This window comes from Heloderma suspectum, chromosome 3 (assembly GCF_057233095.1).
Source record: "Heloderma suspectum isolate Gila_16-S chromosome 3, 16-S_ref, whole genome shotgun sequence".
Lineage (NCBI taxonomy): Eukaryota > Metazoa > Chordata > Lepidosauria > Squamata > Helodermatidae > Heloderma > Heloderma suspectum.
In genome coordinates, this window is record NC_139460.1 from 7,116,596 (window position 1) to 7,660,369 (window position 543,774).

The 543,774-nt window shown below is 48.1% G+C and overlaps 7 protein-coding genes and 3 non-coding genes across 19 annotated transcripts; 6 read left to right on the plus strand and 4 right to left on the minus strand.

Moving 5' to 3' along the window:
* The first annotated feature begins 254 nt into the window (after positions 1–254).
* Positions 255–10,250, plus strand: RPS3 (ribosomal protein S3). The gene is made up of 7 exons (XM_084842415.1): positions 255–314; positions 3,537–3,667; positions 4,499–4,592; positions 5,805–5,899; positions 7,235–7,422; positions 9,069–9,304; positions 10,181–10,250. The coding sequence occupies exons 1-6, from the start codon at positions 285–287 to the stop codon at positions 9,260–9,262; spliced, it is 732 nt and encodes a 243-aa protein (XP_084698541.1). The 5' UTR covers positions 255–284; the 3' UTR covers positions 9,263–9,304; positions 10,181–10,250.
* Positions 4,647–4,794, plus strand: LOC146349299 (small nucleolar RNA SNORD15). The gene has a single exon (XR_014789714.1). It is a non-coding gene; the product is annotated as a small nucleolar RNA SNORD15 (small nucleolar RNA).
* LOC146349300 (small nucleolar RNA SNORD15) lies at positions 6,917–7,064 on the plus strand. Its single transcript, XR_014789715.1, has one exon. It is a non-coding gene; the product is annotated as a small nucleolar RNA SNORD15 (small nucleolar RNA).
* Positions 10,251–18,406: 8,156 nt separating the features above from the next.
* SERPINH1 (serpin family H member 1) lies at positions 18,407–35,801 on the minus strand. 2 transcript variants are annotated; one of them, XM_084842417.1, is made up of 6 exons: positions 35,723–35,801; positions 31,465–31,508; positions 26,362–27,011; positions 25,210–25,308; positions 23,520–23,752; positions 18,407–20,997 (listed from the first exon to the last, which is right to left on the minus strand). In XM_084842417.1, the coding sequence occupies exons 3-6, from the start codon at positions 26,987–26,989 to the stop codon at positions 20,695–20,697; spliced, it is 1,263 nt and encodes a 420-aa protein (XP_084698543.1). In that variant the 5' UTR covers positions 26,990–27,011; positions 31,465–31,508; positions 35,723–35,801; the 3' UTR covers positions 18,407–20,694. The 2 variants fall into 2 exon arrangements, with proteins under 2 accessions (XP_084698543.1, XP_084698544.1); XM_084842418.1 differs by lacking the exon at positions 31,465–31,508.
* A 52,710-nt stretch (positions 35,802–88,511) lies between these two features.
* GDPD5 (glycerophosphodiester phosphodiesterase domain containing 5) lies at positions 88,512–306,175 on the plus strand. Of its 7 annotated transcripts, none has more exons than XM_084842420.1 (17): positions 89,254–89,484; positions 136,530–136,677; positions 167,928–168,101; positions 222,446–222,549; positions 240,014–240,107; positions 243,913–243,972; positions 248,631–248,729; positions 256,376–256,469; positions 259,094–259,239; positions 265,872–265,954; positions 272,326–272,476; positions 276,452–276,670; positions 280,715–280,872; positions 284,636–284,783; positions 288,080–288,162; positions 297,711–297,823; positions 305,641–306,175. In XM_084842420.1, the coding sequence occupies exons 3-17, from the start codon at positions 167,985–167,987 to the stop codon at positions 305,754–305,756; spliced, it is 1,785 nt and encodes a 594-aa protein (XP_084698546.1). In that variant the 5' UTR covers positions 89,254–89,484; positions 136,530–136,677; positions 167,928–167,984; the 3' UTR covers positions 305,757–306,175. The 7 variants fall into 7 exon arrangements, with proteins under 7 accessions (XP_084698549.1, XP_084698547.1, XP_084698546.1 ...); XM_084842425.1 differs by lacking the exon at positions 136,530–136,677 and adding an exon at positions 302,612–302,670 and having other exon boundaries at positions 305,641–306,171; XM_084842423.1 differs by lacking the exons at positions 89,254–89,484; positions 136,530–136,677 and adding an exon at positions 88,512–88,564.
* Positions 306,176–312,697: 6,522 nt separating this feature from the next.
* KLHL35 (kelch like family member 35) lies at positions 312,698–330,932 on the plus strand. Its single transcript, XM_084845387.1, has 7 exons — positions 312,698–312,813; positions 316,871–317,764; positions 321,393–321,577; positions 322,046–322,164; positions 325,002–325,190; positions 326,706–326,894; positions 329,411–330,932. Exons 1-7 carry the CDS (start codon positions 312,698–312,700, stop codon positions 329,597–329,599), a joined length of 1,881 nt encoding a protein of 626 aa, XP_084701513.1. The 3' UTR covers positions 329,600–330,932.
* Positions 330,933–349,742: 18,810 nt separating this feature from the next.
* LOC146349304 (uncharacterized) lies at positions 349,743–368,124 on the minus strand. 2 transcript variants are annotated; one of them, XM_084841592.1, is made up of 2 exons: positions 367,574–368,124; positions 349,743–350,987 (listed from the first exon to the last, which is right to left on the minus strand). In XM_084841592.1, exon 2 carries the CDS (start codon positions 350,949–350,951, stop codon positions 350,046–350,048), a length of 906 nt encoding a protein of 301 aa, XP_084697718.1. In that variant the 5' UTR covers positions 350,952–350,987; positions 367,574–368,124; the 3' UTR covers positions 349,743–350,045. The 2 variants fall into 2 exon arrangements, 1 of the variants encoding a protein (XP_084697718.1); XR_014788792.1 differs by lacking the exon at positions 349,743–350,987 and adding an exon at positions 361,039–361,553 and having other exon boundaries at positions 367,574–367,854.
* Positions 368,125–376,343: 8,219 nt separating this feature from the next.
* Positions 376,344–430,907, minus strand: MAP6 (microtubule associated protein 6). Of its 2 annotated transcripts, none has more exons than XM_084842427.1 (4): positions 429,251–430,907; positions 389,782–389,995; positions 388,002–388,198; positions 376,344–376,548 (listed from the first exon to the last, which is right to left on the minus strand). In XM_084842427.1, exons 1-4 carry the CDS (start codon positions 430,057–430,059, stop codon positions 376,428–376,430), a joined length of 1,341 nt encoding a protein of 446 aa, XP_084698553.1. In that variant the 5' UTR covers positions 430,060–430,907; the 3' UTR covers positions 376,344–376,427. The 2 variants fall into 2 exon arrangements, with proteins under 2 accessions (XP_084698553.1, XP_084698554.1); XM_084842428.1 differs by lacking the exon at positions 376,344–376,548 and having other exon boundaries at positions 387,880–388,198; positions 429,251–430,160; positions 430,783–430,907.
* Positions 430,908–441,092: 10,185 nt separating this feature from the next.
* Positions 441,093–508,576, plus strand: MOGAT2 (monoacylglycerol O-acyltransferase 2). The gene is made up of 6 exons (XM_084842429.1): positions 441,093–441,308; positions 458,491–458,669; positions 494,163–494,367; positions 496,752–496,926; positions 500,945–501,144; positions 507,337–508,576. Exons 1-6 carry the CDS (start codon positions 441,215–441,217, stop codon positions 507,489–507,491), a joined length of 1,008 nt encoding a protein of 335 aa, XP_084698555.1. The 5' UTR covers positions 441,093–441,214; the 3' UTR covers positions 507,492–508,576.
* On the minus strand, positions 507,834–507,940 carry LOC146349307 (U6 spliceosomal RNA). Its single transcript, XR_014789776.1, has one exon. It is a non-coding gene; the product is annotated as a U6 spliceosomal RNA (small nuclear RNA).
* Positions 508,577–543,774: the final 35,198 nt, after the last annotated feature.

The following is a 543,774-nucleotide window of genomic DNA, read 5'->3' on the forward strand; positions in this document are numbered from 1 at the left end:
CTTTTTTTGGGGGGGAAGACTACATTTCCCAGGAGGCCGTTGCGCACCACCAGTGATTAGCGTGGGCCAACAGGAAGTAGCGCGACGGCGTGCAGATCCCTCCCCCGCCCCATCCGCAAAGATTCACGCCTCAAGCAGACGTCGACTACATTTCCCAACACGCATAGCGGCTCCCCTCGCCCCACGTGATAACTGCGGCCCAATAGAGAGAGCGGCAGCACGGCCCTATAATCCTCCGCGGTGGCGGAAGCGGCCTCTTTTCCGCCCGGGCGGCGCGGCTCAAGATGGCGGTGCAGATCTCCAAGAAGCGAAAGGTGAGCGGCGCGGGCTGTGCGCGGCGCTCCGTCGGTGGCGAAGGGGCGGCGGGGGCGGGGAAATACCGCTGGAAGAAGCGGCGGCAGGCCGAGCAGCGGGGCTGGAGCGGCGCGGCGGGGCTGCCGGGGCCATGAGACAGGCGGATGGACGTGGATGCAGGCCGCCCCCCGCCGCTGCGTTCCCGGGCTGCTGGGGCAGCATGGCTGCCTGGGCGCTCGGAAGGCTGGACGGGAGCCCTGGGGGCTGGCCGAGGCCTGGGGCTGGGGCGGGGGGAGTCTGGGGCGGGGGTGGGGGGTGGGTAGGGGTCCTTGAACTCCAGAACGGCGTGTATGCGGAATAGACCCTTTACCTGCAACTGCTAGAGAAGCCCTATTGGATCAGGCCAAGGATCCATCCAGCGCCTTGCTTCCCTCTAGACACCTCTGGAAAGCCCATAAGTGGAACGTAAGGGCAACTGGCGCTCTGACTCCTAGGCCAGATGGCTGTATTTTATCTCCAGTATTGGAGGCAGCGTGCCACTTGCTGGAGAATATGAGCAGGAGGGTGCTGTTGCATGTCTTGCTTGTGGGCTCCCTGCAGTCCAGAATGCTGGACTAGAATCCACAGGGCTGTTCATGGTTTAATCTCTCTTTCTTTCAGTTACACACACACACACACACACACACACTCTGCTTTATCTTGCAGTGGTATTTAGAGGTGCACTGTCTCTCTACATGGATGCTCCATTAAGCTGCTATGGCTAAGAGCAGTTGATAGACTTGTCCTCATAGTTTTTTAGGGGCTCGCAGCAGTCCCAAGAGATGGGATGGCAATTTCATAGAATCATGGAATAGTGGGGCTGGAAGGGGCCTATAAGACCCTCGACTCCAACCCCCTGCTCAGTACAGGAGTCCCAAGTCAGAGCATCCCTGACAGGTGGCTGTCCAGCCTCGCCTTGAACGCCTCCAGTGTGGGAGAGCCCACTGCTTCCCCAGGTAATGGGTTCCATTGTCGTATTGCTCTAACAGTCAGGACGTTTTTCGTGATGTTCAGCCAGAATCTGGCTTCTTGTCACTTGAGCCCATTATTCCGTGTCCTGCACTCTGGGATGGTCAAGAAGAGATGCTGGCCTTCCTCTCTGTGACAGCCTTTCAAGTACTTGAAGAGCTCTGTCCTATCTCCCCTCAGCCTTCTCTTCTCCAGGCTAAAATGCCCAGTTCTTTCAATTTATCCTCACAGGGCTTTGTTTCCAATCCCCTGTCCATCTTCGTTGCCCTCTGAACCGTCTCCAGTTTGTCTGCATCCCTCTTAAAGTGCGGTGCCCAGAACTAGACACAGTACTGCAGATGAGGCCTAACCAGTGCTGAGTAGAGGAGAATTAGTACTTCCTGGGGTTTGGAAGCTGTGCTTCTATAAATGCAGCTCGAAATAGCATTTGCCTTTTTTGCAGCCACATCACATTGTTAGCTCATATTCAGCTTGTGAACTACAACAATTCCACGATCCTTCTCACCTGTAGTATTGTTGAGCCAAGTATCCCCCATCTTGTAACTGCATTTGGTTTCTTTTTCCTAGGTGCAGAACTTGGCATTTATCCCTATTAAATGCCATTCTGTTGTTTTCTGCCCAGCGCTCCAGTCTATCCAGATCACTTTGAATTTTGTTTCTGTCTTCCAAAGTATTAGCTATCCCACCCAATTTTGTGTCATCTGCAAATTTAATCAGCGTTCCCTGCACCACCACCTCCAAGTCATTCATAAAAATGTTGAAGAGCACTGGGCCCAGGACTGAGCCCTGCGGTACCCCACTCGTTACCTCCCCATTTTGAGAAAATCCCATGGATAAGCGCTCTTTGAGTCTGATTCTGTAGCCAGCTGAGGATCCACCTGAGAGTTGTTTCATCTAGCCCATTCCTCAGTGTTTTGGATTTCACGTTGGAATTCATGTCCACAGGATGTAGTGATGGCCACCAATTTGGATGGTTTTAAAAGGGGATTGGACAAATTAATGGAGGACAAAGCTATCAATGGCTACTAGTCCTGATGCCTATGCACTACCTCCAGTATCAGAGGCAGTATGTCTATGTACATGAACATGGGTGGGAGGATGCTGTTACACTCACTTCCTGCTTGTGGGTTCCTGGTCAACAACTGGTTGGTCGCTGTGTGAACAGAATGCTGGACTAGATGGACCCTTGTTTTAATCCAGCAGGGCCCTTCTTAAGTTGCTGAGGAGCCAGGAAAAGGGATTCTTGGTGTCCTGTGGTTGGGTTCCTATTTTTCATTTGTGTGCCATTATAGTTTTATGTCATGGCAATCTTCAAATGTATTTGGATGCCTTGGGGAGCCTTGCAAAAGCCCACAGAAGTCACTAGCCTACTTGCTCATACCCATCTTAATAATTTGTGGTCTAGAATATTTTTTAAAACACATGTTTCATAAAAACTTCCCTGTCTGGTTACTGGGATTTCTAGGTGAGTAGCTTTGAAGTAGTTTGTGGGTAGGTACCACAGGGTAGATTGTTGTTGCTGCTCTGGGGGGTGTTTCTGGTCAGGGTCTTGAAACGGCTGAAGCCACCAGGACCTGAGAACGCTTCCTAAACAATTGGCATTCAGCTTCACCTGAACACAGAGGTCTTGTGTGTTTTTGCAGTAAGGAGGAGGAAGGTCTCCCCATGCTACACATGCATTTTTCCTTTCTGTGCAACAGCTCAGATGGGGAAATGGGTACCAGGATGCAAAAGCCACTTGCCTGTGGCTTTGCACCTGTGTGGAGGTAGAGCTTGATTGTGGGCCACCCTTGTCTCATTTGTGAAGTGATGTTGTCTTGGTGCAATTTAGCAAAGGAACAAAGGCTTCAGGCTCATTCTTAATGGCTTTGTAGTGTAAGTTTGCAGTCTATTCCTAAAAAACCCTTTCATTTGAAACTAAGGCCCAGTAATGAGGCTCTCAGCTTGAACAAGCAAGCTGGCAAAGTAGAATCCCAGCTGTGTAACTCTTCATGATGCTACATAGCAGGCCTATGTATGGGCTTGTGGGAATTCAGGTATCCAGAACCCTGTATTGACATGCTTAGCCACTGGGTTATGATGTGTATGCTCTGGAGTTTCTTCCCTGTCCCATCTGTTGCACATCAGGCCTGGCAGATAGTAGCTTGTTTGTGTTGTTTTGCTGACTTTGTTCCTGGGAGCCAAGGGGTACTCAGGATAGGCTTCCAGCTTCTAATCTAGTTTTGTCTTTTTAGTTTGTGGCTGATGGTATCTTCAAAGCAGAACTGAATGAATTTCTGACTCGGGAGCTGGCCGAAGATGGCTATTCTGGAGTGGAGGTCCGAGTTACCCCAACCAGGACAGAAATCATCATCCTTGCTACCAGGTGACTTGTGTCCGTCTACCATGCGGTGGGTGAAGTGCCCTAGCTTTTAGAGTTATCCCCCCATGCATTCAAAGATCATGTGGAGAGGAAGCAAGTTCTCCAGTATCCCTGCTGGCGCTACTGCAACCTTTGAATGTAGAATGGGAAGGTCTGAAGGGGGAACCTTGGCATGTTTGGCTGAATGTGCTTAGAATCCCCCATGCGTTTGGGAGCCCTGCCCAGTCAGGAGGATTCGAAATGCGTCCAACTGAACACACAAAGATTGTCTCGTTAGACCTTCCCGCTTCATGCATGAGGGCTGGGGGTGGAGCTGACAGGGGTGCACACGCTTCCACATGTTCTTTGAATGCATGGGAGAATAACTTCTGATGTTGAACATATCCACGGTTTGGGAAAATATGGTAATTCTTAAAAGTGTGGTGTTCTCGGGTAGGATGGCTTGACTGAAACCAAGAGGCTATTGAAATAATTGAAGCCAACAGTCTACTACAGATATGTGCAGACACTCGGGTGTTTGGGTGCATTCATATATTGCAACCTCCCACGTGCCTGTTGAGTTTGCAGGGCCCCTTCCTGAATGTTTAAATCAGATCAGAGTCTGTATGTGTTCCCTAGTTGTTCCCTATCAACACAATGCCCTCTACTGTTTTCTGCATTGCTTTCTCTAGCATCGAAAAGACGACTGCTTCTCCATAAAATAAGGAACTGGGGTACCCCCAAATAATTTACGTGATTGCAAAACACAGTCTGTACTACTGGGCAGAAAATGCATGAGCAGCCAAGCAATCCTTACAGAAGTATCTAATGCCTTACCTTTGCTCCTCCTTGCAGAACTCAGAATGTTCTGGGTGAGAAAGGACGCCGTATCCGGGAGCTGACAGCTGTTGTCCAGAAGCGGTTTGGGTTTCCCGAAGGAAGTGTTGAGGTAGTAGTTTCAGGCTTTGCTAGTATGCCTTTTTGCTTGTCGTATGTAAGTTCCCTTCAGTGATGATCCGATGACGAGTCAGAAATGGCCACCCTCCTGCTCAGAGTAGACGGCTCAGAGCCACGTTCTGTGGTGCTGTGCTTGCTGCTCTGGCAAAGGTGTCCTGTTCTTTGGATGATCTAGAGGCATTTGTCTGAGAAGGGACAGCCAAGATTTGGGTTTGCATTCTCAAATTAGTTTAGAAACCACACCACTTCTGCAGCAAAGTGTAGGCTGAAGTGGGTTGTGTTTTTTAAATGCTGGTATGTTTTATCTGTATAGGAGTCAGTTTTGTTCAGAGGTTAGAGTGTTGGACTCAAAGGATGGGTTAAAGTCTTCCCTGGCATAGACTTGTATGGATGAAAGTTAGAAATAAAGCCATGTCTGTTTTCCAGGCATCCCTTAATGTGGATCTAAATGAACTTTACAAAGAAGCCCACAAACATATTAGCCTTCTGTGTTTTTCTACTCTGCCTGCACACCCTTATCTAGGTTAATCATTTGTAGCTTGAAGAAAATGGCAAGAATGAAATGACTAGATAGGGGTCTCCAAAAATGGGCTAGTGTATAGTTGATTAGCTGGGCCTTGGTTCTCCTCTAGATATGGAGATGTGACAGAGAACACAGAGGTTCTTCGCCTCTTAACTGCCCCAGATACAGCTCGTGCTGTGTTGTCATGAGTATGTGTCCAATTTCAGTGTGTCTAGTTTGACTGTGATTTCTTCTGTCAAGCTTTCAGCCCCTTTGCCCCCTTGTGCTAGGCATGTCCGGAAGGATGCTTTTCCCAGGTATAGGCCAAACAGGTTGGGCCACCTGGTTGGCTTGCCACCAACACTGTCCATACTTGGAAGTGTCTGGATGGTTGCATCGCCAGGTTGGGCTCCTGTTTTGAAACCACTGGCTTAAAAAGCACCTTTATGAGACTGCATGAAGCACAGCCTAGGTGGGGCCTTCACTGAAAACGGCATGTTGATGGCATGCCTTGGCTCAGCCTGTGGAACAGGACAAGCCCGTAAAAAGTTCCCTGGAGGATCCTCATGAGTGGTGATGCCTCTCTGGGCATGTAAGTATTTTCAGTGGGTTTGTGAAGAGGAGCCTGTAAGCAGAGATGTCTGAACACTTTGCTAGCCCCACGTGTGGTACGGGGGAAAAAAACGCTGCTTTCTCTTCCAGCTCTATGCGGAGAAGGTGGCCACAAGGGGGCTGTGCGCTATTGCCCAGGCAGAGTCCCTGCGTTACAAGCTCCTCGGGGGGCTCGCAGTGCGAAGGTAAGTGTTGCAACACCCAGTCAAGGTGCAAAATCCAGCCGTGCTCCCACAGAATATGTGAAACAGCTCTTATTTTGATGAATGAGGATTCAGGGCAGCTCGTTTGGGTAGTGGTACAAAGGAGAAATAACACAAGCCCCCGTGCATTATAAAAGGCACAAACATGGGGCATATGTTTGTGTGACATTATAACAAACATGTACATTAAGAGTGTAGGAATGCCTCCCCCCTTCCATTCCAACGCATCCTGGCTAGACTGCTGAAATGGTGCATCTAGCTGAAAACGCAGGGTGGCCAGAGCATGGAGGAGAGGATTCCCTCCATGCTTCAGCCACTCTGCATTTATTTATTTCATTTCTATACCGCCCAATAGCCAAAGCTCTCTTTGGATAGGCATCAGCCCCCAAGTTCAGAGATGGACGTCTATAGGATTGCGCCCCTATAAAATCATTTTACACCAAGTCCTGTTATTTTTCCCCTGCTTAAAGAACGTCAACCATAGTTAGGGCTCCATGGGTTGAACAGGAAGTGGGGCTCTACCGGTGCCCCTTGGATGCCCATATGTTGAGTGTGGATGTCTGCAAAGGGATGGCTGAATATGAGCACTCAGTGGCACTTCTTGAGTAGACCTGTATAGGATTGAACTTCTGGAGGCGGACTGTCGCCTCAGCCTTTGTGAGCAAGAGCCTGCTTTGTCCTGGAACTGTTTCCTTAGTAGGTACAGAGACCTTTATGCAGTAGGGCCAGAAGGCCAAGAAAAAGCAAAAGAGATGAGTGTTGCACTGCCCCAAGAAGTCACAGTCTAAAGTCTGACACAGGTAAACGGGAGGCAGAATGGGAGATAAATGTGCTAGTTTTGAAAGTACCGCCAATTCCTGTTTTTACTACCACCAAGTAGCACAGCCTTCTCTCTGCAATTTGCAGTGCAAAACTGACTTATTTGTTTGAAGTTATATTACCCGTCTTGTACTCTTGGGCGATTCTGCTCTTGCCTCCTTTGTCCAGTGCAATCAGTCCCTTCAGTGATGATACGATGACGAGTCAGAAATGGCCACCTCCCTGCTCAGAGTAGATGGCTCAGGGCCATGTTCTGTGGTCCTGTGCTTGCTGCTCTGGCAAAGGTGTCCTATTCATTGGATGATCAAGAGGCATTTGTCTGAGAAGGGAAAGTTCTCAGTAATGGTAAAAATTAATGGTAAAAATGGCTAAAAGTCATTGGAGGCCAGCTGACAGTTGAGCCCAGCTGACGTATTTCCTTATAATAAAATGATCCAGAGTGTTAAATTGGAGGGGAACTCTTGCACAGCTCACTTGAGTTTCTCCCCTGCTTCTTAGGGCATGTTATGGTGTCCTCCGCTTCATCATGGAGAGCGGAGCCAAGGGCTGCGAAGTGGTTGTGTCAGGCAAGCTCCGTGGCCAGAGAGCCAAGTCCATGAAATTTGTGGACGGCCTGATGATCCACAGTGGAGACCCAGTCAACTACTATGTCGACACTGCCGTGCGGCACGTCCTCCTCAGGCAGGGTGAGTCTGTGGCAGCTTCATGCAACCACCAGAGTCTTTGCTTGTGCTTAGAAAGATTCCTGACCTTTTGCGCTGCTGGCTACTCGCTTGGCTGGTTCAGTTGTACTGCCAAACCTTGGTTTCACAGGTGGGGAACCCCAGGTTTGTGGGCCAAATCTGGCCCTCCTGGAGTCCCAGTCTGGTCTTCCGAGGCTCCACAGATGCCCACGCCCCCTTTCCCTGACGACTGATTATTTAGCGCTTTTCCAGCCTTTGCCTATGTTTTTCCCCATTCTAAAAGGTTGAAGTGCCTCGCCATTTAGTTAATGTTAGTAAGAGCTTTAAGCTAAAAGATGCTGGTATATTTGGTGTTTTGCCCTTTTACCTTTGGCTTTATCCCCTTTGCCTTTGGCCCCACTCACCACCAGAATGCACCTAGAAATTCTCCGAAATTGAATTCGGCTCTTGGGCTGAAAGAGATTCCCTGCCCCTGTTACTATGGCAGTGGGCCTTGAAGGATCCTTGGGCTCCCTCCTCCGCTTCCCTCCTATCCTGGGTTGAGTCAAACCATAGTTTGCTGGTTTATCCAAACTACCAACCATGGTTTGCACCTGCCTTCCTAACCAACCTCAAAACCCTAATTTCCTGATCCTGATTTGCAGGCTAAGCGCAAACCATAGTTACTGCTTTTATCTTTTTATTTGCAACAGAGTGGTAACAAACAAAAGGCAAAATAAAAGGGAAGAATACATACCATGAAACATCAGTATACAGTAATCATTAACATCTCCCTCGATGTAGGGAAAAGGAAACACAAGAAGGGGTGAAAAAAGGATTAACATTTCCATTTTAGATATATATGTTAATGTAAGCCGACCATATATCTAAATAAGCATCCATATGACTTCGACAGTTGTAGGAGATAACGCTCAGACGTAGCAAGAGCAGTAAGTTCTTCAGTCTATTGAGTGATAGGTGGTGGGTGTTTTTTCCTTCCAAGCTTGGAGTATAAGTCCCTTTGCAACTGTAAAGGATTCCAGTATCCACTTCTGCTGTCCATCTGTTAATCCCCCCGTCACAGGGATGTAATTTAAAAGCACATGGGCATCGGTTGTTATCACAGAATTTTCAAGAAAAAGTGTATATGAGCCATGACTTCCAACCAAAGCCACAGGACATGCCCACATCATATGCCTCAGTGAGACAGTGTCCTCATTACATCGCCACCATCTAGCAGACCTAGACAGCTGCTTCCTAGCCAGCCTCTGTGGTGTCCGGTATGCTCAGAAGTTCAAAGCACAGTTGCTGGTTTGGATGAAACGGGAAACTGGTTCACCTCAAGCTAGGAGAGGGGATGACTTGGGTGAGCCGTGTGCGAGGGAAGGAAGGTGTCTGCTGAGATGCCTCCAGGTCCCCTCCTTTTTTGGCACTCTAACGTGGGTTTGAAAGAAGGGTTGATGGAAGTTGTAGTCCCAGCACATCTGGGTGGTAGCCGGTTGAGGTAGGCTGTTGGGAGGAGGAGGTGCATGCATGCAGTGCATGTGCAAAGAGCACAACAAGTGACAGCAGAGGCAAATGGCAACCTAATGCAGAGACCTCTGTCTCCACAGTCGGCTTTCTTTAAGCAGCCTCACATCTTGCCCGTCTTTCTGTCTCTCCACGCTCAGGTGTGCTGGGCATTAAGGTGAAGATCATGCTGCCCTGGGACCCAAGTGGGAAGATCGGCCCCAAGAAGCCCTTGCCGGATCACGTCAGCATCGTGGAGCCCAAGGAAGAGATCCTTCCCACCACCCCCATCTCGGAGCAGAAGGGCACAAAGCCGGAGCAGCCCCCCATGCCACAGCCCCTTCCCACTGCATGAGGGCTGAGCAGCTCTGCTCCTGTCCACATGGCTCTCAGGAAGGTGTGTGGAGCACGGCTGCAATCACCCTTCCCTAGCCCCGTGCTGGCTGGGGATGATGGGAGTTGCAGTCTGACATATAGAGGGCACCAGGTTGGGGAAGGGCGACTTGGGTGAACTATGAACTCAGTGCTTATTGGCTGTGTGGTGCCTGGTAGCCATTAGTATTTTAACTGCTGCTAGTACAAAGAGAAAGGTCACATAACACTGGTTTTAAAGGAATTGCACTGACTGCCAATATGCTTCTGGTTGGAATTCAAGGTTCTGGTGATGACAGTTAAATCCTAAGCAGCTTGGGGCCTTGATATTTGAGGGAGTGCTTCCCTCTATATTTGCCTGCCCGAGGACTGAGATCTGTTGGAGGGGCCCTTCTCTGTGTCCCACCAGTGCGAGACATAAACTATGGTGGGACATGGGAGAGGGCCTTCTCTGCTGTGGCCCCCTGGCTGTGGAGTGCCCTCCCCTTGGAAGCCTGATTGGCGCAGACATTTGTTTCATTTCGGTGCCAAGTGAAAACATCCAAAGCCCTTGAGGGCTAATTGAATTCCTTAAAGTAGCAGACTGTTCTATTTTAGATTTTAAATTGGTATTAGCTTGCTTAAAGGTTTAATATGTTTTATCTGTTTAAATTATTGTTTTATACTGTTTAAATTGATTTTATATCTGTATGCCACCCTGAGATCTTAATGATATAGGCCAGGAGACAAATGTTTTAAATAAATAAATAATAAAATAGTATTTAATAGAGTGCAACCAGTGTATGTGATGCTTTACAGCAGAAAAAAAAAAGACAGATCATTGCCCCAAGGACTTGAGATGCTTGTTTTTAGTACTGAGATTGCCTGCTTCACTCACTAATGATTTTTTTTTATATTGCAGGTTCTCAAAGGTCTGGAATGAAGAGTTTATTGTCTTGTAAAAAATCTCTTAATAAAATCAGAAAATACAACATGGCAGAGGCTGGTTCTGTTACCTGCTGACATTACTCTTGGACTATTCTAGGACCGTGCTCCTGTTGAACCAATATCGAAAATGTACCAGTTCAGTCCCCCTTTCTCTGATTTAGAGCAAAATCTGAGCTCTGGTGGCCCATGCTGTCTGGCCCTAGCAGTCCAAGTCTGCCAAGTGTTCTGAAGGTTTTATGGGCAACACAAGTGGTGAGCGGAATGTTCTTTGAGTTCAATTTCTTGCCTCAAGAGTACTGATTTCAAGAGGGACCTCCCTTCCTCACCCGCTTTATCCTGCCTTTTTCATGGTTAGTCACAGCCAGGTCCTCTTTTTTTCTGCTGTATTAGCCATCTTTTATGTTGTGTTCCTTGACAGTGGAGCCCATTCCCTAGGGACGTGGTGGGCTCTCCCACGCTGGAGGCATTCAAGATGAGGCTGGACAGCCATCTTTCGGGGATGCTCTGACTTGGATTCCTGCATTGAGCAGGGGGTTGGACTCGATGATGTTGTAGGGCCCTTCCAACCCTACTATTCTATGATTCTATGAATAATCCCAGTAAATCAGGGTTAACGTACCGGCTGCCTTCCAACACAGTGTGGCCAAACATGTTCTCCTATGTGCTGACATCATTAGTTCACATAAAGCCCATTAAAATGAAGATGATTGTTTCTGTGCCAGTCACATGTGCAATCAGGGACAATCTAAGAATTAAACAGTTCTCAACCCTTTTGTGGTAATCCCAAGAAAAACTGATGAAATCAGGGCCTTTCTTAGATTGTGTGAAATGTCCATGACTATTCTTGGTCTGTACTAGTTCTCACAAGTGGAGCCCGCAAAAAAACTAGTGTGGAGCACTCATGTGCTCTCCCAGATTGTGCTCCCTGCCTCCCCATTTTGAACACTTTCCTCGCAACAGTTGTCAGTCTTTGGCCACCAAGGATACTTGGCCTTCGTGGGGCTGCTTGGCTTCCCCCCGCCCCTCAGGAGTTTCCTGGCTGCCTGCGATGGAAGTGGGGATACAACGTGGCCACCGCAAGCCTTCGAAGGGCTCGGTTGCCACTGAACATAAGGCAATGTATATTTGAAAGTTACTTCTAGAAATGCTGTTCACAGGAACAAAGGCAAGCTTCATCAGTTACTTCTGTGGGGAAGTTTACACCGTGCCTATTTCTAGGAATGCAAGCAGTGGCCTTGCCGTGGTGGGGGCCCCAGTTTCAATCCCTGACTTCCCAAGTTTGAAACGATCTTGGGTAGCAAGGCTGGGCAGGCCAGAAGGACTGATGGCCTAATGCTTGTCTGCAGTGATGTTGAGCAAAACAAGGCAGGCCCAGGGCATTTTACTTGATCAGGTCCAGTCTTCCTCTGGCTGGCTGCTGGACCTTCAAAGCTTGTGCTGTTCAGTCGTGTCCGACTCTTCGTGACCCCATGGAGCAGAGCACGCCAGGCCTTCCTGTCCTCCGCTCTCTCCCGGAGCATGCTCAAGTTCATATTCATTGCATCGGTGATGCTATCTAGCCATCTCATCCTCTGCCGTCCCCTTCTCCATTTGCCTTCAGTCTTTCCCAGCATCAGGGTCTTTTCCAGGGAGTTTTCTCTTCGCATTAGGTGGCCAAAATATTTGAGCTTCAGCTTCAGTCTCTGTCCTTCCAATGAGCACTCAGGGTTGATTTCCTTTAGGATGGACTGATTGGACCTCCTTGCAGTCCAGGGGACTCGTAAGAGTCTTCTCCAGCACCACAGTTCGAAAGCATCAATTCTTCGGCGCTCAGCCTTCCTTATAGTCCAGCTCTCACAGCCATACGTTGCTACTGGGAAAACCATAGCTTTGATTAGATGGACCTTTGTCAGTAAGATGATGTCTCTGCTTCTTACTATGCTGTCTAGGTTTGCCATAGCTTTCCTCCCAAGGAGAAAGCATCTTTTAATTTCATGGCTACAGTCACTGTCTGCGGTGATCTTTGAGGCCAAGAAAATAAAATCTGTCCCTACTTCCATTTCTTCCCCTTCTATATGCCAGGAAGTGATGGGGCCAGATGCCATGATCTTAGTTTTTTTAATGTTGAGTTTCAAGCCAGCTTTTGCACTCTCCACTTTCACGCTCAACAAGAGGCTCTTTAGATCCTCTTCGCTTTCTGCCATTAGGGTGGCATCGTCTGTGTATCTGAGGTTGTAGATAATTCTCCCAGCAATCTTAATTCCGACCTGTGATTCATCCAAACCGGTGTTTCTCATGATGTACTCTGCATACAAGTTAAATAAGCAGGTCGACAATATGCAGCCTTGTCGTACTCCTTTCCCAATTTTGAACCAATCGGTTGTTCCATGTCCGGTTCTTATTGTTGCTTCTTGACTCTTGTACAGGTTTCTCAGGAGACAGGTAAGGCGGTCTGGTACCCCCATCTCTGTAAGAATTTGCCAGAGTTTGCTGTGATCCACACAAAGGCTTTAGCATAGTCAATGAAGCAGAAATAGACGTTTTTCTGGAATTCTCTTGCTTTCTCCATGATGCAGCGAATGTTGGCGATTTGATCTCTAGTTCCTCTGCCTCTTCGGAACCCAGCTTGTACTTCCGGTAGTTCTTGGTTCACATGCTGCTGAAGCCTAGCTTGTAGGATTTTGAGCATCACCTTTCTGGCATGTGAAATGAGCGCAATTGTGCGGTAGTTTGAACACTCTTTGGCATTGCCCTTCTTTGGAACTGGAATGTAAACTGACCTTTTCCAGTCTTGTGGCCACTGTTGAGTGTTCCAAATTTGTTGGTATATTGAGTGCAGCACTTTAACAGCATCATCTTTTAGGATTTTAAATAGCTCAGCTGGAATACTGTCATCTCCGCTAGCTTTGTTGTTAGTCATGCTTCCTAAGGCCCACTTGACTTCACTCTCTAGGGTATCCTGCTCAAGTTCAGAGACTGCACTATCATGGCTATCAGGGGACATTCAGATCTTTCCTGTATAGTTCTTCTGTGTATTCTTGCCACGTCTTCTTAATCTCATCTGCTTCTGTGAGGTCCCTGCCTTCTTTGTCCTTTATCATGCCCGTCTTTGCACAAAACGTTCCCTTGAGATCACCGATTTTCTTGAAGAGATCTCTAGTCTTTCCCATTCTGTTTTCCTCCATTTCTTTGCATTGTTCATTTAACAAGGACTTCTTGTCTCTCCTTGCTATTCTCTGGAAATCTGCATTCAATTGGGTATATCTTCCCCTTTCTCCCTTGCTTTCCTCTTCCCTTCTTTCCTCAGCTACTTGTAAAGCCTCATCAGACAGCCACTTTGCTTTCTTGCATTTCTTGTTCTTTGGGATGGATTCAGTTGCTGTCTCCTGAACAATGTTATGGACCTCCGTCCATAGTTCCTCAGGTGCTCTGTCTATCAGGTCTAATCCCTTAAATCTATTTGTCCCCTCCACTGTATATTCATCAGGGATATGATTTAGGTCATACCTGAATGGTTTAGTGGTTTTCCCTACGTTCTTCAATTTCAGCCGAAATTTTGCAACATTTTGCAAGAAGCTCATGATCTGAGCCACAGTCAGCTCCAGGTCTTGTTTTGACTGACTGTATAGAGCTTCTCCATCTTTGGCTGCAAAGGACATAATCTGATTTCGATATTGACCATCTGGTGATGTCCATGTGTAGAGTCACCTCTTGTGCTGTTGGAAAAGAGTGTTTGCTATGATCAGCGTGTTCTCTCGGCAAAACTCTATTAGCCTTTGTCCTGCTTCATTTTGTACACCAAGGCCATGCCTGCCTGTTATCCCGGTGATTTCTTGACTTCCTACTTTAGCATTCCAATCCCCTATGATGAAGAGGACATCTTTTTTGGGTGTTAATTCTAGAAGGTGTTGTAGGTCTTCATAGAACCGATCAACCTCAGCTTCTTCGGCCTCAGTGGTTGGGACATAGACTTGAATTACTGTGATGTTGAATGGTTTGCCTTGGATTCATACTGAGATCATCCTATGTTTTTGTGATTACTGCTTTTCCCACCCTTTTGTTGACTATGAGTGCTACTCCATTTCTTCTAAGGGATTCTTGCCCACAGTAGTAGATATGATGGTCACCTGAATTAAATTCGCCCATGCTTGTCCATTTTAGTTCGCTGATGCCCAAGATGGCAAGATTGAACATCGACATCTCATGTTTCACCACCTCCAGCTTACCTTGATTCATTGATCTGACATTCCAGGTTCCTAAACAATATTGTTCTTTACAGCATCGGACTTCCTTTTCACCACCAGACACATCCACAGCTGAGTGTCCTTTCGGCTTTGGCCCAGCTGCGTCACTCTTTCTGGTGCTACTTGGAAATACCCTCTGCTCTTCCCCAGTAGTATATTGGACACCTTCCGACCTGAGGGGCTCATCTTCCGGCGTCATCTCTTTTAGCCTTGTGATACGTTCCATGGGGTTTTCTTGGCAAGAATACTGGAGTGGGTTGCCATTTCCTTCTCCAGTGGACTACATTTTGTCAGAACTCTCTGCCATGACCTGTCCGTCTTGGGTGGCCCTGCATGCCATAGCTTATGGCTTCACTGAGTTACGCAAGCCCCTTCGCCACAACAAGGCAGTGATCCATGAAGGGGAAAGCTTGTTGTACACCAACTTAATCTAGATTCTGAAGCATCTGTTTCTATTCCTTTCTGTAATGAAATTTGGGGAGGGATGCCCTCTTTGCCGAGACTACTACTAGACATACAGCAGAGGTTCCGAATTCTGTAAGCACCTACCCCAGGCGCAGGGGGCAGGACAAACATACCTCTTTGTGCCCTTGACCTTGGCTTTTGAGTAGGGCAGAACTGTGATGCAAATGTGGCAATGCCTAAGCAGAGTCCTAGGCCTTCTGTCCGCAGATGCTCCCGCTGGAGTCTCATATCACCTGCTACCAGAGCTCTTCATCGGAAGATGGCAGGGGCAGAATGTGGAACCTCTTTCATGCAAATCGCATGCTCGCTTAAAGTATTTTTATTCCGCTCCTCAGCCAAAAGCTCCTGGACCAGCTTGTGTGCAATCGGTAAAACAAAACGGTCCCTGCCTGCAGGGTTACAGTCTAAGAAGGCAGGACACACAAGGAAAAAGAAATGGGGGGGGGATTAAGTCAGCAGGGCTGGTGGAATGGCCCTGCGCTCCCTCTCCTCTCAGCCTGCTGCAATGGCAGTTTGTGGTCACAACTGAGGGAGGGGGAGCCTTCATGGGGTGGTCTTTTCAGCAGGGCTGGTGAAATGGTCTGCTTGCTTCACCACTGAGCCATGCTATGCCCTACGGATGCCAAGAGTTACACAGCATCTTGTTGAAGTCCTGTGCAAGTGGGGTGGAGGGGTTCCCAGTCAGCAGATGCCCACGCGCTAATACAGCTTCCACAAAGAGATAATGGGGCTGCGGGTGGGCATAGTAGGACCCGATGTTTGCACATCCTGGTTGCTGTATGTGCTGCCCTCCTGTCCATTCGCTAGCGCCTACTTGGCTCTAGCTCCCTTAGGCCAGAGGCCCGAGCACCTTCCTGTGGCTCCTAGTTCTGTGCTAAACCCATTTCTCGTGTTGCACTGCTTGTATTCCAAAACTCTTGCATGCCCAAGCAGCTTCCCTTCTGCCTGCCAGCCTGCACAGGCTTTTTTTGTGCATCCCTCTGCCTTACAAGCAAATTCAGAATGGTGGTCGTGCTTTTAGGTCTTTGCACAGTTTTATTTGTCTTGGTTTGATGATGTGCTGCAGTGTTTTTTTACTCCCTGCTGTTATTGTGTGTGTGCTGTTTATCCTTGGTTCTATTATTGAATACTCAATTTACATGTACACTACCCAAAGAGTTTCAGTTATTGGGTGGTCTACAAGTAAAATAATTGTGAATGCCACATTTCTGTTAAGTAACAGCCTTTAAGTAACGGTCTCTCAGCCTACACAATCTCTCTTGCTGTGATGATAAAGCAGGGTCAGAGGAGATTATGCCAGCTCCTCAAAAGAAGGGAGATTAAAATGTCATATTTAAATAGAAGGGCTAGAGATGAGAACATGACAGGGAACTAGACACCAGCAATCCTTGGCAGGTCATGCCCTCCTGAGGAAGGTCCCCTCCCCCCTAAATCTGGATTCTCCAGTATGGCACCTGTAGACATCAGACTCCCTTCCCCTCCCAATTTTAATTTTATTAAGATATTCTTTAAAAAGTAAGTGGGAGGCAGGCATGCTGCAAACTGAAGTTTCGCACTCTAGTGCCATCATTGCATCATTTGTGTCCAAAACACCTACTCCTGAGGTGTCCCTTTCTGAAGGTGAGCACTCCTTCGCACAGGAGCCCTGCTAGCTCCTAGGAGCACCTAGGACTCTAGGTGGTGGGCGCTCCCCCACTGGAGGCGTTCAAGATGAGGCTGGACAGCCATCTGTCGGGGATGCTCTGACTTGGATTCCTGCCTTGAGCAGGGGGTTGGACTTGATGGCCTTGTTGGCCCCTTCCAACCCTACTATTGTGATTCTAGCCTGTTGCTTGAGGGGGCAACACCCCTGGGGATTGGGGGGCAGGGGGCTCTGCCTCAGAGCCAGAGTCCCTCTCTCCTGACGGGCGGCCCTGCAGCCACTTCCCCTGAGGGCTCAGGCTGCTGTGGGTCTGGTGGCAGCCCCTGGTCTGGGGCACCCTGAGCTCCTGGGACCTCTGGCAATTTTGTCATTGTTATATTATCCGAGTCCGCATGATGGTGCTGGAAGGCAGCGAAGGCCTGCCCTCCAGCACCATGTCTTCCGGTTTTGTGTTTCGCAGCTCAGGCCCACCATCTCTGCCTCGTGCTTTGGTTCTTGGGCAAGTTACTCTTCTTTTAGTCTCACCAGCTTGCCTTCTGCGAGATTGTTTTGTGCCCAACCAGGCCCACTACAGCAGCCATTTCATGAATGGGCAAACCGCTGCGGCAGCCATTTTTTGAGAGCGCTCATGACATTCTCCCAATTCTCAATGTACCTACTGACCCACAAGGGTCAAGAATCCCCCATCTAGATGGCTTTTAATTTTTGCTCTGATCAGTGTTGGTGATCCCTCAGGATTGGCAAACCTGCCACCCGATTTTACGCAATTCCCTGACTATGCTGAACCCTCTTTCCCCATCCTTGTGCCGCCAGACTGCCTTTCTGTGACCAAGCTCACTTTTCCGGGCCTGTGGTAAATCCTGAACAGGCCCTCTGCCAATTTCACGTGGAGGGGAGCGACCCAGAGAGGGGCAGCCCCGCCACCACTTGACTCTGGTCCAGCTGATGTGGAGCCCCCGACAGACTGGCCCCTAAGGACGTGCTGCCCTGGACCGAGATCCCTCACCCTGCCATAGACCCAAAACTGGATCCTGGGTCTTTGTAGCACAGTCCTGCATCAAGCAAGCCTGTCGGCCTGTCTCCCGGAGCCAGGCTGTACGTGCTTGAGAATGATCAACACCAACTCAGTGAAAAATATTTTATTGCAAAAATAGTACAACAAAAGTCTGGTGCAATAATAGAAAATGAGGCATTGGATGCTTACTCCCAGGTGATGCAGCCCAGGCCGTTCATCCCCTGGCCAAGTGCCTCCCCCCTGCCCCTACACCAGGGCCGAGTGCAGATTCTTCTTTGCTGCATCTTTTTCATGCATGGCATGTTCTCGTGCACACTGCGCTGCTCCTGAAGTATAGCATTTCCGTGTTTTCATAGCCTTGTTTTCCCTGATCCACCCCAGCCTCTGCCCAAATGTTGGTGTAATAAAAGCAATGCGTTGCCACAGTGGAACTCTCTTAGCAGCAGCAGATGTACCTTTGGAATTGGGAGATGTCTCAGCACAAGGGGAAACTGAGATGGCCCCCAGAAACGGCTGGATCACAAGCCAGATCTTCATTTGATATGCAAATGTTAGAGCTGTCAAAAGTGCAGGGAGGAGGTTTGGCAGTATGCCCATTTCAATTGGTCTGCAAAAGGCTAATGGGCAGGTTTGCTTCACTTTAACTATGAAATACCACTATTCCAGAAGGGATGTGGTCAGGCCACAAGTTAATAAGAACCATGTTGCATCAAAGTAGAGGCCTGTTCAGTCCCACACTCTGCTCCCACAGTGGCCAACAGGATGGCAAACCCACAAGCAGGACTGGAGTACAACAGCACCCCCCCCCCACCCACGTCCCCCAGCAGCTTGGTGCACAGAAGCAGACTGCCTGTGATACTCCAGGTGCCATACAGCCTTGGGGCTAGTGCCCATCAATTGTCTTCTCCTCCAGGAACTTGTCCTGTGAACATGTCATGTTTTGTGAAAGGTGCTGATCATCCCCAGAAAGTCTGTGGATGTCTAAAAAGCAACACGGGAGAGGGAGGGGGGGAGAGAGAGCGAGACCTTGCTGGAAGGTCTCTGCCACCAAATTTGATTAGGTTCAAGAAGTGGGGGAAACAGGCTATTTTCAGAGATTTGTAAAGCCTGCTTGCCCTCATGGAAAGTGACTTTTGCTCAATTTGCTGCTGACAGCTGCATCTCTGGCCACTTTCCAAAGCAGCAAGTCATGCCTAAGCGCTACTACACCCAGTGCTGCAAGCTCATCTCCTCCCCCCCAGCTATTGCCTCTAGATTAACCTACAAGGCTGACCTAACATACCCAGAGCTTTCCCTTGCTGGCATGGGTCCCCGCCACAGTAAGAGGATGGGGTAGACTCTGTGGGCACCCACATTCTTCCATTTCTATCACTGGTGGGGAATATGTGGCCTGCCAGATCTTGGACTTCAGCTCCCATCATCCCTCACCATTGGCTGTCCTTGCTAGGGCTAATGGGAATTGCAATGCAACATCTGGAGGGCCAATCCCCCACCCAATTCAGATAAGGGGGGATAGCGTGTCCAGTGGAGTGCTCCAGATATGCCTTTGAGTTCTGTATCCAAGACTGGCCATATGGGATCAGACCAGAGGGACCATCAAGTCCAGCACTCTGCGAGTCCGATGGGTGGAGAACAGGCAGCCTGTTGTCAGGCCCCACGTGCTATCCTGCCTCCGAACACAGACGTTACAGTTTTAGCTAGCATGCCTAAGACGCAGATGTTGGTCTACACACAGCAAATCTTTGAATTCATGGAGATTCACACTCCTACCTCCGTTATTACAAGCCATTACCTCCATTATTACAAGTCATTACAAGCCACTCTGACCTCTGACTTTTGAGTTAGGCATATGAATTTGTTCTGGTTATGGGTCTACTTTTCCCCTTAGTAGTAAGTACTGAAGACCTGACCAAGTCCCTTTAGTCAGTTCAGCATGGCTTCTAAGATTAGACGCACCCCCTCAGCTGTTAGTTCAAGTAGATCATTTGTCTTGTGGTGTTTGGATGTAGCTACAAAAATATGAGAGAACCACACACAGGGAGGGTATTTTTTTAAAAATGTATAGATCAGCCAAGGGGGAATTTAGCCTGTGAGAGGAAAAGGAGGGCTTTGCTACCAGAGATCAGTTTGCTATGTCCCAGGTACACCCACAGGGCTATCCACCCCCATGCACCTAAACTGCTTTGTCTGCCATCAATGCACTTAAGCAGTGTTCAGTGGTTCATGTATCACACACCTTGAACAAACAATCAAATTCTTTTTTCCATGTCACCTGTATTGGGGGTCTTTCTGTTTATCCATAGAAGTATGTATGTGGTTGAAGTAAAATGTATGATCTCTTCTAAGAGTGCATTTGTATTTTTAAATTGCCCCACCTTTCTTCTTAACAATGCAATGTGGGTTTCATGGGTGAGAAATCACCAACAGATCAGAAACCTTATCTCCCCCCCGCCCCTGCCACACACATAATTACTGGTTCTTATATAAATAACGGGTACCAATTCAGAATTTCATCCTTCTCTTGATGACCTGTGCATGGGGGTTTATACCCCTACTTTGCATTGAGTGGAGTAGATACTGAGGAATTAAAATAATCTCTCACCTTATACTGAAAGGTTGAGGCATGTTTAAGCTCATTGTCTTAGGAGGCAATCCTTTGTACATTTAGACAGAAATGTTTACAACTCCCAGAATGCTGGGAATTGTGGGACTTTCTTCTGTCTAAATATACATAGAATTGCGCCTTATGTTACTTTGCAACAGAAATTGCAGTTCTTACTCCCTTTGTGCTGTGATGGACTCAAAGATTAGCATCCCAACCAAGAAAGATGAGCAAAATCTGCAAGGAGCCTTCAGTGGTAGCAGAACGGGTAGTTCAGGGAAATTACTCCCTATCCTTTTATTTCCCACCCCACACCCCCCTATTATGACCACCAGTATTTATACAGAGCAATCTTCTGCAGGTTACTTAGGAGTAAGTCCCACTTAATTCAGTGGGGCTTGCTCCAATGTAAGTATGCATGGGATTGCAGCCTTAATGGCTTGGGAGCACCAGTTCATAAAAGATACATGACACTGTACCCCCCCATTTAAGAAACAAAACCCCAAAACATCCATACCTCACAAGCACACATATGCACAAACTACAATTCATCGCGCATTTTGTCTCCTTTGGGTCTAACTAGTCTGCCAATGAAAAGGATTGAATTGGTCTTGTTGTCCTTGATGAGGAAAATGAATGGGTGATCAGCATAGAAAAGCTTTGGGTTTTTCATCTCTTCCCGGCCGTAGATGTCCCCATCAAAGGGGTTCCCCTCTGTGTCCCACTCGAGGGCTGCAGCATGGAAGACGTTGGAGAGGTAGAGATCCTTCTTGCCGGAGATCTTGGACAGGTCAGCCTTTGTTTTGTCGACAGCTTCAGTTAAACCAAGGTCAGCCAAGTGTTTCTGGAAATGAGGAATAGATATGTTGGGAGGTCAGAAACTTTTGCTGTTTTATAAATCTATTATATATGATTTTCGTCACCTGTTACCTGCCAAACCATTTCTGTTTTCTATGACATTGTACAATAGGCGTTTATCACTCTCCTTTTATAAAATAAACGCAAAAGTGACTTACAAAAATGTGTGTAAAGTAATGTAACACCCAGTAAAAGTCAGTTCAAATTGCTAATATTAATTCCATATAGTAACATCAAAAGTGAGATAAAACAATTCATCGGAAAAACAGGTTGAAAGGACAAAAAGCTCAGTAAAATAATAAGGTCTGAGCAGCTCACTCAAAGCTTAAAAGACTGGAAGAGGGCCTAATTGGGGAGGTAATGTATTCCCATACTGAGGCTGCAATCCTATGCTAACTTAGCTGGGAGTAAGCCCCATTCAACTCAATGGAACTTATTTCTGATTAGGCATGTATAGGATTGTGCTGTTAACCTCAAACTGTCATGGGTGCTGGTCATAAGAAAGACCCTATATGGTTTTCTTTTCTCGTGTTTTCTTTCCTCTCTTTTTTCTTCTTTTTCCTATAATGGTTGTTGGAACTGAATTCCATCTTACCACCCCCTCTGCTTTTTTTGGTTAATCATTGGGTTGCAAATAAAAATATTTTTAAAAGACATTCCCTCTGTAAGTAAAAAAGGAAAGCATGCAAAATATATACAGTGAGACACTGATACCTGCTTGTAAGAATGGAAGTGTAGATAATACTTCATTTAGTTGTAAATTAACATGGCTAGATGTTAGCCATGGCTAGACTATGTAAATTAACATGGTCAGATTTGCACCCCTGTTCAGGAAATACATGAAAAAGTTTCAATGAGAAACTTGATTAAAATCAGTGATTTATAAATAAATAGTTTTTCTATAATGTACAATATTGGATTTTTAAGGTTTTTAATCTTTGTAAACCACTTTGTAAATAGCTTTGGCTGGGGGGCGGAATAGCAACGTAATAAATGAAGTGAGAAGAAATGCTAGGGGGAAATCCCACGCAGGGCTTAGGGACAACAGAGATGGTGCCTCGTGAGCAGTACGTCCGGAAAAGGGGAACGGCAGGCAGAAAAGCCAAAAGGTATGGAGAGGCTCAACCATCAGTGGGAACCTGAGAGAATGAGGGGAAGAAGACAGAAATCAACAGGGAGGCCAGGGGAGCAACTGGGCCAGAGGGCACGAGGCACCATTTGCTGTAGCCCCAAAGGGAGGGAACAGGCACAAGAGGCGGGAGACCGTGCTGCAGGGAGGCCCACAAGGTGATTTTGGGAAAGTGGGGAGGCTGAACTTCCCACATGCCGTTTGGCAAGCCTGTGTGGGTGAGCGAACACAAACACTCATGAACCCCTCATGTTTGCAAACCTAGAAAGATGCCTGAACCTGGGTCAGGCTATTTGCCCCTCTAGCAGCGGCACCCCAGGGTCACCCCCATCATCGGCCACCTGGTCCTTTTAAGCTGGAGATGATAGGGCAGCCTTCATCCCCAGCCAGGCGCCCTCCAGATGTGGAGGGACTACAATTCCCATCATCCCCAATCAGCATGCCCCTGCTGGCTGGGGCTGATGGGAGTCCAAGACACCACCAGCCCGGGAAAGGCTGGGCCAGGGATTGAACCTGGGACTTTCCGAATGCAAAACAGGTGCTCCACTCTGAATTATGGTCCTTCGATATCCCCTAAAGCAGGCATGGAAAGCCCCTGGCCCAGAGGATCTCACGCGAGGCCACTCCCCTCCCCAACACCCCATCCCCAGAAGGCTGGTGGGGAGCGGAAGCCCGGCCATGACCCCCAATCCATGATCAGAGGTAACAGCAGGGGATTCCCTTGTATGCTGTTCCCCCTTGTATGCTGTTCCCCCTCCCAAGTGGGAGGGAAATGGTGTGCAGGGGAATCCCGTTATCTCCGATCAACAGCAGAGGATTCCCTTCCAGCAAGCTTGGCCCATCCCACACTGGGGGAAGGCGTGAGGCAGGTGAAGCTGCAGCAACTACGGCATGGGGTGGAGGACCGTTCCTCCACCCAGTGCTTCAGTCAGGGCAGCTTTCTGCCCGCCCACTGTGCCACTGGGGCGTGGCTACACCCATGGACTTCATCTGACCCGTGGTGGGCTGAGTGGGGAGTCATCCAGTCCCCGCTCACCCTGAACACGGTCCCCACCCCTTACCCTAATACAGTGGAAGCTGGGGGCTCTGACATCCATGAGGTGGTGAATCCACTCCAGGTTTCAGTCAGAACTCTCTAGGAGCCATCCAAGGTGCAGAAGAGAAGAGTTCTGATGGAAACCCGGAGCGGAGTCACTGGCTCGCTGACATCAGAGCCCCCAGCGCCCCAATGGCGAGAGGGCTGGGACTGAAGTGGGAAAGAAATCCAGGCCAGAATCTCCTCCCCTGGACGGTGCTGGGCCGCTCAGGGGCAGGCGGGATTCCGACCCCACACATCAAAGAGCGGAGGGACTCACTCCCTTGAATCGTGGAGTACTCACGTGGAGGTCGTGGCTGATGTCCAGGCTGACCTTGGGCAGGGAGATGGCCACAGCCCTCGTCTTCAGCTTGCCCAGCCAAACCTTCAGCTGCTCCCGGGTCAGCAGCTTCTCCACCCGCTCCAGTGGTTCCACATGGTTGGGCATGATGAAGAGCATGCTGGAGAGCTTGTGGGCCAGCGGCATCTCCAGGACCTGCAGCTTCTCCTCCTCATCACTGAAGTACTTGTACAGCCCTTGAAAAACCAACATAAATAAATCGGTGGCTGATCTCGCGCGTGGGGGGGGGGGAGCACAACCTGCAGGAGAAGGAAGGCCTGAGCAGGAAGGCAAAGCAAGAGCCAGCAGGACACTAGGACACTGACATCAATGGGACTTGTGATGCTGCAGCTGCGAAGATCTGTGCAACCAGCAGGGCTGGTGTCAAGAGATTTCACTGTGTCCCCCTCCCCTCCCCTCCACACATCCAGAAATTAGTATTGAGGTCCTTCGGCTATCAACATTGAGAGTAATCCTCAGCTTACAGATTGGAAAGTTGCTCTTTATTTTTAATGGAAGAACAAGTTTCTAGCCCCTTGTGCCTTGCTTGCAAGTGAAATCGCCACTTGTTTTGCTGTTGCTGCACAACGAATTCAGTGGCAATTGCGACAGCAGCAAATGTGGCAGGGCAGGGCATGGCCCCCTGGTGGGTTCTGGGTGGAGAAGTTGCCCACCCTTGCCTTAAGGGCAAGAACACAGGCTTGGAAGCATGTGGACAAAATCTCGGAAGTGCTGTGTGTGCATGCATGGTCACAAGAGGCCACAAGGCACATACATCTTCAGTGTGCCTATCATTTTGCCCCCTTTGATGAAATAAATTGTGTGAAATAAGCGAAGGCATGCAAGATTGCCCCATTTTTACCATCCATATTGGTTGCAGACATTCATTTTTTATAGAGCAGAATATGGATCACGCTGTTGCAGAATTTGGATCATCTCATTGCAGAATTTTGCCATTTCTTAAAATGCAGAATATAAAGTGCCCTCCTCTGAAAAAGGAAGAACTTCCGATTGACGGAAGGAGCAAAGAAGGATGTGTTGAGATACAAAGAAGGCCACACCTGGAGGGGAGAACTGAGCCACTATATGCAATTCTGGGCAGGAGCAATTCTGCCTACAGTAGTTCCAGCTCTTTGTTTGTTTGGGTCCTACCAGACTTTTAATCACTTTCAGCTAGCTATGTGGCATGATGCGAGAAAAATCAAGAGGCTGAACCCCACTTCACTCACTCTTACAGTAGATCCATTGAAATCAATGAAACTTATAGTCATGGCTAATTTGATTTCAGTGAGTCTCCTCCAAGTCTGACTAAATCTGGATCCAATGCAAGCATTTTTTTCAACCAGTTTCTTAGGGTGCATGGCTGACTGGGGAATGCTGGGAGTTGTAGGACTTTTTTCTGTCTAAACACGCATAAGATTATTTATATCCTTTAATATATTTATAATATTTAATATATTATAAAGACATTTATGTACCACTCCACACCTAGACAGATTCCAGAGCGGTGGATTACGCCATTAGTGTTGTGGGCAAATGTTAGAATCCTGAGAGCTCCATGTGGAGATTCATCCAAGGGCAAATGTTAGAATCCTGAGAGTGACATGGAGAATCATCCAAGAGTGGATTTTACCTCACTTCCCAGCCCTCTTACCTGTACGATGCATCATGGGAACACCAACCGTGTAGGAACGGGTCACCATAAAGCCACGATTGTCCACCATCTTGTGGTGGAACCTCTCATCCCAGTGAGCTACAAAAGCAAAGAGGTGTGATGAGGGAAGACCACTTTATAGCGGAAAAGAGCAGGGGGTTGTCGTATCACATGCTCCCATTCCAACCTAAGAAGACTTGCCACAAAGCAATCGACAAGGGGGGTGGCTAAATACATCCAACTTGCTCTGAGCCACGGCTTCCAATCAGACATTTGAAGAAGCCAAATCCCAGAAACCAGCAACATGTACAAAATGGACGCCTATTTAATTTTTTGCAAAGGGGTAGATGAGTTACAAACAAGTAGAAAGCCACTGGCCGTACCAATACTGGACAACTGTTAGGAACAGGAAGCTGGACTAAATGGACCCCCAGTCTTTAGAAAGGGCCATACTGGGAAGGACCATTGCTCAGTAGTAGGGCCCCTGCTTTGCATGCAAAAGGTCCCAGGTTCGATCCCTGGCATCTCCAGGTAGGGCTAGGAAAGAATCCTGCCTGAAACCCTGGAGAGCTGCTGCTGCCTGTCAGTGTCGACAATACAGCTTCTGATGTTCCTAATCTAGCAGGGGTCTTCTTATAGATTTTAACACAATGGCAGGCAACCTGGTGGCCTCCAACTGTTTTGAACTACAACTCCCATAAGCCCCAGCCAGCATGGCCAATGGTCAGGAATTATGGGAGCTGTAGTCCGGAACATATGGTTGCCTTTGCCGGATTTAACACACTGAGGTTTGGAAGCTTACCCATCCTTCATCAGTCGCATCACTGGCTTAAAGCAGGGATGTAGAACCTCAGGCCGCGGGCCAAATTTGGCCCTCTGGGGTTCCCCAGATGGCGACAATTCCTTTTGCCGACTGTTTGGTGGTTTTAGCCCCGCCCCCATGCTAAACAGTTGAAATGCCTCTCCTACGGCTTGGTTACTGGCAGGAAGAGCTTTAAGCTAAAATAGTCGGTTATTTTTGGCCCCACCTCTTTGCCTTTGGCCCCGCCCACCACTGGAATGTGCCCTCCCCATTTCTCCGAAACGGAATTGGGTCCTTGGGCCGAGAAAGGTTCACTACCCCTGGCTTGAAGCTCATCGATTTCTACTTACGCTTGAAGAACATGGCGTTGACGATCAGGGCGCCATCCGTCTTCTCCACATCTTTGGTGACCTCGGGCAACTTGCCGTCAGTGGTCTGGGCCGCCCACTCATTGATGGATTTCAGGGCACTCCGCTTGTCCCGGAAGTTGATCTTGGAGTGGTCATAGTTGTAATGCTTCTTGCTGCTCTTCACAAAGTCGTCAGTGAAGCTGATGGAGCTGGGGCCGTAGAGGCGGTTGCCGATCTTCCAGGTGACGTTACGGGCCGTGGCGTTGCTCACGTCGCTCAGGAGCTCCGACAGGCCGCTGTGCACATAGTCGTCGCTGAGTTTGTCGGCGCTGAGCAGGGCCTTGGCCTGGGAGGCCGTGGTGGCCTTGCCACCGAGAGACACCAGTCCGAGGGAAGAGGCGACCACCACTGGAGAGATCAAGATGTTCTCCATGTTCTTGTCTTTCGCCATCGCATGGTAGAGGTTGAAGGCCAGAGTGGCACTGCGGTCAGCCAAGGTGGTGGCCTTGTCGCTCAGCTTCTTGTCTTCAACAGCGGCTTTCTTCTCACTTGGCTTCTTGCCTTCTGGGGGCACGGCGGCAACTAGAGCGCCGAGCGCTAGGAGCCGGATCCACCACATGGCTTCCATGGGAACCGGGACCAATCTGAGCCTGTAAGGAAGCAATATGGTTGGTCAGCAGGATGGAACAGTACTCCAGTTCACCTTTCTCGAACTGTGCCCACCTGCCCCAATCTGGTGCCCTCCAGATGTGCTTGACTGCAACTCCCGCAATCCTCAGCCAGCATGGCCAACTGTGGGAGTTGTCCTCCAGCATATTTGGAGGGCACCAGATTGGGGCAGGCTGGATTATGTATTACACAAGGAAAGGGCCAGCGTCAAGGGGAGGCATGGTCAGGCACCCGTCGAGGGCTCACGCCTCAGCAGGGGCTCACTGGCAATAGCCCCCTGGAGTTGCTCCTCCTCTTCCCCATGGAAACCTGCACTGGCTTCTTGCTCTGGCCAGACAACGGTGGTGGTGGTGAGGAAGAAGAGGAGCAGCTGATGACCATGGTGCTGAGAAGGTGGACCCCCTGAGGGAGGGGGCCCATGGAGCGTCTTTCCCAAGGGCCCTCCAAAACCTAGAGCCAACACTGAACGCCAGGACCGTAAGGCTCTTATACAAATCTACAATGCAGCCATATTTGGAATACAGTTCCAGTTGCTCCATCTCAAAAAGGGTATCACAGAGACTGAAAAAACCCAGCATAGGGGCACATTCCCCATCAGGAAAAGCTAACGCATTTGGGCCTTTTAAGTTAGGAAAAAAAGGCGAGTAAGGGGGGATGGGACATGACACAGGTTTACTAAAATGTGGAGGAAATGGATGGAGACCTTGTTCTCATTCTCCCATAAGAGTGGAACTCTGGGCCATCCAGTGACATTGACGAGTAGCCGATACAGAACCGAGTATTTCTACATGCAATGCATACTTAATCTACAGAAGTCACTATCTCAAGATGGTGATGGACTAGCAAAAGTGTATTTAAAAGAGGATTAAACAAGTTCAAGACATGATGAAATTGAGCCTCCTTGTTCAGAGGCAGTATACCTCTGAATTCTGGGTTGCTGGAGAGGGACAGAACTGCAGATGCTCACTTTGGGAGCAGGATGCAGGACTAGCTAGGCCTTTGGATTGCTCCAGCAGCATTCTCCTTATGGAAGGGCTTGCAATGCTTGCTTATGGCTAATCTTCCCTGCTCTTCCCCCTCCCCACTGCTAGGGAACATTAGCTGCGTGAGAGGAGATAACTAAAGGGGAGGAAAACTTGAGCAACTTCAGGGATCTTTTTGTTACTCAACAGAAATTCAAACTTTTATGTTATCTGGAAGGAAAATGATTTCAGAGTTACTTGAGAAGCTAGCGATTTTAATAATCTTTACTTTACTGTAGAGGTTTCATTCCACAAGGCAACGTATCTAGGGCAGCAGGCTGTGCTTCCTTGTAGGACCACAGGAGGGAACTCTTGGATTCCCAGAAAGTTTGAAGTCAGCAGTTTTCCAAAACTTCTGATTTAATTAAGTGCATCACAATTTTTCCAGCCTTAATTAAAAATGTGATTGCACGGTGTTAACCCTGGAGCAGTGGCTCCATCAGCAAGGCAACAGGCAGCCTCTTCTTAAGGTAGGAGGCATTTTGTTGTGTCTCTGCATCAGCAGTAGCTGAATGCTCCAAAGACTCGCATGTGTCCCCTTCAGGGGGAAGAGCCCATAGCTTAGTGGCAGAGCACATGCTTTGAAGGCTCAATCCTGGGCATTTCCCCTTTCAGAGGATCTCAGGTGGAAGGCTGAAAAAAGGCCTCTCTCTGCCCGAGTACGACCCAGTATATAAAGCAGCTTCTGACATCTCATGCAATGCCAGTGGAGGCAGAAGACCAGAGACTCAAGCAGAGGCAGCTGGCACCCTCCTCTCTGGGCAGTTGCTTTGGTCTTGCAGGAGCCTTCGACTACTTAATAAATTGATTACTTGTCGCCATTCTCTCAGGACACCCCATCTGGGAATTACTGATTTGTTATGCTAGAAGGGAGGGGCTGCATTCCTAAGAGCAGGCCAAAAGTGGTCCGAGGAGAATTTCAACCTGAAGTTACAGGGAATTCCAGAGGCAAAGGAAGAGGGGAGGGGGGAGTTGCCAACCCATCCAATGCATTACTCCCTTTCTTTTGGCTCACAGCATCAAAGGGAAGGGGGCATTACAAGCAAAATAAAATGGCCACTGCCAATAACAAGCTGGGTATGTGCGCCTTGGGGGGGGGGGCTGTAATGTCCTGTCGATCGAAGCTATGGGTTGTATCCAATGTTAGTCTATGGACAGCAGACCCCTTGAAATGAATGGGACTTTAGTCATTTCAATGGGTCTACTCTAATTAGGATAAACACTGGATGCAACCCAATGTCATCATATAGCATTACTCAGAAGGCACTAAAGGCGAAAGAAAATGCTGGCTGCCAACAGCAAGAGGGGTGCACTTTGGCAACTGAGGTGCAAGCCCAACCCAGAAAAAAAAAATCGGGAATGAGGAAATGAAATGGAGGGGGGCCTATCAGCTCAGCGCTAGTAGAGTCCTTTTGCCTGCACCTGGCATCGTACACAATCGAATAAATGGACGAAGCTATTGCTACTGATGCTTTGGCCCCATCTCAATTCAAAATAGGTCAAAAATTAGTTGCCCACCAAAGGCAGAGAGAGGGAGGGAGGTCTTTCTGGAACTACAAAGATCACCCCAAGTAATATTTTATCTGTCCATACAAAACTGCTTGGCGCTCCTATTCCACTGCTGTGCTCCACGTGCATTTTTTTGCTATGACGTCATCTGGGTGGTAGCCAAAATCTCAACAGCAGGAATTTGGGGGCACCATGCCAAGGGCGGGGACTGAGCTATGTTCCGTGCAAGCAGCGGAAAGGAGCTGGAGACTGGAATAGAGCAAGGGAAGGGAAGGGAAGGGAAGGGAAGGGAAGGCCGGCCCCCAAACATTCCTCCCCCAAAAGCAAATTTGCCATGTAGGCAGCTTTGCCACAAAAAAATCCACTCTACAATTAAGCTCTGAAAATGGCAGAGCCTCCAGCGTAGGGTTAATTTATAGTTTCATGTAACATCAATAGTTAAGTCTTTTGAAAATGGGGAGGAAAGGGAGATTAAAACCGCAAAGGATTTTAAAATTAGAACTCTATTTCCAAGGCAAAGACTTTCTGTAAATACTCTGTAGCCAGATCAAAGTGTCCCTGGTTAGATTTAATGTACAGGGGACGGGGGGACGGACTTGTGGCTGTCCAGAAGTTTCCACCTACAACTCCCATCATCCCTCACCACTGGCTATGGCAGATGGGAGGTGCAGGCCAAACCATGTGGAGGATCACAAGTTGCCCACCCCTGAGCGGGACACAGGTAGTGGATCTACAAAATCCATTCTACAAAATTTACACAAAATGGCTGCAGCTCGGAGGATCACTTTGGATCTCCTAATCTTCAGCATGTTCAAATCACTGAGTTGGCAGGGTGGACAGGACAGAAGCAAAGTAATTTACCGCTGACATTCTATAGGGGTAAACTACTGCTCTTTGAGAACGGAGGTGTGAACTCATCTGAGGTTGCCAGGCTGCAATCCGGAGAAATCTGTCTCTAGCACCACCACAGCCGAGGAGCAAGAACCAAGCATTGTCTACCCCACAGCAGAATCCTCACTCTTGGCTGCAGAGCTGTTAAAATGACAGGCGTGGTTCTCAGAGTTGTGGACAGGCACCCCAAGTATTTACACAACGACCATCTCCCCGCAAGGTGCCGGGTGGGAGAAGTCAGGACTGCCTCACAGGGGGTTTAGCTTGCCAGGGTAGATGTGCCAAGCACAAAAGGAGAAGCACTGCGGCTTAAACTTCAAGGTAGATTGATGTCAGCCTTCTCCAACCTGGTGCCCTCCCAATGTGTCGGACTACGACTCCCAGCATCCTCCAGCCCACATGGCCAGTGGAGGGCACCAGGCTGGAGGAGGATTCACGTTATGGAGCAGGGAAAGAAGTCTTACATGCAACACAGCAGTGTTATCTGCTCAAGGAGGTCACTGAAATTCCTTTGTTGGAAGTGATGGGCACTTACGTGGCTTTAAAAGAGGACGAGAGTCACTGGACAAAATTTCCTCAATGGACCCTCCAGGGATAGAGGCAGTGTATCTCGGAGTACCAGAATTTGAAAACAAACCTAAGAGGAAGGCTTGCACCACCATACCCAACTTGTGACATTCCAAGGGGCATCTGGCTGGCCGCTAATAGGAGATGGACCTTTGCTCGGATTCAACAAGGCACTTCTTACGTTCTGAACAGCTGGGCCGAGCCAGCTGTTTGGGATGCTTCAGGGCTGGGACACCCCGTCTCAGGGCAGAGAGGCTGGAACAGAAAGCCAAGGGACATCCCTTCAAAATTTAGGATCCTATCACTCTACCCACTGCACAGGCCCAGTTTCATTACAGGCTCACTTTGGGTGTCTGTTACACAGTTTGCTTTGCGTGTTACTTCTGACCCATTTGGGATGTGTGATGTGGCAAGTGTATAGGTTTGTTTTGTTTTCTAAAGATACCTTGAAACTTTTTCTTAGTGTGGTCAACGTTTGCCTTTTTCATTCTGAAAGAAAACAGATAAATAAGATAGTTCCCTCAAGGACCTGCGCGTGTTGTTTTCAGAACAGAACAACAGAATTACGCTTACATGAAAGGGGTCTGGGAAGCAGACAACTGTAGGGCCGCCCTGCCAGATTGGGTGGTGGGGGTTTATTGGTGCTCTTTAATGAGGAAAACAACTCTCTAGATCTCATCGTTGTAAAGAATGCTGGAATAGTAGAGAACCAATCACAGACTAACATGGCTACCACCCTGAAATGCCTCCAGCTGCAAACAGAATGGACAGTCTGCAATCCAATCCCCGCATCCTCCTTTTTGAGGTTTTGCATAGCCACACCCACTCCAGTGTGGGCAGGGCTTCCAGGAAGGTGGGGAGGGCCAAAGCACTGCATGGCTGGAATCTGCAGCGATGGGGCCCTGGCTCAGTGGTAGAGCCCCTGCTTTGCACGCAAAAGGTCCCAGGTTCAATCCCTGACATCTCCAGGTAGGGCTGGAAAAACTCTTGCCTGAATCCCTGGAGCACTGTTGCTGCCAGTCACTGTTGACAATACTGGGCCAGATGGACCCAATATAAGGCAGCTTCCTCTCTGGACCATATATTTGGGAGGAAAGAACACTGGTGCCATTATTAGAATTACCTTTCCTTTTTTAACCTAAACCAATTACACTTTGGGGACGCGGACTGTGAAATTTGGGGTTGCCAGGCTTTTGATCAGTTTCCATTTTCAACAGTAAATGTTTTAATCCACCCTTTAGAAAACTAGCTGCCTACCGTTTTTGAATTGTTAAATATGGGCACAGCTTAGGCAACTATTCATTTCCGTGCATTTTAAGTATTGGCATGCAGTTAGTTCCCCCATTTCTCCTCCACCCCCCAGCTCATAAGGCTGGTGACAACTCCAACATTGTGGGTGATTAAAAAAGAAAAGAAAAGACAGCTTTTCCCAGCTGAATGGGCAGACTAGAAAACGCATAAATCAACTCTGGCAGCTCAGAGGATCAGAAATCCAACCCTGTGATCCCCCCTTGATTTACAGTAGGCTGCGCTATCATTCAGTAGCATGTTAAGGTTCCTCCATTCACAGCTGGCTCCACATGCCACGTAAGCAAAGACGACCTTGAGGCCTCTTTTAGGCCAGAAAAAGATGTTCCATCGGAGGAAGAGAACATTCAAAGAGAATCAAGGCCAGGGTATCACCTCTAAAAATCAATCAAAGTACTTCAAATATTCAAATATACGTCAATCAAAGCACTTCAAATATTGTTCAGTATTTATATTTATGCATGAGTTTGTCAAGTGCAAAACTGAGGTTTTATGCAATTTGATTTATTTTGGCAAACAGGCGTAAAATAAAAATAGGGAGGGAGACAGGCTGCAGGGAGCTATACAGAATAGCTGAGTCCAATTTTAAGCTAATGATACCCTTGTCTTAATTCCTTTTTTTTCTGAGCTTGCATAATACACTGTCAAGGTTTTCCCCATTTTCTCTTTCCCCAGTATTGATGGCTAGAAACTTGCTTTCCTTTTAGAGATAAGCTTTTTTGCATTCTGTGCTGGATTTCAGGTTTACACCCAGAATATACATGCACACAGCATTTCTCCGGCAACCGAGTTTTGACACTCAAAACACGAAAACAAAATTTCTGGTTAAGCAGAGAAACTGCTATGGCACAGAGGCTGCATTTTAGCGAAGTTAATTTCACATGAGAAGGAAGCCACCCTTTCTCTCCAAAGCCGCCCACCTCTGACCCGGCTTTCTAACGTTCCCTTTTCAAGCTTCTTTCCTTATCAGCAGAGCCCTGGGCTCCCACGGCAAAAAGGGAGGCCAGACTCACCGCTAAAATAGACTGGAGGTTACTTCATACCATAAATTTGCAAAGTTGTCCCAAACTGCCTCTCACACCCCCAATCCCTGTGGAGTTGCACATGTTGAAACTGGTCTTGGAAAGGATGGACTGCAACCCACAAACAGCAGCTTTCCCCAAAGATGTGTGGGACTGCAACTCCATTGGTCATGCTGGCCAGGGTTGTGATCCAACACATCTGGAGGGCACCAGATTGCTGGGAATTGTAGGACTTTTTTTCTGTCTCAACAGGCATAGGACTGCACCCTTAAGTGCTTGAATCTCTCTCACTGGGGGATCAAAACTGCTTAACACTGGTCAGTTTGCGCTTAGTGGCACCCCACAACCTTCTTTCCTCTTGTATCCTCGAACAGCATTTAAAAAATGGGTGCTGCTCCCCCCTCAAAACCACACGAGCCCTTCCAGTATCTAACCCACCCTGAAATTTAGCCTGAACACTTCCCCTCATTCTGGGCCTGTCATACAAAACTCTTCTGTGCACCCCCATCTTCGCAGGGGTCAGGCACCCCACCACCCTCTCCTCTCCAGCTGCCACTGCTTCGGAGAGGTGGAGGATTAGAGGTGGAGAATTGCTTGCCCTCTTTCCATGCCGTCAGAAGCAGCCAGGACAAAAAAGGCTTGCGCTTCATCCTGCTGGCAAAGTTCTGCCAGAGACCCAGGAATAGCCCTTGCCTCCCTGGCGCGTGGAGAGGCCAAGAGAGAGGAGGAGGATGCCCCAAGGAGAGTGCGCCCTCCCGGCCTGATCTCCAGGAGATCCCGGGGGTCCCTCCCCACCTCCGCTCTGCAAGCACAGCTACAGGGAGGCAGTTCTCTCCCTCTCTCGGAATACTAGAACCCAGTGGGGTCATCCCACGAAGCAGAGGGGTGGGAGATTCAGGTCAGATGAAAGGAAGTCCCCCTTCACACAGCGCAGAGTTAAACTATGGGATTCGCTACCACAGGATGTAGTGCCGGGAGAGAGCGCAGGACAGGAAGGCCTGGCGTGCTATGGTCCATGGGGTCACGAAGAGTCGGACACGACTGAACGACTGAACAAAAAAAACAAGGGGCTTGGACAAATCCCTGGAGAGGGAGGCCATCGAGGGCTAGTAGTCCTGATAGCTATGCTGCCTCTAGTATCAGAGGCATGATGCCTACGTGCACCAGTTGCTGGGGAACATGGGTGGGAGGGTGCTGCTGCTCACGCCCTGCTTGTGGGTTCCTGACGCACAGCTGGTTGGCCACCGCGTGGACACAGTGCTGGGCGAGATGGATCCTCGGTCTGACCCAGCACGGCTCTTCTCGTGCTCTCAGGCCACGGCGAGGACCACAAGGCGCGCCCCGCGAGGCGCTCAGCGGAGCGCACGAAGGGCCCGCTCCGCCCCGGAGGGGCTTGATCCCTCTCCAGCGCTTCTTCCCGTATCACTGCTACGACCCCGCCACCCCCGGGCCGGCAGCCTTTCGTGCTGGGTGGGCGGCCCTGGGCCGGGCGCTTCATGGACGGCTCTCCCCAGCGAACCGCTCCCCGCGCAAGCCGGGCGGCCCTGCTGCCGCGCTCCCGGGGGATCGATGAGCAGCCCGCTTCTTCGCCCAAGCGCTGGGGGGGGGGGGGTAGTCGGTCGGCCCCCACGAAGGCCGGCGCCGTCAAGGCGCCATCACGAAGGGCGCTCCGGCCCGCCAGAGGAAACAGCCACCCCGCTCGCCCGGGCTCAGAGCCAGGCTCGACGCCGTTTTAGTCCGAATAAAGCAAACCGAATCCGAATTAAGCCCCGCGCACGCTCTCCCCCAGGCACGCTCCGGGCCCCGAGCTAGCAAGTCCCCGGGAAAGGAGCCTCGGGGCGCTGATCCCGCGGGGACCTTCTCCCGCCGAAGGCCCCCACCCATCCCGCCGGGTTGGTGCCCCGTCAATCTGCAAACGGGGGTGCGGGGAGGGAGACCCCCCCCAGAGCAAACAGGCCGGCGGGGGAGGGTGTCACGGCGGGGGCCCAGCCGGCGCCAAGGCCCCTCCGGCCGATGCGATCCTCGCCACGCTGACTTGGGAAGAAGCCCCGTTGACCTCCCGGGCGCTTGCTTCCGAGTAGGCGCGCGAGACGGCTGCGCTCGCCGCGCCGCCTGAGCTTAGGCGCGCGCTGCCCCCCAGGCCGGCCCGCCTCCCGAGGAAGCGCGCGCCAAGGGCAGTTCCCAATGTCAGCCCCACTCGGAGCAGGCCCGTTGAAGCGAAGGGGGCTTAGCTTAGCCACGACCAACTCAAGTTCCCTCCGTCTCGACGGGCCTGCTCTAAGCGGGGCTGACACGGGGTACGGACTGCCCCAGGCTGCAGCGTCCCCGACCGCGCCGCCTCTCCAAGCCTCTCCAAGCGCGCGCCGCCCTCACCTCGCAGGCCTCGACCGCGCACCCAGAGCCTTCGGTCTCGCGCGCCGCGCCCTCCCGGCGATCCGCCTGCCCGTTCTGCGCGGCCGCTGCCCGGAGGAGGGGGCTATATAAGCAGGCGGGAGAAACTTCTGGAAAGTTGCGCGCGGCGGGGGGAGCTCTCCCCGCGCGCCTCGGAAGCGGACCCGAGAGCGGCCCTCCCTCCCACGGGCCCGGACGCGCTGCCAGCCCTGCAGGGTCCTACGGGCAGGCCCCTTCCGGGAACTCTGCTCTCTGCCGCTGCAAGGGAACGCCCCGATCCCTCCATCCCCCTTTCGAGCGCGGCCTGGGGGAGCTCCGCGCGGAGCCTCGAAATGCGCAAAAGGCCCCTCCTCCGTTTGGATGAGGGGGACTCCAAGGAGTGAATGGGTCCTTCAGAAACCCAAAGGTGACATCACCCCTCCAATCCCAAACAGAAATGCGTGAGGGGGAAATGGACATTTTCCAGGGTGAGAACATCAGAAGAGCCCGGCTGGCTCGAACCAGCGCCCATCCCCTCCAGCATTCTGTTCCCGCAGTGGCAAAAGGGATGCAGGAAGACACATTTCGCGGCTTGAGGCGAAGTACAAGATGGCGCCTTTCCCTTTCCATATCCAAAAGCTAGCTGGCCTGGTGGCTTAATTTTTCTTCAACATGGATAATGGGTCAGAGCACTTCACCGGACATGAAGGCAGCAGGTTGGCTGCATGGCAGGCAGCTCCCTCCTCCAACACCCGGCTGCCACCTCCCAGCATCTCTTGCCTGAGGCAGCCGCCTCACTTTGCCTAATAGTAGGGCCAGCCCTGCTGGAAGCCCGCAAGTGTGACATGAGTGCGGTTGATAGCACCTTCTTGTTCGTGTTCCCCAGCAACTGGTGCTGAGAGACATACTTCCTCCAATACTGGAGGGTAATATCAAGCCATCAGGACTAGTAGCCACTGACAGCCTTACTATTTTTTTTTTTATTTAAAACATTTGTATCTCGCCCTATATCATTAAGATCTCAGGGTGGTGTACAGATAAAATCAATGCAAACAGTATAAAACAATAAATAACTGAAATAGCTAAAAGCATATTAAACTATTAAGCTAATACCAATTTAAGAAATCTAAAACACAGTTATAACAGTGCAACTTTAGGGAATTCAATTAGCCCTCAAAGGCATTGGTGAAAAGCCATGTTTTAACTTGGCACCGAAATGAAACCAACATCTGCACCCATCAGGCATCCAAGGGGAGGGCATTCCACAACTGGGGTGTCCCACCTTAGTGCGTGCTTCGCATTGGTGGGACACAGAGGATCTCAATCCTCGGGCAGTCATATATAGGGAGAGGTGCTCCCTGAAATATTGAGGTCCCAAGCCACTTAGGGTTTTAAGTGTCATCATCAGCACCTTGAAATCTGACCAGAAGCGTTTTGGCAGCCAGTGCAATTCCTTTAAAATTGGTGTTATATGAACTTTACAAGATGTTCTGGTCAACAGTCTAGCTCCTGCATTTTGCACTAGCTGCAACTTCCTAATCAAGGGCAACCCCACGTAAAGTGCATTGCAGTAGTCTAATCGGAAAGTTACTAGCGCATGCACTACTGTGGCTAGGTTATCCTTTAGCCATAATGGAAATCATAACCCAGCACTTAGCAATGCCACCAAGGCACAGCAATTTAAATCAAAGCCATGATCTTGGTCATAAGAACATAAGAGCCCTGCTGGATCAGACCAAGGGTCCGTCTAACCCAGCATTCTGTTCACACAGTGGCCAAACAGCTGTCAACCAGGAACCCACAAGCTTGGCATGAGCACAACAGCACCCTCCCACGCATGTTCCCCAGCAACTGATGTACATAGGCTCACTGCCTCTGGTACTGGAGGTAGCACATAGCCATCAAGACTAGTAGCCAGTGATAGCCTTTTCCTCCAAGGTTTTGTCCAACCCCTTTTAAAGCCATCCAAACTGGTGGCCATCACTACTTCCTGTGGTAGCAAATTCCATAGTTTGACTATGCACTGTGTGAAAAAGGACTTCCTTTTATCTGCCCTGAATCTCCCACCAATCAGCTTCATGGGATGACCGCATTGGGTTCTAGTATTTTGAGAGAGGGAGAAAAATGTCTCCCTATCCACATTCTCCACACCATGCCTAATTTTGTAGACCGCTATCATGTCTCCCCTTACCCTCGTTTTTCCAAGCTGAACAATCCCAGCTGTTGTAACCTCATGGTCACACGTGGTCAAACCTCGTAATTTTTACATCAAAACCCACAATTCACATGCACTGGATTTTCCCATTATAGTCAATGGGGAAGACATCTGAAGCCCCGGAGAATAAGGCTAGGCGACCCTCCACCTGTGAGGCGAAGCGTAACATCTGAGCCAAGGCAGAGCCTTCTCCTCCATGAATTTGTCTAATCCCCTTGTGAAGCCATCCAAGTTGATGGCAATCGCCACTGATCTTGCAGTAGTGAATTCCATGGCTCAGCTATGGGGCTTCCAGGCAGACGGCTCCTACTGATCGTGATCAAAAGGCATTGCGCAGTATTCCGTCTTTTCCTCCTTGACTGATTTTTGGGGTGCTTCCAAGCAAGACTTTTAGAGTGCCATCACCCTGCCTCATTCGCAGTATCTTACACAGGATCCAGACGTGTGTAAAATACATCTTCCACTCATATCCCGCCTGTGTTTTCTCTTACGTTTTTTTCTTTACTGCATTTGGAGAATCCATGAAGGCAGGGGTGTGTCCCACCTTTTGGGGCCAGTGGGCACATTTGGAATTTTGAGAGAGTGTTATGGGTGCTCTCACAAAATGGCTGCCATGGAAGGGGTGCCCATTCATAAAATGGCTGCTGTGCTGGGCATGGCTGATCCCAAAACTCTCATTTCCCAGAAGGCAAACTGGTGAGGCTAAAAGAAAAGTAACTTGTCCAAGAACTGAAGTACGAGGCAGGGCTGGGGTCTGAGCTCCAAAACACAAAACTACCCTTCTCAGCCCAAATAAAGATGGCACTGGAGGGCAGCACTTCACTTTGCAGCATGCCAGCCTCCCAGTTAAAAAAAAGTTTTTAATTTTGAAAATGCTTAAGAAATAAAAGAAACAACAGGAGGGGCAGGGAGTCTGGTGGGTGCCTAGAGCATGCGTACCATGTTGGATACCCCGGCATTATGGTAGAAAAGACCGTTTTGCTGCACAATGTCCTCTTGATTGCTAGTGCTGGGAGCCCTCCATCTGGAAGGACCCTTAGTGGAAAGAAAAAAGATGGAAGGAGCAGTGGGAAAATACATGAGGTTTGCAAATTGACAATGACAATGTCTGGACTCCCCCTAAAGTTCCATGGATAAGGCAGGGTGGCTGCAGGATAAAAGACTCATCTGGAAACACCCCACATGCTGTGTGAAGGAGTCCTTCCTTTTGTCTGTCCTGAATCTCCCACCATTCAGCTTCACTGGGTGACCCCATCGGGTTCTAATGGTATGAGAAAGGGAGAAAAAGTTTCTCTTTCCACTTTGTTCCACATCATGCAAAAATTGTAGAAGCCTCTTTTGTCGAGGTCTGCCCTTAGTGGTGGGCCAGACTAAGCATCAAGGAGAATAATTTAAAACGCTGTTGCTGCTGCGGCAGCACTGATTTCTCAACTGATTGCAGGGAGAAGGGCTGTAGCTCAGCAGTACACCATATACTTTGCATGCCAAAGGTCCCGGGTTCGATCCCCAGCATCTCCAGGTAAGGCTGGAAAGGATCTTGCCTGAAACCCTGGAGAGCCGCTGCTGCCAGTCAGTGTCGATGATACTGGGCAAGATGGACCCAGGGTCTGACTCAGCATAAGGCAGCTTCCGATGTTCCTATGCTCTGAAGTCCGTAGTCTCAAGATTACGTTTGGACGTGCCTGATGCTGCATCAGGCCATTTGTTCATCTGGCTCAGGGCTGCGCGTTCTGCCTGCTGAGGGCTCCCTAGGATCTCAGGCCTAGTTGGGACTTTTGTGGGTTGTCCGAAAACAAACCCTAGTGTATCAGGCCTAGAGACCTTTGAGTTCTGGGCCTTGTTGCTCTCCCAAGTGAGTCCAGCCAACCCCACACCCACTGTGTTCTAGTTCCCAGAAGCAGGGTATGGGGCCGAGAGGGCCTGATTTGTGCCAGGGGAGTTGTGGAGCGCAAGGAGGAGGCCTTGGGCATCTCCACATATATGGCAAATGCATTGCACGTGTGCAGGACCATCCTAGGTACACTGCGGTGACCCTCCATGCTGGCTGGGGCATGCTGGGAGTAGTTTTTTCTGTCTAAACATGCATAGGATTGCGCCCTAAACCAAGGATGGGGGCAGAGAAGCTCCCTGGATATAAAGACTCCTTGATGGCCTGCGCAGTGGATGTGTGCCAGGGCATAGAAACCAGGCCTGATTCATAATTAATCTAAACAACAACAATCTGCCAGATTAACTGGCTAATGAATTTTGCTTTCTTTAAAAAATAATTACAAATTGGACTGGAAAGAGTTTGCTCACCTCTAAAAGTAATTAATTGGTTGACACGACCTGTGTTTGACATGGCTAGCTGAGGAATGCTGGGAGCTGTAGGATTTTCTTCGATCTCAGCAGGCATTTTTTTCCTTTTTATTTTTCTGAGATTTAAAAAAAAATACATACATGAATTTGTATATATTCATTGCAATGAATACATATGAAATGCATATATATGAAAATTACAACCTTACTTACAAGCAATTATACATAGGCTTCAACAAAAGTGGACCAGCTATCCAAATTAGTATATTTTCGATGGTGGCTTCTATATGCCACCCATTCAAATACTGAAAGGATTGTAAGGTTCTGTTGCATTATAATCCATTGTGTTATAGGAGGTGAGTGTTTATCCTTCAAAAGTTGTAATATCAGTCTTTTATGTGTCAAAAGGGCACAGAGAATTTATTTATGCTGACCATGCATTAATTTCTATGAAGCAGGTAAACAATTTGAAAGAGCATGTACATCAGCACATATTATAGACTGTTCCAGTACAAAATGTATCTATGTAATAACCTCCTCCCCCACAGAAGCAACTACTGGACATTGCCAAAACATATGTTTAAAAGCAGCATTAGCTGTATTTCACCATCAGCGATTAGCTGAATTACATAATCCCTTATTAAAGAGTTGTGGTGGTGTCCAGTAGACATTGTCTATGCATGCATAGGATTGTACCCTTAAACACAGTGGGGCTTACTTCTGAGTAAATATGCATAAAGATCTTGTGCAAATAACACAGCCAAAATTCATTTCCTGTTAAGCATCTAGTTCTCATGAAGGATGTCAAGGAGTCAGGAGAGGGGAGCAGACCACTTCATGGGCCCTGTTTTGATGACTGGTTAAACACATTGAGCGTGGGAACAAAAGATTTTACTTGCACCGAGGAACATTTTAATTTCATTTTAAATGTTACTTGATGCCTCTCCTTCATCCCTGATTATTTTCTCACCCAGATAATTAGCCAGGGGCCTTGAGAGGCAAGTTGTACATGGAAGAAAAGCCAACCCTATTTAACAGTTAACGCAGAGGACCAGGGGTTGCTTAGTATGCTGGTCGCGCATCATACAGCTTTCCACCGGCATTTCCAACCAGGTGGGCAGTTTCATAATGACAACACTAAAGCTGGCCAGTTAGTCATTGCTTCTTTGTTTCACATCTGCTCCCATCTAAATTTAATAACAACAAATCCAGAATATCACAGTGTTTAAGCTCAGCAGAATGAGGAGAGCAAACAAAAAAAAGGAAAGATTTAACTTCTCCTGCATGGACATCCCTTCCCGCATTTCTCCTTCAGATCCTTAGTAAGAACTAGATGCTTAATAGGAAATCAGTTAGTGCTGTATTATTTGCACAAGATCTTAATTGCTGATTTACTCTTGGAACTAGCACTGCAAGCGCCCTACATTTTGCATCTTCCCCAGCACCGCTCAGTTAACTATAGAGTGGTGGTGGTGATGCATGATGTTGGCTCAGCTGTTTGCCCCATAAAATCCCCCCCCCCCAGAAGTGAAAGATGGTTCCCACTTGAGTGTGGAGCTCCGACTCTAGTCAAGAGGGTTCTTCACTCCCAGAAGCACTGAAGCTATGTGAACAATGAAATATCTCAACTGCGGTTGCAATCCTATGCCCATTACATGGAGAATGAACATGAGAAATACTTTTCCATATCAGACCAAGATCTGACCATTCCACCACTGTGTTTACAGTGGCAGCCAGCCAGATGCTTCCATGGACCCAGAAGCAAGGCATAGAGGCAATTGCCTTCTCTTGTTCTCTGTCCCCAGCAATATGGTATGTGGAGTTCCCATTTCGCTATTATTTCACTATCCCAAAACTGTGTTTGCAGACAGCATGTAAATTTGGGGAAGGGATACTTGCAGGAGGAACATTGGCAGGCAGGAAGAGGGTGAAGAATTGCTTCCAATCTGATCTTCCCCTTCTCCTTCTTCATCACCATCTTCATCAGTTTATTTGTATGCTGGTTTTCCATGGTAAACTATGCTCAAAGCATCTTACAGCAACATTTCTAGGTCATTCATTAACAATTACAGGTCATATGTGGATAGTCATGTTGTTGTTCAGTTGTTAAGTTGTGCCCGACTCTTCGTGAGCCCATGGACCATAGCACACCAGGCCTTCCTGTCCTCTAGTCTCTCCTGGAGTGTGCTCAAGTTCATATTAATTGCATCGGTGATGCTATCTAGCCATCTCATCCTCTGCCGTCCCCTTCTCCTTTTGCCTTCAATCTTTCCCAGCATCAGGGTCTTTTCCAGGGAGTTTTCGCATTAGGTGGCCAAAATATTTGAGCTTCAGCTTCAGTATCTGTCTTTCCAATGAGCACTCAGGGTTGATTTCCTTTAGGATTGACTGACTGGACCTCCTTGCAGTCCAAGGGACTCGTAAGAGTCTTCTCCAGCGCCATAGTTCGAAAGCATCGATTCTTCGGCGCTCAGCCTTCCTTATAGTCCAGCTCTCACAGCCATACGTTGCTACTGGGAAAACCATAGCTTTGATTATATGGACCTTTGTCGGCAAGGTGATGTCTCTGCTTCTTACTACGCTGTCTAGGTTTGCCATAGCTTTCCTCCCAAGGAGCAAGCGTCTTTTAATGTCATGGCTACAGTCACCGTCTGCGGTGATCTTGGAGCCCAAGAAAATAAAATCTGTCACTGCTTCCATTTCTTCCCCTTCTATATGCCAGGAAGTGATGGGGCCAGATGCCATGATCTTAGTTTTTTTAATGTTGAGTTTCAAACCAGCTTTTGCACTCTCCACTTTCACTCTCAACAAGAGGCTCTTTAGATCCTCTTCACTTTCTGCCATTAGGGTGGTATCGTCTGCATATCTGAGGTTGTTGATAATTCTCCCGGCAATCTTAATTCCGACCTGTAATTCATCCAACCCGGCGTTTCTCATGATGTACTTTGCATATAAATTAAATAAGCAGGGCGACAACATGCAGCCTTGTCATACTCCTTTCCCAATTTTGAACCAATTGGTTGTTCCATGTCTGGTTCTTACTGTTGCTTCTTGACCCTCGTACAGGTTTCTCAGGAGACAGGTAAGGTGGTCTGGTACTCCCATCTCTTTAAGAATTTGCCAGAGTTTGCTGTGATCCACACAATCAAAGGCTTTAGCGTAGTCAATGAAGCAGAAATAGACGTTTTTCTGGAATTCTCTTGCTTTCTCCATGATCCAGCGAATGTTGGCGATTTGATCTCTAGTTCCTCTGCCTCTTCGAAACCCAGCTTGTACTTCCAGTAGTTCTCAGTTCACATACTGCTGAAGCCTAGCTTGTAGGATTTTGAGCATAACCTTGCTGGCATGTAAAATGAGCGCAATTGTACGGTAGTTTGAACACTCTTTGGCATTGCCCTTCTTTGGAACTGGAATGTAAACTGACCTTGTGGCCACTGCTGAGTGTTCCAAATTTGTTGGCATATTGAGTGTAGCACTTTAACAGCATCATCTTTTAGGATTTTAAATAGCTCAGCTGGAATACTGTCATCTCCGCTAGCTTTGTTGTTAGTAATGCTTCCTAAGGCCCACTTGACTTCACTCTCTAGTTGAGTGACCACACTATCATGGCTATCAGGGACATTAAGATCTTTCCTGTATAGTTCTTCTCTGTATTCTTTCCATCTCTTCTTAATCTCTTCTGCTTCTGTTAGGTCCCTGCTTTCTTTGGCCTATATCATGCCCGTCTTTGCACAAAATGGTCCCTTGAGATCTCCGATTTTCTTGAAAAGATCTCTAGTCTTTCCCATTGTATTGTTTTCCTCGATTTCTTTGCATTGTTCATTTAAGAAGGCCTTCTTGTCTCTCCTTGCTATTCTCTGGAAATCTGCATTCAGTTGGATATATCTTCCCCTTTCTCCCTTGTTTTTCGCTTCCCTTCTTTCCTCAGCTACTTGTAAAGCTTCATCAGACAGCCACTTTGCTTTCTTGCATTTCTTTTTCTTTGGGATGGATTGAGTTGCTGCCTCCTGAACAATGTTACGGGCCTCCATCCATAGTTCCTCAGGCACTCTGTCTGTGAGGTCTAATCCCTGAAATCTATTCCTCACCTCCACTGTGTATTCATAAGGGATATGATTTAGGTCATACCTGAATGGTTTAGTGGTTTTCCCTTCGTTCCTCAATTTAAGCTGAAATTTTGCAATAAGAAGCTCATGATCTGAGCCACAGTCAGCTCCAGGTCTTGTTTTTACTGACTGTATAGAGCTTCTCCATCTTTGGCTGCAAAGGACATAATCAATCTGATTTCGATATTGACCATCTGGTGATGTCCATATGTAGAGTCGCCTCTTGTGCTGTTGGAAAAGAGTGTTTGCTATGATCAGCGTGTTCTCTTGGAAAAACTCGACTAGCCTTTGTCCTGCTTCATTTTGTACACCAAGGCCATGCTTGCCTGTTATCCCAGTGATTTCTTGACTTCCTACTTTAGCATTCCAATCCCCTATGATGAAGAGGACATCTTTTTTTGGTGTTAGTTCTAGAAGGTGTTGTAGGTCTTCATAGAACCGATCAACCTCAGCTTCTTCGGCCTCAGTGGTTGGGGCGTAGACTTGAATTATTGTGATGTTGAATGGTTTGCCTTGGATTCGTACTGAGATCATCCTATCATTTTTGCGATTGTACCCCAGTACTGCTTTTCCCACCCTTTTGTTGACTATGAGTGCTACTCCATTTCTTCTAAGGGATTCTTGCCCACAGTAGTAGATATGATGGTCACCTGAATTAAATTCGCCCATGCTTGTCCATTTTAGTTTGCTGATTCCCAAGATGTTGATGTTCAGTCTTGCCATCTCATGTTTGACCACCTCCAGCTTACCTTGATTCATTGATCTGACATTCCAGGTTCCTAAACAATATTGTTCTTTACAGCATCGGATTTTCTTTTCACCACCAGACACATCCACAGCTGAGTGTCCTTTCGGCTTTGGCCCAGCCGCTTCACTCTTTCTGGCGCTACTTGGAAATTCCCTCTGCTCTTCCCCAGTAGTATATTGGACACCTTCCGACCTGAGGGGCTCATCTTCCGGCGTCATATCTTTTAGCCTTGTGATACGTTCCATGGGGTTTTCTTGGCAAGAATACTGGAGTGGGTTGCCATTTCCTTCTGCAGTGGACCACATTTTGTCAGAACTCTCTGCCATGAGCTGTCCGTCTTGGGTGGCCCTGCACGGCATAGCTTATGGCTTCACTGAGATACGCAAGCCCCTTCGCCACAAGGCAATGATCCATGAAGGGGGTGGATAGTCATACACATAGGTTAAATGTCTCACAATAAATATACACTAAGATTAAACAATCCAAGAATAATTCATAGTAAGGCCTCACAAAACAGAAATCATCATCATCTTCATCATCATCCAAGTAGCAGCAAAAGATACAGGTTAGCAAAGCTCAATGTTGCCCCAGCCACAAATGCTAAACTCACCATCCTTAGGCAAATTCAGTAGTAGAAGCTGCCTTTGTAGCTGGGGTCGATCGGGGCTCTGCCCTCTCAGGCCAGGTGGAAATAAGCCAGGGAGCAGAACAGGGACCAGATCTTGTAGGACTCACATCTAGATGGTCTCTAGCTCTGTCTCCCTCACCATTGGCCATGCTGGCTAGGGCTGAATGAGACCTGTAGGCCAAAACATCTGGAGGGCTACAAGTTGCCCACCCCTAAAAGCTGCTGTTTCTCTCCTTAACACCTCAAACGTCCCCCTTAACCCTCAGCCCCACATTGGCACATGAGGGAAACACAGGCTAGAGAGCTCCATTTTTACCTGAATGGGTCAATCCTCCCTCAGATATAGTGCAGATGGAAGCCACATGTGAATTCAAACATGTTTTAGATAAAAGCCAACACCTGGATGACTTTAAAAGTGTAGACAAATTGCTGGAGGAGAAGGCTGTCAGTGGCTAATAGGCTGTGTGGGTATATGCTACCTCAGAGGCAGCATGTGGATGTACATCAGTTGCTGGGGAACATGGGCGGGAGGGTGCTGTTGTGCTCATGTTCTGCTTGTCGGTTTCCCGTGGGCAGCTGGTTGGCCACTGTGTGAACAGAGTGCTGGACTAGATGGACCCTTGGTCTGATCCAGCACAGCTCTTCTGATATTCTTGCCTGCTATATGGACTCTCTCTCTCTCTCTCTCTCTCTCTCGCACACGCACACGCACACGCACGCACCCCCCCCCCCAATTATTTGTTTCCTTTTACGGTCCCCAACCAGCCTTTGCAAATGGCTATCACAGTATATAACAGGTGCAAATGCCTGCTTATTCCCTTCCGTGGCCCGTCTTTTGTGCCCAGCTGTGAGCGAAATAGCTTGTTTAATCTGTTCCTTTCACAATAACCATTCATTACATCCGAGGAGCCTCTGCAGCATAGTTGGCACAAAAATACAGTCGTGTGGAAACAGCACAATGGAATGTGGAGGTAGACTGGAAGGGGGTGCTGATGCAGAGGGAGGGAGGGAGGGAGGGAGGGAGGCCTAGTCCTATTTACGAACAAAATGCTACCTGCACAGCCCTGAGTGAGTGGAAGAGCTCCCCTTTTCACCAGGGAGAACATTTCATGCAAAAGGTCCCATCTGGCACATGGGTTTTATTGTCCCAGCCTGACATGCCAGTTTCCTATAGCAGTGGAGTTTTCAAGACAGTGACACATTCAGTCAGGTGACCCCAACCTGTTCTGAAGAGGTACAGTCCCAAGGGGGCTATGCCATGTGCTTTTATGACATGTAGTGATGTGCAAATCAGCAAAACCCGAGCTCGTCGAATTTCTCCAAATCCCATCTCGATGCTCATGCCAATTTATGTTTGTTTCAGATTGCGATTTTTGTTTTTTCTTCTTCTTGCACAAACGTTTGTTTGCACTGTTCTGTGCATTTTCCCAAATGTACGTATCCATTGCGCACATTTTTAAAATGGATGTATTCTTCTCCCATTGATCAAAGTGTGTCTGTGCACATTTTTCAAAAGTACACATTTTCAAACATTTTTTTTTTCTTCAGCAAATTGCATCGCAGGCTTAGAAATGTATGGACTTCAACTGCAGTTTGCGTTCGGGTCCAGAAGGTGCGAATTGGGTAAATTCTGGTAAAAAATGAACTGAAACAACTTTCTCATACAGCCGTAATGATATCATTGAAGGGAGAAAGGGGGTTGCCCAAACTCCCTGCAGGGTGGGCAGAGATGGACCAATTTCTGGTAGTCGGCCACCACCTCAGCCTGAGTCAGGGGACTTTCTGACCTTTCAGGACACCCTTGGGGTGCCAAAATAAGGGTTCAAGCCAACACCCTCTATTTCAAGCCCCGAAGCCTAAAATGTTACATGGTAGTAATGAACCCCGCGCAAGGCACTGACTTTAGTACTGAAGTTTACCTGGAGGGAGGCACACACATCTCTAGAGGAAGATGTGAGGTTGATTTGGGTAGGGGAAAGGGAGACAAAGGCCCTGTTTCCATACCAATGGAAGGAGACAGGAGGAGTGGCTTATCCACATTTTTCTAGGAGCCGATTTTGGTCCAGGCAGGGTTCCACGAGGGTGTGCATTGCCCCATTTTAAGTCGCTTCACACAACATACTTCGGGCGGGGGGGGGGGTTGAAGTGAACGTCATGTGAGTGGCAGGGGCTGCTCTACCAATGAGAGCGGCTTCCCCCCTCCAGGTTCTCCCCCCCTTCAGAGAGGGGAAGTACTTACTTCCTATGTGCGTATTTGGCAGACAAGTGTCATTGAGCACAATGGGTGTTACTTCTGAGTAGACATTACTTGGTTTGTGTTGGGAAACACAGGGGCGGGAGACAGGAAACACCCCTTGACCGGGGTCACGGTGAAAGGCACTCCCCTGGGCAGGCCTTGCATACCCGGGGTCAATGCGGGGGTTGGGGCACACAGCAACTACACCGGGGAGAACCCGACTTGGGAAAAGAATCGGACTTTAAGCAGTCTCAGGAAATCCGGCTTTTCTGCGATAAGCTCCGGGGTGGCTGCTGGATAAGCTCCGGGGTGGCTGTTGGATGGCCACGATGTCATCTGTCCCTAATGACCTCCACACGCAGCCGGCCCGGAGTAAATTGCTAGTAGAAACAGGCCCCGTGATATGTAAAGATCAAACAGAACCTTCGTAACAATACTCCAGGCAAAATAACACCCAAGCCTATCCTATGCCTTATCAAAGTAAAGGTCTCCCAGCAGGCCAGGGCCCAATCCAGGATCCAAGACCTTGAAAGCCCGAGGGCAAGTTGACACCTTTTAATCTTCCGGCCCCTGACAACTCTGGGAAGATCCCCTGCAATCCATCTCAGGCCACTCCAGCAGCACTCCCAAACCCTAGGAAGGGGCGGGGAGAACTTTCGTATAGAAACGCAGCTGAGATCATTCCGCCCAACTAACTGAGTCTGGCTCTGGCCTTGAAGAGCTTCACAGGTGGTTGCATCACTACGTGCTGTTTTGGCCAAATGGAGAGAGCGCCCAGTCGATACGGAATAAGAGGGAACTTTTGACATGATCTTGGAGTGTAAAAGAAAAGCAAAGTTCTTGACAACATGTGCCATGGTTGGCTTCCAGGACACACAGCCAGAACTTGAGTGTTTCCAACAAGAACCAGACAGCCCCGGGGAACACCCCCCTGCCGCCCCACTTGGCCCCACAGAGCTGCAACTCAGGCCAGTGCCACCTACTGATTAGACAATAGAATTACACTATCCACACAACACGGCTGAGAGTGCCTCCCCAAGGTGCTGGCGCATGTCACCAGATCGGAGCAGGGCCTGTGAGTCTCCACGTTCCTGATTCCACATTCCAATAAGGAAGGGCTGCCTGCAGCTCAATGGCAGAGCACCTGCTGTAAATGAAAAGGGTCCCGGGTTCAGTTCTTGACATCTCCAGGTATTTATTTATTTATTTATTTATTAATTTATTAAATTTATTAGCCACCCATCTAGCCGGCTACCTGGCCACTCCAGGCAGCGTACAATACTGATAACATGAAATACAACAAATTTACATAATCAGCTGAACAAAACAACATAACAAAACAACATTGCTCTAAAAAACCCTAACCCACCCCAAATGCCTGCCTGAACAGCCAGGTTTTTAAAGCCCAGTGGAAGCTCATCAAAGAAGGGGCATGGAGGAGGTCACTAGGGAGGGAATTCCACTGAGTGCGGGCCACCACAGAAAAGGCCCTCTCCCTAGTCCTCAGCAGCCTTGCTGTCCTGGCTGGCAGGACAGACAGAAGGCCTACAAAGGCTGATCTCATTTAGTGGTGTCCCTGGTATTGCTGGAGGCGCTCCTTCAGATAGGCTGGGCCAGAACAATATAGGTCAATGCCAACACCTTGAATTGGGCCCGGAAAACAACTGGTAACCAGTGCAACTCCTTCAGCACTGGAGTGATGTGATCTCGCCGACGGCTGCCTTTAACCAGGGAGGCTGCTGTGTTCCGCACCAGCTGCAATTTCTGAACCGTCTTCAAGGGTAACCCCACAGACAGTGCATTACAGTGGTCTAGGTGAGAGGAGACCAGGGCATGAACTACTGATGGGAGCAGATGGTTAGGGAGGGAGGGGTGCAGCTGCCATGTCAGATGGAGTTGGTACAGTGCTGCCCGGCTCATGGCTGACACCTGAGCCTCCATGGATAACTGGGAGTCTATAATGACCACCAGACTGTGGACCTGGTCCTTCAGGGGCAGCTGCACCCCATTCAACACCAGGTCAACATCCCCCAATCTACCCTTGTCCCCCACAAAAAGTACTTCGGTTTTGTTGATGTGAAGTTTCGGTTTATTCCTTCCCATCCAGCAACTCACTGACTCCAGACACTTGGACAGGGTTTCTGTGGCCAGCCTTGGTGAGGATTTAAATGAGAGGTAGAGTTGTGTGTCATCCGCATATTGGTGACACCGCACCCCAAACCTCCTGATGATAGCCCCCAGTGGCATCATATAGATGTTCAATAACATCAGGGAGAGAACAGAACCCTGTGGCACCCCGCAAGTGAGCAGCCAAGGGTCTGAAGTCTCCTCCCCCAGAGCTACCCTCCAGTAGCCGCCGGAGAGGAAGGACCGGAACCACCGTAATACAGTGTCCTCTATGCCCAACCCCTCCAAGCGGTCCAGGAGGATACTGTGGTCAACGGTATCAAAGGCTGCTGAGAGGTCGAGGAGAACAAGGAAGGAGCATTTGCCCCTATCCAGAGCCCTCCTCATATCATCCACCAAGGCGACCAAGGCCGTTTCTGTTCCATGCTCAGGCCTGAAGCCCAATTGAAATGGATCCAGATAATCGGCTTCTTCCAAGTGTGCCTTCAAGTGCAATGCGACCGCCCGCACAGTCACCTGGGCTGGAAAAGAACCCTGCCTGAAACCCTGGCCAGCTGCTGCCAGTCAGTGTCGACAATACTGGGCTAGATGGATAACAGGTCTGACTCAGTATAAGGCCGCTTCCTATGACTTCTTCAGACTTGTCCGATTTTTAATAAAAATCTCCTTTCCCTTGCTTTCTGCAAGAAGTCAAGGGATGTTTCCTTCAGTCCGACAGCACTGAGAGAATAAAAAGGGGGCTTGTAAGGGGACTGGGGAGAAGCCCCTTTTTCTTGTTTTCAAATACGTTTCACTCACCCTCTCTATGCAACAGACTAGAGTTGCCTTTAAAAAAACCACCACCCCCTTCTGCAAATTTCTGCTGCAATCGCCCGAAATCTGAGAAATCTGAATGACGACAGGCGTGGCTTCGTAGCTCTGTGTTCTCTGCAGAGGCAGCCTGCTCCCCCCCCCCCACTGCCACGCTGGACAATCTGTAGCAGGCCAAGGGGCCTGGGGGGCGGGGGGGCAGTGTGCAAGGATGTAAAGAGAGGCCTCTCTTCCTGATCACAGGGCTTGGCTGCCAAAAGATTGCTCTCCTTTATAGCACACACAGACAGACAGAAATAATCCCCCCCCCCCAAGCGAGAAATAACAACATCCTGCTGCTGCACACCACAGAATTCCAGCTTGCAAGGAAATAACTCCCTGGATCATTTGCAGCGGATATATATATTTAGATACACACACACACTCTTGCCTCTTTGCAAAATGAAATGCTGATCTGTGTTATGGATCAGCAGCAAAATTTGCATCAAATTGGGGACATGCGGGTGGGGGTGGGGGTGGAGGCTAGGGTGTCCAAGTGTCCTCTTTTACAGAGGACCGTCCTCTCTTTTGAAGGCATCCTCTGTTTGAAGAGCTGTCCACTCCAAGTCTGGTTTAAAGACAAGGAACCCTCAGAAGGAAGAGTTGCAGGGCCTGGGAGTCACCCATCAACAGCACGTGGGCAGCAGGCTGAGCCAGGCACTCAGCCCACCTGGTCACAGCCTTCGACACAGTGGCGACATGGATGGTATTTCTGTTCAAATTAAAATATTTCTAAATGTACATCTATGCACATACATGAGCCTATGTAAGCTTTATGCAAATCGGCGTCCCCTTTGGCCTCTGTTTTGGAGATTCACAAGTGGCCACGCCAGAGGAGGCAGGGTGCGACGGGGAAAGCATCTGAAGGGTACAAAGAAACAAGAGAAAATCAGGGGAGCAGCCTGGTCTTTACAAATGCAGCCTCCCATAGGGAGGGGCAGGCACTCAAGCAGTGGAGCGGATGGCCTGACTGGAGAAGGTCCTGGGCTCAAGCCCGTGCCAGCGCCAGGTTCTGAGGGCCTTGGGCAAGACCCCCTCCCTGGGCTCCCTGCCGCAGCGAGCCAGCCTTCTCACCGCCATTGTCCCCAGCTGCTCTTGCGCCGCCTCCTCTTGCTCATCCTGGCTCCCGCTCGTTTGCTAGGCAGGCGGAGAGCCGGGAGCAGGCAGGCCGCGGCATCTCCTGCTCCTCCTGCTCAGTATGTCTCTTTTCTGGGCCAGAGAGGCAGATGAACAAGCCGGGTGCAATGATGAAGAGGAGGAGCAACTCTGAGGAGCAATTGCCCCTGGGCCCCTGCTGCGGTGTGGGTCCTCAGCAGGTGCCTACCCTTGAGGCCGGCCAGAAAGATCGGAAAGATATCAGGTAGCAGCACTCGGGGAAAGGTACGTTGGACCTGCAACAAAAGGTCGCAGTGTGGAGTGCTCCTGTTCGTGGTTGGTTGGCTGGAATCCTGCCCTCTTCCGGGATACTCTATTCCAGTCTCTCCTAAGCTGGTGCCCTCCATATATGCTGAACTACAGCGCCCAGGTGGTTTCTCTCCAACTGGCTAACTCCAGCTTGATCCTCAGTGGCCCCACCTGTTTAACCATGCAGAAGACAATTCATAACACCAGACGCCGGATCCCACCTAGGCAATATACTCTGGAGGAAATTCCTCTGGCGTTCCCTGGTGAAAAAACAACACTGTGCAACAGTTATGCTGAATCTCCAGGACACATTTGAGCTTGGGTAATGCCCGCTAGGCAGGGCCGACCCTACCATGAGGCAGAGGGGGCGGCTGCCTCAGGCTGGAGAACTGGAAGTGGCGGTGAGGCGTCAGAGGGCAGAGCTGTGTGTGCTATGGATAAACAAAGATGCAGAAGTGGGAGAGCATTCAAAAGAGACCCACAAACAGAAGAGAAATGTCTCAGGATGCTGAAACAAGGCTTTTATTTGTTAAAAAGCCCTTTGGGCCCAAATAAAATCTTTGTTTCAGCATCCTAAGACGTTTCTCTTCTATTCATGTGCTAGGGATAGCCTGCCTGGCGCTCCCTGAGCTATTCTGCATCTTGGTTATGGTTTTTAAAAATGAATTTTCAGTTATTTATTTTAAAGGGGGGAAAAATCCTCGTGCTCTCTCTTCCAGCAACATGTATGCATATATCGCAGAGGAAGAGTGGCTGGCCTAGGCTCAGCCAAAGGAGTGAAACAGCAGGCCAATCCGTTGCTTCCAGCTAAGATATTCTCTAACCAATGAAAAGTGGCTGTGTCTTCCACATGCAACTTAAGCAAGTGTGTGTGTGTGTGTGTGTGTGTATGATGGCAACCGGCCTGAGGGAGGAGGCTACTGAAGCCCATATGATGAAGAACGGTTCCTTTGGGCGATGTTTTTAAAAGAACAGCTATATTTACAGGAAAGAACAGCTGGATTTCGCTTTAGATGCTCTAATATGGCTGCAACTTTTTTCCTGACCTCCCCACATCTGCAATCACTTTATAGCCATGATCAGGGAAAGCTTCACCTATTGAATTTCTGTAGCTCGACCTGCTAAAGTAAGAGCATGGACAGAAAAAAAGTTGGCAATCTTATTCACAAACAAGGCCAGGGGTGAAAAAATATTCCTTCCTTTGTTCTTCGTACAAAGAAGCCACCAGAAACGACCTCTTTCTTTTTCTCGACCCATCCAAACAGCCAGAATGAGCAAAATAGCAATAGTACAACCGAGGGGCAGATACACAGTAGAGCAGCCTTCTCCAACCTGGTGCTTCCAGATGTGTTGGACTACAACTCCCAGCATGGCTGGCTGGGGAATGCTGGGAGTTGTAGTCCAGCATATCTGGGGGGCAGCAGCTTGGGGAAGGCTAGAGAGAAAGAGAGAGCTGGACAGCTGTGTCAGAAGTTCTAGGGGTTGGGATTCAGGGTGCATCTGACGATCCTTCATAGCTGGTGTTGGGGTCTGTGGGTATCTTGTGCATCTGATGAAAAAGGAGACAAACTCAGGCATGGCTGGTTGGGTCTCATAGAATCATAAAATCATCACCACTGAAATGAATGGGACTTCAGTTAAACTAACGTTGGATTTCCCTTCTCAAATTTCCCTTTGAAAAGAGTTTTACTATAAAAAATAAAACAATGCATCAAGAATAATAGCGTGTGACAGTTTTGCTGTATTATAATTAGCTTCATTGCAGGGGATTCGCTGGACTAAAGAGGACCCAGGGAACTGACAAAAAAGGACACTCATGTTCCTTGATGACTGGAGATGGAAGGGGAGTGTGTGAGATCTTGGGCCAGTTCCAGATGGAAGATCTGTAGCACTACAGATCAAAAGGCACTGTGCAGCTATTGAGTTTTTCCTTCCTTCATGTTTTTTTTTCCTGGTAAAAAGAATTGACAGAAGTAGTGGTGGGAAAACACAGGAGGGTTAAAAATCAAAGATGACAATGTCTGGATCTCCTGTAAAATTCCATGAATGAGGCAGGGCCATTGCACTATAAGACTCCTCTCGAAGCAGCCTCAGACCATGATTTGCTGATTGTGTGGATCACAACAAACTGTGGCAAATTCTTAAAGAGATGGGAGTACCAGACCACCTTACCTATCTCCTGAGAAACCTGTACGAGGGTCAAGAAGCAACAGTAAGAACCGGACATGGAACAACCAATTGGTCCAAAATTGGGAAAGGAGTACGACAAGGCTGTATATTGTCGCCCTGCTTATTTAACTTATATGCAGAGTACATCATGAGAAACGCCGGGTTGGATGAATCACAGGTCGGAATTAAGATTGCCGGGAGAATTATCAACAACCTCAGATACGCAGACGATAACACCCTAATGGCAGAAAGCGAAGAGGATCTCAAGAGCCTCTTGTTGAGGGTGAAAGTGGAGAGTGCAAAAGCTGGTTTGAAACTCAACATTAAAAAAACGAAGATCATGGCATCTGGCCCCATCACTTCCTGGCATATAGAAGGGGAAGAAATGGAAGCAGTGACAGATTTTATTTTCTTGGGCTCCAAGATCACCGCAGACGGTGACTGTAGCCATGAAATTAAAAGACGCTTGCTCCTTGGGAGGAAAGCTATGGCAAACCTAGACAGCATAGTAAGAAGCAGAGACATCACCTTGCCGACAAAGGTCCATATAATCAAAGCTATGGTTTTCCCAGTAGCAACGTATGGCTGTGAGAGCTGGACTATAAGGAAGGCTGAGCGCCGAAGAATCGATGCTTTCGAACTATGGCGCTGGAGAAGACTCTTACGAGTCCCTTGGACTGCAAGGAGGTCCAGTCAGTCAATCCTAAAGGAAATCAACCCTGAGTGCTCATTGGAAGGACAGATACTGAAGCTGAAGCTCAAATATTTTGGCCACCTAATGCGAAAACTCCCTGGAAAAGACCCTGATGCTGGGAAAGATTGAAGGCAAAAGGAGAAGGGGACGGCAGAGGATGAGATGGCTAGATAGCATCACCGATGCAATGAATATGAACTTGCATATGAACACTCAGGGAGAGAGCGAAGGACAGGAAGGCCTGGCGTGCTGTGGTCCATGGGGTCACCAAGAGTCGGACACAACTTAATGACTGAACAACAACAACAATCTTCCAGGTCTGGATGCAGCAGTTAAGTGTTTCTCCCTGATAGAAAGGGAATTTGCTACATGCTCAGATGTTGCATTACACTTAATGTGTGTTTAGAGTTTCAGGTGGAGTGTTACTGAGGGCCTATCCTGTGGCGGGTCCTGGCTGAGTTTTATTTCCCGCTTGTAAAAAAAGGTAAAGGTGTCCCCAGCCAGTCGTGTCTGACTCTAGGGTGTGGTGCTCATCTCCATTTCTAAGCCGAAGAGCTAGAGCTGTCCGAAGACGCTTCCATGGTCATGTGGCTGGCATGACTGAACACCCAGGCACACGGAATGCTGTTACCTTTCCCGCCGAGGTGATACATATTTATCTACTTGCAATTTCTTGTTTTCGAACTGCTAGGTTGGCAGGAGCTGGGACTGAAGACGGGAGCTCACTCCGTCACGCGGCACTCAGGTCTCGAACTGCTGTCTGACCTTCCGGTCTGCAATTCAGCATCTTAACCACTAAGCCACCGCGGTACCAGATTTGAAAGAAAACAGGTCAAGGAAAGCTTTCTTAGTTTCTGCAGGGCCTTGGTGTTTTAAAAATAAAGCATTACTGTTCACATCAGCATATGCATGACCTTCTGAAGGGAAAATAGAGCAGTCTCATACTTCCCCGCTCCCTCCTCCTTGAAGGTGCAGCAGCAGCAGTAATGGTGTCAGAGAAGACAGGTGGATGGGTGAATTTTCCCCTGCATTGGTGAAACTGACACAGCATTTCACCAACTCAGTCAATTTTACCAGAGAGCTGTGGCTGGGGGAAGGAGAAAGAAATCCGCTTCCTTGAAACTGTCCCGCCGTCCCCTCCCTCTGCTCCCCACTCCTAACTTTCATGCAGGAAGGAGAGATTGTTACACTGTGTTTTTTTTAAGTCACCCCAAATATGTGCAGCTGTATGATCAAAATGGTGGGTGAAGGATAGAAACGTAACTTCAGATAGAATTCATCTGTTCGCAGTTGATACAGAAGTGTAGGAAGGCTGAGATACACTGGTAAACCCATCTTCCTGCATAATGAAGAGTCACTTTTAAAAAGACTGACCCAAGCTTGTGTTAAAACTGCAGATCTGGCTGTCACGCCGAGAAGAGAGGCTCAAGAGCTCTTTAAAGGGCAGTTGCCCAAGCTATTTTAGATTAAGAAAAGATGGCACAGATCCATCGCCCAGTAGGTGATGCCTCTTTCTGGCCAAATTTCCTGGACAAAAGTCCAGATGAATTGAGGAGAGGTGTTGAAACTGGGTGGCCAGGAATGATATAAATCCAGACCCACGTTCCAGAGGCTTGTGCTGAGTATTCTACTTTTATTCCTTGGATTGTACGGATCCCTTCTTGAAATATCAGAGGAATGACCAGCAGAAACCACACACAGCGTTTAATTTAGCCAAACTTGAATTCTTCATATTAACAAAAAATCCAGAGGAGAAAATTACCGGTTGTGTTTTGCAAACTTATGCAACACTCCAACTGTGTATATAGAATTTAGACTTGAGGCATCTGCAGTGGGATGGATTTCTAGAAAATTCTGGGAGTCGGCATGATGCAACTCCCGAAAAATCTTGCAGAGCGGTCTGCTAAAGGAAACCCAGATTCCTAACGAGTCCTGGCCAGCTGTTAAAGAGCCCTCTCAACAATTTCTTCCTCCTCTGGGTTCATGTTTCCAAGCTGGTAAAGTTGTGAATTTTATGTTTGTACAATGCCACGTTTAAGAGCCATTTTAGGGTTAAGGTTCGACAGCGACATTTCTCCCTCCCTGCATGTGTGTTTTAATAAGATTATAAGTCAAGGCAAGAAGAAATAAAATGTGGACGGAAAGAATTTCCCTTTTTCCCAAGCTAACACCTTTAATTTAGAATAAAGGGAGGGAGAGGATAATATCTCTACCCCTTCCCTGGCTTTATGCTCCCCGTTTGGCCGAATGATGATATTCTCATCTATGGGAAAGGCACTAGAGCCATTGCAGGACTGCTCTTGGTCACGGGTATAGGCTTGCCAAGCCAAGCCAGCAATGGAGATTTGCATCTGGAAGCAGGCTTCCACACGCATTCCCAATTTCGGGGCACTCTTAAGCGTGTGTCCCCATAAAACTGGCCAGATGCAACTTTTGATGCCCATCTCCATGCAGGGCCAGCAATAGTAACCTGTAACTAGTTGCCCATAATGGCTGCTGGATTGGGGCCTGCATCTGTATGAGTATGAGGGCCTATGGGAACCTCTACCACTCACAAGAACATGAGAAGATCCTTGCTGGACCAGACCGAAGGCAAATCTGGTTCAGCGTTCTGTTCGTACCATGGCCAGCCAGAGGCCCCAATGGGAGGCCCACAGCAGAACAGGAGCGCAATAGCGCCGTCCTCCTTGTGTTCCCCAACACCTGGTGCAGCTGATACTGCAGGGAGCGTGTAGTCACCATGACTGGGATGTTCCATACAGGGCAGGGGTGCAGACCTTCAGGCCTGGGGCCCCAATCCAGCACTCTGGGGTTCCCAAGATAGCTATGCCCCTTTCCCCAGGGAAACTGTGTGGTGATTTCCTAGCTTTTGTGCATCCTCCCCTTCCCACCCCCTTTGTAAAAGGTTGAAATGCCTCTCCGAAGGCTTAGCTACCGGCAGTAAGTGCTTGAAGATACAGTAGGCTGGTGGTGTGTGGGCTGCCTTTGGCCCCTCCCCTTTTACCTTTGGGACTGCCCACCACCGGAACGCGGCCCCTGAGAGCTTCTTTGAAATGGCATTTGGCCCCGGGGCTGAAAATCATTCAACACCCCTGATCGCCTCCTCCTCCACGGATTTGTCTAATCCCATTTTAAACTCACTCAGGTCACCCGGCTTTTAAAGCCACCTCTGCATCCCATAGCAGCAAATATGTGTACAGAACATACGAAGAGTCTTGCTGGATCAAAGGCCTATCTAGTCTTTAAGTGGGAATTGAAGACTCTGTTATTCCTGCAGGCCGTCCCTTTTTAGAACTCCTGTTCCTCTGTGTTGACTGTTATATACTGTTTTTATACTGTGTTGTTTTTATTGGTGGATTTTTTGTTAAATTGATTTTAACTTTGTATGCTGCCTAGGGTATTTATACATACAGGCAGGTTATAAATTGAATAAATAGGGATGCAATCCTATGCATGTTTAGACACACAAAAAGGCCTTTTTTGTGTCTAAACATGCATAGGATTGCACCCTCAATAAATAAAATCTAGTCTGCCATTCTCTTAGTACAACAGCCAAAGGGAAAGTGACGCACCCTTCTGCTCTGCCAAGCTTCCCAGGGAGGATTGCCTGGCTCCTACATTGTTCTCTTTTAGGCAGCAGGTGAAGAGCTTTTTAATGTCCAAGGCATTTGAGTTTTTCAGTTTCTGTTCTGAATTTAGTACTGTATTTTAAATCTTTGTACTACACCTAGATTCTATTGGGTTATTATTCTTGTTTTTATACTGTAGTTTTAAACTTTTAAATGTTTATATTGCATTTTATTGTTTTGTATGTCATGGTTTTCATTGTTGTGAACCGCCTAGAGAACTTTTGTTATTGGGTGGTATAGAAATGTAATAAATAAACAGATACATTACCGGAGGTAATGTATAGCCATCGTGACGAGTAGCCGTTCTTAGCCTTATCCCCCATGAATAGCTCCTTCTTCTTTCAATAATCTGTCCTTCTTTCTCCAAGCATTGGAGAAGCTTTTTCAAAGCTTCATAAAGATCTTATTCTACTTTATCCCAAAGGCCAGATAAGCCTTTAGCACCAAGGTTCCAGGCTTGCAAGCTTTTGAGGACAGCGGCGGAGGGTTGGGCAGGAAAAGAGACTGGGCAGGAGATGATCAAGGGTGTGTGTGCTGCACCGTGTTGTGTAACGTCATGTACTATCAATGTATTGCTTTGTGCTCGCCCCTTCTTTGCCTAGCAGGATGTTCAGGGCAGCTCAGTATCCTGGGCAGGGGATAAGCTTATGAGGAGAGAATGTGTCGGAAACCATGGCTTGCAACGGTATAGAGTGGGCTACACCACAGGGCGGCCTAAGGAAGAGAGCATCCCTTTCTGAACATAGCCATTTTTTGCACATAGCACCGTTTTCAGACAGGGCGAAGGTGCTTCATTCTGTGTTGCAGCCCCAGCTGTGTCTGGCGTGTGGCCTTGTATGACTTACACACACACAAAAACATGGCCAGAGGTAGCCTTTTGTGGAACATTCTTCCAAGGAGGCCTCCTCCTCTTCCTGCTCCCCGTGTCTGGACATGAATGAGCAAGCAGCTCCCGCCCTGCCTCAGAAGCAGGGTTCTTGCCCCCAGCGCCATCTTCTGTGACTCAGGATACAGAGCTGGCAAGAGCATTTCACACACCTCTACACTGCAGTAGAGCATCTCCTCGGCAATCGGCAGGCCACCAAATGCAAATGTGCAGCCTCAAATGGCCACCAGAAACAATTGCAATTTGGCAGAATGGGCCCAGGGTGGCCGGGTGTCCTACTTTACAGAGGACAGTGTTTGGAGAGCTGGCAGAGGACAGTCCTCTGTTTGAAGGCATCCTCTCTTTGAAGAGGTGTCCAGTCCATAAAGAGGGAGAATAGTGCAGGCCTCGAAGTTGCCCATCCACGCATCGCCTGGACAGCAAACTGAGCTGGCACCCAGGTGGTCTGTACTGTACTGTATTTCTCTTTGAATTATAGTTATTATTTCCAAACTGGCATTTAATACATATACGTTAGCATATGCAAATATTTCCACCCAAGGAAGGCTATGTCCTCTTTGAGGGAAGCCAAAAAGAGTTTGGATACGATCAGCAAATATTGTCATAGCACATGAAACTGAACAAAATTGTTACATCTATCCCCCCGCCCACCAATTTGTTCCCATCTAAGCTCCTAGACCAGACATCCCCACCCTGGTGCCCTCCAGATGTTTTGGACTTCAACTCCCATCAGCCCCAGCTGGCATGGCCAATGGTCAGAAATGCTGGGAGTTATTGTACAAAACAGGCTATTCTAGATTGTAAAATCCTCAGGGCAGGGTCTCATCTTGGTTTTGGCCATGCTGCATGGGAATAATGGGAGTTGGAGTCCAACACACATGAGGTTGGGGAAGGGCGATCTAAGGTGTTATAATAACAGCACTGTGTGCGAATGGCCTTTCGAAATTCTCCACCCTATTTCTGAGCACAGAAACTGCAGGGACAATTTCACTGGATTTCCCAGGGGGAGGAGAAATTCTCAAGAGTTTCTCACAGGCAGGGCTCACTGTTGGCAGGGGCTGTAGCATAGCTTTTCTTTTTTTGTGAGATGTCAAGCCCCTTATGACCTGGACCCCCTGAGCAGCTCCTTATGGATCTCTTGCCTCCTTAACAGTCCCACCTTCCTTCTTTCAAACTTCCCCTTCCCAATAATGTGGGGCTTATGCTGTAGATGTGGGGTGACCGACACTCTAGACACAGGGTTTAATCACAACTGTTTACAAGCGGATTTAAAGCAAACAAATGACTACTAAAGGCATTTATACAACAGAGCTGAGTGACACAAAAGGCATTAAATGAAAATAAATGTTGCAAAACTCAAGTTCCTTTACCCTAGCTGCCCTTAGACTTTTCTAGGCTGCTTCTTCCTGCTCACTCTTCAAACTCTGCTCTCCTGACTCTCTTGCTCTCTTTATATACCCTCCTCCCTCAAAACCAAAAGTACTGCTTCAAACCTGAAGAAATGAAACTGAAGTGGAGAAATGAAACTCCTCCTCCCAGGGTTACCCCCTCCCAACAGACAACTCCAGGCCTGACCCTTTCCCCCTTTGCCTCTGTAGAACTCAAACTATCAGTGCATTGCTTTGTGCTCCTCCCGTCCTTGCCTAGCGGGATGCTCAGGGCAGCTTGGTATCCTGGGCAGGAGAGAAGCTTATGAGGAGAGAATGTGTCGGAAACCATGGCTTGCAACAATATAGAGAGGGCTACACCACAGGGCAGCCTAAGGAAGAGAGCATCCCTTTCTGAACATAGCCATTTTTTTTGCAGATAACACCATTTGCAGATTGGGCAAAGGTGATTCATTTTGTGTTTTGGCCCCAGCTGTGTCTGGAGTGTGGCCTTGTATGACATCGGCGCCACCAGCCTCCACTGGATATACCTGTGTCTGATCCAGCAAGCCAGTTCTTACATTCTTGCACACTCAAAGCTGAAATTTGTGGTTTTAAGCTTTCATATTTTATATTGTTTTATGCTGTGCTTTGTGGTTTTAGTTTTTGTGAACTGCCCAGAGAGCTTTGGCTATTGGGTGGTATAGAAATGAAATAATAATAATAATAATAATAATAATAATAAAATTTGAATGAGAGGCTTGCCAGCTCACAGTTTACAGTCCTAACAACTGCACTGCGTCTGTTCTGTGCCTATATCACTTGTTGATATACAAAATGGTGTATAATTCTTACTGGGCTGATTTACCTTCACAACAGCCCTGCGGATCAGGCCAGGCAGAGAGACAGTGTATTGCCTAAGACCACCCACAGAGCTTCACAGCCTTGCAGGGAAGTAAGCCATGCCTCTACAGCAGTGGCAGCTGGTGCCCACTGTGACTGGTGGGGCAGAAGGTGGGCCACTGACAGAAGTGGAGCAAAGGGGTTGATGCTGATGCTAATAATAATGATGACAATGATAATGACAGTGTCCTCAGAGCAACACAGAAACCATTCTTAGAGTCCAGATCCCACTCTTGGAGCTTGATTTGGATTAGGGTTTAGCCTTAGCCTGTTTTCAAGCCTGTGTCATATGAATTATAGATTGAACTGCCCCGAGGGCATTTCTACACCAGCCTAAAATCCTACATTTAAAACGGGGCTTTCTACTTCCGTTTTAAATGCGGGATCACAACTGACTCCCTTTATGCACTCTTCCTTCCCCCTGCTTCTCCCCGTAGCTGAGTCTTCCGTTATCTTTCATTGATCTCACCCCGCTTCTTGCCACTTTAACTCTTTTCACGGAGGGGACTCACACGGAACACAATGGGGTCATTTGATAGCTCATTATCTGCGATCTAGTTAAAAACGGAACAAAGGGCATTAGTGCAGGAGGTGCCTGCGGTAATCACTGCGTCATGTAAAGAACCCACAAACTTCCCTGAAGGAGTCATCTCAATTTTTCCCTCTTTAAGGAACCCAGGGTAGTATACATAATCCTCCTCCTTCATTTTATCCTCACAACAACAACCCTGTGAGATGGATTGGGCTGAGAGTCTGTGACTGTGACTGTGACAGTCACCCAGTGAACTTCTGTGGCTGAGTGAGGACTAGAACCCGGATCTCCCGACTCCCAGACCGACACCGTAGTCACTATATTTCCCTCACTGCTGAATAACTGCAGAGCCCCCATGTGCATCCAGGGTTTGTGGGAAAGGATTTCCAGACTGGAGGGTGTTGATGCCAGATAAACTTGAGTCCCAGCATCCCTTGTTCTGGAAACGAAACACTGCCCCCAAACTGTACCCACTGCACCATGGTGGCCTTTGGATTTTTCCTCCCCTCACCAAATGGGCTGTGAAGCATTATATCGCATGCAAGTAGAGAAAGATGAGCAGACGAGACCTTAGCTGGCCAGCTAAGTAAGTCTTGTCATGTGGAAGCAAAAGAGATGGGAAGATGGAGGCCAAGTGAGGACGCGTTAGCATTAATTTGGGATGTACGCCTAGTCAGAGAGACGGACAAGTGGCTTCGGTGGGTGGCTCTGTCTCCAGTAACAAGGCCATTCTTTGTGGTCAGCCACTGTGAGCATACTCAGTCGCAGGGGGGTGGGGAGTGTCACCACTTGCAGCAGCCCTTTGGGAATGACTGGAACGCCAGGCTATCTGCTGTGGATCAATACTGCTGACTCCAGGACTTTGGGGAGCCTTTGGGAAGGTGCCACTTGAGGACCCTTCTCTCCTAGGGGCAAGCGTACTGAGAATGGGTACACCTGACCTTCTTGGCTCCTCTGTAGTGAATGGGAACGGTGATACCGACGGGGCAGTTAGTGCTTCACTTTGGGGCTCTGTTGAACGGCCCATCTTGACACTATCTGGAGTCAGCCCTGGCTGGGGTGGGATGGCTGTAGCTCGGTGGCGGAGCCCCTGCTCTGCATGCAGAAGGGCCCAGCTTCGATCTCCGGCATCGCCAGGTAAGGCTAGGAAAATTCCTGCCTGAAACCCTGGAGAGCCGCTGCCACCGCCAGGCAGTGTCAACAGTACTGGCCTAGATGGACCGCCCCATGGTCTGATGCAGTATAGGGCAGCTTCCTATGTACCCAGAGGTCCAGGGAATGTGGGTGGGGCCAAAGTCTAAAATAAAATAAAATTAAATTAAATAGCCTGTTTTAGCTTAAAGCTCTTGCTTCAAGGAACTAAGCCTTAGGAGAGGCATTTCGGCCATTTAGAATGGGCTAAGAACTGTGCAAACGTTGGAAAGCCACCAAATGATTGGCAATTGGGGAAAGGGGCGTGGCCAGGGGAAAGGGGCATGGCCAGGGGAAAGGGGCGTGGCCCTCTAGGGAACCCCAGAAGGCGGGACTGGGACTCCAGGAGGGCCCATTGTGCCCTGTGGGCCTGAGCCTCTGCTCCAGCCATGAGTTAACGCCACCCAGATTTTGTATACCTTGTGCACCCCAAAACTGACCTCCAGCTTTGCCAGTATAAAAACTGCTACACTTTGCTTTACTTTTGCTCTTTGCCTACCAAGGTACCTGGGTTTTTTTGCCTAAGGCTGGAGACAAATCCAGGTAACAACTGGATGTTATATTTTCAAAAATGAGGGAAATCAGCCGGTAAGGGCGCAATCCTAGGCATATTTGGACAGAAAAAAGTCCTACAACTCCCAGCATGCCTGTGCTAGCATGGGTGGCTGGAGAATGCTGGGAGTTTTAGGACTTTTTTCTGTCTGAACATGCATAGGATTGCGCCCTAAGTCTTTGTCCCAACAGCCCCAGGTGTAACTGGAAACATGCATAATACCTAGCAAAGCCAAATCTGGGCTTCCCTCTGGGTGTTTTGGACTACAACTCGCAGTAGCCCCAGCTGGCAGGGACCAATAATGGGAATAATGGGAGTTGTAGTCCAAACCTCCTGGAGGGCATCAGGTTGGGGGAGGCTCACCTAATCCGTTCAAGTCCACACCTCCTCTTCCTCCTCCACTCCAGCTTAAGGGTCTGACCATACAGACTTCATGACTTTAACTTCAAGTCACCTTCTCTCCCCACCCACTTTCTTTTCTTCCCATCTGCTTTTTGTCACATCTTGCCTGATGAAGAGATCTGGAGATCCTGAAAGCTTACCCGCACTTTTTGGCATCTTTGGTTGGTTCTAATAAAGGGAATTTTTTGGAATTTTTCTTATGGGCCAACATGGCTTATTCTGTTTCATATTCATCCATGGACTATCTACAAGCAAGGATCGTGCCTGCTGGTGGGGAATGGAGGAAGGGGGTGATAAAGCTGGATCCTTCACCCTCTTTCCAAAGAGGTGGTTTTTGCTGCCCAAGAGCTGATCCATGCATACATTGCTAGCAGCAGCTAGTAGCAGAGGGATGACCATACAAGCCCAGCCCAGAGACTCCTGCATAGCATCCTTATCAGACGGAGAAGGCAGAGAGGTCAGGAATTAAGTCATGGGAAGTGAGGACTGAATAAGTGAGAACCCAAGTCGGGGAAATGCAAGTGGTGCTCGCGTCTCCCACAAGCAGAATATCACAACCTGCATTGCTGACGGGTCTGGGAGCAGTAGCATCAACCCCCGGTAGGTGGCGGGCAACGACCAGGCCATATCTCCGGCAGGCTTCTTCGCACAGGGCCCTCGCAGCAGGGGACGCGAGCGAAGCCTGGGGAGGGGCAGGCGTGCGTGGAGCAAATGTGGTTGCAAGTGCATGTATTCATACAGCCACACTTGCCAGGGGGCTGGGATTGGACTGGGTCCAGTTCTGGGCACTGCACTTTAAGAAGGATGCAGACAAGCTGGAGAGGGTTCAGAGGAGGGCAACAAAGATGATCAGAGGACTGGAAACAAAGCCCTATGAAGAGAGACTGAAAGAACTGGGCATGTTTAGCCTGGGGAAGAGGAGACTGAGGGGAGATATGATAGCACTCTTCAAGTACTTGAAAGGTTGTCACAGAGGGGAAGGCCAGGATCTCTTTTCGATCATCCTGGACTGCAGGACACAGAATCATGGGCTCAAGTTCCAGGAAGCCAGATTCCGGCTGAACATCAGGAAAAAGTTCCTGACTGTAAGAGCAATACGACAATGGAACCCATTACCTGGGGAGGTGGTGGGCTCTCCCACACCAGAGGCATTCAAGACGAGGCTGGACAGCCATCTGCCAGGGATGCTCTGACTTGGACTCCTGCGTTGAGCAGGGGGCTGGACTTGATGGCCTTGCAGGCCCCTTCCAACCCTACTATTCCATGATTCTATGATTGGCTGCAGCTACTTGAGGAGTGGAACATAGGAAGCCACCTTATCGCAGGTCAGACCATTGGTCCATCTTGCACCGTACCGTCTGCTCTCTGATTAGCAGCAGCTCCCCATGGGCTCCCCATCTCTGGCTACCTGATACGCTGGGGAAGGGCCGTAGCTCAGTGGTGGAGTGCCCGCTTTGCATGCAAAAAGTCCCCCGTCCAATGTCCGGGATCAGGACTGGTGTCATGGGTAGGCATGTCAAGAGTAGGCATGGTTGGGCACCTGCCAAGGGCTCACACCCCAGTGGGGGCCAGCTGAGAAGAGCCCCCTGGAATTGCTCCTCCTCTTGCCCATTGCAAGCTGCTTGTTCCCTTGCCTCTCGCTCCGGCCCAGGCAGTGGTGGTAGCGAGGAGAAGGGGCAGCAGCCGCCACGGCCCCCCTGCTCCCCGGCTCTCTGCCTGTCAAGCAAGCAAGTGGGAGCCGTGAGGAGAAAGAGGAAGAGGAGCAAAAACAGCCAGTGACCATGGTGGTGAGTAGGGAGACTCACAGAGGGAGGAGGGCGTTGGGGTGTCTTGCCCCAAGGCCCTCCAAAACCCGCACCCCGCACTGCTTGACATCTTCCAGTAAGACTGGGAAAGACCTCCTCTCAACCCAGCCTCTGCCAGTCAGTGTAGACAGCACTGGGCTAGATCAAAGTTGGGAACGTGTGGCCTTCCAGATGTTGTTGGACTACAACTCCCGTCAGCCCTAACCAGCCTAGCCAAATGTCGAGGGAAGATGGGAGCTGCTGTTTAACAACATCTGGAAGGCCACATGTTTCCCAAACCTGGGCTAGATGGACCAATGGGCTGACTCAGAAGATGGCACCTTCTTACATTCTTCTTAATTAATTAATTACCTTTTTAATGTCCTTTCTAATTAATTATCCTAATTATATCCTTTCTAATTAATTATCCTAATTATGTCCTAATTAATTAACTATGTTCTACAAGCTAACTAGAAATTCAAGGAATTGAACCTGGGACCATGATATGCATCTGATATCACAGTTTTTACTCATAGGAGTACAATTCACGCCCTGTCTGGAATTCGTAAATTCCCGTTTCACACTGCAATCCAGGAGTGGGGATGGGATTGTCTAGACCAGGAGCGCAGAACTGTTTTGAGACGGATTTCCCCTCACTGGATGATGTCAGGGCATATGGCCCCACCCGTGACATCATGCCAGGGGCTTGCCACCCTCTGACGTCACCCGCCTTTCTCTCTGTTGGTGGCAGGGCTTGGGATTTGCTCACGCACAGGGACGAGTGGCCACTGTCCCGTCCATGTGGCCGGGTCCCAACCCCTGCCGACGCCCTCTGAGGGGTTTCTTGCAGGGGGCGGGGCTGGGAGCCTAAGCGACTCCCCCAGAGGAACCCCAAGAGGCAGACCAGACCAGATTGGGGGTTTCCGTGGGTCAGAGCTTCTGCACTCCAGTCTGATCAATCCATTACAGTTTTGTCTTCCTATCAGATTTATACCACACCAATTCAGCAATCTCAAGGAAGCATACAAGGAGAAAAGGATGCTGTCCAGCGACTCCTCCAGGCCTGGAATCCCTCCAGGCCAGATTTGTGGTCCTGACTTGGGGACAAATTGTTTTCAGACTGGGATCTGGACTTTCTGGGGGTGGTTCCAGAGGAAGGAGCTCTGAGCACTACCAACCGCGACACTGTGCAGCTTTCCCATCTTTCCCACTTTGAGAGGATTTTTTGTGGCATGATATAAGTGGCGGGAAAACGGGTTACAAATGGAAGATGACGTTGTTTGGTCGGGACCCCCCATGAAATTCCTTGAATAAAGCTGGGAGACTGCATAATAAAAGCTAATCCTGAAGCACCCTGGATTCCAAGGGGTTCCAGGCCCAGACTAGAGGGTTCCGGACTGCAGGAAGGCCTCTGGCTGATGTGTGATGATCATAATCACACCTTGTTGGAGCCGATGTGGTGTAGTGGTTAGAGTGTTGGGCTGGTATTGGGGAGACCCGGGTTCTACTCCCCACTCGGCCATGAAGCTCACTGGATGACTTTGGGCCAGTCACTGACGTCCCCCTAACCTACCTCACAGAGTTGTTGTGAGGATGAAATGGAGAGGAGGGGAACCATGTAATCCACCTTGGATTCTTTGGAAGAGGGGAAAAGGCAGGATATAAATGTAATAAATAAATACATAAATGTTGGTGCAGAGGCCTGCCGAAGGAGCCTAGAACAGCCTGAAGATGTCCCTTCAACTGTTCCCATTGTGTGAGCACGGAGGCCTCCACATGTAGCCAAATCAAAGGCCCAGAACAACCCACCTTGGCACTTATTGAGGTCTTCGGGGGGAAAAAGTGTTTTGGATATCTAGGTGGCCTACTTTACAGAGGACCAGCAAAGGCTGGTGGCTCCAATGTCAGTGAGGCACTGAATCTGCTTTGCACCTTGGATAGCTCCTTTAGAGTTCTTACTGAAACCCAGATTCGCCGCCCCACTGACATCGGAGCCACCAGCCTCCACTGTAGAGGACAGTCCAAACTCATCTGAATCCACTGCGGATTTCTGTGACACCTCTAGCTTTAGGAGAGGTTTCACTGGCTGCATTGTGCTGTTTTATTTTTCCTGCTGCTTTAATGTTGCTTTTATTGTTCCTTATTTTTTTAAATTCGACTTCTAATTTTGTATTGCAAGACACCTGGAGACTATATGTAATAAACCGGAATAGAAAGCCTGCAAATAAATGCAAAATATAGATCTGGCCTCAGTGAAGATACAGTCCAACACCACAGTCTTAAGACACAGCAGAGGCCAGCGCTTAGCGAGGTGTGGCTGGGCAGGGCTGGCCCAAAGACCAGAAGCGGCTGCCTTCCTAGCGGAGATCTTGAATTAAGCAGGTTATATAATCTTTCATGTGGGGGAGGTATTCTAGGACAATTTTTGAATGCATCTGATCTGCTTTTTGTTGGTGGCATTGAAAAATTTACGACAGGTTGCTGTTTTCAATCCCTTTTCATTCCTTGCAATTTCTGAAACAGCATGGCTGATCCCCCAAAGCAAAGCTATGTGGAACTGGAGCAATCCAGTAAAGCTGCTAACATTTCAGACTCCCAAAGAGGGTGGCAGAAAGCCTGTGTTGCAGAGAATCCACATCCCTTCAACGTTTCAATATTCCTCTACCACCTGCCAGAGGCTGGGTATTTTGCTCTAGTTCTGCAGTGTCTTTGCACGCTGGGAAGTGGGTGCTGTTGTTACATGGATGAGTTGGACGGGACGGTTTGTTTCAAACCTGGTTTTTGTCTCCGATTGCCAGCTGTTGTTACAAGGATGAGTCGGATGGGATGGTTTGTTTCAAGCCTGGCCAGCACTTACCCATCTCTCCTAAGCGTACATAACCAATGATGGTGGCTGCTAAAGCTTCCAGCCAGAAACAGAAAAGCAGTTCTTTAATTAAACACGTGCTGGACGAGGTTGGCAAACATACAGACAGGTCACATTCATTGTCTGCCTTTCAGGCTTAGAGCCACACACTGGAGGGAATGCAAAGAGTGCTGTTTCCCCCCCCAGATCACCTTCCACACCCCAGTTTTTTGCAGAAGTCCTTTTGGGAGAAAAGAACTTTCCTTTCTCAGTATGCACACACAGAAAACTCTTTGGCAGCTGACTCTCTTGTCCTATAAAAGGACAGGATTATACTGTACATTCGTCGCTACAGATTTTGACCCCCTGTGACCTGTGAGACTTTGCCAAGACAACCCCCCAGTCAGCTGACGCATCTCTGTGCGTTCATTAAAGGAATTATATTTCTGCTGACATCCAATTCGTGGCTGTAAAAGGGGCAGAAAAGGGATACAGAAGGATGTAAGGGAAGGCAGTGGAAGCAGTGTGATCACTGGCTTTTATGTAACAGGGAATTAAAAATGGCTTTTCAGAAAGCAGAGAAAGGATGTTCTCTTTCTGTATCCTGTTTACCTGGTGATTTAATCCCCAGCGAAGCAGAGTTTAAATCCCTTGGTAGTTTTTGTCTCTCTTTTTAGTTTAGCTGCCTTTGTCATTCACTAAATGGAAACTACATTTGCTCCCATCTGCACCTGTTTACCACAATGTGTACCTGCTTCTGGTATACCCTGAGGCAAGACCAAGGTATTTTTAAGTGCCCTTAAGGTGGCATGCTTACCTGAGGGTAAGTCTCATTCAGCCACTGACCCTGCAGGGTAGTACAACCTGTTAAACATCCTTTGGAATAGCTTGGGGGAGGGAACCAACAAGCGAAGGGTGCAATCCCATGCATGTTTAGACAGAAAAAAAGTCCTGGAGTTGTAGGACTTTTTTCTGTCAAAACATGCACGGGCCCTAAGCTGATTTCCCCACACCTGAAAGGACAGAAGCTGTCTGCAGACTAGGTAGGAGCCAAGAATGAGCTCTCCCTATAGCTCTCTCCTCTAACCACTCGGCAGTACTATCACTTCATTCCACATGGTTGGCCGCCCGATTCCTGGAGCCTGGTGTCAGTTCTGAGCAAGCGGCCTGGTGACAGGACATCCATCGCTTGACGGGTTCTTTGCATAGGTGCTGAGAGCAGGGACAGAACAGGGATCCCAAGGCCAGCGTTGCTCATTTCACATGAGTTGACAGGTTCCTGGGAGCCAAGCAGAGGCCGGCTGTAATTCTCTGCTGGCAGCTCTCCAAGGGTGACTTTCTTTTCTTCTTTTAGCGGCTGCAGGTAAGGGGGAAAAGGGGGGGGGCATTTAAGATATCTGCCTAGATGACTGAGGCAGCCCACTTACATCTGTTGGTTTTATTAAAAAAAAAAAAATATTGCACTCTTCTTCTGAAAGAATCCAAAGTTGTTAAGGAGATATTAAAAAAGAAGAAGGCTGCAATCCTAAGCATACTTTCTAGGGAGTAAGGCACCTGAATTCTTTGGCACTTCCTTCAGAGTAGGGCCTGCCCCATTCCAAATCACACCCCTCTCCGGTAGAGGAAAGTCGTTGGCACCATCTTCCACTGGTTCGGCCTTTGAATGCCCCATTTTTGAAAAGTGCGTTTATCCCACTTCATTATGTTGGTGTGCAGCGGAGGAGACTGTCCAGCTAATTACCAGTCGGCTTCTGCGCATGGAAGGGGAATGGGGCGACATCTTGCCCTTTGACTCCAGCAGCAAAATGTCTTGGGCCTGCCTCCAAGAAGCTCAGGATGGTACTCCTCAGCCTTACCCAGCCTGATGCCTTCCAGGTGTGTTGGACTTCAACTCCCAGCATGCCTCCCTAACTGGGGCATGCTGGGAATTGTAGTCCAACATACCTGGAGGGCGCCAAGTTGGGAAAGGCTCTTTCCCTCCCACCTGTTATTCTCACAACAGCCCTGTGAAGTAGACTATGCTAGGAGGTGGTGACTGGCCCAAAGTCACCCAGTGAACTTCACAGCCGAATGGACTGTGCTGGCCCAACTCTCTAACCAAGCCTCCCTAATGTGGTGCCCTCCCGATGTTTTGCATGACAACCCCCATCAGGCCCAGTCAGCGTGCCAATGGCCAAGGATGATGGGATTTGTAGTCCAAAACATTGGGGGGGCACCACTCTGGGGAAAGCTGCTCTAACCACTGGCCCTCAATTATATGCAAATATTTGTGAAGTAAGAATATATGCAAATGTATTCAAAGTAAGGACAGATTTTATAGGAACCCAGCAATGATAACTGCTGAATGGATGCAGCAATTCTTACAATCCTTTTGTACCTGAATGGATGCAGCAATCTCTTTAGTACCATCTGAAGAGCACAGTGGATGAAAGAAGCGTTGAAACAGTTATTTGACTGAATGTACTGTATTAAAACCTGGGACTGTTGCAACACTCTTACACCTTCCTAACAGCAGTGTAATAAGAATTGCAAAGGGTGTAACTGTTCCAGGTGTGTAATGCGGAAAGCTCCACCTGTTATATTTCTATCTGTCACACAATTATTAAAGACGCAGGGGCCCAGCCAGAAAAAGCAATCTCATTCGTGCAACACAGAAGACTTGCATGGGACGGGGACAGTCCCTCGTCTGCTTGCAAATAGCCAGTGCTTTTGTCCACTGGACCAGCAGAGAAAGAGAGAGAGAGAGAGAGCTGCTGAAGCATTGCTTTACCTCGTGGGGAGGGGGAGGGGGCAGGAAGGATGGTTGTGTGTATTATATTATCTGGCAGTGCCTGTTCCTATGGCTAAGATCATTCTGTAACATTTATTCAGATGCAAGCCCTGCTTAGCAAAGGTCAGCGCAACTTTAATTAAAAGCTTCCTGTCTGTGGCTGCTATTGCTGCCTATTGTACAATGAATAGCCTTTTAATTGACCCTTACTTAGCCAGTTTCTGTTGCTGTCAGGGAGGGCCTTTTAGTACTAATTTCTTCTCATTTCCCCTTTTTCTTTTCATTTTTTAAATTGTGAAACTGAGCTTAAAGGTACAATTGCTGTGAAAAGCCCCAAAAGCGCTTTGCCTGCCCATCAGCACAAATACAGTCTGTAAAATGACAGGTGGACAGCCCAGAAAGCACAGGAATGCAACAGGCTGGGAAGGCTGTTGTCTGAGTTCTCCATTAAAAAATAAGTGAAGGAATGAGGGCAGTTCCACACTCAATGTCTAGCGTGGAAGCACCCTCATGGAATTACGGTGGCACGAGCTTTCGTGGACTAGACAGGTTTAGCAGCCTTCCCATACCTGATGCCTTCCAGATGTGTTGGACTACAACTCCCATCACGATGGCAGAGGGATGATGGGAGCTGTAGCCCAACACATCTGGCAGGTGCCAAGTCAGAGAAGGCTGCTCTAAGGTGACATACACCTGTGTTTTTATGCTTGCTCTAAGAGACTAATATGGCTCCCTTTCTGAAACTAAAGATGACAATCAAGTGTAAAACGGAGCATGGTCCAGCTCATAATAATAGGAGTGTGTAAGTCTAGTGATATAATGCTCACCTTATTCTACAAACGATAATTTTAGGTTGCAGAAAAGGGAAACCAAATGATTCATGGCTGGGAGCAACTTCCCCATGAAGAAAGGTTACAACATTTGGAGTGAATTCGTTTATTTAGGATGTAACCCTGTGTATGCTTAGACAGAAAAAAGTCCTACAACTCCCAACATTCCCCAGCCAGCATGATGGGAGTTGTAGGCTGGCTCTCTTTCTGCTGTCCTTCCATGGACAGGTGAAGACATGTTTATTCAAGCCTTTCGCATATAAGGTGGCCAGCTGCTGAAGGTGTTTTTTTAAATTGGTTGGTGCTGTTTATTTCTTCAATTGCTGTGTTTGTAATTTATTTGATTTTAATGTTATGTTTTAATTAAGGTTTTGTTTTTAATTAGTATTTTGTTGTTAGCCAGTGTGGGCACCGTGTTTTGGGCAGAATATAAATAAAAGGAATGAAAAGGGTGCATTCCTATGGAGGTTTAGAGGAATGCTGGGAGTTATACAACTTTGTTTCTGTCTAAATGTGCACAGGATTGCACCCTAAATAAATAAATACCAGTGAAATGACGGAATTTGCTACCACAAGATGTGGTGATGGCTGCCAATGTAAGACTGCTTTAAAAGAGGATTGGACAAATTAATGGAGGAGGAAAAGGTAAGCAGTGGCTGCTAGGTGTGATGGCAACGTGCCTGTGCATAGCAGTTGCTACCAAGGGTCACTGTCAGAAGGCCCCAGTCCAGTCACACCAGCCTTCCCCAGCCTGGTGCCTTCCAGATTCATTGGGCTGCAACTCCCACCATTCCTGGCCAGCTGTGGTCCAGAACATCTGAAGGGACCAGGTCAGGGAATCCTGCCTCGCACATGTCTGCTGCTGAGCCATGGGTCCTCCCTAAGGGATGTCAGCGATGTTGATCCTCAGGCCTGTGCGTTAAATCCGTCCCGCCGGGGTTCCCCAGAAGGCCCCACCACCTTTCTCCCAACTGCCAATCGTTTGGCGGTTCCCCAACGTTTGTGTGGGTGCCGCAGCCACCATTCTAAATGGCTGAAGTTCCTCTCCTAAGAGTGCATTAGTGGCAGTAACACCTTTAAGCTAAATGTGCATGATTCTTGATATTTTTGGCCCTGCCCCCTTTTGCCTTTGGCCCCACCCAGCACCAGAATGCAACCCTGGAGAGCTTCTCAGAAACTGAATTTGGCTCTCAGGCCGAAAAAGGTTCGACTCCCCTGGAATGAGTACCCAAGACGAGTTTATATCCCTGTTTTGGTCTGTGACGTGCTGGAGGGTACACATATAGAACTTTTTATTTAGCTTTTGGTCTGCGCTCCCTACTTTTTTGGGGGGGAGGGGAAAAGGAGCCCATCCCATTAGGCTGGTGACGTTCCGAACTAACTGATGAATGTGCATTTAAAAACCTGCCATTCATGGGTTAGTGGATTCCTTCCAAGAACAGCTTGCAACCCTTAAGTCAACAGATTCAAGTGCATGTATGTGTCCAGGAACTCGACAAGGAGGACCAACCCAGGGCAGGGTGTTCCTTGGTTTTTGATCATGGGGTATGGATTGCAGCAAGGACATAGCTCTGGACATGAGGTAATGTCTGCAGAAGCAGAGTTACGACACGGTTGCATTCAGCCAGTTATGTAAGGACCAGCGACTGCTGGCTAACCGTGCTGGGCACAGCTATTATAATGTGGAAGTAAATATTACGTTATAGGAAGCATCAAAACAGCACTTATGACTTATGGGCAGGCTTGAAGCACAGAGGCCGAGCTATAAATCCAGGAGTCCTCACTTCAGCTCTTGTCTCTGCCACCATTGTGACCCACTAGACAGCGTTAGGGAAGCCATTCTCACTCAACCTGCAATATAGTGATGATGGAGATGATTACTGATCTACCTTACAGGGCTGTTGTGAGGACTGCAAGATAAATTGCATGCGAAACACTCTAAAAGCCTTAGATGGAAAAAAAAAAATACTAAAGGAGGTCAACTCCTCCTGGGTCTTGGGCAGCTGTGTGAGGGGTCAGCGTTCAGCAGGTGCTGCCTTTTTTTCTCACCACTTCATTTGTTACGTGCCAGTCTTCCCCAATCTGGTGCTTTCAGGATGTGTTGGACTGCAACTCTCATCATTCTCAGCCACCAAAGAAGGCTCCCAGAGCGGTTTACAAAGATTGATACGGAGACAAGTCCCTGCCCTCAGACTTACAGTGTGAAAGATATGACACAAAAGGAAAAGGGATTGGGAGGGAAGAGGGGGAAAAGCACATCTCAGGCACCACTTCTTAGTTTCGAAGTTCTTATTTTTTTATTTATTAAATTTCGTAATCGCCCATCTGGCCAGTCACCTGGCCAGTTACCTGGTCACTCTGGGTGATATATAACAATACAAACAGTTTAAAACAGTAAAATTACACATTAAAACATCATCTAAAAATACCCTAACCCACCCCAAATGCCTGCCTGAACAACCAAGTTTTCAATGCATGGCAGAAGCTCGCTAAAGAGGGGGCATGGCGGAGTTCCCTAGGGAGGGAGTTCCACAGAGTGGGAGCCACCACAGAGAAGGCCCTCTCCCTCGTCCTCACCAGCCTAGCTGTCCTGGCTGATAGGACAGAGAGAAGGCCATCCGAGGCTGATCTTGTTGAGCAGCCTGTCTGGTGTTGCTGGAGGTGCTCCTTGAGATAGGCTGGGACAGAACCATATAGGGTTTTAAAGGCCAAAACCAACACCTTGAATTTGGCCTGGAAAACAACTTATAGTGTTCCTTCTGGCAGGAAAGGGCAAAACAAGCTCAGGCAGAATTTCAACAGGCAAATCATGGCCCAGCACCAGTCCTCAGTGCTGGACAAAGCTTCATCAGCGGAGCTTCTGCTTCCATATGAGTTCTTAAAGGCACAGGAGGCCAGCCACTGCAGTGAGACACTGGGGCGCATCAGATCCTCACACCAGGATGTCACACTCTATCCTTCAGACTAGATGGGAGATGACATAATATTGGCATGAGATATTGTGTTTGCACACATGGAGGAAAGGCTGCCAACTTGTCAACCAGCCACTGTGCTTCTGCCATCAAATATCAGCTTGGTGCACAGATGTTAACGGGTGTTAATGCTAATCGCTATAGACACTTCCCCTGCTGATTTTGGCAGACAAAGCTACGGCTAAAGGCACAACAGCAGGCCAGTTGTTTTTCTGGTCAGTTGGCAACTCTGCCGGATGAAGTGCTCTCATCCGTATTTGTTGCCTGCCCTCTCTGGTTTCCCTGTTTATGTCCCATTCCAGAGGCAACCCAGACCAGCCTTGCTTTGTTTGCAAAGGTCTAGAATTGCCATTGGAGGTGGCATGGATGAAATTGGACTCCCGAGCAAAGTGAACATCATTAAACATTTACCAGAGAGATTCTGGAACATCTCCCTTCAGGGCAGAGGTACATAATCCAGCCCATTCCTCCTATACCAGGTGGAAAGCAGTTAAAAAATGCAGCCTACAAGTACTGACCTTGCACAGGCTGAATAGCAGAGTCCAGTAGTAGGTGCCGTTTATATTTAATTGCTCTGGGTTTCCTTTAAAACTGTAGAGAGTTTGGTGAATTTAATTAGCAGGGTTGACTAAAAATGGATGTTTACTTGCTGGGAAACATCTTAACCTTCTCTTTAAATTCAGAGTTAAATTATATATTTGGGGTGGGAAATGTTTACCAGGCACCCCATTGTTTATGGGATCAAGGAAATTCGAATCCATTTTGGAGATTGCTGAGTCCTGAATCTGCAACTCTATGCAGAACAGGAATTCCAGGCTGTTTCCATTTCAATGCTTTGAAAACGATCTCGGGTGCTACACAGGTCAGTGTGTATTTGCAGGGAAGTCTGCGCACCAGAGATAAAATCTCTGCTATTCCCTTGATCTTCACCCAGAGAGTCATGAACAAGGTTGCCAGCTTAAGCAAAAACAACCTGCCTCTGTTCCTATACCATAAGCAGCAAGCCAGCATGTAGAAATTTATCAGGGGAGCTTTTCCTGGCATGGAGATAAAATGATGGGAAAACGTTTACCTGCCAATTTTCAGTGTGTCTAGCTGCCATGGATGGCACAGCAGCAGAGACAGAAAAGAAAGGTGGGAATCCATAACTGGATCATACCAGTGGCCCTCTGCCATTTTCCGCTTTTGTCTTACTTAATTTTTTAAAATTTATTTTATAAAGAGGAGAGATACAGGAGTTTGGGAGGAAAATAAATGAGATGGGGAGGGATGTCTATATGCCACCCTTCCCCAGCCTTGTGGTCTCCAGATGTTTTAGACTACAAGTCCCAGCATTCCTGGCCATTGGCCATGCTGGCTGGGGTTGATGGGAGTCAAAGTCCAACACATCTGGAGGGCACCAGGTTGGGGAAGGCTGATATATGCCAGAACTAATATTAAAAGCAGGTGATGTCCATGCTGTGTGTTGAAGGTGGATCTCAAAATGTATCTGCACGATGAGATTGCCTAGATTAGGAGTGGGGAACTTTTCAACTGTTGCGGTGGGGACATATTCCCTGATCCACTAGTGGGTGGGTTCAGAGCCAAAAGAAGGTGGGGCACTCCCTTTTCTCGCTTTCTCTCCCTCTTCTTCCCGCCCCCTTTCCATCTCCCTGGCCATCTCCCTTCCCAGCCACCAGATGCCCAGAGGAGGGACAAATCATTCTTGCCAGAGGTTTGAACCAATCACTTGTGGAGGGCTCCCCCCTCTCCCATTGTTCCATCTCAGCTCCCACCGCCTGTTTTCCCCCTCACACCCTCCTTCTCCCCCTCTTGGCTTCACCCACCCATGTGAAATTAGTCTCAGGGCCACATTTGGCTGTTTGGCCTCAGGTTCCCCATCCCTGTCCTAAATGAAAGACATATACTTGAAAAGGCAAAATGTACCTCTGGCCTAGGGTTGCCAACTTTGTTTACTGGCCCTGCTCCTGTGCCTTTAACAGCAGGGTGCAATGCCATGCCTGTTTAGACAGAGAAAAGTCCTACAACTCCTAGCATTCCCCCAGCCAGCATGTAGGATTTCTTTCTGGGCATCTCTACACCAGCCTAAAATCCTGCATTTAAAATGGGCCTTTCTGCTTCTGTTTTAAATGCAGGATCACAACGATTCCTTTTTTCACCCACTTCGGTTCCCCCCCACTTCTCCCCTGTATCGGCATCTTCCATTATCTTTCATTGATCTCGCTTCTCTTCTTGCCGCTTCCCCCCTTTTCACAGAGGGAACCCAAGCAGAACACAGTGGGGTAATTTGATAGCTCTTTATCTGCGATCTATTTTAAAACGGAACAAGGGGCATTTAGTGCAGGAGACGCCCTGGAGGTTCATGGTGTCGTGTAAAGAGCCCGCAGACTTCTGTGAAGGAGCCATCTCAGCTGCAGGATAAAAGCTCCGTGTGAAGAAAGCCTCTGCCTAAACGGGCATAGGAGGGCACCCTAAGCAGGCGAATCTTTGCCTACCCCCTGCTGTCCATCACTCTGTTTGGTCCTTTCAATCATCCCTTATTGCACCTGTGGACCTTCCCAAGAAGTTCACGGGGGTTTTTTGCTTGCAGCTGGCTATGCTGCTCTCTGTAGCCAAGAAAACTGGAACCTTGGCTTTTTAGCACTGTTTGGATACCAGATTCCAGGAGGAGGCAGTGGCGGCATATCCTCAACCCCTGGAAGCAGCAGCCAACAACGCAACCATTTTGGTAGCCCTTGGTGAAAGCTGCAGCAGATATTTACGCAGTAATGATCAGTACTGGTGAAGGGCACATTACTCATTAAATCCTGGCTGCACTGCTTGTGTGCCACAATCACTCCCTTCGTAGGCCTCACATTCTTGATAGGGGTGAATATGCTGCTACTTCTCAAGGAAGTGACAGGGCTTGTGCATTCTTTCTTCCCATATCTTATCAACCAGCACACAAAAGCCCTCTTGTTCCCCCCACCCCCCCGGTCACATTGCTGCTTATCCCTGTGCCATGCTCTCCCAAGCCAAGAGTGCTGGACCTGCTGTCCTCCTGACAGGAAGGCCTGGTGTGCTCTGGTCCATGGGGTCATGAAGAGTCGGACACGACTTAACGACTGAACAACAAAATATTTATATCGCCATCCCAGAACACAAGTTCTGTGGGTGGCTCACAAAATAGAAACAAGTAACACTAAAAATACAATACAAAACAATACCAACTATTAACAACCAAAATACAGATTTTAAACTGAGGGACCCAAATGATACATTATTTAAAAGGCCTGGGTGAATAAAAAGATATTTACACCCAAAGGACCATAAAAGACAGTGCCAGGCAATCCTCTCTGAGAAGGCTATTTTGTAACTGTGGAGGTGGGGGCACTACTAAAAAGGCCCCATCTCTAGTGGTCACCCGCCTTGCTTAATTTGGTGAGGGCACTCGGAGCAGAGCCTCTGAAGATGATCATAAGGTTCAGATAGGTATATGTGGGAGAATGCAGTCTTCTAAGTAACCTGGTCCCAAGCCGTTTAGGGATTTAGGGTGCAATCGTATGCATGTTTAGACAGAAAAAAGTCCTACAACTCCCAGCATTCCCCAGAATTGTAGGACGTTTTTCTGTCTAAACATGCATAGGATTGCACCTTTAAAACCAGCACTTCAAATTGGGCCTGGAAACAGACTGGTAGGAGCCAGTGCAGACGAGAAGCACAGGCATAATATGGTCAAACTGCCCAGTTCCTGTTAATAATCCTGCGGCTCTATTTTGGACCAGCTGCAGTTCATGAACCATTTTGAAAGGTGACCCATGTAACAATGCATTGCAAAGCAGGAAGTTACCAAAACATGAGGAACTGTGGCCAAGCTATCCCCATGGGTAACTGTGGTCAAATGACCCCGAGCAATAGCACAGGGCTGAAGAACCTCAGGTTCAGGGCAGGAGGGAACCTAGACCTTCTGGGGTTCCAATCTGGCCCTCTGGGGGTTCCTTGAATGCCACTCTCCCTTCTGCTACCCCCAGCCTTTTCCCCTGACCACTGATGGTTTGGCAGTTTCCCAGCTTTTTCAAGGATTCCCCCCCCCTTTTGAAAGTTGAAATGCCTCTCCTAAGGCTCAGGTACTGGCAGTAAGCGCTTTAAGTTAGAATAGGCTGGTATTTTGGCCCTGCCCCTTTTGCCTTTAGCTCCACCCACCCGTGGAATGCAGCCCCCAAGAGCTTCTCTGAAACGGAATTCGGCCCCTGAGCTGAAAGGGGCTCTGCACTCCTGCACTAGTGTTACAAGAGAGGGAGGAGAGTTTCTCCTGCACTATGGAGATGATGCAGCGATGGCAGAAAGTTGAATTTCTGCCTATTAGACGTGTGTGTGTGTGTGTGTGTGTGTGTGAGCGACAGCTCCAAGTGTATCTGTGGGGGAAAATGCACTTAACCCCCCACAATGCATGGAGTTTTTGCACAGCGTTGTCCCCCGCCCCCCGCCTCTGTGTTCACACTGGCACTTTCAGCAAGGTGAACTCCAGCTGCACGCAGCCCACTGTGAGGCTGAGATGGTTGCTATATCTGCCAGGGAAGGACTCTGAAGCGGTGATCCTATTATCTGCCCACCCAGAAACCGTCCTATTGTGTTTGTGGTAATTGCTTTGCCTGCAGCCGGGGGAGCTTCAAAGGGAGCGGACGTTCGGCTGCAGGGTGCCCACGCTGGGCCACATAGGCGGCAGGAACAGGCTCAAATGCCAGGGCACCAGCTGTGCATTGATCCCTCATGTGCTGCTCCTGCGGTGACCATATTGGCAAACAAAGCACTCAAGCCTGGGACCGACAGACGTTGCCCTCCAAATGGCTGATCCAAGTGGTCCCCCCCCCCCGCATTTGTAATGTGATATTGCAAGAGAACTTGGTGCACAGCACACCTCTTGGACACACCGAGTTTCACAGGAATGATGAATATATGTCCTCCTTGAGAAGCTTGAGAACGAGCTGAGGTTAGCGAGGGATGCTAAAAGCAACAAAAAGGCTTTCTTCAGCTACGTGCAAAGTAAAAGGCAGAGGAAAGAAATGGTGGTTCAGCTATTAAATAAGGATGGCAAAACGATAACAGATGACAAAGAAAAGGCAGAGGTGCTCAACTCCTACTTTGGCTCAGTCTTCTCCCAAAAGAGGGTCTATGACCCCCCTGGCAAAGGCGAAGTGCAGGCTGAAGGGGCAGGATTGCAGCTTGAGATCGATAGGCATATGGTCAAGGAACACCTCATTACTTTGAATGAGTTCATATCTCCAGGGCCAGATGAACTGCAGCCCAGAGTAATAAAGGAACTGGCAGAAGAACTCTCAGAACCGCTGCCTATTCTCTTTGAGAAATCATGGAGGACGGGGGAAGTGCCAGATGACGGGAGGAGGGCTAATGTTGTCCCTCTCTTCAAAAAGGGCAAAACGGAGGAACCTGGGAACTACAGACCAGTCAGTCTGACATCAATCCCTGGGAAAATTCTGGAGCAGATGATAAAGCAATCCATCTGGAAGCACCTTGAAAACAATGCCGTGATTACTCGAAGCCAACATGGATTTGTCAAAAACAAGTCCTGCCAGACAAATCTGATCTCATTTTCTGATCAAGTAACTTCCCTTGTAGACCGTCGGAATGCTGTAGACATCATATACCTTGATTTCAGCAAAGCTTTCAACAAAGTGCCCCATGATATCCTGATGAGCAAACTAGCTCAAAGTGGGCTAGATGACACAACGATCCGGTGGATCCATAGTTGGCTACAGAATCGGACTCAAAGAGTGCTTATCAGCGGGACCTTCTCAAACTGGGGAGAGGTAACGAGCGGGGTACCGCAGGGCTCAGTCCTGGGCCCAGTGCTCTGCAACGTATTTATTAATGACTTGGAGGAGGAGGTGCAGGGAATGCTGATCAAATTTGCAGATGACACAAAACTGGGTGGGAAAGCTAATACCCTGGAAGACAGAAACAAAATTCAAAGTGATCTGGATAGACTGGAGCGCTGGGCAGAAAACAAGAGAATGACGTTTAATCGGGATAAATTGATCCCAAGTTCTGCACCTAGGAAAAAGAAACCAAATGCACAGTTACAAGATGGGGGATACGTGGCTCAACAACATTACAAGCGAGAAAGATCTTGGAATTGTTGCAGATCACAAGCTAAATATGAGCCAACAATGTGATGTGGCTGCAAAAAAGGTAAATGCTATTTTGGGCTGCATTAATAGAAGCATAGCTTCCAAATCCCGGGAAGTACTAGTTCCCCTCTACTCAGCACTGGTTAGGCCTCATCTGCAGTACTGTGTCCAGTTCTGGGCACCACACTTTAAGAAGGATGCAGACAAACTGGAGAGGATTCAGAGGAGGGCAACAAAGATGATCAGAGGACTGGAAACAAAGCCCTATGAAGAGAGACTGAAAGAACTGGGCATGTTTAGCCTTGAGAAGAGACGACTGAGGGGAGATATGATAGCACTCTTCAAGTCCTTGAAAGGTTGTCACAGAGAAGGCCAGGATCTCTTCTCCATCATCCCAGAGTGCAGGACACAGAATCATGGGCTCAAGTTCCAGGAAGCCAGATTCCGGCTGAACATCAGGAAAAACTTCCTGACTGTTAGAGCAACATGACAATGGAACCAATTACCTGGGGAGGTGGTGGGCTCTCCCACACTGGAGGCATTCAAGACGAGGCTGGACAGCCACTTGTCAGGGATGCTCTTAGATTCCTGCATTGAGCAGGGGGTTGGACTCGATGGCCTTGTAGGCCCCATCCAACCCTACTATTCTATGATTCTATGATTCCTCAAAGCAGTGGGGGCCTTGATGAAACCCATAAGCCCCATCCTGTCCAGTGGAGGCTGGTGGCTTCAATGTCAGTGGGGCGGTGAATGTGCTCCGGGTTCCAGTCAGAACCAGTCAGCATTCTAAAGCTATTGGAGCTCCTTGGATAGCTCCTTCAGAGCTCTGACTAAACCCTGGAGCGGATTCACTGCTCCACTGACATTGGAGCCACCAGCCTCCACTGACCCTGATTCCTCCACCACTTAAGCCAGACATGGCCCACCCTGTAGCCTTCGGAAACGGTAGCTAAGAGCTGTGATGTAGTGGAGTTGGGCTGCGTGGACGCAGGGTTCCCAAACAGCCATGGTTCGGAGGACCAGGAATATGCCACGGGCTCAGATGCTCCCGCCACATTCCTGTGCTCTGGTTCACCCCCATGGCCTCCTACTTTGATCAAACCATAACTTCTGATTGCATTCAAACCCAGCAAACCATGTTTGTTTCTTTCTGCAAACCACAGTGTGCCCAGTCTGGACTCTGGAAGCAGCAAGAAACTATGGTTTAATCAAACTGGGAAGTCCAGGAGGGAATTGGGGAACACAAGGGAAGGAGAAGCACGCAAACTCCAGGCCGGCAGTGTACTGGAGCCAGGGCTGGCAGGGTCACCCGGGGGCACTGTTTTATTAGCAGGGATACTGATGTCATCTGCCACCCCCATGGCTCAGAATTCCCTGTTCCCTCTGAGCTTAGCTGCAATCCTCACAGTAGTAGGGACAGGGCAGGGGTCGGAAATGAATTTTCCCAGCAACTTATTGTTCCTTCTTGTGATGCAAAGCCTTTTGGAATGGCTTGGTCTTGAATGGGCAATTAAGACCCATTAGCTTTCCCAAAGACATGCTCCTGGTGGAGATGAAACTGCTAGAACTGGTTTGTTGATAAGGATCAACACTGCTGCCTGCATTTTTCAACGTAGTATGACTGTCATGATCAGCGCCTGTACTTCAGCACTGCCCATTACACTATACCTCTGGCTATGAGGCCCATCACAAAAGGCAAGGAGTCTGAGCCTCTTCTGGCGACCTCTGATAATATGAGCCATAGGGAAGATGCTACAGTTTGCTCTGGATTAATTGTATGAAGATCTGTAAGAGCAGCTGAGCATGTAAGAACATCAGAGGAGCCCTGCTGGGTCAGACCAAGGGTCCACCTAGTCCAGCATTCTGTTCACTCAGTGGCCAACCAGCTGCCCACAGGAAACCCACAAGCAGGCCACTGGGAGCAGGACTTGCACGGGCACCCGTATTCAGTCCCCCATTTTAGCCCTCACATATTTCAGGCAAATGCCTCAAGGGGGCTCAGACTGGAGGTGTGATGGGTAACTCATTCCAAACACCTGAGAGAGTGCCTCAGCTATCGAGAGCTGATCTTCTTTCATTCACTCTCACTAATGAAACAACAAACCAATCACCCTCGATTATTAACCAGCAGCCAGCCTAACAGAATGGTCAGCCCAGCAGTTGCAATAATGTCTTTTATAGAAATTCAGGATATATGATATACAAAAGCCAAGGCTGTTGCAGCATAGGGCTTGACATGAGTCAAAATGATAAGCACACAGGAGAAAGTTCTCAGTGATATGGGTCAAAGCCAGTCTTGTGTCCAGTTTCAGCTGCTGCTTTCATTTCGTCTTTGTGATAAACATGGGCAAGAAACACAACTTTGCATGCTGGGGCCTCTCAGGTGAAGGCTGTCTGGAGCTGCCAGCAACTCCAATGGTAGATTTTTATGCACCAGTTGTAGCTCACTAAAGTCCCGTTGCCACCTGGTGATGACTTTTGGTGCCTCATGAGGATACAGACTGGGGATTATTGTTCCAGTTTGCTTATTCTGTTTTCCCATCTATTCTGGGCGATCATCATATCAGCTTGTGGGCTTCCCTGAGGCATCGGTGTGGCTACTGTGGGAAACAGGACACTGGACTAGATGGTCAGATCTAGCGGGGGTCTTCTTGGCCACAGGGACTCATCTCGTAGTTACCTCTAGACTGGATTATTGCAATGCACTCTGTGTGGGGCTTGGCGTCTCTTTGGAAGACGCAGCTAGTGCAAAACGCAGTGGCCAGGATGTGGGCTGGAACATCCTGATGTGCGCATCTTACACCAGTGTTGAAAGAACCGCACTGGCTGCCTATTTGCCTCCAAGCCATAAGGCCCTGCCTGAACACTTCAGTCCAGGCTATCTGAGAGAGTGTCTCCTTCCATATAGACCATCTCATTCACTGAGGTCAGAGGAGGAGGCCTTCTTAGTCCTGCTGTGTTCAGCAGAGATAGTTGAGGGTGAGTCAAAGGAAGGTCTCCCCCGGGTTGGCTCCCATGTGGCGGAATGACCTCCCTTTAGAGATTCTACAAGTTAGTAAAAACATAGCTAATTCATGCAGGCATTCCTGGACATGGATTTTTAGTACCAGCTTTATTGAATTCTGGATGTTTTGTTGAACATTTAACTGCTTTTTTATTGTGTTGCTTTTATTTTGCAAACTGCCTTCCTATCTCTTTGATGAAAGGCGGTCTGTCAATAGTTTCAACAAATAATAATAATAATAATTCTTATGATCTAAAGTTCCTACCAGAACAGGGCTGCAGAGGTCAATTCAAAGGTTGTAAACACAGATGAGCTGTGCCTTGATACACAGACAAAGCCTGGAGGAAGTAAAGGGTTCAGATTGTGTTCAGACCCCAAAGGGGTACTGGTGGAGCACAATCCTGGGAAAGGAAGAGGGATGCTCTTGCTCTGATTGGCCATTTAGGATTCACTGGCGCACATGTTACATTCTCGCAGCCCTGCCAACATCAGATAATGTGGAATGTCAAATAAAAATAGTAAAAAATCAGACACGCCTGTTTTCGTGATCCAGCCCAGCTGGCAGACTTTGCTTGACATCTGACTGAGCTCATTCCATCTCAGTGGAAAGGTGCATAGAATCATAGAATAGTAGGGTTGGAAGGGGCCTAAAAGGCCATCGAGTCCAACCCCCTGCTCAACTGGAGACTGGAAGAACTGGGCATGTTTAGCCTTGAGAAGAGAAGACCGAAGGGAGATATGATAGCGCTCCTCAAGTACTTGAAAGGCTGTCACAGAGAGGAAGGCCAGGATCTCTTCTCGATCGTCCCAGAGTGCAGGACACGGAATAATGGGCTCAAGTTACAGGAAGCCAGATTCCAGCTGAACATCAGGAAAAACGTCCTGAGTGTTAGAGCAATATGACAATGGAGCCAATTACCAGGGGAGGTGGTGGGCTCTGCCACACTCTGGAGGCATTCAAGACGAGGCTGGACAGCCACCTGTCAGGGATGCTCTGACTTGGATTCCTGCATGGAGCAGGGGGTTGGACTAGATGGCCTTGTAGACCCCTTGCAACCCTACTATTCTGTGATTCCATGATCCCCAGTTTGGCTCCTGGGAAATGCGTGTTTTGTGGCTGGCCATGCCCACCACAGCAGCCATGTTATGGCTGCCCTGGAAGGTCTATCTACTGTTGCCAGTAAGTAGCTATTGGACTCAGTGACTGGGTTCACACAAGACGATAACCTACACTCCGTGGTTGAGTGTGGGTTGTCATTGAACTGTGGGTTGTTGCTGAACTGTGGGTTATCATGTTGTCTGAACCCAGCGCATTTTCCACAGTGTGGCTTATTTTTCTCAAACAAGCCACCCTGAGAACCCACGGTTTGTTGTTGGGTTGTGAACCTTATAATGGGTGACCTTTATAGGAAGAAATGATTGAAAAGTTGCCCTTGAATATTTGGTAGAGACAACCACAGGTTTTTTTTTAGGTGTGGCCCAGCAAGCAGAAAAAGGAGGAATTTAGCCAGGAATATGTGTTCTAAGGCAACTTATCAATGCTTGGAAGAAGGGGCGGGGCGGGACTCATTTCACACACAGGAAAGCTGAGGCAGCAGGCAATTGGAGTCGATGCTGAGTATGGGTTACATAATCACAGGGTTTAAAACAATAATTTTGACCAGCAAATGGAAAACAGGAAGAATTCAGCCAGAAATGTGTGTTCTAAGGCATTACTTTGCGCCACCAAAAGAAGGAAAAGGGTAAAACAGACTGAAAAGCAATGTATAACAACACAAAATGGAGGCCAATTAATTACTTAAGGCAAGTGTAATGGAAGACAAAAAGGCCCCAATTTAAAACCAGTTCAGGCCACCCCACCCCACCCCACCCCACCCCTACCTCAACTTATCCAGAAGAGCAACACAGAGAAAGCAATTTCTAGCAGAGGCCACTTAGGGTGCAATCCTATGCATGTTTAGACAGAGAAAAGGCCTACGCTGGCTGGGGCATGCTGGGAGTCATAGGCCATTTCTCTGTCTAAACATGCATAGGATTGCACCCTAACAGATTTTTTTCCAGTTGGGGGGTGGGATGGGGGAGCTGGTGTAAACAAGATGGGAACAAAGATTTTTGTTGCGTTTTACAACCCAGCACCACCTATAAATTTCTCCAGACACCCAAATCAGAGACTGGAAAGATTTTTAAATGAAGACCATACCGGTAAAAATATGAAAGAAATAAACAGTGATTGTCTGGTCTGTCCCACCTGTCAGCCCAAGAAAGGGAGAGAGGAAATGAAGCAGATACTGTGCCTCAGTCCCTCCACCAACTCAATTCAACTGGGCTTGGATTGCCCAACACACCCACAAGAGGCTCTGATTGGCCACTGACTGGCCAGCCAGTCACCTACTCCATTTACTAGCCAGTCAATCAGCCAGCCTCTTTCCTCTGTGCGACCCCCCCATGACGGGCTCCAAACTACCCCTCCTTTGCAGAGGGAAGGGGACATCTTTGATTGGCCAGCTCAGCCTGAGCTGACCCTATTTTTTTGTGGGGCTTCCCCTCTTAATTAGGGGGGCTAGCACTGCCTGGGGCTGGGCACCAGGCAGACTCCAAAGGCTTTCCAGTCCAGGGAAAGGCTCTGGAACAGCAGGTGCAAGTAAGCTTATCGAATGCTCTCCTTGCCTTGGCTCATGAGAATGCCTTGCATTTTATTAAAATAACACTTGTCCAGGCCCCTCCCCTGCTGTGTGGGGGCCTGGGGCAAACTACCCCCTTTGCCACCCACCCCCCATGCAGGCCTGACCCACACTCAACTGCTGAGTGTGGGTTATGTTGTGTGATCCCAGTCAGTGGGACTTGCTTCCCATGTGCTGGATCGGATATTGCGCTGACAGTGAGATACCCGACATGGGTAGCTCTGGGTAACAATAACAGAGAAATTTGGGAGCCTCCAAGTCAGAGCAGGATACTATTCCCTCTCCACTGAATAATCAGAAGCAGCTCCCACAAATCTGGGATGTGTAGATTTTTGGGGAGGGTGAAACACAACTCCTTTTTTAAAAAAAGGTAGCACCGCTCAGTGAGCCTCTGGTTGACTGGAAACCCCGGCTGTTTTAACCTTTCCTTGCTCAGACTTGTAGCTTGGGAGGAAATGATGTTTGTTATATCGTAGATTTGGGAGCTGTGGCCTTTTCTCACCTGGATGTATAGTGGTGGCGGTGAGATGTGTGTGCGCATACACAATGTATTATTTCTTTTATATCTCACCTTTTTTCCTACTGCAAGGAACCGAAGGCGGTTTACAGGATCTTTCTACGTTCCGCTTCATGCCCGCAAGAGCCCTGTGAGGGAGGGGATGCTGGGTCAGGGCCTGGCCCAAGTCACCCAGCGACTTTTACGGCCGAGTGGGGGGACTAGAGCCCGGGTCTCCCCAGCCCAACACTCTACCCACGTACATACCGAAACTGCACCCCGCTTGCTCGTGCAACCCTGTCCTGCAAGGATGTGCACTGCGGGGGCGGGGGGCGGGGGGGGCGTGTCGCGAGCAGGTCCTGGGGCTGCGCCCTGGATGCAACTAAGCCTCGCTCACGGTAACCCTTTCCCGCCTGGGCAGAGCTGGGGCGGGGCGCGGCTGGGTTTTCTTTTTTCAAAGTTCCGGGGCTGCGTCCTCGTAGCCGCGGCCCCTCGCCTGCCTGGCTGCGCCGCCCGAGAAACAAGCCACCAGCTGACTGGAAGACGGGCGCCGGGGCCGGAGCGCGGGAGCCGCGCCGGGCGGCGGGCCTGCGGAGGAGCGCCGTCCTGCCCGGGCGGGGCGGGGCGGGGCGGGGCGCGCGCGCGAAGCCGTGCCGGGCGCGGAGCCCCTCTCCGGCCGGCTGCGTGGCGGGGCGGAGCGGGCCCTGGCGCGGGGAGCTCCGCCCCCGCTGCTCCTTTCCTCGGCGCGGGCTCCGCGCTGGGGAAGAGCCGGCCGAGCCGAGCCGAGCCGCGGCGCGTCCCCTCGTCCTCCGCCCCCCGCCAGCCGCGCTCGCTGCCAGCCGCGATGAGCCGGCGGCCGGGGCTCGCCCGAGCGGGCTAGGGAGGCGCGCAGGCCGGGCGGAGCGAGCCAGCCAGCCAGCCAGGGCGGGCGGCGCGCGCGCGGAGAGAGCGGCTCGCTTTCGTTGCGCTGGCCGGCGCCGCGGCAACGCCACCCCGAGCGCCTCCGGAGCCGCGCCGCGCCGCGGGCTGTCCCGCGGGGGAAGAGGGAGGGGCGGCCCCGCCAGCCCGCCCGCCCTCTCCCTCCCGCGGCTCTGCGGAGCCGAGGCGCGCCGCGTGCGCCCAGCCGAGGTCCGCGCCGCGCCGCGCCGCGCCTCTCCAAGGCGCGGGGAGGCTTCGGCGCTCGCTCGGCGAGGTTACACAAGCGCTCGCGGGGAGGAGGGGGACGGCGACGAGGAAGGTCGAGAGGAGGCAGCCCGCGGGAGCGTCCCCGCTCCGAGGAACCCGGAGCCCCGGAGGGCGCCTCCGCGGACGCGCCGAGGTAAGCGCCTTCCTGCTTTCGCGATGGCGGGGCCCCTCTCGCCCCTCCGGCGCCCGGCGCACCTGGGCGGCCGGGCGGCTCCTTTTGCGCCCTCGGGCGGGGGCGGGAGGGTAGCTGTGCCCCCTCGGAGGGAGGTGGTGGCGGCGGCGGTGTTGAACAAGCTACCCGCCGCGCGCTCTGGGCTTGCCGCGGGTTGGTGCAGACAAGCCGCGCAACGCGCCTCGCCGGGGGAAGCGTGGCTTTTCCTGCGGTTGCCAACGGGCCAGGTAGAGCGAGGCTGGCTCTGCTCTTGCGCCTTCCACAGGGTCGTTGAGATGCGGGAATCAGCGGGTGAAGCTTTGCCCGGCGTGGGGCGAAATGTTACAGATCGACACAGGCGTAGCCACGGGGGCCAATTCGCGTGTTGGCAACCCTAGGAGGCCCCCAGCTCCTTTCCCTTTGCATCGGGGCAGCCCCGTCCTAGGCAAGTGTACTCGGAAGTAAGGCCCGTTCCCTTCAGCGGCGCTCACGCCCCAGTGATTGTGGACAGGGTTGCAGGCGGGGGCGGGGGGGGGCTGACTCTCAGTGTTCTTCGTTACCCCCAAAACACACCAACTTCGCCCGCTCCGCCGTGTTGCTTCCTTGGGAAGAGGCGGGCTGCTCGGCTGTTCGAAGGAGGTGCGCCTCTGCTCCCTCTCACTCCACCCGCTTAGGGGCTGAGGAGAGTTCTGTCTGCCTGGAGGAAGGCTTCTGTCCTCTCGTCCCCCACCCATAGAGCTCCTGTGCTTTATCAGCTACATGGCAGGCAGGCATTCATTAGTCCGAGCTTTTCCTAGTATGGAAACACCCGTTTGGGTACTGTACTGAATTTCTGCTGGTTAAAGGCACGGCACTCCTGCCAGAACAACCAAGGCAGCAACCCTATTTCCTTGGCATGGCGGAGGGCTACACAGTGTAGAATTCAGGGGTGGCCATCTTCTAGGGGTTGGGAGGCTGTGCCCACCCCCCACCCCCGCTGAAATTGCTGCTGCCGCCAAAGAAATTGCCACCGCCGCAAATTTAGATGATATCTATAGGAGGCTTTATTTCCTTGTAAACCAGGGTGGGTCAAAAAGATAAGTGCTGTTTTGAATTCTTAGCACATGTTGGGGGGGGTGGGCAGTGAAGAAGATGTTCGCTTGTCACACCTGGTTGGGAAAACTGGGTAGCAGAGGGAAGGAATATATGCAGTACAGGGAAGGCGCCTTTAGTCTTTGACACAACTGAGAGATGTTACGTGGGATCAGTCGCTGCAGGTCTGGCAGCATTAACACAAGAGTTACTGTTTTAATTTCATTGCAGTTTAAGAGAGAGAGGGGGGAGGGGGCAGTGTGTTACTTTCCCTTTGACGTTTGGCTGGGGTGGCTTCTGTCCCTCACTGCATTTCCATGTCAGAGGGAAAAACTTTTATCTGCCTAATTTCTGGAGGACGGGCTGCTGTTCTGGGCACAGGAATGGGGTCAGAAAGGACAGACTCTCTGGATCTCGCATGGCTGCTGCTCTCTGTCCTGTTGAAACTGATCACAACAGAATCCCGCCTTCATTCAGGAGCTTGCGTTAAAAGGGTGCAAAGGATGCTTGTCCGCTTGTGAGGATACCAGGGTGGCTTAAGGCTGCGATAGGGACAAGGTAGACTGTGGACTGTTGGCCAGTTCCTGCTGGGCTACCGATTGCCCGCCTATTCTTATGCTCTTGAGCAAGGATGTGTACCTGGAATCATGTAACCAGGCTGAGCGATGCCTTTACTGCCCAGAGATCCCTTTCCTGTGCTTTTTTTTGCATCAGTTCTGGACAAAGCAAGGCTGAAGTCCTAGGAGGCTGCCTTAGACCACATCAGACCCTTGGTCCATCTAGCTCTGTAGCGGAGCTACCGACTGGCAGCGGCTGTTCTGGGCTCTGGTCGGGAATCTTTCCCAGCCCTACCTGGAGATGCCAGCGATTGAATGTGGGACCTTCTGCATGCAAAACCTGTGTCCTGCACTCAGCCTTGGCCTCCCTCCCTGCTTTAAGAGGGAAGTGACTGTTGTGCACCTTAAATCAGAGGTGGTTTTTTCATGTCTGCATCTTCTCCAGCTCTAGCCACGTTCAGCAGCGTAGCTTTGTTTTTGTGCATAGGGAGGCATTTCCTGGCACGTGCATTTGCGCTGGCTGCTCTTGTACGTGTGGGACTTCCTGGACTTTGGTTCTCACTTGCTTAAGTGTACCCAGTTTTGAAATTCTGCATATTTTTGGATTTGAAAAATCAGATGATTTTTGGCAATAAAAATGTACCAGTGAGAATGCTGCTGCTGTGGCAGAGCGTGTTTTCTCTGGTGTACGCACATGCAGGTTTTGATGTTAATTTTGCTTCTGCAAGGCAGGCTGATGCACCGAAGGAAGAGGCTCATTTACTTGGCCTACTAATAGCATTCCTGAACTGCTTTTCTGAATCAAACGTGCCTCAGAGGGGCTCTCCTCTCGTTCCTTCTGCCCCTTTGTAGGCCCTTCACTGCCAACACCTAGAATGTAAGTGCCTTGTGCTTAGACCTTGCCATCTTTGCTTATGTTACTGTCAAGTAGGGTGGTGAACCTGCAGCCTCCAGGTTTTGTTGGACTCCAGTTCCTATCAGCCCCAGCTTGCATGGCCAGCAGTCAGAAATGATGGGAGTTGTAGTCCAGCAACATCTGGAAGGCCATAGGTCCACCACCCCTGGTCTAAAGCAGCAGATATGCTGGTGATGTGATGTGAACAATAATACTTTTAAAAATACTGTACTTGTATCTCCCTCCTTTGTTTCTTTCTTCCTCCAAAGTATTGTGGAAGTGCCTTAATAATATAATAGACACACCACGTCTAAAGGGATGTTTTGGATTGTAGAGAAATATGTGTTTTCAAGTTAATTTCTCAACGATTTCTCAGGCAAGCGTGAAGTGTCTCCCTCACTTGGCTTCATCATCCCTTTTATATTATAAATCTCTGGCTCTCTTAATTTAGAACGATAGTATTTCTTGCTCTTTCTTGCACATGCTCCACCCCCCCTTCTGTCAGATGGGGAAGTGGATGGTGCTGCTGGCTGCCAGAAAGGGACCTGTCCTTCCTGGCTTGTAAAAGTCCCAGTGGGAAATGCATATAAGTCACAGAGAAACTGTCAGCCTGGGGCAGCTCGTGGCGTGGGCCCCCCCCCAGGTACCCAGGGCAGGTGTTGTGGGGGGGCTGGCAGGGGCCCAAGAATGCATCGTCCTGGCACATAATTCTCTGTGTAAATGAATGTCAGATGCAATAAGGGCATGTTTGGGCTGGCTATTAAGCGAATTTGTTGGGAGTTTGATGACTGGATGGCTGTTTGCTTGTGGGGCTGCCTTAAAAAGCCTGTTCCTTTCTCAGGGCCAAAGACTTCATATTCTATACCTCAGTGTCTTCAAGCCATGTTCAAAGAAACTCCAGTTTTTTAGGCATTTATTGGGGGGTTCTTCAATAAGAGCCGTAATGGTGGACAACCTTCTCTGAAGGGCAGCTTCCCCCCTGTTACAAATCTTCCCTGGCGGTTCAGGCCCAAGGGGGACTTTGGCTGTGTCCTCAGCTAGGTAACCTGGTGTAACTCCCACAGCCCCTGATCATTGGCCATGCTAGCTAGGGCGGATGGGAGTTTTAGTCCCAAACATCTGGAAGGCACAGACTGCCTACCCCTGCTCTTGGTCTACGTGAGTTGACAGGCCCGGCCAACGCCCCGAGGACCCCATGTTACACTTCCCAACATGTTGCAGAGGATTCTGGGGATTCTGTGGCAGCCATGTGTCATTTCTTTGGCATACAAATCTTACATGGAAAGGGTTTGAAATTTAATACAATGTATTAAAGTTCTGCATCATTATCATTATTTTCTCTTGTGGCTCAAGGACTATTTCCATATTTTGAAACCACCATGCCTTGTGTGAGCAGATGGAATGCAGAAGGGTTTGTAGATTATTTGGTCCACAGAGGAGGGGAAAGCTGTTGGCTGTTGGTGTGGGGATGGGGAGAGGAAGTGTCTTGCTAAGTAGGTGTTGCTTCTGCTTCCTGCCGAAGCTGTCAAAGGTCTCATGTCCCGCCCATGACGGATGGGAAACGGGTTTGGTGATTTTTCAGATGTTCTGGAAAAGCTCCTGACCTGTTTGTGGTGCAGCTGTGGAGATGAAGAGGCCAAAGTGAGGCAGCTGCTCCAGGCGGCAGATGCTGGGGTGGGTGTGGTGGCAGTGGCAACACTTCCTTTGGCCATTTCTTCTGTGCCCCCCCAGCCATGCCCCCCCAGCCGAAAAACTTACCTAATTTACCTTACTACATAACATTTGGCATGTTGTCCCCCATTCCATTCAACTTTTCCTCAGCATAAATTTGCGTATTTCCTACGAATAAATATGCTTACATTTCGGGAAAGTAAAAAAAAATAAAAAAATCCGAAAGTCTGTGAACTCTGCGTGGCCTGAGGGGGTCGCTCCACAGTGGATTCCACAGGTTGGAGTTTTAGAAATCCAAGCTCATTTTAGTTTGCCTCAAATTTCTCCAGCATCCCTAATCTGTCTTGAACGTCCCACCAATCGGCTTCATGGGATGACCCCATTGGGTTCTAGTATTATGAGAGAGGAAGAAAAATGTCTCCCTATCCACATTCTCCACACCAGGCACAATTTTGTACACCTCTGTAATGTCTCCCCTGACCCTCCCTGTTACCAAGCTGAACAATTCCAGCTGTTGTAACCTTCCCTCATAGGGGAGATGCTCCAGCCCCTTGATCCTTTTAGTTGCCCTTTTCTGCACTTTTTCCAACTCCACCATGTCCTTTTCTAGGTGTGGCGACCAGAACTGTACACAACATTCCAAGTGTGGTCGCACCATAGATTTATTTAAGGGCAGTATGATATTGGCATTTTTATTCTCAATTCCTTTCCTGGATTTCGCCTTTTTTTTTTACAGCAGCCACACACTGAGTTGACAGATAGTTTTGTTTTTTCAAAGTTCGAGACAAACCGAATTTAAGACTGGGGGGAAAAAAAAAGAGAAACGGAGAGAAACGGACAGATTTGTTCACCCCACCCGGAAGAGGCTTGATCGTGTTTGTTGGGGGGGGGGAGACACTCGGTATAGATTTCCGTGCAGGTGGGTGCCTCTGCATTAGAGGGAATCCACCAATTTGCATGCCTCTCGCTTTTCTGAGCTGCTCCCTCTCTCCCCCCTCCCGCCCTGCCAAGCTGTATGGCGACATGCAAAAACACCATGTTTACATTTGAAGTGCCAAGCTCTGTGTGCTCTCCAGATTTGCCAAGCCCTGTGTGCTCTCCAGATCTTGTTTGTAGTGGCAATTTTGTTTTTCTTCTTCAGGCTTTGGGGTTATCTGGCGCCTTTAGAAACACACAACCCCAATGGAATCCCGAAGTGGCAACATCCTGGGCGCCTGAGCGAGATTAGTAAAGCCTCATCAGCTTAGTCAGGAGGGACACGCTGGGTCAATGCAAGCAATTAAGAACCTTCCCTAATGTCTTAATCAGCCCGCTTGCTCGTTACAAGCTGACACCATGCAGGTGCTGCCGTCGGCGCTGCCTCCTGAATCTGATCATGTCTCATCTGTGGGGAGAGGGGGGAGTGAGGATGGGTGTGTGGGGTGACGGCGGCTGGGATCTGTGCTCCAGTTCTGCAGAAGGAATGGTCTTTGTCACAACATCTTTAGCTGTGATTTATGCAAAAGGCAATGGAGGCTGGTGGCCCCGATGTCAGTGGGGTGGCGAATCCACTTTGGGTTTCAGTCAGAACCAATGAGAGCTCCTCTAGAGTTCTGACTGGTTCTGACTGAAACCTGGAGTGGATTCACCACCCCACTGACATCGGAGCCAGCGGCATCCACTGGCAAAAGGGGTCCAGCCCTTTCTTTAAGGAGACCCATTTGCTACGAATGGAGAAGCATTGCTACTCCTGTGCATCTTCCTTTTGTTTCTGCAGTGGGCTTATGCAGATTGCTGACTGATTGTGTCTATGGGGCGTGGGTATTCTCCTCTCCTCCCTGTCCTCCCTGGTCATAAATTGTCTCCTGTAAAAAAAATAAATTATTTATTACATTTTGTATGCTGTCCAACAGCTGAAGCTTTCTGGACTGTTCATAAAACAAACCACAAAACCACAAAATACAGTAACATAGCAAAATATAAAAATCTGAAGTTTAAAACAGATTATAAAGCCAAAGTAAAAACCAGGGTAAAAGCCAGCAGGAGTGCAAAGATCTAAAAGTGCACTAATGCGGTTTTTAAAAGTGAAGGACTATAAAAAGCCAGGGGGAAATAAAAAACATCTTCTCCCGGCACTGAAAGACCATGTAGGTGCCAGATAAGGCTTTCTGGAGAGGCTCTTTTTAAAAGCCTTTTCAGTCAGAATTCCTTAAAATACTTTCTAAAATGGCCTTCTCCAAACTAGCGTTCTCTGGATGTGTCAGGCTGCAACTCCCATCATTCCCAGCCAGCATGGCTGGGAATGATGGGAGTTGCAGTCCAGTGCATCTGGAAGGCACCAGGTTGGGGAAGGCTGTTGGAAGACTTTGCTGGAGCTCCCTGGTAAGGACAGGTAAATATAGCAGTCACTGGTAAGTATAACCTGGTAAGTACGGTAGACATTGGACAGAATCCAGAGAAATTATATCTCTATGTTTGGGGCAATATTGAACTTGATGGTGCTGTTGCAGTTCCTGCCACCAAAGAGGCAAGCTGCAGTTTGATTTTTGAAAAGCGGCTTGCCTCTTTGGCAGCAAGACCCATGCCAGTGAAATCGGGAAGCAAAACTTTAGCTGTGGATGCAGTCCTCTCCCTTTCCTTTGGATCTTTGCCTCAAGTATGTTGAACTGCATGGATTGTCAGCTACAAGAACTGCAGAGCAAGAGAGGCAGTAACAGTGCTTATGTTTTTAATTTGTTCGTTAGATCCCTGTTATTGTCCAGAGAAACAGGCATGAGGCATCATATTGGCACAATCATATTGACATTACTGGTATGAAGAACTGGGAAATATAACATTGGCAAGTCTAAGAAAAACTCAGACTAATAAACAGAGATGGGAAAATCTCATAGCATGTGTACGTGTGCTCACATTAAATCATGTGGTACTCACACCCTTGTTCCTTTTCCCATGTGCAATAGCCCAGTCTTGAAATATCTGAGAGGGGATGTCACATGACGAAGGCTCTTGAGCTATGAGCTTTAAATCCTCAGTTCGTGGCTAAGGAGAAATTTCAGCTGATTGGGTGGTCTCCGGTAACAGATTTATAATATGGGAGGTTGGGACCCTGGCCTGCCTTACAAGGTGATTGCGAGGATTACTGCGAACTTAGGGAAGTGTTTTGAGCTGTATAAAAATGTCTGTGCTTTTTTAGAACATCTGGCTGGAGGGGTATATCTTTTACGGAAATTGTAGTGTGGATTGGTTTAGCTTTTGTTGTGTCTCTCTGCAGAAGGAAGGTTAGGACCAGTCTGTTCCAACTTCTGCACGACACCCTTTCAGATATTTGGAGAATGCCATCCTGTCTCCCCCTAATGTTCTCTTTTCTAGGCTAAGCATATCTGTTCCTCATAGGACTTGGGTTCCAGGCCCCTCACCCTCCTGGTCACCCTCCTGTCGGTACAGGGTACTTTATCAGTGTCTTTTTAAAAATATACCCAGAACTGGACATAGCTCACCTACTCTGAGTAGGACTAATACTGCATACAGCCCATTGCTTCTCATGAACTGGACTTTTGTTAACTTTTGTTAATGCAGCCCAGTTGCCTTCGTTGTTTAGCAATCACATTGTATTGCTGGGTCATGTTCAGCTTGTGATGCATGAAGACACCGAGATCCTTTTCACGTGCATTGCTGCCAAGCCAGGCCACACCCATCTTTTACTCATGATCATTTTGGGCATCTAAATGTAGGACATTTACATTTATCTCGGCTGAATTTCATCTTGTCAGTTTCAGCCCAATGTTCCTGTCAGGATGCTTTTGAATCTTGATTCCATCTTCTGGGGTGTTGGATAACCCTCCCATCTTTGGGTCATCTGCAGATTTCATAAGCAGCCCCTCTTCTTCTCATCCAGGTCATTTATGGAAGTGTTGAACAGCACAGGGCATTTGACAGCCCTGGCACTTTCCACCCGAGACCTCCCTCCAGGCTGATGCAGAGCCGCTGATGAGTGTTCATGGGGTATAGTTGTTCAGCCAGCTATGAATCCACCTAACTGTAGCATAACAGTCTAGCCATCTTGTCGACAAGACTTTGGATAGGCTTTAATTTCTCTCTTTCTCCCCAACTGGGATTTTTAGTCAGTGTTTCAAAATACCTTGATTCCTGGAGACAAGGCCGCTAACTGATGGTGCTGACGGTTTAAGTGATGAAGGTGTCTATCTCAGATTCCTCTGAGGAAGCTCAGGGGTTGTACTGGGGTATATGGGATTGCTTTGGCATGGATATTTAGAAGGCAAATGAGATTTACATGCAAGTTATGATCTATGGCCAAAAGACCCGAAAGTCTTATTGGACTGATCGGTAAAAGTTAGACTTCAGTGTCTGGGGACATTTTGGAAGGAGAGGTTTAGATTCATAAGGATCCAAAGCATCCCTACACTTTCCAGCTTCCTTTTACAAGTCCACACTGATGTAGCCCTCTTTGGTTCACTAAAGCCTCTTTCCACACTGCCTCTGAAATGCTGAGAAGGAAACATCCGAGTACAAGATAGGCATCTAAGTGGCACTTCCATCAGCCCCAGGATGTTAGAATGCATTTCTTCAGTGGATTTAAGCAGCCCCTTGCAGCGTCTAACCAAGACCTTATGGAATGAACGGTGAAACGCCTTCAAACACACAGGTTGACACCCTTCCCTTTCAAGTGTCTTTTTCTGAATTAGCTGGAGGGGAAAATTCTCCTTCTGCCTTGGAATGAGCTGGAGCTACTACATGACCTTGCAATGAGGATATTAATGCTTTGCAGAAATCGATATATGTTATGTCCTCACTGTTCCCATGATCTACCAGACTAGCACTTATGTCACATAAGGAGATAAGGTTGGTCTGGCATGACTTATTCTTGATAAAGCGATGCCAGTTCCTAGTAATCAATGCATTGTTCTCTAGTTGCTCACATATCGACCTCTTAATAATCTGCCCTGGCTCTGCTTTCACCTCTTTTTGAAGATGGGGACAACATTGCCTGTCTCCAGTCTTCACACACCTCACCCATTCTCCAAAAATTCTCAGAGATTACAGCTAGTGGCTCTGAATGAGGCTCGTAAGCTCTTTCAGCACCCTGGGGAGCAGTTCATCTGGTGCTGGAGATGTGAACTCATTCAAAGTAGCTAAGTGGTCCCTTAGCCATCCCCTTACCTAAGTTGGGCTGCTAGTTCCTCCTTATCACATTTGTTCTACTTGTTCCAGGCTTTCCCAGGAAGGTAATCTTGCCCTCTGTACATCAGTAAGAACTGTCTTTAATATAAGCGATTCATAAATATTGTTAAACACACGTGCACGCACAAAACACCCCTTGTGGAAGAAGACTGAGGCAAAATAGACATTCTGCCTTCTCTCTGTCACCTGTTAACAATTCACCATCTTCCCTAAGCAGCGGATCCACCTCTTTCTGATCTTCTCGTTTCAAGAGTAGCCAAAGAAGCCCTTTTTGTTGTTTTAGCATCCCCCACCAGCCTCAGCTCAGTTTGGGCCTCTGTCTTTCTGACACCATCCTTATAGGTTCAGGCTATTCTGTTGTACACCTCCTTGGCAATATCTCCCTCCTTCCGTCTCCTGTACATGACCCTTCTGAGTTTCACCTTATCGGAGAGCTCCCTGTGCAGCCACACTGACTTCCTTAAATGTCTCTGTTTTTTCCTTCTCATGGTATCAGTTTGCGATTGTGTTTTCAGTATTTACGTTTCCAGAATTTCCTATCGCTCTTGAATGTTGTTTTATTTTTTTCCTTTTGGAATTTCTGCATATGGGATCTTACCCATCTGTTCTCTGAGCTTTCTGAAATCGGCTTTCCTAAAGTCCAACATACTCAACTGATGCCTGCTGGCTGGGGATGATTGGAGTTATAGTCCAGCACATCTGGAGGGCACCAGGTTGGGGAAGGCTGCACTAAGGCTGTCAACAGCTATTAGTCATGATAGCTAAATGGAACTTCCATGAATAAAGACAGTGTGGTGTAATAGAGTGTTGGCCTGGGACTTGGGAGATCTTGGCTCTAGTCCTCACTCAGCTATGAAGCTCACTGGGTGACTTTGGGCCAGTCATTGACTCTCAGCAGAACCTACCTTAGAGGGTTGTTGTGTGAATGAAATGGAGGGAAGGAGGACCATGTAAGCTGCCTTTGGCTCCTTGCAAGAGGGAAAAAAGAGAGGATATCAATAATAATAATAATAATAATAATAATAATAATAATAATAATAATAATGTGCCTCTGAGCACCAGCAGCTGAGGATACACAGCAAGTGATGGCTGTCACTTCCATATAAGCACACCGAGCAATCTGGCTGGCCGCTCTTTGAACATCAGAAGCTGCCTTGTGGAGTGGACTCTAAGGTGCCACAAGAATTTGTCTTACTGCAACAGATTAACACGGCTGCCGCTCTGGAAGTTGGTGGCTTTCTTCCAGGTGAGGCAGTTTGTCTCAACTGTAGCCCAGTATTGGGAGATGTTGGGGCTTGGACCTTCTGCCTGCAAAGCAAACGTGAGCTGTGCTTCCTCTCCTGAGAAATAGAATGTGGGACATAGTTGGACAGTGGCGTTGATTGGTGTTTTTTTTTTTAAAGGCAAGTGATTTATATAAATCACAAGATATATATGGATTTCGTGGTGGCTTTGCCTTCATGCATCAGATTGTTGGGATCACATTTTTAATCAGATTTCTATTATTACTAAACAATTAGTTCCCAAGACCCCATTACTCACACTCCTTTCCCAATGGATAGGTACAAAATTATTACATAAGGAACTTTAAATTTTTCTTTTAACAGCAGTTTGACTTACAATAGGAGGGAGTTGGAAATCTTCAGATTTTACTTCAGAGATTTAGTGTAGTTGTGTATGGAAGCTTGCCCTGATGGAAAAGCTAACTCACAACTTATGTATGGCAAAGGGGCGTACTAATTCTGAAGCATATGATACTACTTGGCTTCCTTTTGTCACCCATTTATCTGAAATCTCTTAATAAAGATATATGGATTTCTCTCATTCTGGGAAAAATTCTGCATGAATGCAGAGTCTAGGCAAATATTTTCCCTGTGTTTGCCCCGAAGGGAGCATTCTAGGATCTCCTGGGTAGAGGCAAACCTATGTGGTGGGTGGGGAAAAGCCATGTTTTAAACCAGAGGTGGGTAACATTGGCCCATCAGCTGCCTATACCCCCCAGCCTATTATGTGGCTCCCACTACCACCCCTCCACCAAAATTCAGCAATGTCGTTGTGGGGGAAAAGTGCAGATTTTCCTTTAAAACAAGGAGAAACAGTGGTCCCCCCTACCACTCCTGCGCTGCCGAATTTCAGCAGCAAATTTGGCTGCATTGTAGTATCAATTCCGGGGCCAGTATGGCCCCCACTGGGTTCCGGGGGTGGGGGTGGAAATTGGCCCCTGTTCCCCACGCCTGTTTTAAGCCCTGATAGGGAATGAGACAAGCTCGTGATAGACCTGGTACACCAGCCTCCCCCAACCTGGCAACCTGCAGATGGTCTGGATGACCAACTCCATCATCCCCAGTCATTTTGGCAGGTGAAGATGGGGTCTGTTGTCCAACCCACCTGGAGGGCTGCATTATATCTTTGGGTGGCCTTCGCCTGCCAGCAAGTAATTCCGGGTAACTCTTCACATTCATATGTTTCCCAGCTGTGCAGAATTCTCAGTCCAAAACTCTCACTGGAACGAACGTACCCCCCCCAGTCACACCCACCCCCACACACACACCCACACCCCTCTAAGCCTATCTTGGCTCTTCTCTGGTGTTGGATGCAGGAGGAATTCACGTCTCCGACCAGATGGTAAATTGGGTTCCTTCCATGACTGAAATCTGGCCCCTTTCAGACTTGAAGCACTTCCTATTTTTAGGGGCAGGATGCTTATTTTATTTGCCATTGCTCCCACACATCCTGTCTGCTCATGTGTTTCTGGAGGGGGAGGAAAAAGAGAGAAGGACATGATGTGAAATCACAAGTACTGAACTGCCTGAGAAGCAAAAGGCCTGGTTATTCTAGTTTGCCATGTTGCCTGCAGTTTTAACAGGCTGCACTCTTTTATGTTCTATGGCTGTCATTCACTTGAAGCATGGGGGAGAAGATCTTAGAAAGAAAAGTTGTGAATTAAAACATATTATTTTCAGGGGGAAAATATCCTTGCCTTTCAGATTAAGCTCAAGGTGAGTCACAGTCAAAGTATGTGTATGCTGTGATTTTGTGGAAGCAAAGAAAAAGGGAAAGAAAAGCCACAGAATATGTAATTATTGGCTTCGGCTCCATGAGAATCTCCAGTTCTGGTGTGTATGTGTGTCCGTCCGTCTGTCCGTCCATGTGTTTGTCTGTGTGTTTGTGTATTTAAAGCAAGCTGCTAGCACAGGTTTCCCAACCTGGCACCCACCAGATCTGTTGGATTGCAAGTCCCATCACCCCAGCCAGCTGACTGGGGCTGATGAGACTTGTAGCCCAACACATCTGGAGGGCGCTGGGTTGGGGAAGGCTGTCTGAACAGCTTGTTCGCAGAATGGAAAACCATTGATGGTGCTACATTATCACAAAGACACAGTCTCTTCAACGGGGATTTCTTGGGGAAGGGTTTGTGTGCAGTCTTACTTATTGACTGGTTGGATTTCCATCCTTCCTTTCCTCCAAGGAGATCGAGGGGACATTGTAGATGATCTCAGGGGTGTGGAAAGAGAAACCATCCTTGCAACCACCCTGCGAGGTAGGTTCGACGGAGTGACAGTGAGTGATTAAGATCACCCAGGTCCCTAGTTCTAGCTCTCTCCAGTCCTGCTCTAACCACTGCACTACATTGTTTTGGAAAGCTGGTTTTCTATGCTAGGCATGTCCCGGTTCCTGTCCTTCAGGAGCACTTGATTTCTCATGCTGTTTAGGATCCAGCTGTCGCTGCTTGTGTAAAATCACAGGGCTGTCATTTGCAGACCCATCCCTGGTCAAAATGTACTTTGGATCTTCCGGGAGGAAGAAGCCCAGGATGTATGAAGTGACGTGGCACTAGAGATCAAATTAAGCAGGGGCAGTTCAGCCGTGGCTGTTGAGGAATGCCAAACAGAGATTGACCCCTCGTGTGCGTGCGTGCACGCAGATTACTGGTCCCAAGGGTAACAGCCCTGGCCTGTCCGCTGTGGCCCTTACGCTGCTGCATCATAAAGTGCATGGTTAATCCAGCCGTGTATCTGTACCATCACTGTTTAAACAAGAGATCTCTCTCCCTTTCGATGTGGCTTTCTCCCTTGTTCAAGCTTTGCCGCCCTGACAGGTTTGTACTGCTTTGCCCTAGGCTTGTCCAGCGAACTTTGGCATGTGGTTGATTTTGTTTGGAAGTAGCAATTCTGGGGAAGAACTGTCTGTGCGGCATAATCTTCAGAGCGATGAGCTGCCTCCTGGGTGTGCACGCGAGAGGAAGGCACTGATTGATGAGTAAGCTGATCTTGATTTTTAAATGGGAGCTCATGTTTTCTTGTGCTTGTCTGTCAGACAGCACACATATTTATGAAACTGATTTTTTCTGTGATAGTGGACATATGCTGTGATGGTTTGCCATTGCGTGCTTGGAGGTGGGATCTCAAGCTGCTGTCGTGTGCACACTTACTTTGGAGTAAGCCCCAGGGAGGTTGCTTCCAAGAAACGTCTATGCAGGATCAGGTTGTCCCAATGGCCTGTGGTCTTGTGAAGGCCAAGGTGATGCTATCATGGGTTTAACAGCTAAGGAAACCCTGACTCAGTTTTAGCATAACCCCATTAACAAGTGGTCTTGTGCTTCCAGGGTCTTGCCTAGTTCTGCAAACACAGTTCAGCCTTGATCGAAGTTCTCTTGGGTAACTGTTGCTGCTGTTGGGGAAGAGGGGGCAGGAATCCTGGACAGTGAGGAGGCAGCTCTGTCTCCTGGACTTGGCATGGGAAAGGTAGTGTGTTGGGGTGTACGAGAATTTTGTTTTTGCTTGAATGAGCATGCCCTGTTCGAAGCCCCGAATGCTCGAGCATGTGTCCCCCTGAACATTTTCACAAACCGTCCAACGTGTGGTGTGATCGTCTTGTTCCCAGTTCCCTTTCGATTTGCAGAAATTTCCTCAGTAGACTGAATCAGCCCTGCTTTATTCTATGGGGGAGATTGTGCAAATTAGGAAATTTGTGCATATTTCTGGAGATTTGTGCAACTCTCCCATTCGATCGCTGCTCGATTTGCACAGGTCTCCTATTCGGGGATCAGGCATGAGATGACCAGTGAGACAATGCTTACAGAGTCCTAGTGATCTCAGACATTGCTCGTTTGCCCATCCCTAGTGGTGGCAGGGAACAGAAGACAAGTTGGATTGTAGGCATATCTTTTTATTGTATCTTAGGGTGGGTGTTTTTTTTTTTTTTGCAGGGGGAGTTATGTGTAATAGTTTAGTTGACTGATCACTTAGATTGTTTTTTTTTAGTATTTCATAATATTAGAACATGAACATATATCATAAACTTAAACCAGATTTCAAAACCAAAAGAAAACATGGTTCTTAGACCAAATGATAGTTTATTAAACATCTGGAAGAATGGAAAAACTAAGTTACACCCCAGCCCTGCCTACTCTGACTGGCATATGAGGTTCTTGGGCTGAGAGGGACTCATGCCTTCATTTGTTTATTACATTTCTAAAGCGCTCTGGGCTTTAGTTCACAGCATGACAAAACATAATATAAAACCTTTAACATTCAAGAATTTAAAACACTTTAAAAACAAGTTTGTTTGTTGTTGTTCAGTCCTTCAGTCATGTCCGACTCTTCGTGACCCCATGGACCATAGCATGCCAGGCCTTCCTGTCCTGCGCTCTCTCCCGGAGCGTGCTCAAGTTCATATTCATTGCATCGGTGATGCTATCTAGCCATCTCATCCTCTGCCGTCCCCTTCTCCTTTTGCCTTCAATCTTTCCCAGCATCAGGGTCTTTTCCAGGGAGTTTTCTCTTCACATTAGGTGGCCAAAATATTTGAGCTTCAGCTTCAGTCTCTGTCCTTCCAATGAGCACTCAGGGTTGATTTCCTTTAGGATGGACTGATTTGACCTCCTTGCAGTCCAGGGGACTCGTAAGAGTCTTCTCCAGCACCACAGTTCGAAAGCATCACTTCTTCTGTGCTCAGCCTTCCTTATAGTCCAGCTCTCACATAAAAATTTAAACTTCCAGGACCTGATAAAAAAACCTAAAATACCCCATAATATGCTGTCAAATGCCTGGGACTAAAGGAAAGTCTTAACCTGGCACCCAAAAGTTGACAGTGTTGGAACCAGATGGACTGCATTGCGAATAGCTTTCCATGGTTGAGGGGGCTCCACTGAGAAGGCTGTCTCCCTTGTTGCCACCCTCCGAGCCTCCCTCGGAGGAGGGTCTCAGATGCTGATTGTAGTGTACAGGTGGGTTCATATCGGGAGAGATGCTCCATCAGGTATTGTGGTCCTAAGCTGTGTAAGGTTTTATAGGTCAAGACTAGCACCTTGAATTGGGCTTGGACATGTAGCCAGTGCGATTGTGCCAGAATTGGTGTTGCATGCTCAGACTTTCTAGTCCCTGCTATAGATCAGGCTGCTGCATTTTGCACAAGCTGCAGCTTCTGAACTGTCTTCAAGGGCAGCCCCATGTAATTACGCATTATAGTAATCTAACTTTGAGGTTACCAGAGCATAGACTGCTGAAGCCAGGATATCCCTGTCCAGATAGCAGTGTAGTGACAGTGATGACTTCAGGAGAACCCTCAAGCCTGCTCCTTCAGGAGGGAGTGCAGCCCCATCCAGAGAGGCTGAACAGCCTCCATCCTATTATTCCCATCATCTGCTAGGTGAAGCAGGAGATGTCAGGGATGGGATCTGGGACTGTCTGCATGCAATACCCATGCTGTATTACCAAGATGAAACAAGACCACTTGTGTAAAAGACAGACATACCATTTATTGAAGACACAGTTGTCTGAAGAATCTGTTTTGACTGGGCCTTGAGTGGATCGGGTCTCAAGATGTCTTCTCCCCCCTCACCGGAAATAGTTGAATGCTTCCTTGTAAAGTACTTGGATGATTTTGCCCCTCTTGGCTGCAGAGGTATCAGAATGGAATTCTTTTCCAGAGGCGCTGTTGGCTTCATGCTGTGGCTGCCAGCTGATGGTAGGGCACATACATGAGATGCCTTTTCAGGTCTCGAGTGGAGCTGGGCCAGGCTGTCACTTTTAAACTGAACTACAAACGGCAGGCCATTCCTCAACACTTTGTCATACCCTTCCATTTTGTGCATTTCATATTGTTAGGGCTTTTAAAAATCAGTTCTTTGTTTTGCTTGGTGTTTGGGGCGCAGGGCCTTAAGAGTTTATAGGGCAATAATGGCACCCTTTGTTCTGTTTGATGCCCTGAAGGGGAGAAGTCTGCATGTTCTTCCTTTCTGTAGTAGTAATGTTCCATTCCAAGTATGCAAACTGCAGTAACGTGTTGTTGGGGAAATGCAGCCTCAACTCCTCGTCCTCCCTCCTCGTCTGTTGTAATGGGATATGCTAGATGCATGTAACTCCATGGCTCTGAACACCAGTTGCTGGGGAACAGGAGTGCGCGGGTGCTGTTGCAACAGCAGCAATCCACCCATGTTCCCTCTGGTACTGGAGGTAGCACATAGCCTTCAGGGCTAGTAGCCATTGATAGCCTTCTCCTCCAGGAATTTGTCCAACCCCCTTTGAAAGCCATCCAAATTGGTGGCCATCACTACGTCTTGTGGTAGCGAATTCCATAGTTTAACTATGTGTTGTGTGAAGAAGTCCGTTCTTCTATTTGGCCTGAAGCTCCCACCGGTCAGCTTCGTGGGATAACCCCATTGGGTTCTAGTATTACGGGAGAAAGAGAGAAATTTCTCCCTATATACTTTCTCCACACCATGCATAATTTATATACCTCTATCATGTTTCCACTTACTCGCTTCTTTTCTAAGCTAAAGAGTCCCAAACGTTGTAACCTCTCCTCGCAGGGGAGTTGCTCCAGCCCCTTGATCATTTTAGTTGCCTTTTTCTGTACTTCTTCCAACCCTACAATACCCTTTTTTTAGGTGTGGCAGCCAGAACCATACACAGTATTCCAAATGTGGTCACACCATAGATTTGAATAAGGGGAATATGATCTTAGGACAGGAAGGCCTGGCGTGCTATGGTCCATGGGGTCACGAAGAGTCGGACACGACTGAACGACTGAACAACAACAACAAATATGATCTTGGCATTTTATTTTCAATTCTTTTTCTAATTACACCTAACATGGAATTTGCCTTTTTCACAGCCGTCGCTCACTGGGCTGACATCTTCACTGAGCTGTCAACCACAACCCTAAGATCTCTTCCTTGATCAATAGCCGCTAACTAAGATCTCATCAGCATATATGTGAAGCTGGGATTTTTTGCCAGTTTTGCCAGTACACACTTGCGTACATTGAACCACATTTGCCAGTTTGGTGCGCATTCTCCCAGTTTGGAGAGATTTACTTTTAGAGCAAGTGAGTAAGAATGACTCATCCTCAGGGGAGCCTGTCCCCTGTGTTTTCTGCGTGAGTCACTGTTCCAGTCACGACTCCCCACCCCACAAGGATAGGTAATCCTTTCGCATCTCTGCCTCAGAAGCAATCGGAACATTCAGTCACTCCCTATGAAGGGATGTCGAAAAAGTAGTTGCTCCTACCAGAGGCTGATTGGAAGGCCAGAACAGTGAATCATGCAGAGATGCAATGGGCCCCCCTCTGGTGGGTGCATTGTTCTGGACTTGCAGGAGATGGACATTTTTAATTTTTGGCATACATTTTGGGAATTGCAGCTTGGGAGGCTGTGTGCATCCTCGCACTTTTCAACCATCATGAGAATGTTCATGTTGATTTTTTTTAATGGTAAGCAGGAGATCTTCAGGGGGCTGAGCTGGAAGAGGCAACAGTTTGTAGAAGAGGATCTGGCCTGACTAGTTTAAATAGCCAGCGGGTTCATAGAGGCTGTTGCCTTTAAAGCTCGCCAGTAATTCATTAAATTACAATGCTGGGTTTGAAAGTATGCAGCTTTATTTATTTCACCTTCAACACCAAATATTGATTGCATGGATTTTGGCTTAATGAATAAATAACAAAAAGAAAAAGAAAACCTGCGTTAAGTTCCAATACCAAAAATGCTTGCCAGACCATGACACCTAATGGGTGGGGGAGAAAGGGTAAACACATCCCATCTTTTCGAGCAAATGCAGTTCTGTATAGCAAGGGATATTGAAAACTCCCCCACCTTAAGCAAATACTGTGGCATGGGGAAAAAATCTGGCTGCTACCTTGTCAGCGGAAAAACAGTTTGCAGTTGCTTCAGCTTCCCTCTATGTTTAAAATGTTCAAAGCTGTTTTAATTAAAAGAGGCTTGTGTGTGTCTCAAAAAAAATGATTAGCTTGCTACAGCAAACTGTTCACGGTCACAGGAAGGAAAATACAATGTGCTGTGGCTTGTTGATTGAATCTGTTGCACAGGCGGATTCAATCAGCACACTGCAATGTGACTAAGAGCTGGATTAGGTCATGCATTGGAAGTCTGGTATCTCCCCTTCTTTGACCCTATGGACTTGCTTCATCAGAGCTGGAATTTGGCCCGGTATTATGAATCCGTTTCTACTTTGCCCCAAGTGTGTGTGTTTGTGTTTCAGAATGTGATTAACTTATGCAGGTTGCTTGAATTCCAAAGAAGGGGAGAAGTTCCCTGTGTTTTTTCTGCATAACCCCTTCTCTCCCTTTCCTGTACAAATCGAGGTGGGTGTGTTCTGTGGTTGCCGGCTGAGAATTTCAGAGAAAAGCCACAGCTGATGGACTCTGTGTCCATGGAGGTTGGTGGCTCCGATGCCATTGGGCGGTGAACCCGCCCTGCCCTAAAGGAGCTCCTTCAGAGTTCTGGCTGAAATGCGAGGCAGATTCACTGCCCCACTGACATCAGAGCCACCACCCTCCACTGCTTTGGGTTGTTTTCAGGACTGGTGTCAAGGGTAGGCCTGGTTGGGCACCTGCCCAGGGCCCACACCCCAGCAGGGGCCCACGGACTAGCGCCCCCTGGAGTTGCTCCTCCTCTTCCCCGTTGCAACCTGCATGTTCCCCGGCCTCTCGCTCTGGCCCAGGCAACGGAGGCGGTGAGGAGGAGGAGCAGCAGCAGATGCCACGGCCTGCTTGCTCCCTGGCTCTCTGCCCGTTGAGCAAGCCGGTGGGAGCCAGGATGAGGAACAGGATGCCGAGCAAGAGCAGCGGGCAACAACGGCGCTGAGAAGGTGGGCTTGCAGGGGAGGGGGCCCAGGGAGGGGACCTTGCTCAGAGGCCCTCAGAAGCTTGGAGCTGCCCCTGGTTGTTCTATTTATGCAGTGCTGGTGTGCCTGCATCTTCACAGCATGCAAGAGGGCAGGTCTCTGCCCTGAGGTGTTTACAGTCCAAAATAGATTGCGTTAGCGCCGACTTCCCTTCCACCACTGGTTTTGAAACATCCCCCCCCCCCCCGACACACGTTTTGTTGTTGGAGTTTAGAGAAATAATACATCCCAACTTTTCATACCCTTCAGGTGGTCTTTGCAGTGTGGGGGTTTCCCTTGTCTTTAATAATAAAAAGGGATGTGTGTCTGGCCATCCAGCCATCGGTGCCGAGACCGTGAAGCTGAGATACCTGAAACTCAGCATGCGTACTAAGGGGACCCTTGGGCTGTGCGTGCCACAGTTACTTAGTTCTTAAAAGACTAATTAATTTTTATTAATTTAAATGCACCCATGAGGTTGAAACCTGCAGTAACATCTTCAGCCACTAGGGACAGACTTAGAATCAGGGAATTGTTCCCTAACTGGTGCGTAGTCTTGCAGTCCATGCGGCTTGCAGCCAGGGGAGACGAGCAGGCCGAGGTACAGAATTATACACCTTCGCCCCCCCTACTGTGGGGCAGGACCCCTCAGGGCCATGGAGTGGACAGACCCCTCCCTCAGGTGGCTACAGGGGTGCACCAGGCAGGGGCTGTGCCTAGGGGTGTCAGCAGCCTGGCATTGCTCAGATGCGGCGGGCACAATGTGTGTGAATCGGGGAGCTGTGAACGCTTGCTTGAAAGTTTTGCTGCAGCAGCCTAAGGGCCGTGCAAAGCCGGGTCCGTTTGCTAGTTTTCTAGCAAAGGAAGCTTGTATTCTGGAAGAGGGATTTTCTCCTGGCTGCTAGTGGCAGGGACTCCCCTCCTGCTGCCAAATCCAGGCCTGAGTAGGCAGTGGAAACCACACAGACCAGCCTCGCCCAACTTGGCCCCTTCCAGATGTGTTGGACTACAACTCCCATAATTCCCAGCCAGCATGGCCAATGGCTCATGGCCCTCCCTAGATCTCCCTGAGTGCACCTGGGCTGCGCTGCTTCAAATCGCAGGTGGAGGCTTGCATGATGGAATGCTCCCCCATATTATACCCTTCATATAGAAAAATAGCATATCAGGGACGAGGGCTCTACGGTAGCCTTCCTGATATGCTAGGTTTCTAACTGCAGGGACTTTTTGAAAAATGAAATCGCACCCAGTCATGTGAAGGCCCATATGTGCCGATGGAATGAGACGAGCTGAGACCCTAATTAGCAGCCTCAGTTTCTCTCCTGTGTCGCCTACTCATGCTCTATGTGCTTGTTTTTTCTCCTCCATTCCTCGGCCTTCCAAAAGCAGTGTGTGCTGACGCTTTCTGAAGGGCTTTCCAGTTAAATATTGTGCCATTTGTTTTTGCTTTCGGTTTTCGGAAGTCTGAACGAGACCAACCTTGCCAGATGTTCTTGGCATCTGGGACTGAACTGAGCAAACAACTTTTTAATGGGTTGGATGCTAGCAATCGGTTAGATATTTCTATGCAAACCAACTTCCCCTTCTCCCCTCCCCCAAATATGCAGTAGCAGGAACTAATCTACAGAGGTGTCTGCTTTCTACATGACAAACATTCTGCATAACAAATATTCTCAGTGAGTTGTGGGTTTTGAAGTCTGAAGACAAAAGGAGCACAGAGTGAGGGGGAGGGGGAGGGTCTATACAGATTTTGTAGGGATGTATGGATTTAGTAAAATCCATTCCATCTGCATTTCATGGATTGTCAGGTGCCCTTTGTTCCATTGGAAGAATCTATTTCCCCCCCCCTGATTTCCTGAATTTGTGCGAATTTGCTTTTGCGCAAATTTGCACTGGCAGAAATGTGCAGATCCTCCCCAAAACGTGTGAATCCCCCCTCCATTTGCATTTTCATGCTTTAGTCTGGGGGAAATGTGCATTTTTAGCCCGTGTTTTTTTTTTAATTTTATGTATATTTCTACAGCTGTTGCTGTTGTTCAGGTCATGTCGGACTCTTTGTGACCCCATGGACCATAGCACGCCAGGCCTTCCTGTCCTCCGCTCTCTCCCGGTCTGGAAAGTAAAAACAAAACAAAACCGTAATCCACAAGTCCATGGAATCGTGTGTCTCAGGAAAAGCTGGTCCACTGTGGAATCCATGGGATGGAGTCCTAAACATCTGAACTGATTTGATTCGTGGATTTCTCTAACGTCCCTAGTTGCAGTGTGTGCCAGCAGCCATTTTGAATATTCAAGTCACAGCAGGCAGTTGCCATGGCTTATGTCATCCGAACCTGGCGAGGGTGGGATGTTGGCATGGGTTGTGGGTGGTTTGTTAATCATGTCAACAGTCCACCCCCTCTGGGTTCGGATGACACGATAAGCCACGGCTCCTGCCTGCCATGGCTTGAATATTCAGAATGGCCACTGGCACGCGCCACAAACCACTGTGGTTTATTTAAGCCACGGTAGGCTGCTGTGATGGTGTGAACTGGCCTAGTATATGTGCTCGGAGTTCGGTCACCTGAGTTGATAAAGAGGAAGAGGTTTGGTCTAGGAAGAACAGCAAGGTATGTTGGTGGAGATTGCAAACAGCAATCATATGAGGATTTCTCATGGATGGGAGAAGTGGGAAATGCTGAGCAACAGTCAGATATTTCAGAGTCTTGATTGCAAACAGCCAACGTGCTTCATCACTCCATTATCATCCCATTATGGTGCCGAAGTGGAAGAGGACAGAGGAGGCTGGGAAAGGCTAGTGGTGGTTATCGTAAGAGGCGTTCAGATCTCTGTGTCCACCTCCTCCTCCCAAAATGAGGACAGCTGAAGTTTCTAATGTCTAGAAGCAAACATCAGAAAGGCCCTGCTTTATCGGATCAAAGATTCCCCTGGTGTCCAGGCAAATGTCTCCAAGATGTTTGCAAGCAAATTCGGTGCTCTCTCCCTCGCTTGCTTACCAGTGACTGGTATTTCATGGCATATGGCCTTTGAACCTGGCACATTCCAAACTCTTGGAACACCCAAGAACTATAAGAGAAATGGAACTGAAGGGGCCTCTTTGGGTTATATAGACCAGGATCATAGAATCATAGAATAGTAGGGTTGGAAGGAGCCTATCAGACCATCGAGTCCAACCCCATGGGGATTGAGGGTGGGGGTGGGGAGTGGCTGGGAGTGGGGACTACAACTCCTTCATCCCTGACCATTGCTCATGGTGGCTGGAGCTGATGGGATTTGGAGTCCAACAACATATAGGAACAAAGGAATCAGCCTTATACTGAGGCAGACTGCTGGCACATCTGTTCTTGTTGACACTGAAGGGCAGTGGCTCTCTGGGTTTCAGGCAGATTTTTTCCTAGCCCTACCTGGAGATGCCAAGAATCGAACCCGGGACTGTCTGCATGCAAAGCAGGCGCTCCACCACTGAGCAGCGGCCCCTCCCTGCTTCATCTACAGAGCCATAGGTTCCCCACCCCTGGTGTAGACCATGGGATGGCTTGCGGGTGGTCCGTAGGCCAGATTCATCTGGGGCTTCCCTCACTTGAGGCTTCATGCCCACATCCCACGCCTCTAGACCATGCTGAGGTGGCAGGTGAGGGAAGGGCCATAGCTTAGTGACAGAGCACCTGCTTGGGATGCAAATGGTCCATGCCTGATCCCTAGCATCTCCAGGTAGGAGGTATCCCAGTGGAGGCTGGTAGCTCCAATGTCAGTGGGGCGGTGAATCCGCTCTGGGTTTCAGTCAGAACCCGTCAGAACTCTAAAGGAGCTCTCCAAGGTGCTTCTGCACCTTGGAGAGCTCCTTTAGAGTTCTGACAGGTTCTGACTGAAACCCAGAGCGGATTCACCGCCCCACTGACATCGGAGCCACCAGCCTCCACTGACTGGTATGCATAGTGCTTGTGTCTCTGTAGAATTGCTTTCTGATGATAGACTTATGTGAATACCTGGCCTAAAAAGAAGCTACCAATATTTGTAAAGGGTTATTGATCGATTTGATCGTATTTAATTGTACCCTGCTCTTCTGCCAAGAAAATGGCACTCAAGGTGGCTTTCGATAATAGATTAGTAAGAACTTGATTAAAACAGTAATACAACAAATGTGTTAAAGGCACAATTAAAAACACACCAATAACAGAATAAAAACAGCACCCAACTCAGCAGACCTGCTTACACACCAAAGGCCTGCATGAATAAAAGTGTATTTGCCTTAAAAAGAAGAAAAAGAAGCATATTTACCTTAAAAAAAAGTTTGGCCTTTCTTTGTATGAACTCTCCCTGTTCCCACCTCCTCAACCATGCCAGTGTGACCGGCCAAGGTATGTTCGTTGGCTACAGACTCCCCAAATGACTGGAACTGGAGCAATTACTACTGATGTTGCTGCTGGGATGGCCTTGAAATGTAGATGTTTTCCAGTAATTCATAGGTTTCCTGGCTTTTGCTTTTTTGGCAGCTGGAGAACCTGAACTGCAGATGATGAATTTATCCCATGGTTTAGTAAAGAGCGATTGATGTTGAGTTCTGCTCCTTCGGATGAGTAAAATAACACGACGAAAATTGAGCTCGCATAGTGTTCCTAGAATTGGCCCAGCTTTGCAGCTCTGGGTTAAGTGAAGATGAGGGATTGTCATGGGTTCTGTTTGCCAAACCAAACAGGCTGGGACATCCAAAGCATGCCTTGGTTCTTGCGGGAGGCTCTGCTCTTTGACTCACCACTGTCAGAGGTGCAGTTGATGGGCGTGTGGAGTAGGGTTTTCTCAACTGTGGTTTCCAGGCGATGAAAGAGTTTATTGTGAGAGATCCGTTGGCCTCTTCTCTCTCTGCCTTTAGACTCCCAACAAAAAAAATACCTTTGCTTAGGCATCAGGGCTGGCCCAAGATATTTTGCTGCCTGAGGCAAGAGACAGGATGGTGCCCCCTCCTGCTCCAGGTACAAAAAATGCCTGGATGAGTAGCTGACTCTTTCTTCGACACCGGCAGTGGGACAGCATCTCCGCACCCCTGAAGGCAGCAGGCTAACTTACGGGGTGCAAAGCAGGCCGTACTGCCCACATTTTTCTTCTTCAACAACTTGCTACCACCTCCCAGCATCTGCCTGCTGAGGCAACCACTTCACCTAAACTTATGGTAGGGTCAGCCCTGTTGGGCATGGCTTTCATTAATTGGCTTATAATATGTTGATCGTGTGTGTGTGTGTATGTATATATATTAATATTTTTGCTGCTTTTATGATTTATTGTTCTTATGGGTATTTTGAGATGTCTTTGGGGTTCCATTATGGAAACAAAAATGGAGTATCAGTCCCTCTAAAAGTGAACTTTGGTGGTGAGTGCCATCAGAAATGGAGCCAAAATGATGCCACTGAGAAAAAAGAGGAAGGTAGCAGCATGCTTGTGGGGTGAGATACGGGGGAATCGTTAAAATCCCACAACCCTAAGGGGCAAAACCCCCAGCCCACTGTGGACTGAGCATGCTCAGTAGCCACAGACCGTTGACTGTCAACTGGAGAAGAAAACTGGAAAACTGGGGAGAGGGGGAATGGAATGTGCTGGCACTCTTACGTTTATGCATGTGTGTATTTGTTAGGTAAATTTATTTCCCACCTTTCCTTGACAGTTCAAGGAAGCTAACAGATACAAAATGCAAGAACACAATCATGTTACCTCGAGGTGAGAATAGATTGCAGCAGATTCCACTTGGAAAGTATTTATTTATTAGACTATTTACATCTTTAGGAGAACTCATTCCACCTGATTCCCTTTCTAAATTAATTGCAAGTGGGCATTCAGATTTCAAAAAGATGTACATGAAAATGATGCAGTAACTTACTTTAGCTATTATTCACAGTAATATCTGGATGTTAACTTTTGTTGGTTGTGTTTATACTCGACTTAAGTAATTTAAGGGAGTATGCTACTAAACACAACTTCCATTGGCTAGATGGATAAGAAATAATGGAAGTTACAGTCCAGCAACATCTTGAGCACCACATCGTCCCCATCCCTGCTCTACTGCGAGAGAATTCCATAACTGTGGTGCCACTACCCCAAAGGCCATGCCCCGATCTCAGGATGGGCCAGAGAACAGGGACTCTCATCCTGATCTTGAGGCTTGGGCATAGATCGGTTGCAGCAGTCCTGCCCAACCTGGTACCCTCCAGATGTTTTGGACTACAGCTCCCAACAACCTCAGCCAACGTGCATGGCCAGTGGTCAGGGATGATAGGAGCTGGACAACCAACTCGGAAACAGATAATATCTGTCTATACAACTTGGATCTTCCCTGCAAAAAAGCTCTCTCTAGGGGCTGCCCAGATGGCGGTGTTACTGTTCTGTTAAACCACAAATGGAGGCTTGATACCAAACAGATTAAAGTGGAAGTTGCTCCATCCCTATTAATGGTAAGATTGCGGTCAGGAAATAGCTTCTCCGTAATCATAATTAACATCTGTATCCCCCCCACCCCCATTGCATGAGAGCCTCCCCCAGTTCATTATGGACTGAATTGGAGCCAGCCCCTGATTACTCAGAAAATGAATTCCCACCTTCTATTATTATAGTAGTGGGAGATTTCAACTCCAGAATCAGTGGAAACAAAAATAAGTTAGCAGGTTATCTAAATATTGAGGAAAAGGAATTATTAACTGTCTTCTCACAGATAAGACGGTAAACCTAGCGGGTTATAAATTTTTGGAGTTCCCGTTCACAAGGAATTATTTAATATTAAATGGGATAGGAGCTGTACTCCAGAACAACTGGAGAGTTTCAGGTTGGGGAAGGCTGGGTTGCAGAGCCCCGCTCAAAGCAAGAACATAGTTATTGTACAAATCAGTTCAATGCATTTGGCTTGCACGTGCCTCTGTTAAGATGGGGTTTTTTTCTAGCAAAAATTAAGCCCAAGTGCTTGGATCTTGCTTTATTTTTCTTTATGCCTTCAAGTTGACTCTCCCTCAGAAGATGACTTGGTAGCACACACCAGCAAGGAAGATATTTGTACAATGTGGAAGTTTTCTTGTTGCGCTGTTCCCAGATGCAACTTTAATTACGGGGCGGCTGGGCTGCTCTCTCTTGCGCAGAGGGTACAAGCTGACATAATTACAGCTTGAGTCATTTCTCTTTTCTCTCTCCTCCACCTCTTTTTTTGCATGTGGTAGAAGGATTTACAACAAAAGCTGTAGACTTGTATGCTCTCAAAGGAGTTCTAGAGCACGATTTCACGCATATGTGCGTTTCTGCTCCATTGTTAGACATGGATTTTCAAGACATATTTCTGTTCACTTAGCTACATTCATGTGGGGTAGGAATGCTGGAGAAACCCGCTGAGGACTCCAGTGAGGCCAGGTTCCCAAGAATCCGCCCCACGGAGTCCACAGCAGACTGCTTCCACTCACCTCCAGGTCCTTCAGTTTTCCCACAGGGTGGCTCTCTGGCATTATAAAAGGCACGATAGGCTAATGGCAGCTTCTGTTAGCCTATTGTGGGAAAATTATGGCTGTAAGCGGCATATTTTATGCCATTTGCGGCTGTAAAGTATCCACTTGTATGTAAATTGCGATCCTTTACGTAAGTGCTTTATGGCTGCAAATGGTGTAAAATATGCCAATTATGGCCATATTTTCCCATGATAGACTAATGGCAGCCGCCATTAGCCTATTGCATCTTTTGTCATGCTGGAGAGCTGCCGAAATCTGGTGGATGTGCCCGGGAAATCCTGGGGTCCCAAGCGACCCAGATTTCCATGTGGTGGACCCCCTTGGAAAGACGTCGGGGCGTTCATCCATCCCTGCATGTGGGTTCATAGAATCATAGAACAGTAGAGTTGGAAGGGGCCTACAAGACCATTGAGTCCAACCCCCGGCCCAGTGCAGGAATCCAAGTCAGAGCATCCCTGACAGATGGCTGTCCAGCTTCATCTTGAATGCCTCCAGTGTGGGAGAGCCCACCGCCTCCCTAGGTAATTGGTTCCATTGTCATATTGCTCTAACAGTCAGGATGTTTTTCCTGATGTTCAGCCAGAATCTGGCTTCCTGTCACTTGAGCCCATTATTCCGTGTCCTGCATTCTGGGATGATCGAGAAGCGATCCTGGCCTTCCTCTCTGTGACAGCCTTTCAAGTACTTGAAGAGCGCTATCATATCTCCCCTCAGTCTTCTCTTCTCAAGGCTAAACATGCCCAGTTCTTTCAGTCTCTCCTAGTAGGGCCTTGTTTCCAGTCCCCTGATCATTGTTGTTGCCCTCCTCTGAACCCTCTCTAGTTTGTCTGCATCCTTCTTAAAGTGCGGTGCCCAGAACTGGACACAGTACTCCAGATGAGGCCTAACCAATGCTGAGTAGAGGGGAACTAGTACTTCCCGGGATTTGGAAGCTATGCTTCTATTAATGCAGCTCAAAATAGCATTGGCCTTTTTTGCAGCCACATCACATTGTTGGCTCATCTTCAGCTTGTGATCGACAACAATTCCAAGATCCTTCTAGCTTGTAGTGTTGTTGAGCCACGTATCCCCCATCTTGTAACTGTGCAGAACTGTGGCACCCCGCTCATTACCTCTCCCCAGTTTGGGAAGATCCCATTGATTAGCACTCTTTCAGTCCCATTCTGTAGCCAACTGTGGATTCACCTGATCATTGTTTCATCTAGCCCACTTTGAGCTAGTTTGCTCATCAGGATGTCATGGGGCACTTTTTCGAAAGCTTTGCTGAAGTCGAGCTATATTATGTCCACAGCATTCTCACAGTCCACAAGGGAGGTTACTTGATCCCAAAATGAGATCAGATTCGTCTGGCAGGATTTGTTCTTTACAAATCCATGTTGGCTTCGAGTCATCACGGCATTGTTTTCAAGGTGCTTCCACATGGATTGCTTTATCATCTGCTCCAGATTTTTCCCAGGGATTGATGTCAGACTGACTGGTCTGTAGTTCCCAGGTTCCTCCTTTTTACCCTTTTTGAAGAGAGGGACAACATTAGCCCTCCTCCAGTCATCTGGCACTTTCCCCGTCCTCCATGATTTCTCAAAGAGAATAGACAGCGGTTCTGAGAGTTCTTCTGCCAGTTCCTTTATTACTCTAGGCTGCAGTTCATCTGGCCCTGGAGATTTGAACTCATTCAAAGTCATTAGGTGTTCCTTGACCATATGCCTATCGATCTCAAGCTGCAATCCTGCCCCTTCAGCCTGTACTTCGCCTTTGCCAGGGGGGTCATAGACCCTCTTGGGAGAAGACTGAGACAAAGTAGGAATTGAGCACTTCTGTCTTTTCTTTATCATCTGTTATCGTTTTGCCATCATTATTTAATAGTTGAACCACCATTTCTTTCCTCTGTCTTTTACTATACATGTAGCTGAAGAAACCTTTTTTTGTTGCTTTTAGCATCCCTCGCTAACCTCAGCTCATTCTCAGCTTTAGCCTTCCTGACGCCATCCCTGCAATTCTGTGCTACCTGCCTGTGCTCGTCCTTTGTTGCTTGGCCTTCCTTCCACTTCCTATATGTGTGCTTTTTTGTTTTCAGGCCATCTCTAAGCTTTTTGTGAAGCCACATTGGCTTCTTCTGTTGTCTTCCGCCTTTTTTTCCTGTTGGAATTGTTTGTAATTGTGCCTTGAGAATTTCCTTTTTTAAAAACTCCCACCTATCTTGGACTTCTTTTCTCGTTAGAGTCACTCGCCATGGGACCTTACTGATCATTGTTCTGAGTTTATTCAAATTGGCTTTCCTAAAATCCAGGGTACGCGTTTGACTACGCTCGGCTTTTGCTTCCCTTAGGACCAAGAACTCAAGTACAACATGGTCGCTTTCCCCCAGAGTTCCTGTAACTGCTACTTTATCCACTAAGTCATCTCTGTTGGTTAGGATCGAGTCAAGGATAGCCGATCCTCTAGTTCCTTCCTCTACTTTCTGTAGGAGGAATTTATCCACCACACAAGTCAGGAATTTCCTGGAGGGGCCATGTTTTGCAGAATTTGTCTCTCAACAAATATCGGGGAAATTGAAGTCCTCCATTACTACTACATCATGCTTCCTTGAAACATTGGCTGTTTGCTTTTCAAAAGTTTCATCTTCGTCTTCTCCTTGATTGGGTGGCCAGTAGTAGACTCCAGCCACCAGGTTCCTTTTATTCTTTGCTCCATTTATTTTAACCCAGATGCTCTTGATGGGGCTACCAAGCTCATCCTCCTGTACTTCTGTGCAGAGATATGTATTTTTAACATATAGTGCAACCCCACCTCCCTTTCTGTTCCTCCTGTTAATAGAATCATAGAATAGTAGGGTTGGAAGGGACCTACAAGGCCATCGAGTCCAACCCCCTGCTCAATGCAGGAATCCAAGTCAGAGCATCCCTGACAGATGGCTGTCCAGCCTCGTCTTGAATGCCTCCAGTGTGGGAGAGCCCCCCACCTCCCTAGGTAATTGGTTCAAACAAGTTATATCCTTCCATTGCTGTATTCCAGTCATGAGAGTCATCCCACCAAGTCTCAGTTACACCTATCAAGTCATAATTTCCCTCCTGTATTAAGAGTTCAAGTTTGTTCTGTTTGTTTCCCATATTCTGGGCATTAGTATATAGACATCGAAGACCATGTGCTTCATGGTCTGGCTTTCTTCCTACATGTTTGTGAAGACTGTTATTGGGCGATATTAGAGCTGTTCTCTCCATTCTGGTGCATTTGTCCATTGTTATCCCCAACTTTACGTTTCCCTTCCCTATAGGATTCAGTTTAAAGCCCTCCTGATAAAGTTCTTCATGCTGTGGCCAAACACATTCTTCCCAGCCTTTGTGAGGTGCAACCCGTTTGAAAGCAATCATGTGTCCCGACCTAAAGACACTGGACCTTTCTTTGGATCATGCCCCATTTGCTCTGTTCTATTAGGCTTTGGGGTCTGGGATTAACCACAGCAATTTTGAGGAGGAACATCACTTTAAGATGGTATTTCTTTTACCCTTTGCAACACTAGCCATGTGGTAAAAAGGTGTTGAGAGAGGGCATTTATGTGGTAAAAACGAAAAGGAAAAAAAGTTGGTAGCCACATCCTGAGGAAAGCTCCTGTTGTACCTTTCTTCGAGATTTGGTCATGAATGTTTTAATGGTTGAGCTCACTTTCACGTGACCACATATACTGCAGTGGTGAAGTATAAAAGTGAAGGGGAAAAGATGATTGCCTCACAGTGTCTTATTCTCAGAAACTGTTGTGTGAATTGAAGTCCCCTGTGAGGAAAAGTTTGTGGCTTCTTAGCTTAGAAAAATGGTGAGTTTGGGGAGGACATGAAAAAGGTGTATAAATTATGTTTGCTGTGGAAAACACAGATAGGGAGATGTTTTTCCTCCCTCTCATATAATACCAGAACCCAGGGTCACCCTACGAAGCTGAATGATGGGAGATTCATGATGGATAAAAAGAAGTACTTTTTCACACAGCACATCGGTAAGCTATGGAATTTCCCCCTCTCTCTTAATAGTAGAACATGAGGTCATCCAATGAAGCTGATGGGTGGGAGATTCAGGACAGATGAAAGGAAGTCTTTGTTCACACACTGCATAGCTAAACTTTGGAATTTGCTAGCACACGAAGTAGTGATGGCCACCAACTTGGATGGTTTTAAGAAAGGATTGGACAAATTCATGGAGGGTTAAGCTACCAGTGGTTACTAGTGACGATGGCTATATATTATCTCCAGTATGCCTCTGATTGTAAGTTGCTGGGGGACAGGATTGGGAGGGTGCTGTTCCACTCATGTCCTGCTTGTGGGCTTCCCATTGGGGTATCTGGTTGGCCACTGTGGGAACAGAATGTTGGACTAGATGGGTCCGACATATCAGGGCTGCTCTTACGTTTTTATGACCTTTTTCAGATGCAATTCTATGTATGTTGACTCCAAAGGAAGCCTCACTGCGTTTAAAGACTCCCAGGAGAGTGTGCATAGGGTTGCAGCCTTAGTTAACTTGGTTATGCAAGATACACTTGTTATGGGTTCTATAATTGTTTCATACATATTTGGGGTGTCTCCTAAAACGTGTGTGGTGTATAACTGTTCCCCTGCTACCCCAGTGTCCTCCGCCTGTGTTTGTGTGGGTGAAGGAGGGCAGAAAGGAAGTCTGTTGGAGCAAAGGGCTGCAGCGGGTATGAGAAGGTCAGAGGTGACTTGGGAGATGATATGGCCCAAAGGGCAAGCAGGAAAAGGAAGCAGTTTAACATGAAGGGAGTTGGAGCTCTTTGGATAATGGTTTCTCTGTGTTCGGTGATGGTGGTGGCAGGCTGGGGAGGGAGAGAGGAAGGGGCCGGAATAAGCATCCCGCTGCGCCCTTGGATTTTTCCTCCTCTTCAAATGTGTGTGCTTAAGGGTTACAGGCAGTTACTGCAGTAAATCAACCAAGCAGCCATAAGAACATGGTGTTAAATCCACATGCCTGAGTTGGGGGAGCACCAAAGAAGGCAAGGATGTTGTAAGGAAATGAGATGAATGCCTCAAATGAGGCAATAGAGCTCCATCACAACACACATTTACTTTCGGGACCCTTGGGAGGCTTCGGGGCGGGGGGAGATTATTTGTGTGATAGCAAGCCATGGTTCAGCGTTCAAAGGTCTCTGGAGCTTTCAATGCATTCGCTGCAGCGGCCATATGTTGGGGGTGTATTGAAATGCTCGGTTTTCATTATTTAGAGGAGGCTGTAAATTATTGATGGAAGAAAGCCCTGTTCAGTCATTTGGAGCATCCCGTGAGATTCCCCGCACAATTGCTTCCTAATGCCTTCCGCCGCATTGTGCAGAATTTTCCTTACAGAACTTGCAGTGGATACTTTTCTGCTGATCATCAGTGTCTGTTTGAGAACATATGCTCTAGTTCCTCATTGGTGAACACTCCATCTTCTCACTCACAGTGGCCAAACTTGGGTCACAGAGGCCTGCTGAAATAAACGGCTCTCTTCTGGCCTCTCGTTGAGGTCCTGGAAGAACGTAAACATTAACTGGGATCTCAGATGAGGACGGACAGAGCTGGCATCAAGGGTGGGCATTCTTGGGCACTTTCTGAGGGCCCTCACCACACGAGAAGAACCCCCAGATCCGCTCCTCTTCTTCACCAATACAACCTGCTTCTTCACCCTCTTCTTGCTCCAGCCCAGACAACAGTGGCGGTGAGAAGGGGGGGCTAGTAGCACTAATGAGAAAGGGGAGGAGAAGCAGTAGCGGCTAACGATAATGCTGGAGAGCGGGTAAACTCCCTGAGGGGGAGGGGCCCCTTGAGGGTTTCTTGCCCCAGGGCTTCTTGCCCCTCCAAAACCTGGAGCTGGCGCTTGAGGACAGGAATGTTATTTGTGACAAACTGCCCTTAATAAGAGCTGCTTTAAAAATTCTCACTGGCCCTGAGCATTTGGCGGTTGGGATACAGATGGGTTTATCAAATGGATATCCTTTTTCCTGTGGATAAGAGGCTGCTGGGGAGATTTTTCCCTGGACACAAAAACTGGAGGATGGAAGAAGAGGGGAAATGGCATAAACGTAGAAAGGCTCTTTATTTTATATAATGTACATGGCAAATCAGTGAAGAGTGGTGGCTCTGATGTCAGTGGGGCGGTGAATCTGCTCTGGGTTTCAGGCAGAACTCTGAAGGAGCTTCTGCACCTTGGAGGGCTCCTTTAGAGTTCTGACTGGTTCTGACGGAAACCCGTAGCGGATTCCCTGCCCCACTGACCTTGGAGCTACCAGCCTCCTCGGCAAGGAATATAAAGTAACTTTGGTTGTCTTTGGGGTTGTGCTGCTGATGCTATTGTAGAGATCTGACCCCACAAAAGATGAGCAATATGTAGATTGAATGTATGGACACAAGACTTCCTAACCATCTGTACTGGCGTTGTGCACTTCCTGCCAGTCTATTTTTATTTACAAAGACCTCTTTTTCTTCACTCGCTTTTGCTGCTTTTATCATGTGTTCATTGCTGCTGTTTTAATTGTTCTCTTTTTTTGTCAGGGTGGGGGAAAGTAAACGAGTGTGTGCAGTACGTGACTAGAGCAATCTTATGATGCCCTCCAGGTGGGTTGGATGACAACTCCCAGCATGCCTCAGCCAGCAATACTGGCTGGGGCATGCTGGGAGTTGTAGTCCAACACATCTAGAGAGCACTAGCTTGGGCACACCTGGACTAGAGTGTTGGACTTAAGCCAGGAGACCGGAGTTCAAATCCCCTCTTAGCCATGAAGTTCACTAGGTGACTTTGGGACAGTGTCTGTCTTGTTTCTCTTAGCTGAGCCTTCCCCAATGTGGTGCCTTCCTGATGTTTTGGACTACAGCTCCCATCAATCCCAGATGGCATGACTAACGGTCAGGAATGACAGGTGTTGTCATCAAAAACATCTGGCATGGGCCACATTTGGCTAGGCCATCTTAAACTAATCAACCGTAGAGGTCTGCTGAAATGAACCAAACCCATGAATACGTCCTGATGCTTGTGAAAGAAGGAATCATCCGTGCAGGACACGGAATAATGGGCTCAAGTTACAGGAGGCCAGATTCCGGCTGAACATCAGGAAAAACTTCCTGACTGTTAGAGCAATACGACAATGGAACCAATTACCTAGGGAGGTGGTGGGCTCTCCCGCACTGGAGGCATTCAAGATGAAGCTGGACAGCCATCTGTCAGGGATGCTCTGACTTGGATTCCTGCATTAAGCAGGGGGTTGGACTCAATGGCCTTGTAGACCCCTTCCAACCCTACTATTCTGTGATTCTATAATGGAAGAAGACAATGGCTTCCTCTTTCTTTTCATAGCTCGGAGAATAAGATACACATCACTAGGACTTTGGAAGTGCCTCTTGGCTGGTTTCTTAATGGCATAGCTGGTTATAATTTAGAGTCTCTTAGGCTTTTGAGGAGGGGCATTTAGTATTGATTCATGTTGGGTTCTGGACTGAATGGTTTGTCCTATTTCTTGAAAGGGTGATTGACCATCCTTAGTAACATCTAATGGAAGTGGCTCATAGTACTCAATCAACACTAAGGTTTTCAAAACCCATGGGGAAGATTTAGCCCATAATGGAGACAGCGTGCAGTAATTATTTATGAACTCTGGGGCTTTCCCGAGATGAGTCTTCACTACTAATTGCTAAAACCACCCCCTGCCTCTCCCTGTCTGTAAGTGAACTGAAGCAAAGCAGGTATAAAGATGCTGAGCACCTACCAGCTGGTACTAGGGCAGCTGGAGAGTATAGGAGCTCAGTAGTTCATAGGGCAGAGGCCTCAAAGCGGCTGATAGAGGCCTTGGCCCCAACAGTGTCTTGGCTGCTCAAGAAAATAGCAGCGAGGGGCATTAAGCGATCGTGATGGAAGCTCTCAAGGCATCTGTGTCTCCCAATTTAAAGCTGCTGGGTGCTTGGCTGCAATTGCCAAAGCTAGAAGCTGAATCTCTGGAGGCGCCCAAGTGAAAGCAAGCATGGCTGGCAGCAGAGCTGCGGAAAGAAGAAACCGACTTTAGCTGGAGCCAGATGTTGCAGCCGATGTGTCGTAATGGTGATGCAGTGACCTGGTGTTGCAAAACACTACAACCTGCATCACTTTGTTGGTTCCTGCTTAACAAGGATGGGAGAAACTTGCAAAGCAATGGCAAGGCACTGCACAGTCTGCGTTATGGCTGGTGTGGGCAGAAAGTAGATCTGCAGATGTGTTGGACTTCAACTCCCAGGATTCCCGACCATTGGCCATGCTGGCAGGGGCTTCTGGGAGTTGAAGTCCAAAACATCTGGAGATCTACCCTCTGCATTATGGAACTGGATGTTACCAGGGGATACAGAGAGGAGGAGGAGCATACACAGGGCCACTGCTTTGAACAGTGGCCACACATTGTCCATAATAGCCCAGCCTTGGGAGGTACATCCATCACTAACAAAAGAATACTAAGAGTTTCCAAGTGCATACTTGCATCAGAAATGCCTTCTCTGCAGAATGTATTGTAAACAGGGTTGAGTCTGCCAGTGGCTTCCAGAGTGTTTCAGAACACCTCTGGGATTCCTCAGCAAGAAGACCAGTGATGGCAGGATGGTATCCTTGAAAGAAAGTTCACCTCCCACTACCATGCCTCCTCTGCAGTGTGGACCCCCAGAGGAATGTTGAGTGCATGCTCAGGTCATGTGGGAATGTGGGTAAAATTCAGTAGGCCTTGCTGGTATGCCCTGGAACCCACAAGTCTTCTGCAGTTATCCTTGGCAGAGAAGTTGGGATGCTTCCATACTGGTTGCTTATTCTGGAATTGCCACTCACTTGTTATGGCACATCTACATCAGTGGTGGGCAGATTTCTGGCTTGCAGATCTACTTTGTTTTTTTATTAGAACCTTGAGATCTACCAACCCGATCATGGTACACAGGACACACACTTGGAATTAAAGAACTCAGAGGCCTGGAATTATAGAATCATAGAATAAAGCTCACAGTCCTTCCATGCAAATCCACTCCTGGGTCACGCAAACTTTCTTCATTTCAGCAGTATAACTGAGGGCAGGAGGAGAGTGCTTTAGAGCTCTGGTTGGTTCTGACTGAAACCTGGAGCGAATGCACTGCCCCACTGACATTGGAGCCACCAGCCTCCACTGTTCTGTTGCTGCTATTGTTAAACAATTAGGAGTCAGAAATGCTTGCAGATGTTCTGCAAATCACCCAGAGGTCTGCCAGTAGATCTAGATCTATTATCTGCTCACCTCCGATCTACACGACGTTGTCAGATTCTTGTTCTCTTGGGATTTTGCTGTTCTTCCCTTTCTCTTAGGAGCTCACAATCTGAGTATTTTTGTGCGTGGAAGGAGTGGAGATAGCTGTGCAATCTCTTCCATGAAGAGCATGGTTTTATGCGTTCCGTGATGGCTTGGGCCATTGGACCCTATTGTTATGCCTCATCATTTTGGCACTTTTTCTGGTCAGTGCCATTTTAGCGTCGTGTTGATTTCTGTGATCGAGTTTGGAATGTTGTGCTAAAATGCCCATTTGCCTATATTTAAAGAAATGCATTCACGCAACAGTGCTGCAAAAAAGGACAAAGTTCTGTGCCGCGAATTTAAATATTGATTGAAGAAAAAATGCAGAAATAGCGTGCTTAGTTGCATCGCAACTACCCCAGACACATGGCTACGTTATATCCATTAGTATGGACGGATCATAGCGGGATGTGCACACAGACAAAAAAATGCTATGCGCATGGAAGTGTGCAAAGTCGCTTGCAGTTCTGCATGTAGCTTACAGCAAGCCCCTTGGTGTGGAAAGTGTCTTCTGAAGGCAGAGAACCTGCAAACCCTGGCTTCATGGGGAAAGTGGGATAACATTCTTGCAAATAAGCACACAAATGCCAGGAAATTATTGATCCACTTCCTGGAAGAACCTTCCAAATGGCCAGTAAGGCTAAATTAGTGGCTTTTAGAAAACAACAACCTATTTTATGGTGGCTCTGATCATATTGATTCAAAACTTTCCCTTTATGTTTTTAGTAGAATTAATTTATGGTCTTGATGAGCGTTGTGGGGAGGGGCGGAGGAAAGGACAGGAATAATGAGGCCAAAAATAGCAGCTGTTTATGGCCTTCTACTCAGTGGAATCCCAAATGTTGTTGTTTTTCATCCCTGTGCTGGAGCTGGAAATCAGCATCTGTTTTCTATGAGTTCTTCTGTTCTGTCCGCTTCTCCATGGTCCAGCTATAGGAGGAGTGCATTGTTGTTCAGTTGTTAAGTCGTGTCCGACTCGTCGTGACCCCATGGACCATAGCACGCTAGGCCTTCCTGTCCTCTGCTCTCTCCCGGAGTGTGCTCAAGTTCATATCCACTGCATCGGTGATGCTATCCAGCCACCTCATCCTCTGCCATCCCCTTCTCCTTTGGCCTTCAATCTTTCCCAGCATCAGGGTCTTCTCCAGGGAGTTTTCTCTTCGCATTAGGTGGCCAAAATATTTGAGCTTCAGCATCTGTCCTTCCAATGAGCACTCAGGGTTGATTTCCTTTAGGATGGACTGATTTGACCTCTTTGCAGTCCAGGGGACTCGTAAGAGTCTTCTCCAGCACCACAGTTCGAAAGCATAAATTCTTCGGCGCTCAGCCTTCCTTATAGTCCAGCTCTCACAGCCATACGTTGCTACTGGGAAAGCCATAGCTTTGATTATATGGACCTTTGTCGGCAAGGTGATGTCTCTGCTTCTTACTATGCTGTCTAGGTTTGCCATAGCTTTCCTCCCAACGAGCAAGCGTCTTTTAATTTCATGGCTACAGTCACCGTCTGCGGTGATCTTGGAGGCCAAGAAAGTAAAATCTGTCACTGCTTCCATTTCTTTCCCTTCTATATACCAGGAAGTGATGGGGCCAGATGCCATGATCTTAGTTTTTTTAATGTTGAGTTTCAAACCAGCTTTTGTACTCTCCTCTTTCACCCTCAACAAGGGGCTCTGTAGCTCCTCTTTGCTTTCTGCCATTAGGGTGGTATCGTCTGCATATCTGAGGTTGTTGATAATTCTCCCGGCAATCTTAATTCCGACCTGTGATTCATCCAACCCGGCGTTTCTCATGATGTACTCTGCATATAAATTAAATATAAGCAGGGCGACAATATACAGCCTTATCGTACTCCTTTCCCAATTTTGAACCAATCGGTTGTTCCATGTCCGGTTCTTACTGTTGCTTCTTGACCCTCGTACAGCTTTCTCAGGAGACAGGTAAGGTGGTCTGGTACTCCCATCTCTTTGAGAATTTGCCACAGTTTGTTGTGATCCACACAATCAAAGGCTTTAGCGTAGTCAATGAAGCAGAAATAGACGTTTTTCTGGAATTCTCTTGCTTTCTCCATGATCCAGCGAACGTTGGCGATTTGATCTCTAGTTCCTCTGCCTCTTCGAAACCTAGCTTGTACTTCCGGTAGTTTTCGGTTCACATACTGCTGAAGCCTAGCTTGTAGGTGCATTATACATGTACAAAAGACAGGGCCTCCTCTGTGGTGGCTCCCTGAATCAGGAATGCTATCCTGGGTCTTGCACTGTCTTTCTTTTAGCACCAGGTTAAAACCTTTCTGTTCACCCAGGCATTTAAAATGTATTGTATTTTTAACTGGTTGAATAATAATTCCTCTCAGTTCTATGTTACTGTTAAGGCTTTGTGTTATTTTAATGTTGTAAACATTATATTTCTCTAAGGCAGCCTTCTCCAACCTGGTGCCCTCCAGATGTTTTGGACTACAACTCCTGGGATTCCTGGCATTGGCCATGCTGTCTGGGGCTGATGGGAGTTGAAGTCCAAAACATCTGGAGGGCACCAGGTTGGGGAAAGTAGCTTTTCTTTAGAACAGTCAGTAATGCCAGCTTTCTAGCTTTTATGTACATTCCATAAGAGTTGCTTTGTCTGATTGGATTGCTGCAACGTGCTTTACATGGGGTTTCCCTTGAAGACTGTCCGGAAGCCGCAGCCCGTGCAGAATGTTACTGCCTCAGCGTTGCCCAGGGCAGTGTGATGGGATTATATTATATCAATCCTGACAGCTCTGCCCTGGCCGCCGGTGAGCTATGGGGCCCTATTTGTTAGAGGCTGACAGGTCGCCTGGTCATAGTCTTCTCACTATGATGAGATGTATTTTTATTTAGATTATAGTAATGATTTCTAAATGTGCACCTAGATGTATGAATTATATGTCTAAAATTATACCTGCAAAGCAGTGTCCTCTTTTGGTTGATATGTAAGTAAGTGGTCACTCTAGGTGGGTCTGTGCTTTGGGCTCACAAAAGCCATTCAGTTTTTAAAAGCTCATTTCTCACAGTAATTGAGTGTGCCCTGGGCTGGGGGATTACTGCCATAAATAAATGCCTCAAGGGGAAGGTTCAAGGGGCCCTGTGGCAAAGCACCCTCTGGTCGGGCTCCTCCCACAACTGTGGGTTTACTTGACCTCAGTGGAAGCAGTGCTGTAACTGGTGCCTGCCGTATAATTCCCCACAATGCTCCAGGTTGATGCTACGTTGGGGGCATGTTGGGAAATTTTAAGATGGCAGCTACCTGGCTTGGATCACAGGGTGAATATTAAAGGGGGCCCCAGGGCAGGTGAGCCCAGGGTAGCGCCTGTTTGTACCACATTTAGCTTGTCCCCGCCGCCCCTGCCCTCGTTGATGCTCTTAATGGAGGATATCTGTGCACTTGCAAGGTGGGAGTCCAGGAGCCGCTTGGTTTTTGTCCCAGTCTAAATAGCTGGCTGATCCAGGCTAATGCTCTCCCGGTAGGGGGAGGGTTTGTTGGGTTTTCTAATAATAGCAAGCTTTACGAGCCTTAAGCGGGCCAGATGGAGGTTATCCAATATCTGCAATGCTGCCCATTTGGGTCGAAGGGGACCTTTCTGCTTTAGCATTCAAGGCCACATGCAGGGAAACCTGGGGGTTCAAAAAGCGAGTGGAGGGCTGCTAGACGAGAAGAATTATTTCATGCTGGTGTACATCTAGAACATTAATTTCTTGGGTGTATTTGTGTGTGTGTTGGGGGAGTGATTGTGTGAAATGGTAGAGGGGCATACGTTGTCGCAGGTCTGTGATAGGGTGGCGCAGTTGTTCCCTTCTCCAGAATGTTGTGTTTAAAAACACAGGTTGAGTCCGGTACCTTCTTACGTGTCTGTCCCAGCTTAAGGCAAAACACCACGTCACCCAGTCCAGTAAATAAGTTCTTACCTAACTGTTTTTAGTGTGATACACACTTTCCCACTAAGGCAATGGTTAAAGGGCTGGAAGGATGAGCTTCCTCTATATCCCTAAGGGCCGGGGCGAAGGCTTGGTTGGGAAGTGGGAAGAATTGAAAAGGGATTGTAACAGATTGCAGCACTCGGTAGCACCAAGGACTGGTGATACCAGTCAGGACAGGAGAGGTTTTTTGTTTTGCTTTTTTGGTTAATCTCTGCAGGATGACTAAGGCATATTTTTAACACTTATTTTGGCTTTACTGTGATAATTGTGACTTCAGTGTATTTTCTATTGTGATTATTTATTTTCACTCCCCCCACATCCCTCCAAAAGAGACTAAGGATGCATTCCTATGCATGTTTAGACAGAAAAAAGTCCTACAGCTCCCAGCTTTCCCCAGCCAGCGTGGGATTGTGCCCTAAAACTTCTATAGATTAAGGTTGTAGATGCATTGAATTATTCTTCCTTTGTAGCAACATTGCATTTTTTGAACCCTAAGATTTCCTCATAGGGGTGGGGTGGGGGTCTATAAAGTGGGGCATACAATTTTCAGTAAACAAACACCCGTAACTTACCCTGCCTATAGACTGGGTGAAGGGCCAAACTGGATGTGCCGGGGAAGCCATGTGTGGGTTACCTGTGTGTGCCCGGTTCACATATACGTTGTGGTGTGTGTTTTAGTTTCTACACCAGGTATACAGTTGAGCGGCACAGACCTGCCCTCCCCTGCCTTGGTCCGCCTGCGTTCTGTCACGTCAGGCCCCTGCTCTCCTCAGCTCGGCTTACTTCCAGGATCGGAGCCAGGCTGCATGGTTGCATGTATGGGAAACAAATGCAGGGGAGACATTTTTCTCCCTCTCTCATAATATTAGAACCCAGAGTCACCCCATGAAGCTGATTGGGGGAGATTCAGGACAGATAAAAGGAAGGACCTCTTCGCACATTCACTACCATGAGATGTAGTGATGGCCACCAGTTTAAAAGGTTTAAAAGGGGGTTAGACAAATTCCTGGAGGAGAAGGCTATCAATGGCTACTAGGCTTGAGGGCTATCTGCTACCTCCAGCATCAGAGGCAGTCTGCCTATGTGCACCAATTGCTGGGGAACATGGGTGGGAGGGTGCTGTTGCACTCATGTCCTGCTTGTGGGTTTCCTGTGGGCAGCTGGTTGGCCACTGTGTGAGCAGAATGATGGACTCGATGGACCCTTGGTCTGATCCAGCAGGGCTCTTCTTATGTTCTTATGTTGCAGGTTGTGTGTGTGTGTGTGTGTGTGTATGTGAAGTGGTGTTTGGACACCCCCCTCCCCCAGCTGTGGCTTCTCTGGTGGCAGTGGTGAAGGCCCGCTTAATGTGCTGTTACCTGGTGACATTTTTTTTTGGCTTCCCTCACTCATGTACCTCTTTTAATGTTAATATTAACACCTCCTTTGTGTTATGTATGAACCAGACAGACACGTGAACAAACAACGTTGGCTGCCCAAGTTGCATCTAATTTGGGCCCTAAAATTGGAATTTGGAATCCTGTCACTCAAGCCTGATGTAGACAGGCAATTTGTTTTCAGGGAGATGAAGGTGGACGGAAAGAGAGGGTTCTCTGCTCATGCTGTGAATATGTATCCTACTTTTGCCTCTAGTCAAACAGGAGCTGCTGGTTCTCATATTGTCTCTAAAACCTATTTGACTTGGGGCAACAGTGGGATGAATTATGTGTGTATTCACTTGGGAAGCCCTGCCCAAACCACTTTCAGCTCTCTTAAAATCTGATTTCAGGTCCCAGCCTGAAGTGATTTTGGATTTGCTTCCCTTGGTGTATGCACACAATACTTTTGTCCCAGAGTCTCTTCTGGACAAACAGGTTTAGGAAGCGATATGTCTGCCTTCAGCCTACATTTTTTAAAAAGTTCATACAGCTTTTGAAAAAACCAACTTCACTGCCTACTTAGTGCAAGAATGACTTGGTCACAGTTAGGAATGTTGTAGAAATCCACAACGGAGTCAAATGAGTTTGGATCTCTATGAATCTGACCCATAGGTTCCACAGCGGAGCAGCTTCTTCCAAGCCGCATTGCTTCCACAGACTTGTGGATCACTTTTGTACTTTTCGGAATTGTACGCAGATCTAATCATACAAAAAATGAGGGAAACCCCCCACTGACTGAAAATGCGCATTTCCCTCCATAGGCTAAGGCCTGAAAATGCAGATTTTAGGGGGATGTGCGCATTTGTGCAAATACATATTTTTGGAAGTACATCTGCACAAGTATGCATTTACCAATGCGAATGCAAGTTTGGGAAACTGAGAAAAATCTGATTCTGTCAATGAGTGAATGACAGAATGAAAGATGCCTGACAATTCGCAAAACACAGATGGAATGGATATAACAAAGTCTATATGTCCCTAGTAACAGTTGTGCCAAATGCCTGCTTTCTGAGGGCATGTTAAAATGACTGTGTGCTCCTCCCTCTCCTTAATTTTGATTAATTGCAATAAACAAAACAAAACTCTTGCACATTTTAGCACAAAAACAGTGGCTCAGAATGTGATTTTAAGCTGGTGCAATTGTTCCATCTCTGCCGTTCACCTCGATAATTCAGGGTAGCAGGTGGAAATGTGTTCCTTGGCTGTTGATCTTGTATGAAGGCATATCTTGGCTTTGGTTTTTCGCTCGCATGGAAAGTTTAACATGGGCCAGAGCGAGCTCAGCCCACAAAAGGTTGTTTCTAACTGAGGGCTGAGATTTGGAACATGTGAAGTAGCAGTAAAGCACCTCTGAGCTGTAGCCCCTCTGCACAGAGTTTCTCGATTTTGGTTTCCTCACATCGACAGAATTGGATTTTTTTAAACCAGCATTTCGTTCTACTTGCGCTAAATAGAATTTGCGCTACTTTGCATTTGCGCTACTTTGCATTCACACATTAGAGCAAGTGAGAATGAGCACAAGCAGCGCTAATCCACATTAGCACTGATTCAAATTAGTGTAAATCCCCCCCACAAGTGAAAAGCCAGTCCCCAAGTCCACAGAATCTCCATGACTCAGAAAAAAATGGTTTGCTGTGGAATCCGCAGCTCAGATTCACAGAAATCCAAACCCGTTTGAATCTGTTGTGGATTTCTCTGACATCCCTACTTGCCCCTGAGGAAGAATTTTCTGAACCGCTTTGGGCCAACAAATAAAACCCTTTTCAACATCTCCAGTTTTCCTCCTCCTTTTTCCATCTTTGTGGTGCCATCCCATTTCTGTCGTCATCTTTCCCACCCCAACATTTGCCAGAGGTACATGGGTACTCTGGCTTTACATTGAGAGAAGAATTTATACCGCTTGCTCGGTATGATAAATGAGCCTTCTCTGCATGACCCAGTGGCTGCAATAATTCATGAAAAATGATTTGGCAAATTGAGCTTAATAGACATTATCATACGTCGGTCATTTCCAAACTGTGGACCAAGACGCACCACAGTGCTATGGGAGAACTGCTAAAGCTCTGTGGAAAAGTATAACGAAGGGCTCCTGTGATCCTGAAGATCTCATCCCTAGACAGAGGATGTCCGGTGCTTCTCTGAATGATTACCTGCAGTGGTCTCCTTCCTGTGAGCCTCTGTTGGTGGTAGCAGGGAATTCTGCTACATGTCCGGATCAGTTGTATCCTTCTGCCAATCTCATTACAGAGATGCAGCCAAAATAGTACTCACTCTTGATGGATGTTGCCTTTTGCTTCTCTGCATGTATCACTGCTTTTTAGCTATCCTTCCGGAAGCTGTGCTCAGGACAGTGACTCATGCACAGGGATCAGGCTCCACTGAGGGCAGATCTTAGCTGTATACACTCTAAAAGTTGAAGCCTTTTCTTAGACAGAGTGAAACATGCGGCCAATTTTAATTCAGAAAAAATGTGTGCTTCACTGATGGGTGTTTAGGAAATAACACAGCCTTATGCTGCTTACACCTTGGATAGATTTCTGGTTGGTTGCTTGTAAAGGTAACAGGGCTAAACTTGCATGCAAGGCATATATTCTGATCTGGAAGCCCTGTCTTCCTTTCCTGAGTGTACAGCGGCAAGCTGTATTTATTCCATGCTGTGGGGATGTATTCTGCACATGCGTAGGGATAGAAAGGCTCCAATGCACTGCTGGCGTTTTCAAAATGTCATTCACTATAGGTTTTTTGTTTTTCAGGTAGAGTAGCCAAGAAAGGAAGCTAGAATTTCACCTGTGAATCTGAACTGTTAGAGCAGCGATGGGGAACCTCTGGTCTACAGGCCTAAACTGGCCTGCAAAGTTCCTTAATCCGGCCCATGAAACTGTTCCTTGTGTGAATGCCCCATTCCCAAACTGTGGCCCCCTTATGTTTGATCTGAGCTGCTCAGGGAAGATGAGGGGTGGGTGCAAACTGTGGCTCAGTTCACACGTAATGCCCAAACCATGGTTTAGCTAATTTGTGCCTCAGCCTTGAGCAGTGGTGTAGTGGCAATGCTGAAGTTCAAGCCGCTGTGTTGATCCATATCAACAAAACAGTTCTAGCCATTTTCATCTCCACCAGGAGCAGGACTTTTGTAAAGCTAAACTGTCTTAATTGTCCATTCAAGACCAAGCCGCCCCAAAGACTTTGCATTTTTGCTGCTGTGTTGAAAAAGATGGCCTCTGATTTTGAATACTTAACGTGTAGGCCTGCCGCGTGTGCAAAATCAGCCAGGATTAATTTAAGTTTAACTGCGGCTGCTGTCGGCTGTTCCGTGTATACGACCATGTCATCCGCATAAAGGCTTATCGTGTGGGGATGTGAGTTTATCCTCATCCCGTATTGATCTAGTTCTTTACGGATTTTGTCTGCTAGAGGTTCTAATACTAATGTGAACAGGAGTGGTGACAATGGGCGTCCTTGTTTTGTTCCACGTCGGATGGTTATTGGAACCAAGTCATAATTATTTATTCTCAGTTTTGCTTCTGAGCGAGAGTAGATTTGATGTAGGACGTGCTTAAATTTTGTGCCGAACCCATATTTGTCCATCATACTGATTAGGAATGTGGGTTCTATGCAGTCAAAAGCTCTGAATATGTCTAATGCCAAAATGGTTCATGGGGATGCTGTAGTTTTGCTGTATTCGATTATATTTAATAGTCTCCTAATTGGGTCGGATATTTGATGTTTGGGGACAAATCCCGTTTGGTCCAGAGGTATGTAATTTGTTAGAAAGGTTTTCATCCGGTTTGTAAGTACCTTTGTGAAAATTTTATAATCTACATTTAGTAGAGAGATTGGCCTGTATGATTCAAAGACTTTGCATTACAAGAGGGAACAATATATTGTTGCTGGGAGAATCCCTTTCATCCTCAGCTACTGTGAGGGTTACAGCTAAGCTCAGGGGGAACACGGCATTCTGAGGCAGTGGAGGCTGGTGGCTCCGATGTCAGTGGGGCAGTGAATCTGCTTTGGGTTTCAGTCAGAACTAGTCAGAACTCAAGGAACTATCCAAGGACACCTTAGGTAGCTCCTTTAGAGTTCTGGCTGAACCTCAGAGCAGATTCACTGCCCCATTGACATCGGAGCCACCAGCCTCCACTGTTCTGAGGGGTGGGGGTGGCAGATGACGTCTGCTAATAAAACTGTGCCCCCGGGTGACCCTGCCAGCCCTGGCTCCACTACACTGCCGGCCTGGAGTTTGCGTGCTTCTCCTTCCTTTGTGTTCCCCAATTCCCTCCTGGACTTCCTAGTTTGATTAAACCATAGTTTCTTGCTGCTTCCAGGGTCCAGACTGGGCACACTGTGGTTTGCAAAAAGAAACAAATATAGTTTGCTGGGTTTAAATGCAATCGGAAGTGATGGTTCGATCAAAGTAGGAGGCCATGGAGGGGAATCAGAGCACAGGAATGTGGTGGGAGCATCTGAGCCCGTGGCGTGTTCCTGATCCTCCGAACCATGGCTGTTTGGGAACCCTGCGTCCACACAGCCCATGAGTTTTCAGCCATGTAATGCCCCCTTGCCTTGCCTGTCTTGCTCAGTGCAGTACTGGCATCTTGGGTCTGCCCTGAGCATGTGACGCTGCTGTTGTTCATTCGTGGAGGTATTGACGCTGTCCCCGATGAGCAGAGGCGACCAGTGCTTTCCGTGGAATCAGCTCTGCTCTCACAGTAATTATTTGGGAACAAATGTTCCGTAAGCAGGGGCTGTTGTTCCGGCCTCTGAGTGTCATCCTCCTATTTGTTGTTGTGAGAACAAAGTGGCTTGCAAAGCAACTAAAAGAGTAATGTGTCCTTATGCGAACCAAAGAAGCTGAGCACCAAGGATGGCTGTAGAACAGGGATGCAGAGTCTCTTTCAGCCCCAGGGCCAAATTCCATTTTAGAGAAGCTCTCAGGTGGTGAGTGGGGCCACCAGTGGGGGGTGGGGCCAAAGGCCAAAGGGGCAGGCCCCAAATATGAAAAATACCAGCATAGTTGAGCATAAAGCTCTTTCCGACAGTAATGAAGCCTCAGTGGAGCCATTTCACACTTTTGGAATTGGCAGTGGTGGTGGTGGTGGGTGGGGAAATAAGCTGGGAAACCACCAAACACTCTGGGGGAAAAAGCGGGAACAACATGGTGAAGTGGGGAAGGGGTTGCAGCCCTCTGGGGAGAGTTGGCCCTTAGGAGAGGCAAATGTGGCCTCCGGACCTGAGGTTCAACACCCCTGCTACAGAATGAGGTGTGAAATGAACAAGCTCCGTTTTTACTGCTGTGTTTAGTCAGGCGTGTGACTGATGCTAGATTGCGTTGGAGCTCAGACTTAGGCTGTAAGTAGTGCTGTGGGGGGTCCCTGCTTTCACTGCTCTGAGGGTGCTTCCTCTTCCTGCAGTGAGGGCTCTGGTTCCTTCGGGATCCAAGAGCTGAAGCGGTGACAGTTGGGCGACTTGCAACTGTTGATTCCAGTCGTGGCTTCCCTGGAATTCCAGTACTCAGCTTCTCTGTGGTGCGACGTCGTCCACCAGCCCAAGCCTAACTGGGTGAGCTGAAAATCCCACAGATCTGATTAACCCTCTCTTTACACCTCTAGGCCACCTGACTCTCCAACTTGTAGGCCACCTGCCTCTGTCTCTTTCTCCCCTCTGCCAAAAAAAGCTGTATTGGCATCCATCTAGGGCAGGGGTCCCCAACCTTTTTCAGTCCCTCCCACAGCAGCCCACTGGGGAGGAGGAGGGAGGGAGAGAAAACAGGTGTCAGAAAGAGAGAGAGAGAGAGAGAGAGAGAGAATAAGAAAATGGCAGAAAGAGAAAAGGTGAAGGCCAGGAGTCCCCAACCTTTTTGGACCCATGGGCACATTTGGGAATTTGGGGCACTATCACAACATCAGTCCTACAGAGGATGATGTAGCTAGTCACAGAATAGCTGCTGAGGGGGCCTCGCTAGTCAAAAAGTGAGCTGAAGTGGTGTGGGTAGGGGGGAGAGAAAGAGCAGGGCTAGAAAGGGAGAAAGAGCAAGGCACAAGGGTAAAGGGGAGAGAAAGAGCAAGGCTAGAGGCTAGAAAGGGAGAAAAAGAAGACTGTTTAAACTTTGTCCAAGATTTTTCTTCAAACAATTTTACATGAAGGGGGCTGGGACGGGAGAGTTTCCCGGGTTGGAGGTCCCTGCAGGCGCTGCGTTGGGGACCCCGTGATTTAGGGTAACCGATGATGGCTGGTGCAGGCACCCTGTAATGCTTTAATTGTATGTCAGCTCTCTGGTTCAATAATTATTTCTTGAAAAAGAACCAAGCTGGAAGACTTGTGTACAGACCCTCGGCATTGGGGAAGCATTGTATGAGCCAAAGCTGGCCTGTTTCCTGGTCTCCTCCCATCCATGGGCGAGATAGTAATATTCCTAGGAAAACAGTGCTAACTCTTCATGGCTCAGTAGAAGGACACCTGCTTTGCACGCAGAAGGTTCTGGGTTCAATCTGCAGTCTAAAAGGGTCTTTGCTAGAAGGGCTGAGAAAAGATCTAGGCGTGAGGCCATACAGAGCACCACCAATACCCAGAGGAGACCTGCCTTCCCCCAACCTGGCGCCCTCTACATGTTTTGGACTTCAGTTCCCATCATCCCCAGCCAACACAGCCAATGTCAGGGATGATGGAAGCTGGAGTCCAAAACATCCAGAGGGCACCACCAGGAGCAAGGCTGGAGAAGACTGTACTGGGCTCGATGGACATGGCCTGACTCGGTATAAGGCAGCTTCCTGTCTTCTTAGTATGCTACTGACTGCCAGTTGCTGAGATATAAGGCAATTTCATATCTTACTTCTAAAGAAAATGTCCCCATGTTTATTAATTGATTGGGTGAAGATGAAGTTTTCTGCAAAAGTAGCCTTTCCCCGCGGACCTCTACTTTTGCATTGGCGAGGCATCACACCTTGTTAAAGCTGGCACAGATTTGAAGTCTGCCCTGCTATGGCTGAATCAGACTCAGTTTTGGGGCAAATTATGGGGCAGTCCAAAAGGCAAGGCGGCAGGCAAATGGTCACCCACAAAGGTTTCAGTCCAGTATGGGATCAGGCTAAGGCAGGAGTGGTCAAGATACAGGCAAAGGTCAAAGCACAGTTAAGCAGGTGGATGCAATATACAGTCCAGAAGCAGAATCAAGCAGGGGTCCAAGGGTCAGTAACACAGAGGCTCAGTCACAAGGCAAGGACAGAAAAACAAGATACATGGCACTGGAGCTGGTAGAATGTTGTTGTTCCAGCACTGGCTAGGCTGAAACTGAAGGCTTATATAGCCAGAGCTTCCTGAGCCCCACCCAGGGCTCAGATGCAATGCATTACAGGCCCTCTGGCAAAAGGCCTAGTTTGGAGGAGGGCCTTGCTCCTGCAGAGTCCTTTCCTCTTGAGGAGCCCTCCTTTGTAATCGAGCACTTCTTCTCAAAGGAGCCCTGCTTGCCTGCCTTTTGAGGTGATGACCCTCTTGGGTGCTAGGGGGTCATCCGTCCTCCACCTCAGAGGCGGAATTCCCCTCCTCCTGTGGGGACAGACTAGTGATGATCTCCCCTGAGGGCCCAGGCTCCCCCAGGTTTCCTGACATGGGTGGCTCCTTGACATTGTCTATCTCTGGGAGCTGTAGCTCCTCCTCAGAGGAGGATTCCTCCAGCTGGGCCATGATAAAGTGTTTGACCACAGCTTAGATCTGAGCTTGACACTTCTGGGACGTTTGGCTTTCAGTGTGTGATTGCGGGGCGGAACTGTATGTTACTGGAGTCATGGGGCTGCCCCTGGGAAAGACACCCGAAGTCGCACTCTCCCTCAGTGGTCTGGAATGTCTAAATACCATCACACTGTGCATTTTCCCCTTCTCCGCTAGCAGCAGCCAATGATGTGAAACACACGCAGACCCCATGTCAGCGTTTACAACTCATTGAAGAAGAACGCAAGATGGGGATGCTCAGCACCACCCACTTTTATAGGCTGAAGGGCAAGTCTCCCACACTTCGATCTTTTTACTGTGTAAATATGTACGTGGTAATCAGCAGTTTTGGAGAGAAGCTGTGGGAAGGGATGTGTGGTAGATGTTCTGTGGGTTATTTATGACATTTTGAGTTGACATCTCCACATGCAAAGTGCAGAAATCAGAATTTAGTAGAGAATTCAATATTCCGAAAACTTGAACTGCCCTTAAGAAGGAGGTTTCTAGTGCTCGTGAGCCTCTGTAGGCATTCTTGCAGGTGAGTGGACAATGCTTGATGACATCTTGGAGGGCGGTGAGGCATCTACCTTAGCTGACACATTTTGGAGTATCCTTAATGAGCAGCACATTCTTTCTGTGTGACGTGGGGCACCAGTTAGATTTTCTGCCTTGGGCATCACCCTGTCCCCGGGCAGGGGAGGGAAAGCAGGATTCCTACCAGGTTCACAGAGCAGGGCCTCAGTTTCCTGCGTAGTTTGGTTTTCCTTGTGATTGACTTTCATTCTGTTACTGCTGAAGCTAGCAAGCATGTGAGCTTGCCAAGGTTCTGGAACTAGGCCAGCTTTCCCCAACCTCTAGCCCTCCAGATGTGTTGGAGGGCACCAGGTGGGGGAGGCTGAGCTAGAGCTCTGCTTAGCTCTTACTGCGTGCAGAACGTTGACCCTTGAAACCCTTGGACAGGGAATGGGAATGTGATGCCCTCCAGATGTTTTGGGCCACAACTCCCAGCAGCCCCCGCCAGTATGGTCAACGGTTGGGAATTATGGGATTTATAGTCCAAAACATCTGGAGGGCACTAACTACATTGTCTACCCCTGCCCTAGAGGCTTGTCTTTTCCAGTGTATAACTAAGACATATTGGTGTTTGGATCATCCTCTGGAGGGTTAGTTTCCTTGCGAGAAGAAGGTAGGGGGCTTGTAGGAGCCTTTTTTAAAAAATTAGGATTGGGAATCCTAATCAAAAATATTTTGTTTACAAATATAGAAGTTGAGCTTGGGCACCCATGATCACCCGGGCACAGCAGAAGTTTCAAAACAGTGCCTGTTCCTCCAAAGCAGATGTCCTGTCCTTGTTGTTATTCAGGCTGCTTCTTGTCAGTCAGCTGGAAAAAATTGGTGTTGGCTTACTGGCCAAAATTCAAACTGATTCTCTTCTGGTAGACACATGCATAATGAAAGTGAGCTTGAATGATCCTTTGGAGGCCGATTCCCCCCAACCCCCCCCCCTCTCTCTCTGTCTGTCTCTCTCGTGAGCAGTTGCAACATGGGAGCCATGAAGCTTTGTGATGTTTGCCTGCTCCCAAATTGTAGTTTTTCAGTTTGCAAAAGACAAGCTCATGTGATTTGGCTGCTGACGTGTCAGTACTGCTCATCTGAGCAGATTCTTGCAGAAATGGGAGTCTTCAGAATTAGAATTAGGAATAGAAAATATTAGGAAAGGAATCTATCTATATAATAATGCCTTAATACAAATCTGTGGTGCGACCACACTTGAAATACTGCATGTACACCTCTGGTCGCTGCACTTCAGAAAGGATGTTTTACAGCTGGAAAAGGTACAAAACAGAAATGATCAAGAGGCTGGAGCAACTCCCCTATGAGGGAAGCTTACAACGCCTGGGATTGTTTAGCTTGGAAAAAAGGCGAGTAAGGGGGGGCATGATAGAGGTGTACAAAATCATGTGTGGTGTGGACAAAGCAGACAGGGAGAAGTTTCTCCCTCTCTCATAATACTAGAACGTGGGGTCATTGTGTTGTAGGCTTTGAGTACTGCCTAGGCCAGATGTTTTATGCTGGGGTTTGTTGTTTTTATGAACGTTAGCAGTTTTATTACTATATCAGTTTTTATTATAAGTTTTATGGTTGAAAGCCACTTTGGGGAGGCTATTGTCTTGAAACGCGGCTTAGAAATGTTTTAAAGAAATAGTAATAAACATTCCATGAAGTTGACTGGTGGCAGACTCAGGGCAGATAAAAGGAAGTCCTTCACACAGCGCAGAGTTAAACTATGGAATTGGCTAGCACAAGACGTAGTGATGGCCACCACTTTGGATGGCTTTAAAAGGGGGTTGGACAAATTCATAAAGCTATTGAGTGCTAGTAGCCGTGTTGGCTATCCAGTATCTGTATGTCAGTTACTGGGGGACATGAACAGGAGGTGCTGTTGCGTTCATGGGTTTCCCACTGGTATCTAGTCCAGTATTCTGTGGGAACAGAATACTAGACTAGATAGTCCTTTGGTCTGATCCAGAATAACTTTCCTTATGTTCTTGTGAATCTTGAAGACCTACTCATGGAGAAACAACACAATTTTTGGCCCCCACCCTGGCTAGTAAGTGTGGCCTGAAAATTCCAGTAACTAAGGGTGCACTCCTATGCATGTTTAGACAGAGAAAAGGCCTACAATTCCCAGCATGCCTCATGGTTGGAGCATGCTAGGAGATAATAGGACTTTTTCTCTCTAAACATGCATAGGATTGCGCTCTATTCTAAAATAGCTACCAGCCATCGAAGTTCATTAAGGAAGCATTTTCACATAGCAAACTGTACAAAAGCCCGGAGAGAAGGTCTTGGATTTCCAAAGAGCTGCTTGCTGTGTTAAAAAGGCATGCTCACATGCACACACACAAAACCACAAACAGCGTTTATTTGAAACCAGCAACCAATCTGAAGCTTCCACTGTGAACTTCAGAGATGCATGGGGTTGCACATCCTTAATTTCAGTCACTCCCGGGTCACGCGAGGGCAGTGTTTACATCCTGTAATTAACATCTTCAGTTTTACAGCCCAACCAGCTCTGAATGTAAGTTGCATCTGGTTAAATGCAGCCAGTGTTTTCTGTGAGGAAAGGTGCCATTAGTTCAGGCCATTCATTTCTGTCCTAATGTGCCAGGATGATTTTTACAATCTGGGAAAGGAAGTGAAGCGAAATCGGTGATCTCCATCAGGCAGAAGCAGGGAAAAGCAGCTGTCTTAACCCTGGCTGGGATCCAAAGAGCTATTTTAGGTCTGACTGAAGCCTGGGGCATGCTCCCTGGGATTTTTGACTTATTTTCTAGGAAAAGAATCCTCCCCCCACCCCAAATTCAAACTGCTTTTAAAAGTCCCATTTCAAAGAGGGATTGCATTGTGGCATGGTGGGTAGCGTTGGTGGTGGAGGCTGCTGTTCAAGCAATGTGATTCCAAAGGTCTCCAGGGTTTCGGTGCTGTCTACAGTAGGGCTGGGCAAACCAATACCCTCTAGATTTTGGACTACAATTCCCTTCAGCCTCAGCAAGCATTGCCAGTTGTCAGGGACGATAAAGCTTGGGACCTGGCTACCTGAAAGAATGCCTTCTCCCATACGAGCCTGCCCTGGGTTTCAGGACTTCCTGGGGAGGCTGTTCTCTTGGTCCTGCCTCCATCAGAGGCCTGTTTGGTGGACACATGAGAAAGGGCCTTCTCGGTGGCCACTCTCAAGCCGTGGAACTCCCTGCCAAGGGAGGCTGGGTTGGCTCCCTCTTTGCTGTCCTTCTGCCAGCAGGCACAGACATTTTTATTCAAACAGGCCTTTGGCATGTAAGCTGGTTTCACAGGTTGAGTGCTGCTTTTATTCTTTTATAGTGGTTGTGGTTTTTTTTTTAAATTTGTGTTTTTAATGTGTGTGTGATTTAATTAGGTTTTTATTTTTTAAAGGTGGCTTTTATTGTTGTTAGTCGCCTTGAGTGCCATTTCCTGGCGATAGGAGTTGTAGTTCAAAACATCAGGAACGCCCCAGGTTGGGGAATTGCCGGTATAGAGTAAAAAGTCTCTTCCAAGTAAGGAAAATAGCATCAATTGGAGGAGGAGGCTCCTGGCTTCCTTTTGGCTCTTGATGTGCCACAATTTGATGTAGCATAAAGTTCTGCAGGCGGATGGGTTACGAGTGCAAACCTGCTTGTCAGGCCAGTGTTTGGATGTTGCAGTAAATGTCAGACATGTGGTGAACATTGAGATTCCTGGCAATAGGAGATCTAGTCCAAGTTTTGTTAGGTCATGATACTTGTGTGTTGACATTTAGAGCTATGGCCATGATGGCTAAACATTCTTTACTGTATACGGGAAGTAGTGGAGGCTGGTGGCTACGATGTCAGTGGGGTGGAGAGGCCACCCCTGGTGACAGTCAGAGCCAGTCAGAATGGTAAAGGAGCGATCCAAGGCGTGAGGCTCCTTTAGAGCTCTGACTGAAACCCGGAGCGGTTTCTGACATCGGAGCCACCAGCCTCTACTGATGAGAAGGAAGGAATTTAGACACTCGCTGAAGGCACCTGATTGCCTTTTCACATTAAAAAAAAATTCTCCCAAAGAAATGGCACTCAAGACTGCTAACAATAATAACCAAAATTAAGGTAAAACTTCAATTAAAACAGTCATAAAACAAATACATTAACAGCAATATTAAAAAAGCAAAATCAAAATGTTACATTTTTACTCTATTTTAATGTATTATTTTAATCAATTTTAATTGTGCCTGTAAGCTGACTTGAGTGCCATTTTTTGGTAGAAAGGCAGGGTCTGAATCAAATCAGATAAATAAAAGAATAAAAAGAGCACCCAACCCAACAGACTAGTTTCCATGGCAAAGGCCAGCTTGAATAAAAAGGTCTTTGCCTGCCGGTGGGAGGACAGCATAGAGGAAGCCAACCTAGCCTCCCTTGACAGGGAGTTCCAAAGGTTGTGAAAGTCAGAATTTTCTGACATTTTTATTTGCTCTCTTAAAGTCTTAGGAATTAGTGATATGCATCAAACATAAAACAGATTTCTGACACTGCCCACAATACATAGACATATAGATTAGAAACACACGTTTTGGCTTCCCACCAGCTAGGAAGTTTAAATTTAGTGTGCCAAAATATAATGGATGAGCAGCCTTGTATGTAACCTAAGCATGCAGTATGATTTGGGTTTTTTTCTCCGCCTCCTCCTCCTCCTCCTCCTCCTTCTTCTTCTTCTGTCAGATTTCAAAATGAAACACAATTTCCTGCCTGATTCAAAGTCACTATCAAGTGCCTCATTAGCCAAGCCAAAAATAGAATTTCTTGGGTTCTGAGTCTTGAGCACTGGAATGGCTTTTGGCAGCTGTTGCAGGATGTGCTGAAATCTCCTATGAGGGGAAAATGGTATTGTTATGCCTGTATTGTTGTTGCTCTGTTCAGCAGAGTGCTGGTTTAATACTCCAGCATAACCAGTTGGTGATCCATCAGTGCAAAGTCATGGCCAGGGCAGCCTTTCCCAACTGAGTGCCCTCCAGATGTGGAGTTGGACTACAACTTCAGTTGGCATGGCCAATGGCTTGGGGCAAGCTGGGTTAGGAGATGGTCTCCTGATAGTTAGTCATCTCTCTCTGATCTGGGTTGCATGGAATGAAAACCCAAAGGATGGTTGCGCATGAGTTGAATATGGGTTGTTGTCGAATTGTGGGTTTTCACTTCCGAACCCTGCACTACTGTTTAACTATGGGTTGTTAGCCACAAATATCCCAGAGTTCACAACCCAGCAACAAACCATGGGTTCTCTTCCTGGGTTGTTGTTGGTTAACAACCCATAGTTAAACCATAGTGCAGGGTTTGCACGTAACGACAACCCACGATTCAACAATAACCCATACTCAACCCATACTCTGGGTTGTCGTTACATGCGAACCAGGTCTCTGTGTTTAGATGAGGTGCCTTCTCTGAGCTCTGATGGGTGATACTGCTCAAGCTGAGGAGAGGAGCGGAAGGAGAAGCAGAAGGCAGAAAAGTAATTGGCAGTCTTGAGCGGCAGGGGTCAAGAGGGGAGAGAAAGCTCAGTTTTTAGCTGGTGGTGCTGAGTCGTGAGAGAAGCTCTCAAAATTGCTCTCTGAAGGTTCCACTGCCTGCAGGAAGAGAGCCTGTGTACTCATCCACATACTACATACTCTGCTTTACATAAAGTAAATATTTCAAAGAAACCGAAAGTCCCTCCTGCTGCATTTCTAGAGAAAATGAACCCCAGTGCTGTTCATGGAACATCTCGCTGCACAGGGAAGCAGAGAAAGTGGAACAGTATTTTTGTAGGAGGTACGTTTGTGTCTGGACTGTGCCATTGCACACCGCAAAGTGGAGGGATGGGATGGTGATTCTCATAATGAAATGCAAATCTTTTGTGGGTATTTTCAGGGAGGGGCGGTAGGGAGATAGTTAGAATTTTGGCTGCTATGCAGAGGAGTGAGGTTTAACCCTTGCAGTTTTCCCAATAGACACCTCCGCCCCAATACAGACAAACCTCTGCTCTTTCCTGCAGGGCAAAAACCACAAGTACTATAATTGGTATCTGTCTGTTCCCTCTCACAGCAGGCAAGTAGCAGCTTGGGTGTATGTGTGTGTGGGGGGGTGCTATTTGCTTTGGAGAAAAACTGCAGGCGACCCAGTCATGACTTTCACACTGTCTCATCTCATTCGCTGCTGAGAAGCAAGCCTCTGTTTGAAAGAGGATGGAGATGTGCAAACTGCTAGTGCTGAATTGCACAGCCGCCTCTTAACTGATGACCTTTTGGCTCCTGGAGAAAACTCTCTGCTGAACCCTTGCAAGATAGCTCTTTGCACTCTTTAGCGAGTGTAATCAGAACCGTTTTTAATGATTTGAAAGATGGTTGCTACTGACACCCCAGCCCCACCCCAGCAGGCGGAGATTCCATAGGTGCAGTGACAGGGATACTTCTCCATCCTGGAAAGCAAAAAAAGCAACATTATTTGGAAGGAATTGCAGCAGTGTGCTTTTAAATTGGCCCTCATCCACTCCCCTTTGTTGTAAGGTTGATGCTTTTACTGTACATTTTAGCTGTGGTTCCTGCATCTGAAAGAGTGCTTTTGTATGAGGCATTGAGTGTTCTCTCCCCCTGATTGCCATGTGTACAGCCTGGCTCAGATATCTGTAAATGGTCCCCAACCTTTGTGAGTCAGTGGGCACATTGGGGATTTTGAGAGTGCTCTCACAAAATGGCTGCCATGGGGGTGGAGCTTGCCCATTCATAAAATGGCTGCCGTGGTGGGCATGGCCAGTCACAAAACACTCATTTCCCAGAAGGCAAACTGGGACGACTAAAAGAAAAGCAATGTGCCAAAGAACCTAAGGACAAGACAGCGATTGGACCTGCACTTCAAAACATGTAACCACTCTTTCGAACCAAGTAAAGATGGTGCTTGAGGGCAGCCCTTTGCTTTACAGCATGCCGGCTGCCCAGCTAATTAAAAGAAATCTTAAGAAAAAGGTCAGGAGAGGCAAAGAGCCAAAGGAGGTGTTTGTGAGCACACCGGAGGTCACGGGCCCAGCGTTGGAGACCTGAAAGCTAGAGCGCACCTTGGAAGGTATTTTTTCCTGGATACCTGTAGTCTGCAAGCAGACGGAACTCTAGTCCTTGCTGGTTGAGATGATTTTTTAAACTAATATTCTGTTAGTTTCTTATTGTAGTGTGGGCCTTAGCTGATGAGAGCCTAAAGAGATATTTCCTCTGGGCAGGTAATAGTTTTAAGGTATTTCTTTCTTCCACCTCCCAATCATCTGAGATAGAATAACGTCTGTCATATAATAGCTGCCAGATTTGTGGATGTCTGGGTGGCGATTCATCTGTCACACTCATCTGAATCTCTGCTGGGGAGTGACAGCTGTGCCCAGGGCTGCTGATGTTGTAGATTCCTCCATCAAAGAGGTGGTTGGACTAAATGACCTCCAAGGTACCTTCCAACTCTAAATTCTATTAGCTGTGTTCCAGGACCAGTTAGACAGAGTGATCAAGAGACGCTTGAATCTGCTGGGTTCTTCAGTTCTAAATGACATTGAATGACTAGGCTCAGTATTTTTAAAAATTGGTAATAAAACATCAGACTTGCTCATCTGCTCTGCAGTTCTGTGAGAGAATGCGCTTCTCATGTCACCCTTTGGAAGAACCAAGCAGATGGAATTTCCTCACTCCCTCAACTTGCCATTCATTATCGCAATCTTTAAACCAGGCACGGCGTTCAGAAGTCAGAGATGATCTTTCGCACAAGCTCCTTTAATGAGAAAATACTTTCATGATGACTCTCTTATCTCCTCCCTGATTTTTCTTCTTCTTGCTAAGCTGTCAGGCCAAAAGTTAATACACAGACAAATTATTCTGTGTGTGTGACTAAAGATCCTTTAATTAACAAACACACACACTTAACCTTGTCCTAAGCTTTAGCCTGAACAAAAAATTTCTTCTGGAGAAGCAAGAAAGAATGCAGAGTCAGGGTGATGCTTCCTACTAAATGCAGTGAGGGCTAATCACATGTTATTATAGTAGTCTCTAGGCCATGGCAAGTTGGCTGTGTATATGTAGTGCTATGTCTAGGATTCACATTTTGCTCATTTTGTGGTACAGCCAAGGACAACCCCTGAACTTCCCAGATCAGGTTTTTCTTTCAACACTTGGGGCACTTCTACACCAGCCTAAAATCCTGCACTTAAAACGGTGCTTTCTGCTTCCATTTTAAATGCAGGATCACAACTGACTCCCTTTACACGCGCTCCCTTCCCCCCCTTCTCTTCCCCCCCTTCTCCCCATATCGGAGTCTTCCATTATCTTTCATTGACCTCGCTCCTCTTCTTGCTGCTTTAACTCTTTGCAGCTGAACACAATGGGGTAATTTGATAGCTCATTATCTGAGATCTTTTTAAAAACAGAACAAAGGGGATTTAGTGCAGGAGGATCACGGAGTCATGTGAAGAGCCTGCAAGCTTCTGTGAAGGAGCAATCTCAATTGCAGGATAAAAGCTCTGTGTGATGAAGCTCTTGGTTTTGGAACTGGAGTAAGGAGGCCTGATTTCTATTTACAGTAGCGGCATAAGCATTGACCCCTTGTGGTGTGGCCCACACTGTGCCAGTAAGGAGAGCATATTGAAAGCACGTAGATTTATTTTATTTTATTTATTGCATTTATACACCGCCTTTCTCCCTCTCGCAAGGAACTCAAGGCGGCTTACATTATCCTCCTCCTCACCGTTGTATCCTCACAACAACAACCCTGTGAGGTAGATTGGGCTGAGAGTCTGTGACTGGCCCAAAGTCACCCAGTGAGCTTCCATGGCCAAGTGGGGACTAGAACCCGGATCTCCCGGCTCCCAGTCCGTCACTCTCACCACTACACTACATGAAGCGGTTGCTTCTAAAGCAAATGCCTGAGGGCAACATCTGTGTGAGAAGGAACCACACCACCCATGTGATTTGTTCATCCATATGTTGTTGCAGCTGCATGGGAAGGGGAGAAACCACAGGGGAAAAGCACCAGACCCATTACTGCTAGAGATATGAAAGCATGAGAAAATAACTGAAAATGTTTTTGGGGAAACCATTTTCTCTCCATTTTTCCAGAAGTTCCTGAAAACCTCCAGAAAAGGACATTTGATTTCCCCCCCCATCTCCACCCCATCCATTTTTTCCTGGTCGTTTCCCCAAGCCCTCACATCTCTAGCTACCATTGGTAAGGAGTGACTTTGCTCGTAGATCTTTGCCTCTTTCTTCCTAGAGGGTATCAAAGAATGAGAGTAGCTTTTGCTAATGTTAGTGCAGCCTTCCGCAACCTCATCCACTCCACATATATTGGACTGCAACTCCCATCATTCCCAGCCAGCATGGCCATTGAGGGTAATGGGAGTTGCAGTCCTCATACAGTAATAAAGAGAATCTCTTCCCCCTCCCCCTTGCCCCTAAATATCTCTTGAAAGCACTTTGACTAAATAGATGTTGGCGTCATCTGCTAAGTGAGTTGATGATTCCCTGGTGGTTCCTCTTCGTGAAGGGCAGATGAAATGGCCACTGATGAAATGGATTTGCAAATGACCTTTCTCCTCCTCTTCTTGCACACTCATTTCCCCTAAGATGACCTGCTCTTGGAAGTGAATATTTATCATAACCTTCATGGGGATTCCTTGGGTCCAGAACTTGTCATTCATTCATTCCAAGGAATGGCTCCAGAGCAGCCCTCCCCCAAACCGGTGCCCTCCAGATGGGTTGGACCATCATCCCATCCCATCATTCCCAGCCATCATGACCCCTCAGTAGCTGTAGTAGCTGGGGATGATGGGGTTGTAGTCCAGCACATCCAAAGGGTGCTGGGTTGGGGAAGGCTGCTCTGGAGAATGTATAGTAAGTAAGGAGTGCCTCTGAGGACATGGAGAGTGCACCTTCCCTCACCACAGTATGATCCAAATCCATCCAGCATCTTGGGATTTACATGATGGGACCTTCAGGGGTGGCAGATGATGTTGCATTGAATGGGAGAGCTGGGCAGGTGGCAACAGACTGAAATTCAGCAAGGAGAGATGAATCATGGTGCACTTTGGAACAGAAGAAGGAGGAGCACAGGAATGTGAGAAATGCAGGAGGAGGATGGCCAGGCACAGTGCTTCAGGGGGAGATTCATGGCTATGAGCAAGCAGTGTGGCCCAAAAAGCCCCTGTCCCTGTAAGAAATCGCATAGGGAAGGCCTGCAGCTGCCTTCTCCAACCTGGTGCCTGCCAGATCTTCTGGAATACAACTCCCATCACCCCAGCCAGCATGGCCGATGGCCAGGAATGTTGGGAGTTGTCGTTGAAAACATCTGGAGGACTCCAGGTTGGGAAAGGCTAGTTTACAGGAAAGGTTAAAGGCTTTGCCTAAAGCCGGGGTGGGCAGGCTTCCAGCATGTACTTTGTTATTTTATTTTAACCGGAAGGCCGACCAGCTGGAGTCAGGTGCAAAATGGTGGCTCAAGGCTGACGTACACCAAGTAGCATTAAGGAACGGGGTGCTTCTGAACTCGTGGCTTTAACCAAGGTTTTGCTTTCAGTATCGGAGCTGAACTCGCACAGAGACATTGCTCCCTTGAAGATACGCTCCTGGTTCTCTTCCTACCTGCTCCGCAGCTTTCTTCATTTCAGCACCCTAATCTAGGTGGGAAAAGTCATTTTGTTTTTGCTATTGTTAAAACAGTTGGGAGTCGGAATCCCTTGCCAGAACCCTTGCCAAGCTAGTGAGAATCACGTAGAGGTCTAGCAGTAGATTCCAGTCTACCTTCTGCCCACTCCTGGTCCAAAGCAGCAATGTTAAAACTTGTACTTCCATTAAGGACCCCTTTCCACATCAGCTTGCCGCTTGAGGAACTTATGGGTGTCGCAGAGGATTCTGGGATGTGTATTAGAGCTGGCACAGGCAGACTTTTCCCCCCCCCGAGAACCACTGAATCCACCTGTGGGAGCCCAGTGCCAAATGGTGGCTTGGAGGTGGAGCCTGTCCCGGTTTACTGATTATATATAAGCTGTTCATGGAACCTTTTTGGCTGAGGAGCGGGATAAAAATACTTTAAATTATATATATACATGGTATATATTTATATACACAGAGCATAGCATTAAATAATACATAACATAATATTAATTTTTAAAATCACTATATCGTTATCACCACCACCCTATGGAAAACGCCCCGTGAAAGAAGCTGTCCTAAAGAAAAGAAGATGATAGTGCTGTGTGTGTGTTGAAGTGGGCAGCTACGCTCCCAGCACTTTACCTCCTGGCCCGCTAGCACTCTGTGTCAACCCACACGCCCTGCAGCCTTAGCTCTGTGCTTCAAGGTTGCTACCTAGGGTGATACATCATATTAGAGGTAGGCATCTATGTATGTATTTAAAGCATCATTATTTTGCTACAGTTCAAAAAGACACACAAGGAAAAAGGAATGGGAAAGGGAGAGGGAAAAATTAAGCCTTCCAGCGGGGCTGGTGGAATGGTCCTTCTCTCCCTCTCATCTCCCTCAGCTCAGCTGCGTCGGCTGACTCTTCGGTCCAGTCCCTGTCCACCACGCTCTATAAAGCTGTAGCCAGCCTCAGAGTTGGCTCTGCAAATAATCTCACCAGAGAAGACTCTGTCAGGTTAAGCTCCTTCTCCTTTCCCCTGTACCCTTCAGCCTTTTGGACCCCGCCCCCCCATCTGCCTTGGACCACCTTACTGTCTTCGGCCCAGGGTTCAGCAATCTGGTGCCCTCCAGATGTTTTGGACTGCAACTCCCACAATCCCTGACTGTTGGCCATGCTGGCTGGGGGACTCTAGGAGTTGTAGTCCAGAACATTTGGAGGGCACCAGGTTGCCTTCCCCTTCTCGGGCCCTTCAGGCCTTAGACTGCTGCCTCTGGAATGCTGTTCCACCTATGCTGAAACTAGCTATGCCGTTCCAGCTGTGCTGGCTGGGGGATTCAGGGAATTGTAGTCCAACATATCTGGAGGGCCCCAGGTTGGAAAAGGCTGCTCCAGACAACACACTGCTGGCTTCCAGCACCTGAGACTGGCAACGAGCTCTCCCCATAGAGCCCCAAACCAGGATACTTGTGGGAGGGAGGGATTTGCTGACAATTGATTTAAAAGGGTCGTGGAAAAACAATCCCTTGCGATCCCTTCCCATCTGAGTGTCCAGTGACATGTGAGGAGGAGGCCTGAAACGAGCTAGAGAGAACAGCTGTGGGCCTCCACCCTCTGAAACAAGACGGGGGAGGGCTTTGGGGTAAACTCTGGGCTGGCCCACGATGTTCCGTTGCCCCTCGCAACCCCACTGCATGACCTCAGACCTCGGGTTGCTTATGTGGTCAAGTCAGCCTGGCATAAGTTCTTGGGAGGAAGTTGTTGTTGTTGTTGTTGTTGTTGTTCAGTTGTGTCCGACTCTTCGTGACCCCATGGACCACAGCACGCCAGGCCTTCCTGTCCTGCGCTCTCTCCCGGAGCGTGCTCAAGTCCATATTCATTGCATCGGTGATGCTATCTAGCCATCTGACGTCCCCTTCTCCTTTTGCCTTCAGTCTTTCCCAGCATCAGGGTCTTTGCCAGGAGGAATTTCTTTATCAATAAGAGCAATTGGAGGTGTTGGAGAAGCAATCCTAAGGAGGCTGTGGAAGCAACAAAAGGAATCCAGTAGCTCTGTATGTGTGTGGGGTGTGTGTCATGCGGGGGGGGGGGGGGAGACAGCAATAATACCAGCTGTGGAGAGAAAAAGAACAAGCGTTTTAATTTCCCAACTTGTGTTGAGTACGCAAGGGAAAGGGAAAAAATGGTTTCACATGTAAGTTATGCTGTTAGATCTGCCCACGTATCTGATAGAGTACAGTCTTTTTGGGAATATATGTCTACAGTTCTTATCCAGTTGAGGCAGTAGAACTGCTCAAATGGATTTTCAAATTAGTTCCTGGGAATTAAAAATAATATTTTTGTCTACATAGCCGGTACGGTTGCTGTCCCTTTCCTTTCTCTTTCCCCTTTCCCCTTTTCCCTTTCCTTTTCTTTCCTTGTCCTCGTCCTTTTAGGTTTTTGAAGACTGACTTGGCGCTGACTCCAGGTTTGAAGGTGGCCTTAGTAAGATGTACCACCTCCTACATCCATGGACTTCTGGCCAACATTTACATTTTTCTCCACACTGCCTCAGAGTAACAGTGGACTGGGGCATTGTGGGAAATTTTAAAGTGGAGGGAGGCTCCCAGAGCCAGCATCAGTGGGGGGCAGTACTATAGCACTTGCGTCCAGGATGCTGCGTGCCGGGTTTCCCCAACTTGGTGCCCACCAGATGGGTTGGACTTCAACTCCCATAATTGCCAGTGCTGTCTGGGAATGATGGGAGTTGCAGTCCAACCCATCTGGAAGGCACCAGGTTGGGGAAGGCTTCTGGGTGCTGACGCTGGCCCTGGAATGGCTATTGAGATATTTTTAGTGCAAATGAAGTGGTGATCCAACAGCATCCCATTTCATTCCGATTAGGTAATTGTCTGGCTCCCACAGATTTTGAGCCGGCTTTCAGCTTATTCGGGAGGCGTTAATTGGGTGCTCCTGTGAACAGTAGCAGCTCAAGCAGTGGAGTGTCTAAAGAGCTTGCAAACACTTCTGCAGGAGAAAAAAAATAATTTTTGGTATCCCTGATTTGTTCCCCAGTGTGTGAGATTGGAAGTAATCTTCTAATGAGTTCATAACAATTGCAAATGTGTTTCTCGCCCAATTATCCAGATCTTAAATAGGCCTCACAATAGTATGTGTGTATTTAAAATGTCATGGATATCCATGAAAAACACATCTGGCTAATTGGCCATGAATTGTATGCCTCTTCTCTCAAAGATTAATTTACTGGGGTTGTCTTTTTGGGGGGTGGGGGTTACATTTGCAGTAGAGATGGAATGTTTCTGATACCATATCCTTTTCTAATAGCTGGTGAACTTTTTTTCCATCTGCATCGTCGAGCTTGATGCATTCTGTTCTATTTATTTGGAATGCTTTATTACCTGCTCTTCAACAAACGTTCTGAGCTAGGAAAGGAAAGGTTCCTCCTGTGCAAGCACCGAGTCATTGCTCACTCCTAGAGGGATGCTGCTTTCACTGGTGTTTTCATGGCAGACTGTAGTGGGGTGGTTTGCCATTGCCTTCCCCAGTCGTGACTACCTTTCCCCCAGCAAGCTGGGTAGTCATTATACCGACCTCGGAAGGATGGAGGGCTGAGTCGACCGGAGCCGGCTACCTGGGACCCAGCTTCTGCTGGGATTGAACTCAGGTCATGGGGAGAGTTTTGGTTGCAGTACTGCCACCTACCACTCTGCGCCACACTAGACTGGTTGAGAAATTGGCCACAATAAACACTATTTGCTAGACTTGGGCCAAGCAATAGTCTTCGCCCTTTTAAAACCAACTCCCCTAAGCCCCAGCTAGCATGGCCAGGGATGGTCCAAAACAATAAAGGTTGCCTACTTTTGATGTTCTATGTTGTGAAATGAGAGGGGCCCAGGCTGCTGTTGCCCCACAGATGATAACGCAGTCCTATGGCAATAATGTTTGAACAACATTGTCTGACGTAAATGTGTACTTGGCAGCTCAGCTAGGGTGAGTAGAAATGTGGTCCTGAGTGATCTGAGGAGTACCAGCACCTCTTCTGTTTCTTGGCCTGCTTTATGTTCCTTCCTAAACAAGTATGCACTTTTAAGTCCAGCAGTGACTAGCACCCAGGATGGGAACTTTAATACTCCAAAAGCAGTCTACAACGGGAGGTTGAAGAGGGAAAGGTGGAGAGATGAAAGTGGGGAGGAAAGCAGTGGGGCAGGGGATGGTGGTGGTTGGGTGTGCAAGTCTAGTTCAATGTCTAAACCAGAGGGAGAGGAAAGAGCAGCTGGGAGCCCCTCTCATTGTGCTTGGATACAGCTCCAGCCAAGAATCTCACCCCTCCCTTGAGCCCCCAGCTGCAGTTGATGATGCCACCAGAAGGAGAATAAGCAGCGGTCAGGACCCCTCCATTTTGATTAGACTCAGCTCCATGACCTACTGAATTACTGCCTGTCTTGCAGATGTGAAGGGCTTTGGAGAACAGAAAGTCAAGACAGTGTAAACTAGGTGTAGGCAACCTGGTGCCCTACAGATGTTGGTGGACTGCAACTCCCATCATCGCCATCCAACAGCCAGGGAATGTGGGAGTTGTAGTCCAAAACATCTGGCAGGCACCCGGTTGCATACCCCTGGTGTAAACCATACCTGAAACGCCATGGTGTTCACATTCCAAAATCTGCCCATTGTTAGAACAGAGCTTAACAGACTACTGTAAATCGAGACTCAAGTATGTCGCGCAGACCCGTGGACTTGCCAGGTATGTTGTCTTCCGGGAGGACAGATTAGAGACAGGACTGAAAGGTTGCCTGCACTCATAAAGCACACTGATAGGTATCCCTTTCTTCTCATCCATGTGGGAACAAATGATACCGCCAAGCGGAGCTACGAAGAAATCATGTCAGACTTTGAAGCTTTGGGAAGGAAACTCAAGAACTTTGGGGCCCAAATAGTTTTCTCATCCGTCCTTCCAGTAGTTAGAAGAGGGATAGAAAGGGAACGAAAAATACTCTGGGTGAACGACTGGCTATGAAAGTGGTGCCAATGAGAGAGATTTGGATTCTGGGACCACGGGCTATACTTCCTGGAAGATGGGCTGTTGGCAAGGGACGGGTTGCACCTCACAAAGGATGGGAAGAATGTGTTTGGCCACAGTATGAAGAACTTCATCAGGAGAGCTTTAAACTGAATCCTACGGGGAAGGGAGATGTAATGTTGGGGGTAACAATGGACGTAGGCGTATGCACTGCAACGGAGAGAACAGCTCTGATAGCACCCAGTAATAGTCTTCAGACACATGTAGGAAGAAAGCCAGACTATGAAGCACATGGTCTTTGATGTCTATATACTAATGCCCAGAGTATGGGAAACAAACAAAATGAACTTGAACTCTTAATACAGGAGGGAAATTATGACTTGATAGGTATAACTGAGACTTGGTGGGATGACTCTCATGACTGGAATACAGCAATGGAAGGATATAACTTGTTCAAAAAGAACAGGAGGAACAGAAAGGGAGGTGGGGTTGCACTATATGTGAAAAATATATACTGTATCTCTGCACAGAAATACAGGAGGATGAGCTTGGTAGCCCCATCGAGAGCATCTGGATCAAAATAAATGGAGCAAAGAATAAATGGAACCTGGTGGTCAGAGTCTACTACCAGCCACCCAGTCAAGGAGAAGATGAGGATGAAACTTTTGAAAAGCAAATAGCCAGTGTTTTAAGGAAGCATGATGTAGTAGTCATGGGGGACTTCAATTTCCCCGATATTTGTTGGGAGACAAATTCTGCAAAACATGGCCCCTCCAGGAAATTCCTGACTTGTGTGGCGGATAATTTCCTCCTACAGAAAGTAGAGAAAGGAACTAGAGGATCGGCTATCCTTGACTTGATCCTAACCAACAGAGATGACTTAGTGGATAAAGTAGCAGTTACAGGAACTCTGGGGGAAAGCGACCATGGAAGCAAAAGCCGAGTGTAGTCAAATGCGTACCCTGGATTTTAGGAAAGCTGATTTTCATAAACTCAGAACAATGATCAGTAAGGTCCCATGGCAAGCGACGCTAACGAGAAAAGGAGTCCAAGATGGGTGGGAGCTTTTAAAAAAGGAAATTCTCAAGGCACAATTACAAACCATTCCAACAAGAAGAAAAGGTGGAAGACAACAGAAGAAGCCAATGTGGCTTCACAAAAAGCTTAGGGATGACCTGAAAACAAAAAAGGACACATATAGGAAGTGGAAAGAAGGCCAAGTAACAAAGGAAGAGTACAGGCAGGTAGCACAGAATTGCAGGGATGGTGTCAGGAAGGCTAAATCTGAGAATGAGCTGAGGTTAGCGAGGGATGCTAAAAACAACAAAAAGGCTTTCTTCAGCTACGTGCACAGTAAAAGGCAGAGGAAAGAAATGGTTGTTCAGCTATTAAATAAGGATGGCAAAATGATAACAGATGACAAAGAAAAGGCAGAGGTGCTCACTTCCTACTTTGTCTCAGTCTTCTCCCAAAAGAGGGTCTATGACCCCCCTGGCAAAGGCTGAAGGGGCAGGATTGCAGCTTGAGATCGATAGGCATATGGTCAAGAAACACCTAATTACTTTGAATGAGTTCAAATCTCCAGGGCCAGATGAACTGCATCCTAGAGTAATAAAGGAACTGGCAGAAGAACTCTCAGAACCACTGTCTATTCTCTTTGAGAAATCATGGAGGATGGGGGAAGTGCCAGATGACTGGAGGAGGGCTAATGTTGTCCCTATCTTCAGAAGGGGTAAAAAGGAGGAACCTGGGAACTACAGACTCTAAAGCAATCCATGTGGAAGCACCTTGAAAACAATGCAGTGATTACTCGAAGCCAACATGGATTTGTCAAAAACAAGTCCTGTCAGACGAATCTGATCTCATTTTTTGATCAAGTAACCTCCCTTGTGGACCATGGGAATGCTGTAGACATCATATACCCCAACTTCAGCAAAGCTTTCGACAAAGTGCCCCATGATAACCTGATGAGCAAACTAGCTCAAAGTGGGCTAGATGAAACAATGATCCGGTGGATCCACAGTTGGCTACAGAATGGGACTCAAAGAGTGCTAATCAGTGGGATCTTCCCAAACTGGGGAGAGGTAACGAGCGGGGTACCACAGTTATGCACCTAGGAAAAAGAAACCAAATGCACAGTTACAAGATGGGGGATACGTGGCTCAACAACACTATAAGCGAGAAGGATCTTGGAATTGTTGTTGATCACAAGCTGAAGATGTGCCAACAATGTGATGTGGCTGCAAAAAAGGCCAATGCTCTTTTGGGCTGCGTTAATAGAAGCGTAGCTTCCAAATCCCCGGAAGTACTAGTTCCCCTCTACTCAGCACTGGTTAGGCCTCATCTGGAGTACTGTGTCCAGTTCTGGGCACCACACTTTAAGAAGGATGCAGTCAAACTGGAGAGGGTTCAGAGGAGGGCAGCGAAGATGATCAGGGGACCGGAAACAAAGCCCTATGAGAAGAGACTGAAAGAACTGGGCATGTTTAGCCTTGAGAAGACTGAGGGGAGATATGATAGCGCTCTTCAAGCACTTGAAAGGTTGTCACAGAGGGGAAGACCAGGATCTCTTCTTGATCATCCCAGAGTGCAGGACATGGAAGAATGGGCTCAAGTGACAGGAAGCCAGATTCCGGCTGAACATCAGGAAAAAGTTCCTGACTGTTAGAGCAATACGACAGTGGAACCCGTTACCTAGGGAGGTGGTGGGCTCTCCCACACTGGAGGCGTTCAAGATGAGGCTGGACAGCCATCTGTCAGGGATGCTCTGACTTGGATTCCTGCATTGAGCAGGGGGTTGGACTCGATGGTCTTGTAGGCCCCTTCCAACCCTACTATTCTGTGATTCTATACTGCTTTGGACCATCTGAGGATGGAGGTGGAAACAGGGGAAGGCATAAGGCAGGAAGGGGGAAAGTGTGGCTCTCTAGATGTTGTTGGACTACCACTCCCCTCACCCCTCTCCGTTGGCTATGGTGCCTAGGGCTGATGGGAATTGTAGCTCACCTCTGGCATAAGTAGGAATGGCTTGGGTGGGTGGGCGCAGCAGAATGCATCAGGGGCGGATGGGTACAAGGATTACCTTTGGTGGCCTGGACTGGTAGTTTGTAGTGTAAATCATTTTGAAGGATAATGTTCCTGTTACGCATATGAAGCTAACTATCTTTAAAGCCACTTTGGGAGGGCTCTGCCCTGCAAAGTAGCATACAAGTATTTCAGATAAATAGATATTCCCGGCTAAAAGGGTGGGTGCAAATTATAAGTCCATATTCCAGGGCTTGACTTGGGACTCTATTGACCATATGGTCTCTGGCTACTGCCAAGACTTTTTATGACCATATGATGCTGGCTTCATCTTGTGCAGTACTGTCTACTCTCACTGGTAGTGGCTCTCTAAGGTCCCGGTTGAGAGAGGTTTTCTCAAGCCCTTCTGTCAGGAATCTTTAATTGGATTGAACTTGGGTTTTGATTGAGCAATGCATGTGCTCTACTGATGATCTGTAGTCACTCCCCAAGCCCCTGGGAAACAGTCTGATGGGGTCCCAACTTTAGGTCCAGGGGAGGCCATCGTACTCCAAGGACTTCTCTTCCTGAAACGACTGGAGCTTAGGGGGGAAGGGCCCCAGTATCTGAATTGCTTGTCTGCAGCAAGATGTGGATGGAACATCAACCAGCCTTGTGTCAAAATATTGATGTTGGTTCCTGCAAGTGGTAATTTGAGAAAGGGGGCAGGGGAGGAAAGAAGACTGAAGAGGAGGTGGACTGAAAGGGGCCATTAGATGGCAACTGGGTTTTGGTGCACGTGTGTGAGAGATGAAGTTTTGCAGGATCCCTGTTGGAGTTTCTAATAATCCCATGGAAACCACTCTATTCCTCTTCAGTTGTGTTGATTCCCCCACCTCCTGCCCCCAAAGCAACACTTTGTCAGAGATGTGATGGTAAAAACTCTTTCTTTTTGGCTCTGGACCAGATCCAGCAGCACTGAAAACATCCAGGCAGCAGCACTTGGCAGCTTGTAGGGCAGCGGCTGTGAAAACATTTCCTCGCTTGCAAGTTGCGAGGCGTGTGTTTGTGGGCTGCTAATAGAGGACCCAGTGAGGGGGAGGATTTTGGAACTGGTGTCTGGTATTCACATGCTTGATAATATTAGAATATTCCTTGCTTGGGATCAGCATGAGACATACTTGGGCAGAGACGGATCCATTCAGCAGGAGAGTGTATGAATTGCCGAGATGTCCTAGCATGGTCTGGCACCCTCCTTTGCTCATGCTAGGACAGCTTTGCCCAGCCTGGTGCCCTCCACATGTTGTGGATTTCAACTCCCATCAGCCCCAGCCAGCATGGCCAATGGTTAGGCATGCTGAGAGTTGTAGTCCAAATGCGGTTCTGTACAAGCATGTGTAAAGTGATGCATGCTGGGGCACAAAATCCAAACTTCACCTATATGCTTATGGGATCTGAGCCAACGATGATGACGGACCAAGAAAGAGATCTTGGGGCTGTGGTGGACAGTTCGATGAGCATGTCGACCCAGTGTCCTGCTGCTGTGAAAAAGGCAAATTCCATGTTAGGCATAACTAGGAAAGGAATCAAAAATAAAAACTGCTAAGATGATGCTCCCCCTATACAAATCTATGGTGCGACCACACTTGGACACACTTGCTACAGTACTATGTACAGTTCTGGTAACCGCACCTAAAAAAGGACATTGTAGAGTTGGAAGAAGTGCAGAAAAGGGCAACTAAAATGATCAAGGGGCTGAGCAACTCCCCTACGAGGGAAGGCTACAACATGTGCATGGTGTGGAGAATGTGGACAGGAAGACATTTTTCTCCCTGTCCCGTAATACTAGAACCCAGTGGGGCCATCCCATGAAGCTGATTGGTGGAGATTCAGGGCAGATAAAAGGAAGTCCTTCTTCACACAGCGCAGAGTTAAACTAAGGAATTCACTACAAGATGTAGAGATGGCCACCAAATTGAATGGCTTTAAAAGGGGATTGGACAAGTTCCTGGAGGAGAAGGCTATCAATGGCTACTGATAACTGTATGCTACCTCCAGTATCAGAGGCAGTATGCCTACATATACCAGTTGCTGGGGAACATGGGCGGGAGGGTGCTGTTGCAGTCATGTCCTGCTTGTGGGTTTCCCATGGGCAGCTGGTTGGCCACTGTGTGAACAGAATGCTGGACTAGATGGACCCTTGGTCTGATCCAGCACGGCTCTTTTGTTCTTAAATATCTGGAGGGCTGCAGGTTGGGGAAGGCTGCGCTAAGGTATAGACCCAGTTGGGGAACCCAGGGCAGTAGCCTGCAGGTAGGAGCAGATCGATTCTTGATGGCTCCCAAGACTTTCCATATGAGGAAAGAAATGGGCTGCAATCAGTGAAACGCCTCATTCCTATTTAAAAAACGAGTGTTATCATGCCTGAAATCTCTTTCCTCTACCAAATTTCCATGCAACATACCAGCCTTGTTTCTGGTCCCTGCTGGTCATAATGGCCATTTTTCTGGTATGATTTATTAGAATAACTTATTACATCCTGCCTTGCCCCCCCCCACACACACAATGCAGCTGTTGATAAACTAACAACAGTGACAATACCCCTAATCAACAAAATGAAAAGATGGTGTAACAGATAAATGGAAGCACCAGAGCCGGCAAAAAGCACTCAGCTAATCAAACGCCCCTCCACCCCGCACATACACAGGACCTTCTTAACCAAAGAGATTTCAAAACTGGGGTGCAGCTCAAAGATGATACATCGTCTTTGACATCTGTTATTGACGGTGGTGCAAAATCAAAATTGGGACGGGGGATGGGAGCTGCCCATCCCTTTTCTCCCTGACTCACATGTTCATTGGCAAGTGTTTATATTATCATTCACCAAAAATGATTTTGGGATCTCCTGGGAGATGGTGTTTGTTCTCTCTCTCTCTCTCTCTCTCTCTCTCAGAAGTGAAGGTTGTTGGGTGTTGTGGGGTTCTCTCTCCTCCCCCCTCTGTGTTTTATGTGTGTTTTTACTGGTGCATGTTTCAAAAAATGTGAATAATTAATTCCCCCCTTGTCTTGTTTCCTGTTTTATTTCTGTACGTGTAATGCTAACTGGCGGAGACCTGAATCATTCATAGCCTGCGTTCCCCGTGGCAGTGCTGCGGGTGCCCTGGGAATTGGGAGTTGCAGGGCAGTGTCAGAAGTTCGGAGCCTGCTTTCAGAAGGCTGGGAGGGGCTCTCGGAAAAAGCACACGATCCCCAGGGAGGTGGTAAGCACGGAATGGAAATGTTTTAGCAGCCCAATTTCTGTCGCTTAGGACATTGGCTAGGTTTGAACTACTAATACTATCCAACTTTCCCTTGTGGGTTTCTGTTTTGTTGCCTGATGGCAGAGAAGATGAAATCACTACCAGGCGGAGAAGCTTTTCATAAGTTGGTCCTCTGGTTCTCTCCTCCACCCCCTTTTAGGCCGCAAATGACTAGTGCTGGTATGTGTGAGCAAGCAGGCCCCGGTCAAGGTTTTGTTGTGCATTGTTGTTGTTGTTATTTACCATTATTTCTATGCTAGTAACTTTTGTGCACTTGGTTGCAAGGCTGGATTAATATACTAGACAGGGCCCTTTATATGTGCTGTGTATAGCGAGGGGGGCACACTTTCCCCCCTGAAGGGTGGAACCTCTTGGTTAACTGGAGTGACACAGGTTTGATTAAATATTGGGCATGCTTTCTGGAGGACGCTCGCTCTATTTGGACTCTCCTGCCTTTTTAATATGGCTTTCCTGGAAGTCTGAATGTGGATTTGGCCCTGGCTGTGTTTGCAGGCTGGAGAAGCTCAAGGACACGAGCTGAGAGTTTTTCTGAACTCCGTGAGAGCTGGTGTAGGGCAGTCTTCCTTAGCCTAGTCCCCTCTAGAAGCTTTGGACTATGACTCCCAGCAGTCCTGACCATTGGCCATGCTGGCTGGGGCAGATGGGAATGGAAGTTTACTAAATCTGGAGGGCACCAAGTTTGGGAAGGCTGGTGTAGTGGCTAAGAGAGCCAGTGTGGTGTAGTGGCTAGAGTGTTGGACTGGGAGCCGGGAGATCCGAGTTCTAGTCCCCACGTGGGCCATGAAGCTCACTGGGTAACTTTGAGCCAGTCACAGACTCTCAGCCCAACCTACCTCACAGGGTTGTTGTTTTGAGGCTGAAATAGAGGATTATGTACACCACCTTGGGTTCCTTAAAGAGGAAAAAAGGCGGGATATAAATGTAATAAATAAATAAAAGAGACTGAGCTACAAATCAGGAGGCCCCCCCACTTCAGATCTCACCTCTGCCATAAGCATACTACATTGTCTTAGTCAAGGCACACTTGCTCAGCCTCATCCCCCCGCCGCCTGCCCACCCAATCTCCAATATGTGGGTTAATAAAACAGACCTACATTACAGGGTGGTGGTTGTAAGGATTACAAGAAGGTAATGGATGCAAAGTGCTTTGTCATTCGAAAGTGCTAAATCTGTACTTATTATTATTAATAATATTTGGAGCCTGGTTGGTCAGGGGCCTGCAGTGATCTTACTTTGGGATAAATAATTGATGCAGCCTTCTTCATACAGCAGCACCATGTTGATTTAGGGAACTCGCTGCCAGAAGACTGCAATGGCTTTGAAAGGGGATTTGACAAATCCATGGAGGATAAGGCTTGGAAGCTGCCCTATACTGGGTCAGATAATTGGTTCGTATAGTCCAGCTGACACTGTCAACTGGGCTACAATACTGTTGACACTGTCCGTGACTTGCCGGGGTTCCAGGCAAGATTCTTTCCTAGCTCTGCCTGGAGATGCCGGGGATCAAACCTGAGATCTCTTGCATGTGACGCCTGTGCACTGCCGCTGAGCTACAGCCCCCAGCAACTTTCAGACTGTATCAGCCTGATCTTAACAGGCCCTGCACACCACGTGACCTGATAGCTTCCCAGGACACAGCAAAGATGTCTCTGGACTCTTCGCTTCCAAGATCTGCTTACCCTTTCTTCCCCAAGGGCGTGATAGGCCTCGTTACAGGCAGGGGTCCCTTCTCTTGCTTGCAGTCCTCTGCCTTCCGGTATTAACGCCTCATTCCCATCTGGTCAATGCAGGATTTGCTGCCTTTAAACTTTGAAGTCATCCCTGCCAGAATTTGTTAGACCTGCACTGCTGTCTGTCGACACAGCATTCACATTACTGTCATTATATTCTTATTATTGATGTTTTCAAATGTTGATTCCTGTTTTACTGCATTTTATTATAAAACCACTTTGATTTTGAAGAAAAGTGGGATATAAATATAAAAGACCGCTTGGGGTGTTAGCTTCAACACTAGTTCCCCCACATCCCCAATGGTGGATCCAAAATTTCGCTTCTAACCTGATCGGCCAAGGTTTGTGGGTTGTATCCAGTGTTGTCTAACTTAAATCCCATTCATTTCAGTGGGTCTACTCTAAGTAGTACTAACACTGGATACAACCCACTGTCCTATAGTTTAGCCAGTAGGTAGCACCTAGTTGTATCAGCATGGAGTTCTCTGTAGCTGTTCTGTTTTTGTTGGAGAGAAACAGTAAAGGTCTTGTCCAGCCTCCTGATGGGTGTGTCCTGTAAACCAGGGATGGGCACAAGGGAGATCTCCAGGTGTTTGGGACTTCAGCTCCCAGAAGCCCCTGCCAGCCTGGCCAGTGGTCAGGAATGCTGGAGTTGAAGTCCAAAACATCTGGAGAATGCTCATCATCCCCAGCCAGCCTGGCCATTGAACTGTCCCAATTGAACAATACCGCTCTCCCATTGTAAGGCTAAAAAATATCTTGAGTATTACTTTCATGTTTCACTTTCTCTTGAGATGGCTGTCTTACTTCTCCCTGTCCCTGTGTGTGTTTATTTATTTATTGACAGATTTCTAAGCTGTCTTTCAGGACTTAAGCCCTGTATCGATACAGTTTCCTTTATTGTTTGTTTTGAAATGCTCTGACTGGTGAATTTGCAATGTCCAATATGTTCACCAGTTTTGCCGTTAGGAAACAGTACCAGCCCAGAAGGGGGTGTGGCTACTGGGAAACCAGGAGAATGGCCAGAAGGAAGGAAGATGGGTTGACACGCAGAAATATGGCCTCCAGAGAGGGCTTCTCAAAGGAGGGTTCCTACTTGGGGGTAGCAATTAGTCTGTTTAGCAGCCTGGTAGCAGCAGCTGTATGTTTGTCAGAACTCTTAGGATTCTGGACCAAGCTGCATCAACCTGACGCAGCATCTGTCAGCAGCTTATTAACCATGATAGCTAAAATGGAACCTCCACAGTTGGAGGCAATGTATCTTCAGGTACCAGATGTTGGGAGGCTGCTTGTGGACTTCCTGGTAGTATCTGCCTGGTTGTTGTGGGAAACCGAATGCTGGATTAGATGGACCTACAGTCCGATCCAGCAGGGCTCATCTTGCGTTCTGATGTTCCTACTTACACATGTCAAAAATTCAAAGGCAGGCAGGCAGTGGAGGCTGGTGGCTCCGATGTCATTGAGCAGTGAATCTGCTCTGGTCAGAACTCTAAAGAAGCTACCCAAGGTGCAGACTACTTTAGAATTCTGGGTGGTTCTGACTGAAACCTGGAGTGGATTTACCACTCCACAGACAGTGGAGCCACCAGCCTCCACTACAGGCAGGGAAGCCTGTAATCTTCATATTTGAATTTTTGTGTGTGGTCAACAGTTTCTGCACTGCCCGCTTGTTGTTCAGTCGTTCAGTCGTGTCCGACTCGTCGTGACCCCATGGACCATAGCACGCCAGGCCCTCCTGTCCTCTGCTCTCTCCCGGAGCGTGCTCAAGTTCATATTCATTGCATCGGTGATGCTATCTAACTATCTCATCCTCTGCCGTCCCCTTCTTTTGCCTTCAATCTTTCCCAGCATCAGGGTCTTTCCCAGGGAGTTTTCTCTTTGCATTAGGTGGCCTAAATATTAGAGCTTCAGCATCTGTCCTTCCAATGAGCACTCAGGGTTGATTCCTTTAGGATGGACTGATTTGACCTCCTTGCAGTCCAGGGGACTCGTAAGAGTCTTCTCCAGCACCACAGTTCGAAAGCATCAATTCTTCGGCGCTCAGCCTTCCTTATAGTCCAGCTCTCACATACGTTACTACTGGGAAAACCATAGCTTTGATTATATGGACCTTTGTCAGCAAGGTGATGTTTCTGCTTCTTACTATGCTGTCTAGGTTGGCCATAGCTTTCCTCCCAAGGAGCAAGTGTCTTTTAATTTCATGGCTACAGTCACTGTCTGCGGTGATCTTGGAGCCCAAGAAAATAAAATCTGTCACTGCTTCCATTTCTTCCTCTTCTATATGCCAGGAAGTGATGGGGTCAGATGCCATGATCTTCATTTTTTTAATGTTGAGTTTCAAATCAGCTTTTGCACTCTCCACTTTCACCCTCAGCAAGAGGCTCTTTAGATCCTCTTCGCTTTCTGCCATTAGGATGGAATCGTCTGCGTATCTGAGGTTGCCCTCTTACCTGAGCCCTAAAGAGATCCAGCTCTGCTGAGGGAGGAGAGCTGTTTAGGTCGAAGGAGGTGGTGGGGGACAGGGTGGACTCTGGACATTTTAAGGCACTTCGATATGTGAGTGTGGAATTCTGGCAAAATTGTGGAATCTTATTTTAGAGATGTGGAATTCTGGCAAAATTGTTCTCTGGGGCTGGTCTGGCAGTCAAGAACCTTCACCCAGCCTGGTCCTAAGCAAAACCTACTTTCAAATAAGTCCTTTACGATTTAGTGGGATTGACGTCCTGGTATGTATGCTTAAGATTGCTGCTGTTGTTTTCCCCTTTAAACCAGGGGTGGGTTTTTTTTCCTGTTGAGGGAGTTATACCTCAGGAACCAAAGGGTGCCCTCTGGGGAGCGACACATCACTCTTGCCAGGGGCCTGAAGTGATTACTTGCAGATACCTTTTGAAATTAGGCCAGAGGGCCGCACGGGGCCGTAGGTTGCCCAACTCCTGCTTTTTAAACCAAGAAAGAGACCAAGAAAGAAATCTTGCGGTTGTGGTGGCAGCTTGATGAAATGTCGACCCCATGTCCAGCTGCTGTAAAAAAACAAATTCCATGTTGGGCATAATTAGGAAAGGAATCGAAAATAAAACTGCCAAGATCATAATGGCTTTATACAGATCTGTGATGCGGCCATACTTGGAACACTGTGTACAGTTCTGGTCACCCCACCTAAAGAAGGACAGAGTACAGAAAAGGGCAACAAAAATGATCAAGGGGCTGGAGCATCTCCCCTATGAGAGAAGGTTACAACAGCTGGGATTGTTTAGCTTGGAAAAAAGGAGGGCAAGGGGAGACATGATAGAGGTGTGCAGAATTATGCATGGTGTGGAGAAAGTGAATAGGAAGGCATTTTTCTCCCTCTCTCATAATAATAGAACCCAATGGGATCATCCCATGAAGCTAATTGATGGAAGATTCAGGACAGATAAAAGGAAGGACGTCTTCACACATTGCATAGTCAAACTATGGAATTTGCTTCCACAAGACATAGTGATGACCACCAATTTGGATGGCTTTAAAAGGAGGGTAGTCAAATCCCTGGAGGAGAAGGCTGTCAATGGCTACTGGTCCTGATGGCTGTGTGCTACCCTGGTACCAGAGACGGTGGGCCTGTGTATATCAGTTGCTGGGGAACATGGGCGGGAGGGTGCTGTTGCACTCATGCCCTGCTTGTGGGATCCTGGTCGACAGCTGGTGGGCCACTGTATGGACAGAATGCTGGACTAGATGGACCCTTGGTCTGATCCAGCAGGGCTCTTCTTATGTTCTAAACACTGCTGAGAAATTTCTCCCCTGAAACTTGAGATCCAGCTATAAGATCTTGGAGAGCAGAGCTGGGAAAAATAGTGACTGCCAGTTAGTGTAAACAACATTGAGCTAACCCAGCCTCCCCCAGACTGTGCTGGCTGGGGATGATGGGAATTGTGGTCTAACACATCTGGAGGGCATCACGTTGGGGAAGTCTGGGCCAAATGGATGAATCCTTCCTGTGGCCGCTTCCTGTGGTACGAGTACGACTTCCGAGTACGACTTGGCCTGAGATGTTAGGGCTAGATGGACCAACAGTCTGACTTTATATGTAGCATCTTCTTAGTTTCAGGCTATTTGTCCACTAATTCTGAAATCAGGGATGCCCCCGGGGTTGAGAAGAGCCTTCAGCAAAGTCCTGCCCTGTAGGCCCCCTCCTATAGTGGTGGGTGGATGTGGGCCCTGGGGGGCTTACTTTGGTGGGTGGTTTGCGGGTGCCATTTCCATTTCCATACATGCCCCAGAACTTTGAGTTGTTTTTTTCAGGGCACTGTGGGGGGAAAAAATGGCTGTGCCACAAAAATATGGAAATAAAGATGGTGGTTGCAAGGGCTTAGAGTACCTATCAGTGATGGGCCCAGCTAATACTGGATCTGCTGAACAGGCGCCCCTCCTCCCGACCCTTCTTGCTTAATGGCAGGGAGTTATTGGTTTATTTATTCAAAGTATTTTGATCCTGCTCCTCAGCCAAAAAAGGCTCTCAGAGCGGCTTATAGTCCTTTGGTAAACAAGACAGTCCCTGCTTGCAGGCTTAGAGTCTAAAAAAGACATGTCTCACAAGGAAAAAAAGAATGGGGAAGGAAGAGGAAAAAATTATACATAGTCTCTCAGCAGGGCTAGTGGAATGGGCCTGCTTGCCCTCTCATCTCCCATGTGTGACTGGACAGTCCAGATGTTCCCTTTGCCGGCTCCTGTTTCCCTTACTCCTTCTTCTGTCCCACAGGGCTGTTGATGTCAGTTAGAATAAAAGCACTGGTTGATGACACTGCCACCACCATACACACTTCATTATGTGTTCACCATCTATCCATCCCTTCTACTAAATGCCCCAACTCCTGCTTTCTTGTAGGCACGCCCAAGGCCTGATGGAATTCTGATAGTTTGCTGGTGACGAGCTGGGAAGAGCATGGTTAAACACCAACCTCTGCAGTACTACGAGCCACAGTTGTGTTTGTCATGCCTGACGGGGATTTATGGTTGCCGCTGGAAACGATACCAGCGGTCACATGATGACACCACAAAGGTGAGTCGCTAGAACCTTCTGTGTTGCTGGGCTCACTGCCGCCATTTTGAAATCTTTTGTAGCCAGCCAGTGGAGTTGCCTTGAATGTGAACATTGACATTGAAATTGAAGAAATGTAGGCCCCTAAAATTTGACTTTGCTGTTCCTTGTGAACTGGGGCAGAGAAATTGAGTGCCTTGTGGAGCTGTTTGTGAATACTGAAGTCTGTTCACCTGTTGGCCTCCATGCTTGCAGAACTGCAGACAGTTTTATGTGATGATTACATGCAGAGAAGGGCTAATGCCCTTTTAAGGTTGCTTTCAACAGAAGCATTGCTGTCATGACTTGGGAGGAAATGGTAGAATCTGAAAATTATTTAGATTCATGAAGGATAGGTTTATCAGCTTTTAGCCATGCTAAGCTACATCAGAGATCAGCAACTTGTAGCCTTCCAGATATTTTGGCCTACAACTCCCATCAGCCCTAGCCAACATAGCCAGTAGCAAGAGATCACGGGAGTTGTAGGCCAAAATATCTGGAGGGTTGCAAATTGCCCACCCCTGCTACATGAAACTTCCAAGTTCAGTTGAAATATACCTCTGAATACCAGTTTCTAGGATAAAAAATAGGGTGTTGGCATTTCACCTTTATGCCTTGCTTATGAGTTTTCCAAAAGCATCTACCTGACCGATTTTGGAAACAGGTGGCTAAACCTTAGATTGATTCAGCAATTCTTGTGCACTCCTTGCTTGGAAGATTCAGTGAGAGAGTAGGAGAGGCACATATTAGGGGTGCCTGGTATCCTGTCTTTGCAGAAGGGGTTGGACTGGATCAGGCAGTTCATAAAACTCTGAGCTAAAAAGCGTGGATGCATTTCACAAAAAGCCTTGTCCGTGTGACATGCACCCCTCACCCATTTTGGTTATTACTTGTCAGGGAGGGCAGACTATGAGAGGGAGTGAGCATGGACACACATTCAGAGTGAGGACACAGCATCTGATGGCTGCATGACTGTTCGTCATTGCTGTGCACCTTACATGATCCTGATTGTTTGCGACCACCTTGAGAAGAAGCTCCTGTTTTATTTTGTGTGATACTTGCTTAGTGGGGAAAGAAGCAGCTGTAAACAGAGAGCAAACAGCATGCCAAAAAAGATAAGCAGTGGAGTGGTTTTGTGAAGGTGTTTGCCCCCCGCCCACCTCTATCTCTCCACTCTGAAAATGTTCATGGTTGATTTAAATATGGGGCTTACTGAGCACACTGGGTCTGTTTTGACTTTCCTGCCTTTAAGGTTTTCCTGGAAAACTGAAAGTGTGTTTTGCCCTGAGAAAACCACCTTTTTTAAAATGGAATGGTGGGATATAAAATAAATAAAATAAGTGTAGGGTTCGTTGGCCTCTACCAAATTTTCACCCCAGCTCCAGCAAGCTGCAACTTGTCTTCTGGTTCACTACCCTGACTTGCCTGTTCTGTTTGGGCTGCCACATTTTCTGGCCTCTCTGTGGGAATCTGCTTGTGACGATCCCATCCTTAGATCTCCCGTGTTCAAGCTATACTGAATTAGCTCCTTGAGTGAAGAGATGAGATTTGGACATCATAGCCTTAAAAACTGCTTTGTTGGATTGGGCAAATCCACCAAGTTTCCAGCCTGAAGTTCGTGGAAATTTGCAAGATGAGCTTGAATGTGATGTCTGTTTCATTCCTGGCGACTGCTATTCAGAGATTCGACCCTACACAAGGAGTCTGCCAAGACTCCATCTGTCTTTTGTATCAGTGTGGATCAGGTGTGTGAAGGATCTGCTTGAAAATGAAAAATGTAGTTCAGTGCAAAGCATTTAATAAAACGAGAGGCTCTGAACGTTTCTTGCAACTTTGGGGCGGGGAGGAGGTGGGTGAGACAAGAACTGTATTTCCTCCATGTAAATTTGTTTTGCTTTGAGAGCAGTGATGGCTAGAAAACCCCAGCTCTTTTGAATGTGAAGTATGAGGATTCCAGGCCCTTCTTTCTCCTAATCCCTGTTTGCAAGGGAGGTTGTCCTCTGTGCTGTCTTCCCAAATCCAATTACTATTTCAAAGGATCAGCAAGGAAATGGTTCAGCTAGCTTTTTTTTTTTTGCAGCGAGTATTTCTTTTTTGTTTTTGTTTTGGCACTGTAAGATTGTTGATGATAGCATGTGATTGATATATATGTGATAGCAACCTGTGCATCAGATATGCTTGGCTATTAGACCACAGAGGCTGCTTTTACAACCCCTTTCTTGAGCCGATTCCTGATTTACAAGGAGTGGTGGACACTGGAGACAGAATGCTGGAGTTGTCTTTTAAATCCCTATGTTAACCCCTTAATGCTCATCCCCAAACCATAGCCTCTACCGCAGCCTTTCCCAAGCTGTTGTCCTCTAGGCAGGTCGTACTACAAATCCGCTCACCAACCACCAACATGGTGGCTGGGGATAAGAGGAGATGTAGTCCAATGCTTCTGGAGAGTGCCAGTTTGGGAGAGGCTGATGTAGTAGTTTGGGATAATGTTTCTGTTCCTGTCCCTGCACTTCTCCAGCCACAACACACTTATTTATAATAAATGAGGAGGAAGGCTTCTGCATTGTAACCAAGGTCTAAGTGCGCTTGCATTAATGTGCTTGCATTAATCCCTGACTGTGGTCTCCCCACTGTTAAAACTTAGATTGTAAGCTTCGTGGGGGCAGGGACCCTTCTCCTTTTTGTGCTTCTGAAACACTTGTAAGTGCCATGTAAACGGATGCTGGTCCTATGTTAATGAATGAATGGCAATATCAGAATTCGGCAGCGCTGCCTACATGTTCTGGACTGGTGCTTTCTCCCTCCTGCTTGGGGTCTGCGTGCGTGTCCAGTTTTGGGAAAGAGAGGCCTCTGCGCATGGGGGCATGGTGCAGAGAAGCACATTGCAGAGTTCCACACACCGGCTGTGAGCCTCTGAGTTTCTGAGGCACAGAGTGGGCCCTTTCCTTTGGTGCTTTGCAGTCTCTCTTGACGCCCCCTTGACTTTTCAAAGCACACGACCACCGTGCTGTTCCAGTGCATCATCTGTTTCTGTTTACCCCCCCCCCCCATGCATCACCTGTGTCCCCTCTGAGCACGTGTAATTCCTAGTGTATGAGTAAGAGGAGGCTGTGAAGCGGAAGAGCAAGTCTTTTTCTCCCTCTGGGGGCTGCACTGCCTCAGCAAAAGCAGCTGGGCCCGGGGTGGGTGGTCCAGAGCCAAAGGTGGGTGGAGTCAAGCCACATTCATTTATTCACCTGCATCCGTTATTCCCTCTCTTCAGTTGTTTTTCTCTCCGCCTTTTCCCTCTTGCTCCCTTCCCCTGTTCTTTCTCTTTGTCTCTCTCTCTACCTCTCCGCCTCTTTGGGCCCAAACAAACCTCACTTTAAATCCATACCTAGCAGTGCATCTAAAGTAGACATATGGGACCAAATCTGACTCTTAAAAGCCCTCCTACGCAACATGCTAGGGACCCGATCCCGATTGGAGCTCCTGTGCCTACTCTGAAGTAAAAAGGGGGGGGGAGATAGAGTTGCTAAATATGGATGTAAAGTAATGCCTGTTTTGTCCTCCTCCTCCTCCTTCCACAGCTGCCTCCCCTGCCCTGAAGACCCCCCCCCGTCTGAAGGAGGGCTAACCCTTCTCTTTCCAGCTGTCCCCCGCCCCCCAAAAATCATTGTGCAGCAATTACGCTTTTTAAAGAGGGTCCATTGGCATGAACAGGAGCTTTTAAAAAAGGCTAATGGCTGCTCTGTGTGTGTGTGTGTGTAGGGGGCATCACGGCTGAGGAGGGGATGCCATTGCCCAGACTGTGGGTGGCACTGCAAGCTACATTTGACCCGTGGCACACCAATTCCCCCACTTGTGCAGTAAAGCAGGAGTAAGCAAGCAACCTGGTGCCCTCTGGATGTACTGGACTACAACTCCCATAATCCCTAGCCATTGCCCATGTTGGCTGGGAATGATGGGAGCTGCAGTCCCAGGATGGGAGGGCACCAGGTTGGGGAAGGCTGGTCTGGGATTTGGAGTTGATGCGTCAGTCTTTTCCTCACTCCTCCATGCATTGGTCCCCATACCTGGGGCTGCAAATACCCAGTGATGGCATGCATATATTGGTGGCCCCGTTCTGTGTGTGCCCACTAGCACTACTGCCACTAAATGAGTCCACAGTGGTGGCAAGAACGAGGCATGATGGGAGATGCATGTCTGCAGCCTCCTGCCATAGAGAGCCGCTCTGCATCTTGCTCTCTCTTCCTACCCTCTAGGAATGCACACGGTGCGAAGCGATGCTCTTGAGTTTTCCTCACAAGTGGTGGCCAGTGAAATAGGGGGAGCGGGGTTACTTGGGGAGTGGTGATGTTTTGTATCCCTTGATGTTCTAGCGGGACCTCCGCAGATCTCCCATAACGCCTGCCCATGGAGGTCTTTACGGTCCGGGCTTCAAGCCCAGAGGAGCATAGCAAAACATCTCTTCCTTCCTAGGGGACCATCTTGGCCCAGAGTTTGAACCCCTCTTGTGAGTGGCAGGGAGCTGCCGTGTGTTAAGGGCGCGTGGCTCTCCTTTAGAGAAGCGTGTGGTGCCGTCTCTGGCTGGCAGAGAGAATGATTTGCAGCTGTTAAGCTGTGTAAAAAAAGCTAATGCTTGGCACCTGCTTGTCAGCTTGTTTCCCTGCAGCATATTTTTCAGTTCTGCTTGCCTGGCACAGCTTGGTGACAGCGGTGTCAGCCCCCTGCTTCCTGTTCTTTTGTACCACCCCAAAAAGGATGGCTTGGCTGCGTGTCTCTTTCTTCTCTGCCTCCAGTGAAGGCTGTTGTTGGAGGTGGGCATAAGTGGTCATTTGTTGAGGCCCTTGCTGAGGGCCCAGTGCAGACCCTTGCAGATCCCTGTCTGTCCTGGCTGTTGCCACCAGCTCACCCTCCTTCCTTTTCCTTCTGGGCAGTGGTGGGAAGACTGGGTTTGCCCTGAGACTCCAGTCCAAACTGCTGCAGAGAAGGAGAGGAGAGCAAGTGAGCAGGGAGCGGGTGGCCGATCACTCGCCTGGCCTCTCTCTTGGGTAAAGGCAAAGAGGAACGGACCCCCCCCCGTCACCCTCTTGGCTCGGCTCCAGTCCCTGTTGCCACCAAGGGGCTGAAGAAGGTGGCAGCGGCTGCCACTTTGCCTTCTTGCCTCTGAGGCTGCTTCCTGGCCCACCACCGCTCTCTGTGATGGCAGCTAGAAGGAGCAGCTGCAGCCGCCACTCTCTGCTCACCCAGTCGTTCATGCAAGTGGAGGCAAGCAGCTTGACCCAGTGAGCTTCAGCATTGAATGGGAAGTTCGAACTCAGGTCTCCATAGTCTAAGCCCAGCACACTAGCTCTCCCTGAGTGGGGCAGGCTTGTGAACAACGTGGCATCTTGTTTTGGCCCTCGCTAGCTTTCTTTACATTTCTGCACTGCCCATTAGCTGAAGTTCTCTGGGTGTTTATAAGACAAAGCTTAACACCATAAGATACAAGAACAGAATAAAACATAATATAAAAACATGCATTTAAAACAGAATAAAACCAAAGTACTAACCGAGATAAAAGCCAGCAACAGTGCAAAGATTTAAAAACGCACTAATGCAATTTTTTAAACGGAAGGGCTAAAAAGCCCTTGACATCTGGGATTAGGGACAAGGTCGCCTTAGGAGGCTCAAGCTCCAATAGCTCTTGTATGATACATTTCATGGCAGCCCCCTACAAAAACAATGGATGCCATTTTAGCCCCAAATTTGATCTGTTCCTCCAGCTTGTTTCCTGCCTTCGACCTTCCTGCCGCCTTGGCCTGGAAGGTTTTATACTCTGATACCTGGGCATCATTTATCACATAGCTTGAGCTAATCTCTCTGTGCTGGCTTGCTCATATTTCCTTTCAGCTGTTAACAGAGGCTGCTGTTGTCTCACACAGCCTTTGAATTGGCTCTTTGTGTGCCAGAGCAGCCTTGAAATGTAACTGGAGGGGTCCACCCCTGCAGGGTTTTCACTTGACTGTAGGTAGTTCATTCGCTTCCCTTAAGAGGTTGGATTCCTGCATAGATGAGAGAGACAGAACCGTTTTAAGGGGAGGAATAGAGGCTTGAGAGAGGCTTCCCTTCCACATCTTTCTTTTTTCCCCCTTACGATTGCCTCTGGGTAAACAGGTTTTGTAGGTTTTTGAGCAATACAAAAGCCTATCAAACTTGTCTTACCAGAGATTAAACTGGGGTGTGTGCATATACCAGAAGCAGAGATCCCTGCGTCAAAGGGCCTTTTTAACCTCTGGAGGAAAAATGTTCTATCTCTTGCCTTTGGCTGTCTTGGGTTTGAAGGCAATAACCCTGGAGGTTTTAAAAGATGGAAGAAGATTCTGTCTGTGTTTGGGCTTTGCGTATGGGCTGAATCACACACACAACAATGCATGAACACTCAAACCAGGTGAAAGGGTACTTCTTTCTTTTTCTCTTAATGTTGGTGTGAAGCTTTTGAATCAAAAGGCAGTGTGTCTGTTTGACTGCTTGAATGCTTCTCCTTTTCATGCTGCTGCATTTTGCAATGAATATTCCCTGGAAGAAAAGGGCTGCATAGCCTGAACCGTGTTGGGGGTTTCATTTATACTTTTGGCTGAATTTTTGGTTTTCTGTGTCTCCCTCATAGCTAGGGCTGTAAGGGATGTCCAGGAAATGTATTGATTCAAAAGGATAAATCAGACTCCACGATGTGGTTGTGTGTTCTGTTTTCTAAATCATGCTTCCATTCCCTGCCCAATGCAAGTGAGTGTAAAGTAATGCAAGTTGGGGCAAGTGATCCCGCCTTCATATATATGCTGATGGGGGCTGAGCTGGTGGTGACTGACCAGGGCTGTGTTTCCACCAGTGATTTGCTCCATCCTGGCTGCACGGTGAGGTCTCTGTGTTTCCTTGACATCGTGGCCATTCAGCACCAGCCCCGCATTTTATTGCTGAAAAACCGCTTCTTCTGAGACTGCTTATAGTCTGACTTTTCCAGCTTACCGCAGCTCTATTATTGACCTGTTTCCACAATCGCACGGGTCCAGTATCATAGTTCTGCCCATGGGGTGTGTAGCCCAGCCTTTGTGGGTGTGTTGCTCCGACCTCAGTGACCAAACCCTTTCCCTCCCTGTTTTCCGGAAGCTTCATTGCTGTTTTGGAGCAGGATGTCGAGGGACCAACTTTTAAAACATCATTGAAAATAAGCACTAGAGCACAGCCCGTGACCCCAGTCAGGGTTTTTTTCTGCCATTGTGCTGAATGAGGCTTGCCCTCTCAGTGACCACAGAAATGACAGAGAAGCCCCTCAATTGACAGGGCACATATAAAAGCCCAGTTCCTTACATGCGTTTAAGCGGGATCTTGAGGCTTCGGTCCATCGCCTTTGGATGTAACTCATTCACAGCTTCCATATAGAGATCTTGTGTGATAAAGTGGGGGCTGGTTTTGGTCTCTTTCCCACAACAAACCCATTTGTGTCTCCTCAAAAGTACCTCCCATTGAGGTGGATGAGGATGAGATTCCCCCTCAATTGAAATGGCACACATTAAAGCCCAATTCCTTAAATGAGTTTCCAAGGGAGGCTCGGATGAATTGCTTTAGGAAGAAAGTACTTCACAGCTCCGTTATCCTGCGGGTTACAGTGGGGCTGGATTCCATCTTTGTTTTTTCTACCCTCTTTCCCACAACAAACCCATCAGTGTCTCTTCAGAAGTAACTCCCATTGTGATGAATGAGGCTTGCCTTTGAATGCCCACATCAGAACTTACAGAGATTCCCCCTCAATTGAAATGGCATACTTTTAAGCCCAGTTCCTTAAATGCGATTAAGTGAGCGCGATCTCGAGGCTGTGGTCCATTGCCTTAGGACGTAACTCATTCATAGCTTCCGTATAGAGATCCTGTGTGGTAAAAATGGGGGCTGGTTTTGCTCTTTTTCCCACAACAAACCCATTACTCTCTTGTCAGAAGTAACGGTCAGTGAGGTCCTCTGGATTAAAATGGGGGCTAGTTTCCCTCTTTGTGTTCTCCTCCCCGCTTTCCCAGCACAAGCATATGTGTGTCTACTCGGAAGTAACTCCCATTGTGCTCAATGAGGCTTGCTCCTGAAATGCAGGTGAATCTGGACTTTCAGGGGAAAGGAGAAAGTGGGGGAGAGGGGGGAAGCCTCTCTTCACAGCAAAGCTGATTCCTTTTAAAAAATCTGGTTCTCCTCCATTAGCTTCTCCTTCCGTTGTCCTGGAAACACGGCCGAGGAGGCGGGAACACGGATGAGGTAATCAGTCCCAACCCAGACTCCACTCGGACTCCACCCAGCCATCAAGAAAATAATTTGATTAGAGTTCAGTGGAAACAGCACAGGGCCCCATGCTACAGCCATGATAAGCTGGGACTTAAAGCGCTGTGGGAACTGAAAAAGGAGAAGCTGCGATTGGGGAAACATCGCAACAAAGTTGCAAACAAAGTGAAGCTGATAGCATGGAAACACACCTCAGGAAAGAGATCTTGCTGGTGGCGTGATGGGTGAAAATGTTGACCAAGTGCACAGCAGCTGTGAGAAAGGCAAATTCCATGCTGGGGATCAAAAAGGAAAGGAATCCAAAATAAATCTGCCACTGTCATAATGCCTTTATAGAAATCTATGCGGCGGCTGCCTTAAATCCTGCGTGCAGTTCTGGTCGCTACCCCTCAAAAAGGATATTGTAGAGCTGGAAAAGGTGCAGAAAAGGGCAACCAAAATGATCGAGGGGCTGAACAAATATCAGGAAAGTGTACAACATCTGGGACTCTTTAGCTTGGAAAGAGGTGAGTACAGGCGCAATCCTATGCATGTTTAGACAGGAAAAAGTTCTACAGCTCCCAGCATTCCCTAGCCAGCATAGCTGGCTGGGGAATGCTGTAAGCTGTAGGACTCTTTTCTGTCTAAACATGCATAGGATTGTGCCGTAAGTTGGGGTGGGGGGATACATTCTGCCTGGTGTGGAGAAGATAGGGAGAAGTTTTTCTTCCTCTCTAGGAACCCAGCGGGGTCATCCCATGAAGCTGACTGGTGGGAGATCCAGGACAGATAAAAGGAAGGACTTCTTCACACAGTGCAGAGTTAAACTATGGAACTCCCTACCACAAGATGTAGGCATGGTCACCGATTTGAATTGTTTTAAAAAGGGCTTATATGCCTTTGTGGAGAATAAGGGTATCAGTGGTTACTACTCACGATAGGTACAGAATGCCTCCAGTATGGGGGGCAGTATGCCTATGTACACCAGTTGCTGGGGGACACAAGCAGGAGAGGGCTACTTAGGTCACGTCCTGCTTGTGGGCTTCCCATTGGGGCATCCAGTTGGCCACTGCAGGAACAGAATGCTGCCTTCGGTCTGATCCAGCCGGGTTTTTCTTATGCTGCTGTTCAGTGTCCTTCAGTAGCAGATTTTGAAGACTGTAAATTCAGCTCTGTTGCATCGCAGCAACGAAATCTTCTAGTGCCTCTCATGAATCAGCGCGTGGGTTTATCACCACCGGTATATAACCCCAGCATTATATGACTTTCAGCAGGAGCGAGTAAGGAAGCAGCTGAAAAACTGCCGAACCCTTTAAAAAAGTACTTTAATTGAGCTGTTAGCTGCGTTCCTGACAAGGGTGAATCACTCTTACTTTGAAGAGGCTTTTCCCCCCCATTGCAAAAATTTGAAGCCATACAAAATCCTTCAAATATTTTATCCAGCTATTTGCCTCTAATTGCCATGTCTTATGAAAACCAAGCTCTTAAACAAAACAGTGGGCTTTTCCCCCTATAGTGAATGGCCCTGGGGAGAGGAAGGTGGGTGCTTCCTTTTGTAGAGAAATACTTTTTGCAAATGCGCTGCAGCGTACAGCCGCATCAAGCAGGCACGCTTGTCAAAGTGCTGGTATTAGGCTGCAGCTCCCAGTGCAAATGAGTGCACACTCTATGGCAAACCTGGATTTGTTGCTTCGGTGATGTATAAAATGCCCCCTAAGCACCTTGATCGACCACTCCCATCCTGGAAGCTTCGGTTAACCTTGCAAACCCACTCCAGGCTGAGGTTTCTGGTTCTGGTTTGACTGATTGCAAGCCATGGTTTGTCAATTCCAACAACGTTGTCAAACACTAGTGAAGCTCCCTTAGCCATGGCTTGGCGTGAGGTCTGAATCGACCACATGCTTTGGAGTGCTAGGGCCCTTTAAAGATGGCTCCGTCAGCCCTGTCATAACTCATTCTCCCTTTTGATGAACAGGTGTGGAAGACTGAAGGCACAAGGCTGCTTTGTTGTGACAATGTTCTGTGATCCTATGTGTTCTTTCCGATTTTCAAGGTAACAGCTTTTCTCCTCCTCTCCCTCTGGGGAGGGTGCCAGGATGGGCTTGCTGCTGTGTCTCTTGTCACGGAATGTGTTGCTGTTTCACGTTGTTGTTGTGATTTATTACATTTCTATACCACCCAATAGCCAAAGCTCTCTGGGTGGTTTACAAAAGATTAAATAAAACATTTAAAATACATTATAAAAATAACATAAAAACCATTTACATACAAAAACAATGTAAAACTATCAACAATAAAACCATCAGGACCGGAAAAAAACCTTATTATGTGCTGTCAAATGCCTGAGAGTAGAGGAAAGTCTGGTACCAAAAAGATGACAATGCTGGAGTCAGGTGAAACTCACTGTGGAGAATGTTTCACAATTGGGGGGCCACCACTGAAAAGGCCCTCACATGTCCCCAGACACATCTGGATGGTACCAGGGTAGGGGAGGCTGCTCTATCCCTTGATTTTCCTGGAGTGATTGTGCATGCAAAGTTCCAGATGGGAGAAATTGTAATGGTCTGTCTGTCTGTCTGTCTTTCCTCCTCCTCCTCCTCCTCCTTCCTCAATGCTGGTTCCTGCTCAAGGGGACAGAGACAGAATCCAATATTCTAGGCTTCCCGTTTTTGAGTATTGCTAGTTAATTCCTGGCTAGGGGCAAGATTTTTTTTAAGTGTTTAATAGTAGTGGTTGTTCACTAGCAAAGTACCTGTCATTATGATGGACAGGGTATATGTGGAGGAAGGCAGAGGGAGGGATATGTGTTTTCAGTAGAAACGCAAGGGGGAAAGTGTTTTTTTTCTTTTCATTTCTTGTATGAGAAATGAAAGAGAGAGAGGCTCTCTCCCTGGCTCTCTCTTGTATGAGAGAGCCAGGGCCTGCAGGAGAAGCCACCACCACCACCACCACCGGGGAAGAGGCGTGCTTGCCGCCGCTGGGCCTGCTGCTGCCGCCGCTGGGCCTGCTGCCGCCGCCGCTGCCACCACCACCGGGCCTTCCTTGTGGACTTCTGCCTGGCAGACCGCCAGTCCCTGCAGGACCAGGCCCCCAGGTACCGAGCCAGCTGTGCTACTCCACCTGCCCCTCCCTGGAGGGGCTACATAAGCTGGCTGGCTGAGGTGGCCTGGGAGAGCCAGGGCCTGCAGGAGAAGCCACCACCACCACCACCGGGGAAGAGGCGTGCTTGCCGCCGCTGGGCCTGCTGCTGCCGTCGCCGCTACCACCGCCACCAGGCCTTCCCTGTGGACTCCTGCCTGGCATTTTTAAGGGGATTTTAATTGTTTTGTTTGTTTGTTTTATTTTGTTGGGGGGGATTTTGTTGTGTTTTTAGGGGTGGGTAGCCTGCCTGATAGGCGGGAGCGAGGGGGCATGTGTCCACCTGATGGAGGCAGTGGGGGGAGTGTTGGGGGCCAGAACATACCGAGGCTGGGCGGCAGGCGCTGGCGGAGCACTAGGGGCAGGCCATGCAAGCTAAGGGGAACAAGGGAGAGATGTGTAGTATCTGTCCCCTGCTCCGGGCCTGTCCAGAGCCAAAGGATGGCTGGGGGAGGCGTGACCCCATCTTCTGGCCTTCGTTTGCTGCTCTACAATGCCAGGTCTGTTACCCAGAAAACCTCCCTCATCCATGACATGATCCTGGACGAGGGTGCAGACCTGGCATGTATTACGGAGACCTGGCTGGCCGAGGCTGCTGCTCCAACCCTTGCAGCCATGTGTCCAGCTGGATTTTCGTATGCACAGCAGCCGAGGGCTGGGGATCGGGGAGGGGGAGTGGCTGTTATCTACCGAGAGTCCTTGGTCTTCACCAGACCCCCTCTCCGGGAGACCAAGGTTGCTGAGTGCATGTACTGGAGGTTGGGCCCGAAGGGCAGTCTGGGGATTCTGCTCGTGTACCGTCCACCCCGCTGCACGACTGACTCCCTGGCCGAGGTGCTTGAGGTGGTCTCTGATGTGCGTGTACAGTCCCCTAACTTACTGGTGTTGGGGGACTTCAACGTACATTCGGAGGCCATCCTCACAGGAGCACCTCGGGACTTCATGGAGACCATGGCCTCCTGGGAGCTGCACCATATTCTAACTGGGCCCACCCATGTAGCCGGTCATGCACTAGACCTTGTGTTTGTTTCTGGAGAAGCGGGGAGTGATCTGGAAGTCGGGGGTATATCCACCACCCCCTTGTCATGGTCAGATCACTATCTGGTGATGTTGGACTTCTCGGTTCCACAACCCCTCCGCAGGGGTGGAGGACCCATTAAAATGGTCCGCCCCAGGCGTCTTATGGATCCAAATGGATTCCTGAACGTGCTTGGGGATTCTCTGGGGCATGCCAACGGCCACTCGGTCAAGACCCTGGTGGGTGGCTGGAATGCCGCAATCACTGGGGCATTAGATCGGGTGGCTCCGAAACGCCCTCTCCCCCTGAACAGGGCTCGGACTGCACCATGGTTCAATCCGCGGTTATGAGCTCTGAAACAGGAGGTGAGACGGCTAGAGCGCCGGTGGCGGAAGTCTCGCTCCAAAGACGATCAGACACGGGCTAGAGCTGTATCTTCAGCCTATCACGTGGCGGTGAAGGCAGCAAAAAAGGAATATTATGCTGCCTCCATCGCGTCTGCAGAGTGCTGCCCCAGGAGGCTGTTCCAAGTGGTCCGGAGCCTGGTCGGTCCTGTGGCTCCGGAACCACTGGAGCATTCTAAGGCCTCCTGTGAGGCTTTGGCAAGGCACTTTGCAGATAAAATTGATCAGATTAGGTGTGTTACTCTGCACACTGTGGATACAGTTAGTGAGCAAGAGGCGGCCTGTGGCAAACCGGTTTTGTGGGATCGGTTCCAGCTTCTTCCTCCTGATGAAGTGGACAAGGTGCTTTCATCTGTAAGGCCAACCACCTGCTTACTTGATCCTTGCCCATCTTGGCTCATTATGAGCTGCAGAGAGAGACTGGGTGAGGGGATCAAGGCGGTGGTGAACGCCTCCCTTGAGGAGGGAGTGATGCCATCAGCCCTCAAGGAGGCAGTGATACGACCGCTCTTAAAGAAGCCCTCCTTGGATCCTCAAGTTCTGAACAACTTTCGCCCAGTCTCAAATCTGCCATTTTTGGGCAAGGTGATGGAGCGGGTGGTGGCGGTGCAGTTGAAGGCACACTTGGAAGAAACTGATTATCTAGACCCATTTCAGTCGGGCTTCAGGCCTGGGCATGGGACAGAAACGGCCTTGGTCGCCTTGGTGGATGATATGAGGAGGGCTCTGGATAGGGGTGAATGCTCCTTCCTTGTTCTCCTCGACCTCTCAGCGGCTTTTGATACCGTTGACCACGGTATCCTCCTGGACCGCCTGGAGGGGTCGGGCATTGGAAACACTGTATTGCGGTGGTTCCAGTCCTTCCTCTCTGGCGGGTACCAGAGGGTAGCACTGGGAGAGGAGGTTTCGGACCCGTGGCCACTTACTTGTGGGGTGCCACAGGGTTCCATCCTCTCCCCGATGCTATTTAACATCTATGTGAAGCCACTGGGGGCTATCATCAGGAGGTTTGGGGTGCAGTGTCATCAATATGCGGATGACACTCAGCTCTACCTCTCATTCAAATCTTCACCAAGGTTGGCCGTAGAATCCCTGTCCAAATGTCTGGAGACGGTGAGTGGCTGGATGGGGAGGAATAAGCTGAAGCTGAACCCTGACAAGACCGAGGTACTTTTGGTGGGAGACAAGAGGAGGCTGGGGGATGTTGACCTGGTGTTGAATGGGGTACAGCTACCCTTGAAAGACCAGGTCCGCAGCCTGGGGGTCATTTTGGACTCCCAGCTGTCCATGGAGGCTCAGGTGTCAGCTGTGAGCCGGACAGCGCTGTATCAACTCCATCTGATACGGCGGCTGCGCCCCTACCTTCCCGACCATCTGCTCCCATCGGTAGTACATGCCCTGGTCTCCTCTCGTTTAGACTACTGTAATGCGCTCTACGTGTGGTTACCCTTGAAGACGGTTCGGAAACTGCAGCTGGTACAGAACGCGGCGGCTCGCCTGATTAAAGGCAGCCGCCGGCGAGATCACATCACTCCAGTGCTGAAGGAGTTGCACTGGTTACCAGTTGTTTTCCGGGCCAAATTCAAGGTGTTGGTTTTGACCTTTAAAACCCTATATGGTTCCGGCCCAGCCTATCTTAAGGAGCGCCTCCAGCAACACCAGACAGGCCGCTTAACAAGATCAGCCTCGGATGGCCTTCTCTCTGTCCCATCAGCCAGGACAGCTAGACTGGTGGGGACGAGGGAGAGGGCCTTCTCTGTGGTGGCCCCCACTCTGTGGAACTCCCTCCCTAGGGAACTCCGTCATGCCCCCTCTTTAATGAGCTTCCGTCGTGCATTAAAAACGTGGTTGTTCAGGCAGGCATTTGGGGTGGGTTAGGGTATTTTTTTAAAAAAAAATTTATGGTAAAATTTTATTGTTTTAAATTGTTTATGGTGGGTTGTACATCGCCCAGAGTGGCTGGGTGACCAGTCAGATGGGCGATTAATAAATTTAATAAATAAATAAATAAATAAATTGTAGGGGTGGGGGAAACTTTGTCCCACATGTTAGATTTCTGAAAGCAAAACAACAGTGTGTTTTATGTTAATGCTTAGGGTGGCCTCTTACGCTGAAAAAGAAGATACAGATTTGCATAACATTTGCATATGCTAACTTATATGCATAGAGCGCTTCAGTTAATGGGCAGTATACCAATGTAGTAAATAAATTAATTCACATTTAAAAGTAATCACTATGATTTAAATAGTAATACAATATATCTCACCCTCACAGGGAAGACTATGACCAGGGGTCCTCCATAGCTTCTGTCTAGGTGCTACCTGTTGACGGGCAGCTCTGAAACAATAAAGGAGCGGGTTTAGAAGACTGACCACAAAAATAATGAAGCAGTTGGGGAGGGAGAAGGTGAAAAATAGCTGCCCCTCTAGGCCACCTCTCTGGGGTGTTCAGAAGCACAGGGACATCTTGTTGGATGGCAGTTCAATTGTTAATTTAAGAAGGCTTTCCTTTCTGAGTTGGCATGCAGGCTGAGGGGTGCTGGGAGTTGTAGTTTAACAGCTCTGGAAGGCACCAGCTTGACCAAGGCTGGCATAGGAGGCAGAAGGGAGGGCTTGGCAGCAGCGGAGGCGAGGTCTGGGTGCCATTTCAACCAGACCTTGTTCCAAGTAGGTCTGTGCCTGACTCTAATTCGGGCTACTCTGTTTGAGCTTTTATTCTTTTTGCATTTCCAAGCACGTTTTTTCACATAGCTTATTACTAGGCACAATCTGAGTGGCTGTCTAAGGCAGGACAAGAGCAAAGTGTGCTTGTCTGTGGCGCTTTCTGAGGCTGGCTGTCCCGGTTTCGGGGCAATTGCTGCTCATACAGAGATGGCTTGTGCTGAGTCAAACCCTTTGTCACGATTCCCTTAGCCCCCACTTCGCTTTAGTGCCCAACATACGCAGACCAGAGGCTTCAGTCTGCAGCTTTTAATCCATCATACAGATGCAAATTCTCAGAGAAAGTCTCCGTCTACCAGGAATGCCTTCAGGGGATCCAAATGGAATTTTCGAGAGTTGCCCGCTGTTTAAAGAGGGAGGTGGTCTCACTAGTCTAACTCAAGGCCTCGCTAGCCTAACCTCTCTTGTCCTGAGGCCTCTAACCGCAGCTTCTCACGCAAGGCCAATCTGGTAGACCGTCTAAGTTCCACCCCTGCCCTCTCTCTTTGCTCTGTGTCTGCGCCTGGCATCTGTTAGGTCAACCTCCTGTTTGCTGTCTCTCACAGGGTGGGGTGGGTGAGGAGGGACCCTAAGTTCAGCCATCTGTGCGTTTGTAGCTGGAGAAGCAGGCCTACTCATATCTGGACTAGCCTGGGAAAACACCTCCCCCATGTCTGATGGTTCTCTTTCAGAATCTGAACTGATATCCCACTCCCTGTGCTCAGAAACACCCTTGACACCCTTGGCCTATCTCACCATGGCCTGTCAGCTCTGACCGGCAGTGCATCTTGGGCTGATGCCTCTCCCATCTCTGCTACCTGATCCTTGTGACTGAAAATGCTGCCGATTGAGCCTGGGACCTTCCGTGTGTAAGCAGCTGCTCTCCCTCCGAGCTATGGCTGTTCCCCACTTGCTAGATATGGGAGAGTTCTGTAGCTTGCAAGGAAGAGTGGAGAAGTGTGATCACAGTGCCCGGGTTTTGCCTGGAAAGTGGAAGACCCCAAGGAGTTTGAGGGGATGAGAGACCGGGAAGTCGCCCTTGTCTTAGCAGCGGAATTCCATGTGCCGTTTTACCACTGGAGGCTGGTGGCTCCGATGTCAGTGGGGTGTCAAATCTGCTCTGGGTTTCAGTCAGAACTCTAAAGGAGCTATGCAAGGTGAAGCCTCCCAGCCGCCACTGCATTTTACAGGCTGGGAAATGGCCAGGGATGAGATACAAGTGGCTTTCCCGAAGCCATCTAGCTAATGTGATTTTGGGGATGATTTAACTGATTTGTAATGGAGTGCATAAAGGCCTCTTTCTCAGACTTGCACTGGCTGCCTTGCTTTGCATTTGACTTGCATTGGAACCTGCTGGGCTATAAGTTTAAACAAAATATTTGACTGTATCGTCCCAGCTCAAGTTGGCCTGATGAAGTCCCCCATGCAAATAAGCTTGCAAAAGCTTCTCCCCCATGGGTGTTTAGGGATAGCCCACCTGCCGACAGGTATCCCTCACACCTATCATCTGGGAAGACAACAAAAAGAGCAAACTCTCTCTTCCAGTGGATACAAGCATTCCTGCCTGGAGCACTCGTCGATAAGCCTGATCGACACTCTAAGCCCTGCCCTGAGTTGTTCTATATCTCTTGCCTTTCGGCGACCAACCCAAAATCCATTGGCCTCTGTTCTAAAAATGCCACTCTGATGTTGATGGGGAAGAGTATTTGCATATTTTAAGGCTGAGCACATTGTTTGGCTTAGGAAAAATAGTTTGGCAGCTGTCCCACCTATTTTAGATGAGCGGCAGGAGGGAGAGGGAAGGGATGATGGGGAAGCGATAGTCGGATGTGTCTCGCATGGCAATCAAGCCTTCCCGCTGCAATAGAGATGTCCAAATGGGTGACTTGGTTTCTGGGCACCTTGCCAGCACACCTTTCCTGCATCCCAGTTCTTGGCTCTGTCCTTCATCTTCCAGAGATGTTGACTCCTGGCCCAGGGTAAATATACCCTAAGATTCTTGGTTGCAACTGAATCCAGGTGCTCTTACTATAAATCAAGCAATGTTTCCCTCTCCTAAGTCCTGTAAAGTGCTTGCTCTCTCTCTCTCTCTCTCTCTCTCTCTCTGTGGTGTGTGTGTGTGGTGTGTGTGTGTGTGTGTGTGTGTGTGTGTATATATATATATATATATATATATATATATATATATGAATGAATTCATATTAGGGAGTTTTGCATTTTTTCTGCACAGGCTAACCTTGCTCTTAATGGACTCATAATTTTGTAGCAGAAAATGCGGGTGACTTGCAGGGTGAGGAGAATTTTTCTTTTTCTTTTGAAGCGTACATTATAAGGCAGTTGGAAGAAAATAATTTTTGAAAACCTGCCAGCATATTACAAATTCAAAGTGGCTGCACCACTGACTATATAAAGAATCCGTAAGCGCTGAGTAAAGAAAAGTCACCTTTACCAGCCTTCAGCCCTTCCGTGAGGCAGCCTCTTGGATGAAAACAGTGAGGCACCCTGTGAGGGTGTCCAGCATGGCTGGAGTCCTGTGGGCTGGGGTCTGGCCTTATAGCTCAAAGGGTGGGGGGACTAGACAGGTCATGTGTTGCTCACGCAGCGAGCACAAGAGTCAAGGAAAATCCATCCATTATCCATGGTGCCGTCCAGATGTTTAGGACTACGATGTCTGTCATCCCTGACTACTGGTGGGTGCTAAGTTGGGGAAGGCTGCTTGAATAAGTTAACTCAGCCTTCCCCAACCTGGTTGCCCTCCTGATGCGTTGGGCTTCCACTACCACATCAGGAGGTCAGCCAGGTTAGCGAAGGTTGAGCTATCTCTTCCTGCTTGGTTTTCACCTATCGCATGAAGAGAGGACACAGTAAGCCAGGAATCCTGGACATATTGTCTACAGGGCAAGTATTCTATACTCCATGATCTCCTGGGTGTGACCTGAAAACCCACCTTCCAGATGATCTCCTCTTCCAGTTTGTTTGTTTATTTATTTATTTATTGCATTTATACCCCGCCTTTTTTCCTCTTGCAAGGAACCCAAGGCGGCTTACATTATCCTCCTCCTCTCCCTTTCATCCTCACAACAACAACCCTGTGAGGTGGGTTGGACTGAGAGTCTGTGACTGGTGCAAAGTCACCCAGTCAGCTTCCATGGCCGAGTGGGGACTAGAACCCAAGGAAGTTCCTCCCACATCTCAATTTTGCAGGACTGACGGTAATGAGGAGGAAACCAGTGCAAAGATCGCAAAACCCAGCTATATGTCATTGGATCCATTTTCCCCCAGATGAAGCCCTTCCTGTGGCTATGCCTGAGCTGTGCAGAGTTCTTCATATCCATGCATTTAAACTAATGTATCCCGTTTAGTTTTAAGTCAGTTTAGTTTTAAGTTCACCGGTTTTTGTTTTATGATAGTCAAGAAAATTCTACATACTCAAATGTACATGTGTGTTCAGTCGTTCAGTCGTGTCCGACTCTTCGTGACCCCATGGACCATAGCACGCCAGGCCTTCCTGTCCTGCGCTCTCTCCCGGAGCGTGCTCAAGTTCATATTCATGGCATCCGTGATGCTATCTAGCCATCTCATCCTCTGCCGTCCCCTTCTCCTTTTGCCTTCAGTCTTTCCCAGCATCAGGGTCTTTTCCAGGGAGTTTTCTCTTCGCATTAGGTGGCCAAAATATTGGAGCTTCAGCTTCAGTATCTGTCCTTCCAATGAGCACTCAGGGTTGATTTCCTTTAGGATGGACTGATTGGACCTCCTTGCAGTCCAGGGGACTCGTAAGAGTCTTCTCCAGCACCACAGTTCGAAAGCATCAATTCTTCGGCGCTCAGCCTTCCTTACAGTCCAGCTCTCACAGCCATACATTACTACTGGGAAAACCATAGCTTTGATTAGATGGACCTTTGTCGGCAAGGTGATGTCTCTGCTTCTTACTATGCTGTCTAGGTTGGCCATAGCTTTCCTCCCAAGGAGCAAGCGTCTTTTAATTTCATGGCTACAGTCACCGTCTGCGGTGATCTTGGAGCCCAAGAAAGTAAAATCTGTCACTGCTTCCATTTCTTCCCCTTCTATATGCCAGGAGGTGATGGGGCCAGATGCCATGATCTTAGTTTTTTTAATGTTGAGTTTCAAACCAGCTTTTGCACTCTCCACTTTCACCCTCAACAAGAGGCTCTTTAGATCCTCTTCGCTTTCTGCCATTAGGGTGGTATCATCTGCATATCGGAGGTTGTTGATAATTCTCCCAGCAATCTTAATTCCGACCTCTGATTCATCCAACCCGGCATTTCTCATGATGTACTCTGCATATAAGTTAAATAAGCAGGGTGACAATATGCAGCCTTGTCGTACTCCTTTCCCAATTTTGAACCAATCGGTTGTTCCATGTCTGGTTCTTACTGTTGCTTCTTGACCTTCGTACAGGTTTCTCAGGAGACAGGTAAGGTGGTCTGGTACTCCCATCACTTTAAGAATTTGCCACAGTTTGTTGTGATCCACACAATCAAAGGCTTTAGCGTAGTCAATGAAGCAGAAATAGACGTTTTTCTGGAATTCTCTTGCTTTCTCCATGATGCAGCGAATGTTGGCGATTTGATCTCTAGTTCCTCTGCCTCTTCGAAACCCAGCTTGTACTTCCGGTAGTTCTCGGTTCGCATACTGCTGAAGCCTAGCTTGTAGGATTTTGAGCATCACCTTGCTGGCATGTGAAATGAGTGCAATTGTGCGGTAGTTTGAACACTCTTTGGCGTTGCCCTTCTTTGGAATTGGAATGTAAACTGACCTTTTCCAGTCTTGTGGCCACTGTTGAGTGTTCCAGATTTGTTGGCATATTGAATGCAGCACTTTAACAGCATCATCTTTTAGGATTTTAAATAGCTCGGCTGGAATACTGTCATCTCCGCTAGCTTTGTTGTTACTAATGCTTCCTAAGGCCCACTTGACTTCACTCTCTAGGATGTCCGGCTCAAGTTCAGTGACCGCACTATCATGGCTATCAGGGCTATCAGGGACATTCAGATCTTTCCTGTATAGTTCTTCTGTGTATTCTTGCCACCTCTTCTTAATCTCATCTGCTTCTGTTAGGTCCCTGCCTTCTTTGTCCTTTATCATGCCCGTCTTTGTACAAAACGTTCCCTTGAGATCTCCAATTTTCTTGAAGAGATCTCTAGTCTTTCCCATTCTGTTGTTTTCCTCGATTTCTTTGCATTGTTCATTTAAGAAGGCCTTCTTGTCTCTCCTTGCTATTCTCTGGAACTCTGCATTCAGTTGGGTATATCTTCCCCTTTCTCCCTTGCTTTTCGCTTCCCTTCTTTCGTGAGCTACTTGTAAAGCCTCATCAGACAGCCACTTTGCTTTCTTGCATTTCTTTTTCTTTGGGATGGATTTCGTTGCTGCCTCCTGAACAATGTTACGGACCTCCGTCCATAGTTCCTCAGGCACTCTGTCTATCAGGTCTAATCCCTGAAATCTATTCCTCACCTCCACTGTATATTCATCAGGGATATGATTTAGGTCATACCTGAACGGTTTAGTGGTTTTCCCGACGTTCTTCAATGTACATACCTAAGAATAATTTTAAATTAAATAAAACGTTGCAGGCATACACACAAAATGGAGTGTAATGCTTCAAATACCCAGCCAACCCACCCATGTTAAGCAGTGCCTTTCCATCCAAAGAATACTTGCATTGAACAAGATTAATAAGTGTTTTAGCAAGAAGGCTTTACAAAAAGGGTATTTTAAAGCATCAGGATTCCAAGGGCAAGGAGCAGTAATGGACCATGGTTGTTTTAACGGTTCTCTACAGCTGCCCCCCCCCACTTGCTGGGGCTGATGGGAGTTGTAGTCCAACACATCTGGAGGGCACCAGGTTTGTTTGTTTGTTTATTTATTACATTTCTAGAACACCTAATAGCCAAAGCTGTCTGGGCAGTTCACCACAATGAAAACCATAAGACACAACCTGCTAAAATAGAAAAGTTTAAAACTACAGTATAAAATAAAAAATAAAAACCAAAATACATCCTAGCAGCAGTGCAAAGACTTACAATACAGTAACAGATTTTAAACAACAGAAACTGAAAGACTCAAATGCCAGGGAAAATAAGAAGGTCTTTACCTGGCACCCCAAAGAGCACAACATAGGTGCCAGGCGAGCCTCTCTGGAGAGCTCATTCCGGAACCAGGGTGCCACAACAGAAAAGGCCCTCTTCTTAGTAGTCACCCATCTTACTTTATTTGGCAGGGGCTCCTGGAAAAGGAGTGCTGAAAACTATCTTAGGGTCCAAACAGGTATATATGGGAGGAGATGGTTAAGGAAGGCTGCTTGTTCTTCTCCTATGTGGTCTACCTTATCACTTACTTGCCCTTTGGCTTCGTGCGTATGCATGCTTGTACATGTGTGTGTAAACATATTTCAGGAAGCATTTTGTTAGGGCTTCACTCCCCCCCACACACACTTTTCTCTAAAAAGCAAATCAAAGATTTAGTCTAGATTTCATAGTAGCTGTCTGAGCCTTTTACATTTACAAGCCTGTGTCATTTATGTTTGTTTGCCAGTCCCCTTTCTTGGGCCTTGGCGAGAGCCTGAGACTTTTGTTATCGCCAATTATACTTTTTTGGCATTCTCTCTATATTGAAATGTATCAATATGATCTGGCCCTCGAGATATATGCATTATATCTTTCACCTATAAAAATGCAATTGGTTTGAAAACCAAACGTTGCAGAGGTTTCTATACAGCTTTGGTAAGAGATCTGGCTTCAGGGAATTGCATGCCTCTCTGGGTCCCAGATCCGGTAAGTTGTCAGAAGGGCAGGAGGTGACATGTTCCAAGCTGAGGTATGTGGCGCTAGGAGTCTCATAAGCTCCATTGTGATGTTCTAATAGGCCAAGATGCCTACAGGCAACTGCTGCCAGTGGAGGCTGGTGGCTCCGATGTTAGTGGGACGGTGGCCCCACACTGGGTTTCAGTCAGAACCAGTCAGAGCTCTGAAGGGCCTTGGATAGCTCCTTCAGAGCTCTGACTGGTTCCGACTGAAACCCAGAGCGGATTCACCACCCCACTGACATCGGAGCCACCAGCCTCCATTGACTGCAGCTCCTCTGAACCCCCCCTCGCCCCCCATGGCTTATCAAATGTTGGGGAGGTGGTACTGAAGGTCCACTAGGAGTGCAGAGCACATGGAGGATTGCACATATATGTGGCGTGTCCAAGATGGCTTGGCAGGCGTGGGTGCTTTTCTCTTACAGACCTTCCCTTTTATCCTTGCAACAACCCTGTGAGGTAGGTTAGGCCGAGAGACGACCAGGTAGTGGTAGGTGAACGTGTGCTCTTCAAGCGTATTGAAGTCCTCCAGATTCTTCCTCGAAGCTTGTTTCACCTCGTTTGCGTTCTCACACATGAGCATTCCCGTTTTTTAGACCAGGAAAAATGCACATTTTAAAGTTGTTTTTTTTTAAAATGTGCATTTTTCCTGATTGAAAATTTGCATCCCCCCCCCCCAGGCTAAAACATGAACATGTAGATTTTTTCAAGGGGGAATATGCCCAAGTGTGTGCTTTTGCAAGTGTGCACATTTGAATGTGAACACAAGCTTGGGAAGCTGTGAGAATTTCCCAAGAATTCTGTTCCCGCTTGGGTTTATGGTTGCGAACGGGGTATGTTCACATGGTTTGCAAACAGGAACAAAATTCTCATGCATCTCTATGGCCGCTGGCCTAAGGCCACCCAGTAGACTTCACAGCCGGGTGAGGATTTGAACCCAGGACTCCCCAGTCTAAGTTTATTTATTTATGTTATTATTACATTTATATCTCACCTTTTTTCATCTTGCAAGGAACCCAAAGTGGTTTATATGGTCCTCCTCCTCTCCATTTTATACTCACAATAACCCTTTGAAGTCAGTGAGGCTGAGAGCAAGTGAGAGCCCAAAGTCACCCAGTGAACTTCTTGGTTGAGTGGGGCCTAGAACCCGCATCTCCCGAGTTCCAACACTCTAACCATCATCCCACATTGACTCGCAGTGTGTTTAGTGTAGTTTAGTATAAAAATAGGGACATAAAAACAGAAGCCCATAAAAATACGGGCATCAGTTTAGTATAAAAATGCAGACATTGGTGCCCTTCTTCTACTCCTGGCCTGTTCCACCCTGGCCCAGGTGGGGATGTGATGGGTCAGGGCTGTCCTATCAGGCTTGCTCTGCTACGCCTTGTAGCAACCTGTACTCCAACCTGGGGCCCTCCAGATGTGTTGTGCTGCAACCCCCATCATGCACAGCCAGCGATCTGGGGGGCACCCAGGTTGGAGAAGGTGCTTACCAGTTGTTTATCAGTCTGCAGCCATCTGTGCAGTGCTGCGTGGTGCTTCGTGCTAATGCAACACTTTTCCTGATCTCGGTCTGCTGGGCTTGTAACTGGGGAGGAGAGGGAGAAATACTAATTCCAAGGTGTATTCCCCACCACCATCCTCTCTGCATTCGGCTTGATTGTGATGTGGGGTGTGTGTGTGTGTGTGTGTGTGTGTGTGTGTTCTTTGTTCAATCCAGATAGCCCGAAGGATGGGCGGGAGGGTGAAAAAGGGAGGGGGGGGTGCCCAAAACAACTGTTGAATTCTGCAAAACGTGAAACAATTTATGTAGCTTGATATAACTGCAGGCATGAAAGTGCTGGATATGAAGAGCTGTCTCCCTAAATCAGCCTTCCCCAACCATGTTGACCTCCATATGTGTTGGACTGCAACTCCGTTATGGCTGGGAATTATGGGAGTTGCAGTCCAACACATCTGGAGGTACCAGGTTGGGGAAGGCTGCTCCGAATTCATCCCATTCAGACTGTCGGGACTCTAATGTTGTTGCATTTCTATTCTTCTCTTTGTCTGAGGAGTTATAGGTGACATATACATGAGTTTATCCCATTTAATGCTCACAGCAACAACCTTCTGGGGCGGGAGTAGGCAGCCTTGTGCCTTCCAGATGTTTTGGACTACAATCCCCATCAGCCCCAGCTAGCATGGCCAATGGGCAGGGATTATGGGAGTTGTAGTCCAAAACACTTGGAGGGTGTCAGGTTGTCCATTCCTGCTCTGGTGTACAGTAGGCCGAGAGATGGTGACTGGCCCAAATTGACCCCGTGAGATCTGTGCTTAAGGGGGGATTCGATCCCAGCTCTCCCCGGCGCAAGTCCTAACCGTCCATCTGCTGTAGCGCACTGTTGTCTGTAGTTGTTAGCGTGGCTGTCATCTGATTAAGGAAGTCTCAGTGCAGTGTCGGCTCCATGTCTTTGAGGGCCCCGGGCGAGGGCCCCGGGCAAAGCCCCCACTGTAAATTCGGTCCTGTTTAACTTCAGAACCCCCAATGGGCCCCCTCCTTGTGTGAGTCCACCTTCTCAGCGCCGTGGTCACCAGCTGCTCCTCCCCCTCTTTCTCATCCTTGCCAACACTGGCTGGCTGGACAGGCAGAGGGCCCGTGAGCAAGCGGGCAGCGGCATCTCCTGCTCCTCACCACCACTGCTGCTGTCTGGTCCAGAGCGAGAGGCAGGTGAACAAGCAGGTTGCCAGGGTGGAGAGGAGGAGCAACCCCAGGGGCTCTTGTCGGTCGGCCCCTGCGGGGCTGTGGGCCCTTGACAAGTGCCTGACCAGGCTCCCTTGATGCTGCCTCTGACTGAATAGATGTGAATCTGAACGATTCATCCATCTCTAGCTTTCTGACTGCCCCGCCTTTCTATTGCCGCTGCACTTGCTTTGGCAGTAATAGCCATGGGGTGGGGGTGGGGAATCAAACAGTAATGCTTTTTGGCGTGCAACATGGGAGTAAGGGGCTGGTGGACAAGCAGGATGCAGTTGTGGAGAGGAGGAGCAAGTCCAGGGGGCTCTTGTCTGTGGGCCCCTGCTGGGATTTGGCCCTTGGCTTGTGCCCGGCCTTGCCTCCCACTGATGCTGGCCCTCTCCTAAAGGATAAATCATGAGTTGTAACCAATCAGTTAACTCTGTATATATTTGCATATTCATAAAGCAAGACTGCTGAAGACATACTTTCTTTGTCTACATATGTACAAATGCAGAAATATATTGCAGCAGGCACCATTTTAGAAGAGGTATCCTAGCCCGCTCTCTCTCTCTCTCTCTCTCTCTGTGTGTGTGTGTGTGTATTTGTGTGTGTGTGTTTATGTATGTGTGAGAGAGAGAGAGGCAGGGAGGGGGATGCCTATCCCAGTGCAGCCATCTGAGGTTTTTGAAAGTATTGATGTAAAAAAAAAACCCTTTTAGTTAACCAGAAGGCTATCCATCAATCTACTCGAACCAAGGAATTGATTAAATGCTGTTGCCTCAGTTACCAGCTTATCCTGTGTATGTCTTTGACCAGCTTGGTGGCTCTGATGTCAGTGGGGCATTGAATCTCAGAACTCTAAAGGAGCTATCCAAGGTGCTTGACTGGTTTGGATTGAAACCCGGAATGGAATCACCGCCCCACTGACATTGAAGCCACCAGCCTCCACTGTCTTTGACACTGGAAGCAATTACCAAGGGCGGTGTGTGTGTGTGTGTGTGTGTGTGTGTATGTGACTGTGTGTGCGAACTCTCACTTCCTGGAACTTTTCAAGCAGAGGCCAGACAGCAGTCCGTTGGGTGTGTTGGATGGGGGATTTCCTCTGGGTTTCCTCTTTGGAGCAGGGGGCTGGACTAGATGTCCTTGGAGGGACCCTCCACCTCTAGGACTCTGTCTTCTGTAGTCTTCAGGTCTAAGGAAACCTCTGTGATGCCTTGAGAACTTAAACAGCTGGATGCTAACCTCCTTTTTGTTGTTGTGTCTAACTGTGATGTGTGTGAAGCTGTTGTTCATTTTGACAACGAGGGCAGAAAATAGAACCGTGGAAGCGGTGGAGGAGGAGCTGCCTGCTGAGGAGAGAATGCTGCTGCCTTTGATCTTGGCAAGCCATTATCAGTGGCGCTTCTGCGATCTGCAAGGAGAGCCGCCAGCCTGTGTCTAGAATGGAGCGCGCCTTTGTTCAGAATGAGTGAAACGTCCATCATTTATTATGATGGACACGGTGTGGGGGTGGAGAGGCTCTATCTATTGCAAAGGGGCTCTGTGCCACTCAAATCACCCTTCTCCATAGGGTTCTCTGCTGACAGGGGACAGGCCCACCATCTGACAGTGGTGTGTGTGTGTGTGTGTGTGTGTGTGTGTGTATAGAGGCCTGTCCATCTCTAGGCTGCATCCCAGGTTGGCAGCCTGCTGACTTCTTTGTATCTTAGAATTCAGTGGGAACCATCGTTTCCTTGCAGAATTGCCATTTTTTTGCTGCCATGGCTAATTCATCTGCCCCCACCCTGCAAAAATGGCCATGGGGGACGACATGTTGCCCACCCCTGGCGTAGAAGCACTGATGAGCACCGAGCTTGGATGCTAGGGGGAGGGCATGCCGCTCTTCCACCCCCACTCCCACTCCGGTGTTCAGTTTGGTTGTGTGAATAGGGCTAGTGCAGCCTCCCCAAACATGCTGGCTGGGAATGATAGTTGAAGAACAGCTGGAGGACTGAGCGAGAGAGAGGGGGCTGGGGAATTTGGGAAGTGGGGGTTAGAGAGAAGTTAATGGCTCTCGTCAAGTATCCATGTTGTTCTCGCTACAGCAAAATCATATCTTGGGATGTCTTGACAAGAAGCAATTGGATGGCTGGGGTGTGTACAAATGAAGGAGGTACCTGAGAAATCAACTGGAGAGAGCCAAGGGGTGGGCCATTTTTCTCTTTTAAAGAGAGCTATAAATGGCTGGGCTGTTTGAGCTTTGAAAAAGGATACAGGGCTGGGTGATGAAGACTGCAAATCCAGTCATGAACCTGGATGTGAGTGTTGGCTTGAATTCTAGGAGTGGTGCAGTCATTCCATCATAATCTGTATGTTTAAGCAGTCTAAAATGAAGTGGGGCAGTGTTATCCGAATCTTGGTCTTTGCTGACCTGTTTTAGTGCTGCTTTTATTTGCTGTTGTTTTTGTTTTGTGGTGCTGTTTTGTATAGCTCTTTTGTTGTTGTGTTGTTGTTCTGTAATCCACCCTGGAAATTCTTTGATAGAAGGATGGTATTTTATTTATTTCACATATTTCTGGGCTGCCTTTTGGGGCAGAAGCCCTCCCAAGGCAGCTTACAACAATACATGCATTCTCAAAATATATTTCATTTTCACTTTCTCAGGAAAGTTCTCTGTGACAGTGGGGAGCAAATTCTGTCTCTGCTGCTCACCTAGTGGTGAATGCTCCTTGCCGTATAGGAGTGGCAGTTTTCGCCCTGCTTTAATTCTTGAAATACAAAAAGGTGGGGGTGGGAAGTGGAAAGGTGTTCTAGGCCCCCCAGAAATGAGCAAACGCTTCCCAGTCAGTTCCTAGGGAAGAGCGATTGTCCAAGAAATGGGGTATTCAAGGGGGAAAGTTGTGACCTCCTTGCTGAGGCCAAACTGGCCCTGGTGTTCAGAGTGCTGATCGAAGGCAAGGAAAGACAATGGAGGGCTTGTTGTTCGTTGTGTGTGACTTCCTGCTGCTGGATTTGGGTTTTCCTTGCGTACATAGAAAGCAAACGGGGGTCACTGAGTTTGGGATGAAAAGCTTGAGGCACTTTCTCCATGGCACTGGACATAAAGGCAGTTCTTGAGAGTCAACACTGCAAGCTGCAAGTGTAGTTTTGGCCCTTCTCGTCTTCCTGTCCCCTAAGCTTCCCTTTGGCTCCCCCCTTCCTCCCTCCCTCCCCACTGTGCAGCTTAAAAAAAAAAAAAGGAATAGCTTGAAGTATATCCATGTAGCAAATAGATTTGCAATCTTTTTATTTGGAAAATTTGGGTGGTGGGGGGGGCAAAGTTTCCCTGAGCATTTTTTTTGTGATCTGCCCAGAGAACTTCGGCTATTGGGCAGTATAGAAATGAAAAATAAATAAATAAATAAATAATTCTTCATTGCCTTTCTGGATACAAAATCCAGCTGCTTGAAGAACTGAAAATTCTAGCCCAGTGCTTTTCTTGGAGTGGAAGAGGGAACTCACATTTTTGGGAGAAGGTTTGCATCATGCCTGTGATCTGAAACCCCAAGAGATACAGCCTAGTTCCTGGAAGTAAACCCCTGGGTGGGGTCATTAAATCCCACACAGCAAAGGATTTGTTGAGTGCTGCCGGCGCTGAGCAGAAAGTACATCTGTTACATCCCCTGCTTAGAAGATTCCCCTTTTATCTTTGGAATGCAAAGTGAAAAATGTAAGCAACTGCAGCTTTTCTTCTGTAAACATTTGTGATGGACCCCGTGGGAGACAAAATCAAAGCCGTGGAAATGCGTGTTCCTTGGCTTTACACAATACTGTGGGCTGCAGGGATGATTGTTTTCCCCTCCTGCTATTTTGAACGTGGAAATAAGCCAGTGAAATCCTTGCCAGTGTGATGAGTGTGTGTGTGTGTGTGTGTGTGTGTACATGCGCATAGGCCAGGGAGTGTGTATTGCAGGGGCCTCAGGGGGTAAAAATGTGTCAGGTATGCTCCTTAAGAGCTAGAAACTTTGGTGTGTTTTTTTACATTGAGACTCTCAAGGTACTGAATTTGCAGTCTGTACCAATTTCTACACTTTGCGGCATGGTGATGCCGCCAACATGAAACACCCACCACCCCTCTTTATAAATCTAAGTTGGATCCCTGTCTCCCTGAAAATGACCTTCTTGCACTTTTGCCTTCAGTCCCCCTCCCACCCCCGTCCCCCAAGTGGGCCAAGGGCATAGTTGTTGCCTCGTCTCCTTTCATGAATGTTCATGCTGCTATTTACTCTGCTCTTCCCAAACTAGCAATTAATCTCCTTTTGTATGAAATCTCTTTGCAATGTCCATTTTCTTCCATCATGTCGGAGATGGATAAAAAGTGTTGCATTCCAAAATGGCAGGCAAAGAAGTTTATTTTGTGAAAGTGTAATGCCGGCTGGCTCTTGATGAAATGTTGCCCATGTCAGTGGTGCTCCCAGATTTGAGGGCCCCCTCAGGGGGTGGGGGGGTCTCACCATCATGACCATTCCCCCCACCCGCCCTTGCTGCACTCTCCCCTCCTGTGTCAGTCTGTATCTGCCACTTCAGGTTCCCCATACCCAAAGTAAGGCAGACCCAACTCCCACCCAGTTGCCTTCCTTTCTCTACCTCCAAACCTTCCCCATCACCTCAGGACCCCCCCCCACACACACACACACCCATGGCCCTTACCTGGAGATGAGGATGCTGCAGGACCATGCTCCTGAGCAAAGCCACCGCCAGAGGGAGCTGCAGCCACTGCTCCATCGAGGCTGGAGGTGAGGACGAAGGATGGACGTGCCCACATCAGCCAGTCCAGGCCACGGCTTTGCTCAGCACCAAGCCGGAGGGTGCGTCATCTGTCAGCACCGTGCTGTGTTTGCTGCTGCCTCCATCGCGCACCACTCGCTTGCTGCAGGGCCCTGGACTTTGGCCCTGAAGTCCAGCCTTAACAGTGCCATTGGCCTGTCTTCCAGCTGATCCTGGAGAGTGCTTCTGGGGATAGCAGCACTATTTTTATTATTATTGTTAATAATAATTACATTTATGTATCGCTTCCCACTGCAAAAAGCACTAACTTGTGTTTAAAGACTGAGTGGGAGGGGAGAAGTACAAGGTGAAGGGACCAATGACTCTGAGTTGATTTCTTAGTCAGCTAATTATTCTGCCTGCCTGTCTTGGTCAGGATGAAGGAAACTCCTTACCCAGGGGTGCTGTTCTGGCCCAGGTGGGATCTCAGTCAGGTGGGGTTCCAGCCCCAGGGGGAAGTTCCAACTAAAAGGTCAAGGTCTGAGAAGGCAAGCAGAAAACTTTGGCTATTGGGTGATATAGAAATAAATAAATAAAATAAGCAAAGGGAAGCATGGCAAAGTTCACATTCAGGCAGCACCCTGGGTCAGTCCATGTAGCGTTCATGCCAGCCCTGTGTCCACAATCTGGTGCCCCCCAGCTGTGTTGGTCACAGGCTGGGGAAGGCTGGCCTAGATATTCATCGGAGTGGACTGAAATGTTGCTTCAGCAACAGACAGCCCCAGGCGGGGACCTGTATAGAGCCTCAGTTTAGTCTGGGTGGCTTGCTCCACTCCAGTGGGAGCAGCCTCTTCCAATGAAAATGGCCTTGGCTTCTTCAGCAGCTGGTGGTATGACTCCCAACCTGTGGGCCTTCCGGTGTGTTGGAGAGGATTCTGATGAGGGCAAGGCATAGGCTACTTCCTTAGGGGTAGGGTAGTCATTGTCTTATTTGGGGTCCCCACTGCCAGAGGACACAGCCCTGCCATCAGTCCCCAGCTGAACCTCCATCTCCCCAGCCTAAATCACAGGCTACAAAATCAGATGAGGGCCCTTTAACAAGAGGGAGAAAGCTGACCACACTACAGGTCTTATCAGCCTTCTTAAGGCTCCAGTTGGCTTTAGCTCCCTGCTGAGACAACATTCTCCTGTTGTGCTAGGAGGGGAGAGTTCCAATAGGCAGGACCCACTTGGAGCTATCCAAGGTCCTTCTTCCTTCCTGGCTTGTTCTACCTTCATGCCTTGATCTTGCTACTGGCTTCCCCTCCGAGCCTCAAGGGATCACAGGATGGGACAGCCACTTGCTCCAATGATGCAGGGGAGGCTGTGGCTCTGGGCCATGATCCTCAGACTCCGAGGACAGCAGCGCAACCTCCTCAGGGCTGGGAGGTGGTAGCAAGACGGGCTCCTGATGTGGAAGCAGGGTCAATGTTGAGGCCACTCCCTCTCCCAGGGGCCTGTTCTCCCTAGGACTTTTCAGGTGCCTCCTCCTTAGGTCTGCTTTTCTGCTCCCTGACCAGGTTCCTTTCCTTTTCTGTGTTGAGGGATTGCTCCTGTTGTCTCTGCCTTTAATTAGAGCTTCTGACGTTCTCTACTGCTGCTCTGGCCTATGCTCAATGCTCCTGATGTCTGTCTGATGCTTGAGTGACCTGGAAGTTGGCATTTGAAAGGCAGGGACTTGAATTAGGGCTGTGCCGAAATTATCCTGGTCTCCCTTCCAGGACCCCACCCTACCCGCTTCATTGATGGGCTTAGTAAGAGAGCTGCTAATCTGAGGAGAGTCTTCTGTTTTTTCCTTATCAGGCAGCTGTCTCCCATGCTAAGTTCTTCCAGGGCCTCTGCTCAGGGCTGAGTACTCAGAATAATACGCAGCGTGACCTTTCCTAAATCTGGCAGCAGCAGGGCTATTTAAAAGTGCTCATCTCAAGGCCAGGTGCCTCCTTGCGGCAGTGTTTTCTTAACCTTTTTGAACCTGGGGGAGTGGAATGGGGTGGGGAGAGAAGTGGAGCATTTTCAACTTGACTTCCTGCTGAGCAGGCAAGGACAGGAGCAATTGCACCTGTATGATCTTATTTTATTTATTAAAATTATTTATAGGCCATCTTTCATCATAAAAGATAACAAGCTGCTTTGCAAAATAAAATGAACAGAATAAAACAGCAGTCAGTGTTTATTTATTTATTGCATTTATATCCCACCTTTTTTCCTCTTGCAAAGAACCCAAGGCAGCTTACATTACCTTCATTGATGTATTACATTTTTATCCTGCCCTTCCTGCAGGGTTCTCCCACTTCCCCTGTATCCTCACAACAACCCTGTGAAGTAGCTCAGGCCGAGAGAGAGAGAGAGAGAGAGAGAGATTGGCTTGAAGCCACCCGGGGAGCTCTCCCCAGCCCTCGTCCACACTGCCTCCCACATTTCAAGCTAGTTGGGAATGTGCATTATCCCTTCACATTGTGCAGTTTTATGATATGCTGGCAGGGCACATCTTGGATGCCCTGCGCCCACATGTGGATTGCGATTCAAATCCAGAGGACTGTCTGTATTCAAGCCACGGCTTGGATCCAGACTTAGCCATACTCAGAGTAGGCCAGCTGAAATCAATGGGATTCAGGTTAGCCATGCCTAACACAAGCCCCATGTTGCAGTGTGGGTTGCTCCTCTTCAGGATGCCAGCCAGGTAGGTTACCCAATTCCATTCCCCCCCCCCCGGCCCTGATTTTCCTTTTTTCCCCACTCAACAGTTCATTTTATTTGTTTGTTTATTGCATTTATATCCCACCTTTTTTCCACCTTAAGGAACCCAAGGCAGTGTACATAATCCTCCTCCATTTTATCCTCAGAACAACAACCCTGCGAGGTGGGTTATGCTGAGAGTCTGTGACTGGCCCAGAGTCGCCCAGTGAGCTTCCATGGCCGAGTGGGGACTAGAACCCGGATCTCCCGGCTCCCAGCCCAGCACTCTTACCGCTACACCAACACTGGAGTGTTGGCTCCAGGTTTCTGTTCACCTTAGAAAGACCCCTCACCACCACCACCACTGCCTGGGCCAGAGCAAGAGGCAGGGGAACAGGCAGGATGCAGTGGTGGAGAGGAGGAGCAAGTCCAGGGGGCTCTTGCCTGTGGGCCCTGCTGGGGTGTGGGCCCTCGGCAGGTGCCCGACCAGGCCCACCCTTGATCCCTGCCCTGACAGCAGTAAAATGTGCAAGTTGTGCAACACATCTCTTGAAATCAATAAAGCCAGTACTAAAAATCAGTGTTTGGGAACGCCCACATGAATAGGTACATTTTTACCAACTGGACTGTCTGCAATGGAGGTTCCTCCTTGGCTTTTCCTCCAGAATGCAGCAGGGGAGGAACAGGTTAAATTCCCACTCCCTTTTGAGTTGAGAATACATACTGTCATAAATTTATTTATCTATTTTATTGGACATGTATTGCCCATTAGCCAAAGCTCTCTGGGTGGTTTACAAGACAAAGCTTAAAACCATTACATTCAATAATATAGTAAAACACAATGTGAAACCATAAGTTTAAAACAGAATAAAACCAAAGTAATAACCAAGATAAAAAGCAGCAGCAATGCAAAGACCTAAAAATGCAGTAACACAATTTTTAAAACTGAAGGGCTCAATGGGAGGAAAGGGGATTTTTAATGAAGAAAATAAGGATGGCAAAGTGAGAAAACGATGGCAGTCCATGAAATCATGAATGGTGTGGCAGAGAGGGTGAAAGAAATCCCCAGCTCCCACACTAGCACTCAGGTTCACACAGACCTGCACTAAATTCAGAGCAAACAAAAACAAAATGTGCTTCTTGCCCCTCCCACTGCCTAGTTAACTTGTGGGATTGGAAACATAGGAAGTTGCCTTATACCCCAGTGGTCAGACCCTGGCTTTAGTGTTGTTGACACTGACTGGCAGCAGTCAGGATTCCTTCCTAGCCCTCCTTGGAGGTGCCAGGGGTGGAACCTAGGACCTTCCCACTCAGCTGCAACCCCTCTCCAGCCACCCTGATTTTAAGAGCTAAGCGAATTTATGTTCCCCAAATGGGGAGTGTTTTCAAATCGGTGGACTGTGTTCTGTCCACAACTGTAGCCACAGAAGGCACAGTAGCGTTGTTTTTGTGTCTAGGTTTCTGGTGGCTGGATTGGAGCCCAATCCGGGGCGTTTCCTGCCCCTTGCACGTACGTTGGCTTGACCTATACATGCAGGACTTCCTGGACTTTGGATCTCTCTTGCTTAAGTATACTGAATGCTGAAATTGTTCATGTCTTTGGATTTGAAAGATCAAACAGGTTGAGGCAAGAAAAGTGTACCGGTGTGAATGCTGCTGCTGTGGGAGAGCATGATTTCTCTTGTGTAATGTCGCAAATGTTGTTCAGCTCTTCCATGGCGAAGCGCCCAAGGAAGAGACTTGCTCACTTGGGCTATTAATAGCATTCCTAAGCTGCTTTTTCCAAATCAGAAGTGCGTCAAAGAGGTTTAGCACTTGTCGTCTCTGCTTACCTGACTCTGAAGCAGGGGTGGGCTACCTACATCCCTCCAGATGTTGTCAGGCTCCAACTCTCATCAGCCCCAGCCAACATGGTCAGTGGTCAGAAATGATGGGAGTTGTAGTCCAAAAACATCTAGAGGGATGTAGGTTCCTCACCCCTGCTGTAAAGCAGCATACAGTATATGCTGATGATGAGACTTGAACAATTTTTAAAATATTGTGCCGATACCTCTCTCCTTGCCTACTTTCTTCCTCCAAAGTGTTTTGGAAGCACCTTAACAATGTAACAGACACACAGCATCTAAAAGTAAGTCTTGAAGCATAGGGAAATGTGTTTTCCAGTTAATGGTTCGACCGTGTCTTGGACGAGCATGCCGTGGTTCGCTCACTTGGCTTCATCATCCCTTTCCTATGGTAACTCTCTGGCTCATTTGATTTAGGACTGTAGCATCTCTCTCCCTCTGTCCTGTGCACACGCGCTCCCCCTTCTGTCAGACGTTTTGCATGCAAAGAGCGTGCTCTACCACTGGGCTACAGCACTTCCCTGTTTCAGCCTGCTTGTTTATTTGCTCAATCGTTATTTATTTATTTGATTTATACACTGCCTTTGTACCAAAAAAATGCCACTCAAGGCGGCTTGTCCACCTCCCTCTCCCTCTGGCCCAGGCAACGGTGGTTTTGAGAAGGAGGAGCAGGAGATGCCGCGGCCTGCCTGCGCCCGGGCTCTCTGCCTGCCTAGCAAACGAGCGGGAGCCAGGATGAGAAAGAGGAGGAGGCGCAAGGGCAGGTGGTGGCAAAGGGAGTGAGAAGGTAGGCTGACTGCGGGAGGGGGCCCAGGGAGGAGTCTTGCCCAAGGGCCCTCCGAAAACCTGGAGCTGACACTGCTCCAAGTTCAGGGGACGTCTGTCTTTACATAAGCGGTGCTGGAGGCAGACAACTGGGGAGGTTATTCACTGTTCATCATGTCCCATTTGTGAAATTCCTAGGGGATCTGGGTTTGCTGCTGTGACAGAGCTGGAATAGACGGGCCCTTGGTCTGACAATCCAGCAGTGTCTTTTCCTGCATTCTCGCAAGGCAGATTAAATAAAATGCAGAGGACAATATGTCTTGTAACCGAGAGTGATTTCATTCATTAGAAGATGCCTATTTTTTATTAGATTGTAAGCTACTTATGTGCCTCCAGAGACGACAGCATCAGAGTTCAGATGTTCTGACATGGATCTGGGGTGTATTTATGTTCTGCCTACATTGATCTTGCAGAGGTAATCCAGAGGCTCAGCAGTCTTTGCAGTTCTCTTTAGCAGAATTGCTGGAAGGAACGACTAAATATTTCCGACATGGTAAGGGTAATGTTCTTCCTTTGAAAAATGATTCCAGGAGCCAAAGGAATCTGTCTCTCAATTCCCTTGCTGCAAATGAGCAGTTTAAACAGGCAGCAATCATTTTTCTTCTAAAGCGTTTCATATTAATCACTCCCTTATTGTAACAGCTGAACAAACTTTGTAAGGTTATAGCACAAGGATTAAGCCACTAGGCTTTTCATTCATTTTCCCCAGTACTTTCTGGATCTCATCGCCAGCAATTGTTGCTGGAGTTAAGCCAGTATGGAGATCATCTTAATTCAGGGGTGTTCCACCTTTCAACAGTAGACAGCATTGTGTACAGTGAGTTTCCGTGAAAGTGCAGAAAAAGTCCAGAAATGGGCATAAAGTTCAGCTTTCTGTGAATCTCAATGTGTGCGCTCTCTCTCTCTCTGTCTCTCTGTCTCTCTCTCTCTCCCCCCCCCCTCATTGTTTTTAAAAGCAAGTTTCTAGCCCTTATGGATATGGTTATGTGTTTTAAAATGATTCTGTAGAGGCTTTTGAAATCCCTGAAGTCAGAGAAGGTGGCTGAATCAGATTTTTAGAGGTTTGGGGTGGTGGTGGTTGTATTTTGCATAGTCTTATTGCCTTCCCCGTGATTAGCAAAACCAAAATATTTGGTTTATTGCAGGTTTATTGTGCAAAATATGCAAGTCACATTACATAATGAATACGGGTCTTAAAATTCGGCTTCGCTTGATGCAGAGTTTTGGCGATAAAATGTATTATTGTTATTGCCATTGTTATTGTGTTGTTTCTACCTGGCTGCTAGGCAACAGTTCCTCCCACAGCCCTTGTGACCCCTTTTGCACCCAGGACTCTGATTGCATTCAGAGCTGCATGCCGAGAGATCCTTCCTCTTGTGCCTCAGGATTGCTTTTAAAGCTTCAAGAACAAATGAACCCTTTAGGGCTGGCATCAGGGGACAGCTCTGTCCAGCTGTTGCTGAGACCCCCAGTGCCTCCGGAGGGCCCACTGGCACAAACTCAGCTGAGGAGCAGCAGCAGTTATCCCCAGTGGTAGAGCACCTGTTTGCATGCAGAACGTCCCCGGTCCAGTGCCTCCAGTGAAAAGGATCGGGCAGTTTGGCTGGGAAAGTTTATCTCCTAGAGGCTGTGGAGAGCTGCTGCTGGATTGCAGCAACCTGGTATAAGGCAGCTTCCTATGTTCTGGTGGATGGAAGCCCCACAAAGTGCGTGTTACCCCTGCCCCAAACCACACATCTTAAAATGAGCTTTAGCTCAGTTTCTTGTGCTTAAGCGTCTGATATGGCCTTGACATCGCATCTGCTCTGAAACCCCCAGTGCTGTCGTTAACGCCGAGCTGAGCATCGCTCTCGGTTTAAGCCTGCTAGGAGTGTCAAGAGATCCCCTTAACGCTGACCTTGTTGGCCCTCCTGGCTCTGTTAATGGGCATCGATGTTTGCACCTTGCTGTCACTATCAGAGGTGGTTTCTCTCGGCCCTCCAGGAGCTGCAGGAATAGCAATAATAAAGAGAAACGCGCCCAGGCTGAATTTAAGAGCTCGCATGGCGAGAGCACAGCTAGCAAGGCATCGATCCTTCGCTAGACAGTTCTGTCTCCCGCTGATGCTAATTGGAGTTAAGTGAGTGTGTCGCTGAGGCACAGGAAGCCTTCTCTGGCAACTCACAAATGGGGGCCGAAGGAATGGCTGTGTGGCACTTAATGACGGACTCAAGTCTTGCTTTTAAAATGTTCGCTACATGAGGCATTTGGATGCTGTCCTCTCAGGAGCAGCGGCCTCTGCGCTTGTTGTGAGCTCTGCTCTTGCCAGTTTTTAATCCCCCCCCCCTTGATACCAGGTCTGGATGGAGGCTGCTTTGCATGCTGAACCAGGTAAAGAAGGGGTGGGGCCAAATGGGGACCACCAGGTTTCTCATTCCAGACCTCCAGGCTCCCTAGGCCACGTCCCCTCACTGCCCCCACCCCAGTTATTGATTATTATGGACTCCGCCTTGCTCTGTCCTTGAACTGCAAAGCTGATGGAGGGAACCCATCCCTGCTGGGGAAGGAGAATGCCAGGATGCACATATCCAGTGGCAGCTCCGGCTTTCTGAGGGCCCTTGGGCAAGACACCCTCGATGGGCCCCCTCCCTCCGTGAGCCCGCCTTCTCACCACCATTGTCACCAGCTGTGATGGCTCCTCTTCCTCTTCCTCATCCTTGCTCCCACTTGCTTGCTTGACAGGCAGAGAGCCCCTGAACAAGGCTGCGGCATCTCGTGCTGTTCCTTCTCACCACCTCTGTTACCTGAGCCAAAGGAAGAGGAGGAGAGGAGGAGCAACTCCAGGGGCCACTTGTCCGTGGGCCCCTGCTGGGGTTTGGCCTTTGGCAGGTGCCCAACTGTGCCCACCCTTGACATTAGTGCTGCAAATATCTCCCCCTCCCCCCCCACTTCCCTACAATTATATACTGGCCAAAAGCAAGAGTTGCATCGGTTGCTACGTCCACTTTTGACTCTGGCCTTGTCCACTGTTGGAAAGCGGACCGAGCCAAGTTTTGAATGAGGAAATGTGGAGCTCAATGGAGAGGAAGGTTCCCAGCCCCTGACACAGAGGATTTGTGCTAGCAGGGCTGGGAAAGGCCTCAGCCTGAGGCTTTGGAAAGCCACTGTCACTCAAGGATAGGCAATTTGGGGAAGAATGGACTAGCGACATGACTGTTTATATGGTAGCTCTTTCTCCGTATGTGTATGAACATATGCTTAAATATTGCCCTACTCAGTGACCCTTTGAATCTGTACTTTAGGGCAGGCCCCACTATTTATTTATTGCATTTATATCCCGCCTTTTTTCCTCTTGCAAGGAACCCAAGGCAGCTTACGTTATCCTCCTTCTCTCCATTTTGTCCTCACAACAACCCTGCGAGGTAGGTTGGGCTGAGAGTCTGTGACTGGCCCAAAGTCACCCAGTGAGCTTCCATGGCTAAGCAGGGACTAGAACCCGGATCTCCCGGCTCCCAGTCCAGCACTCCCACCACTACACCACGCTGGCCCTATGAAATCGTGTACAGCCGCTGCCTCAAGTGGCCGATTTGGTGGGGCAGCAAATTGAGAGAGGACTCTCCTGCCTCCAGGTGGTGGACACCACGCAAGGGAAGAGAAGCGTCTTGCCATAGAATTCGCTGCCTCCCTGGCTGCCCGCTCACTGCTACTGGCTGGAAAGAGTTGATCAAAGCAGCCTGCAGAAACGGTTCTTCTGTCTTGCACGCAGTGAGCGGAGAGCTGGGCCCCCTGTCCTGGGAAAGCTGCATAAAGCAGGAAAGAGTGGTGGGCTCTCGCAGTTTCCATAATAAGAATGCTTCGTCTTCTGTGTGGGTATATTTTGGAATGTAGGTTGCATGGCAAAAGCTCATGATGTCCAGCGCAGTGTCATGGTTAGAGCACCCTCCCCCAACCTGGTGCCCGCCAGATGTGTCGGACTGCAACTCTCATAATCCCCCAGCCTGGGGGATTATGGGAGTTGCAGTCCAACACATCTGGTGGGCACCAGGTGGGGGGAGGCTTGGTCAGCGCATCAGACCAGGACCGGGGAGACCTGGATACAAATCTCCACTCGACAGTGATGCCCACAGATAGATTACCACCGCTACCACCTGTTCGAATCTATGATTCTGTGTCACTGGCAGCCCTTCCTCCATCCCCCCTGCCCCCGAAGACTTGGTGGTTTTGTACAGATAACAGTCAGAAAGGAGCAGCTTATTCCAAGGGAAGGCACTGAGGGCTTTCCCATCCATCTTGCAGTCTACAGCACAATCTACAGTGCTCACCAACAAAACTATGATATCAGCTCCAGAGAGATGCTCTCTGCTTTTACACTGAGTTGCTCAATTGCGTAGCAAATGGGCCACATTAATGCCCAGAAATCTCATTTGGGAGATTAAGGTGTACTTGGCTGTGCCTATTAAGGCTTCTAGCATAATAAAATATGGTAGTACCGGAGGGGTGTGTGTGTGTGTGTGTGTGTGTGTGTGTGTGTGGCGGTTGCATGCTCTCTCTTGCAGCTAGAACAACAGTGTGTGTGTTTATATGTCTCTCTGTGTGTGTATTGCTGTAAGCCAGGCAACAAAGGGAAAGGACCAAGTGGGAACTTAAATTCTTGAGGAAGCAGGTAGAGATACATTTTCTTCTCTCAGAAGGTGGGGTCACCTGATGAAGTTGACCAGTACGTTCACGACAGACAAAAGGATGTTGTTTTTGTCCTCCTCCACCTCCTCACAGTGTGTAACTTATGACATTTACTGCTACAAGATGTGCTGCTAGCTTAGAAAACAAGCAGACAAATTCATGGAGGGTAGGATCAATGGTTTAAAGGCATGATTTATTGATTATTATTGATTACTGCATTTCTATCCCACCTTTTTTCCGCTTGCAAGGAACCCATGGTGGCTTCCTCCTCCTCCTCTCCATTTTATCCTCACAACAACCCTGTGAGGAACACTAGGCTGAGTGTCAGTGCCTGACCCAAAGTCACCCAGTGAGCTTCATGGCTGAGTGGGGACTAGAACCTGGGTCTCCCCAGTTCCAGTCTGGTACTCTCACCACTAGACCACACTGGCTCTCTGATAGCTAAATGGAACATTGAGCTTCAGAGGCAGTATATGTACCTCTGAATACCAGATGCAGTGGGGGTTGGTTGCTGCCTTCATGTCCAAATTGTGGGCTTCCCAGACACATCTGGCTGTTCACTCTTGGAATCAGTGTGCTAGATTAGATGGACCCCAGGTCTGGCTCAGGAGGGTGCTTCTTGTGCTCAAAATCCACCATTGGGGCAATACCTTTATTAGGACCAACCAAAATGCCACAAAAGATTGTGCAGCCTTTCGAGTTGTACAGAACTCTTGGTCAGGCTTGGTGGTAAGACAACAACAGCAGGGAAGAACAGAAAAGTCCCAAAATTAGGCCAGATGTTGTGGTCACGAGATGTGCAATTTAAACTCAGGGTCAAAATGGAGTTTTTGTTCTCTCCCCACACCCTGCATCCCGTTTTTTCCCTTTTTCTTAAATCACCTAGGCTGATGAAGAGCTCTGCAGAACTGAAAAGCTTGCATAATTTTTTGTGGCATCTGGTTGATCGTAATAAAGGTATTGCCCAACTACGGATGGGGCCCCATGGGCCAGTGTGGCTATCTTTGTGTTTTATGTTCTTCTGTGCGTAATTGAAGAGAATGATGGAAAAGGGTTACTCCTCTGGCAGGACAAATATCCATTCACCAGTCATGATAGAATTATAAGTAATGGTGCTGTTAGGTCATTTAAAACCTTTAAAACCCTATATGGTTCCGGCCCAGCCTATCTTAAGGAGCGCCTCCAGCAGCACCAGACAGGCCGCTTAACAAGATCAGCCTGAGATGGCCTTCTCTCTGTCCCGTCAGCCAGGACAGCTAGACTGGTGGGGACGAGGGAGAGGGCCTTTTCTGTGGTGGCCCCCACTCTGTGGAACGCCCTCCCTAGGGAACTCCGTCATGCCCCCTCTTTAATGAGCTTCCACTGCGTATTAAAAACGTGGCTGTTCAGGCAGGCTTTTGGGGTGGGTTAGGGTATTCTTAGAAATATGATGTTTTAATGTAAAATTTTATTGTTTTAAACTGTTTTATTGTATGTTGTACATCGCCCAGAGTGGCTGGGTGACCAGCCAGGTGGGCGATTAATACATTTAATAATAAATAATAAAAAAAATTAGGCACTGGACGTAATGGTCTTTCAGGACTGCCCCCACCCAGCTTTGGATGGTAAGATGCGTTACTTCACTTCAAAGTGTGCTATGCCAGCCTTGCTGCGTTAGGGCCCCCCCCCCCATCCTGCTGGGGAGCTCTGGACTTCTGCCCCGAAGTCCTTCCCTGGCGGCACCACTGCAAATGGTGAGGAGTTGCAGGTGGCGCTGACTTGGGTCAGGGAGATCCATTTGTTTGTCAAACTGGCCTTCAGGTCCCAGAATGCAATGCAGCATCAGTATGCAGCATCACTTGGATTCCCGCATTGAGCAGGGGGTTGGACTCGATGGTCTTATAGGCCCCTTCCAACCCCGCTATTTTATGATTCTATGTATTGAAGCTGCAGTTCTATCCAATGCAATCTGCACTGGGAGACATTCTTAGATTTCTTTTAAAAAGAACAACACACCACCAAGGCAGCTGCCGTTCTTTGGTGTCTGGAACCTTAGGCAGGATAACCTGGGGTTAGTACCCCCCCACACACACACACACCCCTGCATGTTTAACAGCTTTGTGAGCAGGCAGAAATCCAGTAGTGATAGTTTTCCCAGGCCCATCACTGTATCTCCCTGCTGGATCCTTGCCTGCCATGGATTGAACCAGTTGTTGTTCAGTCGTTCAGTCGTGTCCGACTCTTCGTGACCCCATGGACCATAGCACGCCAGGCCTTCCTGTCCTCCGCTCTCTCCCGGAGTGTGCTCAAATTCATATTCATTGCATCGGTGATGCTATCCAGCCATCTCATCCTCTGCCGTCCCCTTCTCCTTTTGCCTTCAGTCTTCCCCAGCATCAGGGTCTTTTCCAGAGAGTTTTCTCTTCGCATTAGGTGGCCAAAATATTTCAGCTTCAGCTTCAGTATCTGACCTTCCAATGAGCACTCAGGGTTGATTTCCTTTAGGATGAACTGATTTGACCTCCTTGCAGTCCAGGGGACTCGTAAGAGTCTTCTCCAGCACCACAGTTCGAAAGCATCGATTCTTCGGCGCTCAGCCTTCCTTATAGTCCAGCTCTCACAGCCATACATTACTACTGGGAAAACCATAGCTTTGAGTATGGTTAGATAATCAGTCTAATAATTAGTCAGTCTGACATCAATCCCTGGGGAAATTCTGGAGCAGATCATAAAGCAATCCATCTGGAAGCACCTTGACAACAATGCCGTGATTACTTGAAGCCAACATGGATTTGTCAAAAACAAGTCCTGCCAGACAAATCTGATCTCATTTTTGGATCAAGTCACCTCCCTTGTAGACCGTGGGAATGCTGTAGACATCATATACCTCGACTTCAGCAAAGCTTTCGACAAAGTGCCCCATGATATCCTGATGAGCAAACTAGCTCAAAGTGGGCTAGATGAAACAACGATCCGGTGGATCAACAGTTGGCTACAGAATGGGACTGAAAGAGTGCTTATCAATGGGAACTTCTCAAACTGGGGAGAGGTAACGAGCGGGGTACCGCAGGGCTCAGTCCTGGGCCCAGTGCTCTTCAACATTTTTATGAATGACTTGGAGGAGGAGGTGCAGGGAATGCTGATCAAATTTGCAGAGGACACAAAATTGGGAGGGATAGCTAATACTTTGGAAGACAGAAACAAAATTCAAAGTGATCTGGATAGACTGGAGTGCTGGGCAGAAAACAAGAGAATGACATTTAATCGGGATCAATGCCAAGTTCTGCACCTCGGAAAAAGAAACCAAATGCACAGTTACAAGATGGGGGATACGTGGCTCAACCACACTACAAGCGAGAAGGATCTTGGAATTGTTGTCGATCACAAGCTGAAGATGAGCCAACAATGTGATGTGGCTGCAAAAAAGGCAAATGCTCTTTTGGGCTGCATTCATAGAAGCATCGCTTCCAAATACCGGGAAGTACTAGTTCCCCTCTACTCAGCACTGGTTAGGCCTCATCTGCAGTACTGTGTCCAGTTCTGGGCACCACACTTTAAGAAGGATGCAGTCAAACTGGAGAGGGTTCAGAGGAGGGCAACAAAGATGATCAGGGGACTGGAAACAAAGCCCTATGAAGAGAGACTGAAAGAACTGGGCATGTTTAGCCTTGAGAAGAGAAGACTGATGGGAGATATGATAGCACTCTTCAAGTACTTGAAAGGTTGTCACAGAGGGGAAGGCCAGGATCTCTTCTTGATCATCCCAGAGTGCAGGACACGGAAGAATGGGCTCAAGTGACAGGAAGCCAGATTCCGGCTGAACCTCAGGAAAAACTTCCTGACTGTAAGAGCAATACGACAATGGAACCAATTACCTGGGGAGGTGGTGGGCTCTCCCACACTGGAGGCCTTCAAGACGAGGCTGGACAGCCATTTGTCAGGGATGCTCTGACTTGGATTCCTGCATTGAGCAGGGGTTTGGACTCGATGGCCTTGTAGGCCCCTTCCAACCCTATTATTCTATGATTCTATTCTATGATTCTATGATTAGACGGACCTTTGTCGGCAAGGTGATGTCTCTGCTTCTTACTATGCTGTCTAGGTTTGCCATAGCTTTCCTCCCAACGAGCAAGCGTCTTTTAATTTCATGGCTACACTCACCGTCTGCGGTGATCTTGGAGCCCAAGAAAGTAAAATCTGTCACTGCTTCCATTTCTTCCCCTTCTATATACCAGGAAGTGATGGGGCCAGATGCCATGATCTTTGTTTTTTTAATGTTGAGTTTCAAACCAGCTTTTGCACTTTCCTCTTTCACCCTCAACAAGAGGCTCCTTAGATCCTCTTCGCTTTCTGCCATTAGGGTAGTATCGTCTGCATATCGGAGGTTGTTGATAATTATCCTGGCAATCTTAATTCCGACCTGTGATTCATCCAACCCGGAGTTTCTCATGATGTACTCTGCGAGTCCCCTGGACTGCAAGGAGGTCAAATCAGTCCATCCTAAAGGAAATCAACCCTGAGTGCTCATTGGAAGGACAGATAATGAAGCTGAAGCTCCAATATTTTGGCCACCTAATGCGAAGAGAAAACTCCCTGGAAAAGACCCTGATGCTGGGAAAGACTGAAGGCAAAAGGAGAAGGGGACGGCAGAGGATGAGATGGCTAGATAGCATCACGGATGCAATGAATATGAACTTGAGCACGCTCCGCGAGAGAGCACAGGACAGGAAGGCCTGGCGTGCTATGGTCCATGGGGTCACGAAGAGTCGGACATGACTGAACGACTGAACAACAACAACAACTCTGCATATAAGTTAAATAAGCAGGGTGACAATATGCAGCCTTGTCGTACTCCTTTCCCAATTTTGAACCACTCGGTTGTTCCATGTCTGGTTCTTACTGTTGTCTGGTTCTTACTGTTACTGTTGACACCTCTTCTTAATCTCATCTGCTTCTGTTAGGTCCCTGCCTTCTTTGTTCTTTATCATGCCCGTATTTGCACAAAACGTTCCCTTGAGATCTCCAATTTTCTTGAAGAGATCTCTAGTCTTTCCCATTCTGTTGTTTTCCTCCATTTCTTTGCATTGTTCATTTAAGAAGGCCTTCTTGTCTCTCCTTGCTATTTTCTGGAACTCTGCATTCAGTTGGGTATCTCTTCCCCCTTCTCCCTTGCTTTTCGCTTCCCTTCTTTCCTCAGCTACTTGTAAAGCCTCATCAGACAGCCACTTGGCTTTCTTGCATTTCTTTTTCTTTGGGATGAATTGAGTTGCTGCCTCCTGAACAATGTTACGGACCTCCGTCCATAGTTCCTCAGGCACTCTGTCTATCAGGTCTAATCCCTGAAATCTATTCCTCACCTCCACTGTATATTCATCAGGGATATGATTTAGGTCATACCTGAATGGTTTAGTGGTTTTCCCTACATTCTTCAATTTAAGCTGAAATTTTGCAACAAGAAGCTCATGATCTGAGCCACAGTCAGCTCCAGGTCTTGTTTTGACTGACTGTATAGAGCTTCTCCATCTTTGGCTGCAAAGGACATAATCAATCTGATTTCGATATTGACCATCTGGTGATGTTCATGTGTAGAGTCACCTCTTGTGCTGTTGGAAAAGAGTGTTTGCTATGATCAGCATGTTCTCTTGGCAAAACTCTATTAGCTTTTGTCCTGCTTCATTTTGTACACCAAGGTCATGCCTGCCTGTTATCCCGGTGATTTCTTGACTTCCTACCTTAGCATTCCAATCATCTATGATGAAGAGGACATTTTTTTTTGGTGTTAGTTCTAGAAGGTGTTGTAGGTCTTCATAGAACCGATCAACCTCAGCTTCTTCGGCCTCAGTGGTTGGGGCATAGACCTGAATTACTGTGATGTTGAATGGTTTGCCTTGGATTCGTACTGAGATCATTCTATCGTTTTTAAGATTGTACCCCAGTACTGCTTTTCCCACCCTTTTGTTGACTATGAGTGCTACTCCATTTCTTCTAAGGGATTCTTGCCCACAGTAGTAGATATGATGGTCACCTGAATTAAATTCGCCCATGCTTGTCCATTTTAGTTCGCTGATGCCCAAGATGTCGATGTTCAACCTTGCCATCTCATGTTTGACCACCTCCAGCTTACCTTGATTCATTGATCTGACATTCCAAGTTCCTAAACAATATTGTTCTTTACAGCATCGGATTTTCTTTTTACCACCAGACACATCCACAGCTGAGTGTCCTTTCGGCTTTGGCCCAGCCGCTTCACTCTTTCTGGCGCTACTTGGAAATTCCCTCTGCTCTTCCCCAGTAGTATATTGGACACCTTCCGACCTGAGGGGCTCATCTTCCGGCGTCACCTCTTTTAGCCTTGTGATACGTTCCATGGGGTTTTCTTGGCAAGAATACTGGAGTGGGTTGCCATTTCCTTCTGCAGTGGACCACATTTTGTCAGAACTCTCTGCCATGACCTGTCCGTCTTGGGTGGCCCTGCACGGCATAGCTTATGGCTTCACTGAGTTACGCAAGCCCCTTTGCCACAACAAGGCAGTGCCCTTGCATTATCATCATCATCACTGGAGGACAGTGGCTCCGATGTCAGTGGGGCAGTGAATCCTTTCCGGGCTTCAGTCAGAACTAGTCAGGATGCTAAAGGAGCCACCATACCTCTCCAAGATATCGGAGCCACCAGCCTCCACTACTGAGGATGGTGAGGATATAAAATGAATAAAACGGCAACTCTCTTGAGTCCTGGAGCTGGTGAAACAAGCTGGAACTTGCCCTTGATGTTGTGTCGAAGGTGAACGCCCCACTTCTCGCCTTCTGCTCTGGTAGGACCTGGCGTTTTAGCAATAAAAATAAAACGAGGATCCTTTATTTTTGCTCACATGCACCCATGCTGTGATCCCCTCACCCGCCTCCCTTCTTACGGGTTGCACATCACTGCCTCTGCATTGTGACATTTCTCTATCGTCAGACCTAGTTGTTGATATTAATTCTAGCCCTGGGGTGGCTATACATAGATGCACCACTTATTTTTGGTGGAAAAGAAAACCACCCTCCAGTTCTCCCAGCAATGGCACATTTCAAATAACACAGAGTCATCCAGTTTCAGTTGTGTGCGGGCCAGCGGCCTCTCTGGTCTGCTGGTGTGTGTAAACCACACTGTTCCCTTCTGCAGAGCAGAGCTGCAGTCCTCTCTTCTCTCGGCTCGGCATGGGTGGACCTGGGCCTCAGTGTGGGACAATTGGTAGTTATGGCCGTCTGGAACGTTCTTTCTTGCCATCATGGAAGCAAAACCCCACTTTAACTTTGCCCTGGGGAGGATCAAAAGGAGCCAAAAACGGGGTGGAGGGAAAGCAGCAGTTTCGATTGCACGGGGGAAGTTGGTTTCAGGAAACAGACGTTGCTGCTTGCCTGTGCCCTTGCTGCTGTGCCCCTGTAATACCTGTTCCTCCTGTACATTTGTAAATAGATAATTGCAGTGATGTCCATGCTTTCTCTTAGATTTTCTTTTAATGTCAGGAGCATTACAATACAATAGAAAGGTGGGATTTAAACACAAACAAACAAATGCCTACATCTTCTGTGCAGTTCCTAGGGTGAAGGAGTATGGGGGGGGGAGGGGGAAGTTTTGGAGAAGATTATATGGCATTGCAGAGCCCATGGGATCCTGTTGGTTATTTCTGGCACCTGCAATGCACGGAATGCCTTAAGACGCTGGGAGCCAAGTGGTTTTTCCCTTAGGCCTTGGCATGGGCTAGGAGTCAATGAGGAAAAGCAACATGGCTTTCTGCATGGGGGAGCCTTTGCTCCAGGGCACCCAGAAGATGTGCACCTGCTGGGGTAGAGCCTGAATCAATGTTTTCCAGTCTGGTAGAATCCTCTAGAATGATGGTAGAGGGAACCTGCGGATGCTGGTGACAGCTTTGGGATTACTGTCCACTTTCTTGCTTCTGCACCCGGTAACAGCCTACGAAATTTGTAAATCATCAACTGCTTAGGAAGACATGGTGAAAGACCCCCGTGATTGATCTCTCATCCAATGAAAACCCCATAGAAGCTTCCCTGAAGTTTCCACGCCTCCAGTGAGGGGGAGTATAAATAAATCAGGAGGTTCTGTTGCTTACCCCAGTGGCCCCCACTGCTTCTTGTAGCAGTGAGTTCCAGAGGTTCCATTTGGCTGAAATTATCTCCTTTCCCTCTCGCTAGCTTCATTAGTTGTTCCTTTGGGACCGTTCTATTTTGGAAAAAGGGTGAATAACTGCTTCCTTCTGTACCGTCATAGTGAATCCTCCCTCCTGCATTTGGGATTTTGAATTCCCTCGGCGCTGTCTCTTTCCTAGCACTGTGCAGGAGGGGCATTTATCTTGTTCTGCTCTTCCTGCTTCATTGGCACGCGCCTCCCCTCCTCCTCCTCCCCTGCTGGTTCTGCTTCAGTGATGTGTTTGCCTAGAAGCTCAAGTCGAACAAACCAGACGACTCTCTAATAAGCCAAACCCTTCCCTCAAAGCTCACCTGTCCTCCTTTGCCCTCATCTCTTAATTCTCTCTGCCCTTCAGAATGCATTTGAACAAATGCACTCTTTAAAAACACACACGACAACAACAACCCCAAACTTGGCAAGTCTTATTGCAGAATTTCTTGATTTTAATTCAAGTGTCTCGGGAGATTTGGGGGTTGAATGGAACAAGGCACAGATCAGAAGGGATGAGATGGATGGTGCCTTTGTTGGGAACGATTAATGTGCAGAATACTAGAAGCTTTTGAGCTGCACAGTGGCCCGCTGTTACCAGACTTGGGTGGGGGTTGGGATTACTGGTGTTTAGCTGGCGCCTTCCAGCTGTGTTGGACTGCAACTCCCAGAATTCCCAGCCAGCATGGTCAAAGGCCAGGAATTATGGGAGTTGCACTTCAACACATCTGGAAGGCACCTGGTTGGAAGGAAGGCTGGTTCAGCTGATGTCCATATAAATATGTCTGCTGTCTTTCGTGTCATGAACCAAGCTTCTGCCAGGTCAGAGATGCAAGGCTATACGGGAGGTGAGGCAGAATCAAGGCAGGAGGGGAGGCCAAAGTGAGGCAGGTCTGTGGCAGCAAACAGCCAAAAGCTGCTCTCCCCTTGCCCCCAGTCAGACCGGAGAGCAAGCTGGTCTCAGAAGCATTTATAGAGGGTCTTGGTCCCAGTTCTGTTCCAGCCTACTATCCAGTTCAGCTTTATTTCCTTATTTTATACTAGCGAATGGACCCGGTTTCGCATGGGATGGAATAGCCCTTAGTTTGATACACCAAACCTTCCGGCAAAGTTACACGCCCATTAGCGTTGGATTCGTTGTGCCCCCACCCCCGCGGTCTGAGTGAAGCCAGGCCCTCTGGCCCCCTTAGGCACAAACAGGACATGAGCTCAACAGCATACGCCTTCGGTCTGTTCCTGCAGGGCTGTTCTTAAGTTCTTATGTCCATCACTTTTTGCCTCAGTTTTTTCCTCAGGTGCTCTGCCTCCCTTCCAGAGAATATCCATTCCGGCACAAGTATCTGCCCGACATCTTCTGCAGTGAAGACAGACACAAGGAATTCATCCAGCTTCTCTCTAATCCCCTTATCCTCCTTTAGGGCTCCCTTACCTACTTTGTCATCCAGTGTTCCAACAGCCTGCCTAGCCACTGTCCTGCTTCTGACGTATTTAAAGAATGTTTTGCTGCTGTTCTTAATATTATTAGTGATGCGCTCCTCCAAATCCTTTTTTGTATCTCTTACTGTCTGTAATACCGAAGTGCAGACGCTCATCGTGACTGTCCCCATAGCCGTGCCTCAGGGAGCGTCCAAAAATGCAGGCAGCTGTGTTGATCCATACCAGCAAACCAGTTCTAGCCATTTCCATATCCCCCAGGAGCAGGTCTTTGGTAAAGCTAGTCTTAATTGCTCATTCAAGGCCAAGTCACCCCAAAATACTTTGCATTGCAACACGGAACAATATACTGTTGCTGGTAAAATTCATTTCCCCCCAGCTACAGTGAGAATCACAGCTAAGCTCAGAGGGAACAGGGAATTGCAGGGGGGGGGGGCGGGGGGCTGATGACGTTGGCGCCCTGCTAATAAAGTGCCGATGCTTCATCCCTGTGAGCGCTGCTTCCACTATATCACTGCTCAGAACACCGCACCCTGTTCTCACTGCCCTCTGCTTTGGTCCTTACACTCTTCTGATGTGATTAGGGAAAGCAGAATAAAGCCAGACCTTGGAGGGAGGTGGTAACAGGCACTCCAAGCTACCTAGGTCACCTGGGCCTCCAGTGACAAGGGTGCATCTAGGGGCACCCCCAAACTACCTACCTTCTCCTTCAGAGGGAGTACAATTCCATCCAGAACAGGCAGGTATCCCAATTCCTGGAACTCGGAACTGCCTGCTCATAAAGTCTCTGTCCTATCAGGATTTAGCTTCAGTTTATTAGCCATCATCCAACTCATAACTGCATCCAGGCACTGGTTCAGAACATGCACAGCCTTTCGCGATTCAGATGTCATAGAGAAACAAAGCTGGGTGTTATCAACATACTGGTGACACCTTGCCCCAAATCTCCTAATGACTGCTTCCAATGGCTTCATATAAATATTAAGTAACACAGGGGAAACTTGTGCTCGTGCAACTTCGCAGTTCAACTGCCAGGGGCCAAGGCACAGTCAACCCAATGTTACTGTCTGGAACTGACCCCATAAGTTAGAGCCAAATCACTGTAAAACAGTGCCCCCAAGTCATGGAGGTGGTCCAGGAAGATACCATGGTCAGTGGTATCAAAAGCCGATGAGAGATCAAGAAGAAGCAACGTGGTCTCACTCCCCCTGTCCCTCTCCTGAAGACGGTCATCCATCAGGGCAGCCAAGGCCGATTCTGGCCCAAAACTGGACCTCAATCCAGACTGGAATGGATCCAGATAATCAGTTTCATTCAAGAATGCTTGCAGCTGGGATGCCACCACTCTCTCAAGCACCTTGCCCCCAACGGTGACCAGATGATAGCTGACATGAATCTCTTGGTCCAGGGAAGGTTTTTTCAGGAGCAGTCGCACCACCGCCTCCTTCAAGGCAACACCACACCATCACACAATGATGCGGTCATCACGCCCCTGATCCATTCAGCCAGTCCCTCGCAGCTGACTTGAAGAAGCCATGAAGGGCAGGGCTTGAGAGAGCATGTGGTGGGTCACACAGATGCAAGCATCTTGTCCTCAAGCTCCAACAACTGAAACTACCAGGCTAAAATCCCACAAGTTTACGGGGCTTTCTGCTTCTTTTTTCTTTGCAGGATTATGACAGGCTCATTTACACAGCGATCACATGATGTGAAACTGAAAACTTCCTTTTTTGATGCTCTATATGTTCAATGGAACAGCGCCATCTGTTGGTCGAATTATAGCACTATGCTGGCATCACACACTGGCGATCTCTCACTTTTTAAAATTTATTCCAGCTTTATTTCCAATCTTTTTGAAAGTGGAATAAATGGGGAAAAGCACAGGAGATGTCCTGGAGGTTGACAATGTTGTGTAAAGGACCCACAAACTTCTATGAGTGGCCAATTATGAGCATGCCATAAATTCCCTCATGTAGAGAAGCCCACAGTATCAATACTGGCATTCAAGTCGCCATTGTCACAGATGTGTGCAATATTTTTTTCCTTCTCACTTGCATGTGTGTACACACACACACACACAAAATCAATCAATTGACCAACACTTTGATAGTGTTGCATGGCACCCTTTCATGCCAACAGCATACAGCATCCCTGTTTGTTCCTAGCCACTGGGTGCGGACAGTGTGTTAAACCTTTGAGCAGTCTAAATGTTTCTAAACATTCCATAACAGCTCAGCAACAGAGTCAGGGATAAATGAGAACCCACATCAGCCAAGTGAAGTCAGAGCTTCTAGAGGGAACTGCAGCCTGCATTGACCTTAAATTTGTTTGTTTTTTGGTCATCTAGATCACATGATTGTTGTGGCAACAGTTTGGATTGTAAGCACCTCCGGGCAGGGACCTATCTTGTACTCTGTAAAGTGCCAAGGACATTGATGGCACGGTATAACAAATGAAGGCAAGGAAACTTCTTAGGAAGGAAAAACAGTCTCCCTCTCTTTTGAACCAGAGACTTGGAGGCAGATTGCATAATTCTTTTTAGCATTTCAGTCAATCAATCAATAGCAGAATATTAAACTGCAGTTGTACCAGTGTGTGTGTGTGTGTGTGTATGAATGAAACATGTTTGTAAATCTTGAAAAGGGTATGAAATCTGCACCTGACCTTTACAATAGAGAATGTATGTGTGTGTAGAAACCAATTTCAGAATTCCTGTGTTCCACAGTGAATAGGATATTGGGTGTGGTGGTGGGAAACCCAGGTTGAAATTCCCACTTGAATAGGTCTATCTCTGACTGACCTCCCGCACAGGGCTGCTGTGAAGCTAAGCGGATATGAATTGTCAAGGTTCCTTTTCTAGCAAAGAGGTGTCTCCGGTTATGACTAGCCTGGCGCCTACATTGTACTCTTTTAGGTGCCAGGTGGAAGACCTGTTCATTTCCCCAGCATTTTAGTGTTATAGTCTTTTAATTTTGCTGTTTTAAATGGGTTGCTGTATTTTAAGTCTCTGGATTGCTGCTAGGTTTTATTCTGGTTGTACTTTAATACTGTAGTTTTAAGCATTTATATTTTATACTGTTTTTATTCTGTACTTTGTGGTTTTATTTTTTGTGAACCGCTCAGAGAGCTTCGACTATTGGGCAGTAAATTTAATAAATGAACGAATGAATGAATGAAATTGGGAGGAATAGGGGGGTGGAAGTGTGCTTCTGCTATTACATGTTTAGGATGCACTCTTTTAATGTGGCTTTTTCCTACTAAGCCCTTTAGGTGGGTAGATAAGAAATCTTAATGAAGTAAAGGCCGGACGACTACTATATCACTTTTGAGATGTGCTGACCAAAACTGCATATAGTTGGCAAATTTATGAGGTCATAAAACTGTCACTGTTATATTGGTGTAAGAGATACGGTTCCCTGATTGAAAGCTGCACATAATAAATTCTGGGTCTCTGCAGTAGCCATCCCTTGCAATAGATCAGTTCTCTCATTAATTTTGTCCGCCTTTTGTAAAGCCATGGGCCTTTGCAAGGCTGCATGAGACGGGAGAGGTACAATTTTGAAAAAAAGATACAGATTGGCCTAGTGGGCGCTTAGCTTGGCTTTCCAGCAGTCAGCTGATGGAACGCGCCCCCCCCCCCCCACGCCATTCCATCACAGTGGCTGAGCAGGGGATGGATGCCTCAGTAGCCGCTTAAGGTTGGGAAAGCTGAATGAGATGCTTGTGTAAATGCAAAATGCTAATGACCTTTTGAAAATCCCTTACCTGGCTTATTTGTCAAAATTGCTGTCATCCTTATTTTGAATGCCACTCAAGGTTAGCTCATTAAGGTCATCTCCTATATGTATGTGTGTGTGTGTGTGTGTGTGTGTGTGTGTGAGAGAGAGAGAGAGAGAGAGAGAGAGAGAGAAGTTACCTTGCAGTTTTGGTCAAAGGTGGTTTGCGTAATCTTGCACTTCAGGATGTGGCGCTGCTAATGCCCCTCCCCAAATGTCCTGTTTGGGCCACTGGGCTTGTATCCTGCTACAGTCTCCCCGTCCCCTTCTCCACAGGAATATCCTGGATGGCTTTTGCTGATACAGAGAATCTGATTGCCATATTTGGGTTCAGGAAAACGACACACATGCACACACTTGAACCACGGACATGCCGCACGGTGCCGGTTCCAGGCTTTTGTCAGACACCCTCCCTGGGCTCCTCCCTCATTGGGTTTGCCTTCTCACCGCCAGGGTCACCAGCACCTGTCACTTCTCCTCCTCTTCGTCCTCCTGGCTCCCACTGGCTTGCTTGCCAGGCAGAGACCAGGGAGCAAGTGGGACGTGGCATCTATGGCTCCCCCCCCCCCCCGCTTGTCTGGGGCAGAGCGAGAGGCAGGGGAACAAGCAGGTTGGAGAGGCTCTTGTCAGTGGGCTCCCCGCTAGAGTGTGGGCCCTCAGCATGGGCCCGATTATACCGACCCCCGATGGCCCTGATGCCGTGTACATTTTTTAAAATGCCTTGGTTCACATCTGTGGCCTACAAAGGTAATTCAGCAACAAAGCAGTGAGCGCCTGGCCTACTTTCCATGAAGGTGGTTGACCCATGTCTGTGTTCAGACTGGAGGTGCAACTTCGTGTGAATGAATGCTCCCCCCACTGCAAAAGAATCCCCTGCATATGGAAAACTAGCATGGCGGGGTTTCTAGCCGAGCCGTCTCCCTGACATGCTAGTTTTCAATGTGCAGAGACATATTTTTTTGTATAGGGACGGGGGGAAGCAATTAAGTCACCTAAACCTCACCTGCAGTCTAAATGGTACAAGTCCTGACACAGATTTACCACTGCAGTGAGAAACGTGTGTCTGTCTTGCTGTGCCTTCCTACCCCAAGTGCCCTCTTAATTTGGCTCTTTCCTTTTTGCCTTCACAGTGGGAACGCCTCTGGTTCTTAATCCTCACTTTCTCTTTCTTCCTGACCCTGATCTGGTTTTATTTCTGGTGGGAAGTTCACAATGACTACAATGAAATCAACTGGTGAGTAGAGCTGCGGGAGCGGGCGTGGCAGTGGTGGCTTTTTGCCTTGGGGGGGGAGATTGGGGAGGAGCCTTGGTTCAGTGACAGAGCAGATGCTCTGTGTGCAGAAAAAGTTTTCAGGTTCAATCTCCAATGAGAAGGACCAGGCAGAAGGAGATGGGAAAGCCTCCTCGCCCACTTTGCCTGAGGCCCCGGAGAGGTGATGCCAGTCATAGTGGACAATACGGGGCTAGATGGATCAAAGGTGGAAAAGCAATGGATAGACAAGGGGGAAAAGTACAGTTGCCCAGTGTATTTCAGATCCTTATGGTCAGTGGCGGCTGGTGGCGGCTCTGATGCCAGTGAGTCAGTGAATCCACTCCGGGTTTCAGTCAGAACCAGTCAGAGCTCTACAGGAGCTGTCCAAGGTGCGGAAGCACCTTGGATAGCTCCTTTAGAATTCCGACTTGCTGATAGTCCTTCATCAGGGAACTCGATAACAGTAAACCTACAGGAAATCTTTTTGTTCTAAAACTTATTCTCTCTTTTGACTAAACAGTGTCTGTTTATAAAGATTTCCAGCCGTTTCAGTTTGTTACAGCAAACACAACAGGGTCTTCTGGCGCCTTAAAAACTAACATTGTGCTTCTCTGAAACTCATCCTTTTTTAAGCAAACGTAGCTCTCCTTCAGCAAAGGAGATCGTTACCTTGTCGTGGTGCTGGAGCTTGAGCACCTCAATGACGTCATGAGCTAAACTGTGAAGGGACACCCAAGACGGGAAGGTCATGGTGGAGAGGTCAGACTAAATACGATCCCTGGGGAAGGAAACGGCAACCCACCCCAGTATTCTTGCCATGAAAACTAAATGGATTAGTACAACCAGAGATATGTCGGTATACCATCGGAAGATGGGACTCCCAGGTTGGAAGATGGTCAAAATGCTACTGGGGAGGAACAGAGGATAAGTTCAACTAGCCCCAGATGTGATGATGCAGCTAGCTCAAAGCCGAAAGGACGGCTAGCAGCCGATGGTGCTGGTGGTGAACGACGAATCCGATGTTCTAAAGATCAACACACCATAGGAACCTGGAATGTAAGATCTATGAGCCAGGGCAAATTGGATGTGGTTATTGGGGAGATGTCAAGATTAAATATAGACATTTTGGGTGTCAGTGAACTGAAATGGACTGGAATGGGCCACTTCACATCAAATGTCCAGATCTACTACTGTGGACAAGAGGACCACAGAAGAAATGGAGTAGCCTTCATAATTAATAATAAAGTGGCTAAACCAGTGCTTGGATACAATCCAAAAAATGACAGAATTATCTCAATTCGAATTCAGGGTAAGCCATTTAACATCACAGTGATCCAGATATATGCCCCAACCACAGATGCTGAAGAAGCAGAAGTAGATCTATGAGGATCTGCAGCACCTACTGGATAGTACGCCAAACAAAGATGTTATTTTCATTACAGGAGACTGGAATGCTAAGGTGGGTAGTCAAACGACACCTGGAATTACAGGCAAGCATGGTCTGGGAGAACAAAATGAAGCGGGACATAGGCTGATAGAATTTTGCCAAGACAACTCACTGCATAACAAACATTTTCTTCCAACAACCTAAGAGACGACTTTATACATGGACTTCACCAGACGGTCGACACCGAAATCAGATTGACTACATCCTTTGTAGCCAAAGGTGGCGGACATCTATGCAGTTGGTAAAAACAAGACCTGGAGCTGATTGTAGTTCAGATCACGAGCTTCTTATTGCACAATTTAGAATCAGACTAAAGAGAATAGGGAAGACCCACAGATCAGTTAGATATGAGCTCACGAATATTCCTCCTGAATATGCAGTGGAGGTGAAGAATAGATTTAAGGGACTAGATTTAGTAGATAGGGTCCCGGAAGAACTATAGACAGAAGTTCACAACATTGTTCAGGAGGCTGCAACAAAAAAGTCCCAAAGAAAAAGAAAATCAAGAAGGCAAGATGGCTGTCTGCTGAGACACTGGAAGCAGCCCAAGAAAGAAGGAAAGCAAAAGGCAACAGTGATCGGGGGAGATATGCCCAATTAAATGCAAAATTCCAGAGGTTAGCCAGAAGAGATAAGGAATTATTTTTAAACAAGCAATGTGCAGAAGCGGAAGAAGATACTAGAATAGGAAGGACAAGAGACCTCTTCCAGAAAATTAGAAACATCGGAGGTAAATTCCAGGCAAAAATGGGTATGATCCAAAACAAAGATGGCAAGGACCTAACAGAAGCAGAAGAGATCAAGAAAAGGTGGCAAGAATATACGGAAGATCTGTATAGGAAGGATAATAATATCGAGGATAGATTTGACAGTGTGGTTAGTGAGCTAGAGCCAAACATCCTGAAGAGTGAAGTTGAATGGGCCTTAAGAAGCATTGCTAATAACAAGGCAGCAGGAGATGACGGTATCCCAGCTGAACTGTTTAAAATCTTGCAAGATGATGCTGTCAAGGTGATGCATGCCATATGCCAGCAAATTTGGAAAACACAAGAATGGCCAACAGATTGGAAACGATCAACTTATATCCCCATACCAAAAAAGGGAAGCACCAAAGAATGTTCAAACTATCGAACGGTGGCACTTATTTCACATGCCAGTAAGGTAATGCTCAAGATCTTGCAAGGTAGACTCCAGCAATTCATGATGGAATGAGAATTGCCAGATGTACAAGCTGGGTTTAGAAAAGGCGGAGGAACTAGAGACCAAATTGCCAATATCTGCTGGATAATGGAGAAAGCCAGGGAGTTTCAGAAAAACATCTATTTCTGTTTTATTGACTATTCTAAAGCCTTTGACTGTGTGGATCATAACAAATTGTGGCAAGTTCTTGGTGGTATGGGGATACCAAGTCATCTTGTCTGCCTCCTGAGGAATCTGTATAATGACCAAGTAGCAACGGTAAGAACAGACCACGGAACAACGGAGTGGTTTAAGATTGGGAAAGGAGTACGGCAGGGTTGTATACTCTCACCCTACCTATTCAACCTGTACGCAGAACACATCATGCGACGTGCTGGGCTTGATGAAGCCAAGGCTGGAGTTAAAATTGCTGGAAGAAACATTAACAATCTCCGATAGGCAGATGATACCACTTTGATGGCTGAAAGCGAGGAGGAGCTGAGGAACCTCATGATGAAGGTGAAAGAAGAAAGTGCAAAAGCTGGGTTGCAGTTAAACCTCAAAAAAACCCCAAGTTTATGGCAACCAGCTTGATTGATAACTGGCAAATAGAGGGAGAAAATGTGGAGGCAGTGACAGACTTCGTCTTTCTAGGTGCAAAGATTACTGCAGATGCTGACTGCAGCCAGGAAATCAGAAGACGTTTACTTCTTGGGAGGAGAGCAATGACAAATCTTGATAAAATAGTGAAGAGCAGAGACATCACACTGACAACAAAGGTCCACATAGTGAAAGCAATGGTATTCCCCGTAGTAACCTATGGCTGCGAGAGCTGGACCATAAGGAAAGCTGAGCAAAGGAAAATAGATGCTTTTGAACTGTGGTGCTGGAGGAAAATTCTGAGAGTGCCTTGGACTGCAAGAAGATCAAACCAGTCCATACTCCAGGAAATAAAGCCAGACTGCTCACTTGAGGGAATGATATTAAAGGCAAAACTGAAGTACTTTGGCCACATCATGAGAAGACAGAATACCCTGGAGAAGATGCTGATGCTAGGGAAAGTGGAAGGCAAAAGGAAGAGGGGCCGACCAAGGGCAAGATGGATGGATGATATTCTGGAGGTGACGGACTCGACCTTGGGGGAGCTGGGGGTGGCGACAGCCGACAGGAAGCTCTGGCATGGGCTGGTCCATGAAGTCACGAAGAGTTGGAAGCGACTGACCAAATAAACAACAAAGCTCTCTAAACCCCAAAATAAAAGAGCTTTAACACAGTTTGGTGCAATCTTTCCAGAGTCCCTATGGCTCTGGCTCTAGACATTTTTCTTTTCCCTTCAAGTTGGGTACTTTCTTGACAGTTCCATTCTTGGTGAGAAGTTTCAAAACATGATCTTTGTGATCCAAGAGTTTTAGAACAGATTTGTTAGTCTCTAAGGTGTCACAAGACCCTTAGTTGTATTTATAAAGATATATGAACTTCATTCCAAATAACAGTAATAGATTGCTTCTCATTAAAGCCATTTCTGTAAAACACAAGTCTAAAACAGGGGTGCAGAACTAGTTTCGTGGAAGGGAGGGAATGACCTTCCACCCAGCCCTCTGCAGGCCGTATGACATCAGTTGGGCGTGGCCATGTACAGCCTGCCTCCATCCCGCTATGGGATAGGAGGTGGGGCACACAAAGGAGCAGCAGCTGGGTCCCTCTCATTCTCCAATGGATTGGGATGCTTCCAGGGTGTGCACTTATGCACAGTGCCTGATCTTGCACGCTGCGAGCAGGAGTGGCTAAAGTTTAGCTACTAAAGAAACCGTGAACCTTTTCTTATCGGCTTATGAACTGGGCTTTTTGGGGGACAACCCAGAGTTCCCAGGTAGCACATCATGTTAAACAAACCACAGACTGAAGATCTCTTTCCTCCCCATTCCTATTTCCTCGTGTGTCATGTCTTCTTAGGTTGTAAGCCTGTGGGCAGGGACTGTCTTGCTTACTGAGTGATTGTAAAGAGAGCCAGTGTGGTGTAGTGGCGAGAGTGTTGGACTGGGAGCCAGGAGATCTGGGTTCTAGTCCCCACTCAGCCATGGAAGCTCACTGGGTGACTTTGGGCCAGTCACAGACTCTCAGCCCAACCTGCCTCACAGGGTTCTTGTTGTGAGGCTAAAATGGAGAGTAGGAGGGTTATGTACGCCACCTTGGGTTCCTCAAAAGAGGAAAAAAAGTGGGATATAAATGTAATAAATAAATAAAATTGTAAGCCGCTGTGGGAGCCTTTTTTTTGGCTGAAGAGCAGGATAAAAATATTGTAAGGGTGCAATCCTATGCACGTTTAGACAGAAAGAAGTCCTACAACACCCAGCATTCCCCAGCCAGCATGGATAATGTGCATAGGATTGCACCCTAAATGAATAAATAGTTTAGCACTCCTGCTTACAGCAGGAGCGGTCAGGCAATGTGCACCAAGCTTCTTGTTACGTGCGAACTGGGCTGTTGTAAAATCTTTCAGCATATATTCCTTTCCATCAGCTGGATTTACAGATTATTTTAACTTTAAACAATGATCACAATATTTACATCAGCCGGATTTACAAATTGTTTTAACCTTAAACAATGTTTACAATGTCCACAGAGAAAAATTCCTACCGGCGGGCTTGATCCTGGCAAGAGAATTCATTTTTGAATGATATTTCTCTCAGAGGTTTCACTTCTGACTAACCAGTCCACTGCTTTCTGGTTCTTTTATAATTACATAAGATTTATCCCTACATCCAACAACGTATTTGATTAAATACCAGTATTTATTGATGGATCATCTTAAAGAAACACTGATGTTTTAAAGGGAAAGCTACACACCATTATTAGAAGATCTTTGTTTTGTTAACAATCAGCATTTTCTACTTACTTCATCCACCTTCTTTTTGGGTTCTCTGTAATGTTCTTTCTGGATAGCCCCTTTGTATGCAAGCTTTTCCTATGGAAATTGTAAATATTGTGATCATTTTGGCTGGATTGTATCCACTGCATCGTTACTCAACATTTTACTGCATCAAACCACTGGACCATGTAACACAGAGCTATCAGACCAGCAGAATCTATCCAATATTCTTAGCCCTTTTACATAAGCTCTTTTATTTGGAGATTCCACAGAATTCATTGAACCTGGGATGTCAAATATACAGAGCAACACTCTACCACTGGGGTTTTAAAAGGTATTGTCGGAAGTTCTTCTTATTTATTTCCACTGTTCCAATTCACATTTTGGGAGGGAGCACAGTTTCTGTTGCAAAGAGTTGCACATTGGTTTTGAAAAGTGCACTGCAACTCTGGCTGATCTCTTTGCATAGCGTCTTTCCTTCCAAAGCTTGCAGTTACAATGCTGTCAAGAAGGCTCTGAGGTGGCGATCCTGGAAGCAAACGGTCAGCTTTAGGACGTTGTGTGAGAGGCCAGTCTTCCAGCAGCCTAACAATGCGAATGATCTTCTGCCAGGCGCAGTTGACATGAGATGTGCCCCGTGCCCCAGGATCCTTCCATCAGCAGCAGTCAGGTTTCTGCTGACTCTCCTGGGGGATGCGTTTGTATGCAAGGGATTTATTTAGGGAGAAAAGCTTGTCAGTTCCTGTTGGCATTTTGACCGAACTGTTTTTGCTCGCCACATCTTCACGGGTTTGATGGTGAAGAAAAACCATGCCAGTGCGTGTACTGTAAAAGCCTCCCCCGCCCCACGTTTTCCATCAAGAAAAAGCAAACTCGGCAACCTGAATAAACGAGGCAAATTGACTACATCTGCATAATTTGTTTTCACACAGCTTGTCCTGGTTTGGTTAGCTGCAGTGATGGGGGCAGGGGCGTCGAGGAGTCCTGTGGGGCACCGGGTGGCAGAAATGCAAACCAGTTTGGAAGCAATGCGGAGTGTTTCTAGGGATGCTGAGAATTCTGTGGGAGATCCCAGCCCTTCCACAGAATCACAGGTCCCAGGTTTCCTGTGGGACCTAGGGCAGATCTATAGGAATAACATGGTTTAAACTTGTAGTGCAAACATGGCCTCAGGCCTCTGATTTCCCAAATAGTACAGGACACGCCAGCAAGGGGGTGGCTAGCCCCAACGCATTCTGTTGATGAACTTCTGAAGAGGGCCATTTGGAATACACAGCTCCAACTGACAGCTTTCCTGGGCCTGGAGAGCAGAAGAGAAGCCCACTCGGGCTTCTGCCATCAGCCAGGGGACTGAAGGCCGCTGGGAGGCTCACGCCCTGTTTCCCAGAAGGAACACCAAGCCCAGAGGGAGATCAACCTGGCCCCTCCATTGGCCAGAGGAGCAGCTTCAGGGAGCTAACATTGCCGCCCCCCCCCCCCCGCCAGAAAGCACACTTGGCTCCAACTGGCCGTAGCCCTGGGACTGCCAGGGGAGTGGAATGAACACTCTGGCGCCATCCATCGGCCAAACAGCTCTCAATTGCTATCCTAGCAAGACCAGGGGAGAGCAGCCTGGCCCGAAGTGCATGTAAATCCCCACTTATAGCTCACTGCCTTGTTCTGGCCTGGAAGAACGGATTCCCCTCTTCTTCCTTTTCCCTCCACTCCCTTTCCCTTGTGTGCCTTTATCTTTTACATTGTAAGCCTGATCGCTGGACCCGTCTCTTCTCTTTGAATTGATATGAGCTGCTTCGGGAGGCAATAATTGTCTGAAACACAGGACAAAAGTGCAGCAAGTAAATAAATAACATTGGAAGCTGCCTTTACGCCACGTCAAAGGTGATTTCTCCATCTAGCCCAGTATTGTTGACTCTCAGTGGCAGTGGCTTTCCAGGTTCCCAGATAACAGGTGGCAGGAAAAGACCTCACTGATGCCTTTTTGTTAATGTTCAGTGGGTGTTCGTGCATTCCACGCGTGTGGTGGATCGCCATGCAAGCGCGTGGTGCACCGCCAGAGAAAAAGAGCACATGCACTGCCCCATCACGACCCCCAACCCTCTTCTCCTTCCCCATGGTGCATCCCTCCCATCTTCTCCTTCCGGCCACCACATTGCACACCTTCCTGCACTGAATCCCCACCCCGTCCTTCTACCGCATTGCGGACCCCTGCCTCTTTTCCTCTTACCTTTACCATCGAGCTGCGTTGGGTGGGGAAGCAGCCAGCGTGGCTCTTCAGAGAGCCCATCAGGCCAAAATGCCTGGCTCTGAGGGAGCCCTTCCTCAAAGCCAGGCATGGGAGGCATGTCCCAGGAGATCGCCTATGGACAGTCCCGTCGGCTGCTCTCTCACTGCGGCAAATGCCACAGTGGGAGAGTGACTGGAAGGGCTCTCTGGAGCACTCACTAGAGGCAGTAGGGTCTGGGGGAGCACTGCAGTTTGCCACTCCTCCTGCTCTGCTGCCTGAGGTGGGGGCTTCACCCCATGTCCTGGGAGGGCTGGCCCTGCTGGGATCTGACATCCTGCGAATCTGTTTTTAGTTTGTTACCATCTTGTACCAAACCCTGTCAGCGACTGGCCCCCAGTTATGGAGATTCCTTTCTTGGGGACTTGGCCGCTGAAATGTCCTTATGGCCGGCTCCTAATCCTTGGGGCTTGGCTGATAATGGGGCACTGAACATCTTATTTGGACCCTTCTTCCTCCCTTTCCAAGCTCTGCCTTGCCCATCTCAGACCTTTCTGAGAAGAGGGTCAGATGGCAAGCACAAATAAATATGCTGCATGTGCCTTCACGATCTGAGATCGGATGTGTTTGGAGGCGACGAGACATTAAAAATAGCAGCAAGTTCTGTGGCGAAATAATCAGAGAGGAAATGGCAACCCAGCAGAAGGGACTCAATTACTGCAAAGCTCATCCTGGGGGAGGGAGGAGGAAATGTCATTTCCCAAGAGCCTGGGTGTTTAGAGCCTCCCAGGTGTGTTGTCTGATAACGCAGTGGATGGAGACTGGGGAAAAGGCTGCTCCAAGAAGGCTTCCTGGGAGGAAAAATGCAGCATCTGCCTCTTGTAACCACCCGCAGGAGAGCTGCATGAGGAGAAGCTGGGACTGTTGAATGGTTCTTAGACGCTAGCAAAATTCCCGTCAGTTACGATGAGCAGAGGTGTGGGAGGGATGGAGAGTTCCGGTCCTTCCTCCCCCGCCCAGTTCCCCACCTTGGAGCTGAGTGACAGTTGATGCCCTCCTACCTTGGCTTTCGTGGACACCCTCCTCCTCCAGCTTCTCCCTGTTTAATTTGACTGGGTTTTTTTCTGTCTTGACCTTGCTTATGGGCAACAGTTTGCTGTCCTTTAAATTGAGCAGGGTATTGATAGTACAGGGGGGCCTCCCACTGGAGCCATACCCCAAAATATCAAAAGTGGAAATGGCACAATTTGCATTTTGAGAGGTCCCCCAAATGAGATCTTTGATCAGGACTTCCCCACAGCAGACCACTCAAATCTTGAGTTAGCAGGGAAAGGAGCAGTAATATTGATTAAAAACGGAATGTTGCCCAGTTTTCCATTTTGTGTGAAATTACGAGGTCTGTGGGAAAAAAGTTTTAATCCAAATGCAACAAAATCTGTGTTTGTGCCATTTTACGTTGTTTTATCAGCTGCATTCCACATTCAAGGTAAAATCTCCTGAGTAAAATGTGGACAGAACACAACTTGCTTCATTGCTCCCACCAAGAAAACCACACCCTCTGTCATGCTTGGCCAGTCTTTTGTGAGATGGCTTAAGGCAGCCTTCCCCAACCCAGCTGTCTCCAGATGTGTTGGACTACAACTCCCATCCTCCCCAGCCAGCACAGCCAGGAGTTGAAGTCCAACCCATCTGGAGGGCACCACACTATATCTGATTTGCTTTACCACAGAACTATAATTCCCTCTGTCCCACCAGAATGTACTGGGAAGGGAAAGCAACTTAGAGCAGGCAAACAGGATTGCTGAGAAGCGCAGAAAAATGCAGCAAAGTAGGACTGGAACATTTGATGCGTCTCTGAACAAAGAAAAGTTACATCTAAACCTAGACAGTTTCCAGAAGTGGCGCAAGACTCTTCTGCTTCATAATGCTTGCGATGTATACAATGCTTTTGAAAATCGAAGTGCTTTGGGTATGTTGCCTCAGTAATTCTCACAATGACCCTTAAAGCCACTGTGAGTCTTATTTCTGTACTGCGGATGGGAGTGGGGCTGAGGTCAAGTTGCAGGACTGAAGCTGCCTGACGGGTTCATAGCTGAGTTGAGTTTGAGCCAGGGTCGCCTTGGCTCACATCCTGCACCACCAGCATTATTCTGCTTGGGGATCCTTCCTGCAACATCCATGAGGATCAGGCATGCCTCCGCCTGGGTGTTCCTCCACAGGGCAGTAACATCGTGCCATACCACGACACAGAAAATGCTGTCGCCAACAAGGCCGATGTGTCTGCGCGAGGTCGCGTTGGCAGTGCCGCTACCACCCTCGGCACCCCGTGATCTCACTACTGTGTGCCATGACTCTCTGCGGTGACATCATCAGCCTTTACCCTGCCACTGCGCTCTCCTGGCCAAGTCGTCCCAGGCGACTGGCTTGCTGCCCGGAGTTTATTGGCTCCATCAAGGCACGGCACGCTCTGCCTTCCAGTCAGCTTCTGGTGTCTTGATTAACTTTTCCCAACCTGCTCCTTGGTGGTTTGATTTGATCCTCATAAAGGGGGCTTGTGGATGTTCCCCCCCTCCTTTTTTCTTTTTTAATTAACCATTGGGTTTACTGAGCTTTATTAGGAAGCATGTCTCTATTTAAATGCAAATTTTGACATTTCCCGTCTGGATTGGAAGGGGGAGCTGGGCTGGCAGCACCAATTTCAAGGATGTACGTGGTTCTTGGGGTTCTCTTGTTAATGCCATCCGGGCATGTACAACTGATTGGGTAGGAATGATGGTGAAACTCAAGAGGCTGAATGCTTTGAGAGGTAAATTACCTTACGTAGACACAGGATGGAACCTGGAAAGTCAGCTGTGCTCGATTTCTAACTTGCCACACCAAACAGAGCCAGGCATGAAGATAAGGAGGCAGGTGCACCTACCAGCATTCTGTTCACACAGTGGCCAACTAGCTTCCTGTGGGAAATCCACAACAACAACAACAACATCAATAATACCCCACCTTTTCCCCAGTACTAGGACACAAGGTGGCTTACAAAAATTAAAACATATACAATTAAAACATATGAAAATATACAAAAGTTAAAATATAATTTAACACAATACAATTAAAATTATATTAAAACAGCATTTTAAAACAGCATTTTAGCAGCTTACCCCCAGGTCCCAAAGGCCTGCTGGAACAAGCATGTTTTAGTCTGCCTCCAGAAACACATCAAGGAGGGAGCCATCCTAGCCTCCCTGGGAAGGGTGTTCCACAGCCGTGGGGCAGCCACTGAGAAGGCCTTCTCCTCGGTTGCCACCAAATGTGCCAGTGACAGTGGTGGGACTGAGAGAAGGGCCTCCTCAGAAGATCTCAGAAGACGGGCAGGTTCATAAGGGAGGATACGGTCCTTCAGATAACCTGGACCGGAGCCATATAGGGCTTTATAAATCAAAGCTGGCACTTTGAATTGTGCCCAGAAACAGACTGGAAGCCAGTGAAGCTGTTTTAACAAGGGAGTTGCATGCTCCCTGTAGCCAGCCCAGTCAACAGTCTGGCAGCAGCTCTTTGGACCAACTGCAGTTTCCGAACACTCTTCATAGGCAGCCCCACGTAGAGCGCGTTGCAGTAATCCAAATGGGATGTCACTAAGGGATGTGTCACCGTGGCCAGATCAGAACTCTCCAGGAACGGGCGCAGTTGGCACACTAGTTTTAACTGTGCAAAGGCACTCCTGGCTGCTGCTGAAACCTGAGCATCCATGCTTAGGGCTGAATCCAGGAGCACCCCCAAACTGCGAACCTGAGTCTTCAGGGGGAGTGCAACCCCATCCAACACAGGCTGAATCCCTATTCCCTGATCTGCCTTTCGACTGACCAGGAGCACCTCTGTCTTGTCTGGATTAAGTTCCAATTTGTTCTCCCTCATCCAGTCCATTACTGATGCCAAACACTGGTTACAGAAACAGCTTCCTTGGAATCTGGGGAAAGGAGTAGTAGAGCTGGGCATCATCGGCATATTGGTGGCACCGAACTCCAAAACTCTGGACAACCTCTCCCAGAGGTTTCATGTAGATATTAAATAGCATGGGGGACAAAACAGAACCCTGAGGGACCTCAGAAGCTAACAGCCATGGAGTCGAACAGGCATCCCCCAACACCACCTTCTGAGTTTGCCCCGCTAGGAAGGAATGGAGCCACTGTAAAACAGTACCCCCAAGTCCCATCCCAGCGAGGTGTCCCAGAAGAATACCATGGTTGATGGTATTGAATACCACTGCAAGGTCCAGCAGAACTAACAGGGACACACTCCCCCTGTCCAGTTCCCGGCATAGGTCATCCACCAAGGCAACCAGAGCTGTCTTCGTCCCATACCCAGGCCTGAAACCAGATTGAAATGGATCAAGATAATCCATTTCATCCAGGAACCCCTGGAGCTGGGAGGTCACCACACACTCTAATACCTTGCCCCAAAATGGTACATTAGAGACTGGATGATAGTTATCTAGTATGGTGGGATTCAGGGAAGGCTTCTTCAACAGAGGTCTCACAGCTGCCTCTTTTAAGCATAATGGAACAATGCCTTGTTCCAGAGAGGCATTAACCACTCCTGTTGTCCACTCAGCCAGTCCTCCTCCAGTCTCTTTAATAAGCCAGGAAGGGCAAGGATCCAGCATTCATGTGGTGGCTCTCACCACTCCAAGGATCTTGTCCACATCCTCAGGCTGCACAAATTGAAAAGAATCCATCAACACTGAACAAGCAGGAGCCAAAGTGACATCCACAGGATGCGTCAGCTACAGCATCCAAGTCAGAATGGATCTGAGCGATTTTATCTGCAAAGTGCTGAGCAAATTGTTCACAGCGGGCTGTCGAGTATTCAGAATTTTCATCACATGGGCCAGGATGTAGAAGGCCCCTGGCCACTCGAAACAGCTCCACTGGCTGGCTCGCTGCAGATGCAATGGTAGCAGAAAAGAAATACTTCCTTGTTGCCCTCACTGCCACGGGGTAGGCTTTCAGATAAGCTCTAGCCCGTGTTCAGTCAGACGCGTTCCGAGTTTTCCACCAACATCGCTCTAGTCTCTGCCTCATTCCCTTCATCGCCACCAGTTCCCTAGAGAACCAGGGTGCTGGTTTGGTTCCACTCCGTGAGAGGGGACGCTCAGGAGCGATTGTGTCCACCGCCCCGGCCATTTCCCTATTCCAGAGATCAGCCAGGGCTTCGACAGAATTGCCTGCTGAGACAGCAGGAAAATGCTGTCACGCTCATGTCCAAGTAGGACATGAGCGCAACAGCACCCACCCACCCATGTTCCCCAGCAACTGGTGTACATAGGCACACTGCCTCTGATACTGGAAGTAGCATATAGCCACCAGGACTAGTAGCTCTTGATAGCCTTCTCCTCCAGGAATTTGTCCAACCCCCTTTTAAAGCCATCCAAAGTGGTGGCCATCACTGCATCCTGTGGCAACAAATTCCATAGTTTGACTCTGTGCTGTGTGAGAAGCCCTCCGTTTTATCTGCCCTGAAGCTCCCACCAGTCAGCTTCATGGGATAACTCCAGGTTCTAGTATTAGGAGAGGGGAAGGTCCAGCTCTTGGAGACAGTCTTCCTCTGACACCAGAGCTCCTCCTGTTGTACTTCTGGCTGCTTGGACAGTTTATCTGAACATCAGAACATAAGAGTCCTGCTGGATCAGACCAGGGTCCATCTAGTCCAGCATTCTGTTCACACAGTGGCCAACCAGCTGTTGACCAGGAACCCACAAGCAGGACAGGAGCGCAACAGCAGCACACACCCTCCCCTCATGTTCCCCAGCAATTTGAAGCCTGGACCAGGCAGGGGAAGGCAGCCGGGACATCGAACAGAGGCAGGTGGGCCAACTTACCATCTTATTGGCCCTACCTGGGACTGTGTTGCTGCCAGTGAGAAGCCACCCCCCTGGCTGGAGCTGAAGAGGGGAAAAAAACTCCCCCGGGTTCAAGTTGGCTGGGCCCAAGCTCCCTGGGAAGACTCTTAACCGCCCAGCTCTGACGTGGGGTGGCAGCGCCCCAGTGGCAGTGATGCCGAAGGCGGGGTCGCCCCTTTGGGGGGAGACGCAAGGGCCACCCCCCTAACACTGGGTTGACTGGTTCTTATGGCTTCTATGTGTGGGTGTTGGTTGTTTTTGTTTTGTTTTGTGTCTGTTTTGCTTAGGATCCTGTTCTGTGCCTGGGTGAGAGGATATATGTGGGGCACTTGAGGGGCCCCCAATTAGTGTGGTTACGGGTCAAGGGAGATATGGTGTTGGGAGGAGGGCTAGCCAAGTTAGGGGAACACAGTCCAGACAGTTGACGGCTGTGCCGTGTTCCGGCCCTCCCCCCAACCGCAGGCATGGCGGTTGCCCTGTCAGCCTGCCCTCGGGTCTCCGGATGCTGCTGTTAAATGCCAGATCGGTTCAAAGTAAGACCTCACTTATCCATGACTTAATAGTGGATGAGGCGGCTGATCTGGAATGCATAACTGAGACCTGGGTGGGTGAGCAGGGAGGATTTGGTCTCTCCCAGCTCTGCCCACTGGGGGACTTGGTTCAGCATCAGGGAAGACCTGAGGGCCGGGGCCGGGGGGTTGCTGTGCTCTATAGGAGTCCCATCTCCCCCTGCAGGCTCCCTGTCCATGTGACTACTGGCCTGGAGCTTTGCACCTTGTGTTGGGCCAGCAGGACAGATTGGGGACTCTGTTGGTGTACCACTCACTGCTCAACAGACTCGATATCTGAGCTGACAGAGGTGGTCTCTGGTGTGCTGTTGTGATCCCCCAGACTATTGGTTCTGGATGGATCCGGATGGTTTCCAGAGTACTCTGGGGAGGTTCCCAGCTGATATGGCGGGCTCCCCTGTCAAAACCCTGGTTGATCTGTGGAATGCAAAAATGACCCAGGTGGTTGATATGATTGCTCCTGAGTGCCCTCTCCTGAGTAGAGCTCGAACTGCTCCGTGGTATACCGCAGAGCTGAGAGTGGTGAAACAAAACAGGAGACGGCTTGAGTACAGGTGGAGAAGAACTCCTAGTGGATGCAATTGAATGCTGGTATGTGCCTATGGTAAAGTATATTCAGGGCAGTGAGGGCGGCAAAAAAACATCATCTTGCTGCCTCCTTTGAATCTTCTGTCTGCTGCCCAGCGAAGCTGTTCAGAGTCATCTGGGGGCTATTACATGCCAGCCCCAAGTACACTGTAGACCCCTCTAAGTCCTGCTGTAATGCATTTGCTAGGCACTTCCAGGATAAGATCTCTTGCATCCGCCGGGACTTAGACTCCAGTGTTATAGCAGGTGAATCTGGTGAGGTATCCAGAGCACAGCCTGGTCCTGTTCTCCTGGATGAGTTTCAGGTGGTACAGCTCAAGGATGTTGACAAGGTGCTTGGACAGGTTTGTGCAACCACTTCCATACTGGATCCTTGCCCCTCTTGGGTTATAAAATCTATAAAATTCCCTGGACCAGCCAGCAGGAAGGAACAGCTGGCTGGTCCAGGGAAGTGATTAATGCCTCCTTGCGAGAGGGAGCAGTCCCGGGCTGCCTCAAAGAGGAGGTAGTGAGACCACTCCTGAAAAAACCCTCCCTGGACCCGGAAAAGCTTAGTGATTTTAGGCCAGTGGCAAATGTTCCTTTCCTGGGCAAGGTTCTTGAGTGGGTGGTTGCCAACCAGCTCCAGACACTCTTGGATGAGACCAATTATCTAGATCCCTTTCAGTCGGGGTTAAGGCCGGGTTTTGGCACGGAAACAGCCTTGGTCACCCTGTATGATGACCTGTGTCAGGAGAGAGACAGGGGAGTGTGACCCTGTTTATTCTCCTTGATCTCTCAGCGGCTTTCGATACCATCGACCATGGTATCCTTCTGGGACGATTGTCTGAGCTGGGAGTGGGAGGCACTGCATTGCAGTGGTTTCGCTCCTACTTGGAGGGCCAGCTCCAGAAGGTGGTGCTTGGGGAATATTGCTCGGCCCCATGGATTCTCCAGTATGGGGTTCCACAGGGGTCGGTTCTGTCCCCCATGCTATTTAACATCTACATGAAACCATTGAGTGCAGTCATGCGGAGTTTTGGGGTGCATTGTCATCAGTATGCTGATGACAAGCAGTTCTATTTCTCCTTTTCATCTTCTTCAGGTGAGGCTGTGGATGTGCTAAATTGGTGCCTGGCTGCGACAATGGACTGGATGAGGGCTAATAAACTGAAGCTCAATCCAAACAAGACTGAGATGCTGTTGGTTGGTGGTTCTTCTGACCAGATAGAGGGTGTTTGGCCTGTTCTGGATGGGGTTGCGCTCCCCCTGAAGGAGCAGGTTTGTAGCTTGGGGTTCTCCTTGAGCCATCTTTGTCACTTGAGGCTCAGGTGGCCTCAGTGGCACAGAGTGTGGCCCAGCTATGTCCCTATCTGGCCAGGGATAGGCCAGATCCCTGGCCTATCCAGGGATAGGCTTCAGTTGTCTATGCTCTGGTAATCAACATAGTTGCTGATTACTATGGCTTCAGTTGTCTATGCTCTGGTAATCCCCAAGTTAGATTACTGCAATGCACGCTATGTGGGGCTGCCTTTAAAAAAGGTTCAGAAACTGCAGCTTGTGCAAAATGCGGAGGCTAGATTGATAACGAGGTCCAGAAGGTCCGAACCTATAAGACCGACTCTGGCCTGCTTGCATGGGCTGCCTGTATGTTTCCAAGCCCAATTCAAGGTGCTGGCTTTAACCTATAAAGCCTTACATGGCTTGGGACAATACCTGATGGAGCGCCTCTCCCCACACGAACTTACCCATACACTACGCTCAACATCTAAGGCCCTCCTCCAGCTGCCTACACCAAGGGAAGCTCGGAAGATGGTGACAAAGGAGAGGGTTTTTCGGTGGTGGCCCCCAAATTATGGAATGATCTCCCCGATGAGGCCGGCCTGGCGCCAACATTGTTATCTTTTCGGCGCCAGGTTAAGCCCTTTCTCTTCCCGCAGGCATTCGGCAGCATATGGTAAGTTTTAATCGATCCTGGAATGTCTTATGGTTATGGTTGTTTGTTTTTGAGATTGTTCGTTTGAAGTTGTTTTAGATATATGTTTGTTTTGTGTATATTGTCTGTTCATGTGGTTTTCATGTTAATGGTTTTTAATCTCTGTATATTGTATTTTTAATGTGTTTAATCTTTATAAACCACCCAGAGAGCTCCGGCTATTGGGCGGTATAGAAATAATAATAATAATAATAATAATAATAATAATAATAATAATAATAATAATAGTAATAGGTGTACATAGGCATGCCTCTGACACTGGAGGTAGCATACAGCCATCAGGACTGGTAGCCATTGACAGCCTTCTGCTCCTAATGTTTAGCTGAAATCTGCTCCCTTGCTATTTTCACCCTTTGGTTCTATCCCTTTGGCGCAACTGAGGCAGATTCATGGAGGATAAGGCTGTCAGTGGGCTACTAGCAATGATGCCTTTGTTTTGCTTCCTGAGCTAAGTGGACCAAGTGTCTGCACCAGTATATCATAGCTTCCTCTGTTTCTTCCCATACTCTGGCGATGCCTGTGGTGTGCCGGGTTTCGTCGTCATTGTGCAGGCTCAAGGTACACTGGGTGTATTTTATTCCTGTCACATATTCCATTTCTGCCCTTTGTTTTTGAGAAAAGGGATTGAACACCCAGTCCAGAGCTTCAGTGACACTCAGTGCCTACATCTAATCTCTCTCTTCATTCCCTCTTCTGATCCTTCAGGTTTTTATATAATAGAATGGGATATTGGAGCGACTGGTCCATTCCAATACTTGTTACAACTGCTGCTGGCTTCACATATATCACAGCTTTATTGGTAAGTTCTTAACACCCACCATAAAATCCCCACAAAATGTTTTTCGTTGAGCATCGAAGTGTTACATTGCATTTGCTCTCCAAACAGGGAGTGCTGTGGCTTCTGCTCTGGCCATCTCTCTTGTAGGGCTCTTGAGAGGACTTAAGGCCCTAGACAGCAAGCAGGGTTTTTTTTTACAGGGGCTGGAATTGAGCAAAAATGGAAGGGCCAGGCGCATGGACTCTGCCCCATGACTCCCGTCTGCATGAGCTGAGACATAGGCCAGGTGTCGGCCTTATTTCAAAAGCCTTCATGCGGTCAGTCCAGACCTCTGGCAAGAGTGATTTGTCCTTTCCCTGGCAGCCCACTGTTTGGGAAGGAAGGAGAGAGAGCAAAGGTGGTGGCAGAAAGAGAAAATGGCCCAGTTCGCACAATCAAACAAGCCACCATCACTTAAATAGGACATCTTTGCCAGGTTTGGACAATACGACAACCCACCATGGGCAGTCAGCCATGGTGGGTTGTCGTATTGTCCGAATCCAGTTATTAAATAAGCCACAGTGGCTTGTTTTAATCCTCAGCATGTGCTGGCATGTGCTGAGCACCATTTGCCTAATTACCCACCCAGCTTGTCATGTCTTCCAAACCCTGGTGGCACAGCTTGTTTGATGGGGAAACAACCCTCAAAAAACCCTTGGCCAGTTGTAGGGTCATTTGAGGGTTGTTTCTCCCTCAGACAAGCCATGTTTGTCCCAGTGGGTAATTAGGCGAATGTGCCAGGGATTAAAACAATCAAAAATTGTTTTGAACATGTAAACTGGGTCACTGAAAAGTGGCGAGTGACTCACTTTTGTCTCTGGCCCTGCCAATCGCCAGGTTTGGCCGTGCTCACACCGAGATGTGGCCCCCAACAGATGACCCATGAGGGTACGTGGCCCTCAACAGAGAAAAGGTAGCCATCCCTGACGTAGGCCAAGGGCTCACAGAGCCATCCCCGGATTATGGCGCTCAGCCCCTCACTTCAGGTCAAAGGCCTGTTCGGCTCCCCTGTCTGAACAGCAACAGAACCCCGTCAGAGTCCCTTTCTTCTTCGTCCAGTCTAGTCTTCCGTCAAGCCCCTGTCACCCTAGAAGCAATGCAGCTTGGGGTGGGGGCAGATGGGGATCTGCTGCTAGATCTCAGGTTCATTTGCAACAGATCACCAAGGGTTGCTGACTCACACAATTGTTTACCAAGAGCAAGTAAAAAGAATAAAATTCTCTACCACCGCTGGTCTTGTACTAGTCACTCATCTCTCCACCTTGGGGCTTCTCGCCTGCAAAGTCATGGTAGGAACTGGTTCCTTTTGCCCAGGGCTTTGTGCAGTCTTTGGCTGGGCAGTCTTAGAGGTTTGGGTTCAAATCCCTGACCTGTGGGTTTGGACTTTGGTATGGACGCTCAAGCAGGGAGGAAGGTCAACTCAGTAACTGGATCTGGTCCCTGAGCCACTGTTTTGTATCTGACTTTGCCTCCCCACCCCCAGCCAATAATTTGCACTTGCCTCTGGTCAGTGAACTTTGAAGTTTTCTTAGAGATGAGAAGAGCTGGAAAAAAATCCCCCCCCCCCTGCCCAGGACTTCTTTTGGCCCTCCCTCCCTCTCAGATGTAAAACATTTTGGATTATGAAATCAGTTCATAATTGGGGTTTTCTCCTTTTTTCTCATCTCTTTTTCTGAAAATGAATGCTTTCTGTGTCTGAAATTTGTCTCCTCCACAGTGGAGGAGGAGGAGGAGGAGATCAGTTTTAGAATACATAACTTCATTTGTTTTACTGTGCTGTTGATGGTTTCATCTGTTTTCATCTTTTTGCCTGCTTCTCATAAACTGGCCAAAACTAAGAGATCTTAGAATCCTTAGGGTTCAACAGCTTGTAGCTCCATTTGTTACAAAAATTAAAAACATTTAAAATTCAGTTCACTTTGTAAATTTGCAACTGTTGTCCGAATAAACTATACTTTTAAATTTAATATACCACACATGATGGTTTGACCATAACATGAAGTTAGACATTATGCATTTTATGTTCCTAAAGTAACAAGGTGACTAAATCTGTAAAGGGTGCTAAAAAAGAGAAGTATTGCATAGTTTTCAATTTTCCCCCAAATGCCCATTTTTGGCCCCGAAGAAACCCAGCCGTTTCTCCATGGCTTCAGAATTTCCAGAAAATTTACATCGCTTCGGTTCTAATCAAAAAACAAAGTAGATCCCGAAAGTCAGGTGTGGGCAACTTATAGCCCTCCAGATGTTTTGGCCTACAACTCTTATCAGTTCTAACCAGCATAGCCAGTGGTGCAGGATGATGAGAGTTGTAGACCCAAAACATCTGTAGGGCCACAAGTTGCCCTCTCCTGCCACATAAGAACATAGAAGAGCCCTGCTGGATCAGACCAAGGGTCCATCTAGTCCAGCATTCTGTGCACACAGTGGCCAACCAGCTGACGACCAGGAACCCACAAGCAGGACATGAGCACAACAGCACCCTCCCGCCCATGTTCCCCAGCAACTGGTGCACGTAGGCTCACTGCCTCTGATACTGGAAGTAGCACATAGCCATCAAGACTAGTAGCCATTGATAGCCTTTTTCCTCCAGGAATTTGTCCAACCCCCTTTCAAAGTCATCCAAATTGGTGGCCATCACTACATCCTGTGGTAGCAAGTTCTGTAGTTTAGCTATGCACCGTGTGAAGAATTCCTTCCTTTTATCTGTCCTGACTCTCCCCCCATTCAGCTTCATGGGATGACCTCGGGTTCTAGTATTATGAGGGAGGGAGAAAAATGTCTCCCTATCCACATTCTCCACACCAGGCATAATTTTGCAGGCCTCTGTCCTGTCTCCCCGACCCTCCTTTTTTCCAAGCTAAATAATCCCAGCTGTTGTAACTTTCTGTCATAGGGGAGATGCTCCAGCCCCTGGATCATTTTAGTTGCCCCTTTCTGCACTTTTTCCAGCTCTACAATATCTTTTTTTAGGTGTGGTGACCAGAACTGGACACAGTATTCCAGGTGTGGCTTGGAACTTCAGACTTCATCTGAAGTCTGCCTGTCTGTGCCACACAGTGACCCTCATGGTGGGCACCATTCAGTATCACTGCTGGGTATAGATATTTTTATTTTATTTAAAACTATTTTAGACTGCCTTTGAGGGTAAAACAGCAGCGGGTGGTCCTCACTGTTGCTTTCATACTGTGCTTGTGAGCTCGCAGAGGCACCTGGCTGAGCTGTCCTGGGAACTGACTGCTGGTCTCGATTAACCTTTTGTCTGATCCAGCGACGTCGTTCTGAAGGGTGCCCAAACTCCCCCTGCACCCTCATGCAAGCACCCTTGTTCCCCATCCCTGAGGGCCATTCTGGATGGCGGGGTTCAGGTGGGGCCTTGAATGGAATTCACAGGATCTGGTGACTTATACAGCGATCTCTCAAAGCAATCCCATCACCTGCAAAAGCTCTTCCCAGAGGCTTGATCTGTCAATGGCTATTGGCCATGATCGCTAATAGTTGGCATACACCAGAATACCAGATGTTGGTGACAAATGCCAGGAGAGAGCTGTGGCCTTCCTGCCCTCTTGGAGGCATTTGGTTGACCACTGTGGGAAATGTGCAAAACTGGGTGGACTTTTGGTCTCGTCCAGCAAGGTTGCTCTTAGGTTTACAGCGAAGCCATATTAGTAAAGGGCCACGGTCCAGGCTGATTCTGCCTTTATCCGAGGAGCGCGTCCCCTTGCATTGTGCACTCGCTCGCAGTTGGTGTGCGTAACCACCAGTCTAACTGGCTTTCCCCATCTTTCAGATCTTAGCACTATGTCACATAGCGGTAGGACAGCAAATGAACCTGCACTGGATCCACAAGGTAAGTTGCTGTTTCGTGTACAGAAACCTCTGAGCACTGAAGCAGGGCAGGGGGGACTGAGGCTGCAATCCTGAGCACACTTACCCATTGAACCCAGTGGGACATACTTAGGGATGTCTGAGAATTCCGCCACAGACTCAAATGAGGCCAAATTCCAGGGAATTCGGCCTCCGGAGTCCATGGCGGAACGATCCCACGCACCTCCGCCTCCTGCCGGACCATCGCGGAGCTGAATCCTCCTCGCTGGCAGCTCCGTTCCACAAGCGATACGGCCGCCATTGCCATCCGTATCACTGCTGAGCAGTATGGCGTCCGCTACGCTGTTTGCATCCCTGTTTTTTCACGCGATAGGTTACGTAAATATCTACGCAAATACAGACGCATAGCCTATCACAAGAAGAAACAGGGACGCAAACGGCGTAGCGGATGCCATTTGCATCCGGATCACTTCCTGTTTCTGCTCAGCAGCAATATGGCATGGCAATGGGGCCTGTATCGCTTGCAGAACGGAGCCGGCTGGCGGTTCCGCGGACTCACTGCGGAGCGGAGCCAGCCAGCGAGGATTCCGACAGGGAGGAATGGATCGCCTCCCCCCCCCCCCACGGACCCCTCACGGACTCAAAGTAAGGGGATTCGTACATCCCTAGCATACTTCTGCGTAGAGATGGCTAGGACTGCCCTGCGAGGATTGGCGCATACGTTACAGCCGCCAGGTAGAGACCACCTTCAGTCACTCCCTGTGGTAGCTCTTCCACAGGTGATGTGAGATGTTTGTGGACAGAGAACCAACTGAAGTGTTGCTGTTGCACAACTAGGTGTTTGTTTCAGCGGGGCTTTCCCAGGAGAAGTTCCCACTGATCTTCTGCTGCCTTCAGTCCGACTGCTTTGTCTGCCTGGTTCATTCTTTCTTGCTTCCAATTCTCGCCTCTCCAAATGAAAACCGCATTGGCTTTACAAAAGGAATCCAGATCTAAGCGGTAGATGAGATCAAGGAACAGCACGGCCCCTTCCTTTCAGTCTGAGGGATGGGAAGGAGAGAGAAAAAACCTGTTCCAAAGGGTTTGCTGTCTTTTTCATGATAGAATCGAAGGCAAAGTAAAACTCATTAGGTTATGCCTGTACTGCGAAACCTACTGGCTTCTTTCTACCCCACTTTAAAAAGCCTTCTACGTCAGCCAATTCTGGGGATTAATTGGACTCCTTTTTTTTTTTTTTAATGAAGAGGTCATTCCATCAGTCTGTATGGCCCCCTCCCACCCTCTCCCCACCAAAGAAGCTGCCAGTGGATGGGGTCCTTTCAAATTTAGTCCTCATTTTAAAATATGGTCCGCCTTGCCTTGCTTATTTAGGCGCTTAATTTGCAAATGGTGTTGCTGAGCACGTTGCTGAGGACTCACTGTTTGTGGCCAGGGAAGCTCCAAGCAGCAAAAGGCAAGGCAGCTGTACCTTCTCCTCCCTGCCTGCCTCCCGAACCCCAATGGTCTGGTTTCCCACTTCCCTTCCCCTCCTGGTGGAGCAGAACAGGGTTCTTGTGTCCCCCCGCAGCAGAAGGATGCGAGGGAGTGGTCAGAACAGGATGAAAGATGCTGCTGCTAGCCATCTTCTGCTGCTGGGAAGCGACATGCTTGCTGTCCAGGGTAGAAGCCCAAGCCCCTAAGGTGTGATAGCTGAACTAAGCCCTGCGTGACAGTCTCTGACTCGGAGATGTCTTTTGGTTCTTCAGTGGTGCGGGACAGGGAAGAGGCCCAGAGACACTCTCCTCTGCAGACACTCAGAAGATCAAACTCAGTTCACGCACAGCAAGCAGGAAGACTAAGACTTGATTCAGACTTGCTATTGAACCCTGCCTGGCTTATAGAATCATAGAATAGTGGGGTTGGAAGGGGCCTACAAGGCCATCGAGTCCAACCCCCTGCTCAGTGCAGCAGTCAAAGTCAGAGCATCCCTGACAAATGGCTGTCCAGCCTCGACTTGAAGGCCTCCAGTGTGGGAGAGCCCACCACCTCCCCAGGGAATGGGTTCCACTGTCGTATTGCTCTTACAGTCAGGAAGTTTTTCCTGAGGTTCAGCCGGAATCTGGCTTCCTGTCACTTGAGCCCATTCTTCCGTGTCCTGCACTCTGGGATGATCGAGAAGAGATCCTGGCCTTCTTCTCTGTGACCACCTTTCAAGTACTTGAAGAGTGCTATCATATCTCCCCTCAGTCTTCTCTTCTCAAGGCTAAACATGCCCAGTTCTTTCAGTCTCTCCTCATAGGGCTTTGTTTCCAGTCCTCTGATCATCTTTGTTGCCCTCCTCTGAACCCTCTCCAGTTTGTCTGCATCCTTCATAAAGTGTGGTGCCCAGAACTGGACACAGTACTCCAGATGAGGCTTAACCAGTGCTGAGTAGAGGGGAACTAGTACTTCCCGGGATTTGGAAGCGATGCTTCTATGAATGCAGCCCAAAATAGCATTTGCCTTTTTTGCAGCCACATCACATTGTTGGCTCATATTCAGCTTGTGATTGACAACAGTTCCAAGATCCTTCTCGCTTGTAGTGTGGTTGAGCCACATATCCCCCATCTTGTAACTGTGCATTTGGTTTCTTTTTCCGAGGTGCAGAACTTGGCATTGATCCCGATTAAATGTCATTCTGTTGTTTTCTGCCCAGCGCTCCAGTCTATCCAGATCTCTTTGAATTTTGTTTCTGTCTTCCAAAGTATTAGCTATCCCTCCCAATTTTGTGTCATCTGCAAATTTGATCAGCATTCCCTGCACCTCCTCCTCCAAGTCATTCATAAAAATGTTGAAGAGCGCTGGGCCCAGGACTGAGCCCTGCGGTACCCCACTCGTTACCTCTCCCCAGTTTGAGAAGGTCCCATTGATAAGCACTCTTTGAGTCCAATTCTGTAGCCAACTGTGGATCCACCGGATCGTTGTTTCATCTAGCCCACTTTGAGCTAGTTTGCTCATCAGGATATCATGGGGCACTTTGTCGAAAGCTTTGCTGAAGTCGAGGTATATGATGTCTACAGCATTCCCACGGTCTACAAGGGTGGTGACTTGATCCAAAAATGAGATCAGATTTGTCTGGCAGGACTTGTTTTTGACAAATCCATGTTGGCTTCGAGTAATCACGGCATTGTTGTCAAGGTGCTTCCAGATGGATTCCTTTATCATCTGCTCCAGAATTTTCCCAGGGATTGATGTCAGACTGACTGGTCTGTAGTTCCCGGGTTCCTCCTTTTTACCCTTTTTGAAGATAGGGACAACGTTAGCCCTCCTCCCGTCATCTGGCACTTCCCCCGTCCTCCATGATTTCTCAAAGAGAATAGGCAGCGGTTCTGAGAGTTCTTCTGCCAGTTCCTTTTTTACTCTAGGATGCAGTTCATCTGGCCCTGGAGATTTGAACTCATTCAAAGTCATTAGGTGTTCCTTGACCATATGCCTATTGATCTCAAGCTGCAATCCTGCCCCTTCAGCCTGTACTTCTCCTTTGCCAGGGGGTCATAGACCCTCTTTTGGGAGAAGACTGAGCCAAAGTAGGAATTGAGCACCTAGTTATTTGTCTTAACTTGGATTGCACATTGGCCCGTGGCCTTAATCCGATTCACTGGGTTCCCAGCCTGGCCCATAAAGCTTCTTTGGGTTCCTCCAGAGAGCAGAGCTTGGCCTCCAAGCTGCCCCCCCTCAGCCCAAGGGATCCCCGCTATTGTCTCTGAGCTGAGCAGTGGAGGCTGGTGGCTCTGATCTCAGTGGGGCGGAGAATCCGCTCTGGGTTTCAATCAGAACCAGTCAGAACTCTAAAGGAGCTATACAAGCTGTGAAGCTGCTGTCCCAGAAGATGCGGAGAACCATGGAAAGCTCCTTCAGAGTTCTGATTGGTTCTGACTGAAATCTGGAGCGGATACACTACCCCACTGACATTGGAGCCACCGGCCTGCACTGGATCTGAGATCAGAGCTAACAGCAGAGATGGGGCAGCAAGGTACTCAGCTGGCATGGGGAAGTCTTCCCAGCACTGGCTGAGCCTTCCTTCGCTTGCCTCTCACCACCCTCGATGGGGGACAGTGAGAGGCGCGTGGAGGAGGAGACTGGCTCCCAGCATAGGCCGAGGTCCTTTCTCCACGCTGAAAGAGGCATCTGACTCCCTCAGCTTCTCAGAATACTGAAGAGATGATGTAGTTCTCGAATGCAGCCAGGGCCATTTGGGAGCAATTGTATTGATGGCCTGAATTATCTCTTCATTCCAAGTATAGAGTCAGGCCTCAGCAGAACCGCTGGCAAACCTGTGGGGAACTCCACCAGCTGCATCAGGAAACCATGCTAATCAGCCTTGTGGGTGGGCCATTAAAATTGGTCTCCCACCCCTGCAGAAATCAGAAGCAGTCTGAAAATAAGCTTGTTTGAGTGTTCCCGCCTCCCCTCTCCTCCTCCGGCAGAGCCATGAGGAGGAGACTGGAAGCATCCCAGTTTAAACAAAGGTTTAAACTAACCACAGTGTGTTGTTATGTCCAAGCCAGGCCAAAGTATGGTCAGTTTAAACTATGGTTTATTGAAACAAGCCAAGGTTAGAAATCACGGTTTGATCTTAACTTGCTTCGATAAACCATAACTCTTCACTTTTCTCAGAAGCAGGGAAAGAAATATAATAACATCTCTCATCTTGCATTGCAGATTGGGTTGATAACTGCCTTGATATCAACTGTCGTGACAATGTGTTCCGTAGCCCAGCTGTGGGACGATGAATGGGATATGGTAGTTATATCATTACAAGTAAGTGTCTTAACTTCATACAGGGATAAAAAAATAGTATTTTATCTTGTATTTCTTATGAATTGTTGTGAACTGCCCAGAGAGCTTTGGCTATGGGGCAGTATAAAAATGATGATGATGGTGGTGATGATGATAAGGAGGAGGAGGTGGGGGAGGAGGAGGAGGAGGAGGAGGAGGGTTTTTTTGTGCAGTGGTGGGAGGATAGTAATAGAATTGTATAAAGTTGTGGTGCCTTGGGAGAACAATATGTTTGAAATTAAAAACGCATCCCCTGAAAAACGCATCCCCTGAAATGGATAGGCAGTTATGTTTTAGATAAACAAAATGGAAGTCCTACAATCACACACTGTGTCACCAACCTGTGGAACTCATTGCTACAGGATAAGGTCAAGAATACAGACACAAACAGCTTTGACAAAGAAGGGAAGCTTAGATGAATACATGGAGGATAGGTTAATTGGCATCCTCTAACCAATAGATAGATCCCCTTCATGGATCATTGCCTTGTTGTGGCGAAGGGGCTTGCATAACTCAGTGAAGCCATAAGCTATGCCGTGCAGGGCCACCCAAGACGGACAGGTCATGGTAGAGAGTTCTGACAAAATGTGGTCCACTGGAGAAGGAAATGGCAACCCACTCCAGTATTCTTGCCAAGAAAACTCCATGGAACGTATCACAAGGCTAAAAGAGGTGACGCTGGAAGATGAGCCCCTCAGGTCGGAAGGTGTCCAATATACTACTGGGGAAGAGCAGAGGGAATTTCCAAGTAGCGCCAGAAAGAGTGAAGCGGCTGGGCCAAAGCCAAAAGGACACTCAGCTGTGGATGTGTCTGGTGGTGAAAAGAAAGTCCGATGCTGTAAAGAACAATATTGTTTAGGAACCTGGAATGTAAGATCAATGAATCAAGGTAAGCTAGAGGTGGTCAAACATGAGATGGCAAGATTGAACATCGACATCTTGGCCATCAGCGAACTAAAACGGACAGGCGAATTCGCCCAGGACATGGGCGAATTTAATTCAGGTGACCGTCATATCTACTACTGTGGGCAAGAATCCCTTAGAAGAAATGGAGTAGCACTCATAGTCAACAAAAGGGTGGGAAAAGCAGTACTGGGGTACAATCTTAAAAACGATAGAATGATCTCAGTACGAATCCAAGGCAAACCATTCAACATGACAGTAATTCAAGTCTATGCCCCAACCACTGAGGCTGAAGAAGCTGAGGTTGATCGGTTCTATGAAGACCTTCTAGAACTAACACCAAAAAAAGATGTCCTCTTCATTATAGGGGATTGGAATGCTAAAGTAGGAAGTCAAGAAATCCCCGGGATAACAGGCAGGCATGACCTTGGTGTACAAAATGAAGCAGGACAAAAGCTAATAGAGTTTTGCCAAGAGAACACGCTGATCATAGCAAACACTCTTTTCCAACAGCACAAGAGACGACTCTACACATGGACATCACCAGATGGTCAATATCGAAATCAGATTGATTATGTCCTTTGCAGCCAAAGATGGAGAAGCTCTATACAGTCAGTCAAAACAAGACCTGGAGCTGACTGTGGCTCAGATCATGAGCTTCTTGTTGCAAAATTTCAGCTTAAATTGAAGAACGTAGGGAAAACCACTAAACCATTCAGATATGACCTAAATCATATCCCTGATGAATATACAGTGAAGGCGAGGAATAGATTTAAGGGTTTAGACCTGATAGACAGAGTGCCTGAAGAACTATGGACGGAGGTCCGTAACATTGTTCAGGAGGCAGCAACGAAATCCATCCCAAAGAAAAAGAAATGCAAGAAAGCCAAGTGGCTGTCTGATGAGCCTTTACAAGTAGCTGAGGAAAGAAGGGAAGCGAAAAGCAAGGGAGAAAGGGGAAGAGATATCCAACTGAATGCAGAGTTCCAGAGAATAGCAAGGGGAGAGAAGAAGGCCTTCTTAAATGAACAATGCAAAGAAATGGAGGAAAACAACAGAATGGGAAAGACTAGAGATCTCTTCAAGAAAATCGGAGATCTCAAGGGAACGTTTTGTACAAAGACGGGCATGATAAAGGACAAAGAAGGCAGGGACTTAACAGAAACAGATGAGATTAAGAAGAGGTGGAAAGAATACACAGAAGAACTATACAGGAAAGATCTGAATGTCCCTGATAGCCATGATAGTGCGGTCACTGAACTTGAGCCGGACATCCTCGAGAGTGAAGTCAAGTGGGCCCTAGGAAGCATGACTAACAACAAAGCTAGCAGAGATGACAGTATTCCAGCGGAGCTATTTAAAATCCTAAAAGATGATGCTGTTAAAGTGCTGCATTCAATATGCCAACAAATTTGGAACACTCAACAATGGCCGCAAGACTGGAAAAGGTCAATTTACATTCCAATTCCAAAGAAGGGCAATGCCAAAGAGTGTTCAAACTACTGCACAATTGCGCTCATTTCACATGCCAGCAAGGTGATGCTCAAAATCCTACAAGCTAGGCTTCAGCAGTATGCGAACCGAGAAGTACCGGAAGTACAAGCTGGGTTTCGAAGAGGCAGAGGAACTAGAGATCAAATCGCCAACATTCGCTGGATCATGGAGAAAGCAAGAGAATTCCAGAAAAACGTCTATTTCTGCTTCATTGACTACGCTAAAGCCTTTGTTTGTGTGGCTCACAACAAACTGTGGCAAATTCTTAAAGTGATGGGAGTACCAGACCACCTTACCTGTCTCCTGAGAAACCTGTACGAGGGTCAAGAAGCAACAGTAAGAACCAGACATGGAACAACCGATTGGTTCAAAATTGGGAAAGGAGTACGACAAGTATTGTCACCCTGCTTATTTAACTTATATGCAGAGTACATCATGAGAATTGCCGGGTTGGATGAATCACATGTTGGAATTAAGATTGCCGGGAGAATTATCAACAACCTCCGATATGCAGACGATACCACCCTAATGGCAGAAAGCGAAGAGGATCTCAAGAGCCTCTTGTTGAGGGTGAAAGAGGAGAGTGCAAAAGCTGGTTTGAAACTCAACATTAAAAAAACCAAGATCATGGCATCTGGGCCATCACTTCCTGGCATATAGAAGGGGAAGAAATGGAAGCTGTGACAGATTTTATTTTCTTGGGCTCCAAGATCACCGCAGACGGTGACTGTAGCCATGAAATGAAAAGATGCTTGCTCCTTGGGAGGAAAGCTATGGCAAACCTAGACAGCATAGTAAGAAGCAGAGACATCACCTTGCTGACAAAGGTCCGTCTAATCAAAGCTATGGTTTTCCCAGTAGTAATGTATGGCTGTGAGAGCTGGACTATAAGGAAGGCTGAGCGCCGAAGAATTGATGCTTTCGAACTGTGGTGCTGGAGAAGACTCTTACGAGTCCCCTGGACTGCAAGGAGGTCCAATCAGTCCATCCTAAAGGAAATCAACCCTGAGTGCTCATTGGAAGGACAGAGACTGAAGCTGAAGCTCAAATATTTTGGCCACCTAATGCGAAGAGAAAACTCTCTGGAAAAGTTCCTGATGCTGGGAAAGACTGAAGGCAAAAGGAGAAGGCGACGGCAGAGGATGAGATGGCTAGATAACATCACCGATGCAATGGATATGAACTTGAGCACGCTCCGGGAGACAGCGCAGGACAGGAAGGCCTGGCGTGCTCTGGTCCATGGGGTCACGAAGAGTCGGACACGACTGAACGACTGAACAACAACCAATAGATAGGCAAAAAGATAGGCAAAAGAAGTACCCCTGCCTTAAGCGGGCCTATGAATGACACAAGCTTAGATCTGTTTTGTACAACACTTCACAATCATGGCTTCCCCCAAAGGATCCTGGGAAGTGTAGTCTGGTAAGGGTGCTGAGAACTCTCTATTGAGATCAGTAATTCCCCCTGCCACATCTTAAGAACATCAGAAGAGCCCTGTTGGATCAGACCAGGGGTCCATCTAGTCCAGCATTCTGTTCACTCAGTGGCTGCCAACCGGGAATCCACAAGCAGGCCACAAGTGCAACAACACCCTCCCGCCCATGTTCCCCAGCACCTGGTGTACATAGGCATCCTGGCTCTGATACTGGAGGTAGCACATAGCCATCAGGACTAATAGCCATCGATAGCCTTCTCCTCCAGGAATTTGGCCAATCGGCTTTTACAGCCATCCAAGTTGGTGGCCATCATTACATCTTCTGGAAGTGAATTCCACAGTTTGACACTGCTCTGGGTGAAGCAGTGTCTTCCTTTTATCTGTCCTGGATCTCCCACCAATCAGTTTCATGGGATGACCCCATTGGGTTCTAGTATTTTGAGAGAGGGAGAAAATGTTCCATCTTCTTCCTCACAGAACTACAGTTGTTAGGAGATTCCCTAGAGAGAAGAAACAGCAATTAAGGTGGTTTTGAGGTTGCTGTGCAGATATGCCCAAACTTAACAAAAATCTCTGGCAGGTGAAAAGATGTCTTGTCCCTGAGGCCTAACGCAGCACTTGCTAGTGTAGGAACAGAGGCAGCTACCTGATACTGAGTCTGGTCATGGTTCTGGACCACCTGGTGCCCTCGTGTTGGTCTACAACTGCCAACATCCCCAGCCAGCCATGGGTATTGTTTTCCAACACATCTGGGGTCACTGGATTGGAGAAGGTTGGTGTAGACCAAGGCTGGCCGGAAGGTAGATCTGGACCTACTGATAAATCTTTGGGTGACTTGCAGTAGATCGGTGAGGGTTTCCGGCTCCCAAATTATTATTGATTGATTGAAAATATTTCTTGGCTGCCTTTCAGGGCAGAAGTCGTCCCGTGGCAGTGTACAGCAATAAAACACATAAAACCAGTATGATAAGAAGAACGATAAAAACACAGTAAAAACAGTAAGAATATAATAAAACTAGCAATAAAAACCAGCAATAAAAAGCAATCACATTAGGAGAAGGTCAGTGTAAAATCATATGTTTTCAAGGCCTTCTTAGAAGCCTTCAATGCTGGATCATAGCAGGCCCCCGATGGCAACTTGTTCCAAAGGTGTGGGGCCACTCCAGAGAAGGCCCTCTCACATGTGGTCACCCACTTAATTGCTGTCACAGGTGGGCAAATGAGAAGGGCATCTCTTTCTGATTTTAAAGTGTGGGCAGACTGATATTACTTAACAATAGCAGCCACAGATTCCCCCTGCCCTAAATCATCCTGCTGAACTGAAGAAAGCTTGGGGTAACCAGGAGCGGACTTTTGCTTGGAAGGGCTGTGAGCTGCATTCAGCTCTGATACTCAAAACAAATTCCTGGGCTCACTGTTCTTTAATTTGAAGTGTGTTCCTTTTGCACCAGGCTCCAGTTGGTAGATCTCAGGGTTCTAGCTAGAAACAGAGTAGATCCCGGAATACTGAAATCTGTCCACCGCTGGTCTACACTGCCTGGTTCTCTAAGGTTTCAGACGGTCTTTCCCAGGCTGACCTGGAGATAACTGAGACCTGAGACTGGGACCACTGAGTCATGGGTCCTGCCTTACACTGGATCAGATGCAGTGGAGGCTGGTATCTCCTATGTCAGTGGGGCTGTGAATGTGCTCTGGGTTTCACTCAGAACCAGTCAGAACTCTAAAGGAGATCTCCAAAGTGCTGAACACTATCCCCCAAATAGGTTCAGCACCTTGGATAGCTCCTTTAGAGTTCTGATTGGTTCTGGCTGAAACCCAGAGCAGTCTCAGGGCATGGTCTGAAGGAACATGAGGCAGCCCCCTTGCTGAAACTAAGCAGGTCTGGGTCTGGTCGGTGCTTGGAGGGGAGACCATCTGGGAACCATATGTAACCACCTTGAGTTCCATGATGGAAGAAAGGTGGGATATAAATATAAGCAATAATACAAATAAAATAATAATAATAATAATAATAATAATAATAATAATGCACTGCCCCACTGACGTCGGAGCCACCAGCCTCCACTGATCAGATGCTTATACAGCCCAAACAGGGCCACTCTGACTACTGGCAGCTCTCCAGGGTCTCAGACAGAAGAACAGACTTTCCCACCGCCTGCCCCCTGATCCTTCTACCTGGAGGTGCCAGGGATTGGACCTGGGACCTTCTACACGCAAAGTAGGCACTCCGCCACTAACCTACAGCCCTTCCCAGACCTCGCACGGCTGTTCTTGCACGCTTGAGCGCCGCTGTGCCAGCTCTGCATTGTGTTTTCCTTTCCTTTTCTTTTTCTTTTTTGGGGGGATGAAGTTTTCAACAGAAGCATCACACACTTTGTCCTCTTGGGCTGCAGTTGTCATGGTGATGTTCCGCACCTCGTTATCTTGTGTAGGTTGGCAGATTGCGGTCTTATCTTTTTGAATGGGGGCTACGTGAACTCTTGTTTTTCGTGACTTTGACGCTGCTTTTCCGCCCGCACATTGGATGTTGCCACAAGGAAGTGCGGCCGGCTGGGGCGAGGGCTGCCTGCAGTCACTGCGAGAAGCAACAACGGACCAGGAAAAGGGAAGCTCGTGGCTGGCTGCAGAGCAGCGTGTCCCAAACCTCCAAAATTTATTTCATTTGTTACATTTATATCCTGCCTCTTCCTACAAGGAGCCCAAAGTGGCTTACACGGTCCTCCTCCACTCCATTTTGTCCTCACAACAACCCTGCGAGGTAGGTTAGGCTGAGAGTCAGTGCCTGGCCCAGAGTCACCCAGAGAGCTTCAGTGCCAAGTGGGGACTAGAACCCAGGTCTCCTCTGTCCTAGTCCAGCACTCTAACCACTATGCTACGCTGGCTGTCCCGCTCTCCAAATTAAAATTGGAAGGTGCTTCAATTGGAAAGTCGAAAAGGAGTGCTTTATTTTCAGAGTGATAAGAGCAAGAAAGAGAGGGGCTGTGGCTCAGTGCTAGAGGCCCTTCTTTTCCTGGAGAAGGTCCCAGGCTCGATCCCCAGCATCTCCAGGTAGGGCTGGAGAATTCCTGGCTGAAACCCTGGAGAGCCATCGCTGCCAATCAGCAACACTGGCCTAGATGGACCAAGGGGTCTAACTCAGTATAAGGCAGCTTCCTTTGTTCCTAAGGGGCTGGATGAAAATGTCTTGGATGATCTGACTGCACCTGACACAGAGACAGGGCTGCACACCCACCCGCTGCAGAGGGTGATTGGAGGGAGGCAAATCCAGAGCAAGTGGTCATGCAGAGACAGAAACACAGAGTTGGGCCAAGGAGGTCATCTCTTCCAACCCTCTGCTCCATGCAGGCACCTTGCAACCGCAGCATCCCTGACAAATTCCCCAACCAGCTTCTGCTTAAATAATTCCTCCACCTCTTGTGGAACAGCTCCTACCGTTAGCAAGCTTCTCCTAAGGTTCCCCTGAAATCCGCTTTCCTGCCATTTCCACATCCATAAGGTTCTAGCCCTGCCCTCTGGAGCAACAGAGAACAGGTCTGCTCCATCTGCTGTGCGAGGGCCCTACGGATATAGTCTCCTCTGTGGCCGGTCCCTTCAGCTCATGGGGACCATTAGTAATTCCATTCTTTGGATTCTTGGATGGCTGTTAAAGTGGTGGGGTGGAATTACTGCTGTTCTTAAGCAGTAGGGCTGTACTATACCCTACTGATTTCTTTTTCTTTCAATTTGGCTTCTGTCTCATGGGTTATACAGCAAATATGTTTGCATTTTAACCATTTCCCTCTGTTTTTATTCCTAGGCAACAGCTCCTTTTCTGCATATAGGAGCCCTTGCAGCTGTCACAGCTCTGTCTTGGTTGGTATCCGGTCAGTTTGCAAGAGCCGAAAGAGCCAGTGAGTAATAGCTGTTTCCTTGCTTGGTACAGCGGGCAGGACCGCAAGTGACACAAAGAGAGCAAGATCTCTGTGTGTTGGGTGGGAGCTTAACCAGGATTCGAAGCTGCTTCACAAATCTCGGTTAAAGCCAGTCATGACTATATTGTTCTCCTTGGTGCAGGCATCAAGCAATAGACCACTTAACACTGAGAAGCAAGAATTCTTGTGGGTGGGAAAGAGTGTTTGAGCCTACAGCCCAGTCCCTAACCCTTAACCAAAATAACGACATTGGGAAGACTACATCTGCAGCAGCCTTGAGGTTTTACCAGGTTTTGTCCACTATAACCACAGGGGCTAGAAACTTGCATAAAAAAGAAGAAGCTGAGATTCACAGGATGCTGAATTCTGAACTTGACAATAAATTCCACACTTTCATGATGCAGAAGTGTGAGCTAAGCAAAATACCTGGATATTTGTGTCTCCAGTGAGGGTCGTTGCATTACTGTTCCTTAGTTTCTTTTTCTTGGCACATTTTCTTTGTTAGTAAGCCAGAGAATATTGCTTTGCTAAGCTCTGTCATTTCTTCTTTTTTATTACTTTTTTATGCCCCTATGGAAAACACAATACAATCCTATTGCCCATCTATTGTTCAAACTATTTTTCCTGCACAGAAAACTCTGTGCAGCTACCAGATCATGGGCTTTTCAAGGCTGGCCCAACCATAGAGGGTGGTATGTAGAGTTTGTGTAGAGTTCTACACCTGATGTAGAGTTCTACACCTGATATAGAAGGACTCCCCCCTTAGGGCACTAAAGATACATAGAGCAAAGGAGGAGAATGTTGGTAACTGGGGAAGAAAAGAAGGCAGACCCTCCAAGCTGTAGATTTAAATAGGGGCACACTTATAACACTCATATTGAGTTCTCTTCACTTCTCAGCGCTAAACATTCTATTCAAACTGGCAATATGCTGTAATCATCACTCCCTCTAATAGCAAACTCAGGTGGTGAGTGCCAATGGGACTGGAGGCAAACAGGGCCACTGAGAAACAAGAGAAGAATCAGCATGGTCGGGGTAAAAAGTTTGCAGTAGCATGCACAAACATTCTTAAACACCTAATGGACCAAACCTCCCCCCAGACACAGCCAGATGAGAATGCTCAGTAGTTGCGGAATGTTGGAAAACTGTGGAGGGGAGGGGGTGGCTTTCTTGAGTACCTTACAACGTATAGTATCCTGGAGGAGGGCATGGCTGACAGGCATGAACCCTGAGCAGGAGCACTCCTGTCAGGGTGTGATGATACACCGCAACTTTGTGTTGCAGATCGCACTTGTTTCCTGTGTAATAACCTTCCCTTTGCTGCCAAAGCCAAACACAGTGGGTTTTCTACAAAAACAGCAAGAATGGTGATGCCCTACGGGATTTCAGTAGTTCAGAATGTCCCTCAGCAGCCACAGTGTGTGAAATGACAGTCTGTGCACTGCGTGGTACCATGGCTCATTCTTGTGCCTGCAGTTACTCCTTCCTTTGCACTAGAGTCAAGATGCCTCTGCCTCTCACTCAGAGGCCTGGTGTCTGGAGATCCCAGGAAGGAGGCTGAAGCCTGAAGAATGATGCTGACTAGCTGCTTGCATTAACACGGTTTTTAGGAAGGGCCGGGATCCAGAAGATTGGGAACCGTTCCTGGTAAATGGAAACAGTTGAGAGTGTTTGAGAAGGAAACTTTAAGGGGCTTTTGGAGAAGCTGTTGAAGTTGGTTGTGTTGGATTCTGCTCTTCAGAGACAGAGAGAGAGAGAGAGAGAGAGAGAGAGAGAGAGAGAAGGGGTTGGAGGAGCAAGTAAAGAGATGTTGGTATCCCTAGAGCCAGAAAAGTGTGTGTTCTACATGTCCCTGATGCCAGTGCGCAAACATGGAGTGCCTTTATGGCAGCTTTGGCAAACCTGGTGCCCTCCAGATGTGTTGGACTACAATTTCCCTAATCCCCCAGCCAGCTATGGGAGTTGTAGTCCAGCACATCAGGACCACTATACCTGATGGAGCACCTCCCCGGGCATGAACCGACCCGTACACTACATTCAGTATCTAAGGCCCTCCTCTGGGTGCCTCCTGTGAGGGAAGCTCAGAGGGCGGCAACACGGGAGAGGGCCTTCTTGGTGGTGGCCCCCCAATTCTGGAATGATCTCCCTGACGAGGCCCAGCTGGCACCAACATCGTTATCTTTTCAGCACCCGGTTAAAACTGCACTCTTCTCTCAGGCATTTGGCAGCATATAATGAGTTTTTAATCAGGCCCTGGATTGTCTTCAGTTGATGGTTTAAACATTGTTTTTAGATATACCTTGCCTGTGTGCGTGCTCTCTGTTTTTATGTAAATGGGCTTGCACTGTGCATAATGTATTTTTAATGGTTTTTAATTTTTGTGAACCACCCAGAGAGCTTTGGCTATGGGGCAGTATAAAAATTTAATAAAGGAACTGAAATGAAATCCAGAGAGCACCAGGTTGAGGGCAGCTGCTGTACAGGCTCCCTGAACATCCAGGGAGGTCTTCGGTTTCTTGTTCCCCCTTTTTTGGGAGCCCCAGGCCCTGAAACTGCCACTTCATCACGTCTCTCTTTTCCCTCTCTCACGTTTCTTCCTCCAGGTTCCCAGATACTGACGTTCGGGGCCTACTTTGCTGTGGTTCTTGCACTTTACCTGGTCCCACTCACCATCTACTCCCCTTGCATAATGGAGAAGAAGGATCTCGGGCCCAAACCTGCCATTATTGGTCACCGCGGGGCACCCATGGTAGGTGTGCATTTTACTGCTCTGTCTGTTCATTTCCGTCCCCTGCTTCAGTGGGGTGGGGTGGGGATTGGATACTGTGAACCTGCTAAAAGCCACTGCATGCCAAAGATTAGGTATCTTGGGAGTCAGTTCAAAAATTCAAGGAACTGGAGATAAAATTCAAGGAACTGTGACACCACTGGTCTGCTTTTTAAGCAATTAGCTATGCATTTAAATACATTTGCATATCACCAACACGTCAATAAAAGACACTTTTGAGAAGTTGAAGTGTAAGGTAATGTTACACTAAACAAAAGCTACCATTAATGATTGGAAGTCCACCTTTTAATTTGTGTTTGTCATGCCTTATCAACCATCATGCCAGAAGTACAGAAGCCCTCCAAATAAATGAGTGTTCTTAAGTCTCCACCCTGTGGATTAAAATTTGTCCTTGCCAACTTAATCAGCTAAAGATTTAGTTGATTAATCTATGGAATAAAGCCTAGTTTTTCTTTATGTAACTAGCAAGATGTTCCCCAATTTGTGGAAATATGACTATATCTGGGAGGATGGACAAATATTCCCCCGAATGTTTGCTTCCAATTTTGTGGTGTCATGGCACGTGTTTCCTCTTAGAATTGTCATAGGTAACATATGTGTCATTCATTTCAGTGGGTCCGCATAGTCTACATAGGACTAACATTGGATACCACCCCGTGATTTGAGAGAGAGAGAGAGAGTGTGTGTGTGTGTGTGTGTGTGTGTCTGTCTGTCTGTCTGTCTGTCTGTATAAAAGGATAAATAGCATTATAATAACAACAGGAAAATTGCAAAATAAGAGGCATAAAAATGATTCAAGCAGCAAACAAATGAATTGATCAATTGAAAGGAAAAGGTTTAAAATTTAAAATGCCTGGGCTAGACGGACCAGTGTTTTGATTCGGTGTAAGGCAGCTTCCGAGAGCTTTTTCCTCTCTGCTTATCCCAGGTAAACGGAGCACTCCCAGGGCTTCTTTCTCAGCTGAAAGGCTCCATGTTTATTACCCTTGCCTCCCTCGCAGTTTTCTTTTTTATATAATAATTTTTTATTTTTTTTAAAAAAAGAAAAACTCAACACAATAACAACAACAACAACATAAACACACAATACACATACACTAAAATATATTTTAAGATTGTAAGACATCTACCTTTGGCTCCCCTTACACACCGAATGCTTATTATTATTCTCTATTTCTTATCTTAGTTGTACATCATACATTGAGTTCACAGACATTATCGCATTTCTCTCCTAATTTTAACAACAACAACAAGAAAGAGAACCATCTCAAAGTTCAAAATCCAGATATATAGATATCATTTTTCTCTGTTTCTTGTACACATTCTATAAAAGGTTTCCAATCTAACATAAATTTAGTTGTTGACCCTTCTCTAATTATAACAGTAAGTTTTGCCCTCTCTGCCAGCTCCATCGTTTTCAGGATCCGCTCGCTCACAGCTGGTATTGTTTCATTCTTCAACTTTTGTGCATACAATAACCTTGCAGCCGTTGTCATGTAGAGAAAGAGGGTTCCCCCCTTCTCTTTTACGTGTTTATCTGTGAGTCCCAATAAAATAGTTGCTGGCTTTAATTCTATAGCAGTCTTTAATATTCTTTGAGCTAAAGACTGTATTCGTTTCCAGAATGTTTTAGCTTTTTTACAAGTGCACCATAAATGATAAAACATTCCCTCTTGAGCTTCACATTTCCAACATTTTCCAGAAACACCTTTATACATTTTAGACAATTTAAATGGTGACATATACCATCTATACATCATCTTATAAAAATTATCTTTAAGACTTGTACATAAAGTAAATTTTAAATCTTTTCCCCACATACTTTCCCACTTTTCCATTGATATATTATTACCAACATTTTGTGCCCATTTTATCATACAATCTTTTACTTGTTCATTTTATGTCTCATACCTTAACAGTAATTTATACATTTTAGCAATAACATGTTCATCATTTGTACACAGTGCTGTTTCAAACTCAGATTCTGTTTGTTCAAATCCACCATTTTTCTCATCTATTTTAAACCTTTCTTTAATTTGCAAATATGAAAACCACTGACATACATGACCTTCTTCCAATAAGCTTTCCCTTGATTTTTACTTATATTCCCCTTGTGACAGTTCCAGTAAATCATTATATCTTATCCATTTATGCGTGCTATCAAATTCTCTTCTATGCACTGCTTCTTGTGAAGATATCCAATGTGGTATTTTTTGATAGAACCTTAATTTCTATTTATTCCAAATTCTTAATACAGCCTTTCTTATATAGTGATTATTAAAATCTACATTCACTTTTGTTTTACCATACCACAAATAACCATGCCACCCGTATCTCAATTCATGTCCTTCTAGTTCTAAATGTCTTCTATTTTTCAACGTCACCCATTCCTTTATCCACATCAAGCAGCAGGCAGAAAAATAGGTTTTAAAATCTGGTAATCCCAAGCCACCTCTTTCCTTTGCATCTTGTAAAATTTTTATTTTAACTCTTGGTTTTTTTGCTTGCCATATAAACTTCGTTATATCTCTCTGCCGCTGCTTAAAAGGTAAATCCAATGTAATAATGGGTATCATTTGAAACAAAAATAACATTCTAGGTAATACATTTATTTTGATCGTTGCAATTCTTCCCAAAAGTAATAGTTGTAATTTTTCCCATTTTAACAGGTCTTGTTTAATTTCATTCCACACTTTAACATAGTTATGGTGAAAAAGCATACAATTCATATTTATCAAAAGGACTCCCAAATATTTTACTTTCTTTTCAATTTGGAAGCCAGTCTTATCCATCAACTTTTTTTTTCTTGAACATTCATATTCTTTTGTTAACATTTTTGTTTTCTGTTTATTAACTTTGAACTGTGCCACTGCTCCAAATTCTTTTAATTTTTTCATTAGAATTTCAATTCCCTTTAAAGGTTCATCCAGCATAAACACCAAGTCATCTGCAAAAGCCCCCTCCCTCTCAGTTTTCCAATAGTACTGTTCCTGCCAGCACCAGTCGAGTGGTTCAAGAAGGAAAGGCAAGCGTGCTCGTCCTTGGGCTGGCAGACAGCTAGAAAGAACATTGTTATAGAAGAGCCTTTTTCTTCACCACATCTCATCACCTTGGCTTGCTGGCTTGCTTTTTTTAAAACAAAAAAAATCATTCTGAGATGTTCTAGTCCTGCTTTAGACTCCTCTCTCTTGGCCAAGTGTGTTTACTTCCCAACCTCATTATCTTAATGCTTTCTGCCAAAGGCGTTCTGTTAAAAGCAGCTAATTCTCCCATTAATACTTGTTGGTCTTTGGCTTAAAGTGAGCATATGCTGTATAAAAAGAATTTGTTCAGGCAGCTGTTGCAAGGAGCCAATTGCCTAATTAAAAATCTAAAGATATTTCATTCCATGAAATAGTGGGTGTGTGGGTCTCCCCCACTGCCTCACCTGGAAGGTAAAGATGGAAAACACAAAAATAAATGTGCAAACATGAAGCTAGAATAATAGAGTGGAATTCCAGGTATCTACCTACAGGGTATATACTGTTTCTCTCCCCACAACCCCTTTCCTTCCTATTTCTCTCCCTTCCCTATCCCTAGCCTTCTTTTTTCTCCCCCCTCCCCTTAAAAAAAAATCATATTGATGGTGATGGAGATTGCTTCGTGGTATTGGAGTGGTGATAGTAGTTTTAATTTTTTTGGTTTTAATTTTTGTGAACCGCCTAGAGAGCTTTGGCTATTGGGCGGTATAGAAATAAATAAATAGTGCAGTAGTGGGTCCTACCCCATTCACTCTGGGGTCTCCAATGTGGTGCCTGTGGACACCTCTCTTCATGCCCGCAAAGCTACCTGCCTCTCCTGTTTTTTATTTTTTTTTTTAAAATTTGTTTTTATGAAAATCAAAATTAATGATGAGGCTGGCATGCTGCAAAACGAAGTGTCAGCCTCCAGCATGATCCTTATTGCCTATAAGGCCTCTGGGCCGCACGTCTCTGAGCCTGAACAGTTCGCCTTCTGTGAAATGGAGCACAAATCTGTGGGTTCAAATGACTGGTCTTCTGTTTGGGATCTCAGACTCCACCTCTGCCTTGTACTTAAATTCTTGGGCAAGCAACATTTCTTTTAGCTTCAGCAGTTTGCCTTCTGGGAAATGCGTGTTTTGTGACTGGCCACAGCTGCCACAGCCATTTTGTGAGGGTGCCCATGATCCTCTCTCAACCTTCTCAATGTGCCCACTGCCCCCCAAAAGGTTAATGATTTGACAGATTCACCGTTTTTAGCCATGAGGCTTAAATGGTTCCTCCATGTTCAGAGGCAGTATCTCTGAGTATTCAGTGCCAGAGGGCCAACAGGGCACGGCCATCTCCTTCATGCTTTGCTAGGGAGTTCTCTGTGGGCATCTAACAGTCCATGGCTAGAAAACAGAACAGTGGGCTAGAAGAAGCTTTGGTCTTCTTCACCAAAGCCCTCATTTACATTCTTCCCTTGGGTTTTGTGTGTTTTACCAGCTGAACCATTTGACCTGCAGTTTAGGTCAGTCGCTTCTGTCTGATCTCACTGCGAGGTGTGGCTTTTGGAGCCAAGATCAGTGGTACATCGGAGGAGGCCGGCAGCAATTACGTGCTGCTGCTCTGCTGGGATGACAGCAGGTCAGGGGGCTGGGAAGCTCCCCTCCATCACCACTCCAGCCTAGAATGCAGTGGATTGCTTGGTCTTCCTTTTCGCTGCTGCAAATCCCTTCCTTCCGGAACCAAGGCTTTTAAGGTCTCCTTTAATCCAGAAAAACATGCTCTCCAGGTTTCAGAGCCTCTCTCATCCCTTCCTGCATTATTCCAACTTTCATTAGAAGCCTCTTCCTTTTCATGGATAATAAGCCACATTTGCTACACCGACATGCAAGCCGCATGCACAGCGCTCTTTATTTTTGTTTTTATAGTGTGACCTTTTGAAACTTGGGGACGCTATTTTAATTTTTTTTATTATTTTAAATGTCACTCTTGAAATTAGTCTTTTAACTGGGGCTGGTTGGAGTGAGAGAGCTGAAAGTTCATTGTTCTAGCAGGGATGGGGAACAGGTAGCCTTCCAGTCATTGGACTGCAATTCCCATCATCCCTCACCATTGGCTATGCTGGCTAGGGCTGATGGAGTTGCAATCCAACGACATCTGTAGAGCCACCTGTTCCCTATCCCTGTTCTGCAGAGAGACGGTTTTTTCTCCCATAGGCATAGCTGGCAGGCTTGCTTTGCACCCTTAGGCAGTGGAGGCTGGTGGCGCCGATATCAGCAGTGCGGTAACTCTGCTCCGGGTTGGCCTTATTTTTTGTGCTGGCCCTAGAGTGCTGTTTTGCTTTTGTAATGGTAACAACATAAACTTGGTTGTATTTTAAGTTTTTAATCATACACATGGCCTGCCTTAGGAGGGCTTGTGCTGAAAGGTGGAATGGAAACATTGGAAAGAAAACAGTAAATGGTGTTGTCCCTTGCACATGTTGCAAGGGATCCTGAGAACTATTTTGTGCTGGGTTGAAATAGAGCCCACCCACCCCCCGCTTCGCAGGCAGTAAAAATGAGGGATCATTTCAGTGTTTTTGAGGGAGTGAGGGGTGAATTTGGGGGGCAGGGAAATAGCATTCGCCATGCGCTCCTTGGGTCACCATTTGGCTGGTGGCTGCCATTTTGCTTTTTGGCCCAGAATGTGTTGGAATGATGCAGTGCCATCAGATAGCATTATTTCAAGGTACATTCTGGGGGTGAGAATTTAGCACACCCCCATTGGTGGCTGCCATTAAAATGGGGGCCCTAATGGGACCATGAGCACAGAAAGAAGAGTAGACGGGTTTGCTCCCAGGCACTTGCAGTTTGTTCAGAAGTTCTTGCCGGAGAACTTTCAGCCTGGTCCCATGGGTAATCATTAACTTTGCAAGGTGCCCCAGGGTTCTCCAGAAAAAAGTTTGAGAATGATTGCTGTAGGGAGTGATGGGTTGCCGGTGATAGAGGCCGGAAAAAAGGGATAAGTTAATTGTAGCTATGGATTTAGGATAGCACTCCTTCCAACCATCCTTTTTTGATATGCGCCACGTTCTCAAGTGTTCGGTGATCTTACATGTGGTGCTTCCAGCTCTGAACTGCAGTGGAGGACAGTATCCAGGGCAGTGCAGCAGGGCCGTGGCACTGGAGGCAAGCAGGAGCACTTGTTTCCTGACCCAGGCCGGTCAGTTGCGCTCCCTTCTGCAAGCTCTGCTGGTCTGCCCCATTCTGGTAATGAGCGTTCCTGCTTGTTTCAGGTTATTTTCAGAAGCCCCGGTGCACGAGCGATGGGCCCTGCGAGCGCATGGGTGCAGTAGGATACTACCCAAAGTGTCCAAGGAACACCATTTCTTTTATCTTCTCCAAGGAACAGACGAGCTTGTCAAGATCCTCTCGGGGTTTTGAGTCAAGAGTGCTTGATATTGACAGAGCCTGTCTCTCTGTGTGTGTGATGCTATTTTTAAATGTGTTTGGATAGTTAATGCTGGCATTTTAACTAACTGGTCTATCACTTGTACGGCGTCCAGTTTGGCAGCATGTTTCTATGAATAAATAATATTGTTTATTCTCCATGTTTCTTCTCCAGCTGGCACCCGAAAACACTCTGATGTCCTTCCAGAAGGCAGTGGAGCAGGAAGTCTATGGCGTGCAGGCAGATGTGGTGATCAGGCAAGTCTCTGAGTGCGGAGAAGGCTGCTTGTCAGTTCTTTTCTTTTCGTGTTTCACAGCCATGCCCGCATCCCAGTTTGTCATATTTGTTAAGGCAGACTTAGGAATAGAGTTAAGGAATCAGCGAACTTGACATATTTTCACTTGTCGATGGAGAGGATGCAAGCTTTTAAGCTACATGGCACTCTTCACCAAGCTGTGTCAGGTTTCCCTTTGCCCCCACTGATCTTCAAACACTGAATCGAACACAGACAAGAGGCTTCAATCTACAGCTTTTAAGTTCATTACCACAAAGGGGCATACAGATGCAAATTCTCAGTGACTCTCAGTCTGTAAGGAAATGCCTTCAGGGGGTTCAAAAGGTAGCTCTGAAAGTTGCCCACCATTTGAAAGAAGGCGGGCTTCCTAGCCTAACTTAAGGGGTGGGGGGAGGTCTCTCGCTTGTGAGGCTTCTAAGCGCCGCTGTTCACACAGGGCCAATCGGGAAGACCTCCTGAGTTCCGCCCCGGCCATGTCCCTCTTGGCTCTGCGTCTTGCATCTATTAATTCAGATTCGCCAAACAGCGCCTCTCCCTCTTCACTATCTCTAACGGGGGGTGGGGGTGGGGTGAAGAGGGAACTTCCTCCAGCTGCACCTTCGAAACCTGAGGAGCTGGCCTCGCTATCTCTGGAACAGCTGGGAACATTCCTCCCCCATGTCTGGCGGCTCCTCTTCAGACGCTGAACTGCTGTCACACTCCCTGCGCTCCGACGCACCCCCAACAGGCTGTGAATGAACATTCAGAGGCCAAGGTGGCATAAGCCCTTCTGTGTCTGCTTTAATCTTGGGTTCAGAGCTGATTCCAAAGATTAAACTCTTTAAGCAAGCACTGTCACATCTCTTCCCCAGACACTAACAGAAGGGGGTCTTTCTTAAGTCAGCTCTACTCAGACACCATGGGCTCCTGTTAACTGAATTTCCAGTGGCAAAGATCTTGAGAGCTTCCAGCAGATGAGTCCACTCCCCCAGTGTCCAGAAGGAATTAGGGATTACCTAAAAAGAATACACAGCTGCTGCCCCAAAATGGCACCCATGTGTTGTTTCTACCTTTGTTTCTCCTGTGATGTGTAGAAATGAAGAGTGTGTAGTGTGACATTACATTGTGGACTTCCACACCCATGCTCCATATCATTGGTGGTTAATCTTTCCCAAAGCTGGAGCTGGACAGTATCCTGTGGCCTAAATTGCCAACACTTTTTAAAAAACCGACCTTGCCCTTGTCTGTCTCTCTACAATGCTAGTAACAAGGCAAGGGAAGAAGCCAGGCAAGTTTCCCTGGGGAGGAAGTTCTGCAGCCTGGGTGCTACTACAGAGAAGGCCCTGTCTCTTGTAACCACATGCCATGCATCAGATGGTGGGGATGCATGGAGCAGGGCCCCCAAAAGTGACCTGAGCAATCAGACAAGGTAATAAAGAGAACAGGCAATCTGTGAGAGAGATCTTGGCCCTAGACAACTTCACTGCTTTAAGGATCAAGTGCCAGCAATTTTTACATGGGCCTGAAAATCAGCCAGATGCCAGTGGGGATGGTGTAATGTGGGACTATTATGCTCTATTTGCTGAGCACCAGTTTGAACCCTCGCTGTTACAGTCTGGGCCAGTAGTTGTCCGCAAATATTTTCAACATGGGGCACATTTCAGTCAGGCAGCGCTCCCCAACCAGATGTTGTGGGCTTCAACTCCCATCAACGCTAGCTAGCATGGCCAATGGTCATGAATGCTGGGAGTTGTGGTCCAAAACTTCTGGAGGGCACCAGGTGGGGAAGGCTGCACTACATAGAAAGCCGCCTTATACTGAGTCAGACCCTGGGTCCCTCTAGCCCAGTATTGCCAACGCGTTCCTCTCATTTTATTTATTTATTCATTTCATTTCTATACCGCCCAATAGCCGAAGCTCTCTGGGCGGTTCACAAAAATTAAAACCAAACAACACACAATAAAACAATTTAAAATATACAGAACATTAAAACCACAATATAACAATAAAACCACAATAAAACCTAGCAGCAGTGCAGGAGTTTAAAATACAGATTTAAAACAGCAAAGATAAAAATTTAGAAAGCTAAAATGCTAAAATGCCTGGGAAAACAAAAAGGTCTTCACCTGGCACCGAAAGGAGTACAATGTAGGCGCCAGGCGAACCTCACTAGGGAGCTCATTCCAGAGCCGGGGTGCCACAACAGAAAAAGCCCTCCTCCTAGTAGCCACCCGCCTCACTTCCTTTGGCAGGGGCTCACGGAGGAGGGCCGCTGAGGATGACCTTAAGGTCCGGGCAGGCACATATGGGAGGAGGCGATCCTTCAGGTAACCTGGCCCCAAGCCGTTAAGGGCTTTGAATGTTAACACCAGCACTTTGAATCGGGCCCGGAAATGGACTGGCAGCCAGTGCAGCTGGAAAAGTACTGGCGTAATATGAGCTGGCAGGCCAGTCCCTGTTAACAATCTTGCTGCCCTATTTTGGACCAGCTGAAGTTTCCGGACCATTTTCAAAGGCAGCCCCACGTATAACGCATTGCAGTAATCCAGACGAGAAGTTATCAGAGCATGGATAACTGTAGCTAGGCTATCTCTGTCCAGATAAGGGCGTAGTTGGTATACCAACCTGATAAAAAGTGCTCCGTGCCACTGAGTTCACCTGTGCCTCAAGTGACAGTTCTGGATCAAAGAGCACCCCCAAACTACGAACCTGATCCTTTAGGGGGAGTGCAACCCCCTCCAGAACAGGTTGAATATCACCTAGCCGGGCAGACGAACCACCCACTAACAGTACCTCCATCTTGTCTGGATTGAGTTTCAGTTTATTGGTCCTCATCCAGTCCATTACCGTGCCCAGGCACTGATTCAGAACAGCCACTGCCTCACCTGGTTTTGATGAGAAAGAGAGGTAGAGCTGGGTGCCATCTGCATATTGATGGCACCTCAGCCCACACCTCCGGATAACCTCCCCCAGCGGTTTCATGTAGATGTTAAACAGCATGGGGGATAAAATAGAGCCCTGTGGAACCCCATGGCACAATTGCCATGGCACAGAGCAATAATCCCCCAGCACCACCTTCTGGAATCGGCCATCCAAGTAGGAGCCCAACCACTGTAGTGCAGTGCCTCCAACTCCTAACCCAGACAACCTATCCAGAAGGATACCATCGTCGATGGTATCGAAAGCCGCTGAGAGGTCCAGGAGAATCAACAGGGTCGCACTCCCCCGTCCCTCTCCTGGCAGAGGTCATCCCACAGGGCGACCAAGGCAGTTTCCGTTCCAAAACCAGGCCTGAAGCCCGATTGAAATGGATCTAGATAATCCGTTTCATTCAAGAGTGCCTGGAGCTGTCCTACAACCACCCGCTCAAGCACCTTGCCCAGGAAGGGGATGTTGGCCACTGGCCTATAATTGTTAACATCCTCTGGGTCCAGGTTAGGCTTTTTCAGGAGTGGTCTAGTTACTGCCTCTTTTAAAGCGGCAGGCACCACTCCCTCTCTAAAGGAGGAATTTAGAACCTCCTGGACCCAGCCGGACAACCCCTCCTTGTTTGATTTAATAAGCCATGAAGGGCAAGGGTCAAGCACACAAGTGGTCGATCGGACTTGGCCAAGCACCTTGTCCGCATCCTCAGGCCTCAGTAACTGAAACTCATCCAATAAAACTGGACCAGACGGTGCTCTGAACGCCTCTACCAATGGAACTGCATTAATGGTGGTGTCCAATTCATGACGAATCTGAGTGACTTTATCCTCAAAGTGCCATGCAAACTTGTCACAGCGTGCTACCGAGGGTTCCACCGTCTCTCTCCCTGGCCCAGAATGTAACAGGCCGCGAACCACTCGGAAAAGCTCCGCTGGACGACACTGAGAAGATGCAATGCTGGTGGAAAAGAACTGTCTCTTTGCCACCCTCACCGCCACAGAGTAGGCTTGATAGTGGGCTCTTACCTGTGTTCGGTCAGACTCAGCACGAGTTTTCCTCCACCTGCGTTCTAGCCGTCTCCCCTCTTGCTTCATTGCCCTCAGCTCAGGTGTATACCAAGGAGCTGGCTGGGCTCTGCTCAGAGGGAGAGGGCGCTTGGGCACGATCGTGTCAACCGCCCGAGTCATCTCTGCATTCCACAGAGCGACCTGGACTTCGACAGGAGCACCAGCCAAACCAGCGGGAAAATCCCCCAGAGCCCTCTGGAATCCATCAGAATCCATTAATCTCCGGGGGCAGACCATTTTAATAGGTCCCCCACCCTTGCAGAGGGGGAAGGCCGCCAGGAGTCTAAACCTCAGCTGGAAGTGATCTGACCATGACAAAGGGACAGATGTTAATTCCTCCACTTTCAGATCACCATCCACCTGCCCAGTTGAGAAAACCAGATCAAGCGTGTGTCCTTTTATATGCGTTGGGCCGATGACATGTTGGGACAGCCCCATGGTTGTCATGGCGGCCATGAAGTCCTGAGCCGCCCCGGATACAGCGGCCTCGGCATGGAAGTTGAGATCCCCCAGGACCATCATCCTGGGGGTCCTCAACACCAAGTCCGAGACCACCTCCGTCAGCTCAGGCAGGGAGTCTGATGGGCAGCGGGTGGGCGGTACACCAACAGAATCCCTAGTCTGTCCCAGGTACCCAACACAAGGTACAAACACTCAAGATCTGCACTCGAATGAGCAGGAAGCCTGGAGAGGGAGACTGAATTCCTATAGACCACGGCAACCCCCCCTCCCCGACCCTGGAGTCGGTGTTGGTGCTGCACCGAGTACCCAGGAGGGCAGAGCTGGGAGAGAGTGACCCCTCCCAGTTCCTCCACCCAGGTCTCAGTAATACATGCCAGGTCAGCCCCCTCATCCACAATCAAATCATGGATGAGGGAGATTTTATTTTGGGCTGACCTGGCATTCAGCAGCAGCACCACCAGACCCGAGGGCAGACTGGTAAGGCTGCCAGGAACCATCAGGTTGGGGGAAGAACCAGAAGAGGGGACAGCTGTAAGGTGTCTAGCCCCTCTTCTCCTCAGCTGGCCTGTTAATCCTCCAATGCCATACCTCCCTCTGCCCGTGACCACAGTTATGGTGGCACCTCCCCGACCCCCTGAGTTGCCCAATTGTCCTCCCAGGCACATATTAAAATGTTAGGGTATAAAATGCACAACAGTTTAAAAAATATAAAAGATAAAAGAGAACAGCAGCTAAGAAGGAGCAGATAAAGTCCACGTTTGCCCCTTTCCCCTTGTCTTTAAAGCTGCTGCCCTCTGCTGCTGCTGCTATTTGATGCTGGTATTGTGGCTGCTGGTGTCTCTGGAGAGGCAGGTGGGTAGGTCTTCAGATCCTACGTGACTCCAAGTGCGACGCTAAGTGCGCACTTAGCGTCGCACTTGGCGCGACGCTGAGGCGCACGCCGAGGCGCAGCCTCTGGCAGCCCCGCCTTCAGTACCTGTGGGCGGGGGTAGAAGCAGGCTCAGGATCCGCCTGGTGCAGCTGCTGGCTGGTCCTCCTTCCCCAGGCTCCTCCCATGTTTCAGGCAGGGTTTTTTCCAGCCTTATCTGGAGATGCCGGGGATCAAATTTGGGACCCCCTGCATGCCAAGCAGGGGCTCTATTGCTGAGCCACAGCTCCCCTCCCCTCCAGTAGACTGATCTGGATGCACATGGACAGATCCTTTCCATACAGGAGAGGGCACATCTGGCTTTCCAGCCTCAGCTGGTCAAAGCGTCATCTGTTTGATGCTGCTGCATGTGAGAAGAGCCGTAGCTCGGTGGTAGAGCTCCTGCATCGCATGCCGAAGGTCCCGGGTTCGATCCCTGGCATCTCATGGCAGGGCGGAGAAAGACCCATGTTTGAAACCCCGGAGAGCCGCTGCTGCCTGTCAGTGTCGACAGTACTGGGCTAGATGGCCCAAGGGTCTGGCTCAGGGGAAGGCAGGCTCCTGTCTCCCTATTCCATGCAGTGCTGGCTCCAGGTGTTGTAGGGTCTTTGGGCAAGACACCCCAATGCCCCCTTCCGTCAGTGAGCCTGCCTTCTCACCACCATGGTCACCAGCTGCCCTTGCTCCTCCTCCTCTTTCTCGCCGTTGCTCCCACTGGCTTCCCTGACAAGCAGAGAGCCCGGGAGCCAGCGGGCCGTGGCATCTGCTGCTGCTGCTCCTCACCACCACCACCATTGCCTGGGCCAGAGCGAGAGGCAGGGGGACATGCAGGTTGCAACGGGGAAGAGGAGGAGCAAGTCCAGGGGGCTGTTTTGAGTGGGCCCCCTGCTGGGGCTTGGCCCCTTGGCAGGTGCCCAGCCAGGCCGACTCAGTGTGCTGCAGGTGCTGCCTTGTAAGTTACAGGGCGATGCTTGTCCTCTCTCCATTCCACAGTTACGACGGGGTGCCGTTCCTAATGCATGACAAGACGCTGCGGAGGACGACCAACGTGGAGGACATGTTTCCAGACCTGGCCTATGGACATTCCTCCATGTTCAACTGGACCGACTTGGAGAGCCTGAATGCTGGCGAATGGTTCCTTAAGGTGTGTAAAGGGATATGGGGGCTCCACCCGACTGGCCCCCAGCACCAGGCTAGGTTCCCCAGCTTTGTGCATTGTGAGCTTTCCTGAAATCTGGAAGGAGGGGTGGGGGAAAGAGTGAATGGGCGTCTTCCCCCAAAATGCAAGTGTGTGTTCAAGATCTCTCTCTTTGTTCCACTGATCCATCCAGTGCTCTGTTCTCACAACCAAAAGCATCCAGTTGTGACAGCACAAGTCAACTGGGATTGTCTGGGGAGTCAAACCTGTCAGCGGATCCTCTTCTTTCTGTGCTTCCCCCTGATCCCACAGGCATATTGTATTTATTTGTTTTCGGGTGCAGTCCTGTGCATGTTTCGACAGGGGAAGATGTCCTACAACTCCCAGCATGCCCAGCCAGCATGGCATGCTGGGAGTTATAGGACATTTTTCTGTCTAAACACACATAGGAGTGGGCCCTTAAGCATCTTCAGGCCACTTTTCAGGTGTACAGCCTCCCAATGTGGTTTACAAGGAGTTTAGGCAGCAGCAGGATATAAAAATGTTTCAGAATTTAATAAACATTTATTCAGTAGAACAGAATTAGACGGCAGTAATCTAAACATCCCAGAAAAACCTGGGTTAATTTTTCTCAGGATCCCCCCCCCACACACACACACACGCACACAAATAAGAGATGGCACCCACTTCCCTGGTAAAAGAATTCCAGCAGTGAGGCACCAGAAGAGAAGAGGCCACAAAGGATGCAGGGACCTGCAGAGGAGCCTTGGGTAAGGATCTTAACACTGGGCTGGTGCATGTGGCTAAAGGCAGTCCTTGGCTTTCTTCACACAGAGCTTTTATGGCTCCAATCACAGAAGTTTGCAGGCTCTTTACATGAACCTCCAAGGCGTCTCCTGCACTAAATGCCCTTTGTTCCGTTTTTAAATAGATCACAGATAATGAGCTATCAAACTACCCCGTTGTTGTTTTGTTCCACGTGAAAAGAGGAAAAGCAACAGGAAGAGGAGCGAGATCAATGAAAGATAGGGAAGACTCAGATACAGAGAGAAGGAGGGGGAAAGGGGAGGGGGGAAAGGAAGCAGGTGAAAAGGGGAGTTGTTGTGATCCTGCATTTAAAACACAGCAGAAAGCCCTGTTTTAAATGCAGGATTTTAGGCTGGTGTAGAGATGCTCCTTGAGTCATTCTGGGACATCCCACCCACGGGTCCTTATGGCGGCATTCACCCACTGGTCCAGAACATCTGGAGGGCACCACGTTCCTGACTGTTAGAGCAATATGACAATGGAACCAATTCCCGAGGGAGGTGGGGGGCTCTCCCACACTGGAGGCGTTCAAGACGAGGCTGGGCAGCCATCTGTCAGGGATGCTCTGACTTAGATTCCTGCACTGAGCAGGGGTTGGACTTGACTGCCTTGTAGGCCCCTTCCAACCCTACTATTCTATGATTCTGTGATTCTAGGTTGGGCAAGGAGTGAGCTAACACATCAACGGAGTGGAGAACTGTCCTCTTTCCTTCTCCCCCGCCATCCCACGCTGTCAGCTCGTAAAAAGAGGGCATGGCGAGCTCAGTGCAAGAAATGCTGCAAGGGAGTTTAATCAGAGAGGGGCTTCCAGGATGAATGGATCTCTCACAGTCAGCCTGCAGTGTCAGATAAGGAGTCTCTGCTCTCTTGCACAATGTATCAAGGGCTGGCAGATGGGAATCAGCCTTAAAAGAGCGACACAGAGGCAGTGACCCAAAACCCAGTGAAGATCCTGGCCTTATAAATGTCCACGTGCAACTTGGAAAACAGATGGTGGGGTTGGGCCAACCATTCTGTCATCCTGGCAGCAGCTTCTTAGATGGAGCACATCAAGAGTGGCTTCTGGAAGCTCCTTGAGCATAAGCACAGAAATTGGTGTTTGCAGCATACATAAGCAGACTGAGGTTGTCCTATTCTCATTTTAAAATCAGATTTCTAGTCCTCAAGGCTACGAAGAGAGATTTGAAAGTGTGTGGGCAGTAGTTAACGAAATCACAGAATACATCGTGTTGGGGAGGGGGGGTCCATCAATTTTGGAGTAGCGCTTCGATTTTGCTATAGTTCCTTTTTGCTCTGCATAGCTTGCAGAAGCTGAACACGTTACTTAAGTATGCAAAGATACACAAGTGTGCTTGGTTTGCACAATTTGGGTCCTAAAGCGCTGGCTTTTCCTTGGAGGAGAATTTAGTTTCCCTTGGCATTTTGTTAGTGATGAAGTGTGTACACAGCCCTGAACAGGCCTTAGGCCCAAGAGAGAGTCAGTGCAGGGTGATGGTCAGACTGTCTGGTTAGGAGGGAGGAGGCCCAGGTTCAAGGCTAAGTGGAGATTTGAAGCTTACTGGGTAAGAGAGAGTGGTTCAACCTACCTTGCAGAGTTGTTGTGTGGACCAGATGGGGGCGTAGGGAGAATCATGTATCCCAAGCTCCCTGGAGGAAGGGAAGAATGAAAAATACAACAGCAGTAGCAGGAGTAGTAGCTCTTACAGATATTTTGTCCTCTCTACGGTCCTTTTATTCCCCTGGAAAAAGCAGAGGCTGTGATAGCAGCCTGGTGAAATCCAGTCAGCGTGCATTTGTGCAGTTTTACACCCAGGACCCTGGGGGCAAGCCCAGCTTGTGACTGAGTTACCTCCCATTTGGACTACTGTAATGCACTCTACATGGGGCTGCCCTTAAAAACTGTTCAGGAACGTCAGCTGGTCCAGAATGTTGCAGCCAGACAGTTGACAGGGGCCAGTTGCAGGGAGCACGCAACTCCCTTGTTACAGCAGTTTCACTGGCCATGGGAACTTTCCTCCTGGGGACTAATAGCAGCTTCAGAGCGTGTGTGTAATTTTGTTGGGATGCAGTGGAGGAGGAAAGGGTTCCACCTCCCCTCCCCGCCTACAGAGGTCCTGAAAAGAATCCCATCCAGACATTTCCCATTATTTTTTTTTTAAAACCCTGGCGTGATTCCATCTGGCCTTGATCACGCCTGCCTTAGTTGCATCCCATTTAGACCACTGTAACACGCTCTACATGGGGCTGCCTTTGGAAACTGTTTGGAAACTTCAGCTGGCCCAGAATGCTGCAGTCAAACTATTGACCGGGGCCAGTTACAGGGAGCACGTCTTCCGGTCTGTTTCCAGGCAGAATTGAGAGTGCTGGTTATGACCAGTAAAGCCCTATATGGCCTGGGACCAGGCTATCTGAAAGACCATCTTCTCCAATATGAGCCTGCCCAGTCCTTAAGATCTTCTGGAGAGGCCCTTCTTTCAACACCGCTGCCATCAGAGGTGCATTTGGAGGTGATGTGAGAGAGGGCCTTTTCGGTGGCCGCTCCCAGGCTATTGAACTCCCTGCCCAGGGAGGCTAGGTTCGCTCCCTCTCTGCTGTCCTTCCATCAGCACGCAAAGACCGCTCTATTCAAGAAGGCCTTTGGCCTGTAAGTGGGTCCGTGGGTTGGGTGCTATTTTTATTCTGTAATTATTACGTTTTTGTTGTATTTTAAAGTATTGTTTTATTGTTTGAACCTATTTTAAATTGTTTCCATAAGCCGCCTTGAGGGCCATTTTGGTAGAAAAGTGGGATATAAATCAAATAAATAAACTTGCTCTCAGCTAGCCAAGGCCTGAATCTGTTAAACCAGAACCCAATGCATATGGTTGAAATTGACCAGGGTTACTTATGTATGTTTGTTATGTCTTAAATAATAATACATAAATTAAAACCTAGAGAAGGCCTGCGCATATTGTGATGAGCCAAGCTGAATGCAGCCTTCCTCCTGCCGGGAATTGGGTCCTGGCATGTGCGTCACCCTCCCCTCTGTCCCAGGCAAGCAGCCAAACGGGGAGGCTTTTTGACCCTCTCGTGAGCTTCTCCCTTCTTAGTGGATCACCAGGGCAAAGGGTTGCGCTGTAGAGGTGACTTTCTCATAACCCTTGACTTCAAATGTGGGTACCTTCTTCTCCACAGAATGATCCCTTCTGGACAGCCGACTCCCTCTCCAAGTCTGACTACGTGAAAGCTGCAAACCAGTCAGTCTGCAAGCTGGCTGACATGCTGAGAGTGATTAAGGGCAATGCCACCGTCCTCTTGAACCTCCAGGACTTGCCCCTGGACCATCCCCACTACAGCACTTTCATCAACATCACCCTGGACACAGTCTTCGAATCGCACATCCCTCGGCAGGCTGTGAGTTCCACGTCACTTTTGTAGGTAGATGCTGGGATACCTGCACCAATTAGAGCAAGAGATACTAGGGGGCTAAAGCGAGACGACGGGAATAGGAGCTTCTTAGGTTGTTGCAAGCCACTCTTCAGAGCCCCATGAGAGAAGAGGAGGAAAAGGTTCCCTGGGAAATGCCCCAAAACTTACCTTGTTCACTCTTGGAAACAAGTCTTTTAAACTTCATCTTCTTCTTGCCAGCCATGTGATTCCAGCCAGTCAGTGAGCATGTAACTAGTTTGATTAAAATCAGATCACCATCTAGCCAATCAGGGTTGGCGACTGAGGGCAGATGAAGCCTTTACATCACAAAGTGTGCAATGGAAAACTGAATGGAGGGTGGGAGGGAGCATATTGGCCTGCTGCCGCGGCAAATGGGCTAATGCATTCCATCTTCCCCCAGGATCTCTTGTGTGCATTTTTTACCTTTGTGGGGTGGGGTGGACAAAGGGGTTTGTGCGCGTCACACAGACTTGTACCAGTTCTGGCTCTGCATTAATTTATATATTCATATCAACACACCTTGCTGAAAGCCCATTAAGACCTGGTTCGCACAACACTACAAGGCAGAATACAGGTTGAATATGGGTCGAATGTGGGTTGTCGTTGAACCATGGGGTTGTTGTTGAATTGTGGGTTGTTGTTTTGTGTGAACTCAGCCGCGCTAACAAACTGTGGTTTGTTAACCAAAAACAACCCACAGTTCACAACCCAACAACAAACCATGGGTTCTTTTCATGGGTTGTTTGTGGTTAACAAACCATGGCTTGTTAGTGCAGCTGGGTTCATACAACACAGCAATCCACAATTCAACAGCAAACTACACTCAACCCATATTCAACTGGTACTCTGGCTTGTTGTGTTGTGTGAACCCAGCCTAAGAGTGGGGCATCCACTCCCGATCTCCGCAATCCGCCATCATTGAGCGGGGAGTGGAGGAGGCCTTGGTCTGCAAGCTTGCTGGTGTCCTCCGCTTCCAGTCTGAGATTCAGCCAAACAGCTGGAGGAGTTTTGAGCCTTTCTAATTAAGGGTGTGAGTTTTTGTTGTTGTGTTCAACCTGAAGCGTCTCATAATCCCACATATGGAACAATTTGGTTGGAGGAAGGTTCCGTATTGAGTTTCCATCTGTTATCCTAACAACTGACACCAGCACCCAGGTTTCAATTAACTGTGCAGCTGCTCCCACAAATATTCACTCTAGGAGGCTGCCTCAATCTGTCAGTGTTTCTCTCCCCTTCCCACCCCCAAACCCCCTCTAAGCTCTCTCTCTCTCCCCCCCCCCCCCCCGGTTTGCTTTAGTTTACAACAAGGAAAGTGGAGCTGCAGTCCTTAACTTTTCCTGCCTACTGTCCTCCCCATCAGGCATTAGCCACGTGATTTTGGCATTGCAGACCTGCACGTGGTGTCCGGCTTCTGCGTTCACTCTGAACACGGTTTTTGTTTTTTCCCCCCGCAGCAGAAGTGATAGCTGTCTATAGAAAGCAATGGAGAAACCTAGAATTTTAGCGTACCTGTGATTGGAGAGCTGCACAGTCTGCTCAGAAACAAAAGGTAGTAAGCTGCAAAAGGCAGCATGCCACAAAGACAGGAGACATTCATGCCCTTTCTGACCCAGGCCTTAATGCATGAGAAAAATGCCAGGGTTTAAAATCACAATGCGTTTGCATTCATGGCACTAAAGTACAGGATTTCTGCCTGCAACTCAGCACTGGAGTGTATCTGAGGGGACAATATAAGTCGTTTGACCTTAGCTGCAACCTGAGGGGTGTTCTATATAGGGGATCTGGGGCTGGAAATCCAAACCAAGGTGCAAAGCACCTTGGAGAGCTCCTTTAGAGGTCTGACTGGTTCTGACTGAAACCTGGAGCAGATTCGCCGCCCCACTGACATCAGAGCCCCCAGCCTTATACCGAGTCAGACCGCTGGTACATCTAGGCCAGCATTGTCGGCACTGACTGGCAGCGGCTCTCCCTCCAGGGTTACAGGCAGGATTCTTGCCTAGCCCTCCCTGGGGATACCGGGGATCGAATCTGGGACCTCCTGCAGGCCAAGCAGGGGCTCCGCCACTGTGGCACTTCCCTAACCAACCTCAGTGCCGTGTCCTAACCTGTCATTCCGAACATTGCAGGGCTGTTGTAGGATCGTTTCTTTCTCTCAGTCCCCACCCGCCCCCAAACTAACAAGTGGCTGGTGGACTGTATTGGCACAGGATCTTTTAAATGTCATTTATTTTGTAAGTTTGGAAATGTTTTCCTTATGGAATAAGACCTGCTTTTAGAAGGACCATGAACTGTCTTTTGTTTCTGGGTTGGATGCACCATTGCCCAATCACAGCTATGCTAAAATCCTGGATTTCTCCATTGCTTTTTCAGGGGGAGGATGGGGAATAAAACCACAATGGTGCCAAAGACGTAGGAAGTTCTGTCTGCAGGCGATTGAACTGTCTTTCTCAACGTTTCCTACCTCTACATTAGTTACGCGGGATGGAGAACGGGCCAGTCAGGAAGCAGGAGAACAGGTTTCCTTGCATCCAAAGGATCCAGAATAGGGTTCAGCAGGTGGGAGAGTTTGAGTTGAGTGGCTTGCTGAATGGGTAGCTTTCAGTTCTCCACTTTAAAAAAAAGAGGATGTTTTATTTGTTTGTTTGTTTGTAATACTTGTATACCGCTGAATGTAGTAGAATCTTTAAGCGGTAGATAACATCCTTCCCCCATTTGCCACGCCCCATATGTCTTGGACTACAACTCCCATCAGCCCCAGCCAACAGGCATGTTGGCTGTGGGTGATGGGAGTTGTAGTCAAGGCGTCTAGAAGGCGGCAGGTTGGGGAAGGCTGTTATATAATATAATCTACATGCACACACACTGAGTGCGTGAACCAGCCTAAGTTGAGCCTGTTTACGCCCTTCAATTTCAGCCTGTGAGATTTCAGGCATGTTCTTTATTCACCCAATGAAATCAAAGTGCCTGACTTTGTCTGCCTTGTGCCCTGAATATGACAATTTCATTCGTCGTCTTCAGGCATTCGTTGAAGAATGCCTGAGGGCTTAAAGTGGGTAGAGCAACAGGGCTGTGCTTGCTAGCATCTGCTGCCTTTACAGGGCTCCCGATCACCCTGAGAGTTCTACTCACGTTCAAGCACACGCGAGTAGAACTCCCACTCAGACCTTGCCAGTTCAACACAGCAAGGTCTGAACTGAGGGGGGCACGATCCTCTAGCCACCTTAAGCCCTCACGCATTCAGGGGAATGCCTGAACAGGGCTACTGTGTCGCTGTTATTTGGGATGGAGTCAGGGATAAAATAGGAGAAGCAATTTAAAAGTATCATGAATACATATTTGATAGTATTGTTGCTGATTTCTGCAGAGATATGGTAAATAAAACAGCAGCACTAACCAGAATTCTTGCATAATGGAACGGTGACAGCTAGAATACTGTATACAGATGCTAGACATTCCCCAGAAATATCATCCATGAAATTGCTAAAATTATGAACAGCTGTGAGGCCATAGCTGGCATGTTAAATGGGTACATCAGAGAGTTGAGCCCCTATTAAACACTGTCTTGAAAAGATGGGAGAACGCATTTACAGTGGGACGTGCTTCAACTTGTATCGTACTGATGACTTTGTATATGTAATATTATTTTTACATAACATAAATTTGCTCAGAATATTTATTAATGTGTACGGTGTAATAACGTTGCAATTATATGAGCTGTGATTTTGAGCAACCTCTTCTGTTGTTGTTCGTGGAATAACGGATGCGATCGCAACCCGAACTGCTTAAAATAGGGCTGAGCAACTTGCGGCCCTCCAGATGTTGTGGCCTACAACTCTTGCTAGTCCTAGCCAACATAGCCAATGGTAAGGGATGATGGGAGTTGTAGGCCAAAACACCTGGAATACCACACATTGCCCACCCCTGGTTCAGAACCTTCCGATGTGGCTTTCTGAGAACTGCCCTGCTTTTATAACGGCAATCACCACTGTCTGTTTGCTGTCACTCCAGGTGATGTGGTTGCCCAACTCAGAGCGAAGGCTGGTTCAGGAGGTTGCTCCGGATTTCCAGCAGACCTCCAGTGTCAAGGCAGATGCGCAACGGTTGAGGGACAGAGGCTTCCGGAAGCTGAACCTGCGGTACACCAAGGTCACCAGTGACGATATCAGGTTCTGCCCTTGGCTTTCACTGCTGTAAATGTGACTGTCTTTGGCCTAGCTCTCATGAACAGCTTATGAGGGGATAAACCAGTTTCTGGACTGTAGGAGGAAGCACATGTGGTTGAACAAAACCAAACCCAGCCTCCCTGCACCTAGACAGCTAGTGTGTCTTGGAGAAGAGTTCCTAGTGTAGGCCTCTCCCTGATATGCTAACTTTCTGTGACCATAGAGTGTGTGTTTTAATATGGACATGGAAGTATTCAGTTGCACACATGCAATCTAGACACGTACAGCCCCCAAATACTTGAGTTCTGGATGTGAAATCCAGCCTGGGCACTGCACATAGACGAGCAGCATGTCAGAGGATTCAGTCCTATGCATGTTTAGACAGAAGAAATGTCCCACAGCTTCCAGCATGCCCTAGCCAGCCAGGGAACATCCTGGATGGAGGAGCATTCCATTGTCCCTGTCTGCAATTTGGAATGGTACCGTCCAGAAACAACTTTATCTGCTGTTTGTAAGAACAAAGGCTTTGTGTGACTCCTGTTTTGTGTCTCTTGTGACTCTCCTGAATTAATATCCCAGAATTTAATGAAAGGGGGGGAAATTCCAGAGTGTCACTTTATTGGCACCCCAGGAACACCTCACACAGACAGACTAAACTGATTGATCTCAGTGGGCTTATGTCCAATTTCACCGACATAGGATGGGGCTGCAACTTCCTTAAAATTCTAAATTGCACATGTAACATGTAAGTTAATGAATAATTTTGTTCTAATTTTATTGATCATTCTCTTCCCTTTTGGGAAGGGACCATAGCTCAGTGGCTGAGCACATACTCCACCTGCAGAACATCCCAGGTTCAGTCACGGGCATCACCAGTTAACAAAGGATTGGGTACCAGGTGATCGGAGAGCCCTCTCTCTCCCTGCGATCCTGCAGAGCTACTGCCAGTTGTGGATGGGTGATCTAACAGCAATAAGGCAGCTTCCTCTGGTCCTTCATTCCTACGATCATTGTTTTATAGATAATAAATAAACAAATGGGCGTTGTAGTTCAACACATCTGTAGGCCACCAGGTTGGGGAAGGCTGAACTGCCTCCTTGTCTCAAGAAGCCCTTAGTCTTAGTGGTACATTTCTAAGTGCAAGGAGGACTCATCATGACAGTAGACACGTGCAACAGCAGTGGCAGAACGTAGCCCCGTGCCCAGTTTATTAGGATCAGCATGACTTTAGTCATATGCCCAATGGCCTGGGAGACAGCTCCTTGAATTCAGTGGTGCTTACTTCCAACTGCATCAGGTCAACTTGGAAAACACATCTTGCAAGTGGTGTATGTGTTTCAGAATATGCCCCCCGCCCCAAGGTTTGAAGCCCCCACCCCATTTTGAGTCAGGCTCCCGCGGACCCCTTCAAGTTGTGGTTCAGCTTGGAATGGGGTGCAACCCCCAGCCACTAGCAAAAATAACCAGCAGCCCTTCCAGCAGGCTGTGTGCAGGGTGACAGGAGGGGAAGCAGGCAGTGGAGGCTGGTGGCTCTGATGCCACTGGGTGGTGAATCCGCTCCGGGTTTCAGTCAGAACTGGTGTACATAGTCATACTGTTTCTGATACCAGAGGTAGCATATAGCCATCAGGTCCAGTAGCCGTTGATTCATGGCTTTTCTGTTGCCCATTTATCATCTTACCAGTTTTTTATTATGATTTATTATCTATAAAACAATGGGGGATGCTGGGAGTTGTAGTCCAACACAACTGGAGGGCACCAGGTTGGGGAAGGCGGATGTAGCAGATGTGTTCCTCATGCTGGTTCTTCTAATATCCTCTCTGGAGCAGGATTAGGCCTTTTTATATACAAGTTGCATCGCAGGCATGGTCTCTGCCTGCTTCACTTTTCTCCTCGCGAGCCCCTGCTGTTACCATGGAGCTGTGATGAAGTCCAAGGCCCCCATTTATTTCAGAAATTACTTTGTGCACAAAATTCAGCCCATTAATAACCCCTAATCAACCTGTCTTGTCTTCAATTACTGCATTAATGGATGTTGCACTGGGCCCTTGGAAGGTTTGTTTGTTTTTCTTCCGTGGTCAGGAAATAGGATGAAATAATTTTGGGCGTTGACTGGAGTGAGTGCAAAAGTTTTGCAGATGGATGGGAAGTATGTGCTTCTCTGGGCTGTTCAGGGTTTTTGTTTGTTTGCTTGGAACAGGGATGGGCAACCCCTGGCCTCTGGGCATAATCTGGCCCGTGGAGGTTCCTCATCTGGCCTGCGGAGGAACCTCCGTGGAACCTGCCCCTCTCCCAGGCCCTGCCCCCAAACCTCCTGTTCCTTTGTGCACTGAGTGACTCACAAAGAAGAGAGTCAGACACTGGCTCCACCCCTTTCTCCACGCAGGCAGAGGAGCGAATCGCCGTGCCCCTTTCTGCATGGAGAGAGAAAAAATGGGTGGGTGGTGATGTGAGGGGAGGGGCTTTGGGGAGGACCCCCACCCCCTGATGTCATCTGGATTGGGCTGACGGGGTGAGGGGTGGCAATTTGGCCCCTAGTCCAAAAGGAGTTCCCCATCCCTGGCTTAGAAGGTTTGTATCCCAACTTTCTTCTGAACAATCCTCAAAACGGCTTACAGAAGCATTGCAATAATACACTTGCAAGAACGTGGCACTTGCGCAACACAGCAGCGCATTGTCCTCAGCCAGGCAGTGGATGGGGCCACAGTGTGCTTCCTTTCAGCTCTGCAGCTGGCAGTTGGAGCTCAGTGTCCTTCCCGATGGGGACTGCGGGAGAGAGCTCCCTGAAGCTGTTCCTTCTCTGGGCAATGCTTTGGGCCAGGCTGGTCTTCCCCTTAAACATGAGAAGAGCCCTGCTGGATCAGACCAAGGGTCCATCTTATCCAGCATTCTGTTCACACATTGGCCAATCAGTTGCCCACAGGAAGCCCACAAGCAGGGCATGAGCGCAACAGCACCCTGCCACCCATGTTCCCCAGAACTGGTGTACATAGGCTCACTGCCTCAGGTACTGGAGGTAGCACACAGCCATCAGGACTAGTAGCCATTGGTAAGGTTCTCCTCAAGGAATGTGTCTAACCCCCTTTTAAAGCCTTCCAAATTGGTGGCCATCACTACGTCTTGTGGTAGCGAATTCCATATGTGCTGTGTGAAGAAGCCCTTCCTTTTATCTGTCCTGAATCTCCCACCCATCAGCTTCATGGGATGATCCCATTGGGTTGTAGTATTATGAGAGGGAGAAAAACGTCTCCCTATCCACTTTCTCCACACTATGCATAATTCCTTACACTTCTCATATCTCCCCTTACTGTAGGGTTTTTCCGGAGAGGCAGGGGTGCAACCTCCCAGCACCAAAATCCTATCTAGAAAATATGCAGTGTTGTTCCACAAATTACATGTGACATGCATCCTTCATTTTATGCTGAGAAGCATTGATAACGGAGCTTATAGCCTTGTAGGACAAGACAAATTAAACAGAAGCTCACATCGTAAGGTACAATTCGTTCCTGGACTTCTACTTCTGATGGAACCTGCATGTTCGGACGCAGTGTACCCTGAGTCCCAAATGCTGGGGACAAACAGTGGGGAAAGCCATCTTCTTCATACCCTTCTTGGGAACTTCCCAGGCCTGCTCTCTGGCTGCTGCCAACAACAGAATGCTGGACTGGATAGTGGCAGCATGGTCCGACCCAGCAAGGCTGTCTTTCTGGTTTTCTGCAGGCGGCTTCTTATGACCTGTGCTCCCTCACCCCTGCTCTCTCAACAGGGAATACACCGCAGCCAACCTGAGCGTAAACCTGTACATTGTGAACGAGCCGTGGCTTTACTCCATCTTGTGGTGCAGTGGGGCCCAATCCGTCACCTCTGACAGCTCACACGTCCTCAGCAGGCTACCCTCCCCCATCTGGCTGATGGTAAGCAGGTTTCAGCTGCGTTGATTTCTTTCCTGGTCTGTTCCAAAGATGTAGGATGGGGCTTTAAGGCCGGGGAGCACAGTCTGCAGCCCCCCAAGGGAATCTACTGCGACCCTCAACCCACGGCTGCCGAATCCCCCAAACCCCCAGGCTGACTTCCCTGCCGCCTGTACAATCCACTCCCCACCCCAGAGATCCTCATCCAGAAAGGAAAGAGTGATGTGTATCAGGATCACTGGGGTGTCTGTCTCTCTTATGTGTGTGTGCATACATGTATGTATGTGTGAATGTCTGGGGATGATGGAAATTGCAGTCTAACACATCTGAAGGAAACCAGGCAGGGAAGGCTGATCTAGGTAAGATGTTACATTGGTGGCGGCAACAACAGCAGCTTTTCCTGCTGTGTTTACTGACTTAGTGGGTCAGAGCATCATCTAGTGGCTGCTGGAGCATTTGCTCTTAATCCACACACATTTATGTGAGCTCCAACCATTATATCAGTTTGTTTCACGAACTGATAAATGAAGCATTCCACAACTTGATGCCCTCCAGATGTTTTGGACTACAGCTCCCAGCATTCCTGACCATTGGCCATGCTGGCTGGGGCTGATAGGAATTGAAGTCCAAAACATCTGCGGGGGGGTACCAGGTTGGGGAAGGCTGCTCTAGATCAGGTACAGGGGGGTGACTTTAATTGTGAATTAAGGACACAATTCTTGAAGCTCTTTTGCTCCTTATGTAATTACTGTAATATGGAATGAACCACCCGCTCCCCTGGCATCTTTTCCAATTAGAAGGCAATCAGATTATCAAAAGTTCTCTTCCTCTTCCCCTAGTAGCTTCAAAAACACCTACACTGACGCTTTGGCAATATGGCAAATGTATTCACATTTGACTGATTCATCCAGTGGGTGTTCACACTGTGTCCTGGGGAATCCTCGGGTTCCTTGGAAACTTATCAGGACTTCCAACTAGAAGATTAATAATGGCAGAAAGTCTTCCTTAAAAGACCTCCTGCCCACCAACATTCCTCTCCAAGGAGTCGCTGCAGAAGAACACAGTTGGGTGGGTTCTCAGTCACATTCTCGGTTCACATGGAGCAGCCCCCCCAAGGCGGTGCCCTCCAGATATGTTGGACTGCAACTCCCATCATGCCCAGCCAGCATGGCCTGTGAGAGCCAACAGGTGTAGCTAGCTTCTTGCATGAGAGGAGGAGGATAATGTAAGCCGCCTTGGGTTCCTTGCAAGAGGAAAAAAGGCGGGGTATAAATGCAATAAATAAATAAATAAATTACCTAGAGAGAGTTCCTAGAACAGAGGTTGCTGGAGAACTCCAGAGTTAATCAGCTGAAATGTCTTCCATCATTTGACTTCCCTACTCTGTATTTCAGTTTTCCAAACATTTATATCCTACTGTATTTACAAAGCCAAGGCAGCTTGTAAGCAAAAAGAAAAGAAAAGAAGTAAAGCTGTAAAAGGAAAGGAAAGGTTCCTCCTGTGCAAGCACCGGGTCATTACTGACCCCTAGAGGGACGCCACTTTCACTGGCGTTTTCATGGCAGACTGTAGCGGGGTGGTTTGCCATTGCCTTCCCCAGTCGCGACTACCTTTCCTCCAGCAACCTGGGTACTCATTTTACCGACTTTGGAAGGATGGAAGGCTGAGTTGACCTGAGCGGGCTACCCGAGACCCAGCTTCCGCTGGGATCGAACTCAGGTCGTGGGGAGAGTTTTGGTTGCAATACTGCCACCTACCACTCTGCGCCACACAAGGCAAATGCAAATAAATTCAAAATGTTAAAAACCAGTGGTTGCTTTCATCCAAGCTCCCGAGAGCTCTGCTGAAGTAGGAAAGTTTTGCACGCCTTTCTAAAAGTCTTCGGGAATGAGTGCTGGTGATGTGTTCTGTAATTTGGGGTCCTCTGGTGAGAAGGCCCTGTAGTATAGGATTGCTTCCTGAGGAAAGATGTGCAAGTCTCCTTCAGCTCGCTACGACTTTGCTTTTTTAAATGAAGGGCAAGGATTTCGAGGTACCCAGGCCATCTCTCACATGTGACAGATAACACACACACACACAAACACACACACAATACCCAAATGTGCCTCACAGGTGAACTAACTGGTTTTCTGACACAGACCTGTAGGATTCAAAAGTTCTTGCTTTCATTTAGAAAGCAAAGCACGCGTCTAGCTCTCATAATTGCAAACAGGTTTGGGAATGTGTGGTCTGTGTTTGCTGACAGACAAGAGTGAAGCATTTCCAGAGCTTAAGGTCCGAGAAAGATGTGTGTTTCTGCCACTCCCCGGCACGCATGCAGGATAAGCAGCGTATCCCCTCCTCATGGGAGTCTGGCTGAATCGGCCTTTCTCATAAGAATTGCAATTACGTTTGGGGGCTGCGGTTTCTGCAAGCTTCTGGGGCGCAGCCTGAATTCACAATCCCTCTCCATTTCAATAGTTAACCATCAGTCAACCTGGTGACTGATGATGAGCAATGAGCAGATATTGGTCTTTTGCCCCACATCTTGTCCCCTGATGGGAAAAAGAGGAGTGTGTTTTTCACCCAGAGGTCCAGTGGAGCTTCCCACTACGCACATATCACTCCTGTGCTGAAAGCCCTGCGCTCGCTGCCAGTGGGTTATAAGGCCCCAAGCCACTCGGGACCCAGTGTCTGAGAGACCACCTTCTCCCATGTAGGCTGCCCGGTCTCTGCGTTCTAAGGAGTCTTGCTTACCGCACCACAGCCTACTGATGTTCATTTGGCCATGGTGCAGGGGAGGGCTTTTCTGTTGTGGCCCCACCACGTAGAATTATCTCCCCACTGAGACCAGGCAGGCTCCTATTGTGGAGTGTTTCCACCGACAACTTGTTTGCCTGGGTGTTTCCCTGACAGTGAGCGTTGCCAGATACTCCTGGTTATTTTAACTGTGTTGCTTTGTTACTGTTTTATTATTGGTCTTATAGTATCTTATCATGATTTTATCTTGTGAACCATTTTGGGATTTTTTTAATGAAAAGTAGTACAGAAGTTTTCTTAAATGAATAAATTTAGCAACTGGTACAAATTAGTACATTTTGTGCCTAGCTGTCCTGATGTTTTCCCTGATTCCAGAATGTTGTTTCTTCTGGAGACAAAATTGTGTATCAGTGGGGAAAAGGAAATAGGATTGGGGATTGAATGTTAAACCCAGCAATCTAGACTCCACACACCCCCACTCCTGCATTTAGAGAGAAAAATAATTCCTTTTAATGTTTATAGTAATCCAATGGTCTGTGGGCATTCTTTTTCTCTTCCAGCCTCCGGATGAGTACAATCTGATCTGGATAATAGCTGATATCGTTTCATTCATCATAATTATAGGAGTGTTTCTGTTCCAGAAGTAAGTAGCGTCAGTCAATGGTTTTGTCATATTGTGGTTCACCACCCAACCGTGTCTGGAGGCACTTTAAGGCCTGGAGAATCTCCTCAGTAACCCTTGAAATCAGCCTTTCTCAACCTGGCACCCTCCAGATGTGTTGGACTAGAACCACCACCATCCCCCAGCCAGCACAGGCTGCTTTAAAGTGAGGGCTGAAACTTGCATTACAGGAGCATGTTTACAGCTGTGCAGGGGTTTAGGTAGCTGATAATAAACTATACAGGTTTAGTTGGGGTGATGCCTGGTTGAAAAGGCCAATACTATTTTTTGCATTATTTCGGAGGCCAGGGAAGTTGCAATAACCCTTCCATTAGCCCTGGAAAAGTTGCCTTTTTGGGAGTCCTGGGTGCCTGGTCCAACAACAGGCTTGGGCGAACTAAGAGAGAGCAAAGACAGACGCTGTCCTGTCTAGAATCCTAGTCAACTGCTGGGTTACCTGGAAGGCCACTTTGAAACGGGCGCAAAGAATGTCCGGCCACTACCTCGACTTGGACATCTTCAAATAACCTGTGGTCAGGTTTTGTTGCCACCGGTGGCCCTCCTTCCACCCCCACCGGTGGCCTGGGGGCCCCCAGTTGCTAATCCCTAGACTGTGGATACAGCTTTGCAGGGACAGGATTGGTGCCTGGTCAAAGGCCGGGGCAGAAATATGTGTGGAACCCTTGAATACCTAAAACAGAAGACTGAAAAAAGAGTGCGTGACAATGGATGAAAAGGCAGATTCAGATTAAATACAAGGAGGAATTTGAGAGCAGTGACCTGCCTCATGAGGTTGGGGAATCTCCTCCCGTGCCCCTTTTCAAGTGTTGTTGGACAGCAACATTGACAATGTGATGTGGCTGCAAAAAGGGCAAATGCTATTTTGGGCTGCATTCATAGAAGCATAGCTTCCAAATCCCAGGAAGTACTAGTTCCCCTCTACTCAGCACTGGTTAGGCCTCATCTGCTGTGTCCAGTTCTGGGCACCACACTTTAAGAAGGATGCAGACAAGCTGGAGAGGGTTCAGAGGAGGGCAACGAAGATCATCAGGGGACTGGAAACAAAGCCCTATGAAGAGAGACTGAAAGAACTGGGCAGGTTTAGCCTGGAGAAGAGAAGACTGAGGGGAGATATGACAGCGCTCTTCAAGCACTTGAAAGGTTGCCACAGAGATGAAGGCCAGGATCTCTTCTCCGTCATCCCAGAGACACAGAATAATGTTACCGGAAGCCAGATTCTGGCTGAACATCAGGAAAAACGTCCTGACTGTTAGAACAATACGACAACGAAACCCATTACCTAGGGAGGTGGTGGGTCCCACACTGGAGACATTCAAGACGAGGCTGGACAGCCATCTGTCAGGGATGCTCTGACTTGGATTCCTGCATTGAGCAGGGGAATCGAGGTTCTTATAGGCCCCTTCCAACCCTACTAGTCTGTGATTCTAGGATTCTATGCCTTAGGTGATACAGGATGTCCTCTGTCAAAGTAGGTGGTTGGAGTTGTACGGTGGTCAAGAAATGGGGAGTACCCCCCGCCCGCTATGGTTTGGTTCCTCTGTATTCCACATCAACAGCTAAAATCCCTCCGTTCTAATTCCGCATTGTTGGCCTTGCTACCCGGGGAGGAATAGTGAAGCACAATGACTTCAAAGGAGGTGGCTCTCTTTGCCTCCTCGCCTTGGATATTTCCCTACTGCTCTGACGGTTGTTGCATGTTCCTCTCCTCTTTTTCTCTCTCTTTCTCTCTTCTCTCTTTCTCTTTGCTGCTGCATTTTGGCATCTTTACAGCTATCACATAATCAGGTAATTTCTAGTGCCTCGTTCCTCATCCCACCTTCCGTCTTTTTTTGGTTTTGTTTATTTTTGTTTTCCTCTCAAGCATTGCTGCAAATTTGGGGTAAAGCGGAACAGTTTCCCAAAGACTGTTTTTTAAAAAATCTACCAGAAGTTCGAGCAAAAAGTTTGGGGTTTACAAAACCAAGCTGCATAGGATACCTGTGTTAAGAAGGAATTAAGGATATTAAGCAGCCACAAATCATCAAATCTCCAAGCAACCCTTATGACAACCTCCCCCAACCTGGCGCCCTCCAGATGTGCTGAACTACCATTCCCATATTCCCCAGGCTTGGGAATGATGGGAGTGGTAGTCTGACACATCTGGAGGGTGCCAGGTTGGGAGAAGGCGGCCATATGACATTGATTCCTAACCTGTGTCCCAGGACACATTAAGGGCCAAATTACAAGTGAAAAATGAAAGGTTTTTTAAAAATGCAAATTACATTAGCTGGAGGGGTTGATAATTAACAGGATCCAGAGCAATATGGAGAGGGACTTTAACCCTTTCCTCCCCTACTTTGGTCCTAAAAGCACTCCCTCTTTGAAAGCTGATATGTGCATTTGGGAGGAAAGCTCCTGCTGGTGCAGGATCTTTCCCCAAAGCAAGTTCCCAAAGCTTCAGAGAGAGGGGGATTTTCTTCAGGACCAAAACAGGTGGAGGAAAGGGTTAAATTCCCTCTCTGTCCCTGCTCTGATCCCCTTTAGCCCTCTGGCTGATGCAATTTGCCTTTTTTTAAAATCTGCAGCTTAAATGCAACCTCCCGCTTGGCCCTGCTATGCCCTTATGGAGCTGCTCGTGTGCTGGCAACTCCGTGGTGAGCCTCGGTGAAGGTGTCCATTTCTTCCGCCCAAGCCTCTTCTGTAACTCATCACCACTCCAGCCCCCAAAGTAGCAAGTTCTGCCCCACCTCACCTCCCAGCCCTTCTTTGATAGCTGCTGATAAGGAGACTCTGATCTGAGATGGCTTTCCAAGTAGCCATGTGAAAGAACCCTCGTGCCTTGGCACTCGCTTTGTCCATGTCTCAACCCACGACATCCTGGAAAATCTTTGGGGACATCAGAAGCCGGCTTAGACCAGGTCTGTCTGTTTGTCCATCTAGCCCAGGGGTACAGAGCCTCACGAGGTCCCAATCCAGCCTTCCGGGATTCCCCAAATGGCCCTGCCCCTTCCGCAACCACCAATCATTTGCTGATTTCCTGGCTTTTGCATGCTCCACTTCCTCCCACCCCCCATTCTAAAAGGTTGAAATGCTTCTCCTAAGGCTTAGTTCCCGGCAGTAAGAGATTTAGGGTGCAATCCCATGCATGTTTAGACAGAAAAGTCCTACAATTCCCTGCATGCCCCAGCCAGCTATGCTGGCTGGGGCATGCTGGGAGTTGTAGGACTTCTTTTCTGTCTCAATATGCATAAGGTTGTGCCCTTGAGCAAAAATATGCTGGTGTTTTTGGTATTTGGGACCCTTTTGCTTCTGCCCACCCTGGTTTGCCTTCACCCCACTCGCCACTAGAATGCCCTCCCGAGCTTCAACACCTCTGATTTCACCCTTTATAGTCTAGTCTGCCTAGCAGCTGTTCTCAGGGGGCTTAAGCAGAACAAAGTATTTCCCAGAGTGGTGTAACAGAGCCAGGGCTCACAGGGATGCAGGACCAAGACTTTTTGAGTAGCAGGGATGCTGACGTCCTCGCCCATCCCACTCGGAGCTTGCTGTTCCCTCTGAACTTAGCCGCAATCCTCACCGCAGCTGGCAGGAAATGCATTTCCCAGCAACAGGATATTGTTCCCTGTTGTCATGCAAATTATTTTGGGATGGCTTGGTCTTGAAGGGGCACTGAAGACCTACTAGCTTTACTGAAGACCTGCTCGGGGGTGGGGTGGGGAGATGAAAATGGCTTGGCCTGGTTTGTTGAGATGGATCAACACAGCTGCCTGCATTTTTGAACTCTCCTTGGGGTCGTGGCTCTAGGGCCTATCATGATGAGTTCCTGCAATCAAAATCTACCACTGCACCACTGGGTTCCCATCACCTGCTAACTGAGTTTCCAAAGACTGAACCTGGGACCTTCTGCCTGCAAAGCAAGCGCGCCCCCCCCAGCCCCACTGAGCTATACCTGACTGTCATAGTGCGTTTGAACGAGGACACGCCAAGTCTCTGCCATGGTGCCCATTGATCCGTTCAGAAAGCCGTCTCACACCACATCACTGCAGTGCTAGTTGTATGAATTGGAGCAACGTTTCTGACCACTAGCCACCGGCTGCCTTGCGAGTTTTTTCTTCGCAGGCAAGACGTGCTCTTTCCAACAGAAGCATTTCATAACCCATTTTCTTGCTTTAATTGGCTGCTGAGTTGCTTCCTTTTTGAGGGAACGCTTGACATCGTAATCCCCCCCCCCCTGTATTTTTGCAGTCAGGTCTTGATTGCTTGTGCTGTTGGTTTTTAACCAAATGTCCCACGTGTAATTTTCTTCATACGTTATCTTTCAGCTCTGTTTGGCTGCATTACTGAGAGCCATTCTTCTCAGTCTGTCCTTGCCCCTCCCTTAAAAAAATAAAAGACAAATCCTCGAACAGCAGCATTTTCTATTTCTGGAAGACCTGAAGCCGCCTTCAAGAGCGAGCAAGCTAGACCCAAGCCCATTGGCTCTACTTTTCTTCAGTTTCCATCACATCTGTATTTAGATAAAAGTCCCATTGACTTTATCAGAACCTATTTCTGTGTGCCTAGGATGACAGCCGTAGTTTAAGCCAAAATAGTGGTTTCTGTGCTTAAAATGCACTAAACATCGTTTGGCTCGTGAGACAAAGTCCAGATTTAAATTGTCCCTTTTGCTCCCCATGTAAAAAGCTCCCAGTGTATAATAAGCGACCATATTGGGGACAGAGGGCTGGGTGCTTTATCCCTATTGTAGCTCCCCTCTCTTGCCCCACCAGGTAGGACTACAGCCCACGGGAAAGCAGGTTTTGGATAAACCTTGGGAGAAACTTCCTAACAGTAAGAACAGTTTCGTAGTGGAACAGGCGGCTTCTGCAGGTAGCTGGCTGTCCTTTGCTGGAGGAATTTAAGCAGAGGCTGGGTGGCCAGCATTGCGGGATGCTGCAGTTCCATTCTGCATTGTAGACCATGTGTTGATCAGGGGGTTGGACTCGATTCAACTCCAAGGTCCCTTCCAGCTTTCTATTCTACATGCTCTTTCATTCATTTAATTTCATTTATTACATTTCTATACTGCCCCATAGCCGAAGCTCTTCGGGCTGTTCACAAACATTTTAAAGCATTAAACCATTAGAATCCAGTATAGAAAGTATAAAACAATTCACATAATGACATAGAACAAATAGCAACAACATACATCTAAAACAATTTAAAACCATCAGCCAGAGACTATCGAAGAGACTCCTTATATGCTGTCAAATGCCTGAGAGAAGAGGGCAGTTTTAACCTGGCACTGAAAAGATGACAATGTTGGCACCAGGCGGGCCTCGTCAGGGAGGTCATTCCATAAATGGGGAGCCACCACTGAGAAGGCCCTCTCTCTTGTTGCCGCCCTCCGAGCCTCCTTCGGAAGAGGCTCCCGGAGGAGGGCCTTAGAGGCAGAGTATAGTGTACAGGTCAGTTCATGCCGGGAGAGACATTCCGTCAGGTACTGTGGACGCAAGCCATGTAGTGCTTTATGGGTCAAAACCAGTACTTCCTGATGTAGCAGAGTCTTCATAAGTAGGGCACCCTGCCCACCCATTCACAAGGGGGTTCAGCCCAGAGTTCTGCCACCTCTGTAACTTTTGCAAGAAAACGTGAATTTGCACAACTACATGGGATGGCCTTTCCCCATCACAAAGCATTCCAGGTAGACAAAACGTGCCCTTGGGCCAGAACCCAAGTGATGAGTGCAAGTGTTTGGGCTGTTCATACAGTCATGCCAGAAATTCATAAGAGCCGCTCCAGCTCGGTGGTAGAGCACCAGCCTTGCATGGAGAAGGTCCCAAGTTCAGTCCCTGGCACCTCCCAGTTAGAAGGCTCAGGTAGCAGGTGATGGAAAGACCCCTCTCTGCCTGAGACCCCAGAGAGCCACAGCCATGGAATAGATACTGCTGGACTAGATGGACAAACAAACCTCTTTTTCTTTTAATTGGCTCTTGTTCAATGACTGTGAAGAACTCTGTCTTGAAACAAGCATCAGCCATAGTAGGGGATGTGAATCTGGGATGCAGAATGCCCTCAATGCTTCCAGGAGCTTCATGCTGCGTTTTACAGGCTTGATGCTTTTCCTGTGCAGAAGGTACTTCTGTATCGGAAAAAGCATGAAGCTGACGCACCGATTGCCATGTGGGATTTTGCTTGGTGTACGTGCGCTGGGAATCCACCACGGGCCGCAGCTTCCTAGCATGCATAACCCTCATGTACACGCAGCAAAATACGTGCATGTGTGTGCGTGTGTGTGTGTGTGAGAGAGAGAGAGAGAGAGAGAGAGAGAGAGAGATCGATACATGGTTTTTGCACACTTCTTTCCTTCTCTGCATGGGATGGCTTCCCGTGAAGGAAACATAATGGATGTGAAGTGGCTCTTAGTCTGGACATCTGCACTAAACTAGCACCATTCACAAGACCAGGGGGAAGGAGAGAATTTTGGCTAACGTCATCTTCCTTCTCTTGCCTCATCCAGGCTGCTTCTGCACACGTCTGTGCTCTATCAGCTCTGTGTATCGTCATCACCCTTTCTCTTTCCTACCTGTTGATAAAGAGCAAAGCTTCCTTGACTTTTTTATCGGTGTTCCTTATGCTGGATGGCCGTGGCTAATTCATCAAGTCTGCGTTCCGTGCTGATTATTTGTGACGGGGCAGATGGGAGGGAGGGGGTGTTTTCTGGTGCTAAACCAACACAGTTAGTTGTCAGCACATGAAGCTCAACCTGCTAAGTTAGGCAGTTGGGCATCCATCCCACCGAAGGGCCTCACCAGACGTGACTGTGGCAAACCAAACTCAGGCCTTGCCGAATCTGTTTAATGCAGGGAGTGGAGGGATTGAAAATGGCAAAAAACACTGGCAGGGAGATGGTTCAGCTGTCTCGCCTGCCCATGCTGTGCTTTAAATTTCCTCTCCCCACCCTCTTCTCCTTTAAAATAATTTGGCAACAGGCCCAATGTTACCACACGGGCCTTTCACCATCACATCCAGTTTGGCCCAAAGGTTGTCTGGGGTGGATAAATCAAGGTTGTGATTATTTAAATGATAATTTAAATATTTAAATTATTTTATTTAATTTAATAATTATTTAATTATTTAAATAGGAGGAGCTATATAAGTTGAAACTGGGGCTGTGTATTACGTGATTCCACTACGCATGAGGGTTTTTAAAATATATGTAATTGCTGTCTCTTTTGTGTTTTGTATTAGGGCCATGTGGCTTTTTTAGTTCGTGGTTTTAGTGTCTGTATTTGGTCTGTTGTGGTGTGGGTGGCTCAGGGTTTGTATTGTGGGGAAGAATCTGCTCTCCAGGTCTCAAACACAGGGCTACAGCCCAATTCAAAGAAATGGTGAATTGGATAATCATATGGGTTCTGTTCCATTTTTAATCTTTGCACTTGAAGGGAAAAGCAGTGGGTTGTATCCAATGTCAGTCCTACTTAGAGTAAACCCATTGAAATGAACAGGACTTAAATTAAGCTAACATTGGATACAACCCAATATTTTTCTGAAGCTTTTTTCTTTTTTAAATAACGTGTCGTAGCAAAATGCATTCAGTCCACTGATGTGAGAGAACAGTGGGGATGTGTCTGTTGAGAGGGTGCGTGCCATCTGCTGTTTCTAGAAGTACTTGAATTAAAAATAATACCTTTAAAAAAAATCTGCCTGATAAATTGTGGGCACCTTTTTAGTTCATTACAAATTTGGTAGATGACTGTTTTTGAGAAGTGCTAAAGTAAGCAGCATGTTGACAGCGAGGGATTCTTACCTCTGGTGGGACTCTATAGGGATGCGGACAGGATAACCAAGGAAATGCAGGGTCATCCTCTTAATTCTTCCTCCTCCTCCTCCTCCTTTTCTTAATTGGGCAAGGCAATGGTGTTGGTTTACCATCTCATTTCCAAGTTGATTTGGGATGTAATGCTGTAAATCTCACCTCTTGCTTTGCTACTGCTGGCGAGCGGGTGGGGCTTTGTCCTTGGGCAAACCCCTCTTCTTAAGAAGAATTTTGCTAACTTTGGGTTTTCCCCACTTTTCCTTTGAAGCATGGTGTGGACCCTTGTGAACTTTCTCCCCACCCCCCGAGTGAATGTTTTCAGGGAAACAGTCTGTTTGAGTCTAGGTATATTTGTGAAGCTTTGCGTTCCTGACGAAGAGAGACGCTACTGGGATGCATCAGATCAGCTGATTTATTTATCATTTATTTATTATAAGGCTTTGCATATCATTTTTCAATCAGGCTTACCAAATTTCAGAACACAATAAAACAAGTTACAAACATACAGCATTACACTGAAAGCAGCAGAAACGAGAACAGCATAAAGACCCACTAGGGCAGGCGTTTTTCAGCTGTGTTTTTTAAAAAAAAAACAGATTAGATTAAAAGTTCTGAGAAAAGTGGCACTAAAAGTGATATCCATGTAGGCCTCTGGCAAGCCTCCCTAGGGAGGACATTCCACAGTTGAGGTGCCACCATTCAGAAGGCCTCTTCTCTGGTACTCGCCTGAGTCTCCGAAGATGGTGAAGACCCCGCCCTGAAGTTCCTGGTGTGCAGATAAACACATGTAGACTCCGGCAGTTCTTTGGGTCGTTGTTGATGCGGGTGGTTGTGGGTATGTGTGGTGCAGCCTTCCCCAAGCTGGGGCCCCTCCAGATGCATTGGACTACAAGTCCCCATGCTGGCTGGGGATGCTGGGACTTGTAGTCCAACACGTCTGGAGGGCCCTGGCTTGGGGGTCGGCTGATGTGGAGCATAACTAAGCAGTGCTGAGCCTTCCTGGGTATTCACTCTTAAGAGCATGAGAATGCAGGGGGCAAATCAAGATCCACTTTGTCCAGCACTTTTTGCAGGACTCCCAGCATTCACCAGGTCTACCGGGGAACTGTAGTCTGTCTTCCGCCCATCCCACCTCTAAAGAGCCACCCCCTCCAGCCAGCATCTACCAGCTGCTGACTCGGTTGGGTATTAATCAGTAGTAACTGATCAGTTAAACAATTAACTAGTAGCAGCACTGAGGGGACACAGAGTTTGCGACCTGCAGGAGGGGTCTGTTGCACTCATGACCTGCCTGGGGGCTTCCCATTGGGGTATGTGGTTGGCCAGTGTGGGAACAGAATGCTGAACTGGATATAGACCTTTGGTCTGATCCAACAGGGCTGATTTTATAGCTCGTGGATAAGCGATCCGTACATGGAAGGGCTGGATGGGGCCCTGCGATGACACGTGGGGAAAGTGTGCTCTAGAAGGAGAACACCAAGCCCTTCGTGCTGAATTCGGGCTCCGCCGCCTGTGCGTGGGTGAGAGTGGTTGTGTGAGTGAGTATGAGTGTGTGGGGGGCTGAGAGTAGATGTGTGTCTGTGGCTCAGGGGGCTGTGCAGGATGGTGGCTTGGGGAAAAGCACCAGCCCCCGGCAGCATGGCTGATGGACTGACTTGAGCATCTCCCAGTGTGAAAACAGTACTGGGCACCTTGGAGGGTGAGTTCTTTACGTTCTATGCGTCCGTTGCAGGTGGCGTCTGGGAAGCATCCGCACCTACAACCCTGAGCAGATTATGCTCAGTGCAGCCGTCCGCCGGTCCAGCCGGGATGTCAACATCATGAAAGAGAAGCTCATCTTTTCAGGTAAGATGCCCTGGTAGCCTGCACCACACGGAACGCGACCTCGATTCGAAACACAGCCTTCTTTGTGCATGTTTTTCTCCCTCTTTTTTGTTTGCCGTTCTCTTTTCTGGCCTTTTTGGTGTCTTACATTTCTTCCCCTGGATTATTTTGGCATGTCTTACGACGTCCACAGGGGCAGCCGCTGCCGTGCCCGTCTGTGGCAGCAAAAGCAACAGAAGAGTTTCTGTGATGCCGTGAGACGACCACGTTGATTGGGCTTGAGTGTCCATCACTCTCATCCGCGGCAGCTCATGCCAGCCTTCCCCAACCAGGCAGCCCCCAGATGTGTTGAACTGCAGCGCTCATCGTCCCAGCCAGCAAGGCCAGTGCATCTGGAGACCACCTGGCTGGGAAAGGCTGGCTTGCACCATAACAGATGTGTTTGCTCTTAAGGCACCACGGGAGTCTTTTTGTCTTCGGTATCTGTTGTTCCTGTTCGTTTTACTTCTAAAAGGATGATCCCGCCCTTACGTGGCTACTCTGCGTTCCCAGGCCAGCTTTTGACAAGAGCAAAAGTGCAAACAGAATGAACGGACTGTAATTCGATCTCATTGTATTATGATGAGTATTTTTAGAATTGTTTTACATTTCAGTGTGGTGCGAGCCACCTTGAGAGTGTTTGTCCTGAAAGGTGGCCTAAAAGCATTGAATGAAAGAGATAAAACAAATACAGCCAAACAGATGAAACAGTAAAACAGCACAACGCAGAAGAGAAGCTACGCAATCCATTAAAAGCAAAAACCACATCCGCTTAAAAGCATTTCAAATGAGTTGCGTCCTATAGTTGTGAAATGAAAACGTGAGCTTAAATGTAGAAGTTATTTATTTTGTTTATTATTTTATTTTATTTATTAAATTTATTAATCGCCCATCTGGCTGGTCACCCAGCCACTCTGGGAGATGTACAACATACAATAAAACAGTTTAAAACAATAAAATTCTACAATAAAAACATTTTCTAAAATACCCTAACCCACCCCAAATGCCTGCCTGAACAACCACGTTTTTAATGCACGATGGAAGCTCATTAAAGAGGGGGCATGACGGAGTTCCCTAGGGAGGGAGTTCCACAGAGTGGGGGCCACCACAGAAAAGGCCCTCTCCCTCGTCCCCACCAGTCTAGCTGTCCTGGCTGATGGGACAGAGAGAAGGCCATCCGAGGCTGATCTTGTTAAGCGGCCTGTCTGGTGCTGCTGGAGGCGCTCCTTAAGATAGGCTGGGCCGCAACCATATAGGGTTTTAAAGGTCAAAACCAACACCTTGAATTTGGCCCGGAAAACAACTGGTAACCACTGCAACTCCTTCAGCACTGGAGTGATGTGATCTCGCCGGCGGCTGCCTTTAATCAGGCGAGCCACCGCATTCTGTACCAGCTGCAGCTTCCGAACCGTCTTCAGGGGTAACCCCACTTTTTTTATTATTATTATTATTATTATTATTATTATTATTATTAATTTCATTTCTATACCGCCCAATAGCCGAAGCAATCTGGGCGGTTCACAAAAATTAAAACCAAACAACACACAATAAAACAATTTAAAATATATAGAACATTAAAACCACAATATAACAATACAACCACAATAAAACCTAGCAGCAGTACAGGAGTTTAAAATACAGATTTAAAACAGCAAAGATAAAAATTTAGAAAGCTAAAATGCCTGGGAAAATAAAAAGGTCTTCACCTGGCGCCGAAAGGAGTACAATGTAGGAGTACAACATCCCCCAGCCTCCTCTTGTCTCCCACCAAAAGTACCTCGGTCTTGTCAGGGTTCAGCTTCAGCTTCTTCCTCCCCATCCAGCCACTCACCATCTCCAGACATTTGGACAGGGATTCTACGGCCAACCTTGGTGAAGATTTGAATGAGAGGTAGAGCTGCGTGTCATCCGCATATTGATGACCCTGCACCCCAAACCTCCTGATGATAGCCCCCAGCGGCTTCACATAGATGTTAAATAGCATCGGGGAGAGGATGGAACCCTGTGGCACCCCACAAGTAAGTGGCCATGGGTCTGAAACCTCCTCTCCCAGTGCTAACCTCTGGTACCTGCTGGAGAGGAAGGACCGGAACCACCGCAATACGGTGTCTCCAATGCCCAACCCCTCCAGAATGGCTGGGTGACCAGCCAGATGGGCGATTAATAAATTTAATAATAAATAAATAAATAAAAAGATGAACCACCCACTAACAGTACCTCCGTCTTGTCTGGATTGAGTTTCAGTTTATTGGCCCTCACCCAGTCCATTACCGTGCCCAGGCACTGATTCAGAACAGTCACTGCCTCACCTGGTTTTGATGTAAAAGAGAGGTAGAGCTGGGTGCCATCTGCATATTGATGGCACCTCAGCCCACACCTCCGGATAACCTCCCCCAGCGGTTTCATGTAGATGTTAAACAGCATGGGGGATAAAATAGAGCCCTGTGGAACCCCATGGCACAATTGCCATGGCACAGAGCAATAATCCCCCAGCACCACCTTCTGGAATCGGCCATCCAAGTAGGAGCCCAACCACTGTAGTGCAGTGCCTCCAACTCCCGACCCAGACAACCCATCCAGAAGGATACCATGGTCGATGGTATTGAAAGCCGCTGAGAGGTCCAGAAGAATCAACAGGGTCGCACTCCCCCTGTCCCTCTCCCGGCAGAGGTCATCCCACAGGGCTACCAAGGTAATTTCCATTCCAAAACCAGGCCTGAAGCCCGACTGAAATGGATCTAGATAATCCGTTTCATTCAAGAGTGCCTGGAGCTGTCCTACAACCACCCGCTCAAGCACCTTGCCCAGGAAGGGGATGTTGGCCACTGGCCTATAATTGTTAACATCCTCTGGGTCCAGGTTAGGCTTTTTCAGGAGTGGTCTAGTTACTGCCTCTTTTAAAGCGGCAGGCACCACTCCCTCTCTAAAGGAGGAATTTAGAACCTCCTGGACCCAGCCGGACAACCCCTCCTTGTTTGATTTAATAAGCCATGAAGGGCAAGGGTCAAGCACACAAGTGGTCGATCGGACTTGGCCAAGCGCCTTGTCCGCATCCTCAGGCCTCAGTAACTGAAACTCATCCAATAAAACTGGACCAGACGGTGCTCTGAACGCCTCTACCAATGGAACTGCATTAATGGTGGTGTCCAATTCATGACGAATCTGAGTGACTTTATCTTCAAAGTGCCGTGCAAACTTATCACAGCATGCCACCGATGGTTCCACCGTCTCTCTCCCTGGCCCAGAATGTAACAGGCTGCGAACCACTCGGAAAATCTCCACTGGACAACACTGAGAAGATGCAATGCTGGTGGAAAAGAACTGTCTCTTTGCCACCCTCACCGCCACAGAGTAGGCTTGATAGTGGGCTCTTACCTGTGTTCGGTCAGACTCGGCACGAGTTTTCCTCCGTTCTAGCCGTCTCCCCTCTTGCTTCATTGCCCTCAGCTCAGGTGTATACCAAGGAGCTGGCCGGGCTCTGCTCAGAGGGAGAGGGCGCTTGGGCGCGATCGTGTCAACCGCCTGAGTCATCTCTGCATTCCACAGAGCGACCTGGACTTCGACAGGAGCACCAGCCAAACCAGCGGGAAAATCCCCCAGAGCCCTCTGGAATCCATCAGAATCCATTAATCTCTGGGGGTGGACCATTTTAATAGGTCCCCCACCCTTGCAGAGGGGGAAGGCCGCCAGGAGTCTAAACCTCAGCAGGAAGTGATCTGACCGTGACAAAGGGACAGATGTTAATTCCTCCACTTTCAGATCACCATCCTCCTGCCCAGTTGAGAAAACCAGATCAAGCGTGTGTCCTTTTACATGCGTTGGGCCGATGACATGTTGGGACAGCCCCATGGTTGGCTGTGGTGGCCCCCACTCTGTGGAACTCCCTCCCTAGGGAACTCCGTCATGCCCCCTCTTTAATGAGCTTCCGTCGTGCATTAAAAACGTGGTTGTTCAGGCAGGCATTTGGGGTGGGTTAGGGTATTTTAAAAAAAAAAAATTATGGTAAATTTTTTTTGTTTTATATTGTTTTATGGTGAGTTGTACATCGCCCAGAGTGGCTGGGTGACCAGTCAGATGGGCGATTAATAAATTAAATAAATAAATAAATGGCGGCCATGAAGTCCTGAGCCGCCCCGGATACAGCGGCCTCGGCATTGGAAGTTGAGATCCCCCAGGACCATCATCCTAGGGGTCCTCAACACCAAGTCCGAGACCACCTCCGTCAGCTCAGGCAGGGAGTCTGATGGGCAGCGGGGTGGGCGGTACACCAACAGAATCCCTAATCTGTCCCGGGTACCCAACACAAGGTACAAACACTCAAGATCTGCTTTATGATTTATGTCCTGCCTTTTCCTCCAAGGAGCCCAAGGCAGCATGCATGATCCTCCTCCTCTCCGTTTTATTTATTTATTTATAAACTGCTTCACTTTGAGAGATACTGGAGCAGCGTACAGTAAAACATGAAATAAATAGAATGTTGTCGGGTTGTTTGAAGCAGTGGAGGCTGGTGGCTCTGACGTCAGTGGGGTGGTGGATCCGCGCCGGGTTTCAGTCAGAACCTGTCAGAATTCTAAAGGAGCTTTAGCTTTAGGAGCTTTAGCTCCTTTAGAGTTCTGACTGGTTCTGACCAAAACCTGGCGCGGATTCGCCACCCCGCTAACATCGGAGCTGCCACCGCTTTAAAGTATGAATCATAGCCCCGCCGTGGCTCCCCCCCCACCCGCCACCCACGCATCCAAACCTTGAGTGTTTTGCTATGGTGTCTTCCAGGTTCTGGCCACTAGGTGGCACCGGGCCACTGACATTTTGTTTCCTTGCACCTGCGTCAGGTAAGGCCGCCCGATGGTGGAAGCATCCGCATGAACACACGCGGTGGAGGGTTGCCGGGAGCCCCGCACGTCTCAGGCTCTGGGCAGACGTTGGTTGGCTTTCCTGCTCGAGAACCCTTTCACTAACCCCAAGCTGTTCCTCATCCGTCACTGCGCTGCACTTGCCCGTGTAATAGCATTGCGTCTTCTACTTTACAGCCCGCTCAGGCAGGGCCGGCGTGAAGGGTGGGCATGGTGGGGCACCTGTCGAGGGCCCAACGCCCAGCGGGGGCCCACTGACGAGAGCCCCCTGGACTTGCTCCTCCTCGTCCCCATTGCAGCCTGCATGTTCCCCTGCCTCTCGCTCTGGCTCAGGCAGTGGTGGCGGTGAGGAGGAGGGCAGCAGACGCCACGGCCTACTTGCTCCCGGGCTCTCTGCCTGTCGAGCAGGCAAGCGGGAGCCAGGAGGAGGGAGAGGAGGGGGAGGAGCAAGGGCAGCTGGTGAAAATGGCTGTGGGAAGGGAGACTCACAGACGGAGGAGGCCCGTTGAGGTTGTCTTGTCCAAGGGCCCTCTGAGACCTGGATCTGGCACTCAGGCCTCCCTCAGATGGTTTCTGGGCACCATCTCACCTCTTTGCTTTAAACCTGGATTGAACCTAAGATTTAGCTGACAGATTTTAGGACCCAGAACAACAAAGATATATCTGAGAGCGCCTGCTGGAACCCCTTTGGATTCCAAAGGGGTTCGGTCAGACTCCTCCAAAATATGGGGTGGCGAGAGAGTGCGGATAGCCGACCCGTCCGGGTCGGCTATCCGCACTCTCTCGCCACCCCATATTTTGGAGGAGCCCTAGAGCTCAGTGGTGGAGCCCCCACTTTGCATGCGAAAGGGCCTGGGTTCAATTCCCAACATCTCCAGATAAACTCGGGTAGCAGGGCTCAAGAGATCTCTGCTGGAGACCTTGGAGAGCCGATGACAGCGTGAATGACAGGCTGGATGGAGCGGTGGTTTGACTTGCATATCAGGCGCATCTTGTGCTGTTTGTGTGATGCTGCTGTTGCAGTTGGAATCGGTTGTCTATTGAGCCTTTGTTGTGGAGAGCCCCTGTGTGAAATCCACTCTTTCCAGCTATTTACCTTTCTTCCTATATATTCACCCTCAAAAAAAATAAATAAAAGCAGCAGCAGATTTTTTTTTTTTAAAAAATTACCTAGGTACTTTTGTTTTTATTATTATTATCAACAGTTCAAACAATAGAGAATATAATCAAATTTATCATGAAAACCAGCAGCTATCACAAAGTTCCCAATAACACAAAAGGCTGTACATTCTCTTGATTCTTATTACACCAAATTTATTATTCTTATTATTTGTAGATTCTTATTCTTATTATTTGATTCTTATTATTTGTATACATTACAAATAATGACCACTTTTCTATAAATCTATTATTTTGCTGTCTTCCCTCTCTAACCCTTACTATATTAGTTAACTTAACCATATATATTATTTCCCATACTTTAATAATCCAGTCATCAACTGTAGGGGCTTTCGGTTTTTTCCAGTTTGCCGATATCAGCATTCTGGCAGCTGTTAATAAATGCACTATCATCTCTATATCATCAAATAGAACAACTTCCTTGACATAACCAAAAAGAATAATTACTGGATCCAAAGGTAGTCTATATCCTGATATAATCTCAATTTCATCTATTATCTTTAGCCAATAGGCCTTAATGATTGGGCAAAACCAAAGAACATGGGCCATATCTGCATTAGGCATTTTACATCTCCAGCACCTGTTATCACCCTTATGATAAATGTGTTTAAGCCTTACAGGCGTAAAATACCAGCGGAATATAAATCTGAAAACATTTTCTTTCAGGTTTGTGCTAATAGTCTGCTGTGATATATTATTCCAGATCCAAGTCCAGGTACCTACTGGAATCAGACAAGTTAGTTCTCTTTCCCAGCTTTTCTGATAATTATTAATTGTAAGATCTAAATCTAATAGAACTTTATAAAGCTTACTTAATAGGTTTTCCTGATAGTGTATCATCAAATTTTCAAACCACCCACCCAGGTACTTTTATGGATCTTCGGTAGGTTATCCTTCACTGTTTTTTCTCCTTTTTTGCCTCATATGGCATTCTGACGTATGGGGGAGAGGAAGCACAAATTAACTTTTACTTCCCATGCCCCATGCTTGTTTAGAAAGCTCAAAGCCATGGTTAGCCACTAGAGAACAACTTGATTGATTGATTGAGTGATTGACTGACTGACTGACTGACTGACTGATTGATATCCTGCCCTTCCTCACAAAGAGCCCAGGGTGGCCAGCAACCTATATAAAACACAGTTGTCAATATCTCCTTTCCCACTCACTTTGTCTGGGTTTACTAAACATCATTGTTTATTTACATAATTGTTCTTGGAATGTGAACTTTAATCTTCAGCTCCGTCAGGATTAATGTTGGTCGAAGAGGGAATGTGTGCATAAACATCAGCAGTTGTGCACATTGTCTGGAGAATGTGCACAGATAAACAGCATATGACGACAGAGGGGTTGCCCATTGACTGGTCAGTGTGCATAAACTCCAAGTGGAGAATATGCAAAATGACCAGGCAGTGTTTGAAATACTCTATTCATGTCATCCGGTTTTGTACACTCCTTCACTGGCTTTGTTTGGACACTATGCACACTGGTTGCAAAATCCTGGTTTATGCAGTACCTGGGCATGATTTGTGGAAATGCGAGATATAAATATAAAGCTATAAAATACATTTCTGCACATTCTCCATGGTGAATATTACAAAATGCCCGGCATTTATGCACATTAGCTATTTAACTCACATAAATCATAGGATATCTTAACATATTCTTATCCCTGAGAGTGTTTGATTTGGGGGAGGGGGAGTTATGATTTTTCCTCTTGATGTCCCAGATGTCAACAGCATCTCTTCCTTTTTGGCCTTCTTTCCTCTTCAGAAATCAACAGTGGAGTGGAGGCAACGGATGAGCTCTCGCTGTGTTCTGAGAACGGCTATGCCAATGAGGTTGTCACACCCATGGACCACCGGGAAGTGAAGCTTCGTATCGACTGAGCGGGTGGACGGGTTGGGAAGGAACCGGCGGGTTCCACAACACCACACACTGCTGTTTTTGTGTGCAGCGGCTCTTCCGTGAGCTGCCTGGAACCGAACTCCTTTTACCAAACTATTAATGCAATGGACTTTGTGAGGGTGGCCTGGTGCCTCTCCAGAAACTGAAGCTGGACTGGGTTTCTTTATTTTTTGTAAATATGCCCCCCTTTTTGTGGCCCTTTTCTTGCCTATTGTTGGAGGGGGGTGGGTATGGGCATATTCGCGAGGAGAAAACGCGATTGGAAACGCTACCACTTGGCTGGGCCATCTGTCAGGACAAGCCGGTGAAAAGAATGAGCCCTGTTGTCTTCTCCACTCCTCTCCTTGGCGCAGCAACTGTTAGCTGGACTTATTTAAATATGTACGTTGTGACGTCCTTGTGAAGTGTCATTATTATTACTACGATTGCTACGGGAATCTTCTGGACAGCTGAGAGTTTAGAGGTGCACATCATTTCAGAGCATGAGGGTGAGGCCTAACTGGAGGAATCCCCTTGCCCCTTTTCAAAATGGAGGAAGGAAGTGGGGGATGTAGGACAGGAAGTGGGGAGGACAGCTTCCTGTGGCAGTCCAGCTGGCACCTGTGGTGAGGATAAAGGCTGCAGGCATTGGACCGATGTGCAGGAGCAAGTCCTGTGCCCTGAATCTCACTCCAGGGATGGTCCAAGGGTTTATTCTAGAGCTGTGCACAAATGTCCTCTCAAGATTCTCCACCCTATTTCTGGGCAGATAAATTGTGTGAACCGGTTCACTGAATTTCTCCAGGGGGAGGAGAAATTCTCCCCAGTTTCTCAAAGGTAGGGCTCCCCATTGGCAGGGGTAGTAGCACAGCTTCTTTCTTTTTCCCAAAGGGTTTTTGGGTTCTTGCACTTCCACTGCAAGTTGCAACAGCATCAGCTGTGTTGGCGACCGAGCCCCAGTTTTTCATCCTCCACAATGCTGGTTGAGGAGGGTGGCATTGTGTCTCGTGCCAGGGAAGAGGTGGAACTAGTGCTGTGCCAAAATCTGCCCCCCAGTTTCCTGGAAGTTTTCTTCTCCCATTTTTCTGCCTCATTCTCGGAGCATTCTATCATTTATTTTGATTTATTCTGGTGGTGTTTTTAAGCATACCTAAGCACTCCGAGGTGGCCAGAGGTCTCTGTGTTTTATCTTTCTGTTATACAAGTCTCCATCGCTCTGCAGCCTCCCAGGCTGCCTGCACTTCCTGACTTGAAAAAAGCCCTATGGGAGCCATTACCTCATGTCATCTTTCCCTGGGCTTTAATTAAAGTGCAGGAAGCTGAGGAGGCTAAAGGCTGCCAGATATATGATTGTACTCTAAAAGACAGAACACCCACACACACTTCTTGGCCACCTCATAAGTAAGGTAAACACTAGAACCCTGAACTCAACCTGTGAGAATGTCTCCAATATTTTCTTTTCCTTTGAATTTCTTGTCGAAAGCCATTTCTTTTCTATCAAATTGGACGAGAATGGTCGAAAAAAATGTAGGAGAAAGTTTTGGCACAGCACTAGTTTATTCACACACACGCACACGTGCATCACTCCACGTATCATCACTCAGGCCAGATCTACACATGCAAAAGAACAAGGTGGTACTTCGTAGAATATATACTGAACAGGCTACCAGTGAGAAAATCACATTTTTAAAATAGGCTCTTAGGTGTGGAAGTCCCTCTTCATCCAGTGTGTGTGCCACTGTGGCATGCAACTGCTGGGGTTCCCAAGTTCTTCCAAAGTAACCCTGTGCATTTATCTCTTCTGAAGGAATCACCCTCTCAAGGCATGCCAGCTAATACATTTACACAAGGAATTATGCATAACCCGGGACATTTGTGTGACCCTTTAAATCCGTGTTCTTCCTTGCAAGCCCAGAGGGCTGCTGGCAGCTCCCCATCCCCTCAAGAGCATCTCTCCGCCTCTCCCTCTTTTTATCTGCTCACTCTTTGCAGGGGCCCTCTAGCTTGGCCTTGGGGTTTAGTGGTGGGCCAGCTGCTGTGATCTGGGCTACTGGAGGAGACTTCGGGGGTGCGGAGGCCTGTTTGTCAGCTCTGCGGTGGCTGCTGGGGGAGGGGAAAGGGAATACGGGAACAATCAGCCAGTTGGCTGTGGGCGGTGGGGGGAACCCCGAGAGGCAAAGAGCACTGTGATTGGCTAGCTGCAGTAGTGTCCTGTGCAGGCGCTGGAGGGGAAATGGAACACGCGGCAAGAGTGAGAGAGAGCCACACGGACCTGCGCTGGGAGAGGAGCAGAACGGTCTTTCAGTGGCTAGAAAAAGGTCCATCTCAACCCAAGGAGCAAGCGAGCCGGCCGGAATTTGCCTGCCGGGTGACTTCGTGACAGGCTGAGGAGGCCTTGCTTGGGCAACGTGGAGGGGGATGGGGGGAGCCCCCAAAGGCCTCCAGCGGAGTTCAGTGCACAGCATCACTGCTTGGCCGGGGGAGGGGAGAGCCCGCCCACCCCTCGGTGGCGGTGCCCGGAGCCAAAGCGGTTCCTGCTTGAAAAATAGTGGCGATCACAGCTTGAAATGCAGTGTGGAAGGGCCGCATGCAGACGTTTGTCTTCCAGCTCTTTCCCGGCAGTGTTCTATCCAGCACCTCAGCATCAGGAGAAACCGCCCCCCCTTACGTTGTGTGACCCTTTGAAGCTGTACGATCAGCTGGGCCCTGTCCTCGCAAGATTCTGGGACAGCCCACTTAGGGCAGCTACAGTGGAGCCATTTTTTAGTGCATCCCCCATGTGAAACTTGCAAGATTTTCTTTTAAGAAAAAGAAGTACGGGGTGGGGAGGGGGGGAGAACACATGGAGAGAAGTTCAATCTAGACCAGCCTCCCCCCACCCAACAACAAACTGTAGGCTAACCACACTGACAACCACGTTGCGCTGGCAACCTCTACCTGCGCTGATCTGAGGCTTTTTACACAAAGCCCGAGCGGCCCGCGTGCAGCACATGTCCCCGCTGCAAGTGGACGGGTCTGTGTCCTATTACAGGAATATGCCCTTTGGGACAGGACTGTGGCTCAGTAGCAGAGCACCTGCTTTGCATGCAGAGGGTCCTGGGTTCAATCCCTGACATCTCCAAAGGATTAGGTAGCAGGTGGAGGAAAAGACTCTCAAATCCATGGGGAGCTGCTGCTGCCGCCACAGGGCCGGCATCAAGGGTAGGCATGGCCAGGCACATGCCCAGGGCCCACACCCCAGCAGGGGCCCAATGGCACGAGCCCCCTGGACTTGCTCCTCCTCTTCCCCAAGGCAACCTGCTGGTTCACCTGCCTCTCGCTCTGGCCCAAACAAAGGAGGTGGTGAGAAGGAGGGCTGTGCACCCTTCGGCCCAAAGCCCGAGTTCCGCGCCAAAGCAGGGTGCTTTGGGCCACTTGGTCCCGCTTCTGAGGGAGGAAGGAGGGGGCACAAAGCGGATCAAGTCTCTCCGAAGCGCTTCAGCGGTGCTTTGGTGCAATCTGGAAGCCCAGCCATGCTGTCACCGCCCAGCCCCAGCTCCTCACTGGGGCCCTCGGGACGCGCACTGGCGGCCATCTTCCTGCGCAAATGATGCAGGATCTATTTCTGGAAATGCAGGGAGTCGCCCTTGGCAACTCTCTGGAACAGGAAGACGGCTGCCGGCGCGCGTCCTGAGGGCCCAGGCGAGGGACTGGGGGCTCAGGCAGTTAAGGGGGGTTGCCATGTGGGATTCTGCCATCCGAATCCTGCTTCAGCTCCAGAGGCTGAAGTGGTTCAGGGGCCTCCTGAGGCAGCCTGAAGCTAATGGTGCCCGCCTTGGAAGCCCCGAAGCGGCCTCTGAGAAGGATTGGGGCCCCTGCAGAGCCTTAGTGAGGAGGAGGAGCAGGAGATGCCTTTTTGTAACAATTACAACAGGAACATCAAAGAGTCCTGTGGCATCTTTGGTGCGTGGAGAGTTATGGAGAAGGTCAGGTACTGCATATAAACCTGACACTCTCCATAATACTTCATGCATCCGATGAAGTGGACTGTAGTTCATGAAAGCTTATGTCCGAACACATTTGCTAACCTTTAAGTTGCCACAAGACTCCTCCTTTTTTTTTGCTGCCCTCTGGAAATAATCACAGTATAGTAATATATGGGAAATATTTTGAACATTTGTAACTCCCCGCCTGCCCTCCTGCCCACCTGCACACACACTCCTATCCATCCATCCATCCATCCATCCATCCATCCAGTTTGTACGACAGCCACAAAGTGAACCAAGCATTGTTGGGTACCACTATATGATGAGTTTTAAGCTAGGTGATTCCCCCCTTAATTTCTTTTTAGTGCAATTTCGCAAGACTCTTGATCAAATGAATTGCTCCCTCTGGGCCCCAATTGGTTTTCCAGATGGGCCATTGTCTCTAAGCTGTCCCCTGGGTGAAATCCCTCTCCCTCTCCATCTTCACACCCTCCCTTCTGCGGGGGGGGGGGGGTGTCCTCCCGCACACATGCTTAATTGACAGCTGCAGCTAATGCCAAGCGAATCCTCCGGGCACGTCATAACTCGAGGAACAAAAGCTGGATTTGCTTGTCTCCGCTGCATGGCTTGGAGGGACCGGCGCTTTTTGTGTGTGTCTTTGTCCAGTGCAAGCCCAAGGAAGCGGTCTCTGGTCCTTTTTGCTGGGGAGTTCACATCCATCTGGGTGCCAGAGCTAGAATGCCAAGGACTGTCTGATGCCTTCTGAGGAACTGCATCTGGCCATTATCCTCACAGTCCAGGTGATGCACATCCTGACCTAACAGGTGAGGAAGCCCTCCCCAAGCAAAGGGAAAGGGACCTCTAGGTGGAGAGGCTGGGTGTGGGTGGAAGCTAGCAGCTCCAGTGGCTGGAGGGCTGGATGATTGCAGCAGGGACTTGGGTTCAAATCCTCCCTTAGCCATGAAGCTTTCCTAGGTGATTTTAAGCAACCTGTTGTGTCTTGATCTAAGTAACTTCACAGAGCTGCAAGGAGGAAATGGGGTTGCTTGAGGTATAATCTCCTGAGCACCTTAGATCAAGGATGAGTTACAAATGTGGTAAAATATACACTTATCTTGCGAGCATAACTACTCAACAGGTACAGTTTCCTCTCTTGATAATAGGTTTTTTGGCATATACAAATCTTCCACGGCCTGGGAGGCTGCTATCTGTCTTATTTGGAAAGGGATCTCACAGCCGTCTTGTGTGAATTAAAGTTCTGAATTCGATTAAAATTTACAGAACCAGGATGTGTGACAATAAACATGCTGGCTAATTTATGTCTAAATGTGAAAATAAAGCTTTCTGAGTTGGAGGGAAATCATTCAGACTTGAGTGGGTATATCATTCTAGAAGTCCTGATAGAAAGCTGTCTGAGTTGTAGAGAGATGCACATCATAAAGCTAGTAGTTCAGACTTGGAGGATCATGTCACTAGTCCCCATAGAAACTTCCAGCTTTGTGGTTCCTTAAGCTGCTGTACCATAGCTTTGCCCTTTAAGCTCAGGGGATGGGAGATTTATGAAGGGGACTGAACTACACCTGGACTGAGGGAAGAAGGGACCCTCCTTCCTCAACAGTATAAGTCCTGCTGCCACACTCGTCTGCCCTAAACCCTATTGTTAATAGCAAGCTATGGTAACTAGGGGTGAGCTGAAGTTGAACTTTCAGCCAATTTTGCAGGTGTTCCAATGCAAAACTTCCCCTCTGTTGCATGGGGGGGTGGGGAACTAAGATCACCAGTGCACCTGCCAGCTCCTTCGTGCTGCCAGTCACCATCTGCCCTCCCAACCCCGAATGCCACAGAACTACAGCTGTGTCATGATGTAGTATAATTCCAGAACATAAGTTCCTAGTCCTCATGGTTCCAAAGGTAAACTTAAAAAGTAGGTGGGCAATAACTGAAGCCAGAAGGAGGCTCAGTGGGTTTTCAGAGGGAATGCAGCTTTGGTGCTTTCCATTGCCCTTTGCCTCTCCTCAGGGCTCATAGAGGTAGAATAAATCATGCAAAGAAAGTTACAATGCCAGTTTATGTAGGTTTATGCAGTTGAAATAATTTAACTTGGTGCAGAATACAGGTTGTTGTTTTTAAAAGCTCATACAGCCGTGTGTACAAGGCAATTGTACACAGTAATTTGAGACCCATTTGAATACATTCACGGTGCTCCAGCACCCCATAGCTATCAGCCATGATGGCTAAATAGAACCTCCGCAGTCAGATGCAATGTATCTTTTAGTGTTAGATGCTGAGAACAAACAGGGAGGGCTGTTTCCCGGCTGCTAGTGAGCGTCCAAGAAGCACCTGGCTGACCCTTGTTGGAAACTAGACGCTGGGCTTGACGGCCCTTTGGTCTGATCCAGCAGAGCTCTTCTTGTGTTCTTATAAAAACAACAAAGAGTCCAGTGGCACCTTAAAGGCTGAGAAATCTGTGATGGCATAATCCAGCTCTTCTCCAACCTGGTGCCTTCCAGATGTGCTGGACTGTGAGGATTTTCTTGGCCCTTGCAGTTTACATTTGGGTACAATATAGGGCGGCGGTGGTAAAGCTAACGTGCAACAGGGCAAGTAGGGGAGTAACATCCATCGCATTAGAAGCTTGTTAGATGCTGATGCTGATAAGATGTCTTGATAACCTTCCAACTTTATCAACTGTGTCTTCCATATAAGGAGGCTGGGTAAGAAGTAAGGGGTCACAGATAAGAACACGTTGTGGTTTGGGATTTCCCTGTCTGGAAATAAGGGGAAGGAAAAAGGAGCTGTTGACCACAAAAAAGGAGAATTTAGACCTGTTTTGTAGTAAGCAAGAGGTAGGAGGGAATATTTGGGAAATGTGTCATGAGACGGGACGTATAGGATGACGTGGACCGATAGTTGTAAAGGTTTTGGAATATGTGTTAGAGGGGAGGACACCAAATTTGTGGGGGTATTTAAGTTGATACATGGAAGAGATCTGGGTCTTCCTTCTTTACTCTGGGTTGAGCTGCTACTCTAAGGTCTATCGCTTAGGCCTTGGGATGAAACCGGGGTCTGGAGTGGAGTCCCTTTATCTTTCATGGTAAAGTAGCACTTTGTATGTCTTACCTTTGCTTTGTTGCTGTGTGGAAGGTTTGTGTGCTTGTGAAAACTTTACTTTTTATCTTTCTTTAATAAATTCTTTAAGCTTATGTTGTTGTTTTAGTTCTTGGTTGTAGAATTTAAGTAAATCTGAGTGAATGTGAACACTCTGGTCTCAGTCCCCAAAGGAACCTCACCTACAACGTCCGGGCCAAACTGGGGCTGTTTAAAGTAGGTGTGCCTGGGTATTCACTACCTGGAACCCTGAAATTGTAGCCTCCAGTTTTTCCCTTACGTGACTGCAACTCCCATCATCCCTAGCATGCCAATGGGAGTTGCAGTCTAACACATCAGGGGGAGGGCACCAGGTTGGGGAAGGCAGGCATATGCTTTCACAGACACAGTCCACTTCCTCTAATCTAATAGAACATTATGATTGTCTGGAGGGGTCCATGCAGAGTTCTTCTTCATAAGAAAATAGGAAGCGCCCTGAGGCTGGATCAGACGAAGGGTCCACCTAGTCCAGCATTCTGTTCACACAGCGGCCAACCAGCCGCCCACAAGAAACCCACAAGCAGGACAGGAGTGCAACAGCACCCTCCTGCCCATATTCCCCAGAAACTGGTGTACATAGGCTGACTGCCTCTGGTACTGGAGGTAGCACAAAGCCATCAGGACTAGTAGCCAGTGATAGCCTTCTCCTCCAGGAATTTGTCCAATCCCCTTTTAAAGCCATCCAAATTGGTTGGAAGTGAATTCCATAGTTTAACTCTGCGCTGTGTGAAGAAGCCCTTCCTTTTATCTGTCCTGGATCTCCCACCGGTCAGCTTCATGGGATAAACACATTCTAGTATTACGAGAGAAAGAGAGAAATGTCTCCCTGTCCACCTTCTCCACACCATGCAACATTCTCCACACGATGCTTCCTGTAGTGTTAGGAGGATATTTGTAGTGTACCAGTGCACTATCCAGAGGAGTGCTGTGAAGATGGTAGGCCTCACCCCCCCCCAAATAATTTTTGGGTAAATTTGTATGAAAATGCACAGGTCATTAGAGGTGTCCCCCAGGCAAGAAACCCGGAAAGTTTTTGAAGGATAGACATGCACGCAAATTTAGAATGACTAGATTGTATTTACATTTCACCAATGTTAGCCGCAGGGGAACATGGGTTGGAAGGTGCTATTGCACTCATGTCCTGCTTGTGGGTTTCCAGTGGGCATCTGGTTGGCCACTGTGTGAACAGAATGCTGGACTAGATGGACCTTGGTCTGATGCAGCACGGCTCTTCTTATGTTCTTAAAGAGAGAGTGCCTCTGAGCATGTGCAGAATGTTTTTTCTTTCACAACTGAGCACTTACATTCTCCCCCTACCAATTCTTTTCCCCTCCACGCAACCATCCCTCCTCATCCTACCATCCTCCAGCAACTCTTCATGAAAACAGCTGTCTTGTTTTGTGCAACTCCTCTCTATCTCCTCGTTACGCACAAGCTCTCATTGTATCTTCCTCCCTACAACTTCATTTGTGCCAAGACTTCACCCGGATTCATCCAATGAGTCTGTTTTCAAAACTAGGGCTAGGTTACGGAGAAACTCTGAGCATGTGCTAAGTGCCTTTTCCTCACCACTGAAGCTAGAGTTCGTGCAAAATGAAAAAAACACAAATGACAAAACATGCATAGGACTGAGCTGAAAGGGTAGTCAGTTCATTCGATGGAATTGGGTAGGCACAGTATTAAGCCTGCAGTACCATGCTCACAACTCAGGACCTATTTCTGAGTAAACATGCCGAACATCAGGGTGCAAACCTTCCTGCAAGAGTAACTTGTGCTGGAATCCTATGCACACTTTCCTGAGGGTAAGCCTCATGAAACATAATGGGGCTTCTGAGTAGGCATACATGAGCAGCATTTATCTCCCCTCCACTTAAAAAACAAACCCTAACTCCTATTTTTTTTATTAAAGCTTTCTGTTCGTAGGAACATAGGAAGCTGCCTCATGCTGAGTCAGATCCTGGGTCCATCTAGCCCAGTACTGTTGACACTGACTGGCAGCAGCGGCTCTCCAGGGTTTCAGGCAGGATTCTTTCCTAGCCCTACCTGGAGATGCTGGGGATTGAAAGGGAGACCTTCTGCATGCCAAGCACGTGCTCTGCCACTGAGCTACAGCCCTTCCTATTGCTGGGTAATGGCAACTGACAAAAGAGCCCCAGATTTGTTTCTCTGCAACCATGTGAACCCCCTTTTCTCAAAGACTTGAGTGAGGAGAAGGAGAAAAACAAACCCTCTTGTCTGTTTGTATAAAGTCAAATACAGTTCAGAACTTTTCTTGCCCACTGAAGAAAATTCTCTTTCAGAATTCCCCAAGATATGCTCTGGGTGGAATAAAGAAGTGAATGAAAGGGTAGGATAGGGGAGGGAAGAAGAAAAGAAGAATGGTGACTGGAAATGCAGGGTGGGGAGCAGGGGGTAGAGCAAATTCCCTCAGCCAAGTGGCTCCTTTCAGAGAGGTGGTACTTCAGACTTCAGAGGAATTTAGGAGGCTGTGGAGGGTTTGGAAGATGCCCCGGCCGCTTGCTCCCTGGCCTGCCAAGCAAGCCAGCGGGAGCCAGGAGGAGAAGGAGGAGGAGGAGCAAAAGCAGCTGGCGGCAAAGGTGGTGAGAAGGTGGACTCCCTGAGGGAGGGTGTCTTGCCCAAGGGCCCTCAGAAACCTGGAGCTGGCCCTGGGCAGAAGGATGAGCCCTGCGAAAGAACAGACTTTGCTGCCTGGCTCAGTGTGTGGATTAACGGTGTGGATTAACGATACAGTTGGGCAACTTCATGAGTGTTCCTGATGTGGCCCATGGAGGTGTGGAGTAGATTAGAAAGTCTGATGTCTACCTTTTTCTTTTAGAGAAGCCAGCTCTGTATAATAGATTACCTGCCTTGTTTTGGAGAACTTCTTCCAGGTGCTGGGCTGTTTGGAAAGTTCTTTCTTTACATGGGGTTCCTGGTCTGAGATTTCATTCTTGATCTTTCTCTGTTTGCTACAAAGGATGCTGATTACAGGGCCTTGGAGAGAATTTAGCACAAACTCTCAGCGTAGACCATGCAGAATGTAACTTGGACTTTTCACCTCCAGTCCTTTGAGGATGAGTTTCCACTATTTGCATTTGGCTAGAAAGATAACTAGTAGGTTCCCCGCGAACACAGTTTGCGGAGAAAAACCAAATCTAACAAAAGATTTAACTTAACTGCACTTACTGAAACATTCAAAGTGTTGCATCTTTGATATTTACATAACTTCCTTAAATACAATGTTCTTGGTTTAAACTAAACTTTGACTGGGTTACTTTTAACTGTAGGTGTTTCGTAATCCCTCCATTATTTGTTTACAGGCTGTATGTTACTGGCATTTCATTGTACTTTGGCCTGCACCTGTGTTTATAAAAGTGTACAGATAATTTTTGTGCGTGTTCATATTTCATTTTGCTCCGACTTGCAATTACTTATGTTTGTTTAATTATACTTGATATTTTTGTTATTAAAAATAAAACTTTATAGAACTTTTTTATAGAAGATAGCCTAATTCTTTTTAAAAAAGCTTTGTGGACATAAATAAATTCCCAACTTTGAATTATAGTGAAAACTGAGAGCTTCGGCTATTGGGCGGTATAGAAATCAAATAAATAAATAAACAAAAAACCAAACAAACTGTTGTTATGCATGGAATCTGCGTGTCAAGAGCTTTCCTATTAAGTGTGTTTCATGAGAATTGGTCAACGGGAAGGCAGTCAAAAACGGATGATAACTAACTCCCAACTTCGAATAATATATATAAGATATCTGTCTCTATCCAGGTGAGTTTCTTTGCGAGATTGATGGCTTTCCTCACTCCTTATGGCTAAATCTGGTGCCTTCAAAGCCAACCACTTCCAGATGGGTGGCTGTGTTAGTCTGTTGCAGCATAAACCACAAAAAGTCCTGTGGCATCTTTAAAAACACACATTTATTGTGATGTGAGCTTTTGTGGACTACAACCCGCTTAATCATATGCATGTTGCTCTTATGTTCTAAATCAGGATGTACCAGCTAATGAAAGAAGATTCCAGTTATGGAGCAAACAGCACTGATAAAAATGTATCGCTGGACCAAAGTGACAGAAAGCTCCATGTGAAACTTTGCAGCAGGTCTTGCCATGCTGAGCAAATCCTCCAGACTCTCAACGCCTATCGGCAGGACAGCATCTTCACCGATGTGGTGCTTGCAATGGATGGGCAGGAGTTTCCTTGCCACCGTGCTGCCTTGTCAGCCAATAGTGCTTACTTTCGGGCTATGTTTGCTGGAGGGCTGAAGGAAGGTGGCCAAGGCACCATCAGCCTACAAAAGATCTCTGCGCGCAGTATGAGTCTTGTCCTGGACTATATGTATGGGGGGCGTGTCACCATCCAGGAAGACAATGTGGAAGGACTGTTGGAGTTATCCATTTTGCTTCAGATCCCCAAGCTCAAGGATGCTTGTGCTGCCTTCTTGGAAGGACAGCTCCACCCTTGCAACTGTTTGGGCATCATGAGGTTTGCCGACTCTCTCTCCATCACATCTCTTGCTGAGAAGAGCAAGAGGTTTATGCTGGATGGTTTTGTGGAGGTGTCTCACCATGTGGAGTTCCTGGAGCTGGATGCGAAGGAGCTGGGGGTCTGCCTCGCGAGTGAGTGGCTGGTGGTCTCCAAAGAGGAAGTGGTCTTTGAGGCGGTGATGCGGTGGGTGCGCCACAACGAGGCTGCCAGGAAAGGGGCCCTGAAGGATCTCCTGGCACATGTGCGGCTCCCTCTACTGGACCCCGTGTACTTCCTGGAGAAAGTGGAGATGCATGAGCTCATCCAGGAATCCAAAGACTGCATCCCTTTGCTGCAAGAAGCCCGGAAGTATTACATCCTAGGCGCAGAGGTCAGCTCTCCACGCTGTAGACCTAGAAGGTAAAAATGCTGAGTGCTTAATTCAGGGGTGGGCAGAAGGCAGATTTCCAGATGTTTTGAACCTCAGCTCCCCAAATGGTCAGGCATGCTGGGAGATGACATCCAAAACATCTGGGGATCTACTTTCTGCCCTCCCCAGGTCTAGTTAATTAATTAGAACCATTTCTATTCTGCCTTTCTATACCAGGTACTCAAGGTGGTTAAACGTAGGAATGTAGGAAGCTGCCTTATACGGAGTCAGGCCTTTGGTCCATCTAGCCCAGTATTGTCAACACTGACTGGAAGCAGCGGCTCTCCAGGTTTTCAGGCAGGATTCTTCCTTGCCCTGCTTGGAGATAACAGAGCTCAAAATGAATAAACATTTATTTAGCATCTACAAGAGTGCACTAGACACATTTATTGCTATTTTATCTTAACAACCCTGGGCTGCTTCCATGCTAGCTGTTAATTGCCATGATTCTTTCCCTCCCTCATCATTATGATGACATCACTGATGACATCATTGCCAGAAATTACATATTTTTGTTCTATTTCCTCAGGATTCAAAGTAGAAGGAATAGTATGGAAGCAGAGGCAGAGGCAGTTAAAACAGAATAACCCCATTTCTATTATCCATCAATATAACTGCTTGATGAAGGGCCTGATACAGAAATCATACACAATGGGAGTAACCCAATGAAAATAACAAAACAACACAGTATTATTTGTCTTAAAATTTCCAAAAGTCCCAGTTCTCAATTATGACTACTCCTCTTGCAGCTGTGGCAAGATATGCTTCCTGTAGTCGCTGTCCCCATCCCTGACTGGGGATGATGGGAGTTGTAGTCCACATCCAACACATCTGGGCAGTGCCAGGTTGAGGAAGTCTGGCCAAAGGAACTCTCCATCCATGCATTCCCTGATGATGCCAGAGAAACACAAATGTTCTCCTCCTGAAAGAAAAGTACAATGTGGAAGGAGAAGAAACAAACCCAGAAATAATTAAAAACAACAACAGGAACACACAAACACATGAGAGAATGTGTCCACTCAACAATACCAAAATGGTCATGCCCTTGATCTTTTATGGATATTTTGTTTATTCGAGCCAAGCTGTTCAGGGTTTAGGATTCATTTCTCCCCTGATCTAGACCTGATCACCACGGCAACAACTGTGAGCGTGGGGGACACCCAGAAACCCTCGAAAGAGAAAAATACCTCACTGAACAAGTCCAGTTCAAAGTGCTGCACTCTTCTATAACTGAATGGTTATACCCTAGGGTTACCATTACATTCTGGTGGGCTGGTTCGCACAATCAGTGCAGCCCAGCATGGCTTATTTAAGCCACGGTGGGTTGTGGCACATGCCAGTGGTCATTTTGAATATTCAACCCCCAGCGGGGGTTGCCATGGTTTGCCATGCCATCCGAACCCAGGCAACATGGCTTGTTGGAGGGGGAAACAACCCTCCAAGAACCCTGCAACAGGCCATAGGTTATTGGAGGGCTGTTTCCCCCTCCAACAAGCCATGCTGCCCACGTTCAGACAAAGAGGCAGTAATTAGACCACTCCTGAAAAAGCCTAACCTGGACCCAGAGGATGTTAACAATTATAGGCCAGTGGCCAACGTCCCCTTCCTGGGCAAGGTGCTTGAGCGGGTGGTTGTAGGACAGCTCCAGGCACTCTTGAATGAAACGGATTATCTAGATCCATTTCAATCGGGCTTCAGGCCTGGTTTTGGAACGGAAATTGCCTTGGTCGCCCTGTGGGATGACCTCTGCCGGGAGAGGGACAAGGGGAGTGCGACCCTGTTGATTCTCCTGGACCTCTCAGCAGCTTTCGATACCATCGACCATGTTATCCTTCTGGATAGGTTGTCTGGGTTGGGAGTTGGAGGCACTGCACTACAGTGGTTCCGCTCCTACTTGGATGGCCGATTCCAGAAGGTGGTGCTGGGGGATTATTGCTCTGTGCCATGGCAATTGTGCCATGGGGTTCCACAGGGCTCTATTTTATCCCCCATGCTGTTTAACATCTACATGAAACCGCTGGGGGAGGTTATCCGGAGGTGTGGGCTGAGGTGCCATCAATATGCAGATGACACCCAGCTCTACCTCTCTTTTACATCAAAACCAGGTGAGGCAGTGACTGTTCTGAATCAGTGCCTGGGCACGGTAATGGACTGGGTGAGGGCCAATAAACTGAAACTCAATCCAGACAAGATGGAGGTACTGTTAGTGGGTGGTTCGTCTGCCCGGCTAGGTGATATTCAACCTGTTCTGGAGGGGGTTGCACTCCCCCTAAAGGATCAGGTTCGTAGTTTGGGGGTGCTCTTGGATCCAGAACTGTCACTTGAGGCACAGGTGAACTCAGTGGCACGGAGCACTTTTTATCAGCTTAGGCTGGTATACCAACTACGCCCTTATCTGGACAGAGATAGCCTAGCTACAGTTATCCATGCTCTGATAACTTCTCGTCTGGATTACTGCAATGCATTATACGTGGGGCTGCCTTTGAAAACGGTCCGGAAACTTCAGCTGGTCCAAAATAGGGCAGCAAGATTGTTAACAGGGACTGGCTTGCGAGCTCATATTACGCCAGTTCTTTTCCAGCTGCACTGGCTGCCAGTCCATTTCCGGGCCCGATTCAAAGTGCTGGTGTTAACATTCAAAGCCCTTAACGGCTTGGGGCCAGGTTACCTGAAGGATCGCCTCCTCCCATATGTGCCTGCCCGGACCTTAAGATCATCCTCAGCAGCCCTCCTCCGTGAGCCCCTGCCAAAGGAAGTGAGGCAGGTGGCTACTAGGAGGAGGGCTTTTTCTGTTATGGCACCCCGGTCTGGAATGAGGTTCACCTGGCACCTACATTGTATTCCTTTCGGCGCCAGGTGAAGACCTTTTTATTTTCCCACGCATTTTAGCATTTTAGCTTTCTAAATTTTTATCTTTGCTGTTTTAAATCTGTATTTTAAACTCCTGCACTGCTGCTAGGTTTTATTGTGGTTGTATTGTTATATTGTGGTTTTAATGTTCTATATATTTTAAATTGTTTTATTGTGTGTTGTTTGGTTTTAATTTTTGTGAACCGCCCAGAGAGCTTCGGCTATTGGGCGGTATAGAAATGAAATGAATAAACAAACAAACAAACACAACAAGCTGTGGCTGGGGCTTGAATGTGCCGCAACTCACCATGGCTTAAATAGGCAACGCTAGGCTGCAATGATTGTGCAAACCTGGTGCCTATGAAATAAGCAGTGATCGTGCGAAGCAGCTCAGTGTGTTCTGCGTTTTCCCCATGTCTATTATCAAGACCTAGATTTTCTCCCTCGCTCTCACGCACGCACTCACTCTCACACTCATGCATACACCATTTCTGCCTGCAATGCCAGCCTTTCCAGTGTGTTCTCTCAAAGCAGTCTTAATGTTTTTCATGGCTGCTAGACCTTGAATTAGTAGCTTCCTGCTTTGAGTTTCTGCCCATTTAATTGCTTCCTGTTGAGAGTCTTGGCGGTGCTAAAGGGCCCTAGTGTGGGTCTTAAGTGCTGGATCAGCCCCTGCTTTATAGGAGTTTGTCACATCCTGGGTCAGGTTGTGTTGCCATTACATCTTATTGCACCCCGAGACTTAATCCATTTCTTTTCATACTCCAGATTCATGGAATTAGCAGAGATGATTGTTGTGATTGGAGGCTGTGATAAGAAAGGACTTTTGAAACTCCCTTTCGTGGATATGTTCCATCCCGAGAGGAAGCAGTGGAAGCCACTCTCAAGCGTGCCTGGATATACCAAATCAGAGTTTGCAGCCTGTACCCTGAAGAATGATGTATACATCTCAGGTGAGAGACGGGCAAAAATACCCGTGTATTTTAGCTTCAAGCTCTTCCTGCCCGTCACTCAGCCCTAGGAGAGGCATTTCAGCCTTTTAGAATGTGGGGGGAAAACTGCACAAAAGACAGGAAAGCATTGAACCTTCAAAGTTGAGGGAAAGGGGGCAGGCCCATCTGAGGAACTTCGGAGAGCCAGATTTGGTCATTTGGCCTGTGGGCCTGAGGTTCCACACCCCTGGAATAAACAGTGGTGCACTAGATGAACTGGTGACTGAGGCAGATGTGTGTATTCATATGCCTGGCCTGCTTTTTGCCAATTTGCTGCTGTTGTTACCAACATAGTCCTCTACTAAATGACTGCTTTTAGCGTAGAATTCCCCCTCCCCCTGGTCAGTATTTAATGTAACACCTGCTTCCCGTGGCATTCAGTCCCCAAAGCTCCTGTATCACGTGGCCGCTCTGTGTTTGCTTTCGAAGGGGGCCACATCAACAGCAGAGATGTTTGGCTGATGAGCTCCCAGCTGAACGTCTGGATCAAGGTTGCCGGCTTGCAGAAAGGCCGGTGGAGACACAAGATGGCCAGCCTCCATGGAAAGGTACTTCTCTTTACTTCCCAAAAGCCAGAGCGCCAAGGGGTCGCTCACAGTGGCCAGAGCTCAGAGCCTGCATGACACTTGGCAGTCTTAGGTGAACTGTTACAGTTTTCTCCAACCTGGTGCACGCTGGGTGAGTTGGATGACATTCTTGGCCAGAAATTGCTTTGGATGATTGGAGTTGTAGTCCAACACATCTGGAGGACACTGGGGTTGCGGAAGGATGAGCTATTACAGTGTTATTTTCATTATTTTTAGCCATTTCTACCTCCCTGGGGACAGAGCTCTGGGTTACAGGCCACACATACTGGGTTTTCCCCCTTCCTAGCACTGTTCACCCCATGATGTGTCAAGATTGCAGCATGATGTGCTTCCCCACCCATGTCAGGGGCAGCTGATGAGGTGGCCCCAGGGCCATACTACATGTTACGCTGCAGTTCTCTGATGAGGCAAACTTTGGGGAAGAGCCGTAGCTCAGTGGCAGAGTCCCTGCTTTGCATGCCGAAGGTCCCATGTTCGATCCCCGGCATCTCCAGGGAGGAATGGAAAAAACTCCTGCCTGAAACCCGGACAGCTGCTCTTAGTCAGTGTCACCAGTACTGGGCTAGATGGACCAAGTATAAGGCAATATAGGGCAGCTTCCTATGTAACAATGGAAGTGTGTGTGTGTGTGTAGTGTTATAGCCATGGAGGAGAAAACATACAGAGAACAGTTTAGTGCCCATATGATTTTCCCCTCCGTGGCTAATAGCCACTGCTGAGGACCGCCTGGATTGGGGCTGCAACATGGAGGAAAGGCTTGAGTCTCCCCTCTCCTGTATGCCAATCCAAATTTCTTTTTACTGTGGCTCCATGGCTGCTGCTATAACAACAACAACAACAACAACAGTTGCAGCAATAATAGTAGCACTGTTGTAACTGTTACTATTTTAGAGGGCCCCAGGGTGGCACCCTGTCCTCTTTGTGTAAAATATACGTGACTGACACGGGCGTTCACTGAAGGGCAACTCGTTGTTGTTCAGTCGTTCAGTCGTGTCCAACTCTTCGTGACCCCATGGACCACAGCACGCCAGGCCTTCCTGTCCTGCGCTCTCTCCCGGAGCGTGCTCAAGTCCATATTCATTGCATCAGTGATGCTATCTAGCCATCTCATCCTCTGCCGTCCCCTTCTCCTTTTGCCTTCAATCCTTCCCAGCATCAGGGTCTTTTCCAGGGAGTTTTCTCTTCGCATTAGGTGGCCAAAATATTTGAGCTTCAGCTTCAGTCTCTGTCCTTCCAATGAGCACTCAGGGTTGATTTCCTTTAGGATGGACTGACTGGACCTCCTTGCAGTCCAGGGGACTCGTAAGAGTCTTCTCCAGCACCACAGTTCAAAAGCATCAGTTCTTTGGCGCTCAGCCTTCCTTATAGTCCAGCTCTCACAGCCATACGTTGCTACTGAGAAAACCATATCTTTGATTAGACGGACCTTTGTCGGCTAGGTGATGTCTCTGCTTCTTACTGTGCTGTCTAGGTGTGCCATAGCTTTCCTCCCAAGGAGCAAGCGTCTTTTAATTTCATGGCTACAGTCACCATCTGCGATGATCTTGGAGCCCAAAAAAATAAAATCTGTCACTGCTTCCATTTCTTCCCCTTCCATATGCCAGGAAGTGATGGGGCCAGATGCCATGATCTTAGTTTTTTTAATGTTGAGTTTCAAACCAGCTTTTGCACTCTCCACTTTCACCCTCAACAAGAGGCTCTTTAGATCCTCTTTGCTTTCTGCCATTAGGGTGGCATCATCTGCGTATCTGAGGTTGTTGATAATTCTCCCGGCAATCTTAATTCCGACCTGTGATTCATCCAACCGGCGTTTCTCATGATGTACTCTGCATATAAGTTAAATAAGCAGGGTGACAATATGCAGCCTTGTCGTACTCCTTTCCCAATTTTGAACCAATCAGTTGTTCCATGTCCGGTTCTTGAAGGGCAACTCACCAGCTTGCTAAATAAGCACCAATTTCAGTGTTGCATCGTAGCCACCCTCCTTGGGGCGCCGGGCAGTGTATATGGATGTGGTTTAGCCTCCTTAACCTTCACCTCAACCCTTTGAGGTAGTTTAGAGGGGGAGGGTGAGCGGGAGAGAGAGAGAGAGACTGGCTCAAAGACACCCAGTGGGCTTCATGACTAAGCAGGAACTTGAATTCTGATCTTTCCACTCCTAACTTGACTCTCTCACCCTGTCTTCCCCAAGCGAATGCCTTCCAGATGTGTCCCATCACCCCTAGTCAGCATGGCACCAGGCTGGGGAAGGCTGTTATGGCTAGTTACTTGAGAGTAAGCCTCACTGAACTCAGTGGGACTTCCTTCCATCAGCCATGCTGGCTGGAGGTAGTAGGAGTTGTAGCCCAACGCATCTTGAGGGGTCCAGGTTGGGGAAGGCTGCTCTAACCACTACATCACATTACTCCACCCTCCTTACATGCATGTCCCTTTGCCTGGTTAAGACGCTGAACTGCAGACCAGAAGGTCAGCAGGACAGCAGTTCAAGACCCGAGTGCCACATGACAGAGTGAGCTCCCGTCTTCAGACCCAGCTCCTGCCAACTTAGCAGTTTGAAAGCAAGAAATTGCAAGTAGATAAATAGGTACCACCTTGGCGGGAAAGGTAACAGCGTTCCGTGCACCTCAGTGTTCAGTCATGCCGGCCACATGACCACGGAAGCGTCTCCGGACAGCGCTGGCTCTTCGGCTTAGAAACGGGGATGAGCACCACACCTTAGAGTCGGACACGACTGGTTGGGGACACCTTTTTTAAGATTGGATACCCACACATCTAATTCCGCTGCTTCTCGTCGACAGATCTATGCGGTGGGGGGGTACGACGGCTTTCACCGCCTGGCCAGTGTGGAGTGCTACGATTCCTTCTCCAACAGCTGGACGGCCGTCGCGCCTTTGCCAGAAGCAGTGAGCTCGGCAGCCCTTGTCTCCTGCCTCAACAAGCTCTATGTGGTTGGGGGTGCGATGGATGATGGGGCCAACACAGCAAAGGTACTGGAACGCATCTGGAGAAAACCAAGGCAATTTGCAGCAGTAAGGAAAAGGGGAGAAGCACTGAAGTGTCTCTGGAATTAAACAGTAACCTTTTGAATTTGGCCCTAGTTGCAAAATTTGGCCTCTTTTGAATCTCAAGCTGCATTCTGCAAGGAACAAAGTCCAAATTCTGACTTCCGTGACAACTGCTGGGTTTGGGTAGTGATATTTTGGAAGGTCCAATATTAGGATTTTGCTCAATTCTGGTGACCAGGCCTAACGTTCTCTCTGTGGAACTGTATGGTTTATCACTTTCCTCCCCTCCTGGTTTTGCAGGTGATCAGCTCTTCCTTCTCAGTGGCAAATAGGTGATGGGCACAATTCTGTTCACATCAGGAGCGTTGATTTCTATATGGGTCAGCCACTTATGAGTTGCCAGAAAAGTGGAAATGCATCACCCAAAACAAGGACAAAAGAGGACATTGATTTGCATAAAATTTGCATGTGCTGGTTTATATGTAGCTGCAAATTTTGAAATAATGATTATAACTGAAATAGAAATTCAGTACATCTCACCTTTAGTAATGGCTGTCGAACGGACCCCAACAGAAATGGTGATTTGCTGTCCAGGTTCTGAATTCCTCTGTCCAATGGGCAAAAGTTCTCCATTAATACAAGTTCCCATTTTGTATATACGACCTTCTACAGAAGCTCAGATCTGCTGGTTGCCAGCTCATCGACCACCCTGACTGCACCACTCCCCTCCTGGCCTCTGCTTCCCTGAAACGTGGTGTGCACCTGCACTCATAGCACGCACAGCTACCTTTGGAGACAGCGTTTCATCTCAGCACCACTTCCTGGAATGCCCATGTGACCATCCAGATCTGTTGGACTACAGCTCCTACAATCCTCAGCCAGCATTGTAATTACCAATCTTCTTACTCTCCAGGAGAAGAAACACATTTTTCAACTCCCACACAAACTTTGCTTTTTACATGCCTTTCAAATTGAATTCAGACAATGGCGAGCATGAATCAGTCTGCTCCAGCCGTGTGTTCTCCAGATGTTTTGGACTCCCTCTTCTATTATCCCTCATTATTGGCCATGCTGGCTGAGGCTGGTGGGAGTTGAAGTCCAAAACATCTGGAGGACACCAGGTTGGGGAAGGCGCCATTGATTCACTAACCTGTCCACCTGAGATCATCCGAGGAGGCCTTAGTGGTCATTCCACGACCAACAGAATGTTGACGTCAGTTGGGCCTTCTCAGTTGTGGCCCCCACTCTCTGGAACACTCTCGCACATGTGTTCCAAGAGGCAGAAACTGTGGCACGCTTCACATGGGAGAGGGAGGCCAAAACATCTGGAGGCCACCAGGTTGGGGAAGACTGATTCATGGGAGCTGAGAAATGTGCTTCTTCTCCTGGACAGTAAGAAGAAGATTGATAATCGCCAGTTGTTCTGGCCGCCTTCAGGAAGGGGCCTTCAAGGTTGGAGATGAGACTCGGTTGTTGACTGGTTGTTTGCTCCCCCAGGTGCAGTGCTACGACCCTGAGGAAAATAAGTGGGGCCTCCTGTCTCCTGCCCCTTTCAGCCAGCGATGCATCAATGCCGTCACTTTGGACAACTTGATTTATGTTGTCGGAGGGCTCCTGAGTAACATCTTCAGCTACGATCCCCAGAACGACACTTGGAGCGAAGTGGCATCTCTGCCTGGGCCTCTAGTAAGGAGAATCTCCTGGGGCCTTTAGGGCAGGGCAGAGCAGAAGCAATGGAGGCTGGTTACTCCGATGTCAGTGGCGTGGTGAATCTGCTCCGGGTTTCAGTCAGAAGCAGTCAGAACTCTAAAGGAGCTCTCCGAGGTGCTTCGCAAAGTGTTCTTAAACTGCTCTGGAGATGGAGGAAGGAGGGACTAACAGCTAACAGCCAATCAGCGCTGTGCATAGCCAGCCAATCAACACAGCCAAACTTAAAGAAATGGCAGTAGGAGGATGTTGAGTCTACCGTGCCAGTAGAAAAGATCAGTGAGGGCTGGTGGCTCCAGTATCTGTGGGGCGGTGGATCCGCTCCGGGTTTCAGCCAGAACCAGTCGGAACTCTAAAGGAGCTATCCAGGGTGCTTTGCACCCTGGATAGCTCCTTTAGAGTTCTGACTGGTTCTGGCTGAAACCCGGAGCGGATCCACCGCCCCACGGACATCGGAGCCCCCAGCATCCACTGGGCAGTAGGCAGACCAGGACCCACTGGTAGATCTCTGGGTGGTTCCTAGCAGATTGAATCCCGATTGTTTTAACAGTAGCAAGAATAAACTGATTTCCTCCACCGAAATCAGGCTGCTGAAATGCAGAAATCTTGGAGGGAATCGAGAGAGCCGACTTCTGTAGAACCCCCGACTCCTGGCTTGTAATTCCTCTGCCAAGACAGGATCTGGAAGCCAGCTAGAAACCCTGGCTTATAACTCCATCTTGCTCGAGGAGAGACAAGCCAGGAGTCAGGGTTTGGATGCAATGCCAAGCTTTCTATGGCTGGTATGTTCCTGGTCACTTCAGCCGTTTTGGCTTGCAGGAGGAGGCAAGCAGGAGCCATCCGGCGCTTTACTGATGAGCCAGAAGTCTCAGCAGTTCTGGCGTGCTGCTTTTATGGAAATGCGGCTGATAACAGTCTGCCGTCTCTTCTGCTCCTCCTGCCTCTTTGTTTATTTATTTATTTATTGCATTTATATCCCGCCTTTTTTCCTCTTGCAAGGAGCCCAAGGCAGCTTACATTATCCCCCTCCTCTCCATTTTATCCTCACAACAACAACCCTGTGAGGTGGGTTGGGCTGAGAGTCTGTGACTGGCCCAATGTCACCCAGTGAGCTTCCATGGCCGAGTGGGGACTAGAACCCGGATCTCCCAGCTCCCAGTCCAACACTCTTGCCACTACACCACGCTGGCTCTCCTTGTGTTGTCTGCACAATCTCCACGCACACTTTCCAAGACAAAGGAGCCCAAGGGTTGCGTGCGTGCGCATGCGTGTGCATGCGCATGCGCGTGCGAAACTGGCCACCCAACAGCCTGACCAATGCTAGTCCTGCATCAGAGTTGGTGTTACAACTCCTGTTTTAATTAATGTCTCTTCTCTAAATCTGTAGAAATATAGATGATACATGTCAGTTTCAAAGAGGGTGGTTTTTTTCCTATTGTGGCTTCCAACCAAGGGACCCTGGCAACTGGGTAGTTGTGTAGAAAGCCAAAGAATCTTAAAAAAAAGAATCCTCTGTGCTCTTACAAAACTACAAGCCCCGTGGTCCTTTGGAGTGGGAGGCGCATGACTGTGAAGGCAGTTTCAAACTCATTTAAATGTGCAGTTTGAGTTGAATGTGCCGATACAGCGGCTGTCCGTCCTCTCTTATGGAGGGAGAGTGTGCCATTCAATTTAGGGCAAAATCCTATGCATGTTTAGACAGAAGGAAGTCCTACAACTCCCAGCATCCCCAGCCAGCCATACTGGGGGATGCTGGGACAATCCTATGCATGTCTACTCAGAAGTAAGTCTTTCTGAGTTCAAAGAACTTACCTCCAGGAACATGGGTATAAGATTGCATCTTAAATAACTTAAGTGTGAACATCTTAGACCAGGGAAAGCCGACGTGGCATCAGCTATTGGGTGGTATAGAAATAAATAAACAAACAAGCACACACACAAAATAAATGTGGCCTCAGACACCTTTCTTGGTACTCACCAAGGTCTCCTACACTTTTTCTTACTGGCAACTGTAAAATTGCTGGAAAATAGGTTTCTGTTGGGCTGAAAGCTGTTGGGGTCAAAGGAGTTGTTGAGCCTGTTGGGGCTCAGATGCCCCAACATTGGACTCAGTCTTATGGGCTACTTGTCCTTTGACACACCTCCAGTGGAGGCCGGTGGCTCTGTTGTCAGTGAGGCAGCGAATGTGCTCCGGGTTTCAGTCAGAACCAGTCAGCACTCTAAAGGAGATCTCCAAGGTGCTTCACCAGCCACCACTGTATGCCTCCCATGGCAGCCATTTTGTGGTATTGCCCAGGACAGTTCCTCAAATCGCCATATATGCCCACAGCCTAAAAAGGTTCCCAACCCCTGTATTAGACTATTTATGATTCTGGTGCTTCACGTTAATTTCCACCGCTTTTCAGTGTCGCTTTAGTGTCCCACCACACCACAAAATGTGTGGCTAGCTTTGGGCCTGGGTCCTTGATTGTTCTGCCTTCTTTCTCTTCCTTCAGGAGAGCTGCGGAGTCACTGTGTGCGAGGGCAAGATCTACATCCTGGGGGGCAGAGATGAAAATGGGGAAGGCTCTGACAAAGTATTCACTTTTGACACAATGACCGGCAGCGTGGAACCTCAGCCCTCTCTGCAGCGCTGCACCAGTTACCACGGTTGCGTGACCGTCCTACGGCGCACGAGCAGATGACCTGGTGGCTGACCCCCCTTTCCTCCCCTCCTCCACAGTCCTGATGCCCTTTTGAAAAGCCGCCAATACTGGGTGCCAAAAGATGCCTTCTTAATGGAACTGCCATTAGTATTCCCTTCCTCCATCTTCTGGCTGTCACTGTGCCCAGTGTGACCTGATGTAATGTCTTATCAGATGACTGCGGTGGGTGCCAGATCTTTCTTTTTTGCCAGGTACAGCTGTAATGGAAATGAAATCCATGCCATCAGCATGTATCCCCACCTTTCTTTTGAGGGGACAGTGTGAGTCTCAGGGCCAGGTCTACACATGGCTTTGGGACACTCTGGTGTCTGTGGCAGCAAGCAAACATGGCAACCCCTTCCTGCCTGCCCCCCCCCCCGGTAAAAAATAGTATGTGTGAGTTTACTGCGCTCAGTAGTAAGGATGTGCAAATCAGGAAAACTCAAGCTCGTCTGAATTCCACCTCAAAGCTCATTCCGACTCGTGTCTGAGCTTTGTTTTTTCTTTTTGCACAAAAACTTTTGTGTGTTTTCATGGATATTTTTTCAAATGTATGCATCACTTGTGCACATTTTTTAAACATATGTGCTGTTCTCCCATGGATTAAAATGTTTTTGTGCACCTTTTTCAAATGTACGTATTGTTTCGAACAATTTTTTGTTTGTTCCGTGAATCACATTGCAAACTCAGAAATGTAACCGCAGCTTGCGTTCAAGTCCGCTCGTAGTTCTGGGAGATGCAAACTGGGTAAATTCTAGTCAACAACAAACTGAAACAAATTTCCCATACATCCTAACTCAAGACAACACCTATATTCTGCCACCCAAGGTGGCCATCTCACTCTGCCTCTGTAGCGAGTTTGACACCGGAAGAACTGGCAAGGAGTCGGGTGTGAACTGACAGTGTCTTATATGCTGTTTGAATGCATGGAGATACGTTTGGCCTAACTGGCAGCTGTACAGTTAATTCGGGAGGCCTCCCGCACAGGCCGGTAATTTACAGCTTCACCTTGGGAAGGAAAGCCCCCCTTCTCCTGAAGGGGCTGAGGTGTGTGTGCTCGCTTGTCAGCTCCTGAACTAGGGAGAGACACCTATAAAATCCAGCAGGCTGGTCTTGCTCTTTGGTCTCGCTCCAAGGGGGAATACATACGCTACCAGCCTGGAGCACACTTGCCTAGGGGAATGTCTCGCACGCTGTGGGGACCCCAGAGTACATTCAGCTGTGGCGAAGGTGTGCTTTGTCAACTGAAGGGATGTGAGCTTTCTTTGCATATTCTTTCTGCCTCCGTTTATCATCTGTGTGTAATCTGTGTGTAATCAATAAACTGTTAAACTGATCCATTTGTGACTTTGTCTCACTTTGGCAGATATGAATCTGATTTAATTGAGACCGAAGTAAATCAGGACCCCAAAATCAACACAGCCTCCCAGTATGGCTGGCCATGCTGAGCAGGGAGGTTGGCATGCATTCATTCTTTCAGCCAAGATTAGCTCCCAAAGTGGAACATAGGAAGCTGCATTATACCAAGTCAATTGGCCCATCTACTTTGGTATTGTCTACATCAGGGGTAGGCAACCTGTGCCCTCCAGATGTTTTAGACTACAACTCCCATGAGCCCTAGCCAGCAAGGCCAGTGGTCAGGGATTATTGGGTTTGTCATCCAAAATTTCTGGAGGCACAGGTTGCCCACCTTGGTCTACATTGTCTGGCAGCAGGCAGGCAGATCCTTCCCAGCCCTACCTGGAGGTGCTGTGGATTGAACCTGGGGCCAAAAGCAGGGGCTCCACCATTCTGCTCCCAGCCCTTCCCTTTTCTACCATTGGTGTCCCCTCTCCTCATATTGAAATGTTGACTGTAAGCTCCTCTGGGTGATGTCCTTTTTGTTTGTTTTGTGTTTCATGTTAGGATCTGAACCCGGGACCTTCTGCATGTAAAGTGTGTGCTTTACCACTGAGCTACAGTTTTTCCTTTCTGCATAACCACAGGGGTTACTTGAAAATGGTTTACACTTAAAATCCATGCAAAGGTACAATACCATGAAGGACATGTTGGCGGAGGCCGTCTCCTCTGGCCCCTCGCAGGGTGGCCATGTGTCCTCTTTTATGGAGGGCTGTCCTCTGTTTGAAGATGTTCTCTGTTTCAAGGGTCGCCTTCTTCAATTCCAGTTTAAAGATAGAGAACCAGAAGTGCTGCTGCCCATCAGAGTTAGCTCCTGGACAGCAGATGGAACAGGCAGGTATGCAGGTCACCTGGTCTCTACGGTGAGATACACTGTATTTCTATTTAAGTTATAATAATAATTCCTGAATTTGCATCTATACATATCAATTGGCACAAGCAGATTTTATGCAAATTGCTATCCTCTTTTATGGTTGATGCATTTCCTCTTTTTCGGCAATTCATGTGGCCACCAGAGGCCCTGGCAGGTCATGACATAGTCCAGGTTTCCACATAGGTGGCACTGGGGAGGACAAGAGCCCCCCCCCAGGTATGTCTCCTCATTGCTGGACCCCTGTGGCAACTTACAGGAAAGGCAAATTACAGCTGAATCATACAACTGCAACCTTACGATAAAGGCTGCAATGCCTCAAGTATAGGTCCCTATCAAAACCTATAGGACTGACCTCAGAGAAAATATGATTCAGATAGGATTTTGTTGTAAGTCACCTTGGGTCTTTTTTAAGAGAGAGGCTACTAAGAAATTCATAATAATAACAACAACAACATCCCAAATATACCATTCATCTTCTTTCAGAAAGCATACATATAGGATAAACACAGAACAGCCTTTTCAGTGGCTGCTCCCAGGCCGTGGAACTCCCTGCTGAGGGAGGCTGGGTTTGCTCCCTCTCTGGTGACCTTCTGCCTGCAGGCGAAGACTGCTTTATTTATTTATTTATTTACAATATTTATATACTGCTCCACAGCAAAAGATTTCGGAGCAGTGAACAGCAAAGATAAAAGAATAAAGCACCATGTTAAAACAGTTAAAACATTTTTTAAAAGACAAGTTCCAAGAAGGCCAAATTTAATAATCTGCGGCTGGTCTCACAAGGAAGGCCTCTTGAAATAACAATCTCTTCAGAAGGTGCCAGAAGGAACACAACGTTGATGCCTGCCTGACCTCCAAAGGCAGAGAGTTCCACAGGAAGGGGGCCACCACACTGAAGGCTCTTTTCCTGGTGGGCTCCCAACCGGACCATGGGTCTATGTGGAACCACCAGGGACATATTCAAGAAGGCCTCTGGCCTGTAAATGGGTCCATTGGTTTGGGTGCTGTTTTTATTTATTTTTATTCTGTAATTGTTATGTTCTTATTGTATTTCAATGTATTTCATGGTTTTGATCCATTTTACGTCTTCCTGTAAGCTGCCTTGAGTGCCATTTTTTGGTAGGAAGGAAGGGTACAAATCAAATCAAATCAAATCAAATCAATCTCCCCCTGATGAAACACCCTTTGCCCCTTTTGCCCCCAGGCCATTCTCTCTAAAGGCAGATCGTGCCACAGATAGACACAAGGCCGGGATGATGGTCACAACGCCAATCCACAGGAGAGCTTCAACTACTGGGACATACAGAAGTGAAATAAATAAATAAACCATTGGTCCGCAGATTCTTCTGCTCCTGGCCAGTCCGGTCTCCAATATCCAGAGGGAGGAGACTGAAGGAGTTGCACACAGATTCAGTGGCTGGCTGATGGTCCAGATGCCAACCTACAGAATGGTGGTTTTTCAGTTGCAAAAGCTGCCTGCAGGGGGCGCTTCAGTGCAGTGTGGCTCTGGGGTGCTGTGAGTAGGGAATGATGAGTGCACGATAAATGCCTTGTGTAGAAAAGCCCTATGTCTGTCCTGAATCAAAGAGGCACAGCAGACATCATAGAATCATGGGGTTGGAAGGGGCCTACAAGACCATCGAGTCCAACCCCCTCTCAGTGCAGGAAGCCTGATTCCCAGGCGGTCTCCCATCCAAGTACTAACCAGGGCTGGCCCTGCTTAGCTTCCGGGATCAGGCACATCCAGCCGTAACCTGAATGACACGTGGCTTGATCAGTGGGAAGGTGGTGGATGGATATGAGGGTGGACTCTTGTGCACTGCCAAAAAGGAGGGCAGAAGGGGGCACCGATTTGCACTACATTGGCATGTGCACATTTTTATGTTGAAGTGCAAATTTAGAAATAATAATTACAGTTTAAATGGAAATACATTTCATTTATTTATTTTAATTTTATTTATTAAATTTCTTAATTGCCATCTGACCAGTCACCCGGCCACTCTGGGCGATGTACAACAGTACAGTTTAAAACAGTTAAATTACACATTAAAACATTGTATTTCTAAAAATACCCTAACCCACCCCAAATGCCTGCCTGAACAACCATGTTTGCAATGTGTGGCAGAAGCTCATTAAAGAGGGGGCATGGCGGAGTTCCCTAGGGAGGGAGCTCCACAGAGTGGGGGCCACCACAGAGAAGGCCCTCTCACTTGTCCTCACCAGCCTAGCTGTCCTGGCTGATGGGACAGAGAGAAGGCCATCCAAGGCTGATCTTGTTGAGCAGCCTGTCTGGTGTTGGTGGAGGCGCTCCTTGAGATAGGCTGGGCCAGAACAGTAGAGGGTTTTAAAGGTTTAGAGAAACCTCCTCTCCCAGTGCTACCCACTGGTATCTGCCAGAGAGGAAGGATCGGAACCACCGCAATACGGTGTCTCCAATGCCCAACCCCTCCAGGTGGTCCAGGAGGATACCATGGTCAACGGTATCAAAAGCTGCTGAGAGGTCGAGGAGAACAAGGAAGGAGCATTCACTCCTATCTGCTGTCCAGGTGCTAAGTGTCAACAAGCAGCTTCAAGGCCCCTGATGCCCTCCCTTCTTATGGTTCTCTTACATTATACCAGACATGGACTGGGCAGCCCATCAAATGCAGGACACCTTCAAAGTGAGGACTGTCCTCTTCCAACTCTACAAAACAGAGGACTGTCCTCTGTAATGTAGGACACCTAGCCACCCTCCATAGGAGGCAGCTTCAGGACAAGGTAGGGCAAACAGACTGTAAGGGTGTGCAATCCTATGCATGTTTAGACGGAAAAAAGTCATACACTCCCAGCATGCCCCAGCCAGACTTTTTTCCGTCTAAACATGCAGGATGTCAGGGTGGACACTGAGCCCATAGAATCCCAGAGTAGTTCTGATGCTGAGGAAGAGCAGTCGCTCCTTCGGGAGAGGAGCGCGCTCCTTTTTTCCCAGGACCAACAGCTGACGGAGCTTCCTCCCACCCACATTCCTAGTTTAGAAAGCAGTCCAGGGAGTGACTCAGCACAGATAGCAGACTGGGGGGGATGCGCGGCGCAGACGTAGAGAGCGGTGCCAAATGGTTCGCGCTCAAAGAACGGTTGCGCCCAGAGGATCCAAGGGAAAAGGGGAGGGATTCTCCCTAGTCCTTATATTCAGGGGTCTGCCAGTAATTGCCCTTCAAAGGGGGACCAACTGTTCTAACTTAGGGCATAGGGATGCTGCTGCTCAGATCTAGTTGCTACCTGTAGAGCTGTTAAGTTGTAAAAGAAGAATAAAGCTTTGAAAAGAATCCCTTTGTCTGTGTCTGGACTTGGCTACTGGATTAGACTGAGAGCCCTCCAAGGAGCCCTTGACACAGGACCGCACCCTAAGCAATGGAGGCAGGTGGCTAATTGGAGTGAGCGGGCGGAGGACAGGTCAGCAGAGGCCAAGCCAAGGGGTCACAGGAGGCAGAACGGTCTTTGAATCCCCAACAGCTAGCAACCCATACCACAGAAAGGAAGAACTGGGGCACATACACCTTAAGATGGTACATGCAAAGGAGGGGGTGGGGAAATCACAGCCACACAAAAGCAGGGACCCACATTCTCTTGTTCCAGAAATAACTCCCATTCCCACAGAGCATCATGAGTGAACAGTGGGGGGCGGGGGGGGCACACAACTACACAAAATAATGCTGCCCCCAATACTGAACTCAGAGAGAGAGAGAGAGAGAGAGAGAGTCAACAATGTACAATAATAATGCAAAAACATTTTTCACTACATATTTTTGTGGAAATCGTCTTCCATGCTTTCCTGAAAGCAAAAGACTTAGATCTCTTCCATGGTAGAAAACTCAGAAGTTTACAAAACTTGTAAAAGGAGAACAAAGCTTCTCCTTTTACAACATACAGTACCCAGACACAGACCTCATAAATATACATTGATGCACTTGCTCGCTCGCTCGCACACACACACACACACACACACACTCAAGAAGAAGACTCAAACTGACTCATTTGCAGATGCAACAGCCAGACAGGACACACACATGCACAGCCACGGCTGGCCCAGGACATTTTGCTGCCTGCAGAGGACCAGCAAACACCTCCCATTTCTCACAGGATAATCTGGGCCAGTCACTGCCTCTCAGCTTAACCTACCTCTCAGGATTGTTGTGAGGGTAAAAATGTGGAGGAAAGGCTGGACATAAGTGTAATAAAATGCAGTAATTAATTTTATACTAGAAAAATGTAGTTGTCTTACACTATGCTCATAAGCCCGCCCAGCATGTAAAATGCCCATATGTACATTGCATTATTGTGTGGACATATTTACACACATGTACACTAGAGAGGAGAAGCATCCTGTACTCCACTTGGGTATTTACATTCTAAAGACCCTGGGGAGGGAGCATGAAGATGGACACCAACTCTTATAGCTCATATTAAACATTCAAAATTTAGAAAACATCTTCTTGCTTCTCCTACGCCCCACCCATGTGCCTCTGTCTTGTGCATCAACATCGGCTCAAAGAAACTTTTGTTAGTAGAAAAAACAATGTATTGCCTTGTGGGACCTTAAAGAATAACACATTTCTTCTGGCGTAAACTTTTGTGGACTATAGCCCACTTCATCAGATGCATGGGGTACAAATGGGGATTTTCAGGTTTTTATATGGTACATATGCGGTTTGTGTGCGTGCGCGTGCGGCGCTTATATGTAAACAGTGAGGTCAGAAGGAAATTTAATGAAGGAAATGAAGGTAAATATCCTTCTTTCCATGGAATATTTTGCAGTCCTATTCTCCCCCCCACCCCCCAGCTACATTTCCCTGAAAACAAAACAAAAACCGCCCAACCCACTGGCCAAGGTAGGAGCTCTGGGCTACGCTGCAGTGATGTCATGCACCAGCCACTCTCCCTCCCAACAATATGGCTATAACAACTATTTTATTATTTATTGCATTGATATCCCACCTTTTTCCTCTTGCAAGGAACCCAAGGCGGCTTACATTCTCCTCCTCTCCATTTTATCCTCACAACAACAACCCTGCGAGGTGGGTTGGGCTGAGAGTCTGTGACTGGCCCAAAGTCCCCCAGTGAGCTTCCATGGCCGAGTGGGGCTAGAACTCGGATCTCCTGGCTCCCAGTCCAGTACTCTCACCACTACACCACGCTGGCTTGCCGTGCTGATGTAACCCATGGTCAGACACAGCAGCAAGTTCTCAAACATTCAAAATCCATCCTTTGCATGTTGTAATAATAGTCATAATAATCCACGCAAAAGCACCCTTTTGAAGCCACATTTTTCATTCTGGCAACAACCCCCATTGCACAGAGAAGGAAACTGAATAAACTGTCTTTGAAATCATGAGTGCCAAGTATGTGCGGAGGGATGGGAGTGGGGAGAAGAAGAATCAGGCAACACAGCCCACGCAAAAGCACACACACAAAAGCACACAAGGCCCTAAGGCGTTCATGCGCCCCCTCACCCCCCCAAGGCATCCACAAACAGAGCCGCACACACTCGCATAACAAGGCATTTATACAGAGAGACACATCTGTCCCCTTTCTTTAGGACTTCAATCCTGTGCATACTTACATGGGAGTAAGTCCCATTGAATTCAGTGAGACTTCCTACTTAGCAGACCTATAGGATGACTCTACATAGCCCATTAACCCCTGCCCCCCTCTCTCTTACATACATAGACACACACCAATTTCCTCTGGGTATAGAACAACACAGGGAGGGCAGTTTGTGGCAGAGTCCAGATTGGGGGTGGGGGTGGGGAGGTGAGAGAGCAATGATGATGACAATGATAAATTATATACTCTTCCGCCGCCCCCCCACTTAAAGCAGTTTACATACCAGGTTTGTGCTGCGCAGGATTGTATCACATGACGGAAGGCAAAGCACTGCTCCCTTGATGTATTGCAGGGCTGTCAGGCAAGAGTTTGGTGCGGCCACGCACACACCCTGCTGCCCAGCCTGTGCCGGACACTCCCTGTTCCCTGCACCAGAGACCACCATTTATTTCCAGAGTAGACCAAGAACCCACTCCAGAAGTGCTTTTGCCCCTACCAGAAACCTTCTGGCCTACATTCAGATGGGGGTGGAACTCTGCCCCATCCTTCACTAGAGTGTGGTGGAATGTCTATATTCTTCTCAGAACAGTGGAACAAGATAGCAACACAAAACACTACGGGTGCATAAAAGTCCTACAACTCCTTCATGTCCTACAACTCCTTCCCGTATTCCCCAGCCAGCCAGCATGGCTGGCTGGGGAATGCTGAGAGTTGTGGGTATTCTTTTCTGTCTAAACATGTGTAAACCCTAAAGCTGTGCGTGCGCGTGTGTGTGCATGTATGGTGGTGGTATGAATTTCCCTTGTAGTTCATGTCCAGCTAAATAGTTTAGGTGCAACTTCGGCGCGCTAAGTATATTATTGTTTTTTTGTACAATTCCAGCTAGAAGGGAGACAATTAGCATAAATCCACCAGCCTGGTGTCTTCCAGATGTGTTGGACTCTGTTTCCCATAATCTATGCTGTTGGGGGATGATGGAAGTTGCAATCCAACATAGCTGGAGAACACTGTGTTAGGGAAGGCTGGCAGAAATCAATGGGGATCCATGACGTACTAGTGTAGTGCTGCTCTCTGCAGCTAGCTCTGAAGAAACTCTCCTTTTAGAAATTAAATGCTGAGAGGCAAGTGTGACTCGGCCAGCTCTGTACGTCTCTTCAACAGCGTAAGAACAGAAGGAGAGCCCTGCTGGATCAGACCAAGGGTCCATCTAGTCCAGGGTTCTGTTCATCAGCTGTTGACCAGGAACTTACAAGCAGGGCATGAGTGCAACAGCACCCTCCCACCCATGTTCCTCAGCAATTGGTGCACATAGGCTCACTGCCATTGATACTGGAGGGAGCACATAGCTGTCAGGACTAGTACCCACTGTTGCCTTCTCCTCCATGAATTTGTCTAACCCCCCCTCTAACGCTATCCAAATTGGTGACCTTCACTCCATCTTGTGGTAGGGAGTTCCATAGTTTAGCTCTGTGCTGTGTGGAGAAGGACTTCCTTTTATCTTCCTGAATCTCCCACCAATCAGCTTCATGGGATGACCCATTGACAGCCACCTACTCCACGAGCACATGCCTAAGATCCCACTCTTCCACACTTCTCACCAATTCATAGCAACACGGACGCCTGGCTCTCTACTTCAGTGGATTAGCGTTCTCACTGCAATCAGTGCACAGTGACCGAAATGGGGAGGAAAATCCAGCTCTTCCCACTGATCACTAAAAATGTCAATTTATATCGCCTTTTAAGGGACCGCGGTGGCTTAGTGGTTAAGACGGTGAACTGCAGACCGCAAGGTCGGCAGGACAGCAGTTCAGAGACCCGAGTGCCACGTGACGGAGTGAGCTCCCATCTTCAGTCCCAGCTCCTGCTAACCTAGCAGTTCGAAAGCAAGAAATTGCAAGTAGATAAATAGGCACCGCTTCGGCGGGAAAGGTAACAGCATTCCGTGCACCTCGGTGTTCAGTCACGCCGGCCACATGGCCACGGAAGCGTCTTCGGACAGCGCTGGCTCTTCGGCTTAGAAACGGGGATGAGCACCACCCCCTAGAGTCGGACACGACTGGTTGGGGACACCTTTACCTTATATCGCCTTTTAGAAGGCAGCTGTTCTCCCCCACCTCACCCCCATGCATACACTCATCCTGTTGGGGAAGGAATGGGATTGGGAGCGCAGCTCGGGCTGAGGACCCTGCACCCCAGGCCCCCCCCAATCACCACCCAGAGAGCGACAGGTGATGGGGGCACGGCAAACAGGCCCAGCATCCGCACCAGGACGGCATGGTCATGCCAGCGCCCAACAAGATGGCTGCTGCTCACCAGCACATCCTTTATTTTGTACAAAGCATTTTATAGCCAGAGGGCGACCAGCCAGGCATGTACGTGGTCACAGATGCGCATTTTATTATTTTTACTTTAATATATATTTTACAAGAAAATGGTGCTTATTTCCACGTCAATGTGCCTGACATCAGGGCAGCATAAGCAAACTCCATTTCATTCCTGTAATGATGGCGCTACGGCTTCAGTTTAAAATGTGAGACTGCACATGCTCAGAGTCTTTTATCATTTATCAGGGTTGGCAAGGAAGTGTTGCTGTTTGCTTTAATGCATCAGGAATGTAGAAACAGTTGCAAAGCATGGAATGACCGGGGGGGGGGGGGATGTGAATTGTGTGCTTCATGAATCATGACTGAAATAATGCACTTGCCCTCTAAATGAGCTCCCGGTAAGACCATTAAGGGAGCAATCCTATCAAGATCCACGGTCACCTCCCACCCCAGGGGCGACCGCCTTTCCAGGGCAGGGCAGGAGGTGTGGTGAGGAACAGATTTCCTCCTTGCTCCCCCAGGCCTGCTTTCATGGCTAGACTGCTGATTTTGGCTGTCTAGCTGTGGGACCTTGGAATGTGGGAAGCGGCAGCTGAACAACACATACGATGTGTTGTACCAGATTTCCGACTTTCCTGCCCCACCCTGCCCCCGGGAACGCCCTGTTTCCCCCACTCCGCACTGCTCTTACCAGCATGGAGCCGATCTGCACTGCCTATGAGGTGGCGTGGGAGGGCGTCAGTTCTCTGGGAACCGACCTCGGAGCGCGGGCTCTGAGGTCAGTTCCCAGGAACCAACCTATCCTATGGCCGTCTAGCTGCTGACTAGCGGCCATAGGATTGGGCTGGACTCGATGGCCTTGTAGGCCCCTTCCAACCCTACTACTATTCTATGATTGCTCCCTAATGGTGCAATCCTATGCCTGTTTAGACAGAAAGAAGTCCTGCAACTCCTACGCTGGCTAGGGAATGCTGAGAGTTGTAAGCCTTATTTCTGTCTAAACACGCATAGGATTGAGCCCTATGTCTGGGGTCTAAAATGACCTAGGTGGACCACTGAATGGGACCATGCCCATAGGGCATGGCAGCATCACCCCTGGTCGCACATGCTCTGGCAGCTGCTTGGACAGAAGTCCCGATCAGGAGGGAGTCATCCTAATGGGCTCCCCTTCCGGATCGTGAGGAAGAGGCCCTGCATGGCCAAGGACAGGGGTGTGGCCAGTGGGCACACTGGCATGTCGGGGCGTGGCCAGCAGCTGAGGTCAAGGCAGGATGTGTGTGTCCGCTCAGGCTGAACTGAAATTGCTCTCCCTGCTTTGTCACACTGAAACAGGGAGAGGCATTTTGGATATACGAGCACGCGTGTGTGTCTGTGGAGGGGGCGGAAAGAAGTTTGCGAAATGTTTTGGGGAGGACTTATCTTTTGGGTTGTTTCTTCCGGTGGTCTGCAAAACATTCTTCCACCATAGCCTGATAGTTTGGCCACCTTGAAAGCAACATGCAAGGCCAGGGCCAGCTTGTGTTTTGGGGGGGCCTTGCGCAAGGCCTCCCCATGCCCCACTCCCTTGCTGAGTCCACCTTCTCACCGCCATTCCCACCCACTGTTCTTGCTCCTCCTTTATCTTCTTTGCTCCCACTTGCTTGCTTCACAGGCTGAGAGCCAGGGAGCAAGCGGGCTGCGGCATCTCTTGCCCACCACCGCCGTTGTCTGGGCTGGAGCGAAAGGCAGGCGAACAAGCAGATTGCAAGGGTGAAGAGGGGGAGCTACTCCAGGGGGCCCGTATCAGTGGGCCCCGGCAGTGCTGGATACTTCCAATCTCGCCCTTAATTTTTCAAGGCAGGCTTAAACCTCTCTCAGGGATACTCTCTCAGGGCTTGCACACAATTTTTCAATTATTTATTTATTATTACTTTTCTGACCTGCCTTCCCCCCTCTTACAAGGAACCCAAGATGGCTGACATTGTCCTCCTCCTCCTCTCTATTTTAGCCTCACAACCCTGTGAGGTAGGCTGGGCTGAGACTCCGTGACTGGCCCAAAGTCCCCCAGTGAGCTTCATGGCCCACGTGGGGACTACAACCGGAATCTCCCAAGTGTCGGTCTGACACTCGAACCACCACACGGCACTGTCTCTCAGTTTATCTCTGAACGAAGGGAATATTCACATGGCTACACCAGTACGATCCTAGGCATGTTTGCTCAGAAGCAAGCCCCACTGTGTTCACTTCGAGGAAAGTGTTGGATTGCAGCCTTAGCTAGGGGGAATCAGAATGGCATAGCCAGTCCCTGAAACGCCATGCAAAGGGGATGCTGTCATACAGGCTTCCCCCCCCCCACCGCCCCCGGCCTTCAGAGGCAAAGATGGAGAAAGCAGGGATGGCGGAGAATTTCTGAGAATTTCTCCACGAATCTCGGTGAGGCAGAATGCCAACGCATTCGGCCCCCCGAAATTGGCGGTGAAATTCTCTGCCCCCGCCCCCAGGATGGGACTTACCTCCTGCGAATGTCCCTCTTGGCGGTGGGTCCTGGCAGCGGTTCAGCGGGGGCAGCGGCCGGTCTTCCGACTGGCTGCCGCCGCCGCCACCATTACAAAATAAAGAAAAAAAAAACACAAAACCCCGAGATAGGCTACGTAATGATTAACGTAGCCTATCACGGCTAGATTTCCAAAGTCAGCCGTGATAGGCTACGTTAATCGTCACGCAGCCTATCACGGGTGACTTTGGGGGAAAAAAAAAAAGCGTGTATGCAAATGGCGACGGCCCACGGGCGCCGCCATTTGTGTTCCTTATTTTGGCACGTCTAGTCTATGTAAAGATTTATGTAGACTATGGCGAAAATAAGGGCAACGCTATTTGCGTTGCCCCTATTTTTGCCACAGTCTACGTAAATCTTTACGTAGACTACCTGGGCCCAAATAAGGAACGCAAATGGCGGCGCCTGTGGGCCGCCGCCATTTGCGTATGCGTTTTTTTTTTCCAAAGTCACCCGTGATAGGCTACGTGACGATTAACGTAGCCTATCACGGCTGACTTTGGAAATCTAGCCGTGATAGGCTACGTTAATCGTTACGTAGCCTATCACGGGGTTCCCCCCCCCTCACTTTTTGTTTCGCGGCCGGGGAGACAGGGCACTTCTCCCTGGCCTGAGTTTTGGCCGGGCGAGGCGGGACACCTCCCCCCCCTCGCCTGAACTTTGGGGGGAGAAGCGAAGCGCCTCCCCCACCACGAAAAAAGCTGCGGGACAAGGTAAGTCCCTTTCGTACATCCCTAGGAGAAAGCTGATCTCTCCTCTCCCCATTTCCCAGGTCTGCCTTGGACCCCCCCCTTGCAGAATTTCGCCCTATTCTGGCATGCTGTCTTGTATCAAGGAATCATAGAATAGTAGGGTTGGAAGGGGCCTACAAGGCCATCGAGTTCAACCCCCTGCTCAATGCAGGAATCCAGGTCTGAGCATCCCCGACAGATGGCTGTCCAGCCGCGTCTTGAACGCCTCCAGCGTGGGAGAGCCCACCGCCTCCCTAGGGAACTGGTTCCATTGTCGTATTGGTCTGACAGTCAGGCAGTTTCTCCTGATGTTCATCCGGAGTCCGGCTCCCTGTCACTCGAGCCCATGATTCCGTGTCCTGCTCTCTGGGACGATGGAGAGGAGACCCCGGCCTTCCTCTCTGGGGCAGCCTTTCAAGCGCTTGAGGCGCGCTGTCCTGTCTCCCCTCAGCCTTCTCTTCTCAAGGCCGAACATGCCCAGTCCCTTCCGTCTCTCCTCGTCGGTCTCCGTTCCCAGTCCCCGGATCACCATCATCAGCAATGCATCTACGTAGCACACCCAAAATAGTCAAAGCAGCTCCCCTACGTGGCTTGAAATCCTTACAACCGGCCTGCGAGGCAGGCCCACGTAACCTCTCGCCCCGCTGCAGGCGGAAGGGCCGCGGGGCCGCGAGCGCGCGCGCGGCTGGCCCAAGGCTGCCCGCTCCCTCGCGGCAGGGGGGCGCTCCCGGCTCCGTCCCTGGGCCGCTGCGCCGCCGCCCCGTGCCCGAGGCCGGAGCGGGCCGTCCGCGCCCGCTGCGCCGCCCCGGGCCGCCCCAGCCCCCGCGCAGACGCGCCGCCTCGGTTCTGATCGCCCTGCTTTGCACGCAGGCGGCTCCGCGGAGCACGGCGCGAGGCAGCGCCCGGCCCCGCAAGTGGGCGCCGCTCGTCCCCGCGCTCCGGGCAGGGCGTGGAGCGCGCGCGTCTCGCGAAAGCGCGCGCTACCGGCTGGCGCGCCCTGGGAGCGGCGCGCCCGAAAGAGCCGCGCGCCGCGGGGGCGGCGGGCGCCCGGCCGTTAGCGGGGTTAGGGTCGCAGCGGCCATCCGGGGACTGCGGGGAGGGCGGCCAGGGAGGCCCGCTCGGGGCGGAGGCCTGCCAGTGCAGCAAGGGCCTGCCCAGGGCGAGCCGGCTTCTCAGGCCCTGGGAAGCACGCCGGGAGGGCGCGTAGCCGTTGACGCGCCGCGCCGCGCCGCATCTGCACGCGCACAGCCATGCGTGTAGGCGCGCGTGTGGAATCGCTGTATTTTTAGGGGCAAATGTACTCTCAGTGGTCGTTCATGCAATGCTTCTTTCATAATGAACTTCATAATATACTGCGCAGAAGAACCTCAGAAGAGCCCTGGCTGCTGGGTCAGACCAAGGGTCCCTGTGGTCCAGCATATGTTCACACCGTGGCCGACCAGCTGTCGACCGGGAACCCACAAGCAGGGCAGGAGCAAAGCAGCACCCTCCCGCCCATTTTCCCCAGCAACTGGTGTACACAGGTGCAGTGCCCCTGGTACTGGAGGTAGCACAGAGCCATCAAGGCTAGAGAACACCAACCAGGTGCCCTGTCCGGGTGCTCTCTGTAGATGGGCAACTTCGAGGCCCCTCCCTGCGCTCCCTTCTTAAGGGTTGTTTTAATCTTTAAACCAGCTTTGGATGGGACAGCCCTTCCAGCGGGGGACACCTTCAAACAAAGGACTGCTCTCTGCCAGCTTGTCGAAGAGGACTGTCCTCTGTAAGGTAGGCCTCCCGGCCACCCCACAAGACCACTGTTAGAAAATGCTATTCCTGGAGTTGCCATGTCCTCCCACGGAGAATCCTGACTAGGAGTTTATCTTCTGAGGTACTGAGGGAGGCTGGGCAACTTTGGAAGCACCTTGGAGAGCTCCTTTAGAGTGCTGAGATGGGTTCTGACTGAAACCCGGAGCGGATTCACCACCCCATGGACATCAGAGCCACTGGCCTCCACTGGGTACTGATGGTAAGAACCTAAGAGTAGCCCTGCCTGTTCAGACTGAAGGCCTCTTTGGTTCAGAATCCTGTTTCCCACTGTGGCCAAACAGATGCCCCAATGGCAAGTCCATAAGCAGGGCATGAGAGCAACAGCACGCCCCCTCTTCCCCAGCATTAATCTAATCTCCCATCAGGCGCCCCCGGGTTCTCATGCTAAGGGAGAAAAGCATCTCTTTATCCATTTTCTCAACGCCACACATGATTCTGCCATCCTGTCACCACGCCTTTCATCCACCCTAGCAGGATTTCTTTATTATTTCTTTAGAATATTTTGGGATTGCCCCTCCATTCAAGGAGTACTCAAGGTGATGTACATTTAAAAAATACAAAGACTAAAATACATAAATATGCAAAAATCTAAGAAATATTTTAAAGCCGGGGATATTCTACCAGCCTTGTATCAACTGCACTGACTGCCAGTCTGTTTCTGGGCACAATTCAAGGTGTTGGTGCTCCCCTATAAAGCCCCAAATGGCTTGGGGCCAGGATATCGGAAAGAATGCCTCCTCCTTTATGAACAAGCCCATTGCTTCAGATTTCCTTTGGATGCCCTTCTGCTAGGGAAGGGCAAATCAATTTTGCTTTCTCCCACATCTGAATTTTTTTAATTTTCAAGTTCTTTCTCTCCTGAAAGCCATACAGGGTTTCATAGGTAAGAACCAGTGCCCTGATTGAGCTTGGAAACAAATTGGAAGCCAGTGCAGCTAGGCTGCTGTTCTATGATGTGTAAAACACACATCAGACAAGGATCTGGCCACCACATTTTGTACTAGCTGTAGTTTCCAGACACTCTTCAAGGGGCAGTCTTACAGCGCATTGCAGTAATCTAAATATGAGGTGATTAAGGCATGGATCACTGTAGATCGTGGATCATTCAAGCTAGCAAGATTTCAGTTTTGCCCCGTAATATGAGGGGATGACCTCTTCATGGATCACTGCCTTGTTGTGGCGAAGGGGCTTGCGTAACTCAGTGAAGCCATAAGCTATGCCGTGCAGGGCCACCCAGGACGGACAGGTCATGGCAGAGAGTTCTGACAAAATGTGGTCCACTGGAGAAGGAAATGGCAACCCACTCCAGTATTCTTGCCAAGAAAACCCCATGGAACGTATCACAAGGCTAAAAGAGATGACGCCGGAAGATGAGCCCCTCAGGTCGGAAGGTGTCCAATATGCTAGTGGGGAAGAGCAGAGGGAATTTCCAAGTAGCGCCAGAAAGAATGAAGCGGCTGGGCCAAAGCTGAAAGGACACTCAGCTGTGGATGTGTCTGGTGGTGAAAAGAAAGTCCGATGCTGTAAAGAACAAGATTGTTTAGGAACCTGGAATGTAAGATCAATGAATCAAAGTAAGCTGGAGGTGGTCAAACATGAGATGGCAAGATTGAACATCGACATCTTGGGCATCAGCGAACTAAAACAGACAGGCATGGGCGAATTTAATTCAGGTGACCATCATATCTACTACTGTGGGCAAGAATCCCTTAGAAGAAATGGAGTAGCACTCATAGTCAACAAAAGGGTGGGAAAAGCAGTACTGGGGTACAATTGCAAAAACGATAGAATGATCTCAGTACGAATCCAAGGCAAACCATTCAACATCACGGTAATTCAAGTCTATGCCCCAACCACTGAGGCTGAAGAAGCTGAGGTTGATGGGTTCTATGAAGACCTACAACACCTTCTAGAACTAACACCAAAAAAAGATGTCCTCTTCATCATAGGGGATTGGAATGCTAAAGTAGGAAGTCAAGAAATCACTGGGATAACAGGCACGCATGACCTTGGTGTACAAAATGAAGCAGGACAAAGGCTAATAGAGTTTCGTCAAGAGAACACGCTGATCATAGCAAACACTCTTTTCCAACAGCACAAGAGGCGACTCTACACATGGACGTCACCAGATGGTCAATATCGAAATCAGATTGATTATGTCCTTTGCAGCCAAAGATGGAGAAGCTCCATACAGTCAGTCAAAACAAGACCTGGAGCTGACTGTGGCTCAGATCATGAGCTGCTTCTTGCAAAATTTCGGCTTAAATTGAAGAACGTCGGGAAAACCACTAAACCGTTCAGGTATGACCTAAATCATATCCCTGATGAATATACAGTGGAGGTGAGGAATAGATTTCAGGGATTAGACCTGATAGACAGAGTGCCTGAGGAACTATGGACGGAGGTCCGTAACATTGTTCAGGAGGCAGCAATGAAATCCATCCCAAAGAAAAAGAAATGCAAGAAAGCCAAGTGGCTGTCTGATGAGGCTTTACAAGTAGCTGAGGAAAGAAGGGAAGCAAAAAGCAAGGGAGAAAGGGGAAGAGATATCCAACTGAATGCAGAGTTCCAGAGAATAGCAAGGAGAGACAAGAAGGCCTTCTTAAATGAACAATGCAAAGAAATTGAGGAAAACAACAGAATGGGAAAGACTAGAGATCTCTTCAAGAAAATTGGAGATCTCAAGGGAACGTTTTGTGCAAAGACGGGCATGATAAAGGACAAAGAAGGCAGGGACCTAACAGAAGCAGATGAGATTAAGAAGAGTGGAAAGAATACACAGAAGAACTATACAGGCAAGATCTGAATGTCCCTGATAGCCATGATAGTGCGGTCACTGAACTTGAGCTGGACATCCTAGAGAGTGAAGTCAAGTGGGCCTTAGGAAGCATTAGTAACAACAAAGCTAGAGGCGATGACAGTATTCCAGCGGAGCTATTTAAAATCCTAAAAGATGATGCTGTTAAAGTGCCTAACTCAATATGCCAACAAATTTGGAACACTCAACAATGGCTGCAAGACTGGAAAAGGTCAGTTTACATTCCAATTCCAAAGAAGGGCAATGCCAAAGAGTGTTCAAACTACCGCACAATTGCACTCATTTCACATGCCAGCAAGGTGATGCTCAAAATCCTACAAGCTAGGCTTCAGCAGTATGCGAACCAAGAACTACCAGAAGTACAAGCTGGGTTTCGAAGAGGCAGAGGAACTAGAGATCAAATCGCCAACATTCGCTGGATCATGGAGAAAGCAAGAGAATTCCAGAAAAATGTCTATTTCTGCTTCATTGACTACACTAAAGCCTTTGATTGTGTGGCTCACAACAAACTGTGGCAAATTCTGAAAGTGATGGGAGTACCAGACCACCTTACCTGTCTCCTGAGAAACCTGTACGAGGGTCAAGAAGCAACAGTAAGAACCAGACATGGAACAACCGATTGGTTCAAAATTGGGAAAGGAGTACGACAAGGCTGCATATTGTCACCCTGCTTATTTAACTTATATGCAGAGTACATCATGAGAATTGCCGGGTTGGATGAATCACAGGTTGGAATTAAGATTGCCGGGAGAATTATCAACAACCTCCGATATGCAGACGATACCACCCTAATGGCAGAAAGCGAAGAGGATCTCAAGAGCCTCTTGTTGAGGGTGAAAGAGGAGAGTGCAAAAGCTGGTTTGAAACTCAGCATTAAAAAAACGAAGATCATGGCATCTGGCCCCATCACTTCCTGGCATATAGGAGGGGAAGAAATGGAAGCAGGGACAGATTTTACTTTCTTGGGCTCCAAGATCACCGCAGACGGTGACTGTAGCCATGAAATTAAAAGACGCTTGCTCTTTGGGAGGAAAGCTATGGCAAACCTAGACAGCATAGTAAGAAGCAGAGACATCACCTTGCCGACAAACGTCCGTCTAATCAAAGCTATGGTTTTCCCAGGAGTAATGTATGGCTGTGAGAGCTGGACTATAAGGAAGGCTGAGCGCTGAAGAATTGATGCTTTCGAACTGTGGTGCTGGAGAAGACTCTTACGAGTCCCCTGGACTGCAAGGAGGTCAAAGCAGTCCATCCTAAAGGAAATCAACCCTGAGTGCTCATTGGAAGGACAGAGACTGAAGCTGAAGCTCAAATATTTTGGCCACCTAATGCGAAGAGAAAACTCTCTGGAAAAGACCCTGATGCTGGCAAAGACTGAAGGCAAAAGGAGAAGGGGACGGCAGAGGATGAGATGGCTAGATAGCATCACCGATGCAATGAATATGAACTTGAGCACGGCCCAGGAGAGAGCGCAGGACACAATCTAAGTCACTGTAAGCTCCTTGGGAACAAGGACCTGTCTATGTTGCCTATGTATCTCTGTGTAACTGTGTTGCCTGTGTAACTCCCTAAGGTGGGGATGTACAAGAATTTTGGGTTTGCTTGCAAAACATGCAAGCATGCCCTGTCCAAAGCACTGAACACAAGCGTGCACGTGTGTCTGCCAAAAATATTTGCAAATTGTCCAACACACGCTTGCATTCGTCTTGTTCCCGATTCCCAGTTCGATTTGCGCAAATCTAATTTGCTCAAACGTCCTCAGTAGACTTAATCAGCATCACTTTAGTCCATGGAGGAAAGTTGTGCAAATTAGGAAATGTGCACAAGTTGGAGGAGGTTTGCACAAATCTCCCATTCGATCACTGCTCGATTTGTGCATGTTTCCCATTAGGAACAATTGGGAACAAGGTGGGCATCGCAATTATGTTTGGAGAATCCTAGAAATGTTGAGCACTGCTCGTTTGCCCATCCCTACTCTAAGGTGCCCTCTATGCTGCTGACGAGATAAATGTATGATAGTGATGGTTTTATACAACGCTGGGGTATAAAATACAACCCAAATGTCCCAACTCTCCTGCAAATGTTGGATTCTTTATAGAAAATTGGTACAACTGCCCTTGGGTTATGATAGACAATTGAACAACCACCTGTATCTTCATCTATTCACACAGATACTGTATTTCTATAATATGTTCTACATAAATGCAAAAAAAAAAACACCAAACCCACCCCCAATAAAAAAGAAGAAACCATACTGATCTATTTGCATTCTTACAATGTTTTTAAATCCATAAATTTCTAGTGTTGAAATCAAGCGGTAGGTATGCCCAGGGAGAGAATGGATTCAGCCTGCTATAGGAAATCTATGTGGGTTGCTTTTCAAAATGGCAAGAGGCCGTCATTTCTCCAGGTCAGGTATTGAGAGAAACTTCGCACAATTCTCTCAATGTTCTGCTCGCTAAGGAACATGTGAATTAACTCAGAGATGAACTCCTCATTGATAAAATAGGTATACGTAAAGGCCAAGATTAGGATGAGACAGCAGCCGAGCACCAAAATGGCCAGAAATTTCCCCAGCTTTCCGAGCCAGTGCAGAGCTCTCCTCTGTCTGGAATTGTTCAAGGCAACATCTACCAGCTTGGCCTCCACAATTTCATGCATCAATGAGCCCATCTGCACCCGGTTCTCCTGGTCCAACCTCAGGAACGTGGCCTGTTGCACACACGTCTCCAGCTGGGCCTGCAGATCTTTGATGTCCTTCCGCTGGTTTTCCCGGAGTTGGAGAAGAGCTGAGACCTTCTCCCTCAGCTGGGTGGAGTGACTCTTCTCCACGTGGTAGTGATGCTCCGTATCCTCCAGCCGGTCCTCCAAACTCCTCAGGTACTTTTTGACTTCTGCTGACAAGTTCTGCATTTCTAAAAGGTCTCTCTCCTGGGCATGTTTGTAGTCTTGGAAGAGGGCCACCTGGCAGGAAACTTCATGCAGTTCTTTGTTGAGCTCCTCATTGGATTTTGCCAAGGACTTGTTCTGGACTTCCAATTCGTGGATCTTCTTGTTTGCATTGTCCATCCTTTCTCGGATGTCTTCCACCTTCTTCTGCATCTCTTCCATCGAGGCCTTGAACTTGTCTGCAGTCCCATGCAGATTCCTGTTCTGATCCTTGATGCATTTGTTCTCATTCAGCAGGTCTTGATTCTCACTGTCAAGGCAAGCTACTGTTTCCCTCAGGTCACTGATTTGGCCCCGGAGGTTTTCATTGGTTGCAGACAGATCCTCCACCGACATTGTCTTCGCTAAGATGGCTCCTTCAGGGCTGGTAACCTTTTTGCAAAATACAAACAGAAGCACCACTTTTGCAATGTCAGAGAAGAGGGTTGCCACCCATGTCGTTCGTTATTTTACATTGCTTTTGCTAGTACCCTGCTGGTTATAATTACATTTAATATAGTTCTGCGTAATAAAATTTGTATCCAGTATTGTATATTATATAGCAGCCTTCCCCAACCTGTTGTCCCCTGGATGTTTTGGGCTCCAACTCCCAGGTTTCCTGTCAACTGGCCAGGTTGGCTGAGACTGATGGGAGTTGAAGTCAACAGCATCTGGAGGGCACCAGTTTGGAGAAGGCTGCTATATAGTATACATTTTATAAATAGCCACACTGTACAGTTTGATTGGTAGATTCATTAGTTAATGCTTTGGCTGAATCTATTATTTATTTATTAAAATATTTGTGTACTGCTTTTCTAAGATAGCTAAGAAGAGTTTCCAATAGGGCTGCACACCTCTTCAGCTCGAAGCCCAAGTTCAAGCTGAAGCGGTACATTTTGGGCCCCTTCCAAGGCGGAGGGGGCACGAAGTGGGTCAGGTCTCTCCAAAGTGCTTCGGCGGTGCATCGGAGCACCCCAGCTCCTCACCTGGGCCCTCAGGACATGCGCCGGCAGCTGTCTTTCTGTTAGCACAGTATGTATTTCCAGAAATACAGGAAATGCCTCATGTAGAAAATCTTGCAGAGGCAGAGACAAAAAGACAGTCAGACAGATACACAGCCAGCCAGAGACGGACACCCAGAGAAACAGAGACAGTCAGACAGACACAGAGAAGCAGTCTGACATGCATGCACGCGCACGCGCACAGAGAGATACATATCTAAATTACATCGTCCTTGGCTAGGAGTTTGCCATCTAAACCCCGGAGAAGCTCCAGGCGTTTCCTGGCTTTTGTGGGCAATTAGCCAGCAATCTCCCTGGCAGAAGGAAGGTATGCCCAGATCTGCCTGGCCAGCTGGCCCAGTAATGACCTTCAAAGAGTCCGTCTGCCTTCCTTCACCCTTCTCTGTCCAAAGTGCAGACTCCTTTACAGCGGTCAGAGAGCAAATTTGTAACAATATCAAAGAGGAAAATAACAGATCAGACTCAGGAGTCCAGCAGCAGCAGTTCTCAGATGCCTCGGCCTAGCTAGGATCCAAGCCTATAAAATGTAAACAGGCCAGCATAAGAGTAATTTGAAAAGCAAGTGCCCGATAAAGACGGTCGGGAACTGGCTTTAATCTTAAGTGGACACTAAAAAGCGACTTCTGAAAAGCTGATCTGACTGGGCAGAATTCTTCTGGGCAGCCGGTCCGTGTCCTGATGCTGAGTTTGGTTGATGCTCCTTGTGTGAACAAGTGATTTCTCCCCCCACCCCAGGTGGGGATTGAGAGGGGAGGATACTGCCCATTCAGTGCAAACTGACTAGACCTATGGAAGGGGTAGAACTGTTCCTGCTGAAGTGGAGGATTTCTCCTGCACCCCTTAAGTGAAGGCCTAAACTACACACTACGTTAAGTATGTAGCACACAGCAGATCCTCACCATTTTGTTTGCCTTCGTGTAAACCCGAGGGGGCTGATCCAGGTTTAAACCTTGTCACCCAACCACTTCCCTCCCTCCCCAATCCCCCCTGACTCCCAGGGGCTAAAAAAATGGGGGGGACCCTCCGTTGGTGTTTTGTTCATTCCCCATGGTGGTGGTGGAATGGACTAAAAATTCAGCCCCTGTATGTGTGTGATTTGGGGGGGGCTGGGGGGGAAGGTTTAAACCTCTCCTACCTGCACGTGGTGGTCCCAGTCCAGATTACCCCACCCGACACACGCTAAAGGTAAACTAAATGGCGAGTTTCAGCTGCACACTATGTATTGAATGTAGCATGGAGCATAGCCTCTAAGAGGATATTTATGAGAAGCAGGGCCTTTTTGGTTGTGGCATCTTTGTTATGGACTTCCCTTCCCCAGAGAGGCCCATCTAGCTTCTTTCTTTTTTTATTTTTTGGTGGGAAACATAGCCTTTTAGGAAGGCTTTAATTTTTGTTTCTGTTTTGTTTTAAAGAAGGGCAAGCTACAAAGCTTTGAATAAGCCAATAACATTGCAAAATTGAGTCTGGCAGAGAGGAAGAGATTAATGTCAAAAGAGTCCAACCCAGAAGGGTCCCCTCGAACGGATTAAAGGGACAGAACAAGTCTGGTTTTGAGTCTCTTATTTGAAGACAGCTAAGCCGCAGGGGAAACAAGAGAGATTTATTCCAGCCAAGGGAGTGCCTAATAGTTGATCATCTCGTGAAATCTTTATGCCCAGCCGGGGGCCTCCCCTTGAATTGCTGCACCTGTCTGCTGTGCTGAAGCTTGGAGCCGGGCGTCCCCCTGATGGCAGCACAGCAGCCATTAATTTCAGTGCAGTGTACAATAAGACAAGGATATCTCTACCATAATCACATAAGAAGACTCAGGAAATAAAACTGCAGAGACAATGCTACAGCATTAGATACATTTAGAAATGCCTGGTAAGACAGAATATCCTAACCTGGTGTCAAAGGGCTAAACTACACTCTACGTTACATGAATAGATGGTAGCTGATCCTAGCTTTTTACTTTAGTGTAAGCGTGCGAGGCTCTGATGTGGATCAGGCTCTCCTCACATGGGGGGGGGGAGAGGCGGAGCAAAACCTTCCCACCCAGCTGCTTCCCCCTCCTAATTTCTCTCTCCCATGTGGGGGCTAAAGAATGGGGGAAAACGTCCACTGGTGCAAATGCAGGTTTTTGGGTTTGTTTTTTTTAAGTCCGTGAGTGTGTGTGTGTGTGTGTGTGTGTGAGAGAGAGAGAGAGAGAGAGAGTTTAGGGGAGGACAACACCTGGGAGGGACCCCCCCAGCATGTGGTGGTTCCAATCCAGATTGGACCCCCTTGCGCTTACACTAAAGTTTAAAAAGTTAGAATCAGCAACATGCTACACATTCAGTGTAGAGTGTAGTTTTGACCTAACAGCCTCTAAAATGGGCACTTCCTTCTGGAGGGCATTCCAAAGCTGGGGTGCCACCACTGAAAAGGCCCTCTCCTTTACAGTGACATAGCACACTTCCAATAAGGAAGTCAGTTGGAGCAAATCCTCAGCAGACGATCCCAGGACACCAGGCTAGTATGGGAAGAGGTGCCCTTCAAATATTTGGGTCCTGAGCCATGTAGGGCTTTAAAGATAAGTACCAGCACCTTGAATTGGGCCTGAAAGCAAATAGGCAACCAGTGCAGTGCTCTCAAAATGGGAGTCATATGAACAAACCCAGCTGTACCCAGTTAAAATCCCAGCAGCTGGATTCAGCGCAAGCTTGGAGCATCAGGATGAAGCTCTTCTTGATTGTTGCCCTTTTAACTGTGATGGTGGATTGAATTATTTTGTTATTTCATTTCGTAAGCCACTTTGGGAAGCTTTTTCTTTTCCTCGAAAGATGGGACTTGAATTGATTAAATAATAAATGAATAATAAAGTAGGTGACAGGCATTCCCTGTGTCTGGAATTATGGGGTTCCTTGCCTGTAAATGTTGTGCTTGTATTTAGATAGCCATGGAGAGACTGTTCACCTCTGTGTGTGGAGTGTGGCCTGTTTGGTGATACCCAGTGGAGGCTGGTGGTGGTGAATCCGCTCCAGGTTTCAGTCAGAACCAGTCAGCACTCTAAAGGAGCTATCCAGCTCTGACTGCTTCTGACTGGAACCTGGAGCGGATTCACTGCCCCACTGACATCAGAGCAACCAGCCTCCACTGGTGATATCGTTGGCACAGATGTCATTTGTTATATACTCATCTAATAGGTGGTATTCCCTTGGGGTCCCTCTGCTGATGGAAGGCAGCCATTAACAGAATTGTGGGAGGGATTTTTGGCAAGTCCCCCAACCCACCAGGGAAGATTTGGGGTGGGGCGCAGTAGGGAGGGGAATTGCCACAAATTCTATTCCACTGACAGATGTCTTCCATCATGAGGACACCAATTGGATCCAACCCAGTGTATTTTACATAGTAGGTAACACAAGGGGTAAAAAACACACACAAAAAAACCTTTCCCACACTTTTTCAGTGACTGTCACTGGGCAAAACAGCCTGCTTTAATGTCTACAAGAATGGTGGTAGTTGCTTATTTAAGTAATCCTAGGTTAAGTAATCCTAGGTTTATTGGTTTTTAAAGGCTCTTGTCGATGGGGCAAATGCCTGTCTTCCGTTCAGTTCAGTTCAGTTGTCGACCTATCTTTAAGGCTAAAGTGCCACCTGCGGATGGATGTGTAGCACTGCAGAAGGTTTTCTCGGACTCACTTCTGTCCTCTTCTGGGTTAGGTAGCAATAGCACAGAGAGAGAGACAGAGGCAGACAGACAGACACGCTGGGGGAGAGACAGAGTTTCTCTAAGGAAGATGGAAAGGCTGCTATAGATTCAAGACTTCTTTATGGAGCCTTGCAAATGGAAAACAAAGGTGTTCTTTGGAAATGTTGAAAACTTTGCACATGCTCTGGGATTCTGTTGATTTCACCTTCTAATTGCAGCTCTTCAAGTTGTTTGGGAAGCTACTCTGGGTGTGTGTGTGTCCCGTGAAATCATCATCATCCCTATACAGGTCTTGTTCAGATTACAATGGCTTCCAATTTATGTCAGACCCCAATTCAAGGTGCTTGTTATTACCTCTAAAGCCCTAAATGGCTTGGGACCAGGAGATCGGAAGGACCCCCTCATGCTGTATGAATCTGCCTATCAATTACGACCACCTTCAGACACCTGCCCTGCTTTCTGCAGCCACGAGAGCTGCACAGGGCCTTTTTGGGGGTGGTACCCCAACTGTGAGACTCCCTGCCAGGGTTAAATGACACCCTTCTTTGATGTCTTCAGGTGGGCGGTTAAAACATTCTTACTCCACCAGGCCTTTAGCGTGTTTTCATATTGCCCGCTGTGGACACCTTTCTTTAACCTGCTTTTATTCTAGCTTTTCATTCTCTCTGGTTTTCACTGCACTGAGATTTTAAAAGTTGGAAACTGCTTCCCACCCCCCTTTTTAGCCCCAACGGTGGTATATAAAAAATTCATTCAAAGAATATTTTGAATTTTTCTCTCGCGTTTTCTCCAAGGTAAGCGTGAGCTCCTTTCGTTTGATTTTCAGCCATTGCCCAATTTAGGGGTGTATTTTGGGCAACCTTCAAAATGGGGCTCAAGGAGCCCAGGGTGGGTGGCATGAAACAATTCACACTGCTGGGGTGGGGCTTCCCCCTTCCTCTTTCTGTTTTTACAGCTTAAAACCTGCTGGCCCTGCCGGTGTGTGTTGCTATCACCCTTCTTTTTAAATGTGCCCCTGGGAATCATGTAAGTATGGGATAGACCCCTAGCACTTGGACTACAACTCCCACAATCCCCAGCCATGCTGGGATGTTGGGAGTTGTAGTCCCAAGACAACTTGAGGGCATCCCACTGGGGAAGGCTGCACGAGTGGAGGCTGGTGGCTCTGATGTCAGCGGGGTTCCGCACCTTGGGTAGCTTCTTTAGAGTGCTGACTGAAACCCAGAGCAGATTTGCCACCCCACTGACATCGGAGCCCCCAGCCCCCACTGGTAGTATCTAACACAGCCCTTCCCCAACCTGGTACCCTCCAGATGTGTTGGAGGACAACGTGCTGGATGGGAACGCTAGGTGCTGTAGTCCAACACATATAGAGGGCACCAAGTTGGGGAAGGCTGATTGAACGTATGACAGTCGGTGTTTGACAGTTTCGTCTGCCATTGGTATTTGACAGCAGAGGGATGGCAACATTTGATAGTATCAGAGTTGCTGTAGCCAGTGGCGTAGTGGAGTCAGGGCTCATGGGGACACAGCCCCGACACTTTTTTCATTAGTGGGGAGGCTGACATCATCTGCCACCCCCCTCAGAATTCCCTGTCCCTTCTGAGCTTAGCCGCAGTCCTCGCAGTAGCTTGGAGTGGGGGGCGGGAATGGATTTTCCCAGCAACAATATATTGTTCCTTGTTGTAATGGAAAGTTTTTTTGGGTGGCTTGGTCTTGAATGGACAATTAAGACCCATTAGCTTTACAAAAGGTCCTGCTCCTTGTAGATGAAAACTCCTAAGAACTGGTTTGTGGATATGGCAGCTGCCTGCAATTTTGGACTCTCTCTGCGGGGTGGGGTGGCTATGGGGGTCTGTCAAAATATATCCCTGGCTGGAGCAATTGGTATTGCAGTACAACTGACAGCCAGAATCGGTTCATTGTGCCACTCAAAATGGGCAAATCTCAAATTCTGATGTCGCATTTCATCTCCAAAACTGAAACGGGCCATTCTGAGGTCAACCTTCAGCCCCCCAGCCTGCCTTTCTGGTGCTGAATATTCACCAGGTTTTAAAATATTGCAGAAGGTTTTGTCTCCTCATGAATCCCCCACCCGCGGTGTCAAACACGCAGCCTCCATTTTGGAGACAGTATACCTGTAACTTAGGTGGCGGGAGTTAACATCAGGGGTTGATCATCGCCATGGTGGCCAAGCTGGGCACCTCCCTGTGGCATCTGGCTGGTCATAATCGGAACACTGAACTAGAATTTTCCACCCTAGCATCCAAATTCTGTCCTCATTGTACTGCCCATTCCTACTGAAACAACCTACTTTTTCTGGTTTGGGATCTCTCTTTCTGATATTCAGTCAAGGCTCGACATTTTTAGTGTAAGAGCCCAGATCGTGGGCAGAAAACACACCGCTTGTTTCCTATAGCGCCGGCCGCCGGTCCTTGTTTTGCCTTGTTTTCATCCAGCTGTTTTTAATTTAGTTTGCTAGCACTGAAGTGTCAGGAATTGGGGGGGGGGGACCCAACACTCTGAATGCCATTGTATTGTCTTTTGCCATGGCAACACCTCAGCCAATAACATTAGGAGGAGGCGGTGTGATGTAACAAACAGTGAATCTGATTTTTCATCTTTGCAAGGAAAATGTTCTTGGCGTGTCCATCTGGCAATGAAGCCTTCATATTGCCGATTTGGTACTGGAGTAGACAGTGTGTGTGTGTGTGTGTGTGTATGTACGTGTGTGATGGACCCTTGGAAAAGGCAGGTGTGGGATTGTAGAGTTTGAAGGGACTTGAAAAGGTCATCTAATCCAATCGCCAATGCTAGAAAGCCCCCAAATGGAAAAGTCTCCTCTGCAGATTTCACGAGCTTCACGCACCCTGAAATGATTCTGTCCACCATGTTGGCTTGACAGCGGAGGGCAGCTCCAAAACTACATATCTTGTCTTGCATTCGTTTTCATTTTATCTCCTTTATGTGCATGTGTGGGAATTATCAGCACAATTGTCAGTTGCAAACAAATTCATGTTTCCTTCTTTATATAGCCTTTATATAGTTCCTGCCTGGTGGTGTACATGTTTCTGCTGCCTTCCCCTTTTGTGCTCACAACAACCCTGTGAGGTAGGTTAGGCTGAGAGCAACTGGACCAGCTCACCTGGTGAGCTTCATGGTTGAGTGGGGATTTGAACCTGGTTCTAATACAGCACTGTAACCGTTACACCACACTGCCTCTATGTGTGGTTTTGATGCTGCTCTTCTGGAGACTAGGACAAGGAGACCAAACCCTGAAGAACCTCTAGTGCCCATGTACAAATACTAACAAATGTTTCAAAAGGTGCATATGCCCATCTTAACCAGTAGCCAAACATCTGATGTGAAATGCAGGGTGAGGGTACACCAGGAGATGGAGATGTGGAGCGGGGATCCATTCAGAATAGACAGAACTTAAATGCGGCTAGTCCAGACATCCCCCACCTGGTGCTCCCCAGATGTGTTGGCCTCCAACTCCCATAATTCTCAGCCAGCATGGCCAATGGGGGTGATAAGAACATAAGAGGAGCCCGACGTTTAGGCATTTTTTTCATCTTACCCAAAAGATAAGCTAAATTAGCAGGTGGACCGCAGCCAAAGAGACTCCCTGCCATATCATCCTAACTTGTTTGAAGAACAAGGAGTCAGGCCAGGAAGCTAGAATGCACTTAAGGAGGCCTAAGAAACCTGGTTTTTAAGGTCTCACAGGAGTTTCAGGCATCAAAGAAGCAGTTGTAGTATGTCACACTATCTCCTCGATATACAAAGGTCTTCCAGGCATTTCCTCTACAGGGAAGGGACGTGGCCATCTGGGGAAACCTGGAAAGCTACATTTGGCCCCTGGGCCTGAGGTTTTGCACCCCGATGCAGAAATATTGAATGACACAGATAACCCGGAGAGATCTCTCTGGATGGGCTTGTATGGCACCTGCCCAGGATAACAGAGGCCATGGTGGTGCAGGGGATGCCAGTATCTTTGCGGTGCCTTAGCATCCCTAATGCAGCACAGTGTCAGGGATGAGTCCCAGCCCCTTGAGATGTCTGACAGCTCCGATTCTGAATCAGAGTTGGAACAGCTAGATCAAAGCCTGGGGGAGCGCTTAGATGCTGGGAGAGATTCCTCTGAAGGCCTTGACAGATGGCCCAGGCTGAGTCGCTGCCTCCTCCATCCACCGTTCGAACTCAAGTTTCCGAGTAGGAAGAGGGGCATGACTTGAGAAATGCTAGGGCGCATCGCAAAGCAAAGCGGGAAAAGTTAGGGACAGGGCTCAGATACTCTGCCACTCTTGGAAGCCAACGTAGGAGGGAGCCACCCTAAGGGAGGGGCATCACTGTGAAGCAAGCTTGGCCATGAGGTTCGTACCCAAACTGCCGGCAACTTCTCTACCTTCTGCTTTGTCTCCTCTGCTAAGAGAATGTTGATTAGTTGTTTAGGGCCTGGGGCAGACTGAAAGTTTCCTTGAGTCTGCATTTGTAGAGAGGCTACTCTCAAGCAAAATAAAGTCCTATTAGCCTGAAGCATTGTCTATTTTGGTGTTGATTGCAAAGGGGAAATTGTTGATTGCTACTGACACAGTAGCAAACAGGGACATGAATTAGGCTGTGCACCGCTTCGGCCCGAATCCCTGGTTCCAGAGTGGGTTGGGAGCAGCCTGAAGTGGCCCGAAGTGAGTTGGACCACTCCCAAAGTGCTTTGGGCACTTCGACCTGATCCAGGCAGCTGTTCACACAGCTGCGCAAGTCCCCTGCTCTTGACCTAGACCGGTGGGGAGCACACACAGCCATCACCATCTTGGCGGGTGTCGCCATGGCAACTTTTCTGCCAGTAAGTAAATGGTGTGTAGATTGCAGCTGTAAAGGGGCCATCTATGTAATATTACAGGTGTAAAGGGGTGATTTATGCCTGTAATATTGCATAGGTGGCCCCTTTATGGCTGCAATCTACACACCATTTACTTACTGGCAGAAGACGAAGAGTTACCATTTTCAAATGAAATGGTGACTCCCTCCAAGATGGCGGCGGCTGTGGGCCACGGCCCCAGGTAAGGAGCAGGGGGCTCATGTGGCTGGGTGGGGGTGGGTGCAGGCGCTGGGCAGGGGGCACTTTCAGGCTTCAGCTATCTGGAATGTGCTTCCGATCTGGAGGCCAAAGCAGGTTGGCCCGGCTCCAGGTTGGCCCAAGGTTGGAGCCAATACAGGTTGGAGCCAATACAGAAGCTCCGAATCAGCTTCCAGAGCAGGTCAGGAGGTTGCTGCACAGCCCTAACACGAAGCTCCGGTTCCAATAATCTTAGTCATGAACTCTGCAATGCGGGGATGGTAATACTGCCCCATGTCTTAGGTATGTGACAAGGAGTGTTGTACTCTGGCCTCTTCTATAAAGTTTCTGATTAAAGATCCTGGTCACGCTAGAATGTGCCCGGTACTTGGGATCGGGCTTTGTGTGTGGGAGAGATGAGATGATCACCATGGCTGCCTTGATCGAGGAAGAGCCGTGGTCCAGCCAGCTGTCACGGGCAGCTCAGGCTGGCAGCAGTTCTGCAAGTCCCCAGCAGGGCGCCTTTCCCCTGGCTCGCTACCCAAGATCTTTTTCACTTAAACTGAACCTGGGACCCACTGCCTGTGAGATATACGTGCATGCTTTCGTGCGTGCATGCACTACCACAGCTCCTTCAGGTCGCTGATGCCTTAAGAGTGGGAGCGCAAGCCCATTTTGCCTTTCTTTTTATTTGTGTCGCTGTTTGTGATCTTTTAAGCAAAATTTTGCCATTCATTCTCTCCCATTCATCTCTGAACTGTAAAGGTTCCCATCCTCCTGGGGATTTGATAGCTGCTTTCTGGAGTGGCTTTCCGGTCCTCAAAGAGGGCCACCTGGTAGGAGAACTTATGCAGCTCCTTGCTGACTTGCTCATTGGTGTCAATCAATGAATATTTCTGGATTTCCAGCTGGTTTATCTTCTTGTAGGCTTCGTCCGTCCTTTCCCGCATAGCTGCCACTTTCCTCTGCATCTCCTCCATCACAATCTTAAACTTTTCTACCGTGTCTTCTATGCTGTGGCTCATCTTTTTGATTTATCTGGGTTTGTTTGCTTTGTTTGAGAGTGCAGGTTTTTGTCTTTCAAGATCAAGGTCAGATGCTGTATGTCTGAGCTCCTCGATCTGGTTCTGTAGGCTTTGTTTTGGCCACCAACAGGTTCCTTAATGGAGGTTGGCTTTGTGGAGATTACTCAGACAGTGGAGGGGGCCCTTTATTTTGAATACAAATAGAAAAACATGTTTTCATATTTATATTTAGTAAATGTACATATCACCATTGTTCCAATGCACCGAAGGCATCCTAGATAGACAGTCTAAAACAGCTTTAACCAACTTGGTGCTCTCAAGATGTGTTGGACTGCAACTCCAAACTTTCCTGGCCAGCATGGTGAACTCCTGTGAAATAGGATGCAGACAAGCTGGAGAGGGTTCAGAGGAGGGCAACGAGGATGATCAGGGGACTAGAAATAAAGCCCTGTGAGGAGAGACAGAAAGAACTGGGCATGTTTGGCCTTGAGAAGAGAAGAGTGAGGGGAGATATGATAGCACTCTTCAAGTACTTGAAAGGTTGTCAAGAGAGGAAGGCCAGGATCTCTTCTCGATCATCCCGGAGTGCAGGACACGGAATCATGGGCTCAAGTGACAGGAAGCCAGATTCCGGCTGAACATCAGGAAAAACGTCCTGAGTGTTAGAGCAATATGACAATGGAGCCAATTACCTGGGGAGGTGGTGGGCTCTCCCACACCGGAGGCATTCAAGATGAGGCTGGACAGCCATCTATCAGAGATGCTTTGACTTGGACTTCTCCACTGAGCAGAGGGTTGGACTCGATGGCCTTATAGGCCCCTTCCAACCTTTCTGTTCTATGATTCTATGATTCTGTGAGTTGCGGTCAACATGCCAGGTTGGGGAAGGCTGGTCTAAAATGATGGTTTACAGTTGGCCTCAGTCATGCCAATGGGAAAGGCCTCAGTGTCTTGACCAGCGAGGCTGGTGGTTCCAATGTCAGTAGGGCAGTGAATCCACTTCAAGTGGACCTTGGAGCTTCGGAGCCAGAGCTGTGTACCTTGGAGAGCTCCTTTAGTGTTCTGGCTGCTTCTGACTGAAACCTGGGGCCCCACTGACATTGGAGCCCCCAGCCTCACTGGTCAAGACACCATCCTCTGAGGCATCTAGGCGGAATTGAATTTGAATTTCTAAATCCACAGGAGGGAAACTTCAGCCCTATCTGCCCCCCCCCCCCAATGTGGCTCTAGACGCACATAACTAGTCCAGTGCAACCAGCTGGGGAGGTGCATCAGAAGAGGCATGCAGAAGACAGCTCAGTGGCACGCAGAGAAGCATCGCAACATGGAAGGAAATGCACGTTCAGGAGCACCGGGGCACCCACATCTATAAGCCTTGCTGGATTGGGGCCACAGTCAGATATTGTCCCTGTCATAATATCTGACTTCATCTCTATACTAATAAAAGAGGGTGTGCGGGTGGGTGTCTGTCAGTCCATCCATCTGTCTGCAGCATAGTGCCGAGACAGTGAAACCCCAAACACCTGAAACGTGGCAGGCATACTAAGGGGACGTTGGCAGGGGTGTGCATGTGTGCACCTTAGGGGCATTTTGTTTTTTAAACACGTTAATTGATTTCAGCTAATTTTAAGGCGTTCACTGTGTCCTCGTGGTTGAAGCCTGCACTGACAACTTTGGCCACGAGGAGCAGACTTCCCTGGCCAGCATATGGCACTGCAGTCCATACAGGCTGTAGCCGGGGTGTGTGTGTGTGCAGGCTGAGGGCAGAATGATAGGCCTGGTCCCTCCCTGCTCAGGGGAGTGGAGCGGACAGAGCCCTGCCTCAGGGGGTACGGGGTGCACCATGGCAGGGGCGGGGCCTAGGGGTGCCGGCGGGCCTGGCTTCACTCAGATGGGGCGGTCACAATGCGTCCCGCTCTGACAGCTGAGTATGTTTGCTTGAAGGCTCCCTTCAGGCAAACGAAGGGCTGTCCCAACCCGTGCGAAGCTGGACCTGTTTGCTAGTACCACGTAAAGTAATGGAGATGGGAGGTGACTGTCCCAGCATTGTCTGTGTAAAGCTGCTCTCGAGGGCAATGGGAGGTGGGCGAACCTATGACAGACTCTAGGCATCCCCCATGCAGACTCTAGGAACCTCCCATTCAGTGCCTTTTAAACCCGATCCAGTCTAACGGATCCATCTAACTGTCCCATCCACTCTGATTGAGAGCTCCTCAAGTGTTCCCAGGAGGGCTACCTCACCAGTTATGTGAAATGCTGGGTCCCAGTATCATGTGCAGGTTTTTTTTGTGTACGTTTTGAAGAGGGCGTAGGTAGGCTAAGGAAACGAGTAGGAAAACCTACACCAGGGATGGAAAGTCGAACTCCAGATGTTTTGGCCGTCAACTCCCAGATGTTCCTACCAGCTTGGCCAATTATCAGGAATGCTGGGAGTTGATGTCCACAACATCTGGAGTTCTACTTTCCGTCCAGTCCTGCCCGACACTTCAGGGCAGACTTCCCCAACACGGCACCCTCCAGATGATTTGGATATCAATTCCCATCAGGCCAAGCTGGGATGACCAATGGTCAGGGATGATAGGATTTATAGTCCAGAACATCTGGAAGGCATTAGGCTGCTTTAGGGGGTCTCCACCAACTGTCACCACAACCATTTCATTTTATAGTCTGATATCTGGAGAGAGAGAGAGAGAAAGAAAGAAAGAAAGAAAGAGAGAGAGAGAGAGAGAGAGAGAAAGAGAAAGAAGCTGGCAGGGAACTATATACAAACTGGTTAAAAGGAAGGAGGGAGGGAGGATAGCTGAAAAGAGATCATGGCGATAGGAGGTAGGCAGGCAAATATATTTGCAAAGTAGTTGGAAAGAGGGAGGGAGGGAGGGAGGGAGGGAGGGAGGGAGAGAGAGAGAGAGAGAAAAAGAGAGAGAGAGAGAAAGAAAGAAAGAATGAACGAAAGAAAGAAAGAAAGAAAGAAAGAAAGAAAAGCTAGCAGGGAACGATATACAAGCTGTAAAAGGAAGGAGGGAGGGAAGGAAGGAAGGATAGTTGAAAAGAGAGCGTGGGGATAGGAGGTAGGCAGGCAAATATATTTGCAAAGTAGTTGGAAAGAGGGAGGGAAGGAGGGAGAAAGGGAGGAAGATTGGTTGGTGAGGGAGGGAGGGAGGGGGGGAGGGAGAGAGAGAGAAAGAAAGGAAAGCAAGCAAGCAAGCAAGCAAGCAAGAGAAAAGCTAGCAGGGAACGATATACAAACTGTAAAAGGAAGGAGGCAGGTTGCAGGCAGGCAGGCAGGAAGGAAGGAAGGAAGGATAGTTGAAAAGAGAGCGCGGGGATAGGAGGTAGGCAGGCAAATATATTTGCAAAGTAGTTGGAAAGAGGGAGGGAAGGAGGGAGAAAGGGAGGAAGATTGGTTGGTGAGGGAGGGAGGGAGAGAGAGAGAAAGAAAGAAAGGAAAGCAAGCAAGCAAGCAAGCAAGCAAGAAAGAAAAGCTAGCAGGGAACGATATACAAACTGTAAAAGGAAGGAGGAAGGAAGGAAGGAAGGAAGGAAGGAAGGAAGGAAGGAAGGATAGTTGAAAAGAGAGCGTGGGGATAGGAGGTAGGTAGGCTAACATATTTGTAAAGTAGGTGAATAGAGGGAGGAAGGGAGAAAGGGAGGAAGACTGGAGAGAGAGAGGGAGGGAGAGGGAGGGAGGGGGAGAAAGAAGCTGGCAGGGAAAGATATACAAAGTGGTTAAAAGAAGGAAGGCAGGCAGGCAGGCATGGACAAATTGGATTTCCTATGTAATGTTTGTGTTTTGTCAGAATGTTTAAAAAATAATTAAAAAGAGAAGAAAGACCCTTTTAAATGAATGGGTACAACCCACTCTAGCCGCCTAAAGCCAGCAGCTGTGGAAGCTCTGCCCCCTGTAATTCAAGCACCGCCTCCCCTCAATATTAAACCAAAAAACCTACCCAGTGGAGGCTGGTGGCTCTGATTTTGGTGGGGCTGTGAGTCCACACTGGGTTTTAATCAGAACCAGCCAGAACTCTACAGGAGCTATCCGAAGTGCTGAACCCTAGCCCCCAAATGGGTTCAGCACCTTGGATAGCTCCTCTAGAGTTCTGCCTGAAACCCAGAATGGATTCACAGTCCTGCCAAAATGGAGCCACCAGGATCCGCCCAAACCAACCTCTCTCTTGCCAGCTGCCAGTTCTTGCTTCACTTGGATTTTTCATGCAGCGGCTCGTAATTGCTTTACCCCCAGAGCTGACATGTCAGGAACTGAGGAGGTGCTGGTGGGGAAATCACCCTCTGCATCATTATTTTGTCACTTGCTGTGGCAGCATCTCAGCCAATCACGCGGGGAGGCAGCCATGTGAAGCGACACACAATGGCTCTGACTGCATGAGGCAAAGAGGCTCTCAAACTTCTCTGCCCTATTTGTGGGCAGAGAAGGTGCGGGGAGTGGGTGGAGCAGGGTGGAGCAGGGTGGGCCATTTCACCAAATTTCTCCAGGGGGCGGAGAAATTTCCAACAGTGTCTCTGAATGGGGCTCACCACCGGCAATGGCACAACTTTTTTCCTTTCCTCCAAGGGTTTTGAAGAGGAAAAGTGTGCATTTCTATGTGTATTTTTTCAAAGGTGCACATTTTCCCCCCATTGACCAAACATGAAAATGTGGATTTTTATATATATATTTGCATTTCAAAGTGCACATTTAAAAATACTCATTTTTCGAACGTGATTGCAAATTTTGGAATTTGATAACATTTCTCATACAAAATGTTCCTGCTCGTGTTTGCATTCTGGATTTTGAACAGGACATCTTTGCATGATTTGCAAACGGAAAAACATTCTCATATATACCTCCATTTTGGCTGCAGCTTCCCTGGCTGCCCATGCTTCCTGATCTAAAAAGGCCACATGGGGGAGGAGTTACTTCATTACGTCTTCTTCTGGACTTTAATGGAATTTTAGGAAGTTGTGGAGGCTGCAAGCTAACTCAGAGACATGATTTTATAACGGAAGACAGGGCACTCACACACACACTCTTTGGCCACCTCATAAGCATAAGAACCCTGAATCCCGCCCATGAGAATGTTTACATAATCTTCTTCTCCTTTGAACATTTTTGCAAAAGCAATTTCTTTTCTATCAAATTCAAGGTGTTGGTTTTGACCTTTAAAATCCTATATGGTTCTGGCCCAGCCTATCTCCAGGAGCACCTCCAGCAGCACCAGACAGGCTGCTCAACAAGATCAGCCTCGGATGGCCTTCTCTCTGTCCCATCAGCCAGGACAGCTAGACTGGTGAGGACGAGGGAGAGGGCCTTCTCTGTGGTGGCCCCCACTCTGTGGAACTCCCTCCCTAGGAAACTCCGCCATGCCCCCTCTTTAATGAGCTTCCACCACGAGTTGAAAACATGGTTGTTCAGGCAGGCATTTGGGGTGGGTTAGGGTAATTTTAGAAATACGATGTTTTAATGTAAAATTTTATTGTTTCAAAACTGTTTGTATTGATGTACATCTCCCAGAGTGCCGGGTGACCAGCCAGATGGGCGATTAAGAAATTTAATAAATATATAAATAGTAAATAAAATTTAATGAGAATTGTCCCAAAAATGGGGAAGAAATTTTTGGCACAGCACTAGTATATACGCAGGGATTGGGACGAAAAGCAAAGCCAGACAAATGTCAACTGTTTTTTTGTGTTTTTTTCCTCCTGAACATACAATGGATCCATTTCCTTGGATGATTCCAAATTTTAATGTTTTGAGCGTGCATAGTTAAACTATGGAACTTGCTACCACAGGATGCAGTGATGGCTACCAATTTGGATGGCTTTAAAAAGGGGTTAGGCAAATTCCTGGAGGAAAAGGCTCTCCATGGCTACTAGTCCTGATGCCCCCCCCAGTATCAGAGACAGTGTACCTATGTACACCAGTTGCTGGGGAACATAACCGGGAGGGTGCTGTTGCACTCATGTCCTGCTTCTGGGTTTCCCATATGCAGCTGGTTGATCCCCGTGTGTACAAAATTCTGGATTAGATGGACCTTCTTCTGATCCAGCAGGGCTCTTCTTACAAGAGAGAATGCTTTCTCTCCATCCAAAACTGCCCTCGGTCTATATAAGAATTGTTAACTTAAAACTTAATGGGACTTCTTACCTGTTTGAAATGGTTTTTATCTGTTGTCCACCCCCCACTAGTGCACATAACACTTGCTTACCTTGAAATGCAGTGGAAGATCCTCGGGGCATGCTTCTCCAGTTTCTGCTGCTGACTTTGTTGATACCTGGCCCAGGCATCCTTAATTGTCCTGTCGCTCCCACAGTTTCTGTTAAGTCCATTGCAAATTCAGCCCTCCTGATCAAAACTTCTGGAATATTTTTCCCAGAGAGCTCATCCAGGGCAGAAGCACTCCAGCCAGGTTGTGCTTGCAGAACAAGGATGGCCGCTGCAGATTCTGATTCAGAAATCAGTGGAGAAAGATTGCTTGCCAAGCGTGCCGCAACAATCTAGGCAAATGTAGCCTTTTAATTCCGGGGCTCGCCATGGAAACAGCGAGTCCTCCTCTGGGCCAGGGGGTGGCGGTAGGGGGTGGGGGATCAATGCTGAAGAGCAGAACACCCGCAATGCATCCATCAGACCCGGGGCAGCTGGTTCCTTGTGTCCCTGGGGTTCTGTTGAGCTGGCGGTGCCTTGCTGCTTTGGGACCAGCCTCAGAGGTGGCACTGAAGAGCAGCAGAGAGCAAACACATGTTGCTGGGTCCTGTTGCTAGAATCCTGGTTCAAGACCTGCTGCCTCCGCGCCCCCTACACAGTAGGGCTTCATCTGTATTCAGTCCCGTTTTTAGCCAGTTTGCAATTTATCTGTTTTTGTTAACAGTATCACATGCGTGGGCATCATGCCTTCAGCTTTGGAGTTTCTTATATATTTAATATTTATCGGGATTTCTCTGCACCTAGAGGTTTCTGCTTCCTTTGGCAGAGCTGCCTGTGTGTCGGTCAACCAGGCCTCGGTAACCCTTCCAACAGCCCTGCGTGGTAGGCCTGAGAGATGGTGTTTTTTGTAGCTGAGGTGAGAATTTGCACCAGGGTCACTTTAGCTCTCAGCTTACTCTCTCAAGTGTTGTGCCTCACCAGTTTCTGAGACATTGTAACCCAGTCTTCCTCGACCATGGCCCTATTGGTTATGTTGGCTGGGGATGATGGAAATTGAAGTTGTGCACATCTGAAGGGCACCAGGCTGGGGAAGGCTAAACGTTCATAAATGTTCAGAGCCAACTCTTAGGCATTTTGCCCTCTTTGCTCCCAAATTACCTAAGAGCTTCAGAGATGGAGAGACATCAATGTACACCAGTCACTCAAAGTAACCCAGCACTTATTTTTTATATAACTGTTCTTAAAATAAAACAAAAGCCACCCTGCAGGCAGAAACACGCATTCTCTGTCTCTGTAGCTATTCTCTCTCTCTGGTCCTAGGTGTTTCTGGTCAAGGGCTTTTATTGCAATACGTATTCAATTGGTCGTTGTTTTGTTGCAGGAGATCCGGATGTCTTTAGTCTGCTGCAGGGATATTGCATTTTCCCAGAATTTGAGCCACAATATGACATTAGCTGGGAAAATGCAATTTCCTCCTCGTCCTGCCCTGTCTAGGGAGATAGCATTTGTGCAGGGCAAAATGTAGTCGTTCGCCCAAGCATTATGAGCAGTTGTTATTAGATTAATCTATTGATTAAGTTCACATAAATTTGCATACAGCTAAAGAAAAGCCTGAAGCAAGACGCATACTGCTTTGTGTTGTGTTCAGATGATGTGTGCATGGGTCACAGCTAGAGCTGCCAGTCCCTGGGCCTACAGGAAGGGCCCTGGCTCAGTGGTAGAGCCCCTGCTTTGTATGCAGAACGCCCCAGGTTCAGTCCCTGGCGTCTGCAGGTAGGCTGGCAAAGACTTCTGGTCTGAACCCCTGGAGAGCTGCTACCAATCAGATGGAGCAGGCAACTTTGGGTGGTCTGAGGGGCCAATTTCCAGACCCCCACTCCTGTGGGCCACACTTCTGCTGCCACTGTACCGCTGGCAAAATAAAAGGGCATTTTGCCACTGAAATTCAGGGCCGAACTGCTAGAGAGCCTTAGAAAGATGGTGAAAACTAGCGAAATGTGGCCTTTGTTAAGCTCCGTAGTGGTATGCTGCAGAATTTCAACTGCAAACCTATTTGTTGTTCAGTCGTTCAGTCGCGTCTGACTCTTCGTGACCCCATGGACTACAGCACGCCAGGCCTTCCTGTCCTGCGCTCTCTCCCGGAGCGTGCTCAAGTCCATATTCATTGCATCCGTGATGCGATCTAGCCATCTATCTCATCCTCTGCCGTCCCCTTCTCCTTTTGCCTTCAGTCTTTCCCAGCATCAGGGTTTTTTCCAGGGAGTTTTCTCTTCGCATTAGGTGGCCAAAATATTTGAGCTTCAGCTTCAGCATCTGTCCTTCCAATGAGCAGTATATCTATAATTCGCCACTTTCATATCACCGCAATTGTTGGCACAGCGAGGGCGGCAGTGGGTGTGGCAGGGGCTGCAGAAGTAGAGGAGCTGCAGGCTGTGTTTGGCCTGCCCCTGGTGCCGGCGGTTCTGCTAGACAGCTCAGTGGCCTGACTAAGAAACACAGGAACCTGCCTTGTACTATGCCAAAGCTGGAGAACATCCCCATTCCTGTAAATCTCTTGAAGCGACAGGAGACGAGATGAATGTGGCTTCTCCTGCCCGTTCCTTCCCTGGTCATCTACACCCTCCCCAACCTGGAGAAATTGCCCAGGGCTCCAGGTATGCCGCGCCACAGTTAGGGGAGAGGTGGATGACCGTGCCGGGGAGCAAACAGGCAAGAGAAGCCCGCTGCTTTCTCCCTGCTGCATCGGGAATGCAGAGGTATATGAATTTTCCCCAGCTCTGGACCTGGCAGCCCTCGCAGCAGTGGTTTGGGGTGCTGGGGGCGGGGCGTTGTTCCAATGCACGGTCTCCCACTGGCATTCTGCACAGTGCAGTCCATCATTCTGCCGCTGTGGTTGTCCTCCTCGCTCTGTGAGCCGTGTCAAACGGCTGGGGGTCGCGGTGTAGTAACGAGGGTGTGTCAGCTGCTGCCCCGGCGAAGGCCTGCCGGGAAAGCAATCGTGCCATTTAAGATAAGCACGCAGGATGACAGATGAATTACGGGAACAAGGCCACGCTGGTTATGGAGGTGACACTTCCGCCACCACAGCCACTCCCCCCCCCCACACTGACAGGATGCTTAGGGAGCCACGTTCTTCTGTGCTCTCTGCAGAAAGCGCAGTGCCCGCCTCGGAGAGTGAGCAGTTCGGCCTCCCCCAGCGCAGGTGCCATGGAGGGGCGTGAACGTCCTGGGCTAGATAAGCCAGGGCCGGCGCCAAGGGTAGGCCTGGTCGGGCACCTGCCCAGGGCCCACCCCCCAGCAGGGGCCCACTGGCAAATGCTCCTTGGAGTTGCTCCCCCTCTTCCGCACGGCAACTTGCGTGTTCCCCGGCCTCTCGCTCTGGCCCAGGCAACGGCGGCGGTGAGGAGGAGGAGCAGGAGATGCCTCGGCCCGCTTGCTCCCGGGCCCTCTGCCTGTCCAGCAAGCCAGTGGTTGAGGAATGCTGAGGAAGCAATGCTGAGGAAGATAGGGCTGTGCACCCCCCCCCCCCAGGCTAACTCGAATCTCCTGATTCAGGAGCCAAAGAACAAACACGACAAAGCAAGGAAACAAACTGCTGGGTTAAAAGTTCAGCTCTATTAGCACCCAGAGATGTCACTTTCCAAGGCTCAGTTCCCCCCTCCCAACTCCCCCCCCCTTCTCTAGCAAGTTGTTACATTTGCTCAGACAGGCATCTCTCCGACCTGCTTCGGACCGCTCCAGACCTGCTTTGGATTTGGGCTGAAGAGGTCCAAATCACCCCAATTCACTTCGGAATTCAGGATTTGGACCGAAGCGGTGCACAGCCCTAGAGGACGAGGAGCAATAGCAGCTGGTGAGAAGGCAGTCTCACGGGGGCGGAGGGAGGAGGATGTCTTGCCCAAGGCTCCTCCAAAACCAGGAGCCAGCGCTGAGACCAACCATTAGAAGAAAGAGCCCTGTTGGATCTGACCAAATGTCCATCTAGTCCAGCTTCCTGCTGGGCACAGTGGCCAGCCAGATGTGTTTGGGAAGTGCGCAGGCCGGACATGAAGGCAGGACCGGTCTCCCATGGTTGCTGCCCTGCCATTGATTGGCATGGAGAGGGAGTCCTGTCTCGGAGCATGGAAGTTCCATAGAGTCATCATGGCTAGTAGCCCCTGGCAGATCCTCTTGTCCATGTCTTTGTGGAGGGATCTATCCCTCTTAAAGCCACGGAAGCTCAGGGTCATCACAGCATCTTGCATGGCAGTGAATCCCCCAAATTATGCACCATCCCTCTGACTCGGTATGTAAGGCAGATTGGTTATATATGGAAATAAACTGTACCATTGGCAGCAGCATAGTGGCAAATTTTGAAGTGCAGGGGCTCATCATGACAACCCCCTAGCCACGTGCCCAAGGAGAAACCAAAATTGCAGGCAGCTGCGTTGATCTGTATCAGCACAGCAGTTCTAGGAGATGTCATCTCCACCAGAAGCAGGTCTTTTGTAAAGCCAATGGCCTTAATCGCCCATTAAAGACAAGCCACCCCCAAATACTTTACGGTAAAAGGGATAATCAGTGGAGGCTGACGTCTTCGATTTCAGTGGGGCTGTGAATCCAGTCTGGGATTTAGTCAGAACCAGACAGAACTCTAAAGGAGCTATCCAAGGTGCTGAACATTACCCCCAAAATGGGCTCAATGCCTTGGATAGCTCATTTAGAGTGCTGGTTAGTTCAGACTGAAACCCAGAATGGAATCACAGCCCCACCGAAATCAGAGCCACCAGTCTCCACTGGGGATAATGTGTTATTGTTGGGAAAATTCATCCCCCCACCTCAATGCAAGGATTGCAGCTAAATCCAGAGGAAACGGGGAATTCTGCGGGCAGGGGTCAGATAATATCAGTGTCCCTGCTAATCAAAAAGTACTGGTGCTTTGTCCCTGTGAATCCTGCCTCCACTACACCACTGACTATAGGGGGAAGATATTACAGAAATGAGAAAATAATCAGTCCCAAATTTTGCACTTACGTGGCACAACTGTACGATACATCTAACCTAATTCTCAGAGCGATGAACAGCATCAGAGAGGAAGTGGCTTGTCCTAGTGCAGACTTCACTCACCAGGTACCCTCCAGATCAGTTTGACTACAGCCCGTACCATATCTAGTGTAATCCTAAACTGGCTCCGATTTTTAAAAAATTGAAAACACAGCTCTGTTACTGATGTTACAGATCTAGATCTAGAACGCCGTCCTTCGAAATTTAAACAAAAGAGCCAGATCTGAGACCCCTTCCCCATTTCATTTCCGCAAGACGACGCAGAAAGCCATTCATCTCTGAGGTGCTGATGTGGTTATACATCATTGATGACTCTGCTTCAATAATGCATCGCTCATTAAAAATGGATGATTATTTTATTTCATTAAAAAAAAAAGCTGAGATGGAGAAACCCTGACTGTGACCCAAATATGTCGAGGAGGCTGATGGCTGGTTACTACATGGGAAAGTCTCCCGGGCATAAATACTAATGTTAAGTGGGGATAGATCTATGACTAACGCATGGTTTGGGATGGGACAGTAAAGGGAACGGAACTGTCGCCAAGGAAGGGAAGGGAATTGCGGGAGAGCGAGAGGCACAAAGAGACGGGGACCACAGTCAAATGCTCAAAGATCAGGCTAGGGTGTGTGTGTGTTTAATAAATATGCCCCCCTTGAGAGACGCCTCAAGATTTTGGGTGTCCATGCTCAGGGCAGGGATGGAGAACCTGAGGCCAGTGGAGGCTGGTGGCTCCGATGTCAGTGGGGTGGTGAACCCTTTCTGGGATCCAGTCAGAACTCTAAAAGAGCTTCGTGAAGCACCTTAAATAGCTCCTTTAGAGTTCTGACTGAAGCCTGGAGCAGATTCACCGCCCCATTGACATCGGAGTAACCGGCCTCCACTGCCTGAGGCCCTCCAAATGTTAACATATGAAGAGCCCTGCTGGATCAGGCCAGGGTCCCTCTAGTCCAGCATTCTGTTCACACAGTGGCCACCCAGCTGTCCACAGGAAACCCACAAGCAGGGCATGAGCACAACAGCACCCTCCCGCCCATGTTCCCCAGCAACTGGTGTACATAGGCTCACTGCCTCTGATACTGGTGGTAGCATATAGTCAGCAGGACTCGTAGCCATGGATGGCTTCTCCTCCAGGAATTTGTCTAACCCCCTTTTAAAGCCATCTAAACTGCTGGCCAACGTACATCTTGTGAAAGTGAATGTTGTTGGACTCCAAATCCCATCAGCCTCAGACAGCATCGCCAATGGTTGGTGATGATAGGAGTCACAGCCCAACAGCATTTGGAGGGCCTTAGGTGGCCCACCTCTGGCTTAGAGGCTCTCAACTAAACTGGTTTTCAAACATGTGCGCCACCACTGACTGACGGCCCTTCTGAGCGTCTGAAAGTCAACCTGGGTGCGTTTTGTGGGAGGTCTGTGGCTCAGCAGTACAGCCCTTGCTTTGCCTGTGCAGGGTCTCCTATTACATTCCTGGCATCTCCAGTTCCAGCCCCACTACTCTTTGATTCCTCCCCCCCTCACCCCAAAGGCTGGTCTTGAAAAGCTGTGTTCTCACTACAGTGGTAAACCTGTATCTGGGCTGTACCACTTTGGGCTGTAGGCAAATGCTCATGTGGCTGAATGCTCCTCCATATGAAAAAAATAAAAATAATAATCCCTGCATATAGAAAACTAGCAGGGAGACGGCTAAGCTAGTACTCATCTACCTGACATCATAATTTTCTACGTGGAGAGAATTTTCAAACAGGCGCCCATTGTGAGCCCCTACCCCTACTTGCATATGGTACAGCCCAGACACAGGTTTGGAAGCTGGAAGATGTTTGGATCGTGGCCCTAATTTCTTGCTCCAGCACCCACTGAGAAACTCAATCTTATTACTACCCCTGTATGTTTAAATGCCCCCTGCCACCACTGACATGCCCCCTGACAGCCACATGCTTGATGTGTATGAGATGTGGCTCTAGTGTGTGCTGATGTGTGCAAGTAGAGCTCCTCCACGTAAAGGTGTCATGCACCAGGACCCTGAACTCTCAGCCTTAGAAGATCCTGACCTCTCGTCCTGAGAGGAAGAGGTTCCAGAATTAATGGTTTGGGGAAAGGCGTCATGAGGGTTGCACCTCTCTGGGACCCAGTTCTCCAGAAAGACCCCAGGGGTCAGATCCCCTGCATCCAGAGGAGGTTTCATTTTCCATCCTCAGACTCTGAGGACTCAGGCCATGAGGAAACCATCATGCCACAGCCACTCCCATGTCATTGCAGCCTGAGATTGCTAAAACAGACCAGGCCCCTTTAAGAGACCAAGCTTCAGTCAGTAAGGAGGCAGAGCCTACCAGCCTAAATGCAATCAAGCTCTTATTGAAGGCTCAGTCTTGCTCTGCTCCTTGTTGGAGCAACATAAAGGCAATGCTGTCTGGCTTCCAGCCCCAGCCTTACTTGGAGCTTTCTGTGGTGCTGACTTATTCCTGTCTGGTGCCCTTGTAAAACCTGACCTATTCAGACCTCTGTTCAAGATTGGACCATAGCAGAACCCTGCAACCCAAGCTACAGCACAGGGCATCAACAGATGTGTGTGTGTGTTGTCTGTTTGTATGTAAATGGTTTTTATATGGTGTATCAACGTGTATTTTAAGGTTGCTAGTTTTTGTTAACTGTCAAGAGAGCTTTGGCTATTGGGCAGTATAGAATTGCAATAAATGAAACAAATGAATGAACCCACAATTTGAAGCAGTGCAGAGGTGGGTTCCTGACTGACCCAGAATTCCTCCTGTTTCAGGTAGGGATGGTGTGGGCATCTGGTTGGGTCTTGAAGCTTGGTGGATTACTACCAGCTCAGTCCCCCAGGCACTAGCTCGCGGACCCTCAAGCCAGCCTGATCTCGCACGTGCCGGCAAGTCAGGCAAGCTCATGCTTTTCTGCTGCCCGCCAATCACTTGTGGTCTCCTTGCAAGGAGAGAATGAGGGGTTGGCACATGGTGACAGGACTCCTGCCCGTGCCACCTCTCAAGCCCTTGCAGTCTTCTTCCTCACAAGGAGACCGTGAGGGCTTGAGAGGCGGCGGGGACAGGAGTCCCATGCCACCGGCCAGCCCTTCGTTCTCTCTTTGCAAGGAGAAGGGAACACGGGCTTCGTGGGCAGCAACAGGGACTCCGGCTGCTCTCGTTTTGTGCAAAATGGCAGCTGCCAGGGCACTGCTCACTGAGTGCCTGCGGGCGGCTTGCTGCATGCAGTGAACAGGGTCGGGCAGCTGGCGGGGGTCTGGTGAGAGGGATGAGCAGTGGCGAGTTTGTCTATCCCTAGTTCCAGGGAGCTGCTCTGTGTGCATATATTGGTACGCATGTGGAGCCCACTTTCTGGCTTGTTGAACACGCGGTGGGTGGGTGTGGCAAGCGCAGGGGTGTTGAACCTCTTTCAGCCTGAGAGCTGAATTCAATTTTGGACAAGCTCTCAGGGACTGTATTCCAGTGGTAGGTGGGGCTGAGGGCAAAGGGGGCAGGGTCAAATCACCAGCATATTTTTGCTTAAAGCTCTATCAGTAAGAGGCATTTCAACTGTTTAGAATGCGGGGACAAACTGCACAAAAGCCAGGAAAGCTTCAAATTGGGGCAGACCTTGGAGACTGGGAGTTCTGTGTTTGGCCCATGGGCCTGAGGTTCTGAACCCCTGGGCTAGAGGGTGCGACCCCACTCTTCCCTCAAGCCATGCTGGGTGTTCGTTTGAACCCCTCTACTGTTATCAAATGAACTGCGGAAATAACTTGATACCGTGAATCCACATAGAATTCTATACACCATTTCAGAGACCACAAAGGATCCAGCACCAGTTTATTGATGTTTTGAATATATCTTAGTCAGATAAGTCTTTACAAGTTTCATGCAGGCTACATGCTTGTCCCAGCTGCTTCCTCAGGGATGGAGGGCAGAGGCTTCACTTCTGTTGGTTGGTCCTGTCCTAAGGAACTTGGTTCCTTGGCTGTAGCACCGGTGGTTTTTTCAGGGGTCCTGCAAGCAGAAAAGAGGTCATCATTCTACAAGACTGAAAAAAAAAAACCCAAACCCTATTCCTTTGCACATAGCAGCAGTGAGATATATGCTTAGCATGGAATCACATCATGCAATAGGTTGGTTTTGTGAGGTGCTCAACTGAGAAGCCACAGGAACAATGTGTTGGGTTGATCCTGCTCTCAAAGGCTGCTTTAAAAGAATGCTACTAGTTTGTTTTTTAAAAAATAAATAAATCTGGTTTTGCTACATCTTGAACTCTCTGTGTCCCAGAGCTCATGCCAGAAAGTTCAAGATCCCTAGAGGCCATTCAACCTATTAAATGCACTTACCAATTGATTATCACCTTGCGTAGAAAATGCACAAAAAGAAATCTCAACTAAACACCCCCCCCCCCCAAATTGGACAAGTGTCCTCCCCCAGTTGTGTGTGTTGGGGTCATGTTGAAATTGGTGGGACATAAGTAGAAGTGTTTGGTTGTAGCATGAGACCCTAAAGCAGCCTTGCTCAACTTCTAGCCCTTCAGATATATCAAGACTACAACTCCCATATCCCCCAGCCAGCATGGCCAATGCTGCCCTGAAATTTCATTGAACTGGGATGGGAAAGAAGAAAAATGATCACGTGGATGATTGAACTGCAGAATTGCTTGTACAGATATACATTCTGAACTCAGGAATGAGCTTTTTAAAGTATATATTTGGTTCTGGGCCTGGATTTCAGGTTTTGGCTCATGTCTATGTGTGTCTCGGTGCGCAAACTGCCGATGATAATTTTACAGCCCAAAAGCAGAGTTGTTGTTTCTGTTTGATTCTTGAAACTCAGATAACACTGCTCCCAACAGTCACTTATTCCCATGGTGTTGATGTGTATTATATTTTGGGCCTTTTCCTTTTGAGAGACAGTGGTTCCTTCACAGATTTTCTGCATGCCAATGCTGAACTGAACTGAATGCTTTCTGGTGGGTGGGCAAAATTCCTTGTCTCTGTTCTGAAGTTGCAACTCCTCGACATCCACATTTTGAAATTCCACCCGATTTTGAACGTATGCAAAATGACATCTTGGCAGTCAACTTCCTTTAAAGCAGGCAACGGATGCTGGCACATGCTGTGTCACCACGAGAGCTGTTCAATCTGCTATGCATCACATAGGCGTATCGCGCTGCAGTGTCCAGAAAATTCAGATGGCCTGAGATGAAGACGGACTTCAGGATTTAAAAAACAGAGATGGCAGGAAGCGCTGATTCTGCCTTATTTGCAAAGTTTTTCCCAAAAGGATTCTCTTGGTTTCACCAAGTGTATCAGAGATAATCAGGGTTTTGTGTGTGTGTTAGTAGCCATGTCCATTCTTTCACACATCTTTAAGTCTAGGTTCAGCTCCTAGGGTTTCATGATGCCTAAGAGAGGTAAGCACAGGGCAAGATGTGGACCAGAACCTGGCTAAGTTGGATTATCATTTCCTCCAAAATGTATTTAACTTTTTCCTTCAGATCCGGGGTGGCCAGGTGTCCTATTTCACAGAGGACAGGCCTCTATTTATTATTAACATTTATATACCACCTTATCTGCTAAAAAGCCATCAAGGACAGCTTTCTATTTGATGGGCTGCCCAGTCCATGTCGAGTGTGAAGCCGAAGAAGGGAGAGCAGGCCGGGGCCTTGATGTTGCCCACCAAGTTTAGCACCTGGACTGCAGAGGGAGCAGGCGCACAGCTCACCTGGTCAGCCTTCCTCGCTATGGTGAGATGCATTACGTTTCTATTTACAGTATAGTAATTATTTCTACATTTGCATTATACATATAAATTAACATATGCAAATTGGTGTCCTCTTCTTTGGTAATGTGTTTCTTCTTTTGGGGCAACGCATAAGTGGCCGCCCTAATCCAGGGTCTTCATGATCAATCATTTACATCTTTGTGGCAACATGTATGGAACTGTTTGTACTGAAACAATTTCCGGGGGTGGGGTGGTGGGAATATTCTCCTAATTTAAAGTTGTTTGCAAAAATTCAAATTGAGAGTGTCAATTTAGAGCCAAACTGCACATCTATCTAAAATGATCTCTAAGTCACCTTTAAGGGTGGAACCCTCAAAGATCAGTGACAGGATCTCCCCTTGTATTTTTCTTCTCCTAAACCATGTGTGTGTGTGCACGCGCATGTGTGTAGAGGGTGGGAAGCAATTTGGATTAGGGCTGCAATGCAGAGGAGCAGCATTTAACTTTCTCCCCATGCTGATTTCTCAGTGCATAAACCCCCACCCCACCCAAACCTGTTATTAGCTTCCGAGAGGAAAAAGTAGAGGGACCTATATTATGGATTCTAATAACAGTTCAAGGGTGGGTGAGTAAGTGCGGTTGGGAAAAGAGTTAATGTAGCTCCTGTGCTGCTTTTAGAAGAAAAATACAGCAGGAGAAAAAATCCCCCATCTCCCACATATTATGTAGTTTGGCCCCAAGTCTCCTAATTTGATCTTTAAACAAACAGCCCTTCCCCAATTATGGGTGCTGCTGGGTTCGGGGTTTCAGAAGGAACAGTGTGCAAACGAACTGCACAGTAAGTTGGCCTGTAACATTTCATTTATCAGCCTGTAACATATAGACCAGGGGTGGGCAACCTTTTTTCTGTCAAGGGCCACATGCCCTCAGGGGTAATCTGTCAAGGGGCTGCACGCTAGTGTTTGGCAGGGCCCGCGCTAAACATGGGTGGGACCACCCCCTTTCTCTCTCTTTCTGCCATGCTCTCTCTCCCCTCTCCTTCCCTGCTCAGCTGGGAGAGGAACAGATCGCTCTTGCCAGAAATCTCAACTTCTGGAGAACTTTCGATATCCACGCGTGCGAATGAATATCACATCAGCTTTGCTTTGTACATGTTAATCGTAGAATAGTAGGGTTGGAAGGGGCCTACAAGACCATCGAGTCCAACCCCAACGTGTTAGGCTGGGCCACATTAGGTTCTTCAGAGCCACTGGGAAGACATTTGGGCGGAGTAGGCGTTTGAGTCGATGGCACCAAAACAAAGAGCCCTGCAGCACCTTAAAAGCGGCACATCCCTTGTGGCATGAACGGTTGCACTCATGGTGCATGAAATGGACAACCAGATGGGTTGGGTATTTATTTCTAAAATACAGAGAATGTGGCTTATTATTAGCTATTGAAAGGCAAACTGCCCGCTGATTTTTCTATGAGCCATGACAGCTAAACAGAACATTCACGTTCAGCGTATCTCAGAGTACCAGGTATTAGACATCAAATGAGAAGTGGGGAGACTTTCCCTGTCCTGTTTGTGAGCTTCCTGTGGAAATGTCGAAGGAATGGACGCCTTTTGTGGATGTTCAAATTCAGCAGCTTTGCAAGTAGAAATTTCATCAGGTTGGTACTATTCTTTTTCTTTCGCACCACGCTCGGAATCACTGTCATTTCCCCCCAGTTTTTCTCTAAAGAAAAGTGGAGAGGAAATCTTTAAAATGCGCAGATGTCTTCCATTGATGCATTTGCTTGTCCCTTTCCGCACACTTGTTGCATGTGCCCTAAATTGGTCTTGGTCCAAGGCAGTCAGTTGCTCTTTGTCCCCATGTTACATTAAGGGTTATCCTTTGGATCTCTCTCCCTCTAAGCAGCAGCTTTTAGCCTTATATCATCACCACCCTGTAAGGTAACTTATGTTGCAAGGTACTGACTGGGTGTCCACCTAAGAAAACATGATGGGTTGGATCCGGACTTAGTTATGCTTAGAGTAGATCCATCAGTGGGGCTCAAGTTAGTCATAGTTGCCCTACTGATTTCAATAAGTCTACTTGAAGAATGACTAAGTCTGGATCCAACCCAATGTGTGAACTGGCTTTTAGATGGCCTGAATCCAGGTGCCATCACAGCTTGGCTGCATGAATGCTCCCTGGGCAATGTTTGCCATTCATCTTGGATGCATGTTTTGATTTAGCTCTTTTGTTGTTTTGCTGCATTGTGTGTTTTTATTTATAACTGTGGATTGGATTGTTTTACTCCTGTGAGCACCCAAAGGTGCTCCAATTGGATGAAACAACAAACATTTTATAAATACAAATAAAATATTATTCCTCGATCTTCCTTTAACTCCCATCTTGCTGCTGGGATTTGCACCGCCAGTCCACTCTCCTTCTTTTATCAGCATGCTGTGTGTTTAAAATATGGCTGTCAACTGCTTAAATAACTTTTAGCTGATTGTCTTTTAACTGATTAAAATGTAAACAAATTTACACATGTCCAAACCTCAGTATAGGTGCCTTTGGAGATCTGAAGGAGGTATAATCTGACAAGCCTAAGACCACCTTTGCACATCTATTTTTCATTTCCCACTAGAATAGAACACACCAGATGCAAAATAGGTTAAGGGCGCAATCGTATTCAGATAGGCAGCTGCCTCCGAACTTGGAGGCAACCGCCTATCCAATGCAGGGCAGAAGCACAGAGGGGATCATTCCCTCTGCACTTCTCCTGCCCTGCATTTTCGGCTAGACAGCCAATTGCAGCTGTCTAGCTCTGGGAGGGCTGCGCAGGGGAGGAGGCTGCTGTACGACACACTGGATGTGTCGTACAGGCATTTCCGCCCTCCCCGCCCCAGAACGCCCCTTTTTGGCTGCTCCACGCTCCTCTTGCAAGCACATAGGATGGGGCTGTTCCGTGCTGCCTCTGAGGCAGCTTGGAAGTGAGGGGAGGTCATTCTCCTATGGCCGTGGAGCTGCTGCCTAGCAGCCATAGGATTGCTCCCTCCAACTATGAAGAAATGTGCCTTTAATTTGTAGCCCCCTCTGCTTTAAAAATGGTCGGTAGATTAACCAACTCATATGTGAGTGGATTACTCTATCAATTAAAGTGTGCAGCCGTAATTTAAAGAATCCAGTCCAAGAAATTAAAAGAGTCCTAATCCAAGAAACGAGTGAACTGGGTCATTCCTTTGCTCTCCTTTCAGGTTTGCAAATCATTTAACATTCTCATTCCATCTACAGAGAACCAAACGTCATAGTTTTAGCCTATTTTGCTTCTGGTGTGTTCTTTTCTAGTGGGGAATGAAAAATGAATGTGCAAATGTGGCCTTAGGTTTATCAAATTATACTGTTCACTCATTATTTCTGCCATATGAATCTACAGCCCCGCACAGAACTTACCATTAGAAATAACACTTCTTTGCCTTATATAATTGAAAAAAAATTAAGATCCAGGACGTGAGCATTTGTTGTCAGTGTTTATTTATCATTGTCCAGGGAAAAAAATAAAAAAATAAAAAGTGACCCCTATTCGAGCAAGCAAAATCCACAAGCACGGCACAATCAATTGGTTATATACATTAATATTGGTCTGGTCATGATTATACTAAACAGCAAAATTGAGGGTACTGTCTGGACAGATGATGAACTCTAACGTGGTTTAGGGGAAGGGTTTTTTTGTGTGTGGTGATATGTGGTTGAACCTAGGCCACAAAACACCTTGATTCCCTGTGTCAAAAATGTACATGGGTTTATGGAGGACACTTTCCCCCCCCATATATTTCCCAACAGAAACACTGCAGATGTGAGCAAAGCAAGTGATTGTGGTGTTTATTTCTTTTTCTTTTTTGCAGAGCCACGTGGGGTGGGGATGGGGTTATCAACAAACTGTGGAAAGGACTTTTAGCACCATCTCGCGGGGGTGTGTGTGTGTAACATTACAAGAAGGAGGTACAGTGAATGTGACCAAACAAGCAGACAAAAGGCATAGGAATATTCCAAAAGGAAAGTGGGGAAGGAAGCCAGCCAGCAAGCAATGTTTTGTACAAGGAATGCAAAGAAATACATTACACACGTTTGCCATGACACAAATCTGATTTTAGAAAAGAAAAGAACAAAACCTGAATTGTTTGAAGTAATAATGTCGGCATCCAACATAATGAGGTGGCTTCGGGCGCTTTATGGTTGGATTTAAAAGAGACACTTGGGTGTTAGCCAGAGAGAAAACGCAGCTAGAGGTCTGTTGTGCCTTCCATAACCCAAGAGGACCAGTAGGGGGTGCCTTAGCTTCCTACAGAAGGGCAAGTAAGCATGGTACCGCCCATTAATGGGACTCGGGGACAAACTAGACCAATACATTAGATGCATATCTGTATTTAAGGTGCCCGATTTGTGTTATTTAAGGATTGGGCCCATGCACGGGTTAAGTCTTTCCTTCTGCACCACCACTTTGATTAAAATCTCCCCTCCTCTCAGAGAGCGAGGCCTCCACTCTCTCACCGCGTCCTACTGCATGTCCAAACCCAGCCTGAATCATATCCCACTTCTGTACAGGCTCAGAGGCAGGTCATGCAAATGGGTAATACAACACAGTCCTATGGTTAATTTTTTGGTCTCTTGCCAGCGGCTGGAAGAGCTACTGCAGCCAACTCTCCCCCAAAAGCCTCTTCTTTGCATCACAAAGTTACAGAGAAGAGGATTTTCCCCCTTGCTCAGACAGTTGGGGAAATATTGACGCAATGAGGAAATGAATCCACTATAGTGGATTGGACTGCTCAAAGGTAGCAATCGTACCTGCTCTTATGAGGTTGCATTTAAGACTCCAAGACCCAGGGAAGTTTGAAGTGTGGGGATTCCATGAATTGGCGGTGGTTAAGCTAATGGGAGGGAAACTCTCAAAAATGTCAACTATCTGCTTTGGATCATAGCCCAGCTCTTTCATGCAGGGTTCTCCTTCAGTACTTAATGAGATGGTTCTGGGTGGCAGAACTGGCATCTTTTATGTTCTGCAATGAGTCTTTCAGAGCTGCAAATCTGCATAATAGAACACTGTCCGTGCGGCTTTTTCAAAGCATTCTGAATAGCAAATGAGCATTATGGATCAACCAATGAGGTTCTCTCATGAAACATGCATTGTTGTTGTTGTTGACAAAAGCATCATTTTGCAATTATTTCTACACTTCTGCTTCCTGACAAATATTCCTGAATTCCTCCAGAGCACTGGAGGCATATCTCTTTCCCCACCCCACCCCGCCCTGCCCTACCCACTACATACATACACACAATCCTGGCTATACTTCATACTCTACAGTTCTAATACAGCTATGCTTGGAAATACACCACAGAATTCATTACACATACTTTATAGTCGAAAGCGTTCAGGCACAGGCCATAGAGAACACGGCATACACAATACACTACAATTTTTGCATTCAATTCAGTAGTCAAGCCAAGAACATTTGCTACCCCTTTATCATACATCTCCCCCTCCCCCCAGTCTTTTAGATATGTTCTCCTACCCATGGCATTCTGGCAAACAAATATTTCTGCTTATTTCTCAACTACCTCCAAAATGATCCTTTACATTCCGAAAATCTCATACTCTAGAAATAATCATTAAAAAGAAAAGAAACAATTTGGGGACTCCTTTCTGAAACATCTCCATAGTGACGGGGGGCCTGGAATGTCGGCCTTTTGATGCTCCCCAGTTGTCTTTCCCTTTCGGTGGTGTTATTTTAAAAACTAATTCGCTATGTTGGTCCAAAAATCAATTAAATATACTAGCTTTACTCTGGCCAGCATAATCTTTTATTGTATCTATTGTCAGTGGTATTTGGATTGTAGAGGAACTAGAAAAAAAGTCAAACTAAACTCTCTCTGTGTGTGTTTTGAACCTAAAAAGTTTGGGGACTTCTGTGATCAAGCTAAATTGTATTGTCACAACCCACCTAGGTAGCGTCTAACAGGTATTCTCCAAATTTCAGAGTATGCCAAACTGGTCGGTGTAGAGGGTGGCCAGTTACGCATCATCAAAAAGGACAAAAAAGGACACAAATTTGCATAGAATTTGCACATGCTAATTTATATGGATAAATGCACATTTAGAAATAATTGCTCTAATTTCAATAGAAAGTCAATGCATCTCACCATAGTGGGGAAGACTGCATCCGGGTGACCTGTGTTGCCTGCTCAGTCCACTAGCTGCTGATGGGCAAATACAGGGCCCAGCTCTCTCTTCTGATGGTTTTTTATCATTAAACCAGACTTGGTCTGGACAGCTGTTCAAATAAAGGACTTTAAATAGAGGACTGTCTTTGGTAAAGTAGGACACCTGGCCACCCTATTGTTGTAGCTCTACCTGAATCTCATAGGGCACCTTCATGAGTTCACTTGTTGGGGTCAGTTGTCCTCAGCAGATCCCCCTTCAAGGATCATACAGTGCCAATGGCAGAGATTTCATTGATGTGGTGGAGGGCAGGGCAGGACATGAATATACAACATGGGGAAGCCTCCACATAGAGGACTGTACACACGGTTCTAGGATTTGCCTCACCTTTTTGATGATTGGGTGGATCATGCATATAGCTGCCATATAGAGGCCCTGCACGTCATGTTCTTTTAGGCATGTGGCAGAGAGCAGAGGAGAGGTCTTCCACCACATGAATGAATGAGATCTGTGCTGTTGGCAATGAATGAAGTGGGTGTTGGCTGAAGACTCTCCCTAAGTGAGTTCTGACAATACAATTTAGGGCGCAATCCTATGCATGTTTAGATAGGAAAAAGGTACTACAACTCCCAGCATTCCTCAGAGTTGTAGGACTTTTTTCTGTCTAACCATGCATAGGATTGTACCCTTTTGAGACTCAGGGTAGAAATCCTCAGCCATATTCTTCTGAAAACCAAAATCTTTCTATGTTTCTGATCTACATTTTGACATTTTGCCTCTGAAATTCTGAGCTAGGCAGACCTGATGGCTGGAAAACAGTATTTTCTTGGGGAACCCAGAATGTCATAATAAAAATCTGACATTTCAAAAACCTGCAAGAAGGAGACTGCCAGTTTCCAAAGAGATGAAGGCTCAAACTAGATGTGATCTAGGAAATGTCTGGCTGTTACTCAGCATGGTAACTATGTACCTGGTCTCCACCTCTTCCCTTTTGTGCTTAGTAGAACTTACTTCTTGTAATGATACTCCCCACCCTGGTTCCACACCATTGGCTGGCAATAGCATCGGGGGTGGTGGTAGAGAAATGTGGTGCCCCTTTAGGCCGAATTCAATGTCAGAGAAGCACTTGATTTCCACATTCCAGTGGTGGGTGTGGCCAAAGGCAAAAGGGGGCAGGATCAGAGGCAAAAGGAGTGGGGTCAAAAATACAATACAAAACCAAACCAAACCCAGCCTATTTTAGCTTAAAATAGTGCCAGTAACTTCAGCCTTAGGAGAGGCATTTTGACCTTTCAGAATGTGAAAGAAACCATGCTGGGAAACCATCAAATGACTGGTGGTTGGGGAAAATGAGCTGGGGCCAAGGGAAGGGGGAATTATTTATTACATTTATAGCCTTTTTTCCTCCTTAAGGAACCCACGGTGGCGTACATAATCTTCCTCCTCTCCCTTTTATCCTCACAGCAACAACCCTGCAAGGTAACTTGGGCTGAGCGTCTGTGGCTGGCCCAAAGTTACCCAGTGAGCCTCATGGCCGAGTGGGGACTAGAACCCGGATCTCCCGGCTCCCAGTCCAGCACTCTAGCCACTACACCACACTGGCTCTCTGTGTGGCACAGTGTGGCACCACACTGGCACATTGGCTCAGTGACCTTTGGGGGACCTTTGGAGGGAAGGACTTGACCCCCAGGCCTGAGATTCCCCACCCACTGCAGCCTTACGCAGGCGTTCAGCCAACACATGCAAGGGTGAAAACTGTAGCAAGGGTGCGGGTGCACACGCAAAGCCTGCCCCCAACGTCTCTGCGTGCGTGGGCTCCTCTCAAGACTTCCACACATTGGGTATAAAGGCCTTCAGTAGGAATGGAGAAATTCGTTTGCTTCACATCTGAATGCATGCTTACCGAATTTTGCACTTTTGTATCAGTATATGAACTGAAACTCAATTATCTGTTGAAATTTGCAGTTCTCTTGAATGTTGCAACAGAGCTCTGAATCAATGGGTTGTACCCAGTATTAGTCCTACTTAAAGTAGATCTATTGAAAGGAATGGGAGTTAAGTGAGACGAACACTAGATACAACTCCCCAGAATGTGTAAAAAAAAAATACGTAAAATAGGGGAAAGGGTACGCAAAATTGTGTATATTTGTGGAAAGAATGTTAAGCATGCATTTTATTAAGAAAATTGTTTGAAGCAAATGTGTAGATTCTATCCCTGGCCTGCGGTTGTGGGGGGTTGTAAGCATGTACAACCTCCCCCCCTCCATCTTTAGGAACACCTCCTTCTGAAGGTTCTTGATTGTGGGGAGATTTTGGAAATGCATTCAGCCAAATGCACTTAGAAGCTAACTGCAGACATTCCTGCTCTGCATACAGAGGACTTTAGAGGAGTTGGGCATGTGGGGACATGCGCTTGCATAGACGCCCTCACCCAGTGAAGGCTGGTGGCTCCAATGTCAGTGGGGTGGTGAATCTGCTCCGGGTTTCAGTCAGAATTCTAAAGGAGCTATCCAAGGTGCGGAACCTCCACCACATTTGTAGCTCTCCCGGGTGCAGGCTGGAGGCCTGCCTGGGGCTTATTAAATCACAATGAGCGGTAAGCTCTACTAGGCACTATGGAGGAGTGGCAGGGGTAGATCTGGGTCAGACACACATTTACCATCATATCTTGTTGGGCCCTCAAAGTGGGAGCAAGTACGCAGATCGTGGATCAATTATCCAAACCACGCCTGAAGGTTGATCCTTCACCTTTTTAAACTGGTTATGCCCTCCTATTCACCCTTGCAAAAGTGTGAATGTGGAATTGTCCCATAAGATACGTGCTTCCATATTTAAGTGACACCCAGTCTTAATGGCGTGACTGTAGGTTATTTTTCATTAGAGCTCTGTAGGGTAAAGCAGCCTTCCCAAACCTGATGCCCTCCAGAGAAGTTGGGCGGAAACTCCCAGCATCCCTGGCTGGGGGATGCTGGGAGTTGTCCAACACATTTGAAGGGCCCCAGGTTGGGCAAGGCTGGTGAAGGCAACACAATAGGCCGGAGACATCCATTTGTTTTCAAGGGAGCTGAAAGTGGTTTGAGAGAGATTTTGCTTCCCAGTGTGTGAATACACATTGCTTTTGTCTCACGGTTGCCTGTGGTCCAACAACTTTCACGGGCTTTTCAAGGGGAAAAAACCCAACTCAACCTGTTTACCCTAGGTGTGTGTGGGAGGAGCGAATCCCTCTCTCTCCCAAAGGGCCTGTCTGTGTCCTTTTCCTAAATCCCTAATGCACGTTAACTGAAAACCACTGTAATCTGTTGCGCTTTTTCCTGTCTCACATCCCTTTTCCTTGCCCTCCTGCCAACCCCCTGAAATGAGGCTTTCTAATCCTCCTTGGAAATCAGACATAAAGAGCTTCTAATACAATCAGAGGACAAGCAGATTAGAAGCCTCTAATTAATTTTGTGGCCTTTATTTTAAAGAAAGAAAGAAAGAAAGAAAGAGAAAGAGAGAGAGAGGGAGGAAAGGGGGGGAGAGAGAGAGCAAATAAGTGCATTGAAATTTACTCTTTCGCCTCGGCCAATTTATTGTTCATCTCTTTACTTTTCTCCTTCTCCTCGGCATTCGGCGCACCGGAGCCTTCGGCGGTCTTTTTCTTAGATGACCGGCTGGATGCCGTCTGCTTGTCTTTGGCCTTTTTCAGTGGTTTATGGCTTGTGGTCGTCTTTTTTGGTTTAGAAGGCTGAGGGCTAGGCTTCTCCACCTGGACGCAACCAACAAACCACCGACACAAAGGGGAATAAGTGCGACACACAAGGAGAGGTGGGGAAAAAATGGAATTTAGAGAGGAAGAGCCAAATGATGGCAGGAGTTAATTTATCGGGAGGTTCTGTGCTTCAAAACTGATCAGTACAGGAAGCAGACAGGGAGCTGGTTCTTAACAGCTTCCCTGTAAGCACACACTGCATATTTCTTCATTGGGATGTTCCCTGTTGCTGTCAGGGAAGACTTGCCCCACTCCCCTGACCTGGAGGCAGGGATGTGGAGCAGGTTTTTTTCCCCCAGTGAATGGAATTTTTTCCATTTCATCAGTTCATTAGTAACAACAAATGGATGCCAACTGCAAATGCAATATTAGGCTAGTTTGGCAGTTTCAAAGTTATAGAAGAGTGGCTGTCAGCATTTCATGCAGCTTTTTGGGTTGCTAACATTCATTAGTGTGTCAACAGTTTTCAGTCCCTTTGGGTTTTTCCTTAAATTTAAACAATGTAAGCAAAGTACATGCTATTTAAGTACTTGTATTTCACACTTACATTTTATACTTTGGTAAGTATTTCAATACAATTTTCTACATAATATAACATTTAAATCACATTAAGTGTGCTTTGACCCCCCCCCCCCCAAATATCACAGGTCAAATACTTGTGATGGATTGGGACAAAAAAATCAATATGGGCTACTTTTTAAAGCTTTGTTGTTTCCTAAATGCAAGGAAAATAAACATACTGAATTAGATCACTCTGTATGGCATCAGAACATTTTCCATAGCACTACCCATAGCACTACCAAAACCTATAGCACTACCCACAGGTCATCAGCAGGCTTGATGCCGAAGGGTGACACCTGGGAAACCCAAAGATGCGGGAAGAAAATGTTGCCTGAATAATGCTGGTCCGATATAACACCACCTCATTTCTGTTCCTGATCCTAACTGGAATGCGATTGTATTGTCCAATTCTTTTGTAAGCCATGTTGAAAGCCTCTTAGAGCTCTCATAGACTCAACAAGTTGGAAAGAACCTCAAAGATCACCCAGTCCAGCCCCCTGCTTATGCAGGAAATCTGCTAGGGCAATACTCCTGATGGGTGGGCATCCAGCCTCTTCTTTAAAAATCCTCTGACAGAGGAGAGCCCACCACCTCCCAGAGTCACCTGTTCCACTGTCAAACAGCTTGTACTAGCAGGAAGTGCTTCCTAATGTTTAGCTGAAATCCGTTTTCTTGTAATTTGTTTGGATTCTGCCCTCTGGAGCAACAGAAAACAAATCTGCTCAATCATCTATGTGGCAACCTTCAAATCCAACACGTGTCCTACATATCTGCAGGGCACCAGATTGGGGAAGGCTCCCTTAGAGGCTGGGGTGCAAAACAGGTCATCACTTGGGGCTTGGAATAGATGCCCTTCCCTGCTTCTTTGCCACCCACATAAGCAATCCACTGGGAACATCTCTTGCACAACCCCTCATGCAAGAGCCTAAATGTGTTCCTTCCTGAACATACTCTATTTTGCTTTAATGGGGAATTGTGCCAAAGATGGACTGCGCTGCCCTCCTTGCCTTCATCCTTACCTTTGAAGATTCCTTGCAGGGCTCGCTATAGAGGCTGCGTATCCTTCTGTGCTCCAGGAATTTGTTATCCGACGGCCCAGGCTTCGCGCCCTCTGCCGTGAACTGGGTGCTGTAGCTTGTCTGATGATTCATCTTCTCCTCCGGAGGTTTGTACTGAGACTTGGCCTTGATAGCTTTCACTGGCTTGATGTCCGTCCATGGTCGAAATTCATTTCTGGGGAAAGGGGAGGGCTTGGTGAGAATGGGAAATGAAAAAGATGGGCAGGAAATGCCCAAGGAAGGAGGTCCTTGGGTTGCCTTCAGGCCTGCTGCCATTCAGGGGTATCAGGTCCCCGAAGCTCAGGCAGCAGAGCCTGGAAGCTTAAGGGTAGGGTGGCTGCTGTGCGCCGGTAAAAAAGAGGAAATGCATCACCCAACAAGAGGACCAAAGAGTACATGTGGCAAATAAATAAAATAAACAAACCACGTCTTCCAAAATTTCACAGAGGAAAAATTCGGAGATGTTTGTAACACCCCAATTTGCATGTGAAGGCTCATGGTTTGAGCCCCCTGCCCCTATTAAAACCTGCCATGTGATGTATTTGTTTCCCTTGCTTTGTCCCCCACCGATTTAGAAGTCAAAAGGCTGGTGGCTGTTTCGGGGGTGTGTGTGTGTGTGTGTTCTAAAGAAAGGTGTAATATTTGCTGCTGCAAATTTTACATAATGAAGCCACAGACTTTTTTGGTGCTTTGCTCTTTTACTTCCTGTTCCGCTGGAACCATCGTGGCAATTGGTAGAGCGAATGTCTGCCAACCTCCTCCCACATTCCATCTTAAGACAGTGACTAAACACAAATCTTTCAGCTGGAGGCCCGAATTCCATTCCGAATTCCAAGGGAAAGGGGCAGGGTTAAAAATACCAGTATATTTTAGCGTTTACTGCCAGTAGCTGAGCCTTAGGAGAGGCATTTCAGCCTTTTAGAATGGGACAAACACTGCTCAAAAGCCAGGAAACAAGTGATTGGTAGTTGGGGGAAAGGAGGTGGGGCCAGGAGAAGGGGGAGTGGCCAAATGGGGATTCTAGGAAGGCTGGATTTGGCCCTTGGCCTGATTTCTGCACCCCTGTTCTCTGGCCTCAATGCCAACAACTCCCCCCCTCCACACACACACACTTTGCTTTGTTTGCCATATAACCTGGCCTGATGAAGAGTTCTGGAGAGCACTTTTCCGCATACTATTTTGTGACCGTTGAGTTAGCCTAATAAAGGTATTGCCCTAATATGGATTTTGGCCTTATTCTTATGCCCAATGCGGCTACCTTTGCTTTTTTGCTTGTCATATAATATTTCCTAGTTCCAGCCTAGAAATGTCACACAAGCAAACCTGACTTAACACTGCAGCTCTCAAAATGGCTGCTACCATCAGTACCATTTGATGCCCCCCCCCCCCGCATGCTTCCCTCCATGCATCCATTCCCAGAACTCTTTTGGTTCCTACTATAATAACAAAGGAGGCAGGTAGGAGATGGCAGCGGGCCCAGGAAAACCCCAGACAGGGGTAGGGAAGCATCTGCTGTTGCTAGGAAGGACTGTGGAGTCCGGAGGGACGATGTTTTGAATAACCAGCAAAATCTTTGGCTGCCGGTCTCCTAGGAGCACAGATCAATCACTAGCTTCTGTTTGTATTGACGTGGAATTGCGTATCTGGGGGAAATTATCTGGCCTCTCTGCCTGCGCATTCACTGAAAGGTTACGACTAAGCATTGGCAGCTGACATGCGGTTAATCACTTCACCGTACGGGCAGAACTGCTGTTCTTCCTTCTGCGTCCACCATTTTGGCAATCGACAGGGAAGGGCCAATTGATCCCATATGCTCCAACTGTCTCTATTTACCACAGACCTGTTTCCAGGCTCCTTTCCTTGGTAATTCACAGTCCCTATTTTTGTCACAAGGGCATACCTAGAAAAAATTCTTTAGTGTGGGTTGCCCTATTTTTGTTGTTGCTATTTATTGTGTACTAAAAAGCATTTTGAGATTGTTTTTAAACAATAAACCCCCCTCCCTACTTCCCACTTGCATAGTTGATGGGACAAGACATACAACGATCAGCTTCCATTTCCCATGGTTCCTTCCCTTCTCCATCTTCCCTTCAGGTAACTGACATGGGTTAAGTTCCATGTCATACGTATTAAATCATTTACAGTTATCACTTTCAAGTCTGCTGATTTGCCTATTATGATTATATATATTTTAAATGAACCTACCCATACACTATGCTCGTTGTCTAAGGCCCGTCTCCAGGTGCCTCCTCTGAGGGAGGCTTGGAGGGTGGTAACAAGGGAGAGGGGCTTCTCAGCAGCAGCCCCTCAGTTGTGGAATGAACTCCCCAGTGAGGCCCACCTGGTGCCAACGTTGTTATCTTTTTGGCACCGGGTTAAGATCTTCCTCTACCCCCAGGCATTTGGCAGCACAGGATAGGTTTTTAACCAGTTCATGTGATATTGTTTGGATATGTGTGTGTATATGTGTGTCTGCTCTGTTTATAAATTTGTAGCTGATCTGTTTTTACAGCATGCATTATACTGTATTTTTAAGCATTTTAATTTCTGTAAACTGCCCATAAAGCCCATAGGAAGACCGTGACCAGGTGACCTGTGTGCCTACCTGTTCAATCTGCCCTTCAGGTGCCAAGCCCCACAAACTGAGGATGCCTGCAAATAGAGGAGGGTCTTCTAGCAGCCCATCAAATAGAGGACTGCTCTCTGTAAACAAGGACGTATGGCCATCCTAAAGCCATTCCATCACAATGGTTGCCTCTTCGTTTCCCCAACAATCAGTCAGTATTTCATGCCCACAGTGTATGCTCAGTCCTTGTTGAAAAGGTTTGGGACAGGGGGCATCCCCCTGAAAATGTTTGTACTTTTGCAAACCTTGGGGTTCTCCCAAGCCTGCTGATACTTCCATCTTGCATGTGGACAATGCTGTTTTGGCTACGTAAGGATCCAAAATGCCCAAAACAGCCGCATATTTTAGCTTAAAGCTCTTTACTGCCAGTTAATAAGTCTTAGGAGAGACTTATTAGGCAAACTCGAAAACACCACGAAAAGAAATTCAAAATTTCTTTCAACCTTTTAGAACAGAGAGAAAACTGCACAAAAGCCAGGAAATCACCAGACGATTGGCGGTTGTGGGAAAGGGGGTGTAGCCTGGGAAAAGGGTGGGGCCATCTGAGGAACCCTGGAGAGCCAGACTGAGACCCAAGGCGGGCTGGATTTGACCCACAGGCCTGCAGTTCTGCATTCCTGGACTAAGGGCTGACGAAGTATGTTTGTGTGTGTGTGTGTGTGTGGGGGGCAGTATAATTACAACCTGTTGCATTTAAGCTACTTTGAGAATCATCTGATTTAAAGGTGGGGTATGAACCTCCAAACTACATAAATAAGGAAGCCAGTAAGCCTTATTTTCTAGAGCTGTGCACAAGGGCCTCTCAAAATTATCCAGCCTATTTGTGGGCAGAGAAATTAGGGGGACAATTTCACCGAATTTCTCCTAGGGGAGGAAAAATATCTCCCAGTTTCTCACAGATAGGGCCCACTATCGGCAGGGGTTGTAGCACAGGCCCTTTCCTTTTGCCTAAGGGTTTTGGGTTTGTTGCACTGCTTCTGTGGGTGGCAACAGCATCAACTGTGGTGAGGCTTCCACTCTTCTGAGGCAGAATTTTGAATTTCTTTTCGTGGTGTTTTCGAGTTTGCCTAATCACTGTGAAGTGGCTGAGGGTGCTGTGTGCGTTTTCTCTATTACACATCTTTCCATTGCTCTGCAGCCTCCCAGGCCGCCTGAACTTTCTGAACTGAAAAGGCCCCATGGGAGGAATTGCTTCATGATGTCTGCCTCATGGTGGCTTTAACTGAGGTGTGGGAAGCCAAGGAGGCCACAGAGATTATTGTACAATGATGGACAGGACACTCATGCACATTCCTCAGTCACCTCACGTAAGGTAAGCACAAGAACCCCAAACCCAACCCATGAGAATTTCTCCGAAATTTCTCCTCCATTGAATTTCTTCTCGCAATTTCTCTTCTATCAAATTGATTGGGAATGGTAAAAAAAATGTGGGGGACATTTTTGGCACAGCACTATTATTTTCAGGCTGATCAATCCACTTTGCAATTTATGTGCATGACAGCAGCCAGCGGGTCACCTAATGCTGTGCCCTTCCCCAGGGCAGAAACACACCCATTAATTAAAACCTAGCAGGTCGTTAATATTCCACACACACTCCAGACTAGCAGCAAACAGCTTGTTAATCGCTGAAGACCATGGCTGGAAACATTGTGAACGGTGGGGCTGCAGCTAATTTGCAAATTGTATCTGCACAGAAAAGAATTTTGCTTGGATTAGTGGAGGAGGCAGGACCCAGTGCCTCGATCCAAGATAGGAGATTTGCACAAAGAAGCAGGGTTCGGCTCGCAGGATTGGGATCAATCTGAATGAACAAGCTGTTCCATACAGGGATCTTTGGTCTCGGGACCTAGCAACCAGGATGGTGTGCTCAGCTCCCAGTGTTGGATTTGCCCCCTCTGTATGCAGCATCCAACATGAGTTAGCGCATGGAGTGTGATTAAGGCTGCAGTCCTATACACACTGAGTTGGGAGTAAGTCCTACTGAAATGGATGGGATTTACTTCTGAATAGATATGCACAGGATTGTGCTGTTTGTGTGTGTGTGTGTGTGTGTGTGTGTATATATATATATATATATATCCTGGCCAATAACAAAATGTTCCCTGGGCAGCTTACGATCAGTGGTGTAGTGGTAAAATTTGAAGTGCAGGCACTCACCATGACAGGTCCCAGAGCCAGACTCTCAGGAAGAGTCAAGAAAAGATATTTTGATCTATATCAACAAACCAGTTCGAGTAGCAGTTGTCCTGTCTACCAGGAGCAGATCTTTTATAAAGCTATTGGGTCTTAATTGCCCATTTGAGACCAAGCTACCCCAAAAGACTTTGCATTTCAACAGGAATAGCTTACAACAATATATTGTTGCTTGGAAAATTGATCCCCCCAGCCACTATGAAAATTGCAGCTAAGCTCAGAAGGAACAGGAGAAGTCTGAAGGGGGGTGACAGAGGATGTCAGAGTACCTGCTAATAAAAACGTGCCAGGATTGTGTCAGGGTGGACACTGAGCCCATAGAATCCCAGAGTAGTTCTGATTCTGAGGAAGAGCAGTCGCTCCTGGGAGAGGAGCGCGCTCCTCTTTCCCAGGACCAACAGCTGACGGAGATTCCTCCCACCAGCATTCCTAGTTTAGTTAGCAGTCCAGGGAGCGACCAAGCACAGATAGCAGACTTGGTGGATGTGCGACGCAGACGCAAAGAGCGGCGCCAGATGGAGGGTGCGGAAAGGAGGCGAAGTGTCAGGTTGGCGCGCAAACAACGGCTGCGCCCAGAGGCTCCAAGGGAAAAGGGGAGGGACTCTCCCTAGTCCTTAAGTTCAGGGGTCTGCCAGTAATTCCCTTTCAAACAGGGACCAACTGTTCCAACTTAGGGCATAGGTACTGTGCTGCTCAGATCTAGTTGCAATCTGTATAGTTGTTAAGTTGTAAAAGAAGAATAAAGCTTTGAAAGGAATTCCTTTGTCTGTGTCTGGACTTGGCTACTGGTTTAGAGAGAGACCTCCAAGGAGCCCTTGACAGATCGCATCCCTGCAAGCCCTGGTTCCACTACACCACTGCTTACAATCAGATTATAAGATGCAAATGTGCATTCAGATGTGGCTAAAGTCTGGGGGGGGGGCAGGGGGAAAGACAACTCAGGGGGAGACATGATAGAGATCGATGTTTTTCATGGTGAGGAGAGTTGATAAGAGAGGATGACACCCCCCCATCTCCAATAATACTGGATTGCCTAATGAAATTGATTAGCAATAGATTCAGGACAGAGAAAAGAAAGGGCTTCTTTACATGGTGACCTGGATCTCATGTAATGACAACCCAGAGTAAGGGCCGAGTATGGATTGTCATTGAATCATGGGTTGTCGTTATGTGCGAATGGTTTAACTAAGGGTTGTTAACCACGAGCAATCCAGAGTTCACAATCCAACAACAAACTATGGGTTCTCTTCCTGGGTTGTTTGTGGTTAACAACCTACAATTAAACCATGGTACAAGTTCACGCATAATGACAACCCATGATTTAACGACAACCCATACTCTGGGTTGTAATTACATGTGAACCAGGTCAATGATACTTATTTCTGAGATTTACTGCCATAAGATGAGGGTTATGTCTGCTAGCTTAGATGGCCAAGGTGGTTCCAAAGCCATGGAGGAGGGTAGAGGTCTATCAACAGCTGTGAGCTATGACAGCTCAGTGGAACCTTCATGTTCAGATGCTGCAGGCCACTGAAACCAGATGCTGAGGTGTGGCAGCATGGGAAGGACATTGCTTTCATGCTCTCCTTGTGGGTTTCCCAGGGGCATCTAATTGGCCACAGTGCAAAGTAGGATGCTGGATTAGATAGACCTTTGCTCTGACCCAGTAAGACTCTCTGTTATGCTTTTATGTGCATGCCCAGGACAATTCATATCTGGATACATGCAGTGCCCCATCTACACTACATAGTGCAGCCTTCCCCAACCTGGTGCCCTGCAGATGTTTTTGACTTCAGCTCCCATCAGCCCCAGGCTGCATGGGCAATGGTCAGGAATGCTGGGAGGTGGTCCGAAAGACCAGGGGGTAGCAGGCTGGGAAAGGCTGACATAGTGCAATACAGAGGGGAAGGTGCAACTGTTGTGCAGGATTGTGGCAGATGTCCTCCCCTAAGGAAATACCACATTGGACTCCAAGCAGGTTGCTTCAAGGGGTCTTTTCGTGCCTTCCTCCTCTGTGTCTGAGATGATACAATGAGGAGGAATGGATCTTGCGTCTGTGATGTCAAGAGCACAAGAGCCTTTCTGTGTCCTTTCTGTGTCTCCGTCCTGGGAAGTGCCTGCATCAATGGAACTGCATCAGTTCATTATCCACAAACCCTGAAGGGAATTCCTGGGAGCCTGGCTAATTTGGGCATCTGCTCATTTCAGGGAATATGCAGTCCTCACTCCCGCTGTGTAAAATGCAGGCCCGGCTGGAGCTCTCCATCGCCACTGTGCAACTCTCCCTGCCTCCCTCCCTCCCTGCTGCTGTGGCCACCACACATGCACCCGTCCTTCCCTTTCCTTTGCTGCAGGACCCTGGCTCTCACAAGATGTCACGGGATGCAGCTGAGAAGTCGCGAGATGTCACAGGATATGGAGAGGTCTCACAGTAGATTCGAAGGCTCGCAGCAACAGAGGGCCAGTGGCTGCTCCGAACAGCCCTGCTGGCTGCGTTCTTGCTGTGGCAAATGCCATAGTGGAAAAGTGGCTGGCGTGGCCCTCTAGAGTACCTGCTGGAGGTGGTGGTGGGCTCTAAGGGCTGGGGCAGGGGAGCAGTTGAATTTGCCGCTCTTCCAGCTCCGCTGCCTCATGCAGGTGCCTCACCCTGCTTTGTGGGTGGGCTGGCCCTGGTAAATGATATCACGAGCATGAGACAAGCACCTACTGGATGCTGCCCGTGACATCACTAATGACTAGCAATGTCGCGTTCCCCCCAACAAGCCTCATGCCATCTTGTGAATTTGTTTCTGTTATTCCTTTGAAGTTTAACATTATAGTTTTCAAACCCTTTGAGTAGACAGGCCTGACCCCTGGTTTAAAACCAAATGCAAACAGAACTCTATTTGACTCCAGTTTGTGTACATATCAATTACTTGCAGTGGTTTATTGATGAACTCCACCTAGTCTAGATGGCTTTTTTAAAAAAGATGTCAACGAATTCATGACAGAATACATCTATCGGTAGTCATCAGCTATGATGGCTAAGTGGAGCCTCCACATTCAGGGACAATATACCTCTCAATATCGGATGGAGCGGACAAACTAGAGGAGGGGGGCATTGCCTTCAGGTGCTGCTTGTGAGCATCCAGAGGCATCCTGTTGGCAGCTGGTGGAAACCAAATGCTGGACTCTTTGGTCTGAACGAGGAAGGAGATTCTTAATGTGTTTAACCCTGAGCCCCCAGCCCTTGAATAGCCCACTATTCCCACTGGGCCCTCGAGATGCCCACATGTCTGGGCCTAATGCAAGGATGAGAGGATGAGGCCCAGTCAGGCCCAGAGGAAAGAGGCGTGCAGTTTAAGTGCATCTTCATTAAAAGCTCCATCTCGTGCGCATCATAAAGACAAAAGGCACATAAATAATGTAAGAAGTTGAGCGTGCGCTGCTAAGAATAAACACAAGCCATCCAGAGTTCCACAACTGGTGTGAGAACAATAATCTATTACTGTTTTATCTCTAGTAAAATTGAAGGGAATTCAGGACGCGACCCTATGCATGCTTAGAGAGAAAAAAGTCCTACACTTCCCAGCATTCCCCAGCCAACCATGCTGCCTGGGGAATGCTGGGAGTTGTAGGACTTTTTCTCTCTCTAAGCATGCATAGGATCGCGCCCCTAGAGTTATCACCACAGCCAGCCCAAAGCACCACTGCAAGTTATACGCTACGCAGTTACATGCTTCATCTTGCTATCGTTTTTACCGCAAGTACACCGGTGTCACATCCAGCTGTCATTCGCACTTTGCACCTTTACTGTGAGAAACACTGGTGTACCCAGAACACACCCGAATGCTGCATAAAGAACTTAGGAACAGAATTACAGCCCTGTTAGATTAGACTGAAGGCCTATCGAGTCCAGCATTCTGTTCCCACAAGGGCCAACCAGATGCCCAAATGGGGAGCCCACAAGTAGGACATGAGTGCAACAGCATCCTCCCGCCCATGTTCCCCAGCAACTACTAGTCAGAGGCATAGTGCCTCCAACAGTGGAGGTAGGGATGTATGGACGATGTAAAATCCGCTTCGTCTGTGTTTTGCGGATTGTCAGGTGCTTTTTGTTCCATCGTCCGCCCATGGACAGATGCGAATATTTTTTCTTCGTTGTGCAGAAAAATATGCAATTACATAAATATTTACGTTAAGTATTTAGGTAAGTATTTACACAATTTACCTTAGTACGTAATATTTAGCATATTATCCCCATTCCATTCAACGTTTCCTCAGCAGAAATGTGCGTATTTTCTTATGAATGTACATGCGTGAATTTTGGGAAAGTAAAAAAATAATCCAGAAGTCCATGGACTCCGTGCGGCCTGCAGGGGGTCGCTCCGCAGTGTATTCCGTGGGTCAGATTCTGAGAAATCTGAGCTCATTTTAGTCCATCTTGAATTTCTCCAGCACCCCTAAGTGGAGGTCACATATAGCCATCATGGCTCTCCTCCATGAATTTGTCTGACCCCATTTTAAAGCAGTCCAAGTTCATGACCATCACTACATCTTGTCGTGGTGAATTCCATGTGTGAAAAAGTACTTCTGTTTGTCCTGAATCTCCCACCATTTAACTTCATGGGATGGTCCCAGGATATATTTATTGTGAGGGAATGAGAAAAAGTCCCCCTGTCTGCCTTCTCCACACTATGTCCCATTATATAGAGCTCCATCATGTCCTCCCTACCTGCCTTTTCTCTAATCTAGAAGGCAACAAGTGTGGTACCCTTTCCTTACAGGGGACTTTCTCCAGCCCCTTGATCATTTTGCTTGCCCTTTTCTGCACCTTTTCCAGCTCTACAATATCCTTTTTGAGGTGCAATGACTGCAACTACAGTGCATTCCAAGTGTAGTCACACCATAGATGTGTATAAAGCTATTTGGAAGATTTATTTTCAGTTCCTTTTTTAATGCTCCCAACATGGAATTTGCCTTTGTCACAAAAGCCACACACCAGGTTGATGTTTTCATCGAGCTGTCCTCCACAACCCCTGGTCAGTCACCGCTAGCTCAGATCCCATCAGCTTATATGTGAGGTTAGGATGTTTTGCCCCAGTGTGCATCAATTTACATTTGCTTACACTAAATCCCACTTGCCATTTTAATGACCATTCCACCAGTTGGAAGAGATACTTTGGGAGCGCTTTAAATAATTAGATGTCCTCAGCAAATGTGGACTCCTCATCGTTCACCCCTAACTCCAGATCATTTAGGAATAGGTTAAAAGGCACAAGTCCCAATACAGATCCTTGGGATTCACACTTTACATCCCTCCATTGTATAAAACTGTTCATTTATTCCTACTCTTTGCTTCTGGTTCTCTAACCAGTTACTGATCCATAAGATGATCTCTCCCCTTGTCTCATGACCGCTAAGCTTGCTCAGGAGCAGAAGTGGTTTTTCTTTAAGGGGCAGGGGGAAGGTGAATGGATTTCCAGCATACTCTCCATTCCCCCAGAGAGAGCAAGCCATTCAACCGGGAGTGCTGGGCCAAATGTTCAGCCCAGCCAAACATTAGAGGGTGTGTGTGGTGTGTGTGTGTGGTGTGTGTGTGTGCAATACCCTCCTGAAGATGAGAAAGGGATTCAGGTGGGAGGAGTGTTTCAGTTAGGCAGGGTTATGAATTACTTCCAGTTTCTGAGATGCCAAAGGGTATATAATTTCTCTCTCTCTCCTTCCTAGCGTAAAGGCAAAGGGAGAGTCACTCCATGTGATGGCAAAGTGTGCCTTTTAGCCCTGCTGCCACCAAGGCACACTTTAAAAATGGGGGCCAGAAATGCCCCTGGGAATGCTTACGTAATGTTGTTCCCAGGGGCATTTCTGCCCCCCGTGTTAAATATGTGCCTGGGTGGCAGTGGGGCTCCTAAGCGCACTTTCCCACCGCCAGTAAAGACTCACACGTCGCCTTTACGCAAGGCGGAAGAGAGAGAAACAAACACCTAGGCCTATGGCGAGTGACTCTAACGAGAAAAGGAGTCCAAGATGGGTGGGAGTTTTTAAAAAAGGAAATTCTCAAGGCACAATTACAAACAATTCCAACAAGAAGAAAAGGTGGAACACAACAGAAGAAGCCAATGTGGCTTCACAAAAAGCTTAGAGATGACCTGAAAACAAAAAAGGACACACACAGGAAGTGGAAAGAAGCCAAGCAACAAAGGAAGAGTACAGGCAGGTAGCACACAAATGCAGGGATGGCGTCAGGAAGGCTAAAGCTGAGAATGAGCTGAGGTTAGCGAGGGAGGCTAAAAGCAACAAAAAGGCTTTCTTCAGCTACGTGCATAGTAAAAGGCAGAGGAAAGAAATGGTGGTTCAGCTATTAAATAAGGATGGCAAAATAATAACAGAAGACAAAGAAAAGGCAGAGGTGCTCAATTCCTACTTTGGCTCAGTCTTCTCCCAAAAGAGGGTCTAAGACCCCCCTGGCAGAGGCGAAGTACAGGCCGAAGGGGCAGGATTGCAGGTTGATATTGACAGTCATATGGTCAAGGAACACCTAATTACTTTGAATGAGTTCAAATATCCAGGGCCAGATGAACTGCATCCTAGAGTAATAAAGGAACTGGCAGAAGAGCTCTCAGAACCGCTGTCTATTCTCTTTGAGAAATCCTGGAGGATGAGTGAAGTGCCAGATGACTGGAGGAGGGCTAATGTTGTCCCTGTCTTCAAAAAGGGTAAAAAGGGGGAACCTGGGAACTACAGACCAGTCAGTCTGACATCAATCCCTGGGAAAATTCTGGAGCAGATGATAAAGCAATCCATCTGGAAGCACCTTGAAAACAATGCAGCGATGACTCGAAGCCAACATGGATTTGTCAAGAACAAATCGTGCCAGACGAATCTGATCTCATTTTTTGATCAAGTAACCTCCCTTGTGGACCGTGGGAATGCTGTAGACATAATATACCTCAACTTCAGCAAAGCTTTCGACAAAGCGCCCCATGATATCCTGATGAGCAAACTAGCTCAAAGTGGGCTAGATGAAACAACTCTCAGGTGGATCCACAGTTGGCTACAGAATCAGACTCAAAGAGTGCTTATCAATCGGACCTTCTCAAACTGGGGAGAGGTAACGAGCAGGGTACCGCAGGGCTCAGTCCTGGGCCCAGTGCTCTTCAACATTTTTATTAATGACCTGGAGGAGGAGGTGCAGGGAATGCTTATCAAATTTGCAGATGACACAAAATTGGGCAGGATAGCTAATAGTTTGGAAGACAGAAACAAAATTCAAAGTGATCTGGATAGACTGGAGCGCTGGGCAGAAAACAGAATGACATTTAGTAGGGATAAATGCCAAGTTCTGCACCTAGGAAAAAGAAACCAAATGCACAGTTACAAGATGGGGGATACGTGGCTCAACAACATCACAAGCGAAAAGGCTCTTGGAATTGTTGTTGATCACAAGCTGACTATGAGCCAACAATGTGATGTGGCTGCAAAAAAGGCAAATGCTATTTTGGGCTCCATTAATAGAAGCATAGCTTCCAAATCCCAGGAAGTACTAGTTCCCCTCTACTCAGCACTGGTTAGGCCTCATCTGGAGTACTGTGTCCAGTTCTGGGCACTACATTTTAAGAAGGATGCAGACAAACTGGAGAGGGTTCAGAGGAGGGCAACAAAGATGATCAGGGCGCACACGCACACACAAATGGTGCAGTCAACACCTCAGGAAAGATGAGGTGATCAATGATGAAATGGTGCAGTCAGCACCTCAGGAAAGCACCCTAGGGCTGCAATCCTATACATGCTTACTTGGGATTAAGACCCATTGAACCCAATGGCCTGGTTCGCAAGTAACAACAACCCAGAGTATGAGTCGACTATGGGTTGTCGTTGAATTGTGGGTTGTCATTATGTGCAAACCCTGCACTATGGTTTAACTATGGGTTATTACCATGAACAACCTAGGAAGAGAACCCAGGATTTGTTGTTGGGTTGTTTGTAGTTAACAACCCATAATTAAACCATAGTTGGTATGTAAGGACTACTCACGATTCAACAACCCATATTCAACCCATTCTCTAGGTTGTCGTTATGTGCAAACCAGGTGACTAGGGTTTACTTCTGAGTAGGCATGTATAGGATTGCATTGTACGTGGATTTCTTCATGATTAAAACACCGTTTCTACACACTGACGGTTATTTCATGGGAAAGTATCACTGAGCCCAGGTCCTAAACAGCTAATTTAGTTCTGTGCCAAGCAGCTCTGCAAACACCAGGGCAACCTCCCAGGGGTCTCGGGGGAGTCTGCAAGAGAGGCTGAGTGCACCGAGCAGCAGATGGCCTGGTTTGGAGGCTTCTTTCCAATTAGCCTTCCACTACGAAAAGGCTGGGGGACAGATAGTGGATGCAGCAATTGATGGGCGTTTGCAGCGTCACAGGTGCTGTTTGTGTGAAGGCCATCATTAAAAAACAAACAACAAAACATCAGTGTCAACTTGCACTTTCAGAACTGTGTGAACTGAAGCTTTCATGACACTTTCTTTAAAAATTAATGGGCATCGAGGTTAGTTTTTGAGGGTCTTTCCAGACTAGCCTCTTTGCCCTATTTTTTGTTTGCTCCCTGCTGTCCCAGAAAAAAACAGAAAATCTTTGCATGTTTGCTGAATATGCAGTTTCTTCAAGATTTTCTTATAGTAAATGCTAAAGACATAAGTGCAAACTTTGTGCCACTGTATTTAGGCGCCTGCTATCCCCCGATGCCATTTGGATTTAAAACTATTTTGCAGGACTCACACAAATCCATCAAGTCTAGTAACCATTGATAAAACCTATCCTAAATGAACCTCTCAAATCCTCTTTTAAAACCATCTAAGCTATTTGCCATCACTACAACATCCACAGATAAACTAAGCACGCATGAGCTGCCTGTTTCCATCTGCTAGATGAAGGATGTGGAACCTCAGGATCCCCCAGACAGCCCCTCCCCATTCTCCTGGCCCCGCCCCTTTCACTGACAGCCAATCGTTTGCTGGTTTCCTGGCATCGGGGTAGTCCCCCCCCCTCATTCTAAAAGTTACCGGCAGTAAGAACTTGAAGCTAAAATGGGCTGGCATTTAAAAATATTTTTAGTACTCTGGCCCCGTTCCTTTTCCTTTGGCCACATCCATCACAGGAATGCCACCCCTGAGAGCTTCTCCAAAATTGAATTCAGCCCATAGACTGAAAGAGATTTGACACTCCAGTGATGGACGGTATGGCGTGCCTCAGGATCCTTTGCAACACTGGACTCTGCAGAGATGCAGATGCTCTAAGCTGAGTGCCCAGTTATTATTTGTGAAAACCCAAATAGTTGCCTCTTTGGGGAGGAAGTTACCATACAGATCAACTCTGTATTGGAACACACTTTAATATTTACTGATGTATGTGTTCTTTTAAACTATTTACCTGCTTCCTGGAAGTTAAAATATGGTCAGCATAAATGGATGTTTTGGGCCCTTTTGACTGCCAAAAGACTGATACTCCAGCATTGGAAGGATAAATGTTCACCTACTATAACACAATGGATTGAAGACCTAACAGCACTAGCAACATTTGAAAGGGTGGCATGTAGGTGCCACTCAGTGGTGTAGTGGAGGCCGGGCTCGCAGGGATGCAGCCCTAGCACTTTTTCATTAGCAGGGACTCTGATGTCATCTGCCGCCCTGCTCAGAATTCCCTGTTCCCTCTGAGCTTAGCTGCGATCCTCACTGTAGCTGGGGGGGGGGGGGAGGATGAATTTTCCAAGCAGTAATATATTGTTCCATGTTGGAATGCAAAGTCCTTGGGATGGCTTGGTCCTATCCGCTTTACCAAAGACCTGCTCTTGGTGGAGATGAAGACTCCTAAAACTGGTTTGTTGATATGGATTGACACAGCTGCCTGAAATTTTTGGACTTCCCTTGGAGACTGTCACAATGAGCTCCTGCATTTCCAAATTTACCACTACATGGTTCTGGCCCAGTCTATCTTAAGGAGCACCTCCAGCAACACCAGGGATGTCACTCAACGAGATTAGCCTCAAAAGGCCTTCTGTCTGTCCAATCAGCCAGGACAACTAGGCTGGTGAGGACTAGGGAGAGGGCCTTTTCTGTGGTGGCCCCCACTCAGTGGAATTCCCTCCCTACTGACCTCTGCCATGCTCCCTCTTTGAAGAGCTTCCACTGGGCTTTAAAAACCTGGCTGTTCAGGGGGACATTTGGGGTGGGTTAGGGTTTTTTAGAGCAGTGTTGTTTAGTTATGTTGATTATGTAAATTCATTGTATTTCATATTATTAGTACTGTATGCCGCCTAGAGTGGCCTGGTAGCCGGCCAGATGGGCGGCTAATAAATGTAATAAAATAAATGTATAGATATTTGGCCTACTTTTATTGAAGTTTACCTATAATCCACTTTTTATTTTTTAGAATGCTGCAATAATTGAAACAGACTTTGAAAACATGTAGTTATACTATAGATTTTTTCTTTTTTTGAATTTTGTTGTTGTTGTTCAACTTGTTTGTTTTGTTTTTGTTAAAACTTACAATAAAATTTAATTTAAAAAATCATCTGCAACGCCACAAGGATATACCTCTTGGTCAGTTGCACTGGATGCAAAGATGTTTCTGTGTGCAGCAGTTTGAAGACCAACATCTGGCCTGCAGCTGTTCTGATTTTCCAGGGAAATGCTGAGATCAGCAGAGAACCTGCTGAATGGCTACTATATTCTTTATTTCTTCTCATTAATGTTTATTTATTAGGATACTTTTAAACTGCACTTCATCAAACGATATTGGGTTGATGAAAAATAAAAACAGCCAGTGGCGTAGTGGTCAGTGCAGAAGTGCAGGCGCTCGTCATGATGCTCCCCACAGCCACGCCCCCCAGAAGAGTCCCAAAATGCAGGCACCTCCATTGATCCGTAGCAACAAACCAGTTCTTGGAGGCTCCATGTGCTAGGAGGAGCAGGTATTTGTAAAGCCAGTGGGTTTTAATTGCCCATTCAAGACCACCCCACCCCAACAAACTTCACATTACAACAGGGAAGAATATATTGTGGCTGGGGAAATTTATTTCCCCGCAGCTACTGTGAGGAATTCATCTAAGCTCAGAAGGAAGAGGGAATTTTGACGGGGGGTGGGGGGTGGCGGCCGATGACATCAGTGTTCCTGCTAATCAGAAAGTGGTGGGGCTGCGTCCCTGCCTCCACTACACCAATGAATATAGCCCCCCACCCAATGATCATACAACTACAAAATGCAACGGAAAGAATAACATTCAATAATAAAACAGCAATAAAACACAGTAAAAAAAAAAAAAGTGAGGCTGACCAGCTGAAAATGCCTCGGCAAACAGAAAAAGTTTTGATCTGACGCTGAAATGATTGCAAGGGTGGCACCAGTCACACTCCCTGGGGAGGGCGTTCCACAAATGGGGGGGCATAACAGAGGAGGCTCTTTCCTGAGTTATACAGTGCATAGAAGGTATCTTGACAAGATCCTCTCTGGGAGATTTAAGACATGGGCAGCCTGATACGGGGAAACGTGGGGCAGGGTGGGGTGGATGGCAAGAGAGAACAGAAGGCTGTAATAACTAGAGATCAAGAAAAGCCATCGGGATTACCATCTGACTCATGAGAGATCTCCCATCCATCTATCACCAGGCACCTCCCCTTAACATTATAATTGCTCTATGCCCCTGGAGAACCAGGGGCCTCAAGGTCACGGCAGATGAGACATCGAGGAGAGAGGGGGGTAAGCGGGAGGCTCGCCACAAAGTCGCACCCGTCCGAGGGTGGCTGCGGGGCATCGAGCGGGAGCTTCCTCCAGCCCAGCTCACAGGTAATTTGACAGACTGCATAGGAACCATCCTGAGATCAAAGCGGAGGCAAAACCAGGCATAACCAAGACTCTGGCTGTATGGTGCTGCTTTCAAGTGCTTCACTCACGGCAGTGCTGGCTAGGGATGCAGGAGAAATTCGAGACAGATTAAAATGAGCTCGGATTTCTAAGAATCCGACCTGCGGAATCTACTGCGGAGCACCGTCCCCGCCCCAGGCCGTGAGGCGTCCATGGACTTTCAGATGATTTTTTTTACTTTCCCAAAATTTATGCATATAAATCTGAAGAAAAACGCAAGTTTCTGCTGAGAAAACGTTGAATGGAATGGGGGACAATACACTAAATGTTACATACTGAGGTAAATTATGTAAGTACTTAACGTAAGTACTTAAGTAATTGTTTCTGTATTTTTCCACATGATAAAAAAAATTCGCATCCGTCTGTGGGTGGATGACGGAACGAAAGGCGCCTGACAATCCGCAAAACACAGACGGAGCGGATTTTACACAGTCCGTACATCCCTAGTGCTGGCAAAAAGTTTCTGGGGGCCCTTGGCCGTGACACGCCCCTGGGCCCCCTCCCTCAGTGAGTCCACCTTCGCATTGCCATGGTCACCAGCCGCTTTTGCTCCTCCTCCTCTTCATAACTGCGTCCACTTGCTTGTTTGAGAGGCAGAGAGTCACTGAGCAAGAAGGCCGTGGCATCTGCTCCTCCTCCTTCTCACCACCATCTTTATCTGGGTCAGAGTGAGATAAACACTCTTTATCTGGGCCAGAGAGGGTGACTGGCCAGATGGGCAATTAAGAAATGTAATAAATAAATGAATAAATAAAGAGAGGCAAGGAACAAGCAGGTTGCAATGGTGAAAAGGAGGAGGAAGACCGGAAGACCCTTGCCAGAGGACCCCTGCTGGGCTGTGGGCCCATGGCAGGTGCCCCACCATGCCTACTCTTGATGCTGGCCTTGACTCATGGGGCCCAGTGCTTAATTCAAAGGAGAGGACCACAGGAGGTTGCCAGGTACAAAGGTCGAAATGTTCAGGCCAGGGGTGTTGCTCGGCCCTTAAAAGATTTGGCACACAGGCCCATAGGACACAAATCTGCATACAATTTGCATGTATTGATATATAGCTATATATACAAATGTAGAAATAATGACTAGGATTTATTTACATTTCACAGGAGGCAAAGCCAGCCAATTCATTTCTCATCCAAACCATCTCCAAGGAAATTATTCCGTTAATTTGCGCCCTGCCACAGATCTTTCCAAACCAATGGAAAATGTTTTTTTCCCCAAGTTTAATTGTGATGCAGGAAGAGATTTGTGTGTGTGTGGGAGGGCTACAGCACATGGGGAGGGAAGAGTTAAGATTTTTCTCCCTGGCTGCAATCACCCTTGCTATTGCCCTCCTGCATAGCAATTACATGAAGAAGAAAAATCTTCCAATGGACACTCAGGGCTCTGAGTAAGTAGATCCAGAGCTCTGAGAAACAGATGTGGGGCTGGGGCCCCGGGATCCCAGCCCTAGCAAAGACCCACCCATGTATGAGCCAAAGAGCTAGAGCCCAGCATCCTGGTGGAAACTTGCAAGGTTGTTGAACTATGCTGTAGCGTAAAGAAGCGAGTCCACAATTGTATTTGTTGCAGCTTGCTGATTCAGAAGCTCTCACTGCACCTGGGTTGCTAGATAGTTCATATCTAAAGTATTGCAAAGTCCTCTTGCAAGGCTTAAGATCTCAGCTACCTTGGGTTTAGCAATCAAAGTTAATCTGGAAACACACAGGAATCATGCAAAAGCAGATACACTACACTGACTTACAAAAAGGTTCGCTTCAATCTGACAAGCTAAGCTCTTGGGAAGCTTACATTAATCTCCAGTAATATTGTTAAGGAAACCTCAATGAAAGAATAAAGCAAATGCAGATTTCACAGCAAAGGCAAAAGGCCGTAATGTTCAACACGCCAGGGATGTGGTATTTCTGGCGCACGGATTTTCCCCATCTGGCCCACGGAGTCTACTGGGGGCTTGGGAAGGAGAATTCTATTGTTATCTCTGATCAATGGTCCATAATAACAGGGGGATCCCCCTTACTGGGCCACTTGCCCTCCCAATGTCCTCCTCCACCCCATACATTGGTGGGTGTGGCTTCGCCTGCGCTGCGCCTTTCCCTGTCAGGGAGACACGATGTGGGTGAAGCAACAAAGCAGCCCCAGCCATGGGACAGCTTTGCCCACGCGATGCCTTTCCCCATCAGGGAGAGAGGGTGAAGTGGTGCCAGCTGGAGCGCTGGCCAGGGCTCCTGCCAGCACTTCAGCTGTGGAACAGTGACATCAGGGGCCATGGCCATGCCTCCAACATCATCTGGCCTGTGGAGGACAATGTGGGAGTCATTTGGCCCCCGCTCTGATTCAGTCACCCACCCCTGCAACAGGCCTTACTCCAGGTGGAAAGCGTGGCAGGTCTGGGAGCACTGTGGTGCATGAAGACACCATTCACACCTATGGGCTTGGAAGCAGCAGGTGTGGCCAACCCACTCCCAACAAGGAATTTCAACAGGTGACTGATCTTCACACGGTTTTGTGAAACATTTGTCTTTACACGTCCAAGAAGCTTTTAAATACACCTACTCTTGGACTGCATGCCTGCAGTATGTTTATTTGTTTGCATGTTCTGCAAGCCACTGAAAAGCAATTTGCGCCCCGCGCACCACACCACAGCTATTACGTCTTCCTCCTCCACGCCTCGAGCTCCGTGCTGGTGGATTCATTCATGGGAAAGAACTCGAAGGGCAAGAATAGCGCAGCATCAAGCAGTAACTTCCTTGGGGAATAGCTGCCAACTAATCACTCCCTCTAACAGCAAACTTGGGGGGTGAGTGCCAACAGAAATGGAGCCAACACGGAGCCACTACGAAACAAGAGGGACGTATCAGCATGCTCAGATGTACAAAATACCCCAACAGTTAAAAGGAAAACCAGCCCAATGAGGGCTGAGCATACTCTATAACCACAGAACGTTGAGTGTCAAGTTAGAAAAGACCATCAGAGGCATCTGGTTGGCCACTCTGGGAACAGGATGTTAGACTAGATGGATGTTTGGTCTGACCTGGCAGGCCTATTCCGATGTTCAGGAGTAGAGGGATCTGGTACTTTTAATAGTTGTGGAGAAGGACATTCGGAGGTGTACCTGGCCATGCAAGCGTCAAAAAAGGCAGAAGTCTCCTATACTGCTCCTGAAGTTTCCTCCTTTTTATTTGCTCACCTTACATGCAAGGCAAGGGGTGACAGACATAGGAAGCTGTCATCATTTCCCATCACTGGGAATGATTAGAGTTATTGTCCAGTATGTCTGGAGGGCACCAGGTTGGGAAAGGCTGGTCTGCTCCAACTGGTGGAGGCTCTCCAGGGGTTCAGGGAGATATCTTTGCTCATCATCTGCTACCCAAGATCCTTTCACTGGAGATGCCAGGGGTCGAACCCGGGGCCTTCATAGCTGAGCTACAGCCACACACCCCATCTTAGTCCTCAGCATTTCTGATGCTATTCTGAATGCAGGTCCTGAACACAGTGGTTCCATTCTCAGCTGTCATGGCTAGTAGCTGCCAACAGTGCCACTCTGGTCCAAGAATTTCTCTAACCTCTTTTAAAAGCCATATATGCCATCAGCCACAGTGACAACACTGTCCTGCATCAAAGAGTTCCAGAAGTCGATCAGACGATGCACAAGGAGATCATTCCTTTCGGCCGTCCTTCTGCCAACCCGCTTCTTTCTCTCGTTTGCTAAATGGGACCTACTTCCTAGTAACAGTGATTAGGAATGTGGCTGTACATGTTTGGGCCCCGGGACTGGAAAGGGTCAAAGAGAGAGCTCTTAAAAGGTACCCCCTCCACTAATTATCTTTCCCAGGATGATGATGACAGAATAATGCAGAGACAGGACACTTTAAAACCTGTGCTTGACACTCTTTGTCATTTGGCATTTAGCCGAGCAAGGGGCTCTGGCAGTGATTTCTCCAGCCATTCTGCTGACCAACGCACCCCTAGGCCCGGAGCGCCTGTCAGCGAAGCACTTGCAAGGAATGGTGTGCCTGCGACGGAATGCAACGCGCCATGCAGCCCTCTGTTCTCCCACAATTGCACCAGACAATGGTAACTGGAGCATAAAAGAAATTCCCTGTCAATAATGTCTGCATGCGTGAAAGACAGTGTGTGTCTGACCAAGTTTGCATGATCACCGCAGCCACGGTGGGTTGCAGCGCATGCTAGCCACCGTTCTGAATATGCAAGCCTTGGGCACGTGTGTTGTGACTTGTTGTGTGGTGCAAACCCAAGCAGCATGGATTATGCGAGGGTTAAACAAACCCGCATTACCCTAGAACAGGAGTCCCCAATGCAGTGCCCATGGGGGCCTCCAACAGTGCCTAGAAAGCTCTCTGCTCCCTGCCCCCTTAAATATTTATTTATTAATAAAATATTGAAAAATGTTATGGTGCCAGGTTCTCTTTCCTGCTCCTGAACCTGCCGTTGATCGGCTGTTCAGTGGGTAGGAAGAGAAAGCAAGACAAAGGGGTAGAGGGGAGAGAAAGAGCGAGGCTAGAGGCTGGGAGTGGAGAGAAACAGGAAGATAAATGGCTGAGTGGGAGAGAATGAGCAAGGCTAGGGGCTAGGAAGAGAAAGAAGGCTAGGGATGGGAAAGGGAGAGAAAAAGGGAAGAAAGCGGTTGGTGGAGAGAAAGAGCGAGGCTAGAGGCTGGGAGTGGCGAGAGAGCAAAAGGGAAAGGTCTGTATGGGTGGAAGAAGACTGGGCAGGCCAGGAAGCAACTTTTTCCATTTCACCCTCCCCCCAGCCTCTAGCCTCACTATTTCTCTCCCCTCCCTGCCTCCCACCACCTCTTGACTAGCCAGCAGCCATTATGTGGCTAGCCTCATTCTCCATGGGAGCCATTTTGTGGTGGTGCCCACAGCAGTTTCTCAAATTCCCCGAAGTGCCCATGGGTCCAAAAAGTTTGGGGACCCCTGCCCTAGAACAACCTATGGCTTGCACATTCAAAATGGCGGCTGTCATGCACCACACAACACCACAGTTTAACTGACCCACAGTGGCTTAGTGTTACGTACGAACAGCCCCGTTGTGTGTGGCATCTTCCCCACCACCGCAATGGGGTCAAGGGAAAACAGTCTCTGGGGATGCCAGTTCCCCGCAGGATCCAATCAGTGTCAAAGGGGAGGTTCCCTTTGCCACAGAAAGGATTCTACAGGTAGGAACATAGGAAGCTGCCTTGTGCCAAAACAGACTCTGAGACCAGCTCACCTGGCAGTGGTTCCCCAGAGTTTCAGGCAGGGGTTTTTCCTGCCCTATCTGGAGATGCCAGGGATCAAACCTGGGGCCTTCTGCCTGCAAAGCAGGAGCTCTGCCTCTGAGCTACAGCCCAGTACGTTGTGTTCTAGGCCCAATTCCTTCCATCACTGCCACCCCAATTTAGAGCCCGGGGGGGGGGCAAATCTGGTCCACTTGGGGTGCCAATCCAATGCCCCCTCACCAGGCCCCACCCCCTTTCCCAGGACCACTGATTGTTTGATGGTTTACCAGCTTTTGCGCAGTAAAGTTGTTGTTGTTATTATTATATTTTTTATTATATCCCACCTCTTCCCCAATACTGGGACTCAAGGCAGCTTGACAACATTAAAAACATGTACAGTTAAAACCTATAAATGGAAATATGCAAAAGTTAAAAATATAATTAAATCAACCACAATATATAAAACATCAAAATTTTAAAAGACAACAAGAAATCTAAACCATAGTATCCACCCATCATATTCTCACAGGTCCAGACCAGCTATCCCCAAAGGCCTGCCGGAACAAAAGAGGTTTTGCCTGCCTGCGGAAACATACCAAGGAGGGTGCCACTCTCGCCTCCCTGGGAAGGGAGTTCGAGAGCCTTGGGGAAGCCACCGAGAAGGCCCTCTCCCGCCTCCCCACCAGATGAGCCTGTGATGGTGGCGGGACCACGAGAAGGGCCTCCCCTGAGTTTACAGAGTCATGGCAAGCAAGGAGACAAACCCCAGCTATGGCCAGCGTCAACAGCAGGCATGGTTGGGCATCTGCCAAGGTCCCACATCCCAACGGGCCCATGGGCCAGAGCGCCCTGGAGCTGCTCTTCCTCTCCACCATCGCCACCCGTTCGTTCCCCTGCCTTTCATCCCAGCGCAGACAATGACAGTGGTGAGGAGGAGCAGATGCCATGATCTCCTTGCTCACTGGATCTCTGCCTGTCAGGCAAGAGCAGCAGCTGAAGGTTATGGTTCTATGTTAAACTGGTTCATACCTTAGAACAAATATGAAATTCAAAGACACACACACACGCTGGTGTAAAGTGGCAAAACAAGGAGGCCCGGACTCCACTGTGGATGCCATCAGGCTTGAGGTAAAATGTATAGGAAAGACTAATAACAGAGTATTAAAACTATATTTTAAGTTTCAGCTTCCACCCTCATCAGTAGCTGTGCTGTTCACTGGGTATCAGGAGCGGCAGTTTGGAGGTGAAACTTCCTTAGGAGAAAACACAGAGGTATGATTGGTGTAACGCTTACAAATCTGCGATTCTTACCAAAAAACTGGAGCAGCCTGTTGCAAGACGTTTCAACTCTCCTGCACGTAGTCTCGCAGATTTACAGTTGGTTCCAATATAATAAACAAAAGACCCTGATATGCTTGACAAAAGGTGGAACATTTCTGGATCTACAGACTCAGAACTCTTAGTCCCATTGACCTTAATTGGGAGGACAATTCGTAAGTGGCTGATGAGGTCGGAAGCCAAAACGTTTAGCGTAAAATATACTTATAAGACTGTTGCCAGTCTTTCTGTCTTCCATCTCTCTCTCAAACGACACTGATGAGCACGTAGACCCACTGAGAGAGAGGGACCCATTGAGGGTGTCTTCACCTCTGATCGCAGTGGACAGAGAGAGGAAGTTTAAACCTCCCCACCCCTACACGCCGAGATGTGTGTGCGTGGGGGTGTGTGGGGGCGAGTGTCTGTGAGTATCTGCATGCGTGTACAGCTCCTGACCCATCACCAGGGTTCTGCACGCGACTCTCGCGGCCAGAAAAGGCTGCCCAGCCCTTTAAAGAACAGGACAGGATCTCTGTTGTTCTCCTTTGCTGACCTCAACCAGAGTGCCCCCCCCCCAGCACATTTGGAATTAGGGGGCAGTGCTTTCCCTGCCAGCCCCTTCAGGTGTGTCCTTAATAGCAGATGGATGCAGAGATTGTTTCAACAGGGCCATCGCCATGCTTGGACTGGTTGTGCTCCTCCCGGCCCCCCCGGTAGTCAGTGGGCAGTTTTAGGTTTTGAGTAGTGAAGGTAACAGGGGCTTCTGTATAGGCGTAAGCAGAGTCATTCAGAGTGTTATGCACTGATGCTGGAACTGGCAATATGGGAACAGGGAGGAGAAGTTGTCAAAGATTCAGCAAGAGCATTAAGCTTTACTCATGGGCTATAATTGTTCTATTTCAGAAAGCTCCTCTATTAGCATGCAGGCATTCCTGTCTGGCAAAGCCTGGCTGCCATATTATCGGGAGGGTACTTGGGTTCTCAAAATGCTATCTAGAGAACAGCTAAGGGGTTTATCTGGAGATTAGCCAGACGACGCTGTTATTAAGGGAAAGTGAACTTGACTTGGGTACTCAAGAGGCTGTGGAGTCTGGAAAACAGGGCAACCACAGAGGGTGTTATGGTGCAGACCAAAAATTCACAAACTACCTCCTTAATCAACCACACATTAAATCAAAACACAGTTTAGTGGTCAAAGAAAGTCTAAGCTCAAATCTCTTTTACTCTGAACCACCTTGCAGGGCTGCCTGCATCTGATCTTCTAATATTGAGGACTACTTCTTTCATAATTAAAACTGGAGCACTTGATTTTTACACCCCAAATTTGAGACCTCCAATTTGGTGCCCGGGGCACCAGTGTTCCCATGGACACATCTCTTGGAGTGCTCCAGACTCCTCGCCCTTCCTGATTTTTTATTTTATTTCTTGACTGTTTTTATTCCTTGACTTTGAAACATTTTTTTAATTCTAAAAAGCTTTTTTTTTATTAGGAAGCTGTCATGCTGCAAAGCAAAGCGCTGCTCTCAAGCGACATCTTTGAGTTCCAAAGAGCAGTTTTGTGTTTTGGAGCTCAGACCCCACTTCTACCTTGTATTTAGGTTACTTTTCTTTTAGTTTGCCTCTGAGAAATGGCCAGACATTCACCCACCATGGCAGCCATTTTGTGAATGGGCAAGCCACATAGAAGAAGAAAGGTTCCTCCTGTGCAAGCACCGGGTCATTGCTGACCCCTAGAGGGATGCCGCTTACACTGGCCTTTTCAGGGGAGACTATAGCAGGGTGGTTTGCCATTGCCTTCCCCAGTCATGACTACCTCTCCCCCAGCAAGCTGGGTACTCATTTTACTGACCTCGGAAGGATGGAAGGCTGAGTAGACCTGAGCTGGCTACCTGGGACCCAGCTTACACTGGGATCGAACTGAGGTTGTGGGGAGAGTTTCAGTTGCAATACTGCCGCCTACCACTCTGCGCCACACGAAGCTCATGGCAAACATTTTGTGAGAGTGCCCATAACACTCTCAAAATTTCCAGCGAACCCAGCAACCCAAAAGGTTGGGGACTTGCCTCAAATGGCTTACTTTTAAAGTGTGTAACATCACCCACCCTTAGAGGAGACCATCTCTGTTGTTTCTGTGTGAGTCACTGACCTGGGCATGTGTCTTCAGCAGGAACTAGCACAGACACAGCATGTACCTTTCTCTGAAGGTAGCTAATTCTGCCATATCTATGAACTGGAATGACTGAATGATCGCATCACACAGGAGAAAGAGACTACCTGGTCTAGTAGATTGGAAGGGGGAAACACCAGAGCAGCATATCATACAGACACACAGTGGGCAACCTCTTCCATGGTTGGATATTCCATGGTTGGATATTCCAGGTTCATTATTAAATCAGAGTTTGGGAGTTCCTGGTTTTCTAACATCCCCCACAGCTATTCACATAGTGCCAAGAGAGACTTTGAACTTTGTACCAAACAAATCTCTGGGCTGTTTTTAAAACAAAGGCATGTCAAGCAAATATAAGCAAATGTTCTTCCTTTGCTAAATTTGCATGCAGAGTTTTGATGATGTGCTTTTAAATAAGTCAATACTCTGTAAGCTGTGGAAGAGCACTTTAGAAAATGGCCCAAGATACAGACAGAGGGAACTGGGTCTTTCTTGAAAGAGTTGCCAAAGGAAAATATCTTTGAAAAAGAGCTGCAAAGCTCCAAAGGTGTCATAAACATAAAGTCTTCTACAGCAGCATTATATTCTTTCTTGTTTCTGCAGTTGGCAATTTGAGTTGGGCTTAAGGCTGCAAACCTCAGCACACAGCTAGCCTGGCCTTACGCCTGTTCACTTGGAAGTAAGACCCTCAGAGTTCAGTGGGTCTTATTCCCAAGTTGGCATAAACAGGATTTCACCTTGACTCGGATATAAAACCTACTGAAGCCACTGGGCCTGCCTTCTGTATTTCCTTTTTCATTGTTCATCCTTCCCTTTGTAATCATCATGCTTGCAGACTCATTGCGTCAGACCTGAAATCCCTTGTGCCTTTTGTTGTGTAAAGTGTGATAACCTTCACACAAATGGTGCGATATTTTGGGCAGGCACAAGTTTGTAGCTTGAACACCTCTGCGTGCTTTTTCCTTCCATATGCGTGAAGCAGCCTTAAGCTGAGCCAGAGCGCTGTCCATCTAGCCTAGCATGGTCTCTTTGGTGAAAGCTCTCAAGATCTCAGCCAGGTGTATTTTGCAGCCTTAACCAGTGGAGGACCTTTTCAGGAGGGAGCCCACAACCTTAGACAAGCAAAGCATGCACTGCTCCACTGAAATCCAATGCACCTTGGCTTAGAAGTCCTGTTGAGCCCATTTCTGAATATTATCTAGTACCAGGCTGTTAGTCCATGAGGACCACCTCTATCTTATCATGGCACCAAAACATTCTGCAGCAAAGGGTAAGTGGCACACAACAGCATTCCTCAGCGGAGGGGTTTCCATTTCTTCTTCCTTTTAGACATGTTTTCTTAAACACCGAGCCTGAGGAAGAGCACTTCGCAAGCCAAAAGTGTGCAAACCTTGCTATAAACAACACTGGGCCCCAATAAAGTATTGTTTTCTTGACCCTGCACATTTTGTTTGAATGGACCAATGCAGCTACCTGATCTGGATTGCTGTGTGAGCAGGGTGGCCACTTATTAATTGCCCCCAAAGAGGAAATCACCAAAGAGGACAATAGAGGAAACACATTGCACAAAATTTGCATGTGCTCGTTTCTATGCTTAGATGCACATTTAGAAATAATTATTAGAATCTGAATCGAAATACAGTACATCTCACCATAGTAGGTAAGACCGTGACCAGGTGGCCTGTGTGCCTGCCTGCCCAGTTTGATGTTCAGGTACTAATGGTTGATGGGCAACAATTCTGATGGTTCCTTGTCTTTAAACTGGAATTGGAGCAGACAGCCCCTCATACAGAGGATGCCTTCATTAGGAGATGATCACCTGGAAGCCCTTCAAATAGAGGACTGTCTTCTGTAAAAGAGGACACACAACCACCCTATGCATGAGCTAACAGTTATTCAAAGATGTAAGCCAGAGGGTGTGGCCGTTGCCGCGTTGGGATTCGTGGTCTGTATAAACAGGGGTTCTTGCATGGGAGAAAAACAGCATCCCAAATTGGCAACTGCTAAACTAGTCTCTGAGCTAACAGAACCATGTAGGCTAAACAGAGGGCCTTTGCGCACATGATGTGGAGGCACCTCTGGGTTTGCCTCTGCATGCCGTAAAAGGAAGTCCTTCTTCACACAGTGCATAGTTCAGCTATGGAATTCACTTCCACAAGATGTAGTGATGGCCACGAATTTCAATGGCTTGGGGACTGGACAAATTCCTGGAGAAGGCTATCAATGGCTACTACTCCTACTGGCTATATGCTGCCTCCGGTATCAGAGGCAGTATGCCTCTGTGCACCAGTTGCTTGGGAACAAGAGCAACTGTAGAGCTGGAAAAAGTGCAGAAAAGGGCAACTAAAATGATCAAGGCACTGGAGTAACTCCCCTATGAGGAAAGGTTACAACGTCTGGGATTGTTTAGCTTGGAAAAAGGGTGACTGAGGGGAGACACGATAGAGGTGTACACAATTGTGCATGGTGTGGAGAATGTGGATAGGGAGATACTTTTTTTCCCCTCTCCCATAATACTAGAACCCAATGGGGTCGTCCTATGAAGCTGATTGGTGGCAGATTCAGGACAGATAAAAGGAAGGATTTCTTCACACAGCACAGAGTTAAACTATGGAATTCACTTCCACAGGATGTAGTGATGGCCACCAATTTGGATGGCTTTAAAAGGGGATAGAACAAATTCCTGGAGGAGAAGGCTATCAATGGCTACTAGTCCTGATGGCTACATGCTACCTCCAGTATCAGAGGCAGTATGCCTGTGTACACCAGTTGCTGGGGAATATGGGCAGGAGAGTGCTGTTGCGCTCATGCCCTGCTTGTGGGTTTCCTGTGGGCATCTGGTTGGCCACTGTGTGAACAGAATGCTGGACTAGGTGGACCCTTGGTCTATTCCAGCACAGCTCTTCTTACGTTCTTAAGGGTTTGCTGCTGGAAGTATCTTCCAGAAGGAGCCAGTGCTGATTCCAGCTTCTGGGTGAGTGTGCATTGCAATTACAACCGTCTCCTGATTAAGTAATCTTAGTTGATCCATTATGCAAGTTTCAAATAGAGTCATTCATCTGTTAAATCTGCATAGGTGGAAAAACAACACTCGCTCCACTTTTTAAATAAATATCTGCAGCTGCCTCATGGCAAGCTAGACGATGGGTCCATGGAGCCCAGCACTGTGTCCACTCTGACTGGGAGCAGCCCTGTGGGGTACCTGGCAGAGAAGGGGTCTCTCCTCACCCAATCCTTTTATCTAGACACATCATGGATTAAACCTAGGGCCGTCGGCATGAAAAGCTAGTGCTCTACTGATGAACAATGCATGTGTCCCCTTAGTGTAATCTTTGAGAAGCTATTCTTCCCATCACTCACAGGAGGAAATGGCCTCTCTGAAGATGCCATCTACAGTTTCAAATAAGTACTTGGATTATTTATTTGATTTGTATCCTGACTTTGTATCAAAAAAGAGTACTCAAGGAGGCTAAAATAACTAACTTCTTCACAACTGCTGGATGGTTAATTGGGGGCATGTTTGTCATTGTCTGAAACTATTTTAATCTGATGCATCTAATTCAAAGGGGTTGAACCTCTTTCAGCATGAGGGCCAAATTCCAGTTCAGAGAAGCCCTCCAGGCCCACATTCCAGTAGTGAGTCGGGGTGAAGGCAAAAGAAGCGTGGATCAAAATATTAGCATAGTTCAGCTTGAAGCTCTGACTGCCAGCAATTAAGGTTGCAATCCCATGCATATTTAGATACAAAAAAGTCTGTCTGTCTAAACTAAAAAGTTTAGACAGAAAAAAGTTGTAGGACTTTTTTCTGTCTAAACATGCATGGGATTGCTTCAGGAGAGGCATTTCAACCTTGTAGAATGGGAAAAAACTGCACAAAAGCCAGGGTACCACCGTATGATCAGTGGTTAGGGGAAAGGGAGGGGCTAAGGAAAGGGGCATGGCCTTCTGGGGAACCCCGGAAGGCTGGACTGGGAGCCTGAGCTTAAGTTTCTGCACCCCTGATTAATCAGTTAGATCAGGGAGGCCATTTAATCAATCGATTAAAACACTGTGATGGGTATGTTTGCAAACACACTGGTCCCTACTAGTTGTTTCTGCTTTCCATTCCCAGCCTGCTTTTTAAAAAACCTCTAGAGTTTACACCTAAAGAGAAGAGTAGATCAGCCTTAAATCTGGTCTGTTTCATGCATTTATAATACAGGTCAAATATAGGCCAAAAGAAAACCGTCACCACCTTGCTTCATACAGCCACTGGTGTTTTTTAAAAAGAGCAGCAAATATGACATATTTGCTGGTGACAGCAGCAAATCTGTCAATCAATCACCCTTTCACACAGAGCTTCTTTGCATACTCTGATTGCATTCGCTGGAGCTAAGAGTGGCAAAGTGATCTCAAAATTGAATTAAAAGCCACAAAACACCACCATACAATATCAGGACCTTTGATTGTTATCTGGAATGAGATTCATATGACACAATATTTGGTCAAAGTGCCCACTGTGCAAAGCTGATGCTAATTAAAGAGGAGTGATCTACAACTCTCTCTCTCTTTCACTCACTTTTAATCAGAGAAATTATTCACCATGTCCCGTTTAATTAAATAGAACGACATCTGGATTTACAATTCTATTCAGCATACAGACTTTATTTCCTTCCCAGCCTTTTAAGCATTACATTACGCTGATCTACAAGGTCATTAAGGAAACCTATCAAGTTCTCTGAGCAACGGGCAACGGCTGCCTGCACTCTCCTGTGCCCAAATACAGAAACAGGGTAACTAATCACAGAGACAAGAAAAAGTAAAAGAAAGATCAGCATATCAGTAACATTTGAGTGCAAATCCTACCCTGATGTATTGCAGTAACCAAAGGCAGGGAGAGACATACATTGATATTAAATGTGAAAGAAAGATAGACAGACAGAATCTACAGGGTCATAATAAGTACTTTTTTTATATAAGGTGGCCTGGGAGAGCCAGGGCCTGCAGGAGAGGCCACCACCACCACCACCACCGGGGAAGAGGTGCGCCTGCTGCTGCTGCTGGGCCTGCTGCTGCCGCCACCGCCGCCGCCACCGCCTCCACCACCACCAGGCCTTCCCTGTGGACTCCGGCCTGGCATTATTTTTAAGGGGATTTTAATTGTTTTTTTGGTTTGTGTGTGTGTGTGTGTGTTTTTCTGGGGGATTTTGTTGTGTTTTTAGGGGTGGGTAGCCTGCCTGATAGGCGGGAGCAAGGGGGCATGTGTCCACCTGATGGAGGCAGTGGGGGGAGTGTTGGGGGCCAGAAGATACCGAGGCTGGGCGGCAGGCACTGGTGGAGAGCTAGGGGCCAGCCATGCCAGGTAAGGGGAACAAGGGAGAGATGTGTAGTATCTGTCCCCTGCTCCAGGCCTGTCCAGAGCCAAAGGATGGCTGGGGGAGGCGTGACCCCATCTTCTGGCCTTCGTTTGCTGCTCTGCAATGCCCGGTCTGTTACCCAGAAAACCTCCCTCATCCATGACATGATCCTGGACGAGGGTGCAGACCTGGCATGTATTACGGAGACCTGGCTGGCCGAGGCTGCTGTTCCAACCCTTGCAGCCATGTGTCCAGCCGGATTTTCGTATGCACAGCAGCCGAGGGCTGGGGATCGGGGAGGGGGAGTGGCTGTTATCTACTGAGAGTCCTTGGTCTTCACCAGACCCCCTCTCCGGGAGACCAAGGTTGCTGAGTGCATGTACTGGAGGTTGGGCCCAAAGGGCAGTCTGGGGATTCTGCTCGTGTACCGTCCACCCCGCTGCACGACTGACTCCCTGGCCGAGGTGCTTGAGGTGGTCTCTGATGTGCGTGTACAGTCCCCTAACTTATTGGTGTTGGGGGACTTCAACATACATTCAGAGGCCATCCTCACAGGAGCACCTCAGGACTTCACGGAGACCATGGCCTCCTGGGAGCTGCACCATACTCTAACTGGGCCCACCCATGTAGCTGGTCATGCACTAGACCTTGTGTTTGTTTCTGGAGAAGTGGGGAGTGATCTGGAAGTCGGGGGTATATGCACCACCCCCTTGTCATGGTCAGATCACTATCTGGTGATGTTGGACTTCTCGGTTCCACAACCCCTCCGCAGGGATGGAGGACCCATTAAAATGGTCCGCCCCAGGCGTCCTATGGATCCAAATGGATTCCTGAACGTGCTTGGGGATTCTCTGGGGCACGCCAATGGCCACTCGGTCGAGACCCTGGTGGGTGGGTGGAATGCCGCAATCACTGGGGCATTAGATCGGGTGGCTCCGAAACGCCCTCTCCCCCTGAACAGGGCTCGGACTGCACCATGGTTCAATCCGCGGTTATGAGCTCTGAAACAGGAGGTGAGACGGCTAGAGCGCCGGTGGCGGAAGTCTCGCTCCAAAGACGATCAGACACGGGCTAGAGCTGTATCTTCAGCCTATCACGTGGCGGTGAAGGCAGCAAAAAAGGAATATTGTGCTGCCTCCATAGCGTCTGCAGAGTGCTGTCACAGGAGGCTGTTCCAAGTGGTCCAGAGCCTGGTCGGTCCTGTGGCTCCGGAACCACTGGAGCATTCTAAGGCCTGCTGTGAGGCCTTGGCAAGGCACTCTGCAGATAAAATTGCTCAGATTAGGTGTGTTACTCTGCACGCTGTGGATACAGTTAGTGAGCAAGAGGCGGCCTGTGGCAAACTGGTTTTGTGGGATCGGTTCCAGCTTCTTCCTCCTGATGAAGTGGACAAGGTGCTTTCATCTGTACGGCCGACCACCTGCTTACTTGATCCTTGCCCATCTTGGCTCATTATGGGCTGCAGAGAGAGACTGGGTGAGGGGATCAAGGCGGTGGTGAACGCCTCCCTTGAGGAGGGAGTGATGCCATCAGCCCTCAAGGAGGCAGTGATAAGACCGCTCTTAAAGAAGCCCTCCTTGGATCCTCAAGTTCTGAACAACTTTCGCCCAGTCTCAAATCTGCCATTTTGGGGCAAGGTGATGGAGCGGGTGGTGGCGGTGCAGTTGAAGGCACACTTGGAAGAAACTGATTATCTAGACCCATTTCAGTCAGGCTTCAGGCTTGGGCATGGGACAGAAACGGCCTTGGTCGCCTTGGTAGATGATATGAGGAGGGCTCTGGATAGGGGTGAATGCTCCTTCCTTGTTCTCCTCGACCTCTCAGCGGCTTTTGATACTGTTGACCACGGTATCCTCCTGGACTGCCTGGAGGGGTTGGGCACTGGGGACACCGTATTGCGGTGGTTCCGGTCCTTCCTCACCGGCAGGTACCAGAGGGTAGCACTGGGAGAGGAGGTTTCGGACCCGTGGCCACTTACTTGTGGGGTGCCACAGGGTTCCATCCTCTCCCCGGTGCTATTTAACATCTATGTGAAGCCGCTGGGGGCTATCATCAGGAGGTTTGGGGTGCGGTGTCATCAATATGCGGATGACACGCAGCTCTACCTCTCGTTCAAATCTTCACCAAGGTTGGCCGTAGAATCCCTGTCCAAATGTCTGGAGACGGTGAGTGGCTGGATGGGGAGGAAGAAGCTGAAGCTGAACCCTGACAAGACCGAGGTACTTTTGGTGGGAGACAAGAGGAGGCTAGGGGATGTTGACCTGGTGTTGAATGGGGTATGGCTACCCTTGAAAGACCAGGTCCGCAGCCTGGGGGTCATTTTGGACTCCCAGCTGTCCATGGAGGCTCAGGTGTCAGCTGTGAGCCGGACAGCGCTGTATCAACTCCATCTGATACGGCGGCTGCGCCCCTTCCTTCCCGACCATCTGCTCCCATCGGTAGTACATGCCCTGGTCTCCTCTCGTTTAGACTACTGTAATGCGCTCTACGTGGGGTTACCCTTGAAGACGGTTCGGAAACTGCAGCTGGTACAGAACGCGGCGGCTCGCCTGATTAAAGGCAGCTGCCGGCGAGATCACATCACTCCAGTGCTGAAGGAGTTGCACTGGTTACCAGTTGTTTTCCGGGCCAAATTCAAGGTGTTGGTTTTGACCTTTAAAACCCCATATGGTTCTGGCTCAGCCTATCTTAAGGAGCGCCTCCAGCAGCACCAGACAGGCCGCTTAACAAGATCAGCCTCGGATGGCCTTCTCTCTGTCCCATCAGCCAGGACAGCTAGACTGGTGGGGACGAGGGAGAGGGCCTTTTCTGTGGTGGCCCCCACTCTGTGGAACTCCCTCCCTAGGGAACTCCGTCATGCCCCCTCTTTAATGAGCTTCCGTCGTGCATTAAAAACGTGGTTGTTCAGGCAGGCATTTGGGGTGGGTTAGGGTATTTTAGGAAATGTTTTTATTGTAGAATTTTATTGTTTTAAATTGTTTTATTGTATGTTGTACGTCGCCCAGAGTGGCTGGGTGACCAGCCAGGTGGGCGATTAATAAATTTAATAATAAATAAATAAATATAAAATGGCTCAACTACAATCAAGTAAGAGGCTGGTTATTGTTTCAAATCATTATGTGAAGTTTAGCTAGCTTAGGGTGCAATACTCTGCATATTTAGACAGAAAGAAAGTTCTACAGCTCCCAGCACTCCCCAGCCAGCATGGTGGGAGCTGTAGAACTTTTTTCTGTCTTAACATGCAGAGTATTGCACCCTTAAGATCCTAAGAGTTGTGCTGGATCAGACCGAAGGCCTGTCTAGTCCAGCATTCTGCTCCCAACATAGCCAACCAGACGCCCCGATGAGAAATCTACAAGCAGGACATGAATGCAATAGGACCCTCCTGCTCACGTTCCCCAGCAGCTGACATACAGAAGCAGGCTGCCTCTGATCCTGGATCAGCACATAGTCTGCATTTGTTTAATTAAGGGCACAATCCTATAGAGATAGACAGGCGCCTCTGACCTCCCCTGAAGTCGGAGGCGACCACCTATCCAGTGCAGGGCAGAAGCAGCATGGAGGAGAGGATTCCCTCCATGCTGCAGCCACTCTGCATGTTGCCTTAGTCGTGCATTTTTGCGTGTCTAACTGTCAGGGTGGACACTGAGCCCATAGAATCCCAGAGTAGTTCTGATTCTGAGGAAGAGAAGTCGCTCCTGGGAGAGGAGCGCGCTCCTCTTTCCCAGGACCAACAGCTGACGGAGATTCCTCCCACCAGCATTCCTAGCTTAGATAGCAGTCCAGGGAGTGACAGAGTGCAGGTAGCAGACTTGGTGGACGCGCGACGCCGACGCAGAGAGCGGCGCCAAATGGAGGGCGCAGAAAGGAGGCGTAGTGCCCGGTTGGCGCACAAACAATGGCTGCGCCCAGAGGATCCAAGGGAAAAGGGGAGGGACTCTCCCTAGTCCCTAAGTTCAGGGGTCTGCCAGTAATTCCCTTTCAAACGGGGACCAACTGTTCCAACTTAGGGCATAGGTGCTGTGCTGCTCAGATCTAGTTGCAAACAGTGGAGTTGTTAAGTTGTAAAAGAAGAATAAAGCTTTGAAAGGAATCCCTTTTGTCTGTGTCTGGACTTAGCTACTGGATTAGACTGAGAGAGGCCTCCAAGCAGCCCTTGACACTAACTGAGGCTTCAGGGAGGGGGCTGGAGACCACACAGGAAGGTGTCTAAAACAGCTTCCATAGTCTCCTCCTATCCCCACCCCAGGAACGCCCCGTTTTCATCCCTCCGTGCTATGAGCACGGAGGCAGTGCTGGCGGCACAGTTCTTTCTACCCCGGCCACAAGGGGGTGGGGAGCACGGTTTCCCAGCTACGAGCTCGTAGCTGAGAAACTGAAAAAGCCTGCCTGCCCCAGACGCTGTATAGGGGACATAGGATTGCTCTCACCATCATTTTTATCCCACCCTTCAGCACAAGTACTCTCAAGGTGTCTAACATTCTCACAACAACCCTGCGAGACAGGTTAGTCTGAGAAATAGTGAGTGGCCCATGGTGTCTTAAGTAAACTTCATGGCTGCAGGGGAATTTATGACAATTAGCCATGGACACCCACCAGGCCATGGCTAATGAGCATGCTCTGTCCTCATTAGGGATGTCAGAGAAATCCGTTTGGGGGGTGGAGTTCAACATATTTTCCTAGGCTTGGCCTCCTGGACTTTGTTTCAGTTTCGCTGTGGTGCCCCACTTGATCTGCAGCGAATCAGGCCAGTTAAAGAATTTTCAAGAATTGGGAGGAGGTTCTGCAATTTGCACAAATTTTGGAGCAATTTGCACAAATTATAGCCAAATTTGTGCAATTACAGCTGAATTTGTGCAAATTATGCAAACTGCAGTTGAATTTATGTAATTTTGCAAATTTGGCTGTAGTTTACGCAAATTGCTCAGAAATTTCTGCAACTTACAGAACCTCCCCCCCACAAATTTGCAAAAAGTCCCCAGAGTTTGGGGAACAGCCCACAGTTCAGTTCATAGACACAAAGCGAGTCATATACACCACAGAACTCTTATCAAGCCAAAAAAGAAATGGATTTCTAAGGGATGGACATCCGTAATCCTCATTGGACTGTTTTGCGACATTATTGTTGTCCCCTGAAGGTGTTTTTTCTAAAGATTTTTTGTGCTTCTGCAAAACTTGGGATTCCCTCAAACATGCCAATGTCTCCCTTTTGTTTCTCAGTGGCCCCATTTTGGCTACATTGCTATCGGCACCCACCACCTGAGTTCTCTGTTAGAGGGAGTGATGGGGGTCCCAACTCATGTTAGCAACTTTATAAGACACATTAGACACATTCACAAAAGGGGAGAAGTCCATCAATGGCTATCAGTCAGTGTCATTATATAGAACCTCCATGTTTAGAAGCAGTATGCCTCTGAATACCAGTGGTGAGTGAGCAACAATGGAAGACTGCTGTTATCTTGATGTACTGCTGAAGGCAACTGGTCAGCGCCTATTGGAAACAAGATGTATGATATCATCCAGCAGGGCTCTTCTAGTGATGGTTCCCAGGAATCTGTGGGTGGTACCTATTCCCAATTTACTAATGTGCAATTCAGTAATGTGGCAGATAAGATTCTTAGGCTGCAATCCTAGGTGCACTTACTCAGAAGTCAGTTCTATTGGATTCAGTGTTACTTAGATCTGAGTTAGTATGCTTAAGGTGGCATCCTCAAGTCAAACCCCTGCACTGACCCAGGATGCAAGTTCATATCATGAGCGCAATGCTACCGGAACTCTATGGGGCTGAGGAAGGAGACACACAGAGAGAGAGGACTGAAGCAGAAATGGAAGACAGAGTGAGTGATGGAGGTGGCAGAACAGTGTGATGGATAACTGGGAAGGATGCTGAGGACAGCTGAAAACAATACAGCAGGTGCTGGACTGAAGGGAAGGAATTAAACAGCTGGCGAGTGGCACTGTGTGCATCCCAAAGATGCTGACATAGGGTGCAGAAGGATGCGGAATTAAAGGAAAGGGATTAAAGCTCAACATTAAAGCCTGTACTTTAGATGCAGAAAGTCCTAAACCAGCCTTTCCCAACCTAGGGCCCTCCAAATGTGTTGTAGTCCTATGTTGGACTACAACTTCCATCCTTCACAGCCAACAAGGCCATTCACCTGAGTTTGGATCCCAAGAAACCGAGGATGCAAAATTTGAGTCTACCAATCAAGAGTATGCCAGATGTGCAGTTATACCTAAAAACAAGGAAAGCCTGTTCCCCCCCTTTCAAAACTATTGTTTATTCCCATGAAAAATTAATACAGACTTAATTGATTTTATCAGTGGATGGACAGAGCAACGTGGGGCGGGGGGAGAGAACTATTCCATGGTAGAGTGACCTGCACATCTAAAGCTCTGCTGGCTTGCTGCAGCCAGGGCGGGAGGGGCTTTTGGGGGGTGGGAATCCTTTTATGGTTTTTATTTATTTATTATTAAATTTATTAATTGCCCATCTGGCTGGTCACCCATGTTGCTATTTCTCATTGTCCCCTCCCATTGATTACTATCGGAGGGAATTCACTAGACCAGCTGCAGGGCTGGCATCATTAAAGTCCCTTTTGGGGCGTGTCAAGGGAAAAGGGGGACTTTGTATCCTGTGGATCCAAGGCTGCTCCGGCTGCACCAGTCATACCCCATTTGGGCCCCTACTGCCTGCGGAACGTCACCAACGGCACAGCTGGGCTTTCCTCTGACATACTGGGGTTTCCTTCAGGGGTAAAAATGCCATTCCACTGGTAGACCTCCTCTTAGCTGGTGGAGTGGCACTTCTACCACTTCGTACAGCCCCTTGGCAAATCTTTGCCCAGCTTTAGGATTGCAGCCTAAAACACATACAATTAATCCACTCAAGTTTTTTTTAATCTTAATTTTTGTGAGGCCTCCTTCTCCCCTATTTCTTTCTTTATTAATACATCTATATCCCACCTTTTTTCCTCCAGGTAATCCCAGATGGCTGACGTGGTCCTCCTCCTCCTCTCCATTTTATCCTCACCACAACCCTGTGAGGTAGGTTAGGCTGAGAGTCGGTGACAGGTCCAAAGTCACGCAGTGAGCTTCATGTGGGGGCTAGAAGCTGGATCTCCCAAATCCCAGTCCAACACCCTAACCACTACACCACATTAGCTATAGACCCATTCAGCCCTTGATGTCATCTGGTGAGGCCCTCCGCGTAGTACCACATACTCCTGAGGTCTGCTCCGCAGATGTTTGGAGCAGGGTATTTAGCGTAGCGGTGACCACTGTGCAGAATAATTTGAGATGAGGCATGCACCAACACTTTTAATCTCCCTGTCACCATGCCCCAAGGAAAGTCCAAAATTGCAGGCAGATATGTTGATCCATAAAACAAACCATTTCTAGGAGTTTTCATCTGCTAGGAGCAGGGTGTCTGTAAAGCCAAAGGGTCTTAATTGCCCATCCAAGACCATACTTTACATTACAACAAGGAACAATACATTGTTGCTTGGAAAATTCATTCCCCCACCCACCCACCCAAGTCTTAGCTAAGATTGCAGCTAAGCCCAGAGGCAACAGGGAATTCCGAGGGGCTGGAAGATAAGGTCAGCATCCCTGCTAATAAAAAAAGTGCTGGCGCTGAGTCCCTACAAGCCCTGGCATCGCTATACCAGTGATGTACTCTCAAAATCTGAAGATTTATAAACACCACGTTCAGAAAAGCCAGCAGCACTGCTGTAGCAAATTTCATGTCACGATTTCAGGGGTGAAAATTCAGTTTTAGATGTGACATCTGTACTTTAACATGGAAACTCAAAGAAGTTCGGAATCTATTAGAGAATTTCAGACTCAAACCTTTCAATTTTAAAAACAGGAAATGTGTTGCATTTTGAAGTCAGACAAACAAACGAAGTCAATTTAGGTTGACTTTGATAGCATGCAGCATGCACGGCCCGCCCAAAACAACCCCAAGGTGAAAAACACAAAATGCACCCCACACTTGTCAATTTGGGGCACAATCCACTAGGACAGGGGGAGGCACGCTGGCACCCTCCAGATGCTTTGGATGACAACTCCCATACTCCCTTGCCATTGGCCATGCTGGCTGGGGCTGATGGGTGTTGTCATCCAAAACGTCTGGGGGGCCTCTGGGTTGCCTACCCCTGCACGAGGAAGTCCTGTGTGATCCCCATATATATATGGACAAGAACATAATAGTTCATATGAACAGATATTACTGATTTCTAGTAATATCCGTCAGACCATACGTCTATCTGGTTTAGTATTTTCTACTCCAAGTAGCTGAGGTTCTTCAAGGTCTCAAGGAGGAGGACTCCCAACCCTGTTAGGTGCGAATCTGTTTAATGGGAGATTCCAGGGACTGGCTCTGTGACCTTCTGCATGCAAAACATGCGCTCTACCACTGAGCTATGGCACCGCCTCTTCATGTCAGTGAAGCTTATTCACGAGGGCCTCCTTCTGGAATTGCGTCCAGTGGCTCAGAGTGACTGTTGCCCACACGGCCCCCGATTCTGCCAGCTGAAACAGCCACCTCCCCCAACCTCATAGTGGGCCACCTCTGACTGTGCGGACAGTCAGAAGCCTAGAACAAGACATTCATTAAGCAGGACATCCTGCCAGGTGTATGGAGCAACCTGTTTTGACTTCTCACCTGTAGGAGGATGTGCTCACCCGTGCCGTGACTTCCTCCTTGATCTGCCGGTTGAGAGCATCCACTGCCGCTCGCCCTTTGCTGCCCTCCGGTGGTGCGGAGGACCCCGGCTGCTGCTCCTGCTGCACCCCATCCTCAGTTAGATGGGCCCTCTTCTTGGTCTTCTTCACTCTTCCTTCTTCGGGCCTGGATGGCTTGCCTGCCGCTGCCTCTTTCCCTTGCTCCTCCTTCTCTTGGCCCACCTGCGCCTTCTTCCTCCTCTCTTGACTGCCGGACCGTTCCTTTGAGCCCTTGTCGAGATCCACAGCAGGGATGGGCATCTGTTTCGGGATCCAGGGATGGTCCCCTCTCTTGGGGATGGGCCAGGGGCGGAAATCCTTCTGGTATTGGCTCTCCTTCTGAAAGGGCGTCTCCGAGGGCTGGTATTCACTTTTCGGCTTGTAGCTGGGCTCGGGCCTCTGCACTCTCCAAGGTTTGTAGTCCTGGCGCATCACCGAGTCGGATGACACCTGCTCCTTCGACTGGGGCTGCCCAGCTCTGGGCACCCCTCCCGAGGACGTGGGCGCGTGGTCCGCAGCTGCAGAGGTCGCCCAGGCAACTCCATCCAGGTCACCGCCAAGGGCAGCAGGCTGGGTCTCGATGGCCGAGGATGGGCGTGGCTGCTGTTGCTGCAGAACCACCTGAGTCCCTGGGATCTCGGTGGCTTCGGAGTATTTGGTGAAGACCAAAGGCACCGCGATGTCTGCTTTGTCTAGCTGGTTCCAGAAGCGGGCGATGCAGCAAGCCCGGCTGATGCATGGCCAGGCCATTTCGGCAGCCTGGCCCAGCCCCGCCCCGCCCTCCACGTCTGAGCACCTGCGCGCCCCTCCCTCCACACAGACAATGAGCCCACCAGCTCGGAGGCCACGCCCTCCCCTCCCCTCCCCTCCGCTCCGCCCCGCCCCGCCGAATTCCACAGATGCAATTTTGCGCCCCGAAAAGAGTCACGCAGCTCCCAGTCCGGCCTTGTGCGCGCCGGCCGAAGCCAAAGAAAACCCCGGCGCTGTGCCAAAAGGGGGCAAACAAAAGCAATAAACGATGACTTGTTTTAAGCGCGCGCGCGCGCAAGCTACAGAGTCATTCGGAGAGGAGGAGAGGCAAGATGGCCTGTGCCTCCCGTACTTCGAGGATTAATAGTTTATGAATCCCTCCCCCCCCCCCAAAAAAAAGGGCTAGGGAAGCAGGTATGGAGGGAGCGAGGGAGACGCCCAACCAACAGCGGCTGGCGAAGCAGGGGCGGGGCTCAGGCTCTTCCCCCTCGCCTCCCCTCCCTTTGCCAAGGTCCGGCCGGGGGCGAAGTCCGCCGCGAGCCCCCAGGGCGGCCGCCGGGAGCCTGGCAAGAACCCCGGCGCCCTCCCGGCCGGCGGGCAGCAGGCGACGCGTGCGGCGGAGGAGGTCGGCGCAAGGCGCGTCGCCCGGAGGAGAGGGAGGCGGATCCCGGCGGCGGCCCGGCTGAGGACGGGGCCGGGGAGAGCGCTGGCCTGGCGCCCCGCCTGCTCGCTCGCTCGCTCGCCTCGGGTGCAGACGGCAAGCGCGCCCGGAGAAGCCGCAGAAGGCGGCGCAGCCTCAGCGTCCGGCCGGAGCAGCAAAGGCCACCATCGCCGCCGCCGCTGCAGAGAAGCGGGCCCCGCCCAGGCGCGCGCCCAGCAAAGGACGCGCGGGGGGGGGCGAGGCGAGGCAGTCGGATCTCCTGCCTTCGTCAGCACGCACACGCCGGGGGGGGGCGCGCGGGGAGACGGCAGCCCTTAACCCCTTCCAGCCGGCCGGGCGAGGAAGGCGGCTCTCCCCGGGCGGGGGCGCAGGGCGGAAGCGGCCGCGGCGCCCCTCGCTCTCGCGCGCCCGAGGGGCGGGCCGGCGCCCCTCCCGAGGGACTCCCGGCAGCGGGGGGGGGGAGGGGGGCGCTGCCTCGGAAGCCTGTCCGGCGCGTGGCGCCCGCGCGCCCAAAGGGGCCACGTGCGAAGCCGGGCTCTCTGGGGCCGCCGCCGCCACCCAGGCAGCAGACCTGGGCGGTGGAAGGGACTGTACCACCGCAGGCGGCGGGAGGGTGGTGGTGGTGGTGGTGACGTTTAAGGCTGTGCCACTTCAGACTGCAGGGTGTGCGTGTGCGTGCCCATTTTGGACTGTGCCACCTCAGGCTGCAGGAGGGTGGTGGCGGCCGTGACTTTTTGGACCGTACAGAGCCTCTTGTTGAGGGTGAAAGTGGAGAGTGCAAAAGCTGGCTTGAAACTCAACATTAAAAAAACGAAGATCGTGGCATCTGGCCCCATCACTTCCTGGCATATGGAAGGGGAAGAAATGGAAGCAGGGACAGATTTTATTCTCTTGGCCTCCAAGATCACCGCAGACGGTGACTGTAGCCATGAAATTAAAAGACACTTGCTCCTTGGGAGGAAAGCTATGGCCAACCTAGACAGCATAGTCGGAAGCAGAGACATCACCTTGCCGACAAAGGTCCGTCTAATCAAAGCTGTGGTTTTCCCAGTAGCAACGTATGGCTGTGAGAGCTGGACTATAAGGAAGGCTGAGCGCCGAAGAACTGATGCTTTCCAACTGTGGTGCTGGAGAAGACTCTTACGAGTCCCCTGGACTGCAAGGAGGTCAAATCAGTCCATCCTAAAGGAAATCAACCCTGAGTGCTCATTGGAAGGACAGAGACTGAAGCTCAAATATTTTGGCCACCTAATGCGAAGAGAAAACTCCCTGGAAAAGACCCTGATGCTGGGAAGGATTGAAGGCAAAAGGAGAAGGGGACGACAGAGGATGAGATGGCTAGATAGCATCACGGATGCAATGAATATGGACTTGAGAACACTCAGGGAGAGAGCTCAGGACAGGAAGGCCAGGCATGCTATGGTCCATGGGGTCACGAAGAGTCGGACACGACTGAACGACTGAACAACAACAACAACTTCAGATTGCAACTGTGTGTGTGTGTGTGCATGCGCCCATTTTGGACTGTACCACTTAAGACTGCAGGTGTGGAGGTGTGCCAGTCCGGACTGTACTACTTTAGGCTGCAGGTGGGTGGGTGTGCCATTTTGGAATGTGTTCCATGTAAAAGATTTCTTGCAGTTTTTTTTTAAAAAACAAATTACCACAGCAGGGAGAAAGGAAGTAGTCCAGCGTGCGCCTTACTGTGCTAGTTTTCTGCTTGCAGGGTTTGTTTGTTTAACATTGTGGGAACATTTCAAAATGTGATTCCTCACCTACAGCCCCTTCTTCGACCATCTCATTTTGCTGCATGGGCAGACCAGGCCTGTGTGCATAAACAAACGAGGGAGAATAAGGCAGGAAGGAAGTGCTGGAATGGTGTGATGGTAGAACGGAATGCAACGCTTCGGCTGGGGAGGAGATACCTCTTTGAAGTTTGTCCCTAAACGAACAAATGAAAAATCCCTGCCAATAGAAAATGAGCAGATAAGGGATAGAGGTTCTAGTCCAGCCCTTTGCCTGCTGTGCTGGTTTTCTCTTTGAGGGAGTTTTTCCTGTACCGGAGCATTCAAAATGGCATCCCTGCCCCCAAAGTCTAAAGTGGCAGAGTCCACTTGGCCGCACTCTAAGCCACAGGTAGACAACTTGTGGCCCTGCAGATGTTTTGGCCTACAACTCCCATCAGCCCTAGCCAGCATAGCCAAAGGTGAAGGATCATGGGAGTTGTAGGCCAAAAAAATCTGAAGGGCCACAAGTTGCCCACCCTGGCTCTAAACATTATGTAGTGGGTGGGGGAGGGTCAAATAGGACTAGGGCACAGCACAACCCCCCCCCCCCAAGCTGTTATTAGCAATAGAGGAGAAAAGGACTCATGTAGGCCAATTTAACCCAGACAAATGCTGTGAGAGAAAGGCTTCAGCACTTCTCCCCAAGTTCCATGGTCCCAACTGAGTTCAGAGCCCCTTTGGGGCTGCTTTTAAGGCTAAAATTGGACTGGGGCTCAGGATAATAATAAGAAATTAGGCGGTCTGCTCATGGATCACCTGTAGGCCACCTCAGACACACTCCAGATGTTCAATAAATTTGTGAGAAGGGTGGCAGGATTGCACCTGTGAACTAGGCCTCCACTTCCACTCTCACTGTTTATGCCTCCCAGACACATGTTCAGCATTAGCATGAACATGACTTACACGCATACATTGTTTATTATTATTATTATTATTATTACTATTATTATTTGAATTGATAAGACACCTTTCCCTTAAAAAAAAAAGACCCTAGGCACCTTACAAGAAAATTATTAAAAAGATACAAAATATAAAACAGCTGAAACCAATTTTCATTAAAATACCAAAACATGATACATACATGATACTCTCATAGAGAAGCAATGCGCGTGACTGCTGCACATGTGGCCAACGGTGGTGGTGGGGGGAACACACGCACACCCAACATCACCTTCAGGTACACTTGACAAATTATCTTCTATTATTATTATTATTATTATTATTATTATTTCCCCACCTTTCCCCCTCTTGCAGTGAACCCAAGGCAGCTTACACGGTCCTCCTTCTAGCCATTTTATCCTCATAACAACGCTGTGAGGTAGGTTAGGCTGCGAGTCGGTGACTCTCTCAAAGTCACGCAGTGAGCTTCATGGCCAACTGGGGACTAGAACCCGGATTTCCTGAGTCCCAGTCCAACAGTCTCACCCCTACACCACAGTGACATTTTTAGCATATGATCTGTCATCCTTCTTTTTCCTAGGCAACTCAAAACACCCGCCCCCCTCCCATGTCCTCTTCTGCAAGCTTGCTGCTGGACAGCACTCCGGCATGGCTGCCGGTCTTTATTTCTCAGACAGGCATTTTCAGAACTAAATACCTTTGGACAGATCCCCAGGCAACCCAATAGAAAGAGTGCAGCACAAAGGCATGAAGGAGCAGAGCATAATGCATTAACCCCTCCCCGCTCCACGCATGCTTTAATCTATCATTTAGAAATCTGAAAGGCGGATCATAGGCTATTAGCATGTTGGGGGCACTGAAAATAAATAAAACCCCAAAGTCTCTAGAGTTGTGTTTGTGGCAGGGCTGGTAAACTGGGCTGAATTCTATACCTGGGATGAGGGATTTTCACCTTCAGAGGCATTTCTCACAGCTAGGGAAGGAAAGAAAGTGATCTAGACTGCAGCGCTACCTTAAAAAATAAATGCTCTCGAGACCGGAGTAACACATGCCCACGCACCACCCACATCCACACACTGACTTTCAAAGAAACACACAAAACATGCACGCACCTAAATTTTACACCCACTTTTTAGGAAACAGAGAAGCAACTAGAAATCCAAGAGATTTGTTCAGGGGAAAATGCAATCCTCCAACCCCCAGCAAGTATTCCATTCTCTCCAAAAGACTATGCTAGGAATAGCCTGACACCATCATCCTTCTAGACAGCTTCACTGCAACCACATTTAGAATACTACATAGAGTTCCAGTTGCCTGATCTTAAAAATGATATTGGAGGACTTGAAAAGATACAGAAAAGGGCAACTTTAACCATCCAGGGGTCGAAACACTTGCCCCATGTGGAGAAGCTTAGGGAGAAGCATTTTTTAGCTTAGGGGGGCAGGGAAGAAGAATGATGAAAGGCACAATCCTATGCATGTTTAGACAGAGAAAAGGCCTACAACTCCCAGCATTACCCAGCCAGCAAGGCTGGGGAATGCTGGGAGTTGTAGGCCTTTTCTCTGTCTAAACATGCATAGGATTGTGCCCTAAGAGTGTAATCCTATACATGTTTGCTCAGAGATTTCACTGCGCTCAGTGGGACTTACTACTGAGCAGACAAGTAGGCATTATGCACTTATTAGGGAGTAAGCCCCATTGAAGGCACACTGGTTGCATGATGGGAGTTGTAGTCCCACTCATCTGGGAGGGGCAGCTGGTTGGGGAAGGCTGATGCAGATATATCAAGCTGGATGCCTGAGCATAAGGCTGCTTTCTGCATTCATTCCTCCTCAAGCCCAGGAGAAGGGTGGGGAACTCATTCAATCTGTAAACCCCTCCCCGCTGTTGCTTGTGCCCACCAATCCAGCCTCCTATGTATTTATTCATTTCATTTCATTTCTATACAACCCAATGACCAGAGCTCTCTGGGCAGTTCACAGAAACTGAAACCACAAAGTGCAGCGTAAAACAATATAAAATATGAAAGCTTAAAGCCGCAATATAATAATACAACCAGAATAAAACCTAGCAGCAATGCAGAGATTTAAAATACAGATTTAAAACACCAAAGCTAAAAGACTAGGAAGCTAAAACGCTAAAATACGGGGAGAATAAAAAGGTCTTCACCATCTGGCGCCGGAAAGAGTACAACACGGAAAGCTTTCACAGGCAGCCCTCCCCTGGTTGTCTCACCAGCCTTGGGCAACCAGGCGCCATCCAGATGTGGTGTACTACACCTGCCATCATACTCAGCCACCCTGGAGAGTTGCTGACAGTCAGTGTAAACCAGCCTGCCCCCCTCACCTGGTGCCCTTCAGATGTGTTTGATTACCACTCCCATCACACCCAGCCAGCATGGCATGATGGGACCTGTAGTCCAACACATCTGGAGGGTGCCAGCTGGGAGAAGGCTGTACTATACAGAAGGTTGGCCATATGGGAGATGGTGCTCCGTGTATCCTGGATCTTTAAGGGTGCAAGCCTATGCATGTTTAAACAGGAAACAGTCCTGCAGTCCTCAGCACGCCCCAGCCATGTTCAGAATTGTAGGACTTATTTTCAGTCTAAACATGCATAGGATTGTGCCCAAAGCCGTTTAGGGCTTACGGGTTTTGCTTTTTGCATTGCCTTGTGATGCCACCACCCCACCTACGTACCTTTAGCCCCCATCCCAATATCAAATGATGGGCCTGCTGCCAAGAGAACATCATCGAATGGTACCGGATAGATTGCTGAACCTTCAGACTTTGTGATATGGGTGTAATCAGCCTCTTATCAGGAAATGCAAGAGCAGTGACTTAACTTCAGCGTTGCCACTGTGAGGCTTTTGCTGTCAAAGAAAGCAAAACATCCACTGTACGATAAAACTGTACGATAGCGGGAACCTGAGCAGATAAAAGCCACAGCAGCTGATACTGCATTGTCTCGCCATGGATAGATGTTGAAATAGCGCATGGGTAAGAGAGGAGGGAGGCCAAGGAGGAGAGAAATGTTGGTGGGGAAAGAGTAAGCCCTTGTTTCTCACACACTTGCAGAGGCTGCCCTTAACAGGGCCGGCCCTACCCCTAGGCAGAGTGAGGTAGCTGCATCAGGTGGTGTATGCTGGGGGTGGTGAGGTGTTGGAGGACAAAGCTCTGTGTGCCACACGGCCCAATCTGTGCCCTCTAAGCTATAGCCTGCTGCCCTCAGGTGGATCACAGGTGCAATTTCCATGGCTGAAGTTAAGATTCTGTACATGGAGTGGAGGCGGTGGTAAACTTATCCTTTGCCTCAGGCAGCACCCATAGAGGGGAAAAGGTCTATTTTATCAGAAGATCCATTATAAGCCCTTGACTAGATGATAGGGTTGCCAGATGATCAGGAAAGAACAGCCTGACCTGCTCTTGTGCCTTTAGCAGCAGCTTGATATGCAGAAATTGGCAGGTGAAACTTCTCACAGCATGGAGATAAGACTTAAATTTAAAGGGACGGCTCCCGTGGCCAGCTGGAACATTGCCTACCCTGTAGGGCAGGTTGTTATGATTACTTCTGCATTATAGAACAGCTCTGAGAGATGGTGGAGGTGAGATTTCACAAAGTGCTCTTGAGCACTAGGCTCGATAGATTCTGGCATTGATTGGGTGCATCAGGCTACCAGAGAAGCTTTTGAAATGGCCATAAGTGGAGTGGCAGATGCTTCTTCGCTGAGACTTCAGTGAGACTCACCATCTAGCACCTCTGGAATTTCAAGTGCTGGGAATTCAAAACATTGAGAAACAAGCAAGGCACTTGGAAGAAGTCCATGCTGCAAAGAACAATTCTAAGCCATTTCCTTACCATTAGGTCAGAGGAGGCTGATGATGTCGATGTCAGTGGGGCCGTGAATATGCTCTGGGTTTCAGTCAGAACCCATCAGAACTGTAAAGGAGCTATCTAAGGTGCTCTAACTGGTTCTGACTGAAACCCAGAATGGATGGATGCACTGCCCCACTGACATCAAAGCCAACAGCCTCCACTGCATTAGGTATTTGCATTGCCATTTTTCCAAACCAGACCCTGCAGTGGTGCCTTTTAATAACAGCTTGATCTGCAGGAATTAGCCAGTGAAGGCTTTGCATGTGTGGTGCGGGGATAGACATTAGCTCTGGCTGTTTACCGCAGATTGAGTCCCTCTTAAAGGCGGAGTGGCAAGGGCCAGCTGAACAGTTGGCAACATAAGTGAATATTTGGGGCTGCGGCAGACACCCACGCATCACAGTACTGCGGCCTTCTGCAACCACGTGCCCTCGAGATGTGTTGGACAACAACTCCCATAATCCACCAGTCAGCACTGCTGCTGTAGTAGCAGTACTGTATTACTTTCTCCCGTACAGTCTGCCTCTCTTCTTCTAGAGCTGGACTTTCAGCTTAACAAAGCCACGTTTGCTGGGGAATTCATTTTGTGCAAGTCTTTTTTAGCCTTAGTGCTGTCTGCAAATACAAGAGACCCTTATGTAGGCTGACTAACAAAAGCCCTGTTGGTGCTCGCTCCTTCTGTATTAAGGAGAAATTGTAGTGCTGTGCTGAATAATTTCATTCACGTTCAATCTGATAGAAAATAAATTGCTTTCGAAAAGAAATTGAAAGGAGAAGAACATTTCAGGAAAATTCTTCTACATTGGGTTTGGGGTTCTTGTGCTTCCCTTACTTATGAGGTGGCCAAAGAGTGTGTGTGAGTGCCCTGTCTTTCGTTGTAAAGGGTGCTGTTGTGCTCTTGTACGTCTTGTGGGTTTCCCATGGGCAGCAAGTTGGCCACAGCATGAACAGAAGGCTGGATCAGATAGACCCATGGTCTGATCCAGCAGGGCTCTTCTTAAGTTCTTACGTTCTTAACAGAAAGAAAAACCAAACACAGAGCATCCTGTAATGATTAGGTAACCTCAAAAAACAAAGAAGCTGTACTACAACCCCTGCCAATGATGAACCCTTCCTGTGAGAAACTGTTGGAGAAATTCTTCTCCCCCTGGAGAAATTTAGTGAAATTCTCTGCCCATAAATAAGATGAAGAATTTCGAGATCCCATTTATTTATTTGTTTGTTTGTTTAAAATATTTATATGTTGTTGTTCAGTCGTTAAGTCGTGTCCGACTCTTCGTGACCCCATGGACCATAGCACGCCAGGCCTTCCTGTCCTCTGCTCTCTCCCGGAGTGTGCTCAAGTTCATATATTTAAATACTGCTCCACATCAAAAGATTCTGGAGCGGTGAAGAACAAAGATAAAAGAATAAAATACCATATTAAAATAATTAAAACATTTTAAAAGAAACAAATTCTGAACTTAATAGACTGCACTGGTCACTCAAGGAAGGCCTCTTGAAATAACAGTGTCTTCAGGAGGCACTGTAAGCAGCACAACGTTGACGCCTGCCTGACCTCCAAAGGCAGAGAGTTCCACAGGAAGGGGGCCATTTGCACACAGCTCTAAAAAACAGAACCTCAGAGATGCCTCAACTTTTGTTAGGAGCACACGCACCTCCATGGACAGACTAGCGGGAAGGATTATGCATTTGAAAGCCCATGAAGTCCCAGTCCCTCCTGGAAGAAGGAACCCATCCTGTTCCTAAATGTGTTTACTCAGGTGTGTTTACCACTGAGACCAATGGAATTTACTTCCAAGCAGGATTGCATAAGATGGAACACTTCAGGTATTGCAGGAGTGGGGAAAGCATAGCCCCACAGCCACCGGATGTTGCTGGACTGCAACTCCCATCACCCCCCACTATTGGCAATGCTGGCTGGGGCTGATGGGAATTGCAGTCCAACAACATCTGGTAGGCCACTTGTTCTCCACCCCTGATGTATGGCGATTCCACTACAAGGATGCGGCCATGCCAGTAGATTTGGGCGCAAAATCTTTCCAGTAACATGCTGTCCCACCCACTGATGAGTATACCTTTATAATGCATGCTTGTTGAAAAACAGGCGTGTTCCATTCTCACATTACATATTCTGGTGTACACTTTTTTTTTTAAGAGAAAATCATATACGTACATCTAAAAAAAATGTAAAAACCAGCAAAGAGTCTTTTGGCTAATTGAAAACTAACATGGCATAAGCTTTCATGATCTATAGTTCACAAAAGCTTATGCCATAATTAATGTGTTAATTAATTAATGTGGTTTAATTTGATGTAATTAATTTAATTTAATTGATTAATTATATAATTAATTGTGTGATTAATTAGTTTGATTACATTACTTTCATTACTTTAATCAATGTGATTTTAATTAATGTGATTTTCAATCCAGTTTATAGTCTATAAGCTTCCATGGTCTATAGCCCAGCTTATGCCATAATTAATGTGTTCGTCTTTAAGCCGGGGTGCACAACCTGGGGCTGCTCCCTTTGTGGTCCCTGCTGCTTGAAAGGGGAGGGGCATCATCTTGTCCTTCACTGCCATAGGCAGCGAAATGTCTTGGGCCAGCCCTGCATCCAGCCTCTGTAGCTGAGGGGCCTGGATAAGGGCCTCGGATGACAATGTGAGCTAGAAAAAGGGGCTATTCCTGCAGCGGACCCTCTGATCGGAGGTTGTGCCAGTGCTGTGATGCATTGCATTGGCTAAACAGAAGGAGAACATTTTGCGGCCTGAGGGAAAGGACAAGATGGTACAGCCTCACCATACCCTGTACAGAAGCCAACTGGACTGGCAGTTGAATCTTACTTCAACCTCAGTGGCACTGCCTGTTTAAAACAGATCGTGAAAGAGCCCAATACCTACATGCTCTCACTTTTGCTTCTTTGAGAACCTCATTTCCTGACCTACGCTTCCAAGCCATGCCCACACCATTCCTGGATGGACGATATAGGCATGTACCAAGAAACCTATGGTTCTGTATCTGTGGTATGGGAGAGTTAGAGGATATCGCACCTTATTTACTGTACTGCCACCTATATCAAAACCCCAGGGAGAGATTCCTGGGGCAGATCTTGGCATCCTTACAGGGTAAAAGCATCTATGTGAAGAGTTGCTGGTTACTGTCAGATTGTGTTATGCTACACACAAAACAGCTTTGTTTGCTACAGCCCCCAAACATATTTGTGCAATCACTCTGAATGCTATTGCAGTAGACCGTTCAGATGATTTGTTTACTTGATTTCTGTCTACATTCTGTTATTGCATGATGTATTAAGTTATGTTGTTTGTAATGGCTATTAGTCGAACACAATAAAATGTTCTGACTCTGATCTTGCTTCAACACTGGCGATGGGATAGTGTCCTCCACCACCCCTGAGGCAGCAGGCTAGTTTAGGGGTCCCAGGAGCAGTTGTGTGCCATACATAGTTCTGTCTTCAGGCAGAGGGGGGACAGCTGGGGAGTTCAGGAGGACAAACCAGGAAGCCAGCACTGCTCCCCGCCCCCCCCGGATCTGACACCTGAGGCAATTGCTTCAATGTGCCTTGTGGTAGGGCTGGCCCTGCACAGGAGAGGATCATAGTTACAGCTCTAAAGTGTTGTATTGGCTCAATTACTTGTGATTCTTCTTAAATCAAAGTCCCCTAATCTCTCTCTCTCTCTCTCTCTCTCTCTCTCACACACACACACACACACTCCATCAGTTCAATCTTGCAGAAATGGGATGGGCTTCCTCCAAAGCCGAATCAAGTTCCATGCTAATTGCTCATTGTGTAGCAACGCTCCTTTAATACTGTGTCAACAGAAGCCAGAGACTTTGCTCTCTCTGACTTTCTCCACTTGAAGAGCTTCCCAGGGCCTTTTGGCGAAATCCCTCACATTCAAGCTGCACAATGAAGATTGAATTTGCTCCCCGCTCGCTCCCTCTTGAGAGGCGACTCCAGACTGCTTCAGTTGTCCAGTGGGTCTTCAGTTTCTTGGGCCTAGGTAAAAAGATCTCCTTATTTTTCCTAAGATGTTTAGGCTGCAATGCTACACACATTGCCCTGGGCATAAGCCCCATTGAACTCAATGGAACTTAATTCTGAGTAGAATGTATAGGATTGGTCTGGTAGCCATTTGTCAGAGTATTTGCATTAATAGGGTGGCCAGATGTGAAAGAGGACAGGGGCTCCTGCACCTGAAATAGTTGTGCAGAAGAGGAAATTTCAGCTATTGAAAGTATAGGAGCCCTAACCTCTTTTCCACCTGGCCATCCTAGGGCCAACAGAAATTGGTGAGGCCCATGGAGCAGGTCTTCAGTTTAGTCAATGAAATCAGGTCTCTCTAAGGCAAGCCCCTTCCTGTCATCCATGGGAAGGAATGTATTAATGTGATGAAACTACTATACTGGCTTTGTAGTATTAGCAGTGTGAAACTTGTCCTTATAGTTCTTATGCTTATCTGTGCTGGAGAATATCTCTCTACGGGCTTAGGGGCTGTAGCTCAATGGTAGGGCCCTTGCTTTGCATGCAGAAAGTCCCAGGTTCAATCCCCAGCATCACCAGGTAGGGCTAGAAATATTCCTGCCTTAAACCCAGAAGAGTCGCTGCCAGTCGGTGTCAACAATACTGGGCTCGATGGACCCATGGTCTGATGCAGTAGAAGGCACCGTTCCTGTGTTTCTAAGCTTGAAGCTCTGGGCCAGTTGAGTTGGCTGAATCTTGCAAACTATAATTCCAAGTGAAGTGGCTGAATAAAGGGCTGACTGAATCCAGAAAGTGAAGGGCTTGGCTAATTTTACTGAGTCATAATCAGAGAGTTCCCCGGCGGAGCAGCCAGATGTATAAAACAGCAGAGCAAATCAGGCCAGGCTTCTAATGTAATGAAACGACTACTGCTACAGAACATACTGGACATAGTAGTCTTTTTATACACCAGAAACTCAGGCTAAAAGGAAACATATTTGGCTCCACCTGGCTGCTAGATAACATTTCCTCCCCTTTTGACCCCTGTTTGCATCTACTGCTCTCTGATGCCTCTGGAACTGTTCATTTGCTCTGCACCCAGTGCTGGCTGAAGGTTTTGGGGGCCCTTAGGCAAGATACCTTCAGTGGGGCCCCCTCCCTCAGTGGGTCTATCTTCTTCCCAGCATGTTGCCAGCTACAATCGCTACTCCTCCTCGTCATTGCTCCCACTTGCTTGCTTGACAGGCAAAGAACCCGTGAGCAAGTAGGCCGAGGCATCTCCTGCTCCCCCTTCTCACCACCACCGTTGCCTGGGCCAGAGGGAGAGGCAAGTGAACAAGTGGAGTGCAATGGTAGAAAGGAGGAGCAACTCCAAGCGGGCAGTGGGCCCGTGCTGGGGTGTGGGCCCTCGGCAGCTCCCCAACCATGCCTACCCTTCCTTGTCTCCAGTCCTGACTGAATGGATGTGAAACTGAATGATTCATCCACCTCTAGCCTTCTGGACTCCCTGCCTTTCTATTCCCAAAACGTTTGCTTTGAGAGCAATAGCCATTAAAACAAATCCAACAGTAATCCCCAGTAATGCCTTTTGGCATGCAAGATGGGAATAATGGCCATTTTTAAAAGAAATCCTCAGAAATGTAGCTGATTAATTAGATTTCATTTCTTTCTTTTCAACGTTTATCATGCCTTTCCAATGCAGTCCCCAAAGTGGCTGACAGCTATCATTAAAGCGAATGACGGGAACAAGCTTTGAATATGGGGCTCCTCCTTCACACAGCCATTGTTGTCTGGGTCAGAGTGAGAGGAGGGTGAAGAAGCAGGTTGCAATGGGGAAGCGAAGGAGCAGGTCCAGAGGGTTCTTGTCAGTGGGCCCCCTGCTGGGGTTAGGGCCCTGGGCTGGTGCCCAACCATGCCGACTCTGGACCCCAGCTCTGACCCTTGCCGTGGCACATGATCGCAGCTTTAAAAACTCCAGGTACAAATGAGCCCAAAGCTTGCACCTTTCCTTGGTGTGATCCCCTGCCTTAGATATTCCAACCATCATGCCAGGAGAAGCTTTGTCTGTGTGAATTCCACATGCCAGGCACCCGTTAAAAGAATAGCAGCAGTGCCAGCCACAAAATATAGCAAACATAAGAAAATACCATGGCAGCTCTGGCCAGCAGAACAATTTTGAGGCCTGGTCCCAGAGAGTTGGAAGTTAAGAATATTATGCTTCCTTGTGGAGGAAGAATGTCTGTTGTTGTGGCTCATGAGAGCAAAGAGGCAGCATGTTGGGTTATGTCGTCCCTTCAGAAAAAATGGCTGCCGTTTCCAAGGCAACAGCATACAGCTTGGGAAAGGATACCAGTGTTTTAGGAAGCCCAAGGCAGGGCTGGCAAACAGAGGAGCATTCAGGACTTATTGGAGGGGATGATAAAGGAGCAGCAGTGATGAAAACAAATTGAATGTATGAAGAGCCCTGCTGGATCAGACGAAGGGCCCATCTCCCCAGAAATCTGTTTCTGATGGTGGTTAGGCAGACAGAAGTCTCTGGGAAGCCACCAAGCAGGGCAGGAAGGGATCAGCCCATCCCTACTTTCTGGCTCCAGAGTCTTGATATTCAGGGTACCAGTGGAGGCTGGTGGCCCCGATGTCAGTGGGGTGGTGTATCTGCTCCTGGTTCCAGTCAGAACCAGTCAGAACTCTAAAGAACTATCGAAGATGCTCTGCAGAGTTCTGACTGGAAGCCAGAGTGGATTCACTTCCCCACTAACATCAGAGCCACCAGCCTCCCCTGCAGGATACCCTGCCTCTGAACGTGGTGGCTCCATTTCACCATGGATAGACCCATCCTCCTTTTGGGGTGCCTCTAAGCTCCCCTCCAAGAATGTGTTTGGAAAATTGCCAGGTAGGATGGTGGAGCTAAAGCAGATGCTTTGTGAAGAACGCATCGCATCACCAAGTGCTGCTGCTAAACTGTCACCAGTTCCAAACCGGGTCACCACCATTGTTCCCCAACCCTACTCCTGCGTTGTTAACAGCAGGCTGACACCTAGAAATTCAGCAGGTGAAGCTTTTCCTGGCAGGGACATAGAATAATGCCGGGGGTGAGGAGAGTTCCACCCAACTGATTTTCTGTGGCATTTGATGGCTTCCAGTTAAAACACAGAAATTAAACTGGCAACTGTTTGCCCAGCGCTTTAGTTCCACACCAGGCGAAGCATTTCTTGCTAAATTTCTGGGTGAGTGCTAAAGACACAGGGGCTTTCAACAAGCTCCCTGCAGGAGACGGGGGACTGTAGCTCAGAGGCAGAGTCTGTTTTGCAGGCAGAAGGTGCTGGGTTCAGTCCTGGCATCTCCAGTTAGAAGGTCAGGTAGCTGGTGAGGGGAAAGACCCCTTCTCTGTGTGAAACCCTGGAGAATGGCTGCCAAGCATAGCAGCCAGTACCGGACAACTGGATGGGCCACGGGTCTGGCTGGCAGCTTCTTCGGCTCCTCTGAGCAGGCCTGCCTGCAGCAAACAAGCCATGCTGGGTTGGCCTTGGGAACAGCTACGCCTGCCAACCTCTCCAGAGCCTCCTCTAATGCGCTGTGCAGCCAGGCTTCTCACCTGGTTCTGAGGGCTCGATTCTGAGCCCTGGATGGGAGCAGAAGGACCTGCCATTTGTTAAAGGTAGGGTGGCCAGGTGGCCCACTTTACAGAAGGCAGTCCTCTGTTTGAAGGAGGGCTCTCTTTGAGGGGTCGCCCAGCTCAAGTCTGGTTTAAAGTTCAAGAACCGTGAGGAAGGAGAGCAGGCTGGGGCCTTGAAGTTGCCCACCAGACTGGGCCTGCATGCAGGTCTTCCTCACTAGGGTGAAATGTATTGCATTTCCATTACTATTTCAAGGTAGTAACAATCTCTAAATTTGTATTTATCCATATAAATCAGCATTCACAGATGGTACGCAAATTGGGGCCCTCTTTTTGCCCTCTTCTCTTTTTTTGAGATGCGTTTCCTCTTTGGCGGCCATGTCCAAGTGGTGCCATCCTAGTTCAAGGGAAGTGAGCATGTTGTGCGTGTGTGAACACGGTCTTGTTCCTTCCTTGCGGCTTTTGCTGGCCTCCTCTTCACCAGCCTCGGCTCTGGGAACCTGAACCATCCATCAGCTTGCCTGTGCCAGCCGTTCTGCCCATTAGCAGATGGGCTCAGTGGTGGCAGCCGCTCAGCGCTGCCGCTCTCTGCAGTTGCCATGGTTATGCGAATGAAGCAAAGGCCTCGGCCGCCCAGACGAAGCGAGAGAAGCTGGGAGACCCATTTTGTTTTCAACGGGCAGACAGACGCTAGACATCCTGGCATGCAAAGCCATGGCAGCTGTCAGCAGCCAGCTCTGACGTCAGGCCTCTCTGCGATTCCTTTCTACGAGGGACCGATATTCTCAGTCAGCCTGCCCACGAAAGGAGCAGCAGTTTGTGCAAAAACGGGATGCCAGAGGTCCCTTTTGTGCCAAGAACAAAGGCAGCTTGTGCTAACGGCATGGCAAGGAGCCGTGTACTCTGGTTCTCCAACCATACATGTGCCCTCTTGGCAGTTCTTGGTGCTGGGTGGCATGGATTGGGCCCTGTGGAAGCAGCTCCCCAAAGTGGAAGGGTCACATATGAACTGGGCCAGAAACCCATGGTATAAGGAGTGTCATGGGCTGTAACAAAATACATACATATGCCATCAGCAATGTTTTTGTGCAGGTTTAAGTCTAGCAACCCCGTGGTTTATCACCTTGACACCACGCATTTCACTCTCGATTCCACTGCAGGTGAAATGCATGGCGTAAAGATGATAAACCCTGTGATGCATTGCATTTATGAGCAAAATATACCTGGCACTTTTAACTGAAGCAATTGCTCCTATTTAGGAAGCACCAAGTTTCATCTGTCTGTAACCACCAACCTGTCATTCAAAAGATCTGGACATGTTCAACTGATTTATGTCAAGCAGGTGTGAGATGGGGAGAGGCTTCAGTTTCATGGTAAAAAACAGGCATTGTGTATAGACAGTTCCAGGCTAGGAAACTCCTCTCTTTGCCTTAGAGAACTGCTGTCCATCAGAGCAGAAGAATAATGGGAGAGATGACTCTGTGTGAGGCAGTTTCAGCATAAATTATGTTCATATGTATTATTATTTACTAGATAATGTTAGGGATTATGACTGGCCTTAGAGTTTTAATTTTGCAAAATGCTTTATAGTCTTGATTGTGTTCTACCCTTCCAACAGCCTTATGAGGTAGGCTATTATTATTCCTATTGTACAGAGGGAGGGGGAAATGGAGTGAGTAGAAAATGGCTTGAAGCCAACCAAAAATTCCACAGTACAAGTGAGTTTTGAACCCATCTTGTCTCCAGGTTAACAAGTCTCACAACCTGATATAATAGAATCCGTAGCAAGTTAATGAAAGACCGGAACTATACACAGTATTCCAGTTGTGACTGGACCATAGAATGTGTTCATGCACCGAAATGTACAGTAAGGTTGCTTGCTCCTTGTCTATTGACAGAAGCTCCAGACAGGTTCAAGCTAGAGAGAAATAAATCAGGTGAATTTGTTTTCCCCAGCCTGGAAATGTGGCAAAAGTGTTCTCTCTTAAATTTCTGACTGCCAGGCAGCCATAAAAACATAAGAATAATAAAATAAACAGCAGTCCTATTTTATAAGCTTATGAAATGAGAGAGAACTGTTTGTGCTTACCCCAGCCTAGGAGTTATTGTCTGTTCCTGAACAGAAATCCAGTGAAATCACCTGCCCTCAAAGGAGACTCCCCATTCAATGCTCTTAGTTTGTCTCCTTGCAATCAGGAGGGGCATCCAGAAATGTGGATTCAGAGTGCAATCCTATGCATATTTAGACAGAAAAAGGTCCTACAACTCCCAGCATGCTGGCTGGGGAATGCTGGGAGTTGTAGGACCTTTTTCTGTCTAAACATGCATAGAATTGCACCCTTTAATAGTGTGAAACACCTTTCAGAGCAATTCAGTATATAAATACTATATAAATTCCTGAAAAAATAAATATAGATAACTAATTCACAAAGAAACTGGGAGCCCCCCACCCCCAAGTTAGGTAATTCTTGTTGTTGTTGTTGTTGTTGTTCAGTCGTGTCCGACTCTTCGTGACCCCATGGACCATAGCACGCCAGGCCTTCCTGTCCTGTGCTCTCTCCTGGAGTGTGCTCAAGTTCATAGTCATTGCATCGGTGATGCTATCTAGCCATCTCATCCTCTGCCGTCCCCTTCTCCTTTTGCCTTCAGTCTTTCCCAGCATCAGGGTCTTTTCCAGAGAAGGTTGAAATACTATGCTCATTTTACCTTGGAATACGGCCCCATTGAACTCAACAGGACACTTCCAAGAAGATAAGTATAAGATTGTGGTGTGAATCATTATCCTAGCCAGGTAGGGAGGTGCTTTTCTTGTGAGTGGCGGGGATAATGTTTAAACAACCCAACCACATAAGGGCCAAATCGTGTACCCCTCCAATTTTATCCAATTGGAAGTTCACTTCCAATTTTATCAATCTGAGACTGAGGAGAAAAAGGGATAATCATTGTATTTATGTCCTGCACATGGGCTTCCCATTGGCATCTGGTTGGTCACTGTGGGAAACAGGGTGCTGGATTAGAAGGGACGTTGATGATATCCTGCACGGCTCTTCTTAAATGCATGTAGGAGAAGTCTATCCTTGGCTATTACTGAGGTTACTTTCAGGGCTATCTTCCCATGAATCTGCCCAGGCCTTGCAATTGGCCTTGAATTGTTTTAGAACTCAGAGTCAGTGAGACCACGGAGTGAAGGAAAAAGAGTTATTTATTTAACGCGCGGGCTTAAGGCTGGAATCACTTCCAAAGAGCCAAAAGCTCTTTACATCAGCAAATTGTTTTTATAGACATTATGACACATATGCAAAATCTCCCCCGCCCCTTTCTGTGTGGGTTTGCAGTATTCAGCATTTCCTCTCCTAGCACCATTGTTTATAATACAAGAAATGGGTTATAGGGTAGCCATGATAAGCAGAGAACAGCAGAGAACAGCAGAGAACATGATATACATATCACTATGACCTTAGCCTTTGTTGACAAGTTAAGAGATTCCTGCGTCTCGTCAGCTTACAAACATATATTTCAGAGAGCAAGAGCTCAGCAAGAACATGAAGCATGAGACTGCATGAGGCTACTTAGTCTGACCCCCGATATGGCTGCTACAGAATGACCTGCCTGCTGGTCTCAGATTAAGAGATACCAGGCTGATGGGTATCAGGAACAGAACCTTTTTGGTGGTAGCCTCTGAATTGTGGAATTCCCTCCCCCATGGAGGTGCTTACCGCCCTTCATGGGTTTCTTTCAAGCGGACGATAAAACATATTTTTATTTATTTATTGACAATATTTGTATACTGCTCCACATCCAAAAGATGTTGGAGTGGTAAACAGGAGATAGGATAAACAAATAAGAACATAAGAAGAGCCCTGCTGGATCAGACCAAGGGTTGGGCAAACAGGAGTCGGCCAGGGAAGTTCGGAAGGGGAGGTCAAGGGGGAGGCCCCTAATGTTTTTTTCCCATTTCCATTTCTTTTTCTCCTCCCCCACTTTCCCTCCCATTTTCCCCATTTTTCCCCATTTTTTAAAATTTCTTTTTCTTGTAACACACACTTCCATACTAGTGGGACTCTGCTTTTAACCTCCAGTGAGTAGAGGACCAGGCACAGGCTACTCTAGAACAGTCAGAAAGCTAGACACAAAAAGGGAATAGAAGCTATGGAAGGAAAAGACTCTCCAGTGGTGGTGACCTGCAACATCCGTGCCGTGTTTGTTTTCTTGCCTGAGAACAACATGGCCTATACATGCAACAAGTGCAAGTTGATCACGCTGTTGGAAGAAAAAGTAAGAGGACTGGAGCGGTGAGTGTTGACCCTCCAGGGAATAAGAGAACACGAAGAGTTCTTGGACAGAATGATTGGAACTATAGCAGCAAAGTGAAGAACAAAAGCTAGAAGAGCAACAGCAAGCTGAGGCAGAGGAGGAAAATGCTGAGGTGAGGAAAAATGAAGTAGAGGATACCCCTTGGAAAAGGGTGACAGTTAGGAGCAGAAGAGCTGGAAGCCATTCTGCACCAGTGGAGGCAGTGGAACTAGGGAACTGTTTCCAGGTACTTGAGGATGAGACTGGGGGACAGCATGCAGAGGAAGAATTACAGGGGAACCTGCATGAGAGCGAGCAAGAGGCTGAACGTCAGTCAAGCAGAGGCAATGAAACCAAGGCCTACAACAAAAAGAAGAGAAGAGTAGTAGTAGTGGGAGACTCCCTGCTGCGTGGGATCAAAAGCCAAGTATGTTGCGAAGACCTGTGGACTCGCCAGGTATGCTGTCTCCTGGGAGGACGGATCGGAGACGTGACTGAAGGGTTGCCTATTTTATTTATTTATTGCATTTATATCCCGCCTTTTTTCGTCCAAGGAACTCAAGGCAGCATACATGATCCTCCTCCTTCCTCCATTTTATCCTCACAACAACAACCCTGTGAGGTGGGTTGGGCTGAGAGTCTGTGACTGGCCCAAAGTCACCCAGTGAGCTTCCATGGCCGAGTGGGGATTAGAACCCAGATCTCCCGATTCCCAGTCCAGCACTCTAGCCACTACACCACACTGGCCTACACTCATAAAGCCCACTGACAGGTACCCCTTTCTTCTCATCCATATGGGAACAAATGATACCACCAAGCAGAGCTATGAAGAAATCACATCAGACTTTGAAGCTTTGGGAAGGAAACTCAAGAACTTTGGGGCCCAGAAATTTTCTCATCCATCCTTCCAGTAGTTAGAAGAGGGACAGAAAGGGAAAGAAAAATACTCTGGGTGAATGACTGGCTACAAAGGTGGTGCTGGCATGAGAGATTTGGATTCTGGGACCATGGGCTATACTTCTTGGAAGATGGACTGTTGGCAAGGGATGGGTTGCACCTCACAAAGGCTGGGAAGAATGTGTTTGGCCACAGCATGAAGAACTTCATCAGGAGGGCTTTAAACTGAATCCTACGGGGGAGGGAGATGTAAAGTTGGGGGTAACAATGGACAAAGGCTCATGCATCACAATGGAGAGAACAGATCTAATAGCACCCAATAATCGTCTTCAAAAACATGTCGGAAGAAAGCCAGACTATAAAGCATATGGTCTTCGATGTCTATATACTAATGCCCAGAGTATGGGAAACAAACAGAATGAACTTGAACTCTTATTACAGGAAGGAAATTATGACTTGATAGGTGTAATTGAGACTTGGTAGGATGACTCCCATGACTGGAATATAGCAATTGAAGGATATAAGGATATAAGGCTGGGAAGAATGTGTTCGGCCACAGCATGAAGAACTTCATCAGGAGGGGTTTAAACTGAATCCTACAGGGGAGGGAGATGTAAAGTTGGGGGTAACAATGGACGGAAGCTCATGTACTGCAACAGAGAGAACAGCTGTAATAACGCCCAATAATAGTCTTCAGAAACATGTAGGAAGAAAGCCAGACCATGAAGCACATGGTCTTCGATGTCTATATACTAATGCCCAGAGTATGGGAAACAAACAGAACAAACTTGAACTCCTAATACAGGAGGGAAATTATGACTTGATAGGTATAACTGAGACTTGGTGGGATGACTCCCATGACTGGAATACAGCAATTGAAGGATATAACTTGTTCAAAAAGAATAGGAGGAACAGAAAGGGAGGTGGAGTTGCACTATATATAAAAAATACATATCCCTGCACAGAAAGACAGGAGGATGAGCTTGGTAGCTCCATCGAGAGCATCTGGATCAAAATAAATGGAGCAAAGAATAAAAGGAACATGGTGGTTGGAGTCTACTACTGGCCACCCAATTAAGGAGAAGACGAAGATGAAACTTTTGAAAAGCAAATTGCCAGTGTTTCAAAGAAGCATGATTTAGTAGTAATGGGGGACTTCAATTTCCCTGATATTTGTTGGGAGACAAATTCTGCAAAACATGGCCCCTCCAAGAGATTCCTGACTTGTGTTGCTGATAATTTCCTCTTACAGAAAGCAGAGGAAGGAACTAGAGGATCGGCTGTCCTTGACTTGATCCTAACCAACAGAGGTGACTTAGTGGATAAAGTAGCATTTACGAGAACTCTGGGGGAAAGTGACCATGTTATACTTGAGTTCTTGGTTCTAAAGGAAGCAAAAGCTGAATGTAGCCAAATGTGTACCCTAGATTTTAAGCCAATTTTAATAAACTCAGAACAATGATCAGTAAGGTCCCATGGCAAGCAACTGCAATGAGAAAAGGAGTCCACGATGGGTAGGAGCTTTTTAAAAAGGAAATTCTCAAGGCACAATTACAAACAATTCCAACAAGAAGAAAAGGTGGAAGACAACAGAAGAAGCAAATGTGGCTTCACAAAAAGCTAAGAGATGACCTGAAAACAAAAAAGGACACATACAGGAAGTGGAAGGAAGGCCAAGCAACAAAGGAAGAGTACAGGAAGGTAGCACAGAATTGCAGGGATGGCGTCAGGAAGGCTAAAGCTGAGAATGAGCTGAGGTTAGCGAGGGATGCTAAAAGCAACAAAAAGGCTTTCTTCAGATACATACATAGTAAAAGGCAGAGGAAAGAAATGGTGGTTCAGCTGTTAAATAAGGATGGCAAAATGATAACAGATGACAAGGAAAAGGCAGAAGTGCTCAGTTCCTACTTTGGCTCAGTCTTCTCCCAAAAGAGGGTCTATGACCCCCTGGCAAAGGAGAAGTACAGGCTGAAGGGGCAGGATTGCAGGTTGAGATCGATAGGCATATGGTCAAGGAACACCTAATTACTTTGAGTGAGTTCAAATCTCCAGGGCCAGATGAACTGCATCCCAGAGTAATAAAGGAACTGGCAGAAGAACTCTCAGAACTGCTGTCTATTCTCTTTGAGAAATCATGGAGGACAGGGGAAGTGCCAGATGATTGGAGGGGGGGTAATGTTGTCCCTCTCTTCAAAAAGGGCAAAAAGGAGGAACCTGGGAATTACAGGCCAGTCAGTCTGACATCAATCCCTGGGAAAATTCTGGAGCAGATGATAAAGCAATCTATCTGTAAGCACCTTGAAAACAATGCAGTGATGACTCGAAGCCAACATGGATTTGTCAAGAACAAATCCTGCCAGATGAATCTGATCTCATTTTTGGATCAGGTAATCTCCCTTGTGGACCGTGGGAAGCTGTGAACATAATATACCTCGACTTCAGCAAAGCTTTCGACAAAGTGCCCCATGATGTCCTGATTAGCAAACTAGCTAAAAGTGGGCTACACGAAACAACTATCCGGTGGATCCACAGTTGGCTACAGGATTGAACTCAAAGAGTGCTTATCAATGGGACCTTGTCAAATTGGGGAGAGGTAACGAGCAGGGTACCGCAGGGCTCAGTCCTGGGCCCAGAGCTCTTCAGCATTTTTATTAATGACTTGGAGGAGGAAGTGCAGGGAATGCTGATCAGATCTGCAGATGAGACAAAATTGGGCGGGATAGCTAATAGTTTGGAAGACACAAACAAAATTCAAAGTGATCTTGAAAGGCTGGAGTGCTGGACAGAACACAACAGAATGACATTTAATTGGGATAAATGCCAAGTTCTGCACCTAGGAAAAAGAAACCAAATGCACAGTTACAAGATGGGGAATACTTGGTTCAACAATACTTGGCTCTGCAATCGAGAAGGATCTTGGAATTGTTGTGGATCACAAGCTGAATATGAGCCAGCAATGTGATGTGGCTGCAAAAAAGGCAAATGCTCTTTTGGGCTGCATTAATAGAAGCATAGCTTCCAAATCCTGGGAAGTACTAGTTCCCCTCTACTCAGCACTGGTTAGGCCTCATCTGGAGTACTGTGTCCAGTTCTGGGCACCACACTTTAAGAAGGATGCAGACAAGCTGGAGAGGGTTCAGAGGAGGGCAACAAAGATGATGAGGGGACTGGAAACAAAGCCCTATGAAGAGAGACTGAAAGAACCGGGCATGTTTAGCCTTGAAAAGAGAAGACTGAGGGGAGGTATGATAGCGCTCTTCAAGTACTTGAAAGGTTGTCACAGAGAGGAAGGCCAGGATCTCTTCTCGATCATCCCAGAGTGCAGGACATGGAATAATGGGCTCAAGTTACAAGAGGCCAGATTCCGGCTGAACATCAGGGAAAAATTCCTGACTATTAGAGCAATACGACAATGGAACCAATTCCCTAGGGAGGTGGTGGGCTCTCCCACACCAAAGGCATTCAAGATGAAGCTGGATAGCCATCTGTCAGGGATGCTTTGACTTAGATTCCTGCACTGAGCAGGGGTTGGACTTGACGGTCTTATAGGCCCCTTCCAACCCTACTATTTTATGATTCTATGATTCTCTGCTCCATCTAGTCCAGCATTCTGTTCACACAGTGGCCAACCAGCTGTCGACTAGGAACGCTCAAGCAGGGCATGAGCACAACAGCACCCTCCCACCCATGTTCCCCAGCAACTGGAGTACATAGGCTCACTTCCTGTGGTACTGGAGGTAGCACATAGCCATCAGGACTAGTAGCCACTGATAGCCGTTTCCTCCAGGAATTTGTCCAGCCCCCTTTTAAAGCCATCCAAATTGGTGGCCATCGCTACATCCTGTGGTCGTGAATTCCATAGTTTAACTATGCGCAATAATAACACCATGTTAAAATAATAATAATTTTTTAAAAGAAACAGAGTTCTGATAAAACCATGGCCATTCACTCGAGGAAGGCTTCCTAAAATAACAATGATTTCAGGAGGCACTGGAAGCAACACAACGTTGGTGCCTGCCTGACCTCCAAAGGCAGGAAACTCCACAGGAAGGGGGCCACCTCACTGAAGGCTCTTCTCCTGGGGGACTCCAATTAGGCCCTAGGTCCATGTGGAACCACCAGGGCCATGCCCCCTGATGACCTCTGTGACCAGGCAGGTTGGTAAGGGAGAAGGCACTTTCTCAGGTATCCTGGTCCCAAGTTGTTTAGGGCTTTGTATATTACTTTGTATATTCCTGCCTAAAGGGTGGGATACAAATGTACCCAATACATAAATAAAGTTGGCTAAATGGAACCTCCATAGACAGAGGCAGTATACCTCTGGGTGTACTGCACAAGCGAAGGGAGGGAGCCATTGCCTTCAAGACCTGCTTGTGAGTTTCCTAGAGGTCTCTGACTGGCCATCATTGGATACTGAATGTTGGGCTAGATCATCAGATGTTTTGGACTACAGTTCCCATCTGCTCCAGCAGGCAGAGCCAATTGTTGGGGATGATGGTAGTTCTAGCCCAAGACATCTGGACGGATTCAGATTGGGGAAAGCTGAGCTAGATGCACCTTTGTCTGATCCATTAGGGCCCTTTTCTGTGTTTATGCATGCCTCCGCTCTCAGAGGTTTGGGAAACAGCAGGGTGAGTTACGGCCCAGTCTTGTTGTGGCAGGGAGTGGAAGAGGCTTTGCAGCACCCTCTTGCTCTATTGCAGAAGCCTCATTCTTCTCTTGCCTAATCATTACTGCAGGCATCAAAGAGGCTGGCGAGAGAATCAATTGATCTTGATTAATTATCAGTCAACTTGGCTGAGAACAAGGCCATGATATCTCATTAGAAGATGTACTTTGGGTCCTGAACAGCCATAAAACCAGAGAACTAGCAGATTGCAGAAACTGGCAACACAGCTATTTTAAAAAATATTATCCTACAATTGCCTCAATGTCCCCCACTCCCCAGCTTCCAGACAAGGCTTTTAATGGCCCTGCCTCATTCTTGGAATTTTAATGGGGTCCAGACATCATCATTTTCACTCATAACTCTCCTGTATTTCTGCAGAAAATCTGTTAGGGAAGAAAAGATGGCATAGGTGCACAATGCCATCTAATGGTTAGCACTAGGTGCCCTTCATCTAGAAACACCCCCACACACACACAGCTGCCTGTGGGAAGCCTGCAAGTAGGTCAAGCATGCAACAGCACCCTCCTGCCCATGTTCCCCAGCAGCTGGTATACTTAGGGCTCCATCACATGGGCGAAGAATTCCACATCAATGCCGGTTCTCTCCCCATCCAGTATCATTGCAGGACTAGGTCATTCTCTTTAGATGGCTGCCCCCATCGCATTATTTTCCATTTCTTTCCTTCTCACGTGGGTGGTGATGCTGCTCAGAGGCATTGCCACCTTTCTGCGAAGAAGCATTACACGTGCTCGGTGTGTAGCGATAATTCCTCCCTGGTTCCTGCCCCTTTCCCTCCCCTTGCATATTACCGGTGGGTGGGGACTGACACACAGACAGTCCCCCCACCACTCTCTCCAGGGGCCCTTCCTCCCCATTCAGTGTTTTTGACAATCTCTGCCATTTACGCAGCCATTTACTCGCTGGGAATGCACAGCAGGGGGGCATCCTGGCAGGTTGGAAGGCCGGCATGCCGCTCTGCTGACCTGCCGCTCTGCTGCCTTGTTCAGAATGCCGCATGCTGAAAATGGCGAGGACCAAAAATGGCACAGGTGTGGGAAGGTGACACGCCCCACAGCTAGGGATGTTAGAGAAATCTGCCGCGGATTCAAATGAGGCCAGATTCTTTGGAATCGGGCCTCAGGAATCCGTGGCAGATCGGCACCACTTACCTCCGCTCCAGGAGGATTGGAGGCGGAACGGCACTCCGCTGCTTCTTCCACCAGAGCCATTTGCCTCCTCCGTGCCAATCGCCTTTTCTTAAAAAAAAAAAAAAGGCAATCGGCAGGATGTGCCCATAGATTTATATGCAAAATAGAGCCATGAATCTTGCATATAAGTCTATGTGTCCATAGGCTTATACACAAGATTCATGGCTCTATTTTGCATATAAGTCTATGGGCACATCCTGCCGATCGCTTTTTTTTTTTTTTAAGAAATGGTGATCGGCGCAGAGGAGGCGAATGGCTCTGGCCAGCAAGGTAAGTGGCCCTATAGCTGGTGCAGCTCTGCGGAATCCTCGGGAGCGGAGCTGCTCCGGAGGATTCGGGGGGGCGGGAGGAACAGATCGCCTCCCCCCGCCACAGATTCCCCACCGGAACGGACGGTGGGGAATCCGTACACCCCTACCCACAGCCTGTCATCACCGCCTTCGCCACCATGACAACACCCCTAACAACCCAAAACAACCACCCACAGCGGCCAATGCACAGTGGTTCATTTGCGCTAGGGGAGAACTACACAGAGAGGTCATGGCTCTTCATCTGCGCATATTTGGAAAAATATCACATTTTTTCCATTTGAGGAAAACACGGGATAGGTGGGCAGAAGTGGTGGGATGATGACGACATCATGTAATGGACCCGCACAATTCAGTGAGTGTCCAGTCATGAATGTGCAATAAGGGCACATCAAGGTAGGCATGGTCAGGCACCTGTTGAGGGCCCACACCCCAGGAGGGGCCCACAGACAAGACCCCCCTGGAGTTGCTCCTCCTCTTTTCCATTGCAACCTGCTCGTTCCCTTGCCTCTCACTCTGCCCTAGACAGCAGCAGTGGTGAGGAAGAGGAGCAGGAGGTGCCACGGCCTGCTTGCTCCCTGGTCTCTGCCTGCCAAGCCAACCAGTGGTAGCCATGATGAGAAAGAGGGTGAGGGGCAAAAGCAGCTGGTGACCATGGCGGTGAGAAGGTGGATGCACTGAGGGACTTATTTATTTATTTCTTAATATTTCTATACCACAATATTAAAAATCTCCAAGCGGTTCACATACAAATATTAAAGATCACCTTGAAATACAATATTGAAACACTATTAAAAACTACTTCAACTAAAACAAATACATTTAAAATACACTCTTAACAACAATGGAAAAACTACCCTAGCAATACAGACAATCCGCAAAATGGAGCAGCTTGTGATCAGTTGCGATTATTTACAAGCGGGAAAAGATCTGGATGAACAAGCGCGCTTTCAGGAAGCATCTGAAACATGCCACAAGGGCCTTGCCTTGCCCAGGGCCCTCAGAAACCTGGGCCTGGCACTGGGCAAGCGGATGGGCTCCAGGGGAAAAGATTAAGTAAACTGCCAGTAGGGCTGATGGAATGGCCCTGCCTGACCTCTCATGTCCCTCTCATGTGACGTGGCTGCAAAAAAGGCAAATGCTACTTTGGGCTGCATTAATAGGAATATAGCTTCCAAGTCACCTGAAGTACTAGTTCCCCTCTACTCAGCCCTGGTTAAGCCTCAGTTCTGGGTGCCACACTTTAAGAAGGATGCAGACAAGCTGGAGAGGGTTCAGAGGAGGGCAACAAAGATGATCAGGGGACTGGAAATGAAGCCCTATGGAGAGAGACTGAAAGAACTGGGCATGTTCAGCCTGGAGAAGAGATGACTGAGGGGAGATATGATAGTGCTCTTCAAGTACTTGAAAGATTGCCACAGAGAGGAAGGCCAGGATCTCTTCTCGATCACCCCAGAGTGCAGGACATGGAATAATGGGCTCAAGTTACAGGAAGCCAGATTCTGGCTGAACATCAGGAAAAACTTCCTAACTGTTAGAGCAGTATGACAATGGAACCAATTACCCGGGGAGGTGGTGGGCTCTCCCACACTGGAGGCGTTGAAGACAAGGCTGGACAGCCATCTGTCAGGGATGCTCTGACTTGGATTCCTGCATTGAGCAGGGGGTTGGACTCGAGGGTCTTATAGGCCCCTTCCAACCCTACTATTCTATGATTCTAGGATTCCCCTGGCATGCGTGTGTGTGTGTGTGCGTGCGCATGCGCGTGCGGAGGGAGGGAGAGAAGGAGGGAGGGCCCAACTGGAGCAGCCTGATGTTGCCTTTGCCTTCTCCTGTTTCCCTCCTTCTTCTTTTCCACAGGGCTGTTGATATCAGTTAGCCCCCCCCCCCCCAGGGGGGTAGTCCAATTGGAGCAGGCCCTGATGTTCTGTTCCCATATCTTGCACAGGAGTCCGTACATGAAGTCACCAATTATTTTCCCCCACCCCCCGAACACAAAGTAAATTAAATAAAACTGAATATAAAGAAAGTTCAAGATAGCCCTCCACCACGCCACTGGAACCACGCTATCCCTGCAGGATATAAAAGCCAGCAGATAAGGCATCCTCCCTCCCTCTCTTCTCCTGCCTTTCTGACCTGGGTGCAAAATGAGGGAAATGGCTGCCCACATGGAAACCCCCCCCCCCAGGCCTTCCTTCGAGGAGTTGCCATCTCCTGCTTTCCTTTCACAGCGCAGTGTTGCATTGGGATCTTTGTCGCCCTCCTCTTCACCCACTTCTGGTTGATCAGTGCGCTCTATGCCGCATGGTGGGCCTTCGACTGGGACACGCCGAGCAAAGGTGGGAGGAGAATCTGGTGGATCCGGAACTGCATTGCCTGGAGATACATGAAGAACTATTTCCCCATCACGGTAAGTGTGGAAGTTGGGGGAAAGGTGGGCTTCGATACCCCACAGAGCTCTTTGGCCTTCCTTCCCACGACTCTCAGAAGTGGAGCATATTGCTCAAAATAAGAAAATATGTGATATTATTCTGTGTTTGCGTGCACATGTGTGTAGCCCTCAACCTGCCACTTAGCTCTGCATGTGGCCCTCAGAGCCTCAAAGGTTGCCGACCCCTGCACTCTACACATATTTCAGGTAGTCACAGAATTCAAGCTTCTAGAAGCTTTGCACCTTGGAGAGCTCCTTTACAGTTCTGACTGGTTCTGACTGAAACCCAGAGGGGATTCACTGCCCCATTGACACTGGAGTCAACAGCCTCCACTAACGGGTGTAAATACGCCTTATATGACAGAAATGCCACAAGTCTCCAGTGACCTCCTTTTAAGGTAAGGCAGAGGTGCAGAGGCTCTGGGCCAGGGCCATATCCGGCCCTTTGGGGTTTCCCAGAAAGTCACACCTCCTTCCACTGGTCCCACCCTCTTTCCCCCAGCCATTGAGCATTTGGTGGTTTCCTGGCTTTTGCATATTTTCTCCCCATTCTGAAAGGTTGAAATGCCTCTCTTAGGGCTTAGTGACCGGCAGTGACTAAGCTAAAATATACTGGTATTTTTGGTATTTTGAGTCTTTCCCTTCACCCACACAACCTCCCATCACCCCCAGACAGCATGACCAATGGGCTTGTTAGCTGGGGATGATAGGAGTTGTAGTTCAATTCACCTGGAGGGCACTAGGTTTGGGAAAGTTGGTTTTAACCAACAAATCAGCCATCAGATTTGGCCTTAAGATATATAAGAGTGAAGCCTTCCCCAACCTGGTGACCTAACTGGCCTGTGGATGCTGGGACTTGTAGTCCAACACATCTGGAGGGCACCAGCTTGGGGAAGACTGTAATAGTGTGTGTGGCTGTCTGGGGGGTGTCCTTGGGATTGAGAACTATCCTGAAGATTTAATGGGGAGACATAGGAACATAGGAAGCTGCCTTATACTGAATCAGACCATGGGTCCATCTTGCCTGGTATTGTCGATGCTGACTGGCTCCAGCTCTCCAGGTTTTCAGGCAGGATTCTTTCCTAGCCCTTCCTGGAGATGCTGGGGATCGAACCTGGGACCTCCTGCATGCCAAGCAGGGGCTCTGCCACTGAGCCACAGCCCAAGGCTTTGGGGAGGTATGGATTGGGTCCCTGGACTGTCACTCATGCATCCATAATACAGGAGTTTATGGAGCAAACTTGGCATGTAAATAAACCTGCACAGGTTTGGTCAGTTTGGCCTGCAGGAAATCTGCTGTGTTCCCTTTGACCGAAAGATGGCGCCTCCCAACCAGATTTTACTGTCGGTGGCAGCATGTCCGTCTGGAATGTCAACGACATTGTCAGGTAACATTCAGAAGGATTTCAGATGAAGAGAAACCTTGATAGGTACAGTTTGGTTAACCAAAGTGGAACTGAACCGGAAGTCAACTGACCAACCTGATTGTGTTTCTCAGGGACTGAGTAAGAACTGTGGGTAGTGCGGTCTCTGACAGACATAGTTCCCTCTCAACCTGCTATTTGTCACGTTAAATTCCCCAGGGGTGGTTTACTTTTGAGCGAATCTTGTATTGTTTAATATTAATCTCTGTAGCACTAGTCAATGTGCCAATTGATTAGGGGCACCATCCTATGCATGTTTAGACGGAAAAAGTCCTACAACTCCCAGCATTCCCCAGCCAGGTATGCTCTAGGACTGTGGAGGGGGGACTGGCAACGATTTCCCAAGTTTTTGTTTTTTCTGAACATTCTTGGAAAAGGCCAGAAAGAAACACATTTTTTAAAATAATTTTGTACGAAGCTTGGGAAAAATCGTACACATTCTGAGGTGCCCCAGATGGGGGAAGCGTGCCCCTCACAAACTAATTTGTTACTGTATAAAAAATAGTTAAGAGTGAGAAAAACTGAGCCTGCCAAAAGTTCTTTTTGTATTTACTTTATAGTAATGGAGGAAGGCGGCCTCTGTTTGAAGGGTTGTGTGGTCCAAGTGAAGTTTAGAAAGAAAGAACCCTAAGGAGGGAGAGCAGATCAGGGGCCTTGAAGCTGCCCATCCACACTCAGCACCTGGCAGCAGACTGAGGAGGAGGTACACAGGTCACCCGGTCACAGTCTCCCCACTATGATGGGAGGGGCCGTAGCCCAGTGGTAGAGCCCCTGCTTTGCAGGCAGAAGGTCCCAAGTTTGATCTCCGGCATCATCAGATAGGGCTGAAAAAACTCCTGCCTGAAACCCTGGAAAGCTGCTGCCAGTCAGTGTTGGCAATACTGGTCTAGATGGACCAAGGGTCGGACTCAGGATGACGACGACGTATTACATTTCTGTACTGCCCCATAGCTGAAGTTCTCTGAGCGGTTTAAAAAATTTGAACCCATTAAAATATACTGTACAGGCTTTCTTCACACAGAGCTTTTATCCTGCGATTGAAATTGCTCCCTCACGGATGATTGAGGGCTCTTTACATGACCCTGTGACTCTCCAGGGCATCTCTTGCACTACATGCCCTTTAAAGCAGCAAGAAGAGGAGCGAGATCAATGAAAGATAAGGGAAGAATCCGATACGGGGAGAAGGACGGGGAAGGGGGAAAGGAAGCAGGTGAAAAAGGGAGTCGTTGTGATCCTGCGTTTAAAATGGAAGCAGACAGCTTCGTTTTAAATGTAGGATTTTAGGCTGGTGTAGAGATGCTCACAAACTGTGAAACCATTTGCATAAAAACATATAAACAGAGAGCACGTACACAGACAATATATATCTAAAACAATTTTAAACTATCAACCATAAGACAAATCCAGGACCTGATTCAAAACTCGTCATATGCTGCCATGTTCCTATGGGACATATTGTATTTCTATTTAAATGAGAGTAATAAATTTTAAATTTGCATCTATATGTATAAATTAGCATATCACATTGTATGCAAATATATGTCCTCTTCTGGGTTGACACAGTTCCTCTTTGTTGTCGATGCATAAGTGGCCACCCTAGCTCAAAGCATTTGTGAAAAATCGCCTCTATGTTGGTTAAAGATTAGGGGGGAAAGCCAACATAAATCCTACTTAGAGTACAGCCATTGAAATGAATGGGACTTAAGTTAGTCATAACCAGCTTAAGTTCGATTAATTTCAGTGGGCCATCTCTAAGTAGGACTTACATTGGATTTTACCCTAACACATTTATTTTGGCCTACAGTTTCATGGATTGTAGCCCACTTCATCAGATGGCAGGAGACTAAGGGCTGGATGTGCCCAATCTCATCTGATCTCAGAAGCTAAGCAGGGTCAGCCCTGGTTAGTACTTGGATGGGAGCCCACCTGAGATTCAGGCTTCCTGCACTGAGCAGTAGGGATGTACGAAACTCACCTTTTCGCGGAATTTTTAGCGGTGGGGGGGAGGCGCTCTGTCCCTCTCCCCAGAATCCTTGACAGGGGGGGAAGCGATTTATTTTATTATTAAATTTATTAATCGCCCATCTGGCTGGTCACCCAGCCACTCTGGGCGATGTACAACATACAATAAAAACAGTTTAAAACAATAAAATTCTACAATAAAAACATTTTCTAAAATACCCTAACCCACCCCAAATGCCTACCTGAACAACAATGTTTTTAATGCACGACGGAAGCTCATTAAAGAGGGGGCATGACTGAGTTCCCTAGGGAGGGAGTTCCACAGAGTGGGGGCCACCACAGAAAATGCCCTCTCCCTCGTCCCCACCAGTCTAGCTGTCCTGGCTGATGGGACAGAGAGAAGGCCATCTGAGGCTGATCTTGTTAAGTGGCCTGTCTGGTGCTGCTGGAGGCGCTCCTTAAGATAGGCTGGGCCGGAACCATATAGGGTTTTAAAGGTCAAAACCAACACCTTGAATTTGGCCCGGAAAAGCGATCCGGTCCTCTCCCCTGGAATCCTGCCTGGCTGGCTCCGCTCCACGGGGGCTCCGCGGAGCAGCCGGCCAGGGCCATCTGCAGCCGGAGTTCCGGCCATGGACAGGCTGCTGCGGACGCAAATGGCGGCCCATTTATTACGTAATTATCTATTATGGCGGGGAAAAAAAGAACGCAAATAGCGCCCACTACGCTATTTGCGGTTCCCTTTTTTTCGCCGTAGTTGCCTACGTAAATATTTACGTAGGCTAGAACGGCGAAAAATAGGGAATGCAAATGGCGGCTGCTGTAGCCACTGCCGCCATTTGCGTACGCTGGTGTTTTTTGGGGGGAGGGGTTAGCCGTGATAGGCTATGTAAATTCTTACGTAGCCTATCACAGCTGCAAGGACGGCAATGGCAGCTGCAGCAGCCCAGCAGTGGCCGGCCAGGAGACCAGCCGCCAGAGCCGCCACCGAATCCGCTGCAGCGGCCCCAGGTAAGTTCCATCCCAGGGCATTCCGCAGGGGGGGGGCAGGGGGGCAGGAGGCCGTTCTCTGCCATCCCTACTGAGCAGGGGTTTGGACTCAATGGTCTTGTGGGCCCCTTCCAACCCTATGATTCCATGATTAATACCCCATGCATCTGATGAAGTGAGCTACAGCTCACGAAACCTTATGCAAGAATAAATGTGTTAATCTTTAAGGTGCCACAAGACTCTTGGTTGCTTTTGTTGCCGTTAGACTGACACGACTACCCCGCTGGAAAGGGTTGCTGAGGGCGGTGCTGGTTTTCCCTTCTCCTCTTCCTAGTTTGCAGGTGTGAGTACAACAGGAGTTTCTCAAGCACAGGAGGATTAGTCGCTGCTCCCAAGAGATTAACCAGGACCTTCTAATCCTCTCCTAATGTCTCTGTGGCACAAACAAAATGAACGTGTCTTGGGGCAAGGAGGCGAAGAGACAGCTCGCCTCCCTCCCCGTCTGCTTCTAATCTAGGAAGTGACACTAAAAGACCCTTAAAGTTGAGAGGGAGAGAGAGAGAGAGTGCAGGTGGGGAGGGGCAGGGCACAAGTCGCTTCTCTGAGGAGAGGAGGACGGGTCTCCTGCACTGACAGGGGAGCAGGGCCAGCCACACCATTCGGCAGAACGAGGTGACTGCTGCAGGCGACTGATTTGGGGGTGTTTAGAAATGGCAGCAAATGGTTAGTTATTTCCTTTATTGTTGTTGCATTTTTACTGCAAGGGTGGGGGAGAGACACTTGTAGGACTTTCTGCCTCAGGTGCCATAATAATACATCACTTGACAGCCTTAGATGCTATTATGCAGCTGGGGGGGGGTCCTGTGGGGGGGGATTTGCTGCCTGCCCCCCTCAAGCAGCAAAATATCTTGGGGTGGGCCTGGTGAAGGGCAGGGCTCTGAGTATTCTGCCTCCACGCTGATCAAAATTCTGCATCATGGGAAATCAGATCTTGAGGCGTGCAAAGCTGGATTCTTCCGCCTGAATCAATCATATGGATTCACACCCCAGCAGGGGCCCCTGGACAAGAGCCCCGGGAATTGCTCCTCCTCTCCACCACTGCAACCTGCTTGTTTGTCTGCCTGTTCCTCTGGCACAGACAGTGGTGGTGATGAGAAGGAGGAAGAGCAGCAAGAGCAGCTTCTGACAGTGCTGGTGCGACGGTAGGCTCACTGAGGGTGGGGGCCCATGGAGGGGTCTTCTTTATTTATAATATTTCTTGGCCGCCTTTCAGGGTAGAAACCCTCCCAAGGCGGCTTACAACAATAAAATACATAAAAACAGTTAAAATATTAAAAGTGATAAAAACATAACAATAAAAACAACAATAAAAGCCAACAATAAAACCAACAACGATGTTAGCAGCAACAGTAGCAGTCATATCAGTAGAAGGCCAAGGTAAAATAATATGTTTTCAAGGCCTTCTTAAAAGTTTGCGATGACGGAACATGGCAGACCGCCGATGGCAGCTTGTTCCAAAGATGTGGGGCCATTGCAGAGAAGGCCGTCTCACGTGTGTTCACCACCTGACTGCTCTCACAGGTGGGCAAATGAGAAGGGCCTCTCTTTCTGATGTTGAAGTATGGGCAGGCTGATATGGGTGTAGGCGGTCCTTCAAGTAACTTGGTCCCAAACCGTTTAAGGCTTTAAAGGTCAAAACCAGCACTTTGAATTGGGCTCGGAAATGCACCGGTAACCAGTGCAGCTGGCGCAGTATAGGTGTTATATGATCGAATCGCCTCGCCCCCACCAGTACTCGGGCAGACGCATTCTGCGGAAGCTGGAGTTTCTGAACCGTCTTCAAAGGCAGCCCCACATATAGCACATTACAGTAGTCCAGCCTGGACATGACTAGTGCGTGGATATCTGAGGCAAGGTCCATCCTCTCCAGATAGGGCCACAGTTGGGAAAAAGCACCCCCCAACACTGCATCCACCTGGGCTTCCCCAGTGAGCTCAGAGTCCAGGAGGACTCCCAGACTGCACACTTGGTCTTTCGGGGGAGTGCAGCCCCATCTTGCTCAAAGGCTCCCCCAAACTGGAGCCGGCACTGTTGCATCATGGAGCTCTGGGCCTGCCCTTTCCCTCAGCAGCAGAGCAGGCTGCACTATATTGATGTTTTATGTTGTTCTTTAAAGAGACCTGTCCCCTTCATGGATCACTGCCTTGTTGTGGCGAAGGGGCTTGCGTAACTCAGTGAAGCCATAAGCTATGCCGTGCAGGGCCACCCAAGACGGACAGGTCATGGCAGAGAGTTCTGACAAAATGTGGTCCACTGGAGAAGGAAATGGCAACCCACTCCAGTATTCTTGCCAAGAAAACCCCATGGAACGTATCACAAGGCTAAAAGAGATGACGCCGGAAGATGAGCCCCTCAGGTCGGAAGGTGTCCAATATGCTACTGGGGGAGAGCAGAGGGTATTTCCAAGTAGCGCCAGAAAGAGTGAAGCGGCTGGGCCAAACCCAAAAGGACACTCAGCTGTGGATGTGTCTGGTGGTGAAAAGAAAATCCGATGCTGTAAAGAACAATATTGTTTAGGAACCTGGAATGTCAGATCAATGAATCAAGGTAAGCTGGAGGTGGTCAAACATGAGATGGCAAGATTGAACATCGACATCTTGGGAATCAGCGAACTAAAATGGACAGGCATGGGCGAATTTAATTCAGGTGACCATCATATCTACTATTGTGGGCAAGAATCCCTTAGAAGAAATGGAGTAGCACTCATAGTCAACAAAAGGGTGGGAAAAGCAGTACTGGGGTACAATCTTAAAAATGATAGAATGATCTCAGTACGAATCCAAGGCAAACCATTCAACATCACAGTAATTCAAGTCTATGCCCCAACCACTGAGGCCGAAGAAGCTGAGGTTGATCGGTTCTATGAAGACCTACAACACCTTCTAGAACTAACACCAAAAAAAGATGTCCTCTTCATCATAGGGGATTGGAATGCTAAAGTAGGAAGTCAAGAAATCACCGGGATAACAGGCAGGCATGGCCTTGGTGTACAAAATGAAGCAGGACAAAAGCTAATAGAGTTTTGCCAAGAGAACACGCTGATCATAGCAAACACTCTTTTCCAACAGCACAAGAGGCGACTCTACACATGGACGTCACCAGATGGTCAATATCGAAATCAGATTGATTATGTCCTTTGCAGCCAAAGATGGAGAAGCTCCATACAGTCAGTCAAAACAAGACCTGGAGCTGACTGTGGCTCAGATCATGAGCTGCTTCTTGCAAAATTTCGGCTTAAATTGAAGAACGTAGGGAAAACCACTAAACCGTTCAGGTATGACCTAAATCATATCCCTGATGAATATACAGTGGAGGTGAGGAATAGATTTCAGGGATTAGACCTGATAGACAGAGTGCCTGAGGAACTATGGACGGAGGTCCGTAACATTGTTCAGGAGGCAGCAACAAAATCCATCCCAAAGAAAAAGAAATGCAAGAAAGCAAAGTGGCTGTCTGATGAGGCTTTACAAGTAGCTGAGGAAAGAAGGGAAGCGAAAAGCAAGGGAGAAAGGGGAAGATATACCCAGCTGAATGCAGAGTTCCAGAGAATAGCAAGGAGAGACAAGAAGGCCTTCTTAAATGAACAATGCAAAGAAATCGAGGAAAACAACAGAATGGGAAAGACTAGAGATCTCTTCAAGAAAATTGGAGATCTCAAGGGAACGTTTTGTGCAAAGACGGGCATGATAAAGGACAAAGAAGGCAGGGACCTAACAGAAGCAGATGAGATTAAGAAGAGGTGGCAAGAATACACAGAAGAACTATACAGGAAAGATCTGAATGTCCCTGATGGCCATGATAGTGCGGTTACTGAACTTGAGCTGGACATCCTAGAGAGTGAAGTCAAGTGGGCCTTAGGAAGCATGACTAACAACAAAGCTAGTGGAGATGACAGTATTCCAGCCGAGCTATTTAAAATCCTAAAAGATGATGCTGTTAAAGTGCTGCATTCAATATGCCAACAAATCTGGAACACTCAACAGTGGCCAGTTTACATTCCAATTCCAAAGAAGGGCAACGCCAAAGAGTGTTCAAACTACCGCACAATTGCGCTCATTTCACATGCCAGCAAGGTGATGCTCAAAATCCTACAAGCTAGGCTTCAGCAGTATGCGAACCGAGAACTACCGGAAGTACAAGCTGGGTTTCGAAGAGGCAGAGGAACTAGAGATCAAATCACCAACATTCGCTGCATCATGGAGAAAGCAAGAGAATTCCAGAAAAACGTCTATTTCTGCTTCATTGACTACGCTAAAGCCTTTGATTGTGTGGATCACAACAAACTGTGGCAAATTCTGAAAGTGATGGGAGTACCAGACCACCTTACTGTCTCCTGAGAAACCTGTACGAGGGTCAAGAAGCAACAGTAAGAACCAGACATGGAACAACCGATTGGTTCAAAATTGGGAAAGGAGTACGACAAGGCTGCATATTGTCACCCTGCTTATTTAACTTATATGCAGAGTACATCATGAGAAATGCCGGGTTGGATGAATCAGAGGTCGGAATTAAGATTGCTGGGAGAATTATCAACAACCTCCGATATGCAGACGATACCACCCTAATGGCAGAAAGCGAAGAGGATCTCAAGAGCCTCTTGTTGAGGGTGAAAGAGGAGAGTGCAAAAGCTGGTTTGAAACTCAACATTAAAAAAACTAAGATCATGGCATCTGGCCCCATCACTTCCTGGCATATAGAAGGGGAAGAAATGGAAGCAGTGACAGATTTTACTTTCTTGGGCTCCAAGATCACCGCAGACGGTGACTGTAGCCATGAAATTAAAAGACGCTTGCTCCTTGGGAGGAAAGCTATGGCCAACCTAGACAGCATAGTAAGAAGCAGAGACATCACCTTGCCAACAAAGGTCCGTCTAATCAAAGCTATGGTTTTCCCAGGAGTAATGTATGGCTGTGAGAGCTGGACTATAAGGAAGGCTGAGCGCCGAAGAATTGATGCTTTCGAACTGTGGTGCTGGAGAAGACTCTTACGAGTCCCCTGGACTGCAAGGAGGTCAAATCAGTCCATCCTAAAGGAAATCAACCCTGAGTGCTCATTGGAAGGACAGATAATGAAGCTGAAGCTCCAATATTTTGGCCACCTAATGCGAAGAGAAAACTCCCTGGAAAAGACCCTGATGCTGGGAAAGACTGAAGGCAAAAGGAGAAGGGGACGGCAGAGGATGAGATGGCTAGATAGCATCACGGATGCAATGAATATGAACTTGAGCACGCTCCGGGAGAGAGCGCAGGACAGGAAGGCCTGGCGTGCTATGGTCCATGGGGTCACGAAGAGTCGGACACGACTGAACGACTGAACAACAACAACAACAACAACAAAGAGACCTGTTCATGATGATCCATTTTCTAAATGGTGCCCCGGCGCCATCTTAAGAAAGAAACCCTTGTGGTCCAACTAATCATACAAAGGAATAAAGAGATCAGCACACACTGGAAAAATGACAATGACCAACAGCTTGATAACTGGAGCCATTTACACAGCCATGCATGCAGGAGGGCATCAACTCTGATATTATCCAGCCGCTCAGGGTACCTTAGCTGAAACAGAACAAAAAAAGAACAATAGCACACAACACAAAAGCTGTAAATCAAAGGTGGGCAACGTGTAGTCCCCAGATGTTGTTGGACAACAAATCTCATCAGCCCCAACCAGGATAGCCAGCGGTGAGGGATCATGGTAGTTGCAGCTTGACAATATCTGGAGGCCACAAGTTGCCCACCCCTGCTATAAATCATTTGTCTTACAAGTCGAGGTCCTAGCAGCCGTGGTTTGTCAGCCATTTTCCAGTCTTCTTGCAATGTGGGTCAAAGCACTCTCTTGCTTTCATAGGAATTTAAATTTATTACCGCATTTAGGGTACAGATATAATACCTCTGTAGCCAATTTTCCTGCAGGATGCATTCCACTAATCTGCTCATGCAGAGGAAACACTTGGCTTGTATGTAGTTGTCGGTTCTTTGAACTGAATAGTACAGGCTCTTATAAAATGGATCACATATGTTTTGTTAGCGATGTCAGGGTTGCCTCTAAGCACAGGGGGTGGCAGAGTAGTTCAGATTCTGAAGAAGAACCGCAAGATGTGGAGGAGGACGTTTCCCAGGCTTGTACAGAGATGGATAGGCAGGCTTCTCAGGCTTCAAAGGCACAGCTGGACGGAGAGGGCCCCTCTTCACACACCCCTGTGAGAGATAGCGAACAGGGAGAAGTGGGGCTTGGAGAACCTGAATTCTTAGATGCCAGGCGCAGACGCAGGGCCAGGAGAGAGATGGCAGAGCTTAGACGGTCTGCCCGACTGGCCCGGTGTGCACAGCTGCACTTAAAGGCCTCACAAGAGAGAGGGAGATCTCCCCCAAACCCCTTAAGTTAGGATAGCAACCCGCCTTTTCTTCAAACGGTGGGCAACTTTTGTAGCTTTCCTTTGAACTCCCTGAAGGCGTTTCTTTTGGAGTCACTGACAATTTGCATCTGTATGACCCATTGGAGTAATTGGAGTAAAAGCCATGGATTGAAGCCTCTTGTCTGTGTCTTGATTTGCCCTTTGTAGTTCAGCAGGGGCAAAAGGAATCCCGACAAGAAAGGTAATAAGAACTACACCCTCCCACAAAGGAATAAAGAAAGAAAAAATAAATGATGGTCTTACAGACTTCCCAAGCTTAGACAGGTGTATCGGCCAGTGGAAGTGAACTCTGTCCCATAGATTTTCAGATGTCAGAAGCCACCCCACCCAATCATAACCACATCTTTTATTACAAAATTCCTCAAATACATTAATCCCAATTTGCTCATGGCATGTGTTTGAAATTTGGACTGGTTGTTGTTCCTAGATTTGCCCAACATCTTCTGAGCAGTTCCCATCTTCTGTCTATGTCAGGTCGTTACCTCAAATTCCAGAGGATACTGGTTTTCATTGATAGCCCCTAAACTCTTCCTGTGTTATTTTTCTAAAATTGGCCCCAACCACAAGACTCACATTTTCTTGTTCTTGTATTGTGCTAGGTCCTTCTACTTTTGGAATTTTCTGAACTCCATTGTGCTTAAGGGGTCCCCAACCTCTTTGGGTTGGTAGGCACACTTGGAATTTTGATTGTGTGCTGTGGGTGCTCTCACAAAATGGCTGCCATGGTGGGGCTTGCCCATTCATAACATGACTCTTATGGTGGGCATGGCCAGTCACGAAACACTCATTTCCCAGAAGGCAACTGGTAACACTAAAAGAAAAGTAACTTCCCAGGAATGATTCTATGATCTATGATCTAATCTAGGTACAAGGCAGAAATGGGGACTGAGTTCCAAAAGACAAAACGACTCTTTTGAACTCAAATAAAGGTGGCACTGGAGGACAGCACTTTTCTTTGCAGCAGGTCAGCCTCCCAGTTTAAAAAAATGATTTTAAAAAATCTTCAGAAATAAAATAAAAATCAGGAGGGACAGGGGGCCTGGTGGGGCACCAAGAGGGATGTCCTCGGGCATATTGGTCTCCACTGGCACCATGTTGGAGACCCGAGACTAACGGTGCAATGCTACGCATGTTTAGACAGAAAAAAGCCCTACAACTCCCAGCATTCCCCAGCCAGCCATTGTAGGACTTTTTTCTGTCTAACCATACATAGGATTTCACCCTAACTGACCTAACCTTTCTGTTATGATACTCTGTGAGGCCTCAGGCAGTGTAATATCTTCAAGGTTATAAAGAACAAACTTTACTTAGCAATGGGCTGCTACTCAGCTATGTACAAAACTGGAAGTAGTCAGATACTCCTTAGCAACCTTTCCCTTCGCAACCTTTCCCTGCTGGTGTCACCTAGAACTGATTTCCCCTCTACAACCACTTCTAAATCACTTTAGTTCCTACTCACATTACAGGTAGGCCGTTATAACCTTTAACTTGCGCTATTGAACATATGTGATTATATATGATTAACAAGCATTGCTATATGGAAATGTAACCCATTTAACACCCCACCACCACCACCACACACACACAGCTTGACCTTGTGCATCAACATGGTTCTCTTTGGTTGAGGATGCAGTACAAACACACACATGGAATATGGGTATATAACACCACCGTGTTTTGGTGGTGTAGGTAGAAAGGGGGAGTGGGATCGCAGGGGCAGGCCCTGCCCCAGTGAATGCATGGATGTTGGGGGTGGGGCCTACTGCTGTGATCTATGGGGGCAGGGGTCTGTGGCTCAATGCTAGAGTAGCTGCTTTGCATGTAGAAAGTCCCAGGTTCGATCCCTGGCATCTCCAGGTAGGGCTGGAAAATTTCTGCCTGAAACCCTGGAGAGCTGCTGTTAATCAATGTCGATGATACTGGGCTGGATAGACCACGGGTCAGACTTGGCATAAGCCAGCTTCCTATGTTCCTATGCTCTCCCCTTCTCTACCTATGCAGTTCCCCTGTTCGGTCACAAGAACAGGGCGAAAGTCTCCAGCCACCATGACCTTTTTAAAAAGTATCTGAAATAGCGTCTTTTGCTAACTATATCATTGCTCTTTAAACCTAAGTCCACAGGGCACAACACCTCTTGTCCTCAAGGCAGAAAAGGAACCCTGGCATGTAAATACGGGGTGTGTGTGTTTTTCTTCCAAGTGATAGGTTAGAGCAGTTAATGTTTCACATGATTTCCTTGATCGTGTTTTCTATTCTTCTACTTGATTGCAAGACTTAGATCTCTCTTTCAAACCACCTTCAACTCTCCAAAATAAACAACTGTTTGTCACCAGAGGGAGGTTGCCTTCCCAATTATGGGATCGCCAAGTGGAAAAGACGGGGCGGGGGGACAAATATCTTTTGTAATTGGGCAGGAGTTGAGCAGATGAAGCTTGTCAAGCAGAAATTGGGAAAAGTTGCCCTGTCAAGCTTCTCTCTTCAACTCAACTATGAAATGTATCAGAGTCCCTGTTCTCAGTTGTCTTGGATAGGGATGGGGAAGAATTTCACTGGTCATCCTTTTTAAGTGAACTAACCTAATTTGCAATTCCTAGACTAATATCCAGATCAGAACACAGTTCTCCTTTGGACTGCACACTACTCTGAATTTTGCAGTGGAGTTCTCAGCTCAAAAACTGCATACAGAAATATTGGGGAACCTTGCTTAGAAACATCCACATATTAGGGAAAGAGGCATATAAAATGCATGCATTAGGGAATGTTGAGTATGAAAATAAAAGTGAATTTTCATGTGGTTTAAAAAAAACCTGAAGAATGATGCAGCAATTGGATGGAATGGACTTAGGATTGAATACACTGCCAGCTCCAAGTTCCTGAGGGCCCTTGGCCAAGGCCCCCTTCATGGGCCCCCTCCCTCAGTGAGGCTACCTCCCCCGCCACCATGGTCACCAGCTGCTCCCACTTGCTTGCTTGACAGGCAGAGAGCCAGGGAGCAAGTAGACAGTGGCGTCTCCTGCTCCTCACCACCACCGCTGCTGTCTGGTCCAGAGCGAGAGGCAGGTGAACAAGCAGGTTGCCAGGGTGGAGAGGAGGAGCAACCCCAGGGGCTCTTGTCGGTGGGCCCCTGCGGGGCTGTGGGCCCTTGACAAGTGCCTGACCAGGCTCCCTTGATGCTGCCTCTGACTGAATAGATGTGAATCTGAACGATTCATCCATCTCTAGCTTTCTGATTGCCCCGCCTTTCTGTTGCCGCTGCACTTGCTTTGCCAGCAATAGCCATGGGGCGGGGGGGGGGGGGAATCAAACAGTAATGCTTTTTGGCGTGCAACATGGGAGTAATGGCCATCTTTTTAAAACTCCCCAGAAATGTACCGAATTAATTAGAATTCCTTTGTCTCTTTTCAGTGTTTAATATCATGCCTTTCCACTGTGGTCCCAATGTGGCTGACAGCTTTCATTAAAGCAAATGATAGGGACAAGCTTTGGATCTGGAGCTTTGGAATGTGAACTCCCCCCCCTTCAGAAAAACTCATGCCATTTTGAGCAAGACCCAGATTTCTTCCAATTTTGGCCTGACTCAAACTGGCTTGGGACTGTAGGGTGGCCAGGTGTCCTCTTTTAAAGAGGACTATCCTCTATTTTGAAGGTGTCCTCTACACAGCTCTGGACTGCAGTACGTGATGGAGCACCTCCCAACATGAACCTACTCGTAGACTATGTTCAACTGTTGCAGAACCCAGAGTCAGAGAGACCACGGAGTGAAGGAAAAAGAGATTCTTTATTTAACGCGCGGGCTTAAGGCTGGAATCATTTCCAAAGAGCCAGAAGCCCCGAAATACATCAGCACATTGGTTTTATAGACATTGTGACACATATGAAACGTCTCCTCCTCCCCCTCCCGCATGGGGTTGCAATCCTCAACATTTCTTCTCTTAGCACTATTGTTTATAATACAAGAACTGGGTTATAGGGTAGCCATGATAAGGAGAGAACAGAAGAGAACAGCAGAGAACAAGATATACAACTGTATGACCTTTGACAAGATAAGGAATTCCTGTGTCTCGTCAGCTTACAACAATATATTCAAGGGAGAAAGAGCTCAGCAAGAACATGAAGCATGAGACTGCATGAGGCTACTTAGTCTGACCCCCGATATGGCTGCTACATTCCCCCCTTAAATGCATAATTTTATTACAATTATAGCATTTCTGATAACCATACAAAGCTTTTTGTGACATACATATTACTTAGCCTCTTGTTGGGCTATTAGAGCGTAGAGGGCAGCAGTTTTACTAGCTGAGACATAAACCAGATTGGTTAAACAGCGCATAAGACAAGGAACGCAGAGACATAACAGAACTTTTATGAACAATACTGGTAGAATTAGGATGAACAATGCTTTTAAGCTAGCTAAGATCTGGAAGCCAAGGGGTTAACTAATTGAGCTAATTGTTTTGTCTTATTGTTTTGTTAGCTACTATATTGTGCAGCTTGTTGATCTGTTCATCTACAGCATTGCCATTATCAGTTAAGTTAAAACAACAGAGCTTTTGGTGTGTCTCACAACTTAAATGATGAAGAAGGAAGAGGTAATCTATACCAGCTCTATTTTCTAGAACTGCACCTCTTAGATCACGCAACTCTTTATTTAACAATGACAATGCTCGTGAGGTGGCATTTATGCTTTTGGCTAAGCTGCAAGCTAACCGGTTGATTTCCAGACCATCAGCCAAGGCTAAACCTGGAACCTTAACCAGTGACATTGCTAAGGCCAATTTTTCTGAGTCAGAATATAACTGCACATGACTATTACAATTTTTAGTTAGTTGGAGTGCTCGAGGCTGCCGTTGACGGATTTTTTCAGGCTACAGGGGAAGAATTGGCACCAGTTCAATTGGCGGCTGAGGCAACATGGGTGGTTATCAGACAAGTTGGCAGGAATGAATGACCAAGTGCGGGAATTGCATGTCTAAAACCATCCATGAGGCAAAAGTATGTGGGCATCATTAAAAGATATGTTTTGAATTTTATTACAGTGGAAGGGGGCCAGGGATAGCTTTGTATTTTCTGGAAAAATTTTTGACAATTAAGCATTCGTGCACACGTAGCATTTGTTTCAGCAATGATGGGGGTGCGTAGAGTGAACTCTGTAGGGGGTAGGATCTTTGCAACCATGCCCCAATTAGCATTTTGGGAATAAGTTAAACTTACACCATAAACTCTTAACATGGTATCTTTTTGAATGTTCCCAGGATGTCTACAGACAGGTATTAGGCAAGAGCTAATAAGCCTGTTTGCAGGTATACCTCTTGGCAAACAAAAATGTTTTACTCTCGTGATGTTAGCCAGGTGAAGCCAGTAATTATCAGCAAATCACTGGGACAAACTTCTTTTTCCAGGGGCAGACCCCCCTTTTTGCACCTTATTAAGGAGACACAATGCAACACTACTAACACTACAACACTACAATACGCATGTTTGATCTTCTTTGGGATCTGACCGTACGCTGGGCAGCTATTCACCTGGCAAGCTGCAGTAGGGTCTAGTCCCCTTCTTCAATTCTCCAGTTGCAGGTCTGACCATACGCAGGGGGACAGTTTCCCGGTGTGTCCACAGTAAGGTCTAGCCTGAGTCTTCTTACTGCTTTTTTAGAATGATTTTTAAAGGATTTTCAGGATTTCTGTTTATGGTCTACTTTCCCCCTCTCGCTCTCTTGACTCGTGTCCAATGTATCCAGGGTTTAATTTTAGCTGCTTTCATAGCTGCGGGGGTGGAAAGTATGACAGTTTTCAGTCCTCTCTATCTGGGAGTCAAAGGGTTATTTTTCCCTCTTTAACTCATACTTTAACTCTTGGTTGGAAAGGATGAGCTTCTGTGATGGGAATGGCTTATTTTTTTAAGACAAAGCGGCGCTGGGCTTGAAGAACTTTGCTCAGTGTTTGAACTTTTTGTTTAAGGCTAACGTTTGCTTGCTTTTGATGCTGCTCCAGTGTCAATTATGAAGTCAATGTCACGGCCCCTCACAGTCAATATCACGGCCCCTCTCAAGCTGTCTCCCTCTTCGCCCATTCTGGCCTCTTTGGTTTTTTCCTTTGTGTATTTGATTTATTTTATTTGGGCATTCATGCCACTAATGTCCATCTTGTCCACACTGGGCACACTGGTTCTTTTTTAAGAATCTTCTGCCTCTGCTGGGTCTTCTTCTTTTCTTTTTTCGTTTACGTCTTCTTGGGCCTCTGGGTCAAGGGGGGTGTACTGGCGATAGGCATTTGAAAGATGCTCCAAGTACGCTCTGGGGCCTTGGTGGCACCTTGCAGCACTTTAGACACTTTGGTCATATTAACTGACTTCTTCATACCTGCTTTCATGGCTTTTAACAGCAGGGTTTGATACTGGGTGAGGTGCTCTAGCCCAACTTGTGTTTTGGGATTCCAGCGAGGGGGGGATTTATTTACAAGGAGACTTTATTGGGTAACTTACAGCACACAGGCGTACTTAATTTTTGGATCAGACAGCTTCTCTGAACCACGAGCTATTGCACTAAATGGGTTTTATACCATACATGTTACCCATAACACTAGCAAGCATTTTCAGCATAGGCTAGAAGTGTTTGGTTCTCAGGCACAGCTTCCTGTAAACAACTTCGCTTCCCAAAGTGCTTGATAACACTTTTATTTATTAGTATGGGAAGACAAATTTTTTCTTTCTTTTGCTTTCTTTTTCTTTGCTGATCTGCCTGTATTGCAGATCATGTTTCAAACTTTTTATATAAAACTTTCTGCTCCATGCACCAGCCTTGTCTCTTTATTTGTCTTTTTCAAGTTAAACTTACTTAAACCTTTCTGCCTTACACTAGTCCCAATGACACACATTTGGGATAGGGTCTTCTTCACCTTTTAGTTACATTTTCTTCATTTTAAAGAACTATTACATTATTGTGGCTACTTTACCCCAGGTAATAAGCTCCAGGCACAATCAGCTGCTTTTAATTTATCATGGGGGCAACTATGGCCACGCTTCTTTTTTACAAATGTTTTTTTTTTGCCTCTTGCCTTTTCTTTTCTTTTTTTTCTCTCTCTTCTCTATCTGTCTTCTACTTTCGCTATTCCTTCTTTTTTATTTGCTTTTGTCTTTCTTTCCTTGTCATCCATTGGGAACCACACTTAGTATTATTTGGAGTTGCAACTAACACTAATCTGCAAATATCACATATATTTTATGATATTTAAGAAATCATAAAATATACACAACAAACTTTTTCTGCAATTTAACACAATGAATGGAAAACACTTCTTGCATGGTAAGGCATGATGGAGCAGATCCAGCAATTATACTGCTCTTCTGGCTGAAAGCTCAGGGCTCATTAAAATCAAGGGACGGGCATACCCACACACGCAGAGTTCTAGGTCACCATTTTTGCATCGGCAACTCTATGCTGCATGAGTTCTGGCAGAAGGAAATCTAAAGGTTACAGATCAAACTTAGCCTGCTGTACACTGAGCTGACTACAAACACAGACACATGGTCCACAGCGATGAGAGTTCAAGTTTATCAAAAGCTTCACAGCACTGTCCATGGCAAGTCTTTGACAATTTAAAATTTTAGTTCATGTGCAGAGTGTCTCTAAAAAGCCCAGATGATGATGGAGGCAAACAGTGAAGGCTCTGGGCAATGAAGATGCGATGTTTCCAGCAAAGGCTCTCTACTTTTGCATGAGTTTAAAAAGGGAAAGTGTGGCCCTACACCCCTTTTGACAGACAAGGGCCTTTAACTTTTTAGCAAGGCCTCTGTCTAAACAGAGCGGCACAGCTCAGCTCTCTAGCCATGATGCTTTAACCTGGGCAACTCCTCTGTAAATTTTATTTTACTTCTGTCAGGTTCTCTCACAGACATTTTAAAAACTTACTCTTTTTTTTTTTCTTTTCTAACCTGGTACACGAAAGCACTGAAACACTGAGTGCCGAAACTCAGGACGCTGGGGGGTGATGGGCATCGCTTTATACTTGCATTTTTCAGGCAGCCATTAATCTTCGGGGAGGCGATGGGGTGATTTGCAGGACTTCAAAGGCAAGCTTCTCAGTTTGTTTGTATTTGTAAATCTCAAGCTCAAAACAGGACACGATGAGGTACAGGGCCACCAAATTCTTGCTTTGGCACGGGCAACAAATAACTCGGGTTAGCTTTCTTCGCTGGGGTCTCAAACAGGAAAACAGTCTTAATTTAAAGTTGTAACATCACTGACAGCGTCAGCCAGCCAGCTACACAGATCTCATTGTTTTTCAAGACAGTTGCTCTAATATCTTCTTTTCTTCTCAATCAGGTTGGGTCTTTCAGCTTACACAGTTTATTGCAGCTTTCAGGAGCATGGCAGTAGCGTGATTTTGGCTTGGCCAGGAACATGCTGTCTGGTTTCTCGGTCTCTTTAGCACACACACTTAGGCAGTGTAACACTGGACACTCAAATCAGTGAGATTTCTTCATTGCAGGGAATCCCACGGCAAAAGCTTAATGGTTACGCTCTTCAGAAATCATATAGCTGATGGTCAGTAGCTACAGGCTCTATGCAATTTTAACACAGTTCAAAGCTAAACACGGTTACCTTGACAGAGATCTTCAACGTGGTCTTTCCGCTCCATTCTGCTTTGGGACAGTCTTATGGCACACTTTTCACTCGAAGAGGGGTCTAGCCTGTGCTCTGGGGGCTGATTCTTCACCTTTATTTTCTATTTTGCCTTCATCTTCTGGGTCTTCATTTTCAGTTTCCATTTCTTAGGGATTTCATCTCAATTAGGCGAGGTGATGATGTTGCACAACTCAGAACGTTGTGGGCAATTTTCCTGCCCCCCCTCTCTCGGCGCGCTAGGCTAACAGCTACGTCTTCGGCCTTACACTCTCACGCTCCCACGCTTTGTTAAAAGCCAGACTGTCCTGCAACATTTTTCTAATTAACAGCCTCAGATCTTGTTTTTTTTCCTCTCAGCTCGACCTTGAGCTTTTTGCTGTTTTCTCTCTCTATTCTGAATCTTTTTAAAAAAACCTTTTTCCTTCTTTGTTTGACATACATCTCAAGGGGGTGCAAGGTTTGCTTCCCCCACCACCCATAGCCTCCCTCCTAAATTGAAGACAGACACAATTAGGGAATGGGAATTGGTCAGTGAGTAAGGGGTCTCACTGGCCGACACAAGAGGATTTTTCACATCACGCACTTTGCTACTGGCCTGGGCACCCGGACGGTCAACGGTATGCTTCAGAAACCGCAGTAGCCACTCACACAATCATCAATCTCTCCACTACATCCATATGTCCCTGCCACCCACTTTTCCCACTTTTTACCAGAGCGGAAAACGGCTTCCCCAGCTTCCTCAGCTTCCTACTGAGTACTGGCGTGCTAGGTACTGGCGCCCACTCGGGGGTGTGATCAGGCCCCCCTTCTACCCGCAAGGAGTAGGTTCTTTTGTATACGTATACCACCAACACTGACCTTCTTCATAAGGCGGGGCCCTCTTTTTTTCTGCCCAGTGGCCTTTCTCCCTAAAGGCGGGGCCCTCTTTTTCCCATATACTTGCCTTTCTCCTGAAGGCTTCCAATGTGGGTTTCAACTCAATTGCAGCTGCGATACAGGCAGGGCTCAAGTTCCTTCCTCCGCTTCCCAAGGTTCTCTTGCTGCTCACTACCGTTTGGGCGATCCCGGTGCAGGCTTTCTCCCATTCACTCGACAAAAAGGTCGGTGGCGCCAAGAAAGGGAGGCATGCGCCGAGCTCGTCCTCCTGGTGCGGCGATCAAGAGCAGGCAACTGCCACCTGTCTGGCTCAGAGCCTGCCACATCCGAGTCACGGCACCATTTATGTTGCAGAACCCAGAGTCAGAGAGACCACGGAGTGAAGGAAAAAGAGATTCTTTATTTAACGCGCGGGCTTAAGGCTGGAATCATTTCCAAAGAGCCAGAAGCCCCGAAATACATCAGCACATTGGTTTTATAGACATTGTGACACATATGAAACGTCTCCTCCTCCCCCTCCCGCATGGGGTTGCAATCCTCAACATTTCTTCTCTTAGCACTATTGTTTATAATACAAGAACTGGGTTATAGGGTAGCCATGATAAGGAGAGAACAGAAGAGAACAGCAGAGAACAAGATATACAACTGTATGACCTTTGACAAGATAAGGAATTCCTGTGTCTCGTCAGCTTACAACAATATATTCAAGGGAGAAAGAGCTCAGCAAGAACATGAAGCATGAGACTGCATGAGGCTACTTAGTCTGACCCCCGATATGGCTGCTACACAACATTTAAGGTCCTCCTCTGGGTCTGAGGGAAGGCTCGGAAGACAGCAACTGGGAGAGGGCCTTCTTGGTGGTGGCCCCCCCAATTATGGAATGCTCTCCCTGATGAGGCCCACCCGGCGCCAACCCTGCTATCTTTTCGGCGCCAGGTCAAGACTTTTCGCAGCATGTGATGAGTTTTAATTGATCCTGGATTCGTTTTATGGTTTGGCAGATTGTTCAGAATTGTTTTTAGATATATGTTGCCTCTGTGTATATTGTCTGTTGTACTTTTTTATATTTTTAAATTTTGCGTACTGTATTTTTAGTGTTTTTAATCTTTGTAAACCACTCAGAGAGCTTCAGCCATGGGGCAGTATATAAATGTAATTAATAATAATAGTAATAATAATTTAAAGGGCTGTCCAGTCCAAATCTGGTTTACGATAAGGAACCATCAGAAGGTAGAGCTGGGCCTTGAAATTGTCCATCAACAGCACCTGGAGAGCAGATTGAGCAAGGCACACAGCACACCTGGTCACAATCTTCCATGCTATGGTGAGATGTTCTGCATTTCAATTTAAATTACAATTGTTATTTTTAAATTTGCAAATATTCAGATACACCAGGACATGCAAATTTTATGCAAATTGGCATCCTCTCTTTTGGTGGTGCATATCCTCTTTTTTAAGCGATTCTCAAGTGGCCACTGTAGCACCAGGCTATAGGATCGGCGACGTTCCCCCATATGAGCCTGCCCAAGTCTTAAGGTCCTTGGGAGAGGCTTTTTTCTCTGTCACGCTACTATCAGAGGCAGATTTGATGGGAACGTGGGAGGGCCTTCTCAGTGGCTACTCCCAGGCTTTTGAACTCCCTGCCAAGAGATGCCAGTCTAGCTTAATCTCTGTTGTCCTTCCACCAACAGGCAAAAACATTTTATTCAGGCAGGCATCTAAGCCAATTTGCTGTTGAACTGGGTTTTTAATTTAGTGCCCGCTGTTATTTCTTTCTTTGTGCTGTGCGTTTATTTGTCTTTTATTCTTATTTGTGTTTTACTGGATCTGTTTTTTATTGGATGCATTTTTTATGTATGCATTTTTATGTTTTAATTATAACTCTGTAGTTTTTTTCTGTTATTGTCAGACTCCTTGAGTGCTAGTTTAAGTGGAAAGGCAGGATATAAAATTTAAAAATTGATAAATAAAATGAAGGTCTGCCTCCACCTCTAGCAGCCAGCATTTCCTGGCATTTCCCCCTCCTTTTGCAAAGGTAGAGGGGGTAACCAGAGGCAGGGAGGGCTCACTAGTTCCAGGAGAATATTTGCAGGGCCTGCTTTTAGCTGCAAATGATGCCGCAGAGCCGCTCTAATTGAGGTAGGGGTGCTTGTATTATCGAGGACCCCTGCTTCAAACAATTGCTCTATGAATTCATTTATGTTATGTTTCTACAAGTGAAAAATGCTATTGCAGTTGTCAGGTGTGTGGACCATTTCCCGAGGCAGAGCAGAGCGGCTGGAGAGAACCGCCTGGCCTGCAGAGAAATACACACACACATACAAACTCACTGTCCAATCACTGGGATAATGCTGCGTTCACACCTCTTACCTCCTCTGCCCTTTTGCCTTGCTCAAACAACAAACTCTGAAGAGCCATTAAACAAGATTAGCTTACATAATGAGCGGGACAAGTTATGTAGGACATCTGTGCTCTTCCTAGGATGAGAAGGCTGGTACCAGGGCAACTGTGAGTTGAGGATGGATGGGGCATCTCTGGCAAAGAAGGGCAAACATGAAGAGCTAATCATTAAAAAGAACCATTCACTCTTTAATGAATGTACTGATGGTTTATGCTCACTCCGCAATTTTTAGGATGGTTACTTCCAGCCAGGGAGATGCATCTGTCCCCATGTTGTGCCAGGAGGAGTTACTCTCTATTACATATCTGCTTACCTTCAGTGACTTATCTCTAGACACTCCTAAGGGCAGCCTTCCCCAGCCTGTGGAGGGGGCGCGTTCTAGGAGTTGCGGTTTAACACATCTGGAGGGGCACAGGTTAGAGGAAGACACAGTGGAGGCTGGTGGCTCCGATGTCAGTGGGGTGGTGAATCCACTCTGGGTTTTATGACTGAAACCCAGAGCGATTCACCACCCCACTGACATCGAAGCCACCAGCCTCCACTAGGAAGCATTATGGACTTCTTCACATGGAGCTTTTATCCTGCGATTGAGATGGCTGTCTCGCGGAAGTTTGCAGGCTCTTTAGATGATGCGATGAACCTCCAGGGCGTCTCCTGCCATTTCCCCCAGCCTATCCCGTGTTTTCCCCAAACACAAAAAATGTGGTATTTTTTTCCAACCCACAGAACAGGAGCACCATAGCCTCCCCGTGAAGTTCTCCAATAGCGGAAGAAACCGCTGTGTCTGGCTGGCTGTGGGCTGCACTCTCTCCATGCCCGCCATGAAAATGCTTGAGCACATTTCTCGACTGGAGGGAGAAGAGGGTAAAATGCCTCCCGGCAACAAAGAGAGACAGATCTCATCCCCCAACCCACCCAGCTCAGAATCAACATCCTCTGTTGATTCAGAGCACCCCATTAGGTTCAGTGGGGCTTACTCCCAAGTAAGTGTGCTGAGGGTTGCAGACTTACAGCACCATCTTATGTCTACTCAGAAGTAAGTCATAGCTTTCCTGGGGGCTGCGAGGAAATAGTACAGCACAAGTGAAGAGATGAAAACAAGACTCCCCCCCCCCCCGCTCCTTTGAACAGATGCCAGGGAGAGAGGCGCTCCTTTGATTCCCTCCACCTTTGAAGTCACTAGAAGGGCTTCCGACTTCCCTCCTGCTGCGAAGGAGTGGAGGATGGGCGGAGCCATCAATCCTGTTACAGGAACCAATGATCAGCCTTCTGTCCTGATTTTTCCGTGCAGCCATGGAAAGGTATAGAGCAGAGGGAAGCCCTACGAGAGAGGCCTGTATATAGGGCCAGTCTAAATCCCAGAAACAATCCGGAATTTAAAGGATCAGTTTGTAGTGGGATAAAATGCCAGATGTGAAGAGGGCCTATATTTGTATTTACAAGTAGTTCTTGGCAAGGGAATACACGCAAACATCTGCCCCCTTCTACAATCCAAATGGTACAGACCAGTCACACCACAAATTTGCAGAATTTGGCAAAGAGGCACAGAATTTAGCATCCTGAGAATGTCAGCATTTGTTTTAAAAAAAGCCGGTTGCTAGTTCTTAAGGCTGCAAAGAGAGGAAGTGCATAGCTCAGTTGGATTTCCAGGGGTTAAAGAGCACAGATTCAGAATAACCTGCATAGCCTCTTCCTTCCCCTTTAGATGAAACAGAATAAATCAGGCCAAAGAAGGGGCTGTATGCTCAAGCACATGGCATATACATGTTGCAGAATTAAGCTTTTTTTGATGCAGAATTTGGTCGACCTTGGTACTTTCTGTGTTTATATGGGGGGTGGGGGATCTGGCTGGGGAAGAAGGGAAACCAACCATGAAAGCAGATGTTCCTCCATGTGGACATGACAAAACATGAGAGCATTTCCATCTGATCCTACTCCTGCTGGAAAGACTCTGTAAGGAAAAACAAACAGCGGTGCAGACGGATAACCACGGCAGCTCAGAGCAAACGTCCTGTAAAAGTGTCATTAATCAGAAGGAACCTTGAAAGAAGAATATGACAAGCGCATAGTAAACAGAATCTGAGAGTGGTTTATGAGCTGGTGATAAATTAACTCCTGAGAGAGGGAGATTCTTAGAAACTGGACAGGGGAAAGGCTATTAGGTTATCTAACTCAGCCATTTCCAATTTGTGTACCCACTACCAGGCATGCTAGTTCTCCATGGGAGAACTGCAAGTATGTAGTGTGTTGTGAGAAGTAAATTGTAGGCTCCTATTGTGCCTGGAATCCCACAACCACACACAAAGTCATAGATGCATCTCTGCATGATTTGCATGCAGGACGTCCCAAGTTCAAATCCCAGGGTTTCCAGTTTATCAGGTTGCTGGGGAGGGGAAACAACCTTCTCTGCCTGAGACTATTTTGTTTGGATCGGGTTTTTTATAAGAACTTTGACACATTTCTCCATGAGCAAGATGAAGAGAACTTGAAATTAGGAATGTATGGATTGTGTAAAATCTGTTCTGTCTGCATTTCGCAGGGAGCTAGGTGCCTTTTGTTCCGTCGCCTGCTCATTGTTGGAATTGGATTTTTTTTTGTTTCCGAATTCGTGCAAATTCGCACATGCAAAAATGCGCAAATCCCCCCAAAAGGTACAAATTCCCCCCAAATGCACATTGTCACACATTAGCCAATTGAGGAAATGTGCATTTTGGGCTCTTTTTTTTTGTATTTTGCATATTTTTATATTACTAAAATTGTGCAAAATGCACGAAAGTTAGAAAAATGGTCTGCAAGTCTGCGGAATTTGCCCAACTGGGGAAAAGCCAGTCTGCTGCAGGTCCACATTTCAGATTCATAAAAATCCAAATTTCATTGCAGATTTCTCTGACATCTTGACTTGAGATTTTAAAATCCTAAATCTGGGAGAAAGCAAAGCTGACCAAAAAACTGGCATTGCATCACTGTGCATTCACTCGTGTTTGTGATGCTGAGTTGGGGTCACCGCCCTTTTTTTCCTGACAAGCTCCTCATCTGTATCAGCTAGGGGACAGCCAGGGGCAACACACCTCTCTCTGTGCTGGGAATAGTGGAGATGGGTATTTCATTAGGTTTGTTCGATAAGAATGTACCCACGTTTGCAGATTTCTCCATCAACATGATGGAAAGAACTTGAGGTTTTAAAAATCCAGATGTGGGACTGATTCATCCATCCCTATCTGAGACCCTGTAGGTTTGCTGCTAGTCCAAGTGGACAAATGTGGGCCAGAGAGAGAAATCGCTTGACCGGACACAAGGCAGTGTCCTGTGCTACTGTGATTTGCTCTTCTGACCTTTCTTCTTCCAATTCACTTCCAAGCAGTGGAGACTGGTGGCTCCGATGTCACTGCGGGGCAGGGAATCCACTCTGGGTTTCAGATGGAGCCAGTCAGAACTCTAAAGGAGTTATCCAAGGCACAAAGCAGTTCTGACTGAAACCTAGAGGGGATTCACTGCCCCGCACTGACATCAGAGCCACCAGCCTCCACTGCTTCCACGTGTTACAAAAAAGATGACATAAACTCTCCCATTCTCTCTCAGCTTACAAGGCTACCCTGGGATGTTTTGTCACTTGGGGAACTGTGTTTATGTGTGTGTGTACGTGTGCAAAGCAATATGCTTTTCACCCCAAATGCATGGAGTCATTCTGAAGCAGAGCTAACTGTCCTCTGTCTTTTGTACCAACTGATTGTTTATAGGTGCATTTATTTTATATGTATTTACTGTTACCTTTATATCCTGCTTTTTATCTTCCTCCAAGGAACCCAAGGCAACTTACATGATTCTCCTCCTCTCCATTTTATCCTCACAACAACCCTGTGAGGTAGGTTGGGCTGGTCCAAAGTCACCCAGTAAGCTTCACAGCACATGGGGGGGATTGGAACCTGGGTCTCCCAGGTCCCAGTCTACCACTCTAACCACTGGCTCTGGAAGCAAAACATCAGGTCAGAGGTGCACCACCCATGTGGCATGCAGCCCGCAAAGCTGGCAGCATCCCCGCTCACTTTTCTTGGCTGGACTACAGAGAAAAGAAGAGCTGTTCCAGTACTGCGATTAGCAAGGTGGGGCAGCCATCACACTTGGGATCACTGGGGGATGGAAGAAGTGAAAGCTTCTCCGAACCCTCAGCAATCTCCCTTCTGAAATTGCTGTCATACCTCCCCCGCCCCCACTTCTAGATATCCCCCAGCTGACATCAGATGTGGCTGCCAGGGCAGAAGATGTTATGCAGTCGTGCTTTAGATGACTGAGTATATTTAACAGGGAACTGGGATGGAAAGCAAGACAGCCCGGGGTACCTTGTGGAAACTGGTGAGATCACTCCCCGAATGCAGAGACCATCTGTGAAGGCAATCCCCTTTTGGCCTAACGGCCAGCTGTGCATCGAGGGCTGGCGGCAGAAGGGGACAGCTTGTTCTCATCCTTGCTTCATTCAGAGAGGGTGCTTGAATGGGCACCTGGGATCAGTCAACAGCACTCTGGAACACGTGGAAAGTCCACTGTGACAAGTAGTGCCTTGGGAAGAGGGCCGGCACCATAATAGAGGCCGTGTACGCCGTTGCCTAGGGCAGCACATTTGAAAAGGGGCCATAGCAGCGCACATCGCTGCTTTGGCATTTCCCTCCCCTTTCTTACGGGGGGACAGACATGCCTTGTCGTGTTGCACCCACATGGTTCTCATCCTCAGAAGGGATGGGCAACAGTCTGCATGGTGCTGTACTAGGACCACATGGGTTTCTGTTGTATTGCTGGGGTGCCGGCTGCTGCGCTTACTCGGGGCCGGTGCCAGGGTTGGCGTCCTCAGCCACATGCCAAGGCCCCAGTGCCATGAAGGGGCCCACCGTCCCCGGAGCCCCCTGCAGCTGTTCCTTCCCACTGTGGCCATGCTCCGCTTGCCAGTCCACTCAAGTGGCAATGGTGGTGAGGAGCCGGCAGCAGCTCTCCCTCCTTGCTGTTGCCTGCTCTCTTGCTCACCGGCTTGTTTGCTCCCTGGAAAGGTGGGTGGGAATCAGTAATAGCGGTGGTGGTGTGGTGGTGATGTGGTGGTGGTGCAGAGGGAGGAGTGGCAGGCTGGCTCAGCTACTAAGCTACGTTGTCTCGGGCCAGTGACTTGCCCTGGGGGAGCCTTCTGGACAGCTCTGTGTGAGCAGGATTGAAGCACTGTTTGGACACAGTTGGAAGGAAGAAGAAGACAAGCAAGGCCTACAACAAAATGTTGCAGTATGGAGCACTGCTGTTCAGGATTCCTGTCCTGGTTAGGCTGGAGGCCCAGGGGAAGCGGCCTCCTGCACAGCCATTCCCAGCTCTGTCGCATGTCAGGTAGGGCACAGTCAGGACCTCGGACAGCAGATACTGGCTGGGACATGCCATGAGAAGAAGAGCTGTTTATTATGTATTTATTTATTACATTTAGATCCCGCCTTTTTTCCTCCTTAAGGAACCCAAGGCGGTGTACATAATCCTCCTCTCCATTTCATCCCAGGTAGGTTGGCCTGAGAGTCTGTGACTGGCCCAAAGTCACCCAGTGAGCTTCCACGGCCGAGTGGGGACTAGAACCCGGATTTCCTGAGTCCCAGTCCAACAGTCTCACCCCTACACCACAGTGACATTTTTAGCATATGATCTGTCATCCTTCTTTTTCCTAGGCAACTCAAAACACCCGCCCCCCTCCCATGTCCTCTTCTGCAAGCTTGCTGCTGGACAGCACTCCGGCATGGCTGCCGGTCTTTATTTCTCAGACAGGCATTTTCAGAACTAAATACCTTTGGACAGATCCCCAGGCAACCCAATAGAAAGAGTGCAGCACAAAGTCCAACACTGTAGCCACTACACCACACTGGCCCTCAGCTGTTGCAGCAGCAAGGGGGCTGCAGATGGCTGAGGCCTTCAGAAGGCTGGCAGGGTCAGGCTTTTCAGAGGCTCCATCCCTGCTGGATACTGGATGCAGTTGTGAGACAGTCCATGGCCATTTCTGCAGCCTCAGGAGAAGCGTTGGGGAAGCCCTCTTTGGGGTCCGAGGCTGCGGGGAGAGCTGTGTCCTCAGGCCGGAAAGGTATATGAAGGGGTGCTGATGGTTTCCCCTGAAGTGGGCTGACTTGTGGCTCATCAGACCCAGAGACCTCCTTAGGGAGCTGCTGAAGGCTAAATGTCTACGCATTCTGGTCATCGCATAGGTGTATCTGAGCCTGATATTTTTCTTTACCCCAGTGTGTGCACAGTCCCAATTTGGTCTGAGACCAGTGTGCTCTGGGAGGGAAGGATTAAACTTCCCCAAAATTAGATATACGTATACACACACACAGGGGCAGGGGAATTTTAAAAAGTGGGGGAAAGTCTCCATTGGAGTCAGTTACAGTAAAGAAAAATATCAGGCTCAGCCAGAGCTACATGATTAGCAGAAAGTATAGTTTGGCCCTGAGGAGCTGAGCTGGGGACATGGCAACTCAATTCCACCCCCAGTCAGCATTCTGTGGCCATTCAGTCCTCAATGGGCTGTTTAGGGGTTGTTGTTTTTTCCTCCCATGGGGTAGGGATGGGGGAGAAATCCTCCACGGACCCCAGTGAGGTCGGATTCAAAAGAATCCACCCCCTCCGGAGTCCGTGGAGGATCGGAAGACTTACCTCCACCTCCTGGAGGAATCCTCGCCGTCTGGATCCTCCCTGCTGGCGAGCTCCAGAATGCCAGTGATATGGCTGCCATTGCTGTATCGCTGGCTGGGCGGATTAACTGTCCCTGCTTTTACATGATAGGCTATGCAGATATTTGCGTAGCCTATCAAGTTAATTAAAAGCACAGACACAAATGGTGTCCAGGACACCATTTGCAGCTGTAAAGGCCTTAGTTTAAGGTAAATGCAGCCATTTACGGCTGCATTTACCTTAAACTAAGGCCTTTACGGCCACAAATGGCATCCAGGATGCCATTTGCGGCCACAGTCAATCAGGCCCACCAGCAATACAGCAATAGCAGCCGTATTGCTGGCACTTTGGAGTCGGCCGGTGGCTCCGTGGGCTCGCATGGAGCAGAGCCGGCCAGCAAGGATTCCGGGGGGGGGAGGGACGGATCGACTTCCCCCCCTGCGGACCCCCGCGGAGTTCAGGTAAGGGGGGTTTTCCTCCTAAAGTTTGTTCTTTTTTGGTACTTCTGCAGACGTTGGGGTTCCTCCCAAGCGTGCTGATGCCTCCCTCTTGAGCCTGGGTGGTGCTGTTTGGGCTGAGTGTCGGCACTCTAGCTCTGTGCATTGGAAATAGTGGGAATAATAATAAGAGATGGTTTTCAGGCGCTCTGGCAGGGATGCGCATGTTCAGGCAGGCAGTGATATTATAGTTTTTCTTTCCCACCAGCAATGTCCTTGTGTTTATAGTGATGCTATTGCTATTGTCAAACGATTTTCAATAAGCCAGGCTGCCAACATGGTTTCTGCATTGCGTGCTTAGCAAGGCTGAGTCAAAAGGAGGCGATTTGCATCAAAAGGTACCCCCACCCCATTTGGGGGAATATTTTAAAGGGAGACTCTCAGCAGGAAAAGGGAAGCAAAAGTGTAAAGATAATGCTGCTGCAGCCCTGAGATCTAAATAACTATATTCCTACTGAGGCTGCTGTTTTCTATTTTAAATCATTGTTTGAACAGAGATTGATTTAGGGTTGCGATAGAGGCGTGAATAATGGGAATCTGCACATTTCACATGTTTATATATCAGTGTTCCCCAACCTGGTCCCTTCCAGATGTACTGGTCTGCAACTGCCCTCAGCCCTAGCCAGCATGGCCAGTGGTGAGGGGTTATGGGAGTTGTAGTTCAACTACTTCTGGAGGACGACACGTTCCCCACCCTTGTGTCAATGTGCGGCAAGAAGTAAGTTAACTAAATAAAGGTCCCTGAGAGCCTACAGAGGAGGCTGTTTGTTGCATCTCTGGATGCATGATACACTCGGAGCCATGGCAGGGCTCATAGCTTAGTAGCAAAGTAGATGATGGACCAACAGTCTGAATTACAGCTTCATGTATTTGTTGCTCCATGTCTGCCTCCTTCCAATCAGCTTGCAGGGATGGGGCATACACAGAGATAAATCAGAACTGAATTACCTACTGTTGTTTCTCTGTACACATACCTGTTCTAGATTTGCTTTCTTCCAGTCAGCCTCCTTGGCAGGAGGGTGGGACAGAGGAGAGCTGTAATTCCGCTGCTACCCTGCATGGGGTGATTGGATCAGTCCATCACTTCAGATGCAAAAGTAGAATTCTCTGCTCCCAGAAGTGGCTGTTCACTGCATCTCTTCATGAGTAACTGTTCTGGGATAGAAGACCCTCTTTAGCCATAATCCCCAGTGCACACCATTACATAGAAGCTCAGGCCTGGGGTCCCAATCTGACCCTTCGGGGTTCTCCTGATGGTCATACCCCCTTCCCCTGACTCCCTCCACCCACCCCCAATCGATTTGTGATTTCCTGTCTTTTTCCCGATTCTGAAAGGTTAGTTACTAGCAAGTTAGTTACTAGCATTATGTTAGAATATACTGGTATTTGGTCCCATCCCTTTTAACTTTCAATTCACCACTGGAATGTGGCCCCTTAGAGCCTCTCCAAAACTGATTTTGGTCCTTTCCAGTAGACGCTGGGGGCTCCAAAGTCGGTGGGGCAGTGAATCCACTCTGGGTTTCAGTCACTACAAGTCAGTACTCTAAAGGAGCTATCCAAGGTGTGAAGCATCACACCTCCATAACTCAGAGGTCACCCAGCCTCAAAGTCGGGGAGAAATTGGGGTTGGTGATAAGCGTCTGCAAGTAACATAACAATGTGCAATTTCCTAGCTTATTTTCCCTGGAGGATGAAGGAGATGGTTGCAAAGACATGGCCAGATCAATGATGAGTAACTCATAGAATCATAGAATAGTAGGGTTCAAAGGGGCCTACAAGGCCATTGAGTCCAACCCCCTGCTCAATGCAGGAGTCCATGTCAGAGCATCCCTGACAGATGGCTGTCCAGCCTCATCTTGAATGCCTCCAGTGTGGGAGAGCCCACCACCTCCCTAGGGAAATGGTTCCACTGTCATATTGCTCTAACAGTCAGGACGTTTTTCCTGATGTTCAGCCGGAATCTGGCTTCCTGTAACTTGAGCCCATTCTTCTGTGTCCTGCACTCTGGGATGATCGAGAAGAGATCCTGGCCTTCCTCTCTGTGACAACCTTTCAAGTACTTGAACAGCACTATCCTATCTTCCCTCAGTCTTCTCTTCTCAAGGCTAAACATGCCCAGTTCTTTCAGTCTCTCTTCATAGGGCTTTGTTTCCAGTCCCCTGATCATCTTTGTTGCCCTTCTCTGAACCCTCTCCAGCTTGTCTGCATCCTTCTTAAAGTGTGGTGCCCAGAACTGGACACAGTACTCCAGATGAGGCCTAACCAGTGCTGAGTAGAGGGGAACTAGTACTTCTCGGGATTTGGAAGCTATGCTTCTATTAATGCAGCCCAAAATAGCATTTGCCTTTTTTGCAGCCACATCACATTGTTGGCTCATATTCAGCTTGTGATCCACAATTCCAAAATCCTTCTCACTTGTATTGCTTTTGTGCCAAGTATTCCCCATCTTGTAACTGTGCATTTGGTTTCTTTTTCCTAGGTGCAGAACTTGGCATTTATCCCGATTAAATGTTACTCCATTGTTTTCTGCCCAGTGCTCCAGTCTATCAAGATCACTTTGAATTGTGTTTCTGTCTTCCCAAGTATTAGCTATCCTGCCCAATTTTGTGTAATCTGCAAATTTGATCAGCATTCCCTGCACCTCCTCCTCCAAGTCATTAATAAAAATGTTGAAGAGCACTGGGCCCAGGACTGAGCCCTGCGGTACCCTGCTTGTTACCTCTCCCCAGTTTGAGAAGGTCCCATTGATAAGCACTCTTTGAGTCCAATTCTGTAGCCAGCTGTGGATCTACGTGATCATTGTTTCATCTAGCCCACTTTGAGGTAGTTTGCTCAACAGGATATCATGGGGCACTTTGTCAAAAGCTTTGCTGAAGTCGAGGTATATGATGTCTACAGCATTCCCACGGTCCACAGGGGAGGTGACTTGATCCAAAAATGAGATCAGATTTGTCTGGCAGGACTTGTTTTTGACAAATCCTTGTTGGCTTCGAGTCATCGCTGCATTGTTTTCAAGGTGCTTACAGATGGATTGCTTTATCATCTGCTCCAGAATTTTCCCAGGGATTGATGTCAGACTGACTGGTCTGTAGTTCCCAGGTTCCTCCGTTTTACCCTTTTTGAAGAAAGGGACAACATTAGCCCTCCTCCAGTCATCTGGCACTTCCCCCGTCCTCCATGATTTCTCAAAGAGAATAGACAGCGGTTCTGAGAGTTCTTCTGCCAGTTCCTTTATTACTCTGGGATGCAGTTCATCTGGCCCTGGAGATTTGAACTCATTCAAAGTAATTAGGTGTTCATTGACCATATGCCTATCGATCTCAACCTGCAATCCTGCCCCTTCAGCCTGTACTTCTCCTTTGCCAGGGGGGTCATAGACCCTCTTTTGGGAGAAGACTGAGCCAAAGTAGGAATTGAGCACTTCTGTCTTTTCTTTGTCATCTGTTACATTTTGTCATCCTTAGTTAACAGCTGAACCACCATTTCTTTCCTCTGTCTTTTACTTTGCACATAGCTGAAGAAAGCTTTTTTGTTGCTTTTAGCATCCCTCACTAATCTCAGCTTGTTTTCAGCTTTAGCCTACCTGATGCCATCCCTGCAATTCTGTGCTACCTGCCTGTACTCTTCCTTTGTTGCTTGGCCTTCCTTCCACTTCCTATATGTGTACTTTTTTGTTTTCAGGTCATCTTTAAGCTTTTTGTGAAGCCACATTGGCTTCTTCTGTTGTGTTCCACCTTTTTTTCTTGTTGGAATTGTTTGTAATTGTGCCTTGAGAATTCCCTTTTCTAAAAACTCTCAGCCATCTTGGACTCCTTTTCTCATTAGAGTCGCTTGCCATGGGACCTTACTTACCATTGTTCTGAGTTTATTAAAATCACCTTTCCTAAAATCCAGGGTACATGTTTGGCTACACTCGGCTTTGCTTCCTTCAGAACCAAGAATTCAAGTATAACATGGCCGCTTTCCCCCAGAGTTCCTGTAACTGCTACTTTACCCACTAAGTCATCTCTGTTGGTTAGGATCAAGTCAAGGATAGCCGATCCTCTAGTTCCTACATCTACTTTCTGTAGGAGGAAGTTATCTGCCACACAACTCAGGAATTTTTTGGAGGGGCCATGTCTTGCAGAATTTGTCTCCCAACAAATATCAGGGAAATTGAAGTCGCCCATTACTACTACAGCATGCTTCCTTGAAATATTGGCTATTTGCTTTTCAAAAGTTTCATCCTCTTCTTCTCCTTGATTGTGTGGCTGGTAGTAGACTCCGACCACCATGTTCCTTTTATTCTTTGCTCCATTTATTTTAACCCAGATGCTCTCAATGGGGCTACCAAGCTCATCCTCCTGTATTTCTGTGCAGACATATGTATTTTTAACATATAGTGCAACCCCAGCTCCCTTTCTGTTCCTCTTGTTCTTTTTAAAGAAGTTCTATCCTTCCATTGCTGTATTCCAGTCATGAGAATCATCCCACCAAGTCTCAGTTATACCTATCAAGTCATAATTTCCCTCCTGTATTAGGAGTTCAAGTTTGTTCTGTTTGTTTCCCATATTCTGGGCATTAGTATATAGACATCGAAGACCATGTGCTTCATGGTCTGGCTTTCTTCCTACCTGTTTGTGAAGACTATTATTGGGTGCTATTAGAGCTGTTCTCTCCGTTGCGGTGCATGAGCCTTCGTCCATTGTTACTCCCAACTTTATGTCTCCCTTCCCCGTAGGATTCAGTTTAAAGCCCTCCTGATGAAGTTCTTCATGCTGTGGCCAAACACATTCTCCCCATCCTTTGTGAGGTGCAACCCGTCCCTTGCCAACAGCCCATCTTCCAGGTAGTATAGTCCATGGTCCCAGAATCCAAATTTCTCATGCCAGCACCACCTTTGTAGCCAGTCATTCACCCGGAGTATTTTTCTTTCCCTTTCTATCCCTCTTATAACTACTGGAAGGATGGATGAGAAAACTTCTGGGCCCCAAAGTTCTTGAGTTTCCTTCCCAAAGCTTCAAATTCTGATGTTATTTCTTCATAGCTCCGCTTGACATATCATTTGTTCCCACATGGATGAGAAGAAAGGGATACCTGTCAGTGGGCTTTATGAGTGCAGGCAACCTTTCAGTCATGTCTCTAATCCATCCTCCCGGGAGACAGCATGCAGCATATCATACTCTTACACTTCTAAAAGTAAACCTTTTCTTGTGATAAAGTCAAGTGTGCTTCTGATTTTAATTCTGTGGGGAGAAGCTGGGCTTCATGCCTTAGAAGCCTGCGGGATATTGTTGAAAGATTTCTGGAATGAGCAAATAAATGTACTGCACCAATCACACTGTTGGGACTAAGTGTTAACTTGCTACAGTAGACTCGGAGTGGTGGTGGAGCATTCCGACAACCGAGACGATTCCTGGAAATGTCAAGCTTGGGGTAACACAAGGGTTGTGTGAATCAGTCTTAATTTCTCCAGCATTCCTTGGAAAGGGCCCAAGTCAGTAGGCTCCATTTTCCTAACCAAGGATGGGAGCCTGCAAGAATCCTGAATGACCTTGGTCTTACAGCTGGTGAAGACGGTGGAACTGGATCCTACCAAGAACTACATTTTCGGCTTCCATCCACATGGGGTCCTGGTAGCTGGCGCCTTCGTCAATTTCTGCACTGAAGCAACAGGATTTTCCAAGCTGTTTCCAGGGCTGACCCCTTACATGATGATGCTGAACCTCTGGTTCAGAGTCCCGTTCTTCCGCGACTACTTGATGAGTGGAGGTAAGCAGAGTTGGAGTGCACAGGGATGTTTTATAAGCCAGGATCTGCATGGAGGAGGAAGAGAGGGGAAGGGGCATATTTTTACACTCCACCCTGTAAAATAAAGTCCAGAAGTAGGAAATCTCAACAGGATCAAGATCAGCCAAAGGCTTCTGGAAAGGGCAAGGATGGTTCCAGGTTCAAGAGAGCCCCTGACAAAATTCCCTCCGATGAACCCCCTCCTATGTCAGTGGGCCCTGGGAGTACCAGTTCGTTCAGCCATTCCTTATAGGGCTTAGTTTCCAGACCCCTCACCATCCTGGTTACCTTCCTCTGGACACGCTCCAGTTTGTCTGTGTCCTTCATAAAATGTGGTGCTTGTCAGGAGTGTTTCTGAGCGCAGGGAGTGGAGAGTAGTTCAGATTCTGAAGAAGAACCGCCAGACATGGGGCAGGTATGTTCCCAGGCTAGTCCAGACATGGCCAGGCAGACTCCTCAGGTTTCAAAGTTCCAGCTGCAGGAGGAGGGTCCCTCTTCACCCCACCTTGAGAGATAGCGAACAGGGAGAGGCGGGGTTTGGGGAATCTGAATTAATAGATGCCAGACGCAGATGCAGAGCAAAGAGGGAGAAGGCCAGGGCGGAATTTAGATGGTCTACCCGATTGGCCTTGCGTGAACAGCTGTGCCTAGAGACCTCACGAGAGATTGAGAGAGAGAGAGAGAGAGAGAGAGAGAGAGAGAGAGAGAGAGCTCCCCCACCCCTTAAGTTAGGCTAGGGAGCCCACCTTCCTTTCAAACGGCGGGCAACTTCTTTGAACCCCCTGAAGGCATTTCCTTGTAGACTGAGAGTCACTGAGAATTTGCATCTGTACGACCCTGTGAAGTAATGGATTAAAAGCCGTAGATTGAAGCCTCTTGTCTGTGGTTGATTTGGTGTTTGAAGTCCAGTGGGGGCAAAAGGAATCCTGACAATGCTGCCCTGTACTGGACACAGTACTCCACACATGCACCCTGACCAGCACATGGGTCCAGAGGGGGAGAGAGAAAAGACTGTAAGCAGTGGAGCCCAAAGGCCATGAAATGCAAGAGGCTGCCTAGATATACACAGAAATGCCATTGACCGTTGGCTGCCTTTATATTTCATGGCCTTTTGACTCCAGTGTTTACATCCCTTTTAACTTCTGTAAACTGCCCAGAGAGCTTCTGCGATGGGTGGTATAGAAAAGTAATTAATCATCATCATCCCCCCTCCTTACCCTTCTATATCTATGCATTTGCCAACTAAAGATAATAAACTTCAGGCATCTTGCTAGGTGGGCTCCAGTAGTCCATTCTGGCACAAATGATCTGAAAGTCTTGAACATGCCCAAAGACTCTTTGCTGTTTACACCTGTGGGACTTCATCCTGGGAGGCGTTGTGAGAGGGAACCTATGGAGAGCCTTCCCTCTCTCTCCTAGGCCATACTGCACATGGTAGAGCCTTCTTGGTGGGGGCAACCCGACTAGTAGAGATTCGGCTGTCCCACTGCTGTTACAGACGTACCTATTTGTACAAGCTTTTGGGGTATAAGCAAGTGTTTTATCTGTTTTCTAGTGTAGCGATGGTTTTATTAAGAACGTACGAAGAGCCCTGAGGCTGGATCAGACCAAGGGTCCATCTAGTCCAGTATTCTGTTCCACGGTGGCCAACTAGCTGCCCACAGGATACCCACAAGCAAGACATGACTCCAACAGCACATTCCCACCCATGTCCCTCAGCAACTGGTGTACACAGGCTCACTGCCTCTAGTACTGGAGGTAGCATGTAGCCATCAGGACTAGTAGCCACGGATAGCTGTTTCCTCCTGGAATTTGTCCAACCCCCTTTTAAAGCCATCAGAATTGTTGGCCATCGCTACATCCTGTGATAGCGAAGTCCATAGTTTAACAATGCACTGTGTGAAGAAGCCCTTCCTTTTATCTGCACAATAAATTATTGTAATTTATTGTGTATTTGTAATTTTAGAGTTATGATTGTAGCAGTGCTCATGTGTTGTATTGTTTTTATATGGGTTGTTAGCTGCCCTGGGCTCCTTGCAGGGAAGGGCAGGATATCAGTGAATATACATAAAATGAATAAAGAACAAAATAAATAAGTGGGCCACAGGGCACGCAGGTCTGACTTCCAGGGGCAACATCCCTTTCCACTAGAGCAGCTTTCCACACGCTGATGCCTTCCAGATGTGTTGGACTGCAATTCCCATCATTCCCAGCCAGATGTGCAGTCTAAACACATCTGGAAGGCAGCAGGTTGAGGAAGGCTACAATAGGCCACATACATTTTGAACATGGAGATGATTTTATGCATTTATTTTTGCATAGAGCGCAAGCCGCTTGCCCTAGTATCTTGTCCATTTCTTCCTCAGGTTTAATCCCATCAGACAAGCAGTCTGCTACGTATGTTCTAAGGAAGCCCAGAGCTGGGAACGTACTGATCATTGCCGTGGGAGGAGCACAAGAAGCCCTGGACGCGCGGCCGGGAGCTTTTACGCTGCTGCTGGAAAACAGGAAGGGGTTTGTTCGGCTGGCTATAGAGCACGGGTGAGTCAGGGGCGGCGGGCCTCTTGGCAAAAGGCTGCAGGGTAAAAATACTGGCAAAATGCTTAATATTGTGGCATGGCACCAAATGTGAACGCCCACTGCACAAACGGTGACCTGCTGAGTCAAGCACAGCCCATCGGGCCTGATAAGCCTCCTGCATTTGTTTCCTGCCTCCAGCCGCGAAAGCAGTGTTGTCATCAAGCACTTGGTAGGCAGGGTGGCCTCTTGCACATTGCAAAAAAAGAGGAAATGCATCACCAAAAGAGAGGACAAAAGCGGATACCAAACTGCATAGCATTTGCATAGGCTAATGCATGTTTATAAATGCAGATTTAGAAATAATTGTGATAATTTAAATAGAAATACGATATATCTCACCATAGTGAGGAGGACTGACCGGCTGACCTGTGTGCCCGCTTAGGCTGCTGTTTAGGTGCTAAATGTAGATGGGCAACGTCAGGGCGTCTGCCTGCTCTCCCTCCTTGTGGTTCCTTGACCAACGACACTTGGACTGGTCAGCCCTTCATACACAAGACTGTCCTCTGTAAAGTAGGACACCTGGCCACCCTACGTAGGCCATGTTCCAGGGCTGGGGGGATGAGTTTGGCTTGACGAGTCGCATGCAATGCAGGCTTCTATTGCTGCAAGCCACCGCCAGTATTCAGTTACGTAAAATGCTGGGGTGTCAACCACAGACTCTACTGGTGAGGTACAGGCCTGCCGTGCTAGCTTGGCAGCAGAGGGAGCTACCGCCTAGCCCTCTGCTGGGCTTCAGCAACAGCATCACAGATGGGCAGGAGGTGGTATTGCAGCTACTAGCTAGGCAACCGTCAGGTGACACGAAAGACCAGTAGGGTTCCACTTAGCCCTACAAAGCCACTGACTTGGGCCACCTCCTCCATCAGAGCACCTCTTACCCAGGCACTGAGTCAGTACCTTTCCCTACTTTCCTGTTGACTGCCCTGCCTGCTTGATTACCTGCCTTGTTCTTACCTGTTTTTCTTGAAACTGCCAAACCTGGGATGTTGAGCAGGGATGTTGAACCTCTTTCAGCCTGAGGGGTGAATTCAGTTTTGGGGAAGCTCTCAGGGGTCACATTCCAGTGGTGGGAGGAGCCAAAGGAAAAAGGGGTGGGGCCAAAAAACAAAACCCAGCATATTTTAGCTTAAAGTTCTTACTGCCCATAATTAACACCTTAGAATGGTGAAAAAAAAACATGCAGAACAGCCAGGACACCATCCAAAGATCAGTGGTTGGGGAAAGGGAAGTGGGAGATAGCAGGCCCATGTGGGAAACTCCAGAGGGCCAGGTTGGGACCCGAAGGAGGCCATATTCATGGTGGGACAGGGGCCATGTGATTAGTTGTGTGGAGGGAACAGCTGGAAGGGGGGGATGACACTTGTTAAATCCAGAGCTGGTGAATATACACCTAAGATGGATTTCAAAGTTCTCCTTTGTGATGTCAAGTATTCACCAGATATCATCTAAATCAGGAGTGTTGAGCCTCAGGTCTGCCAGCCAAATATGCCTGGGGCCCTAGTCTGGCCATCTGGGTTTCCCACATGGCCGTGCCCCCTTCCACTGGCCTCACCCCCTTTCCCCAATCACCCAGCATTGGGTGGTGTCCTGGGTTTTGTACAGTAAGAGATTTACTGTACTGTCAGGAATGAATCTGAGCATGTGGAGATGTCTAGCTGTCAGGAGCATCCTAGCTGCCTCTTACAGTCCCCTCCAATAGCCGACACAGACGATGAGTATTCTTTCCAAGACTTTATTCCTTTATTACTTAATGACAGATACTAATCACTAGCGACTAAGCAAGGAACTGCACTGGGGTAGATAGCAGAGTTGCCTAAGCTCCAAGTAAGGCAGTTGGTCCCCATTTGAAGAAGCGTGGGGAGACTCTGAACTTATGGGCTATGGAGAGATCCTCCCTCTTACCCTTGGGTCCTCAGGATGCAACTGCTTAGTGCCAAATGAGTGGAGCGCCTCCTTTCGGCGCCCTCCATCTGTTGCTGCTCCCTGTGTCTGTGCCGAGCGTCCAGCCAGCCCCCCTCCAGTGCTCTCTCACTGCCAGGGTCACTATCTCTCCCAGGAATGCTGGCAGGAGGGATCTCTGCCAGCTGCTGTGCCTGTGAGAGATGAGCAAGCTCCTCTCCCACAGATTGCTGTTCTTCCTCAGAATCAGAACTGCTCTGGGGCTCTATGGGCTCAGTTTCCACCCTGACATTAACAGCTCAGATTCAGAATCTGAATAGGAACAGCTAGAACAGAGGGAGGCACCCTTCCTAGTTAGCCCAGAACTTCCCAAGACCTTGACTCACAGATGGCTCAGCCTGAATGGCTCCCCCATCCCTCCACTAAGAGAACTCAAGTTCTATAGGGAGAGAAGGAGGAAGGCAAGTGGCGTGACTTGAGGGATGCTAGGGTCTGGCTCAGAGCGAAGCGGGAAAAATTAGGGGCAGGGCTCAGGTGCTCTGCCAGGTTGGCCAACGTGGAAGCCAATGTGGAGGGGGCCACCTTAAGGAAGAGGCATCCCTGCAAAGCAAGACTGGCCGAGAAGTTCATGCCCAGACTGCTGGCAACTTCTCTAACTTCCACTCCATCTCCTCTGTTGATATTCATAGATGTGTGGATTAGCTGGTTCTCTGCAGTCTGAGAGTTTCCTAGAATCTGCATTGGTAAAGAAGCTAGTCATTAACTAATAAAGTAGTGAGCCTGTAGCTTTGTTTCCTGGAGTGTGTTGATTGCAAAGAGGGAGGATGAAGGGACGTGACAAAAATATGCTGGTATTTTAAGTTTTTTTGGCCCCAGCCTGTTTGCAGCTGCCCAACATTGGAATGCAGCTCCTGACAGCTTCACCAACTGGAGCTCCAGGGGCAAAGTGCTGGCTGAGTAGCCAATTGCTACTGCACCCATCCTGGAATGATCTGCACCTGAGCTCCTACATATCAAGGATGCTTACAGGCTAAGCAAAGGGGGAGAGGAAGGCTTTTTGTTGTTGCTATTGCTAAACAATTAGGAGCAGGAAACTATTGCTGATCTAATCGCAGGGCTTCTCCACATGGGGCTGATATCATGCGAACAAGATTGGTTACTCAAGGAAGTTTTCAGGGCCTTTAAATGATGTTGTCAATGTCCAGGGCCCCTCCCGTGGTTTATGACCTTTATCACACCTTTATAAAATGCAGGGGAAGTTAGATTTTTCTCTAGGAAGCACGATAAAGTACTTTACTTGCTCTGTAATGGTGCTGTAACAGCAGCTCCATTTAGCGGCTGTAAAAGGAAACATGTAGAACTTGCTGAAAAATAAAACAGCACATGTCAGCCTATGTAAAGGAGCCGATCCTAATCCTGCAAAGAATCCAGAAGCAAAAGCCCCGGTAAGGATGTGGGATTTTAGCCTTGTGTGGTGAAACCCTCTGTCAGCAGAGATCAACAAGTGGATCCCAATCTGTGGACTTTCCACACCTGACCTATGTACATACAGCAAGCTTCCCTTCACAGTCCTTCCCTCCAATGCACGGATGATGAGTGACCCTGGGTGGCCATGTGTCCGGTTACAGGACAAATAGATGACATTTGAGGGTGTCCTCTATTTGAAAGGCTTTCCTGTCCAATTCCAGTTTAAAATGAAGAACCTTAAGAACTCTTGCCCATCAACAATTAGCAGGCAGCAGACTGAACAGGGTCGGCACATAGCTCAGCTGGTCACAGTCTTCCACACTGTGAAGAGATGCACTGTATTTCTATTTCTGTTATAAGAATTATTTCTAAATTTGCATCTATATGTATAAATTCACATATGTACATTTTATGCAGATCCATGACCTCCCTTTTGGCGATCCTGGTCACACTAAAGGCAATAGTTGGACAGGGCCTGAAAAGACGAAGCCAAACAGGATGCCAACTAGCTTATATGGATGGGAGTGCTGGGCCCAAATTCTGCAGACACCATGCCCTGGATCAGCTGTAGAAACTCTAATGATGCAACATCCTCCTTCCTCCCATACCACAGCACCCCGCTTGTCCCTGTGTTTTCCTTCGGAGAGAATGAGCTGTTTGATCAAGTCAAAAACCCCAAGGGCTCCTGGCTGAGGTGGATCCAAGATCATTTGCAGAAGATCATGGGAATCTCCCTCCCTCTCTTCCATGCCAGAGGGGTCTTCCAGTACAATTTTGGGCTGCTTCCGTATCGGCAGCCAATCTACACTGTGGGTAAGTCTAGGGTAGGCATGGTTGGGCACCTGCTGAGGGCCCACATCCCAGCAGGGGCCCACTGACGAGAGCCCTTGGACTTGCTCCTCCTCTTCCCCACGGCAACTTGCGTGTTCCCCGGACTTTCGGTCTGGCCCAGGCAACAGTGGTGGTGAGGAGGAGGCACAGCAGATGCCGCGGCCTCCTCACTCCCAGGCTCCCTGCCTGTCAAGCGAGCAGGTGGCAGAAATGGTGACCATGGCCATGAGAAGGTGGGCTCACGAGGGAGGGCGTCTTGCCCAGGGGCCATCAAAAACCTGGAGCGCCACTGGGCAAGTCCACGCTCATTAACTGGCGTCCAGGAGGGGGATTGCTACCTGTTGAATGTCTAACATCCATTGGGCACACAAATTATTTATTTATTTAATTTCTACCCCGTCCAATAGCTGAAATAGTCAGCAGAGGGTGTGGGGCGAAGGGGCAGAGTCTGAGAATCTCGAGCCAGGTTGTCAGCATATTCCAGGTGCCTGACTCTCTCTGCTGCCGCAGCTTAGCAAAGGAGGGAGCTGCTGTCATACTCCACATTGCTGCAACACCATAATTACTGCGGCTAGCCAGGGGGTGCTGTTGTGGGTCCAAGCTCAGCAGAGGTCAGCTGACACAGGGGGCTAACACAGGCTCCACTTGGTCTAGGTTGGCCATGTGACCTACTTTATAGACCTACCCTCTGTCTGAAGGGCTGTCCAACCCAAGCCCGCTTTAAAGGTAAAGAACCCTAAGAAGGGGAATCAGGCAAGGGCCTTGAAGTCGCCCATCCACAGTGAGCACCTGGACAGCAGATGGAGCAGGCCCACAGCTCACCTGGTCACAGTCTTCCCCACTATGGTGAGACTTATTGTACAGTTGTTGTTGTTGTTCAGTCGTTCAGTCATGTCCGACTCTTCGTGACCCCATGGACCATAGCACGCCAGGCCTTCCTGTCCTGCGCTCTCTCCCGGACCGTGCTCAAGTTCATATTCATTGCATCCGTGATGCTATCTAGCCATCTCATCCTCTGCCGTCCCCTTCTCCTTTTGCCTTCAGTCTTTCCCAGCATCAGGGTCTTTTCCAGGGAGTTTTCTCTTCGCATTAGGTGGCCAAAATATTGGAGCTTCACCTTCATTATCTGTCCTTCCAATGAGCACTCAGGGTTGATTTCCTTTAGGATGGACTGATTTGACCTCCTTGCAGTCCAGGGGACTCGTAGGAGTCTTCTCCAGCACCACAGTTCGAAAGCATCAATTCTTCGGCGCTCAGCCTTCCTTATAGTCCAGCTCTCACATCCATACATTACTACTGGGAAAACCATAGCTTTGATTAGACCGACCTTTGTCGGCAAGGTGATGTCTCTGCTTCTTACTATGCTGTCTAGGTTGGCCATAGCTTTCCTCCCAAGGAGCAAGCGTCTTTTAATTTCATGGCTACAGTCACCGTCTGCGGTGATCTTGGAGCCCAAGAAAGTAAAATCTGTCCCTGCTTCCATTTCTTCCCCTTCTATATGCCAGGAAGTGATGGGGCCAGATGCCATGATCTTAGTTTTTTTAATGTTGAGTTTCAAACCAGCTTTTGCACTCTCCTCTTTCACCCTCAACAAGAGGCTCTTGAGATCCTCTTCGCTTTCTGCCATTAGGGTGGTATCGTCTGCATATCGGAGGTTGTTGATAATTCTCCCAGCAATCTTAATTCCGACCTCTGATTCATCCAACCCGGCATTTCTCATGATGTACTCTGCATATAAGTTAAATAAGCAGGGTGACAATATGCAGCCTTGTCGTACTCCTTTCCCAATTTTGAACCACTCGGTTGTTCCATGTCTGGTTCTTACTGTTGCTTCTTGACCCTCGTACAGGTTTCTCAGGAGACAGGTAAGGTGGTCTGGTACTCCCATCACTTTAAGAATTTGCCACAGTTTGTTGTGATCCACACAATCAAAGGCTTTAGCGTAGTCAATGAAGCAGAAATAGATGTTTTTCTGGAATTCTCTTGCTTTCTCCATGATGCAGCGAATGTTGGCGATTTGATCTCTAGTTCCTCTGCCTCTTCGAAACCCAGCTTGTACTTCCGGTAGTTCTCGGTTCGCATACTGCTGAAGCCTAGCTTGTAGGATTTTGAGCATCACCTTGCTGGCATGTGAAATGAGCGCAATGGTGCGGTAGTTTGAACACTCTTTGGCGTTGCCCTTCTTTGGAACTGGAATGTAAACTGACCTTTTCCAGGCTTGTGGCCACTGTTGAGTGTTCCAGATTTGTTGGCATATTGAATGCAGCACTTTAACAGCATCATCTTTTAGGATTTTAAATAGCTCGGCTGGAATACTGTCATCTCCGCTAGCTTTGTTGTTACTAATGCTTCCTAAGGCCCACTTGACTTCACTCTCTAGGATGTCCAGCTCAAGTTCAGTGACCGCACTATCATGGCTATCAGGGACATTCAGATCTTTCCTGTATAGTTCTTCTGTGTATTCTTGCCACCTCTTCTTAATCTCATCTGCTTCTGTTAGGTCCCTGCCTTCTTTGTCCTTTATCATGCCCGTCTTTGCACAAAACGTTCCCTTGAGATCTCCGATTTTCTTGAAGAGATCTCTAGTCTTTCCCATTCTGTTGTTTTCCTCGATTTCTTTGCATTGTTCACTTAAGAAGGCCTTCTTGTCTCTCCTTGCTATTCTCTGGAACTCTGCATTCAGTTGGGTATATCTTCCCCTTTCTCCCTTGCTTTTCGCTTCCCTTCTTTCGTGAGCTACTTGTAAAGCCTCATCAGACAGCCACTTGGCTTTCTTGCATTTCTTTTTCTTTGGGATGGATTTCATTGCTGCCTCCTGAACAATGTTATGGACCTCCGTCCATAGTTCCTCAGGCACTCTGTCTATCAGGTCTAATCCCTGAAATCTATTCCTCACCTCCACTGTATATTCATCAGGGATATGATTTAGGTCATACCTGAACGGTTTAGTGGTTTTCCCGAAGTTCTTCAATTTAAGCCGAAATTTTGCAAGAAGCAGCTCATGATCTGAGCCACAGTCAGCTCCAGGTCTTGTTTTGACTGACTGTATGGAGCTTCTCCATCTTTGGCTGCAAAGGACATAATCAATCTGATTTCGATATTGACCATCTGGTGATGTCCATGTGTAGAGTCGCCTCTTGTGCTGTTGGAAAAGAGTGTTTGCTATGATCAGCATGTTCTCTTGGCAAAACTCTATTAGCTTTTGTCCTGCTTCATTTTGTACACCAAGGCCATGCCTGCCTGTTATCCCAGTGATTTCTTGACTTCCTACTTTAGCATTCCAATCCCCTATGATGAAGAGGATGTCTTTTTTTGGTGTTAGTTCTAGAAGGTGTTGTAGGTCTTCATAGAACTGATCAACCTCAGCTTCTTCGGCCTCAGTGGTTGGGGCATAGACTTGAATTACTGTGATGTTGAATGGTTTGCCTTGGATTCGTACTGAGATCATTCTATCATTTTTAAGATTGTACCCCAGTACTGCTTTTCCCACCCTTTTGTTGACTATGAGTGCTACTCCATTTCTTCTAAGGGATTCTTGCCCACAATAGTAGATATGATGGTCACCTGAATTAAATTCGCCCATGCCTGTCCATTTTAGTTCGCTGATTCCCAAGATGTCGATGTTCAATCTTGCCATCTCATGTTTGACCACCTCCAGCTTACCTTGATTCATTGATCTGACATTCCAGGTTCCTAAACAATATTGTTCTTTATAGCATCGGATTTTCTTTTCACCGCCAGACACATCCACAGCTGAGTGTCCTTTCGGGTTTGGCCCAGCCGCTTCACTCTTTCTGGTGCTACTTGGAAATACCCTCTGCTCTTCCCCAGTAGCATATTGGACACCTTCCGACCTGAGGGGCTCATCTTCCGGCGTCATCTCTTTTAGCCTTGTGATACGTTCCATGGGGTTTTCTTGGCAAGAATACTGGAGTGGGTTGCCATTTCCTTCTCCAGTGGACCACATTTTGTCAGAACTCTCTGCCATGACCTGTCCGTCTTGGGTGGCCCTGCACGGCATAGCTTATGGCTTCACTGAGTTACGCAAGCCCCTTCGCCACAACAAGGCAGTGATCCATGAAGGGGTATTGTACAGTACATATTTCCAAATTTGCATATACAGATATATATTAATTTATGCAAATCTGTCCTCTTGTATTCTCTTTTTTGTGTGATGTATTTCCTCTTTTTTGGTGAAACATAAGTGGCCACTGTCTGTCTTGCATCCTTTGGGAGGAATTCCATAACTAGGGTAGTGCCACTGCAACTCCCATCATCCCCAGCCAGCATGCTCATTATAGCCCAGCACATCTGCACACAACCAGGTTGGGGAAGGCTGGAGTGATAACAGTGATGGTAAAATATGCTGGAGGTGTTAGTCCCTAGCAGGGAAGAATTTATTAATGTAGACACTACTTTCTTTCCCAAACAATCAGGGCTCCTGTTTCTATGTCCAAGCAGGAGGCCAGTAATTACCAGCAAGGTTTTTTTTCTCTCTACCTTCTGTCAGGTGTTGAGATGTGGCATTTCCATGACTAGATTCACTGTGGTAAACAAACTATCTGAGCCAGTCAGGATAACTACAGCCATTCCTCCTGGACAGGTTAATTTAAAAAGACAGTTTCCTTTGGTAAGGCCACCCTCTCTGATGGGATTTGATAGGTAGCCATTACCCATAATTGTTTTACAGCTTGTGGGGATCATCTCAATGGTTTTACCCACTTTCGCCAACCCCTTCAGCAGAGGACACTTAATGAGATAGATCAAGGTAGGCATGAAACAATGGCAGTCCGTTGTTGTCTGACAAACACAATTAGTGTAAAGTTTCAGAGGGCAGGCAGATAACCCCAAGGCCATGTGGATGATAAATGTAGCCCCCCCACACACACACACACCCAAAGTTAGATTTCTTCCTCCTTTGATATAGGGACCAATGTCCAAAGCTAGAGATGTTCAGGGGCTGAGGTTGAAGACTGCTGGGGTCACCATCATTAGTCAATAAAAAACACACACCGTGATCTAATACTGACAATTTTTTATATCTGTCTAGGCCAGCTTCCCCAACTCAGTGCCCTCCAGATGTGCTGGAATACAACTCCCATATTTCCCAGTCACTCTGGCTGAGGATAATGGGGGTTGTTTTCCAACACATCTGGGGGCATCAGGTGGGGGAAGGCTGCCATGGAGTGTGTTGACCCATGGTTGTAGCATCTTCAGTGGTTGCAGGTCCACTTCCAGGGACAATTCAAAGTGCTGATTACCACCATTAGTTTAAAACACTCAATGGTTTAGGACCAGGTTTTCCAAACCAGTAGTCTTCCGTTGATGCATTGGGACCCATTGTAGGGTTGTTGACTGACCTATGATGGATTGCAACAGCATCACTGCCAGCATACAAATAAATTATTAAAAGATTAAGGAGTGGGTTCCTAAGCACACTTTTGGGCTAAAGGCAGGTCCTCCTGGGTCTGAAAAGGCTGAAGACGACTGATCTAAAGGAACTGTCCTCTCCCATTCATCTCTGTATGAAACTGCATGGACCCAAAGGACTGTAGCTGAGCGGTAGAATACCAGCTTGACATGCAGGAGGGCCCACGTTCGATCCCCAGCTTCTTCAGGTAGGGCTGACAAAGATTCCTGTCTGAGGGCAGTATCCAACGGTGTCATTCCGCAAACTCAGAGTGGCTGGCATCACCCAGAGTGGCTGGGTGACCAGCCAGATGGGCGATTAATAAATTTAATTAATACATAAATAAATAAAACTCAAATAACGCCAGTGGACCTCCACCGAATATTTCTACTGAGCAAGTGGTTGCCCATTACACTTGTGCAACTGGTTTCACAAGGGGCATGTGCAAAGGGTTGGATTCTTTAGTTGGTTTCTTCTCTTGCGCAGGGTTCAGAACCTAGTTTCTGCCAGCACAGCGTCAGTTGGATACTGCCCTGAGACCCTGGACAGCTGCTGCCAGTTAGTGTAGACAGTACAGAGCTAGGTGGACCCGCAGACTAACTCGGTATAAGGCTACTTCCTATGTACGTCCTAAGTTCATTGTCCATGCTGGCTGGGGATGATGGGAGCTGTAGTGCAACACATCTAGAGGGCATCAGGTTCAGGAAGATTGGTTTATATTAATGTCTTCCTACTGCTTGTCTTCCCTCTCCCACCACCCCCAGTTGGAAAACCCATCAAGGTTGAGAAGAAGCTCAACCCCAGCCAAGACGAAGTGGATGACGTACACAAAACGTACATGGAGGAACTGTGCAAGCTCTTTGAAGAGCACAAATTGAAGTACAATGTTCCAGAGGACAAGCATCTTTCCTTCATATGAAGCCATAAAGCCATCATCCTCGTTGACTTCCTTGTTGACGCTGGGTTGGATCCAAAGAACTGTGAGCCAATGGATGGAAACTAGCCCCTAGCACTGCTCCACAAATACTTGTGCAAACGTTCATGCAGTGCTGAAACAGATACATTCCGTAGCAGCTCTCATACTTCCACGTGTGCAAGAAGAGTATCTTTGAATTTGGTTTCACTTGTTTATTAACATTTTATTGAACTTTTTTTTACTGTACACACAAACAGCCCCTGTTTCTCCACTCCCACTATCCTACACCTGTTTGCCTCCCACTCTTCCCACATTCACACATGTTTTCTTTTCTCTCTTTTCCTTTTAAATGTGGAACCTTTCATGAATGTGTGTGTCATCCTTGTGCAGGGCCTGTGCTAATTTTCTCTGTAGTGTTCCAGTTTTAGTATATGTGCTGCCAAAGTGAGCACACACATTTTTTTTTATGCTCTATCATGAGGTGTAACACAGCCCTGTGTGTGCAGAAGGGCATCTTTGGATCCAACCTAGGCCTCCAGGCAAATGTTCAGATCTATATTCTAGAAATGTCAAACAACTTGGGGGAAGGCATAGATATGCACAGCATACAGACATAAACAATAATTAGGAGTGTTTCCTCTAAGAATATACAGGGAGCGAGATGAGAAACAGCAAGTTTAGCAGGACCAAATTGCCCCAACCAAATTTGTGTAATGATGAATCACAGTATAGTAGGATTGGAAGGGGCCTATAAGACCATCGAGTCCAACCCCCTACTCAATGCAGGAATCTAAGTCAAAGCATCCCTGACAGATGGCTGTCCAGCCTCGTCTTGAATGCCTCCTGTGCGGGAGAGCACCCCGCCCTGATCTGCAGCCAATATTTGTAAAACCTCTTTGATTTCAGATTAGATGATCATAAACATTTTCGGGATCAGAGAATTTACCACTATTTTTACTCACTGTAACAAATGAACAGACTATGCAAAATATATATGTAGTTGTTGTTGGGGTGGGGATGGGGATGGGGAGGAGAAAGTATGTCAATTTGCTATTTTTAATAAAAATAATTGCAAAACAAATACGTTCACTCTTGCTCACTGGCTGAAGTTTCTTGCACAGCACAGCTTTGTCTTGGTTGCTTTGGAATTATCTTGAGTGGCTCTTCACTACATTAGACCGGAGTAAGTTTATCTTTGGAAGCTGCTTTCTGCAAGGAAGGTTTTGGCTGAAAAGCAGGTTCAAAATATAGAAAATAAAATCAAATGAACGAGGATAGTTGCTACGGAATTTTTCCTGAAGTGAAATTTCAAAGTAAAATGTGAGAAATTCCTGCTGAGAGAAAACATCTGCAGTGATACAAAGGATGAAAAAAATGGTTCTGGTCTGGATTTCTCATCAGGAGAGAGACTCCTTCATGGAATCATAGAACAGTAGGGTTGGAAGGGGCCTACAAGGCTTAACGCAGGAATCCAAGTCAGAGCATCCCTGACAAGTGGCTGTCCAGCTTCATCTTGAATGCCTCCAGTGTGGGAGAGCCCACCACCTCCCCAGGGAATTGGTTCCCTTGTCATAGTGCTCTAACTGTTAGTCAGGACGTTTTTCCTGATGTTCAGCTGGAATCTGGCGTCCTGTCACTTGAGCCCATGATTCTGTGTCCTGCCCTCTAGGATGATCAAGAAGAGATCCTGGCCTTCCTCTCTGTGACAACCTTTCAAATACTTGATGAGTGCTATCATATCTCCCCTCAGTCTTCTCTTCTCAAGGCTAAACATGCCCAGTTCTTTCAGTCTCTCCTCATAGGGCTTTGTTTCCAGTCCTCTGATCATCTTTGTTGCCCTCCTCTGAACCCTCTCCAGTTTGTCAGCATCCTTCTTAAAGTGTGGTGCCCAGAGCTGGACACAGTACTCAAGATGAGGCCTAACCAAGGCTGAGTAGAGAGGAACTAGTATTTCACATGATTTGGAAGCTATGCTTCTATTAATGCAGCCCAAAAGAGCATTGGCCTTTTTTGCAGCCACATCACATTGTTGGCTCATATTCAGCTTGTGATCTACAACGATTCCAAGATCCTTCTCGCTTGTAGTGTTGTTGAGCCACATATCCCCTATCTTGTAACTGTGCATTTGGTTTCTTTTTCCTAGGTGCAGAACTTGGCATTTATCCCAATTAAATGTCATTCTGTTGTTTTCTGCCCAGCACTCCAGCCTATCGAGATCACTTTGAATTTTGTTTCTCTCTTCCTGGGTATTAGCTATCCCGCCCAATTTTGTGTCATCTGCAAATTTGATCAGCATTCCCTGCACCTCCTCATCTAAGTCATTAAGAAAAATGTTGAAGAGCACTGGGCCCAGGACCGAGCCCTGCAGTACCCCACTCATTACCTCTCCCCAGTTTGAGAAGATCCCACTGATAAGCACTCTTCGATTCTGTAGCCAGCTGTGGATCCACTGGATCGTTGTTTCATCTAGCCCACTTCGAGCTAGTTTGCTCATCAGGATATCATGGGCACTTTGTCAAAAGCTTTGCTGAAGTCAGATTCGTCTGGCAGGATTTGTTCTTGACAAATCCATGTTGGCTTCGAGTAATCATTGGATTGCTTTATCATCTGCTCCAGAATTTTCCCAGGGATTGATGTCAGACTGATTGGTCTGTAGTTCCCAGGTTCCTCCTTTTTACCCTTTTTGAAGAGAGGAACAATATTAGCCCTCCTCCAGTCATCTGGCACTTCCCTTGTCCTCCATGATTTCTCAAAGAGAATAGACAGCAGTTCTGAGAGTTCTTCTGCCAGTTCCTTTATTACTCTGGGATGCAGTTCATCTGGCCCTGGAGATTTGAACTCATTCAAAGTAATTGGGTGTTCCTTGACCATATGCCTATCGATCTCAGGCTGCAATCCTGCCCTTCAGCCTGTACTTTGCCTTTGCCAGGGGGGTCATAGACCCTCTTTTGGGAGAAGACTGAGCCAAAGTAGGAATTGAGCACTTCTGCCTTTTCCTTGTCATCTGTTATCATTTTGCCATCCTTATTTAATAGTTGAACCACCATTTCTTTTCTCTGTTTTTTACTATGCGCGTAGCTGAAGAAAGCCTTTTTGTTGCTTTTTTAGCATCCCTTGCTAACCTCAGCTCATTCTCAGCTTTAGCCTTCCTGACGCCATCCCTGCAATTCTGTGCTACCTGCCTGTGCTCGTCCTTTGTCACTTTGCCTTCCTTCCACTTCCTATATGTGTCCTTTTTTGTTTTCAGGTCATCTCTAAACTTTTTGTGAAACCACATGGGCTTCTTCTGTTGTCTTGTTGGAATTGTTTGTAATTGTGTCTTTAAAATTTACTTTTTAAAAAACTCCCACCCATCTTGGACTCCTTTTCTCGTTAGAGTCACTCGCCATGGGACCTTCCTGATCATTGTTCTGAGTTTATTAAAATGGGCTTTTCTAAAATCCAGGGTACGTGTTTGGCTACACTCGGCTTTTGCTTCCTTTAGAACCAAGAACTCAAGTATAACGTGGCCGCTTTCCCCCAGAGTTCCTGTAACTGCTACTTTACCCACTAAGTCATCTCTGTTGGTTAGGATCAAGTCAAGGATAGCCGATCCTCTAGTTCTTTCCTCAACTTTCTGTAATATCCAAGGAATGTCACCAGCATTTTGACACACTTCAGTAACCTTGGACATAATCCAAGGATCAATGGAGCACTCGCTGGGCATCACTTCTTGCATGGGGACTCTTAATGGCCGTGTGGCTTGAGCTTTACATTAAATAAGACTGGGAAGTTCTTAAAGGAGCAAGAAGATTTATTGCTTGGCTAAGGGAGGGGCAGAGGGGAGGAGAAAAAGACACACTCCAATTTCCTCGGTGTTTGGCTTCTCTTTCATTGGCACATCTAGTCAGGGCAGCCCAAGATGTGTTGCTGCCTGAGTCGAAGGACAAAATGGCAGCCCTCCCCCCATCCCAAGTACAGACGCCGACCAGAACAGCAGTTGAATCTTACTTCAACAATGGCTGCCTCTACTGCACTTGAGGGCATCAGGGTTGCTTTCGGGGGATACAGGGCAGGCTGTGTGGAGCACATATACAGCTCTGTCCTTCCAACAACTTGCTGCCACTCACTCACCCAGGATCTGCCACCTGAGGCAGCTGCCTCCCTCTACCTAACGATAGGGCTGCCCCTGAGAACCGTACCAGAATCCACTTCATTTGGGTGTTCATTGACATTCTGGATGATCTTCAGTTGTCGAGCTAGTTCACTGCAGTGCAGAGATTTAGGTTCAAATCCACCCACTTGGCCTTGTGACATCAGCCGCAGAGCCTCAGCCTGTTGTGAGGACAAAACTGGGCTGCCACAGTTAGCACCAGCTCCAGATTTTGGAGGGCCGCTGGGCAAGAGACCCTCAATGTCCCCACTCCCTCAATGCCTCTCCCTTCACATTGCCATTGTCACCAACTGCTATTGCTCCTCACCCTCTTTCTCAACATGGCTACCACTGGCTTGCTTGGCAGGCAGGCAGAGAACCAGGGAGCAAACAGGCCGCAACATCTCCTGCTCCTCTTCCTCACCACCGCTGTTGTCAAGGGCAGAGCGAGAGGCAGGCAAGCAAGCAACTTGCAAAGGGCGGTGTCACCGTTCTTCATGTGCTCAGAATGATTACTGAAGAAAGCGAGGTGGTCTTACCTCGGAGCTGCGAGCTTCAGGAAATTAAGCATGTTGGAGAATAGGTAATTTGGAATCCAGGGAAATAAATAAACAACCGGTACCAAGAGGTGTGATACAAGGTAAGGTCACAATGTACTTTAGGTGACTGATATCAAAGCATCATTGGCAAATCAGTTTGGATAATATCCAGAGCTAAAATGGCTGAGTTAAACCTCATCACCAAAGATGGAAAGAGTTATGTGAGAAACGGGGAGGTCAGGATCAAAGGGGACCTAAAGTTTTTGCTTATCAACCAATGAGCAAAAATATTGTGTCAGGTATAAACATTGAAAAAGTTTGCTATATAGATGACTAGAAAATGTATGCACTCAGGTTCAGTTAGTAAACTTTGAGCAAGAAATCATTTTGTCAATGGCATAATTCAAAATTAATTGTATCTAACCTAAAAAGTGCATACTTAAGCAGTATGTGTGTGTGTTTGAATTACATAGGATTCTTTTAGAAGTCATTATTGTGAGCCCATCTTCATGAAACAGCAATGGGTATTGACAATGAAGTAATATATTAGACACTGTATAAATATGGCCTGGTTTGGGAGTTAGCTTCTTTGACATTGAAGCTCCTCGCCTGTGATACTGGCAGACAGCTTTATAGAGAAAGTAAGCAAAATGGACTCACAAAGCTCTACTTTGTAGCAAACAAAAATGCGTAGGAAATATTTTAGTTGGGTTTAAATCAGTGGAGGCTGGTGGCTCTGATGTCAGTGGGGTGGTAAATCTGCTCTGGGCTTTAGTCAGAACCAGCCAGAACTCTAAAGGAGCTATCCAAGGTGCTTCCACACCTTGGATAGCTCTTTTAGAATTCTGACTGGTTCTGACTGAAACCCAGAGCGGATTCACCACCCCACTGACATCGGAGCCACCAGCCTTCACTGGTTTAAATACTTGGATAGCTTTATTCTATTTGGAAATGTATATTTGTATCCATACAAGAAAGAAAGGGATTCAAAGATTCCAGTACTGTAATTACTGTTAGTATGAAACCTGGATTGCAACCCACCCGCCATTCTCTGCTGTAGTGCAGGAGTGCAAAACCTTTTTGGCCCCAAAGGCAACATTTGATGCTAGCTTGGGGGTTGGGAGCTGCACACACATAGACACATGCCAATGATCCTTTCTGCTAACAGTAGTGTAGATAGAGCAATATCTGGGGGACGGAGTGGAGTGTGGAAACAGTGGGGAAATTGGTGGAGGGGATGTACTGGGTTTGGTTTTGGAAGAATGGTGGGCAGTCAGGTGTGAATTTGCCCAGAATCATATGCAGTAGTGTTTAATAGCAGAAGTATACCGATTTGCTAGAAAGTTGGCAATTTTCATGATTTTAGACTTGGTTCTCATAGCTGTATTCACAAGCAGTGAAGGCCACAGAAGCTAAAACAATGCACAGTAGTCACCCTTCACACTGTGTACCCTCAAACTGATAAGAGATGCTTCTTTTTGTACTGTGAGAAACTTATTTTGCTGCCAAGAGAGAAAGGCCTTGGTAAAGGCGGGGGGGGGGGGCGGCAGCAGCATGTGTACTTTCTGACAGTTTTTTTAACTTAGTGAGACTTGCTCCATAAAATCCTGAGCAAATTGGCCTGTTACCTATTCTTGTCTGAGAGTAGGGATGTCAGAGAATTTCTCCACGAATCCCGGGGAGGCCGAATGCCAGCGCATTCGGCACCCCGAAATTGGTGGAGAAACGGTCTGCCTCCCCGCCCCCCCCGGGACGGGACTTACCTTGCTCGAATGTCCCTGGCGGCGGCGGTTCGGCGGCGGTGGCCGGTCTTCCGACCGGCTGCCGCCACCGCCATTTCCAAGTAAAACAAACAAACAAACAAACAAACGTGATAGGCTACGTAAAGATTTACGTAGCCTATCACAGCTAGATTAAAAAAACCCACCGTGATAGGCTACGTAAATGTTTACGTAGCCTATCATGGCTGACTTTGGGAAAAAAAAAAGCACGTACGCAAATGGCGGCGCCCATGGGCACCGCCATTTGCGTTCCTTATTTTGGCACGGGTAGTCTACGTAAACATTTACGTAGACTACGGCGAAAATAAGGGGAACGCAAATAGCGTTGCCCTTATTTTCGCCGTAGTCTACGTAAATGTTTACGTAGACTACACGTGCCAAAATAAGGAACGCAAATGGCGGTGCCCATGGGCGCTGCCATTTGCGTACGCGCTTTTTTTTTTTAAGTCAGCCGTGATAGGCTACGTAAAGATTTACGTAGCCTATCATGGCTGACTGCAGGGACGCAAACGGCGGCGGCTATGGCTGCCACCATTTGCATCCCAGCAGGAGACGAGGTTTCGCGGCCAGAGGGACGGGGCGCCTCACCCCCGGCCAGAATTTCAGCAGGGAGGGATGAGGCGCCTCCCCCCCGGCCAGAATTTCAGCGGGGAGGGACAGGGCGCCTCCCCCCCGGCCAGAATTTCAGCGGGGAGGGACAGGGCGCCTCCCCCCCGGCCAGAATTTCGGGGGGAGGGACGGAGCGCCTCCCCCCCACTGCGAAGCAAGCGCCGGGATCAGGTAAGGGACTTTCGTCCATCCCTATCTGAGAGGGGGAAGGTGCACCATCTGCTCAGATAACCAGCCCCGAGGAACGGCACCCCATCGCTCACCTGGGAACCACAGTGACAGAACCAATAGTTCAGGGACGTGTAAGCTTTCTTTTGCTTTCTCTGCATCCATTTTCCATCAAGAGATCATTCTTTCACACAAGTGGACTTGAGTCGTATTGGAATCGTCAAGTCTGTTCAGTGTGTGGGCCCTGGCCAGGCCCCAGTTTAAGACAGGGGGAATTTGGCAGCTCGTGTGTGTGTGTGGGGGGGCACCCTTGTAGTAAAGGCCTTTGAGTGTCACAGGTCCATCCCTGCAATAGTGGGTTATCATTATCAAGCAGCCAAAGCCTTCCAGAGTGCTGAAGCATAAGCAGATAGCTCAGACATAAAACTGTAACGTTCTGGCTTTGCCCCTTCCCTGCAGAATTATCCTCTTGTGCGAGACTCTCTCCTCACACATCTTATAATAGATGCCTCAGCTCAGTGGCGCATAGGACATGCCTGCTTTAACTAATCTACAGGACTCATCTAAAAATACATGATATTTTAAAGGCTAGTCTGAATGCACTTTTTTTAAACACACACACACACAAAACTAAACTAAATAACTTTGCCCTGTGCAGCTGCTATTTCTGAAACCAGAGCTGGCTTTGTCCAGCCATCGGCTGGAGTTCCCAGTCATGCTCAGCCCACCCTTCTGGGTTTCCCCATTTGAGTCAAGAATGGCACAAGACATTCTGAGACTCTCACCCAGCGTTTCTTCCATCTACTGCTCTTGCTGTCTGGATTGCTTAAAGAGCCCTCCTCCAGATGATGTCCTCCAGATGTTTTGGGAGTCGCAGTCCAACACATCTGGCAGAACCAGGTTGGGGAAGGCTGAACATCTAATATGTTTAAAGTTAGTTCATTTTATAAAATGTGTAAATATGGCATCATCAGGGCAGGGATCTGGAGGTGGGGAGATCCGAACCCCAAACAATTCCCACCCCTGTTATAAGAGAAGCACCGAATATTTTCTCAAGAACTATGCAAATCTGGATTTCCGCTCCTGGTTGGGAAATGAACTGGTGTGGTATAGACTAGCACAGAGAGTGTTAGAGTTATATCCAGACATGATCGGTTATATTCAGAATCAAAGGCTAATGGGGTACCCCAGCAATCATAGGATCCCTTTATTAGTATTCTTTTATTAGGACCAACGAGAATGCCACAAAGTCATAGGCAAACCTATAGGCTCTCTAGAGCTCTTCATCAGGCTGGACACTGATCAAAATGTGTGCGTGTGCATTTTGAAAAAAAAGGCCAGGCTGGATATTCCACCAAATGAGGCTGAATTACATCGAGACACCAGTGTCGCAGCAAGGCTGCCGGGTGTCCGATTTTCCAGAGGATGGCCCTCTATTCTATAAGTTCATTAAGAGAGCAATCCTATGCATGTTTAGACAGAATAAAGTCCTGCAACTCCCAGCATTCCTTGTTGTAGGACTTTATTCTGTCTAAACACACATAGGGTTGCACCCTATGTTGCCTTTTGTTGTTGTTTATTCGTTCAGTCACTTCTGACTCTTCGTGACTTCATGGACCAGCCCACGCCAGAGCTTCCTGTCAGCCGTCGCCACCCCCAGCAACCCCAAGGTCGAGTCCGTCACCTCCAGAATATCATCCATCCACCTTGCCCTTGGTCGGCTCCTCTTCCTTTTGCCTACCACTTTCCCTAGCATCAGCATCTTCTCCGGGGTATCCTGTCTTCTCATTACGTGGCCAAAGTACTTCAATTTTGCCTGTAATATCACTCCCTCAAGTGACCAGTCTAGCTTTATTTCCTGGAGTATGGACTGGTTTGATCTTCTTGCAGTCCAAGGCACTCTCAGAATTTTCCTCCAGCACCTTAGCTAAGCCAATATCTCTTTCAGCCTCAGGCCCTCATCTGCAAGATAGAGATGATAAGAATCCTGACCAACCTTACAGGCTTCTTGTAAGAATTAGAATAAGAGAATATATGTGCTTTGAACCCGCTAACCATGTAACAGTCCCAGGTCATAGTCTGAAGGCACGTGAGGCAGCCCCCTTGCTGAAGCTAAGCAGCTCGGGGTCCGGTCAGTGCTTGGAGGGGAGACCACCTGGGCACCCCATGTAGCCACCTGGAGTTCCACAGTGGAAGAAAGGTGGGGCATAAATGTAATGAATAAAAAGAATAAATAACGCTGCCAAGAGGGTCCTGCAAGAACATGCTGCAGTGTAGCCTCACCTCCTTGCAAGAGCGCTAGAGCTCCTGTTTGGCGGAGAGCTTTGTGGGCTCCATTGGAGGGTCCTTGCAGGTGCCATGGTGCCCATGGGCACCACAGTGGGAACCCCTGGTACAGGCAATATTGACCTAGATGGACCAATGGTCTGAATTGGCATCAGGCAGTTTCCTACATTTCTCTTTGCCCTCACAAATTTTAATTGGAAAAAAAAAGTTGCCTGCAATTTCATTCAAAGAAGAAGAACTGTTTTCAGCTGGCCAGAAACACTGAGATTCTGCACTTTTATCATTCCCACTCTGGGGTTGATTTTGTATGTGGCCCATTTAAATAATAAGTAAGTGTGCCGATTTGTCGGCGTATTCGATTTGTGTCGGTGACTCTGCTCCATAGCGCAGGAGCTCTTATTGCTTAGTGGTGCTTATGATCTTATTGTAGTGGTATCTGACCACTCATGTGCAGCAAAATACATTTCTAGGCTCTCAGGCACGCAGCTGCAGCCAGAAGTGTGTTAAGGTTAGTTGACAAGCACCATAGTGTATTGAAGTTCATAAGCTTGGTAGTTTCTCTCAAATGTTACCCAGGACTTTTTCTTAAAGGGACGGCAACACTAATTGTGTGTGTGAGTGTGTCACAGAATCGACATGGAATTGAATGAAGTGGCCCTGTGGGAAAGCATCTCTGTCGTGCTGCAAAGTTCATATGGAGAAGGCGGGGGGCGGTGCGGCGCAGACAGACTTGGTTAATTAGCTCTCAGTTTCAACACAGTGGACAGGGGAAACTTTATGTAAGAGGCTTTCATTCTCCCAAGGGATAAGTAAGGGCCAGATGGCAGATTGTAGGAGAAGGTTATAGGGGTGGGTCAGATGTCTGGGGAAGCCAGGACTGCTTGTGAGTGGCTGCTCTCTCATGTCTTGCTCTATGTGCAAGACTTCCAAATCACAGCATTGGGTTGTAGCCAATCTTAGTCCTACTTAGAGTAGTCCCATTGAAATGAACGGGATTTAAATTAGATTAACATTGGATACAACCCACTGGAAGACTTATTTCCCTGTCATAATAGACTGAGACAGAATCCTCTAAGCGCAATGCTCCCAACATGATGAAAAGGACCTGAGAATTTTAAGGGTGTGTGTGTGTGTGTGTGTGTGTGTGTGAAGATCCATGCTTGCTCTCCCTCCTTTTGGTTCTTTGATTTTAGACCAGACTTGGACCCAACAGGCCTTCAGATAGAGGATACCTTCAAAAAAGGACTCTCCTCTGATAGCGCTTCAGATTCCGGATGTATGAGAAAATAGTTTCAATTTGCTTTTGATCAGGATTTACCCAGTTTGCACCTTCCAGACTACACACGGACTCGGATGCAATCTGTGGTCAAAGTCCGTACGTTTCCAACCTTGCAGTGCAATTCGTGGACCCCCCAAAGTGCGTTCGACAGCATGCGAAGGTTTGAAAAATGTGTGTGAAAAAGTGCATACTTTTTGAAAAATATGTATGGAATTATGCATGGATCTCCATGCAAAAAGAAAAAAGCAAACCTTGCGATCTGATTCGGACTCGAGTCAGAACAAGCATCGAGATGGAATTTGGGGGACTTTGGTAAGCTCAGGTTTTGTTGATTTGCACACTCCTACTTCAAATAGAGGACTGTCCTTTATAAAGTAGGACACCTGGCCACCCTAGGTGAGGCCTGCAGAGCATATATATCCTTATGCACCCTTACCTGGGAGTAAGGTTGCTTCCAGATGGACACCAATCAGAAGGCCTTGTGCAGCTCATCTGTCCTTTCCTGACCTTAACAGATTTTCTGCGATAACAGAAAAGGTGGAAGAAGCAGTGGGAAAACACAGGGTGGTTATGAGTAGAAGACGACAACATCTGGACCCCGTGATAAATGTCTGTGAATGAGACAAGGTGAATGAGGTGTAAAAGCCTGGTCCGGTATGTATGTATGTATGTATGTATTTATTAAATTTCTTAATCACCCATCTGGCTGGTCACCTGGCCACTCTGGGCCATGTACAGTGGTACAATTTAAAACAGTAAAATTATACATTAAAACATTATCTAAAAATGGGGTTGGGCTCAATGGCCTTGTAGGCCCCTTCCAACCCTACTATTCTATGATTCTATGATACCCTAACCCACCCCAAATGCCTGCCTGAATAACCAAGTTTTCAGTGCGTGGCGGAAGCTCATTAAAGCTCATTAAAGTAGCACCCTAAGTCCTACTGAACCCAGAGGGAGTTACTTCTGAGTGAGTGCATATGAGTAAATGCACTGCAGGCCATGTACGTATGCACCTACCATGAGTAAGCCCTGTGAAATACAGTGCACCGGACTGGGGCACATAAACAAGGTTGTTTGGCTTGTGATTCGAGTGGCCAGATGCAACCGAGGTTCGGGCTCTTCCTCTGCCTTTGTCAGCTGAGCATAGGAAGGAATTTCAGCAGGTCATGAGAGCTCAGGGCTGACACCAAGGGTAGGCCTGGTTGGGCACCTGCCAAGGATCCACACCCCGCAGGGGCCCACTGACAGGAGCCCCCTGGACTTGCTCCCCCCCGTCCCCATTGCAACCTGCTTGTTCCCCGGCCTCTTGCTCTGGGACACACAACGGTGGAGGTGAGGAGGAGGGCAGCAGACGCCATGGCCTGCTTGCTCCCTGGCTCTCTGCCCATTGAGCAAGCAAGAGGGAGCGGTGATGAGGAAGAGGAGGAGGAGCAAGAACAGCTGGGGACAATGGCCGTGAGATGGCCATGAGGCAGTGGCCGTGGGAGTCACCAAAGGAGGGGCCCCGTTGCGGATGCCTTGCCCTCCAAAACCTGGACCCAGCACGGCGCGAGCTAAATTCCCTCTTCAGCACAGCCAGTAAAAGTGGAGGAGCCCCGTCTGCTCTTGCATCTGGCCACCCCCTTCAGCATGAGCTCCACCACAGAGCTATAGCCTCCTCAGCCGGTGCTGCTGGCAGGAATAAGCCATTATCACTGAAGAACACAGATTCCGCAAACGCTCCCCAAAGTCCTTAAGGACTTCTGACAGTGTTACTTTGAGGCAGTTTCTTGCAGATGGTAATATCAGCACAACAGTGACAAGTCCAAGGGTCGGCCTCGTTTTTGAGCTTGCATCAGTCCTGCCCTTTCTGCCTTTTCAGTACAGCCTGGCCCTCCATTCAGGACCTTTGCTTCCCTTTGTAAAGAAGCCCTCTGGGGAGGAGCGGCAATCCGTGTCTTTCACCACCAAAGCTTTTGTCCCCTTCCAACATTCTGCCCCTTGCCTTTTTGAGATAAAAATAGAACCATTGGCATAAAATGTGCTATTTCTGCATCTTGGAGCAAAAAGCTGTAACAAACGTTGACCCACAAAGTTACACACAGTATGTCTACATGACGAAACTAACCTGGTTTGACCCATGCCTCTGTAGGTTTATCTTCGGAACTGCCTCTCCCCATACTCACCTGGCCAGGAACATGGTCCTGCTTCAGAGTCCCTTCTCTGGGGGCGAAGCTAGATGGGATGCTGCCCTCCTGATGAAAAGCCACACCACCCCCATGCCTGCTATTCGTTTTTTAAAAGCACAGATGTCAAGGCTGTTAGCAACACATCTGGGTTGGTCCTTAGTCCCCCTGCCAGGCGATGCACAGCAGGTGGACACAAGAGAGAGAAGGCCTTCTGGTTGTGGTGCCCAGAATATGGTAAATACCTCCTAAAAGAGGTATATCTGGCCCCTTCACTTCCCGCTTCTAGACGGGCTTTGAAATCAGTTGGCATTTTCAAGACGTGGCAGTGGAGGCTGGTGGCTCCGATGTCAGGGGGATGGTGAATCCGCTCTGGGTTTCAGTCAGAACCGGTCAGGACTCTAAAGGAACTATCCAAGGTGCCATTGGAGACACCAGCCTCCAGTGGGTCTAGGAGTTGTAGTCCCGCACATCTGGGGGCACCAGGGTGGGGAAGGCTGCCTTAGGGGCTAGTCACATCGTCGCTTCAGCCTCATGTGTTGAGGCAGCTATGGGATTGCTCTTGAAATCAGTTTTCAGCCTACTCTCTTTCTCAAACTTGCATTCTAACATAAGAATATAAGAAGAGCCCTGATGCTGGATCAGACCAAGGGTCCATCTAGTCCAGCATTCTGTTCCCACAGGGGCCAACCAGCTGCCCATGGGAAACCCACAAGCAAGACATGAGTGCAACAGCACCCTCCTGCCCATGATCCCCAGAAACTGGTGTACACAGGCATACTGCCTCTGATACTGGAGGTAGCACATAGCCATCAGGACTAGTAGCCATTGATAGCCTTTTCCTCCAGGAATTTGTCTAACCCTCCTTGAAAGCCATCCAAAGTGGTGGCCATCACTACATCTTGTATTAGTGAATTCCACCATTTAACTCTGTGCTGTGTGAAGTTCTTCCATTTATTTATTTATTTAAAAATATTTCTTGGCCACCTTTCAGGGCAGAACCCCTCCCAAGGTGGCTCACAGCCATAAAAATACATAAAAACAGTTAAAATATTAAAAGTGATAAAAACATAAAAACAATAAAAACAACAGTAAGAGCCAACAATAAAACCAGCAACAATATTAGCAGCACTAACAGCAACAATAGCATTCATATCACGAGAAGGCCAAGGTAGAATAATATGTTTTCAAGGCCTTCTTAAAAGTCTGCAGTGATGGAGCATGGCAGACCTCCGATGGCAGCTTGTTCCAACGGTGTGGGGCCACTGCAGAGAAGGCCCTCTCACATGTAATGACCCACCTGACTGCTTTCACAGATGAAATGAGAAGCGCCTCTCTTTCTGATCTTAAAGTGTGGGCAGGCTGATATGGGTGAAGGAGGTCCTTCAAATAACTTGGTCCCAAGACATTCAAGGCTTTAAAGTTCAAAACCAGCACTTTGAATTGGGCTCGGAAACGCACCAGTAACCAGAACAGCTGGCACAGTATAGGCATTTTGTAATTAAATCACCTCGCCTCCACCAATAGTCAAGCGGCCGCATTCTGCACAAGCTGGAGTTTCTGAACTGTCTTGAAAGGCAGCCCCACATATAGCGTGTTATAGTAGTCCAGCCTGGACATGACTAGTGTGTGGATAACTGAGGCAAGGTCCGTCCTCTGCAGATAGGGCCACAGTTGGCGTACCAGCCTAAGCTGGGAAAAAGCACCCCCGGACACTGCAGCCCCCTGGGCTTCCCCAGTGAGCTCAGAGTCCAGGAGGACTCCCAGACTGTGCACTTGGTCTTTCGGGGGAGTGCAGCCCCACTGACGATGAGTTGTAAATCTCCATCCAAAGTAGTTGGTTTCCCAACCCACAGTACCTCCGTCTTGTCTGGATTAAGTTTCAGCTTGTTCACCCTCATCCATCCCAAAACAGCCTCCAGACACTGGTTTGAGTGCCACAGCCTCCCTGGGATGTGCAGATGGAAACGAGAGGTAGAGCCGAGTATCATCCGTATACTGATGGCCTCTGTACACCACCACACTGAAGTTGAAAGGAAACACACCCAGATGGGAGCGAAGTCAGGACTTTCAGCTGTAATTCAAGGGGTTGGACAAAAGTGGGGCACTAACCATTCAGGAAGGACAGCCAGTTGCATACACACACACGCGCGCACACACACACACACACTGTTGGTGGCTCAGAAGTAATGGAACAAACCAAACCAATATCATTCCAAACTTAAGGATCGCCTTTAATACCTGGATGAAAATCCTTTGCAGTCAATGACTGCCTGAAGTCTGGAACCCATGGACATGACCCAATGCTGAGTTTCCTCCCTCAAGATGCTTTGCCAGGCCTTTACTGCAGCTGCAACCTTTACATCCAGCTGCTTGTCTGCCATTTGTTTCATTACTTATGCGCCACCAAGGATGGGGGCCTGTGTATGCCACTGGCTGTACTTCCTGGATGGTTAGTGCTCCACTTTTGTCAAACCCCTTGAATTACAGCTGAAAGTCCTGACTTCGCTCCCATCTGGGTGTGTTTCCTTTCAACTTCAGTGTGGTGGTGTACAGAGGCCAACTGCCAAAACAGTTACCCTTGTTCCAATGTTTCAGGCCCTGACTGTATCTGCAACCATGGGATCTAAATTTGGTTTCTTCAGCAAAGGCCTCACCACAGCTTCTTTCAAAGCTGCGGGGACCTTGCTGTCCCTCAATGAGGCATTTACCACCTCCGAGGTCCAGATATCCAGCCAGCTCTGGCAGATTTCACAAGCCAGGATGGGCAAGGATCTAAAGGGCAAGTAGTTAGGGATGGCGGAGAATTCCGCCATGGATTCCAGTGAGGTCGAATGCACTGGCATTCGGCCCCCCGGAATCCGTGGCGGAACGGCCTCCTGCCCCCCCGCCCGCCCTGCGGAACCCCCCGGGACGAAGCTTACCTGGGGCGGATGTGGCGGATTCTGCAGCGGCTTCTGCAGCTTCTGTGGCGGCGCGGCAGCGGCGGTGGATGGCGCGGCGGCGGGGGCAGCAGAAGGTGCGGCGTCAGCAGGGACGGCGGAAGGTGCGGCGGAAGGTGCGGCGGCGGCAAGGGTGGCGGAAGGTGCGGTGGTGGAAGGTGCCGTGGCGGTGGGGGGGGGCGGCAGCAGTGAGGGCGGCTGGTCTCCTCGCTGGACGCGGCTGGGCACAGTGTACGCAAATGGCGGCGGCTATGGTGGCCACCATTTGCGTTCGCTATTTTTAGCTGTTCTAGCCTACGTAAATATTTACGTAGGCTAGAACGGTGAAAAATAGCGAGCGCAAATGGCGGCGGCCATAGCTGCTGCCATTTGCGTACTCGTTTTATTTCACTTCGCCGTGATAGGCTATGTAAATATTTACGTAGCCTATCACGGTTAAGTACAGGGACACAAACGGCGGTGGCTACGGCAGCCGCCATTTGCATCCCTGCTGCCCAGCGGCTGGATGTCCAGCTGCAGGCGGAGCCGGCTGGTGGCTCCGCGGAATCCCCGCAGAGCGGAGCCAGCCGGGCAGGATACCGGGGGGAGGGACTGAGCTTCCCCCACGAAGCAGATCCGCGAAACGGTGACTTTCGTACATCCCTACAAGTAGTAGGCCTCAGTCCTCCAAGCAGTTTGACCACATCCTCAGGTTGCACAAGCCAAAAGGTATCCATAACATGAACAGATGGTGCACCAGCCCCGTCCATATCAGACTCTGTCAAAACAATGGCATCCAAATCAGCACGGATACGAGCAATTTTATCTGCAAAATGTCTGGCAAATTGTTCACAGCGGGCCTTTGAGGGTTCAGGTTCTTGTGTTCTAAGGCCTACGCCCAAGAGGCCTTTAACCAAATGGAAGAGCTCCGCTGGATGACACTGAGCAGATGCAATGGTGGTGGAGAAGTAGGATTTCTTGGCTGCCATCACCACCACAGAATAAGATCGCAAGTGGATTCTTACCTGTGTTCCATTGTACATGTTCCGAGTCTTCTGCCATTTGCACTCTAATTGTCAACACAGTCGTTTCATCACCTTCAGCTCCTCATAATACCAAGGAGCTGACAGAGTTCTACGACTAGGTCGAAGACGTTTGGGAGCGATCATATCACTAGCCTGGGTCATCTCTTCATTCCAAGCAGTGACCAGGACCTCGGCAGGACCACGAGTAAGCCTGCAAGGAAATCCCCAAGAGACCTCAGAAATCCATCTGGATTCATCAGTCTCTGGGGGCAGACCATCAAATTTGGTCCCCCACCCCTATTATTTGAGACAGACCCATGCTTGACATGGCAGCCATGAAATCCTGAGCCGCTCCTGGCAAAGTAGCTTCAGCATGAATATTAAAGTCCCCCAAGACCATAAGCTTTGGGGTCCTCAACATCACGCTTGAGACCACCTCAGTCAGCTCAGGCAGGGAGACTGTTGGGCAGCAGAGTGGGCGGTACACCAACAGAATCCCTCTCCTGTCTCGGATACCCAACACCAGGTACGGACATTTAAAAATGGCTGGCTGTTGGATAGGGAATCTGATCAGGGGGGTGGAATTCCTATAGAGCAAGGCTAACCCCCTCCCCGCCCCTCTAGTTGAGCTTGGTGCTGCACAAGAAATCCTGGTGGACACATTTGGGAGAGACTGACTCCTCCCCGTTCATCCAGCCAGGTTTCGGTAACACAGGCCTGTCTGGTTTAAAGGAAAGCAACCTTCAGAAGGGAGAGCAGGCAGGGGCCTTGGCGATGCCCATCCACAGCTGGCACCTTGACAGCCGACTGAGTAGGAGGTCTCCTGGTCATGGTAACATGTCTTACATTTGTATTTAAATCACAGTACATTTCTACAGTTTCTTCTGTGCACATAAATTAACACATGCAAATGTTATGCAAATCACTATCTTCTTTTTTGCAGATGCATCTCCTATTTGGGGGCAACATATACGTGGCTACCCTGTGGGCCCCCCAAAGTGGTCCCCGGCGGGTGAATATGGGTAAGCACATTCCTGTTCTCATTTGTAGTCTTTTACTCTTTAAACTGTTTGTGATCTGCCCAGAAACGTGTGTTATTGGGCAGACGAAATGATGATGGTGATGATAATTTTGTTAAATGTTGGGACACAATGCATGCACCCCCCTTTTTTTGCATCCTGGCAACACAAGGTCGTGCTGTTTATGAATGCTGCGCTGTGTCTGGCTGGTGGGTGCCTAGGCCTGCTTTCGGGGGGGTTGCAATTTTGCATAGCTGGAGGCCACACTATCACAACAAAGTTTCTGCTTCTCTAGCAAAGCAGTCCTTCAGTTCCTCATCATGTAGATGCCGGCTCAACAGAGACCCCTCTGTGTCTGAGCGGCAGGTAAAAGCGAACGGCGTCTGAAAGCCTTTCCAGGGCCCTTTCTCCCCTCTGTCACCTTGGCAACCCAGCAGGCTTCGCAGGTCCCTGGCTTGGTTCCTGTTCCTCCCAGTGCCGAGTTCCATCTCCTGGTCTTATCCGTCTGCGTTATGTAACTGCTGATGAGGTGAGTGCAACTCCAAGTACTGGCAACACAATAAAATCAATTATGACCAAGTTCAGCCAAATTCCGCACCAAGAAAAGTGGACTACGCAGATTAGCGTATTTAAAATAATGTTGTGTGCGTGTGTGTCTCTGCTAGTCAGCGGGACGGGAGAAGATGCAAGGAAGAGTGTCAGAGAAATCTGCAACGGATTCAAATGAGTTCCGATTTCTATGAATCTGACTGACATATTCCTCAGCAGACCAACTTTTCCCCGAATTACGTGGGTTTCACAGACTTATGGGCTGCTTTTTAACTTTAGGGGGAGATTTGCGCTAAACTGCATTAGCGCAAGTGTGCATTTGCACTAATGAATGCACACTTGTGCACATGCACTAATCTGCATTAGTTAATTCGAATTCGCCCTAAAGCAGGTTAGTGCATTTGCACAAGTGTTCATTTGCGCCAATGTGAATGAGTTCGATTAGAACAAAATTCTGGTTAAAAAAAAACCTGATTCCATCAAGGAGCAGATGATGGGATGATAGACATCTGACAATCTGCGAAGCACAGATGGAATGCATTTAACAAAAGCTGTTCACCCCTAAATGCAAGGAGGCAGACAAGGATGTTGGTACTCTCATCCCACTCCTATGATCTCTGACAATGCTACACAGCTCTGGGGAATCCATCAGTCGCCTTCCACACATTTACAAGCCGAATTAGGGCCAGGCAGGTCATGAAGCAGGTCTCAAGCTGCCTCACACGGCAAATGTAGGCACCACAGAGGCACTGCAAACGTCAAAAACCATACTGCTCCTAAGAACGCGTGAAGCGGTGTGTTTGAAGAACATGTACGGTTTCCTGGCCATTCACTGCAGCTTGCCACGGCACACCTCTTGAGATTACTTCTGGCATTTTCAAATCCTGCCCTCATCCCCCAAGGGGCTTAGGGCTCCCCTTATTTCATCCTGGCAACACCTCTGGGAGGTAGGTTAGGTGAAGAGGGAGTGACTGGGAAGGGCAGGGCTGTACCTCAGTTGCAGAAGGCCTACTTTGTATGTCTGTGTGTCTTGCTAGGGTTTATTTATTTATTATTCATTTATTCATTTTTATTTACAACATTTGTATATTGCTCCCCAGCCAGCCAAACAGATTCCCGAGTGGGGAGCACAAGAAGTACAACAGTAAAAAAGAGAGAGGAAAGATTAAAACAGCATATTAAAATTATTAAAAAGAGATTATTCAAGATGCAGTTCAGTTCCCGCTTTCTCTAGTAGTGAAATCTCCACGTGGGGGAGTGGCTGCATCCAGGGGAGTCTGGGTTCTCCGATGTCAGTGGGGTGGTGAATCTGCTCCGGGTTTCAGTCAGAACCCGTCAGAACTCTAAAGGAGCTCTCCTTGACTGAAACCCGGAGCAGATTCACCACCCCACTGACATCGGAGACCCCAGCGTCCCCTGGTTAATGCTATGACAATGGAATATCGTCATAATATCAAATATGTGGTCCTGGGGGCATCTGTTGGCCCCTGTTGCTTTAAACTACCCAGGCATCAGCAGAAGGATTTGACAGGATTGACCCAAAACAGGTAAGGCTGTATGAATCAGCACAGCTTTAAAGAGCCACGCTTGTTCTTCTGGAGGCTGGGGCGGGGGATGGTTTCTGCCTCAGATAATTCTGTAATGCCGGGGTCCTCAACCAGTCTGTGGCCTGTTAGGAACCGGTCCGTGGGGGTCTGCGGGGGGAGGCGGCGATCTGTCCCCCCCCCCGAATCCTCGCAGGCCCCGGCCGGCTCTGCTGTGTGGCAAGTTCACAGAGCTGCTGGCTGGCTCCGGCCGTTGGCGGACTTCCGGCTGCTGGGATGCAAATGGTGTCTGCATAGCGGACACCATTTGGGTCCCTGTTCTTCAAGTAATAGGCTACGTAAATCTTTATGTAGCCTATTACTGCAAAGAACAGGGACATAAATGGTGTAGCGGGCACCATTTGCGTCCGTGTTCTTTGCAGTAATAGGCTACATAAAGAATTACGTAAAGATCTACGTAAAGGCCTATTACTATGCTGGACGCCATTTGCATCCACAGTCCGGGCGCAGCAGGCACCATTTGCATCCGCAGTCCAGGTGCAGCGTCTGCAGTCCGGGTGGAGCTATCCCCCCACCCCCCGAAATCCCCCTGGGACGGACCCGGACCAGCCGCCGCCAGGTAGGTTCCATCCCAGGGGGATTTCGGGCGGTGGCGGGGGGTAGTCCACGAAACCGTTTCCTGGTGCCAAAAAGGTTGGGGACCGCTGCTATAATGGACCAGAACCAAAACCACACTCTCTGCACATCATGTTGCCTTGAACAGTCCTATTCTCATGTTCGTGATGGTGAGAACTTCGGGATGCAGATTGACTTCCTATCAGTCTGATAGGACTGAGGGTTTATCAGGCTGAGGGTTTATTGTGTTGATTTCATTAAGTGCTGCTGTTTTATCGCTGTCTGGGGCTTCAGTGCATGGGGCTTCGCTCTGTAAGTCGCCTTGGGAGGGCTCTTGCCCTGAAAGGCAGCTGAGAAATACGTTAAATAAATAAATGAGCGAGGAAGTGCCCTGTGCTGAAGGTTGAAAGCACCACAGGGTGAAGGTGCCTCTCTCCGGATCTGATGGGAGGTAGCAGACCTGCAGCCTGGTAGGAGAGCGCATGAAGAGCGCATCTCCAGATATGCTCCACTTCACATACAGGCAACCTATGGGCTGCACTTTGCATCCTGCAGGCCTCTTCCCCACCCCCTTCGCTGTCCAGTGGATCACTGCAGGAAACAACTGAGGAGCACACCAGAGACAGTGCAAGGCGGGAAGAAGCTGTGTGCATGCGTGCGTGTGTGTGTGTGAGAGAGAGAGAGAGAGAAAGAGACAGACAGACAGACAGACAGAGTGGGGGGAAGGGTGTGTGTGTCTATGTTTGAGTGGGAGAGGAAGCGGGGGTGGGGGACCACAGGCTCCACCCCTACCAACTCTGGCCATGCCCACTGCTGGCATGTGGCCCCAGAGGACAAAAAGGTTGACCACCCCTGCTCTGCTGGTATATTTGTAAATAAACCAAATATTTTAAAAATGCCCTAATTCTCCCATAGAATTCTCCCCTCCAAACGAACCCCAAACCCAGGAAACATGGCCTTTTGAACCTCTCACCAGTCAGAGATGCAGTGAGCATCTTGGGAGCGTGTCATGATCTTCTTGTCACGATCTGTGCAGTAACAAGAAACGAGAGTGTGCTCTCTCCGAGTATGTGCAGAATGCCTTTTCCCCGCTGCGCTGAGTAACACGAGACCTCAGGCATCAGGGAGCTTTAGAGGAAGGGCCACCAGGGCGAAGGCCATGAGTCACAGGCAAGCGGGACCCTCCATGTCTCTCATGTTGGACATTAAGCACGGCGCACCATTCACAAGCAAATGCATGCAAAGCCATTCTCTCCGGCTAGCCATTGCAAAGGGAAGCTGCAGCAGTATTTCCATGCAAATGCTCTCCAAGTGGCTTCTGCCTCCTCATTCAAAACTTTTCCTTTGAAATATTATGTATACAGAAAGCTGAGATGGGGCATGTAGGGAGCCTGGCTTTGGGAAACCTTTGCTTGTGATCCCTTTCTGTTCAAAGCTGCATTCCCTTCTGTCTTTTCTAGTGGTCTAGTGGCAAATGGTGACATGCAGGCCCTCATCAGGGTCATTCCCATAGCCCCAAAGAGAGCCAAAATATGCAGGCAACTGGGCTGATCCATCTGCCTGTGTGTGCATGTATTATATATGTCTTTTGTAGTCTTTTTGTAAAGCAAATGGGTCTTAATTACTCATTCAAGCTCAAGCCACTCCAAAATACTTTGCATGACAACAGAGAGAGATCCTTTTACGCCAGTTGCTGGGGAACATGGGCGGGAGGGTGCTGTTGCACTCATGTCCTGCTTGTGGGCTTCCCTGCAGGCAGCTGGTTGGCCACTGTTGTGAACAGAATGCTGGGCTAGATGGACCCTTTTTAAAAATGTAATTTAAAAAAAATAATTCTTGGCTGCCTTTCAGGGCAGAAGCCCTCCCAAGGTGGCTCACAACAATAAAATACATAAAAACTGTTAAATATTAAAAGTGATAAAAACATAAACACAGCAAAATAGTGATAAAAGCAACAATAAAAGCAGGCAATAAAACCAACAACAGCAGCAAAACCAGCAACAACAGCAATCCTATTAAAAGAAGGCCACAGCAAAATAATATATTTTCAAGGCCTTCTTAAAAACCTGCAATGACGGAGCATGGTGGACCTCTGATGGCAACTTGTTCCAAAGGTGTGGGGCCACTGCAGAGAAGGCCCTATCATCCATGGTCACCCACCTGACTGCTGTCATGGGTGGGCAGATGAGAAGGGCCTCTCTTTCTGATCTTAAAGTGCAGGCAGAGTGATATGGGTGAAGGCGGTCCTTCAAGTAACTTGGTCCCAAACCATTTCAGGCTTTAAAGGTCAAAACCAGCACTTTGAGCTGGGCTTGGAAACACTCTGGTAACCAATGCAGCTGGTGCAGCATAGGCATTGCGTGATCAAATCGCCTTGCCCCCACCAATACTCAGGTGGCTGCATTCTGCACCAGCTGAAGTCTCACCCTTGGTCTGATCCAGCAGGGCTCTTCTTATGTTCTTATGACCACAACAATATATGGTTGCTGGGGAAATCCATTTCTCCTCCAGCAACTGTGAGGAATTTGCAGCTAAGCTCAGAGAGAACAGGGAAATCTGAGTTCTCTCAGATTTGCCAACTGAGTTGGCAAAAGGTGTCATCGTCCCCGCTAATCAAAAAGCCCCGGTGCTTCGACCCCGTAAGGCCTGGTTCTGCTACACCGCTGGGCTATTTTCTCTTTTGCTTGTGGCTCCCTCCCTGGTCCTGGGAGAGCAGATGGGTGGCAGAATGAGCCACAAACAAGCTTCCAAAGGAAAATCTTGCAGGGCCACAATGCTGTTGAACAGGGTGATCGGCATGTTGCAGGTTTTGAGCCCAAATGGCTAAACTCAGTGGGAGATCCAGGAATGGGAACTACTACTGTGTTGAGCTCCTGACAGCCTCTTTCTGGCAGAGAGGAAGGGCAACGTTGTCCATGCCACTGGTCTTCAACTGGTGGGCCACACCGTGGTCAAAACGGAAGGTTATGCAGTGCTGGCTCCAGGGTTTTGAGTGGCCTTGGGTAAGACACCCTCCCAGGCCCCTCTTTCATTGAGTCCATCTTCTCACCACCTTGGTCACCTGCTACTACAGCTCCTCCCCCCCCCCCAATCGCTACCACTGGCTAGCTTGACAGGTAAAGAGCCAGTGGGCAAGTTGGAAGCTACTTGTCTCTGAGCCTCACTGGCGCCTTCTGAGAAATAGGTGCTGGAGCAGAAAAAAATCATTTCGTCTTTTGGAACTCAGACCTCCCGTGTGTTTTGTATGTAGGTTCTTGGGCTGCGTTCTTATAGCCCCACCAGTTTAGCTTCTGGGCAGTGCCATGTCCCAGTTCTTGGGCAAGACATCCTCAACGGGGCCCCTCCCTCCATGAGTCTACCCTCTGACTGCCGTTGTCCCCAGCTGTTCGTGCTCCTCCTTCTCTTCGCAGCTTCCCCTTGCTTGCTTGACAGGCAGAGAGCCAGGGAGCAAGCAAACGGTGGCATCCGCTTCACCGCCACCACTGCCTGGGCCAGAGCGAGAGGCAGGGGAGCTCGCAGGTTGCAACCGGGAAGAGGAGGAGCAACTCCGGGGGGCTCTCGTCAGTGGGCCCCTGCTGGGGTGTGGGCCCTCGGCAGGTGCCCCACCATGCCGACCCTTGATGGTGGCCCTGCCCTCATGCGTATTCGAGGTGGAGGTGGGGCCAAGGTTTGAAAGGCTGCAGACTACTGATCTGTGCCAATTGGTTTGCATTCATTGTAATCCTGCTCGGGTGCTCCGGATATAGATCCTGGGGATTCCTGCCCTCACAGCGTTACCTGGGCCACTCCGCAGTTCTCCCTATTTGTGCTCCACAGGTGTTTGGTGTGCATTAATGTCTACCTGCAGTCCACATCTCAGGTCACAGAATGAGATGGTTTAATGGATGGTGCCACTTGTTCAGACTACAGGTGGAAGGTCACATGCCTTTTCAGTGTTCCCCAAAGTCAAAGACTCCCTGCAAACAGAAAATCAGCGCAAAGGTTTCAGTTGCGCTTTTCTGTTTGCAGGGAGTTTTTGACACAGGGGGAGCATTCAACAGCGGCATCTCCCACCAGCATCCTGAAGTGGTACAGTCCATTTTACCACCTCACTCTGCTGCATCTGTGTAGACTAGGGATGTATGGATTTTGTTAAATCCGTTCCGTCTGCGGTTCATGAATTTTCAGGCATCTTTTTATTTATTTATTTATTTATTGCATTTATATCCCGCCTTTTTTCCTCTTGCAAGGAACCCAAGGTGGCTTACATTCTCCTCCTCCTCTCCGTTTTATCCTCACAACAACAACCCTGTGAGGTAGGTTGGGCTGAGAGCCTGTGACTGGCCCAAAGTCACCCAGTGAGTTTCCATGGCCAAGTGGGGACTAGAACCTGGCTCTCCTGGCACCCAGTCCATCACTTTCACCACTACACTACACTGGCTCTTTGTTTCATTGTTTGCTCATTGATGGAATCGTGTTTTTTCTTTAGGGGTGTACAAGAATTTTGTTCCACTTGCGCAAATCTGCATTAGCGCTAATGCACATCAGTGCAAGTGCAGATTTGCATTGATGCACATTAGTGCAAATCCCCCCCCCCCGCGAAAAAGGGGGAAGAAACAGTCTGCAGGTTTGCGGAATCTGCTGAACTTGGTAAAAGCTAGTTCACTGCAGAATATTCAGATTCACAGAAACCTGAACTCATTTGAATCTGCTGTGGGTTTCTCCAACATCCCCAGTGTAGACTCATCCTAAGCTTTGCTCCTGCACCTCCTTTGCTGGACCTTCTGAGTTGTTCCCACTCTTCTTCTCCCAGGATGGATTCTTGTCCTTTTGGTGCCCTGCTGGCTTCCCTTGGTGCTTGAAATCTAACTCCACGGTAAGAAATCCTGGCATCACAGTTCTTCCTCCTCGGATCACTCTGCAGCAGCTCTCTGTTAGCTGGACCAGCAGGACTGATGGTGCTTCTGGCATCCTCCTGTCTCCTTCTCAACTTCCTGTTTTACACCAGCCTTCTCCATGCTGGCTGGGGGGATGCTGGGAGCTGTAGTCTACACATCTGGAGGGTGCCAGGTTGGGGAAGGCTGTTTTACACAAGTAAGATTCAGAGGTTACCATCTCAGGGTTGCTGGCTGGAGATAACAACCTGACCTGCACCCAGGCACGAAGGAATCCCAGAGTGTTCTCAAGGGGTCCCAGCTTGCACGCAGTTTGGTTGAGACTTCCAGTCTCCAGCCGAGGGCAGCCGCCTGGACTGGCAACGGATGCCCAGGCCATAGAGGTGTAGGGACAGAGTGATTCGCCCGGTCAGAGCCATGGTCCTCCCATGCCTCCCAAAGTTCAGTTCAGTTTAGTAGCAGAACTTCGGGGCTCTGTGCGTCGCTTCAGGCTTTTCGTAGCGATATGAGTGTTTCTCAGCAACACACCCTGGGCCCCCCTGTCGTGAGTTATCCACAGGCTGCTCCCAAGGAGCTCAGAATCGCCTCTTCCTCTGTATACCCACAGTAACAACCCTGCTGATCTTTTTGATAAGTGATCATTCTTCCTCGGGATGACTGCAGTGCTCGGCCATGGCAGGGAGACTTAAACATGGCCTCTGCCCTGGCTTCACCTACAAGGCGAGTCAATCCCCAGCCCCACAGGGATAGGATAGTATGCTTTCACCTCTCACCTCTCTGTACCCCTTGTTCCCAATAAGAAAACAACTCAGAGGCTGACGTGATTTCAAGTGGTTGTCGTCCCAGTAAGACTGATTAAACAGCCACTGCACTTTAAACCTCTCTTTTCACCTGCCCAGGAACGCTGTTAGGTCCCACCACCAAGACAAATACTAACCCTGCCTACCCCAAGTTGGTGCCTTCCAGATGTTTTGGACTTCATCTCCTATCAGCCCCAGCCAGCATGGCCAATGGTCAGGAATGCTGGGTGCTGTCGTCCAAAACATCTGGAGGGCGCCCAGGTGGGAAAGGCTGCCCTAAGCTCTGTGCCATGATAGACACCTCGCGGAGAGAATTGATGCAAAGGCTCCAGCGCGACAGCTGCTCACAGAACGAGGAGTGCAGCTCCTGGCTCTGGCCTTGCAGTTGGTCTCTGTAAGGCAGGGGTGGGCAGAATGCAGATCTCCAGATTGTGTGGACTTCGACTCCCAGCATTCCTGACCAGTGGCCATGCTGGCAGAGGCTTCTGGGAATTGAAGTCCCAAAGTCTGGAGATACTACCTCCTGCCCACCCCTGCTGTAAGGGGACAGCGCAGGTTGTGTCATGCTGCGGCATCTTTGCTTCAGGTGTGTTTGGATCATTCAGGGGTTCATCACATGGGGGCGGAAATCTGCATCAGTACCTGTCAGGGCTGCCTCTGAGCACAGGGAGGGGCTCAGTGGCTCAGATTCTGAAGAGGAATTGCGGGGGGGAGGAGGAAATTTCCCAGGCTTGTCCAGAGATAGAGACACAGACTCCTCAGCCTTCAAAGGCCCAGCTGGATGGAGAGGGCCTCTCTTCACACACCCCTGTGAGAGATAGCGAACAGGGAGAGGTGGGGCTTGGAGAGCCTGAATTCTTAGACGCCAGGTGCAGACACAGAGCCAAGAGAGAGATGGCAGGGGCGGAACTTAGACGGTCTGCCCAATTGGCCCGGCGGGAACAGCTGCGCTTAGAGTCCTCACGAGAGAGAGGGAGACCCCCACCCCTTAAGTTAGGATAGCAACCCGCCTTTTCTTCAAATGGTGGGCAACTTTCGTAGCTTTCCTTTGAACTCCCTGAAGGCGTTTCTTTTGTAGACTGTGAGTCACTGACCATTTGCATCTGTATGACCCACTGAAGTAGTGGAGTAAAAGCTGAGAATGGAAGCCTCTTCTATCTCATTGTATTCCTTCCTTCCTTTTTCATGGGGTGGCTACTCTTCCATGAAATACCATTACGTGCACTAGGGGCATTGCAAAATTTCTTCCCTGGTTCTTGTCCCTTTCGCTCCCCTCACAAATTGCTGGTGGCTTGGTTGTGACTAACACACAATGTGGGTGGACAGCAACGCCCACCAAACTGCCTGAACCGCGCCCACACAGGTACCCATTTCCCGGTGAACCACTGTGATGCCGGCATGCCGGCCATTCTGTGGAATAAGCAGCCGAAGTTGGGAGCAAAAGTCAGTGCATTTCATTTTTGGTTTTAATTTTGTGAATCGCTCAGAGCGCTTCAGCTACTGGGCGGTATTGAAATGAAAAGAATGAATGAATGAATGTAGTCACGGCATGGCAGCCAGCCGGAAGGTCAGTATATACTGACATACTCACCACCCTGACGTCACTGCTGTCGGCATCATGACCGCACCCCCAACAACCCCAAAGTGGGTTTTTCGCACCACGGGAGAAGTGCACAGGCAGGCCATGGTACTCCTGTTGCACAGGCTGAAAAAATACTGCTTTTTCCGTTTGGGGTAACATGGGATAGGCAGGGGAAAATGGTGGGAAAATCACTGGAGGATCATGATGTCATGTAATGGACACACAAACTTCCGTGAATGTGTGATAAATTGCGGATGTAGAGATGCGCTTAGTCGTTCAGTCACTTCTCGTGTAGAGATACAGTGGAATTTCCTGATGTTGGGGAAATTCTGTTGTATCTCTCTGACCTGGTTCAGATGACACAACAGCCCACCATGGGTTAATTAACCCTTGTGGTGCCAGGGCACATGCTGTCTGCCACTATGAATATGCAAGCCCCACCTGGGGGTTGCCATGGCTGGTTGTGTCATCCAAAGCCAGCCAGTTGGTGTTAAATAACCCTCGCACAACCCATGGCCTGTTTTAGGGTTGTGTGAGGGTTGTTGTCAAGGGCTCCTTGGAGGCCTCTCTCAGTCTAATCCAGTAGTCAAGTCCAGACACAGACAAAGGGATTCTTTTCAAAGCTTTATTCTTCTTTTACAACTTAACAACTCTACTGTTAGCAACTAGCTATAAGCAGCAGAGTACCTATGCCCTAAGTGGGAACAGTTGGTCCCCATTTGAAGGAGAATCACTGGCAGACCCTGAACTTATGGGCTAGGGAGAGTCCTTCCCCTTTTCCCTTGGATCCTCTGGGCGCAACCGTTGTTTGCGTGCCAACCGGGCACTACGCCTCCTTTCCCTGCCCTCCATTTGGCGCCGCTCCCTGCGTTGGTGTCGCGCGTCCAGCAAGTCTGCTTAATCATAGAATCATAGAATAGTAGGGTTGGAAGGGGCCTACAAGGCCATCGAGTCCAACCCCCTGCTCAATGCAGGAATCCAAGTCAGAGCATCCCTGACAGATGGCTGTCCAGCCTCGTCTTGAAGGCCTCCAGTGTGGGAGAGCCCACCACCTCCCCAGGTAATTGGTTCCATTGTCATGTTGCTCTAACAGTCAGGAAGTTTTTCCTGATGTTCAGCCAGAATCTGGCTTCCTGTCACTTGAGCCCATGGGATGATCAAGAAAAGATCCTGGCCTTCTTCTCTGTGACAACCTTTCAAGTACTTGAAGAGTGCTATCATATCTCCCCTCAGTCTTCTCTTCTCCAGGCTAAACATGCCCAGTTCTTTCAGTCTCTCTTCATAGGGCTTTGTTTCCAGTCCCCTGATCATCTTTGTTGCCCTTCTCTGAACCCTCTCCAGTTTGTCTGCATCCTTCTTAAAGTGTGGTGCCCAGAACTGGACACAGTACTCCAGATGAGGCCTAACCAGTGCTGAGTAGAGGGGAACTAGTACTTCCCGGGATTTGGAAGCGATGCTTCTATGAATGCAGCCCAAAATAGCATTTGCCTTTTTTGCAGCCACATCACATTGTTGGCTCATATTCAGCTTGTGATCGACAACAATTCCAAGATCCTTCTCGCTTGTAGTGTGGTTGAGCCACGTATCCCCCATCTTGTGATGGGAGTGAGAGAGCTTCCTGCGCTCTCTCACTCCCGGGATTGCTATCTATGCCAGGAATGCCAGTGGGAGGAATCCCTGCCAGCTGTCGGCCCTGGGAAGGATGAGCGCGCTCCTCTCCCAGGAGTGGCTGCTCTTCCTCAGAATCAGAACTACTCTGGGATTCTATGGGCTCAGTGTCCACCCTGACAGTTGTTTAGCCCTCAAATAACCCCTGCCAGCCAGGTTCATAGGCCATTGTAAGCCACGGCACCCCAGCCAGGGCTTGCATATTCAGAATGGTGGCCAGCATGCACCACAGCTCCTCATGGGTAAATCAACCCATGATGGGCTGCCGTGTCATGCAAACTGGTCATTTTCACACATGTACAGTCTGCAAATAAAACGCTTGTGCTTTACTGTGAAAGTAGGGTTTCAAATGTTAAACTCAAATGAAAGGGCACCTCTGTCTGACTTGGATTCCTGCACTGAGCAGGGGGTTGGACCCGATGGCCTTGTAGGCCCCTTCCAACCCTATCATTCTATGATTCTGATTCATCAGCTCTCAGCATCCCAGGCACACCCCTTTTCCAGCCCAGAAGCATTTCTGCCTTTAAGACTTACTGGCTGTAAAACGTTTTTTCCCCAGACACTGTTGTAACTTTCCTGTTGTAACTTTTGCATGCATTGCAACAGACCAGCGCTCCAGATTTTGTCTGAGCAGAGTTGGAGAGTCCCATTCCTGGCACCTGGTAGTTTATACAGTGGAGAAACTAGCTAGGGCAAAAAAAAAAAAAAAACAACAGCAGATTTCACCTCTAGGTCACAGATGAAGGTCCAGCGGGGATGCAAGGCTGTGGGGACACAGGAGCTGCCACTGTCTGGTGACCCTTTGCTGACCCTTTTGTGAAACCCCCTGCTAGGCTACTTTGAGCATGGGCAGCAAGAGCTCATGATAAAAACTGCCCCCCCCTTTCCATGACTAGATTGAGCCTTTTGCAAAAGCGGGGCAGGGCTGGCCTCTCCAGGGCTTTGCTGAAGCAACCCTTTGCAACCGCATCTCCCCGAGCCACTTCTGGGACTGGAGTCGCCTGATGACACACTGCAAGACGTCGCGGGCTGGGCAGTGGGCGTCCCCGGGATCGTCGCCAAGTGACCCATGCTCTATTTCCATGGCATGGGCACGCACGCCATGACGAGGACCACGCCAGGAGTCGTCCAGGGTTGGGAAGCTGTTGCGTTGGTCCTGACCCCCATGATAGACTTCTCCCTCTGTGCTCCTGACTTTGGGAAGGACTGTAGCTCACCTGTTGCATGCAGAAGATCCCAGGTTTGACCCCAGCATCTCTAGTTAAAAGGATCACATAGGGTAGCCCTGTGTCCTCCTTTACAGAGAACAGCCCTCTATTGGAAGGGCTGCAAGAAGACTGTCCTCTTGCTGAAGGTGTCCTCTATTTGAAGGTTCGCCCTGTCCAATTCCGGATAGAAAACCCCAAGAACTGTTGCATGCAGAAAATCCCAGGTTCAGTCTTGACACCTCTATTTAAAAGGATCGTGTAGGGTGGGCAAGTGTCCTCTTTTTTGGAGCACAGCCCTCTTGTTGAAGGTGTCCCCTGTTTGAAGGTCTGCCCTGTCCAATTCTGGATAGGGAACCATCAGAACGGTTGTCCATCCACAGTTAGCACCTGCTGGGCAGTACCTGGGCACACGTCACCGGGTCACAGCCTTCCATAGTACGGTGAGATTTATTTCAATTCAAATTATAACAATTATTTCTAAATTTGCATCTATACATATATATTAACATATTCAAATTTTGTGCAAATGTGTGTCCTGTGCTGTCCTCTTTTTTGGTGATGCGTGCCCTCTTTTTTTGGAGATTCATCAGTGGCCACCCTAAGGATCAGGTTGCAGTTGATGGTGAAGATCTTTCTCTGAGACGCTGGGGAGCGGCTGTCAGTCAGAGTAAACAATATTGGCCTACAAGGGCAAACAGCATGACCTGTTGAGGAAGCATCCTGTGTTCCTTTGTCCCACCCCCCGCCTCAAACCCCACAATTCCTTCATTGCCCAGAGCAGCTAAAGCAGCATCTGAGGGGGCAGGATTCAAGACATCAACCCAGGCAGTCTATGTAGCTGGTCATTATAGGAATGGTAACCTGTAAGAACTGGTGCCTGAGCTTGCTTTTTTCCTCTTCCCTCCCCATCCTTTTCCTCGTGTGACATGTCTTTTGGATTGTAAGCCTGAGGGCAGGAACTGTCATATAACTGAACTTTGTAAGTTGCTCTGCTAGCCTGTCTGGCTAATGAGCGGGGTAAAGATGCTTTAAATAAGAAATAAACGAACCTACTCACAGGGTGTGATCACCAGGGTGGGAGAGGGGTTCCCCCACAAGCACTTCAGACTCCACATATGTCCCCAACAACTTTTCCGAGGGCAAATACTTTTCCCAGGCCTATGTAGGGCTAAACTCCATGTGATGTTAGATGTATCTTTGGATTTAAGGAGCAGGTTTATTTGAACACAAATCACAACAGCGAGGGTGGGTGGTTTGATCATTACCAAGATCTCAGCAGGCATGGAGAGGGGAATGAAATGCATTTAAAGATGCAAAGGTACATTTAACGTCTCATCGGTTGCTCTCGGACGAGTTACCCTTCCCTTTTTATAGCCAAGTACCAAAAGCACTTCAGTCCCGTTGCTTGTGAGTGGTGCATGAGACACACTTAAATAGCTGGCTCACCCTGCATTAGGCAAGGCGGCCACAACTGGGAAGGGATCTCAGACCCCAGCATACACTGAGGAGAAATCCAGCCACTTAAACATGTATGATTGGTTAATAACTGATAGCCACACACATATATTTTCAACTGGACCTGCTTCCAGCTCGGTATTTCTGCTGTTCCTCTGGATCCAAGGTCCACAGCTGTCTGTACAACCAAAGGGTGTGTCCACACACTGACTGATTTTCCGGGGATATGTATTCACACAATGTGAAACTAAGGTTCTGGTACATTTTTAGGAGCAAATATACTCTCAATGGTCTTTAATGCAATGCTTCTTTCATAATGGACTTCGCATAATAGACTGCATATAAGGACATCAGAAGAGCCGTGCTGGATTGGACCACAGGCCTATCCAGTCCAGAGTTCTGTTCCCGCAGGGGCCAAACCTACAGGTTGGAAATGTCAGTGGGGCTCTAAAGGAGCCATCCAAGGTGCTCCACAAGTAGAATGAGACACAGGTAGAATGTGTTGTACCTTGGAGAGTTCCGTTAGAGTTCTGACTGAAACCCGGAGCGGATGCACCGCCCCACTGACATCGGAGCCACCAGCCTCCACTGCACTTGCCCTTGCCTCCATCTTCATCTCCTTCTGTGTTGGGTTAGACTGTGAGCCCCTTGGGGTGGGGCCAATGCCTAATCCACTCAAGTCTGCATCTCTCTCTCCACTCCGTTTTAAGACTCTGACCATGCAGGCCTCATGGCTTCAACTCCCAGTCAATCCGGCTCCAGGTTTTGGAGGACCCGCGGGCAAGACTCCCTCCATGCCCCCCCCCCCCGCCTCGGTGAGTCTCCCCTCTCACCGCCAGGGTCCCCAGCTGCTCTTGCTCCTCCTCCTGGCTCCCGCTGGCTTACTCGACAGGCGGAGAGCCAAGGAGCCGGGCCGGCCCTGGCATCCGCTGCTGCTCCTCTTCACCACCACCGTTGTCTGTGCTGGGATGAGAGGCAGGGGAACGAGCGGGTGGCGATGGCGGAGAGGAGGAGCAGCTCCAGGGCGCTCTGGCCCATGGGCCCGTTGGGATGTGGGACCTTGGCAGATGCCCAGCCATGCCTACCCTTGACGCTGGCCCTGGCTGGGGTTTGTCTTCTTGCTTGTCATGACCCTGTAAACTTTACTGCACAAAAGCCAGGAAATCACCACGATTAGTGGGCCCAGTTGAAGGCGTGAGTTGCTCTGGGGAACTAGAGAGGGCCAGATTTGCCCCCCCCCCCCAGGCCTCAGGTTCTGCACCCCTGCTGTAAAGTCATATCATGATGGTGCTACATGTATTTCTGGCCATGTGCCTTTCCTTTTGCCCTGTAGTACTTTTCTTCCTCTCCCCAAAGCTTCTTGGCCATTCTGCACTGACCTTGGGCCCCATCCAACCCATCATCCTCTCTCCACCTCCCAGCTAAGGCTGTGTTCCAAATCCTTGCACCCACCAAAGCTACGGATGTGAACAGGCTTTTGAAAATGCTGTTCCAACTTTCAACCGTTGCCTTGTTGGCACAGACTCTGGAGTGGCACAGAAGGTGACTGGGAAACAGGCACACGTCCTTCACTGCCAATGAGGGGCGGCAGGAAATTGTGATGGTACTTTGACCTGCAGTCTGTCTGCTTTCGCTTGACTTGGAGCCAGAAAATGTATTTCACAAAAGGGTCTACAAATAGTTCCCAAATTTCCAAAACACCATGGGCACTTCCCTGCCTTGATCAGTCATGGAGTCACCTGTGACAGCCTTTCAAGTACTTGAAGAGTGCTATCCTATCTCCCCTCAGTCTTCTCTTCTCCAGGCTGAACGTGAGGACTAGGAACACATAAGGATGGCTCAAAAGGCAGAGGGAAAATTCATCTTCTTCCCACCGCTAATGCAGGCTTGTTAATGAGACACACCCACCCAACAGCTCTAGCTTCTAACTGCAGTGGATGGTTTTAGCAGGGCTGTCCAATTCCAATTTGAAGACTCCCCTTCTACAAAACTGTTGCACCTATCCTCCCAAAATTTGCAGGTTTCTTAGCTAGGGCCACCTCTACGCTATATGCCACTTTCATAACAACTACCCACAAAGAACTTGGGAGGATAAGCACATCCTTTTTTCTTTGAAACCCCTGAACTGTAAAGGCCTTGGACAACTCCTCCCAAACCTGTTCATCTGAAACATGGCAGGCTTGACCCCTCAGAAGGGGAAACTATGTCTGCAATTTTCATCCAGTTCTGCCAAAAAACAAAACAAAAAAGTTATGGAAGCTTTGAAAACAACCAACCAGCAAACAAACACAAAATTAAAGGCATCTCGCAGACACATCCTGCACCTATTTATCTGGAATTCAGCAGGTTTCATTTCCTCTCAAGGGGCTTTTATGCCTGCAAACTGAACCCATTTCTGTCAAATAGCAAAAATGTTATAGTTGTTTGTTGATTTCAAATGAACAAATATTATAGTTGTTCATTGATTTCAATGGGAGGCTCAAAGGTTTGGATTTCCATACTGCAACTGGGATGTACCCATGAGTCAAATTGGACAGCCTCTGAATTGGTCCAAGGTGATTCAGGATGCTTTTGGGATTGCTGAATTGGAATCTGAACAGAATCTTGTGATCAATGGACTGACTATCTATCTATCTATCTATGCACATATATCAATTAATCATATCAGGGCTGAAATGTGTAGTCAATTTGTTAGATGTAATCAACTAATAAACATTTTGATCAATTCAAAAGGTGACTCCTATTAACTGAGTAGCTGATTAAAGAAATGACATTATTTTTTTAATAGAAGCGCTTATAAAAAAACAACTGCAGGTGGCATGCACCATTTTAAAAGAGGCATTCTGTCATGCATGAGAGGGAAGGAACGCTAAGATCATGTCTGCTGTGACATACCCAGCATCACCTAAAACAGGGCTGGCTAACATGCATGCCCTCTGGCCATTTTTGCACACCCATCCACCCACACCCAGTGCCACTTCACCGAAATTCAGCAGCAGAGCAGCAGTGGCAGGAAAGAAAAGCCCTGTTTTAAAAGGAGACATTGGCAGTTCTTCTTTATTGGCAGTTCTCCTTTAAAAATGGTGTGTGTGCGCGCGCGTGTGTTGTTGCCACACCCCCAAATTTTGGTGGCATGAGGGCAGGGGTGCACCCCCTGGTGATGGCCAGGGAGCAATGTGGCCGCCAACCTTTGAAAGTTGCCCAACTCTGATGGAAAAGAAACGTAACAAAGCCCTTAATAAAACAGACAGTTCTTTCTCATATGCCAATTTATGCTGTTTTAGACTGTGACCCTATGCACACATGGTTAGGAATAAGCCCCACTGAACCCAGTTGAACGTGCTCCCCAGCAAACATGTATCAGATTGCGCTCTTCATCAGTGAATCAACCGAAAACCAACTCAGATTTCTTTAATCAGGTGATGGCCCTAGTGTATATGATCGGGATGGGAAAACGCACCCGTAGCTGTATCTGTTGAGAAGTCAGTCCAGATGAGTCTTTTACAATGCCATCATCCTGCCTCATTCACATAGGTTTATGTGGATGAGGCAGGCATTATCGGCTTCTGCTCATAACCGTCCTGTGTTTTCTCACCACTGTCTTTTTCTTTAACACAGAAAATTCCACAAGGAAGAAAAGACAGAATAGCTGCCCAACTCCTGCTTGTTGCTAAAACTAGGATCTATCCATCTGGAAGCACCCCATTGTAAATGCCTTGGGACAGGGAGCTAACTTGTCTGGGTTAGGTTATGCAGTAAAATGCCATCTACAGAGCTGATGATATAAGAACATCATGAGAGCCCTGCTGGATCAGACCAAGGGCCCACCCAGTCCAGCATTCTGTTCACACAGTGGCCAACCAGCTGCCCATGGGACACCCACAAGCAGGACATGAGTACACACAACAGCACCTTCCCGCCCATGTTCCCCAGCAACTGGTGTACATGGGCAGGCTGCCTCTGATATTGGAGGGAGCATAGAGCCACCAGGACTAGTAGCCACTGACGGCCTTCTCCTCCAGGAATTGGTCCAACCCCCTTTCAAAGCCATCCAAACCGGTGGC

What these genes read in the sequence shown, in the direction of transcription:
- GDPD5 (XM_084842423.1), top strand. Translation starts at nt 167,985, where the DNA reads ATGGTTAAACACCAACCTCTGCAGTACTACGAGCCACAGTTGTGTTTG. An exon ending in CATATATCACAGCTTTATTG is followed by an intron (nt 240,108 to 243,912) that starts GTAAGTTCTTAA and finishes CCCATCTTTCAG; the next exon opens with ATCTTAGCACTATGTCACAT. An exon ending in AGAGAAGCTCATCTTTTCAG is followed by an intron (nt 297,824 to 305,640) that starts GTAAGATGCCCT and finishes TTTCCTCTTCAG; the next exon opens with AAATCAACAGTGGAGTGGAG.
- SERPINH1 (XM_084842418.1), bottom strand. Translation starts at nt 26,989, where the DNA reads ATGGAAGCCATGTGGTGGATCCGGCTCCTAGCGCTCGGCGCTCTAGTT. An exon ending in TCCCATGATGCATCGTACAG is followed by an intron (nt 23,753 to 25,209) that starts GTAAGAGGGCTG and finishes TGGTTTTTCAAG; the next exon opens with GGCTGTACAAGTACTTCAGT. An exon ending in ACATCAGCCACGACCTCCAC is followed by an intron (nt 20,998 to 23,519) that starts GTGAGTACTCCA and finishes CCTCATTTCCAG; the next exon opens with AAACACTTGGCTGACCTTGG.
- MAP6 (XM_084842427.1), bottom strand. Translation starts at nt 430,059, where the DNA reads ATGGCCTGGCCATGCATCAGCCGGGCTTGCTGCATCGCCCGCTTCTGG. An exon ending in GTGAGCACATCCTCCTACAG is followed by an intron (nt 389,996 to 429,250) that starts GTGAGAAGTCAA and finishes CCCTTTCCCCAG; the next exon opens with AAATGAATTTCGACCATGGA. An exon ending in CCTGCAAGGAATCTTCAAAG is followed by an intron (nt 388,199 to 389,781) that starts GTAAGGATGAAG and finishes GGTTGCGTCCAG; the next exon opens with GTGGAGAAGCCTAGCCCTCA.
- LOC146349304 (XM_084841592.1), bottom strand. Translation starts at nt 350,951, where the DNA reads ATGTCGGTGGAGGATCTGTCTGCAACCAATGAAAACCTCCGGGGCCAA.
- RPS3 (XM_084842415.1), top strand. Translation starts at nt 285, where the DNA reads ATGGCGGTGCAGATCTCCAAGAAGCGAAAG. An exon ending in GGGGGGCTCGCAGTGCGAAG is followed by an intron (nt 5,900 to 7,234) that starts GTAAGTGTTGCA and finishes CCTGCTTCTTAG; the next exon opens with GGCATGTTATGGTGTCCTCC. An exon ending in GCACGTCCTCCTCAGGCAGG is followed by an intron (nt 7,423 to 9,068) that starts GTGAGTCTGTGG and finishes CTCCACGCTCAG; the next exon opens with GTGTGCTGGGCATTAAGGTG.
- KLHL35 (XM_084845387.1), top strand. Translation starts at nt 312,698, where the DNA reads ATGGAAGAGATCTGGGTCTTCCTTCTTTACTCTGGGTTGAGCTGCTAC. An exon ending in GAATGATGTATACATCTCAG is followed by an intron (nt 321,578 to 322,045) that starts GTGAGAGACGGG and finishes TTGCTTTCGAAG; the next exon opens with GGGGCCACATCAACAGCAGA. An exon ending in CATCTCTGCCTGGGCCTCTA is followed by an intron (nt 326,895 to 329,410) that starts GTAAGGAGAATC and finishes CTCTTCCTTCAG; the next exon opens with GAGAGCTGCGGAGTCACTGT.
- MOGAT2 (XM_084842429.1), top strand. Translation starts at nt 441,215, where the DNA reads ATGAAGATTGAATTTGCTCCCCGCTCGCTCCCTCTTGAGAGGCGACTC. An exon ending in AGAACTATTTCCCCATCACG is followed by an intron (nt 458,670 to 494,162) that starts GTAAGTGTGGAA and finishes TTGGTCTTACAG; the next exon opens with CTGGTGAAGACGGTGGAACT. An exon ending in CGGCTGGCTATAGAGCACGG is followed by an intron (nt 496,927 to 500,944) that starts GTGAGTCAGGGG and finishes CCCATACCACAG; the next exon opens with CACCCCGCTTGTCCCTGTGT.